This window comes from Rhinopithecus roxellana, chromosome 11, assembly GCF_007565055.1.
Source record: "Rhinopithecus roxellana isolate Shanxi Qingling chromosome 11, ASM756505v1, whole genome shotgun sequence".
NCBI lineage: Eukaryota > Metazoa > Chordata > Mammalia > Primates > Cercopithecidae > Rhinopithecus > Rhinopithecus roxellana.
Genome location: NC_044559.1, coordinates 105,164,063 through 105,607,090, shown reverse-complemented (window position 1 = coordinate 105,607,090; position 443,028 = coordinate 105,164,063). Strand labels below are relative to the sequence as shown.

At 39.7% G+C, this 443,028-nt stretch overlaps 1 protein-coding gene, 1 non-coding gene and 3 pseudogenes across 4 annotated transcripts; 2 read left to right on the top strand and 3 right to left on the bottom strand.

Moving 5' to 3' along the window:
* Positions 1–28,574: 28,574 nt before the first annotated feature.
* LOC104676571 lies at positions 28,575–29,340 on the top strand (annotated as a pseudogene). The gene has a single exon (XR_749937.2). The product of XR_749937.2 is annotated as a proteasome subunit alpha type-6 pseudogene (transcript).
* Positions 29,341–60,789: 31,449 nt separating this feature from the next.
* Positions 60,790–320,832, bottom strand: MPP7 (membrane palmitoylated protein 7). Its single transcript, XM_010381407.2, has 17 exons — positions 320,633–320,832; positions 255,324–255,490; positions 214,671–214,789; positions 154,551–154,628; positions 152,055–152,135; positions 136,049–136,180; positions 129,520–129,601; positions 128,554–128,639; positions 125,120–125,194; positions 124,720–124,916; positions 124,172–124,236; positions 94,553–94,723; positions 77,799–77,879; positions 67,724–67,817; positions 66,567–66,675; positions 64,556–64,699; positions 60,790–62,405 (listed from the first exon to the last, which is right to left on the bottom strand). The coding sequence occupies exons 2-17, from the start codon at positions 255,358–255,360 to the stop codon at positions 62,226–62,228; spliced, it is 1,731 nt and encodes a 576-aa protein (XP_010379709.1). The 5' UTR covers positions 255,361–255,490; positions 320,633–320,832; the 3' UTR covers positions 60,790–62,225.
* A 35,913-nt stretch (positions 320,833–356,745) lies between these two features.
* On the top strand, positions 356,746–357,369 carry LOC104676568 (annotated as a pseudogene). Its single transcript, XR_749936.2, has one exon. The product of XR_749936.2 is annotated as an oligosaccharyltransferase complex subunit OSTC pseudogene (transcript).
* Positions 357,370–358,548: 1,179 nt separating this feature from the next.
* On the bottom strand, positions 358,549–360,134 carry LOC104676592 (annotated as a pseudogene).
* A 69,293-nt stretch (positions 360,135–429,427) lies between these two features.
* Positions 429,428–429,640, bottom strand: LOC115900639. The gene has a single exon (XR_004060297.1). It is a non-coding gene; the product is annotated as a small nucleolar RNA U3 (small nucleolar RNA).
* Positions 429,641–443,028: the final 13,388 nt, after the last annotated feature.

Sequence of the window (443,028 nt, the reverse complement as noted above, 5' to 3'; positions counted from 1 at the left end):
CAGGAAGCACAAATTTTCCCAAATGATGGGTAAACATGGCCACTTATTCCATCTCTTGGTTCTAGAACTGGTGCAATTTACCCTTAGGAGTCATACCCCATAGAATGGCTGTTGATATGGGGCACATACTGCAGCCTGTAGGATGGCACCCCACCCCCACAGGGCCCCACCACCAAACTGGCATTTCAGCCACACCTCCAGAAAGGCTCCACGGCTCTATCAGAGCAGTAGCTGACAGTAGAAACGGTGAAGATCTACTTTGTTGTAGATCTAAGTGCCCCTTCACTGAAAGTGTTGAGACTGGATGACCAAATGTAAGAGAAGAGATGTAGAAGAAATTGACAGGGATGGAGGCTATGCATGGGTCCAGCAATGTGAGTCCCTTCTTGCTGACACCAGTCTGACCAATGACACTGATAGTTTCCAGCCTGCCAACAGCAGAAACTGACACCAAGCCCTTAATATGGCACCATTCCTGGAGAGACCAACCAGGCCCTGGTAGCAGGTCAATTACATCATACCCCTTCTACCTTGGAGGTGGCAAAAAACTTCCTCCCTACTAGGGCTGACATGTCTTCCAAATGTGAGTTTGCTTTCTCTGCACACAGTGCTTCCACCAGCACCACCATCAAAATGCCTGCATCATGGGAGGATCGCTTCAAGTCAGGAATTCGAGACAATCCTGGGACGCATAGTATGACCCCTTCTCTACAAAACATTGTTTAAATAGCTGGGCATGGTGGCATATGTCTGTAGTCCTAGCTATGCAGAAGATTACTTGAACCCAGAAGTTCAAGGCTACAGTGAGATGTGATTGCACCACCACACTCTAGCCTGGGCAACAGGGCAAGATCCTGTCTTAAAAAAAAAAAAAAAAAAAAGCCTGATTCACCCACATGATTACCTCAGATTCACCACAGCAATGTATACCTCAGAAAAAGAGACTCATTTGAGAGCAGCAAAGATGCAACAATGAAAGACATGGAATCAACCCAGATGCCCATCTGAGTTGGATAAAATTGGTTGGATTGGATAAAGAAAATGTGGTACATATACAACATGGGATACTACACAGCCAAAAAGAAGAATGAAATCATGTTCTTTGCAATTGCAGACCATTATTCTAAGTGAATTATTGCATAAACAGAAAACCATGTAGCACATGTTCTCACTTATAAATGAGAGATAAAAATTGGGCACCACAGACACAAATATGAGAACAATAAACATTGGGAATTCAAAAATGGGGAGGGAGGGGGCAAGGGTTAAAAACTACCTATCAGGTACTGTATTTACTACTTGGTCTATGGGATTATTAGAAGCTCAAATCTCAGCATCATGCAACGTATCCATGTACCAAACTCTTACATGTACTTTCTGAATCTAAAATAAAACAAACACACAAAAAGAAAGATACAACAATAGGCTCGTGACTGTGAGAGCCACCAGTCTTACCTTGGACCATATCACCTAGAAACAGACAGCCTGATAGCACAGAAGAATGACACGCTGAGGACTCAGGTAAGGTGCTAGTATGGCAGAACTCTTTTTAGGGCTGGGTCTTCATCCTCCAAGATGTGGCATATGCTCGGAATTAACAGTGGATGTGTGATACACAGTGCTGTTTTCCTTCATTGCTGGAATTCCTAGGTGTGCAAAACAAGGAGTGAATCTTATCACCGGAGCTCTCAGTGACCTACCTACTTATGGAATTTGAGCTTCCAATTATCACCAATCTTGGGCTCTGCCAGACTAGAAGCTCTACTTGTCATGGGGAGACTCCATCCATCAGGGAATAGAGTAAGGGTTCCATTGAACTTGAGGCTGTTACTACCACCTGGCTATGTTGGACTCCTCATGCAAGTAAACCAGTAGGCCAAAAAAAAGGGGCGGGTGGGGTAGTTGTTACACCCATCAGGTCATGATTGGCCATGATTGCATGGGAGCTAGGGTGCGACCACCAGGAAAGAGGATGTTTAGAACCCAGGGACCCTGAGAATTCACTTCATTGCTCCTCCATGACTTACCGTAACCACAGCCTGATCAAGACAAGGCAGCTAAGGACTCAAACCCCTCAGAAACAGAGATCTGGGTCCCATCAGGCAAGCATCCCAGACCAGACAAAGTGTCAGCCTGAGGGCAAAGGACATTTATAATGTGTGATCACTTTCTTCTTTCTAGCTTGACTTCGGCATTTCCTACCTGGGAGTTCACTCTAACCCTTCAGGTGAAAAGGGACAGGGAAGGGGGAAAAAAAAGGAACAAGGAATCTGTTAAATTGTCTGGTCCTGCCATAAGCTGGTTTTGCATTCTCTGAACAAAGCCTAGGCTGGCTGTCTCTCTTGTGGGTATTTTTCTTGGCTATTCAGAAACCTTGCCTGGTTGGTGTCCTTCCCTTGTGTTTTGCTCCATCCCAGAACAAGCTTCTCTATTCTGGCTGTAGTCCTGGGAATCTGGCAGTTCACTACATAGGTCCTATAGCTGCCATCCCACCTCCATCTCCCCCAACCAATGAATTTCCCTCCCCCTACCCAAGGTCCTATAGCTGCCATCCCACCTCCATCTCCCCCAACCAGTGAATTTCCCTCCCCCTACCCCAACAGCCTAAATCTGATCCATGGGAAGCACTCACACATTATTTGCCCAGCAAATTCTAGCAGTGCAGGTCAATCCCATCACTATAGAAGCTCTCTTGCTCTTTTCCACCAAAGCTACCAGACCCAGCCTGTCTCTTAACCCCAAGACTTCTCAGCTGGGAGTCAGACATTTGTCCACTCTGTCCTCTCCGACCCCCAGCCGCACAGGACATATATTTTGCTCTCTGAGTAGTCCCTTGAAGTCCCTTTTCTCCTTTCCCCTCTAAATTGTTGTTGGGAGCCAAGAGGGCAGCAAGTAGAGAGGCAATGCCTAGAACGACTCTCCAAAGAACTCCTCCCTGGAAATCGACTCATTTCCCTTCTATAACTTCAGTGTGAGTGAGTCAGGTAATTGACTTTCCAGTTATTTTACAGTTTTATATCTTAGCCTTGTACCCCACTGTGGAATGAATTGTCTATAGTATCTTGAACTAGTGAAACAATTCTAACATCCTATTTCTTAGGTATACGTACAAACTATGAATGGTTATGCAACAGATCAATAATGTATATATATTGCCTTAGGAAGTGAATGGATGGGGAAAAACTGTTAATTTTTGAATTTATTTACCTTCATCTTTTAACATGTTACAATGAGCCTATGTTCCTGTAGTAACAAAAATTAGGATGGTATAAGAGACAATGAACATAGAACCTATGAGTAAATTTAAATTTTGTATATAATTAAAATTAGGCCATCTGTCAAATATCCAGGTATAATGGGTTATTTCATATATATCAAACAAAATGATTTTGGTTCTGAAATAAAGCTGTAGAATTGCCTTAAACATTTTGGCTTGAAGAAACTTCACAGAGAAAAGGTGTTCTCTCTAATCCTTATCTAGTATTTACATGTGATGCAGTTGGCTGAACTTCTGACTAGAAAACTTGGGCAAGAAAATAATCAAAATGACTGGAATCTGAAATTGAATTTTGGGGGACAGGACAAGGATGTTATGAGCTTCAGTACTCTATATAAAAAAGAAGGAAATAAACCCAGGAAAGTATATTCTCTTCTCAGTTTGGTCAACACCTCTAGAAATGATGAAAGTGGTCATGGGCTCAATGGTATTTTAAACCCACATGCAACATTACGAAACATCCAGTCAAATACAGTTATTGGGCGCATTCCAAAAGCCCACTAAAATGACAGTGGGGAAAGAGAATGGGAGGAAAGAAGAAGTAGACAAAACATGTCAACAAAATGTGAACGACAGAAATCAAAGGTGTTGAACTAGCTTAGCAGATCAGAGAGAGATGAAATCTAAATGCTCTAAGGGGTAAAAGCCAACAAAAATATATTTGCAAATCAGACTCCGGGAAGGCTCAGAATTTCCAGGCATCTTTCTCTTTTTCCAGTTAACTGCAAATTAAATTTTCTTTGCCCAGTCATCAAGTTTGACATAAACAATTTTGATATTTACAAAGATTCTTTCATACAAATGTGTCATAATTTCATATTGCTAGACATTGAGTTTAGTTGATTTTTATTAGCAATAACCCAGAAATGAGTATATTTATTCTCAAATATTTATTGTTATTTGGAAGTATATGATCCTAGAAGTTGAGCTGAGTCAAGGGACATAAATACTTCTAAAGTTTTTAATGAATTTCACCAGATTGCTTCTCAGAGTTTTAGTCAATTCGTTCTCTATCTTCAGTGTTGGAGCTTTTCTTTTCTCACCATGAACTATCCAGCACTGAAGTAGTCTTCTGAATTTCAGAGCTCGTTCTTGCTCTAATTAGAATTTGTTTGATTATATTACTGTTAATTTGTTGCAATTTCAAGATACTTTTAATTTTAGTATTTTGTCTTCTGTAAATTTTCTGTTCATGCTTTTGTGAATCATCTCTTAAGGCCAGGATAGAGGTGGGCTGAAAATGAAAAGTTTATAACTCAGAGCACCAGGCACAACCATGAATACTGTACTAACATAACTGGCATGCTGAATGCTGAGAGCCCCTCAACCCCTTCTCTTGGTCACCTTCCTTGCACTAGAAACCCAGTATATATCAGCAGGCAGATCTGAGTCTGACCAGCCTGAAAGCAAAGATCTATAGGTGCTCACACTTAAGAGTCTTTTCAATCAAATATGCAGGTCTTGGAATAGGGCAAGTGTGTGGGTAGAGTGGGGAAGGTGTGATGGAACAGAATTATACTCTCTTCTTCCAGAGTAAGAAGTCAATGATAATCTCTTAAAAAGAAAAATCAGGGCTGGATACAATGGGACATTCCTGTAAACCCAGCACTTAGGGAGGCTGAAGCAGGAGGATCACTCGAGCCCAGGAGTTCAAGGCTGCAGTGAGCTATGATTGCACCACTGCACTCCAGCCTCAGCAACAGAGCAAGACCTTGTCTCTTAAAAAAAGATTAAAATTAAACAAATAAAATAAAGAAAACAATAGCAGTTTAAGCATGTAATTTAGAAATGCAGAAATGTTTGAACAATGTTGAAGACAATGGTAAGAGTTGTTGCCCATCACTATGACTTTCAGGAAAAGAACAACCAGGAGCAAATCAACTTCTCAAGAAGAACCAGCATCGACCACTTTGTAGCAGCCTTGCTCTCCATTATCCAGGCCTGGCTAATCATCACAAAGGCTTAAATACATTCAGTCCTGATGAATACAGACCATCAAAAGAGCTGAAGCTTCTGTGACAGTGAATGACAGGTACAACAATGTTGCATAACAAACTGCCCCAAAACTCAGTGGCATGTGTGTATTTATGCTCACACTCCAGAATCTACAGGCCATTCGGAGTTTCAATTGCAGTTTGGCTGATATAGGTTGGGCCTGACTCAGGCTCTGCTTCAGGCTGTGTTTCTTCTGGGCTTGGTTGCAGGTTGTGAATCTGCTCCACAGGTCTCACTCTGGATTCAGAGGCAGTGACTACTGGTGACATGTTCTTGTCATGGTGGATCACTTCCGTGGACATTCCAAATCTTTGATTGCATCATATCCACTGACATCCCATTGACCAAATCAAGTCATATGTCAAGCCCAAAGTCAAAGTGTGGGGAATTATTATTTGTCCACCATGAAGCCATGGCAAGAGTGTAGAGAGATGACATCACTATGAGAGAGTGAAAAAAATCATTGAGACCAGCAATTCAATCTGCCAAAGCACCCTTCTTCATCACATCATTCATCATTTATTAAATATGTTCTGATCTTGGTCATCATTTCCATTATATTACCATGGTGGTTTGGTCATTTTATCCTATTCCATCCTCTTAGCAAGAATATCTAGGATGAACAGCAGAATTAATGACTAAGTGTATGAATTTGCTTCTTTTTTATCCAGTTATTTAAAATCTTATTTAATATTGTTATAAATTGTTGTGTTTAAACAGTTTTATTCTAAGCTCTCTCTTTTATCTAAAGAATAAATAGGAATATATTTTACTCTTTAAAAATATTTGAACTCATTTTATGTCAAGTGGCACTTGTTCTGGATTTTTTAAAAGTCGAAACTCACAGCAAAATACCTTGGAATGTAGGGGAAGTTATTTGATATAGAAAATGTGTAGTCTAGCCAAGAAGTGATTACTCCAGAAAACCTCATGGAGGATAAAGGATTTAATGTGAGACTTGATATTTTGGAAAAACAAACCGAGGATTAATAATATCCGGGTGATGTCTCCCAATAACACCAAAGGAAACACTGAAGACGTCTTAAAGGAATGGCTTCCAGATGCCTAGCAAATCAAGTGTCCATACCAAATGAGAACACGGCTAAGGGAGAATGTTTCTTATTTTGAGAAGGGATGCATTCTTCGGGTGACTAGTAGTATTTTGCACTTCAACTTTGTAATATTATTAAAGAGATAAAAGCCAAAGGCATTATCCTTTTCAAATAATGAAATGATGAATAAACTATTTGCAATGAAAATCAGTTTTACCATTCAATGTGATTTATTCGTAAGAACATAAGTAAATCCGGGTTTATGGTGAGATGATTTGTTTATTTCACTGACTGGAATATAGTTCAAAGTCTTGTACAGTGGAAGGAGGATGATTGTAAAAAGGAAGGTAGAACAAGAAAACCGGGATGACGCTTTGCCCACAGGAACGTTCTTAGAAACATAAATTTTTGAAAGAACTGGAATCTGGAAATTGATTTCCCATAAACCATCTTATACCCCCATAACCTTTGAAAAAAGTTCATGTGTACCTCAGTTTGTAGACCACTTACTTAGTTCATTGATAGAATTCCCGTATTTCTACGCCCTTCAAGGTCTTAAGTCATTTCCTCCTACACACTCCATTATAGATCTGCACCAATCAAAATGCACCAGAACCTGTTAGCTTTCAGAGCTAGCATCATGAAATGCGTTTAGTGAGGTCACTGGCTTTTAGTTTTCTATATTGAAATCTTCCTTTGACTTATTCTGTGGTTAATTTTCACATCTCTTTATTACCTGGCAAGAGTTTGCGCTTGAACGATTCTATGGGTCTTGTCACTGGATTGAAAAACAACAGCAGCGGCAACAGCAGCAGGGGCAAAATGAGTTTTTAAGGAGCACAAACAGATTGTAATCCGATATTATAGAACAGAAATTCGAATGTGTGCATTCTCTGAGGGATATTTCTCTTACTCAATTAAATTTCCTATAGAGGATATTAAGCACAAATGGACCATTTGGCAATTTCCATGGATATTAAGTGCTTGAAGAAGAAAGAAAAAAAATGGAAGTCTAAATGAACCAAACTAATCTTCTAATTTTCTATTTCCTTCTTAACTGGTAAATCAGCTGAAAGGGGGCAGAGCATAGATTAATAACCATATGCAATATATTGCCAGTTGTCATTTGAGGGAACTATTTTTCTTCTGTCATATTGATTACCTAAGTGTTATAATAATGTCTCAGGAGTACTTTGGAATTAGGAAAGCAATGATGATTTTTTTCCTTCCTTTGCAAAAGTATCCACTTCCTTGGCTTCTGTAAACTCACTCTGTGTTAATTAAGATTAGGTTCCGGTGTGAGAAACAGACTCTTAAAAACAGAGCCTTTCAAAAGACAGAAATTGATTACTTACAACAATCGTCTGGAGTTAACAGTTAAGGTCTGCAGCAGTGGCTTGACTCTGCAGAGTCACAAGGGACCTAAGCTCCTCCTCCACTGTGCAAGACCCAGGTTTCCAAGATGTGCTTTGTCTCCAGCCATCATGACTACATTCTGGCCAAGAGGAGAGAAGCCTCAAGAGAAGGGGCAAAAGTCACAAACTGACTTTCTTTCTGGAAATTGCTACACCACAATTCTATTTGTATCTCTTTAGCCAAAATGAATCATATGAAATGTTTTTGGTTTTTTGTGTTTTGAATATTTGGAAGCTATGTCTTTTTTTTTTTTTTTTTTTTGAGGGAGGATATCACTCTGTCATCCAGGCTGTAGTAGAATGAGGCAATCGTGGCAGCCTCAACCTCCTGAGCTCAAGCAATCCTCCTGCCTCAGCCTCCTCACTAGCTAGGGCTACAGGCTTGAGCCACCACATAGAGACAGGGTCTCACTATGTTGCCCAGTCTTGACACTGTATAACAGGTACACAGAAATTTAAATTTGTTATATTTTCATGGGATTGATCCTCTTATCAATATAAAGTGACCCTATTTTTCTCTAGTAATGATTTTTGCCTGAAAGTCTAATTTTTCTGATTTTAATAGAGGTACACCGGCTTTCTTTTTGGTGTTTTCCAGGTATGTCTTTTCCTGTCTTTTACTTTTAACTTCCAGAAACTTATATTTTAGACATGTTTATTGTAACAGAATATAGGAGCTTTTTTAAAAAAAATCTGGCCTGACAATCTTGGTGTTTAATGTTGGCATTAATTTATTTGCACTAAGTGCAATCTTGTTATGTGCTATTTGTTCTACCTTTTCTTTGATTCTTTTTCTCTCCTCTGTTGCCTTCTGTTTGGATTGACTATTTTTTCTACATTTTACTTTGTCTGCTACTATTTGGAAGTCATGCAGTCTGATACTATTCTTTTAGTGTTTACTGCCAAAATAACATGCATCATTAATTTATCAAAGATTGAAGTTAATCAATACCTACCTACGGAACATTGCTTTCACCCCTATTAGAATTATGTCTCCCTCTGGAATAAGATGCCATTGTGGTCATGCAATTAAATTCTTTTTTTTTTTTTTTTTCACTCGAAACACAGAGATCGCTGTTTTATACAATCATTATTTTGTTTATATTTATCCATATGTTCTCCAAATTCTCTGGCCTTCCATTTCTTTTAAAAATAGAATTGTTGAGACATGAATGACATACAATAAACTGCACGTATTTAAATTGCCCAATTTCATAAGTTTTGACATATGTGAAACAATTGCTACAATCAAGAGAATGATCATCTCCTCACCTCCAAAAGATTTCTTAGGTCCAGCTGGAAACCATCATTCTCAGCAAACTATCGCAAGGACAAAACACCAAACACCGCATGTTCTCACTCATAGGTGGGAATTGAACAATGAAAACACTTGGACACAGGAAGGGGAACATCACACACTGGGGCTTGTTGTGGAGAGGAGGGAGGGAGGAGGGCTAGCATCAGAAGATACACCTAATGTAAATGACGAGTTAATGGGTACAGCACAACAACAGGACACATGTATACATACGTAACAAACCTGCACGTTGTGCACATGTACCCTAGAACTTCAAGTATAATTTAAAAAAAAAAAGATTTCTTAGGTCCTTTTTCAATCTGTCACTTCTGCCACTGCACTCTATTTTGGTAGTGGAGGTGTTTCAGGCAGAAGCCTAAAGCCAAATCCTGTGACTCTATCTTGGCTGTTAGTGAAAGTCCCTCTCCTTTATTGTTTGTATCTTAAACTTGGAATATGAGATCACTTTCTTTTCATCTTTAGTACACCCTTTAGATTTTCCTTTAGCAAAGATCTGCTAATGGAAACTCCCCTAAGTTTTTGATGGATTTAGAATGTCATCAGTTTGGCTCTATGTAGAAAAGAAAGTTTTGTACATTTGGATTGAAGACAGTTTTTCCTTTGCATATTGAATATGTTATTCCACTGTCTCTTGGAGGTTTCCCTTGTTGTGGTCAAGAAATGAGCTGTCAGTTTGTTGTTTCTTTGAAGGTAACATATCTCCTTCAAGACCTCTGCATCTTCTTGGCTCTCCAGTTTCACCATGAGTTACGTAGCTTTTGCGTTTCTTTATATTTATTCTGCCTGATTCTTGCTGTGCTCTTAAATCTAGAAGAATATATTTTTGATACATTCTGGAAAATTCTTAGTCATCTTTTCTCAAATATTACATCTGTCCTCCTTTTCTCTCTCTTTTCCATCTAAAATTTCAGTTAGGCACATTTCCACTCTATCCACCATTTTTCTTAGCTACCCCCCCCCCTCCAAAAACCATTTTGCATCTCATTTCTGTGCAACATTTTGGGTAACTTCTTCACACCTCTTTGTCTTCAAGATCACTCATTCTTTCTTCATCCACATCTAATCTACTGTCAAGTCCATCCACTGAGATTTTTGTTCATTTTAGTTAATGTATTTTTCATTTCTAGGTGCTCTATTTGGTTCTTTCTCAAATGTGATTGATCACTCTATACAGTTTATTATTCTCTATAAGGATTTTTAAACTTTATTTATTTAAACACACTAAACATAATTATTTTATCATCTTCATCTCATTATACAATATCTGAAGTATTTTTTAGTTTGTTTCTGTTGATTGTATTCTTGCTGCTTTTTACTCTTTGTACCTTGTTTCCCTATATTTTGAAAGTCTTTTTGGCTGTAAGCTGTTCATTTACTTGGAAATTTGTTTTTCAAGGAAATTCCTTAAGAACTGGGAAAAATAAGTTGCCTCTAAACAGGATTGGCGTTTGCTTCTGCCAGACACTACATATTTATGACCACTTTAAACTACTGGTGTCATTTTATGCATGTGGTCTGCAATTTTTCACTTAACAATGTATCATGAAATGGTTGTCGTTGAAAGTAAATTTATCTACTCATTATTTTGGCTGCATAGAATTCTATAATAAAGATATATTGTAATTGATTTAACCCTTCAACTGTTGGTGGACTTTTAAGTGATTTCTAAGTTTTTGCTATTAAAAACAGACATCACTTCAAATGTGCATTTCTTCTTATAGACACATACACACATATATGCCCGTATAAACATTCCTAAAAGTGGGAGTGCTATGGCAGAGAATGTGCATTAAAAAATTTAATTGGCCGGGTGCGGTGGCTCACGCCTGTAATCCCAGCAAGAACAAATGCTCTGTCTCAGACAAGGCCATGAGTTGGTTCTTATGCCCTCCCTGAGAACTTGTTAAAAATATATTTTAAACATTAAAGAACTTTGGGAGGCTGAGGCAGGTGGATCACGAGGTCAGGAGATCAAGACCATCCCGGCTAACACGGTGAAACCCCGTCTCTACTAAAAATACAAAAAAATTAGCCGGGCGTGGTGGCGGGCGCCCATGGTCCCAGCTCCTCCAGAGGCTGAGGCAGGAGAATGGCGTGAACCCAGGAGGCGGAGCTTGCATTGAGCCGAGATTGCACCACTGCACTCCAGCCTGGGCGAGAGTAAGCCTCCATCTCAAAAAAAAAAAAAAAAAAAAAAGGAAAAAAAAAGAAAAAAAACTTAATTACACACAATTTTTCAAAAAGACTCTTTTAACAGCCCACCAATGTATAACCAGGTTCTTGAAAGCACTGGATGTCATTAATCTTTACATTTTGCTGATCTGATGAGAATCTTACTGTTTTAATCTGCCAATGTCTTACTACCAATTAGGCTGAACATATTTGCATATATCCATAGACCATTTGCTTATCTTCTGTGAAATTGCTGCTCATTCACTCTGCCCATTTTTATAATTTTTATTCTGGACTATTTTCTCATTAATTTGAACTTTAAACTTCAGAATTGTAATATCTTACTTTTAAACATTTTACTGAGGAATAACTTTTAAAATATAAATATAAGCTAGTATAAATTAGTATTGAAGATTTTTCATAATAGATACTGCTTTAATGCAAAGATAAGCATTGTATAATTGTCTTAAATGGTGCACATTATAATAATTTCCTCCATTAGTTCTTTGCTATTCTTCTCAAGTTTTAGTGCTTTTTGTGGCTACTTTTGGAATTGATATTTTAAAAATTCCTGTTTCTGGTCATTACCTAAAATGAGTGCTTTACTTGAAATGTGTGGGTATTCTAGTTGAGGCAAAAAAGCCTACAAGTTAGTAGTGATTGTACATGTTATTGCTGAGAAAAATTCAATCTAATTACTTCTTCAGTCTTTGAAGTGTTGGAGATTTGTGTACTAATAATCATAATTAGAGAGAGATTTCTAATCAGGTTTCTGTTTTTCTGTTTTACTAGACGAATACTTATTTTCAAAGAGATATATTTTTTCATTTCAAGGGCTTAACATATAACCAATTTTCACCAGCTATTTCCATCTTCTTTGTTTATCTAGAGCAGTTGCGTTTATATTTTAAAACTATGCAGGTGGGAGTTAATAGCATTGTTGAAATTTGAAGTTTTACTAATTAATATTTTACTGTTTTCGAAAATTTGCATGACAGTCAGCCCTTCATATCTGTGGGTTCTGCAGATTCAACCAACTGTGGATCAACCAACTGCAGATTGAAAATATTTATTAAAAACAGTAAAAAATAATACAAATAAGGTCAGGCACAATGGCTCATACCTGTAATCCCAGTGCTTTGGGATGCCAAGGCAGGGAGATTGCTTGAGCCCAGGAGCTTGAGGCGAACCTAACTAACATAAACAAGGGCCCATCTCTACAAAAGCATTTTTTAAATGAGCTAGGCATGGTGGTGGCATGTACCTGTAGTCCCAGCTACTCAGGAGGCTGAGCCAGGAGGATCACTCAATCCCAGGGGTTAGAGGTTACAGTGAGCTATGATTTCATCACTGCACTCCAGCCTGTGTAAGAGGGCAAGACTCTAGCTCTAGAAAAGAAAATTAATTTAATCTGATTAAAAACCAAAATACTAACTTTTGTTAATGTAGCTGCAGAAGTTATATCTGCAAAAGTTGAAGGAGTAGATGTTTCAGTCAATACCATTTTCTATATTTAGAACTGAAAAGTGACATCAACAGCCCTCAGCAACTTACTTATTGTCATATTTTTTATCTCCAAACAAGGCCGTGTAACATATGCACTGAACTTTCAGCCATGAGAACAGAATCCCAAACATTCACTATATACATATGTCTATAATTACTTCTGGCCACAATAAAACCTACGAATAAAATGAAAAATAAGAATATAAAAGGTTTTTTCCTCCATCTTGTAATTTTGTCTTATAAGTACACACATACACCTTAATAACAAATTTACAAAGCAGGATGCAAAATTGCATTTAGACTGTGATTACAACTATGTAAACATGCATAGGAAAATGAATGGATGGCCAGGAACCCAATAGAATTGTAGTCATGCTTATGTTCGGGTTATAGAACCATGGCTGTTTTGCTTGCCTTTGCCTTGATTTTCCAAATGAAATGCAATGTAGTCAAACTACTGTAATGCTGATGCCTAATGCTCCTTTGTCTTTTTGGCTGGGCTTTCTCAAAAGAATTTACTGAAAAAATAAGTTAACGATGAACATGCAGTTTATTGACAATTTGGTAACAGAGAAGAGATATTTAACATTATCTTCTGTGGGACAGAAGAGATGTCCCACATCAGAGAATTTGAAAGCCCGTTTGAGAGCCTTTTCCCCAGAATCTCTTCTGTGCTGTCGTGCCATGAAAACCATTCTTTCTTCTGTCCTTCAAGCACCACAGGTCTAGATCTTACTCCAGTCTTTGACCTCCAGAATTCCACCTCTCCCTTTGGGTTTCTCTCCCCTGAAATTATTCAAGAAGATTTAACTGTGCCTTAGTTCCTGCCTCTAAACTGGCTTACCGGCCGGGCGCATTGACTCACTCCTGTAATCCCAGCACTTTGGGAGGCCGAGGCAGGTTGATCATTTGAGGTCAGGAGTTCGAGACCAGCCTGACCAGCATGGTGAAACCCCATCTTTACTAACAATACCAAAAAGAAAAAAAAAAAAATTAGCAGGGCATGGTGGCACATACCTGTAGTCCCAGTTACTTGGGAGGCTGAAGCAGGAGAATAGCTTAAGCCCAGGAGGCGGAGGTTGCAGTGAGCCAAGATCACACCCCTGCACTCCAGTCTGGGCAACAGAGTGAGACTCTGTCTCAAAAAATAAAATAAAATAAAAATTTAAAAATTTAAACTTGCTTACCAAACCAATCTTATAAGGCATTCAGAAAACAAAAGGATTCTGCAATTTTCAGGAACCACTCTCCTTTAAAACTGATTTTAAATAACCAAGCTACGCAACTTTGAAAACTAAAAGGAAATAATAATGTTTACAAACACGCTATGTTTGTATGAGTATAAAATGGCCTAATATGCCACAAATACACTGCACAATATCTATCAAAGTGTAAAATGTTTATACCCTTTGACCCTGAAATTCCACTGCTAGAAGTTCATCTCATAGAAGTAGTAAGTTCACTAAAGAAAAATGTTCATAGATATTTACTGCAACTGTGTATGTAATAGTAAAAAATGAGAAAAATCCTAAGTGTTCACCAATATGCCATAAATTTAAACAAATACTTTATATCCAGGTGAAAAACTATTACACAGCCATTTTTTTTTAAACAGAGTCTCACTCTGTCGCCCAGACTGGAGTGCAGTGGCATGATCTCGGCTCATTGCAACTTCCACCTCCCAGGTCCAAGCAATTCTCCTGCCTCTGCCTCCCCAGTAGCTGGGATTACAGGCTTGCACCACCACACCTGGCTAATTTTGTATTTTTAGTAGAGATGGGGTTTCTGCATGTCGGTCATGCTGGTCTCAAACTCCTGACCTCATGATCCTCCCACCTCAGCCTCCCAAAGTGCTGGGATTACAGGCATGAACCACCATACCCAGCCTCCACAGTTATTTTAAAAGATGACAGAAATCATATAGACTAATATAGAAAGCTGGCATATATGTGTGTATATATATATATATATACAGACACACACAGAGTCAAGATTAACAGTCTTAAAGTATTTTTAATTTTTAATTAATTTATTTGTTTATTTAGAAACAGGGTCTCATTGTGTTACCCAGGCTGGGGTGCACTGGTGGGATCACGGCTCACTGAAGCCTTGATCTCCTAGGCTCAAGAAATCCTCCTGTCACAGCCTTCCAAGTAGCTGGGACTACAAGGGCATGCCTCTGTGCCCAGCAAATTTAAAAAATGTTTTTCGTAGAGACATGGACTTGCTATTTGCCCAGGCTGGTCTTGAACTCCTGGCCTCAAGCAATCCTCCCACCTCGACCTCCCAAAGCACTGGGATTACAACTGTGAGACACTGGTGAATCTTCAAGCATTTTTTAGAGGGTGAAGTGCAAACTATCTACTAAATCAAAGACACTAGAGAAAAAGATGGTCTATGGAGAAATACAGCTGGCCCAAAGGCACAAGTCAATAAGGAAGTCTCTTGGTGCTGAACAATATACAGACTGAAGAGAAGAGCAAGGCTTGAGGGGTCTCCTAGCCTTTTTGGCCCAAGCGATGTGACCATGTAATCTCCCTTGGGGACAATAAGTAGCACTGGTGGTACAAATGGCTGATGTGCAGTCACAAAGGTGAGGAAATCCCACACCTGCAGACTGCTCTCTGGCTGTCCTATGGGGACTCACAGAGAGGCACCGTGGCCAGCATGGAAGCAGATTGAGGCCTGCCCCCAGAGAAAGGGTCTGATGAATTCTGCCACGATGGGCACTTTCATTTCTTTGGCGGGCCTTGGACATTCCTGTTTTGTGCAGAGGCCAGATGGGCTTGATTTCTCTGGTGAGTTACTGTAAAACATGTGACCTGTGTTCTTCGGTTTCTTTCATTCTATCCCTTTGAGATGGTGAAACATCAACCCTCTGCTTTAACAAATAGCACCTGGACTTTCTCGTCTTGTTTCTTTCTTAAGCAATCACAAAACACTTTAGTATAAAAGATTTATGACAACTTTTCTGGGTTTTTTTCCATTTTATACGTCTGCTAAATTCCATTTTTTAAACATTATGGAGAAAGCCACTGGTGGAATCACCATGTCTAGAAATGTTAACTTCTCTGTAAAAAATAAGGCCACTCAAATCTTGTTAAACTGATATTGTATTCATTGTGCCTCTTAATGCCCACGTTCATTCCAAAGGACTTATAAAATGAAATCATCAAAAAGTTCCCAGCTGCACAAGTCTTTTGAAACTGTTCTGTCGTAACGAAGTCTGCGTTCCACATTACAAAAACACGCAAGGAGGCTTAAAGATAGTTTAACAAAAAGACTAGAAAGGGAGAATATCCAGGTGGCTTTTTAAGTGTGGAACATAATAAAACGGTGTTTGGAAACTATTATGCCAAGATGTAATAACTAGAAAACAAGAAAGTCCGTTTATAAGATGAAGTGCAACTTCGAGTCGTAAATAGAAGAAATGTTGAGAATGCAAGGGGGAAAATAACAACATGAGCACTTATGAAACGGGAAACAAACAGACTGAAAATCTTCAGATTTAGAATAGCAGCATGACGATATATTTTGGACCCATCCTTCTGAAGTTCTATACTAAGATTTTGCATTATCTACTTACCAGTCAGGGTCCTCTCAAGAAAGAGAACACACTTGAGTATTTAAAACAGAGGGGTCTGGTGCAGGAAACTGATCGCCCAGGAGAAGGAAGAGCTGAAATGCTCAGCAGCAAACAGGGAGAGAACCTAGAGGTAAACACTCCCAGAAAACCACAACCTTCTCTGGGCCACAGTGAGGAGGCAGAGAGCTAAGGTCCTTAGATGGGAGCTAGAAGAGACTCAACTATTGCATCAGATGTTGCCAAAAACAGAGAGTGGGAGAAAAACCCTGGCTTCTCTCTCCAGCCTACTCCCCCATCTGCCTCTAGTGTCTACCTGGGCCATTCCCATCCGGGAAAATAGTCTGCAGTGTTATTTTCTTGTGCAAGGGGATGGGTGAGGAATGGATCCAAAGGCAATCAGGCCCGGGACCAGCACAAGTATTGTCTGCATGAGCAGAGGCACGACTCTATGTTCTGGTGAGGACATCCCCCTGGGAGAGTTTGCATCATACCAGGATGACCACAGGACTCCCTCCTGATGCACAAGGCCTTTGCTCAAAGTAAGTAGATTCAGCCCAACTTCTCCTTGTGATCTTGACAGCACTGGTCTGCTGCATTGCTTAAAGTAATGTTTCATTTTGTCCATACACATTTTTCAAAGGTGCCATTAGGCTGATAGTCTGGGTGTCCCACTATAATTCATCCACTGGTCTTTGGGCAGAGCAAACTTTATAACAACATCAGAGACAGGTTAAGTGGAAGGCCAGCTGGGCAGTTGTCCATGGTACTAACCTATGAAGGGCACTGAGAGACCTGGGGTGCATTTAAACCTCTGGAAATGTTTCCAGCTGGCAAGAAACAAACAAACTTACATTTCTTAAAATTCCTCTAAAGGAGATATGCACTTTATCTGGTTGGACTTTTCAATCCACTTTTAGACACTTTCTCCCCACCATGCCCCAAGCCAAAAAACTGCTCTGTGTAACTGTTTGGAAACGAACAGAACACCAAATCCAAACAGTGAAGGAAATATGTTGGCTCATGTAATTTAAAAAGCAAGCATCTGGGTTAACTTCAGGCTGGTCTTAATCCACAGCCCAATGATGTCATCAAAGTTCCTGCCTTCTTCATTGTTGGCTTCGTGGTTGTAGGATGGCTCCCAACAGCAAGCCCAAGAGGAGAGAAAGAATGTCTCTTTCCTCAACACTATACCTTGAAGACCACCAATATTTATTAGCCAAGCTTGGAATTCCTTTGGAAATAACACTTCTTCAGAAATTTAGCAATTTCCTGCCTCTGCCATTCATATGGTCACTAATGCGTAACTTAAGGATTTTGAAATGAATATGGGGCATGGAAGCATGGGTGTCCGGCCAAAGTTATTTGCTATTACAGATAATTCCCACTTTTCTGCTTTCTCTAGGACCAACCTTAGTTTGTGAAGGAGAATTAAGCTTTTCCAACCTTGAAAGCCTTCAGATTACGGGATCCCCAGATGCTATGGATGGCCAGCTCCATACAAAGGTACCTCTTAGTGAAGCCAGAAAGTAGAAGCCTCTTACCCAAAGTGGTAGAACTACATGTTGGTCTATTTAAGTTCAAAGGGAAGCATAAATGGGTCAATATTTTATTTTAACTCATCTCTTATTCACTAATATTTTGGTATGGGACCAAGGCCTCTTCTTTGAGCATGGGTCTTTTTCGCATAAACCTTAGCCACAATGCATCAGAGTATCTAAGGTTTCTAGTTTCAGTTTCTTTTTTTTAAATGTGGAGTGAGAATGTAAAGACCCTTGTGAAATACATGAGAGTAGAATCTTTTTACATTTTCATAATTTCTCTCCAATTTTTATAATTTGAGGACAATTTTTAAGCAATTGACCTTTATCAAGTCTTTCCAGAGCATTTAATTTAGTGCTCATAGGAAGAAACCTCCTGTTTTCATAATCATAGTTTCTTGGTTTCTGTAATATTGACTTAAATTATTTAATCACAATAAACATAATTGCCATAAATAAGTTTGGAAACAAATAAAGTAGCTAGTCATAAAACTCAGTTTGTGGGAACAGATGTGCTTGTAGGTTAAAGGTGGTACCCATAGCCAAGAACATCTGACGACCATGGGATATAGTCAGGATGTTTTAGAGAAGTGTGGAACATGTTAGGTGACTAGCAAGCCTGTTCAATAGAGACTGGTTAAGAAAGTAACTATTAGATTAGGTTCCTTTCTGCTTTAAGAAGAGGCACTTGTAGTCTAAACTTGTATTGCTTGTATAAGACCTAACTCAAAGCCAAAAGTTGTATTCAAAATCTCCAAAATCCGATTTTTTTTTTCCTCTTCCAGATGTCTTAATGCTATAGTCCCAGTAGAAATGTGGTCAGCAGTCCAACGTATGATAGAAAAGATTTTAAGCAGCTCTTTTGTTGCAACATACAAAGGTCACCAACTTTCCTTCTTGGAGTAGGTAAAATCATTCTCATTACCTTCCAGCCTACCCTACTAGTTCAGATAAGTACACGTTTTAGGATCTATTACTTGTAACATCCCATTTTCTAATAGCAAATTCCCTATGATTGTGCTACTTTTGATTGCAAGTAATATAAAAGACCTACTCAAACTGACTTAATCAATAAAATGTATTAGTTCATGTAAAAACTCCAGAGGAGAGCAGGTTTCAAGGCTCAGAGATCCAGTGTTTGTTTGCGTAGATTATGTCCTGCACGGAGGTGCCTGGGTAAGAGGTCAAGTGGGAGCTGAATCTAAGCTTGGGGCTGCATCCAACCCTGAAAACAGGGTACCATTTTAATTACATCGAGAAGCCTCTAATTAATCACAAAGCCATGTTCCTGCAAGTTACTTTGCTCAGTTAATCCATCCAAAAGTGACTTATGCTAACGGTGGGACCCTTGAGCTCAGCAATGTCAGCCAAGAATCAGTTTATTTTCACTTATCAGTTCTGCTTTTCCTTATGTCAGCTACATCCACAGGGAACTACATTCGTAGATAGGCTCCACTCATGTTTGCCAGAGGGATGGCAGCATCAACCAAGTCTTCCTTTTTCTTGTTCAGTAGGAGGCTGAGCTCCCCAATCACTGAATAGGCTAACCTCACATTAAATCAACCTGTGTCACATGCGCATTGCTAAATAATCCATGGCAGAGGGACTAGAAATATGCTGATTAACTGAAGTCGAATTTACATCTGCCATGTTGCTACTTGTTTTCCTTCATTGTCTTTCTTTGTTTCTCTGTTCTTCAGTGCTGCCTTCTTTTGTGTGAAATAAATATTTTCTAGCCATTTTAATTTCCTTGTCGCTTCTTAGAGTGTATTTGTCTACTTATTTTCCTCTTGGATTGCCTTAGGGTTTGCAATTAACATTTAATTTAAAATGATCTAGCTCAGATTAATACCAATTTAATTTCAATAATATCTTAAAATCTTGTTCTAATATACTTCTGTGACCTTCCTCTTTGTACCATTATTATTATATGAATTACATTTTTATACACAATAAACTCATCAGCACAGTTTTACTATTGCATTGTGTGTTTTTCTTTCTTTTCTTCTTCTTCTTCTTTTTTTTTTTTTTTTTTTTTTTTAGTTTTGAGATAAGCATAGATTCCCATGCAGTTGTAAGAAATAATAATAGAGGTCTCATGCACCTGTTACCCAGCTTTTCCCAGCTGTTCCCGGCTTTTCTCATGTACCTGTTACCCAGCTTTTCCCAGCTATTCCCGGCTTTTCTCATGTACCTGTTACCCAGCTTTTCCCAGCTGTTCCCGGCTTTTCTCATGCACCTGTTACCCAGCTTTTCCCAGCTGTTCCCGGCTTTTCTCATGTACCTGTTACCCAGCTTTTCCCAGCTACTCCCGGCTTTTCTCATCTACCTGTTACCCAACTTTTTCTCACTACCCACCTTCAAAACTGTAGTATAATATCACACTCAGGATATTGACATTGATAGTGGCAAGATACAGAATACGCCATCTCCACGAAGATCCTTCTTATTGTCCATGTATAGCCACATGCACTTCCCTCCAATTTCTATCTTCCCCTTAACTTCTGGCAACCATTAATTTGTTCTCTGTTTATACAATGTTGTTATTTCAATAATTTTATATAAATAAATTGTTTTGTTATGAAACCATTTAGAATTGGCTTGTTTCACTCAGCAGAAGTCTCTGGAGATTCATCCAAACTGTTGTGTGTATTGAGAGATTATTACCTTTTAATGATGCAGAGTAATATCCAATGGTATAGACGTACTTCAGTTTGTTTAACTGTGTACCTACTTAAGGACATCAGAGTTGCCTCTAGCTTTTGGCTATTACAAGGAAAACTTCTATAAACCATCATATATAGGTTTTTCTGTAGACATAACTCTATTTTTTCTGAGATAAATGGCCAAGAATGCAGTTCCTCCATAGTATGGATCTTGCATGTTTACTTTGAAAACTGCCAAACTGTTTTCCGGAATAATTTTGCCATTTTACAATTCCATCAGCAGTGTATGGAAACTCATTTTCTCTGCATCCATATCAGTGTTTTTTGTTTGGGCTGCTATAACAAAAATAACCATGGGCCCTCTCTCTGACTTGCAGACAGCTATCTTCTTACTGTGTCCTCACATGGTGGAGCAAGAACAATCTCTTTCTCTTCCTCTTCTTATAAAGCCACTAATCTCATTATGAGGGTCCTACCTTCGTGATTCGTCTAACTCTAATTACCTCCCAAAGGCCCATCTCCAAATATCTTCACATTAGGGGTCAGGTCTTCAACATCTGGATTTAGGGGGACACCATTCATGAAGCCCATAGCTTTCTGCACCCAGCCCCTCAAACGTCATGCCCCTCTCACAAGCAAAATTCCATCCCAACATCTCCAAAGATCTTAACTCATTCCACCATCAACTCCAAAAGTACAAAATCTACCAAAATATCTAAATTAGATATGGGTAACACTCAAGGTACAAATCATCCTGAGGCAAAATTTCTCCCCAATGGTGAACCTGTATGAAATCAGACAAGTATGTGCTTCCAAACATAATGGTAGGACAGCTGTAAAATAAACATTTCCCTTCCAAAGGAGAAAGAAAGAGGTGGTGAATCCCAAACAAGTCCCACACCTAGCAAGGCAAACTCTGCCTGAAGGTGTGAGACTAATCCTCTTTGCCTTTTTGTCACTTTCCGGACCTACCGAGTTGGTGGTACCACCTCCTTGGCTCTGCTGGGTGGAGGTCACACCACCAAGGCTCCAGGTGTTCTGCCCCCAAGGTTCTACAGGGTAGTGCTTAAAACAACTGATTTTGTCACCCAAAGCTCCTAGTATACAAAAGGGTTCACTCTTGTTGCTGTACATTCTTTGGGTATTGACAAATGTGTAAAGTATCTGCAATAATAGTATCACATGTAATTATTTCACTACCCTAAAAGTCTTCTGTGCTCCACCTACTCATCCCTCTTTACCTACCACCAATCATGGATCTTGTCACTGTCTCCGCACATTTGCCTTTTCTAGAATGTTATGCAGTTGGGATTATACAGTATGTAGTCTTTTCAGACTGACTTCTTTTGCTTAATAGTGTGCATTTAGGGTTCTCCCAATTTTCATGTTGAAATCCAACCACCACAGTGATTGTATTAGGAGGCAGGGATTTAGGGAGGTGATTAGGCCATAATGGCTTCAACCTTTATGAATTGAATTAGTACCCTTATAAAAGAGATTTCAAAGAATTCGTTCATGAATTCTTCCAGGTGAGGTTACAGAAAAAGATGGTTGTCTAGAAAGTAGGCCTTCACTAGATACCAAACCTGCCAGTGCTTTGATCTTGGACTTCCCAGCCTCGAGAACCATGAGAAATACATTTCTGCTATTTATAAGTTACCCAGTTTATGGGTTTTTGTTTGTTTGTTTGTTTTTGAGACAAACTTTTGAGAGTCTTGCTCTATCGCAGACTAGAGTGATCTTGGCTCACTGCAACCTCTGGCACCCAGGTTCAAGCAATTCTCCTGCCTCGGCCTCCTGAGTAGCTGGGACTATAGGTGCATGCCACCATGCCCAGCTAATTTTTGTATTTTTAGTAGAGACTGGGTTTCAGCATGTTAGCCAGGATGGTCTCGATCTCTTGACCTCATGATTCGTCTGCCCTGCTTCCCAAAGTGCTAGAATTATAGGCGTGAGCCACCACGCCCAGCCTATGGTATTTTTTTTATAGTAGCCCAAATAGACTAAGACACTTTTTCACGGCTTGATAGTTCATTCTTTCTCAGTGCTAAAGAATATCCCGTTGTCTACATGTACCATAGTTTATTAATTCATTACTGAAGGATATCTTGGTTGCTTCCAAGTTTTGGCAATAATGAGTAAAGCTGCTATACGCAATCAGCCTTTCACATGAAGTGTGATGCTGGCTATAGTTTTCTGTACATATACTTTATCATACGAAGAAAGTTCCCCTCTCTTCCCATTTTTCTGAGAGTTTTTTAAAAATTATGAATTTGTGAGAGATTTTATCAAATACTCTTTCTGCATCAATAGATATGATCATGTAATTTTTCTGCTTCAGCCTGTTAATGTGGTGGACACATTGATTGATGTTTTTAATATTAAACCAATCTTGCTTCTTGGAAATAAACCTCACTTGCTCATGTGTATATTCTTTTTGTATGTTACTGAATTCTATCTGCTAATATTTTGTTAAAATATCTGTGTCTATATTTATAAGAAATATTGGTCCATAATATTCTTTTTTAAAAAATGTATCTTTCATTTTGGTGTCAGGAGAATAATAGCTTAACAAAATAAATTGACAAGGGTTCCCTCCCTTCTGTTTTTTGGAAGACAATGTAGAATTCATTTTAATGTTTTAAAGTATTCTCTAGTGAAATGATCTGGATATGGAAATTTCTTTCCTGGGAGTTTTTAAATTTGACTTCAGTTTCCTTAATAGTTATAAGGCTACTCTAATTATCCATTTTATAATTCATAAGAGTTATGCTCATTTTTATTTTTCAAAGACTTAGTCCATTTCATCTAAGTTGTCAAATGTATATGTTTAGAGTTATTTGATATATTCCCTCATTATCTTGTAAAATCTGCATGGTTTGTAACGATAGCCCACTATTTTCTTCTGTACATTGGTCTTCAGTCTTTTTATCTTTGTCAATCTTGTTAGAGGTTTGTCAATTTTGTTGATTTTTTTAAAGAATGAGCTCTTTGTTTCATTGATTTTTCTTTCTTTTTTCAGTTTTTAATTTCATTGATTTCTGCTCTTAATTTTATTAGTTCCTTCCTTGTGCTTGATTTGGGATTTTTTTGCTCTCCTTTTTCTAGTTCTTAAAATGAGAATTTAGATTATTAATTTCAAACCTTTCCTTTTTTTCTACTGCATGCATAAAGTGCTATATATTTCCCTCTCTGTACTGTCTTTAGTTGCATTCCACACATTTTGTTATGCTGTGTTTTCATCCAGTTTAATATACTTTTTAAGAAATTGAAGAAGACACCAAAAATTGAAAGATATTACATGTCCAGGGATTGGAAGAATCAATACTGTTAAAATGTCCTTACTACCCAAAGCAATCTACACATTTAATGCAATCCCTATCAAAATACCAATCACATTCTTCACAGAGGCAGAAAAAGTAATCATAAAATTTATATGGAATGACAAAAGACCCACAATAACCAAAGCTATCCTGAGTAAAAAGAACAAAACCAGAAGAATCGCATTACTTAACTTCAAATTATAGTGCAGCTACAGGAACAAAAACAGCATGGTACTGACATAAAAACAAACACATACACCGATGGACCAGAATAGAGAACATGGAAATAAATCCACACATCTACAGTGCTCATTTTCAACAAAGGTCCCAAGAACATACACTGGGGGAATGGACAGTCTTTTTAATAAATGGTGCTGGAAAAACTGGATATCCAAATACAGAAAAATGAAACTAGACCACATCAGTCTAGTTTCTAGAATCATAAATCATTCTACAAAAATGACACAGACATTTGTATGTTCACTGCAAAGCTACTCACAATAGCAAAGTAATGGAATCAATCTAGGTGCCTATCAATGGTGGATTGGATAAAGAAAATGGGATACATATACAGCATGAATACTATGCAATCATAAAAAGGAATGAAATAATGTCCTTTATGTCAACATGGATGGGATGCAGCTGGAGGCCATTATCCTAAAAGAATTAACACAGGAACAGAAAACCAAATACTGTGTGTTCTCTCTTATAAGTGGAAGCTAAACATTGGGTACACAAGAACATAAAGATGGGAACAATAGACCCTGGGGACCACCAGAAGTGGGAGAGAGGAAGGGCACGAGGAGCTGGAAAACTACCTGTCGGGTACTATACTCACTACTTGGGTGATAGGTGATAGAATCAAACCTTGGCCTCATGCAATAAACCCATGTAACAAACCTGCACATATACCCTCAAATCTGAAATAAAAATAGAAAAAATTTTTTAAAACTTATATAATATAGTTAAATTTTTAAAAATTATTTTTGTACATATAAGGTATTAGAACAGTAATTACAAGTATAGAATTTGTAATAACTCTCATTTTCTAAGCAAAAGTAAAACTTCTGTTTTCTAACATTCACAATGGCCTTTTTCTGAGACCAGGTCTCGTGGATTCTAAAACAAGTATTTGGTATCATTCTTGTGCTTTGGAAATGCTGAATTCATTTTTTTACTCTATAATTTTTTGTTGTTTTCAGTCTGAAAAAGAAAGAGAGAAAATACAGATTAGCATAAGAAAAGGAAAGATCATCTCTGAATAATTTCACCACTCAAATTTAGTTATAATTAATATTTTTGTGTTTCCCCCAAAAGAATAATAGGCAAAAGATCTGAATAGATATTTCTCAAAAGAAGGCCTACAAATGGCTAACAGTATATGAAAATTTGCTCAATATCATTGACCATCAAAGAAATGCAAATCAAAATCATAATGAGATATCATCTCACCCCAGTAAAATGGCTTATATCTAAAAGACTGGCAATAGCAAATGGTGGCAAGGATGTGGAAAAAGTGGAACCTTCCTACACTGTTGGTGGGAATGTAAATTAGTACAACCACTATGGAGAACAATATGGATGGTTTCTGAAAAAAACTAAATAAAACTACCGTATGATCCAGCAATTCCACTGCTAGGTATATATTCTAAAGAAAGGAAATCAGTGTATTGAAGAGATATCTCCACTCCCATGTTTATTACAGCACTATTCACAATAGCAAAGATTTGGAATCAACCTGTGTCCACCAATAAGTGAATGGATAAAGAAAGTATGGTGTATATGCATGATAGAATATTATTCAGCCATACAAAAAAGTGAAATCCTGTCATTTGCAACAACATAGATAAAACTGGAGGACATTATGTTAAATGAAATAACAAGCACAGAAAGACAAATTTCACATGTTCTCACTCATGTGGGAGCTTAAAAAAACAACTGATCTCATGGAAATAGAGAATAGAGTGATGGAAAGGGTAGCAGGGAGAAGGAGGTTAAGTTGGGGATGATTAATGATTATAAAAACATAGGCAGATTGAATAAGATATAGTATTTGAAAGCACAAAAGAGTGAGTATAGTCAACAATAATTTATTGTACATTTTTAAATAACTGAAATAGTAGAATTGGAATATTTCTAACAAAAAAAAAGGTAAATGCTTGAGATGATGGATACCCAAATTACTCTAATTTAATTATTACACATTGTGGGCCTGTATCAAAATATCACACATACCTCATAAATACATTCAACGGTTATGTGCCCATAATAATTAAAAATTTATTTTTAAAAAGGAAAACATTTCAAAAATAAGGTTAAGAAGAAGCAAAAGTAAACTTTGCTCTTACAAATCAGGCTCGTGTTCACTGTGGGCGTGAGTAAGTAATTAAAGGGATAGAAAGGGCCTCTGGAAATTGTAATATTCTAAGCCTTTGTTTAGAGGGTGTGTTCTTGCTATTGTCTGAATGTATCTCTCCAAATTCAAATTCATGTGTTGGAAACCTAATCCCCAATGCAACAATGTTGAGAGGTGGGGCCTAATGGGAAGTGTTTAGGCCATAAGGGCTCTGCCCTCATTAATGAAGTAATACCACCATGAAGGGCTTGTGGGAGTAGTTTCACCTTCTTCCACCGTCAACCATGTGAGGATACAGACAGTGCCTTGATCTTGGACTTCTCAGCCTCCAGAACTCTGAGAAATAAATTTCTGTTCTTTATAACTATATGTAGTTGTAACTATATATAACTATATATAGTATATTTTAAAATTGTGTAATGTCATATACAATTAATTATATATAATTAATACATTAAATATATTATATAATTAATGAATATTATACTATACAATATAAAATATGTGATTAATAATCTATCATATATCATATTGTCAATACTATATAAATTACTAATATATAATCAATAATACATATTAATAGAGAAATATATAGTTACAAAGAATTATATAGTCATGACTGCATATAGTTATAAAGAACAGTTAATGCATAGTTATAAAGAACTATATATTAATAGTGAACCAAGTTCTGTTTTCTGTAACTATAGTTATATATATGTTATATATGGTTATAACATATATAGTTATATATATATTAGTTATATATAGTTATAACTTTATATATACTCCTTTTTATTTCTCTTGAGAATTCATGTTTGATCCATGGCTTATTTAAAAGGATGTCATTTAGTTTCAAGTTTTTGGAGTTCTTAAAATAATGTCTGTTATTGATTTGTAGTTTGATTCCATTGTGTTCAGAGAACACAGCCCTGTGATGTCAATTCTTTTCAACTCATTGAGGTGTTTTGTTTTGTTTTGTTGATAGCCCAGCATGTGATATATCTTGGCACGCACATTCCACGGCTGCTTAAAAAGAATGTGTATTCTGATGTTATTGGGTGGAGCATTCTCTAAATATGGATTCCATCTTGTTGATTGGTGGTTTTTCAATTTCATAATGGCATATCTTGTGTCTAGTTGTTCTATCAATTGTTGAAACAGGTTTTGTTCTATCAATTGTTGAGACAGAGGTTTTGAAGGTTTCAACTATAATTGTCGAGTTGTTTACTTCTCTTTGTATCTGTTTTAGTTTCATATAATTGGAATCCTATTTTTTTGTTTCATGCACACTTAGAATTGCTAGATTTTCTTGGTGGATTGATTCTTTCATCATTATACCATTCCCGTCTCTCTTCCTGATAATGTTTTTTGCTCTGAAGTTCATTTGATCTGCTGTTAAGCCACTCTGCTGTCCTTTAATACATGTTTAATATAATTTTTCTACTCTTTCACTTTCACTGTGTCTGTATTATAATATTGAAGTAAGTTGTTTGTAGACAGCATACTGTTAGATCATGTTTTTCAATCATCTCTGTTAACCTATCTTTTGATTGGTGCATTTAGATCATTTTCATGTAACATAATTATTGATATGCTTGTAGACGTAAGTCTATGATTTTATTTTTAATGTTTTTTATTTCTCTGTCTTCTTTATCTCACTTCCTATGAGTTACTTAAGTATGTTTTAGAATTCCATTTTATCTATGAGGTTTTTGAGTATATTTCTTTACATAGCAGTTTCAGCAGTTGCTGTGTATGTTACAGAACTTATACATAACTTCTCACAGTCTATGAGTGTCATCAATTTACCAATTTTAATGAAATTTATCAGTTTTAGTGAAGTATAGAAATTTTTACCTTTCTTTTAACCCCTTTACCTTTCAGATAATTTCATTATCTTAAAAATATTTTTTCTATATACATTTAGGACCACGTCAGAGAGTGTTATAATTTTTTGAAGTGTTAAATAATCTTTGATATTACACATAAACCACACTGAAATGCCTTTCAGTAAGTAAAAGGAACCATTTTAGATACACGGAATTCTAATTAGATTGGCATAAGGCCAAAAATATAAAGTTGATATTGCTACCTTGTTTTCAGCCCTTGCCTTTAAGGGAGGCAAATGAACACAAAACACAGGTGAATCTTGCTTTGTTAAAAGACATTGAAGGAATTTCTCCGGTATTTAAATGTATTCATATAACCAATTAGATACATATAAATATAAAACCAATCTCCAATAGGTTTTAAGATCTCTGTGAACAGTTGAACTTTACTAAAATGATCTTTGCTGGCATTAAGATGAAGTAGAAAGGGCGGACCTGATAGCTTACCTCAAAAAAGCTACTGAGTAATAATTGGGGATTGTGTTTGAAGTAGTGCTTCTACCAACATGTCCCGTGGTTCTAGTGCCGGTTTTGACCGCCACATTACTATTTTTTCACCCGAGGGTCGGCTCTACTAAGTAGAATATGCTTTTAAGGCTATTAACCAGGGTGGCCTTACATCAGTAGCTGTCAGAGGGAAAGACTGTGCAGTAATTGTCACACAGAAGAAAGTACCTGACAAATTATTGGATTCCAGCACAGTGACTCACTTATTCAAGATAACTGAAAACATTGGTTGTGTGATGACCGGAATGAGAGCTGACAGCAGATCCCAGGTACAGAGGGCACGCTATGAGGCAGCTAACTGGAAATATAAGTATGGCTATGAGATTCCTGTGGATATGCTGTGTAAAAGAATTGCCGATATTTCTCAGGTCTGCACACAGAATGCTGAAATGAGGCCTCTTGGTTGTTGTATGATTTTAATTGGTATAGATGAAGAGCAAGGCCCTCAGGTATATAAGTGTAATCCTGCAGGTCACTACTGTGGGTTTAAAGCCACTGCAGCAGGAGTTAAACAAACTGAGTCAACCAGCTTCCTTGAAAAAAAAGTGAAGAAGAAATTTGATTGGACATTTGAACAGACAGTGGAAACTGCAATTACGTGCCTGTCTACTGTTCTATCAATTGATTTCAAACCTTCAGAAATAGAAGTTGGAGTAGTGACAGTTGAAAATCCTAAATTCAGGATTCTTAAGGAAGCAGAGACTGATGCTCACCTTGTTGCTCTAGCAGAGAGAGACTAAACATTGTCGTTAGTTTACCAGATCCGTGATGCCACTTACCTGTGTGTTTGGTAACAACAAACCAACATTATGGAGGTCCCTGGATTGAAAAAGGAACCTCTCCCACTCCTCCTGCCACTGAAGTGGTTAGGACTCTATATAAATAAAAACAACGCTTTTGGAAAATTAAAAAAATAATAATAATAATTGGCTACTGCCTTATTTATTTCAAAACAGAAATGTCTCATGACTTTTTCATGCATAGCATAATTTAATAGCTATCCTATGCCAGAATTCAGATCATGAATGACTTACAAAATATTTTTGTTGGGCAGTCCTGATTTAACTAAGACTGGCTTATGGTTAAAAGAATGTGTTCAGCTTTTTGAATTTTAATAGTAATTACAATTCAGTAAATGCTATCACTTTTTACCCATTCCAAAGATATTTTTTGTTTTAGTCACCAAATATAATTTTGAAAATTCAAAAAGATAAGGAAAGTCTATTTATTTACTCATCTTTTTGCTTACTGTGGCCTCTCTTTCCCTTTAAAGTTCCAAGTTTCCTCCTTTTTTTTTTTTCTGTTCAGAGAACTTCCTTCAGCCATTTTTTTAGAGTAAGTCTGACGGTGATTTCTCTTAGCTTTCCATCATTTCAGAATGTCTTGATTTCCCCTTTATTCCTGGATATTTTTACTGGGTATAATATTTGGATTGACAGTACTTTTTTTTTTTTTTATTACTTGGAAAATATTTTGTCACTTTTGGCCTGACAGTTTTGATAGAAACCATTATTGCGTTGTTTGTTCCCTGTAAGCAAGGTTTTGTTTGTCTCTGGCTGCTTTCAGGATTTTTTCTTTGCCTTTTCATTTTCAGAACTTTAATTTTGATGTGTATTGGCATGAATTTCTTTGGGTTTATTCTGTTTGTCATTTGCTTAGCTTTTGAATTACTTCTCTTGCCATATTTAGGAAATTTTCAGGCATTTTATCTTTGAGTATGTTTTTCAACTCCACCTTTTTTCTCTCCTCCTTTGGGACTCTGATGAAATATATGTCAACTCTTTTGTTATCACACAGTTCCCTGAAAGGTCTTTTATTTTTTTAACTCTACTTTATCTCTGTAGTCTAGATTAATTCATTTTTGTTGTTCTATTCTCTAGTTTACTGATTCTATTCTCTGTCTCTCCATTCTGCAATAGAGTCCATTAACAGCTTTCTACCTGGGTTATTGCATTTTTCACTTCTAAAATTTCCTTTAGGTTCTTCATTATATGCTCTATCAGTTTACCAAGGTCTTCTATTTCCTTTTTGAGACTTGTTTCTTTTTTTTTTTTTTTTTTTTTTTTGTTTCCAGAATATTTGTATTTGCTATTGAAGCTTTTAATAATTATGGTTGCTTTAAAATTCCTAACAGTTAATTCTAACATCTCTGTCATCTTGGTGTTGTTACTCATTGGTCATACTTTTCCATTCAGTTTGAGACTACTCTTTCTAGGTATGATAAATGATTTTTTAAAATTAAAACATGGGCATTTTATATTACTTTATAAGACTCTGGATCTATTTTGTAAAACTTCTGTGTTACCTGGCTTTCTCTGACATCACTCCAACAGGGGATGAAGGTGGCACAGCCTTACTCTTTGGCAATGATGAAAGTCCTGACTTTCCACTAGGTCCCTGAGCAGGGAGGAGAAGGGGTATCTGCCATGGGAGTGAAAGTGTAGGCTTCCCTCATGATCTCCACTGACATCACCAGAGACTCATCACTGGGCAGTTGGAATGAGAGTCCTGGATCCTTCGTTGGCCTTCTTTGATACCTTCCCAGCATGGGTGTGGGATACTTCACTTTAGGCTCAGGAGGGTTATAAGTCTAGGTTCTCCTCTTGGACTGTGTTAGCATGGATGGGAGTGGAGTTACAGTTTTTTTCTAGGATTTTTGGCTGGAGTAAAGCAATTATTGTCTTGACTTTTTTTGTCTAGCTAGGCTGCCCCTATTCTGTTCTTTTGGCAAGTGAGAGCAGGCTTTTGTTCAGGGTGTTTTGTTTGTTTGTTTTGTCTGCACCCATTAGCGTTGCTGGGTTTCTAAATTCTTCAGTTGCAAGTCTGGGATATACGAGACAAAAAAAACAAAAAAAGCAAATCCAGGGCTCTCACCACTGTGTCATTTCTCAAGTCCCAAGGTCCCTTGCCAGTCTATCTTCTTTCCGACTTTTAGAGTCTTTTAATGGTTGTTATGTATATAACATCTAAGGTTTTTAGTTGAACTTAGAGGAACAGGATAAAGTACATCTCCATGTTTCAAGAAGCAGAAGTCTCCACAACTTTCTTTTAAATTAGATAGGAGAAGAAAAGAGTTACAAACAAAAATATATATAGCATCTTTTATATTTCCTTATGCAATTACTTTTATCAGTGCTCCTTTATTTTTTCATGTAGATTCAAGTTATTGTTTAGTGTAGTTTAATTTCATTCTGAAGGATTTCCTTTTCTTTTTCTTGTAGCGCAGTTCTGTTAATATAAAATTATCTCCAGTTTTGTTTATCTAGGAATATCTTGGTTTATTCCTTTTTTCTGAAGTATAATTTTAATATATATGGAATTCTTGGTTAACATTCTTTTCCTTTGAGCATGTTGACTAAGTTACCCTGCTGCTCTCTGGCCTCCATGATTTGTAAGTGAGCTGCGAATCTTATTGAGGCGTCTTCTTTATGTAATGAGTTCTTTGCCTTTTCTAGCTTTCCAGATTCTCTTTTTAATTTAACAGTTTGATTATAATTTGTGTAGCTGTGGATCTCTGAGCTTATCCTATTTGGAGTTGGTTGACCTTTTTAGATGTGCACATTAATTTCTTTTTTTAATCAAATTTGGAACTTTGTTCTGCTCCTGTCTATTTCTCCTCTCATTAACAGACTTTCGTTATGCATGTCTTAATGTTCCACAGGTATCTGAAGTCCTGTTCCTTTTTCTTCATTCTTTTTGAAAAATCTAGCCCTCAGACTGGAAAATCTCAACTAACCTGAAAGTTTGCCTATTCCTTCTTTTGACAGTTCAGACCTGCTGTTGAGATCGGGTAATACATTTTTCATTTCAGTTATTGTACATGTTGATACTTTTTGAATTTCTTTTTTTTTTTTTAATTTTTTTTATTATACTTTAAGTTCTAGGGTACATGTGCATAACGTGCAGGTTTGTTACATATGTATACTTGTGCCATGTTGGTGTGCTGCACCCATCAACTCGTCAGCACCCATCAATTCATCATTTATATCATGTATAACTCCCCAATGCAATCCCTCCCCCCTCCCCCCTCCCCATGATATGCCCCAGTGTGTGATGTTCCCCTTCCCGAGTCCAAGTGATCTCATTGTTCAGTTCCCACCTATGAGTGAGAACATGCGGTGTTTGGTTTTCTGTTCTTGTGACAGTTTGCTAAGAATGATGGTTTCCAGCTGCATCCATGTCCCTACAAAGGACACAAACTCATCAGTTTTTATGGCTGCATAGTATTCCATGGTGTATATGTGCCACATTTTCTTAATCCAGTCTGTCACAGATGGACATTTGGGTTGATTCCAAGTCTTTGCTATTGTGAATAGTGCCGCAATAAACATATGTGTGCATGTGTCTTTGTAGTAGAATAATTTATAATCCTTTGGGCATATACCCAGTACTGGGATGGCTGGGTCATATGGTACATTTAGTTCTAGATCCTTGAGGAATTGCCATACTGTTTTCCATAATGGTTGAACTAGTTTACAATCCCACCAACAGTGTAAAAGTGTTCCTATTTCTCCACATCCTCTCCAACACCTGTTGTTTCCTGACTTCTTCATGATTGCCATTCTAACTGGTGTGAGATGGTATCTGATTGTGGTTTTGATTTGCATTTCTCTGATGGCCAGTGATGATGAGCATTTTTTCATGTGTCTGTTGGCTGTATGAATGTCTTCTTTTGAGAAATGTCTGTTCATATCCTTTCCCCACTTTTTGATGGGGTTGTTTGTTTTTTTCTTGTATATTTGTTTGAGTTCCTTGTAGATTCTGGATATTAGCCCTTTGTCAGATGAGTAGGTTGCAAAAATTTTCTCCCATTCTGTAGGTTGCCTGTTCACTCTGATGGTAGTTTCTTTTGCTGTGCAGAAGCTCTTTAGTTTAATTAGATCCCATTTGTCAATTTTGGCTTTTGCTGCCGTTGCTTTTGGTGTTTTAGACATGAAGTCCTTGCCCATGCCTATGTCCTGAATGGTACCACCTAGATTTTCTTCTAGGGTTTTTATGGTATTAGGTCTAACATTTAAGTCTCTAATCCATCTTGAATTAATCTTCGTATAAGGAGTAAGGAAAGGATCCAGTTTCAGCTTTCTACTTATGGCTAGCCAATTTTCCCAGCACCATTTATTAAATAGGCAATCCTTTCCCCATTTCTTGTTTCTCTCAGGTTTGTCAAAGATCAGATGGCTGTAGATGTGTGGTATTATTTCTGGGGACTCTGTTCTGTTCCATTGGACTATATCTCTGTTTTGGTACCAGTACCATGCTGTTTTGGTTACTGTAGCCTTGTAGTATAGTTTGAAGTCAGGTAGCGTGACGCCTCCAGCTTTGTCCTTTTGACTTAGGATTGTCTTGGCAATGCGGGCTCTTTTTTGGTTCCATATGAACTTTAAAGCAGTTGTTTCCAATTCTGTGAAGAAACTCATTGGTAGCTTGATGGGGATGGCATTGAATCTATAAATAACCTTGGGCAGTATGGCCATTTTCACGATATTGATTCTTCCTATCCATGAGCATGGTATGTTTTTCCATTTGTTTGTGTCCTCTTTTATTTCACTGAGCAGTGGTTTGTAGTTCTCCTTGAAGAGGTCCTTCACATCCCTTGTAAGTTGGATTCCTAGGTATTTGATTCTCTTTGAAGCAATTGTGAATGGAAGTTCATTCCTGATTTGGCTCTCTGCTCGTCTGTTACTGGTGTATAAGAATGCTTGTGATTTTTGCACATTAATTTTGTATCCTGAGACTTTGCTGAAGCTGCTTATCAGCTTAAGGAGATTTTGGGCTGAGACGATGGGGTTTTCTAAATATACAATCATGTCATCTGCAAACAGGGACAATTTGACTTCTTCTTTTCCTAACTGGATACCCTTTATTTCTTTCTCTTGCCTGATTGCCCTAGCCAGAACTTCCAACACTATGTTGAATAGGAGTGGTGAGAGAGGGCATCCCTGTCTTGTGCCAGTTTTCAAAGGGAATTTTTCCAGTTTTTGCCCATTCAGTATGATATTAGCTGTGGGTTTGTCATAAATAGCTCTTATTATTTTGAGGTACATTCCATCAATACCGTATTTATTGAGCGTTTTTAGCATGAAGGGCTGTTGAAGTTTGTCAAAAGCCTTTTCTGCATCTATTGAGATAATCATGTGGTTCTTGTCTTTGGTTCTATTTATATGCTGGATTACATTTATTGATTTGCGAATGTTGAACCAGCCTTGCATCCCAGGGATGAAGCCCACTTGATCATGGTGGATAAGCTTTTTGATGTGCTGCTGTATCCGGTTTGCCAGTATTTTATTGAGAATTTTTGCATTGATGTTCATCAGGGATATTGGTCTAAAATTCTCTTTTTTTGTTGTGTCTCTGCCAGGCTTTGGTATCAGGATGATATTGGCCTCATAAAATGAGTTAGGGAGGATTCCCTCTTTTTCTATTGATTGGAATAGTTTCAGAAGGAATGGTACCAGCTCCTCCTTGTACCTCTGGTAGAATTCAGCTGTGAATCCATCTGGTCCTGTACTTTTTTTGGTGGGTAGGCTATTAATTGTTGCCTCAATTTCAGAGCCTGCTATTGGTCTATTCAGGGATTCAACTTCTTCCTGGTTTAGTCTTGGGAGAGTGTAAGTGTCCAGGAAATTATCCATTTCTTCTAGATTTTCTAGTTGATTTGCGTAGAGGTGTTTATAGTATTCTCTGATGGTAGTTTGTATTTCTGTGGGGTCGGTGGTGATATCCCCTTTATCATTTTTTATTGCGTCTATTTGATTCCTCTCTCTTTTCTTCTTTATTAGTCTTGCTAGCGGTCTGTCAATTTTGTTGATCTTTTCAAAAAACCAACTCCTGGATTCATTGATTTTTTTGGAGGGTTTTTTGTGTCTCTATCTCCTTCAGTTCTGCTCTGATCTTAGTTATTTCTTGCCTTCTGCTAGCTTTTGAATGTGTTTGCTCTTGCCTCTCTAGTTCTTTTAATTGTGATGTTAGAGTGTCAATTTTAGATCTTTCCTGCTTTCTCTTGTGGGCATTTAGTGCTATAAATTTCCCTCTACACACTGCTTTAAATGTGTCCCAGAGATTCTGGTATGTTGTATCTTTGTTCTCATTGGTTTCAAAGAACATCTTTATTTCTGCTTTCATTTCGTTATGTACCCAGTAGTCATTCAGGAGCAGGTTGTTCAGTTTCCATGTAGTGGAGCGGTTTTGATTGAGTTTCTTAGTCCTGAATTCTAGTTTGATTGCACTGTGGTCTGAGAGACAGTTTGTTATAATTTCTGTTCTTGTACATTTGCTGAGGAGTGCTTTACTTCCAATTATGTGGTCAATTTTGGAATAAGTGCGATGTGGTGCTGAGAAGAATGTATATTCTGTTGATTTGGGGTGGAGAGTTCTATAGATGTCTATTAGGTCCGCTTGGTGCAGAGATGAGTTCAATTCCTGGATATCCTTGTTAACTTTCTGTCTCGTTGATCTAATGTTGACAGTGGAGTGTTGAAGTCTCCCATTATTATTGTATGGGAGTCTAAGTCTCTTTGTAAGTCTCTAAGGACTTGCTTTATGAATCTGGGTGCTCCTGTATTGGGTGCATATATATTTAGGATAGTTAGCTCTTCCTGTTGAATTGATCCCTTTACCATTATGTAATGGCCTTCTTTGTCTCTTTTGATCTTTGATGGTTTAAAGTCTGTTTTATCAGAGACTAGGATTGCAACCCCTGCTTTTTTATGTTCTCCATTTGCTTGGTAGATCTTCCTCCATCCCTTTATTTTGAGCCTATGTATGTCTCTGCATGTGAGATGGGTCTCCTGAATACAGCAGACTGATGGGTCTTGACTCTTTATCCAGTTTGCCAGTCTGTGTCTTTTAATTGGAGCATTTAGTCCATTTACATTTAAGGTTAATATTGTTATGTGTAAACTTGATCCTGTCATTATGATATTAACTGGTTATTTTGCTCATTAGTTGATGCAGTTTCTTCCTAGCCTCGATGGTCTTTACATTTTGGCATGTTTTTGCAATGGCTGGTACCGGTTGTTCCTTTCCATGTTTAGGGCTTCCTTCAGGGTCTCTTGTAAGGCAGGCCTGGTGGTGACAAAATCTCTAAGCATTTGCTTATCTGTAAAGGATTTTATTTCTCCTTCAGTTATGAAACTTAGTTTGGCTGGATATGAAATTCTGGGTTTAAAATTCTTTACTTTAAGAACGTTGAATATTGGCCCCCACTCTCTTCTGGCTTGTAGAGTTTCTGCCAAGAGATCTGCTGTTAGTCTGATGGGCTTCCCTTTGTGGGTAACCCGACCTTTCTCTCTGGCTGCCCTTAAGATTTTTTCCTTCATTTCAACTTTGGTGAATCTGGCAATTATGTGTCTTGGAGTTGCTCTTCTGGAGGAGTATCTTTGTGGCGTTCTCTGTATTTCCTGAATTTGGATGTTGGCCTGCCCTACTAGGTTGGGGAAGTTCTCCTGGATGATATCCTGAAGAGTGTTTTCCAACTTGGTTCCATTTTCCCCCTCACTTTCAGGCACCCCAATCAGACGTAGATTTGGTCTTTTTACATAATCCCATACTTCTTGCGGGCTTTGTTCATTTCTTTTTCTTCTTTTTTCTCTTGGTTTCTCTTCTCGCTTCATTTCATTCATTTGATCCTCAATCGCTGATACTCTTTCTTCCAGTTGATTGAGTCGGTTACTGAAGCTTGTGCATTTGTCATGTATTTCTCGTGTCATGGTTTTCATCTCTGTCATTTCGTTTATGACCTTCTCTGCATTAATTAGGCTAGCTGTCAATTCTTCCACTCTTTTTTCAAGATTTTTAGTTTCTTTGCGCTGGGTACGTAATTCCTCCTTTAGCTCTGAGAAGTTTGATGGACTGAAGCCTTCTTCTCTCATCTCGTCAAAGTCATTCTCTGACCAGCTTTGATCCGTTGCTGGCGATGGGCTGCGCTCCTTTGCAGGGGGAGATGCGCTCTTATTTTTTGAATTTCCAGCTTTTCTGCCCTGCTTTTTCCCCATCTTTGTGGTATTATCTGTCTCTGGTCTTTGATGATGGTGACGTACTGATGGGGTTTTGGTACAGGTCTCCTTCCCGTTTGATAGTTTTCCTTCTGACAGTCAGGACCCTCAGCTATAGGTCTGTTGGAGATTGCTTGAGGTCCACTCCCGACCCTGTTTGCCTGGGTATCAGCAGCAGAGGTTGCAGAAGATAGAATATTGCTGAACAGCAAGTGTACCTGTCTGATTCTTACTTTGGAAGCTTCCTCTCGGGGTGTACTCCACCCTGTGAGGTGTGGGTTGTCAGACTGCCCCTAGTGGAGGATGTCTCCCAGCTAGGCTACTCAGGGGTCAGGGACCCACCTGAGCAGGCAGTCTGTCCGTTCTCAGATCTCAACCTCCATGTTGGGAGATCCACGGCTCTCCCCAAAGCTGTCAGACAGAGTCGTTCACGTCTGCACAGGCCCCCGCTGCTTCCCCTGTTAGTCTTCAGCTGTGCGCTGTCCCCAGAGGTGGAGTCTACAGAGACAGGCAGGTTTCCTTGAGCTGCTGTGAGCTCCACCCAGTTCGAGCTTCCCAGCGGCTTTGTTTACCTACTTAAGCCTCAGCAATGTCGGGCGCCCCTCCCCCAGCCTCGCTGCTGCCTTGCAGATAGATCGCCGCAGACTGCTGTGTTAGCAATGAGGGAGGCTCCGTGGGCGTGGGACCCTCCCGGCCAGGTGTGGGATATATTCTCCTGGTGTGCCTGTTTGCTTAACGCGCAGTATTGGGGTGGGAGTTACCCGATTTTCCAGGTGTTGTGTGTCTCAGTTCCCCTGGCTAGGAAAAGGGATTCCCTTCCCCCTTGCACTTCCAGGTGAGGCGATGCCTCACCCTGCTTCAGCTCTCGCTGGTCAGGCTGCAGCAGCTGACCAGCACCGATTGTCCGGCACTCCCTAGTGAGATGACCCCAGTACCTCAGTTGAAAATGCAGAAATCACCGGTCTTCTGTGTCGCTCGCGCTGGGAGTTGGAGACTGGAGCTGTTCCTATTTGGCCATCTTGCTCGAACGGACCTACTTTTTGAATTTCTATTGGGTTATTCCCTATAATTTCTATGTCTTTATTGATATTCTCTATTTCATAAGATGTTGTTTTCATACTTTACTTCTTTGGATATAGTATTATTTAGTTCTTTGAACTTATTTATAATAATTGACTTAAAATTTTTATCTAGTAAATCTAATGTCTAGGCTTTCTTAGGGACAGTTTCTATTGTTTGCTTTGCGTGTGTGTGTGTGTAGAGGGGGACATATTTTCTTGTTTCTTTCCATGTCTCAATTTGTTCATGACAGCTGAATATTTAAAATAATATGATGTGGAAACTCAGAAAATCAGATGACCTGCCACCTCCTCAGTTTCTGTTGGTGTTGAAGTTCATTGTGTTATTGCTGCTTACTTGTTTAATGATTCTCCTGGAATAATTTTGTAGAATTTATATCTTTATTGTCCTTAGCAACTGAAGTCTTTGCTCGGTTAGTTTAGTGGTCAGCTAACGATTGGGCAGAGATTCCTTAAATGTCTTGAACCAATAAGCTTCCCATCCTTTATGGAGATTTTTTGGGGGGGGGGGGTTGTTTGTTTGTTTTTGTTATTATTGTTGTCATTGTTTTTTGGTGTGTTGAGTTATGCCTTCAATACTCTGTCATGCAAGTTTTAACTCCAACTTAGCCTTGGCTTTCTACCTGTGCAGAGCTTTAAGTTCAGCTGGAAGTGAGAGATTAGGTCACCTCTTCTCAGGTCTTTCCTGAGCATGTGCACAGCTCTGCGTATGAACGTGGCATTCTAGATTTCTGAGAATGTCAGAGCTCCTGAAAGCCCCATGTGAACATCTGATTTTCCAGTTTTTCCATTTATGTTTTCAGGTCAGCCTCTTATTAGTCCCAAATGGTATTGCTGCCTCAGACAACTGTAGTGCTAAACAATTGCCACTGAGTGTTCTACTATGACGTGGGAATACAGCTGTTCATATTAAGTCAGTTCTGAATAGGTTAAATAAAGACAAGATCCACTATTGAAACTGTTCGGGAAGCTGCCAGGCAGGTCAAATAGTGGCAATTACCTTAGGATGGACCTTTGGGAGGGCTCTCGTCCCATTTTGCCCCCTCCTGTGGCTTCTAGGCTGCTGGTTTTCAGTGCAGTTGTGGGGCTGTTGGTTTTCAAGTTCCCACATAATTAATGGTGGAGTTGTTACCTCAGAGGTGAGAGAGGACAATGGAAATACTGCAAATCACAAACCTTGCTACTTTACCTAGAATCAGTTGGTTTTTCTGAATAAATATACTTTAGATTGTTGCAAGACGTAAAGTTGTAATAAAGTTGATTTTACCCACTTTTGCAAGTGTCTCACTGTGGATTTTGGAGGTCCTTATTCTACTATTCAAGAAATGCTCTCAATGTTATTTTTAACACTTGTTTACTCTATGCAAACTTTAACCATGCCTTTCTTCATGTCTGTCTTGGTAGTTGACCTCCCTATCTCAGAAGAAATCGAATGGGAATCTCTTTTTTCTAGCTTACAAATTCTTTATCTTCTCCCTGCCATTATAGAAGAGATGTCTTTACTCCCAAATCAAACTCATCACTTTTTTGCTAAACCTTCCAATGATTTCCCATCTCACTCAGAGCAAAATCCAGAGCCCTTGCCATCTAAGAGGACTTCCAAAATCTGCCTCCCACTACCTCTCTGATCTCATTTTTTACCACTTTCATATTGTTCATTGTCTTAGGCCATTTTCTGTTGCTTATAACAGAATACCTGAAACTAGGCCATTTATAAGAAATAAAATTTGTTTTTTACAGTTCTGGAGGCTGGGAAGTCCAAGGTTGAGGAGATATATCTGGTGAAAGCCTTCGTTCTCATGGGGACTCTCTGCAGAGTCCTGAGGTGGCACAGGGAATTGTATGTCCCCCTTCTGATAAGTCCATAAGTCTGGTTTTCATGATAACCCATTAATCCATTAACCCATTAATTTATTAATTAACAAATAAATTAATCCATGCATGAAGGGTCTGCCTTTCGAAGGCCCCACCTCTTAAAGATTCCACCTCTGCATAATGCAACATTGGGGATTAAGAATCAACAGGAGTTTTGGAGGCTACAAATATTCAAACCATAACATTCATACTTATTCTAGCTATGTTGGTCTTCTTGCTATTTCTTGATCAATGATGTATGCTCAAGGCCTTTGTACTTGCTGTTTTCTGTGCTTGACACACTTTACCCTCAATGTCCACATGGTTCACTCCCTCACTTCCTTCATGGCTTGGCTCAAATGCCTTTTATCAGAAAAGTATTCCTCAAGAATTAATGATTTAATTAGTTTTCACCTTACCAGTGTCTCTCTTTAATATCACCTCTTTCTCTCCCATATCTTCAACTTCTGTCTAAGCTTAATTTTTGAAAGGCTTACACTTAATTCCTAAAAGGTTTTATGCTTACAGCTTCTGCCTTCTCAGCTTTCACTCACTTTTTTTTTTTTTTTTTTTAACAGAGTCTCAGTCTGTCACCCAGGTTGGAGTGCAGTGGTATGACCTCGGCTCACTGCAAGCTCTGCCTCCTGGGTTCACGCCATTCTCCTGCCTCAGCCTCCCTAGTAGCTGGGACTACAGGCACCCACCACCATGCCTAGCTAATTTTTTTTGCAGTTTTAGTAGAGAAGGGGTTTCACCATGTTAGCCAGGATGGTCTCGATCTCCTGACCTCGTGTTGCACCCACCTCAGCCTCCCAAAGTGCCGGAATTACAGGCGTGAGCCACTGCGCCCGGCCCTTCCACTCACTTCTTAACCATCTATAATCTTATATTTTTGCCCAGCACCTCATTTAACCTCTCAAGATCACTAACAAGCTTCTTGTTGCCAGATGCAATAAATGGTTTTAAAATTTGACCTTTTACCGGCATTTGGCATTGTTGGCCACCTCATCCTTTAAACGTTCATTTCAGGAGCTTGAATGATGCTGTACTCTCCTGGTTCTCCTATGCTTGTTGCTGATCTCCCCGTGTCTCCTTTGACACTCTTTCTCTTTTGTCTGTCCCTTAAATTCAGGCAACTCTCTGAAGTCCATCCGGGGCTTACCTTTCTTCTCATTCTACACATTATCTGGTGATACTCTATCCTTAAATTTCCATTTTCATGGTGATAACTCTCACATGTACGACTCCAAAGAGCTGTAGATCTTGTTATTTCTCCAGAGCTTCAGATCCGTATATCCAAATGTCACCTGGTTCCTACACAGACCCCTCAAACTTAACCATATTTAAACATGAACTCCTCTCTCCCTACCCACTTTAACCTGTTTCACTATCATCCAGGCACCCACGGTAATACCTTCTCCCCAACCACCTACACCTCCAAAACACCATGGTCTGTTGATTCTAGCCAAGATTCTCCAGTGTCTATTGACTTTTCTCCATTTCCATGGCCACCACCCTAGTTTAGGCCACCATCATTCCTCATCAGCATTACTTCTTTTCTCTTCATATATAAAGAGCATGTTAATCTCCATTGAGTTTATGAAGCCCAGCATATGACCCTTGCTTATTTCTTTGGTTTCATCTTGTGCTGCAAAACACAAAATCCTGTAAAATCTGTGATCCAGTCATGCTGTGAGAAGTCCAACTTCTCGCTCCTGAACTTTCAGCAAGTTGTCCCTCCCCTCTGGTTACCTCTGCTGACTTGAGTCAGACTACCTTCCTCCAGGAAGCCTTCCCTTACTCTGCACATCTGGATCATGTGCCATGTCATTATACAAAAATCTCTGTGAAGTGACTTAACTGGGGTGGAGAAGTGGTTGTTATGTAGAACTAAAAACCTGATGGGAGTAGATTATAAAAACCCCAATGGAAGGAATCCAAACCCTACTCCTTAAAATAAAATGTTATGAGCATCTATTCAGGTGGACTGGGGTGGCTATGCCTAAAGTTTATTGGCAGAAAATGGAAAAGAGCCTTCAGATTTATGGTCAACATAAAAATGAAAAATTAACAGGATCAGTAAAGGGACCAGGGCCCCACGTCTAAGGGCAAAAGGAGCCAATGAGAAAACTAATTGGGAACTACATTGTTCCAGGCACTTGACTTTTCATTTGAAAATCTAGGGCATGTAAACATCCCAGATGTCCACAAGGAGCTGGACCTCCACCATCACAATAATCAAAATTAAACCACAGGTTCCATGTCCAGATTTGTACTCATTACTAGAATCAACAGTCAAACTCAGGTCTTGCGCATGGAATGTTTATCTGTGCATGCCCAGCTCTCCCCTTCTATTCATGCCTTCATGCTCCTGCTGCGTGCCTGACTAGAGAACTCTGTCTTAGTCAGAAATGGACTCCAGCCCTACAGAAGTGTCTCTGGCTACTGGTCCACTGGGAACTGCCTTATCCTTCATTTAACACCCAGTGGTAATGATTTCACTATGGAGATGACAGTAACTTGGATTTTATTTGAAAATTAGGGATTAAATAATATTATGAGGATGGATGAAAATCTATTTAAATATGAGTAGAAAATATAGAGTTAAATTTGTATTAGTTCATCTATGGGGTGTGTGTGCGTGTGTGTGTGTGTGTGTGTGTAGAAAGGAGGGCTTGAAAATGCACATAGATAAGACATAAACTTCTGGAAGTCATTCAGCCAACCAATATATTTTATTTTAGACTGTTACATTAACTTAAAATATGAGGTTGGTGAAATATAAGAAGACACGAATAGTATATATCATGTATTAGGAATGTCAACATTTGTAATCTAAACAGGAGGCTTTTCAACCTGACTTAAAGGGCAGAAATCCACACATCTGGATTTCAACAACAACAAGAATCTTTTTTTCCTTGTGCTGCCCGCAAGCAGCTTGGAAGAAATCTTCAAAAACTACAGCTGTGAAGAAAGCCACTGTCATGTCATTTGAGTCAGGGAGCTGTGCTTTGTGCTTTGGCACTTCTCATTGGCTTTTTTTTTAATATTTAATTTCTTATTTCCATAGGTTTTGGGGGAACAGGTGGTGTTTGGTTACATGAGAAAGTTATTTAGTGGCGATTTGTGAGATTTTGGTGCACCCATCACCCGAGGAGTTTACACTGAACCCAGTTTGTAGTCTTTTATCCCTCACCCTCTTCCCACCCTTTTCCTTGAGTTCCCAAAGTCCATTGTATCATTCTTATGCCTTTGCATTCTCATAGCTTAGCTCCCACTTATGAGTGAGAACATACCATGTTTGGTTTTCAATTCTAAGTACTTTACTTAGAATAATAGTCTCCAATTCCATCCAGGTTGCTGCAAATGCCATTAATTCAATCGTTTTATGGCTGAGTAGTATTCCATCATATATATATATATATAGATAGATATAGATATATATATATGTAGATATATATATATATATGTAGATATAGATATAGATAGATACATAGATAGATAGATATCCCAGTTTCTTTTTTTTTTTTGAGATGGAGTCTCATTCTGTCACCCAGGCTGGAGTGCAGTGGCACAATCTCGGCTCACTGCAACCTCTGTCTCCCGGGTTCAAGTGATTCTCCTGCATCAGCCTCCCAAGTAGCTGGGACTACAGGTGCCCACCACCACGCCCAGCTAATTTTTGTGTTTTTAGTAGAGATGGGGTTTTTCCATCTTGGTCAGGCTGGTCTTGAACTCCTGATCTCAGGTGATCCACCTGCCTCAGCCTCCCAAAATGCTGGGATTACAGTTTCTTTTATCCACTCGTTGTCTGATGGGTATTTAGGCTGGTTCCATATTTTTGCAATTGCGAATTATGCTGTTATAAATATGAATGTGCAAGTATCTTTTTCATATAATGACTTCGTTTTCTCTGGGTAGCTATCTAGTCATAGGATTGCTAGAAATGGTAGTTCTACTTTTAGTTCTTTGAGGAACAACCACAATGTTCATTGACTTATTTCTAACTTCTTCAGCAGACCTTTCATTCTGTGTGGAAGAACGGTTGTTTCCACAGTCTCCTTTCATAGGACGAGCCAAATACATACCCAGAGATGGGCTCTAGAGAGCAGAGACTAGATGTAGCAGGCATTTCCCTTTCTTAGGTAGCTGTACCCCAATCTCCTCTAGATAAGTGATTCCCACAGTGAGCTCCCAGAACTACAAGCCTCAGCCTCAACTGGGAACTTATTAGAGATGCAAGTTCTCAGGCCTCATCCCGGATCTACTAAGCCAGACACTCTGGAGTGAGCTCAGGATCTGTGTTTTAGCAGGCTTTCCAAGTAATTCTGAGGCTACTACCATAAAGAACTGCTCCCTTCCCTAATTTCAGGTGCCCCCAGTCAGCGTGCAGCACAGGACATATGCTTGTGTAATTAGAGTGAATGTCAGGACGTTGTCGGAAGCTCCCAGAAGACTCCTGTTCTTCCAGCTGTCTTGGAGTTAGTTCCTAATACAGCTGACTTGTAATGCCAAAAAGAGAGCCTGTCTGAGAATGAAGCCAGCAGGTGGCAGAAAACCTGGTGAGCTGAGCCCAGCCCTGCCCCTCGATGCAGAGAGAACCAGGTCTTCATGATGTTGCTGGAGTCCTGACATCAAGCCCCACCTCAAGCCAGTTCTGCCCTGGCTATCCAGACACAAAAGATTGTGCTATTCTAGGCAGTGAGGATGAGGATATTTTTAAACCACTAAATGAACTCTGAGAACTCAGTTTGAGCAGAAAATTCTGCCTTCTAATTTATGAAGAAAATTAAGGTCACTTGAATGCTCTCATCAATCCCCTCCTTCCCCTCGTCTACCCTCAGATGCGGAGGTGGCTCTCCTGTGCCCTCAACCTTCCACCTTCCCACGCCTCACAGTCTCCCTCTCCTTAAAACACTCCATTTTGCCTGTATCCTCAGCCTCTCCCTGTCTGGACTCTCCTTGCCTTCAATCTGTAAATATGTTCAAATCTGCTATCCTAAAACATCCCTCCCCCTGACACACAGCTTCCCTGGTGTATGTCCAGCCTCTATCTACTGCCATTTTTGTTCAAACCTTGTGGCAAGTGGTGTACATTTACTGTTTTCATTGCCCCACCTCCCAGTGCACTTTAGTCTGACTTCTCCCTTCACCATTTATCTGAAAATGTCCTCATTAGAGTTGCCAAGGGGCACCCATGCTGAATCCAAGGGACGCTATTCATCCTTACTTTCCTTAAGTTCTCTGTTGTACTTGACATCATCAGTCATTCCTTTTTTCTCGATGTCTTCTACTCCTGTGGCCTCTGTGGTTCACTCCCTTTCTCTTCACCCTTCTAGCTTTTCCTTGACTGCCTCCTTTTATCTCTTCTCCTCTGAGTACCTTGTAAAAGTTGGTGCTACCTGGGATCCTGTCTTTAGCATGTTGTTCCTTTCCTCTTATACTCTGTCTATGGATGACCTCAACCACTCTCATGCCTCCACAAGGACCAGCGTTCCATGGACTTCAGAATCTGGATACCCATGCCAGATCTTCCCCTAAGCTTCAGGCTTATGCATCCAACTGCTTCCTGGACATCACACTGTTATTCTATATGCATTTCATGTTCAGTATGTCTACAACTGAGCTAATAATCCTTCCACCTCCACCAGATCTTCCTTTTATATTTTCTTGTTCAATGGGCAACAGTATCCACTCACTCACACTAGAAACTTGTCTCTTCCCTCTTTTCATCTCTCTAATCAAGCATACATCCCACAGATTTTGCCTACCAAAGAGTTCCAGACTCTGACTTCTCCTGTCCATCTCCAGCACTAGTTTGAATCGTTATTCCTTTCCCCGTGAATTAGGTCTTCCTCCTCCTTTTCAAATCAAGCCCCTTATAAGCCTCCAGAAGGCATAATACATAAACATAGCAAAAAACAATCCCACCACTTCCCACTACATTGAGATTCCTTCATTGTCTTCCCATTGCTAACTACAGTGTTTCTCAAAGTATCAACCAGAGAACATCTGCATCAGGCTCACCTAAGAGTTTGTGACTAAGCTGATTTCTGAACCTTACACCAGTCTTACCAAATCATGATCTCCAGCTTTCCTAGAAATCTGACTTTGCCATACGTACCTCAGTGAGGCACATGGTAAAGTTTTGGACACTCTGTGTACAGCAGACCTTTCTGATCTTGCCTCTTGTCTCTCCAATCTCCTTTTGGTTTGTTTGTTGGTTGGTTGGTTTGAGACAGTTGCTCATGCTGTTGCTCAGGTTGAAGTGTAGTGGTACAATCACGACATACTGCAGCCTCATCCTCCTAGGCTCAAGCAATCTTCCCACCTCAGCCTCCCGAGTAGCTGTAACCACAAGCAAGCACCACTGGCTAATTTATTACTGTTATTATTATTATTTGGTAGAGATGGGGTCTCACTACATTGCCCAGGTTCATCTCAAACTCCTAGGCTTAAGGTATCCTGCTGTCTCCACCTCCCAAAGTGCTGGGATTGCAGGATTGAGTCACTGCATTCAGCCCAATCTCATTTTTCTTCTTACTAGTCCCTGACTTTAGCTCCAGACTTTGGTAATCTGAAATGCCTGCATTTTACTACACTAAGTGTGTCTCACTTCCATGACTTTGCTCATGCCACTGCATGAAGTACCCCCTGGTTCCTGCCTTTCACCCCCACTGTCCCTTTGCTTAGTAAACTCCTATTTATTCGCAGACATTCAGCTGACATCTCCCCTCTTACAGCAATCCTTAATTTTCTACCCTCCCAACCCCTCTTCTCTCCCACCACTTATCCCTTTGTTCAGTGGGTTAGATCCTCTTTGGAGCTTCTACATACATATCTCCACTAGTGCTCTTACCACCCAATCTCATTATTCCCAGTCTGGGTGCCTATTTCTCCATTTACAACATGAGCACCTTGAATCAGGAACTGTCTGCTAGTCAGCTCACTAATCCCCACCTCAGGCACAGGCTGGATGTATAACAGGCACTCAATAAATGGTTCTTCCATAAATGAAGTGTGCACACTTGCTCTATTGATCCTTGTTAGCTGCTTCTTTGCTACAAAAATGGAAAACTGTTCATAATGCAAACAGGCAAAGACACAGAGATAGGTCCCAAATGGTAAGACAGCAAGGAGAAGGTGGAAAGTGAGATTATTAGTGGTGGTGTTAAGGATGAACAGAAGTGTGAGATGCTCCAAAGGAACATTAAGCTCACTGCACTGGTTGAGGAAAGAAATGATGAACTTTTGCAAAAAGGCAGCAGCAGAGAAAGTGGAGAGGAGAAGATGGAGCTAAAAGACTTCTCATAGGAGTTGGTGGCTGAATGTTAGAAGTGAGTGAGTGTACTGCTTTTTTACTGCTGTGTAACATGTGACCACAAACTTATCAGTTCAGAACAACATTCATTTTTAGCTCACATTTCTGCAGGTCAGAAGTCCAGGCATGGTATGACTGAGATCCCTGCTCAGGGTCTCACAAAGCTTAAGTCAAGGTATGAGCAGGGCTTACTGCTCATCTCATTTGGAGCTCAGGGTCTTCCTCCAAGCTTACGTGGACATTGGCAGAATTCGGTTTCTTGCAGCTGCGGGACTGAGATCCTAGCATTCTTGCTGAATGCCAGCAGGTGGGAGTATAAGGGGGGGTCTCAGCTCCTAGAGGCCACTTGCATTCCTTGCGTGTGACCTCCTCCATCTTCAAAGCCAGTAACAGAGAATCTCTATACCATCAACTCTCTCTCATGCTTCCAATTTCTTTCTTTAGGAAAAGCCTGACCTCTTTTAAGGTCTCACCTGATTAGGCCAGGATAATCTCCCTTTGTTAAGGTAGGCAAATTTGGAACCTTAATTGCAGATGTAAAATTTCTTCCTAGCAGTATCTAGATTAGCTCTTGGTTAAAGAACTGGGAGAAGGTGCGTGTACATCACAAGAGGAAGATCCTGGAGGTCATCTCAGAATTTTGCAACCAAGGTGAAGGATAGGTAGTGGTTAGGTTAGACTGTAAGTCTTCTAGCTGGACACATTGGAGCGACAATGGAGCCTTTAGCAAAGTTTGAGAATACAGGAAGTGGAAGAGTTTTGGTGGGAAGGTGAGTTAAAATTTAGATTCGTGAAATACAGAGCTACAGAGAAAAAACATATTAACTGAGTAATTTTTGTATATAAGAAATGCCTCTTGCCAGCCTACTTTGTGAGGGCTGAGCTCCAAAAGTATTATTTTCAGCAGTATAAAGTTATTGGTGGAAAAAAATAAATTGTTAAAGGGAAGTGATCTTTAGGGAATATGGGGCTAAAAGAGGTATACTTTATAAAAATATTTTGCTCAGCTTGGCTATCTAAAAGTTCTCAGGAATATCCTTGAAATCATAATGGGTGGTAAACGTGCCTGAAAACTGGGGGTCAGATTTTTATTCCCTAATTCTTAAGAGAACCTAGGCCGGGCGCAGTGGCTCATGTCTGTAATAACAGCACTATGGGAGGCCGAGGGGGGCAGATTACTGAGGTTGGGAGTTTGAGACCATCCTGGCTAACATGGAGAAACCCCGTCTCTACTAAAAATACAAAATTAGCCAGGCGTGGTGGTGCGTGCCTGTAATCCCAGCTACTCGGGAGACTGAGGCAGGAGAATTGCTTGAACCTGGGAGGTGGAGGTTGCAGTGAGCCGGGATCACACCACTGCACTCTAGCCTGGGCGACACAGCCAGACTCCATCCAAAAAAAAAAAAAAAAAAAGAGAGAGAGAGAGAGAACTTGACCCCAGGTTTTCATTACAGTTGGTATTTCTACCTCGTGGCAGGAAATGGCAGCCAGCTGGATAATGGCCTTGCATATTTCCATCCACTGAAGACCTCAACGTGAAGTAACAAGGTGATTTTCCTTCTTCCTCAAACCTCCCTAAAGTCTAGAATACCAAGGTCACACAGCAGCAGCAGCACTTCCAGAGACTACTGAATGGTCTTGCGTTGTCTAGTTGAATACATTTCCATGATTCCTCCCATGTTTCCATGAATTATCCAATCTCAGGTGTTGCAGGCAGGAGAGAGGAAACCAATATAACGAAACATTTTCTGCATTCATCTTGCAGGCAGAGGGACGCAAGGAAGATAAAGTTAAGGGCAAATAATTAGATGCAATCTGACCTGAGGCTAATGGAGATATAAATAAGGTGCTGGGGAGCTCCAAGGACAAAGATGAGGCTCAAAATCCTGCCAGAGAATGGATTATAAAATACTTTTTAAAATATCAGGTGTGGGTTGTCTTGTCTTGTTTTGTTTTGTAGATGTCTGGAAGCCAAGTCTCTACATTGTTTTTTCTTCTTTTTTTTTCAGAATTTTTATCTCATTAAAAAAACTTCATTAAGGTAAATTTTGAGTACAAGAAACTTCAAAATATTTGAAGTGTATAATTTGATCAGTTTTGACAAGTGTATACACCTGAGAAATCATTGCACAATTAAAATAATAAACATATTCATTATTCCCAAATGTTTACTTGTACCCATTGGTAATCCCTCTTTTTCTCCCCATCCCCTCCCACATATCCTGGCAATCACTAAACTACATTTTGTTATTTTAGATTGCTTTACATTTTCCAAAATTTTCTATAAATGGAACCATATCATATGTGCTCTCTCTCTCGGTCTGTTTCCTTCAGCATAACGATTTTGGGATTCATCCATACTGATTGCATGTTTCATTAGTGTATTCATTTTTTTTTTTTTTTTTTGAGACGGAGTCTCACTCTGTCGCCCAGGCTGGAGTGCAGTGGCACGATCTCGGCTCACTGCAAGCTCCGCCTCCTGGGTTCACGCCATTCTCCTGCCTCAGCCTCCCGAGTAGCTGGGACTACAGGCGCCCGCCACCACGGCCGGCTAATTTTTTTGTATTTTAGTAGAGACGGGGTTTCACCATGTCAGCCAGGATGGTCTCGATCTCCTGACCTCGTGATCCGCCCGTCTCAGCCCCCCAAAGTGCTGGGATTACAGGCGTGAGCCACCGCACCCGGCCTAGTGTATTCATTTTTATTGTGGAGTGCCATTCCATTATATGGATAGACCATGATTTGTTTACTCTTTAGCCTGTTGATAGATATTGAGTTCGTTTCCAGTTTGAGGCAATTACAAATAATGCTGGTACGGACATTTGTGTACAAGTCTTTATGTGAATGTGTGCTTCCATTTCTCTTTGGTAAACGTCTAGGAATTAAATAGTTGCACTACATAGTAGTGTATTTAATTTCAGAAACTGCAAAATTGTTTTCCAAAGTGGCTGCATCATCTCTACAGTGCACCTTCTCAAAGTGCACCTTCCCTACAGCACTTGCCATGATCAGTCTTTTTAATTGTAATCAACCTGATAGGTGAATAATGGTGTCTCATTGTGATTTCAATTTGCATTTCCCCGTTGACTAATAAGGTTGAGAATCTTTCTAGATATGCTTATTGGATAGTTATATATATATATATATATATATATATATATATATATATATATATATATATTTTTTTTTTTTTTTTCAAATCATTTGCCCATTTGTTTATTGAGCTGTAAGACACTGAGGAAATTTAAGCAAGAGAGTATCATAATCAAATCTATGTTTTAGAAAAATCATTCAAGCAGGAAATATTGAAGATAAATGATACCAGGGTAAAACTGCAGAAGAGGAGCCAGTTAGAGTATGTTGAAATAAGTCCAGCAAGAGATGATGAGTTAGTGACAGTGGGTGAAGAAGAGGCATCTCTGGTACAAATCTGACAGGTACCACGGTGGCCTTTTTCCATGTTAGAGTTAATCAACAGAAAGAAAATCTAGGGGCTGGGTATGGTGGCTCACACCTGTAATGCTGGCACGTTGAGAAGCCAAGGCAGGGAGATTGCCTGAGGCCAGAAGTTTGGGAAAAGCCTGGGCAACATAGTAAGACCCTGTCTCTACTATGTCTGTCTCTCTCTCTACTATATATATATATATATCTATATATATATATATTAGATATATATATAGATATATATATATTAGATATATATATATTAGATATATATATATATTAGATATATATATATTATTTTTCATTTTTCTTGAACTCTAGATCCTCATTTCCAGGTGAATCAGATTTCTTTTTTAAATTTTTTTAGAAACAAGGTCTTGCTCTGTCACCCAGGCTGGAGTACAGTGGCACAATCACAGCTCACTGCAGCCTTGAACTACTGTGCTCAAGTCATCCTCTTGCCTCAGCCTCTTCCACCATGAGTAAAGCTCCCTGAAGCCCACACTAGAAGCAGATGCTGGCACCATGCTTCTTGTAGAGCCTGCAGAACCTCTTTTCTTTATATTATAAATTACCTAGTCTCAGGTATTTCTTTATAGCCATGCAAAACACAATGCTAAATAAAAACCAATTCAAATAACAGAAAAGTACATTCTCATCAGCACCTCCACACTCCCAGGTGTATATACACCATTAACAATTGATTTGTACCTTTCCATACCATTTAATATGTACCTTTACATATGAGAATGTAACATCCTTCCATGCCAATATATACACACGATTTTTATGTACATTATAATATATATTATTATATACATAGATTATATAATATATAATATATACATGTATTATAATGTACCTAATACATATTATATATAGAGTATACATATTGTGTATAATATATAATAAATATATTTTTGATATATTACTTATAATACTATATATTGTATTATAATACACAATATTATATACCTTTTTGCATTATATACCTTTTGCATTATATATATACCTTTTTGCGTTAATAATATAATGCAAAAAAACCACCCCATATTTTAAAACAGTGATATAGTAGTCAAAACTATATTATATCATTGTTTGTTATTCCCTCACTAACAAGAGATTGATTTAAATTTTTTCCACAATAAATTCTACTGCGATTAACATTGCTATACAAATATGAGTGTGCATGGAAGCCGTTTAGTTCAGGGACATGGCATGAGTATTATAACATTTGATGGAACTGCAAAATTGGCCTCCAAAAATTCTTTAGCAATTGATTATAATAATAGCTAACATCTACTGAACATTTACACGATGCCAAGCACTGTCCTAAGGGCTTTAGGTAGAGTATTTTAATGAGCCCTATTGTATTAATCTTATTATTACTTCTGTTTTGTAGATTAGGAAATGAAGGTTCAAGAAGGTTAAGTAGTTTGCATGATGTAACAGCTAGGAAATGGTATAGCAATGATTTGAATGTAAATCCTTCTTATTTAGTATTGTCCTAAGTTTTCCTGATTCTTTTTTTTTTTTTTTTTTTTTTTTGAGACGGAGTCTCGGTCTCGCTCTGCCGCCCAGGCTGGAGTGCAGTGGCCAGATCTCAGCTCACTGCAAGCTCCGCCTCCCGGGTTTACGCCATTCTCCTGCCTCAGCCTCCCGAGTAGCTGGGACTACAGGCGCCCGCCACGTCGCCGGGCTAGTTTTGTGTATTTTTTTAGTAGAGACGGGGTTTCACCGTGTTAGCCAGGATGGTCTCGATCTCCTGACCTCGTGATCCGCCCGTCTCGGCCTCCCAAAGTGCTGGGATTACAGGCTTGAGCCACCGCGCCCGGCCAGTTTTCCTGATTCTTTTACTTATTTTGCTTGTATTCATGCCTTCTTCATTCACGAATTTATTTTCAATGCTGAAGTGCATCTTTGAGCTTTACTTCCAGGAAGAATATAGGCATGGTAAAAACATCTGAGCTTATTTATTGTTGCTCCTAATGATAGTCTGAATGGTTACAGAATTCTAGGCTTAGACTTATTTTCCCCACAGTATATGATATGGGTTTTGTCATCTACTATCCTATTGCAGATGAGATGTTTGAGGCCTAGCAGATTTTGTATTTCTTTATAAGTAACATTTCTCTCTTCTCTCTCTCTCTCCTCCCTCTCCCCACCTCTGTGTGTATATATATATATACACACATATATATATGTACATACACACATATATATTAGTTCATTCTCATACTGCTGTAAAGAAATACCTGAGACTGTGTAATTTATAAAGGAAAGTGGTTTGATTACTCACAGTTCCACAGGCTATACAGGAGGCATGGCTGGGGAGGCCTCAGGAAACTTACAATCATGGTGGAAAGGGAAGCAGGCACATCTTACATGACGGTAGGTGAGAGAGAGTGTGTGGAAGTAAAGGGGGAAGAGCCCCTTATAAAGCCATCAGATCTCCTGAGAACTCACTCATCATCACAAGAACAGCATGGGGAAACTGCCCCCATGATCCAATCACCTCCCACCAGGGCTCTCACTGAATACCTGGGGATTACAATTCAAGATGAAATTTGGGTGGGGACACAAAGCCTATCCATATCACTCTCTCTCTTTCTGTTTCTCTGAGCTTATAGGATTCTCTATTACAGGAGGTCACAAATTCCAGGAAGAAGTGTCTGGATCTTTTTGCAACACTGTAGTAGGTCAGTGAATGGAGATTTAAGTCTGAAGATGTTATCTTCAATTTAGGGAAATTTACTGTATTGTTCATTTCATGTCTTTAGCTTAATAGGAAATCCTATTAGGTGGACAGTGGGTCTCTTGGATCTACTATCCATGTCTCAACATAATACTGTTTTCATCTCTTATCTTTTAAAAATTATGTTCTCGAAGAGTCTATCAGGTTAATCTTTTGATTTAATATTTAGGTCTGTGGTAATGTCCATTATTTTATTCAATCGTTTTCTTTTTGAAAATATTTTAACATTACAGTTATTTTCATCTTTAACAGTCTGTTCATAGCAGTAGTATGTCCGGGGGTACTAATTTATGCTGTTACATATTAATTACCCTAAAATATTAAAACAGGATGAGCCGGTGAACTTCAAAGGGGAAAAACAGATGGGATTTAAATGGCCACATATCAGAAGCAGCGAGACTCCACCTAGCCCACACAGGGATCCCTTTCTGTAAAAGAAATGTTGTAATATTCCTTTTGCTGTCCTGAAATGAAGTCTACTGGAATAATCTACATCAACGGCAAGAAACCCCATTGTAAAGGAAGAGATAAACGAAAGGAAAACCATTGAAAATAAGACATATTTTCATACATAAAGGCTCAAGCAGCACTTCTGTAGAAGAAAACAGAAATTGAATGGATGTAGTTACTGTGTGTGCCACAGCGAAGGTGTGGACAAACGAGAGGGGTCAGTGGAGACTCAAATGCCATGAGTTGCATTGCAATTGGTGACATGATATTCCAAAATGGTAAAAAAAAAAAAAAAAAAAAAAAAAAAAAAAAAAAAAAAAAAAAAAAAAACCTCTTAGTAAAGTTCTGAAAAAAAAAAATGAAGTACAATCTCCCTTTGATTTACATGGTAGTGCATTCCTGGAAAATTCAGTGTATATAATAACCTAGCCAAAATACAGTACCACTCGTGTTATTCTTTCCCGAGTTGCTTGAGCCAATGTTTATTTTTATTTTTTTCTTGGAAAAGTTTTTAAAGCGACAAATTTTCTTGAGCTCAGTTTTACTCAGATTCCATAGATTCTGATTTCAGTGTTATTTTCTGGATAATCTGTAATTTCATTTTTATTTCCTTGATCAGAAACTCTAAATTTTTTTATTTCTAGGTCCCTTTTCAGTTTATATTTGCTATTTGCTTCTAGTTCTATTGGACTAGGGTCATAAAATGTAATTTGAGGTATTTAAGTATTTTGGAGTTTAATGAGGCTTTTCTGTGGCCTACTTTAGAATTTCATTTTGTAAATGCTCAATGAGATGTAATCTCATTTTCAGGACAAAATTCTCTTTCCATAGCTATGACATAGCTATGAAAACAATTCCCTGTGGGACTAAAATTAAATACAAAGAATCTAAAAGAGAATCCATAAAATGCTATGACATCAGCCTGAAGAATTATGACATTCAGACCCTCTATAACCATTTTTCTTCACGGTCTGAAAGATGTGTTTTACAGATTATCAAGTAATGTGGTTTTGTTGATTATGTTTCTCATGTTTTGTTTTAGGCCTTCAATGCTCTTCTTGTAGTGGCTCATAGCATTAATTACTAAAGAACAACTTTTTGACCCAATTAATAAGCATTGACTTCAACTCTGGTTTTTTGTTTTGTTTTGTTCTTTTGTGCTCTCTGCTTTCCGTCTGCATCTGTCTGGCATATTGCAGTTAATCCTCTCACTTAAAATCTTTCTCATCTGGAAGCATACAGTTGGTTTCATTTTTCAATGTAGTTGAAACGTCTCAATACATGAATTTATGCCATTTAAATCTCTTGTTAGAGATACAGTTGGTCTTGCTTCTGTCATCTCGTTTTATGGATTCTCTTTTTGATTCTTTGTATTTAGTTATAGTCCCACTGGAAATTGCTTTCAATTTTTTTTTGTTTTGTCGTTTTTTGAGACAGGGTCTCTCACTCCATCACCCAGGCTGGAGTGCAGTGGCGCGATCACAACTCATGGCGGTGACTTCCCAGGCTAAAATGTTCCTCCCACCTCAGCTTCCTGAGTAGCTGGGACTACCAGTGCTTGCCACCATTCCGGGCTTTTTTCCTTTTTTCTTTGTAGATACAGGGTTTCACCATGCTGCCCAAGCTGGTCACATTCTTAAAAAATAATTACTTAACTGATATTTACGTACATTTATATTGCTTCCTTCCTTCTTCCATCCTCCGTTACTGTGATATCTTCTAGATTCCTAATAGTAATATATTTTCAAAAGTTTTTACTTTATGCTACATTGCGTTCCTTTAACATTTACAGCAATAGATGTTTTGTAGCTATATTTTGTAGTTATTCAAATATATTTCTATTTAGAACTTTTCTATGTTTAAGTGAAACTGATGATCACAAACAGCTTATCTACAACTAAGTAGCAATGCCTGGCACAGAGCAAGGGCTTAACAAATGGAACCTTTTGGTATAATTCTTGTCCGAATCAAATTAAACAATTAAACAAGCATTACTTTGTTTGAAATGGTAGACTCTGCAGTGTTTAGTCAGCCTGTTAATTTATAACATATTTTGAGTGACTAATAGAACACAACCATCATACATTTGTAAATCCAAAAACATTAAGAACAGATTTTTTCTGAACTTGAATTTTAAGGTTAAATTCTTATCCATATTGAGCAGGAAAAAGAAATGGAATCTGAGAAAAATAAAATTTAAATGGAATGTCTTGCATTGGACCATTCTATAGAGTGTATTAACGCTTAGTAATCGTATCAAAGCAGGGCATGTGACAGCTGAGCAAAAGGACAACTTTTGCTAAGTGAAAAGTAGATACTGAGAATGGCCTGAGTTGCTCATGAATACTGTTTCAAATTAGGAGTGCTTTCAGCAGCAAGGAAGCCATGACTTAAACCATCAGAACATTTTTTTTTTTTTTTTAATTTAACATTTAGAGGAAGTAAGTCCCAGGATTGGTGCAGCAGTTCAATATTATGGAGTTAGGATCTTTTTCACTCAGTCATCCTTAGTACATTGGCCTTTATCATCCTCTGACGTGGGGTTAGGATTACAGCTGTCATATTGACAAGTATCACAACATAATTGAGCATCAAAGCAGAAAGATGAGGATAGGACCATAAAGGATTTTCATTTCATGCAGTTGTTTGTTTAAATCAGGGAAATGTGTCTTTCTCATAGCTCCTCCAACCGACATGACCTGGAACTGGTAGCATGACCGGCCCAGATAAATCACTACAAAGATATTATCATGATTGACTGAGGCCAGTCTTGAATAGGGACTGGAACTCAGGCAGACTTAACAGAAAATTTCGTAGTATGCTATCTAAGCTTTTTATATATTTCTGATAACAGCCATTGTTTGAAGATGAACCCACTTATACAGGCATGGAAACATAAAGTTGTATCTGACTAAAGCAACAGTGTTTTGAGAAAATTCTTCACCAACTGCATGTGCATAAGTGTGAACAATCACTCCCCTAATTACCCAAATCTTAACTTGTTCCCAGCTTTAGCTCAACTTACAGAAACCCCATGAAGCACAATGCAGTGGAAACAGCATGGAGCTGAAGGATGCCAGATGACATTCCATCCCTGATTTCACTCCTCATCACCAATGTCACCCTGGGCAAGGCACTCCAGCCCTGCTGCTCAGTTTGCTCCACTGTAAAATATGAAGATAATATCTTCCATGTAAGATAGTTGTGGTATTACATGAGATCATGTATGGAAATTATAAAAAATAAGTATAATTTGGCCAGGCAGTGATTAGGCCTATGTGTATAAGATAGTTCTTTTGGACAAAAGTAAAATATTTTCTGCCCTCCAGAAGCTTAAGTGTAACTGAACACGCATTTGGGGATAAAAGGGTGGCAGGAGAAGAAACGGCATTCATACAATTAAGGGACATTTCTAATTGTTATCAGTTACATTGCATACCCAGTGGTTAAAAAATAAAAATTGGTTCCCTTCTTATTGGGGATTACCTAATTAGTTCCTGATGTGTCACTTGGTAGGAAGCTATGACATTTTTTAAAAAATAATAAAGCTTCTGGCCAGACGCAGTGGCTCACGCCTGTAACCCCAGCACTTTGGGAGGCCAAGGCTGGCGGATCACGAGGTCAGGAAATCGAGACCATTGTGGCTAGCACGGTAAAACCCCATCTCTACTAAAAATATAAAAAATTAGCTGGGTGCGGTGGTGGGTGCCTGTAGTCCCGGCTACTCGGGAGGCTGAGGCAGAAGAATGGCGTGAACACGGGAGGCGGAGCTTGCAGTGAGCGGAGATCGCGCCACTGGCACTCCAGCCTGGGCGACAGTGAGACTCCATCTCAAAAAAATAAAAAATAAAGGTTCTAATAAATTATTTATTGTAAACTTCCAGTGGGTTTACTAATAGGGAAACTGTTTATGTAAGGTGGTTGAGAATACTTACACGGCTATTTTTAAATTGTGTGATGTGATAATGACCATTATACAACAGGAGCTCACAATTTTTAAACAATTCTGCCCCAGTTTTTGTTCTAAGGATACACGGATTCTTTCATTTCATGCCCACACCAATCCCATGGGGTAATCACTGTTCTTACCCCTATTTTTTTCTGATGAGAAAATGGAAAACAGAGAGGTTCAATGATTTTCCCAAGGCTGCAGAGCTGGAAACAGGCAAAATCAGAATGTGAACTGAAGAATTCTGACTCCAGATCCCATGCTCTTAAATGCTTTTAAATGCTCTTAAGAGCAACCTTTCTGTGGATGCAGAGCTGGGGCTAACTGGCTCGAGGACTGAAGCAAGGCCAATGCTAGCTAGTTTGCATAGCAGATAACAATTTGTTCCTATACGCACGGTTGTAAAAGCTGAGTTTCGCCTAACTGGAGCTCAGGAACAGGATGTGTTTGACACTGATTCCTAGTGGGGAGGAGGAGAGGAGGTGGGGAGTGGGGGAGGTGTGTTCCCATCATTGATGGTCCTAATTCTTCCTTCCCACTGAGGTTCTCCACATTTTTAAATTGCTGGACTGTATGGGTAAGAACAACACTAGTGAATTCCATCTCTCCAACAGCCTTGATGAAAGCAGTGTTTGACTGAAAAAAAATATGAAATTTAATTTTAGACATGGCAAGTTCAATTACATCACTTCATATCACAGTAGAAAATAGAATTTGTTCTACCATGGGAAATAACATAATGGAATAGATCAGAATAGTAGTATAATAAAATAGAATATCCAAGTGCAAAAACAATTTTCAAGCAAGTACACACATTGTTTGAAGGTACTTTATTAAGATCAAAGATTTTTCATTACATTTATTTATAAATCCTTCCTAGTCAAAATAAAATAAATAATAAAAATCTGTATCTTTAGAAATATTTTAACAACATAGTTTTGTTAAGTCTGAGAAGGTTTGTCAATTTCAAATTATTACAGTTTAGATACATTCAATCATTACACAATACCAGGAAGGTCAGCCTTAGAGATACCAAGAATTCCATATTGGTCAGTAAAATAAGGGTAAAAAATTAAATTTTAATTTCACCTTTTTATGTTTAATTGACTATAGTCAATAATAGGAGTACAGAATTTCCTTTTTGGTCTTGAATTTTAAATACATGAATTTTAAAAAGTGAACATTCCTCTTCTCTTACATAGTGACTCCAACTGAGGGAGCTGGTTTCTGAAGGGAGGAGTGCTATTCTCCTTGCTGGAGAAGGAGGCTGGGGGAAGAAAGTTCAGAATTCAGGGCCTTTCTGCTGCCGTTATCAATGCACTCTCGGAGCTGGCCCTGCCTTATTAAATTTTAATCGAGTATCTTTCTAAGCATCAAGATGGCCATGTAAACACCATTTTTAAGACTATGTCTACAGGCTGGGCACGGTGGATCACACCTGTAATCCCAGCACTTTGGGAGGCCAAGGCAGGAGGACTGCTTGAGCCCAGGAGTTCAAGACCAGCCTGAGCAACACAGCAAGACCCTGTCTCAAAAAAAAAAAAAAAAAAAAAAAAAAAAAAAAAATAAATAAATATATATATATATATATATATATATATATATATACACATACTACCTGATTTCTAAAATTGCCAAAGGGCCCCCTTTTATCCCCCATTATTTAAAAAATATTGTTCTAGCTCTGCCCTTAAATAAACAAAGGTCTGGACCTTTCTTTTTTAAAACGTTATATTTTTATAACATCTTATTACCACCACCAAAAAAGGACTCAGTTTCTCCCACTTTACACTACATCTCTGTCCCCAAAGTAAATAACTGAAGCAATTATCTGCAATTTTTTTTTTTAAATGTGGGTATTTCAGGGTAAAGAATTTGGACTGCCTAAATTACTCAGGCGATTGCCTGAATTATTACATATTTCCCATCATTCTCTGTACAAGAAGTCTTGATTTATAGAAAATTTTAGACAATGTTCAAAGAAGGCAATATGCTACCCAAACAATCTACTTAAGACTTCAGATTGGCAACCCTCCCTCTTTCATTTTTTAAAAACAAAATTTCTGCTATTTATTTAATACACTTAGAACTCACTGTCTGGATCATGTTGTTATATAATACTTCGTCTGATTATCTATTTTGGTGTGACTATGTGTCAAGGCCATTGGAGTGGTTTTTGTCTCTGTTTCTAATATGAACTTGACAAGTCTGAAGGAAAACCAGTGAATAATGCTATCAAATGTGCAGTGCACAGATCGTGCACTTGGATCTATCTGTGTAAAGCTCAAATATTTACATGGAATGTTGACCATGATTTATAAAACTACTCTTTTAAATTAGGACATCTTGACATACAATCAATTTATTTTATGAATAGCCCCGTTTGATATTTAAAAAAATATGCCTTTCAAATATTTCATAAATATATAAAATTTTACTACATTCTATTTTTTTCACATGACATTTAAACTCTCTTTACAAATCAACAAAAAATAACATTTTTTTTTCCTCTTTGGAAGTCACAGATGCAATGATTTTCGACTGGCAGGGCTTCACTGCATGCAAGAATGGCAGGATATGCTTTCTCTTATAGAACGTATAGACATTTCTAGCATTTTGAACTATATAATTCACTTGCTGAAAATCAGTAGTATCAAAGAAAAGTGAGAGACCCTATCTAAATATTTACAATATGAGAGTCTTTCTTAAACTTCTTTAACAAGAGCAAGGTTAGGATGGTGTCTGGACAGTGTGAACAATCATTTTGATGACAAAGAAATAACATCACATGAAAAGTTTTCTAAAATATATCTCAGAGCAATTTAAAGAGAGGGGTGATCTATTGCACATAGATGAAAAATAATCTTTAATTGTATCAGTAATACGTAAAACATGTTTTACATGTTTTAGAATAGAAATCCTTCTAATTTATTGGAAAAATCCAAAACCAGCTAAAATAACATTTTGGGTGACTTCATAAATTGTCTTCTGGGGATTTACAAATAAAAATATCCTTTGTAATCATTTCTTGCCACAAGACTACCATTCTAATATTAATCCCACAAGGAAAGGCTTTTAGTTACATATACAATAACTGTTTAAAGTCTACTTTCCCTTATTAAATGTTTGTTGAGTCACTGACAGGTACTCAAAAGGACTCCTCAAGCTATATTATGAAGGTCATTCACTCAAGGTAAAATTTCAGTTACTCCTTTAAGAATTATTTTAAAATGCACACACTGTGAACATATCGTGAATATGTAAGAAAAAGTCTATACTTTTTGAATAGTAGGAGGACGCCTTACTGCCTGCCCGGCTAAATCTGTGATGATCCACCCAGAAACAGCAAAGCTGACCTGTCTGTCTGAAGCTGCTCATGGCTGCTGAATTGATACCTTCAACAGCTAACATTCAAACTCAACGGCAGCAGCCACACCGGAGACCAGCAGAAGCGCTGAATTCCAATACATACTAAGCCTCTAGCCAGGTCTCTCTGAAAATTTCAGCCTCATCTTGGAGATAGAGCTGTATTAAAGACAACCAGAAAGTTGGAGGTTTTGCTTAGAATACAGTACCGTGCACATTTTGATTTCCGATCTTATACTCACACATGGTGTTTGAAATAAGGCTGTAAAAATGTACAAACAAAACCAGCATTCAACTTGAATCAAGATTGTACATCTATGACAGTGATATAGATTTAAAAACCCTACTACCAAAACAGTAACTGATTTCATCATGCACTCTATAAAAAAAGACGATTATGGAAATTTCTCTTAGTTATGAATGTAACCAGCTCACTGGTACCCAATGGGTCTCTGTCTCTAATTTGTCAAAAGTTGTTTTGAGCTCATTGAATGCCATGGTGAGGTCATCATTTATTATAATTTTGTCAAAAAGATGACCATATTGACTTTCCATTATCTGTGCAGATTTAATCATTTCTTGAAAATCTTCTTCCTACAAAAGGAAGTATTAAAAAAATAATTGGTTAACCAGGCCATTACCTCACTTCACATCAATGCAAACATTCTACAATTGGTTTACCTAATGCTGTTCTGTGTTCAGTCTTTCCCCTCAGCCAGAAATAAAAGTCATCCTCTTTAACCGCAAGTGCTTCAGAAGCCACAATTTCTAATACTATTTCTATGATTTGCTTGTAACAAAAAAACTACTCTGGCAAGAGTCAAAACTCCTGCCTTAACTGAATTGCAGGATAATGAGTCAGTAAGTCATCATTATGTGGAAATGTCAGTATTAAAATAGCTAGGGGAGGAAAGAATTGTTTACTCTGATGTTTTGGCTGCATTATTTATGCTTATTCATAGGAAGGAATTTATAATATAAACTCCTTTTTCAGAGTTGGACAAATTTGTAAAAGGATGATTATCATGTTTTTGTTTTTTGTTTTGAGACAGAGTCTCACTCTGTCGCCCAGGTTGGGGTGCAGTGGTGCAATCCCGGCTCACCACAACCTCTGCCTCCCAGGTCCAAGCAATTCTCCTGCCTCAGTCTCCTGAGTAGCTGGAATTACAGGAGTGCACCGCCATGCCTGGCTAATTTTTATATTTTCAGTAGAGATGGAGTTTCTCCATGTTGGCCAGGCTGGTCTGGAACTCCTAACCTCAAGTGATCCACCTGCCTCGGCCTCCCAAAGCGCTGGGATCACAGGCGTGAGCCACCGCACCCAGCTGATTACCATGTTCTTTCGATGTCTCATTAAAAGTGTTTCAAGAGCCTTCGTGTCTCACATTTTTAAAGCCAGGAAGTATTTTAGTTGGCTATATAACATAAATGTAAGAGAGCCAAATCCTAAGAATATGTTATCCTTTCTTATCTTCATTGAGAAACCTTTAAAATGTCTAAATAGTACAATAAATCTTTATGTTGCAACATGCTGAAATAATTTGAGTCTGCATTTCATTGTCACATAAGATTTCACGATGACAGAAAATTTAATTTTAGTGTTGATCAAGAGCCTGAGTAACTAACAACGTATGACAGTACCTACTCAGAACGGATATGTACTGTTGGCATGTAAAAAAAGGTATTTATCAAACACACTGGCAATCAGAAATGTGATCTGTATTGTGTAACTACAATGAACAGTTCAAAAATTAATATAGATTAAAGTTAATGATGAGCTAATTAAGAGGGGGAAGAAAAAAATAAGCTCTTGACATTTAATTTATTTGCTTTTGATTTTTGGTCCAAAGGTAGAATATATTAAGATTAAGAACAAAAACAATAAAAGGTCTTGCCAGAAGCCATTATAGTCATGAATATACCACAATCATCATTTCCAATAACACTCATAGAAAATACAAAAATTATTGCTGAGTAATATTGGTCTACTTATCCTATCCCCAAAACAGTGATTTTCTTTTGCTGTGCTAAATATAATTATTGACAAAGAGAGAAGCAAGGCAAATTATTAAATTTTTCCTTTGGACTCTTAATGAGTAACAGTAACTCATGGTATTTTTAGCTTTAAAAATAAGGCTGCTCTGAAAATTAATTGGTCTAGATGTTATACAAATGTTCAGACTACAATAGTATGAAATGTATGCATAACAGCATACAAAATAGTTTTGAGTCAAAAGAATATGAAGATCCATTCACCGAAGCACAAAAAGTGTAACTGTTCAAAAGGTACATACCTAAATACAATTCTTTCACTGATTTTTTTTAATCTATTATACTCTTCCCGAGTACGTGCAGCTGTATATATGTTTTCATATATACAACTGTACCTTACATTGTATCTACTGCTTACATCTTATCTCCAAGCTTTTTGTGGTTGTTGTTGAGACAGGGTCTCACTGTCCCTGAGGCTGTAGTGCAGTGGTGTGATCTCAGCTGACTGCACTCTCAGTCTCCTAAGGTTCTTGTGATCTTCCCACCTCTGCCTCCCAAGTAGCTGGGACTACAGGTGTGCAACCATCATGCCTGGCTAATTTTCATATTTTTTGTAGAGACGGGGTTTCACCATGTTGGCCAGGTTGGTCTTGAACTCCTGGACTCAAGTGATCCTCCTGCTTCAGCCTCCCAAAGTGCTGGGATTACAGGTGTGAGCCACCACACCTGGCCCCAAGCATCACTATACTTACTGTGAAGGGCTTTGCAGCACCTTGGTCATCTCTGCTTGAAATAATCTTTGCATTTTTTCTTGTTTCTCTCAAACGCTCTATTGATGGAGGCTTTATAAATATCACATAGGGCTTAAATTCTAGTGTCCTTAAATGCTTCACTGTCTACAAGGAAGAAAAGAAAGTTTTCTCACATTTCTCCATAGCATCATGAATTACTGAATTTTCTTTCTAAGGAGAAAATTCCTCAAAATTATTCTTTAATTGAGGTCAGTATTCCTTTCAATATACTATTATTCAATTAACTGTTGACAATTAAATGTAACAAACACTTCTGAAAAGAAGCTGGGGAATGTAACTTGGCATTTAAAAATGTTCTGAAATACATCATAATTAACATTGAACAGAAGTGACTAAAAATATCACAAAACTGGTTTTTAGATCAAATACCCCGAAGGTGTGATGAGTTAAATAACCCTCTGTCCATTAATGTCTTCCAACCATCCCTTTTAAGCCCCTTCCTGATTTCAGGCAGGAGTTCTCCTCTTTCGCCCTATCCTTCAGAGTGCCCTACAAGGGCAGCCTCCTGCTCTCCATGATGCCTGTCCACATTCCTTCATCAAATCGTTGATGTTCTATACTCTATACTTCTGGGGACCCATCTATAATCAAGGGTGAGAGTTGAAAGTTATTCTTCATGAGCTGATACTACACTGTGGGAGTCTGAGAGCAACTGGACCTGGGACACCAGCAGAGAGGCTCTGCAGAAGCAGGACTGTCCCACTCACTGTTGTGCCTGATATGGTTTGGATCTGTGTCCACACCCAAATCTCATGTTGTAATGTAATCCCCACTGCTGGCGGTGCAGCCTGGTGGGAGGTGACTGAATCATAGGGGCAGTTTCCTGGGGTTTAACACCATCTCCCTTGGTGCTGTCATCACAATAGTCAGTTCCTGTGAGACCTGGTTGTTTAAAAGTGTGTGGCACTTTGCTCCTCTCTCTCTCTTCCTCCTGCTCTGGCCATGTGAAGTGCTCACCCCTCCTTTGCCTTCCGCCAGAAACTTCCATAAGTTTCCTGAGGCTTCCCCAGAGCTGAGCAGATACCAGCATCATGCTTCCTGTACAGTCTGCAGAGCCATGAGCCAATTAAACCTTTTATTTATTTATTTTTTAATAAATTACCCAGTCTCAGGTATTTCTTCATAGCAGTGCAATAAGGGACTGACACAGTGCCCAAGTCAGAAGGCAGCCTTCCTGATTCTTGAAACCCTTTTACTCCAGATTCATCCTCCTTTAGAGGTGCAAAGGGCTTCTGCAGGTCATTCTAGCATTGGGAGGTTTTGCACCCCAGAGTACAGCTATCAGTGGGAGGAGAAACCATGGTCCCTGGGGGATGAGGAAAATGCTGTGGACTGGGGATCTACTAGAAGATGTATGGTTTGATAGGGAATTGAATGGCTTCATCCACTGAAATTCTCAGTTCAGAATGTTCACAACGGAGTTTCCAGGATGACAGATGCAGATACAGCAACACAATGGGGCTTTCATTCAGTACATTTTCTGCAAAATGCCCTTCAGTTCTAGTGGAGGGTTATTTGCTAGGATATATACAGAACTCAAGTCAAAGACTTGGAACCAAAATGTCCATTGTTAAAAATTATAGACACTGATACTAATACATAACACATAAGAATGCATGATGCATGTAACAATGTGATGTATTATTTAAAAAATACAGACTATATAGAAATATCTAAGAGTTGCTTTACTTGACAATAACTGAATATAAATAAGAGTTACAAACACAGGCCTTGGAGCTTCCTCCACTTCTCTTTCTAATAATACTATGGGCTTTCCTTTTTTTCCACCAAACATGTCTCAAATTATATTTAAATGCTTTCGCCATCTCAGAAAAGTCACATATAGCCAAAAGTGGGTTGACTTTTTATTTATTTCATATTGAAATACTCACATGAGGTGCTGTAGATGACATGGGTCAGGAGGGTATTGAATAGTTCATTGTTTACTTACATGAGGCTGAACATCCAACAAACAAACTTTGTTTTTAGCAAGGACAGACCGAACTGAGTCTATGCTTGTGCCGTAATAGTTGTTTTTATATTCTCCATATTCAATAAACCTGTAAAAAATTAGATGCATCAGAATCACTTGTGAATTTAAAAAAATTATAGGTGGCAAGTTAAATTCATAGGTAAAAGACATTTCTGGTGAAAATGTAATTTTTTAAACTGTGTTTAATAATATAAACAGAGCCAAGTATTTCAAAATGTCAGTTTTTAAAAAATCTTTTATTTTACATTTTCAAATCAGTAACACTTGCTTAAATTACACTTAAACAGAAAAAAAGTACTTTAGTCTAGTAGGGCTCTAATGTTTTCCATCACCCCCTTTTTTTTCAGAACTAATGCAATGCAATAAAATGGTGAATAAGCCAAACAATAGAAACTACTGGAATTTCATTGCACGCTACAGAGTAACCCAGCCCCGCTTCAGAACTAGAGGCACTGGGTGGTGGCTAATGGAGCCAGGGCAGCCGATCATGTGCTATAAAAACACAATCACTGCTCCAAACGCGAAAAAAGCATTTCGATGTTTCAATAAAATCCCATAATCCTGCATTAAAACACATATTGCTTCTGATGCCCTAAAATATGCGTGCCTCAGCAGATGGAAAACCTGGGCAGGGGGCACGGGGGTGGGCTTGGAGCTAGCTAGAGGAGATGGTACCAGCAAGTTTATTATCATCATCTCAATTTTTTGAAGAGCCAATGAGAGAATGAGATGCAGGTGTGTGAAGCAGATGCTGGAGCTAGTGATATACTACCCAGTTGTTCATTAGTTTTTGAAGTAAAATTCAATCCAAATTATATGTTAAGATTCAATTAGTGGGCCAGAAGGAGGTCAGAATAAGACACTTACAACCTTCCCTCATTCTGCAAAACAGTGTCTACACATTTTATAGAAATGAAGCAAATCCAGGTTACTAAAAAATTAGAGGTGAAGATTAACAATAATTACCAACCAAATGATTGCCTTTTCATCTGTTTCAAATATTATTATGATAATTAAAATACACTTAAAATGGAGAACTCTCAGTTGTCTAAAACTGGACAGGCATGTGCTTATAAAAAACAGTCACATGAAAATTCTCAAAAGTATCCACATACTTGTTATTTTGTACATCTGTCTCAAACAAATGCTTGGAAATGAAAATGTATTCAACACCATCACTCTCCTGGCTTCTTCTTGCTCTGGTAGTATCTATGATTTAATGAAAAGGAGTTGAGAAAAGCCCATATCAGCCACCTTAAGGAAAATACTAAAAAAGAAATCAAATGTATTTAATTAGTTTTTTCAACAGGAGTTAAAAATGTATTTAAAAAGCAAATTAGCTCATAAAATATGGTAAGCTGTTATAAATCCAGATTTTCCACTGTTATTAAAATTATATTGATTTGAAGATGGATTAAAAAGTTAATTGCATTGTATGTCTCTGCTATTATTCGCTATTTTGAAGGCTCTGTAACCTGATATAAGAGTGGTATTTAAACTCCTGAGGAAAAAAAACTTTTTTTGCAAATAATATGCTTATTATCTTTATTGATCTTTATTCATTAAAGCAAATCTATTAACCACTAAGTTGTTAGGTAAACTCTGAAACTGTTTGACTCTCTTCCTCTCATGGAACATAGTGGGTAGGCCATCAAAGTTTTGTTTTACCAGTCAAGTGAAGCCAAATACTTCTGTGTGCTACTCATTCTTCCTTTGCAAAGTGATACATAGCATCATCTTAGAATACTATTGAACTTCTAACCTTTCAGTAATCTTGCCTAATTATTTATTAATGAGCTAAAATAGAGCAGAAAATATAGGATTCATTAAAACGACAACAAGAACAAAGCCCAAGGCACTCCAGTGCTGACGTGGCAAATGTAAACCCACTACAGGCCATCCTTCCTGCAGATCCCAACTAAAAACTATGGATGCTAAGAAACGACCTGAACACTTTGAAAATAAGTAAAGCAGGTAGACTGTAGAGGGGAGTCAAACTGCATGGGGAGAGTTTAACTTTATTTTCCTCTTAGCTTTGCCCCAAGGGTGGGAACACTTCAAGGAGCAGCATGGTAGAATCTGCAGCTAAATGTCAATAGAAGCTCTAACGTTTTGGTGCAAAGAACTGGGGGCGGGGGGGGGGCGGGATGGGGGGAGAAAAAGTCCCTGTGGGTTGAAAAGTGTGGAGGAAATCCAGGAGACAAGAAAGCCGGAGAAGAAAATACTTTAATTCTGTGTATGAGTCAACAATACTCTAAGAATCCCCTCTGTGCTATATACATGCAGTTCAAACTCAAACTAGCATGGCAAAGGCCTCATGAAGTGAACTGAGAGTGGGATGTACAGGTCTCAGCCTAACCCCTGAATAACAGTAGCACAAAACATATCTAAGCGAATGAAGAAAAGGCATAAAGAACTGAGCTGAGATCTGAACAAGGCACACAAGTCTTAGACTAATCCTTGCACCCTAACAGACCCAAATCAATATAACAAAGGTAAGTGAGATAAAAGAAGCTGGAAGCTAAAATAAAAACATCAACACTCTGCAGAATATTGTAACAAGACCTAGTGTTAATACAACATCATATTCACAATGTCCAAAATGCAATCTGAAATTATTCAACATGAAAGAACCAAAAAACAAGAAACGACCAATTTTCAAGGGGAAAGATAACAGATGGCAACCCTGAATGACCTGGAAGTTAGATTAGACAAAGTCTTTCAAGCAGGTACCATAACTATGCTTGAAAAGGTAAGGGAAAATACACTTGAACTGAACAAAAATATAAATTCTTAGCAGAGGAACAGAAACTATAATGAAAAAACAAATAGAAATTGTAGAACTGAAAAATAAAAATATCCAACAGAAACAAATCACTAGATGGGCCCAATAATAGAATGACAGAAAAAAAGCCAGTGAACTTGCAGACAGAGCAATAAAATTATATAATCTAAACAACAACAATAAGATTAAAAATATATAGATAGAACTCCAGGGACCTAGGAGAAAACATATATGTCACAGGAGTACTAGAAGGATAGGAAAGAAGAAACTGGGGCAGAAAAATATGTTTGAAAAAATAAAGGCCCCAAACTTCTATAATTTGGTGAAATACATAAACTTACCAATTTCAGCAGCTCAGCAAACCCCAAACAGGATACACTCAGAAGGGAAAAGTTATGCCCACACACATGATAATCAAACTATTAAAAGCCAAAGATAAATTTAAAAATCTCAAAGCAGCTAGGAAAAAACACAGAACACATAAGTGAATAATGATTTAAACTGTCACAGATTTCTTATTATAAATCATAAAAATAAGAAATCAATAAAATAATATCTTTAAAGCACTGAAGGAAAAGACTTAATCAAAATGTGTTTCAAGAATAAAGGCAAAGAAACTAATAGAATTCACAGCCGACTGTTCTAAAAGAAATATTCAAGGAATTTTTTTAGGCTGAAGAGAAATGATATGAAGGAAACTTCTATATTCAGGAATGAAGAAAGAACAAATAATTGTGTAAATGTAAAAGTCTACTTTTTTCCTCTTAAGTTCAGTAAGACATATGTGACTCTTTTAAAGAAAAGTTATAATATTGTCTGATGGAGTTTTCAATGTATGCAAATATAATAATACATTTGACACCTAAACAAAAAGATTAGGCTGGGGGAAAATGACTTCCAGGTTTCTGTATTTTATGTGAAATGACACCAAGTTAAACTGCAAGCAGATCATGAATGGTTAGATATGCATACTTTAATATTTACAGCAACCAGTAAAAAACTAATCCGGAGATACTACCAGGGAGTCAACAGGTAGATTAAAATGGAAACTAAAAAACACTAAAATAATCCAAAAGAAGACAGAAAAAGAAGAAAAATACAATAAAACACAGAAGAGACACACAGAAAACAAATAATAAAATAGTAACTTAAATTCAATCATTTCCATAATTTAGTAAATACACACACACACACACACACACACACACACCAAAGGTTGGCTTAACATTAGAAAAGCAGTAGAATTCACAACATTAAGAGAATAATGGCAGACAAAACAATCATCTCAACGTATGCAGAGAAAGCATCTTTTAAAAACTTCGACACCATTCGCGACAATCTCAGCAAATTAGGAGTAACAGGAATGTCCTCAAACTGATAAAGCCAACGTTATATTAATGGTAAAAGATGGAGCTGTTTTCCCCTGAGATCAGGATCAAGGCAAGTCTGCTAAGTAACAACACTTGAAAATAACTTGAAATGGGTCAAGACCTGAATATAAAACCTAAAACTGTAAAACTTCCAGAAGAAAACAGGAGAATGTCTTTGCAACCTTGAGAGAGCAAATAACTTTTACATAGAACAGAAAAATTATAAAACATAAAAGAAAAAATGATAAATTAGATTTCATCAAAATTAAACTTTTGCTTTTTAAAAGACACCATTAAAAAAAAATGAAAAGGTCAGCCACAGACTGCAAGGAAATTATGTGTAACACATTTATCAGATGAAGAACATGTATCCAAGAGTATGTAAAGAACTCTCAAAACTCAGTAACAAGACAAACAGTCCACTTTTTAAAAATGGGCTGGGTACAGTGCCTCACACCTGTAATCTCACACTTTGGGAGGCTGAGGCAGGTGGATCACTTGAGGCCAGGAGCTCGAAACCAGCCTGGTCAATAGAGTGAAACCCCATCTCTACTATAAATATAAAAATTAGCTGGGCTTAGTGGTGCACACACCTGTAATCCCAGCTACTCGGGAGGCTGAGGTGGGAGAATTGCTTGAACCCAGGAGGTGGAGGTTGGAGTGACCCAAGATCACAACACTGCACTTCAGCCTGGGCAACAGAGCAAGACTCTGTCTCAAAAAAAAAAAAAAAAAAAAAAGTCAAAAGATTTGAATACACACTTTACCAAAGAAGATGGAGGGTCCCTAACCCTCAGGCCACACCAGTCTGTGGCCTGTAAGGAACCAGGCCACACAGAAGGTGAGGAGCAGGCAGGCAAGGGAGCATCACCATCTGAGCTCCTCCTCCTATCAGATCAGCAGTGGCATTAGGAGCACAAACCCAGTTGTGGACTGCACGTGCAAGAAACCTAGATTAGGCACTCCTTATGAGAATCTAATGCCTGATGATCTGAGGTGGAACAGTTTCATCCTGACACCATCCTCTCCTGCCCTGTCTGTGGAAAAACTGTCTTCTATGAAACTGGTCCCTGGTGCCAAAAAGGTTGGGGACTGCTGCATAAAATCATGCTAGTCATTAGTTAATGCAAACTGAAGTACAAGATACCACCACATACTTACTACACTGGCAAAAATTTAGAAGGCTGACTACAGCAAGTGTTGGCAAGGATGTGGAGCACCTGGATCTCACATATGCTACTGGTGGTTTATAAGATGGTATAACCACTTTGGAAATCAGTTTAGTAGTTTCTCAAAAAATTAAACCATATGGCCTCACCATTCCACTCCTACTTAGTTAGCCAAGAGAAACAAAAACATATTTGTCAAAAGACTTGTACAAAAACCTTGTAATAACTTTATTTATCATAGCCAAAAATGGGGGTAGAGGAAGAAATCCCTAAATATTCATCAACAGGTGCATGGATAGACAAATTGTAGTATTTCTATACAATGAAATGCTATTCAGAATGAAAAAAGGATGAAAAAGAATGAATTATTGATGTAGGAAACAACATGGGTGAATCATTATGCTGAGTGGAAAAAGTCTGGCAAAAATGGATGCATACTGTATAATCCTATTTAGATAACATACGAAATCATTTCAAATAATCTATAGTGACAGAATGCAGATCAGTGGTTGCCTGGGAACAGGGTGGAAGGCTGGATTACCAAGGGCACATGGAAATTTTTTGAGATGGAAACATTCATTATGTTGACTGTGGTGATGTTTTCACATGTGTATGCAGATGCTAAAACTGATATAATTGTACATTTTAAATATATGCAGTTTATTCTAATTACATCTTGATGTTATAAAAAAGAATCTGAGAAGTAGGGGAAATGTAACGTAATAGAAAAAGTAATGAATTTATGAAATCCAACTAATTTAAATTATATCCCAAAGTTTAATTCCCTTTTATTTAGTTAGCAACAATATTTTAATACAATGCTTAGGTCTCTTGAAACAGTTTTTCATACCTGTTCTGCAGGTGGTGCACCAAGAGGTAGTGCTAGTCTTTAAAATGAAATGTCACACTCTTTACAGGAACAGCATGAAGTACTGGTATACTGTATTCTAAACTGGTACACTGTATTCTATCACAAAGACTAAAGTTTTACAGCAGAAAAATACCCTACTGAGTGTATATAACACAATTAATATCCAAGAATGTGAGAGATATTAAAATTAGTATAATGCCCTACTTTGGAGTTTAGGCTTAATATTCATTTATGGTTACTTAACCAATGTTGTTGTTGCTATTTGCTAGTGTTCCTTCAGCAATAGTAGGCCTAAGTAAAAAGTATTGTTGAAAATCAAAATTGAGAATTGTCTGTGCATTGATTTCTTTCTTATGGACAGAGAAAAGATTGCCTTTATTCAATTATGATGGCAGGACACTTTGGTTGAAAATCTGCAACACATGGTTGAAAGATCACTTCCCTGACACACGGCATCCCACAGCAGGGTTCAAATATTTTTAGAACCACATCAAGGGGTAATTGAACAAGACATTTATGACATTGTCACATGCATTTAAAAGGTAATGTGTCTACAACCAAATTGTTTGCTAATCATAATCAACCTGAATTACCTAGGTCTGATGTTATTTTACTGATGAAGAATGTCAGTGCCTAATTGTAATGAGTTCCACAGGAACCTCATGAACTCATTCACAATGAGGAATCCTGAATAAGAGATCTGAAATTCTGATGAGAAGGAGATTCCAAGGGAAAGATGTGCCTATTAACCACAAGGCAGGCAGGACTTCGTCACAGTTCACTGAGTACCCACTGTGTAGACCAGTTAAGGCAAAATAGAAAACAAAATAGGAGTCCTCTTCCCACTTCCCCAAAATATGCCAAAATAGCTGCCCTGGGGAGACAGGAAAAAAAATTTTAACTGGTACCCTAGTTATAACGCCTTTTTTAAAAAAAGAAAAAGAAAATTCAAGTGAAGTATCCTATGGACAAAGAAGTTGTCTAGAACATGGATGCTTTAAAACCTACAAAAATACAAAAACTGCAATACACATCTTTCTGAGAACCACAGAAAGTGATTAATAGATGTGGTTGACTTAGAATGCCCAAATTCTAGACTACACAGATTTTGGAATCCATCAAGTATTTGATGTCCACTGTAATACTTCTTGTTACCTATTTTATTTTAATTTAATGCACAAGAGATCCTTTTGACTGGTTGTATTAATAGTCATTCAGATTTATTGATGATGACCTATATAGCCTTAAAACAATGTTGATGTTGCTTTTCAAGGAGGAAATTTCCCACAGGCTGGGCATGGTGGCTCACACCTGTAATCTCAGCACTTTGGGAGGATGAGGCAGGAGGATCACCTGAGGCCAGGAGTTTGAGATTAGCCTGGGCAATGTAGTGAGACTCCATCTCTACAATCAATCAATCAGTAAGAAACTTCCCACAGAGGAGCAAAAGGCAGAAAACAAGGGTTTCAGCCACCACTTTCTTGAAAAGCAACTTTGAATGTTTAATATTATTACAAGGATAATTTTTAAACATTTCATATAGCTCATTCAGCCATTTTAGCTCGAGTACCTGATTTAGCAACCATTTAAATAATTTTTTAAAATTAAGGTAATTACAAATTCACAAGTAGTTACAAAAATAGTACAGAGATGTCCTATTTAAAATCACTTAGCTTCCTCTTGAAATATTTACATAACTATAGCACTTTAGGAAAACCAGAAAATCAGCAAACTACAGTTAATAAACTAATATTTCTTTTTAAGATTTAAAAGCCTGAGTATGATACAATAACTCATATATACACATTAAAGTGTATATATCTTCCTTACTTTTCACACGTTTAACACCCCCATGTAGCCAGCACTCTAACAAGAAGCAGAAAATTGCTAGCACCCCAGAATCACCTCTTGGGTTCCCATTCTAACCCAACTCCTTGAGATTTCTAACAGCACACATTAATGTTGCCTTTATTGCAATTATAAAAATGAAATCATACTGTCTCATTCATTCTCTTGTATCTGCCTCCTTTTGTTCAACACATTTGCAAGATTCATTCTTACTGTTGCATGCAGTTGCAGATTGTTCATTCTCATTGCATTACAGTATTACATTGTATTCATGTACTATACTTCTCCATTCTGCTTATCCATTCAAATGATAAGCATTGGGGTAGTTTCCAGTTCTGAGCACTTATGAATAATGGCTAAGAATATCTCAGTACGTGTCTTTTGGTGAATGTACTTATGCATTTCCATTGGGTGTACAGTAGGATTGGGATTGCTGGGTCAAGGGTATATGTTTGCTCAGCTTTGGTGGCCACTGCTACTTAGTTTTCCAAAATGATTGTGTTGATTTACATTCCCATCAGCAATGTGCAGGAGTTCTTTTGCTCCATAACTTTTTCTGGTGGATATGTAATACATGCTTTCAAAAAGAGAATTATAGAAATAAACATCAAACAATACTGGTGGTATAATCAAAGCAATCACTTTTCTCCAATATTCAAGACTCTGCCCAAAGGATTTTAGAAAGCAAAACTATCTGAAATTCTAAAATTACTCTTAAAATACATTCTTCTTTAATTAATTAAATCACCCTGGTTTGATGCTGTATTTTCCAAACATGTCTGATATCAAGAATCACCTGTTATATAAATACAGATTCTTGGGCATATCTTCTTGTAGAACTCTAAGAGATTCTTATCCTCAGGCAAGCCTGTGAAACATTACTATATGAAGATCTTTTGACATTAACATCTGTCTAAAAGTAAATCAGGGTGAAAAGTAACTACTTTGGGGATTTCTTTGGAGAGTCCCAGCCCCACAACTTTTCTGTAATATTGTCAACTTCTATAACAACTTCAGAGGCAAACATTTAAACAGCTGGTTAAATTGAGGCTAAAGTGTGTTTGTCGCCCTAGGTCCTTCCATAATATCACATCTCTCACAGGGATAGACTGCCTTATGCATATTTCTCATCTTCAAAAGAAGTCAGCTTTGACTACTTAGTGGAATACAACAAAGATAGTCCGCAGTTTTAAAGGACTGTTGGTGATAAATAGGAGGAAGAACATGAGAACTGGTATCAGAAAAAACCTGGTTTCGAATCCAAGTGCACCCATCATCTATGGAACCCAAGTCAACATATCCTTTCCATCCCTATCTCCTTCTCTGTGAAATAGAGATAATATCAACCATCTTACACTTGACTGGCAAGGCTACAAAAATTAAGACAAACAAAGGAGATGAATACACAGTAGGAAGCCTAAAAATTTGTTTTTTTCTTTGTAATCTGTTTTTGCATCTTCTAGGTCTCTTCTATAATTGCTCACCTGTAAGCTTAAAAATCGTTTTGTAAAATTTTCTAACAACTTATATATCGGAATTCAGCTTTTGTAAGAGAGGCGAATAACTATGGGGGGGGGGAAGAAAAGAAACTGCCTAGTTCCACATTTTCATTAACTTTCATCTCTGATGGTAGAAAAACAGCAGTCTTATAACTTATGACTGAAAATGATTACAAACAATAATTTGGAAAAATGTAGTAAAAAGAAGGAACTTGAGGTCACAGAAAACTATAATTTTAAAATAAAGTTGAACTCTTCCAAAACTAGAGAACATCGCTAAGGGCAATATACAAGTAAATTTTTTAAAACAGTACTAAAACCGCTTGAAAAGGCCAACATTTCAATTTAGCCTTTTAGACAGCTTTCTAATATCAACATATTAAGTAGTCAAATGGCTTTTATTCTGCAGATCAAAATGTTGCAAGCATCACATTTTATTTGTAAGAATGCCTACGAAAACTACTTTTATAAAAATAAATCTAATTCTGTGTACTGAAAAGAAGCTTACCATATTTAAACTATATAGCCACGAAAAGCCCATTTAACACTATCTGCCAATTACTGCATATAAAAAGTAATTAAGAAAGGTTTATATTATAATAAGTCTCCTTCAGCTCTCTGTGATTTGATTCTTCTAATCTTAAAGCTGGTAAAAACCTCTGGAAAACATTAGCACTTATTTTAGGAAACAGAATTGTTAGACTTTTATTTAGAAGAAAATTTGTAAGTAATAATTTGATGTCATATGTGTACTAAAATTCACCGTAAAAACCTAAGAGTAGGGAAGCTGTGATTAACAAATATTCTGCGAAAAATCTGTGTAATTTAGGGGAAATCCTTTAACCACTTTGCCTTGGTTTCCTCTTCTGTAATATGGGGATAATGTCACTATATACTTCTTGGAGCAGCTGGGAGGTCTAGATGAGTGAGTATTCAGAACAGTGCTTGATACCATACGTGCTTGGGAAGTATTAAGCAATCATTATTAATGAGTACAAAAAGAAAACAGTTACAAAGAATGAAGATCTACTATTTGATAGCACAACAGGGTCACTGTAGTCAATAAATATACAACTTAATTGTATATTTTAAAATAATGAATGTAATTGGATTGTTTGTAACTTAAAGGATAAATGCTTGAGGGAATGGATACCGCATTCTCCATGATGTGCTTATTTCAGCATTTCATTCCTGTATCAAAACATCTCGGCCGGGCGTGGTGGTTCACGCCTGTAATCCCAGCACTTTGGGAGGCCAAGGCAGATGGATCACGAGGTCAAGAGATCGAGACCATCCCAGCCAACATAGCGAAACCCTGTCTTTACTTAAAGCACAAAAAATTAGCTGGGTGTGGTCGCCTGTGCCTGTACTCCCAGCTACTCGGGAGGCTGTGGCAGGAGAATCGCTTGAACCCAAGAGGCAGAGATTGCAGTGAGCTGAGATCGCGCCACTGCACTCCAGCCTGGCAACAGAGCGAGACTCCGTCTCAGAAAGAAAAAAACCTCATGTACCCCATAAATATATACACCTACCATATACCCACAAAAATTTTAAAAACAAGTTAAAAAATTTTTGTAAATAATTTTTTTTAAAACTTTTAAATTATTGTAAGTATAGTCGTGGGAACACCGAATAGCGCAGAACTCACGGGGCACTGTCACGCCATAGTGCTGGGTGTCACTGATCAGCAGCTTTCGTTTCAGTTCATTCAGCCCTACTCCCACAGGACCTGAAAAACAGATAACAGAACTCCATTATCGAAAACACACCACATGAACATTTCTGTAACTGACATAAGTCTCTAAGACAGACTGAAAACATGGATCCAGCTTTGCATCCTAAGTAAAGAGATTATTTCCCGTTAACTCAAACTTAAGAAAACGCTAGATTTCTTTTGTTGCTTTTTTACTTTTTCAATTGAAATCCTCAGCTTCTCCTCCAAAAGGATAGAAAGATTTATATTTAAATGAGATACATTCAAGAGTATTCAGGCTGGGTGCGGTGGCTCACGCCTGTAATCCCAGCACTTTGGGAGGCCAAGTTGGGCAGATTACGAGGTCAGGAGATCAAGACCATCCTGGCTAATACGGTGAAACCCCATCTCTACTAAAAATACAAAAAAAAAAAAAAAAAAAAAAAATTAGCCGAGCATAGTGGCAGGCGCCTGTAGTCCCAGCTACTCGGGAGGTTGAGGCAGGAGAATGGCGTGAACCCAGGAGGCAGAGCTTGCAGTGAGCTGAGATCACACCACTGCACTCCAGCCTGGGTGACAGAGCGAGACTCCATCTCAAAAAAACAAAAAAGAATATTTAAGTATTACCAAATAATAAGCTGCCCACAAGAGCCCAAAAAATATGTTCACCTAAGAAAATTCAATTGCATAATGCAGACAGTGATAATGTCAATTTTAAATGTTTTTAAGTGTTAATAAAACAAAATCTTTCACCCTGACTTTATGTGGGATAAAGTTATGCATTTTACATCTGCTAAACAATCAGCCACATTTACATGTGCTGAGACCTTTTCCTGCACTATAGACTTCCTTAAGCATTTGAAAACTTGCATAGACCTTACACACTTTACTCAATGAATGTATATACACTGGACACCGATAAGGAGCAAGGCATACAGTAGATTCTGTGGACAACAGTAGATGATAAGTGGACTCTGATCTTAAGGAAAGTCACTGGTTAATTATGAGTCTGGGGCCAGAAAAACAAAAAACAAAGAGCAGTTTCAAATATGAGTCTGAAATCAAAAGTTAGATGGGCATAAGCCCCCCCTTTCCAGCATTGCTCTCCACCTAAAAGCTTCTCACAATGCTGCCATTCTCACAATTAATGGATGGTGTGGTTCAGTGGGTGACGCAAGCTACAGGACCACACTGCCCTCAGGTAGAGTCCCGTCTCTTCCCATCTGCTATGCCTTCACCTTGGTGATACTGGAAGGGAAAGCCAGGGGCGTAGTTAGATTTCATTTTAATTCTAAAAGTGTGCGTGTTCCCTCTCCTTCTTGGGCAGAATGAACGAGAATTGAGAACTCGTGCACAGTGCCTAGCACAGCGTCCAGGTACTTGACTGTTCACTGCCTTGCCTATGTCTTCTTCCACCCTGAGGAGGTCACAGGTGGCTTTGAAAGAATAAGGTTTTACACCACAAAATGGAGAACATGCAGGTGTAAAGAGAAGTAAGGTGGGCATCCCAGATGGAGGGAAAAGGACGAGCAAAGACGAAGAGGGGGACGTGGGGGACTGTGCTGTTCTTGCCCTAATGCCATTTCCAGTTCCCCGCCCCTTGATAAAAACACCTGTCTCCAGGTGGTCATTCACTACCACCTTCAACCTTTCTCCACACTGCTGTCCAGTATCAATTCTCTGGCAACTTTCCCTTGTTCTGTAAGACAGCAACTCTCAATTCTCCCTCTTACAATAAATATGCCATAATATCCCATTTATATCCTGAAATGGAATTAATTGCTAACATAACTTACCAATATAATTCTCCCTTCCAAATTAATGCATCGCCCTAACTAAAAATAATATACGAAAGCGAGAAAAAATAATTTATAATAAAGCAATATGTATTTCAATATGTAAATGCTTGGCATGACTAGAGCAGAAAATCTAACCAAGTCAGAGGTTTGCACCTACTTATAAGAAATAAGTTTGGATTTAAAAGATCAGGAGCTATTCTGCACAAGAAAGAACAGGAAAACAAAAGCCCAGTGGTACATGTAAATCCAGGAATAAGAACTAGTATTTGGATAGAAACCACAGATCAGACTTCCTTGAATATGATAAGGAAAGAGGAAAACAACTAAGGATAGCATGTCAAGGTTATTGAAGTGAAAACAACACAAATGACTTGGGTTTACCCAAGAGTAGTATATGGGGCCTGGCGTGGTGGCTCACACTTATAATCCCAACACTTCGGGAGGCCGAGGTAGGCAGATCACTTGAGGTCAGGAGTTTGAGACCAGCCTGGCCAACATGGTGAAACCCTGTCTCTACTAAAAATACAAAACTGAGCTGGGTGTGTCAGTGGGCACCTGTAGTCCCAGCTACTCGGGAGGCTGAGTCAGGAGAATTGCTTGAACTCGGGAGGCAGAGGTTGCAGTGAGCTGAGATCGTGCCATTGCGATCTAGCCTAGGTGACAGAGTGAGACTCTGTCTCAAAAAAAAAAAAAAAAAAAATGCAAATAGAGTGTCCTAGCCTGCTTTGTCCCTCAAGATAACCAGAACTATAGGAAGGGATGTAAATTCACTATTTCCTTAGGAGATCTCAGCTCTGGAGTGATTCCTAGAGTGTGAGACACTTTGCCAAGTGAGAGTCTAGTGTTTCCTTTCTTATTCTTAAAAACCTTTCCTAACTACAAAATAATAATAATAATAAATTAACTCTCTAGGGGAAAAAAAACTAGGTATATTTGAATTAGTGGGAAAAAATATGCCATCTCTAATGTGATATTCTTAAATTTTGACTATATTTGATTTTGGGCCTAGGTTATAAGTTTATAATCTAACCCTTACAAGCAAGCTCACTTCACTCTACACTTGTGGAGTGTACACCCATGTAGGGTGCCAAGAACATTCAGAGGCAAATGACTTTATTTGGAAAATTTTCCCTAAATTACGTTATTCGCGGTCATTGTCTTCAAAGGTAGAAGTATCCTTCAAAGAAGGTTAAAAATAAAGACATAATTTCAATCATTCTTACTGCAAAATTGTCCAGTGGTCCTACAAACAGCATTTTTGCAGTCAGGCCCTTGAATCCATTCTGCCATTCCCACTGGAGAAGCTCTAGAGTCTCCCCTGGACTTTAAAAGACCACAGCTCAGATGCACCATCCCGTCCTGTATCCTCCTTCTAGGGTTAGGCCTAAGTTCACAACATTTTTAGTTGGCTGGTTGGTATTTGGAATACAAAATCTACTTACATGCCAAGCAATTTAGGGATGCAAACCGAGTTAGGTTTATTCGTATGCCTCTGCAATAGGATAGTTTCATTTACCCCTTCAATAAAGAAATTTCTATCACAATTGGTGAAATACACTTCCATGTGCATATATAAGTACATGGCTCTGTAGCTCATTTCCAGCTGAGTTTGCTAATGATAAAGCGCAAAAGAGAACAGAATCTAAACAGCCCGTCTTTAAACCACAGACAACAAACTGTGGCATAAGGATGATGAGGACATAGTGAGTTCTTTTCACATGACAGGCATGTGTGACACGGTTCACATACACTGTTACTCACCCTCAAAACATCCCTGCAAGAAAGGTATCATTATCCTCATTTTACAGATGAGAACACTGAGACAATGAAAGGTGAGGTAATTTCCCAAAGGTCACACATCTGGCATGTGGCTTAGCTGGTATTCAAAAGCCTGTCTGTCTAACTCGAAAGTCTGCATTCTTTCCACTCTACCGATGATCTTATCAAAAGAATATGCCGGTAAAACATGAACTCGGGTAGCTGTTGCTCTGCTGTCTGTTTACGGTTGTGAATTGGAACTTCAAGGACTCTCTCATCCCCAGTCCATGCAATCCACACTTTGTGATGACTAATTATGCTCCTGGAATAGGCAGAGACGCAGGCTACAAAAAGTGGCAGACGTCAAATCTGGTCATCTCAAAGCTCTCTGTGCAGAATCTCTGAGAAGTCTAACATAAACTGAATGAGGATGATGTGCAGAACAGGCCTGGACCACAGACACTGGGCGCATCTGTTAGGATTCTCAATTCAGGACTGAGGAAAATCAAACACAAAGATGGTATATGTAAGTAAAAGCCAAAAGGCACATTAAAAATGATTTTGTAGCTTATTAACCTGGAATTCAGGCAGTGAACTAAAGTTGGTGTGTCTCCTAGCTTTAAAAAGAAAATAGAAGAATGTTTATAGCCAAACCAGAATTGTAAGTAACTAAGTATCTGCTTCATTTAAAAAATATTTCACAAGAATTTATAAAACCATGTTGGAAGGGAAGAATAAAGCTGTGTGTATCAATTTGTATTGGGTGAAGGTCTTGGGAAAAATGTGTGTCAATTGGATAATTAACATAATTAGAAAAGCATAATACTATTTCAAATTCCTTTTTATGCATTTAATTAGTAACTCCTTATTGAAAGTAGGCAAATTTTGCTGTATGGTTTTATAAAAAGTTTCATTCATTTTAACCAAAGTAATGTAGCCCATTTAAAGTGTCGATAAAATGTTAATAAAATTTCTATTTAAGATTGTACATTTAAGAAAACAGTCATTGTTAACTACATGCAAAGATTCTTTTATGTTTATCTTAAAAAGGTTAAAACAACTATAGCAAATTCTCAGCTTTAATTTACATGGAAGAAGGTAGACATATATGACACCTTTTCCCCAAATGATCTTGAAATTGGTTAACATTATTGCCTCAGTTCATGTAATGTAATTATGAGATGTAGGGTATTTTCATTCTGTTCTGTTTCAGATTTTCTTCTTATTCCCCAAATATGTTTATGTGTTTATGATTTGTAACAAATGTTTATGTATAAAAAACAAAAAGTGTATTTTGATTAGAATGCTGGCACAGTATATTTTCAAAATTAATTCATAGTTGATGCATACAAGTTTTTCATTCTGTCAACATAGTTCCCCCAAATAATCTACTTTTTGACTCTGATACAGACATGTACCACTAAAAAAAACAAAAAAACAAGCCAGGTGCAGCAGTTTGCACCTGTAATCCCAGTTACTTGGGAGGCTGAGACAGGAAGATCACTTGAGACTAGGAGTTTGAGTCCAGCCTGGGCAACACAGCAAGATCCTCTCTAAAAAAACAAAACAAAAACAAACAAACAAAATATAAAACAAAGCTAAATGAGTAGAAAGAGATTTGAGGCAATAACATCAGTGCCTAGAAGAGCACCCAAAACCATACAAGCACTGAAAAAATGATTTGAAATACGAGGTATGATGTTCTTATACTGACAAAAAAAAAAGAAAAAAAAAAAGAGCCTGTTAATGGCCATGCCCTCAGGCATTGTGTTTTGAACCTTCAACTCTTTACTTATTTACGTGTAACTGCGCGCATTCTGTGCGAATGAATAAACATTTACTTGAACAGCAATATGTATTACTATTGTGAAAATAATTACTGAAATCTATGAAATGTGGTATATGAGTATATTTTAAATGACAGTCATAAAGAATAAGCATATGGATGGGCGTAAGCCTATCACTCAGGGAGGCCAAAGCGGGCGGATCACCTGAGGTCAGGAGTTCCAGACCAGGCTGGCCAACATGGTGAAACTCCATCTCTACCAAAAATTTAAAAATTAGCCAGGTATGGTGGGGGGTGCCTGTAATCCCAGCGGGAGAATGGCTCAAACCCAGGAGGCAGAGGTTGCAGTGAGCCAAGATTGCACCACTGCACTCCAGCCTGGGCGACAGAGCAAGACTCCATCTAGGAAAAAAAAAAAAGAGAGAGAGAGAGAGAATAACCATAAAATATTTTTTATATTCTAAATCTCCAACATAAAATTTAAGTATAATTTTTCTTAAGGCTGATGACTATCAAATTGGTTTTAATAATTTAAATATAGATGGGTGGTACCTTACACATGAAAAGACAATCTGCTGAAAATGAATGTTCATGATAGGTGAGAGAAGAAAAGAGAGAAACAGGTAGGTGGAGATTAACCAAATTAGTTTCAACACACTACATATTCACATAACAGTCATACTGCATTAATGATAAAAGCCATTCTTATTTGGATTGATGTCTAATATTTGGATTAATGTCAAATATTAAATTAGATATTGGAGAGACGTGTTGTTCTGATCAAGTACTGTTCACTTTTGCTACTGATTTGTACATATTGGCACAAACATTAAAATGGCAGATCATGGCTGGGCGCGGTGGCCCACACCTGTAATCCTAGCACTTTGGGAGGCCAAGGTGGGCAGATTGCCTGAGCTCAGGAGTTTGAGACCAGCCTGGGAAACATGCTGAAACCCTGTCTCTACTAAAATACAAAAAATTAGCCAGGTGGGGTGGTGTGTGCCTGTAGTCCCAGCTACTCGGGAGGCTGAGGTAGGAGAATTGCTTGAACTCAGGAGGCGGAGGTTGCAGTGAGCCGAGATCGCGCCACTGCACTCCAGCCTGGGTGACAGAGGGAGACTCCATCTCCATAAAAAATAAATAATAAAATAAAATAAAATGGCATATCATGAGGTAAGTACAAAATGGAGACTGCTTTTACCTCTGGTGTACCTGTACTGCTTCACAGGAAAGTTCCTTCCACAGTTCCCCCCAAACATTTTGATGCTATTGCCTAGATTTGTTACTCTTACTACCCTGATAAAAATATCAGAATTACTGGAGTCTGCAATAAGTATCCAGATTGCTTTTTGTTAACTGAAAAAAAAAACACACTTATTCATTTGATTTACTGCAAGACGAATCCAAGGACATCTTTAGGTATTTGTGACATCAGACACCTGTTATAAAAGGATATCTACTTATCACATTGTGGCACCACTATTTTGTTGTTCTAAGCATAAAATGAAAAAAAAAAAAAAAAAACCATGCTATTATATTTGGCCTATAATCTTAGAATGATATTAGTGATCTGGATTTTTGTGTTTGAGAGTGACAAATCTGTCTATAAAACTAAAGTTCACTTGGAATCAAACTATATAAAAAGTACAGCAACTTAGAAGTTTGCAACAAGCTCTGACTTGGGTTCAGATTTCCTTTCTTCTGTGCTTTTATAATAGGAAAAAAGTATTATCAATAAAGCATTGATTTATATGAGAGAGAGAAAAAGAAAGAAAGTGAAAAAGAGGAAGGAAGGGAAGGGAAGGGAGGAGGGGAGAGGAGGGGAGGGGAGGAGAGGAGAGGAGAGGAAAGGAGAGGAGAGGAGAGGAGGAAGGAAGGAAAACAAAAGAAAAGAAAAAAGGAGTGGGAAGCTTATTGAAACAGCACCTTTTTTTCCCCACGCAACTATTTACCCTATGCTTATATAGACTGACTAAAATACTCATCTCACTCTACTTCAAAACTATGACAAGAGTGCAATAAAAATAGGAGGTCAAAATAAAATAATCCCTGGGTGTTCTGTAGCTAAGTAGAAGGGGGCATGGGGAACTACCTTACTTCAGAGTTTGCTCAGAATGGGGCCACCAAGACCCCAATTCAAAATCTATCCTGTCCGTGTCCCCAGCTCTCCATCCCCTTATCCCATTCCGCTGTACTTTCTTCCATAGACGTATCGCCCTCTAACAACTATACAAGCGATTTTATTATTTATTACTAATTTACTATAAATATGGTTTTGGTACATCTTCTCCCATTAGAACATAAATGGCACAAGAGCAAAAATGTCTGTGTGCTCAGAACAGTGCCTGGCATAGCTGGTATACCGTAAAACTCAGCTGAATGAACAGATTTGTGATTTATGCCCAGAAATGAAGTCGGAAAATAAATATTTAAGATTGACCAATGGCATAAAAAGCCAACTGTGATTCCAATAAAGATCACATTTACCTTTTACATACAAGGGTTATAATTTTAAATCCATCACATTCTCATGAATTTCATTATGACTTTCGGTTTTACAGTTATCTATATAAAATCCTCCAGCGCCAACTCTAATTCCTACAAGCCTTCCATCAAAGTGCAACAAAAGATATGAGAATTCTAATAAATACACTAACACTCACATTTAGTTTCAAGCACTTACTTTTCGCTCTGCTTTATGTGGGAGGCTTGTGTTGTGCTACAGTTTTATGGAAAAATAATGACAGTCTTATAATAAATGCCTGTTTATTCAAATTACCTCTACAAGCAGTCTTTGGGCAGCATATAAGATTTAGCACAAAGGAGGGCAGAATAGTGCTGAAATGCTCAAGCTAAAAATGTGAAATATACAGAAAGATTTATTATTAGTTTCTCTTGTACCTCCTAGCCAGACAGAACAAGTCGCGAACTGTCTGAATACCCACAAGATGAATTTTTGCTCTTGTTTTGGCTTAAACCATGAAGTGTTTTAGTTGCTTTTTAACACCCAAGTCTTCTCTCTGCTCCCTCCCTCACCTATGCACACACTATTTGACTTTATTACTTTACTTTTCAAAAAGTTGGGTTTCACTGAAGATAAGACTTGTCATGTAGGAAAATGTACTAAAAGCCTGACACTTGGTTTCAACATACTTCCTAGAAAATACTTTTAAATGCAGAAGGAAATTTAACAGAAACTGTCATTGAGATGTTTTGGTGGCTAAAATGAGGCTTAAGAATAATACATTTTCAAAATGAAGACAAAATTAAATACTTCTTATCACAGCTTGAAGTCCTCTATTGTTGTATTTTTGCCATGGTAACAACTTGGTCTATTATATTTCTTGATCATTAAATACAAGAATAAAACCCATATAGCATTATGATAATATAGAAAAATAATATTTTGTATTTCCTCAACAATATTTATGAAACAGTTTCAAACCAAGTGTCACTTTTCCCAAAGGCTTTGAAAACACTGAGTAAAAAAAATTATCATCATTATTATTATTATTATTTTTGAGACAGTCTTGCTCTGTCACTCAGTGGCACAATCTCGGCTCACTGCAACCTCCAACTTCCAAGGTTCAAGTGACTCTCCTGCCTCAGACTCCTAAGTACCTGGGACTACAGGTGCCTGCCACCACATCCGGCTAATTTTTGTATTTTTAGTAGAGATGGGGGTTTCACCATGTTGGCCAGGCTGGTCTTGAACTCCTGACCTCAGGTGATCCACCCACCTCAGCCTGCCAAAAAGTGCTGGGATTACAGGCGTGAGCCATAGCACCCAGCCAAAAATTATTTCCAAGGAGGACTATGACACTTACACTCTTTCCATCTTCCTATATATATACACATTGTAGGAGCCAAGGAAATACATTCCTATGTATACAATGATTTTATAATCATAAACTAAACAGTAAACAGTTAAATCAGGAATAACGCAGAATTTCCAACATTTGTGTTCATGGCTTCATTACCTATTTTAGATTATAAACTTCTAGATAATCTAGTAAGTGTTTTGAACACTGAGGCTCAAAACCAGCAGAAGTCTACTGATATTTGTACGTTTCATGTTTATCTTATTATTATGTTTAGTTAATAGGTAAGTCCTCCTCCTCCTCCTTCTTCTCCTTCTCCTCCTCCTCCTTCCTTCCTCCTCCTTCCTTGTCCTTCCTCCTCCTCCTCCTCCTCCTCCTTCTTCTGGACTATGTTGCCCAGCCCAGAATGTGCAGTGGTATAACCATAGCTCACTGTAATCTCTAACTCACAGACTCAAGCAATCCTCCCATCTCAGCTTCCTAAGCAACTGGGACTACAGGCACACACCACCATGCCTGGCTTATTTTACTTTATTTTATTTTATTTTATTTTTATTTTTTGTAAAGATAGAGTCTCACTATGTTGCCCAGACTGGTCTCAAACCAGCACTCCTCCTACCTCAGCCTCCCAAAGCGCTGGGAATTCAGGTGTGAGCCACTGCACCCAGTCTCTTTTTTTATTTTTACAGATGAGGTTTCACTATGCCTGAGCTGGTCTTTAACTCCTGGGCTCAAGTGATCCGCCTGCCTCAGTCTCCCAAGCAGCTGAGACCACAGGCATGCACCACTATGCTGGGCAATAAATATTTCTTATTAAAACCATACTAGGTGCCAGGAATTGGCCTACGTCTTTGCACAGATTATCTTGTTTAACCCTCAAAACAAACCTAGAAAGTAGGTGTTTCTATTATCTTAAATTTTCAGATGAATAACTGAAGCCCAGAGAAAATTTGAATTGTTCCCATGTCGTGTGACTACCAAAGGGTGTCACAGGACTGGAAGGCAGCCATCTTGTCCCAGAGGCCCATCTCTCATCTTCTACACTATCCTGCTTCACAGGATATAAAGAGATGGGGATTTCTCCACATAACAGGCTCTAAGCTTCTGATACTTCCAATGTGCCATACACATAAGCTGAAAGGGTTTCTGAGCAAGGAATACAAAGAAAAAGCAAATAATAGGGAATACTTCTGAAGGACAGTTACATAAACCTGCTTTGGCTGCCACCAGATCCCACTGTGCAGTGTTGTGCTGTACACAGGCCACAGTGGGTAGAGGTGGAATGTTCTGTTAACGACACCAGGGGGCTGAAATGTCCAAGCCTCCACCTGCACAGGCATTCTTGATTCTGGAAAGTCTCTAGATCTTTTCTTCAGTAGAACTATTACTAAGAAGTTTGTATTAATATACCATGCTTACATGACTTTCTTCCTCTTTTTTTTTTTTGAGATGGAGCTTCGCTCTTGTTCCCCAGGCTGGAGTACACTGGCATGATCTTAGCTCACTGTAACCTCTGCCTCCCAGGTTCAAGCGAGTCTCTTGCCTCAGCCTCCTGAGTAGCTGGGATTACAGGCGCCCGACACCACACCTGGCTCATTTTTGTATTTTTAGTAGAGACATAGTTTCACCATATTGGCCAGGCTGGTCTCGAATTCCTGACCTCAAGTGATCCGCCTGCCTTGGCCTCCCAGAGTGCTGGGATTTCAGGCTTCGGCCACCACACCCGGCCCTCCCTCTATTTTTCATATAGAGACACAGGAAATACTATTTGCCTGAAGAGAAAATGTGATCTAATATGACAAAAAGAATAAAATGAATATTCTCCATTAAGTCTGTTCTGTTATAATCCAATTGTTAACAGATTTAAGAAATACTGCCTTATACCAGTAATAGATCCAAAATAGGAAAAGAACGTGTTGGGCCTAAAGAGTTTCAGATAAAGTTAATTTTCCTGGAGGAATTTCAGACTAAAGGCTAATAATCATAACAAATCTGTTGATCAAAACAGACAAACCAAAACCTGAAATACCGCGGGCAAATCCTGAACAGCAGAAAGATTAAGAGGAAACCAAAAGTTTCTAAGCCATGATTATATATAAGGCATACACGAGAAAGCACAAAACTGAAATACAATGCCAAGAAAAGTAGAAAATCAAAATAAATGGCGGCCAATTCACAATCACTAACCGAAGAGGGCAATGGCAACTGAACCCCTTCAAACAGAGCAACAAGGCTTCTCCCTGTGTGCACAGCACCAGACCTCACAGCACCTGCATCTGAACCAGCTGCAGTAGGCGAAGAGCAAAATTCACCCTAATTAATCAGGCCAGCAGCAACAGCATCACCTGGGAGCTTGTTAGAAATGCAGGCTCTCTGGCCCCACCCCAGGCTACCAGATCAGAAACTGCATCTTAACAAGACCCCCAGGTGACCAGGATGCATGTTAAATCTGACAAGCCCTAGAATAGGGTCTGGAGGTCAGAGGAGAAGGGCAGGAGCTCCTCCCTCTGTATATTCTCCAAGACTACCTCTATCTATGGCAATCAAAAAACTATTGAGAGACAGTCTCTGAACTCTGAAGGCAGTACACAGATCATGAACATAACCTTTCCTGGTAAATGGAAGACTTATCCCCAGGTTGACCACGGGAAATGTGAACAAATTAGAGAGGGAAAGACCAGGAAAATCAGCACCCCCTTTGTTGAAAAATTTTAAGCAGCAAGACCGTGAAATAGTAATGACAGGTGCAGTAAGGAACCCTGCCTGGACAGTGTGCAGAATTACTGTGTGGGGAAGAGCGAGGTGAGCCCACCAAGCCTGCTGAACTGACCTCAGGAGACCTACATTGGAAACTCGAGTCATAGATGTGGGCAGGATTCAAGTGAACACAAACGCTTTCACTAGACTCACATCTAAACTTTCACAAAGTAAGGAGGTATCTCTCAGGAAAATGAATGACCAGTCCTTTAAAGAGATTTAAAAAAAAAAAGTAAGATATTTAGATCCAGCACAGAGTGTCACGTACTGCCCTAATTTTAAGATTGGAAGCCATATGCCACAGTAAGATAAGAAGTAGGGTTCCGGTGTCCACCTGCTAGGATCTGAATCAGCTCTGTAACTTAACAGCTGCAGAATCTTAGACAAGTTACCTACTTCTTTCTGTGCTTCAATTTCTTCATCTGTACAACAGGGAATAATAAAAGTATTTACCATATAGTCACGACGAGGACTGAAGGAAATAATACACGCACAGCCCTTAGTTACTGTCATTACATAGCATGGAGGAAGAACAGGACTCTCTTAAAAACAAGTTAAAATTTAAAAACTTGCTTGAGACTATTTGAAAGGCATTGGGAACAGCAGAGGGTAATGAAACATGACAGTTAGATCTTAGTAGCAGAGAAACCTAAGAAGTTCAAACAGATATTTTGGCTGTCACTGAAGCAATGCAATTAATTATTTACTTAACACCTGGAAATCTCTAGAGACTGAGGAAACACTCACTGGCAGAAGCACATATCAAAGGAAATATAAATGTTCTCTGACTGTGCCACTTGGGAGCATCAGCATTTAGCATCTCCAGTTTAGGACTATGTCAAGGGTAATACCCCTGTTGGAAGACAAAGGGGAAATCTCTGAGAATCAGGAATCAAACTTAAGGAATTTCAAACAGGAGACAGAAACAGCAGTCATTGCCAAAGAATTGATATCACAGGGCTAGAAAAAAAAGGCTTTAGGATTCTGCTGGGAATGAAAAAATAAAGTGAGAAAAGGGAGGAGACCAACCCACTGACAGACTGGATAAAGACAATGTGGCACATATACACCATGGAATACTATGCAGCCATAAAAAAGGATGAGTTCATGTCCTTTGCAGGGACATGGATGAAGCTGGAAACCATCATTCTCACCAAACTAACACAGGAACAGAAAACCAAACACCGCATGTTCTCACTTGTAAGTGGGAGTTGAACAATGAGAACACATAGACACAGAGAGGGGAACATCACACACCAGGGCCTGTGTGGTAGGGGCAAGGGGAAGGAGAGCATTAGGACAAATACCTAATTCATGCAGGGCTTAAAACCTAGATGACGGGTTGATGGGTGCAGCAAACCACCATATGGCACATGTACACCTATGTAACAAACCTGCATGTTCTGTACATGTATCCCAGAATTTAAAGGAAAGGAAAGGAAAGGAAAGGAAGAAAGAAAGAAGAGAAAACAAAAAAAGAAAAAAGCAAAGCACTTGGCCCCAAAACAGAGTCCATATTCAATTCAGTACTTGGGTACCAAGAACCCAAAGGCCAAAGGGGAAACAGGGCAACTGAAGTGCGTACAATTAAATCAATCTTTTTACTGATGATTTTGGCCAGATGAATTTTAGTTCTATCAATCATCATGGATCTGGACAATTAGCATTCAAAGAGAGGAGAAGCAAAAATACATCAGGTCATTCTATGATTTTTGGCTGACGATGGAATGTGGTGATATATAATTCTGGGAGCACTGTTTTGCTTCAAAAGGTAGCTGGAATGATGCTGTGATATCCTTTTGTCCCGATGACCCTTTCAACTGCTGACCAGTAGGGCTGGGGTTCCATTACACAGTTTTGAGGAGGTTGATTAAGGCACACCCATGAAGAAAGGCCAAGTTGTGTCAGAGGAGTTTAAAGCTTCAGAGAGTTCTAGACCCACGATGGTGGGGAAAGCTCACCAGAGCCTATGCCCCGCTGAATACAGCCCAAAACTCTGGACAGTGCACAAAAGGCAACAACCTGGGGACTCTGAATGGCAAAAATAAAACCAGGCAGAGTGTAGATGGAGTCAAATCTGGAGAGGTGGCCTCCAAGATAATGAAGTTTCCCACTTTATTTTTCTCTCTTGCTATAGTCTCAATGTTTGTCCCCCGAAATTACATGTTGAAATGTGATCCCAGCATTGGAAGTGAGGCCCAAGGAGAGATGTTTGGGTCATAAGAGCAGATCCCTCATGAATAGATTAACACCCTCCCTGGGGTGAGGCAGTGAGGGAGTTTTCACTCTATTCATCCCCCAAGAAAGCTGGTTGTTAAAAAGAGCCTGACATCCCACCACTCCTGCTCCCTCTATCTCCATGTGATCTCTGCACACACAGGCTTCCCTTTGCCTTCCACCATGAGTCAAAGCAGCGTGAGACCCTCACCAGATGCCCAGACTTCCAGCTATTAGAACCGTGAGCCGAACAAATCATTTTTCTTTATGAATTACCCAATCTCAGGTATTCCTTTATAGCAACACACAACAGACTAACACGTGTCTTTTCTTTTCTTTTCTTAAATTAGAGAATCTTGCTCTGTTGCCCAGGCTGGAGTACCACTGTGCAATCTCAGTTCACTGCAACCTCCGCCTCCCAGGTTCAAGCAATTCTTGTGCCTCAATTTCCCAAGTAGCTGGGACTACAGATGCCTGCCACTACACCTGACTAATTTTTATATTATTAGTAGAGACAGGGTCTTGCCATGTTGGGCAGGCTGGTCTTGAACTCCTGACCTCAGGTGATCCTCCTGTCTGAGCCTCCCAAAGCGCTGGGATTACAGGCATTAGCCACCGTGCCCAGCCTCACTGCCATTTTATTACATGTCTCTCCCCTTGGCTGAGAAGAGGCGACAGGCACAGAAGAGATGTTGCTGTGATCTGTGCTGGTGAAGGAGGCGGCACAGAAGGGACAGTGGGGTGGGAGAGGAGCAGGAGGTCTCAGGTAGCCCCAGTGAGCTGGGAAAGGCATGTTCTCTCATTGGCACACCTCTATAAGGATAAGAAGTAGGGCACTGCAAGCTATAAATAAATTCTTCCTCCTCCTCTGTGAGGAGGCTCAGTATAAATGGATTAGGAGATGTGGACATCATTAATAAAGGAAATTTTGAATTTCTTTTCAAGTATGTGAATATGTGTTTCAAAATAACGCAAACAATCTTAATATGTAATGATGCTAGTGTTCATTTCCAGGACCTACAGACGTGAGAAACTGCATCATTTCCCATGAGTCACCCACCACCTCTCAATGAACAGCATGGGTTGTAACCTTTCAAAGGACTCCATCTTACTAAGTCGGGGTAATTCTCAGCTTCTCCATTGATTCTCATTTCCATAAGTATCATCATGAGTTTATAAAAGAACAATTGACAAGAGTATGGTTTGACTCTGTGTCCCCACCCAAATCTCATGTTGAACTGTAATTGGGAGAGGAACCTGGTGGGAGGTAGCCAGATCACAGAGGTGGATTTCCCCCATGCTGTTCCCATAATAATGAGTTCTCACGAGATCTGATGGTTTAAAAGCGTGTGGCACGTCCCCGTCGCTCTCACTCTCTCTCCCCTGCTGTCATGTGAAACCCACACCTGTTTTCCCTTCACCATCTGTCACGATTGTTAAGTTTCCTGAGGGCTCCCAGTCATGCTTCCTGTATAGCCTGTGGAACTGTGAGTCAATTAAACCTCTTTTCTTCATAAATTACCCAGTCTCATGTAATTATAGCAGTGTGAGAATGTACTGATACAAAGAGACACCATGCTCTTCTACTCCAAAACTTTTCTAAAATCACTGGCTTTGATCCTGGAAGTTTAAATATCTCTCACTACGTTTTTAAATAAATGCATTGAGGATGAAATGAAGATACATTGAGCTTGTGGCTGCTCACACCTGTGAAGGGTGCACAAGATAGATGCTAGGATGCAAATTTGAGTCAAGGCAACTGATGTTTGTGAAAATACCCCAATTCCTTTATTAACTACCTTTTTTATTTTGAGACAGAGTCTCGCTCTGTCACCCAGGATGGAGTGCAGTGGTGCAATCTTGGCTCACTGCAACCTCCACCTCCCAGGTTCAAGTTATTCTCCTGCCTCAGCCTCCTGAGTAGCTGAGACTACAGGACTGTACCACCATGCCTGGCTAATTTTTGTATTTTTGTAGAGACGGGGCTTCACCAGGTAGAGATGGGGCTTCACCATGTTGGCCAAGCTGGTCTCAAACTCCTGACCTCAAGTGATCCTCCCGCGTTGGCCTCCCAAAGTACTGGGATTAAAGGTGTGAGCCACTGCATCCAGCCAATTATCAACTTTAAAGCGACTCTGCTGACTCTCTAGCTTGAAATATCCTAGAACTCTGCTGTAATACTTTATTTTGCTGAAGGTCTCAATGCCATCTGAAGCTTGTCCCATGCTGCTGCCTCAAAATGCTTTGAAACGAACTTGCATTGTGTTCAAAAATATTCATTTCTATTATTTAATTGCCCTGATGTATGCTTCATATATTACAACAGTGTTTGCTATCCCCACTTGACAAAGGTTCCACTAAAATGACAGTACCATTCTTCAGAGATATCTTAAAAGTCTCTGCAAGTCAATTAAGTTAAAAAAAAATGAAGATTTTGTTTCAGAGACAAGACAAAAGTGTTCAAGAGGAGGAGATTTTTAGCTGGAAAACTTCAAGTATGATTCACTTTGAAGAGAAATTCTTACTAGCTCACTGATTTCCTCAGCATTACACACAGAAACAAGCACTTACCAACCAAGACAACGAGTCTGTATTTCTCATTAGTTTGTCGCCGATACGGTGTCACTTCTTCATACGTGGGCACGTCAGCTGTGTCGTACTGATCACTCTTCTTGCATTCATACATGGACTTATTTGTTTTCTTATCTTTTCTACTAAGACGAAAACTTCTTCTAAAACCAGCTGCAAATATCAAAATAAATATATTTTTAGTGACATGAACCAAAAACGAAACCCTCAAAAAACAAAAATAAAAAACCCTCAGAGTTGGGTTGGATTTTATTCATGATAATATTGGTTTATTAAAGTAAAACCCTAATGTTTTAGAGACAGGGTCTCACTCTGTTGCCCAACCTGGAGAGCAGTGGCGCCATCATAGATCACTGCAGTGTTGAACTCCTGGGCTCGAGCAATCCTCCTGCCTCAGACTCCCAGGCAGCTGGGACTACAGGCACACATTGCCATGCCTGGCTAATTTTTAAAATATTTTGTAGAGACAGGGTCTTGCTATGTTGCCTAGGCTGCTCTTGAATTTCTGGCCTCAAGCAATCCCCCCACTTTAGCTTCCCAAAGTGTTGGGATTACAGGTATGAGCCACTGTGCCCGGCCTATTTCATCATAATATTGTTAGAATGTATTCAGTGAGAAAAAAATAATAGTACACAATTTTATTGAAACAATAACTTAGAATTAATATTTATTTATGTAGTTATAATAATGTAAATTTTATTTGGTTTAAACAATAGAGAGCTCTGTTGAAAAATCATTGAGTAGGCCGGGCGCGGTGGCTCAAGCCTGTAATCCCAGCACTTTGGGAGGCCGAGACGGGCGGATCACGAGGTCAGGAGATCGAGACCATCCTGGCTAACATGGTGAAACCCCGTCTCTACTCAAAAATACAAAAAAAACTAGCCGGGCGAGGTGGCGGGCGCCTGTAGTCCCAGCTACTCGGGAGGCCGAGGCAGGAGAATGGCGTGAACCCGGGAGGTGGAGCTTGCAGTGAGCTGAGATCTGGCCACTGCACTCCAGCCTGGGTGACAGAGCGAGACTCCGTCTCAAAAAAAAAAAAAAAAAAGAAAGAAAGAAAAATCATTGAGTAAAATAACTGTATAATAAAGCAAAATAAGTCAGAAGTCATAATTTATCAAGAACTGATTGATATGAAAAACACATTTGATATGAAAAAGCTAAAAACACTGTAAAAGCATTTTAAGTGTAAACAAGTTCTCTCATTCATGAACATTAACAAAGTTTCTATTACATCCTAAGCATAACCTAACAACGTACCCATGGCACAGGCAGCATCTGTTGTTAAATAAGAAGAGAACTAAATTAGGGAGTGTGTCGTGTAGTGTATGCTTATGTGTCAGTCAGGCTGACAGAAGAAGGCTCACTCACTCAACAATTAGTTGGTCTTCAGCAAGTCAGTTAGCTTTAACTGGACTCCAGAGGATGGAATAAATGATCAAGCCTCAGGTTCTCTTCTCTAATGGAAATTCTATGGTTTCATAATGTGACTGACACATATGAAATTAAATAGAGCCAGGCGCGGTGGCTCATACCCATAATCCCAGCACTTTGGGAAGCCAAGGAAGGCAGATCGCTTGAGCCCAGGAGTTTAAGACCAGCTGGGGCAACATGGAGAAACCCCATCTCTACTAAAAAGACAAAAAAATTAGCTAAGCCTGGTGGTGCACACCTATAATCTCAGCTACTCGGGAGGCTGAGACAGGAGAATCGCTTGAACTCAAGAGACAGAGTTTGCAGTGAGCCATGATCGTACCACTGCACTCTAGCCTAGGTGACAGAGTAAGACTCCATCTCAAAAACAAAACAAAACAAAAAACCCTTATATATATTTTATATCAGCTGCAAAGTTAGAAATAAAATACAAGTACATTTTAAAGGTATAAAAATAAATTCTCTTCAAAAAGAATATTCATCAACTTTGATAAATAGATAACTTTTTCTTTTTTTTTTGAGATGGAGTTTTGCTCTTGTCATCCAGGCTAGAGTGCAATGGCACAATCTCAGCTCACTGCAACCTCTGCCTCCTGGGTTCAAGTGATTCTACTGCCTCAGTTTCCTGAGTAGCTGGGATTACAGGCACACACCACCACACCCGGCTAACTTTTGTATTTTCAGTAGAGACGGGGTTTCACCACATTGGCCAGGCTCATCTCGAACTTCTGACCTCAGGTAATCCGCCCTTCTCAGCCTCCCAAACTGCTGAGATTACAGCCGTGAGCCACCATGCCCAGCCATAGATATCTTTTTTATAAACAGAGGTATTTTGTAACAAAATTTAAAAAATGTAACAACTAATTTGTGTGGATTTTAGGGAATAGAGTCAGCTGTCTGCATCTGTGGGTTCCATCCATGTGGATTTAACCAATTATGGACTGAAATTTTTTTAACTGCATCTCTCTTGAACATGTATTGACTGTTATTTCATCTGTATTGAGACTTTTGTCCTTGTCATTATTCCCTAAACAATAAGAGTATAACAACAATTTACATAGCATTTACAATGTATTAGGTATTACAAGTAATCTAGAGATGATTTAAAGTATACAGGAGGATGCGCATAGGTTACATGCAAGCACATATTTTATATCAGGGTCTTGAGCATCTGCAGATTTTAGTATCCAAGGGGTCTTGGAACCAATCTCCCACGGATGTCATAGGATGATTGCATAAAGGACATGAATAATTGTTACCATTGGGTTTAAGAAATTAACAGGATTCAAACTAAAGGAAATGTGAAACAACTACCAATGACTAACAATGGCTTTATGTGACTCACCTTATGGATTCAGAGTTTAATAAAAATCAGTCAAGATATTAAGGAGAGAGTGACTAAAGTTCATCCAATAACATGTTTCTGTGGCCCTCTAAGAGTCACTCTGATTTTGAGAAGATATTTGAATTGAGAGACAAGGTTGTTTATAAAGGATCTAAAACAAGGAAGACAGTTGCTTTAAAGCTCCTTTACAAAGGTAAAGAGGAGAAGAGAACAGGACAAGTTGTAAACACATGGTTATCTTATAAGACAGAGATGATATCCAAGGGAAGCTAGAAGGTAAATGCATCCCTCTGGCCCTAGGATGAGAAAAAGAGGTGTGATTCTAAAATCACACGTGCAGAGAGGATTCAAACTTCTATGAAAAGTGCCAGAGAAAAAGCTGTCTATTACTCTTTGTTCATCTTGTTTTCTAGGTTATAGGGAAAGTTTCATAGAATCCAGAAAAGGGACCCTTTCTTTTTTTTTTTTTTAGACAGGGTCTGCCTCTGTTGACCAGGCTGGAGTGCAGTGGCACGATCTTGGTTCTCTGAAACCTCTGCCTCCCAGGCTCAAGCCATCTTCCCACCTCAGCCCCCTGAGTAGCTGGGACCACAGGCATGCGCCACCAAACCTGGCTAATTTTTTTTTTTTTTTTTTTGGTATAGATAAGGTTTTGCCATGTTACCCAGGTTGGTCTTGAAGCCCTGAGCTTCAAGATCCGACCACCTCAGCCTCCCAAAGTGCTGGAATTATAGGCATGAGACACCGAACCCAGCCATCTTCCTATCACAAACATCACACACCACACCAGAAGTAGTCAAGGTCCTCACAACTACCCCTCGTGCTTGAGCACAGTGATTCTCAGACAAGGGTCTCTTCCTAATTGCAGAATTTAGTTATCCCAAACCACCCCCAGCACCTACTCTATCCCTGGTGTGTGCTGGCCCAGACTGTAGCCCAGTATTAGGGGGGCTTCTGGTTTAGCACAAAGATGATACATGAGCTACTCTAACAACAAGTTAGAATGCTGGTATTTCACAGCGTTCTAATCTCATGTTTCCACAGCTCTTGCCTCATGAGAGGCAATTACAGGATAAGCAGGTAGAACCATAAATTCCTTTATAATTTTTCCTTGTACAGAGGGAGGCTTGCTGTCAAGTCACTACAAACTTTTGACACAGGAATGGATATAACAAGAACATAAATGCTTCATCCACAGGAAATAACATCCAAAAGTAAAAACCTGACAAACTTCTGATGAGCTAAATCACAGCTAAACCTTGAATTTCAATGTGCTTACCTAATTGAGTCTTTACAATTCACTTAAGTTTTTACTTTCCTTTTTTTTTTTTTTTTTTTTTTCTTGAGACAGGGTCTCACTTCTATGGCTCAGGCTGGAGTGCAGTGGTGCAAACTCAGCTCACTGCAGCCTCCGCCTCCCAGGTTCAAGCGATTCGCATGCCTCGGCCTCCTGAGTAGCTGGGACTACAGACGCCCGCCATCACACCCAGCTAAATTTTGTATTTTTAGTAGAGATGAGGTTCCTCCATGTTGGCCAGGCTGGTCTTGGACTGCTGACCTCAGGAGATCCACCTGCCTTGGCCTCCCAAAGTGCTGAGCCACCGCACCCAGCCAAGTTTTTACTTTCATCATAAACAATGAGTTAGAGAGGAAAAGAGAGAAGATAATCAGATCTCTTAAGGTGATGTTGCACAAGTGTCAAAAGTTGGGGACCATGTTGCATAGATAGTTGGGTGATGTTAGTGTGCAACGCTTGTTACAGAACAGGTGCTTGATAAATGTTTACTGAATGGAAGTAATTTTAAAAGGCAGCAACAAAAACTTTATTACCATTCCTGTTTCATCTGCTTCATGTAAATTTTAACAAAGAAAGCATGATACATTAGGCATTTTCTAAGAGTTAAAATTCTAAGAGGTGTCAAAGGCTAACGCTCTGCAAACAAGAAAGCCTTAGAGCTGGAAGAAACTCGGAAGGTCATCTGAGCCTGCTCTTTGCCGGGCACACACGGTGCCGCCATACACTGCACTTGTTCACATCAGTTTTTCTGTAGCAACACCAATCAATTCACACAGGTTATAAAGCTTTAGTGCCGTGAACACACAGGAATTCACACAGGTTCTGAAGCTTCAGTGCCTTGAATGATATTTTACAATGCAAAGGCAGTGAGGTCGCCACAGGGGTTCCGTGGGAGTAGCTGGTCACTGATTGTTACCAAGCAGAGGCTGGCAGAGTGATCCGGACCAGTACCTAGGCTCTGCTGACTTACTTCTCTACAAGGCTCATTTCCTCTACTTTAAAATACAAATTATAGTAGTATCTGCCTCACAAGGTGGTTAAGGATTAAATAATTCCTGTAAAGCTTTCGGTCCCATCTGTGGCATATGGTAAGTGTTTTACATGTTAGCTACAGATTCATGCTACAATGCCTCCAACTACTTAAAAGAACCTTGAAGGCAGGAACATGTATCCCCTGTAGTCCCACAGAACAGAGTCTAGCAAAAATAAAAGAAAGCAGGGCAAGGAGGGGGAGTTAAGAGGCTCACTAATAAGTTTCAAATTGACCAATAGTATAAAACAGACAAAATGTTAAAATTAAAGCCAGATTTAAATATGTTAAATATTGTAGATGCCTAAAGTACCTTATTAAGTATTAAGACATTTTAAATACAACAGAAATAGTCAGGTGTGGTGGTGCATGCCTATAATCCCAGCTACTTGGGAGGCTGAGGCATGAGAATCACTTGAATCCAGTAGGTGGAGGTTACAGGAGCCAACATCCTGCCACTGCACTCCAGCCTAGGCAACAGAGCAAGACCTTGTCTCTAAATAAATAAATAAATAAGTTTAAAAAACACAATGGAAAGGTTTAGCATGTATTAACTATTTTTTCATTTGTCTTCATAGATTCTCTTTCTAGGGATATAGCTATTTATTACGATATTTACATTTAAAGAAAGTATCCTTTCCTTTGGTCTTACTTTTTACTTACTCCACTGATTCACAAATACATATTAATACTCTATATTTACATACACACACATCTGATATACATACACACATATGCATATATATGCACAGACACATATATACATGTACATACATATATATGTATACACATACACAGACAGGGTGAGAAGAAGGAAAAATCGCCAGCCCAGACAACCAATAAAATAGCCAGAACAAAAGATATAGCAAGAGTTATGAAATTCAGAGTATTTATTTGTGATGATTTTTCAGCCTGCCCCATACTCCTAAGGGCAATTTTTCTAGAATCTGCCCCCCATGGGTAGTCAGAGGTAACAGCACACTTAACACATCCTTCCAGGCAGTACAGAGGCTGTAATTTTCCAATTTCAGTAAAATAATGAATGATGTGTCAGTACACCTTAGTTAAGTCTGAGCTTAAGGGAGAGTAATTCTGTGTCTGGAAAAGGGAGTTAATCATTTCTTGCCTTCAGATCTTCTCTTATTAAAAGGAAGACCAAAAAATGTGATCTTAAACTGAAAGTACACAGAGGATTCTTTTAGATAAACGTGAACCTCTTTGATTTCAGTTCACTTTCAGTGCAAAATTCTTAGCAAGAGCTGGCTTTAAAAAAGATGGAAGGGAAAGGGGTACATTAACAAGGAATTTAGAGTAAGGGAACAGCTTTACGTAAAAAATATTTTTCCTTACATTTCATGTTTTCGCAATTTGTAATTGGCTCAACATTTTTATGGACAGGCTTTTTCCAGGGAGCTTACCCACAGCTGCTAGAGATTTGTGTTTTTGAAAGGAACGGCACGTTTAGTTTATTACAATAGGAAAGTGACTTCAGAGTTAAGACTGCAGCTGCAGGTCAGTCCCTAATCACAGACACTGCTTATCTAATATTTTCCAGTAGAAATAATTAATGACTTGTTCATTTATCATTTAATTTATAGCTTTGCTTAAAGTTAAAAATCTAACTGTAAAGGGAGAGATCTCAGTTGCTTGTTATTTGCTTCTTAGTTCAGTAAGACTGCAATAAACATCCCTTTATCCCATGTCACTGATGGCTTCATTAGGGCAAATTGCTAGAAACTAGACAGATCCTGTCCAAATGTTTCTCAGATTGATTAATATCAATGTCCATTCCCACCAGCAGTATGTACAGTGGCCCATTTCACCATTCTCTCATCAAAGGACTTCTAATCTCTTCTTTAAAATCTTTAGTGATTTGACAAGTGAAAACCGTACATCGTTGTTATTTTAACTGTTAGTGGAGTTGAGGGTATTTTTTTCATGTTTATTAGAAGTAGCATTTCTTACTTCTTCTGTAAATTGTTGGTTTATACATTTTGATCACTTTGTGAGTAGAGTCTTCATAAATACATAGACACAGGTCTCTTTTAATAGGGTCATGAGCCCTTTGTTTTGTTAAAAAGACGTAAGGTTTTCTATTTTCCTTTTTAACTGTCATCATAAAGAAATTTAAACTGTTTATGTGTTTGAATTTATAAATATCTTTCCTTTGTGATTCCTTCCATTGTTTCTATAACTTTTCCATCTTAGTTCTGATAAATATTCACCAATATTTTCTGAAGTGTTAAAAAGCGGGTTGCATGGCTTTACACTTAATTTTTTAATTCCATCTGGAATTACTGACATGTAATCATGATGAAATCAGACCTGGGAAGTGTGGCTGTAACTTTATATTTTTCTAAATAATTAACCAATGGTCCCAGAAATACTCAACAATCCTTTTACTACTTTAATGTTGACACATACGTTGTATTGAAATACCAGATGGTACATTATTATGCCATGACAGAAAAAGGTGATTCTTGGTCTAAATTTAGCTTCTCTTTTTATTTTTATCTATTTGTTATTTTGAGAAAGAGTCTCATTCTGTCATCCAGGCTGAAGTAAAGTGGTGCGATCATGGCTCAGTGCAGCCTCAAACCCCTGGGGTCCAGCGATTCTCCCACCTCAGCCTCCCAAGCAGCTGGACATACAGGCACATGCCACCACACCCGTTGCTTTTCAAAAATTTTATTTTGTAGAGATGGGATCTCACTAGGTTGCACAGGCTAACCTCAAACTCGTAGCCCCACCTCAGTCTCCCAAAGTGCTAGGTTTACGGACATGAGCCACCATACCTTGCCTTTCATTCTCTTTTTAATATCAGTACCAAAACAACAGTATAAGTGGTGGTAGTGGTTGATATTTGTCCGGCACATACTAGATGACAGGCACTACTCAAAGTGCTTTATGTGGGATGAATTTAATTCTCACAGCAACCCTATGAGGTGGGTATAACAATCCATGTGTTTAAGTAGACTCTTCAGTGTAATAAATAAAGACGGCCAAAGCTTTGGTTCAAGTATTAAATGATAAAATGAAGTCAAGAAGAAAGTTTGAAATACTACCCTATATACACAGATGCAGAATAGAAGAAAATGAATATAGCTTATTTCTATTACATTATGTTAGGTATGAAATAATCTAATAGAAAAAATTAACAAAGAGAACCAATGGTTTAACTTAGGGATTAAAAACATAATTTTTTCCTGACGGAAGACATTTTCCAAATATAAGGAAACACATTTTAATACTCCTCTGTATTCAAAATACAAAAATATGTAAGGCAGTGTCATTGGCTCCCAACCACTAGGGGACACAAAACTTACTCTCAAATACTTGTAATTTAAGGTGTTTTCACAACGCAGGCCCGTGACTAGAAAATAAAACTTTTTGCAAGTATTCCAGTCACTCTAATTTCTCTTAAGTAAAAAATTTTAAAACTTGAGCAGTTGCGATTTGGTCGCTTTCAAAGTTATTTCTCGATATTGCATTTGTAAAACATTATTCATCAATAGAGTATTAATCTTAATGCCTACATACACAAATTAAGAATCATTTGTTATTAAAATAAGTTTCATATTATACATATTATAACTACCTATGCTATAATTTCAAATGTTAGCAATATTTTTTTTTCCTTTTTTTTGAGACGGAGTCTCGCTCTGTTGCCCAGGCTGGAGTGCAGTGGCACTATCTCGGCTCACTGCAAGCTCCGCCTCCCGGGTTTATGCCACCGCAGCCGGCCAATATTTTTTAACAATTAAAAAACCTGGAAGCAACCATGATATGCAGAAGCATGGAAATGATTGATGAAATTATAAAACACCTTCTCAAAGAAATAGAGTTGAAACTATTAAAATTATGAAACTGCATAGTACCTTAGAAATGCATTTCATATAATACATGGAAAAAAAGACAGGATACAATAATCATACTCACACTATGAGTTTTACCTTTTTACTAACATAAAGACTGTTATGGATACAGAAATATAGAAGAAAACATATTTTTTTAAAAGACAATGGTTGTGTTAGGTAGAGAGGGCTGTGGACAATAATTTGTTCTACTTTTCAAACTTACTATAATATATTTTTCAAAATTACTATAATATTAAATCATTACATAAAACTACATAATTTCAAATTTGTAATTTGAAAAAGAAAACACAAAAACACAAAGTTCACAATATATGAAGAAACAAACAAATGAAACCCGTATTGGCAGATGTAGTTGTGCAACCAGCATGTAACACAAAATACACATTGGTTATGTCTCAGAGGCAAGTTCTAATCATCTATCTTTTTCAGTGATTATGGTAACAGACCAAATGTGTATATTAACAATAGTTAGGAATAGCCACATAAAATTCAAGCATACAGCAAGCAACAAAAGCAAAAATCATGGAGAAGTATAAAAAATGAGAATATAATATAAGAAGTTAAGATTAAGGGCAAGGAAGAGAGAGAAGCAGAAGTCTCACCTAAGCGGTAACGATGAAAAAAAGAGAAGTACTTATGGTTTTGAAACTTACAACCAAACTAATAAAATGGATAAAAAATCTTTTCTAAAATCACAAATCAGTGTATTATTTGGCTCCCACAAATACGTAATTTCAATGTAAACTTAATAATGTAAATATTTGTCATTTTAATGATCTCACTTTTTAATAAAATGTTGACCTTTAAGATGGCATTTTATTAAAAATACATGATCATTTTAGCTACAAACATGCCCATTAACATAAAAGACCCTCAAGCAAAGTCAAGACAACTCACCACCCACACTAATAGCCTCCAAAAATCCCACATGTGAATGAGGGGAAAATGGGACTTGGCTTTCTGTCAACTCAAAGAAAATCAATAATATTACATTACCACCTGTAATTTTTCAAATGGGACAGTTTCAATCTTTGATGACATTTCTTTTACATAACCAACCTGGTCTAATAGATAGTATGCATTTCTAATGTTAAAAATAAGTTTTTAATATGTTTAAATGTTATACATGTTTATAGCATGGGAAAAGAGGTCTTCGTGAAATAGTCTTGACTCATAGAGGTTTAGAGAAGAAGCCACTCCAAAGTTCCTAAGGTTTTAAGGAATACATTTGTTTGATGCAAACACAGTCTAGAAAACTGCTTAATTTTTTCAACGGAGGAAAAAAATAAACATTTAAATTTTTTTCTCACCTTAAAATTATTAAAATGCAGATTTTTTTAATCAGAAGACTTTTTAAAATCATTGTATGAAAGTTATTTTTTTGCATCTTAAAAATCAGATTCCTTTGACCAAGCAAATAACTGATTCAATAGGTACCTTAACTATAAGGGGAAAAAAAAATTTACTACAAGTGAACTTAAGAAGATTTTTTTTTAAAAAATGGAGACATTAATAAAAACTAAGCAGCTGGAAATTATTATACGATATTAGGTTTCTGACAACAAAACATTGAACATTTCTACTAATATAAACATTTTGAATACAATGTCAGTGCTGTTGTAATAGTGCAAATCATAACCAACATAGTAACATGATCTTAATAGAAAATTATTATCAAAATGATGGTCTCATTATATGCCAATCATAAAATTATCCCAAAGACTACAGAGGATAATTAAGAACATCTTACAGTAACAAACAAGTAAAAATCTTGGGAGGAGGTTTAAACTGAGAAGAAATGCTAAATCTAGATGTATTGAAATCTAAAGAGGCTAGGTTAGTTAGCTTCCATATTGATCTTACAAAACAATGTCAGAAAAAAATCACCAAAGAAAAATGAACATTTTCATGGATTATATTAGCCAACTATACACATGCTAATTTTGTAGATAAAGGGGAAAAAGGCTTTCAAACATACTATTAGAAAATTCATCTCTGCAATGTTGCAGGTTCAAAGTTGCTCTCAGTAAATGTAAAGAAATATTCACATGCCATAAACACCCTTAAGTCTTTCAGCTCATCTCAGGCTAAAAATAAACATAGAAACTCAAAGTACATAATGAAACCACAAAAGTTAATAAAAGATATCAATTTGCAATTTTCAAAGAAAAATATTACTTAGGTCTTTAAAAGTTTTCCTGATACCACTGACAATTTGTTTTAAAGTACAGCACAGAACATCACCATAAGAAAAGAGAGAGAAGAATCCATATGAGAATTTAGTTTTTTGTAAGCCAGCTAATAAAGAAATAAGTTCTTACTTATCTCTTCAAAATTATGAGAAAATACAGTTATGCATATGTAAAATTGTATATAAAAATATAGCTCCAAACAGAGAGAAAAATTGATTTGAAATTTTAATATGTTTTCTCAGTTGAGTCCGTGCAACCTAAAATTCTCCAAGCAGAAATGGTTTCTTTCTGTCAGAAAAAATATTTCCAAGTAGTATTCCAGACATGCTGAGATTATGCAGTGTTCTTTCGTATTCAAGAAAGAACCTGTGTCACTTTTGAAAGAATGTTTCTAAATGTTCTCTATGCATAAATATTATGTTTTGGAAAAATATTAAGGTAGTAATATTTAGACACAGCTGTACTTAATTTGCATGACATTCTTTAATAAAATGATTGAATATTGAATAAATGGGAATTTTTACTGGATTTATAAAACATGCAGATAACTTGTTGAAGATCAATGTGGCTTCAACATAGGAGGACAGACAGAAATAAACAGGATTAGGAAAAAACACCTAGGAATAGACGTGGGTAAATAATAACATTTGAAAGAAATAACAACAGACAGTTTCATTTTCATTTAACTTTATGGCAAACCCCTCTTAAGTTACATTAAGTCCCCAAACTGATCGTGTTTTAAAAGAATGTATGAAGTACTCCAGAGCAAGGGCAAAAGTGAGAAAAGGTGACTTTTCAGGAAATTATTTGTAAGAAAGTACGTTAGAAAAGAGATGCATGATAAGTGATGCTTTGTGAATTGATTAGAACAAGTTTTCTATAATGAATTAGTCAGAGGAAAACAGTCTGTAAATCTGATCAATGTTACAAAAATATTATTCTTCATATGGATTATTTTGTACTGCAGTAGGAAAAAGGAGAATTTTTAATGCTGACTGTTCAACCATCGAGAAGCAATTACACTTTGGAAGCAAACACACTGTTCTGGAAAACCAAAAATAAACTAACTTCCATGCCATCCACCAAAGCTAAGCAAAATTTTCAAAAGCCTAGAGAAGAAGTGAATTTTTTCTAATAATTCGTATATATGCAAGTATATACATAAACATACATGATTTGACAATCTTTATATACAGGCAGCCCCTGACTTACAGCGATTCAACTTTAAATGGTGTAAATTTCAGCAATTCATATTTACAGCATATTAGCAATTTACCTTCATGTTGTTACTATGATTTAATTTCTTTTTAAGAGAGAGGGTCTCACTCTTTCACCCAGGCTGTAGTGGCAGCATTGTAGGTCACTGCAGCCTTGAACTCCTGGCCTCAAGCGATCCTCTCGCCTCAGCGTCTGGAGTAGTTGGGATTACAGGTGTGCGCCACTGCACTTGGATTATTACAAAATTTTATGCAAACTACATACAACTTACATTGCCCAGTGAGCTTTCTCCTTTCTTTTAATAATAAAAGCCAAACCTCTTTCATTAATAAACATGCTAACCTCTAAGAAATGGGTATGTTACAGGTCAGTAAGAATCATACCACATAGTGTACTTTCACATCAATGATAGCTTATTAAATATGGTTTTAAAGTATAATTATCATACAAATTGGTATTTAAATCTTGGAGTGTCATAGATCTCTACTTGGATGCCAAGTGGAATCCCTGAACTTTTCCTCAGCCCAACCTACTCCTCCGCAGTCTTTCCCATCTCAGTAAATAGTAACTCCTTCTTTGTAGCTACTAAATCCAAAAACCATACACCCATCCTTGGTTCGCCAATTTGTCAGGAAATCTTCTCAGTTCTACCATCAAAATATATCCAGAATGGGATATCTTCTCACCACCTCCATAGATAACATCTGCTTCCAACCACAATCATTGCCTGCCTGAATGACTACAGGAGCTCCCTGCTTCTGTTCTTTCTCCCTCAAAATCCATTCCCAACAGATCAGCCAGCATGACCCTTACAAATAGAAGGCAGTTCATGTTACTGCTCTGCTTAGAGCCCTTCAATGCTCTGGAGTATAAGAACCAAAGTTCCTCCTCCCACAAACATTCCGTTATCTCGACTTCAATTCCTATCACTCTCCCCATTCACTCTGCTCTGGTCACTCTGGTCTCTTGACCCATCTTTAGGGCCTTTGCACACAGTTATGCACAATGCATCCTGTCTCAGGGCCTTTGTCCACGCTGTTGGAGGGTCTGCTCACATGCATCCTGTCTCGGGGCCTTTGCACACACTGTGGGGGCCAGTACACATGCATCCTGTCTTGGGGCCTTTGCACACGTTGTTGGCAGCCTGTGCACATGCATCCTGTCTCAGGGTCTTTGCACATGCTTGTACCACTGTTTGGAATGCTTATTCCCAACAAGGCTCACTTGGGTTTTTGCTCAAACATGGCCTTCTCAGGGAGGCCTTCTTTGACCACCATATTTAAATTTGAAACGCCCATTTTCTCAGCTCCCTCATCACCCCATCTCCATTTCCACGTTACTTTTCTTCTTAGTACTTTATTACCATCTAACAAATTATTCAGCAATCTGTCTCCACTCCTACTCCCAACACAGAAGTGCTAGAAAAGGAGGATGTTTGTTTTGATCTCTGTTGAAACTCCAGTGCCCAGAACAGCATCTAGAATGTAAAAGGCACTCAAAAATATTTTTTAAATAAAATCCAGAAATAGCATTATAAGAAAGTTATATTCTATAAATACCAGAAGAAAATGCCAACCAGAGCTAAGGTGGTTCTCTCTCGACAGAGGCCACAGGAATGGGGAGGAAGGGGAGGAAAGGAGACTCCCACTTTGGGTTGCCGGTCATCTGCATCAACCAAATGCATATAGTACTTGGAAGAAAACATACAATTTTAAGTTTTTTTTATTTTTTTATTTTCATTTTTTGAGATGGAGTCTCGTTCTATTGCCCAGGCTGGAGTACAGTGATGCGATCTCAGCTCACTCCTAGCTCCACCTCCCGGGTTCACACCATTCTCCTGCCTCAGCCTCCCGAGTAGCTGGGACTACAGGCGCCCGCCACCACGCCTGGCTAATTTTTGTATTTTTAGTAGAGACGGGGTTTCACCGTGTTAGCCAGGATGGTCTCGATCTCCTGACCTCGTGATCTGCCCGCTTCAGCCTCCCAAAGTGCTGGGATTACAGGCATGAGCCACCGCGCCTGGCCACAATTTTAAATTATTTTAAATAATTTTGGTATGAGGAATACAAAAAGAAAACAGAAGACAAAAAGGAAGTGATTCACAGATTTGTGAAAAGAAAAATACTTATATGCTCTAAAATATAGCACAGAAAAAGTTAAAACACAACCAGAAGACCAGAAGAAAATGTGAGCAACAGAGAAGGGATGAATATTCATAATAAAAGAAGAGCTCATCAAATTAACAGAAGACTGATGAACAACCCAACCAAAAAAGGGGGGTTAAGAAATGGTTAAGAGGAAAAAAGTGGGAGGGGGAGGAAAACTACTAAAAAGTCCCACAATTACAATAAGTCACAGAACATTTTAGCACGTTTGCTAAACACATATGTTTATCATAAAATAGTTTTGCCATTTATGTTAGCATGTTGCTTATGAGCCTTGTTTTAAAACCACATAAGATCTGTAGGAATTTTTAGGATTTGGCTTTGCGGGAAAAACAGAATTCCACAAGACAATCAATTTTCTCAAGCTATTTGTAACAAAGTAACTTTTTAGTAATATGTTCTTTTTTAAATGGGAGACTACGATCAAACTTGCTTATTCTACAAAAGAACTAATGTCAAATCTTTGATCATTAGTTGAAGTGTTACCATAAAAGAAGATACTTTTATCAGCAACACTATTCATTTATCTGTCCTACTATTTCACTGTGGAAGGACGTATTCTTTTTAAAAGTCTTTTTATATCGTATGACTCTCTTCTCAGGTATCCTCCTAGGTTTCCTTATCGTGGTGGTTATCTCAAGGAACTTCTAGGTGCACAAACCTTGTGGTTGTCTCTTGCACACATTAGAATAAGTATTTAGACCAGGAGGACATAAAGAAATGCTGTCATGATGCACATATACTAAAACACACTGGCCACATTTTTCCCTTTGCCATACTCAAGGATGGAAATGAAACTATTTTTTCTAAGACCAAGAGTTGAAAGGAGTGAAAAGCTGGTACTTTATAATCCCAGCTACTTGCGAGGCTGAGGCAGGAGAATCACTTAAACCAGGGAGTCGGAGGTTGCAGTGAGCCAAGATCACGCCACTGCACTCTAGCCTGTAGACAGAGCGAGACTCCATCACAAATAAAAGAAAGAAAAACAAAACAAAACAAAACAAACAAAACATAAAATCCTGTCAAAGCCAGGTAGGCAGAAAGACCTTAAGTTATCCATTTGCCAATAGGAATATATTTTGCATATCAGCCCTTGAAGAAACATGTTGTCTCGTTTTTCTAGAAACACTCTTGGGTTACCTTTACTTCCCCATGGTTGAGAATATGGATACAAAGAAATACTTTGCTCTTGTAGCACAAGCACCAGTACAACTGTTAGGATAATGGTAACTGACAACCTGTCTGGGAATTGGCAAGTAATGAGGAATGGTGTGGACTGCAATGAACTGGAGTGCTCTTAATCTCTCCATTAAGGAATCAGTTATAACACAGCTCAGCTAATTATTATTATTTTGAGACAGAGTATGGCTCTGTTGCCCAGGTTGGAATACAATGGTGCGATCTCAGTTCACTACAACCTCCACCTCCTAAGTTCAAGCAATTCTCCTGCCTCAACCTCCTGAGTAACTTGGATTACAGGCATGCGCCACCATGCCCAGCTAATTTTTGTATTTTTAGTAGAGACGGGGTTTCGTCATGTTGGCCAGGCTGGTCTTGAACTCCTGAGTGTCCTTCTCCTCCAGAGTGTCTGTGAGCCACCAGTTTGATATGAATTATTACATGATTCATGCTATTCTCATTCTACTTAGATGATCCCCTGCCTTCTTCTATAATTGGGTGATGTAGAATGGTCTCTTGGAAGCACAAAGTTCACCACCTTTTCCAAAGAAATAATTTTGCTGGGCCGTGTGTTATCTGTATGCTTAACTTCACCTGCTAGTGCCAAATTCTTTTATCTAAACCCTGCCGTAGTCTTAAATTCCACCCAATCTAGTCTTATTTGGACGTTTTTCTCTAATGGAATTGATTTCTAAAACTGTGTTTCTAGACTATTACCTCTCACTACTAAAAGCAGAGAACTTACCAGGACACCTGTCCATAGCAGTGGGAAGAAAGTCAGAAGAGAAATGTAGGTGAAGATAAGTTTAATGCCTGTAACAATTTCTGGAGTCTTGCTTTTGTTTGTATTAATAACATCCCTTGGCATCTCCAAACTGGAGATTTCCTTAGAAAGTTAATCATAAGTTGATTATATTGGGGGCTGTTCAGCCGACGGTTATTTAGAGGGGTTATGGGAATAATAAGTCACAAGGAAACAAAATCAAAAAGATATTTGAAAGAAAAAGTTATTTTGAAGCTTTGAATCATTTAACGGTTAACCACAGTTAATGATATCCTTTTTCAGGTATTCAATTCTTTACCATTGGCTCGGTCATCTCTGCCTATAAAAATGAGATCATCCTCTCTCCCACTGCAGCACTCCAATCCTCAACTATAAAAACTGCCTCGGACTCAACTGTGATCCCTCCTCTGCTGTCAGCTCTGTCACTCCGTGACACCTTGCAATTTGGCTTCTGGTGACAATGTTTCTCAGATGTCAGCAGTGATTTTGCATTGCCAAATTCAATGGCATTTTGTCAGAACTCATTTTCTTTACGTGTTCTAAAGAAGCCCACATTTCTGATCACCCCTTGCTTTTGCACATCAATGTATAATATATTTACTGATTAAATACTCATTTTACAACACTCCTAAATGCTAGAAGACAGACACAGATTTAAAATCCATATTTTGTTCTTTGGATGAAATTTCATACAAAGAATAACACTGGGTGCCAAAATCTGGCAAAACTTTAATAAATGTGTAAATTACTTAACCTAAAACTTATGATCTCACATTATCCAGTACCAAACTAAATTTCCAGGCCCACCATCTACATATCATCGAACTTAAATATGTCCAGTGCTCTGCAAGTCATCGCTTTTCATGCTATTCTCTTCTATCTTTATCCCCCACACTACCTGGAATTACACCTAAACCTTGGTGTCCAGCTCTTATGGCCTCTCTTGTGGGACTGGGTCTCTGGTTGCTTCAGGCTGAGATGATCACCACCTTTTCAGAATCACAGCATTTTATGTGACAGTCATCAGATAGTGCTTTACGCTGCAGTTTTCTATAATCTCTACTGTCTGATTGACTGTGTATAAGCCCTTAAAGTTAGGGAGTAGGTACCACTCTTTCTGTTTTTGAGAGATATAGAAGTGTGCAGTGATGGCCGTCCACATCTTCATACCTCCCTGTACCCAAGCTCTCAGGGGGTCTCCTTCCACAGTAACCCTGGCTTGGCCATGAGACTTGTTTCATCCAATGAGATATTAGCAGATCTGATGCAAGAAGAGGCTTCCTGAGCATTTATGTCCTGGAGACTGTTTTCTCTTGCTGTTCTCTGGAACTCTGAGATCACTGCATAGCCTAGCTTTGCGAAAGGTGAAAGGCTCCATGAAACACAAACAAGCTCCCCGACCTGAGCACCCCCAAACCAACCAGACCCCAGCCAAGACCCCAGACTGAACAGATCCACCAAGTTGACCCAGACCAGAAGAACCACATTGCTGACCACAGTATCAAGAGAATAAATGCTTGCTGTTTTAAGCTATTACAGTTTCTGGTGATGTAGGGGGAGGTGTTAATGGATGTACCGGGTATCTGGCACACTATATTATTCTGAAATGAGTAAAGAATACAATTTTACTAAAATGTCTTTCATCATTCAATTCTTACTTAGTAGATTTTCTCTAGCCTAGAAATTGAAATACTCCATATATCTGGAAAGGGTTTTCTAGTTTGTTTTGTAAAATGAAAAATCAAAAGGCAGCAATTGTAAAAGATACAGCACAAATATTCTGTCTCTGTAGATGGGGATGTGACTTCAGGATGCTCCATTTACCATCTTTGAGTCCTCAGGTAAATACTGTAAACTTTCTCGACCTTTGTTTCTTTTTCTTAAAATAAATACAATACCACTAACCTCACAGTATTAGAGAGAATGCACAGTAAATACCAAATACAGTCTCTGGTGCATTTCTTCAATAACCAGGAGATATTATCATCATACATAATTATTAATCTTAAAATAAGAGAGCTGAAGCAGCTGATCTCTACATGTGTTTCTGGCTGGGCATGGTGGCTCATGCTTATAATCTCAGCACTTTGGGAGACCGAGGCAGGTGGATTGCTAGAGCTCAGGAGTTTGAGAGCAGCCTGGGCAACATGGTGAAACCCCGTCTACCAAAAATACAAAAAAATTAGCTGGCCATGGTGGTGCAGGCCTGTAGTCCCAGCTACTTGGTAGGCTGAGGTGGGAGGATGGTTTGAGCCTGGGAGGCGGAGGTTGCAGAGTCGAGATCATGCCATTGCACTCCATACTGGGTGACAGAGCCAGACCCTGTCTCAAAAAATAATAATAATAAAAGTGTGTCTCTACACGATTCACTCCCTCTCACTACTAAAAGCAGAGAGTTTGTCATGATGCCTGGATGTGGCAAGAGTGGGAAAGTCTGAAGGTAAAACATTAGGGAAGATCATTTTAATGCTTTGAGCAATTTCTAAATATTTTTGTGTATAACAACCCTTGGCATCTGCAAACTAGAAATTTTTCCTGCCAATACAGATTAGAAAGTTGGTCATAAGGCTTACTTATATTTGGGGCTGTTCAGTCAATGTTTACTTAGGAGGGGCCTGTGGGAATAAGAAATCATAAGAAAACATAAGCAAAAAGTGGCCGGGCATGGTGGCTCACACTTGTAATTCCAGCATTTTGGGAAGCCAAGGCGGGCAGATAGCTTGAGGTTAAGAGTTTGAGACCGGCCTGGCCAACATTGCGAAACCCTGTCTCTACTAAAAATACAAAAATGAGCCAGGCGTGGTGGTGGGTGCCTGTAATCTCAGCTACTCAGGAGGCTGAGACAGGAGAATCACTTGAACCCAGGAGGCAAAGGTTGCAGTGACTCGAGACTATGCCACTGCACTCAAACCTGGGTGACAGAGTGAGACTCCATCTCAAAAACAACAACAACAACAACAAATAAGCAGAAAGTTGTTGGGAAGAAAAAGGTTGTTTAGAAGTGTTGATTAATTCACAATGAACTAGGTAATTAGAAAAGTCCAGATGCCATTAATTGTGTAAAATTGCTTAGTGCCAATAGGATGCTTTTTCATTCTCTATCAAAAATTATATAATTATATTATCTTACATCAAAAATATAAATTAGATTAATATAAAGATAGGGCATCTGGAACATTTCTGGAATATAATAACCAAAGCACACTAGGAAACCCTTTGTGTCCAGCCCATTGAGCCTGGGTAACGTGAAGGTGTGTGCCACCCCCACTGAATCTCAGAGCATGCGCGTGCAAATGCGCTCATTTCAGATAAAACGATGTAATGACTTCGAGGAAAGCAACAGAAAGAAAGAGATCCTCCTCCGTGGCCAAGTGCTCACCTATATAGGTTCCACTGTTGTTACCAGCATAGTCAGCATCTTCTGGATGGAGTGTAAAAGCATACAGAACAAAAGCCAAGAAATAAAGCAGAACAGTTAGAAGGCCAGCCACAGATGCAAAAAAAAAAAAAAAAAATCCACCTAAAACAATTAGGTAAAGCACAGCATACAACAGCCCTTGCAATGCCATTCTTAAACATAAAACAGTTTGTTTTATATTTAAGTTTAAAGTGACATTTTGAAATATCATGCAGGGTTTTGTGTGTGTGTGTTTTTTTTAATTCCCCCTACTTTCTTCGGTGGTTTCTTGATCCAGGTTCAAGAAAATTATACGAGACTTGTCTGAGAGGTTTATATTTTCTTTCTTTCTTTCTCTCTCTCTCTCTCTCTCTCTCCTCCTTCCTTCCTTCTTTCTTTCTTTCCTATCCTTTCTTTCTTTCTCTCTTTCTTCTTTCTCTCTCTTTCTTTCTTTTTTTTTTTTTTTTTTTTTTTGACAGAGTCTTGCTCTGTTTCCCAGGCTGTAGTGCAATGGTACAATCTCAGCTCACTGCAACCTCCGCCTCCTGAGTTCAAGCAATTCTCCTGCCTCAGCCCCCTGAGTAGCTGGGATTACAGGCGTGCACCACCACGCTGGCTAATTTTTGTACTTTTAGTAGAGACAAGGTTTTGCCATATTGGTCAGGCTGATCTCGAACTCATGACCTCAGGTGATCTGCCCACCTTGGTCTCCCAAGGTGCTGGGATTACAGGCGTGAGCCACCGTGCCTGATCTATATTTTTAAAGTTAAGAAAATAATGCCATCGGATCCCCCAAAGGAAATTTATTTTTGTAAATCAGGCTGTTAGATAATAGGTAAAAATACAGCACTAATTTTGGCTCACTGGATTAGACAAAAAGATTAAGATGAAAATACAGCCTTTCTATTGATAAGAAGAGATTTCATTTTGGGAAGTAACAGGAGAACGTTATTGCTATTTTTGTAAAGAACTGATAAAAACATTTGTAAAGTAAGCAATGAGCTAGTATTTTGAAGTCACATGAATACTAGGCTATACGTATCTTAAAAACTTTATTTAAGTAGTGGGGTACTTATTATTTTAGGCCTCTTTCTTGTGGAACTAGCAGCATAGACTGCACAGAAATCAAATAATTGAGGTGCCCCTAGATCCTACATCAAAATAAGTCTGTCAATACATTTGAATAATACTGTTTATTTCATTCACATTTAAGACTACTGACAGAATAAAAATATAATGTATTATTTCAGATTACATTCTATGTTTCTGCTCCATAAAGCAAAAAAAAAAAAAAAATGTATATTTCTTTCTAAAACAAAGTCCAACCACAATTTTTGGTATTGTAACTTCACGATGGATGTTTGGATGTACAACAGAGTACATTTATAAGTTGCTTGTTATATTCAATTTAATCCTACATATATGTGCACTAAATAAAATTACTAGACTATGCAGGGTAACTTACACATGTACCTTTAATTTCCTCTGAGAAGCACAAAGAAAATGAGAAAGGAAATGATTAAATGTACAGAAAATACAATTAGAATAGGAAGACGCTGCACCCAAAGAAAAAAAAATCCACCTACCACACTCAACTGTTTCCTCATCTTAGAAAAGCCAAAGGAGAAAACAAACGTATTTTAAATGTTTCAAAATTATCAGTCAACAAATACATAGAATTTATGCAAAACTACATTTTAGGCTGCACTACAGGCTTGTTTTAAAAAGAATGCATACACTTAAGTTGTCAAAACATAGTCCTTACATAGCTTATCAAATAACCAAATGGGAAAAATAACCAGAACAAAAACCTTCAGAATTTCTTTCAAAATAATGTCTTCATTAAGGGGATTATATTTATTTTCATAGAACAGTTTTGTTTGTAAATCAATCTGTTCAATGCTTAAATTTCTTGATAAAAATAGTGGAAAGAAGAAAGGATATTAGAAACAACAAATTTTGTCCTTAACATATCTAAATACCCTGTAAATTTCACAATAACCTGACAATTATCAATGTAATACACATATCAAATGAGTTATGCAGAATCATTTATTTTTATTGTCTATATTATCTGATGAAAGGTATTTTAGAAAGTAATCCTAAACAGTTCCTAAATTACTAATAAAATAGCAATTTAAAAGTTAAATATGACTTCAGAGACTCGCTTTCAGTTAAGGGTGGAAAAAGTACTGGCAATATTACAGAGGGAAATCTAACTATGAGTTAAGGTAAAACGCATTTCACTACATGACCTCAGAGCAAATAGGAGTGATCAGAACAGTTCTCCCCTCGTCCATCCAAGCTACAGAATAGCGGCCAAAGAAAACACTTCCAGGAAAGTGTATACCATTGTATTTTTATTTTTCAAATACCTATGGATCCGTAAACTGATCCGTAAACTATGTTGGCTTGGTTTGATCAGTATTAGAAATATCACAAGCAAATCATTATAATTATTCAGGCTCGTGCTTTGAATCACCCAAGTTGTGACTTTATTTATGCATATGTCTTAGTAACTCTGACCTGTCATGTGCATCTAAAACAAATTGTTAGAAAACAAGAAATAAACTATATGATGCGGCTTAGGCAAACAGCTAGGCGTGATGGACATCAGATGAGTCACTTTAAAATCTCAGGTACTCCCATTATAAAGTGGGTTGTTAAACATAGAGTCTATTTTTTATAAGACCAATGGGATAGATTAAATACTACACCCTCGATTAAAGATTTAGTGCCATGGAAATCAAATGATAAAAGCCATACCACAAAAACCAACAAAAAATTAAAACACTAATGCCAATCCACAAAAAATCTGTAATTTATATCACATATAGTATATATTTCACATTCTAATAAAATGTCATGAATATGCTGTATAAATTTGCAAGAGAATGTTTCTCCATAAAATTTTTAAGTAGAGAACGATATTTTTATATTACTGATATAACCCCACACATATATTCGGTAGCAAGTATTATGCTTAATGAACATCCAGTAAGAAAATGAAAGGAACAGAATTTCTTAGCAAGTTTGAACAAAGGGGAAAAAATAAACAAAATGCTGATCTCAGAAGAGAGTTGGGATAGTCACACGATTATTACTATGTGGAAAGCACTGTTCTGTGTATACTACAATACACAAACTTATTTAATTCCCCAACAGTCTACGAGGCCTATAATCTCCATTTTTTTCAGATAAGAAAGAACCCTATAGTAAATTCTCATAATTTTATGTTGCTTTGGCATCCATTGTGAATCCAGGCTTAACTTTCTCATATCAGAAACAGGTCTTAGTTGCCCTTGACATAGCTTCAAGCTCTCTGCCTGGTCTGACTTCCTCAAGGCAGCCCATCCAGAAATCTGCCTTATACAACTGTTTGCTGGTGACCATCTCACTATGGGACATACAGATACAGCATATGTGACTCACTCCGTGACCCCTACACCCCACATGGACCGTGCAATTATGCTGTAGGGACCAGCTCTCAGTCACAGCATAACTCCACGGAACTCATGCCTGCTTTCTTTAGACCCACTATTTAGAACTCCCAGAAGGAAAACTTGCTTGGATAATGCCCTGGACCACAGTGAAGGCTTTGGTCCCCCATCTCTCTTGCTCCTCACACACTGGTTGAGTCTGTGTCCCAGACACTCCTCACACACTGGTTGAGTCTGTGTCCCAGACCTCTTCCTGTTGGCCCTGTGAGGCATGCTGCCCTCCTCTCCGGGATCTGTGAGTAATACACTGCCTCTGCTATTTCATGCACCCCTGCTATTTCATGTTGCCTCCTCTGTGTCTCACCTGCCCGACACACCTGAATCTACAGGTTTTCCTGGTCAGGGCATTCCTAGAGGGTGGCTATCTTGGTAGGAATAAACTGGAAACAGGTCAGACAAGAGCCCCAAGAGTGTCTGTCAATATAATCAAGTCCCTGTGAGAGAGGACATCTGGTCACAGGTGGACACTTAGGCATTAGGCCTTCCACCAGGAGAAAGAAGTATCCCATGAAAGGCACACTGCAGACAGCCATGACCACCTCCCCTGCATCAGGGCAGGGCTAGAGTTTATAGCCACTCTCTAGAGAGAGTTCAAGAACTAATTAGAACAAACAAAAAAAAGAAATACAACACACTTGTCCATGTTAAAACTGGGATTTGGACCCACACCATTTGGCTTGAGTCTGAGTTTTTAATTCAATCCTATGCTAATCATGACAAAATCACATTTTGATTACTCAAGTCTCAGACTAGAAATGGGCAGGAGAGAGGTCAAGGGATATAATGTTTCTTACAAGTTTCCTATCAACTTAGCATGACCTCCCACGGCCCCACCATCCCTCCCCAAAGCTTTGGTATTCCAAGGGAAAGTCTCCTGCCAGGAGTGGCCAGGGAGGGCCAGCTCCTCTCTCCAGTGTTATCAAGAGTCCACCGTCTGCTATCTTCAAGCACATTAGAGCAGGAGAGGAAAGTTAGGAAAGTCACAATGGGAAGGCCAAGAGGATCTCAAAAAGATAAATGTGGCTGAGCACAGTGGCTCATGTCTATAATCCCAGCACTTTGGGAGGCACGGAAGGAGGATCACTTGAGGCCAGGAGTTTGAGATAGCCTAAACCACATAGTGAGATCTCATCTCTACAGAAAATTTTAAAAATTAGCTGGGCGTGGTGGCACACGCCTGTAGTCCCAACTACTCAGGAGGCTGAGACAAGAGGATCGCTTGAGCTCAGGATTTCAAAGCTGCGGTCAGCTATGACTGCACTCAAGCCTGGGTGACAGAGTGAGAGCCTGTCTCAAAAAAAGAAAAACTTTTTTTTTTTTTTTTTTTTTTTAAGAGAAAGATAAATGTGCTGTCTTCAGAAAATGGACTAGAAAGGTTCTTGTGAAAAGTACGTGGTGAGTTCTGCATACTAGGCAGTAGTAAACATCCCATTCTGCTGGATGTCACTCTGCAAGGGACACGTGTGACACTCCTGAAAAGTGGAGAAACTGTGTCTATATTAGTGTGCTATTATTCACATAGGCAAAGTTAAATCCCCATACTAGAAACCACTTACCTAAATTCCCCACCCCCTACCACAATCCCTTCTAAAAGTCCGCAATAACAGGCAACCACAGATCAGACCCCTAAGAGTTAACCAACGCTTTCTAACCTGCATGGCATTGGGTCCCTAGAACACAATACAAGCGACAATACAGCTGAGAACCTTCCAATGGAAAGACTAGAAGCATCTACCCTGATAGTGTTTAAGAAGCAACATCTTCAGGAATCCCAGGAGAACACAGTTCACTGAGACTGAGCGTGAGCAGTAACAGTTAGAAGGTTCTTCACCTCAACCATCTTGCGATTTAAGTGATCAGATATGAAATTTACAACTTAGTTCATCTACACTTCTTTCCACCCAAACTCTGAACTCTGGAATCTTCCAAATAGTATTAGTATTAGGGGAAAAAATACATTAGGTATTTTTTAAAACCCCATGTGTTTCTGTTTATACAAGACCTCACCAATATTAAGAAAATGTTTGACAATGTTTTAGACATACAAACTTCATATAAACAACATAAGCAATGTTGCTTCTGAATTAACTTTATGTATGAAAACAACAAATAAAATTACTTAAGAATCCAAGAAGAAGTAGCTTACTCAAATTGAAAAGCTTCATTACAATGACTTGTAGCGTCCTGTGATATATTATTCTTAAGTGTTAGACCTTCCAAAATATTGGTACCGTGTGCAGTGAATTCATTATTTTACTCAATGTTTAAATTCTTTTTTGCCTGTTGTGATTATCAACTGACAAATGCTAGTCTTTGAATGAACTAACTTACACCTTTCTTATATGGATACCCTTTGGCTTCAGTTAAATATTTTCTTTTGACATGCATAATAATAATCATGACGGGTTAAAACAAATTCTACAATAAAATATTTTGTGTTTTGCTTTCTAATCTTTAAATGGTTGAAAAATTGTACATTCTTGTTTCTTTGCAATAATTTTTTAAGAGTTATTGTGTAAAACAAAAATTGTGAATTAAGGTTATTCAGTCAGCAATATTAGAAACTTTTAGGTTCTTATACTTTGATAACTAAAAAAAGGAAACAACACTATAATAAATCATACTTGAATATTCTGTTGTAAAATATATTACCTGGATAACAGGTTTTTCTTACTCCTTTCTGAAGACCATATATACTGGACTTAAATACTTAATATAAATCATATCCTACTGAAGTTAAAGTTAAATTAATTTTATATCATTAGGAAGACAATTCTTAACTCATATTTAGATTTCAATAGAAAAGCAACAAACAATACCACAAATACATTCATATTTCTTTCTTAAAGGTTAGGTAGTATATGCAACCAAACTATAAAAATAAGTTTCAGGCAGAAAATTTGAGTACTTTAAATTATATTGACACAAGAAATGCAAGCTGCCAAGTTTCTGTGATGCAAAAGTACTCCTAAATGCTATCTGGGACATAAGATTCACATTTACTCATTTCCAGAATACTTAAGCTGTATCTTTTATGTAATAGTCTAAAAGCTGGTCATCTAAAAGAAAACCTATCAGATTTTGAGGCCTGCTTTTGTCTGTATTACTAATATAAATCCATTACGTGGGAACCTATCATTAGATGATGGACAGGGAGAGAAACAAATTTCCATTACAAATATATTTGTTTGGTAAGCAATTCTTCCAAAAAATAGGGGGAGGAGACAAGTCCTTATATCCAGCTACTAAGACTTAGAAGAAATATTTTAGGTTTCAGAGTTCATGTTTTTGTCTTCAGGAATTTTTAATTTTAAGAGGTAAATTTTTTTTGTTGTTTGAAAAGCCTTTTTTTCCCCCTTCTGGGTTTATATTACACACACAAAGATTCTTAAGGGGAGGAAATAACCAAGCAGCAAAGATGAATATGACTTACACTTATGAATTTTGCACAAGGAGGCTAGTTTTAAAGCCTAAAGAGGTTGTTATTATCATGGCTCCTGATTTCACTTACCTTAGAGCCAAGAACTAGAGCTCTAGCACAAATATAAATGCAAAGATAATAAGATTGGGATGTGCCCTTCCTTATATACTTCTATATTGATATTACCAGAAACCCTATAGTTCCAGAACCATCTTCCATGAATTTTTCCTCCATGCAAACTTAAGTTATGGTGATACGCTACAAATGAAATAAAGAGCAAAATAAAGATTTAAAAAAGAGTAATATGAGCAACCATTTTGTGAAAAAAGTTAACTGGCTAATTTGATAAATGGTATTACGTGACTAAATTCATTATCTCAAATCCGACATGTGCAATTTCCTCCTAGGTGTTAAGTCCACTAATGTGAAAATTAGTGGATAAAGTTTTTATCACTGTATTTTTAAAATAAATTTATAAATATTGACACGATAGGATTATTCTTCCTTTATAAATTTTACATTAAATCAGAAACTTTTTAAAAACCCTATTCCATTAATATTCAAAATCATAAAAATAAAAGATTTTATATCAACTTGTTGTTTTTCTTCACAGCATTTTCCTATAATTCAGCAAAGGGCAAGATAATGTAAGTTTCCTATTCCAAAACCCTAAGTACCAAATACTGAAGTCCAGAAAGCAGTGGATCAGATGGCCTTTACAAGTTTTAGTCATGTAAAGAATCATCACCAAAAGATAGGTTAAAGTGCTTTTAAATGCCATTTAAAATGTTCAGAATCAATACAATGATTTATGCATAACTTTTAACTTTATGTGAGACAATATTCAAGGAAATTTCAAGTAGAATTTCAATTCTTTGAGAATAAAGACATTAGCTTCCTATTTAATTGTCACAGAAATATATTGTCTCTCTGAACAAGGCCATATCTGTTATATGTTTATTATTTAATAAGGGTAATTTTGACCAGATTTATTTGAAAATAAACAACATATATAAAAACAAATAATGCATCTCTCAGTCAATCAAAATCTAGCTTAACAAAAAAGAGAGAGAGAGAGAAGAAAGAGGGGCGGACCAGCAAACATTTCTGAATGGTATTCAAGAGGCAGAAAAGGTAAAAAAAAAAACAAAATTATTCAAATGAGGACATTTCAGTAAAGATAAATGCTAGAATAAATATTTATCAGATCCACATATTGGAGTATTAACATAAAAAAGAAATTATGCAAATCAACAGACAAAAGGACTCTGTTACAATTAATACTTCTACATAGACACACACAAACACACACACACACATACCCCTCACCTTCATATGCATCTATACAGAAACCAGTTTGAAAGAGCTATTAAAAAGCACTATATCCCTTTTGTATAGTTCTTTTAAAGAAACACATATACACTTATCAAAAATTTTCAATCAATGAAAATTCATAATAATATCAAACTGTAAATTTCTAAGTTGCCTAGGACTCAAACAGAGTTGAGTATGGATCCAGATTCAAGTATAATTACATTTATTTCATCTTTCAGTGACACATATCTTATCCTACATATACCAAATATATTAGAAATGTGTAAGCCTCCTATTTTAAAATCCCTTTAAGAGCAAGTCAGGTAAGGAGTCTCAAAGCTCCTTTCTGTTGGTGAGTTGGCCAGTGAAAAGTCATCTCGCTTAAGAACAATGCAATGTTCTCATGAAAGCTTTAAGCTTCCTCACATCAGAAGACGTGTAGCATTCTGTGACAAGGATTTTTTTCCTTGTGCCTGGACTTAATGCAGCAAGGACAAGCAGGCTTTTGAATCAGTGCTCCACTTCAAGCATTTGACTGCTTGTGAGATTTATACTCGACTACAATTTGGCTCTCTTCTAATGTGATTCCTGGGCTATATGCTTCTGCAAACTGACAGAAATCACAGGAGATGTGAAAAATGCAACAATACTAAAAACAGATGTTGGTGTAAAATTCCAGGGCCATTTATTTGGTCATTCCGCTGTTGAATGTACAATTTCTATGCTGAAAACAAAGGGTTGGTTTTTTTCTCTTAAAATACCTAGAATCATGAAACATCTAGGGGAGGTGACATAGGGAATTTATGGGATGTGGACTTGAAGAGGTGGGTGGTGGGAAGTAAAGAAAAGCTGACAGAAGGTTAGGCTGAAAGAGAAAAAAAGTACTTAAATGCACACTATGTTTTTCAGTAATCATACGGTAGCCATCCTTTGTCTTTCTCTCATTTTCTTTTAGTCTGGTGATAACTCCAAAGGGATAGGCTAAAGGTCAGAAGTATTATGATCTGGGGATAAGAAAGGAATTAAGAACAATTGGTCTTGAGCACAACTGCTTTCGTACCCAACAAAATGGTAGATTTTTTTTTCTCCCTAATCTTTAACAAGAAATACCTAACCCAAACCTCCTGGCTTTGAAGAAATAAGAGCTATATCTTAGGTTACATTTAATAAAATACCTATATTTGGAAATCAAAGACAGTAGTAGTAGTTAGTTCCTTTCTTAATGAGTGAGTCATGGATTTATTATTAACAACCTCAACCACCACTTTCCTCAAAAGATTCATGTTAATATTCCAAATATGAATCTCATATTTGTTTGTTCCTGAGAATTGATGATCCCAAAGTTATTGCTAGGGTAATAGGACCCTTTATTCTGCCATGAGCACCTGCTCTAATAGTCAAAAATAAACATCGGGGTTTGGTTACTCTGCATTCTTATTAACAAACTTACATGATTTCCTGTTGGAAACTTTCAGGGGCTGAACCAATATTTCTGGTCGTCTCAGAGCCAGTCTCCTGGGAGAAACAAGGTCAACATGCCTATCAGTTTTCAGCACAGGTCTGAGGTGAATACAACATCAAAATATTTAGTCTTAAGAAAAAACTTAAAGGTTAGAGAAAAAAATGAATGTAATGCAACCGATTCAAATTAAGAAACAAATCGCCCACTTTCAAATTTTTGTAAATTATCTTCCCTCCCTCCAAAACTACTGGTCTTTTTTTTTCTTTTTCCACCTTTCATATCAACATGGTTTCAAGATATTAATGTGCTATTTTCCATTTGCTTCATAACAAAAATCTAATATGACCCAGTACTGTCATATTATTTTTGGTCATTCATCATACTTAGTTAGACAAAACAGAAATCCAAACCCAAGGGATAAAAAATTCTAAGGCAAGGTTTTATAGCATATTTTATCACATCAATGCAAGAATGATATTTTGCAGAGAACAAAAGGTCAGCTGGAGAAAAGCCATTCTTATGTACCAGCAGCTCACCTTTCCTGGAAATGCTTTGAGGGGATCAAGCCTGCCCTGGGGTTGGCATCACCTTCGTGTTTTGCTTGCCACCAAGTTGCATCATCTTGGCTCATAATCTGAAGAATATCTCCCTTTTTGAAAGAAAGCCCAGCTTCCTTACATGGAATTGCCTTATCCTCATTAGGATTATAGTCAAAGAGGGCTTTGATAAACATCTGGAAGAAAAGTTTCATTAAAGATGAATAAAGATAAAAAATAAAGGTGAAATGGCCTATATTCTCCTAACTCCGACTCCAAACACAGTAATTTTAAAACTGGAATATTGAAAGAGATATGTTATGACAAAGTGGATATGTGCTGGATGGAAAAACATGACTTCCCTCCCACGCACAAAAAAATGTTTTCAAGCAATAATTACCTTGCCTTCTTTTGATGGTGTCTCCTCTTTGATGCCGGGTATAATCTTAAATGTAATTGCTCCCTGAGACTGAGCCTGGTATCAGATGAAAGAAGGAGTTATAAGAAAACCAGACCCAAGGAAGAGTAAGGTAAAATAGGTAGAAAGTGAAATGCATCTGAAAATTTACAAGCTTGGGGTTTCTACTCTTAGATAGACTAAACGGAGGAAACTATTTTTGTAGAAATTCCTGTAATGTGAGAAAGAAAGCTCTGAAGTTTGTAGAATAAGTTAAAAAACATTAACTCCTAAATCCACTTTTACTTCCTGCATACTTTTAAGGTGTCAGTAAATACATTCCCATCCAAGTTTCTTCGAAATAGAAACACACAAAATATGCACAATGACTTAAATAAAATAAACACAGTATTCAATGACTAGAGTAGATAATGTCTAGAGGGTTGGGTGCAGTGGCTTGTGCCTGTAATTCCAGTGTTTTGGGAGGCAAGGTGGCAGAATCACCTAAGCCCAGGAGTTCAAGACCAGCCTGGGCAATATAGCTAAACCCCTGTCTCCACAAAAAAAATTTTAAAAATTAGCCAAGTATGGTGATGAGGCTAAGCCCTCTTGAGTCCAGGAGTTCAAGGCTGCAGTGAGCTGTGATTGCACCACTGCACTCCAGTCTAGGTGACAGAGCAAGATGCTGCCTTTAAAATAATAATAATAATAATAATGTACAAGTTTCAGGCAGTTACATCTAAGCATCAGCATCCATGTTTTGGGGGACAAAACACCTATAATGTCAGTAGTGCCATTATAAATATATGATTCAATTAGGGGCAATGCCCATCAGAAAAGAAAAAAAGAACATTCATATCTATTGCATTCTGGTTAGTCAGTAAAATATCAAATGTAATAGATTAATTGCAAGATGAAAAGACTGAGTATCTATTCTAACTTCATTAAAATAAATACCAGCACCCACAAATTTTTCTTATCTTAGATATGATCTCTCTTTAAATATACTCTCATGTCATTTTCTGTCTCTCTCTTTTTAGCATTTATTGTAGCCAAATTTAATTATTTATGCAATTATTTCATAAGATATGTTACTCCTGCTCATTTGTAAGCTCCATAAAAGCACTCAATAGTTGGCACATTTGAAAGATATGAAAGGAAGAGGAGTAGGGCAAGACATATCTTTCTGAGGCTCACTATCTGTGGTGTGCTGGTAAACCAGGACTCCATTTGTTTAAAAAGAAAAAAAAAAAAAAGCTCTGATGTGTACTGTCTGTCAATTTCCATGGTATAAATACTTTCACTATAGCCAATTTCAATCCGCCAGCATGCAGTTGCTGAAAGCTGAGTTGGGAAATGGTGCATCATACAGTCAGCTCTGGCGAGCCTTAAGAAGGCAGCTCTAGTGCAACACAGTAACTGAAGTAAAATGGGATTCTGACAGTTTAAATAATAGAATTTTATAAAGGGTTGATTTATTTCAAAATGGTAATATCATTGCTATTGCTTACCGTAAAAGGCACTCACAAATCTTATAAAGAATTCTCATACTGTAATACTGAATTACATTGGTAGAGAGAAAACAAAATTTGCTCTATAATCTCCTCATTTTTCTAGTTTGTGTATGTGTGTGTGTTTTTTTTTTAATGGATCTGTGGTCCTTATAACAGTGTCATTTATTAAGGACTCAATTCTTATTACTATTACTGCTGAGCCATATAGGTCTACCTCTCACTGTGATTGCCTCACAATAATCTAGCATATGGATGAATGATTATTTGATCAACGCAACTTTCTTGGTAGTATCCAAATATTTTTGAAATGTTTTGTTTACACACATTTACCAAATTATTGCTTGAGAACTAATTTCCAATAGTTGAATTTCTTGATTAAAGGGTATGCACATTTGAAATTTTGATAGTTTCAGATCTCAAAAAGTTCTACTAATAACTTATCTCATCCCCAAATCATATAAATATACCTATTTTCTTACACCCTGACCAACTCTAGGCATCATCAAGATTTCCAATCTCAAGGAACCTGAGGCTTTCCAGACATCCATGTTTTCTTTTGTAAAGTATTTGTTCATATGCATTGCTGATTTTTCTGTAAATGTTTTTCTTATTGATTTTTATCATCTCTGTATATATTTTGAAATATTAGCCTTTTATTATACATATTGAAAATATTTTTTGTACAATCTCATTTGTCTTTGATGTTTCTTTATGGCACCTTTTTTCTATAAAGAAAGTTTTGAATTCTAGTAGACACATCTGTTATTTTTCTATTTGACTTTCATATCAAGGTTAAAAAGTATTTTTCTACCTCATACTTATAAAACTTGTATATTACATTTTATTGGGCAATTTCTGTGATTTTTTTGCATTTAAATATTTAATTTGTTGGGAATTTATTTTTACATATTGTATAAAACAAGGATTGACCTTATTTTTTCTGAGTCATTAACCTGATACCATTTATGAAATGTTCCAGTTTTCCCACTGATTTTAAATGCCACCTTAACCATATACTAAATTTTCGTATCTACGGAGATCTGTTTTTGAGACACACTCAAACCTCTTCTAGTTGGTATAGGTTTCAGTATGTTTTCATACATAAAAGAGAGAGTTTCCCTTCCTTTTATCTTATGAATGAACTTTAGAATTAATATTGCCAAGGCATAAAATAATTGTATTCAAGTGTCAGATATCAAAAGACATCATAAATCGGTTTGACTAATTTGTATTGCTATGATCCACAGCGTAGAATATGATGGCGTCGATGGGAGGAAGATAAAGATAAATGCATCATCAGCCACAGGGTAGATGTCATCTGCTAAGTACAGACTTGGGACAGGTACTAAATTCTTTTTTTTGTTGTTGAGACAAAGTCTTGCTGTGTTGCCCAGGCTGGAGTGCAGTGGCGCGATCTCGACTCACTGCAACCTCCATCTCCTGGGTTCAAGCGATTCTCCTGCCTCAGGCTCCCAAGTAGCTGGGACTGCGGGCACCTGCCACCATGTGCAGCTAATTTTGTTTTGTATTTTTAGTAGAGATGGGTTTCATCATGTTGGCCCAGCTGGTCTTGAGCTCCTGAACTCAGGTGATCCACCTGTCTGAGCCTCCCAAAGTGCTGGGATTACAGGCATAAGCCACTGCTCCCGGCCCTAAAACTCTTTATATATACTCCCTCATTCAATCCTCAAAACACTCCACATGGATAGCTACCTCTTATTCTCATTTTGTAAATGAAAACACTGAGGCATGAATAGATTAAGGTATTTTCCAAGGACACACAGGGATTAAGTGATGGAGCGGGGGTTCGAACTCTGCACTGCTTAATACAAATTGTGTCTATGTCAAATCAAGTCTAAAAGTCTGAAATACAGTGATTCAATTTTATTTTTATTGTACCTTTAAAAGAAATTTACAGCTTACCAAAATCTGTATTATTTCCTCAGGCCTTTTATCCTCCACTGGTATCCCGTTCACTTCCCTAAGTTCATCACCAACGTGAATAAGACCTGAGAAATACGAGATTTGGTAAATTAGCAGTGTTACCCACAACAGAAACTGTAACTTGCAGTTGTTTCCATAATTAAAGCATTGTTAGGTTCCGTTAATACATTTAACGACTGGAAAGGAGACCTTCACATGTCTCAGGTTTCAGTCTCTACGCCTCTCCATAGCAGTGATTCAAAGACCGCAACATAGTAATGCTGGCCAAGAAATGGTAACAGCAGCTTGGTCTTTGTCTAGAAATGCACATTACTGATATACTAATAAAATAATTTTTATTTATCTTAAAGGCTGCATGCTCTTAGCAGTACTTTTCAATTGAGAAACACAGAAACAAGATTTTTTTTTTTTTTTTTGAGACAGAGTCTCGCTCTGTCACCCAGGCTGGAGTGCAGTGGCGCGATCTCAGCTCACTGCAACCTCCGCCTCCTGGGTTCAGGCAATTCTCCTGCCTCAGCCTCCGAAGTAGCTGGGACTACAGGTGCATACCACCATGCCCGGCATTTTTTTTTTTTTTTTTTTTTTTTTTTTTGGCATTTTTAGTAGAGACAGGGTTTCACTGTGTTAGCCAGGATGGTCTTGATCTCCTGACTTCATGTTCCACCCGCCTTGGTCTCCCAAAGTGCTGAGATTACAGGCGTGAGCCCCGTGCCCAGCCCACAAGTTTTAATATAGCTTTGGATGCTTGTGTACAAGAAGACCGTAGAGTAATGTTTATCTATCATTTATTTAAATAGGCTCTCACATTTCAACACAGAGAAAAGTATCTTATTATTTGTTTTGCTGTATTAGATCCAAAGATGGTTATCCTCTTAGTTATCTATTGGAAATGCTACACACAAAACACATGATTAGTCTGTACTTGGTTAACATTCAAAGTCTCACCACTTCTATCTGCAGCTCCTCCTCTCATGATTCTGGCCACAGTGATTGCCCCAGTCTGCTCATCCTTCTTAATGGTAGCTCCCTTTTAAGACAAAAACAAAAGAGCATTTGTGGGTAAATGTGTGTACTGGGTGTTAGAAAAAGGAAGGAAATAAGGACATTCATCTGAAAAAAGAGAAAACAACTAAAAAAAAAATGAGGCAGGAAAAATAGACATCATGCCATTTGTCTTACAATGTCTATTCTCATGACTAGAGGATATTCTATCTACATAGCATCGAAAGGTTTCAGCCCAATTTAAGGATTTTTGAAATCTTCAACCTCTTCAAAACTGTGTAAAATAAACATATCTTCTTTTCATTATAAAAATACCTTGTATTTGAATGTTGTTTGGTTTTTACCCTTTTAAAGCAACTCTTCATTCTTTTTATCTTTATAGTACTGCATCAAGAAAGTGGAATAGTGACAATTACACTAATAGACAAAAGATTCTATATGTTAGAAAACTAAAACCCAGATCATTTGACTTTTAGTTAGTTCAGTGATCCTTCTATCATATTCAGTTATCATAGCAAAAAATAATTTAAAAATATTTTTTAAAAGCTTGGTGATAATTATAAAAAGAAAAAAGTTAAAACCCAGAAATTAGTTATATTTGTTGCCTAAGTCTAAGACAAATGATTAGAAGAAAGAGCTCTTACTCCATGGTTTTAGTCAACTAGGATTGTACCTAGTGCAAATAGAAGTATTGGCATAAGATTAGGAAACGGTCTCAAAAAGAAGTCAAAAATTCTTCACTTACAGATATTCAGAAGCAAATTGACTGCTGCTTTGTAAGAACAACAGGCACAAGTGGTTACTTTGAAAGCCTTTCCATGACTTTCCTTTTAAGAATCTGGCATTGGTTTTGCAATGCCATCCAACATTGCATAATACTGCTAAAAAGGCAAGCTTTTCGGTGATGGCAGAATTCATCCTAAAGAAGTGAAATTTTTCTCAAGTTTGTCAATAAACACATTTATATCATTAAAGAACAGACATGTAAACAAAGTAAGAGTCCATCTGTAATAAGTATCCTTCATACATAACTATCAGATACATAGCTAATAATAGTAAAAAAAAAAATCAAAGAATTAAGTGACAGGCATTTTACGGCATTTTTCATCGCCTATGCTTGCATTCAAGGCCAAAGACTTGAATGAGCATCTCTCCACGGTCACAAAGCTTAGACTCACCAATTACTGGTATTTTCTGCTTTTATTTCAAGTTCTAACTTGTTTCCAAAATGACTGGATATGTAATATTCCCAATACAACTAATTAGTTTGATTAAATCAACTTTCATTTTCCTTAATGACATGTCTCAAATTTTCCCACCAAATATGCCCAATGGCAGAAAAGCCTAGTAATCTAAGTTTACTTATCCATAGTTTCTGGATGAGAAATTGAATATTAAATGGCTGTAATTTGTCTAAGATCAGACAACTAGCATATGGAAAAGTCAGGACTTGTTTAAGGCAATCTGACCAGAGACACAATTATTCATCTTAATTATCATCCAATACTGCTTAACCTCTATCTTTCCATAAGCTTTTGTTCATAAGTTCATTCTGTCCATGAGTTCATTACTCCTGTAGGAGATTGTCTCTAAAAGGGGGATCACCAATTCCTTCCCTCCTTGTATGTGCATGCCATATTCCCACATTAAGTGGTAAAAATGGTTTTGAGGCTTCAAAGGCTATAAGAAGATCTGTAGCTGCCACTCGGGCCTCTTGAGACACTTGCTCTATGGGAATCTCACTGCCATGTAAGAAATCATGACCACTGCTATGCTGTGAGGAACCCCAAGCTAGCCAAGTAAAGATAACACTTAGAGAAAGAGATACTTGGCCAGCCCCAAACCTTACAGCTCCAAGCCCAGGTAACAGTTGTGTAAATGAAGGAGCCCTCAGTTGACTCCAGCCACCACCATCTGACTGTATGTAAGAGGAACTCCAAGTGAGAACCTCCCAGATGAGCTCATCAACTCCCAAAATAATATTGTTTTGGCCACAACATACCACCATGGTTTGTAACACAGAGTTAGTTAAGTGGAACCAGTATCTCTCTGTACTATGGACTGCACTGTTTTCAGTATAGGGCTACAACCTGTTTGTTGTGCTTAATGCTAGTTCCTTTGACTTTTTCGTATTCAATGAAGTTAACCAATGTTTATTGAGAACTTACTCTGTGCAAGGCACTGTTCTAAGGGCTTATAATAAACTGATGAAAAAGAAAAAAATGTCTGCTTTCTCATCCCAATGGGGGAGACAAGACAATAAACAAGAGATAGAATAATTACATACATTATACAGTATGTTAGAGGGTGGTGTATTAGTCTGTCTTCACACTGCTGATAAAGACATGCCTGAGACTGGGCAACTTATGAAAGGAAGGTTTAACGGACTTACAGTTCCATGTAACTGGGGAGGCCTCACAATCATGGTGGAAGGCAAGGAGGAGCAAGTCACATTTTACATGGATGGCAGCAGGCAAAGAGCGAGGTTGGCAGGGAAACTCCCGTTTTTAAAACCATCAGATCTCATGACACTTATTCACTATCACAAGAACAGCATGGGAAAGACCTGCTCCCATGATTCAATTATCTCCCACCAGGTCCCTCCCACAACACGTGGTTTTTATGGGAGCTACAAGATGAGGTTTGGGTGGGGACACAGACCCAAACCCTATCAGGTGGTATTATACCCACTGTGCGGGTGTGAGGGGATGTAGGGCAGGAAACAGAAGACCAGGATGCCAGGGCAAGTGGAGGAAAGACAATGCAAAGACACAGGACTCACTGAGAAGATGACATCTGAGTGAACAAAGACTGGACGGAGGTGAAGAAGTTAGCCAATGGGAAGGAACAGAAGACACAGCCAAACAGTGCAAAGGTGCCAAGGGGGCTACGAATGAAATGTTCAAGGGAGAGCAAGGTAACCAGTGTGGCTGGAGCCCAGTAGAAGACGAGCAGCAAGAGGAGATGAGGTCAAAGGCAGAAGGGAGTCAGCTTATGTGCTTTATGAGTCACTGTGAGGAGACTGGGCTTTACTCCAAATGAAAGAGGGAACATGCAAGGTTGTGAACAGCAGGAGGGGCACGATCTAGGAGGACCACTCCACCCACTGTGTTAAGAGTGAAGGATGGCAAGGGCTAAAGCAATAAAATTAATGAGAGGTTAATACAGGTTGGGGATTCCTTGTCTGAAACGCTTAGACCAGAAGTGTTTCAGATCCCACATATTTTTTTCAGATTTGGGCATATTTGCATTCTTATCAGTTGAGCATCCCAAATCCAAAAATATGAAATCCAAAAGGCTCCAAAGACCACTTCCTTGGAGCTCATGTCTGCACTCAGAATGTTTCAGATTTTGGTACATTTTGGATTTCAGATCTTCAGATTTGGGATGCTCACTCTGAACAATAATTCAAAGGAAAGATGATGGTGGCATGGATCTGACTGGCAGGAGTAGAGGTGATGAAAGGGGATCTGGATATATTATTGGTAGAGTCTAAAGGATTTCCCAGTGGATTGCCTATGGAATGCAAAAGAAAGAGAGGGATTAAAGATAGGCTCAACGTCTTGTGGCTGAGCAGCTGGGAGGATGGAATTGCCATCAACTAAAAGGGGTTAAGACAAGGGTGAAACAGATTTGGGGACAAAGATTGGCAGTTTATTTTTGGATATGTGAAAATTGAGATGTCTATTAGACCACCAAATGGAGATAACGAATAGACAGATGGATATATGAATTTAAAGATTAGAAGAAAAGACTGGAAGAGAAATAACCTTGGGAGTCTCTGGCACACAGATGTTTCTGAAAGCCATGGGCAGGATAAAATCACTTCTGAAATGTGCAGATAACGCAAAGCACTCCAACGCATAAGGGTCTCATTATAGACAGAGATAAGTGCCCTGATAGAATCTTCTTGCTATCCCCTGATTCCACTTTGCTTGGGGGGTAAACTACAGACTTGAAGAACAATCTCTCGCTTTCTACATGATACTACCACTTGAATCAATCTTCACTTTGAACCCTTCATTCTTGAAGACTTCTATTTCCATACTGCTTTCCAAATCTCTCTTACCACAATTGTTTGATGTATTCCCAGTGCAATATATTTGCGTGAAAATAAGATCAAATCTCAAAAACACAGAGTACATTACATGTGATACTGTACAAAAGTCATCAATCCTATGGCATAGTCTGCAAATGCAAAATAAATTAAAATTGGATCTAATATTTTTAAAATTACATATTTTCCTACATAATTATTTTGAATTTATTATACGTGATTTTGTTTTAAAAATGGAGTATGGAGAATTTCAAGTTAGATTGAAAAAATAAATTCCGGTTAGATTTTTCTTAATTATTAATTCTGTAAAATGGTTTATAAAAAGGGACTGCTTACTGGGTTATCATGATTTCCTTAAACAAAAAATTTATCTCCTATAGAATTGCTTGAACCCAGGAAACGGAGGTTGCAGTGAGCCGTGATCGCACCACTGCACTCCAGCCTGGCAACAGAGTGAGACTCCGTCTCAAAAAAAAAAAAAAAAATTTATTTTATTTATTTCCTATAAACTGCCAACATTGCAAGGTCTCCTCAAGTAGGTGACACAGTGAATTTCAGGTTGAGCCTTTGAAATAAGTGTTTTAAAGCGTGATCTACCAAAAACTTGCACAAAGAACATCTGAGATACTTTTTAAAATCAAGATTCCCAGGCACCAAGAAAACTCTCCTGATATAAATTCCTTGGGATTCAGCCCAGATATCTGCATTTTACATAGGCATCTCAGGTCATTCTTCCAATACCAAAATCTGAGAACCACTGTTCTCAAAGAAGCAAGAGGACAGCCCATGCAAGTAACACTGAGAATTTAGGATCAAAATCTACTCACCAACAAACAGAATTTCATTTTCAAGGGATCTTGCCCCTCAAGTGATCACCTTTTTTCCTATCCACATGACCTGTGTTCACAGCCTGTTCTCCGAGGTAACCATTCTCTCCTTGAGCAGATGCAACTTAGCTTTTATCTTTTAAATATTAAATAGATTATAAATTCTAATATTTTTTAAATATTAGATAGAATATATTCTAATATTTACATCATGTTTGCATAATGCTTCAGAACTCATAAACCATTCCAAACACATTATATCTTAGCTGATGTTCAAAAACACTTGCAAAGAGGTACATTTCCTGATTTTCTGATAAGGAACCTGAGGCTGAGATGGTGAGTGGTTTGCTCTATAGGATACAGGGCAAAGTGACAGAATCCCAACTCCCACTTAGGTCATCTAATGCAAGCTGTGTTCATGTCACCACATTATGGATCCCAATAAACAAAACTGCATTTTTAGATAACACTGGTAACCTACCCCTTGGTTGCCAAATGTTGCAGCCTTTCCTCGTGAATCACTTGTCAAGCATTTCCTGACCATCCACTTGCTAGAATTTTATTTCAGCTTAGCTTCCAGCACTTTGCCTACTTCTGATTCTCATGACTAGGGCTCATTCTCCTAAAGATATCTTTGACTCTTAATCTTCTCTCTGTGTGTTTTTCATTTCGCTTTGACAGTCCTGTGACTTCTCCAACAATCTCCCCAAACTAACAAATGTCATTTGACTGATGTTAAATAACAAATCTGTTGAAAGTACTTTCTATTTTTCTGGGTAGTATAATTTTTACACTTTAAATCTGTTCACTCAATAATCTTACTTTACCTTAACAATAATTGCAAAGATAATACACTAACTATACATTTGAATGAGAAAAATGTCAAGACAAGTAATTCTATTCATTTGATTTCATATTCCAATATTTAAAATGACATTTTGAATCTTAATACTTTATTTAAGGAATAGCTAACAAATAATTTTGGAAATTTCTTCACTGCCATTAGAGGTTCTATTTTTCTATATTAAGCTTTTTTTTATTTTTAAAAATAGAGCTACTTAAACATAAAATAAGATTAAATTAAATTAAACAAATTTAAGTTCCATGCCTCCTGATCAAATAAGATATTCAAAAGATGTTTATCAAAGAAATTAGATGTTTACTTCACTGAGACTTCTCAAAAGTTTTGTTGAACCTGCTGTAAATTAGTTTAAATTTAAAAAGCAATTGAATTAAGTATATAAAATAACTTAAAGTTGCATTCCCATAGACAAAAGCAATTTTTTTAAGTTGTAACCATTTTATCTGAAATCAGCCATGCTTGGTACATGTTACACTTTCTTTCATAAATGTCAACAGGTTATATTTTCAAAATCATTGCTATTTAAATGTAGCCAATAAAATGTCTATTATTTTATTTGGCTTCATTTTCATTTTTCAAAAGCATGTTCTTTAGACATCAATATTCCATTTCTTTTAAAGTTTGAGAACACAGAGGAAGCACATTTTAAAGAGAGTTATACACGGTATGCACCATCAGATTTGGCCCTATCATGATATCTACTCATATCTGAGCACCAAAACTCACCAGTGGTTCTCTATTTTTGACCAGACGGATTATTTTTACTGAGTCTTCCTCATCATCAATATCTTCAGGCATAGGAGGCAACACAGGGTCGTAATTCTTCTGAGCCACAGTATCATGTACAGAGAGCAAAGCCTGTAATATTCAAAGGTTGATTTAAATAAGTAAATATATACACTTATATTATGTATATATACACATAACATATACAATTTCAAACACATCTAACTATAAGGAAAATCCAAACAGTATTACGGTTCTGACATAGTAGTGGTAATAATGCAATTACTTGAACAGGTACCTCTTCCACAAATGGAATGGAAAACAGTGCCTGTCCAGAGAGCAGATGGCAGCTCTACTTAGCAGTCACCTCTGTCCCCAGTGTCACTGATATATGTAAATAATCTCCTCTAAGATTATATGTACACTCTCTGGTTTATCCTTAAAAAGGTAGCAATTTGTGGTAAGAGTGTGGGGGATGTTACTTTTGGAGGAAAGGAGAACATGAGGGCTAAAGATGCACTGTCAATGACAGTCTGAGAATATCCTGTATTTTGTTATTTCCTACTATTTTTTCTGCTACTAGCAGAAAACACAATGATGATCAATATGATAGATTCTTTTTTTTTTCCTCACTTTAACTGTTTGTGCAATTGGTGACTACTATGTGTATAAAAAAATAAAAGTAATTCTATACCAAAGATGAAAAGAACGCCAGAACTTTGACATGTCACAATTCACTATTTTAGATGAGTGGGTTTTGGACTTTCAACGAACTTGACCCCTAATAAGCCACACCACTATTCATAAATTACTCAAGCCATCCTTGAATCCTCTCCTCTTACTGACATTCTCAACATCCAATATATATTCTATTTTTAAAAAACATTTTTTTAGACACAAGGTCTTGCTCTGTTATGCAGGCTAGAGTTCAGTGGTGGGATCATAGCTCACTACAACCTCAACGCCTAGGCTCAAGCGATCCTAATTCTCCAGCCTCCTGAGTAGCCAGGATTACAAATGCATGCCCCAATGCCCAGCTAATTTTTAATTTTTTCTTTTTAATTTTAGACAGAGTCTCACCCTGTCGCCCAGGCTGTAGTGCAGTGGTGCAATCTCGGCTTACTGCAACCTCCACCTCCCAGGTTCAAGCAATTCTCTGCCTCAGCCTCCCAGTAGCTGGGATTACAGGTGCCCGCCACCACGCCTGGCTAGTTTTTTGTATTTTTAGTAGAGACGGGGTTTCATCATTTTGCTCAGGCTGGCCTTGAACTCCTGACTTCTTGATTCACTCGCCTTGGACTCCCAAAGTGCTGAGATTACAGGCATGAGCCACTGCACCTGGTGCATATCCTATTAAACCCACTTCCAAAATACACCTAAAGGTTTTCTTTTCTCCACTTTAGATCAGAGACTGGTAAACTACAAGATCTGTTTTGTAAATCAAGTTTTACTGGAACACAGCCCATACTCATTCATTTATCCATTGTCTATGGCTGCTGTCATGCTACAATGGCAAAGTTTAGCAGGTAGAACACATACTTTTTACATAAAAAGCTGACAGGTCCCTGGTCTAGATCATGGATGCCATCATTTTTGCCCGGAGCACTCCAGTAGTCTTTAAATGGTTCAGCAGCATTCAACTCTGGCCCATTTTCAAGTCCACAATTCACAGTGTAGCCAGAGTGATTATTTTTAAAACTTAAATCACATAACTACCCCTTAATAACCCTTCTAAAGTTGCCCATCGATCTTGGGATGACCAAACTCTCCAGGATGTCCTAAAAGTCCTGCATGCCTCTCCAACCTTATCTTACACTGCCCTCCTCCTCACTCAACTTGAATAACTCTTTCTCATAGAGGTCTGGCCAAAACATTACATAAAAGCAGATCCCCTCGTGACTCAATCCCAGAGCACCTTGTTCTTTGCCTTCATACATGTCCATAATTTATAATCATATGTGCAGTTTTTGTTTATATGGTTAATATTTGCTGTCTACTGAAACAGAAGCTCTAAAATGGCAAATAAATAGTGTCTGTTTTTAATCAAACTTTTGAATTGACTATAACATATATACAAAAAGTACAAATCGTAAGTGTATAGTATAAAATTTCAAAAATGAATATGCCCAAATAAATATCCCCAAAACAAGAAATACAACATTAACCAAACGCCAGTGGCCCCCACTTACGCTCCTTCCTAGTCATCATGCCCTCTATATTCCCCAAAGTGTCAATCTTTCCCTTTATTTGAAAAGCATATAATTAGAATTATAAGTGTGTATTCATTTTTCCCTAATATTAAGCTAGTGAAATTCATCCATGGTAGAAGGAATTCATTTTTCATTGTTATATAGTATTCCAACATACAAATATCTTACAGTTTCTTTACCCATTATGCCTTTGAGGGGCATCTGGGTTGTTTTCAGTTCTTGGCTAGTATAAATAATGCTGCCATAAATGTTTCATATCTTTTGATGCATATATATATATATACACACACACACACACACACACACACGATGTTATTTAAGTATATTTAAGAGTACAATGCCTGGGTCATGGGTATATAGTAAGTACATTCAACATTAGTAGTGTTTTTCAATTATACTTCTACTAACAATGTGAGTTCTTCTAGCTTTCTAACATGATCCCAAACATTTTACATTATTAGTCTAAATTTGGCCATTCAAGTGTATAGTGGTATTTCCTGTGGTTGAAATGTCCATTTGTCTTGAAATGAATGAGACTGAAGCCGATTTGTGTTTATTGGGCACGTGTGTCTCTTTGGGAAATGCCCCCTCAAGATATTTGCATGTTTTTCTACTGCATCTTTTTCTTATTAATTTGTAAGAACTATTTATAATATACTGGACCCCAGTCTTTATCAGTTATATGTGCTAGAAATACATTCTCCCTTTTGGTAGCTTGCCCTTTCACTCTCCTTCTTGGTGATTTTTGCTCAATAAAGGACTCTAATTTTAATGAGCTCAATTTATGTTTTTTCCCTTCGTGGTTCATGCTTTTTGCATACAACAAGAGTTTTAAAGGGGAAAAAATAAACAATATCAAGATGATAAAATACCTGCGAAGATAATGGCTGCAAATTTTTGAGAACTGATGAGAGAAAGACTCTACAGGTTCAGGAAGCCCAATATATCCTTTAGGAACCAGGAAAGATAAAAAGAAACCTATGCTTAATACATCACAGCAGAACTGCAAAATGGCAAAGGCAAAGAGAAGATCTTAAAAGTACTCAGAGCAAAAAAGACATATCATCAGAAAGGAAAGAAGAAAACTGACTGACAGCTGATTAACAGCACCAGTGGACATCAGAAGACAGTTCAAATACTTTCAAAGTGCTTAGAAAAAAATAATAGCCAGTCCAGAATTGTGCATCCAGCAAAAGTACCTTTCGAAAATAAGGATGAGGACCAAGATGAGGTTAACAGGGATCTGCCTGAAAAAAACTAAAACTAAAAATACATAAAAATAAAGAATAAGAAACAATAGTTTTCAAAGATGCTGGACATCAAGCAACAAAGGACAGACATCACGGAGAGACAGGAAACAATGTGAGCCTATGACTGCCCCAGCATTACAGCCTAGAGTTTCCAGGCTGTGATGGCAAAAAAGAAACACAGGCAAAACTCAGTGGTCTCGAGTTGAGAAAACAGAGCTGAGAATCCAGAGAGGTCAACTGACTAAAGTTCTCAGTGAAGACAAAGAAGAGGAAAGGGTGCCAGATACAGAATTTGGGAGATCTGTAGGAGGTCTCCCTTGAGTCCTGAGCAAAGTCCTTAGCCATGGCATGCATATGAGAAAACTACCAGAAAGGATTAGAGCAGTGGCTCTTAACTGAGGGCAACTGTACTCGCTTGGAGCCATTGGCAATATCCGGAGACATTTTTTGATCGTCACAATTTAAAGGATGTTACCGCCACCTACTGTACTGAGGCCAGGGATGCTCCCAAACATTTGATCGTATACAGGACAGTCCCCTAAACTCCAGAAGCAATTATCCAGCCCATAAATGTCAATAGTTCTAAGGTTGAGAAACTCTGCATTACAAAGAATAATCCCTGAAGTTTGCATAGGGCAGGAATAGTTCTTGTTCTCATCAGTTAGCAGGAAAACCTCATAATTCATAGGCACTGAGAAGAGTTATGGGATGGGTATTGTCTCAAAAGTGGAAAAAGTAAGTCCAAGATTTAATGCTGCTATGATCTCACCTGAAAAAAAGCTAAAAATAAGGCTCTGAAAGATCAAAATGTTTCCAAGTAATTTAACTGTATAACAAAATAAAGCTCAAGAATACTATCTACAGCAGGAGTCTTCAACCCCAGGCCACAGACCAGTACCCGCTTATGACCTGTTAGGAACTGGGCCGCACAGTAGGGGGTGACTAGTGGAGAATGAGCAAAGCTTCATCTATATTTATAGCTGTTCCCCCATTGCTTGTATTACCACCTGAGCTCTGCCTCCTGTCAGACGAGCAGCAGCATTAGATTCTCATAGGAGCGTGAACCCTATTGTGAACTGAGTATGCGAGGATCTAGGTTACATGCTCCTTATGAGAATCTAATGCTTGATGATCTGTCACTGTCTCCCATCACCACTACATGGGATCACCTAGTTGCAGGAAAACAAGCTCGAGGTTCCCACTGATCCTAAATTATGGCAATTATGTAACAATAATAGAAACAAAGTACACAATAAATGTCACGCACTTTAATCACACTGAAATCACTCCCCAAACCCCCATCTGTGGAAAAACTTGTCTTCCATGAAGCCCATCACTGGTGCCAAAATGGGTGGAGAAGGTTGATCTACAGAAACACAACATACCCAGCTTCCAACAAGATAAAACTCACAGTAACTGGTAGTCAATCAAGATAAAACTCACAGTAACTGGTAGTCAATCAAGATAAAACTCACAATGACGCAAAATTACTAGGTATGCAAAGAAAGCAGAAAATACTGCTCATAACGAAGAAAAAAAATGAAACAATGAAACCAAATACTGAAATTACACAGATGATAAAACTGGATAAAACCAAACCCTAAAATTACACAGATAGCAGACAAGAAAATTAAAAGTTATTATTTAACTATATTTCACATGCTCAAAAAAGTTAAAGGAAAGACAGAACATGAGATATAGAATATCAAAAAATTACTCAAATCAAACTTCTAGATATGGAAAGTATGAAAGAAGAAAAAAGTGAACTGAATGAGATTAATATAGATACTGCAGAAGGAAAAGTAATCCTGTAGAATAAGCAACAAATCCTGTGTTTACAGTGAAACACAAGGAGAAAATATACTAACAAATTATGAACAGGACTTAGTGATCTGGGGAACTACTTTAAATGGCCTAATATACATGTTAACTGGCATCTCCAAAGAAACGGGGCAGCTGCTGGAAACTATTTAAAGAAATATGGCAGAAAATAGTCCAAATATGATGAAATAAGTATAAACCCACGTGTTCAAGAAGCTCAATGTACCCAAGCACAAAGAAAACATAAAACACCACCAAAAAAATTGCTTAAAGCCAGGAAGAAATATTAAAATCAACCAAAGGAAAAAAAAATTATATATAAAAGAATAAGGATTAAAAACGACAGCACACTTCTCATCACAAACAATGTAGGCCACAAAACAATGGAGTAACATCTTTAAATACTCAAAGAAAAATCCTGTTATCTTAGAATTCTATACCCAGCAAAAATATCTTTTAGAAATGAAGGGGTATTGAAAAATTTTGAAAAACATACAAAAGCTAAAAGAATTCACCACCAGCAGACTTGCATTGCAAGAAATGTTACAGGAAGTCTTTCAGACAGGAGGAATAAGTTGGCAGATGGAAATGCGGGTCCATACAGAGGAATAAAGAACACTGGGAATATCTACTATCTGCGTATCTATGGCATATCTTGCACATAGTAAAATAGAGATAGCTGAATAAAATGTTTTTAAATGAAGCAATTATGATAATTGACAGGCAATATTAAGAACATCAGCTAAGTATCTTTTCTTCTTAGCTTTGTTCCATGTCTGCATTCCAAAATAATTTCATAGGCATTAGGTTTGTAATTTTTAATGACTTTGTTTTACAAATATTGTTGGAGAGCAACATTTTTAATTTTGGACAACTAAATGGATACATTTTGCATTCCATTATCCTGTTTTAACTGAAGTGATTTTATTCTTTAATATACAGACTTTCCTTTCAAAAGGCAATACTTAAATGGAAATTGTGTTTCCATATGCCAGAGCCACCAATCACAACTGATGGGTTTACCTGTTGCTCAGGAGAATCTGCAGGAAATTGAACACTAGGCCTTATAACTCATCAGACTCACAAGCACTCACTGCACTGGACCCCCTGGAGTCAACTTTATGTTCTAAGTATCTGTCAGGTCCACAGAATTAAGTGTCCAGCTTATAAGGATGAGTAACATTGATTTATCCCTCCAGAAGGCAGCTTAACTTTTTCCTTCAGCTTGCTTTAATGAAGTTTCATCCATCTTGCATGCTCAGGCAGTGAGTAATTTCTGTTAAGTGAATGTTTGGAAGCTAAAAATTACAACAAATCTTATTTTATTGCCTTTTAAAAAATCTACCAAATTTTCCCTGACTTCCTAAATTATAATGCCACATTCTAGAAATGATGTCACTTCACTGTTTTATCAAAAATGAGTCCCCGGAATGATGACTCATACAGGTTAATTTGCCTTTAATGTGACAATCTGATGGTGAGAAGTGGTTCTGATTTATTAACGACTATCTTTGTTTCCCCTAGAAACAAAGTCTCTGTATAGAACAATATCCCTCCATCAATGCCCCGAAATGCTACCAACATTATTGCTTTTGCCTATTTCATCACTGCAGGAAGTATTCACATTCAAGTAATCTAGTTAGGCCTTTGGCTACTTACTTTTACATTTTCAGACATCTATCATTTCTTTTATATTGCATTTATTTTCCTGAACTGGATTTTGTAGACATTATTGACTAATAAGAATAATCAATTTTTTAATATGGCAATTGACTGATCAATTCATTCTAGGTATAATCTTTCAATTTTTGACAGTTCTCAGGTGACACTATTATTACAGAATGACAAGTCATTTCCTAACTATCAAAGACTTGAGGGCAACAGGTTATACAAGAAAAGTGTTGGCATTCTTCTGAACAGAACAAGAGATTCCTAAAGAGTAAAATCAACAAAATCACAGTCTTATACTGTTATGAAGAATATGGAAGAAAAGTTTGAATGTCATATAAATGTACAGATTATCTTATATGAAGAGGCAAGGCTATAATGGGAAAAAAATTCCACCAAACATTTAATAATTTACAATGAATTTCATTTACTGGGAATCCCAATGTTGCAAGCACAGAGCTGTGTGCTAGAAACAAAGAAGACCATCCTGTATATCATTAAGTGTGGCGGACTGCCACTGTTACTACTTGAGACCCTCATTACAGCAGTTACTACTGTTTCCGCCTGAGACTGTCATTATGAGACTGAATGAAGGGGCGAACATAGAAATGATAACAAAAAACAAAAGAAACTATTTTAAGGAAAGGGCCAGGGAGAAGAAGAAGAAGAGAGCTCCCTGCTTCTAGTGAGCAAAGGCAGGCCCTGAGCTGCTACCGCCCTTTGTATTTATTGGGTAGAAAGAGCAGGGAGGAGGAGGTAATGATTGGTCAGCTGCTTAACTGATCACAGGTTCGCATCATTGCTAACAGGCTTCAATTATGCCTAATCACCAGAAACACTTGCGCTTGGGGCATGACTGCCCTCAGCATTCCTTCTGGGCAGCGGACACAGTTGTTAGCTTGCCAGCATCCTGCATTTATGAGAATAGTTTGCTGTTTACGCATATAGCCTCCAGTGGTATACTGAGCTGATCACAACTCTCACACTTTCGGCCTCCAACAAGTAAGAAAGATATACTTTTGTTCTTTATAAAAATCCCTGAAACACACACACACACAAGCACACACACAAACATCTGTTAAATGTCCAGTTTAGTTTCTGGATACAAGTTTTTGAGCTTTCGTTTTCTTAATCTTTAAAAAGAGTTAATATTAGTACCTACTTAATAGGGCTTCACAATGATTAACAAGATAATACATGAAAGCGCACGGCAAAAAGGCTGCTCCGAAGTAAAGACTTCGTGTTACTGGTTTATTAGCTATTACAATTAACTTTAATGGTTATCTTATTTCAGGAATACTCACTTTGTATATTTAACTTTGTCTATAAACTTGTAAAGGACCATATATAAATTTTTTTTAAATGCTTTCCATATAGCTATTCTTTTCCTTCATATATTTGCAAAAGTTGGCCAAACTAGCAAGCAAACATTTTTAACAAATTTTACATTAAAAAGGTTAATAGGCTGTATACTGTGATAAAAATGGATCAAACTAGAAATTAACATCTGTAAATATAAAATAGGAAACCCAAACAACCTCACAAATTTAAATAAGTCAGGATATTGAGTTATCAAAATGTATTACAGACAATCAAGAAATTAATATCAATGCCAATATGACATACACATTGTCCATGGAAGGTGACCAAATTTAAAAGAAAGCTGCATACTCTTAAATGTGTTTGTAATTAAACAAGCATGACAGCTAAGTATTCCACTATCTAATCAAAGATAGATATAAAGAAAAAAATTAGAGCCGGTGCGGTGGCTACTGCCTATAATCCCAACACTTTGGGAGGTTGGGGCAGGCAGATCACCAGAGGTCAGAAGTTCGAGACCAGCCTGGCCAAAACGGTGAAACCCCATCTCTACTAAAAATACAAACATTAGCCAGGCGGGTGGCATGTGCCTGTAATCCCAGCTACTTGGGAGGCTGAGGCAGGAGAATTGCTTGAACCTGGGAGGCTGAGGTTGCAAGGAGCCGTTCGTGCCACTGCACGTCAGCCTTAGTTTCCAAAGAAAAAGAAAAAGAAAAATAGAATTGATAATAATGAGCCAGTTCTTTTGAGAGATCAGATAATTAGTCATTTCTGGTATACAGAGCAAGAAACTAGAGAAAAAATATGTATATTAATAGCACTGAGGAATGGGACAGAACTTTGGATACATATCAACAGGATAAATCGAACACAATTCCAACATGCTTGAAATCTTAATAAAATGTTAAGTTTCCTAGGAAAAAATAAATAATGAAGTAATACTAGAAGAGCTTGAAAGCTGGATTAAATCAATAACTACGGAAGAAATTAAACGCACTATTGAAAAACTTTCCCCAGACATGGCACTGGAACCAAATGAAGGGTTGTATTAAAGTTTTCTGTGTTATTTACAGAATTCTAACACATAGTAAAATGTAACATTTCTTTTTCAAAGGTCTCACAACCCAAATGCAAAATCTAACCAGAAAGTATAAAAAGATGACAGTACAACTTTGGTCTCAGGATGATTTTTTTTAAATACCAAAGTAAAATATTACAAAATTAGACATAAAAATCTTCCTTTATCAAAATGAAGGTTTAATCTCAAGAATTTAATGTTTTATCATATAGATATCTGCAATTATTTATGCTAACAACTAAAAAAGCTTCTATGATCACTTTGATAAGTACCACAAAGGCACCTGACAACCTTTAACACAATTCTGATTTTTTTTTTTAAAAAATGAGAGAACAAAACTTTGTAAAATATTCTATCAGAAACCAGCAACAAACATCATACTTATTAATAACAGGAAGCACAGAAGTATCCCCATAAAAGTACAGAAAAACAAAAGCAAATCCTGTATTTACTATAAGTTTCAAGCATTTTTTTCCTGCAAATCATATCAAGGCAATAAGGTAAAGGGGGAAAGTATCTATAATTACTAAAAAGGAAAAAATTTTTTAAAATCTTGTCAATAACATTGAAAATTAAATGAGATACTTCAGTAAGGTGGTATAAAATAAGTATTATGGAAATTAACATGTTTACTATATACAAACAACATACTTGTTAGAAAATACTCAATAAACAGTATACTATGGGGGAAAATTAATTTATACATATATGTACGTGTGTATACATATAAATATATGCATGCCTGCACACACATGTACACATCAGGCCTGGGAATAGACTTAGCAGGAAATATTCTGGCTTATATAAGGAACAATTTGATCTAAATAAATAAATTGCCATGTTCTTTGATTGGAAAATTTAATTGCATCCCAATGGTTTTTTTAATGACATGAAAAGAGAATTCCAAATTTCTTCTGGGAAAATACATTTGCAAGAATAATGATAGGAATTTGGCCTTAGACGGTATCATGCTACAGTTACTAAGGCCTTAGAAGGTATCATGCTACAGTTACTAAAACAATAAAATAATCAAATTAACAGCAATCAAACCAAGAGTTCAAAACAGATTCAGATATATAATAAAGAGAAATCAAACTGTGAGAAAATTGCTATCCACTTGAATTAAAAATAACTAGAACCACATCTTATACCATATACCAAACTTTCATACAGGTTAATAATTTCAAACTTCAAAAAATCACATTTTTAAAAAGCCAAAAGAAAATAGTAAAGATAATTTTCGTAAACTTGTCATGAAGAATACAAGTCCTTTCTAAGCTAACTCAGTGCCCAGAAGTCATAAAGAAAAAGAATGCCAAATTCTACTACATAAAAGTACATATTTCTACCCAGTCTTAGAAAATGCATGTAAGATTAAAGAAAAATAACTAAGGAGAAATATATAATAATGATTTTATATTCTTATATCACTCACAATTCATTAGGAAAAACACAAAATTTTTACTAACCATTATTTAATCACACAGTACTCACTGAAAGCTTGCTATACATCTGCAATTTTTATTCCCTATTCTCATGTGGCTTATATTCTAGTGGTGATCAACTAGCAAAGCTAAAAAAGAATATTAGTTGAGGCTGTGCGTGGTGGCTCACGCCTGTAATCCCAGCACTTTGGGAGGAATAGGTGAGTGGATCACTTGAGGTCAGGAGTTCAACAACAGCCTGGCCAACATGTCAAAACCGCGACTCTAAAAAAATTTAAAAATTAGCCAGGTGTGGTGGCGAGCACCTGTAGTCCCAGCTAGTTGGGAGGCTGAGGCAAAAGAATCGCTCAAACTTGGGAGGTGGAGGTTACAGTAAGCTGAGATTGTGCCACTGCATGCCAACCTGGGTGACAGAGCAAGACTCTGTCTCAAAAAGAAAGAAAGAAAGAAAGAAAGAAAGAATATCAGTCGAAAAGAGCTTATGCAATTAATTGCATATAAATTGCAACTGCATAGGGAAACAGGCCTTCTCATGCACTATACTGCAGGTGCTCAAGAAGGTCTGTCTTAACAACAAGCTGGAAATAAGGATCAAAACTGTAAAATGTACAAACATTATGTATGCCCCAATAATTTACTGTCCTAATTAAAGTTTATTTTGGCAAAACATTCCATAAAATCCTCTAATATACAAAAGATGTGCATCATAGTGTTATTTAGTTAGCAGAAAAGCAGAAATAACAAAGGTTTGTCTATAAGGAGTAAGTTAAATAGATAATTTTGTTGACATAAAGAGAAGACTACAAAATGCCAAAAATATTAAAAGCAAAAAAAAAAAAAAAAAAATCACAGTAAGTAGTGCATTCTATGATCCCACAGAATATACTGGGGCAAAAACATACTTAATATTTATATATATAGAAAGGGTTGAAAGGTAATGCAGCCAGCCAAGAGCAGTTATCCCTAGAGGTATATGAACATGCAATTTGCAGAAGAAATAAAAATATAAAAACATAGGAAAAGATATTCATCCTCACTAATAAAGCAATGAGGATAGGGGCTTCTACTTTCTTTATAATTTAAATCAAAAATACAATTATGTATTATCAAAAAAGAATATTTGTTTCCTTTTAAGTCTTTATCAAGTCACTCTGCAAAAAGTAAAAGTGAATGTAATAAATTATCACATCTTATTTAAGGACAAATATCATAAATCATATATATTAATAAATGATTCCTTCTAATCTCACTTATGGATTTTAAAATATTCTTTCCTTTATTGGTGCGTCTTTCTGTCTGTAGGTGTGTATTCCTGTCTTTGTGGATCAAATGCATTTCTATTCCATGATCACGTAACTTGCAAATTTTCTTCTAATATATATTTTTTCAATTAAAAAGATTCTTAAGGTTCAACATTTTACACTTAAGGTTTTAATCTATTTGGAGTTCACTCTAGTGGCGACTTTTCTTCTTTTTTCCCAGACTATTTGTTATTCCAAGACCACGTATTGAAATTGTCCCCCAAACTGCCTATCCCCCATGCTTCCTTCCACCCATCCCACACTCTTTCATTAGGACTCCAATCATGTGCTGTGTGTGTGTGTGTGTGTGTGTGTGTGACAGAGCTTCACTCTTTCACCCAGGCTGGAGTGAAGTGGCGTGATCTCGGCTCACTGCAACCTCCATCTCCCAGGTTCAAGTGATTATCCTGCCTCAGCCTCCCAAAGTAACTGGGATTACAGGCACCTGCCACCACCACCGCCACCATATCCGGTTAATTTTTGTATCTTTAGTGGAGATGGGGTTTCACCATGTTGGCCAGGCTGGTCTCGAACTCCTGACCTCTGGTGATCAGCCCACCTTGGCTCCCAAAGCTAGTGTTCTATGTGAATTACTCCTACAGGCTCCCACTGGCCTTCCTCCATTCCGTATTGCATTTCTGCCATTCTACACCACCAAACCACTCAAAAGCTTGGTCTGTAGACTACATATGGAGGGACATGTCACTTCCTGCTTCAAATCCTTTCAGTGGCTTTCCACTTTTTAAAAAAGCTCACGATTTCAGGTGTGGCCATATAATTTATCACCCAAATAGGGACACAATTGAAAGTGGGAGAAAGGCTATTACTAATAATGCTGGAACTGCAGGCATGAAGCCAACTGTCCAGGGCAAACCCTACTCAAAAGGTTGACTCTCCAGCTCCAAACTCTCACCCCTTCTTCCTTCGCAAGCCACTGTTCACCTGTTCTGAGGCTGGTTTTGCATTTTCACATCTTCAAACTTAAAGTTTTCCTTTATGGAACTTTACATGCTCTTCCCTGTACCTAAATCATTTCTTTTTCACATCCCACCCCCGACCCATCTCCCACTCCTTTGTCCCCTTCTGATTCCCTCAAACTCCCACGTAAGGTCTCAACTTACATGCCACTTCCTCTGTAAAGTTTTCTTCAATATTCTCCCCCTGCCCAAGTTTGGATTTAGCGCCATTCCTATGTATTCCATATCATTTCTATGCACTCCCTCTTTTAAATCCAGTATTTCTCCTATCACCTTCACTAGTGCACATATATCTTCTATAACCTGCTTCCATAGGGCCTGGCACACACTAGGCATTAGAAGAAAGAAAATCTAAGAATAAATGGATGAGTGAAGATCTGTTGCTGGTGACATTTAAAAACTGCCAAAGAAAGTTACAAAAATTTTCAGAAAGGGCCGGGCGCGGTGGCTCAAGCCTGTAATCCCAGCACTTTGGGAGGCCGAGACAGGCGGATCACGAGGTCAGGAGATCGAGACCATGCTGGCTAACACGGTGAAACCCCGTCTCTACTAAAAATACAAAAACTAGCCGGGCGAGGTGGCTGGCGCCTGTAGTCCCAGCTACTCGGGAGGCTGAGGCAGGAGAATGGCGTAAACCCGGGAGGCGGAGCTTGCAGTGAGCTGAGATCTGGCCACTGCACTCCAGTCCGGGTGATAGAGCGAGACTCCGCCTCAAAAAAAAAAAAAAAAAAAATTCAGAAAGAATTGGCAGATGTGTGGAATATGTGTATTATCTTTCCAGAGTGGGTGCATATTTGGGTGGGTGTGTGTATGTGTGTGTGCGCGTGCGTGTGTGTCTGTGTGTGTATCTGTTTTTTTAAAGTTCTATTACTTTGAAGATACACTTCAACTTCCTTTTCAGTCCAATGAATTAAGTATTTAAAATGAAATAGCAAATCTTTAAAAAGTAAGTAACTTCCCTAATCCACTAGAAATTAAAGATAATATTCAAATTAACACATTAGAGTTACATTTTTCATATTTTAACTGTCAATTCAACTAACAACCTACATACCTTGCTTCTGTTTAAAAGGAAAACAAAAAAAGATTTTAGTTTACTCCCAGGGCAAAAATAGATTAACTGATTATATCCTGAAATAGTATAAAATTTATTTGGGGGCTTAACTTGTGAAAGTAATATGGAAATGAGGTCGAAGTCATGGTAGATAATAAGAATGACTTCAAGAAAAGCAATGTTAAATGTTAGATCAAAAAGGGAAAAAAGATATTTTCTTCCCAAGACTAGCTAACTACAAACCGACATTGCCAAACGAAACATCATGTATACTGGAATATTACCTATTTTCTACACATATGAATATATGTCTTTCATGCTAACTTTACACCATTCTTTAGTCACACTGCTAGATAAAAAGAAAAATAACCGAATTATCTACCTAAAATATTTTCCACATAATAAAATGTAACTAATTATTATAAAATTTTATCAAATGGCCCTTCTTAATAACGTCTAAAGTCATACCTCCCTCTTGAGCCAAATACCAGTTCTCATCCAGTATAATATGGCATAATTAGCTATTCCATTTGAAACACTCTTGAACCAAATACCATGATTGGGGATATTTTTTGTCTGAAACATGCTGCTTTCATTTCTAATACCCTTGAACCAAAACAATAAACTCAAAAAGGAGTTTAACAAGCTACTCACAGCTAACCTCACCCTAACTTCTCAGGTGCAGTCTAAGACCAAATGAAGAAATCTTCAGAACATTCTGTGGCTAAAAATCTCCTTAACGTTTTTACAAACTTTGTCTTTAACATCTAGGAACTTTTCTGCTCTAATCTGATCCTTGCTCTTTTAGAACAAAAATTTAATAAACTTCCTAAACCTCTACAAATCAATTACCCTCACATCACTAATCATAGCCTGTTTAGCTTTTACAGCAATACATGCATGTACTTCTATTTACTTACAGAGATTAGGGCTTATAGTCCACGCATGTTCTTAACCTCATCTTTCATTTAATACCATCTCTCTTTTTATAAAAATAAATTCAAAACCAAATACGGCACAATTCCGAAAGTTATTTCTCAAGAAAAGTAGAAACTAGTTTTTGTATCTAGGAAGAAATTTTCATCCAACACTCTACATATGCTCACCAGTAATCATCACAAGTTAAATGAGCATTTTAATTATGTAATCACATAATCCATATGTAATTCTGACTCACAGAACAATATCTGACACATAATTGCCACAGTGTCAAGTCCAAAATGTATACAGTGCAGGATTTAGTGCAGTAATGACCTCAGAATAACTACAGGAAAATTCTGAAATGCCTGCTGTAAACTGATCACATTTGGCGGAAAAATAAGTGATAAACTTAGGAGGCAATGGGACAGGGAGAATTGAAATTTGTCTGCCAATATTTTATGAGTATTTTACACTGGAAAAGTGCTCTTCTCTGTAAAATGGAATGACATTTTGAAACGTAAATTAGTAAAGGGACAGGAAATGGGGAGGTGAACGGGGAAAGAAAGAGGAATGCTGAAATGATCCTACAGAAAAATATGTATATTTGTCAAACATATTGGAATCCTGTTAACTACCCAAGTAAAATAGACCTAAACAAAATTACTAGTAGGTTTTGTATAGTGTACTCTTAACTTTATTTAAAACGAAAATGACGTTGAAGCTACATTATATTTGTCAGAACTTAAATTCTGAGCTTCCCAATAAGAGTATTTTGCAGTTTCTCATCACATTATAATCAAAAGTTCACCTCTTTCTCATTAATAGGATTTAGGCTATTAAAATACTGTGCCCTATTTGAAATACATTTACTTGAGAATTGATGCTCGAAACAAAATTCATCGGAAGGCTCAGAAAGTGGCCCTGTTTGAAGGTATTTATTACCAGCGTAACATGTCCTCACCTTCACACTGGGTTTTGACAGTAGTTTCAACAGCTCTCTGATCTCACTGTTTAATGGCTTGTTCTGAAGCTCTTCGGCCAGCTGCAAGGGAGATTACATCGATGTAAAGAACGTTTAGTAAGAGCATTGTGGGACTGGGTGTGTGACAACTGAGAATCTGACTTGCTCAAGGCTATTGCTTTCCAATCTTTAAGGAGAGGTCAGCATAAAAAAAACAGATCATCAATCATTGCTCTTCCTTTTAGGCCTTCAGTAGTCCAGATCTGAGCCCAGGCTCTCGGCTGAGTACAAATCAAGTAATCATATCAGCCAAGATCACCTTCTGATTTATTGCAAGGAGGGCAAACCCCAGCACTTCGTCCATGTGAATGGTCTTTTGCACCTAGACAAAGGACCACTTGTAAGAACTGGATAAAGCTTTGACACTGTAACCTCCCCCAACCCCCACAAAAACAGAACTTCTGAATGAGGTGGTGAAATCCACAGGGTTTCCAAAAACCCATGGGGATTCCAAAAACCCACAGTAGCTGTGCTGTTTAGAGCTAGGGCAAAAATAATTAGAATGTCCCTAATAGAGCAAATGGCCTGAAACTTTTATTATGTTTACCTATAAAGATGAAGAAATCTGTTAAATACCAACCAATCATAATACCAATCGTAAAATGAGCTATAATGGGTTGACAGCTACCCTGGTACCAAAAATGCTGACTGTACCCTACTATAATAACCAAGAATTCCCATTTGGGTTCTACATAAAGAAAGTGTTACAACTTCAAACCTGCCCCATGTCTTCCATTAAGAGATATTCCTATCTAAATTCCAATTCAATTTCAGGCTATAGGAAAGACCACATAATTTTCATTAAGAAAAGCAAGACTCAAACAGGAAAAAAGACTAGAATTATGAAATATGTGGTATATATATAAATGTATTTTTATTTAAAAACTCATCTTAAAACCTTGCATGAAATTTCCATTTGCCCCTACTTTTTCTACCAAGCTAAAAATAATTGTTCTTATCTCTGGAAAAGGACTTTTCTCTAAAAGAAGGGCATAATATAAATTATACACCAAAAATAAAATCATAGAAAATTATACAGTCATTAATTACCTTTCAAACATTGCTTTTACTTTTTTGAGGTAATATTTCTACAGCATTTTTAACTTATAAAAAGACACAAAGGTCATTTGCACACTTTAGTCACTTAAAACATAACATATTTTAACATTTAAATATACTGCTCTGACAAATTATAAGATACTATGGTTTATCATATTTACACAGCAGTCTCTAATTTTTTATAAAGGAATATTGTTGTAATATGATTGGACCACACAACATTGGTTTATAAACAAATGTTTCCCAAAACTCTGAATAGTAAATGTTTTAAAACTGACTTTTTAAAGGTTTTCTTGGGTGGCAACTGTGCCTTACTTGAGCAAGTGTATCTACATCTTTATTCGCCTTCATTTAAAAAGTTTTGTTTCAATAATGCAGAAGTAAGCTTCCTCATTAAATATATATTGAAACATACGTGTAATCTTTGTAGATAAAAACAGAAAGAAAAATGGGAACTAAACAAATAGCATGGAACTTGCATATTTATTACCTATGTGTATTTTCTAAATTAGAATGCAAAGGAGTTCAAATAAAATCAACTTCTCAAGATGGCCAATTTTTTAATTATATGATGGCCTGAATATTTTAACACACTGAATTATAGCTTGTCTTATCAAAAATAAAGGAAAAAATATTAAAAGCAACAAATAAGCTACAGGATATCACTAAAACCAGCTTTCGCACTAAACATATTTCTATTCCAGCTTCGTGTCCTTTATAGTTTATCCAGGTGTGTTCTCAATTCATCCGAGTCCGAAAGTTAACAGTAAGAATCAGCAAGCTAGTTCCCTTCCCCCAAGTTTAAAATAAAATTATAGCTACAGGAAATTAACTACTCCATCAATGCCAACTGCTTCTAAAATTTATTTTTTGGTTATGAAGGTAATTTGGAAAAGCCTAATACCCATAAATCGTTACTATGTTTTATAATCCATTATAAAAACAATCCTGTCTTTTTATGTATTTCATATGCCTCGTTCGTATCCTAGTATCTGTCATTTTTTAGTACTGTCAGCAATAGAGCTATCTCATTTGTCTTTATTTCTCCATAACATTCCTCTTGTCTGTGACTTTCTCAGAACACCAACAGCTGACAGCTTCTCTCTCTCCATGAGTTTAAAGCCTAAAATTCCTATTACGTAGTTACCAAAGCAGAACAAGAGAGTAGCTACATGCAAAATTTTTAGAACAGGAAAGTGAATGAAAATCAATATAATATTAACATAAGCTCAGTGATGACAGGACTTCTTGAAACATTTGTAACCTCTTCTGCTTTTCACTCATAGGATCACAGGCATCTGTCTGCACTAGGACAGGTTCTGCCTGGGCCAGGTCTGCAGCAGACACGTCCCGGTGAGCTCGGAGAGGCACACTTACGTCATCGGCCAAGGCTGCCGCACCATGGAGAATGGGCACCGGACTCTGCTTCTCATAGTAGTGTAGTTTTTCATGAATCTGGAAGAAAATCAAATGCATATAAGTTCACCTGGTAGCAAATAATGTCAGATAGTTGCACACTGTTATACTTGAAAAGAGAATCTGAATCCTTGGATATCCTAAAGTTATATGTTTATGACATATTACGTACATGTAACATGTTTGTATATGCTAATATAAACCCATAGGTGACATGTATGTGTGTCTAATTCATTTATTACTATGGCCCAGTGTTTGTAACATGGAGTCAGATGGAAAAAACAGTCTTTATCAAAGAGAACCCACTTGAGACCTAAGCCTTTGTCTTTCTCCTCAATAAACATGTAAGTTTTGTGATGTCTGTTATATCTAAAATCTATTGCTGCAATATTTCAAGTATCAGTTGCCGTTTATATTCCTGCTAAAAATGTAAATTATGATTAAAGCAAAGCAATAAACTGCCAGCCACATTTTGGCAGGTTGGTATGGAATCACTGTCAAGAGGGAAGAAGCTGGCACTATTCGCGCCCGGGTGCCACATCCAGGAACATCTGCCCAAGCACACTGTTCCTTTTATTATATTTATTCATTCTTTTCTTTGAAATTGCCAACTTTCCCCCTCGACTTCAAATTTCTAAGAAACGAAGGGATTTCTCATAGCTAGTGACATTTCTTATAATTATTTAGCATAAATGAGATCATTTTTCATATTGTACAATACTTATAATAATAAATTTTTAAAACTAGTCCTTCATTTCCCATTATTGTGACCCAAGAAACACAAAGGCAAGAATCTACGTAAATGCCATGTAAGACAGACTGAGTTCCTTAAAAACTCTAGCAGAAGGTTGAGAAACAAAAGACCTGTTGACAAACACATAACTGTCAGCACTTCGCTTTCATCTATTTCAGCTCTTGTATAGGTGTGCTTTCACATTTTATACTTGAAAACTCACTTTAGTCTCTTTTTACTCATAGTTGAAGAAAAATGTCCCCCACCATATACGAAAAACAGTTGCACCTCACAATTCCCTGTCTTTAATAGGTATCAAGTAATACACTCTTTAATTATACTCAAAGCTAACCAAACTCCATTGTAAACGTCTGGAAGATAAATTTTATTCTGATTAGCCAGATGCTATTGCTAAGACAGGATTCTATTACATTTTTGGCAACCTGGTACACAATGTAAAGCTTCAGGGAAAGAATTTTGACACTTATGATATTACCAGAATGATCAGAGCGACATTTTTACCTAATATCTTGGAACCTTTAAAGATGTATCATATCGAGGTAATAAACGAACTTTAAAGACTACAAGCTATAAAAAGTTAGATTTGATTTGAGAAACTATGAACACATCAATTAAAAGAAAAACCAATCATACTAAGCTAAATTCACTTTGTTTAAATAATTATCAAGAATTAAGTCATCTCAACATATACTATCATAGAAAACTTACCCTATCACAAAACTCATCTAACTTCACTGCTGAACTCACCCTATCACAAAACTTATCTAACCTCACTGCAGTCACTTGTTTAAATGTCTGCTTCCCTGCTATAATAAACATAGAGACTTATTAAGAACTTACCATGTGCCTGTACTACCCACCTAATAGGTCAGTAATAAGAGTAACATAGTCTTTAATGAGTTTAATATTTTAATCCCTCAGTTCTCACAAGAACATAAAGAGGTAGACAGCAGGACCATTTCATTTCACAGATAAATAGGAGTTAAACAAGCTGCTATGTTCTTGCAGACAGTAAGAGGCAGAGCTGAGATTTCAAGCTCAAGCCATCTGACTCAGTGTTGGAGCTCCTAATCACCCACTTCTCCTCTCAGACTAACATCTTGTCTGTGCTCTTCACTGCCATCCTTCGCTGCCTAATGAGTATGGCCTGTTTGTAGGGCAAAGAAAGGAAGGCTGGAAAGATATATAACAAATCCCAGTGATTGTTTCTACTGACTAGAGGATCATTGGTGGTTCCTCTCCATCCCTTATATTTTCGTTCTCATTGGTGGTTCCTCTTCATCCCTTGTGTTTTCTTTCTGATGGCTTCCAATTTTCCCAGGTTAATTTCCATGAATACTCTAATTATAACATAAAAGTATGTGCCCCAAATAAACACATTATTCTCCACTTCATTTGCTTCTTCTGAGCGTCTTTTACAAATAGTCAGTTTCTCTTCCATCATCTTCTCTAGATCCTGACCCAATTGATAGAATATCCCACCCCTAGCCTGTCCACTCCTGGATTTTATACCATGTCAAACATTTTTTAAATGTTCCAGAATTTCAAAGCGCTGGTAACCCTGTGTTGATATGTGTTTTACTTTACTGCATCATTTAAAAAATTAAGTTGGCAGGGGAGTAAAAATTTACTATAAATAATTTTGAGCTGTTTGCTGTTTCCAAAAATATTGACAGAAATTCTGCTTTTTATTACTATTTATGATAACCAAAAGGAAAAAAAAATGATTTTTAAATTCTAATTAACAGGCAACACATATAGACTTTACCCCAAGGCTATCCAATAGAACTGCCTGTGATGGTGAAAATGTTTTATAGCCGTTTGTCCAATATGGTTAGCCACTGGCCACATGTGGCTTTTGAGCACTTGAGCTGTGGCTTGACTTGAGGAACTGCATTTTTAATTTTATTTAAATTTATTTACTTTACATTTAAATACCCACATGGCGCCAGTAGCTTTCTTCTTGGAGAACATGACATAATTTTATGCAGATAAAATAAAATTAATTTTATCTATTATTATCAGGTGTAGCCAAACCTGCAAAATCTCATTTATTTCATTTATTTTAACTAAACATTTCCCTTTGCAAATTCAATCATGTAATAAAAGTACACTTCAGACCGGGTGTGGTGGCTTCATGCCTATAATCTCAGCACTTTGGGAGGCCAAGGCGAGCAGATCACTTGAGGTCAGGAGTACGAGACCAGCCTGGCCAACATGGTGAAACCTCGTCTCTACTAAAAATACAAAGAAGTAGCTGGGCGTGGTGGCGGGCACCTATAGTCCCAGCTACTTGAGAGGCTAAGGCAGAAGAATGGCTTGAACCCGGAAGGCGGAGGTTGCAATGAGCCAAGATCTCACCACTGCACTCCAGCCTGGGCTATAGACCGAGACTCCATCTCAAAAAAAAAAAAACAAAAAAAACAGTATACTTCATTTTTCTCCCCTGAGCAACTGGAAGAAGAGGAAGCAGAGAAGGAGATGAGGGAGGAAAGCTGTTAGGAGTAAAGAAGTCTGGAGAAAAGGGGAAATCTGGTTAAATTAATTTTATATAACAGTTATTCAAACACAAGATCCTAAAAGTCAGGACATGCTAAAATATATTAAACGCACTATTAAGAAAAAAGGACATTTCCCATGCCTATGTCCTGAATGGTACTACCTAGGTTTTCTTCTAGGGTTTTTATGGTATTAGGTCTAACATTTAAGTCTCTAATCCATCTTGAATTAATCTTCGTATAAGGAGTAAGGAAAGGATCCAGTTTCAGCTTTCTACTTATGGCTAGCCAATTTTCCCAGCACCATTTATTAAATAGGGAATCCTTTCCCCATTTCTTGTTTCTCTCAGGTTTGTCAAAGATCAGGTGGCTGTAGATGTGTGGTATTATTTCTGAGGACTCTGTTCTGTTCCATTGGTCTATATCTCTGTTTTGGTTACTGTAGCCTTGTAGTATAGTTTGAAGTCAGGTAGCGTGATGCCTCCAGCTTTGTTCTTTTGACTTAGGATTGTCTTGGCAATGCAGGCTCTTTTTTGGTTCCATATGAACTTTAAAGCAGTTTTTTCCAATTCTGTGAAGAAAGTCATTGGTAGCTTGATGGGGATGGCATTGAATCTATAAATAACCTTGGGCAGTATGGCCATTTTCACGATATTGATTCTTCCTATCCATGAGCATGGTATGTTCTTCCATTTGTTTGTGTCCTCTTTGATTTCACTGAGCAGTGGTTTGTAGTTCTCCTTGAAGAGGTCCTTGACATCCCTTGTAAGTTGGATTCCTAGGTATTTGATTCTCTTTGAAGCAATTGTGAATGGAAGTTCATTCATGATTTGGCTCTCTGTTTGTCTGTTACTGGTGTATAGGAATGCTTGTGATTTTTGCACATTAATTTTGTATCCTGAGACTTTGCTGAAGTTGCTTATCAGCTTAAGGAGATTTTGGGCTGAGACAATGGGGTTTTCTAAATATACAATCATGTCATCTGCAAACAGGGACAATTTGACTTCTTCTTTTCCTAACTGGATACCCTTGATTTCTTTCTCTTGCCTGATTGCCCTAGCCAGAACTTCCAACACTATGTTGAATAGGAGTGGTGAGAGAGGGCATCCCTGTCTTGTGCCAGTTTTCAAAGGGAATTTTTCCAGTTTTTGCCCATTCAGTATGATATTGGCTGTGGGTTTGTCATAAATAGCTCTTATTATTTTGAGGTACGTTCCACCAATACCGAATTTATTGAGCGTTTTTAGCATGAAGGGCTGTTGAATTTTGTCATGTCTAAAACACCAAAAGCAACGGCAACAAAAGCCAAAATTGACAAATGGGATCTAATTAAACTAAAGAGCTTCTGCACAAAAAAAGAAACTACCATCAGAGTGAACAGGCAACCGACAGAATGGGAGAAAATTTTTGCAATCTACTCATCTGACAAAGGGCTCATATCCAGAACCTACAAAGAACTCAAACAAATTTACAAGAAAAAAACAAACAACCCCATCAAAAAGTGGGCAAAGGATATGAACAGACATTTCTCAAAAGAAGACATTCATACAGCTAACAGACACATGAAAAAATGCTCATCATCACTCGCCATCAGAGAAATGCAAATCAAAACCACAATGAGATACCACCTTACACCAGTTAGAATGGCAATCATTAAAAAGTCAGGAAACAACAGGTGTTGGAGAGGATGTGGAGAAATAGGAACACTTTTACACTGTTGGTGGGACTGTAAACTAGTTCAACCATTATGGAAAACAGTATGGCAATTCCTCAAGGATCTAGAACTAGATACTGTACCATATGACCCAGCTATCCCACTACTGGGTATATACCCAAAGGATTATAAATCATGCTGCTATAAAGACACATGCACACGTATGTTTATTGCGGCACTATTCACAATAGCAAAGAAAATATTCACACAAATGTCCATCTGTGACAGACTGGATTAAGAAAATGTGGCACATATACACCATGGAATATTATGCAGCCATAAGAAAGGATGAGTTTGAGTCCTTTGTAGGGACATGGATGCAGCTGGAAACCATCATTCTTAGCAAACTATCACAAGAACAGAAAACCAAACACAGCATGTTCTCACTCATAGGTGGGAACTGAACAATGAGATCACTTGGACTCAGGAAGGGGAACATCACACATCGGGGCCTATCATGGGGGGGGGGGGGGGGGGGGATTGCATTGGGAGTTATACCTGATATAAATGACGAATTGATGGGTGCTGACGAGTTGATGGGTGCAGCACACCAACATGGCACAAGTATACATATGTAACAAACCTGCACGTTATGCACATGTACCCTAGAACTTAAATTAAAAAAAAAAGAAAAAAAGAAAAAAGGACATTTCAAAATCTATATACATTATGCCCTACGTATATGTCCATAAGGGTTTTTTTTCTATAATTACATTTGTAATCAGAAAAGTTAGTAAAAATAAAAATCATTTTAATATGTAAGCAGTTCTCATAAGGAAGCCATAGTTACCTTCATTTACAAACTTCCTAAAAATAAATGTTTAATTTTAGTGAGGAAATCTGTTTTAGTTACGCACACAGTAGAACTTTTAAAAATAAAGCTTCAATAATTAAACCATGAATAAAGTACCCCCCCAATGCAATCATGTGTTTTATACCTGTCAATGATGTACAGACTCCACCATGGCTATCTGAATTACATTACATTAAGTAAACTAAAGCTGTAATCCTTTTATTGGCTTCTATTATGAGTACAAAAAAGTACTGAAAATTACTGCTCAGTAGTTTGACTCTTCAACATGTTAATTAATGGTACTGGATCTAGAATTAGCACATGCATGCATACACCTATCTACCTCCATATATAAAATACTGGGGGTGGGGAGAAGATTCTGCGTACTAAAAAAGAAAATCCCCGGGACACAATCCTTTCAGAAATATGTATTTAATTCTGATGCGTGACCTTGAAATATCACCGGCCACTTTGCTAACTTTACAATGTAGGACTCCTGGACTTGGTGGATAAAACTCTCAAATCCTAAGCCATAGACCAACCAGTCCATGGATGGTTACAAACTCTTACAGCAGACTTTCTCTTCTTCCTACCTGATCCCAGGAAGGGCCAGATCAGCTTCTTTGTCATTTCCCTAGTAGTTTAAAGTTTTCTCATCTTCCCACTCACTAACAACATAGCCCCAGAAAAGTAGCTACTCTGTGTGTGTATATCATAAAGCCTAAAAACTTGGAGGCTGTACCTTTGCTCAAACTACACAGTCAGAAGTAAAAATGTAAACAAATAAAGCCTTCCCACAGGAATCGCTGGGAGCAACTGCTACTTTGCCTTCAATTCTGGCCAGGGTGTTTGCAACATCTCTACACAGATGCATAATTCTTATAAGGAACATGCCTATAAAGTCTACAAAATACAAAGCACCAAAAACAGTTTTTAGGCTTAAGTTAAGTTATTAAAAAGCAACAAACCATCAACATTTTCATTTTGGTTGAAAATGTAGTGATTCCATTCGAAACCACTTCTCAGAACATTTTCTACAGATCAGATTCCCTTAGTTCCCAAAACAATATTCTAGAGAAAGTAGCCAGGGCATTAAACATTTCTTTGGAAAATCTGAGTTAGTTGGGGAAAAAAAAAACGAAACTTGAATTCTCCAATCCAGAGATATAAAGTCTGTCCCATTTTGAAACAACCCCAAATTTCTACATACATTTATTTTTCACTTCCCATATATTACAATGATCAGAGTTGCCATTCTTCAAAAATCTATATTTCAGTTAATTGTTGATGAACTGGGAACTGTTAAATTTTTGATTTGATGGATGTTACTACAGATGATGTTATAGAACTCAGGTTTCAACATACAAGTAGCAATCAATTACCTTGTATACTTGTTTGCAGTTTACATTTTCACAAACATTAAAACTGTAATTAGAGCTTACAACTAGTTTTGTAACAAAAGATGGAATGAACCATCTTAAAATGTGGTGAGTCGGGGATCTATGGCTAGGAGAGTTCACGGGTGACTCTCAGTTGATTCATGAACTCCTGGAAACCATATACAATTTGTTTGCATGCATTTTCTAGGAAAATAATCTCAAATACAGATGGGTGATTGATGCTAAAGGACTTAAGACTTTATTCATTAAATAAATAAATAGCCATTAAAGGTCAGGTGCGGTGGCTCACACTGGTAAGCCCAGCACTTTGGGTGGCCAAGGCAGGCAGATTGCTTGAGCCCAGGAATTCAACACCAGCCTGGATAACATGGTGAAACCCCATCTCTACAAAAAAATACAGAAATCGGCCAGGCATGGTAGTGTACACCTGTAGTCCCAGCTACTCAGGAGCCTGAAGTGGGCAGATGGATCAACTGATTGAGCCCAGGAGGCGGAGGTTGCAGTGAGCTCAGATTGTGCCACCGCACTCTAGCCTGGGCGACAGAGCTAGACCCTGTCTCCAAAAAAAAAAAAAAAAAAAAAGTAATTAAAGAATAGGAGACCCTTGGGCCAATTTGTGCTTCACTTCATTTTCCTTGGACAGATGTGGGGAGGAAGGGAGGCAGCAGGTAAGATGAGGAACAGAAAACCTGTTAGGAGGATATGGTTCTAGTGGTAAGAAATTAAAAAAAAAAAAAAAAAAACCACTGGTCACTGCCCAGTGCAGATGACTCTGGGGTTCCTCAGGCTTCGCTTTCTTTGCAAACACAATGGACTTAAGCAGTTGCATCTCCTCTCAGCAGCCACCACACTGCCTCTATCCCCAAACCTGTTGTGAAATCAGATGTACTCTTCCAGCTATTGTTTTCCTTGTTGCCCCCAAGATAAACATATAGGCCCCTTATATTGTAGAGATTTAACTGTTATCTCCATAGAAAAAAGGAAAAGGACTAAAAAACATAAAGAACTTATAGTATTTTCACAGTTTTAAAAAATGAAGTATCAACATAATTTACTGAGAGTCTTGAAGTCAAAATACATGAGTTTAAAATCCCAATTGGGCCCCTTCCTTACCCTTAAGCAACGTATTTAACTTTCTATGCCTTAGTTTTCTCATATTTAAAACAGGATAATAATCGTACCTATTAACTAGGGTTACTGTGAGAATGAAAGTCACCGAAGATGGCCGAATAGGAACAGCTCCAGTCTCCAACTCCCAGCGCGAGCGACACAGAAGACCGGTGATTTCTACATCTTCAACTGAGGTACTGAGGTCATCTCACTGGGAAGTGCCAGACAATCGGTGCTGGTCAGCTACTGTAGCCCGACCAGCGAGAGCTGAAGCAGGGCGAGGCATCGCCTCACCTGGGAAGTGCAAGGGGGAAGGGAATCCCTTTTCCTAGCCAGGGGAACTGAGACACACAACACCTGGAAAATCGGGTAACTCCCACCCCAATACTGCGCTTTAAGCAAACGGGCACACCAGGAGAATATATCCCACACCTGGCCAGGAGGGTCCCACGCCCACGGAGCCTCCCTCATTGCTAACACAGCAGTCTGCAGCGATCTAAACGCAAGGCAGCAGCGAGGCTGGGGAAGAGGCGCCCGCCATTGCTGAGGCTTAAGTAGGTAAACAAAGCTGCTGGGAAGCTCGAACTGGGTGGAGCTCACAGCAGCTCAAGGAAACCTGCCTGTCTCTGTAGACTCCACCTCTGGGGACAGGGCACAGATAAATAACAACAACAAAAAAGCAGCAGAACCTCTGCAGACGCAAACGACTCTGTCTGACAGCTTTGCAGAGAGCAGTGGATCTCCCAACACGGAGGTTGAGATCTGAGAAGGGACAGACTGCCTGCTCAAGTGGGTCACTGACCAGAGTATCCTAACTGGGAGACATCCCCCACTAGGGGCAGTCTGACACCCCACACCTCACAGGGTGGAGTACACCCCTGAGAGGAAGCTTCCAAAGTAAGAATCAGACAGGTACACTCACTGTTCAGCAATATTCTATCTTCTGCAACCATTGCTGCTGATACCCAGGCAAACAGGGTCTGGAGTGGACCTCAAGCAATCTCCAACAGACCTACAGCTGAGGGTCCTGACTGTCAGAAGGAAAACTATCAAACAGGAAGGACACCTATACCAAAACCCCATCAGTACATCACCATCATCAAAGACCAGAGACAGATAAAACCACAAAGATGGGGAAAAAGCAGGGCAGAAAAGCTGGAAATTCAAAAAATAAGAGTGCATCTCCCCCTGCAAAGGAGCGCAGCACATCACCAGCAACGGATCAAAGCTGGTCAGAGAATGACTTTGACGAGACGAGAGAAGAAGGCTTCAGTCCATCAAACTTCTCAGAGCTAAAGGGGGATTTACATACACAGAGCAAAGAAACTAAAAATCTTGAAAAAAGAATGAAAGAATTGACAGCTAGACTAATTAATGCAGAGAAGGTCATAAACGAAATGACAGAGATGAAAACCATGACACGAGAAATACGTGACAAATGCACAAGCTTCAGTAACCGACTCGATCAAATGGAAGAAAGAGTATCAGCGACTGAGGATCAAATGAATGAAATGAAGCGAGAAGAGAAACCAAAAGAAAAAAGAAGAAAAAGAAATGAACAAAGCCTGCAAGAAGTATGGGATTATGTAAAAAGACCAAATCTACATCTGATTGGGGTGCCTGAAAGTGAGGGGGAAAATGGAACCAAGTTGGAAAACACTCTTCAGGATATCATCCAGGAGAACTTCCCCAACCTAGTAGGGCCAACATCCAAATTCAGGAAATACAGAGAACGCCACAAAGATACTCCTCCAGAAGAGCAACTCCAAGACACATAATTGCCAGATTCACCAAAGTTGAAATGAAGGAAAAAATCTTAAGGGCAGCCAGAGAGAAAGGTCGGGTTACCCACAAAGGGAAGCCCATCAGACTAACAACAGATCTCTCGGCAGAAACTCTACAAGCCAGAAGAGAGTGGGGGCCAATATTCAACGTTCTTAAAGAAAAGAATTTTAAACCCAGAATTTCATATCCAGCCAAACTAAGTTTCTTAACTGAAGGAGAAATAAAATCCTTTACAGATAAGCAAATGCTTAGAGACTTTGTCACCACCAGGCCTGCCTTACAAGAGACCCTGAAGGAAGCCCTAAACATGGAAAGGAACAACCGGTACCAGCCATTGCAAAAACATGCCAAAATGTAAAGACCATCGAGCCGGGCGCGGTGGCTCACGCCTGTAATCCCAGCACTGTGGGAGGCTGAGACGGGCGGATCACAAGGTCAGGAGATCGAGACCATCCTGGCTAACACGGTGAAACCCCGTCTCTACTAAAAATGCAAAAAATTAGGCGGGCGTGGCGGCGAGCGCTTGTAGTCCCAGCTGCTTGGGAGGCTGAGGCAGGAGAATGGCGGGAACCCGGGAGGCGGAGCTTGCAGTGAGCCGGGATCGCGCCACTGCACTCCAGCCTGGGCCACAGAGCGAGACTCCGTCTCCAAAAAAAAAAATAAAGACCATCGAGGCTAGGAAGAAACTGCATCAACTAACGAGCAAAATAACCAGTTAATATCATAATGGGAGGATCAAGTTCACACATAACAATATTAACCTTAAATGTAAATGGACTAAATACTCCAATTAAAAGACACAGACTGGCAAACTGGATAAAGAGTCAAGACCCATCAGTCTGCTGTATTCAGGAGACCTATCTCACATGCAGAGACACACATAGGCTCAAAATAAAGGGATGGAGGAAGATCTACCAAGCAAATGGAGAACAAAAAAAAAGCAGGGGTTGCAATCCTAGTCTCTGATAAAACAGACGTTAAACCATCAAAGATCAAAAGAGACAAAGAAGGCCATTACATAATGGTAAAGGGATCAATTCAACAGGAAGAGCTAACTATCCTAAATATATATGCACCCAATACAGGAGCACCCAGATTCATAAAGCAAGTCCTTAGAGACTTACAAAGAGACTTAGACTCCCATACAATAATAATGGGAGACTTCAACACTCCACTGTCAACATTAGACAGATCAACGAGACAGAAAGTTAACAAGGATATCCAGGAATTGAACTCATCTCTGCACCAAGTGGACCTAATAGACATCTATAGAACTCTCCACCCCAAATCAACAGAATATACATTCTTCTCAGCACCACATCGCACTTACTCCAAAATTGACCACATAATTGGAAGTAAAGCACTCCTCAGCAAATGTACAAGAACAGAAATTATAACAAACTGTCTCTCAGACCACAGTGCAATCAAACTAGAACTCAGGACTAAGAAACTCAATCAAAACCGCTCAACTACATGGAAACTGAACAACCTGCTCCTGAATGACTACTGGGTACATAACGAAATGAAAGCAGAAATAAAGATGTTCTTTGAAACCAATGAGAACAAAGGTACAACACACCAGAATCTCTGGGACACATATAAAGCAGTGTGTAGAGAGAAATTTATAGCACTAAATGCCCACAAGAGAAAGCAGGAAAGATCTAAAATGGACACTCTAACATCACAATTAAAAGAACTAGAGAGGCAAGAGCAAACACTTTCAAAAGCTAGCAGAAGGCAAGAAATAACTAAGATCAGAGCAGAACTGAAGGAGATAGAGACACAAAAAACCCTCCAAAAAATCAATGAATCCAGGAGTTGGTTTTTTGAAAAGATCAACAAAATTGACAGACCGCTAGCAAGGCTAATAAAGAAGAAAAGAGAGAGGAATCAAATAGACGCAATAAAAAATGATAAAGGGGATATCACCACCGACCCCACAGAAATACAAACTACCATCAGAGAATACTATAAACACCTCTACGCAAATCAACTAGAAAACCTAGAAGAAATGGATAATTTCCTGGACACTTACACTCTCCCAAGACTAAACCAGGAAGAAGTTGAATCCCTGAATAGACCAATAGCAGGCTCTGAAACTGAGGCAACAATTAATAGCCTACCCACCAAAAAAAGTCCAGGACCAGATGGATTCACAGCTGAATTCTACCAGAGGTACAAGGAGGAGCTGGTACCATTCCTTCTGAAACTATTCCAATCAATAGAAAAAGAGGGAATCCTCCCTAACTCATTCTATGAGGCCAACATCATCCTGATACCAAAGCCTGGCAGAGACACAACAAAAAAAGAGAATTTTAGACCAATATCCCTGATGAACATCGATGCAAAAATCCTCAATAAAATACTGGCAAACCGGATTCAGCAGCACATCAAAAAGCTTATCCACCATGATCAAGTGGGCTTCATCCCTGGGATGCAAGGCTGGCTCAACATTCGCAAATCAATCAACGTAATCCAGCATATAAACAGAACCAAAGACAAGAACCAAATGATTATCTCAATAGAGGCAGAAAAGGCTTTTGACAAAATTCAACAGCACTTCATGCTAAAAACGCTCAATAAATTCGGTATTGATGGAACGTACCTCAAAATAATAAGAGCTATTTATGACAAACCCACAGCCAATATCATACTGAATGGGCAAAAACTGGAAAAATTCCCTTTGAAAACTGGCACAAGACAGGGATGCCCTCTCTCACCACTCCTATTCAACATAGTGTTGGAAGTTCTGGCTAGGGCAATCAGGCAAGAGAAAGAAATCAAGGGTATTCAGTTAGGAAAAGAAGAAGTCAAATTATCCCTGTTTGCAGATGACATGATTGTATATTTAGAAAACCCCATTGTCTCAGCCCAAAATCTCCTTAAGCTGATAAGCAACTTCAGCAAAGTCTCAGGATACAAAATTAATGTGCAAAAATCACAAGCATTCTTATACACCAGTAACAGACAAACAGAGAGCCAAATCAGGAATCAACTTCCATTCACAATTGCTTCAGAGAGAATCAAATACCTAGGAATCCAACTTACAAGGGATGTGAAGGACCTCTTCAAGGAGAACTACAAACCACTGCTCAGTGAAATCAAAGAGGACACAAACAAATGGAAGAACATACCATGCTCACGGAAGAATCAATATCGTGAAAATGGTCATACTGCCCAAGGTTATTTATAGATTCAATGCCATCCCCATCAAGCTACCAATGACTTTCTTCACAGAATTGGAAAAAACTGCTTTAAAGTTCATATGGAACCAAAAGAGAGCCCGCATTGCCAAGACAATCCTAAGTCAAAAGAACAAAGCTGGAGGCGTCACGCTACCTGACTTCAAACTATACTACAAGGCTACAGTAACCAAAACAGCATGGTACTGGTACCAAAACAGAGATATAGACCAATGGAACAGAACAGAGCCCTCAGAAATAATACCACACATCTACAGCCATCTGATCTTTGACAAACCTGACAAAAACAAGAAATGGGGAAAGGATTCCCTATTTAATAAATGGTGCTGGGAAAATTGGCTAGCCATAAGTAGAAAGCTGAAACTGGATCCTTTCCTTACTCCTTATACGAAGATTAATTCAAGATGGATTAGAGACTTAAATGTTAGACCTAATACCATAAAAACCCTAGAAGAAAATCTAGGTAGTACCATTCAGGACATAGGCATGGGCAAAGACTTCATGTCTAAAACACCAAAAGCAACGGCAACAAAAGCCAAAATTGACAAATGGGATCTAATTAAACTAAAGAGCTTCTGCACAGCAAAAGAAACTACCATCAGAGTGAACAGGCAACCTACAGAATGGGAGAAAATTTTTGCAATCTACTCATCTGACAAAGGGCTAACATCCAGAATCTACAAAGAACTCAAACAAATATACAAGAAAAAAACAAACAACCCCATCAAAAAGTGGGCAAAGGATATGAACAGACATTTCTCAAAAGACATTCATACAGCTAACAGACACATGAAAAAATGCTCATCATCACTCGCCATCAGAGAAATGCAAATCAAAACCACAATGAGAAACCATCTCACACCAGTTAGAATGGCAATCATGAAAAAGTCAGGAAACAACAGGTGTTGGAGAGGATGTGGAGAAATAGGAACACTTTTACACTGTTGATGGGATTGTAAACTAGTTCAACCATTATGGAAAACGGTATGGCAATTCCTCAAGGATCTAGAACTAGATGTACCATATGACCCAACCATCCCACTACTGGGTATATACCCAAAGGATTGTAAATTATTCTACTACAAAGACACATGCACACGTATGTTTATTGCGGCACTATTCACAATAGCAAAGACTTGGAATCAACCCAAATGTCCATCTGTGACAGACTGGATTAAGAAAATGTGGCACATATACACCATGGAATACTATGCAGCCATAAAAAAGGATGAGTTTGCGTCCTTTGTAGGGACATGGATGCAGCTGGAAACCATCATTCTTAGCAAACTATCACAAGAACAGAAAACCAAACACCGCATGTTCTCACTCATAGGTGGGAACTGAACAATGACATCACTTGGACTCGGGAAGGGAAACATCACACACTGGGGCCTATCATGGGGAGGGGGGAGGCGGGAGGGATTGCATTGGGGAGTTATACATGATATAAATGATGAATTGATGGGTGCTGACGAGTTGATGGGTGCAGCACACCAACATGGCACAAGTATACATATGTAACAAACCTGCACGTTATGCACGTGTACCCTAGAACTTAAAGTATAATAAAAATAAATAAATAAATAAATAAACAAACAAACAAATAAAATAAAATAAAAAAAATAAAATAAAATAAAAAAGAAAGTCACCATTAAAGGAGCTTCATGCAAGTCCTGGAAAATAGCAAACACCTAATAAATGGTATTTATTTCCAATTCCCCTGCTTGCTTCCACTGGTATTCCTAGTAAGAGGAGATATTCATCTGCCTTTGACTATACCATTTTGCATATACCTATGATACAATCAAGACCTAAAAATCAACATCAAAGATTAATTGGTATCACCTATATTCAAGAAGAGAATTTCTGAGGTCAGGCAACCAAATGCCATCTCTATTGACATTTCTTCAAAAACAGTCAAAGTAAAAAGAGGACCCAAATGAAGGCAGTGGCAGCAGGGCTAACGAAAGCCGGGATGAACACAGGAAAGGCAGACAATAACTGTGACCACCAGAAATGGACACAGGAAAGGCAGACATTAACTGTGATCACCGCAAAAGGCAAGCGATGGAAAGGGTGCGAGACCGAATTGAGAATATCAGAAGGAGATCTCCAGGAGGAATGAGGGGTATGATGAAAAATCTAGATCTACAAGTTTATTAACAGGTTCAAAAAGGATCTGTCCTGAAGCACCCACGGCTCTAGCTGCCCTGTTCCCAAAGAAGAAAGTTCGTCTTTGGTGAGAAGACAGAATGAAATCCTCACACAAGAAAAAGTATAACAATGAGGTGGAAAGATTCTTAGAAAAAGAGTAATCGGCCAGGCGTGGTGGCTTACACCTGTAATTCCAGCACTTTGGGAGGCAGAGGCAGGAGGATCACCTGAGGTCAGGAGTTCGAGACCAGCCTGGTCAGCATGGTGAAACCCCGTCTCTACCAAAAATACTAAAATTAGCCAGGTGTGGTGCAGTGTGCCTGTAATCCCAGCTACTCGGGAGGATGAGGCAGGAGAATTGCTTGAACCCGGGAGGCAGAGGTTGCAGTGAGCTGAGATTGCGCCACTGCACTCCAGCCTAGATGACAGGGTGAGACTTGGTCTCAAAAAAAGAAAAGAAAATAGGGGAGGGGAGGGGAGGGGAGGGGAGGGGAGGGGAGGGGAGGGGAGGGGAGGAGAGGAAAGGAAAAGAATAACCATGAGAATCACTTCAAAGACCATAGAGGGCTAGCTATCACTGTTGTCAGCTCTCATCTGCCTATTATTTGGGAATCCAAAGACCCTCTGCCCACAAGCCCAAATTCTGTTTAAATTAGTAAGAAAGCTCACATAATTTTGAGATGAGCTAGGATCTGGTTAGGGAATGTGGAGTGTATTCCAATGTGACTGTATGGAAAATGACTATTGGACAGGAATCAGACTTTATTCACAATGGAAATACCCAGCAACCATAAATTGGTTGTCACTTCCTTATTTCAGTCCTTTGGTGGCTTGCCACTGCTCTCGAGATGAAGGGCATGCCTGCCAATGCACTTGAAACTCAAGCCCACTCTCGGGCTCTGTATGCCCTGGCCCCTGCAGACTTCCATCTCAAGCCACTCTCCATCAGGTTCCACCCACAGGGACCTTATGTTAGATCCTCAAGCACCAGAGTCTCTCCTACCTCAAGGCAACCTCTCTACCTGCAATGTTCCTGAGTCTTGGGGGTACACATTCATCTTTGAGTCTTATCTAAAATGTCACTTGCACAAAACTTTTCCCAACAGTCTTACCCAATCAAAATCAGTTCTCCTTCATTAGTAGGTCTGATGGCTTCCTATTCTTTTTGTTCACTATCCTTATTAGACTTTGTATTTATAGATTTATTATATTTATCTGTTTATGCCTGTCTCCACCCCCATCGGTAATGAAATTCATAGATCAGGCACAATGTCCCTAGAGTTCACCACTAGATTCCTTGCTCAGAGCCCAACGCCTCACATAAAATAGACGTTAAAAGGTTATTACTAGTTAGTGCTAAGTGGATATATGAATCCTCTAATCCTGCACAGTTGGTAACACCCTGGAATCACAGTGGAAGAGGATGATAAATGCAATCATTTTCTTCTTGCCCCAAAACTGATGACTAGTCCCCAAAGCTGAGGAAAAAGAAGTGTTAAGTCCCATGTCCTAAGAAAAACTCCCAACAGCTGAAGCATACACTTCTCTAGAGCCAAAGAGATGGATGAAATATAACCATCAACTATCTTCTATCTGCCACTTCCCAGAATGTCTATGTGAAATTTATATATTGAAATACAAATTTCATATACATATACATACATATGACTACAGAATGGAAATTGTCTTATGGAAATAGGAAAAGAAGGGACAGCGGGAGGTCCACAGCCTAATGAAGAGTAGAATAATGGAAGTAAGTCTCCAAGACCTCATAGATAACGGGGGTACACAGAAGAAGACAGAGGATGTTCTCCAGCTCCTATGCAGGCAGCAGACTAACTGATTTGCCTTTTGTGTTTCTCTAATCAAGGGGACAAGGGAAATGAGGCAGGATGGTGGAACAGAGAGAGGGAACAGTAGAGGCTGACAGTTGCTTGGGCTACAAATGATGCATGAGATATCTGCAAGTCACATGGACCCCATTGAAGGTAGTTGGGCTTAAGCCACCCTGCAGATAACTCAGCCTATAGCACTACAGCAGGTTTTGGGTTGCACAAGCCATGCGCTGTAGGAGAAATGCAACATTTGAGCACTTCCACAAAGAGTATGAATGCTGGTCAGTGCTGGCCTGAGAAAAGGCAATAATGTGGCTAATTTCTGTCTCCCTGCCCTAACACAATAGAAGAACTGCATCTTCTTTCAGAAGCAAACCAGTCCCATCTTCCAAAGGATATTGGGGGAGTGAGGGTAAAAGAAGAGCACACTCTTCCCAATCCCCAAGCCAACTCCCCTACCCCTGGCTGATACTAGGGATGGGACGAGGTGAGACTTAGATCAGAGGTGAACACAAAGGAATACCAAATTGAGCTTTTAATAATTGAAAATGTCTTGGAAGCTACAGACTGCCAGAAATTTTGTTAAAAGAGACAAAAGTTAGCTTCAATGTAACATATTTTGATGCAGTGATTGGAGAAAATTAAAACTCCCTCTTTGAGCACTGTTCGATTTGTTGTTCAGAACAGTATAGCCCAATGGTTCTCAACTTTTTTGGTCTCAGAACTCCTTTTACTTTCTTAAAATTCACTGAGTATCTTAAAGAATTCTATGTGCTTATATCTATCGATAATTTGTAATACTAAAAATAAAACTAAGAATTTTCAAAAATTTATTCACTTAAAATAACAATAAATGTGTTAAAATGACATCTTATGAAAAATCAATATATTTTCCAAAATAAATTGAAGAGTAGCATTGTTTGACAAACTTGTAAATATCTTTCATTTATGGCTACATAGGAAATAGCTGAATTCTCTATCAGTTCCTACATCCTATCTGCTGGGATATGCTGCTTTGGTTGAAGTTCATGAAGAAAAACATGACTCCCACAAACTTGTAGTTAGAAGAGAGGAATATGTTCATAGCCTTTTTAGCTAATTGTAGATACTCGCTGATACTACACCAAAACTCTGCAGCTGATACTTTCTTAGAGGTGAGATGCAATGTGGACCCTGCAGCTGCATCACTGAGCCTTCCATATGCCTTTACATTACAATCTTTGTTCTCTCCTGCACTCTACATGGTGCATACCCATGCATAGTTTCACGATATTATGCATTGATCATTTGGAAAATACTGCTTCACTGAGTTATGCAGATTTTCCAAACATTTACACATTTCATGGTACAACAACAAAAAGGCACACATTAATATCACCACCAATCTCATTAAAAAAAAAAAAAAAAAGCTTTTAAGTACTAGAAAGCTAGCCATCTCAGAGTGCAGATACAAGTTTTTCAAAATTCTAAGACTTGCTCAAAAGCTTGAATTTTATTCATTGGCAACAATACAGTTTATTGTTGATTTTTTAATAACAGGCAAACTTTGATCATTAGGAAAAAAAAAAAAAAAAAGTCTTCCAAACACCATAATCTGCATAAACACAGTTTCTAATGGTTTCCTATGAAAAAAAGAAACTAGTTTAGTTCACAATCTCACAATCCTACAACTACTTGTCCTCTGCTAACCAGAACTCTGATTTGCAGCCAAGTGCTTTCTAAGTACTCCCCTCTTTCTTATAGATTAAAAAGACTTGACAGTAAAGAGATGTGCACCATGGTTAAGATTTAATGCAGCCAATTATTCTTGATTGCGAGTGTGCGATGATGAAGAACATGATGATTCATTCACTAGTACCACTTGGTGCCATGGCCTTGGTTTGTGTGACAGCACAAACTATCAGTGTTTTTACCATCAGTGCAGATGCCAACCCAGTGAAAAAAGCAAACAACATCATAATATTATCATGAAAATAGCTTAGACCTTGAAGAGCCTCCCCACAAAATAGTCCCAGGGACCCCCAGGGGTCCACAAGTCACACCTTGAAAACCACGACTACCTACGATCTCTGAATACATGAATGTAACAAATAAAAGGAAATCTAACATTTCTTTGTGGCTGCAGAACTCATGGTGAATTATATTACTTTGGTATAGGAATATTAATACTTTTTCCCTTACAAACACATTCTTTTGAATCGGCAATTTACCTGAAACCACTGGTCCAGGCTTGTGACGTGTGTGACTCTCAGAACGAGGTGGTACTTTTCTACAAAACCATGATTTTGAGGTCTGAAAAGTAGCTTTAAGGAAAAAACTAGTATATTTTTAAAGAGTTCACTTAAAAAGAGACACAGAACAGGTTTTAGCATTTCATGAAACTGAAGCTTGCTCAATCCCTTAATGTTTCATTATTCACATTTTTTCCAAAGTTCTGCCTTTCATGTTTTTCATGCTGGCTGATTGCTGCTACCGTTAGCGCATTTAAACCTCAGTGATTTATAACATGGTCCCAGACCAAGACGCTCTGGCATTGGCCCAGTGCTGCTATTATCATCTTCTTTTATTTATGGCCCTATTTCAAAATCATCCTTTCACACACTTGTACACATTTTTCAACTATTTTTACTTTCATACACATTTATGTTCTAAAATGCTATTCTATATTTCTGCTTTGTATAATAACATAAAATGTAATTTGCTTACACTGCTACCATCACAGCTGGGATATTTTAATGCACTCAAATATATATTGTAGCATGTGCAAAAAACAGCACTCCCCACCCCCACCCCCACCACCCACAGGTTTTATATAATACACAGCTTCCATTCCCTTCTTATTCCTGGCAGAGTTACCTAAAATGTTTTTCTTCCTATGAAAAACATTTTTCGCTACGAATTCTTTTTTTAATAGAACATGAAAGCTCCTATTATACAAGAAGCTTTGCAGGCATGAATAATCAAATACACCCCTTGGTCAGTAAGAAACAAAAACTTGTAATCATTTTGCATGTATTCTTACATTCTTTGCATGTCCACCTAGGGTGGACAGAGGAAATTTAGACTGAAGCTAAACATTTCATTCCTGTTCCTAAACAACATCTCCTACCACCTCAAAGCTAAACATCCTTGATTTCTGAAATCTAAGTGAAAATATTTGCAATTTATTTTTAACGAAAAATAAAACCTTTATTTTCTAAGAAAATTGTTTCCCCAACTTTCCACTCAATAGAAAATTCTAATTCAAATAGATTCTAAGTCCTTAGAATCATATGGTGATATGTCAAAACTTATTTACAGAAAGGAAATTGTAAAAATTGTTATGCCTTTCTTCTAGCTTTTAAACAATCTCTTGGTTCATTCCAACAGATAGGTAAAATTGGATTACTTTCAAATGGCAGATGGTTAATACATTCTTATTGATACAGTTTAGACACCCAGAAAATCCAAGTCACAATTCAGAAAGCAATTGAATTCAACCTTCAGGGTTGTATCCGTCAAATCCAACTACTCTGAAATCCGGCTGAAGTTTCCTCTCGAAGCAGCTATAACAAAGCACTCCTTAATAATAAAACCCAAATGAAGCTCTGGACCTCACGGATGCAAAGACGACTCTCTGAAGAATCAAAGGAAACACTGTTTTCCATCAAATTAATATTTTACATGTGGAAATATCAACAGTTGCACTAAAAGAGAGAAGAGCTACCTTGAAAGCACAGAACAAGGCCTTGCAGTTTCAGATGGTGAATTGAACCCACGAATTGATCATGCTCCCTATTCAGAATCCCACTGAAATAACCAAATAATAGAGAGTACAAAATTTTTTTTAATGCATGGTAATAGCAGAGAAAAATGCCACCTAAGGGTCAGGAGACTCCGAAACATTTTAAAAAAAATACAAAGATAAAGATACTGTGAAAAGTCCATCTGAATCATTGTATTCTTCTATACTTACTGGGAAAGAGAGACCTGCTTAGGAAAGAAAGTGGACAACTATGGCCACCAAAGGACCAAAGAACTCCGAGTTCAGAGAAACAGAGGTTCAGAAAAAGAGTGGGGAGCAGGATACTAATTCATTGTTCAACAGTCATCTACTAGTTGTGCAGCAGGCAGCCTCTAAAACGGCTCCCAAAGATTCTCCTTCTCAGGATTTACTTCCTGGTGTCATCTTCTCTCCTTGTTGGGGGTTGAATCTACTGACTTGATTCTAATGAATTGAAATATTCAGGCAAAAGTGATGGGATGTCCCTCCTGAGATCAGGTTATAAAACACTGTAACTTCTGTCTTGCAGGTACATGCCTATGCCCCCTCCATATTCTCTCTCTCTCTCTCTCTCTCTCTCTCTCTCTCTCTCTCTCTCTCTCTCTCTCTCATCTCTGCTTCTACTTTCTAATCTCCTTCCTATGACCCTCCTACTTCCCTGTTACATGGAGCTTGTGATTACATTGATTGGACCCACCTGAATAGTCCAGGATAATCTTCCTATCTCAAGGTCCTTAACGTCATCACATCTGCAAAATCCCTTTTGTCATGTAAGGTGACACAGTCACAGGGTCCAGGGAGAAGGACATCTTGAGGGTAGTGCAGGGGTGGAGGAAGGCATGAATCCACCCAGCACACAGCACCTCCAATCCTCCTGTGATCCAGCCTTTCTTTCCTGTCTGAACATATCCCTCCCTCTCCCTCAATTCATGACACTCTGGCTGCCTTGGGCTTCGCAGTGTCTTGAATCTAGATCCGGAGCCTTTCCCAATTTAGGGACTTTGTACTTGCTGCTCCTTCTGTTTAGAACACTCTGCCTCCAGATCTTTAAGGCTAACTCCTTGACATTAGATCTCAATTAAAATGTCACCTCTTCAGAGAGGTCTCTGTGATCCCATCTGTCTTACCTATATCACCCTTACTATTGCTTTCACAGCACAGTACCATAGAAGTTGTCTTGCTCACTTTTTATTTATTTAACATAAGTTCTCTCAGAAAAGAGGACTGCCCTGGTTTATCATGTTCACAACTATACATCCAGGGACTAGGATCATGCAAGAGACTTAGTACATACTCGAATATTTTCAAGTGAATAAATCAGGTTAAAAAAAAAAAAAAAAGTACTTGGAATTTGACTGCCTGTAGTGGGAGAAAGAAGTGAAGTATCTAAAATGAGTAGTATATTTTGGCCAGGAGCGATGGCTCACCCCTGTAATCCCAGGACTTTGGGAGGTCAAGACGGGCGGATCACCTGAGGTCAGGAGTTTGAGACCAGCCTGGCCAACAGGGTGAAACCCCGTCTCTACTAAAAATACAAAAATTAGCCAGGCATGGTGGTGGGCGCCTGTAGTCCCAGCTACTCAGGAAGCTGAGGCAGGAGAATCACTTGAACCCAGGAGGCGGAGATCGCAGTGAGCCGAGTTGAGGTTGCGCCATTGCACTCCAGCCTGGGTGAAAAAACTCCAACACTCTGTCTCAAAAAAAAAAAGAATGAGTACTATATTTCCATAAAAACCAGAGGAACGATGCTGCCATTTACCAAAACACAGAATTCTGAAGAGCAATGATCAAATGTAGAGGAGATACACTGAGTATAAAGTCTTGTGAGACACCCACGTGGAGAAGTGGGACAGGCAGGTGATGACATAGGCCTGGCTTTAAAAAGAAAGATCAAGACCGAAGACAAAGATTGGGAGAGTCAGGGGATGTAAATGGTAACTGAAATGAACTGAAGAGAAAGAAATCACCCAGGTAGAACCGACTGTCCGCAGTTTGAGAAGGGAAGCAGGGCAGAGAAGAGGCCTAGGAGACTTCCCAAGAGGGGAGAGAGAGGGATAGGAGACCCCGCAGATGCTGGCATCTCAGAGTTCTGGGAAAGTGCTTTTTAATGGTGAACTTATCATGAGGTAAAAAGAAGGCATTCCAGAACTGAACTAGTACCTCTTCACACTGTTTAGCTAACTATCCACTCTTAAGCTTTTCTTGGTGAGAACTACCTGGTGGCTAAGTGGAGTGCTGCAACAGGAGACTCCAAACACAGGTAGGTAGAGAAGGCAGGTAGTCACCTGACAGAAGCTTCCATTGAGAAGGTGTGGGCAAGTGCTCACTTACGAATAATGTGTACACATGGACAGTGTGGAATAATAGACCAAGAGTGTCCAACCTGTGGCCCACAGGCCACGTGAAGCGCAACACAAATTCGTAAACTTTCTTCAAACATTACGAGATTTTTTTTTCTTTTTTTAGCTCATCAGCTATCATTAGTGTTAGTGTATTTTATGTGGGGCCTAAGACAATTCTTCTTCTTCCAATGTGGCCCAAGAAAATTCTTCTTTTCCCAGTGTGGCCCAGGGAAGCCAAAAGATTGGACATCCTTGTAAGAGCCAGTGGAGACTCAGAAGTGGGGGAGGGCTGAGGGATGAAGAATAAGAAATTACTTTATGGGTAAAAATGTATATTACTGTTTGGGTGATGGTTACACTAAAAGCCCAGACTTCACCACTACACAATATATCCAGGTAATAAAACTGCATTTGTATCCCCTAAATCTATACCAAAACAGAAACGTGGCAGAATATGAGTTAATGAATGACTCAACACAATAATGGCATTTTAAATGCCCCTGGCCAATCTGATGATTCTCTTCTCCTCACTAATACCTATGGCTCCAAATGAACACAGAGATCCCACTGTTCCCAGCTGCAGCAACAATAGAGCACGTGGTGTCTGAGTAACGGCCCCCAAAGATGTCTGCATCCAAATCGCCCGAGCATGTGACTATGTTACCTCACATGGTAAAGGGACTTTGCAGATGTCTCTTTAAAATAAAGATATTCATTGGGCACGGTGGCTCACTCCTATACTCCCAGAGCTTTGGGAAGCCAAGGCAAGAGGATCGGTTGAGGCCAGGAGTTCGATATCAGCCTGGGTAACAGAGTGAGAATCCTATCTCTATAAAGAAATGTTTAAAAGTTAGCCAGGCATAGTGGTGCCCACCTACAATCCCAGTTGCTCAGGAGTCTCAGGTGGGAGGACTGCTTAAGCCCAGGAATTCAAGGCTACAGTGAGACATGACTGCACCACTGCACTCCAGCCTGGGCTATAGAGTGAGACTCTGTCTCTAAAAAAGGGGGGGAAAAAAAATTAAAGAAGCCTAATTCTCTGCTATATGGACCAGATGACTTTGGCCTCAAATATTTTAAAGGCAGCCATGATAGGTTCTAACATGAAAAAACATGGGCATGACATCTTCCAAAAATCATTTTGATAAGCACTGACTCCTGTCAGGCCAATTAGAGTAAAAGCAAAATTTAGAATTTAGTGTCCTGGCTGGGCATGGTGGCTCACGCCTGAAATTCCAGCATTTTGGGAGGCCGAGGCAGGCAGATCACCTGAGGTCAGGAGATGGAGACCAGCCCGGCCAACACAGTGAAACCCTGTCTCTACTAAAAATGCAAAAATTAGCTGGGCGTGGTGGCACATGCCTGTAGTCTCAGCTACTTGGGAGGCTGAGACAGAAGAATCATTTGAACTCGAGAGGCAGAGGTTGCAGTAAGCCAAGCTCTTGCCACTGCACTCCAGCCTGGGCAACAGCACAAGACTCCATCTCAAAAAAAAAAAAACAAAAACAAAAAAAGAATCTGGTGTCCCACATGGTCCTGAAGATGCTTATCTTCCAGGCAAACCAACAAATTAAATTTAAATCCTAATGTACCTTAACTATATAACATCCTTAATAAAACTGTATAATCTAGTCAGAGCTTTTTTTTCTACTGTTTTATTCTTTAAATCATTCAGTACATAAAAGAACATGTAAGAATTCAGCATATTAATAATTTATAATTTACTAGGAACATCTAGGAACCTACCAACAAACCAAGCACTAGAACAGTACAAATATTTTACATCTAACCCCTGTATGCCCCCTCCCCCTCCCAACCCCTCCATCCTCCAAGAAGTAACCATCACTCAGATTATTTTTTATCTTTTATTTATTTATTTATTTATTTATTTATTTATTTATTTATAGATGGAGTTTTGGTCTTGTTGCTCAGGCTGGAGTGCAATGGCGCAATCTCGGCTCACCGCAAACTCCCCCTCCCGGGTTCAAGTGATTCTCCTGCCTCAGCCTGCCGAGTAGCTGGGGTTACAGGCACGCGCCATCACACCCAGCTAATTTAGTATTTTTAGTAGAGATGGGATTTCTCCATGTTGGTCAGGCTGGTCTTGAACTCTCGACCTCAGGTGATCCGCCCGTCTCGGCCTCCCAAAGTGCTGGGATTACAGGCATGAGCCACCACACTCGGCCTTATCTTTTAATTAAAAAGAAAAAATCTGGTTTTATAACTCCCGTGTGAATGTTTCAACAATATATTGTTCTGTTTGTTTTTGAGCTTTATAAAAATGGTATCAAGCTGTAAGAACTTTTCTAACGCTTGCTTTTTTCCGCCTTCAACATTATGGTTTTGGAGATCACCCATTTTGTTCCATATCCTATAGATCATTTATTTTTCACTGCTGCATAATACTTTGTTCTGCAGAAAAACCACAAATGATTTACCTATTTTGCTATCAATAGATATCCCAATTATTATAGGTTTTCTGCTATTAAGAACTCTGCTAGTAGGACCAGGCATGGTAGCTCATGCCTGTAATCCCAGTACTTTAGGAGGCCAAGGAGGGCAGATTATTTGAGCTCAGGAGTTGGAGACCAGCCTGGCCAACATGGCAAAACCCCATCTCTACTAAAAATACAAAAATTAGCCAAGCGTGGTGGTGTGCACCTGTAATCCCAGCTACTCGGGAGGCTGAGGCACAAGAATCACTTGAACCCGGGAGGCGGAGCTTGCAGTGCGCCAAGATGGCACCACTGCACTCCAGCCTGGGCAACAGAGCGAGACTACGTCTCCAAAAAAAAAAAAAAAAAAAAACGCAAAATAACTCTGCTACTGAAACAGAAAGCTAAACTGCATGTTCCCAGTTGTAAGTGGGAACTAATCATTGGGTACACAGGGACATAAAGATAGGAGCAATAGATACCGGGGCCTCCATAAGGGGGAAGGAAAGCAAGGCAACAGAGGTTGAAAAGGCCTATTGGATACTATGTTCACCATTTGAGTTACTGGCTCAACAGAAGTTCAAGCCTTAACATCACACAGCATACCCATGAAACAAACCTGCACATGTACCTCCTGATCTAAAATTTAAAAAATAAATCAGTACGCTGCTGCTAAAAACTATTCTTGTAAAAGTTCGTTGGTACATATATGTAAATAGCTTCCTAAGATAAATTCTCATGAGAAGAATTCTGAGTCACAGGATATAATTATTTTTACGTTAACATCAAACTGTTTTCTAAAATGGTGTTATCTATTTGCACCCCACCAGAAAAACATAAAAGTTGTTCCACATACTCGCCAATACTTGAGATTTACAGATCTCTTATATTTTGCCAATCTAGAGGGCCTAAATGAATAGCTAGCTCACTGCGGCACTAATTTGCAACTCATGTTTACTGATTAGGTTATATTTTCTAGGCCAGGCATGGCAGCTCACACCTGTAATCCCAGCACGTTGGGAGGCCAAGGCGGGCAGATCACTTGAGGTCATAAGTTTGAGAACAGCTTGGGCAACATGGTGAAACCCTGTTTCTGCTAAAAATACAAAATTTAGTCGGGCATGATGGCGCATGCCTGGAGTCCTAGCTACTCTGGAGGCTGAGGCTCAAGAATGGCTTGAACCTGGTAGGCAGAGGCTGCAGTGAGCCTAGATCGCGCCACTGCACTCCAGCCTGGGTGACAGAGCGAGACCCTGTCTAAAAAAATAATATATTTTCTATATCTACTGGCCCCTACATGTTCCTGATGTTTTCTATCCATTTTCTCTTAAATTGTTCTTCTCACTCTTTTGTAGATGTGCTTTCTATTTTCAGGAAGCTAAACTTTCGTCAATTATATGTATTACAATTATCTTCTCTCAAATTACGGCTTGTCTTTTCACTTATTTATGGGACAGCTTGATGAACTGAAGTTCTTAGCTTTAATGCGATAAAACCTTCACACCATTTTTTATGGTGAATGAAAAGATATTCTTTTATCTCATCTTCCTTTTTTTTTTTTTTTTTTTTTTGAGACAGCGTCTCACTCTGTCGCCCAGGCTGCAGTGCAGTGATGTGATCTTGGCTCACTGCAAGCTCCACCTTCCGGGTTCACGCCATTCTCCTGCCTCAGCCTCCCGAGTAGTTGGGACTACAGGCGCCCGCCACCATGCCTGGCTAATTTTTGTATTTTTAGCAGACACAGGGTTTCACCGTGTTAGCCAGGATGGTCTCGATCTCCTGATCCGCCCGCCTCGGCCTCCCAAAGTGCTAGGATTACAGGCATGAGCCACCGCGCCCGGCCTCTTTTATCTCACCTTCTAAGAGTTTTCAGGTTTTGCTTTTCAAATTTATATTTATAACACATCTAAAATTGACTTTTGTTTATGATGTGAGATAGGAATCCAAATCCATCCTTTTTTATATGTATAAACTATTTCTTTTAGCTTCCTTCTTTTTCTACAGCACTGTCCCAGTTCCACAGACTTGCAAGTCCATAACAAGGAGTTCTTTTGTTCCTTTGTTCCACTCGTCTACTCCCATGCCAATACCACGCCATCTTGACTATTGAGACTTTATGATAAATCTTGATATCTAGTGGGAAGAGCACCCCCTACACCATCAGGTGTGGGTTGGCTTGTGGTGGCACTTTGCTGGTATATATAATCCAAAGTTCTAAAACACATGAGAGGCCAGGCATAGTGGTCCGAGCCTCGCTGCTTGGTAGGCTGAGATGGAGGGATTGCTTGAGCCCAGGACTTCAGGACCAGCCTGAGCAACATAGCGAGACCTTGTCTCTAAAAAAAAAAAAAAAAAAAAGAAAGAAAAAAAAATGTAATTAGCCAGGTGAGGTCCCCAGCTAATTAAAATAAAGGCTGATATGGGAGGATATCTTGAATCCAGGAGTGAGGCTGATGTGGGAGGATCTCTTGAGCATAGGAGTTCAAGGCTGCACTGAGCTATGACTGTATCATTGTATTCCAGCCTGGGCAACACAGCAAGACCCCATCTCTTTAAAAAAAAATAGTTAATACATGTTAGATAATTGCCATCTTTACAATACTGAGTCTTCCTATTTGTGAACAAGTATCACTCTCCACTTGTGCCTCAGTAAAGTGTCATAATTTCCTGCATGTAAGTCTTAAACATTTTTGGTTAAATTTTCACCTAGCTAACTCACAGTTTCTCCTGCTATTGTAAGTAGGGATTTTTCTGTTTGTTTATTTCATTTCCTATTGGTTGCTGGGGTTAGAAACACAGCTGACTTTCATATACAGACCTTGCAGTCAGCCACCCAGCACTGACCACTCTGTTAACTAGTCTATAGATTCCTGTTGGGTTTTCCATACAGAGATAATCATATCACCTGTGAATGACAGTTTTGTTTCTTTCTTTCTAATCCTTATCCCCACCCTCCCTTATCTTGCAACAGTGACTAGGATCTCTATTCCAAGATTTTTTTTAAGTGGTGATAGAAAGCATTTTTTATTTCTTCCTTATTTTGAAAGGAATGCTTTTCATTTTTCCCCATTAAGAATAATAATTACTATAGATTTCAGTAGATATCCATAAGTTTCCTTCCTTTCCTCCCATCCTATTATCTAAGAGTATTTTTCTTCTTTTAGTTAAAAAATGAGGGTTCTCACAATATTCTAGTTCTGCCTTTATATATATACATATACATGTTTCTATTTATGTATATGTTCTGTTTTGGGTATACTGTGATTCCTGAATCTGTGGTGTCATGGGTCTTCTCCAGTTCTGGAAAGCACGTAGCCATTCTCCCACAAATATCACCTCTCCTCTATTTTCTCTTTTTTAAAACTATTTTGTATAGAGAAGAGGTCTTGCTGTGTTGCCCAGGCTATTTTCGAACTCCTGGGCTCAAGTAATTGTCCCACCTCAGCCTCCCAAAGTGCTAAGATTACACGGGTGAACCACTGCATCCAACTTCCTCTATTTTCTTTATCATCGCTCCTTGGCTCCCCAGTTGAGTACATGTTAGACTCTCTCATTCTAACTTTCATACACTGGGAATTTCTTTTGTATTCTCTATCACTCTTTATTATTACATAATTATAATATTTATAATATATAATTATATATGTATTATTATTATTATATCTGTCTACTTTCTTGTTCTTCAGATACATTTTCAAGGTCACTAATTCTTTTCAGCTGTATCTAATTTGCAATTGAAGCCACTTGATCCACTGAGTTTTTTATTTCCACAATTAGATTTTTAGAAGATTCATTCGCCACTGAATCTGTCGGTTTCTTCCCAAAGCCCATTCAATGTTAATTCATAGCTCATCTCTGCAACAGCAACTCATATGTCTTCATTCATTTCTTCCCTTTTAGCCTCAGACTCAGGTAACAAGTATAAAAACTATTCTCTCACATCATAAGATAACAGTGATAGAATAACCATATCACTGTATCATATAATAGTTACATAAAAACCTACACACTCTGAGGAATAGCTTTATACAACTTCAGCATTCCACAAATGGTTCCAAAAGGTAGCTTAAATTATAAAAATTCTGAAAATGTCACATTACATCCAAAAACACAAATTAATAAGTGTCTATTAGGTGTCGAGTAATGTGCCCTGTCAGCATCGAGGGTACAGAAAGGATAGACACATCTTTAGTCCCTATCTTCTTAAAGTTTATAGTATACTTGGTGAAGGCATTGACATTAAACAACTAATTACATTGTTTTAACTTGCTTTTCAGCCGATTTTCTCAAAAAAGAAAACAAACATTAGATGTTCTAAAAAGAAAATGGAAATTAATGAAAACCAGAAGCAGGAAAGTAAAGAAAATTTTTCTCTATGCCACCTTTGCTTCCTTTTTATTTGTAACCTCAGAATTCTAAGCTGTGGGAAAAGTCTATTTTCCTTACAGTTTTCTGTTTTAATAGCTGCCGGTTAGTCTTGGTTGCCAGTATGGGAGGGAGGCCATACCGTGGGGTCAAGAGCATTTCAAATGAGCCCAGAGATTTTAAAAAGTGAAAGTATGCTAAACTTACTGGAAAGAGAAACTATAATTTCGCTGAGTCTTCTCTACACATATACTGAACCTCTTTCACAGGTATGTTGATAAAAGTTTATGCTTGCGACCAAACTTTTTAAGTGTACCATATTTGAAACTTGGCAGGCAGATCTAGTATATTGCAGAATCCTCAGATAAACAAATCAAGGGTAACACAAGCACACCCTCTGTGTAAATGTGGATTATGGTATCAAACGCCTGCACTGCACTTCTCTAGTTTTGTTCATTCTTTATAGAGTCTTTCTACACAGCAGACTTTCTGTAGTTTTGTTATGTCTTTACTTTTTGCTCATGCCATGTTCCAAAGAGAAGAGGGGAGGGTGGATGGGCTCTTGGTTTCATGCAGTTATTCAAAAGCCGAGCCTCTTTCCATCTAAGCACCTCCACTATCCCCCAGGTCCTCACAGTCTTTCCCTGGATACACTGAATCATGTTGCCAAAGCAGCAGTCATCACTATCCCAGCAGCACAAGAGCCTGTGCTAACGTCTTTGCAAATCTCACAAACTGCCAGATCTACAATGATGCAATGTACTTTCATTGGCCTACAGAGGAGGACGATGTCATGAACTTTGGCAACACATTTTCATGAAGTTGCAAGATACCAAATCTAATTGTCCTATTAATTTCAAGAGGATATTTTACTAAAATGCCAGGTAGGACCTCGACATACTACAGATTTTTAAAATCCAGTACAAACAAATACACTGTTAAGTAAAATTTGTGATTTAAAAATAGGTACTGTTGGAATGGTATGAACAAATCTCAAAAACAGTCAGACACTATTCAATCCTCTCCCATTGCTGATTTATGTAGGAAGGTTAAACAGCTCCACGTGGCACACGCAGAAGTCTTATTTCATTCTAGACACTTGCCCTACCCTAAACGTACATGTATTGTATTTCTACTCCCGAAGGCAGTTACTGTGGAAATATCAAGACTCTACTACACCAACTCAGACTGTGGGTGTAAGAAATATTTGACAATGAGCGGCAGCAGAAAGTTGATTTTCCAGCTAGGACAAAATAATGTTTTTCATCAAGTTCTAAAGAAGAAAGATAAATCTAATAAAGTATGAAAGAACTCGATATCCAAAAAAAGACTTTCTGAGCTATAGAAATTACACCGAGCTACAGAAATTACATCAATTACACTAATGATTGCTTCTCATGTATCTAATTACACATTTGCCAAAAAGTGAGTCAGACAAGCAATAAATTAGTCTTATTCTTTACATTTTTCTTTCAGTCACTACCAATTTTAATATTATTTATTGAAATGGTTATTTTGTTGAATGAATGAAAGAATATGGCATTTTCTAATTATTACTAATAATTACAACATCAACAGCGAGTGCTTACCATGGCCGGACTGTTCCAGGTGCTTCAGGTGGACTGACCCCTTTAATCTATTCAACCATCCTATGAATGCCAAGACTTTCACCCCATAGACATCACAGGTTTGGGAGAGATGAAATAAAATGTTTGATCAACTTTTAAATAAAATATAAGCCAGGGGCAGGAACAACGGTGGCAGAACATGCTTTCCAAAAGGAGAGGTTCCCCAGACAGGAAGGGAACTGCTGAAAGGAGAACCAGGGTGAGCAGAGCAGGAATACTAAAGCACAGGGGAGAGAAGGCTCAGATTTGATGGTGAGTAGCAATGAAAAAAAAAAGATGAAAATCATTCAGAGGAAAAGAGACAAGCAGATCGACTATTACAGATCTACCATTATTATGGATTATCCAGTATCACAGATCTACCCACTCAATAATGTACTCAGAGGTCCCAGACTGAACAATAAGGCAAACATAAATAGATGAATAAGGAATTGTCATGGAAGAAATAAAACTGCCATTATTAACAAACAAAAGAATCTACAGATTAAAGGAACAGATGTTCTAAGTGCACTATACTGCAACAACGTGATGAATTTCTATGTACCAGTAGCAAATAATTAAAAATCATTTTATCAATACCTAGGAAAAGATATGAAAGATCTATAAAAGAAAAGTAGAAAGTGTCACTGGGAGAAACTGAAAACCTAATAGAAACATAGACCACACTTGTGAATTATAAGACTCAGTATTGTAAAGATATTCATTCTCCCCAAATTAAACTATGAATTCAATGCAATAATCATCAAAACTCCAACAGATTTTTCTGCAAATAAGACACTGTAGTACTGACATAAAGACAGAACAATAGAAAAGAGCAGACAGTCCAGAAACAGACCCATACGAAACATATGAAAAAGAACTCAACCTCATTAGTCATCTGGGGATCCAACTGGGCTCTGATAAGCTCCATTGGAGTTGGGTCAAAAACAAAACAAAACACAGGAGTCAACTTGAAGGCACTCCCACTGGCTAAAGCTGGGGTCATTTAAAACCAATGAGATACAATTACAACTCCCAAAGTGGATTCAAAAACAAAAAAGCAAAGACAAGCCCCACCATACCAAGGGCTAGCAAGAATGTGTGTGCGGAACAGCAACGACTGTCGTACACGATCGTGGCCATACAACCCGGAACAACACCCAATTACCTAGTGCTATGGTTTGGATATGGGGAGCCTTTTGGCGCCACTAAGTCTCATGTTGAAATGCTGGAGGTGGAGCCTGGTGGGAGCTGTGTGGGTCATGGGGACGGATCCCTCATGAACAGTTGGTGCCATTCTCTAGAGAGTGAGTTCTTAGCACCCATGAAAGCTGGTTAATGAAAGGAGCCTGGCACCTCCCCTCTCTCTTTCTTGCTCCTTCTCTCACCATAGGACATGCATATGCCAGCTCCACTTTGCCTTCCACTGTTAAGTGGAAGCATCCTGAGACGCTCATCAAGAGCAGATGTTGGCACCATGCTTCTTGTATGGTCTGCAGAACTGTGAGCCAAATACATTTTTCTTTATGAACTACCCATCCTCAACTATTCCTTTGTAGCAACACAAAACAAAGACACACCGCAACCCAATTCTTAAATCATACCTTATGAAAATATGTATACAAAGAGTTGAATGAAAATCCTATTTCCCAACATTTCCATTCCTTAGTATATACCCAACAGAAACACATACACATTCAGGCAAAGGCCTGTATAGGACTGCTAACAGCAGCGGTATTATCTAAAGGGGTCAAAAATCAGAAATGGTGAAAATGTCCCTCAACAGTTGAATAGATAAATTGTTCTATGCTTACAGAATACAATACTCCTTGGTAACAACAATGAATTAATCTAGTCACAACATAAATGAATCATATAATTTGAGTAAGAGAAGAAAGACACAAACAAAATACATCCTGCATGGTTCCAAGAACATGACTGAGCACGGTGGCTCATGCCATCCCAGCACTTTGGGAGGCCGAGGCGAGTGGATCACTTGAGGTCAGGAGTTTGAGACCAGCCTGGTTTATACAGCAAAACACCGTCTCTACTAAAAATACATAAACTAGTTGGGAATGGTGGTGCATGCCTGTAGTCCCAGCTACCTGGGAGTCTGAGGCATGAGAATCACTTGAACCCAGGGGGCAGAGGTTGCAGTGAGCTGAGATCACATCACTGCACTCCAGCCTGGGTTGACAGAGTGAGACGTTGTCTCAAAAAAAAAAAAGAAAAAAAGAAACTTCAAAGAACAGGCAAACCACCCATAAACTTTAAAGTGAGCCAAGTGATTTACTTAGGAAGGACAGTTTGAAGTAAAGGAGCAAGAAGATGGGGGAAGAGGAGGGTACATTTTGGGGTTCTGCAGGAATTTTTTAAAATGCCATGAAATAAAAATATGTGAACAGAATGTGATTAAAAGAACATACTGAATATCCAGGAAAACTGATACTAAACAGTCAACACCGAGAAAAGTTTTTTAAGAATCCGAAATTTTTAAAAACATTCTTTGAACATCAAGACGAAAACACTTGTAAAGGAAAGAACGTTATATTGACACCATACTTAGGAACACTTCATACCAGAAGCTGAAGAAGTATGATACTTAAGATATTCAAAACAAGAAACTACGAACCCAGGATTTTCACTTTAGACTAACTGATTCTCAACTATTAATGTAAAGACCACAAGAAAAACTTGTTAAGAGCTCAGGGAAAATTGTTCCCTGAGCCCTATCCATGGGAAAGCAACTAGAGGATGAATTTCTGAAATACTTAGAGAGGCTTTTAGATAAGAACTGATAATTACCAATTAATATGCTGTATTTAACTAAAGTTAAATGATGGGGCAGAGCAAATAGTAGAATGCAGCTTTTTTAGGATCTAGCAATGCAGGTCAAATACAACTACCAAAAATTAGGAAAAGAAGGGAAATAATGTAAGGAAAGTAAATAAGTTCATTGATTACCTTTAACTGGGAGTTTTCAAAAAGTATATAGTAGTTTAAATTAGAAGTTGGGAAAAGCAGGGTAAAGGAATTTCTGCTGGTCACTGTTAGGAACCAATACAGTATTTAACAAGAAGCAAACCTCAATTCTAGAAATCTACCTTAAAATATACAGGGGGCAGGAGGCCGGGCAGGAGGCCGGGCCCGGTGGCTCACGCCTGTAATCCCAGCACTTTGGGGGGCCGAGGAGGGTGGATGACTCACGAGGTCAGGAGATCGAGACCATCCTGGCTAACACGGTGAAACCTCACTTCTACTAAAAATACAAAAAATTAGCCAGGCGTGGTGGCGGGCGCCTGTAGTCCCAGCTACTCGGGAGGCTGAGGCAGGAGAATGGCGTGAATCCGGGAGGCGGAGCTTGCAGTGAGCCGAGATCGCGCCACTGCTCTCCAGCCTGGGTGACAGAGGCAGACACTCACTCACTCTCTCTCTCTCTCTCTGCATATATATATATATGCAGGAAATGTGTAAAATAAGCCTAAGAGACCCTGGCAGGCCAAAAAGCAAAGAAGCAATCAAAGCCCAATGGAGTTGGGTCAAAAACAAAACAAAACACAGAAGTCAACTTGAAGGCACTCCCACTGGCTAAAGCTGGGGTCATTTTAGCATCAAAAAGAATAATAATTGCACTGGCCGGGCATGATGGCTCACGCCTGTAACCCCAGCACTTTGGGAGGCTGAGGCGGGTGGATCACTTGAGGCCAGGAGTTTGAGACCAGCCTGACCAACATGGTGAAACCCATCTCTGTTAAAAATAAAAATAAAAAATTAGCCAGGTGTCATGGCACACGCCTGTAACCCCAGCTACCAGGGAGGCTGAGGCAGGAGAATTGCTGGAACTCAGGAGGCAAAGGTTGCAGTGAGCTGAGATTGTGCAGTGCACTCCAGCCTGGGCGACAGAGCAAGACTCTGTCTAAAAATAAATAAATAAAACCATCATTCTGCCCAATCACAAGAACAGAAAACCAAACACCACATGTTCTCACTCATAGGAGGGAACTGAACAATGAGAACACTTGGACACAGGATGGGGAACATCACACACCAGGGCCTGTCATGGGGTGGGGAGAGTGGGGAGGGATAGCATTACGAGATATACCTAATGTAAATGATGAGTTCATGGGTGCAGCACGCCAACATGGCACATGTATACATATGTAACAAACCTGCACGTTGTGCACATGTACCCTAGAACTTAAAATATAAGTTTTTGAAAAAAGAAAGAAAAGAAAAAGAAAGAAACAGTAATAGTAATTGCAGTGGACTAAAACCCATCAAATATACAAAAATCTTTGTATTCATACTGATACTAAAAAGAGCTCTGGTCAGGTGCAGTGGCTCACGCCTGTAATCCCAGCACTTTGAGAGGCCAAGCAGGCAGATCACAAGGTAAGGAGTTCAGGATCAGCCTGGCCAACGTAGTGAAACCCCGACCCTACTAAAAATGCAAAAAAATTAGCCAGGCATGGTGGCGTGGCTGAGGCAGGAGAATCGCTTGAACCAGGGAGGCAGAGGTTGTGGTGAGCCAAGATCGTGTCACTGCACTCCAGCCTGGGCAACAGAGCAAGACTCTATCTCAAAAAAAAAGAGTTCTTACTGATTCACTTTGGAGGATGCAGGGGCACCAAAACAATAATGTGAAAATTAGTAGGTTAAAGGAAAGATCCAAGCATTTACCTATTGCTCCTACATAAGCTGTATTTCAAAGTAACCTAAGAATTGATAAGGAAAAATTGTTCTGTACAATGATAAGAAAATGATTAAATAAACCTTATTAAATAAAAATAAGTTGCACTAAGATGATGTTTCACATTAAAAGTAACAGAAATGAAGCAGTCAGAAGACTAGAGAGTTCAACAAATTTTTAGAAAAAGGAAGCCACCGCACAGAACCAAACGAACTGGGGAATTGTTGAAAAGAGATAATTTGACCCAGGGAACACTGTCATGCTGGGGGATCAGGGATGCCAGGCATGCAGGTGCTGAACCCCTAAATACTGTGAGGGGCTCCTTTCCCTTGGCTGATCCAGAATGCCAAGCAGCCAGCCACCTAAGGCCCAGGCAGCAGATTCCAGGTTTCTCTGATGAAAAAACTGAAAAGCCATGGAGAAAAATGGCTCTCTATTCTGGGATTTGCCATCTCTCCTCCTGTAACCAACAGTAGCTGGTTTTTCATCCTTTCCCTCTGAAGCAGAGTTTTTTAATTCTGGCACTATTGACATTTTAGACTGAATAGTTCTTTGTTGTGAGGGGCTTTCCTGTCTATCGTAGGATGTTCAGCAGCATCCCTGAGCTGTACTCCTAGATGCCAGCAGTATACCGTCCTCAAGTCATCACAACCAAAGATGTCTCTAGATGTTGCCAAATGACCAGGAAAGGGGAGAAGGAATCTGACCCAGTTGAAAACCACTGTTCTACAGAGATTCCACCTGTCACCAGGCCCTGCTCCAACACATAGATCTTCCAATCAGCTCTTTTAACAACTCACTATTAAACATAAGCAGACGACCAAGAATAAGTAGACATCTGAGGAAAGCCCCCAGAGGATAAACACCAAGCATGCAAAACAGGAAAAAAAAAAAAAAAAACAGTCCCACAGTAAACAAAAATTGTGAACAAAATGAAGAGAATTGAAAATGAAACCAAAACCATTCTACTGAGTACTCATCAACAAGCAGAGTAGCATGAGAGTAAAAATGCAGACCTTGAGTCAGACCACCTGGGTTCAAGGCCAGCTCTACCACCTAACTGGCTGTGTAATCGAACTGGTGCCTCGTTCTTCTAATCTGTACAATGGGGTAAAGATTAATATCTATCTAAAGGGTTTCTGGAAGAGAGAAACAAGGTACTTAGAACTTTGAAAAGTTCATGGAATACAGAATCAACAAAAAGAGGGGTTTTTGTTTTGTTTAATTATCCTCAGAAAGATTCTATAGTGTATCCATGGAATGAGACTAGGATGTTACAAAAAAGAAATGGAGACATTCCTCTCAAATGTACTGCAATTAAAATGATAACAGCGAATTTTTGAAATTTTAAAGAGAAAGGTAGTAAAAGTTGAAGAAATCTCTTAGAAAGCAAAGGTCAAATCCAGAAAGGCCAATATCCACCTAAAAGAACTTCGAGAAAGATGGAAGAAGAGAAGAGCTGAGGGAAGGAAATTATCAAAGAAATAAAAGCTGAAGAACAGATGTCTCCAGACTGAAAAGTTCCACTGGATCCAACCATTACAAAGACTGTGGTGCAGATAAAGAACTCCTTGCAACCCCACACTAACCTCGTCACTGTGAAATTTCTCCTCCAACACACTCACACCCGGTTAATTCTTCAGCAACCTGCAGATCTCATTTAACTGTATCCATGATCAGTTCTTCAATACAACTTCCCAGAATCTGGGAAAATACCCCCTTCTCTGCCCATTATACACTCAAAGCACCAAAAACCTGTCTGTATCTCAGTAATAATTATACACTTATTCAAGTGATATACTTGAGTGTTGATTCCAAGAGTCATATGGTTTAAGACCACCATGTCTGTGTTTCACCACTGCATCCCCATCACCTAACACAATCTATAATAACCATTTAAATACATTTTATATAAATGAGCCATATAATAAAATCACTAATTTCTTGGAAGTATCATACATTATCAATAATGAATACCTCTACTACAGAGTTTCACAACTCTTTACATGAAATAAAATAACTTCACAAGTTTTTCACACTGCTTTGGCCTGAATTTGTTTCTTTTATCTTTAACCCATCAGTGACAGAACTAAGTTCCTTGAGCTAGGTCTCAGATGTCCCGAAGGAATGAGCACCACCTAGTGGAGGCACACAATATTAAAAAGCGGCTTGAAACACTACCTAAATTTACTAGGCACACAATAGTGGCTAGCCAAATATTTATTCAAATTAAAAGACAAAGACGCATGCCAACTTTGTCAAGTAATGAAAATCAAATTTTTACCATCTGTGTAATTTATAACATACCAATTTAAACAAATGAAATTCACAAATAAAATGTCTTTTTAAAGTTGGCAGTTAACATCCTTTCATTGAGCTTTTAACTGAACACAGAAATGAAAACAATGAGGAGAAAAGCAATTCTAGATGCTATGCTCCCAAAGTGAGAAAGAAAATAAAGGTACAATTAAAACACTAATTGTATATGAAAATACACCATTTGATACACTCAAGTCTTTTTTAAAAAAATAGAAAAGATCTTTTTCAGAAAGGAGGGGGTGTATTATACTTTGATATTAACAGCCCTCACTAAGCAAAAATAACTGCAATGTAGTAACGAAACAAGGGACTCTAAGAACAATGTAGATACCATTTGTCTTCCAGTTTTATTAGTGATGAAAGGAAACACAAATCAAAAGTATCCAGGATAGCACACTCCCGGGCTAATATATTAATATTAAACTGGAATAATCAAGTAAAACAGGGACATCTTACAAGACACATCACCCTTTCTCAAGCCTTGCCAGAGTGGCTGCAGAGGGGAGATGCATGTCTATCAAAGAAGAAAATGTAAAAATTACCAAGTTTTGACAAGAAAATGAGTATGAATTTTCTACAGTGCAACCGTTAGATCAACAGCAACTACCTAAAAGTAACTAGCCTCATGCAATGTTAATAACTATGTATTTTAATTTCTATGTCACTAAGCCATATTTGAAAAATAGATTTGAAATGTAATATAGTGAAGATACTTGTTAAAATTAAGTTATAAATAATATCGTGGTAATGAGCAACGCCTAAACCTTAGCAGCGTATAACAACGAAAGTTTACATTCCCCCAGACGCTCTCTGTCTACTGTATTTCCTCTGGGAACGCTGCTCCACAAGCCCACGTGCTCAGGCCCAGGTGGGGAGAACTCCCACCACCGGGAACATCAGCAGCCAGCAATGGGGGCTGGAGGGTAGGGAGAAGAGACACAGAGTGCACTGGCTCCTAAAAGTTTCTGCCCAGCAGTGACACACTTCACTCCCAGTCACATTCTATTGACTAAACAAGTCATGTGGCCATAACTAACATCAGGAAGTGGAGAAGTGCAATCTTACATGTACCTGTAAACAGCACTACTGCAGGATATATGGATGGATGGACGGATGGATGGATGGATGGACGGACTCGTGGGTGGGTACATAAATATAAACTACTTTTTTGATTCACAATGGATCATTTGCAATTAATTTTACATATACAAAAGCTTATTAATTTTACTTTTAGGTTCTTTATAATAAATTAGATTTACATTAATGTCATAGAATTACAACAAAGTATTTTAAATAACATTTTGAAACATTTAAAAATACTCAATTTGAAAATGTTAAAGATTTAAAGTATTTTACGTGAAAATGAAAAGAATGAGAAAACCAATCTATTTCAGTAATTTCCTTTGATAGTATGCTATTGTTAAACCATGACCATGATGGAACATTCCTAATTCCTATTACTTTTATTGACATGCAGAAATATCAACAATAAACTTCATTTTAAACCAGGTGGATAAAAATATCTTTCTTTATTAACTATCATCTGTCTGTAATAAAGATGATGCAACTTATGCCACAACTTGAGCTGACTGAAAAATCAAACTACATTCATCAATTATTTGTGAATAACCATAATACTTCAATAAATGAATCCAATGAGATGTGAGTATTTATTATCGTGCCCACGATTGGGACTCAAGTATTTGTGAAACAAATGGAAAACAAACTGGGCAAGACAGAGCCTGGAAGTGCAAGTTATTCAGTCTCCTTTAATCAAGCAATCTCCCTTGAACACCTACTACACTTTGAGGTAACGCAGAATAAACAAAAAAAAAAATTATACACAGATTCTGCCTGAAAAGAACTTTACTCAATGAACAACTATATCCATAATTAGCACCATAATTTTAGGTGCTAAAAATACGTTCTATAGATGCTTACAACCAAATGAGAATATTAGATCCGTTCAAACAGTCCCAGAGGACCCTGCTAGAGCCAGCACATAAAAATAAACCAGACCTCAGACTTGGCCAGGAGCTACATACACCTCCGACTCATACATGCTTTCAGTAAGACCCAGTGAGCTAATAAGGATTTTGTGTTAAATGGTGAGTCTGTAAAGATGCCTTTGCTTCTGCATTTAAGACAGAGAGAAGACTTTCTGCATGGATGTATGTTTTAACACTTAGGATAAATTATCAGAAAGAGTGCAGTGAGCCCAGACCAGGAGATAATTTACAATACATATAAACAAAGATCCAGCATCAGAATGTACAAAACAATTCCTACAAATCAACTAGAAAAAGACAAATAACCAAAGGAAAAAAAATAACAGGCAAAGGATATAAAAAGGAAACTGGAATGACTCAAACATATGTTCAACCTCTAATATTCAAATAAATATAAACTAAAACAAGGAAATATTATAGTATTTCAAATTGATCCTGTTGGTAATTATTTTAATTAACGGTCTGGATTGGAAGTTGGCAAAAATTAAAGTCTAACAATTCCAAGTGCTGAAATAAATGTGAAGTAATTGGAACTCCTGGATTATAATGTGATACAATCCGTTAGAAAAGTAATTTGGCAATATCTACTGAAGTGTAAGATGCATACATTTATGGTCCAGCAACTTCATTCTTAGGCATGTTACTTACAGAAGGGACTGCATGTGTGTACAAAGGGAATCCACACAAAAGTTATCTCCTGTACTGTTCCCAATAGTGACATGGAGATAAAGATGATTTCCAGACATATGACTCTTGTGCTCACAAGCCAACTTTCAATACAAATATTCATCAACAGGAGAATAGACCGTTGTCTAGTCATATAATGCCATATATAGCAATGTAAACAAATGAATTAGACCTATTTGTATCACCATAAATATAATAAATCTCATTAACAAAATGTTACGCAAAAGAGCAAGTTGAGCCGGGCGCGGTGGCTCACGCCTGTAATCCCAACAATTTGGGAAGACGAGGTGGGCAGATCACCTGAGGTCAGGAGTTTGAGACCATCCTGACCAACATGGAGAAACCCGGTCTCCACTAAACATACAAAAATTAGCCGGGAGTGGTGGCGCATGCCTGTAATCCCAGCTACTCAGGAGGCTGAGACAGGAGAATCGCTTGAACCCGGGAGGTGGAGGTTACGGTGAGCCAAGATCACACCACTGCACTCCAGCCTGGGCAACAAGAGCGAAATGCCATCTAAAACAAACAAATAAAAAAAAGAGCAAATTGAGGAAAGAGGAATGTGTTAAATATAATTCTACTTACAAGAGTTTTAAAACAGACAAAATAATATCTCACATTGTGAATACAAACTCCAGATGAAGGTCATCGCTGGCAGGAAAAGGAAAGGAATGAGACAGGAGGGACATTCAGACTTCACTGGATCTGTAATATTTTCTCTCTTAAGCTGTGTGGTGGAACACATGGGTGTTCAGTATATTGTTCTCATTTTTAATGCCCAAAATATTTCAAAATATTTTAAGGTGAAAGAAAAGTTAGAAAACACACTTGGCCAACTCAAGAACTTTTTAAAGAATTTCTAATCACAGATTATGAATTTTCACTGTAATTTTAAAAGAGTGAGAGCAAAGAAATAAAAAAGCCAGAAGAAAAGTTTATTAAGAGGCCAGGTGTGGTGGCTCATGGTTATAATCCCAACACTTTAGGAAGCTGAGGCAGGAGGGCTGCTTGGGCCCAGGAGTTCAGGAGCAGCTTGGGCAACATAGCAAGACCTCATCTCTACAAAACATAAAGAATTAACCAGGCACAGTGGTGTGCTCTTGTAGTCCTAGCTACTTGGGAGGCTGAGGTGGGAGGATCATTGAGCCCAAAAGGTTGAGGCTGCAGTGGCCTATAATCAATCGCTCCACAGCACTCCAGGCTGGAAAACAGAGCAAGAATCTATCTCAAAAAAAAAAGAAGTTTGTTAAGACAAGAAACTATCATCCTGATAAAGCAGCAATGTAGCCAAAGGGATACTGAAAATGGTGCAAACCCTGGCATATAGCATGGAACACAGCTAACAGAAAGAAAGAAATTGAGGATGAGCATGATGATAACGATGATGACTTAATATGTTCCAGACAATATTTAAAGCACATTTTATCTATCAATTCATTTGATCCTTAAAACAAGCACACAAAGTAGGTACTACTGCTATCCTCATTTTATACTAATATATAAGGAAAGTGAGGCACTGTGAAGTAAAATAGTAAGATATTTACATATATAAAGATAATATATTAAGATATATATCCTATATATAAAGAGATGTTCTTAGTATATATTAAGATATGTCTTTACATATTTTAAAATATATATCTTTATATGTTAAATGTATCTTTACCTTAACATATTATAAAATATATATTAGAATATTACATTAATATTTTAAGATATATATCTTACATAAAAATATATTCATACATTAAAATATATATCTATATATTAAACATATCTTTATCTTAATATACTATTATGATATATATCACAAGACATTATTAATATATTACAATATTAAGATATTATCTTGGTCACGCATGGTGGCTCATGCCTGTAATCCCAGCACTTTGGGAGGCCGAGGTGGGCAGATCACTTGAGGTCAGGAGTTTGAGACCAGGCTGGCCAACATGGTGAAACTCTGTCTCTACTAAAAATACAAAAATTATCTGGGCATTGTGGGGGCATTTGTAATCCCAGCTACTTGGTAGGCTGACACTTGAGAATCGCTTGAACCTGGGAGGCAGCGGTTGCAGTGAGCAGAGATCGTGCCACTGCACTCCAGCCTGGGTGACAGAGTGAGACTCTGTCTCCAAAATAAAAAGATACTATCCTAATATATAGTAATATAATTAATATATATCATAAATATATTTATATATAGATATTATCTTTATACATTATCATATATTAATATATTAAGGTAAACATACCTATTTATTTTAACTTAATATTTTATGATTTTTTAATAATGTAATATATTATGATAAAATAAGTTTTTAAATTATAAGTTATATTGTTATATTATCATGTTATACTTATCTAATATATTATTTATTAGTTGATATATTAATATGTAATTAATATATTATATATAGTATTTCTAATCACAAATATATCATTGGCCAGGTACAGTGGCTCATGCCTGTAATCCCAGCACTTTGGGAGGCTGAGGCACGTGAATCACTTAAGGTCAGGAGTTCGAGACCAGCCTATATTATATATGTTTAATAATGTAATATTATATTATGATGAAAATAAGTTATAAATTATTATATTGTTATAATATGATATAATATAGTATAATATATATTAAGACAAATATAATACATTATTACATTGCTATGATAATAAAATAAGTTATTATCTTATTCTTGGCACAGTCAGAACCTGAGTCCAAGCAGTGTGGCTCATACTGCCAGCTCTGAATTCTGAACACAGTTGCCTCTTTGCAAAAGGGTGGGACATGAGTTTCTGGAAACACAGAAAAGTACTCAATATACCTGACTGTCCATAACTGAGACAACACAAAAGGGTGAACAATTTTTTTCTTAGATCTTCGAATACATGCTCTAGAAATATAATTAAATATGGTGGTGGCTAAGCCTCCAAGCCAGCCCACAAAAACATGTTTAAATCTGTCATGTGAAATTCCATGCTGACACTAAGTTTTCTTTATGCAGAATGTGTATTCCTATATACCTTTTTACACAACCACAAGAAGTGTGAACTACCCTCCACACAGCCTTGCCACAGCAGATCCCATAGCACTCCCTTGTTCAATTGGAGTTCTTCTTCCTGTCTTTTCCGAAGCTCTGATAGTCACTTTCATGCTGACTTCTGTCAGAAGCATATTGTATTGGCCGGGAGTGGTGACTCACGCCTATAATCTCAGCACTTTGGGAGGCCAAGGCAGGCAGATCACTTAGGCCAGGAGTTCGAGACCAGCCTGGGGAAAATGGTGAAACTTTATCTCTACTAAAAATACAAAAATTAGCTGGCCATGGTGGCAGGTGCCTGTAGTCCTAGCTACTCAGGAGGCAGAGGCAGGAGAATTGCTTGAACTCAGGAGGCAGAGGTTGCAGTGGGCCGAGATCGCACCACTACACTCCAGCCTGGGTGACAGAGCAAGACTCCATCTCACAAAAAAAAAAAAAAAAAGACAGAGAAAGAGAGAGAGAGAGAGAGAACAGCCTATGTTGAAATTATTACAATTCAGTTCTATATTTTAAAAATAATTTACATCAAATAAAACAAGGACAGGCTCCAAGGAAGTTGTAGATGGCAATAACTGTGACGTTTTAAAATCATTTTACTATAGATGAAAACGAACATTGGAGATTTATTTGCTGCCAATGGTTCTGCAATTTGCTGTGGGAAATGGACTTTGAGAACCAAGTGGGAATGTCAGGACCACACTGCACTGCCCAACACCTTTGTGGCAATTGCCACCTGCCATGGTGTTAAAGTCAGATATCCAAAAACAGCACAATCCAGAAATGGAGGTGATAAAGGGAGATGACCCAAGGTCCTAGAATTGTAAATATACATTTCCCTGAGCCAGTCAAATCACTTAGTAGAGCAATTTGGTTAAGACCTACTGCAGTGAGAAATGCACATATCTGTAGCCCAGAGACTCCACTGTTAGGTATAACACCTAGAGAAGCCAGACGTTTCCCTACTGGAATTCCTATTCTCTGGAATGAGAGAACAGCAGGAATTGCCCAAAAAGGGAAATAAATGTTACAAATGTCCTGATTCCACACATTCTAATGAATGAACTGTTCTTAAGTCAGGGATTTCTAGGTAAGAAATTCTCCACATTCATTCTGGTAAAGCATATAGGCTTCCCATTATGACATTATGAATAAATATAAGATGGTTGTTCTGAAGCTAGGTACATTTGAAGCACCATGTAAACCTCACAATAACTCGACTGTTACATTACATAAATGCAGACCATGCGGGAGGACACAGCCGCACTAAATATTCACAAATCTGGCTCCTATTTTCTCATTCTTACTCTCAAGTAAATCTCTAAAAAGGGCGACATATGGCCACCATTTTTAGAGTATGAATTACAAAGGCAACAATTTACTCAGGGTCTCAGGAATTCTTCAGCAGACTTTACATGTTTCTGTGCCTGAAAAAATGTAAACTATAACGTAAGAAATAACTTCATCTGGCTTTTCCAACAGAGCTGGCCTGACAATTACCTTTGATAGGCCAAGGAGCGTTACCAGCTGCTGCTACCCAAGTCTCCGCTCTGTCAGACCAGGTGGCCATGGATCATTCGCAATGTCTGGCTGTCTTTTTCTTTTTCCTCCCACCTAAAGCAAATGATATGTCAGAGGCAAGTAACATAACCTCCCCATTGGGTTTACTCTCTAAACTTAATACCACCTCTCCCTTCCCCAAACAGCACTATTTGTTTCTAAAGGGGCCTATGCCATGAGTATCTTATAAAATATTAACAGTTCTTCAGCCTTGAATCTGATTCACTACCATATAAATATCACCTTTTCCCCACAAGCATGATGCTTTTTGTTGCTTCTAGATTAAAAGAAGAGAGGAACTTAAAAGTGCTTGAACCGAAAAGAGTTTATAAAACCATTCCTCGATAAAATTATCCCTCTTCTTAAAATAGCTTGACTGGATCGATTATCCTGGAAATAACTACTTTCTATGCAAATCTCATCATGCTAATTTTAGTAAGAAAATCTGAGTTATTGAAAGATGAAGATCAAGAATTACCTTCAAACTGGTTTTTCACTTTCTGAAATTTCCAGATTGGAGAAATAAAATTTTAAAAGTATATTCTTGTTCACAGGTTGCTCTATGAGCCTCTGTTCAGGGTTTATTCAGATTCAAGATTAAGGAAGATTTTCCCTTTCAGAATTCAACCTAAATTCATGAGCATTAATTTAACTTTACAAATTCATATTAATATGGAGATTCAAAATAAACTCCCACTAAGTGTCATCTCTCATACTTCACTTCTACTGGGTGACTAACATGCCCACGACTTCATAGGTGTCATTAAAACAAGACTTCAGGGCATGTTTAAGAAGATAAATTGTATATTTTGAATTTTAAAATGACTCTTGATATTAAATAGTGGGCATTCCTTTTAAATTATGGCTAATAAAACTAGTAATTTATTTTACCCCAAAAAAAGTGTTCATCGTTATTAAAGTAAAGGGGTAGGCAATTAAGAGATTATCATGGCACTTCCAAGTCCCACAATACGTACTCTTGTGGTTTACAATAGGCTGATAGACAAAGGATTTTTCTATTTGTAGGGGAAAAGAAAAAAGATTAATCATAACATTATCATGGTATCATCTACTGAGGAATACGGAGGCCTCTGATGAGGCTTCCACGTCTTTGAGTGAAAAGGACCAAAATAGTAAGCAAAGTTCACCTTAGTTGAATTTGTAAAGTTTTCAAGTTCAGAAGTAAAGCCCATTAAAGACTAATGCTAGAGAGCAAACATCTTGAAAGAAGCTTGAGGGAAAAAATACTTTACTTCTAGAGGACAAGGATAAGAATTACTTCAGGCTTCTCATCAGAAACTATGCGAGCAAAAAGAGAGTGGACTGAAATATTTTAAGTGTTGAAAGAAAAAAAAAAAAAAATGCCAGTCTGGACTTCTGTATCTAATGGAATTACACTTCAAAAGTCAAGGAGAAAAAAAAACTTTTTCAGACAAACAAAAACTCAAGGAATTTGCCACCAGTAGACCTGCCTTGTAAGAAGTGTTAAAAATGAAGTTTGTCAGAGAGAAAGAAAATGACGTAGGTCAGACCCTCGGATCTACATTAAAAAAAAAAGGAAGGAAGGACAACAGAGAAAAAATAAATAAAGCAAAAAATTTTATTTGTTTTATTCTTAATTGATCTAATAGATAACTGTTTAGAGTAATAATATTAGCAATGTACTGGGGGATTACATTAGCATAGGCATAAGTAAAATGAATGACAGCAATGTCATAAGAAATAGGAAAAAGGGAATTGAGAATACTCTGTTATAAGGTACCTGCACTACCTGTGAAATGACAGTGTTATCTGAAAATAGGACTAGATCAGGCATGGTGGCTCATGCCTGTAATCCCAGCACTTTGGGAGGCTAAGGCGGGAGGATCACTTGAGTCCACGAGTTCGAGACCAGCCTAAGCAATATAGCAAAACCCTGTCTCTACAAAAAAATAGAAAAAAAAAATTAGCTGGGCACGGTGGCACATGCCTGTAGTTCCAGGTACTCTTCCAGCTACTTGGGAAGTTGAGAGGTGAGAGGAATACTTGAGCCCGGGAAATCAGGGCTGTGATGAGCCAAGATAACACTACCACACTCCAGCCAGCGAGACAGAACAAGACCCTGTCTCAAAAAAAAAAACAAACCTGTATTTGTTGTAAATGTGTGTTGCTAACTATAAGCACAAAAAGAAAAAAAAAATTAAGTATAATCGATATGATAAAAGAAGAGAGTAAATGGAATAATATAAAATGGTCAACTAAAAACAGAGAAGGAAGGAAAAGACAAGATAATTAAAATCTTAAAAAATAACAAGTGCAGTGAACAGAAATCAGTTGTAAACATGGTAAATCTTAACCAACTATATCAATAGACACTTCAAATGTGAATGGTCTAAATATACCAATTAAAAAACAGAGACTGTCAGAATGGATAAAAAGGAAGACCCACCTCCCAACTATATGTTGTCTATAAAAAACTCACATTGAATATAAAGATACAGACAAATGAAAAGAAAAAAATAGAGAAAGATACACTAACATTAACCCAAAAAAGATGGAGTACATATGTCAATTTCCAACACGGCAAATTGGCAGAACTAGAAAAATTATCAAAGATAAAGGTATTACATAATGAAAAGGGCATCAATTCCCCAAAAAGACATAACAATCCTAAATGTGTATGCACCTAACAAGAAAGCATCAAAATACATAAAGCAAAACTGATAAAACTGCAGAGAAATTCACAAAGTCACTATTATACTTGGAACCTCAATACCCGCTATCAGTCCATAATTGACAGATCCAGCAGGCAAAAAAAAAAAAAAAAAATCAGTAAGGAGACAGTTGAACTGAGCAGCACCATCTACCAACTAAATCTAACTGACATTTATGGAATAGTTTATCCAGTTACAGCAGTATACACATTCTTCTCAAGCTCACATAGACCATTCGACAAGATAGACCACATCCTGGGCCATTAAACACAACTTAAATCTAAATGAACAAAAACCATACAGCATATGTTTTCAGACTACATGGAATTAAACTAGAAATCAGTAACAGAAAGACAGCAGGAAAATCTCTAAATATTTGGAAATCAGACAACATTTTAAATAACACATGGGTCAAAGAAGAATTCTCAAGAATATTTTAAATTAAGTGAAAATGAAAATACAACTTACTAAAACTTGTGAGATGCTGCAAAAGCAGTGGTTAGAATTTATAGCATTGAAAGAATACATTCAAAAGAAAGAAAAATCTAAAATTGATAATCTAACTTTGTTACCTTTGGAAACCAGAAAAAGAAGAGCTAGTAGAAGAAAAGAAATCAGACAATGAGAGCAAAAATCAACGAAACTGGAACACGAAAACAACAGAGAAAAATCAACAAAATCAAAAGCAAGTTCTTTTAAATGATTAATAAAATTGATAAATCTATAGCAAGGGAAAAAAGAGACAAGGTACAAATTACAAATATCAGAAATGAAAGAGGAGTCAACAGTACTGATGTCAAGGACAATAAAGAATCGGATGAACAATTCTATGCCCTCAAATTTGATGTTAGATGATATACACAATTCCTTGAAAGACAACAGTAACAAAAACTCACAAAAGGAGAAACACAAATCTGAATAAGCCTATATTTATGAAAGAAATTGAATCAGTAACTGGTTAACTTACAAAACAGTAAGCACCAGGTCCAGACGGCTTCACTGGTGAATTCTACAAAACACTTAAGGGAGAAAGTATACCAATTCTCTGCAATCTCTTCTAGAAAGAAAAGGAAAACAGCAAGCAGAGTACACTTCCTACCTCATTCTATGAGGCCAGCATTTTCTTATTATCAAAACCAGGCAAAGACATGACAAGGATGGAGAATTACAGACTAACCATTCTTATAAACAGAGATGCAAAAAAACTCAACAAAATATTAATAATCTGAACCCAACAATAGATCAAATTAATTACATACAGATGGAGCATCCCAAATCCAAAAACCTGAAATCCAAAATGCTCTGAAATCTGAAATGCTCCAAAATCTGATACTTTTTGAGTGCTGACATGGACATGATGCTCAACGAAATGCTCACCAGAGCACTTTGGGATTCTGGACTTTCAAATCAGGGATGCTTAACTAGTTAAGAATCTGCAAATATTCCAAAATTCAAAACAATCTAAAATCTAAAACACGTCTTTCAGATCCCAAGCCTTTTGGATAAGGAATCCTCAACCAATACCACGACCAAGTAAGATTCATTCCAGGTCTGCAAAATCTAGTTAAACATTCATAAGTAAATTACTGTAATCAATCACATCAATATGCTAAACAAGAAAATCATATGATCACATCAATAGAAGCAAAAATATTTTTTAAGGCTGGGAGCAGTGGCTCACGCCTATAATCCCAGCACTTTGGGAAGCCAAGGCAGGTGGATAACCTGAGGTCAGGAGTTCAAGATCAGCCTGACCAACATGGTGAAACCCTGTCTCTACTAAAAATACAAAAATTAGCCAGGCGTGGTGGCGCATGCCTGTAATCCCAGCTACTTGAGAGGCTGAGGCACAAGAATTGCCTGAACCCCGGAGGCAGCTTGGGTGACAAAGTGAGACTCTGTCTTAAAAAATAAAATAAAATAAATAAATCAGTACCCATTCACAATAAAAACTCTGAGCAAACCAGAAATAGAAAGAACTTTCTCAACTTGACAAAGAACATGTATAAAATACCTACAGCTAAAATCATACTTAATGATGAGAAACTAGATTATTTTCCCTAAGATCAGTATAAAGAAAAGATGCCTTTTCACCACAGCTATTCAACACTACATGAGAATTCCTAGCAAATGCTATAAGACAAAAAAAGATATATACAGATTGAGAACAAACAAACAAACAGTCTTTGTTTACAGATGAGATAAGTATCTATGTAGAAAATCCCAAAGAATCAACAACAGCAAAACACCTTTGGCTACAAGTAAACAATTATAGCAAGGATGCAGAATAGAAGCTTAATATCCAAAAATCAATTGCTTTCCTGTATACCAGTGCTGAACAGCTGAAACTTGAAATTAAAAATATAATACCACTCCAAAGCCATAGTACCAAAAACAATAAAACATTTAGGTATAAATCTAACAAAATATAGTGTGTAGAGAATCTAAATAAGGAAAACACAGACTCTGGTAAAAGAAATCAAAGAAGATCTCGATAAATTGAGGAATATTCCATGTTCATGGTCAGGAATACACAATGTTACTAAGATGTCATCTCTTCGCAAATTGAGCTATATATAGAATACACAGTCCCAACCAAAATCGCAGCAGATTATTTTGTGGACATGACAAACTGATTATAAAGTTTATATGACAAGGCAAAAGATTCAGAATAGTCAACACAATATCAAAAAAGAACTAAGTCTGAGGGCTGACGCTACCCTACTTCAAAACTAACTATAAAGCTAAGGTAATCAAGACAGCATGTGTTGATGAAAGAATAAACAAATAGATAATGGAATATAGTAGCCCAAAAATAGACCCACATAAATAAAAGCTAATCTTTGACAAAGGAGTAAAGGCAATTCAACAGAAAAAGAATGGTCTTTTCAACAACTGATGCTAAAACAATTGGATATTCATATGCAGACATTTTAATCTAGACACAGAACTCAAGGTGGACAATATAGCTAAATGTAAACACAAAACTGTAAAACTTCTAGGAGATAACACGAGAATATCTAAGTGACCTTGGGTTTGACAATGAGTTTTGGTTTTTTTTTTTGAGACTCGCTCTGTCACCCAGACTGGAGTGCAGTGGCACCATCCCAGCTCACTGCAAGCTCCGCCTCCTGGGTTCACGCCATTCTCCTGCCTCAGCCCCCTGAGTAGCTGGGACTACAGGTGACCACCACCACGCCCGGCTAATTTTTTGTATTTTTAGTGAAGACGAGGTTTCACAGTATTAGCCAGGATGGTCTCCATCTCCTGACCTCGTGATCTTCCCGCCTCGGCCTCCCAAAGTGCTGGGATTATAGGCTTGAGCCACCACACCTGGCCGGCAGTTTCTTAAAAAGCTAAAGATAGTCTTACCACATGATTCAGCAATTGTGCTCCTTGATATTTATCCAAATATGTTGTAAACTTACACCTACACCAAAACCACACAAATGTTTATAGAATGTTTACCTGTAACTGCTCAAAATTGGAAGCAATGAACATGCTCTTCAAAAGGTTAATGGAAAAACAAACTATGGTGCTTATCTACAACTGAATCCTATTCAGCGATACAAAGTAAAGAAATGAGCTATGTTGCCATGAGAAGACTTGATGGAGCCCTAAATGCTTATTAGTAGGTAAAAGAAGCCAATCTGAAAAGGCTACAGACTGTATGATTCCAATGATATGACCTTCCGGAAAAGGCAAAACTATTCAGACAATAAAACTATCAGTGATTGCTGAGCTGCGGAAGGAGGTCAGGTGAAGCAAAGGAGATTTGGAAAGATAAAACTATTCTTCATGACAATGTAATAATAGATACAAGACATAATGCATTTGTCAAAACCTAGAACTATACAACACAACGAATAAACCTTAATGTAGACAATGGAGTTCAGTTAATAATAATGTATCAACCAATATTGGTTTGTTAATTCACAAATGTACCATGCCAATGCAAGAGGTAAATAATAAGAGAAACTGGGAAGGGGAGAAGGGGGATATGGGAGCTATCTGTACCATCTGCTCAATTTTTCTGTAAATCTAAAACAGTTCTACAAAGTAAAGTTTATTAATTAAAAAGAATCCAATGGGAGAAATAACGGGCAAAGGATCCAGTTGGACATTTCTCCAAAGAAGACATACAAGTAGCCAATAAGCACATGAAAAGATGGTTAGCATTATTTAGACTTCTAGAAAAAGAAAATCAAAATCACAATGAGATATCACTTCATACCCACCAGGATAGTAAAAATCAAAAAGTCAGATAAAAACAAGTGTTGATGAAGATATAGAGAAATCAGAACCCTTATACACTGCTGGCAGGAATATAAAATGGTTCAGCCACTTAGGAAAAAAGTCTAACAGGTCTTCATAAAAACTTAAAGAGTTACCATCTAACCTAGCAATTCCTCTCCTAGATACATACCCAGGAGAAGTGATAATATACATCTACACAATAACTTACACACAAATGTTCTTAGTAGCATACCCAGGAGAAGTGATAACATACATCTACTCAATAACTTATACACAAATGTTCTCAGTAGCATCACCATAACAGCCAATAGGCAGAAACAATCCAAATGTCCATCCATGGATGAAAGGATGAACGAAGTGTGATACATCCACATAATGTTATTCAGTCATAAAAAGGAATTAAGTGCTGATACATGCTATAATTTGGGTGAGCCTAGAAAACATTAAGCTAAGTGACAGAAGCCAGTTACAAAAAAGCCACGGATAATGCTATTTAAATGAAATGTCCAGAATAGGCAAATACACAAAGACAGAAAGTGGATTAGCAGTTGTTGAGGGATGGGATGGGAGAGAGAATGCAAGGATTGAAGAGTGATGGCTAGGGGTGAAGGATTTCTTTTTGAGGTGATAAAAAGTTTCTAAAATTGATTATGGGGACAGGAAAAGAACAAAATAAATAAAAATCAATAAAATTGATTTTGGCAATGGTTGCACAACACTGTGAATGTACTAAAAACCACTAAATTGTACGCTTTAAGTGGGTGATTGGACAGTAGGTGAAATATACATCTCAATAAATCTGTTCCCAAAAGAATGTTACCTTCTAAACATTGATGACTCCCGAATAGAGTCGCCAGATTTCAGTAGTGAAAACACAAATATTGCATGGTTCACACTTATAACAAAGACTATTCATTGCATATCTGAAATTCAACTGTAACAGGATGTCCCATATTTTATCCGGCAGCCCTACTCCCAAATCTATTCTCTCCAATCTAGAACATAATTATCCTCAGTTCAATATTCACGTATCCAGGCCAGGCACGGTGGCTCACGCCTGTAATCCCAGCACTTTGGGAGGCGGAAGCAGGTGGATCATCTGACGTCAGGAGTTCGAAATCACCCTGGTCAACATGGTAGACCCCCGTATCTACTAAAAGTACAAAAATTAGCCAGGTGTGGTGGCGGGCGCCTGTAATCCCAGCTACACGGGAGGCTGAGGCAGGAGAATCCTGCTACATGGGAGGCGGGAGGCTGCAGTGAGCCAAGATCACACCGCTGCACTCCAGCCTGGGTGACAGAGTGAGACTCCATCTCAAAAAAAAAAAAAAAAAAAAAAGATTCACATATCCAATAGGTGCTCTATTTGATTACGCCCCAGATATCAAACAAACATAACCAAAACTAAAATTACCTCTCAACTCCTCTGAGGAGATGGTCAAAATATGTAAGAACAGGTACCTGGTATCTTTCAGCTTATACAGGTCTCCTGGTGCCCTCTTCCAACCCCCAATGGCCTGGCATAAACAATAGTTGGTGGTGGCTTATAACAGGAGAGTTTCATATTTTAATGAACAGCCCACAGGCAGGTGAGGCTCTTCCAACACTTTGCCAATATCATCTCTGACTTGGGAATCTCATGTCCCATCCAATCTTCACAGTTTACCTCTAAAAGAAACCGGGAGGTGGAGCTTGCAGTGAGCTGAGATCTGGCCACTGCACTCCAGCCTGGGCGACAGAGCGAGACTCCGTCTCAAAAAAAAAAAAAAAAAAAGAAAAGAAAAGAAAAAAGAAAAACCTGATATCTTCACTCTTCTCTCCTTAAAACCTTTCCATGAAATGGTTCCCACTCTCTTAGAAGAAAGTCCATTCACCTTCTGCCGTTTACAAAGCCATTCAAGAACAGGTCACTGTTCATCTCTCCCGCCACCCTCCACTGCCCACAGCCTTCCTGGTGGCACAGATCAGCCAAAACAATCTGTCGACCTCCATCCTAAAGGTGGACCGCTCGCTCTTGCCTCCAGGTGTTTGCATCTATTATTCCTTCTGCCTGACATCCCATGCCCTGATCCATCCCATAAACTCTAACCTGAGAAACTCCTTTTTTTTTTTTTTTTCTTGAGACGGAATGTTACTCTGTCGCCCAGGCTAGAGTGCAGTGGCACAATCTTGGCTCACTGCAACCTCTGCCTCCCAGGTTCAAGCAATTCTCATGCCTCAGCCTCCCAAGTAGCTGGGATTACAGGCATGTGCCACCATGCCTGGCTAATTTTACTAGTTTTTAGTAGAGATAGGGTTTCACCATGTTGGTCAGGCTGGTCTCGAACTGCTGACCTCAAGTGATCCACCTGCCTCAGCCTCCCAAAGTGCTGGGATTACAGGCATGAGCCACCACACCCAGTCTAACCTGAGCAACTCCTATTCCAAATGCAGGTTGTAGCTTAAGATACCAAATCCTCCATGAACCGCCCCCCCCGAGGCCAGTATTGAGTGAGGTACCTTGTGTCTCTCCTAAAAAGTTCCAAGTGAGACCTATCTTAGAATACTGTAATCATCCATCCCTTCATTTACAAACTCTCTGGGAGATTGGAGCCCCTACAGGCAAGGGATTGTCCCCACCAAGTTGGATATCTTAGCCCTAGTAGTCCATATAGTAACTGGCATAGAGTACGTACTCAACAAATAATATCAATCAAAACTCAAAGTTAAATAGATGCTTGAGGTGATGGATACCCCATTTACCCTGACGTGATTATTACACATTATATGCTGGTATCAAAATTATTGTATACTCCATAAAAATATATACCTACTTTGCAACCCCCAAAATTAAAAAACATGCAAAGTTAAAACAATGTAACCAGATGTTACAGGGGTCTGAGTATTTATCATTACTTGTATAAGGCTGAAATCACAGAAACACATACAATAATTCAATCAAATGAGGAAAATTATCTGGAAAATATCAATTTGGGTTTGTTGAAATACTTTAATATACCAAAAAGAATAAAATTCAGATTGCTACATTTTTTCCTCCTGTTCCCAAATATACACACAATTATTTTAAAGGGTAGGGGAAAACATAACACAACTATTTAAAAGGTACTAACAATTCCATATTCTTATCCTAGAAATCTAACATAGTTGTGAGTTAAAAACAAAGATTTCTGGAGGAAACAGAACTACAGCCTTATTTAAAAGAAACATAGGCCGGGCGCAGTGGCTCACACCTGTAGTCCCAACACTTTGAGAGGCCGAGGCAGGTGGATCCCTTGAGGTCAGGATTCAAGACCAGACTGGTCAACATGATGAAACCCTATATCTACCAAAAATACAAAAACTAGCCAGGCCTGGTGACAGGTGGCTATAGTCCCAGCTACTTAGGAGGCTGAGGCACGAGAATAACTTGAACCTAGGAGGCAGAGGTTGCAGAGAGCCAAGATTGCACCATTACACTCCAGCCTGGGTGACAGAGCAAAACTCTGTCTCAAAGAATTTAAAAAAAAAAAAGAAAGAAAGAAAGAAAGAAAGATAGTATTTAATCAAGTTTTTATGCCATACCTTGTTTTAAAATGAACTTAAACCAGATTACAAAAACACGCACAAACATAACTAAAAAAAAAAATAAAATGTATAATAAGTAAAGAGATCTCAATAAGAAAAAAGAACCCACAAGAATACAAACTAAATCTAGAAATGAGGTTGAGATACAAAATATATGGTCCTGGATATTTGCAAGAGATGGGTCCTGGATGAACCATTCCCTAGTTCATGTGAATTCTGATATCCTTCTATTCCCACCCTCATAAACAATGTATTTCCATCCCACAGATAAAGTGTATTTGTCAGTTTTCATGCTGCTGATAAAGACATACCTGAGACTGGGTAATTTACAAAGAAAAAGAGGTTTAGTGGACTCACAGTTCCATGTGGCTGGGGAAGCCTCGCAGTCATGGCAGAGGCAAAAGGCACATCTTACATGGTGGCAGGCAAGAGAAGATGAAAGCCAAGCAAAAGGGGTTTCCCCTTATAAAACCATCAGCTCTTGTGAGACTTATTCACTACCATGAGAAGAGTATGAGGGAAACCATCCCCACGATTCAATTATCTCCCGTGGGATCCCTCCCACAACACATATAAATTAAGGGAGCTACAATTCAAGATGAGATTTGGGTGGGGACACAGCCAGATTAATATGAGACTTCCCAGGCCTTCTCTCAGTATCATCTTCCCCTGATACTTCTAAAGCCTCATGCTCACCGTTTTTATTGTTCTTCAACTTTTCTATTTAGGAGTTTTTCTTTTCAAAAGCATCCTCAGCTAACACCCTAGAGGATCACCATATTTCCTTTTTAGTGACAAGCTCACAGCCTACATATACCTGCCCTGTAGCCCAATACCCCAAGGTGGCTGAACCTGTCACAGAGACTGTGTTACCCAAACTTCCTCTTTATAAGTATATTTTTCCCTAGTCCAAAGAGGTGTATATATTTAAAATTGTGTTTTGATTTACAGCCTGCCCCCAAACTTTTTTTTTAAGAGACAGGGTCTCTGTTATTCAGACTAGAGCACAGTAGTGTGAACTCAGCTCACTGCAGCCTTGACTTCCCAGGCTCATGCGATCCTCCCACATCGGCCTCTTGAGTGGCTAGGACTGCAGTCATACCACACTATGCCTGGCTAATTTTTATTTTTTTTTATATTTTAATTTTTTTTAGAGAGAGGGTCTTGCTATGCTGCCCAGGCTGGTCTTGAACTCGTGGCCTGGGATTACAGTTGTGAACCACTGCACTCAGCCCATTTAAACACACACACACACACACACACACGATAACAACTATGAAAATTCTGTGCTAGAATAAAATCAAGTTTTGTGTTCACTCAGTTCTAAATCAATCCTAACAGCTTCAACTGCAGGCAGAAGAGCATAAAACCAAAGCAATTTTGATTCACTCTAGCACAAATCTTTTCAAACGAGTTCCTTCAGCTCTACCAAGATCTACGTACAAAAGCTGAAGCCTTCTATTCCTTCAAGCTTAAATAGACACGCTTGGAATACAGCTAAGCGGTTTGTTTCAGCTGTTTAAATCTCCAGTCCCAGGAGCCTGCCTCCTGAAAGTATTGTAGACTTTACATACTTGAAAACGAATAGAATGGGTCAGTCAAAGGACACACTTGAGGTCTGTGTCTGATAAAAGTTGGGGGCGGGAGGAACTATTAAGACATTGAGAATGTACTAGAGGTATGTAATAAAACTAATTTTGAAAATACATTTTATAGCAATTATTGGAAAACATTTAGAATAGTACATGTGTTATTGTGCTATCTAAATACTAGCAACATGAACTTATTTGCTCCACTGTTTTTATGAAATCAGGTATCAGTACCCTCCGCTATGCTTTCTAACCACTTAGTATTGACATATACTTTGAAATACAGCCTCAGCTTAAAACTCAAGCCAGTGTAACTAAGAATTTGTTTCATGCATTAGTTTCATTCTTTTAATAGAAATAACAACCATCTCTGTAGTTCCTTTTTGATCCTTAGCATGCTATGATAATTAACTTTTTCCTCAATACTTAATAATGCCTACTTAAATTTGCCTAACCCCATTATATAACTACCAAAAAACTCAGATCTTTGCTATTTTATTTGAAACTCACAAACAACCTTGTAAACAGATAGTATAACTTTAATTTTATAGGTAAGGAAACTGAGATAGTAGCTATGTTGTAAATACATACAAAGGAATATGCATCCATTGTTTGGAGGCATGCCTAATTAATGATTAAAGGATGATGATGCCATCTCAAATTTATTTTATTCCGTCTATCAAAAGGTCAACTCAATCTAAATAAACCCATAGCTATCCAACTTCCATACATTCAACATAAAAATATTTATATGATTGTATTACCAAGTCACAAACGTCATCAGTCATAATCCCAAGACGATGCCTAATAAAACCCCAGAGGGCAACTATTAGTTAGAGCACAAGGATGCCTTGGAAATTACATTGTTATGAAAAAATAAAAGAAATGAACAAATAAACGTAGTCTTTAAATGTACTGCCAGGGAAATGCCACATACCAACACTTCCATTTCTTAAGAATTGTCACTGCTGGAAGTACACAAATTGCAGTAAATTCGACAAGAAAAAATATATAGGAATCCTGTTCTGTAAAGCAATTGCAGCTCAGAAGCTGCTCATTTTCGAACACTCTGTATCAATTAAAAGCCTCTTATCATGACAGGCAACCATAACAAATTTAGCTGAATTTAAAAATATAGGTCTGGTTATCATTGAGGCGCTGGTTTCTACCTCCTCACAAACTCCAGGAAGACTCTAAATTTCTTTCAGCTTGAGTTAGATGAGAGAAAATGCAATTCATATTTCCAGAAGCACAAGTGGCATATTTTCCAGTAAGCTTCTTGTTCTCATTTTACTATTTTAGGAGTTCTGATCACTCCCAATGTTGCTGTATGGCCAGACCCGATTTCTGCTGGCTGATCATTTTCATGGCATGATGCTTTACTAAAACTGTCTCCAAAAACTGTTTTTACTCACATTCGGCTTCAGTGTATTTATATACAAAATACCACTTCAATGGAGTGCTGCCAATAAAAGAAACAGCTTACTAGAATTTCAGTTGACTTTGTTAAAGGAAATTATTTTAAATTAATGTGGCTACTGAACTGCTGCCATCCTTGACCTCAGAAAATAGATTCCTTCTAATTTTTGCTGTGAACATTTATTTAAGTTAAATTCCAGCTCATGAATGTTGACCGTAAAAGAGTCTAAACCTTCCTGCTACTATTTCATATTCTTTCTCTAAACAAGGGGGTGACCACATGGTTGCTACATTAGTATACAGAGCCAGCTCACCACCATTAAGTGAAATCATCTATGTATTTTTGGTAGAATCTTTAACAACTTCCACGCCCGTCGGTGAATGGAACAAGGCTGTTTTGTTTTCAGAGAGCAACAATTTGATCTCTGGTTTACTTGGTGGTGCCCCAAATATTTTTCCATATGCTTTTCGCAAAGAGAATCTGACATCAGCATGGTTTACCTTTACCAATGAATGCAGGCTTTTTTCACCAAACATATCCCAGAGGAAGGTCAGGTCTTCCTGGCTATCCACATGTGGCTGCAGCTGGGCTGGCAGAGCAGCCAACAGCTCATACAGACCTATAAAATGAAAATAAAACACAAAGTGTAATCTTAGAGTGATCTCATTAATTTTGCCTAAGGTGTGTGTAAATGACAGCTGGAACATACCGATTTTACTGGATTTGTATTCCGGGCCATCAAGCTAAACACTTCTCCGAAGAACCAAAGGGGAATTTTCTGGTTTTTGAATTCCAAAGCAGTGGTATGTATTAACAGACTCGTTTTTACCTCTCACAGTTGTCAACATTCTACAGCCATCCAAGTTTACATAACCCGAGACAGAAAATGTGTACAGGTTTTCAGAAAAAGAAGAAAACGCATACATTCCTTTCCTTAATCATTATTACATTTCCCTCAATCTAAGCCAAAGAGTGAAATGAGTCATGAATAGGAAAAACTTCCTTAGAAGAACAGAAAATTGATAGGGTGGCCCATTAAAGGGGTTTTGTAGTATCCAGATAGTTCCTAATAACATATAGTTTCAAAAATGCTTGCATTATCTAACATCCAAAAGAAAGTCCTACAAAGTACGGGAAAAGAAATCATATGTGGTTCTGCATTACTATAGTCAACTATTTAAAAAAAAAAAGCTACGTAAAACTTGGTTTACAATTGGGGGATGTACAGTTTATGTAATACCCTCTGAAAGAGTTAAAGTAACAGATGCGGCTTACTCATAGATTCCTCACTAGACACTTCCTAGGGGCAGACAGTAGTGTAGTGTTCCACGGTAGCGTGCTACATAAACCATCCATCTCCATCACAGCCCGTAACACTCCTGTCCAAGAAATGTTGCAACAGTGCCTGCCCGAGACTCTTTAGGGAGGTGACCTGGCAGGAGTCAATATCAACTCATAGCATATGTTTCATTTTCCAGTGGGATTACATGAGGTAAAAAGGACAAAATTCCTTTTATTTCTTGTCTGCTGTCTACAAAAACACCAAGACCACCTGGGACCTACAACACATGGGACTGTTGTTATTTTTGGTCTGAATAAGTGCTGCTGTTCATCACGGGGACAGTTTTACAAGAGATTTAACTAGCAAGGAATAGTAAATTACGGGCTGATGATTCGTATATCTATTATCTTCCTGAAGCATGCTGATTCTGCTTATCAGTGATAACTCACAACCAAAGGCATTAGGTACCACGTTGAAAGTTAAGATACGTAACTTGGGAGATCTGATTAAATTTAAACATTCCTGGGGCCTTATTTGGCAAAAAAATAAAAATAAATAAAAATAAAAATCTAAAACACTCTTAAAAAAAAAAAAAAAAAACCTTCTCTCAATTACATTCGGAAGTATTCTTGGTGTTTTACATCTATTCCCTTAAGATTCTGGCATTCTGCCTACAACAGCTGTTATTTACAATTTAGTAAAATTATTTGTAAGGTATCTCAACCTAACTCAATCTGTAATGATACAGGTCTCATTATACATATGAAAGTAATCAACAATGGCCAAGATCAGTGGTTAAGGTCGGAAGTCAAAATGTGAAATTATATAAAGAGAGAGTGGAATTTCATTATTTTATTATTGATTTGAGGAGCTGTAAAAATAATTACCTATTCCTTGGTAATGTGACTTACAGTTTAAGGAGACTAATTCAACTGTGCTATAATTTACATGATAAAAGTTGTCAGGAGGATTAAATGACTCAATACCTTAGAACAGTCCCTGTCACATAAAAAGTACTCAATATGTTTCATATGAAACTCGGTAATTTTCAGTCATTGTCATTATTAATGATTACTGTTATTAATCATATAGTTACTGAAAAAGCAAAAGTGTGGATCAAACAGAGCTAGATTCAAACTCAAAGTCTATACTTAGAGCATTTCACCTAATTTAACCGAGCCTTGTTTCCCTCACGTGTTTAAAAAGAAATAGTAACCTATAAATGTGGTAAAATTGTATAGCATGGCCAGGCACAATGGCTCATGCCTATAATCCCAGCACCTGGGAAGGCCGAGGCAGGTGGATGACTTAAGGTCAGGAGTTCAAGATCAGCCTGGCCAACATGGTGAAACCCCATCTCTACCAAAAATATAAAAAGTAGCCCAGCATGGTGGCATACGCCTGTAATTCCAGCTACTCAGGAGGCTGCGGCAGGAGAATCACTTGAACCCCAGAGGTGGAGGTTGGAGTGAGCTGAGACCACACCATTGGACTCCACCTTGAGCAACAGAGTGAAACTCCATCTCAAAAAAAAAAATTGCATAGCACTAAATACGCAAACGCACAGAGACACACACAAATGAGTGCATATAAAACGTGAAATCTGAATAAGATCAAAGGATTGTACCAATGACAATTTCCTAGTTGCAAGACTCTATTATAATTATGCAAGACGCTACCATTGGAAGAAAGTGGGTGAGGGGTACATGGGATCATAACATGAATCTACAATTATCTCAAAATAAAATGCTAATACAAAAAAAAATATGACAAACACGGTTGTTGTAAGAATTCGATAGAGCAATGCATATGGCAGCATTTAGCCCTGTGGCTGGCAGAGAGTAGGCACTCCTTTGCTTAACATGTCTTCTTCTAGAATGAAAATGTCATTTCAATTCAATGGTTCAAAGTCAAAACAATAGCTTAGCTATATATTGCAATTGGATACAATACCATACTCAGAAATAAAACCACACTAGTCTTTTACATATGGAAAGTGTTAACTTTACCCAAGTACTGCTTACATTTTGTGGGAATAAGCCATATTTAAGTTTTTATAAAAAATAATTTTTCTGTTAGCAGAAGCTCATAAACCAGAGTTTTCTGGTTTTTACTAGTTTTATGCAATCCTAACTAATATCCCACCATAGTTTGGCACTCTAGCGACAAGAGCTGTCCCTTTCCTACAACTACCACATCTGGTAACCATGACCACAGCAAGAAAAGACAGGATAGTGCCAACCAGAAATTAAAGACATGATTAAAGGAGCTACCAGGCCAGAGCTGTGTGCCGTCTCCATGAAGGTAAGTAATACAGACAACTACTTCCACTCAAATGAATTATATGGGCCTTAGAAACTGTCTCTGGCCATGCATAAAATGGGGCCTGTGTTTTAACATGTTTTTTAAAATACTCCTATAGTCAGTTCCTAAAGTTCTAATGGTGAAGAATTTTGTGAAATCCAAATGGTTTGGGTCGTGGAGATTCAAAGGGCAAATGATGAGAGTTTAGATAGCAGGAGATATTTTTTAAGAATTTACCTAAATCTACTTGGTCTCTGGGCAACAACTGAGACAATGAGATACCTTACACTCTTCAGTCATTCAAACTCATTGATTCCAGTAAACATTTATGGTAGCCATGAATGAAACACTCCTCAAGGCTCTAAAGATCTAAGAAAAATCAGTCACGGCGCCTGTCCTCAGGAGTTTGCAGTGCAGTAGACAAGCATAGACAGGTCTATTAGTAAGTCCAGGACAAGGTTTGAGTGTTGTGGCAATGGCAAGGGAAGTGGTCAATTCCTGCAAATGAGGAAGAAGGCATCAGGAAAGTCTTCAGAAAAGAAGTAAACACTTGAGTTAGGTCTTTGCTATGGTTTGAATGTGTCCCCTAAAAAGCATGTATCAGAAACTTAAACCCCAATGCAAGAGTGTTGGGAGGTGGAGGCCAATGAGACGTTATTAGGCCATGAGGGGTATGCCCTCATGGATAGATTAATGCCATTATTGTAAGACCGGGCTCATTATCTTGAGAATGGGTTCATTATATGAAGGTGAGTCAGTCTTCTACTCCATCTCTTTGCCCTTCTGCCATGGATGATGCCGCAAGAAGGCCCTCATCAGATGCTGGTTCCTTGATCTCGGACTTCCCAGCCTCCAGAACTGTGAGCCAATAACATTCTGATCATTACAAATTGCCTAGTCTACAGTATTCTGTTATAGCAGTACAAAACTGACTAAGACCCTCTTTAAAGGCAAAGTTCCTAAGAATCAACATTTACTGAGTTCTTATATTCAGAGTACTATGCTTGTCACTGGAGATACAACTTATAGAACATACAACTCTCTGCCCCCAGAAGTCTTATCATCTTAGATGATGCAGAATATGCCCCAACATAAAGCAATCCTATATATAAGGCTCTCCTATTTGCCCAAGAAAAGATCCAAAACACATTTTCTTCCAAATAAATATATGAACATTTAGTGTGACAATGAAATACATATCTAATTATTAACATCTGTTTATGTCTAATTAATAATTCAAATATCTAATTGGTTTTTACAGATGTTGATAAAATGCTCATGCCTGATTCTAAAATTTAAATTGCAGTTTAGTTAGGAACACATACCTTAAATTACCTATGAGGTAAAATATATTAATTTAGATATTTAGTTTGGGTCCTACTTGCATATTTCATGAAACTGTTTCATTTATTTACAATAATTTTATAAATAATTTAAATTTCAGAGTTAAAATATATCATTTTCATTTCTAAATAAGCTGCTTAAGATGTAGTATATTTTTGATTATTTGTGAGATAGTGTCATGGGAAATCTACATAAAACTGATCAGTTTTTTATTTGTTCTGTAACTGTATAGTTTTTATCTCTACAACAGAACCACTAAGCTACTCTTTAAGTATCTTTAACATTTGCAAATGTGAGGTCACAACCTTTCCCTAAGGAATAATAATTAAATCTGGCTTAAACTTCTTTGCAACCTTTTTTTCTCCCATTGTCTTGATGAATAGTGTCCTTTTTAAAAAACAATTCTGTCAGTTGGCCTCTAAAACTATACCCCAAAATTTTGTGGTTTTGTTTGTTTGTTTGTTTGTTTGTTTGTTTTTTGAGACGGAGTCTCACTCTGTCGCCTGGGCTGGAGTGCAGTGGCTAGTTCTCAGCTCACTGCAAGCTCCGCCTCCTGGGTTTATGCCATTCTCCTGCCTCAGCCTCCGAGTAGCTGGGACTACAAGCGCCTGCCACCTCACCCGGCTAGTTTTTTGTATTTTTTAGTAGAGACGGGGTTTCGCCGTGTTAGCCAGGATGGTCTCCATCTCCTGACCTCGTGATCCGCCCGTCTCGGCCTCCCAAAGTGCTGGGATTGCAGGCTTGAGCCACTGCGCCCGGCCCAAAATTTTGAATTTAGGTTATATGAGAACAATGTGCCTTCTCCATTCAACATATTTTTGCGTAAGTGAAATAACAGAAAGTTACCTATAAGAGATTTTGTAAGAACTTGAATATAAAGCAGCTCTCTCTTCTCTGAGAATTTTAAGGAGGAAAAAAATCTCACCTTATATTTGGGTACGTGCAATAGATACTGTCAAACACACAGGTGAAGCATTTCAATAAAATTATTTCATAAAATTTTCCAGTAGATAAAAAGCAATATTTTTTAATTTGCATATTTTATAACTGAAAAAAAAAGCACCACAGCAAAACTAAAATATGTCAAGGGTCAGTTGATTGATAAGTACAAGAACCGTAATAATTTAAAGACGAGAGCAATCAATGCAGGTCAGAAAAGGTTATATTGGGGGCTGGGTGCAGTGGCTCACTCCTCTCAGCACTTTGGGAGGCCAAGGCAGACGGACTGCTTGAGTTAGAGACCAACCTGGGCAACATAGTGAGATCCTGTCTATATAAAAAATTTAAGAAATTAGCCAGGCATGGTGGTGCACACTTGTAGTCCAGATATTCAGGAGGCTGAGGCAGGAGAATTACTTGAGCCCAGGAGGTAAAGGCCGCAGTTAACTATAATCACACCACTTTACTCCAGCCTGGGCATGAGAGTGAGACCTCATCTCAAAAAAAAAAAAAAAACATATATATGTATGTATATATATATATATATATATATATATATGATAAAGAAAAGAAAGAAAAAGAAAAGGCTATACTGGAACTTGCAGGACTTGAGCTAGGATCTGAAAAAGGAAAACAGAACCTGGAAGGGTACATTCTAGGTTGGAGAACACCCAAGGTGGAAAGGCAGTTATAATCACATAAATCTAGAGATTTTTAAGTGCACTAAATTTCCATAAAACTGAAGAAAACACTAGTGATTAATCAAATCCTAATTTCTGCCTTTTATGTTTGCATCAGTGATGGTCCAACCTGGAGACAGGAGCTCTGCAGTAATGTGAACAGAGAAGCTTAATATAAATAATTATTACCTATAACAGGGGCTTACTGTAAAGTCAGAAAGAACTCTAAATACCACCTAGGACTGAAGGAGATTTTTTCCTGTTATCCAAGGAGAAAACAACCTTGGAAGAGGACTCCCTCCCCAAGGCTAAGACTCAGAGCTCACAGGAGAATGTGTGCTTGCAGCTCACAAGACGGTTGGGCTCCTTGGGCCAAAGCTTCTCCACTATCATTGGGCAGGCAAGAAACACCCATCTCCAGGATGCAAGTGGACAAAAAACTGTGCCTGGGACTAGCAAGCAGCAAATACTTCTCCAGTATACAGATGGTTTGAGGCTGGCAGGCAGGAAACCATTTTTAGTCCTGGCGTAGCAGGACTAAAAAGCCAGAAATATCCGGGGGGTGTATAAAACAGTGACAGGAACTGTCAAGCAAACAACCCCTCCAGTACATAGGCAGGGTGAGGCTAGCAAGTTGACCTCTGGGATGCCCACAAGACTCACTGGGAGTCTGTCCACGGACATGTCACTAAAACTCAGAGGATAAGTACCATTGGATACTCCCACAAATGCTGTTAGAAATCCTATGAAAGGAGGAAGAAAAAGCAAATAAGAAAACACAAGAATAAGGAAGAGAGGCGTCCTCCTCCTCTTGCATTGTCCCATCCAGTGCCCTCTTCTGACAAAACTTAACATCAGGCCAGCAGCAAAAGAGAAATACTTGAAGGGTCTAGCTCTATCTTCATAGAGCACGCAAGGAAGTATGAATTTGGAGCTAAGAGACAATAAAATGATAACTGGCTCAATCTTCTATATAGAGATTTATGTGTGTACATATGAGGCTGATACAGTTTAGCCATGTGTCCCCTCTAAGTCTCATGTTGAATTGTAATCTCAAATTGGGACCTGGTGGAAGGTGACTGGATCTTGGGGGTGTATCCTTCACGGCTTGGGGCTGTCCTCAAGACAGTGAATGAGTTGCAGTGAGATCTGTTTAAAAGTGTGTGGCACCTCCCCCCACTCATTTCCTTTGCCCCTATTTTCACCATGTGATATACCTGCTCCCCATTCAACTTCCACCATTACTGTAAGCTTCCTGAGGCCTCCTCAGAAGCAGATGCCAGCTCCATGCTTCCTGTACAGCCTGCAGAACCATGAGCCAATTATACTTCTTTTCTTTATAAATCGCCCAGTTGCAAGTATTCCTCTAGAGCAATGCAAAGTACGACCCAACATGGAGGCCGAGGCAGGAAGATGGCTTGAGGCCAGGATTCTGGGACAAGCCCGGGCAACTTAGAACCAACACTACAAAAGAAAATTTTTAAGTTAGCTGAGCATGGTGGTGTGTGCTTCTATAGTACTAGCTACTTGGGAGGCTGAGGAGGGAGGATCCTTTGAGCCCAGGAGTTCAAGGCTGCAGTGAGCTATGATTGCACCACTGTACTCCAGCCTGAGTGACAGAATAAAATCCTATCTCAAAAAATTTAAAAAAAAAAAAAAAAGTAGTATTTGCGTGTCTCTTTCTAGGGGAGAGGAATATTGTCTTTCTGCTCTGTTTTCAGTGTTCCTTCTGTTATTTGGCACTGGAGATACAATGAAAAAATATTTAACTAGTGATTCGTGAAAGTCAATGTTTTTCTAATATAGATTTGAAAGGGAAATACTATTGCATCAAAGGCTTGTATTAACAATGTTTGCATGTCTTAACCATATGCTAAGCCTGACCCCAATAGCTCAGTTAGAGCACAGAGCCAAAGTTCTAAGTTCAACAAATGACAAATGAACAGTTTTGAGAGGGTTAATTTTATGTGTTAACTTGACTGGGCTAAGAGATGTCCAGATAGTTGGTAAGACATTATTTCTGGGTGTGTCTGCGAGGATGTTTCTGAAAGAGATTATCCTTTGAATTGGTAGACTCCAGAAAGAAGATCTACTCTCACCAACACAGGCAGCATCAGCCGATTTCACTGAGGGTCCAAATAGATCCAAAAGGCAGAGGAAGGGCAAATTCCCCCTCTCCCTTATTGAGCTGGGACACCCATTTTCTCCTGCCCTCACACATCAGGCTTCCTGGTTCTTGCACTTTGATACTTACTTATACTGCAGCCCTTTCCCTTCCACCCCACAATCTTGGTTCTCACGCCTTCAGACTCAGACTGAGTTATGCCACCAGCTTTCCTGGTTCTCCAGGTTGCAGATGGCAGATCACGGGACTTCTTGACCTCCATAATCACGTGAGTGAATTCCCATAATAAATCTCCTATAAACACACACACCTATATAGTCAGTTGGTACAAAAGTAATCGTGGTTTTTACTATAATGTCAAAAACTGCAATTATGTTTGCACCAACCTAATATATACCTGTCTCTGGGTGTGTACGTATGTGTGTGTATGGATGTATATTATATTATAATATCTCCCATTGGTTTTGTTTATTTGGAGAACCCAAACACAGCTCTTTTCTGTCGAAAGAGCACTCTCTTAATTTCAACTTCCTCATAAATATATGAAACTTAGAAGGTCAAGATAGGTTGTGGTTTTCCAACATTAAGAATATATAAAACCCCTAAGCATGGAAAAACAATACAAAGTACATAGTGGGCAAAAATTTTAGGGGCTAAGAAAGGTGCTTAAAATTAAAGGAACTAATTGCAAAGACACATAAAGATGTTTTGAGATTTTTAAACAGGTTACCAAAGCCTGCTCTGTGGAAAGTAAATGTTGTAACCTATTCTCCCTTTCCAGGGGAATTTTATATGGCAAATTTTGGCTGTATGAAATCATAAAAAGTAATGTACTAATGAGAATGCTTTCAGTACAATATAAATACCTCACTCCGTGAGCCAGCTCATTAAGCCATCTCATATGTAAGACCATAATCTTAATTTAACTACACTGACTTATTTATTTGATGGGATTTAAATGTGCTGTAGCTGGCCTCCCTCTAGCCACGCTATACTAAATGATAAGTACATGTGTCACTTACTTTTTGTTAAAGATAAAAACTATATGCTTTGAGATCACTGAGTTTTTTAATTGGACCTAAATAACATGCTGTGGTCATCTTCCTGAACCCATGCTACACTGCAGGAGAAACATAAGTCACTGTCTCACTGTCTTTTTTTTTATTTTTTTTTTAGATGAGGTCTCGCTCTGTCACTCAGGCTAGAGTGCAGTGGGCATGGTTACGCTCCCCACAACCTTGAACCCCTGGGCTCAAGGGACTCTCTCACCTCAGCCTCCCTAGTGGCTGGGACTATAGGAGTACGCCACTGCACCTAGCATCATTGTCCTTGCAGATAAGGGACTATGTGCTTTTCCCCTCTAACAACTTACAATCAGAGTATGTTCTTGGGGCTTTAGTAGCCCTGGGCAACACACTGAGATGGTATGTATTTTACATACACTTTTAGATACTTTGATGCTTTGAGCAACTTCAAGTTGTCTTGCAGTATATTTTTTACCATATATATATAGAGAGAGAGAGAGAGAGAGAATTACTGTAAAACTAAAGTCATGTTTTCTATCAGAATATTATCTTTATATAAGATATATATAAGTAACAGGCAAGTGAGTTGACCAAGGATTGGGGAAGGTAGACAACCTGACCTATCCCATAAGGAAATGTAATCATGTTGAGTAAACAATTCACCCAAAGTTATAATTCATTAATCAGAAGATAATTACAAGCTGTCATCATCTTGAATTAACAAGATTGCATTATCTTTTAAGAGTATAGAAACCACCAGAATACATCAGAATACTTTTTTTTTTTTTTTATTCTGTCGCTCAGGCTGGAGTGCAGTGGCCGGATCTCAGCTCACTGCAAGCTCTGCCTCCCAGGTTCACGCCATTCTCCTGCCTCAGCCTCCCGAGTAGCTGGGATTACAGGCACCCGCCACCTCGCCCAGTTAGTTTTTTGTATTTTTTAGTAGAGACGGGGTTTCACCGTGTTAGCCAGGATGTTCTCGATCTCCTGACCTCGTGATCCACCCATCTCGGCCTCTCAAAGTGCTGGGATTACAGGCTTGAGCCACCGCGCCCGGCCCAGAATACTTTTAACTGAGGAAGACGACAGGCAAGGAGTCCCATATGACAGGAGCAGAGGGAGCAAGAGGAAGAGGGGATATAAGGAAGGAAATGGGAGCCCAGATTACACAGGGCCTGGGAGGACAAACACCGGAAGGAGCTTCACTTTTACTTTTGAGTGAAAGAGCCACTGCAGAGTTTTGTGTAAAGGAGTGATCAGATCTGACTTACATTACAAAAGCATCAGTCAGCCAGGCGCAGTGGCTCATCTATAATCCCAGCACTATGGGAGGCTAAGGTAGGAGGATCATGTGAGCCCAGGAGATCCAGGCTGTAGTGAGCCATGATTGCACCACTGCTCTCTGGCCTGGGCAACAGAATCAGACCCTGTCTCAAAAATAATAATAATAAATGAATGAATGAATTTATCACTCTGGCTGCTGAATTGAGAACAGATGGCAGGAAGCCAAGGGCCGAGGCAGACAACTATATGGGAAGATCAAACACAGAAATCCGGGGCAGAAGGTGAGGGTGGCTTGGGCCCACGCAGCAGCCAGGGGAACTTGTGAGAACTACACAAGTTTAGTTGGATTTTGAAGGAAGAGCTAAATATGAATTTCTGTCTGACTGAATGAGGGACATGGCAAAAAGAATCAAACATGACTCCAAGAGTTTTTGAAGTTGCCATCACCTACACTATAATGGGGAAGTTCAGCCTTAGACATACTGAATTTGGAATGTCGACTGGATACCAGTGGAGATGCAGTGGGCAGTTTAATATGGGGTCAGCAGTTCACCAGACTGCTCTGGGCTGAAAACTTAACCCCTGGGAATCACTGGCACATGATTTGTACTTAAAGCCACGAGGTAAAATGAGATCCCCAGGAGCATGAGTGTAGACACAGAAGAAAAGAGGAGGCAGGGACTGCGCCCTCAGGTCTCCAAAGTTAGGCGATGCAGAAGACAGGAGGGACCAGCAGCCACTTGGAGTGCTGTAATCTCATGTCCTGGAAAGACAGTGTCAAGGAAGAATGAACCAGCCACTGTGTAAATGCCAATGATAAGCAAGTACAACGAGGCCTGAGAACTAAGCGCTGGATTTAGCAGTGCGCAGGGTACTGACTACCTTTGGTAGAGTGACAATGTAGAAGACTGAATGAGGAGCACTAAAATACGGGAAGACAGAGGAGAGAGCAAATACATACAACTCTTAGAAGGAGCCGGGTTTGGTTTTTTTCCTAGAGATAGGGTCTTGCTCTGCCACTGAGTCTGTAGTGCAGTGCCATGATCAGAGTTCAGTGCAGCCTTGACCTCCTGGGCTCAGGTAACCCTCCTGCCTTAACCTCCCGAGTAGCTGAGACGACAGGCATGCACCCCTACACGTGACTAATTTTTAATTTTTTTTTTGTAACGACAGGGTCTCGATGTTGCCCTAGGCTGGTCTCAAACTCCTAAACTCAATCAATCCTCCCACCATAACCTTCAGAAGACTTGGTTCAATAGATAATTGATCTTTGTATGGAAAGGAGGTAAAGAAGTTTTAGGTGAAGCTCTATCATTCAGCAGATGCGAAGGAACAGGGTCAAGTGCACAGGTGGATTAAATCCAAGAGGGCAGCTCCTCTATGGTACCAGGGAGGAAGGCAGGCAGCAGATGCCCCATGTAGGGCAAATGTGGTTGAGGGAACACGTGGTAATTCCTGAAGATTGCTTCACTATTTTCAGTAAACTAAGAAACAAGATTTCACACTGACAGTGAGGACCTGGAAGAAAGCGTTTGCATTTAAAAGAGAAGGTTGGGCCGGCTGCGGTGGCTCACGCCTGTAATCCCAGCACTTTGGGAGGCCAAGGCGGGCAGATCAAGAGGTCAGGAGTTCAAGACCAGCCTGACCAACATGGTGAAACCCTGTCTCTATTAAAAATACAAAAAACATTAGCCGGGTGTGGTGGCACATGCCTGTAATCCCAGCTATTCAGGAGGCTGAAGTAGGAGAATTGCTTGAACCTAGGAGGTGGAGGCTGCAGTAAGCCCAGATCATGCCATTGCACTCCAACCTGGGTGACAGAGTGAGACTCTGTCTCAAAAAAAGAGAGAGAGAGAGAGACAGAGAGAGAGAAGGTTGGTCAGAGCCCTCTGGGTTTCTCAGAGGGAATGAAGGAACCCGGGAAGTCATAAATTGGTATACATTGTTGGCAATACGAAAACTGAAAGCTTACATTCCCTTTGATCCTGAAATTCACTCATTCATTACTGCTGTAGGTGGCCAAGAGAGGCTTCCATAGTAGGATTCATATCTAACTGTTATCAAAGTTTAATCTGGAAGAAAAACCAAAAGGAACAGGAGACAATTACTTTCATTTTTGCCACATATATTTCTGCACTGCTTGAGTTTTTACCGGATAGAAATCAGTTTTACAAATTTCCAAATTGCATTTTTGTGTAATAATCTGCTGTAAACCTTGTTTTCAGCAGGATAGTTCACAACTTCTCAAATTCTATTCCAGCCACAGTGAACTGTTATTTGCTGTACCCTGAAATTACAACTGTATTCAGGAAACTTTACACCAATTCACCAGATAATTAATTTCCTGATGACTGCTACTGCTGTCATGTTCCCATTCTTCAGGATCCCTGAAACTACCTGAAAGATGAAAGAAACATGATAACATGCTTACATCAAAGTTTCATTAACAGGTTTAATTTAACACACTTGCCAACATTTCAAGAGGAGTGTTTCAGAAGCTGGCAAGCTCCCAAGTCCCCTCCATGCTTCAAAATTCCTCTTGAGCCTTTCTCATCCCTACCCCACTAACACCGAGTGCTTACTATCAATGTGCCAGGCACTATGAAGGGCTAGAGATGCCGTGACGATGAAATCGCCTTTGCAAAATTATAACCGAGGAAATTATGACAGTGAAAGAAATCAGACCTACCCGACTCATCTTGCTTCTAACCTTTAAGCTGCCCTTGTTTGTTCTTGGGCGTAGGCTGAACTAACTTTGAGAAGGGATTCAGTTCATGGTTTGACTCTGAAGCAAAATTGATAATAGCTTTTCCCAGAGAGACCCCCTTCTTGCCTGAGGACCAGTCTGCCTTGCAGTACTAACAAATTAGCTACAAGATTAGAAAGTACAGTGTAGGGGTCATGCAGCCTCTGGTTCCAAGAGTGTGAACCTCCCCAAATGGCTCCTGGGGATAACATCACTATTGAAAAACCTAAGATCAGTGCTGGAGATATTTTGCAGACCCTGCACAGATCAGTTGACACCACCCAGATAGGTAATCTGGCTCAACCAGTTCTGCCATCTCACCCAAGAAGAGAAAACATCAAGAAAACCTCACTTCAACTCCCTATGATTCCATCTCCAGCCTGACCAATCAGAACTTCTCACTTCCCAAGCCCCTACCCACACTTCTTTAAATTATCTTTAAAAACTCTGCTCAGGAGACTGATTGGAATAATAATAAAACTCCAGTCTCCTACACAGCCAGCTCTGTGTGAATTACTCTTTCTCCATTGCAATTCCTCTGTCTTGATAAATTGTTCTGTCTAGGCAGTGGATAAGGGGAACCCATTGAGTAGTTACAAAGAAGGGAGGAAAAAAAAAAAGCAAACACAAGTTTTTCCCCAGTATAGGGTAGGAGCCAGATATCGGTAATCATGAAAATAAATGCAAACTCTGAAAAGTGCTATACAAGAGGAGACTGTTGCACCGGGAAAAGTATAAGAGACAGAGAGATGTGAACAACTCAGGGACAGTGTTCTTGAGGAAGCGACAATTATGCTGGGATCTGAGGGAAGCATAGACATTAACTCGGAGGTGCTGAAGTGAGGAACTGAAAGAGAACCACGCTTACAAAGGCCCTGGGGTAGCATGCTTAGACTCTAGAGCCATGCGACATAATTCCAAATCCCAACTCTGCAACTGGGCATATTGGTAAACATCTCTGTGTATCCATTTTTTATTGTGTAAAACACGTATAGTTGTACTAACCTTACAGAATTGTTACAAGCGTTAAATGAGTTATTTGTAAAGCTTACAATGATGGCTTGCTTTGCTGAACAACTTAGGTAAGCATCTTTTAAATAAAAATAAATTCCAAATTAAATGCAAAAACTTATTAAGTATTCCAAGCATTAAGGAGGCAGATGGCAAAATGTAAGTTTATCCTGCTGGATGCATTAAGGGGGAAAAGAAAGCTTTCACAATAGGCAATAAAGACAGGCAACAACAGACCCCACATATTGGGTAGAGTGAACTGAGAGATGAGAACTTAAAAATGTGATCACACCTTCCGTCCTGCCACCGACCTTTGGCCAGGCACAGCAGCTCACGCCCAGTAAACCCAACACTTTGGGAGGCTGAGGCAGGAGGATTGCTTAAATCCAGGAGTATGGGACCAGCCTGGGCAACACAGCAAGACCCCATTTCTTAAAAAAAAAAAAAAAAAAAAAAGGCGAATTGCCTGAGCCCAGGATTTGAGGCTGCAGTGAGCCAAGGGGGTGCCACTGCACTCCAGGTTGGGTGACACAGTGAGACCCTGCCTCAAAAAATTAAAATTAAAAAACAACTTTTAATATAAAGATAATGCAACATATATTTGCAAGAGACAACTATAATTTTGGTGGTATCAATGGTATGTATCTATTAACAATATACTGACAATATTGGCTGACATAAACTGTACGCCAATGCACATTCTATTCAAAATCCAAACTGAGACTCCACAGAACTAATCATTTTTCATTAACACTAACCAGGCTGAAATAGTTGCAGAGTCATTTTAGACAATGTTTCAAGTGATACAGAAAAATAATATTAATCCCTTTATTGAGATAATTAGAAATAATTTGCACTTTCCTCCAGACTACCAGTATTAGACATAATAAACACACACACTGGAGATGACCAGCTATGGCATACAGATGTAGGCTTACTGAAACAATTATTACTCAGAACAGACCTGCTGACAACAAATGTTCATTCAAATTATTCGATCCATCTGGATCTCTGGGTCCCTAACTCTTGAAGTTACAGCACAAAACAGTTCACTAGATATAGGGTCAATGTTGTCAGTATTAAGCATTGTTATCCCCCCCCTCCTTTTTTTTTTTTTTTTGGCAGAACAAAAACTTGGAAAATCCTGGTCACATTCAGAGATGGTGGTAAAAACAGTCAGCAATATAATTCATCTAAAAATATTTTTAATACTCAAAGTCTTGATTTTGAGCCTTTTAACATTAATTCTCCCAGCAATTTTCTAAAATTTCTAGATATAATTAAGATATTCATAAGAAAAATGTAGAGAACTCCTGTTTGCAGGTTCCTGTTTATAGTTTTAGTGCTTTAAAGTTTTTAATACACTTTCATCTTCCATTTCAAAGGCTATATTAATTATATAGGAAAAAGCTGATAGAATTTGCAACTCAACAAGCCTGTCCTTGAGACAAGAATATAACATACTCAGAAGTCAGAAAAACTGCATCGGCCTGGGCCTGGTGGCTCACGCCTGTAATCCCAGAACTTTGGGAGGCTGCGGTGGGTGGATTGCTTGAGCCCAGGAGCTTGAGACCAGCCTGGGCAAAATGGTGAAACCCTATCTCTACTAAAAACACAAATATTAGCTGGGCGTACTGGTGTGCCTGTAATCCCAGCTACTCAGGAGGCTGAGGCAGGAGAATCGCTTGAACCTAGGAGGCAGAAGTTGCAGTGAGCCGAGATCCCACCACTGCACTCCAGCCAGGGTGACAGAGTGAGACTCTTGTCTCAAAAAGAAAAAAAAAGAAAGAAAGAAAAGAAAAGAAAAATTGCATCAGTGAAGAATTTTTACCAAAAAAAAAGTCATAAAAAAGCCTTTACCATTTGCTAGGAACCATTTCACAAAATCCACCTTTATTATAGAAATTATCTTCTGAATCATTAAGATGGGGCAGGGGAAGGGAAAATGAAGTAGTAAGAAAAAAGAAGCTGGGAAACATGTTTTCTTCCTACAAAGATGAGAATAAAGTCCTCACGCTTTGTAAAAGAGGAAAATTACCAGGGTTGTCATGTTTGTCAAACAATAGAGAACCGTCTTTTCATCAGGAAAACTGTAAAGCAAGCATACACCAGCTGGACTACATCAAAAGCAATCAAAGGCAAGGCAAAAAATAAAACCTCCAACTTACCCAAATGCCTGTGGTTCAGAACGCCTAAAGAGAATTAGGCAGACAAAGTTTGTGAGCTCTGATTTACTAACACATATTGGGTTGATGATTCATATCTCCTCATGGAGACTTTACGCCTAAATGAAAATAACTGATCAAAGTGATGAGCAGATAACAGTTGAAAGTAGCAATGATAACTAACTTCAGATCAGTAGGGAGGAAGCCAAAAGAGGCCTATGGAGAAGTGGCTATGGTTCAACTGAGGCAGTGTGATAAGTAAAACCAGATGCTGGAAAGGAGTTGGGGGTAGGGTAGTGGTGGTAGAGAGGTGGTTGAGGGTGAACTAGAATACAGAGCAAAGGCATTTAGTAGTAGAGGAATGAATCTTCAGATTAAAGGATCAATATGACACTAAAACTGTTTATGTACTTGGCAAGCTGTGATCCTGCACACTTGAGTAGCAAAATCATGCGTGGAAGAAAGAAATGCAGCTTTATGAGCTCCATGTTTAGTCTCAGCAACGACAGGTGAGACAGATAGGTACAAGATTGGCTAAATAATGCTAAACAGAGGCAGAAATATCTCCCTTAAAGTAAATAACTGACTTTCAAGCATATGTCAGATAGTTGCAGGACACGAAGACACTAGTAAGACCTAATAGGAGGCTTTCTAATCAAACCATCCAGCCCATATTCTAGGCAATGATACCTACTGCCATGTGATCACATTGTCTCCAAACATAAGGAACCAAAAAAATAAAATCAAGATTCAGGAAAGCCTAATTCAAAGCAAAAATTTACTAAATACAATAGAAGTTTCTGCTGTCCAAAACAAAACAAAATTTAAAAAAACACCAGAATTTTTTTTTTAAATAAAACAAACATGTAACTTACACCAACAGATACTTATTTTAAATACCCAGCATGATCCAGGGCCGATTAGAATCTCAATTCCTCATTTCAGAAATGTTTGAAACAAAACTAGAGAAACCAGAGAATTTCACACATTCCTTCCCCCCACCTCCATAGCACTTTTTCAAGAAATATATCTATGCCACAATCAAGGCACAAGTATCTATATCTATCGATCTAACTAGCTATATATTATAGATATTCTGAAAATTCAAAGAAACTTATGACAAAGTACAGAGCATAGATCCACCTATGCAAACTATAAAGAGAACTTCGTTTAGAACAACTTATTTCCTATTGCTTTCTCACAGCATTTGAACAAACACAAATTATTGTTTTTAAACCTAAAAAAAAAATTCAATGCTAAAATGTGACACCACATTTCAAAACAATGACATATCTAAAATGTGAAAGAATTTAAAAATACAGAAGCACAAGAAGGAAAGAAATTTTTCCAGTTCCAGAAAACTGCTTCTGTAAAAATATAATATTCTGTACAAGACAGTAGTGGTTCCTAAGAGAATAAATGGCTCAGAATTTGATGAAAGTGTTCCCGCAGTGAACAATTCACTCTGCTTGCAGATTCCAGATGCTCAACATTCCTGACATCAGAACGGAAAAATTTACTGTTAGTCTAGAGAAATTTAATATCACCATTCTTGTCATATCCCTCATAGCTTCATTATTAGTACAAGTCTGGGGAAGCCATAAACTTATGTTAAATGATAAAAAAAGATGTTCTCTGGGTTCAATCATACTCATATAAGCAACCAAAATATCTAGAAGTCATATGGAAAAAGACTTGAGAGACAGAAAAACAAATATGTATTTACATGTTTTTTGTCTTAGTTCTCACATTTGCATTCTGTGCAGTATGGTCAGGCATCAGACCAAAACGTTTTACTGTAACCTAGGGCTAATAAACACTAAAGAACATATATCGACGCCCAGAACAACACTATAAAATTTTATTATATTAATAAAATGGGATACACCAAGCTTTAAATTTTCCACTTTGTCAAAGGTAAAATAATCAGCACTATTCAGTGCCATTCATAACAGGCTGCAATTTTTCTCATTTAAAGTATGTTTTATTTCCAAAAGTACCTATAGTACACTAAAATACTAACACAACCCTGAGAGAGGCAATCTCTTTCTCACACTTTCCCTCAACTGCAAATAACTTATTAAAGTATCAGGCAAGCTGAGTTTTTAAATATGCAAAACAATCTAAATAATTAAAGTATTGCAGCTTGCTTGATTTACACAATTGCTTTACACAATACAAATTGCTTTATACAATTATCTTAAAATCTATAAATTCAGGGTGAGTTAACAGGGGAACATGCATACAACTTTACCTAACTTTCATTTTTACATGCCATCTCTAAGCTTTAAATAGGTTCCAATTTGTAATTAACTGTCAATAGTCTGTAGCTTTGCACAAAGTATTCTCCACTATCAAAATAAATATGATGGTAGTTTGATTTTTAGCAGTATTCACCCAAAACAAAAGCCATAGAAAAATGAAAATTACTTCTAAAGCTCATAAATTATGGCCTATAACTGTCCTTTCCAAAAATCGATTACATTTACATTATATTAAAACAGTTATAGGGTTTCCTACTTGAAGTTATTGGCTATAAAAGCTAAAATGCAGTATTGACTTTATGATATTCATAGTAAGATAGGACTTATCTCAAGCATAACATATAGTTTGACCAAAGTGGACAGTAAATCTGGATTTTACATTACATTGCAAGGTAGCAATCTAAATCTTACCTCTCATCACACTACTGTAGCCAGCATTCATTGAATTAAGTGGTAAGTAATCGACAGATCAGTAGGTGCTAACCTTGATCAGGAAGGTTATTGGTCATGGCAAGAGAAACCATGGAAGCAGAAATTGACCTATTTGGTTGTAGAGATGATGTAATAGAAAGAGAGGTAGGCTTTTCTCCTAGAACTGTTATCATAATCAATAGAAATAAAGAATGAGTATGTAGCATCTAATTAATGCTTCCCAGTTTTGCAATGGGACAAAAGCATAAAAAACATCGAGCACATGGTTGGCTCTTAATAAGTAGCTGCTACTGTCATCTTTATCATATCTTCTCAGAGGCTTGTTAGTGGAATTAAAAGGCGCTTAAGTGAAAGGAAGGCTCTTAGCAGAGCTCAAGGGATAGAACAATCTTAAATGGCTTTCTTTGCAAGCATTCTCCACGAACAACCTGTTACACAATAATGCAGCCCTGAACTCCTAAAGAACCTTACGCTAACAAAAAAATGAACCCTTGCTTCAATAGGGAAAGACACTGTAAGTTAGAGAGTTTGCAACTAATAATAACTAACACATGAATTTTATAAAAATAATCTATAAACATAATCTAAGCTGTAAATGTTTTTTTCGTTTGTTTTTTAGCTAAAAATAACAAACTGGCGATTCACTACTGATAACTACCAAGCTAAATGCCTCCCAGCCTTTCAATCTACACTCAGGTATTCTCTAAACAGGTGACATTTTTTTAGCAACCGGATTCATAACTATTGGGATTAAATCCTTCCCACCCAAAAGAACAAAGGAGCAGCCAGCAAAACTTCCTGAAACAATTAAATACCCAGAAACAGACTGGTGATGCACAAAGAACTGAATACAAGATAAGGGTGGCATTTCAAATCAGTTACATGGTGAGGAATTATTCTACCAAGAGCAGTAACTGCTGGTTCACCATTTCAGAAACAAGCGAAATCAAATAAACTAGATCCCCACATAATGAAGCAAATCCCAATAATCTCATTACATCCAAATCATGTTATGAAAATTCGGTCTAAGGGACATTTGCTAGAGTAAAAATCCCTTCAGGATACTTAGGGAGGTGGCTTTTCTACAACCCCTAAATTTGTCAAGAAGAAACAAAGCAACAGAGTGAAACTCCATCTCAAAAAGAAAAATAAATAAATACACAATTTCACAGAGCTGAGAAAACTCAACTATAAGCAATGTTGGTGATGAATTAGTTTCTGAAAAATCTTTAGGTAGTCTGTGCCTTATCTTAAAATATGTTCACTGGAGCTCCCTGAGCAATATTTTTTAAATCTAGGTGATTCGAGTGCTGCACTATATCAGAAAGAGAAGTTTAACATTTAATATGAGTGCTGGCAAATAAAATATTTTAAAGTTTTTATCAATTTTTGTATTATTATACTATAAGTTCTAGGGTACATGTGCGCAACGTGCAGGTTTGTTACATATGTATACATGTGCCATATTTGTGTGCTGCACCCATTAACTCGTCATTTACATTAGGTAAATCTCCTAATGCTATCCCCCCTTCTCTGTCCCCACAATAGGCCCCGGTGTGTGATGTTTCCCTTCCTGTGTCCAAGTGATCTCATTGTTCAATTCCCACCTATGAGTGAGAACATGCAGTGTTTGGTTTTCTGTTCTTGCGATAGTTTGCTGAGAATGATCGTTTCCAGCTGCATCCATGTCCCTACAAAGGACACAAACTCATCCTTTTTCACAGCTGCATGGTATTCCATGGTATATATGTGCCACATTTTCTTAATCCAGTCTGTCACTGATGGACATTTGGGTTGATTCCAAGTCTTTGCTATTGTGAATAGTGCCACAATAAACATACGTGTGCATGTGTCTTTATAGCAGCATGACTTATAATCCTTTGGGTATATACCCAGTAATGGGATGGCTGGGTCAAATGGTATTTCTAGTTCTAGATCCTTGAGGAATCGCCACACTGTTTTCCACAATGGTTGAACTTGTTTATAGTCCCACCAACACTGTAAAAGTGTTCCTATTTCTCCACATCCTCTCCAGCACCTGTTATTTCCTCACTTTTTAATGATTGCCATTCTAACTGATGTGAGATGGTATCTCATTGTGGTTTTGATTTGCATTTCTCTGATGGCCAGTGATGATGAGCATTTTTTCATGTGTCTGTTGGCTGTATGAATGTCTTCTTTTGAGAAGTGTCTGTTCATATACTTTGCCCACTTTTTGATGGGGTTGTTGGTTTTTTCCTTGTAAATTTGTTTGAGTTCTTTGTAGGTTCTGGATATGAGCCCTTTGTCAGATGAGTAGGTTGCAAAAATTTTCTCCCATTCTGTAGGTTGCCTGTTCACTCTGATGGTAGTTTCTTTTGCTGTGCAGAAGCTCTTTAGTTTAATTAGATCCCATTTGTCAATTTTGGCTTTTATTGCCATTGCTTTTGTTGTTTTACACATGAAGTCCTTGCCCATGCCTATGTCCTGAATGGTATTACCTAGGTTTTCTTCTAGGGTTTTTATGGTATTAGGTCTAACATTTAAGTCTCTAAACCATCTTGAATTAATTTTCGTATAAGGAGTAAGGAAAGGATCCGGTTTCAGCTTTCTACTTATGGCTAGCCAATTTTCCCAGCACCATTTATCAAATAGGGAATCCTTTTCCCATTTCTTGTGTTTGTCAGGTTCGTCAAAGATCAGATGGCTGTAGATGTGTGGTATTATTTCTGAGGGCTCTGTTCTGTTCCATTGGTCTATATCTCTGTTTTGGTACCAGTACCATGCTGTTTTGGTTACTGTAACCTTGTAGTATAGTTTGAAGTCAGGTAGCGGTGATGCCTCCAGCTTTGTTCTTTTGGCTTAGGATTGTCTTGGCAATGTGGGGTCTTTTTTGGTTCCATGTGAACTTTAAAGCAGTTTTTTCCAATTCCGTGAAGAAACTCATTGGTAGCTTAATGGGGACAGCATTGAATCTATAAATTACCTTGGACAGTATGGCCATTTTCATGATATTGATTCTTCCTATCCATGAGCATGGTATGTTCTTCCATTTGTTTGTGACCTCTTTTATTTCACTGAGCAGTGGTTTGTAGTTCTCCTCGAAGAGGTCCTTTACATCCCTTGTAAGTTGGATTCCTAGGTATTTTATTCTCTTTGAAGCTACTGAGAATGGGAGCTCATTCATGATTTGGCTCTCTGTTTGTCTGTTACTGGTGTACAAGAATGCTCGTGATTTTTGCACACTGATTTTGTATTCTGAGACTTTGCTGAGGTCGCTTATCAGCTTAAGGAGATTTTGGGCTGAGACAATGGGGTTTTCTAAATATACAATCATGTCATCTGCAAACAGGGACAATTTGACTTCTTCTTTTCCTAACTGAATACCCTTTATTTCTTTCTCTTGCCTGATTGCCCTAGCCAGAACTTCCAACACTATGTTGAATAGGAGTGGTGAGAGAGGGCATCCCTGTTTTGTGCCAGTTTTCAAAGGGAATGCTTTCAGTTTTTGCCTATTCAGTATGATTTTGGCTGTGGGTTTGTCATAAATAACTCTTATTATTTTGAGATACGTTCCATCAATACCGAATTTATTGAGAGTTTTTAGCATGAAGGGCTGTTGAATTTTGTCAAAGGCCTTTTCTGCATCTATTGAGATTTTATCAATATTTTCAATAGTGCTACGCTAGCTGTTTAATTCCATCTTAACAGAATGAAATCATCTTCTAGATTTGATCTCCATTTTTACTGGAGCTGCTTACTATCCATCCCTAAAGTTATCTTCTAAGAGGAAAAATAGTCATGTTGTTTGAATGACAAAAAAGTTCATCTTCACAAACAGAAAAGACTATTTTAATATTGAACAATTCTACATCAACAGGAATCTGAACTCTACCAAGATAATTCTTTTTTTTTTTTTTTTTTTTTTTTTTTTTGAGACAGAGTCTCACTCTGTCACCCAGGCTGGAGTGCAGTGGCTGGATCTCAGCTCACTGCAAGCTCCGCCTCCCGGGTTCACGCCATTCTCCTGCCTCAGCCTCCCGAATAGCTGGGACTACAGGCGCCCGCCACCTCGCCCGGCTAGTTTTTTGTGGTTTTTAGTAGAGACGGGGTTTCACCGTGTTAGCCAGGATGGTCTCGATCTCCTGACCTCGTGATCCGCCCGTCTCGGCCTCCCAAAGTGCTGGGATGACAGGCTTGAGCCACCGCGCCCGGCCGATAATTCTTAATATATTTGGTCACTCAGGCCATCACAAATCTTTTAAGGACTGAACCCTAAGATTTGTGCTAGGATTTTAGAACAAAACAAAAAAAAGGGGCCAGGCACAGTGGCTCAGGCTTGTAAATCCCAGCATTTTGGGAGGCTGAAGCAGGAGGACCACTTAAGCTCAGGAGTTTGAGACCAGCCTGGGTAATATGGTGAGACTCCATCTCTCTGAAAATAAGAAATTAGCCAGGTGTAGTGGCCTGTGCCTATAGTCCCAGCTGAGGCAGGAGGATCACTTTAGCCCGGGAGTCAAGGCTGCAGTGAGCCCTGATTGCGCCAATGCACTCCAGTCAGGGTGACAGAGTGATTTTAAAAAATTAAGAATTAAAAAACTGAACAATAAAAAATAAAAAAGCAAAACTTTTTTGTGGCAACGAATATTACAATTTTTAAAACCTAGTGATTTGGCTAATTTTAGGCAGTATTACATGCACATAAGCATACTGGGGATCTGGGCTATAAAAATAGCCTCTCAAGTTCAAAACCAGCCTGGCCCACGTGGTGAAACCCCATCTTTAATAAAATTACAAAAATTAGCCGGATGTGGTGGTGGCCGCCTGTAATCCCAGCTACTTGGAAGGCTGAAGCAGGAGAATCGCTTGAACCTGGGAGGGGGAGACTGCAGTGAGCTGGGATCACACCACTGCACTCCAGCATAGGCAACAGAGCAAGCCTCTGTCTCTGTCTCACAAAAAAAAAAAAAAAAAAAAAAGCCTCCCAATATAACTATTCAAACTTATTAATATTTTATAAGACCACTGGAAAATACTCTCTTAAGAGTCACTTGTTAGAGCATTTTCTCTTGAGCAAGAAACTGCTAGGAAGCGAGGATGGGCATTTTCCATACTGATCACTGAGCTCCAATCTTCTGAGGAAACAGTGCAAGAGATCAGATTAATTCTTGTTTCTTAAGGTGTGGCCTGCCAAACAATACGGGATCCCAATAATCTCTCAAGTGGTCCACAAGCTGCTTCAGTAAGATTTTGTTCACCAATGCTCAAATTTGCAACATGATTATAATTTTTGCAGAAATCTCATTCCATCACTGTTCCATAAGGCTATACAAGTACTGTAGAGATTATGCTTGTCAGAGTTCTTCTAATTAACTTCCACTGTCATTTGCTTATTGCCATCTGTGTTTGGAGAATTACTGCTTTACATAATTACAATTATATTGAGCCATATATCCTACCGAGTAAAACTGATCAAAGACAGAATTAGTTCACAGTAGTAATTAAAAATAGTAAGGCAAACACAGAGGCTCCCAATCTTCTGAATATTTCTAATCTGAGTCTCAAGTGTTATAAGGCTACAAAAGAAAGTAAATATAAGGCTATTCACTTACAAACTGAGATGTATAATATTAGGCTTCATTTCAACATCTCTTCCCACCTAACACACGCGCACTCTATTAATGTCACTGGTCTTTATCTTGGATTCCATAAATGTCACTGCAAAAATGCACGATTTTGGCCAGGTGCTGTGGCTCATGCCTGTAATCCCAGTACTTTGGGAGGCCAAGGCAGGAGGATCACTTGAGGTCAGGAGTTTGAGACCAGCCTGTCCAACATGGTGAAACCCCATCTCTACTACAAATACAAAAATTAGCTGGGTATGGCAGTGCATGCCTGTAATCCTAGCTACTCAGGAGGCTGAGGTGCAAGAATCACTTGAACCCAGGAGGTGGAGGTTGCAGTGAGCCAAGATCATGCCACTGCACTCCAGCCTGGACTACAGAGTGAAACTCCATCCCAAAAAGAAAAATAAATAAATAAATACACAATTTCACAAAGCTGAGAAAATTCAACTGTAAGCATTGCTGGTGATGAATTAGTTTCTGAAAACCCTTACCCGGTTAACAACTAAGGAAGAAAAAACTAACCTGCTTGACAACATATTACACTTCAAAAGAGAACAATGTGAATATCAAAGTTTAAAAAAAAACCTAGAGAAACTGAAGACTTCAAATTTTTTTGTTAAAATGTTCTTTTCATTGACTTTCTGGAAGTAAAACAAACTGCTGTAACAAAATGTTGTGAGCAATATTACACCAACAAAGAAAAATTCAGCAGAATCCATTCTACATTCTACAAATTAGCACAAAGCTAAAATTATAACCTAATGTGTCCTTTATTAAATTAAAAACATGATAATTTGTTTCCCTTTTCTGGATAAAGTTCTGATCATTTTTCCTACCATTCAATATGCTCTTTCCATCCCCTGTTTAACGTAGATTAATTTTATATGGCCCTTTTCTGCTATTCCATTACTGTAAGATAACAAAAGCATCAATGGAGAAAGTTAACAGGATTCCAACCTTAAAACACAGTGTGAATCTACCTGTGTTAGGAGAAGTTAAACTAAAAATGCATTTAGGTAACCAAAAAATAAACTACCAAAACATGACCATAAGAATTAGATTTTGTTTATCAAAAAAGTTAAAATAAAAATTTTTTAATTCTAAATTTTAAAATTGTGAGAGCCAATTTCCCCTATCCCCAGCACTCTGTCAGTTAAGAAATTCTGTCAAACAGTGGTATAAAGCCATCAAACTTCTCTAGTAACTTTTAAATAAAGAACACTGACCTATTCTGCAAACAAACACAAACTAGTGCTTTCCAGGATAAAAACTGGTAGTCACTAAACGCAGAGATGAAGAACTACATACAGTGCTGGGACAATGGGATTTCCACATACAGAAGAATGAAGTTCGACCCTTACCTCACACCATATACAAAAATTAGCTCAAAATGGATCACCAACCTAAATATTTGAACTAAGACCATAAAACTCTTACAAGAAAACATAGGAGTAAATCTTCATTACCTTGTAGTTGATAATGGATTCTTAGATATGTCACCAAAAACATAAGCAACATAAGAAAAAAATTGATAAACTGAACGTCAAAATTAAAAACATTTGTCCATCAAAGGACATTATCAAAAGAGTGAAAAGACAACCTACAATGCAAGAGAAAATATTTGCAGATCATAAATGTGATAAGTGTTTAATATCCAGAACATATAGAGAACAGGGAAACTCAACAACAAAGACAATCCAATTAAAAAATGGATAAAAAACTTGAGTAAACATTTCTCTAAAGAAGACAAATGGCTAAAAAGTACATGTAAAACTGCACAATGTCATTAGTCATTAGGGAAATGCAAATCAAAATCACAATGAAATACCATTCCACACTGTCCTACAATGGCTATAATCAAAAATTACAGGAAATAACAAATGCTGATGAGGATGTGGAGAAATTGGAACCCTCACATATTGCTGGTAGAAATGTAAAATGTTCACAATAGCAAAGACTTGGAATCAACCCAAATGTCCATCAGTGACAGACTGGATTAAGAAAATGTGGCACATATACACCATGGAATACTATGTAGCCATAAAAAAGGATGAGTTTGTGTCCTTTGTAGGGACATGGATGCAGCTGGAAACCATCATTCTCAGCAAACTATCGCAAGAACAGAAAACCAAACACCACATGTTCCCACTCATAGGTGGGAAATGAACAATGAGATCACCTGGACTCGGGAAGGGGAACATCACACACCGGGGCCTATTATGGGGGTGGGGGGCAGAGATTGCATTGGGAGTTATACCTGATGTAAATGACAAGTTGATGGGTGCTGACGAGTTGATGGGTGCAGTACACCATCATGGCACAAGCATACATATGTAACAAACCTGCACGTTATGCACATGTACCCTAGAACTTAAAGCATAATTTAAAAAAAAAGAAAGAAAGAAATGTAAAATGTTTCAGCATCCATGGAAAATAGGTTGGTGGTTCCTTAAAAAGCTAAACACAGAATTACCATATGACCAGGAAACTACACTCACAGAGACATACTTATTTTTGTGACAACGAATATTACATTTGTTAAACCTAGTGACTTGGCTAATTGTGGGCAATATTATATACACATAAGCATCTAAATCAAGGACTCAAAGAGATACCTGTATTGCAATGTTCATTGCAGCATTACACACAATAGCCAAAAATATCTCAAGTGTCCACTAACTGATAAATGGATAAGCCAAATGCAGTATATACATACAATGGAATATTATCCACCATAAAAAGAAATTAATTTCTGATACATGCTACAACACAGATGAACCTTGAAAACATTATGCTAAGTAAAATAAGTCAGTGAAGACAAAGACAACTACTCTATGATTCCACTTACATGAAGTATCTAAAATAGACAAATTCTAGAGACAGAAAGTAGAATGGTGATTGACATGGGTTGGAGGGAGAGGGACAGGTAAAGTTACCCTTTTTTTTTTTTTTTTTTTGAGCCTCACTCTGTCACCCAGGCTGGAGTGCAGTGGTGTAATCTTGGCTCACTGCAACCTCCACCTCCCAGGTTCAAGCTATTCTCATGACTCAGCTTCCCAAGTAGCTGGGATTACAGGCATGCGCCACCGTGCCTAGCTAATTTTTGTATTTTTGGTAGAGACGGGGTTTCACCATGTTGCCCAGGCTGGTCTCGAACTCCTGATCTCAGGTGATCCACCCACCTTGGCCTCCCAAAGTGCTGGGATTACAGGAGTGACCCACCGCACCCAGCCAGGTCAAGTTACTCTTAATGAGAACTGAGTTTCTTTTTTTTTTTTTTTTTTTTTTTTTTTTTTTGAGACGGAGTCTCGCTCTGTCTCCCAGGCTGGAGTGCAGTGGCCGGATCTCAGCTCACTACAAGCTCCGCCTCCCGGGTTTACGCCATTCTCCTGCCTCAGCCTCCCGAGCAGCTGGGACCACAGGCGCCCGCCACCTCGCCCGGCTAGTTTTTTGTATTTTTTAGTAGAGACGGGGTTTCACTGTGTTAGCCCGGATGGTCTCGATCTCCTGACCTCGTGATCCACCCGTCTCGGCCTCCCAAAGTGCTGGGATTACAGGCTTGAGCCACCGCGCCCGGCCAGAGAACTGAGTTTCTGTATGGGATGAAAGAATGTTTAGGAAGCAGATAGTGGTGATGATCATAAAACATTTTGAATGCAATTAATTACACTGAATTTTACACTTAAAAAATGGTTAAAAAAAAAAAAAAAAAAAAAAAGGCCGGGCGCGGTGGCTCAAGCCTGTAATCCCAGCACTTTGGGAGGCCGAGACGGGCGGATCACGAGGTCAGGAGATCGAGACCGTCCTGGCTAACACGGTGAAACCCCGTCTCTACTAAAAATACAAAAACTAGCCGGGCGAGGTGGCGGGCGCCTGTAGTCCCAGCTACTAGGGAGGCTGAGGCAGGAGAATGGCGTAAACCCAGGAGGCAGAGCTTGCAGTGAGCTGAGATCCGGCCACTGCACTCCAGTCCGGGAGACAGAGCCAGACTCCGCCTCAAAAAAAAAAAAAAAAAAAAAAAGGTAAAAATGGCACATTTTATATCATACATATTTTCTCAATAAGAAAACCTTAAAAATGAAAAATAAACTACATAGACATCATTAAACATCGCACTCCTTATAGCAAAAACAGAATTCACACTATTGCCATAAAGATTCTAAAGTGAGCAACGAAATGAAACACAAATATTATGCATTGATAAAGATTATTGATAAAATTCCTATATGAAAGGACTTTTTTTCTAACAGTAAAGGCATGCAATGTAGTAAACTAATCACTATTATGCATGCTTGCTAGCGATATTTTACCTTACCATTAAAGGAAGCTACAGATATGACAAACATTGAGACATACTCTCTGCACGCAGGAAAGACATTGTAAGAAAAGAGTACTCAGTGATTTTGCTTTTGTTTATCACTGAAAACCCCATAATACCTGGAGAGGACTTTTTCACTTAGTTCTAAATATTTTGTGAGTAGTGACAAGGACAACAGTAAGTGTACTGATTCACTGTTAAAGAACACAAGCTCTGTGTACAAGGAAGTACATTACTCCCAAAAAGAAGGTATTCCCAAATGCCAGTTCATACACCGCTTCTTGTTCATAGAGAAAAGCTTGCAGTCAACTACGTGCATAACAATCTTTTTTTAAATTTAATTTTTATTTTCAGTTCCAGGATACATGTGTAGGATGTGCAAGTTTGTTACATAGGTAAATGTGTGCCATGGTGGTTTGCTGCACCTATCAACCCATCACCTAGGTATTAAGCCCAGCATATAGCTATTTTTCCTGATGCTCTCCCTTCTCCCATCCCCTACCCTTGACAGGTTCCCATGTGCGTTGTTCCCCTCCCTGTGTCCACGCATTCTCACTGTTCAGCTCCCACTTACAAGAGAGAACATGTAGTGTTTGGTTTTCTGTTCCTGTGCAAGTTTGCTGAGGCTTCCAGCTCCAACCATGTCCCTACAAAGGACATGGTTGATCTTGTTCTTTTTTATGGCTGCACAGTATTCCATGGTGTATATGGACCACATTTTCTTTATTCAATCTATCATTGATGGACATTTGGGTTGATTCCATGTCTTTGTTATTGTGAATAATGCTGAACATAATGCTATTCATAATGTCACAGTGAAGACATGCATGCATGTATCTTTGTAACAGAATGATTTATATTCCCCTGGGTATACACCCAGTAATGGGATTAGTGGGTCAAATGGTATTTCTGTTTCCAGATCTTTGAGGAATCGCCACACTGTCTTCCACAATGGTTGAACTAATTTACACTCTCACCAACAGCATAAAAGCATTTTTATTTCTCTACAGCCTCGCCAGCATCTGTTGTTTCTTGACTTTTTAATAATTGCCATTCTGACTGAACTACATGCCCAACAATCTTAATTTGCTCCAAAAGGCAACTGAAAAGTATGAATATGAACATGCCAAATCAGCAAAGTATACTTCCTAAGCAAACTGATCTATAGTGCAAACAACTTGAACACTGGCCAAACATTTTTTAAAAAACTAAGCAGCGGCCGGGCGTGGTGGCTCAAGCCTGTAATCCCAGCACTTTGGGAGGCCGAGACGGGCGGATCACGAGGTCAGGAAATCGAGACCATCCTGGCTAACACGGTGAAACCCCGTCTCTACTAAAAATACAAAAACTAGCCGGGCGAGGTGGCGGGCGCCTGTAGTCCCAGCTACTCGGGAGGCTGAGGCAGGAGAATGGCGTAAACCCGGGAGGCGGAGCTTGCAGTGAGCTGAGATCTGGCCACTGCACTCCAGTCCGGGCGACAGAGCGAGACTCCGCCTCAAAAAAAAAAAAAAAAAAAAAAACTAAGCAGCACTTCTTGGCTGGGCATGGTGATTCACATCTGTAATCCCAGCAGTTTGGGAGGTCAAGGTGGGTGAATCACCTGAGGTCAGGAGTTCAAGACCAGCCTGGCCAACATGGTGAAACCCCGTCTCTGATAAAAATACAAAAATTAGCCGGGTGTGGTGGCTCATGCCTGTAGTCCCAGACTCAGGAGGTAGAAGCATGAGAATCACCGGAACCCAAGAGGCAGAGGTGGCAATGAGCCGAGATCACACCACTGCACTCCAGCCTGCACGACAGAGTGAGACTCCATCTCAAAAAAAAAAAAAAGAAAAGAAAAGAAAAAGAACTAAGCAGTTGCTTCTTATAAAAAATAAAAATTATCATTTAAATTAAAAACTTAACCCCAGCATGTAAAGGAGAGCAATAAAGCTCAAAAAAGAATTACCCAAACAGAAGATAGGTGAGAATTACTCAAAGGGCTGATGGAAAGACCAAAAAAGACCGAAATAAATAAGAGGGATAAGAAAGATAAGGGATAAAAGAAATGTCTTACGCATATTTAACTGGCACACTAGAATGATAGGAGAGAGGAAGAATGAAGTACAGATAACATTTTAAAAGATTAACAGCTGAAAATTTTCCAGAATTCATAAAATACACGGACATATAAGCATTCAAAAGGTCAAATGAATTCTGGATAAGGCATAGAAAGTGAAATTCCACCTAGACACAGAATAGTGAAAGTGCAGACATCTAAGAAAAAAAGAAAATAATAAAAACAGCCAGAGAAAGAAGCCAGATTACTTCCAAAGAGAGAGCCTGACAACTGACTTTTAAATAGCCACTTTGAATATATAATTTCATTGCTTCTTGTTTTCAGCACACTGAGGAAAAAATAATAACTGCTAACCTAGCGTTATGTGCTTGGTAAAAACTACTTCCAAGAATGAGCGCAAATAAAAACATTTTCAGCAATAACAGAGACAGTTTGATAGCAGTAGACCTTCAAAATAGGAAATTCTAAAGATTTTTACTGTAAGCAGATGGAAAAACCATGGTGGATGAAAATGCTGAGTTGTGAGTTGGAGGTAAACAAAGAAAATGGTAATATGTGAGGAACTCTAAATGAATACTGATAATATAAAACTGTGACAATGGGCCAGGCGCGGTGGCTCACGCCTGTAATCCCAGCACTTTGGGAGGCCCACGCGGGCAGATCACGAGGTCAGGAGATTGAGACCATCCTGGCTAAGACGGTGAAACGTGTCTCTACTAAAACTACAAAAATTAGCCGGGCATAGCGGTGGGTGCCTGTAGTCCCAGCTACTCGGGAGGCTGAGGCAGGAGAATGGCATGAACCCGGGAGGCAGAGCTTGCAGTGAGCCGAGATTGAGCCACTGTACTCCAGCCTGGGCAACAGAGCAAGACTCCGTGTCAGAAAAAAAAAAAAAAAACTGTGACAATGATGTCTTCAAGGTCTGGGCTTTTTTATTTAAAATACATGACACAGTAGCATGTAAGTTGGGAACATATGAAGTAGAAGTCTTTTAAGGTCCTTAGTTTGTCCATGGTGACAATAAAGGCAGTGATTAATGTTGAAATTTTACAATAAAGGATTCAAGTAATATTGAAGGAAACTACCAAAAGAACAGAAAGAGAATTTATAACATCAAGAAAGTTAGAGGGGAAAAACGAAAATGATAGAGATATTCTAATCAATACAAAGAAGATAAAAATAACAGAAAAAAAGGAAGAATAGGACAAAGAGAAAGCACAAAATGGAATGGTAGATTTTAGGTTTTAAAAGTCAGTCATTATGTTAACTGTACTGAAAATACTCTAGTTGAAAGCAAAGATTGGTGCAACCCCAAAAAGCTTCAATTACAAGCAACTCACGAGAGCTCTATCAATACATTAGGACACAGAAAAGCTGAAAGTAAAAGGACAGAAAAAGATAAGCCACTCAGTGCTAACAGAAAAAAAAGTATACACTTCAATATAAAAATTTTTAAAGGCTTAATTTGCCAACAAAATAACATATTTAAATATACAAAAGAAAGTCAGGCGCAGTGGTGCACGCCTGTAATCCCAGCACTTTGGGAAGCTGAGGCAGGCAGATCACTTGAGGTCAGAAGTTCAAGACCATCCTGGCCAACATGGTGAAACCCCATCTCTACAAAAAAAATACAAAAAGTTAGCTGGCATGATGGTGCATGCCTGTAGTCCCAGCTACTCCAGAGGCTGAGGCGGGAGAATTGCTTGAACCCGGGAGGTGGAGGTTGCAGCGAGCCAAGATTGCGCCTCTGCACTGCAGCCTGGGTGACAAAGCGAGACTCTGTCTCAAATAAATAAATAAATAAACTAAACAAAACTGATAGAACTACAAGATAAATCCATAATCACTGAGGGAGATTTTTAAAACTACTTATCTTGGTAACTGAAGGAATAAGCAACAACAACAAAACATCAAGTAGAATACAGAATACTTGAATGACTTAATTAATAAGCTTGACCTAATAGACACGTGGAAAACTACACTCAATAATTACAGAATACACCTACTGTTAAACACATTCAGAATACTTATTGAAATTAACCATATGCCTAGTCGTAAGTCTAAACAAATTTCAAAGGACTAAAATGGTGCAAATTCAGCTTTCTGACCACAAAGCAATTAAGTTAAAAAATCAGTAACCAAAAAAAAAACTGAAAAAAACTCTTACGCAAATTTTTTATCCTAAATAATCAATTACAAAAATTCTAAAGCAAAGGAAACACTTAATAAAATTAGAAAATATTTTTAAATTATACCACAAATAAAGCCAATAAAACATAGTGAGAAATAGTCTTAAATGTGAACATTAGGAAAAGGGAAAGATTAAATATTCATAAACAAAATATTTCTAGAAATTAGAAAAAGAACAGTAAAAACTAATGAAATAAAAACAAATGTACAATACAGAAAATAAAGCCATAAGTTTTACATCGAAAAAGACTAATAGAATTGACAAAACTCTCACAAAATTAAGAGGGGAGAGGAAGAGAGTGCCAAAATTACCAATATCAGGACCAAAAAAAAAAGCATCAATATAGAAACTACAGGTATGAAGTAATAATAATATGAATAATTTTTTCCAAAAAATGTGAAAATTCTGATAAAAGAAACAGTCTTAGAAAACTGTAATTCACCAAAATTGACTCAAGAAGAAACAGAAAGCCAGAATATTCTTTTAACCTTTAAAATAAATGAATTAGTTACCAAAAATCTTATCAAAAAGAAAATTTCCAGGTACAGGTGACCTAAGTTAATTTCAATCTTTCACAAACTCTTCCACAGAAGGGGAAAGGCTCCTCCCAATACACTACATGAGACCAGCATGACTTTGTGAAATTTGGTAAAGAATGAAAAAGTGAAATTAAAACTGAACTCACTCATCAACACAGATCTCAAAATTATAAACAAAATACAAGCAAACCAAATCCAGAAATATATAAAAAGGATAGTAAATTATGACCAAATTGAGTTTATCCCTAGAATGCAAGTTGGTTTAACATTCAAAAATCAATGTAAGGCCAGGCACAATAGCTCACACCTGTAATCCCAGCACTTTGGGAGGCCAGTGGTGGAATGATTACTTGAGCCCAGAAGTTTGAGACCAGCCTGGGCAACACAGGAAGACCTTGTCTCTACAAAAAAAAAAAAAATTAGCCAGGCATGCTGGCATGCGCCTATTATCCCAGCTACTTGAGATACTGAGGGAGGAGGATCCTAGGAGTTTGAGGCTGCAATGAGCTACAATTGCACCACTGCACTTCAGCCTGGGTGGAAGAGTGAGACCCTGTCTCTTAAAACACACACATGCGTGCACACACACACAAAAAATTGATTGGTAATGTAAGATGGATTGGATTGCTTTTCTCTTCTCTTAAAGAAAATAGTACACATGAAGAGGCAAGCAAAGAGTAGACAGCCAAAAATATAGAAGAAAAAGCTTTATGGAGGTGTGTCAGGGAGTTAATTTTTTAAAAATTATACTTTTCTCCTGGATTCTATAAGACTTGTTATATGTAGCCACTTTTGAAAATTTACAATGTGTTTTCATTTTTTTTCATTCTAAATAAATATTCACTTTCAAACTAAAAACTGCTTATGGTGCAATTCCATTTATAAAGTTCAACTAGCAAAATTAAACCATATTGCCTATGAATGCTTATACAAATCATAAACTCTGTCTTATGTGGAGTGTGAGGTAGGAGTCATTAAGGGGGTTGAGAAGACTGTGGCTGAGAAGAGATACACAGGCTGCCTTCAAGGTGTTGGAATTTTTGACCTAGGTGGATGTTAGTCACGTGGATATGACCAGGTCACATGGATGCTGGCTTATAACCACTTTTAAAACGCTACTTATAAAGGTTTTTTATGTGCATTTCTGTACCTATATTATATTTCACATTATATGATGCTTGTATAAATCATAATGAAATTATAAAACTGAAACTAATATAGGTATTATGCAGGAAAGGACTGATTCCATAAGATTAAAAACTATAAAGATACTATGGCACTATCCCGGGAATAAAAATAAAATCAACTCTCTAGCTAATAAAAGTTGTTCCCATGGGTTAACAATTCTGATACTGCTATACTGGTACACATACGCTGGGACTGAACAATTAAGTAAATCTATGGTGGATGGCAGTAGCAGGTTTTCCACTGTTGGAGGGGGAAGAGGCCACAATGATCTATTTGCTAATGATTAGAGTTGAAAACATCAATGAGAACTCATATTTAGTTTAGTATAGTTACAGATGATTACACATAGAAATGTTCATATATGCTTATATGTGTTTACGCATGGGTTAACTCACACACATACATTTCTTGGCTCGTCAGCTGAAAGAGCCTTAAAGAAACAATGCTCCAGCTGGACGCAGTGGCTCACGCCTGTAATCCCAACACTTTGGGAGGCTGAGGCAGGCGGATCACAAGGTCAGGAGATTGAGACCATCCTGACTAACACGGTGAAACCCCGTTTCTACTAAAAAAAAATACAAAAAATTAGCCAGGCGTGGTGACGGGCACGTGTAGTCCCAGCTACTTGGGAGGCTAAGGCAGGAGAATGGCATGAACTTGGGAGACGGAGCTTGCAATAAGCCGAGATAGCGCCACTGCACTCCAGCCTGGGTGACAGAGCAAGACTCCGTCTCAAAAAAAAAAAGAAACAACACTCCAAGGCTGAGTGCGGTGCCTCATGCCTGTAATCCCAGCACTTTGGGAGGCTGAGGCAGGAGCATCACTTGAGCTCAGGAGTTTGAGACCAGCCTAGGCAACACAGGGTAACCCCATCTCTACCAAGAAGAAAAGAATTGAAAAGAGAAAAGAAAGGAAAGGAGAGGCAGAGGGAGAGGGAAAGAAGAGAGAAGACAGAGGAGAGAGGAGAGAGAAGGGAGGAAGAAGGAGGGATGAGAGAGGAGGGAGGAGGGATGAGAGAAGAGGGAGGAGAGAAAAGAAATGAAACGAAACCAAAGGAAAAAGAAACAACACTCCAGTAGCGATGAGCAAACTTATTGCCCAAATCTTGGTTTCTAAGCCCATTCCCAACAAAAGGAACGAGAGCTCCTTAGAGAAATATCTACTTCTAGGACTGAGGCAGGAAATATACAAGATGAGCCAAGAATATTTGTAGTATCAAAAGTAAGGAAGTGATAAAAACAAATGAGCGCACGTTGATGGGGGTTATCAAAGAAGCCACCTCAAAGAGCTCCCAAGGGCCAAAGCTGGAACAATTTGAGCAACAAAATAAAGTAGTTATGGCTTATAACCCAAATTACAAAATAACTATCCATGACTCCAAATTTATCTGAATGATTGAATAAATTAATAAATGGGAGAGAAAAGACAAAGAATTCCAAATAATCTAGATAGCCCCTTTACACTAAAGGAGGAGAAACGGCACACACTACTCTAAGTGTGGGCTGCACAGAGAGACTTTTTCCAAAGATTACAGTATGGAAAGGATGAAAAAAAGAGTAATCTTACAGTGGAGAAACCTGACAAACAGTACATTAGGCAGGTCACCAACATTAATGTCAACAGTTATAAATCGAGTTGATAGAATGTACCCTCACTGTGATATGACGACAATGGCCCTTCACCGCTGTGACCTTACCCCACAAACACATAACCCCAATCTTTTCACAAGAAAAATATCAGACAAATTCCAGGAAAGGGGAATCCTCACATTATACGTGACCGGAACTCCTCAAAACTCTCAAGGTCGTCAAAATCAAGGACCGTCTTTTGGGTTTTGTTGTTTTTTGTTTTGTTTTGTTGTTTTGCTTTTTTTCGAGACAGGGTCTCACTCCATCCAGGCTGAAGTGCAGTGGTGCGATCACTGCTCACTGCAGCCTGGACCTCCCAGGCTCAGGTGATCCTCCCACCCCAGCCTTCCAGGCAGCTGGAACTACAGGCACATGCCACCATGGCCCAGCTAATTTTCTGTATTTTTAGTAGAGATGTGGTTTCACCAGGTTGCCCAGACTGGTCTCAAACTTCCGGGCTCAAGAGATCTACCTGCCTCAGCCTCCCAAAGTGCTGGGATTAAGGTGTCAGCCACTGTGCCTGATTTCTAAAGTCTTAGAAACCATTATGGCCAAGAGAAGTTTAATGAGAGTTGACAACTAAATGTAATATGGTATTACAAATGAGATCCTGGAACAAAAAAAAAAAAAAAAAAATGACATTAACGGAAAATGAAGGAAATCTGAATAAAGTATAGATTTTAGTTAATAATCACGTATCAATATCGTTTCTCCAATTAAAATGAATTTACCATACTAATGTAAGATGCTAATAACAGGGAAACTAAGGCAAGGCATATTGAAACTCTCTGTACTGTCTTCATAGTTTTTCTGTAATTCTAAAATTGCTCTAAAAAATAATCTATTAAACAAAATTTTAATATAATCAACAGATCATTATAGCCAAGGAAGAGAACACAGAACATACATGTAATGCTGAATTATGATAGAGGGGATATTTAAAATATACATGGAAAGAACAGACTATTGAATAAGTGATCTGGGGATTACTTGGTGGGCCACATGATAAAATAAAATCAGGTGAGACTAGACTCTACTGCCACACTCCACATACAGATTGCAGTTGGATTACAATTTCAAATGTGTAAAAACAAATCTTTAAAATAACTACTAAAAATCTTAGAGAATATCTTCATAATCCTGGCATAGGAAAGTCCTTCTTAAGCAGAAGAAAAGTAGCACGCAAATCAATACAGAAAAGATTGATTTGACTACAAAAAAGTTTTCAACTATTATAGAAGAAATGTTATTATTTAAGGAATAAAAAGGACAAATGATTGACCAGAAGAAATGGTGTTCAACCTATAATGGCTCAAAGGATTAATATACAAAATACAAATACATTCTGCAAGTAAATTAGAAAATGATAAACCAGTACAAACAATGAGGAAGAGATATGAATAGATGAGTCATAGAGGAATGGCAATGAAACAAATGAAAATACGCTAGCTATCAGTAGTAATGCACATTTCACACTTAAGATTTCATGTTTTTCCCAACAGATTGGTAAAACTTATAAAGATGGACAATATTTAATACTGCCAAGAATGTAGGGGAAAGGATCTTTAATACACTGACTGTAGATTATTTGGTGGTTTAACCACTCCGGAGGACAATTTGACATCATTAAATGTGTACATCTTCCCTTCCAAAAAATTTACAAAAGGAGCAAAACTAGGCTTTCGTTAACAGCAATATGGTTCACTAAATAGCGATACGATGGAAAAGTATGCATTAGTTTAAAAGAATGAGATAAATATATAGATGTATAGAGAGATTATAAACATGTGTAAACACACAAACACTTTTCTATATTTAACATGGAAATATCTCTCCAAGAATATAATTTGGTATAGAAAAAAGTTGAATAATAAATAGGGCATAACAAAATCTGTGATTAAAAAGAAAAGGAAAAGAGACTCAAAAACCATGTATTTATGACATATATATGCAAGTACTGAATGAACAGGAAACCTTACAGGCTACTTATCAAATGGAGGAAAAAAAAATGAGATCGGGGGAAAGTGGCATGTTTTTATGTATTACTTGTATAATAAGATTTTTTTTTCTTAGTGAAATAAGCAAGAAGGGAAAGAAGAAGTGGTAAAAGTTTTACACGAAATGTATTTTCCCAAATGAGCAATCCATGTATCTAGGCTGCTGTTAGTCGGGTGCCTTGCTCCTGTGGCACGAGGGTCTGAGTCTAACTCTGTTCCCCTGGAAACCTGATAATGGGATGACATCAGCGATACTGCTAAGCAACGCTGCTTAGGGGGAAAATGACCCCTGACTGGCCAGTTGCAAACATCTGATGCATACGCCGTACTTTGCGGCTTCTGTAAATGCAGAGACTCTTGTCTTCTGTGCTTCGCTCAAACCTTGTGGGGAGATAAGGTCGAAAAACATCATAAAGCAAGGTGTCATTCAGATTGGCACTTTAGATTTGCACTAAGTGAGCTGGCTATGTGTGGAAAAGCCCTTTTTAAATTCTTGATAGCGTATGCTATTTTTCATGACTGACACCTAAACTGCCTTATAAACTATAAATACTCCATTTTAATCCTCCTTCAAGTAATATGTAAGCAACAATATTTTGCATTCAATTAAACTAAGGCATTTGGGGTGAACAGCAAGGTTTAAAACATACTCATTACACAACTGTAGTAAATTTATGGTTCACATAAATTTTATCCATAATTTCCCAAAGCACTATGGAAAGTTAAATCATTCATTTTTATAAAGTAGAACACAATGCGGGACTATATAAAACCTAAAAAGAAGAAAAAAATCTCCAAAGGGTCTGACTCCCAAGTTAAGGTCTTGAGAAAGAAAAGCTTTACGTAATTTAACAATCAAACTTCTTGCTGACAAAAGTGAATCCTCAGTGTAAAAAATGGAAAAAAAAAATCATTCTTGATAGATAAAGATGAGACAAAACAAAACAAAACAAAAAAAAGACGGGACAAAACTTGCCAACACATAACTACGGATATGCCCGAAATGGCAAAGAATTACATTTGCAAATAGTGCAAATGAAAATGCCAGTGTATAGCGTAATACAAGATAAAACTGAATTTGTGTTTTGGCGTTCTTGAGATTATAGCACCAGTCGTTGTAATTTTCCAGCCTGAGACAGTCATCTCGGCTGGTTAGAGAGCTATATCAACCAAATTCAGGATGGCCCCATATAAAAGAGAACATTCCTTTTCGTTATACTGTGTTATCACTTCTTTTAAGGGGCTTTAAAAATGCATGACATAGGCCCCCAACCCCATTTACATTTTGTTTTAGTAGTTCTTAGAGGCATCCAGGATTCTACACTTTGAAAAAGTACTGATTCTGGTCCAGAATAGGACCTCAAAGAGGCATCTACCACCACACTCTTACTTCCCTGAATCAGATCAGAAGGGGAGGATTTTATGTACACATGCGTGCACTGTGAGTTTTTTTTTCCTTTCTTAGAAATACCTACTCTAGGTATCTCAGTCTTATAACTGATAATAACATGAAATGTTTGTTAGTTTTAACTGAATCCCTTAATGATATATATCAATTTCAGGATAGTTTTACCTCTGGTGACAGACAGAAAACAGAGAATTGGGGTAAGGATAATGATTTGTTTCTTAAAGAAAAAAAGAGAAAAATCGGAATCAAGTGTGGCAAACAGTTCCTACCTGTTATACAACTGAGTGAAGGATAATATGGGTATCACAGTATTTGCCATACTTTTCTGTAAGTTTCAAATGCTTAATTTTCTAAATTAAATGCACAGAATTATTCTAAAACCAAGACAGTACGACAGCATCAGCACATGCCATCACCACCTGGAGAAAGAGGCAATGAGTCCATGTCCTCCAATAACTTTTACCTAGGAGGCCATCCCTGAGTTGATCTCACGCCCCTAGTGTTGGTGACAGAAAAACAAGTATGATCTGCCTGAATGCTTAAAGCAATGTTGTATTTCACTGTGAACAAGATTTAAGCAAAGATGCAATAAGAACTGCCCCTCTTGGGGTCACATACCGGTGTCACTCCCAGATCCTGTTGACAAAGCTGGCATGATGCAAGGTGTAGGAACAGGTCAGCCGACGGCTCTCCAGACACCCTGCCCTCAGACAGCCACAGGGAATTCCAATTCAACAGCCTGCAGCCACGTTGTCTACCAAGATCTGTATATTTTGTAAGCGTTTCTAGAAAGGAAAGAAACATTTATCTTTTTTAAAAAGGGACCATCACCGAATCACAACATTTTGTAACTAATTCAAAATTTTCATCCCAATCACTATTGGAGACATCACAACTCTTCAGAATTTTTTCTACAGCCCACATGCAAACACGAACTGTGAGAGTTTCTGGTCTTGATGAGCAACTTCTGATTGAAAGCGTGAATATTCTCAATGTGTGTGTTGAGGCTTCCTGAATTCAAGATTTTTACATTTGGGTTGTGGAACGCTGACGGGATACATGGATAATTTTAAGAAGCTTCTGTAAGTCAATGCCATTCTCAACTTCATTCCCTGTGTTACCGTAATTCTCAGCTATATTTCTAAACGTAGAACAGAGACTATATAAATTGTCAGAAACGTATAATTATTTTTTTTTTTTTTTGATACGGAATCTTACTCTGTCACCCAGGCCAGAGTACAGTGGTGTGATCTCGGCTCACTGCAACCTCTGCCTCCTGAGTTCAAGCAATTCTCCCGCCCCAGCCTCCTGAGGAGCTGGGATTACAGACGCCTGCCGCCAAGCCTGGTTAATTTTATTTTTTTATTTTTATTTTTATTTTTTTAATAGAGACAGGAGTTTCACCATGTTGAGCAGGCTGGTCTTGAACTCCTGACCTCAAGTCATCCGCCTGCCTCGGCCTCTCAAAGTGCTGGGATTACAGGTGTGAGTCACCGCACCCAGCCTAATTGTATTTTTTTAAATAGCTCATCCTAATATGACAAATACGTGGTTCTCTAACTGAAGTCTGCAACTAACCTTGAAGGAATATTTACTAGAATGGAAGCAAGATGTTATTATAGATTTACAGAAATGTTAGTAATCCAAAGTAAATCTAACAATCCAAGCTAGCATACACAAGTAAATTCTTTTAGTAAAAACTAACCTTTGTTGTTTCTGGAAAAATATTAACTTTTTTCAGTAACTATCTTAACTAGTGTTTATCCTCAGATAAGCGGTAAAGGCAGTATAGCATATTAGTTAAGAACAAGGGATCTGGAGTTTGACCTAATCTTTAATGCTGCTAGTTCTGTGATCTTCAGCAAGGTATTTCATCTTCTTAAGCCTTAACTTCCTTATACACAAACAGAGACATGAGTAAATTAGAACTATTCGGTAATTAAATATACTCATGTAATGCAGTGTCTGACACATGGTAAATAAACAAGAAACACTGGTTGTTAGGGTTTTTTTAATTCAGGTAATGAGATTATAAAATGAAAACATAAAAGAAAGTAGCAAGATTAAAATTTACATTGGCCTAACACCTAGAGGGAGGCCATCTGGTTTAAATTTGGATTACCCCTGGCTAATAATGGAAAAAGTACTCCATTTACATTTTTGTAGAAATCAGAAGAACCACACAATGTGTTTTCAGTTCATTTTTAACGTACTTTCCTCAATTCTCTATAAAGCAAATTCAGTAATTTAGAAGCATATTTTTAACATATATTAACAACAACAAGAAAACATTGGAAACACTGGCAAAACTGGTTCACATCAATTCTTAAAGCCTTTAAAGTTGCTGATTCAAATTGCAGAATAAAGAGAAATGAACTTGCCAAATTTTACTTTAAAAAATCCAAACTGTAAGATTCTATTGAAGCCTTCTAAATTTGTTTTTTAATTGTTAAAGTGAAAATTAGTATTAAAAACTTCACCATCAAAGGGATTATTTTAGATCAGACTATCTGCTGCAATACCTTGAATTTTGCTTTATGTTATTGCAAAGGGTGACATAGTTAAAACATGCATACACATCAATACAGAAAAGAGTGCTAATTTATAATATAAGAATTGTTATTTGAAATACCAAATGAAAATATAGCTAAGTTAAAAATTAAACATGTGAGGCAAGATTTCACTAATGCACATGTATGGAGCTGTTTTTCTAATAATTTTGGAAGCAACTTTGCTTTGCCTTCACAAATTATTCTAAAAGTCAGGACGAAGATTCAACTACAGGAAAATGTTCCTTGTATAAAGCAAGGCTAGAAATGAAGTAATTCAAAGTCAAAAAAAAAGACTGTATAATTTAAAGAACACAGTCAATTAGTAGACTTTTGTTTTGCTAATAGAAAAAAACGAAAATCAATTAAAATTTCTAAAATGTCTGCAGACACATTTGTACCATTAGGCCAATACATAGGTATGTATGTATGTGAGTAGGTATTTATTATATGTGTGTGTATATATATGGAATTTAAGGTCTTTATGTCATGAGAAAAGCCTAAATTCATATGGTACAGATTGCACATATGCTATACCATCTATACCATGCAACCTATCACTTTCTTCACAGCTTAAAGAACTTACAATGTTTCACGTTTATAAACCATACACACCATATAAGACAACATATGCTTATATCAATTAGAATTTCATATAATTTGAAACACTCATATTCCATTAATACTGAAGACCTTACATTCCACATCAAAACATCCTTTTGAGCTGGTGTTGCTGCCGTTCATCTATGCCACATACGAAAAGCCCTCGCATTTCTTGTTTTTTATTTCATAATGAACACTCAAGGTTAAATTTTTCCAAAGCTGTGTTATTTACTACAAAGCAATTATCTTTTAAGTATATATACTACAAAGTAATCACCTCCTCAGACCATATACGAGTACCTGAATTCTAAAACTGGTTTGACAGAATCCTAACCAGTAATACTTTGTATTTTGTGGAATGAAGCAAAGTTGCTAGGTTTAACTTTCAAACTGAGTTAAATTTTTGTAGTAATGATGTTATTTTCTTTGGCGAAATTCATTGAAAATGCTTTGGAATTTGTCGGAATGCAGCCATAATTATTACTGACTGTTGTATGGAATCGATTTACTACAACACAAAAATACCAGCTGTTACAGTATGTCCTGAGAGGGATTACCGAATATTCTTAAATTGAAGTTCAATCCATCTTTCCATAAAAAAGAGAAAGACCCAAAAGCCAGGAACATAACAGCAGTATCAAGTGCACCTGAAGCATTTACAATGCCCAATAGAATGATTACAACCCTCCTTTAAAAGGGCTTATTTTTGAAATTTCATTATTCCAGTTGTACCTTGCTTCTATATATCACACTGTATCAGGTTCCTCTGGCATTGATCATGTGGAAACAGTGAACTATGTGAAGGTCTATGAGCTTACAACCTTCCATTACTACCCGCCCTGGGTAACTCTTAATGCTCCCATGGCACTCATGACATCTAGTGGTCAACCACCGAAGTGCAAGTGTTTAAAACTTTTTTTCAGCAAATAACTTAATTCCATCGTCTGCAACATTTTTTATTAATGTGAACATATACACACACACACAGTTAATATATATGAACAAGAAATCAAGTAATTTTCAAATACATTTCCTCTATATTTGGGTAAGTGTTCAAGAATATGAAAACTTGTAATTAACTGTCATCATAAACTAGTTTAATAATTATGTTCCCAATCTATCATTTCAGAAGAATAAGTGTGCTCAGAAATCCAACTGTAGATTATTTCACCAGATACACATACTCGAAAGTTACATTTTCAAAACCTAATAGAGCAATAAAATAACATAAACAAATAAATAATCTATCACATATTTTTTAAAAATAAATCTATCACAGATTTTTGTAGAAGCTCAATCTGAAAGAGTCATTAGTTCTATTAGCCACTGCAAGAAGCAGACTTATATCTGTTAACATTATTTGGACCCTCTTAAATTATAACTCTAAGAATAAAAGGAGGCAACATATACTAAGTGGCAGACATCTGCTTATATAAAATGGTACTTGTACCTTTTATACCAGTCATTCTCAAAGTGTGGTCCACAGACCCCTAGTGGACCCTTTCAGAGGGGTCCATGAGGTCAAACTATTTTCATAAAATTGCTGAAGAAAGTACTGAGATGTTATTTGTCTTTTGCACTGTACCAGCATTTGCACCAATGGTGAAAAGCAATGGTCACGGTTGGTAAAACCACTGGCACCTGAGCATGAGTCAAGATAATGGCACCAAATTGAAACTATTCAACATTGTATTCTTTGTTGCCAAGGATGCTCATTCAGAGGAGGAGGAGGAAGAGGAAGAAAAACAGGAAGAGGAGGAGGGGAGAGGGAAGGTTCACTATAGAATATCCTTAAGGAAGCAGTAAAAATTAATATTAATTGACTCTTGAGTACTCTTCTTTTTAACATCCTGTGTGAATAATGGGAAGCACACATAAAGTAACTGCTGCTATAAACAAAGGAAACACTGTCTCAAAAAAACACTTGTGCAATGATTTGAGTTGTGAACTATACTGGCTGCTCTGATCATGGAACTTTTTTTTTTTTTTTAACTTAAAAGAACAACTGAAGACAAACTACGGTTATTCAAGCTTCGGTATTTGACAAACATTTTCTTGAAGATAAATAGAGTCCATACTTTCAAGGGAAACCAAAAACAATATGTGTTGCTAATGATAAAAATGAGCTTCCAAGCAAAAATCAGAATTTTATAAAACTTGCATCCACTAGAGGCTCATTTTGCATGGTGCTATGTAAACTGAAACACACGCATGGTGGAACCAAGTCCCCACTTTGCACTGGTTCTGTCAGCTTCCCAATGCCCAAAGGCTTTGCTGAGAAGACCCATGGTGACATTAACAAACGTGATGTTTTTGGCATTTTGTATCAACACTGGGAAGATCTGCATGATTCGGTGAACCAATATTTTCCCATTTTCTACTAACACATTAGAAAATTATGCATGAACAACATCCATTCAAAGCTCAAGATTGATCAATGGATTTAAAGTTCCAATACAATAACTTTATTTCTATATTTTCAGATTTTACACTGAAACTTATCTTTAAGAAACTGCCATCTATCTTTGGTGTAACAGCAAAGAATATCCGCAGTTAACTGAATAGGCTATTAAAATACTCCTCCCTTTTCCAACTACAGATCTGTGTAAGTTCAGTTTTTCTTCATATCCTTCAACCAGAACACACAGCAACAAAATGAAAGTAGACACAGATACGAAAATATAACAGTCTCCTGTTGAGCCAGGAATTAAAGACATTTGCAATTCACTCATGCTTTTGTTTCGAGGGTAAAATTATTTTTCATAAAAATGTTATTTGTGTTAATATGAAGCAAATTTAATATTGTTATTTTAAATGAATTAAACCAATATAACCCACATAATCAAAACTCTTTAGAGCCTTCAATAATTTTTAAGAGTATAGATCTGAGGACCAAAAATGTTGAGAATTGCTTCTCTAATGCCAAGGTTTGGCAAACATTCTCTGTCAAGGGTCAGACAGTAAACATTTTAGGCTTTGTGGTCCATATGATCTCAACCTAAACAATATGTACCTGAGTATGACTGTGTTCCCATAAAACTTGATTTCCAGAAATGAAGGAGGGCCAAGTTTGCTGACCATTATTCTATATTCTTACATCCTGTCTGCTAGTGACTTAAGGATCTAGAAGTAGCATGCTTTCTAGTAACATTTGTACTGGTCATTATTTATAAATTCAAAAAAAAGAAAGTTAAAAATATTCTATTTTGTTTTGTTGTGCAAAATCGTGAAAATTTTTAAAGATTCAGTTCTTAATCATAGACAAAACTGCATTTCAATTTTGGCTATCCCAAGTATCTCAGACTCTGTTGCTATACATAAAGAATTTTAAAACAGACTTATAACTGGCCAAGTATTAGGATGTTGTATGTAAGAAAAGATGCTTTATACAACCAAAAACAAAAATTCCTAGTTTTCAAGAAAAAAAGATTATGACGGATCAAAATGTCCCACATTTTACAAATCCAATGGGGTCCAATGATTATATTAATACAAAACCAACACATGTCCTTTCCACACATGGAAAGGGAAATGCTGAAGCAACAGAAGAGAAGAATCCCACTAAAAGAATCCTATAAACCTTTAAAGACTTCAGAAAGGAAACAAGAGAACATGCTGCTTTATAATCTCCAGGTGAAGAGACCCAGGCTTTAAGGCTGCTAGGAAAGTCTGCGGGAACCCTGGTCCAATTGCCAGGAAGGAACATTAACCACGAGACCCTTAGGGCCTCATCTAGTGAGGGCTCTTGGGAAGGCACACAACTGCCCCTTCTCTGGAAGCGCAGGTGTAATGAATGAACTAGCACTCGCAGGCAATTACCTCATTCCAGACTACCCGAACCATCTACAACAGTGAGTGCACCACGACCCCATTCTCCTTTTTTACTCTCCTTAAGCAAAAATGGCAGCATTTACAGTGTTGGCACATCCTCCAGACCTCTCCTCTGGGGCACTCCTCTGATGATGACTGTCCTTTCATTGCATTTATATTCTACCACTTACTGCTAAAAAGTCTTGGCTAAATCTTCAAGACTACGCCACTGACCATCAATGACCCACTATTTTTGCTCTGTATCTCTTTCCTCTAATTGTTGGGGGCAGAGAAGAGTGATACAACTTCTTGATTACGTTTTCCTTGACTAATTCTCAATTCCAGATTCATCTCAGCATTCCACTGGCATTCCCTTCAGTCCTCTCTACCGCAGAAACCAGTTCTTCTTTGTAATTAACTTATATCAACATAATTTTACATTTTTTGTTCAATCAATGTCCCCCACTAGATTCCTTAAGAATGGAACCCATATCATCATATGTCCCTAAAAACTGAATAATGATCCGCTCTCTTTCCCTTCCAAGTCAGAGTCACCTCATCATTTTACCTATGGGGAGATAGCACAGCCTAACAACAAGAGCACAGATTTTGAAATCAGACCTAAGATCGCACCCAAGCCCTGCCTTACTGACTCTGTGATCCTGGCCAAGCTACTTAGTGAAATGAGATTAAAAGAAATAAAAGTAAAACATCTAACCCATATATAGCAGCCAATCAACAGATGGCCGCTTTTATTTTCTTTTATTTTACTTTACTTTTATTTTATTCTATTCTATTTTATTTTATTTTATTTTCAAGACAGAGTTTTGCTCTTGTTGCCCAGGCTGGAGTACAGTGGTGCAACCTCGGCTCACAGCAACCTCCACCTCCCAGGTTCAAGTGATTCTCCTGCCTCAGCCTCCTGAATAGTTGGGATTACAGATGCCCGCCACCACACCTGGATAATTTTGTATTTTTAGTAGAGATGGCGTTTTGCCCTGTTGGTCAGGCTGGTCTCGAACTCCTGACCTCAGGTGATCCATGCGCCTCAGCCTCCCATAGTGCTGGGATTACAGGCGTGAGCCACCACGCCCAACCTTACTAACACTCACAGTCTTGTTTTCATCACTCTCTATTTCATATTTCCTCTAATCTCGCAAACTTCTAGTGGTCCTACAATGAAAAGAATACATGCTTTGGTAAGACAAAAAATAGAGTTTAAAATCTGAAGGATCTTCTACCACTTACCACATACACAATTGACAAGGCATGAGACCTCAGAAAGCCACGTTAAATAACGAAAATTAATAAATAAGAATAATGTTCGTGATGGCTCCTATTGAGTATCTCACAATTTTCCAGATATTAGGTTAAAAATGCAACATGCACTGCTTCATTTAATGCTCACAATAATCCTATTATGTAAGCACTATTACCATGTCTTACAGATGAGGAAACTGAACTTTAGGCAATGTGCCCTAAGCCCACAACTTGAAGGGATTCTGATGTTGGTATGTATGAATTCAAGACCCACCCTGTGAATCACTCTACACAATGCTGCCTCTTAACGACTATTAACCTCTCTCAGTTTTCTTAGTGGTCAAATAGAAAGAATATGTATGTCTCAGTCACTTTTTCTGACTGGTTAAATGAAACAACGCATCTAAACACGAAACACAGCAGATGCTCCAATTTTAGCTCTCCCTTTCCCTCAACCTTCCCCTTAATTTTCTTGTTCTACTTGATTCCGTTTACAAATCAGAAAACTGTCTGCTTCATATCCACGTCCTCTTCTTGGCTCTTCAGTCACTAATAGAAACAGAAAGCAGAATTGATGGCTGCCAGGGGCTGCAGGGAAAGGAAAGTGGTTGTTGTTTAACAGGTATAGAGTTTTTGTTTTGTAAATGAAAAACTTCTGTTCTGAAGATCCATTGCATAACAATGTGAATATACTCAACACTACTAAACTGTACACTAAGAATTGTTAAGACAGTAAATTTTGGGCCGGATGCAGTGGCTCAGGCCTGTAATCCCAGCACTCTGGGAGTCCGAGGTGGGCGGATCACAAGGTCAGGAGTTTGAGACTATCCTGGCTAACATGGTGAAACCCATTCTCTACTGAAAATACAAAAAATTAGCCAGGCATGGTGGTGGGCGCCTGTAGTCCCAGTTACTCAGGAGGCTGAGGCAAGAGAATGGTGTGAACCCGGGAGGCAGAGCTTGCAGTGAGCCAAGATCGCGCCCCTGCACTCCAGCCTGGGCAACAGAGCGAGACTTTGTCTCAAAAAAAAAAAAAAAAAGTAATTTTTATGTTTTGTTTGTTTTTTACCACAATTTTAAAAAAATTAGTATAAGACCACTGGGCACGGTGGCTCACGCCTGTAATCCCAGCACTTTGGAGGCTGAGGCAGGCAGATCATGAGGTCAGGAGATCAAGACCATCATGGCTAACATGGTGAAACCTCGTCTCTACTAAAAATACAAAAAATTAGCCAGGTGTGGTGGCGGGCACCTGTAGTCCCAGCTGCTCAGGAGGCTGAGGCAGGAGAATGGCATGAACCCGGGAGGCGGAGCTTACAGTGAGCCAAGATCACGCCACTGCACTTCAGCCTGGGCGACAGAGCAAGACTCCATCTCAAAAAATGAGTATAAGACATTGAAGATAGTCTAAGGAAGAAATGAAATAACTACAAACTAACAGTAGCCATAAAAGTAGCCCAAAAGTCTAGTAAGTAGCTCTCGGACGTGGACAAGCTTAATCCTAACAACAAACAAACTGATTTCAGGGGCAGCTGTAAATATAGCCTGCCTATTTATAGTATACCATGGATAGCAGTCCTGCAGATCAAGTCTGAAACACATAAATCATTGTTGTATTTAAACTCACAAACACTGTCACAGGGGAGGGACTGATACCAAGTGATTATGCTGTATATTCGGTATATAATAAATAGTTTCAACCAGCACTATCAATTATGAATGACAACTCAATTGTTATATCAAAGTATATAATGTAGGGAACTTGATCACATTATTTTAGAAAACTTTCTAATTATGGCTAGACAATGATGCTACTCAACAATATATCTGCAACTCGTCCCTTCCACTTACAGAGGAGAATTGTGTCCCCAACCCCTTGAAGTTAGGTGAGGTTTTGTGGCTTGCCTTAGCCAGTAACATGAAAGTGACAAATTTAAGAGCGAGCATGGGATTCTCCATTGTATTAATCTGTTTTCATAAAGAACTGCCCAAGCCTGGGTAATTTATTAATATAAAGAAAAGAGGTTTAATTGACTCACAGTTCCACGTGGCCTCAGGAAACTTACAATCATGGCAGAAGGTGAAAGGGAAGCAAAGCACATCTTACACGGTGGCAGGTGAGAGAAACAGAGGATAGGGGAAAAAACTGCCAAACACTTCTAAAGCATCAGATCTGGTAAGAACTCACTATCACAAAAACAGCATGGTGGAAACCACCACCATGATCCAATTACCTCCTACCAGATCCCTGCCTTGACACGTTGGGATTACAATTTCGATTACAATTATAGATGAGATTTGGGTAAGGACACAGAGCTGAATCAGATCATACATCTTCTCCTTCCCAAGTTGTCTAATGTTTCCCATAATGCCAAGTTCATCAGCTCAAGTCCCTGACATGGAGCACAGTACCCCACCAACATGTGATGGATACATAGCAACAGCAAGAAATAAATGTGTTGTTGGGGTTATTTGCTACTGAAACACAACCTAGCCCATTATGACTGATATACTGTTCATTTACAAATATCAACAGTATGATTTTTAAATAACATAAATCATTCACTCTAAGTATTTACATTGTTATTTCCTGAGTACTAATTAATATTAAGTGGTTCAACACAACAGTTCCTAAAAATGTGGGCTACTAGAAACATCTGTAATAAATCTGGACATTCACGAAGATGATTTCATGTGCTTACTGACAACAGACTCATGTAAATTGTCTGGTTTTGTCAGTTTCCTAGGCCCTATATCAGAGGTATCAAAAAATACACTTTCTAAAAATTGATTCTTGTTTATAAATAATTATGTCATAATACTAAAGTTAATTGTATGCATTTTCAAACTAAGGACAGCGCTAAAAAGTTAAACTAAATGTAACACACGATGTTTGCAATCATGTATATTTATGTATGTATGTTTTGAAGCTATCTTAAATAGACAGTGATCAAAGGAAATAGATAATCCAAAAGTACTGATTATATAGAACACAAACAACTTTATATTGTTAGGTTTTTCTCCACGGTGGTCTATCTTTATACTCCTAAAGGAAATCCTCATTTATCTGTGTATGAGCTGATACCCACATTTCCATTTTTCTAGCATATTCATCTATTTTATTTCCAATGCTGAAAACAAACCAGGAAACGCCCTTCAAACAATTCAAAACCCTAATGTTATATTATAGAGAACAGTGCATCCTTTATGAATTAGAAGAGAATCTATTCTTTGCTAGCCCTTTATGCATTAAATAGTAGAGACTCTTACATTTGAAGTCAGCTATACCCAAGAGAAATTTTAAGAGCATTGCATTCTTCATATTCCTTTTAATATTACTTTCTTCACCTCAATTTTTATACTTCATGAATATTAGCTGCTGGAACCTATTGACTATACTTAGCAAATTTTTAATTTGTATGTCATAGCTCTGAATAGGAGTATTTCGTTTCTACAGTGAAACAAATGAACAGAAAAGGGGAAAAGTTAACATTTCCAAAGAGTTATGTAAAGACAGAACAAAAATTAAGTTGCTAAGGAAAGTAACATGCCGGTCATTGTCCAAAAACCATGGGAAACGGTTACACAAAAGAACATTTCACAGAGCTATGCACGGCCTGTTAGTGGACTGCTAGACAAACTGTCTTAGACTAACACACCCTGGAATGAATCTATCTGATTAGGAGAACTTACTTTATGATCAATTTAGTGTCAAGAAATTTGAGGGTCAGAAGAGGAATCTGGCTGGGAAAAACGGGGCCTGCTAAGACCATATGGAAGCCAGCTGTCAGCCACTTCCTATTCATACACTCTTGGGAGGAGACATGCCCTCACAAGAAACGGAAAATGATGTAAACGCCAAGCAGGAGGCTTTGTGCACTCCAACACGGCTCAAGTGGTTCAGGTTTCCCGGGTGTTTCCCCAGGTGGCATCTTCTCAGCTTCCTTGGCCTCTCTTTCTAAAATCTCCCTCACACCTTCCTAATTCCACTTAATGATCTTTGCCTATGCCTATCCCAGTTTCACGAGTCATGCGTATTTCACTCTTCTTGTCTACTGTCTGTCTTTCCTACTAGAATACAGTCATGCGATGCAGGGTATAATGATGTTTCTGTCAATCACACACCACATATATGGCAGTGGTCTCATATTTTTACTCTTCCCTTTCTATGTTTAGATATGTTTAGATACCCAAACACCACTGTGTTCCAATTGCCTGCAATATTCAGTGCAGTCATCTGCTGTACAGGTTTCTGGCCTAGGAGCAACAGGCTGCACAATGTAGCCTAGGTGTGTAATGGGCTCTGCCATCTAGTTTTGTGTAAGTGCACTCTAGGATGCTCCCACAAGGACCAAGTCGCCTAACAACAAATTTCTCAGAATGTCTCCCTGTCGTTAAGCAACGTATGACTTCCAGAAACTAAAAGAGGGCAGAGAATTTGGTCTGCATTATTCACGGCTGAATTTCTGGTGTCTTAGAATAGTGCTTGCTATAATAATAGATGGCTCCAAACATTATTTGTTGAATGAATGAAAAAATGAATGAGTGACTGCTGGAACCCCTACCAATTTTAGCTATAATATTATATATTTTATGTACATTATGTATTTTGTGTTTCTGCCTGTCCTCTTCTGAGTTCTCCTGTCCAAAGGAGAAAGACTGCTAATCTCATTGATCACAACCTAAAACATTTACTAGACCAAAAGTATAGTAGGAAAACTGTCAACAAATTAGATATTAAAAGGTCAGTATCTGGCTGGATGCGGGGGCTCATGCCTGTAATCCCAGCACTTTGGGAGGCCAAGGTGAGAGGAATCACGTGAGGTCAGGAGTTCAAGACCAGCCTGGCCAACATGGCAAAACCCCATCTCTACTAAAAATACAAAATTTAGCCAGGCGTGGTTGCACACGCTTGTAGTCCCAGCTACTCGAAAGGCTGAGGCAGGAGGATTGCTTGAACCTGGGAGGCAGAGGCTGTAGTGAGCTGAGATCATGCCACTGCACTCCAACCTGGGCAACAGGGCGAGACTTTGTACCCCACCAAAAAAGGCCATCCTTGCCCAGTCCCCTTTGACATCTGCTCCCTTTTCCCGGAGTAAGTAGACTCTGTTAGTGCCAGTCAGCTCGCCGGCTGCCTACTCTCACCATTGCACTGGGTTTGGGTCACACTTGTGTTGGCTGTGTGCTTTTCTCACACAAACTTCTGCTGACCTGGGCTTCTGACATGATAAAAGAGCCTGCTCCTTCCCCTGGTGGGAGGAGCCTAGCCCACTCCGCTCTGGAATCACTCCACTTCTTCTCTTCTCGCATGGAGAAGCCTGGCATGGGCCATTGCTTTAGCCAAGAATGATGTCCTCTTCAACTTTTGTGTATATTTGAAATTTTTGCTGATGAAAAAAGTGTCCTTTTCAACATTTTGATTCAAAGTGTAATAGCATTTACTATATATCCATCTCTTGAAAGTCTCAAAAAAAAACTGTAGAAAGAAACTATTACATAGCCACAAATTAATAATAGTAAAAGCAAGTCTTTGTGGTTCTCCTACTGGATGTAACAGAACCCATTATCTATACCACCAAATTCTAACTTTCCTGATTTTATCTCCCTAAACATCTCTCTCCTAACATCTTTTGTTTTGGAGAGATGCTCGATAGAGTACTCAGGGGTGTCAAGTAATGGTGTCTGTAATTTACTCAAAAATACTTCAGCAGAGAGGCAGAGGAGAGCGAGAGAAAACATATGGCCAAATGTCATCTGTTGCTGGATCTAAGGTGGACATATGGGTATTCATTGTACTATTCTTTCCACTTTTCTATATATCCTGAAATTTCTATGCTAAAACATTTTTAGGGGAAAAAAAGAACTTCCACATCTCCCAGCTTCTCATATCCCAGAATCATGTGCCTTCTGAGAACCCTAATAAACCCACTTGGAAAACACAGTAATCCTCAGATTGCTCTGTCCCCACCTCCAACCCATCCTACACATGCTGCCAGCATCATCTTTCAAAGATACTTACGTGATCACTTAACTACTCTAAATAAACCAGCTGATGATTCAACCGCACTTTCATGATACAGTTTAAATTCCTTAAAATGAGACATGCTCTTGGTCCCTTCTCATTGCTTTCTTTGCAAAAATCACACCAACACCCTCTCTCAAGTTTTCTATAAAACTACAACACTGAACACACTGTGTTATTTCATGCTTCTGTGAATTTGATCACTTTAGTTCTTCTGCCTGCTTCAAAATACGGATTTAATTGCATGTATGTTACCACACTGCCTAATGAGGAACCTGTGAGCAAAAAGGATCATCATAGCAAGTGTAGGGGTCAACAAAGTCTAATCTGTAAAGCCATATGGTCTCTTTTTTAAACCTGCATATGACTATTCAGCAATTCCTTTCAAATTCAGTAGAGGGTGCCATAATTTAATTTTTAAAAGGAAAATGGAATTCATGTTAACAAAGGCAACTTTCACAAGCATTAGCTGATGAGTTAAAGCTATAAAAAATATATTTCTAATAAGTAAAGAATGTGAAACTAAAAATAAACACCCAACATTGCCTTAATCTGAACAAATATCATATTTTTGATTTAAGAAAGAACTACATAAGAATACATCAAAATTCTGGTCGGGCACAGTGGCTCAAGCCTGTAACGCCAGCACTTTGGGAGGCCGAGGTGGGCAGATCACTTGAGGTCAGGAGTTCGAGACTAGCCTGGCCAACATGGTGAAACCCTATCTCTACTAAAAATACAAAAATTAGCCAGGTGTGGTGCATGCCTGTAGTCCCATCTACTCGGGAGGCTGAGGCAGGATAACTGCTTGAACCCAATAGGCGAAGGATGCAGTGAGCCGAGATCGCACCATTGCACTCCAGCCTGGGCAACAGAACAAGACCCTGCCTCAAAAAAAAAAAAAAAAAAAAAAATCAAAATTCCAACTGTGATTATACCTTCTGAACCAACAATAGCTTGTAGAAACATACCCTAAGAAATAATCATACAAGTATGCAACAATGAGCCAATCAATCTACTGTAAAATATAACAGAAAAGTGTTCAAGTTTTTATCTTCATTGCAGAGTTACTACTTCACTCACAATATCAACACAGAACTGATGCAGGCACAGGTATTCTGACTTCAATACACCTGTACCAACACAGGAGGCCTCTATTCCCTGGCACATCTTTATTCAAACTTTTGCCATTTAGCCAGGCACAATAGCACATACCTGCAGTCCCAGATACTTGGGAGGCTGAGGTGGGAGGATTACTTGAGCCCAGGAATTCAAGACCAGCCTGAGCAACATAGTAATGACTCCCATCTCTAATATATGTATACTTAACCACAAAAAAAAAAAACTTTTTCCATTTGTTTCACTTTGGGTCTTCTAATCTATACTTTCCTATGCTAATTCCCGGTCCATTTTTAGTTTTCTTTTGCAGTTTCAGAAAGGTGCTGACAATCAGCACTTGAGACAAGACAACAGACTCAAATTACTGTCAAAATTAATCTTTTCATTTGGTGACTTAGCTTAAACCTTGCTTAGTTATCAAATACTTATCAAACTCCTGTGATTAGCATAGCACAATGTCAGGGGTATAACAGAAAATATCAAATTATAAACATAGTAGATTTCATTATCTTAAGATCAATTTCACTTCCAACATTCAGAATCTATGAGCCTAGATTATATTCTGCAGTTTTACTCATGAACTTCAAGGATTTGGGTAAACAAGGACATGTCACACACTCAGAGTATTCCACAGTAGGGCATTGCCCTACAGGGGAATCACTGCTACAATCACTGCTCAATTTCTTCCTTACCTGAAAGGAAGCCAAGATGGTATTGAACAAGAATGGAACCACACAGTACACAGACATTTATTTAGCTTTTTGTGAGGCATTAAAAAATCAGATATTGCTCAAGCCTGGGTTGCAATATGAAGAAGCTGGCATTAATCCTCATGCATTCAGTCTCTCCATCTAGGTCCCCCATTTTCTAGACACTCTGCTACCTCTCACTGTTTTCTTCAATATGTGAAAAGGCAAGAAGTACACCTGTATCTAACATCATACAGAGGTGTTAAAAGGCAACCAGATAAGAATTTTTTTTCCATCTTGGCAAAATCAACTCTTCATAGTGGAAACTCAATAGGCTCTTAGAACTGTTTGAAATTTCAATCTACTTAAGTAACATCAACCAGCGAATATTCTCCTGATAACAAAAGCTTCCATTTCTGACATCCACATGTGGCAGAAATTCCCACTCCCTAACAGTAGCAAGTTTATTCTCTGTTGTCCTAGAAAGGGTCTTTTTCTCATCTGCATTTCTTTTTTGCGGGGGGGTGGGCAGAGTCCCACTGTGTCACCCGCTGGCGTGCAGTTGCACTATCTCAGCTCACTGCGACTTCTGCCTCCCTGGTTCAAGCGATTCTCCTGCCTCAGCCTCCCGAACAGCTGGAACTATAAGCACGTGCCACCACGCCCAGCTAATTTTTGTACTTTTAGTAGAGATGGGGTTTCACCATGATGGACAGGTTGATCTCGAACTCCTGACCTCGTGATCCACCCTCCTCGGCTTCCCAAAGTGCTGGGATTACTGCCATGAGCCACTGTGACTGGCCTCATCTGCATTTCTTTAAAGATCAGAATGGTTTTTCATTTTTGGTAAAAGATGAGCTGCCAAGGGGGAAATTACTGAAATGCCAAGTAGGGTTGCCAGCCAAATATGAGCTGGCGAGTTTAAGACTAACGAGGATTTAGAGTTTTAGAGGTTGCTGAGTAAGCTCAAGAGGTGAGCCCGACAAACGTAAAACAGAAAAGGAGCCTACAAAAGATGGAGTAACTTCTCTGCAGCCTAAGAACCAGGGCCAGACTCCAGGTTTGGATTAATCAGAGAGAGGAAAAATAACAAATCTGTGCTAACCGTATTTCAACAACAAGGAAACCTACAAGCATCAGGATGTAGAAACTGTTTATTAATACATTTCCTTATAGTTGATAGATCCTATGTAGATTCAGTGAAAAATTATCGTCGTTAATTTCTGCACATTACACAAGGACAACAAAGTAATTGTTCCTACTTGACTGCTCAAGACATCATTTCTCAGTTATTAAAAAGACAAACTTTTGGCCAGGCACAGTGGCTCACACCTGTAATCCCAGCACTTTGGGAGGCTTAGGCAGGTGGATCACTTGAGCTCAGGAGTTTAAGACCAGCCTGGCCAACATGGCAAAACCTCAACTCTACTAAAAATACAAAAATTAGCCAGTTATGGTGGGGGGCGCCTGTAGTCCCAGCTACTAGGGAGGCTGAGGCAGGAGAATCACTTGAACCTGGGAGGCAGAGGTTGCAGTGAGTCAAGATTGTACCACTGCACTCCAGCCTGGGCTACAGAGAGACTCCATCTCAAAAAAAAAAAAACAAAAAAACAAAAAAAAAAAAAAACAAAGACATACTTTTGCTATATCCACCTTATGGGAATTACATTCAATTGCACTATAATCTCCTCGAATTAACAAAATGGGACAATGTTTCAAAAGATTCTTTTTACTCCCCCCAAGTCATTTGAGAATATTTCTAAAGCCATTAATTTCACAAACTAGCCAAGATTGCTGAGAAAAATCATAGCTGTACAAGTTCTGAAAATCTTGCTGAATATAACTGTCTTATGCTCCAAGGCCTGTATTTCTTTGCCTGAATCCCTGAATTATAAATGGCTATAAAAAGAAAAGAGGAAAGAAAAGAGCCCAACAAATTAAAAGGTTCCCACATGAAAAGTAATGATGTTATATTGCAACGAACATTTTGGTGACTGGGATTACCTGAAAACTCTGGGCTTCCGCTCTGAAGCACTAATTTGCCAAAAGTATGGCAAATGTAACTCTTAAAACAGTACTGACTCATCCTGAGTACATAGTTTGATCTTATCTATTTTAATATCAAGGAATCCAGGAATCCAAGATTTGCTACACCTTACATCATAAATGAAAAGGCAATACAAACCTACCCACCAGAATTATCCTCAGTGTAAGTTTTAAGTATAATGCAGATAACCACAATACAGAATGAAAACCTGGACAGATGATATTTAACTAAGTAATTATGTTATCTGCACTCTACATAGGAAGGGCTGAGAGGAAAAACAGGAAGAAACATGCCATCTTACTCACCCACAGTGGAGTGCTGGCTATAAATCAAGTCAGCCTGCCCAAACACACACAAGACTTAATGATGACCTCAGTGAGAGCAGTTGAGTTTATGCAGTAAGGAAACTTGCACAAAATTAAAGGGAAAACTATTGAGGCCCCACATGGACATAATTGCTATGGACTGTGGATGTGAAAATGATGACATAATGGTGGCGGAGTAGGAGGACTCCAGTAGGAAGCCATAATCAAATAATAAAAATACATTTGTTATAAAATGGAAACTAGAAGTTACTGAATTTCTAGCATTTTCCCCCGTTGTTCTCTAAATGTATGCACTCACTCCAACATAGTACAAACATATTTTGAAAAAACAAATGTATAGAAAAGGGATAGGAACTCATCTTTTCTGTCACCCAGGCTGGAGTGTAATAGTGCTATCTCAGCTCACTGCAACCTCTGCCTCCCAGGTTCAAGTGATTCTCCTGCCTCAGCCTCCCAAGTAGCTGGGACGATAGGTGCACACCACCACACCTGACTAGTTTTCGTATTTTCAGTAGTGATGGGGTTTCACCATGTTGGCCAGGCTGGTCTCAAACTCCTGACCTCAAATGATCTACCCTCCTTGGCCTACCCAAAGTGTTGAGATTACAGGTGTGAGCCACAGCCTGGGCCACTTTTTTCTCTCTCTTTTTTTTTTTTGAGACAGAGTCTCACTCTCACCCAGGCTGGAGTGCAGTGGCACGATCTCGGCTCACTGCAACCTCTGCCTCCTGGGTTCAAGCGATTCTCCTGCCTCAGCCTCCCAAGTAGCTGGGACTACAGGCACGTGCCACCACGCTCAGCTAATTTTTAGTAGAGATGGGGTTTCACCATGTTAGCCAGGATGGTCTCAATCTCCTGACCTCTTGATCTGCCCGCCTCGGCCTCCCAAAGTGCTGGGATTACAGGCGTGAGCCACCATGCCCAGCCCATCTTTTTCTTAATTCTATATATTTGTTACTGAAATATTTTTTCCTACTCAATTTTAACAAACTAATAAAATTCCAATCACAGAGTGCAATGAAATACATGTCAGGATCCAGGAGGGCTCTCAGATTTATGGACTAACTATGAATATTTCTAGTAGTCATTAGTGGTATCCTAAAAAGTTTGTAGAGAGGCACTGGGAGGCGAAGAGGAGAGGGAAGAGACCATAGTATGAGTGTTTTACTTCCTTTATACTTAGTGAAATACACTTCATATAAACCATCCTTTGGAGTTCATGAAATACCCTGAAAACTCTACTATCTGGAGAGACGTGCATGGTCAATTTTCTTTGCTCTGACATTCAGAACTGTGCCTACCTGAGGTCAACAGCATACTAGGAGTGTGAAAAGGGAAATTTTGGAATACGGAACAACTTTGGGGAGGGAATTTCTAGATAGGGAGGATATGAAGGCAGTGGTGGCTCAAATGGCAGAGAGAAAAGTTACCAAGGTCAAATGCCCCTACCCAGACACTTTCTATATAACAGACCTATGCAGATGTTGCAGCTAACCCATCTGAACTACTGCCCTGCAACTCCACATGGCCATACATTTTTAGTTGCTTTCAGGAAAAAAAAAAAAAAAAAAAGCCTACTAATTCTAATATTAATATGAATTCCAATAACAGATTAAATGCACCCCCAGAAAAATACTGCAGCCAAGATTCTACTTCTAAGAATTTCACTGCAGACATAATTCACACAGGTATACAAATATATATGTGTAAAAAAATGGACTAAGCATCATTAGACAGGAAAAAAAAGTAATGACCTAAAATGTTCATCAATCAGGCAATGGTTTTAAAAAAAAAAAAAATGAAAAGCAGCACAGGGAGGAGATTGGGATATAAAATTGGACTACGTTTTTAGGCTATAGTCTTTCCACTTTTCTTATTTCACAATGAGTATTTATTCAAGTCTTATATAACTAAGAACAGAAAAATCATACATTCTATTAATCTTTTAAAATTCAAATGGCAATCATGGCCCACAGTTCCACTGTAAGTCTCAAAGCCTGTTTAATCTATCATCGTACACAATCCATTTATATGAGAATCTGTGTGCCTTTCTCCTGCATTAGACTATAAATTCCTTAAGAGTCAAGACAAATAATAAGTCATCTTCCCCCACGCCCAGCACACAAATGCTCACTCAATGTACACCAAGTGAATAAATGAAGAGACAAATTCCTATTTGATCTAAAGCTCTGCAGGTAACCACAGTTGGCTACAGTCATGATTACAAGTGCTCTGAGTTATGTCAGCCTGATCCACAGAAAGGAGAAAGATGGTTCTCAGAAACAATATAAGTTTCAACATGTTCCACAATCCCTGAGAAGGTTCTAGGCTACTTACACCAAACCTATCCCTTTCCAAGATCACCCACAGAAGATTAAAACCAAAGACAGCAGTTGAGATGTCACAGTATTAAAAAGCCACAAGCACAATTCAGCGTTTCATGTCATGACACGAATTGGAAATAATATCACACATCTGGTGCCTGGGAGGGAAGGTCTGAGCTTGGTGAAACCAATCAAGTATGTCTTCCTTATATTCTTTAATTATGATAAGGAAACTGAAAACCAACATATTAAGGAAGATATTAAATACAGAATTTATATAAAACTCCCAAAGAAAACCTTCTCAGATATCTTCATAGAAAACAAAGCTTGTTTCCATGAATATAACTCTTTTTTATAACAGGTTCTGTGTCTGTAATAGCTACATGCAATTCCCTATCAATACAATGTGATATCTCCACATTTCTGATGAACCCCCATCAACGTTAAATTTTGTTTGTTAATGGGGGCTCTGTTTTGGCTTCTCAGTGAGAAAGGGGCAGACATTCTGTGGGGAGTAAATGTAATCATGTCTAGGTAAGCTATTACAGTCCTGTGCTGACACCTTACAGTACACAAATAACAAAAACATACACATCTGCAGAACTTGATAATATTGAGTATTTATGCAGCTATTATTTCACTTAACCCACACCCTCTAAGGTAGGTTACACCTCCATTCCATCCTTCCCATCCCAGATTCTATAGTAAGAAGGGGACAGATACAAGTCTAGAACCCAATGTTCCTTCCACTTCTTCACACTCCTGTCACCTTTTCAAGGAGGTGAGACCACCAAGAAGACAAGAAAGGTAAAAAAAAAAAAAAAAAAAGCATTGCTACTATTAATACCAAAAGTCTACAGTCTGCCTATATATACAACTATCTGGTAAATTTCCTATTATACCTAGGACTGATAAAATTTAAATAACATATTAAATACGATATATATTTTTTTTTTGTTTTTTGAGGCAGAGTCTCACTCTGTTAACCAGGCTAGAGCGCAGTTGCACGATCTCAGCTCACTGAAACCTCAGCCTCCCAGGTTCAAGCAGTTCTCCTGCCTCAGCCTCCCAAGTAGCTGGGATTACAGGCATGCCCCACCATGTCCGACTAATTTTTGAATTTTTAGTAGAAACAAAGTTTTACCATGTTCACCAGGCTGGTATTCAACTCCTGACCTCAAATGATCTGCCCATCTCAGCCTCCCAAAGTGCTGGGATTACAGGCTTGAGCCACCATGCCTGGCCTATATATTTAAATAAAATATATTAAATTTTACTCGTATTAGTTTTACTGAATGGCAATTACATGTATCCAAAGAACATTTACTGAGCAACCACCAGGCACCATGCTAGAATCAGAGATATCACGGTGTATCTCCTGTCTTTACTCCTGTGGAATGGGAGAGAGAGCTCTCCACACAGTGGAAAAACAGAAATCCCTTTTTCCGTGAAAACACCAAGTTATTACTGCACTAGACAGCAGATAAAGCGAAAAAAGAAAGAGCCTTTGTATAACATGTCACAGAACTTTTACTCAAAGAATGAGAAGGCTCAGGACTCAAACTTACAGGTGAAACTGCACCTCTAATGTAGACATCCTCCACTAGGCTTTTTTTTTTCTTTACTCTAAAATATATTAACGAAGTCAAACAGAAACAGCTATTTATCAGTCACTTGAATTAGCAGTTCTCCTACTTTTGATCATTCATATGCTACCCTCACAATTTTTATACTACATACAAAACTACTTTTTTACTTAACATTTTCTTACATAGAGTTTTTTTATTTAAATACCTATTTTAGACTCTTTTTAAACACACATGGTGAGGCCGGGCACAGTGGCTGACGCCTGTAATCTCAGCACTTCGGGAAGTCTAGGCCAGTGGATTGCTTGAGCTCATGAGCTTGAGACCAGCCTGGGCAACATGGTGAAACCCCATCTCTAATAAAAATACAAAAAATTAGCCAGGCGTCATAGCCAGCTACTAGGGAGGCTGAGGAGGGAGAATCACTTGAGCCCAGGAGGTGGAGGTTGCAGTGAGCCAAGATTGCACCACTGTCAGCCTGGGTGACAGAGAGAGACTCCGCCAAAAAGAAAAAGAAAAAGAAAAAGACAAGGGGAGGGGAGGGGAGGGGAGGGGAGGGGAGGCAGGAAGGCAGGCAGATGTAGTGAAACCATGAGTTTGATGAGCTAGTTATGTTTTCTACTATGCATGAAAATAAAAGCATATGGGCAGGTGCAGTGGCTCACGCCTGGAATCCCAGCACTTTGGGAGGCTGAGGTGGGAGAATCACTTGAGCCCAGGAGTTCTAGACCAGCCTGGGTAACATGGCAAAATCTCATCTCTACAAAAAATACAAAAAATTAGCCAGGCACGGTGGTGTGCACCAATAGTGCCAACTACTCAGGAGGCTGAGGTGGGAGGATCACCTGAGTCCAGGAAGTCAAGGCTGCAGTGAGCCATGATTATGCCACTGCACTTTAGCCTGGGTGACAGAGCAAGACTCTGTCACTCTGTCCCCCAAAAGAAGAAAACCATAGTGCTTAAAACAAAAACTGTTCATTAGAATACTTCAGAAATAACCCTGCATGTCCATACTTAGAAAACACTGATATTTAACAAAACAAAAACAAACAAAAACACAGAAAACACTGTATTAGCAGCTATTTATAAATGCTGTTACAATAATTTTATGGAATCATTATCATCGACATATTTGAATCCATCACTCTTTCTACTTGTTAATGAATACATGCTTAATTATCTAAAAAGTATTCATCATTTCCAGTGGCAATTCATCCATTCCAGTCTCCCTGGCTCTCTATAAATGATCTACGTATTATATTATGTATTAGTCTATATCTATGCATTAGCTAATGAGCTGAAGCAGTTATACAAATCTTCCTTATACCTACAGACTATAAATGGTTCTTTCCTTCAATCACTTGTCAAGATAAGGAAATCTAAAACATATAAAAAATACCAGAGACTATATTTAACTATGTTCTAACCAAACAGTATGTTTCTGGCCGGGCGTGGTGGCTCATGCCTGTAATCCCAGCACTTTAGGAGGCCAAGGTGGGCAGATCACCTGAGGTCAGGAGTGAGACCAGCCTGACCAACAGGGCAAAAACCCTGCCTCTACTAAAAATACAAAAATTAGCCAGACATGGTGGCACATGCCTGTAGTGCCAGCTACTCAAGAGGCTGAGGCAGGAGAATCGCTGGAACCCAGGAGGCGGAGGTTGCGGTGAGCCAAGATCGTGCTGCTGCACTCCAGCTTGGATAACAGAGTGAGACTCCATCTCAAAAAAAAAAAAAAAAAAAAGATTGTTTTTAAAATAGCATGTTTCTTCTGGTACAATTTAAAGTGAAAGTGAAAAGGCTCTGTTTTCTACATGATGCATTTCAACTCAGTGTGAGTTGATTTATGCCCAATTGTTGTTAGAGAAAGAATTTAAATGGTTTTTCCAAGTATATAAGGTGCATACAAAATTACACTATAAAAATTATTTTTTAATAGCCTAGCTCTTTACCAAAGCAATTAGTTTTCTTAAGTCACTCCAGCAAATCACAAAGCCAGATGGGTCCCCAATTCAATCAATTATCTTTAATCTTTCAATGAAGAATAATTGCTCTTTATCTACCTTGTTTCTGTAGTTCTCTGTCCAGAATTAACCATTCTGACAGTGACATATGCTTGTTAGCAAAAGTAGATCCTACACACAGGTGAGAAAACACAGAATTAACTGTGAACACTTTCCTTCCTAGCAAGGTGAGCAGAACTCTGAACCATGACTTAACGTAAGACTGCCCAAGTCATTCACTGGGGCGGAACCCTATGGTGTTTATCACAAACACACTTCCCACCAACACGGTGGCTTTGCGCTCCACTGGCCAGTGCTTTTTATATTGAAACGAGTCAAAGACCAGATCTAGCACAGTCACCATAGTTCCACCAAGATTTAAGCGAGGCAAACCATTGTCCCTGCCATTCTATCCTAAAAGTGGTCACAAGAGGAACAGCAGAGAAAGCCACGGTACTTATCCAAGGTTGCAATACCTCCACTCTTCCGCTGACCTCCAAATCATACCTAGGCAGCACAGCCTTCTCCATCAGGTGATCCCAAAGTACACAGAGTGTGGATGTCAGACGCACCCCAATGACAATGATGTAGAACATCTTCCAACGTGGTACAAGAAACTGTCTGATCATACAGTATACTCATAAATATATTTCTCTATCCTGAGAGAGAGCCTGGTTTGTCTCACTTTCTATCTCTCCATTTATAATTTTTGGTCAGGTGCCAATGGCTCATGTCTGTAATCCCAACAGTTTGGGAGGCCGAGGCAGGAGGATTGCTTGAGTCCAGGAGTTCGAGACCAGCTTGGGCAACATAACAAGATCCCACTTCCATATTTTTTTTTAAAAAGAAAAAACAGACTGGGCATGGTAGCTCACGCCTATAATCCCAGCACTTTGGGAGGCTGACGTGGGTAGATGGCTTGAGGTCAAGAGTTCAAGACCAGCCTGGCCAACATGGTGAAACCTCATCTCTACTAAAAATACAAAAAATTAGCTGGGCGTGGTGGCACACACCTGTAGTCCCAGCTACTCAGGAGACTGAGGCAGGAGAATCGCTTGAACTTGGGAGGTGGAGGTTGCAGTGAGCCGAGATTGCACCACTGCACTCCAGCCTGGGCGACAGAGCAAGTCTCCATCTCAAAAAAAAGAAAAAGGAAAAAAATAAATAAATTATATATATATAACAAATTTATATATAAATTTTATATAATATAAATATATGTTTATATAAATATATATTTGATATATTTAATATATAAATAATATATAAATTTATATATTTATATATAATATAAATATATAAGTAAATTATATATATATATATATATATATTTTTTTTTTTTTTTTTCCCTTCACCATGTTGGCCAGGATGGTCTCGATCTCCTGACCTTGTGATCCACCAGCCTCGGCCTCCCAAAGTGCTGGGATTACAGGCGTGAGCCACCATGCCCAGCCAATGATATAATTTTTGACTGAACTAGTAAATTATGATGAAACTTACAGTATATCCCAAAGAGGTACAGTGCATTAAGCCAGTAACTGCAAGTCCTTTAAAAAGTTGTCATACATATTTTAAGTTACCACACAGGTGTCATATATAATATTCTAGTATAAATGGCCTTTGACCCTTTGGGAGCCACAGACATTTTTTAATCTGATGAAAACTATGGATCCTTTCTTTCCTAAGAAACATTCGCTAGTTACAGAAAAAGCAGCAATCTATTCTAAACAGGTTGTACATTCATTAGACTCTAAAGTCCAATCATGTACCCAGCTCAGGAACTCTTGCTTTAGTGGCTTGAGGAGACTAATACAAGGCTAAATCTCACATTTAGCCGGACGCAGTGGCTCACGCCTGTAATCCCAGCACTTTGGGAGGCCGAGGTGGGCAGATCATTTGAGGTCAGGAGTTCGACATGAGTCTGACCAACATGGTGAAACCCCATCTCTACTAAAAATAAAAAAGTTAGCCAGGAGAGGTGGTGCATGCCTATAATCCTAGCTACTCAGGAGGCTGAAGCACAAGAATCGCTTGAACCCAGGAGGCGGAGACTACAGTGAGCCAAGATCGCAGAACTGCACTCCAGCCTGGGCAAGAGAGCGAGACTCCGTTTCAAAAAAATAAAATAAAATAAAATAAAAATAAATCTCACATTTAAAAACAAACACAATGAGTCTACTTGCACTCAGGTGTCTAAGTACCTGACCACATACAATTATAAAATATTTTAAAGAAAATCCAAATTTCTCTGGTGGTAGTGTATTCAAATTGCTTTCATCTAAATATGCTGAATGAAAGGGCCACTACCATCTGGTAGCAGCCAATCTTGAATTTAAGAAATGAGGGATGTGACCTGATGGGCCTCGGGAGGGTGAAGTCACAAGGTTTGAAGCTGTGTTTGTATAGTTCTGTAAATAAATATTCAGAACATGGAAATTGTTCATGTCAAATAAAGGGGGTGGGGTATTATGGAAGGGATAAAGCCCCAAAAGGGTCCCCCAGCCTTGATCCGCCACTGCCAGTTGGATCGTAAAAGTACTACAGAGCTACGTTTTTCCCATTAATGTGGATTGTGATGAAAAATTAAATTGGCTCATAAGCCACATACAGAAGACTTCTAAAATCAACACTGAAGTGTTTCCCTTTCTCAGGATTTGGCTGTGAAGCGTGACCAACCAGCCAGCAGGAAGGGGAGGGATCTTGGAGCTGGCCCACAATCTGCAGACAGGAAAGGATGGCAGGGGAGGGGCGGAGAGGAGCGGGCTCTCTCAGCTCAGAAGCAGACGGAGGAGCTGCAGCTGAAGGTGGCAGGCGAAACATCCAACACATGTGGGAACCTTAGTGGTGATGCAGGTGACAGCAGGTACTAGAATTTCCAAGACACAGAAATAGTATCCAAATCTCACAGATGGAAGAAAGCAATGGGAAGTCTGGCAGCTTGGGAGTCAGGTAGGGAGAGTGTTCTAGCTCCGTACCCAACTCCAGAGGCAGAGCTGCTATCCCCAGAAAAAAGAAAGTTTGAGAGATAGGCACAGTTTCAGGAATCAAATAAAAAGCCCCATTCTAGACCAGGTACAGTGGCTCATGCCTGTAATCCCAGCACTTTGGGAGGCCAAGGCAGGATGATCACATGAGGCCAAGAGTTGGAGACCAGCCTGGACAACATAGGGAGACCCTGTCTCTACAAACAAAAAAAAAAAATTGAAAATTAACCAGGTATGATGGCACTCAACTGCAGTCCCAGCTACTTGGGAGGCTGAGGTGGGAGGATGGCCAGGAGTTCAAGGTTACAGTGAACTATGATTATACCACTGCACTACAGACTGGGCAACATAGTAAGACCCTTCCCTTTTTTTTAAGTCTCATTTTAGCTAAAAATTGGGGCAAAGAGCAGCAACAGGGACAAAGAAGAGCACCAGAGCCAGGAATGACTGGCAACAAAAATAAGGAAAAATGCAAGAAATCTAGTGCCCAGCCCTGAGACCACAGATCTTCAGGATGGGGCACTGGTGGGCCAGAAACGCCACCATGTGAGGAGGCTGCTTTAAATTCAACCGTCCTAGTGTCTACCTTGGTCAAAAAATTAGAGTGGAGATAAGCAATGCAGACACCAGCGCTGGCCTCAGGGAGCTTTTTTAATTTTTTAATAAAATATAATCTCAAACGATCAAAGAAAAAGACAGAAAGTCTGACTGAAGAGCCCAAGCATTAATTTCCACCATCTCTCAACAGCTTGAGCAAACATATGGAAGTGGGAAGCACAGAGCATGTGAAGGAAACTGTTTATTACAGTTGGGATAAAATAAAAGGTAAGTGTTGGAATGAAAGAATGATTTCCAGTGCTGGCCTAAGGATTTTATGGTGGCAGTGGATAGAAAGGACATGTTAAGAATTGTGTCTTGGAAGGTTAATTCACCAGAAGCCAAGGAAGAAAAACTTTCAGGAAGAAGGCATAATCCTGATCTCCAAATACTATTGATACGGAGAAATATAAAAATACTAATTAGAAGGCATCCTCTCTACCAGTTTCATTAGTGGAGATTATAGGGTGGACAGACAGGACAAGGGCAGAATCAATTCGAGAGACAGAACAGTACTCGGGATGCACCTCCCATTGAGGAAGTTATGTACAAAAAGAGACAAGAGATAGGTCCCTGAGTTCCCATCAGAGGTATTGCTTTTATTGTTGCTGCTGCTATTTTTAAAAACAGGTAGACCTGAGTCAACAGGTTAAAGATGCAAAAATGAGAAGGGGCAATTGGCCGGGCCGGTGGCTCACGCCTGTAATCCCAGCACTTTGGGAGGCCGAGACGGGCGGGTCACAAGGTCAGAAGATCGAGACAATCCTGGCTAACACGGTGAAACCCCGTCTCTACTAAAAAATACAAAAAAACTAGCCGGGCGAGGTGGCGGGCGCCCGTAGTCCCAGCTACTCGGGAGGCTGAGGCAGGAGAATGGCGGGAACCCGGGAGACGGAGCTTGCAGTGAGACGAGATCGCGCCACTGCACTCCAGCATGGGCGACAGAGCGAGACTCCGTCTGGAAAAAAAAAAAGAGAGAAGGGGCAATTGATAAAGAATGTTTAAAAGAACAGAATCATGAGCTCAGCTCATATCAAAATGCCTTTACGCTGGGCATGGTAACTCAGGCTTGTAATCCCAACACTTTGGGAGGCCAAGGCGGGTGGACTGCTTGAGCTCAGGAGTTCAAAACCAGCCTGGGGAACTTGGCGAAACCACATCTCTACAAAAAATACAAAAATTAGCCAGGCATGGTGGTACATGCCTGTAGTCCCAGCTGCTTGGGAGGCTGAGGTGGGAGGATTGCTTGAATCCAGGAGGTCAAGAATGCAGTGATCCAAGATTGTGCCACTGCACTCCAACTTGGGCAACAGCATAAGATCCTGTCTCCCCACCCCACCCCCAAAAAATGCCTTTACATCTTAAAAAAAAAAAATCCACTTAGCATATCTTTTTCCAACAGTTTCTCTGCGTAAAATGCCTATAAATTATTCAACATTGATAATGTGTCTGTTCCATTGTTCAATAACCAAGAAATACGTATCATAGCTTTTTTAACTTTATCAAGTTAATTAATAAATTTTGGCACAAACTGTGCTTTCTTTTAATGAAATGCAGTAAGCAGAGTAAGTGCAGAGGAAAGGGAAAGAATGGGTTTTAGAATTATCTAGACCTGGGTTTAAATTATATTTTTAAGAGCAATAAAACTACATTATCGCTTGAATACTTAGGTAAGCATAAGTACTTACATGCTAAGGGATTTACAAGACTCTCTCATCTGACCTTCACAAAGGCCTTCTGTTTTATTTTGTTTTGTTTTGTTTTGTTCTGTTTTGTTTTGTTTCGGAGACAGGGTCTCACTCTGTCGCTCAGGCTGGAGTACAGTGACACCATCTCGGCTCACTGCAACCTCTGCCTCCCGAGTTCAAGCAATTCTCCTGCCTCAGCCTCCCTAGTAGCTGGGATTACAGGAGCTCACCAGCGCGCCCAGCTAATTTTTGTATTTTTAGTAGAGACAGGTTTTCACCATGTTGGTCAGACTGGTCTCGATCTCCTGACCTCAAGTGATCCACCCCCGTCAGCCTCCCAAAGTGCTGGAATTACAGGCGTGAGCAACCACGCATGACCCACAAGGGCCTTTTCAATTTAGAGGTTCAACAATTTACCCAAGTTAATAAAGAAGTAGAGCAGGGACCTGAACTTAAGCCTGACTCTAAAGAGAAATGCTTTCACAGTCCTCAAATTGTAATGTCAAGCTCTGCCACCTCCCGTAACTTCTGCGTTTCAGGTCCTCATAACATATAGTTTTGGCATGAAGAATTAGAAAGAAAAAGTTAACATGTGAAGCAGAAGGATCGCTTGAGCTCAGGAGTTGGAGGCTGCAGTGAGCTATGATCGTGCCACTGTACTCCAGCCTGGGTGACAGAATGAGTGAGACCCTGACTTTAAAAACAGAAATAAGAAAAAAAAAAAAAAGTGAATACATGGATAACACAATAGAGAGAAGGTCCTCAATAGATGCTGATTTCTTTATCTCCTTCCTGTTTCATTTTTTTAATCGCTTTTTTTTTTTTTTTTTTTGGAGACGGAGTCTCGGCTCTGTCGCCCAGGCTGGAGTGCAGTGGCCGGATCTCGGCTCACTGCAAGCTCCGCCTCCCGGGTTTACGCCATTCTCCTGTCTCAGCCTCCGGAGTAGCTGGGACTACAGGCGCCCGCCACCTCGCCCGGCTACTTTTTTGTATTTTTTAGTAGAGACGGGGTTTCACCGTATTAGCCAGGATGGTCTCGATCTCCTGACCTCGTGATCCGCCCGTCTCGGCCTCCCAAAGTGCTGGGATTACAGGCTTGAGCCACCGCGCCCGGCCAATCGCTTTCTTAAAAGCTTGATCTTTCTGCGTTATGGTGCTGTCTCTTCTATGTCCCTCCGACACCATATGTGTATCCCAATCAGCACTCTGTCCCCATGTTATAATTGTTAGCTTGTCTGTTTCTCAATAGTCAGTAAACTCTTCAAGAACCAAAGCCTTTGCGCATCATTAACTTCATGCCTCTAGTTTCCAGTGAATCTGGCTCGCAGTAAGTGCTCAGTAACTGTTTCTCATTTCAACTAATTCTGGTTAATATTTAATCCAAGTGTGCTACCTGCTTAGGTTGCCTCTGCCTAAAATCTTAGTCACTAGGCCCATCAACATTGTCCCAGATGTCAAAAAGCTAAGGTATGCTGCGTGCCATCTGTTTTGCTATATGCATTAGCTCAGGGGCCTAAAAACTACAGTGAGCTGGCCCACTGTCTGTTCCTATAAATAAAGTTTTATTGAAACACAGCCACGTTCATTCACTTATAAATTGTCTGCGGCTGCTTTTACATTACAATGGCAAAGTGGAATATTTGAAGCAGAGACCACTGGACCTGCAAAGCTTAGTACATTGCTATCTGGCCTTTACAAAAAATATTTTCTAACTTCTGCATTAGTTGGATCCATTCAGTAAGTTAACAAATATTTGAATATTTACTATGAGGCAACTTGCGGCCTTTAGATGCTGGGTATAGTGTGGTGAACAAAACAGGCACATCCATGACCTTCACAGAGCTTATAATCTAGCAAGCAAAAAAGACAACACACTCAGGTAGTCAAATAAATAAAGAAGCAATAAATACCACAGGCTGAGCATCTCGAATACAAAAATCTGAAATCCAAAATACTCCAGAATCCAAAATTATCAACATGATGCTCAAAGGAAATGGTCACTAGAGCATGGTAGATTTTGGATTTTCAGATTAGGGATGCTTGAGCAACTGGTATAATGCAAATATTCAAAAAAAAAAAAAAAAAAAAAAAAAAAAAAAAAAAAAAACATAAAATCCAGAGCACTTCTGGTCCCAAGCATGTCAGATAAGGAATACTCAACCTGTATAAAATGTGATAAACATGGTAAAAGAAAAGTAGATAATACTATTTTGAAAGAATAATGAGCCAGGCACAGTGACTCCCACCTGTAATTCCAGCATTTTGGGAGGCTGACGCAGGTGGATCACTTGAGGTCAGGAGTTTGAGACCAGCCTGGGCAATATGGCAAAACTCCATCTCTACCAAAAATACAAAAATTAGCTGGGCATAGTGGTGCATGCCTGTAATCCCAGCTATTCAGGCAGCTAAGGTGGGAGGATAGCTGGGACCTGGGAAGTCAAGGCTGCAGTGATCAGTGAAGTACCACTGTACTCCGGCCTGGGTGACAGAGCAAAACCCTGTCTCAAAAAAAAAAAAATTAAAATTAAATTAAATTAATGAAGAAGAATGAATGTGAGTAGAGAGGAGGCATACTCTATATTGGGTAAAAGTGAAGTTTCTCTAAGCAGGTGCAGTTAAGCTCAGCCCTGAATCACTGTGGGGCAGGGAACCGCCAAGTGAGAGGCAAGGGCATCCGGCAGAAGGTACAACAACTCAGGCTGGGAAGAAGGAAAGAGCCCAATATGTTCTAAAGAAGGTGCGGCTGCAACAAAATGAGCCAGAGAAATTCTGATAAAACAAAGAACTGTAGGCAAGGGTTACATCATACAGTACCTTGTACGCCACTTTAAATCTGAATTTTAATTTTTAAAAACCATTTTTATTATAAAGACAATTGGGGGCCAGGCGCGGTGGCTGAGGCCTGTAATCCCAGCATTTTGGGAGGCCGAGGCTGGCAGATCACTTGAGGTAAGGAGTTCGAGACCAGCCTGGTCAACATGGCGAAACCCCATCTCTACTAAAAATACAAAAATTACCCAGGCGTGGTGGTGCATGCCTGTAACCACAGCTGCTCAGGAGGCTGAGGCAGAAGAATCGTTTGAACACGAGAGGCAGTGATTGCAGTGAGCCAAGAACGTACCACTGCACTCCAGCCACGATGACAGAGTGAGACTCTATTTCAAAAAAAAAGACAATTGTAGAAAATGGGGGACTAATATTATAGACTCATGAAACTACTCTTCCTTCAGGAATACTCATGACAAGCAAATCCACCTGTAATTACATACACCTTTTACTCAAAAGTAAGGACTTTCTTTTCCCAAAACTATTTCTACTTCCTTAAACATTTTGATTACTTATGACTGAAGCCATGGATTCGGTGTGATATAAATACTTTACCTTTCTAAAACCCTGCTCATCTGATTGATGTAGAACCTTTGGGAGAGGCAGGTGAGGAACGTGCCCTGCTATCCTAACCGCATTGCTCCAGCAAAGAATAGAAAAGGGAAACAAATTAGCTCATTCAATGCCATAGCCTCAATGCCTAGACACTGATGACAACAGCGAATGCTCAACAAATTGTGGCCGATTTTAACTGAATTCTCTTCTAATCTAGTCCAACCTTGTGTAAGCATAAATTGGGTAGTGATTATGTTCCCAAACTCTTCAACTATTGCCATAAAAAAGCCAATCCAGACCGGGCGCGGTGGCTCACGCCCGTAATCCCAGCACTTTGGGAGGCCTAGGCGGGTGGATCACGAGGTCAGGAGATCGAGACCATCCTGGCTGACATGGTGAAACCCCGTCTCTACTAAAAATATTAAAAAATTAGCCAGGCGTGGTGGCAGGTGCCTGTAGTCCCAGCTACTCAGGAGGCTGAGGCAGGAGAATGGCGTGAACCCAGGAGGCAGAGCTTACAGTGAGCCGAGATCGTGCCGCTGCACTCCAGTCCGGTCGACAGAGCGAGATTCCGTGTCAAAAAAAAAAAAAAAAAAAACCCAATTCATCGTCATTCTAAAGTAAATCTCCACCAACATTAAATCTTCAATTAGCCAGAGAACATCATCTTCACAGTTTGAATATTTGTTTTTATCTTTTTTTTTTTTTTTTACGAGACGAGATCTTGCTCTGTCACCCAGGCTGGAGTGCAGTGGCACGATCAAAGCTCACTGCAGCCTCCAACTCCTGGCCTCAAGTGATCCTCCCAGGTCAGTTTCCCAAGTAGCTGGAACTAGAGGTATGTGCCACCACACCCAGCTAACTTTTTAAAACAATTTTTTAGAGATGGGGCTTCACAATGTTGTCTAGGCTGGTCTCTAATTCCTGGCCTCAATCGATCCTCTTGCCTCAGCCTCCCAAGTACAATGTTTGAATATTTTAAACATAAAATTAATAAGTAGTACTTCAAAGTACATAAGATTAGATCATTTTCCTTCCAACTTTGATGAACAGATAGTGCTTAAGATCAATGTATTCTGCAAAGAGGATATCAGGACAGAAAAAGACCTGAGTTGGAGTTAGGAAATGTAGAGTCTAGACCTGGTTTTATTGGTTCTCTTAGTAATAGCAACATGGCCGCAGCCCGTCCAAGAATCCCCTAGGCCTCTGGGTGTCCCATTTACGAAGCTTCATCGATGAACCAGATGATTCCCAAGACCCCATTACAGCTTCACATGCAACGACTTGTAGGCTGGTTAAATGCCACGAGACTGAGAAGGCAAGTTAAAAGAGTGGCGAGCTTCAAGGATGAAGAGGTGTTTGACACAGTCCTTGAGGAATGAATGGGAAGATTTCCACAAGCATGAAGCTAAGGTCAAGGCAAATCTCAGCAGAGAGAATTGTTGACTATGCTTTCATTCAGCAAAACATCACAGTGGTTCTCCTCTAATGCCTAGTATATTAACATGGTTATAATCACAATACACAGCAGCCCAGCAGTTCAGAAGCTTTAAATCATGTTTAACACTATTGTTTTCATTGGAGGGGAGGTAGAAGGAAGTCAGAGCAGGGGCACCCACCTGTAGTCCCAGTTTCTTGGCAGGCAGAGGCAGGAGGATCACTTGAGTGCAGGAGTTCGAGACCAGCCTGAGCAACATAACAAGACTATCTCTTTAAAAAAAAAAAAAAAAAAAAAAAAAAAATGTGGCGGGGAGGAGGGGAGCTGGGGAGGGCATGCAATCTACATCTAGTGCTGGGTGGAGAGAGGCATGTGTGCATACTTCAGTTCTATCTACACGGCCTGTTCAACGTCAATGCCCTCTGTCCTCTTAAACATGCAGTAGGAAATGGAAGTAAAATATTTATTGTTAAAAATGCATGAAAATATGAAAATGTCTTTGGGGAACTTATTAAATCAGAGTTCATCAGAAACCTCTGGCTGTAATCTTGGGCTGCCGTCTTTGAGGAGTCTTGAAGCCTGAGAGCTCTTTCTGAAGACCACGGTTCTTTGAAATAGCGCATGTTGCCTTTCCTCCAGGGACATTAAATGATGTTGGGGTCTCTCAGTGGGACTGCCCCAGCCATTTGTTGTTCGGACTTTTTAGTACAATAGTAAGCTAAATAAGCAGCTGGTGGTGTCCACTGACCCAGAACTGTTTCACCATAAAAACGACAGGCAGCACTGTTTCTCCTTGTCATGACCTGCAACTGCTGTGTTTTAATTTTTTAAAGAATTCTATCAATCGAAATGGTCTGTGTGCATAATTCGAAACAACACAAGAGGTCCCAAATATGGCTTCTAGGCAAAAGGAAGTTAGGCAAAATTTGCAATGTATCTTTCCATCTTTGCAGATGTGCTGCCTACCTTTTTGGAAGGAGCAGAGAAACCAGAGGAATATTTCATTTAAAGTCAGACAACCGTCACACACTCTGAAAAACATTTGTTTTACTTGAGAAGCAAAAATATCAAGTGATGGGGCCACAGGATTTATAACACCATCACAGGATTTCTGGAGTATTAGCCATTGCAAAACCCACTAATATCACACCAGCTAAAGATTCAGCAAAAGCTTGTTGGTATGCCAATCAAATACGATATAAGGACACTGTTCTCTTGCTAATCTGGCTTGATGCAGGAGCATAATTTGAAATAACTTGTCTAATGTATGATCTGCAGATCCTTCAGGCACTCCTCCCTAAATATCCCTTCTTTCAAGCAAGACTTTCATAAATTGTGAAAGGTAGGGAGCCCCTGTTTGTACTCCCTGGGAAATGTCTGGAGAGTACCTATTTGAAATTCATAGATATACAGACAGATCCAGCTGCCTTAACATGCAGTCTAAGGGCAGTTAGTTAAGACTCTTCTGTGAGGCCGAGAGCGGTGGTTCACGCCTGTAATCCCAGCACTTTGGAAGGCTGAGGCGGCGGGTGGATCACGAGGTCAGGAGATCAAGACTATGCTGGCTAACAGAGTGAAACACTGTCTCTACTAAAAATACAAAAAATTAGCCAAGTGTGGTGGCACGTGCTTGTAGTCCCAGCTACTCAGGAGGGTGAGGCAGGAGAATCACTTGAACCTGGGGGCAGAGGTTGCAGTGAGCCGAGATCATGCCACTGCACTCCAGCCGGTGCAACAGAGGGAGACTCTGTCTCACAAAAAAACAAGCAAAAAAAAAAAAAAAAAAAAAAAAGATTCTGGGGCACTTACAAGGATGCATATTTGAATAAATAGCCAGTTTACTGCAGCTTCTGAAAAGCTGAAGAAGACAAGGTCAATATTCTCCTCTGAAAATGAGGCCGACTAATGAATGATCAAGACCCAACATTCTAGTCCATATAGTTTGGCCATGAACATCTGAGCCTGAAATATACCTGAGGTAAGACTATTCACACACCTTCAGCCAAACTAAAACACACTTCTAGATTCGTGACTTAGATCAATGTTTCCTCCTGTTACATAAAACCAGGGAAAATTATTTGTAAAATATAGACCAAAATGTGCTATTTACACAGGTGTGTCCAATTTGTGAAAATTCGTCAAGCTCTACACTTAAATGTGCACTTTTTGGCATGCACTTTACTTTTAATAGTTTTACTTACATCTGTACACATATTGTGTGTGCATATATAGTTATAGCCATAAGTATATAAAATAATAAATAGAAGTTATTCATTAAGGTATTGATAGACCCTCAAATAATGAAAATAAGGGCTTTTCATTGGGGCTTTTCATTTAAAGGCTAGAAACATCTTCTAGAAAGTAATTTCATTCCAGTAGCAATTGCTAATGAAAAATCAACAGATATAGTTAATGACTCAGTCAACTGGATTTCACCTTTTCATTAACTGAGTTTTCATAAAGATTTGCTTGGATCTTAATTTTATATATACTCTTACTTTTTAAAAAAATGTATATAAACTCTTAGTTTAAAAAACAAAAGAAATGGAACAGGAGGGGAAAAGTATATGTGGATACTGATGCCTGGAGATGTTGGAGTCATTTTTTAAATTTAATACACTTATTTATTAAGTCTTACTCGCCTGTTACTACTTCCTATGAAGAATAATGATTTTATTATAGACCAAGTAAAACAACCCAATTTGTTTTTTTTGTTTTTTTTGTTTTTTTGTTTTTTGAGATGGAGTCTCACTCTGTCACCCAGGCTGGAGTGCAGTGGTGCGATCTCGGCTCACTGCAACTTACGCTCCCAGGTTCAAGCAATTCTCCTGCCTCAGCCTCCCCAGTAGCTGGGATTACAGGCACGCACCACCACGCTGGGCTAATTTTTTGTGTCTTTAGTAGAGACGGGGTTTCACCATGTTGGCCAGGCTGGTCTCGAACTCCTAACCTCAAGTGATCCACCCACGTTGGCTTCCCAAAGTTCTGGGATTACAGGTGTGAGCCACCACACCCGGCCCCAAAATGTTATTTTAAACCATAAACAGTATTAGCCAGTATTAACAGTTCAAAAGCAATCTGGAATCGTCTAAAAGAGACTGCAAGTCTATGTGCCCTAAATTAACCAGGAAGTCTTTTCCATGTCTTGTGGTACAATTACGAAAGATTTCTATCTAGAAAAAGAACACAACCTAAAAATGATCAAAGGCATTCAGATCAAGGTATTTTGTCAAGATTTCCTAGGTGTCCTCTTTATTGGTGCCGTTACAAGATAAGGAGAGACAGACATAAGAAATTGCTCAGCGTAGCCTCTCCTACAGAAGAGTTACCTCCATGAACTGAGAACACTCTACCCACTCTCACATTCCAGTTCACTCACCCACATCTACCTTCATGCTTAAGAGAAGCATTCAGAGACTATAAAAGTAAGGAATTTAAGTCTTCTGCTACTTTAAGGCAAACTGCATCAAGAGGGCTATCACAAAATGCAAACACGATGAAAGAATTTCCTCTTCTTTGCAAAATGCAGTTATTCTGCATTAACAATGTCAAGTTCTGCATTCACTAGACCTCCCAGATTTTTATTCTTATCCCCGTACAAATAATCAAAGCTGCATATATCTCAGAATGTTGATTAGAAAATACTACAAGCTGGGCATGGTGGTGCACACCTGTAGTCCCAGCGACTCAGGAGGCTGAGTTGAAAGGATCGCTTGAGCCCAGGAGTTTGATTCCAGCCTGGGTAACATAGATACCATCTCTAAAACAAAACAAACAAACAAACAAACAAAGGTTGGGCATGGTGGTTCATGCCTATAATCCCAGCACTTTGGGAGGCCAAGGCAGGCAGACTGCTTGAGTCCAGGGGTTAGAGACCATCATGACACCCATCTCTGTAAAATAAATTTCTTTTCTTTCTTTTTTTTTTTTGAGACGGAGTCTCACTCTGTCGCCCAGGCTGGAGTACAGTGGTGTAATCTCAGCTCACTGCAAGCTCTGCCTCCCAGGTTCATGCCATTCTCCTGCCTCAGCCTCCCAAGTAGCTGGGACTATAGAGCCAGCCACCACGCCCAGCTAATTTTCTGTATTTTTAGTATAGATGGGGTTTCACTGTAGCCAGGATGGTCTCGATCTCCTGACCTCGTGATCTGCCTGCCTCGGCCTCCCAAAGTGCTGGGATTACAGGTGTGAGCCACCGCGCCCAGCAAAAATTTGTTTTAAATACATTTATAGTCACCAAGGCTCCCTAAACTCTGCCCATATTCTTCAACAATCAAAAGAATTTCACACAACATTAACATCACAGAAACAAAATAAATAATACAGTTTCATAAAATTTACCAATTTTCTGATGGCCCTCTAATACATTAGAAGATTCTTTGATTCCCAGAACCAACAAAACAAATGAAAAAAATTTATAGGGCAATCATACCCATCCATCTACTGTTTACACAGTGCCTACACTACACAGACTAAAGCATAGCACAGTTCCAATCCTGGACTACATAGGAGGCTGCCTGGATGACTTCCTCTCTACTTCCTGCTACAGAAAGGTAGAAAAACCTAAACATCTCTGAAAATAAACTATCTTCATCACCATCCCTTCCTAGTTTTTTTAATATGCCATCAATTTCACAAATAATGAGCAAAAATAAGCTACTCTCATTATATGACTTTCTAGTCATATTTAATTTGCTTTAGTTCAATTTTATCCTTAGATTCCAAGGTCTCAAGATCGAAACTAGACAGTATTCATCTTTGTATCTGCCCAGAGCTTAACATAGTACGTTCACGTACTATAATCAGAATTCAATACATCTTGATGAAATCGACTTAAATGTCCATAGTCCAGATTTAGTAAAAGGCATTGTTGAACTTGAAAATGTTGCCACTAAAGAACAAGAAATTTGGCTGCAGTTATCACCTTTAAGCTGACATCTCCGGTTCTCTGTCCCTAAGCTAGACCCACCATATAACCAAGTGTCACCTTCACTTAATGTGTAGGCATCTCAAACACAACATGTTTGAAAATGAACGTGTCTTTCCACTACCTCCCCAAGACCTGCCCTTCTGCCAGCATATCCTCTTCTCCATGAATGGCATGACCGTCTACCTAGATGCCCAAGGCAGAAATCTTAGACATACTGTTGAGTCCTATCTCTCCCTTACCTCTTACATCCAGTAATCACTGTGTCCTGTCACCTTCCTAATTTTTTTTTTTTTTTTTTTGAGACAGAGGCTGTCACCCAGGCTGGAGTGCAATGGCGCGATCTCCATTCACTGCAACCTGCAACCTCCGCCTCCTGGGCTCAAGCAATTCTCCTGCCTCAGCCTTCCGAGTACCTGGGATTACAGGCATGCACCACCACGCCTGGCTAATTTTTATATTTTTAGTAAAGATGGGGCTTCACGGCGTTGGCCAGGCTGGTCTTAAACTCCTGACCTCTAGTGATCCACCTGCCTCGGCCTCCCAAAATGCTGGGATTACAGACTTGAGCCACCACGCCCGATCCCTTCCTAATATTTCTTGAATCAGTCTTCTTCCCTACATCTGCATTACCACCAATATGCCAGTCCAAGCCACTATTCTCAAACACCTGAACAACCCCCCAACCAGTCTTACTACAGATCCATTATTGTATGTCTCCAACTCACCAGTTACACAGCAATTTTAAAGAGCAATCTTTAAAGTAAAAAATTGTAGATATGTGTGTACTCGTGCAGAAACCTTATCTATCTCATAATTATGATACCTCTTGGAGAACCTAGCACACAGTAGGTCTGCAATAAAGATGAATACTCACTCATCCATCCACTTGATCAAAAAGGCTGTCACAGGCTTTTTTTTTTTTTGAGACGGAGTCTTGCTCTGTTGCCCAGGCTGGAGTACAGTGGCATGATCTCAGCTCACTGCAAACTCCACCTCCCAGGGTTCAAGCGATTCTCCTGCCTCAGCCTCCCAAGTAGCTGGGATTACAGGTGCCCACCACCCCACCCAGCTAATTTTTGTATTTTTAGTAGAGATGGGGTTTCACCATATTGGCCAGGCTGGTCTTGAACTCCTGACCTCAGGTGATCCACCCACCACAGTCTCCCAGAGTGCTGGGATTACAGGCGTGAGCCACCACAAGCATAAACATTACCAAGTAGCAAGATGTTATGAAGACATTAATAAATATTTAGCATTGGTTAGGCTACCAAAGTAATCTAAAATAGTCCGGCCCAGATGGGATTTACAGCTGAGATGAGAAATAGCTTCTATATACAAGGTAGCAAACAAACAAGATGACATTACATAAAGACAAACAGAACACTATATCACTGTAAGAGTCTTTGAGTTGGATTACTAAAGGATGAATAGAATGTAAACAAAACGGAAGACACTACAGATGAAAAACTATGGAGGCATCCACTCACGGGTGCGTTTGTTTCCAGGAGCGCAAGTCACGCACGCCTAGGTTTGATATGAAGGGAGAGGAATCAAAGGACAAAGTCACTGATCTGATCACAGAACAGGTTTATGTTTGGAAAAGTTTAAAGCTGAATATTTTGAGAGAAGCACAATTTGAAGAACAATGGGATCTGGGTAAAGAGATTGAGACTTGATAGGATTAGGAATAACAGCCCTATCGTTTGACTGTGCCAGCTACAGGACTTGACACATACTCTCGGATTTAAAAACCTACTACAAGGCCAGGTGTGGCGGCTCTTGCCTATAATCCCAGCACTTTGGGAGGCCAAAGCAGGAAGATCACTTGAGCCCAGGAGTTTGAAACCAGTGTGGACAACATAGTAAGATGTTGCCTTTACAAAAAAAAAAAAAAAAAAAAATTTCATTAGTCTGGTTTGATGACACCCGTCTGGGCTCCCAGCTACTCAGGAGGCTGAGGAAAGCTTGAGCCTGGGAGGTCAAGGCTGCAGTAAGCCGTGACAGTGTCACTGTACTTCTACCTAGGAGAGACAGCAAGATCCTGTCTCTAAATAAATAAATCCTACTACAACCCTATCATCTAAATACTATTACTACTGTCTCACTTTACTTATGAGGGAACTGTGTCCAATCTTTTTGCTTTCCTGGGCCACACTGGAAGAAGAATTGTCTTCAGCCACACATAAAGTACACTAACACTAATGATAGCTGATGAGCAAAAAATAATAATAATAAATTTAAATAAATAAATAAATATTTTAAAAAATAAAAATTACAAAAATATTTTAAGAAAGTTTAGGAATTTGTGTTGGGCCACATTCAAAGCCGTCCTGGGCTGCATACAGCCCATGGGCCGCAGGTTGGATAGGCTTGATTTACAACATATTTAAAGTCATACAGTTGGCAGAACTGGTGTTTGAATATAGCAACCTCAGAGCCTTTACAGGTCCACAAAGCAGTCCTCTGCAAAAATGATGTTATGCAAGGAATGCTTTAAAACCTAATAACAGGGTGTGGGGTAAACTGAAGGCTGCATATATACTCAGCAAAGCAGCAGCTGTAGTAATCTAGGTCAGAAGTGAGCATAATTAGACTAGAATGATAGTGATGAGATTAGAATACGAGAGATCAGTGCGCAAGAGAATGTTCAAGGGGAAAAGAGCAGGCCTGAAAGTGAAAAATTAAGAGGTGTTGGGATTCCAAGGTAAGTCCACAGTTCCGAATCTTAGATAGAAAAAGAATAATGGTACCCTAAACAGAAAAGGAGTCCATGAAAAAGTGGACCTATTTTTCCATTTTTCGTCTTTTGAGTGAGATTGAAGAGCTATCCACGTGAAATTGTCCAACAGGCTGCTGGGGCAATGAGACCAAAGCTTGGTTAGAAGAACACAGCCAGATTAATATTATAAATACCAATTTTATATCCATGCATATTTCTTAAACCAAAGAGAATATTGTCTTAATATAGAAAACTAACACTGTTACCAAAAAAAGAAAAATAAAACTTTTAATAGCATAACACTTTCCCACACAATAACAAGTTCCCAAAGTGGCCCTAGCAACAGCACATCTATGTATGTTAGTACAAGTCAAAAACTCCCTGCCACCTACTCAAGTCCTTTGCAAACGATTCCACACCCACTGCATTATCTTCGCAGCCTCTTTTTAGAATACAAAATATTGAGACAGCCTGCTAAAATGCATATGGAAGTTTCCACCAAACATGAGACTTTCAACTTACTGGGGCTATCCATTTTTAAATTTCTAATCAATTTAAGGCATACAAACAAAGATTTTTAGGAAATGTTAGAGGTACTGATGGATTTACATGAGCAACCAGGTACTTAAAGACACCTGCAGACACCACAAAAAACCAAAATGTCATCGGGTCTGTATATCATCATGGGTAGATATTGTCAAAATAGATAGATTTTTAAAAGCAAGTAACAGAATGAAACACACAGTATATCATTTATGTTAATGAACATGTAACACCGTATAGGTCCTTAAGGAAATGTCCATATATAGTAAATTTAGAAAATGATAAAAGGATATATATATAAATTCATATTAACTACTTCTGGGAAGAGAGGGAAATAAAACTGGAGAGGGGAACAAAGTATATTTCAAACGTTATCCATAACATTTCATTTATTCCATTTTTTTTTAATCTGAAAAAAAAAAGAAAAATCCCAAAATGTTAACATCTGTTAATGGAGGTAAAGGTCATTTATTGTGTTCTCTTTGCCATTCATTATTTCTGAAATGTTACCCAAATTAAAAAAAGAAGGAAAGAAAAGGATCCATATCTCTTGCCTAATGAAAATGTCACATGAAACATATCTGACATATTCTGCCTGAATAACTCCAGGGTGAACAGGGTGAAGCAAGCAGTCAATTTCTATTTTGGACTCAACGTATTTCTTGAAATAGAAATGGCATAATTAGCAGATCTAAATACTGGTTTGATTTCCCGGAGTGAATCTACAGGGTGGGCCTGAGCTACGGGCAAGTTCTCCAGTGGCAGCAACTAGGCAAGGGCACTAAGCCTCAGTATCTCCTAAGGAAGCTAAGAGGAAGATTCAGAAGGAAGAAGCTACTGAAAGTTCTCCCAAATAAATCCAACGTCATCCTTCCCAACCCTAGTTCTCCCTGTTCCCTTTCCAAGTCCTTCCTCAAGTCACCAATAGAGACGTTCTGCAAGTTAGCGGATCTTTTTCTTTCTAAGAGGTGAATCTCTAGTTGGTCTTTTGGGTTTGTCATTGGCTCACTATGGAAATACACAGCGTGCTCTTTAAGAACTCCGGCCAGGCGCAGTGGCTTACGCCTCTAATCCCATCACTTTGGGAGGCTGAGGCAGGTGGATCACCTGAGGTCAGGATGGCGAAACCCCATCTCTACTAAAATACAAAAATTAGCTGGGCATGCCGGGCACTGTAGTTCACGCCTGAATCCCAGCACTTCGGGAGGCCGAAATGGGCAGATCATGAGGTCAGGAGATCGAGACCATCCTGGCTAACACAGTGAAACCCCGTCTCTACTAAAAAAAAAAAAGTACAAAAAAAAAAACAAATTAGCCAGGCGTGATGGCGGGCGCCTGTAGTTCCAGCTACTTGGGAGGCTGAGGCAGGAGAATGGCATGAACCCGGAAGGCGGAGCTTGCAGTGAGCCGAGATTGTGCCACTGCACTCCAGCCTGGGTGACAGAGCGAGACTCTGTCTCAGAAAAAAAAAAAAAAAGAACTTCATGCATTCTCTCAATATCACTTATTCTGCACAGGCATCAGGGATGTAAGTTTAAGGACAAAACCCCTACCCTCAAAGACATGTCTATTAATTTTTCTTCCACTCAATTTCTTAGTCTTAAAATGTTCCCACCATCAAACCCAAGAAAAATCAAGTCTAAACTGTAGCTAAATGATCCCTTAGAATTATCATGACTGTCATGAGCCGAGGTAAGAACTTGATGTGTGAGGCGAAGTTATCTGAACAGGACAACCACTTAGGAAGGTCTGTTCCTCCCTAATGCGCCCAAGCCACCACTGGTAAACCAGGACAATGAGCCATTACAGAGAACAAGGAGGAATGCATGCTCACTCGTATTTGACTACACTTCTTACCAGCCAGCAACTGCCAAGACTGCTATACCTAAGAGGACAAAAATAAAGGGAACATTACTGTGTACCTGCTCTAGATTTTTTAGGAACAATGCAACATAAAGAAATTATACAGTCGTTCCTCTGTATATGGGGGAGAATAGTTCTAGGACCTCCCCCGATACCAAAATCTATTGATGCTCAAGTCCCTGATATAAAATAACCCAGTGTTTGCAAATAACCTGTGCATATCCTCCTGCACACTTTAAATCATCTCTAGATTACTTACAATACCTAACATAATGTAAATGCTATGTAAATCGTTGTTATATTGTTTAGGGAATCATGACAGGATAAAAGTCTGGACATGCTCTATACAGAAACCACCATTCATTTTTTTCATAATATTTTTGATCTGCAGTTGGTTGAATTCTGATGCAGAACCCACACATACAGAGGGCAGATGATATAGTGACATCATACGCAGTCCAAATTTCAGGAACAGAATTCCTTTTAACAGGGCTTAGGCATAAAAAAAATTGGTGTGATTTCTAGTACTCGACTCCAGATTAATAAATAGCAACAGAATAATAAAGTTTCCCAGAATCCAGACTCCTAAAGGCAGGCTAGGGCACAGCCTAGAGGAGGTGCAACAGCCAAGACCCTGATCATCTCAGACCCTGGGAAAGCACAGACCCGACAAAGGTCACATACGACATCCACATAACAGGGTCAAAACTGTCCCATGAGAGACAAATGGGCATGTGCCTGGCAAAGCAATACAGGGTGCCAATTTAGACAAAAAGAGAAAGAAAACTGCATGCCTTGAACACATTCCTGTGTCTGACTAGAGTGGAGGGTATGTAAAAGAAAAACAACAGTAATGGAAAATACCATATACAGGCCTCAATACAATAGGCTTTGAAAGGCAAACTGAGTAATTTAGGCTCAGTGTGGTAGAGTAGATCCAAAGAATAAATGGTCATTTATTTTTCTTTCTTTTTTGAGACAGGGTCTCATTCTGTTACCATGGCTGGAATGCAGTGGCACAATCTCTGCTCACTGCAACCTCCGCTTCCCAGGTTCAAGCAATTCTCCTGCCTCAGCCCCCCGAGTAGCTGGGATTACAGGGACACACCACTACATCTGGCTAATTCTTGTATTTTTAGTAGAGACAGGGTTTTGCCACATTGGCCAGGCTGGTCTCAAACTCCTGATCTCAAGTGATCTGCCCACCTCGGCCTCCCAAAGTGCTTAGATTACAGGCATGAACCACTGCGCCTGGCCTAATGGTCATTTCTAAAAAGGAAGGTGACTTCTGTACCCACACACACAATGAAGAGGTAATGAATATCTGCTCAAAGAAGGTAGCAGCAGTAACTCACAGAGAAGAATGATAACATGAGTAGGAAGAGATGACAATACTAGGTTATTGACCAGATAGCAGAGATGGAAAAAAGCTAATACTGTTAATTAATAATGAATAGCAACTAGCATTTACTGACCTTTGGTATGTGCCAGGCACTGCACTAAATACTTCTGTGTTATCAGATTTAATTCTCACTACCAACTTTTGTAGTAGGTACTCTAATTAGCCTGTTTCAGTTAAGAAAATGAAGGTTTGGAGAGAATAAATAACTTGTCTAAATTCATAAAACCAGCAATAAGCAGGGCTGGAATTTGGAAGCCAACATGTTAATTTTACAGTCCATATTCTTAACCATCAGGACATATGGCCCTACCGTTTTCAGTTGCATGCCAAGGGTAATGTACACCAATTAACCAAGGAAGAGAGCTGTGGAAACCAGCGTTCCAGGACACTGGAATGCTGCAAGTACAGTCATTGTTAAGAAGGTAACTCACCCTTCTTTCTCTTCACAATGAGGCTTTTGGCCTTGAAGAAGCTAAATTTCGTTCAAAGCCTAGGAGAACCTGCTGTTAATGAACATTCCTGTAACAGGAAGTGCACAGGTGGTTCCTGTTAGTTCCATTGGCACTGTGATGTAATCTCTGACATTATCACAGGCAGCTGTGTGCCTCATAGGACACCAAGGGGCCAGAGAAAAGTACATCTGAGTATATTGTCTCTTTTCCAGCGAATGTGGCTGCCCGCTTCCAGGGTGGTTCAGCACCCTTGGCTAATAAAATAGGAACCTGAGCCTCAACTACAGTGGATGTGGGAATGTTCTCTTCCTACCAATTTGTGTACCACTTAAAAATGCTTACAGCTGGCTTTGGAGGAAGAGCGGTTAAAATAAAATGTACTCACTCTGAGACATTCAAATATCCAGGATATAAGCCACTGAGCAACTGCAAATTTGCTACAGCAAATTAGGGCTCAGGTGGATTCACTGAACTGGAGCTCATTAAAGCCACAGGCAGTTTAAAAGCCACTCAGACAGAAATGATAGCTGAAACCAAGACAATGGGTAAACGCACAATTGGGGTGGTGGGGGTGAGTAAGTGGGTCAAGGACTGAAGTCACTCCCACAATTAAAGGACAGGAGCATAAAGAAAACCAGTGGCAGAAACCAAGAAGAAACCAGATATGGAAGAACTAAGCTCCCCATCTCCAGTCATCAAATCTTCTCCTGTACACTGTTCAGATCTGTGTTAAATCCAGCCCTGCCCCACCACCCGTTACTCCTCAGTTGGACCCCTCGCTATTGCCTGCCTGTTCTGGGTCAGAGAACTCCTCCACTACAGCAACACAGTGAATTAACTGAACTCCATACATGATCATGACATGACTGGAAAGTTCTATAGCCTGTGTCTCAACCTGACGGTGTGTGGACAGGGGTAGGCATTAAAAAAAAGATACCTTTTTCTGGTGTGTCAGTTGCACACAGTGGAAAGTGACTTTTAATCTTGTACATGAAACATAAAATTTCATAACAATTTCATGCTGCAGTGGGCTACTTTTCAATATGCCCCAGCCTTCTCCTGGGAAGAGGTGCATGTTGGTGGAGTAACTTAAGGCACTGGCCAAAATAGGTGAGACTTGTGCTTATCCAAATTATGTGAAGGAGCCAAAGAAAGAAAGAAGATGCACAAAGGGGAGGAAATTTCCCATATGAATTCAAATACCACAGTTCTCACGCATTCGTCTCTGATGTATAGGAGAATGGGTAACCTGGGTTTGAATCCTGGCTCTACCAGTTCCTAGTTATATGACCCCAAAGGCAAATTACCTAACTTCTCCCTGACTCCATTCTTCTATTTGTAAATGGAAATGGAATACTCAAAGGGCTGAATTAAGCATGGCATCTAGGGAGGGTTTCCATAGCACAGCACCTGGCATACTGTAAAGAACCAAGAAATGACAGCTCTTATCTGTAAACACCAAGTTTGTACCACTCTATTAAAGCATTCCAAAGCTTTTTTTTTTTTTTTTTTTTTTTGAGACAGAGTCTCACTCTTCCACCCAGGTTGGAGTGCAGTCGTGCAATCTCAGCTCACTGCAGCCTCTGCCTCCTGGGTTCAAGCAATTCTCCTGCCTCAGCCTCCCAAGTAGCTGGGATTACAGGCGTCCACCACCACGCCCAACTAATTTTTATATTTTTAGTAGAAACGAGGTTTCCCCATGTTGACCAGGCTGGTCTGGAACTCCTGACCTCAAGTGATTCACCCACCTCGGCCTCCCAAAGTGCTGGGATTACAGGCATGAGCTACCACACCCAGCCCCCAAAGCTTTTTTCAGTCCAAAATTGTTATTAGACAGGAAAATGTCTATTTTGATAAGCAGCCTTGCCATATCATTCACAGCCTGTCCCAAAGGCTACTTTTAGCTCTATATGCAAAAATAAGAGTAAATTTAAATACCCAGTTTCTGACCCATCTGGAAATTGGAAGCACCCAGGATAACAGAAGCCAAGTCAAAATCACTTTAGTTAACATTTATTAAGTGTAAGACACTGAACTGAAAACAACAAAACTGATCTTGGTGGTGAGATTAATAGTCAGTATGAACACCAATGATTATGTAAAGTACTTTACTGAGGATACCGCTCTGAAATGCACATGAGAGGAAGCACACAGGAAAAACCAGTGTCACCAAGATCCCTGCTGATCAAGGACAGCTGTTAACTGGTTCCCAGGAGGGGTACACAAATGTACACAGACATTTATATAATCTTTTGTTGTCTAGGCACCAAGTCTTGTGTATTCAGCAATCACTCAAATCATGAGAAGGAATTCAGGGAGGGAGGAGCAGCTTAAAAACAGGTCTGGCCTGAAGCAGGAAGACCTGTTTCAAGTCACAGGCAGCATTAGCAGGAAGAAGCCAATGAAAAGTCTGCAGCTGAAGACTGAAGAAAGTTGCCTTCCCCTCCTTTCTCCTCTCACCCTAATTCCAGTAGGACCTCTTCAGTCTCATCTGACTGCCCCCTCTACATGATAGGTTTCACCGATTCCTTCTATTTTTTCCAAAGAAAACTTCATCTTATTGTCTATCAGTCATTTCTCAAAATTACGAATTTTAAAGATGGGGCAATTGGAGTAAATATAACTTTTGTTTGTCCTTCCACCCACGGAATGATTGCAACAAATCAATGTAATAAGAAGAGAGATCAACTTTTCATTTACTCTATTATACTATAAGAACCTTGAAGGCAAGGATGCTTTACACATTTTTGAATCTGATCTCAGAATACAATATAAGATACATAAAAGGATAATGACATGCAATGAATACATCATTCTAAAGACAAGAACAAGTGTTTTAATTTTTTTGAATTCCCATTTAACAGCTCCAAGATGTTTCAGCCATTATCTTTTTATTTCAAGTGAATTAAGCTACCTTCAGAATATAACAAAAGGACTTTTCTATTAATAGTTTCCTTTAGATTTGCTTCTAAAAAACCAGGCAATTTAGCTTGGTGTTTCCAACAAAAATGCTGTAAAGACCAATTTAATTTACACATCCTGAACGGTCCTGTTCTATAATCTAAGGGACTAGCTCAGAATATTGAAAACTGATGTTAAAAACGAAAACAAAAAAGAATCAGGGATTTAACCTACCTACCTTTTCTTTTTTTGAGATGGAGTTTCACTCTTGTTGCCCAGGCTGGAGTGCAATGGCGCAATCTTGGCTCACTGCAACCTCCACCTCCCGGGTTCAAGTGATTCTCCTGCCTCAGCCGCCTGAGTAACTGGGATTATAGGCAACACGCCATCACACCCAGCTACTTTTGTATTTTTAGTAGAGACAGGGTTTCTCCGTGTTGGTCAGGCTGGTCTCAAACTCCCGACCTCAGGTGATCCACCCACCTCGGCTTCCCAAACTGCTAGAATTACAGGCATGAGCCACCGTGCCCAGCCAACCTACCTTTTCTGTACTAACTAGATCTCAAAGAGTTGATGAGGGAAAGTTTCTCTTCATAAAAATATTCTAATAACTAAAACAGGAAAACGATAAAAATATCACCATTTTGCAAACCCTGATAAAATAACGGATCTAGGCAATGGTTATCAATGGTCATGAATACTACAAAAAGCGAGACAACCAACATTACCTGACTGGGGTGAGAAGTACAGGCCACCACCTACGAAGCAGTTTTGCCAAAAAATAGAAACTGAATCAAATCAAGATCTGATTACTATTTGCAGGAATTAAAACAACAAAAGAGCACTTTATACTATTCATTAAATAAAAAGCATTACAACAGGTGGTAGCCTGTTTTGTTTTTTTTTAATTATGATAACCAAACAAGTACATCTTGATAAACGAACATAACATTTCTTCATGTTCTCTTTGTGATTATCTTCATCTTAAAAGATGAGGAAAGTCCATCAAGTGTAAGCATGTTTATGGATGTATTTATTTATTGTGATAAGACAAAATGTACAACTTTGTACAAGTCAGGAGTTGCCTATCTCAAAAATATTTTCTTTCACCAAGCAAGGTGGCTCATGCCTGTAATCCCAGCACTTTGGAAGGCCAAGATGGGCGGATCACAAGGTCAGGAGATCGAGACCATCCTGGCTAACACAGTGAAACTTCATCTCTACTAAAAATACCAAAAAATTAGGTGGGCGTGGTGGCGGGCGCCTGTGGTCCCAGCTACTCAGGAGGCTGAGGCAAGAGAATGGCATGAACCCAGGAGGCGGAGCTTGCAGTGAGCCGAGATTGCACCACTGCACTCCAGCCTGGGTGACAGAGTGAGACTCTCATCTCAAAAAAAAAAAAAAAAAAAAAAAATTATTTCCTAGCTTTACTAAACTTCCTTTCACTTGGAAAACTACAGCACAGCTGAGCCAAGAAGTAACTGGTCCCTGCTTTTAAAACAACAGCTTGAGGAGTAATAAGCAAAGAAGCTGGATGCCGTTGAGTGACCTCAGAGGAGACAGATCACTGTGAGGAGCCCACTTTCAACTGAACTGGCACCAGCTGTTCTCAAAGTGCTCCAAGACACACTGGGGGTCCTCAGGCACCTTTCAGGACATCCATGACATCAAAACTATCATTATAATAATGCAAACAGGTCATTCACAACTTTCATAGGCTGACACGAAGCACTGATGATCAAAGCCAAGGTGTGTAAATTTTTTTTTTTTTTACACACCTTAAACACATTTTTGCTGGCCCCTTAGCACGAATCAAGGCAGTGGCACCACCAGTATAGGTCCTCATAACCACTGTGAACTCCCAGTGGAAAAAAAAGGATGGTTTCCTATAAAAATATCCTTGATGAAACAGTGAACATTAGCAATTGCATGACATCTCAACCTCTGAGTATGTGCCTTTTCCACCTTTTTAATATTCTTTGTGCTGAATTAGGAAAGTTCACATGAAGGAGCTATGCAGCATACTGAAGTATGGAGGTTGTCTCAAGGAAAAGAATTTATGCCAACTGTTTGATCAGCAAGCTGAACTAGCAGCTTCTGTTTATAGAATATCATTTTTACACGAAATAAAAACTGAAAGTATTAGAATTGAAAGTTGAGTATCTAGCAGACACTTTCTCAAACGCAATTTATATATCCATTAGAAAAAAAATACATTTGTTGAAATCAGCAGTCATCTCTTGAAAAGTCTTCTTCCCCTCCAGCTTTATTGAGATATAATTAGTATACAAAAACCTGCATATAATCAATGTATAGAATTTGGTGAGTGTGAACAAATGTATACACTCCTGTATTTGGTATTATAAAATGTGCTAACATTGAATTCCATGAGCCAATAGTTTCCAAGTCATACATTAGTAAGAAAGATCCAAAATGAAAGAAAGACCAGTGGATTTAAATACAACAAAGTGAGAAATGTTTACTGATATGGCTTCAGATTCCACACTGCAAATAAACTTTAATATATGTAACATTTACCATCTCCACAATCCAGGTGATAAAAGCGTCCATCACCTCCAAAGTGTCCTCGTGTTTTATTTTTATTTTATGTGTGTTAAAAACACTTAACATGAGATCTACCCTCTACAAATTTTTAAGGACACAATACCGTCTTATTAACTGTCTGCATATTGGGAAAGCTGTCACACTCTTGGTGGCAGATACAATTTTTCTAAGTATGTAATTTTTGTTTGAAGGCTTGACTTTTATCATTGGCAACAAATACATCAGTTATTATTTTTTTTAATCCAACTGGGGTTGGATTTTCTTCACATATTCCAACCAAACAACAAATCACAACAGATTGAATGCAGAAGCAGTTATGAGAATCCAGCTGCTTCTACGAAACCAGACATTATAGAGAACTGCAAAAATGTAAAACAACACCACTCTTTCCCTAAACTCTCTTTGTAAAGGTATTTTTCATACAGAAGTGTTATTTGTGTTCATATACAAAAAGGATATTATGTTTTGATTTTTGGTTTTTATGAGACAGGGTTTCACTCTGTCACTCAAGCTGGAGTGCAGTGGTGTGATCACAGTCTTTGAGGTCCTTAATAATTGTTAAGAGCATGAAGTAGTACTGAAACAAGTCTGAAAACTGCAGCTCCAAGAATATGGAGCTGAGGTCAAGGCTGTGCTTGTTCAAGTGAGCTTTCAGGAATTACCTTATTCTTTGAATTCCTGTTTGAAGAAACACTAAAAGTTGGAAGCTCAGTAGAGCCCAATGTCAGGCCTAGTGCACCAAGAACCACCAGCCACAGCCATCCTGAGAAAGGGCCTTATGAGTAGAATATTTTGTATTAGGCTCGGGGGTGAGGTTAGAAAACCTCAGGTTGGGGAAGTCAGCAGCACTTTTTCCTTCTTAGCTCAGCACATACCTCATTCTCGAGATTTTGGTCTCAAAAACAGCTAACCAGGCCAGGCATGGTGGCTCACACCTGTAATCCCAGCACTTTGGGAGGCCGAGATGGGCGGATCATTTGAGGTCAGGAGTTCAAGACCAGCCTGGCCAACATGGTGAAACTTCATCTCTACTAAAAATACAAAAAAATTAGCCAAGTGTGGTGACACGCACTTGTAGTCCCAGCTACTCAGGTGGCTGAGGCAGGAGAATCGCTTGAACCCAGGAGGCGGAGGTTGCAGTGAGCCAAGGCCATGCCACTGTACTCCAGCCTGGGCAACAGAGCCAGACTCCATCTCAAAAAAAAAAAAAAAAAGCTAACCATATCAGTCTAGACTAGCAGATTGGTAGATTAAGGAAGCTGAGGTGAACTGTTTCCCGTGCCCTTCCTCCTCTGGTTAACTCAAGAAATATCAAAAACAGCCATCCCAACCAACAGAAATCTCTGCCTTTTTAACAGACTGGTAAACTCTTCAGTACCAGACTTACCACAAGTCACTTAAACCTTAAGAACTGGGGCCAGAAGTGCAGTCTCAGCTCTCAAACATTTTTTTCTGTGCTTAAGAGATACGTAGCCAAGAGCTCACAAATACAGTGTCTACGGTGAGTGAGCCACTATGGAGACTTTGCCCTTGGATCTGAGTGAAACGGCAAGGTTCTGAGCAATATGACAGCATCCACCTGAACCCAGCCTGGGCTTTGGGTGGAGAAATGGAGAAAAGGTTTTAGGGGCAGGGGCAAGAGCAGGGAAGTCACTACAGTAAGACACACGACAAATAATGATTTGCTTCCTCCCACAAAGGCCAAAACATTGATTTCCTCCCCCCACCTTTGAGACAGAGTCTCACGCTGTCACCCAGGCTGGAGTGTAATGGCACAATCTCGGCTCACTGCAACCTCCGCCTCCCTGGCTCAAGCAAAGCTCCCATCTTAGCCACCCAAGTAGCTGGGACCACAGGCACGTGTCACCACACCCAGCTAATTTTTGTATTTTTTGTAGAGATGGGGTTTCACTATGTTGCCCAGGTTGGTCTCAAACTCCTGAGCTCAGGCCATCCATCTGCCTCGGCCTCCCAAAGTGTTGGGATTACAGGCGTACACCACCAAGCCTGACCAAACCATTGATTTCTAATGCTATTATGCTACTATTGATAGATATGGTACATAAAGATCTTCTATTAGTTTCTCATAGAGCAATAACAAAATAAAAGTCTGCCTTGTATTGATGCCCTATATCCTTTACTAAGTGGCCCCAATCACAAATTACAGTCTCTTTACTTTGCTTTTTTTTTAAACATAGGGAGTATTTCCAGCATATACTAAACTGGACGAAAGAGTATAATACTACAAGGAACCTTCCTGAACTTCTTACATACCTTCAATTTATGGCCAGTCTTACTTCATCTGCAACTGCCCCACCTCCCCACCCCAGCTTATTATACAGTCATTTTTAATCAGTTTTTGTTTTGTTTTGTTTTGTTTTGTTTTGTTTTGTTTGAGACAGAGTTTCACTTTTGTTGCCCAGGCTGGAGTGCAATGGCGCGATCTCAACTCACTGAAACCTCTGCCTCCCGCGTTCAAGCAATTCTCCTGTCTCAGCCTCCCGAATGGTTGGGATTATAGGCGCATGCCACCACGACCAGCTAATTTTTGTATTTTTAGTAAAGATGGGGTTTCATCACATTGGTCAGACTGGTCTCGAACTCCTGACCTCAGGTGATTCACCCACCTTGGCCTCCCAAAGTGCTGGAATTACAGGCATGAGCTACCATGCCCGGCCCCAATCAGTTTTCTTATTTAAAAAAAAGGATTTTAGGAAAACAGACTAACACATTAAAGAAGTAACTCACCTAGAATCTTAATGCCCCCAACTGATATTAACTGAATTGTTTTTATTTGAACTTTCACACTCATACAGATATGAATTAATAGCACATGGACAATTTAGAGCTGTACATGAAAATTAACTTATTCTCTTGTTACAAAATTAGGATTATCCTAATGACGTGATTTTGTAAACTTTTGCCACCATATACTAACAATTTCCATGGAGAAGAAGAATAAATACCTATTGCTGCACAGTTTAGGTTGTTTCTAATTTTCCAGGATATTAGAATATTATCATGAACAGCTACATACATAAATTTAGTGAACATCTATTAACATAGACTAGCAAATGCTAAACATGCAATAATGTAGAGAAAAATGGACTCCCAGGTAACGCAAAATACAGCAACTGCTATAACCACTGATGCTGCAAGACCAGGAAAAGTAGCTCCTTTGGATAGGGTGACAGATAGAAACATTAACTAGGGATTAAGACTGATATTGGCTGGGCACGTTGGTTCATGCCTGTAATCCCAGTACTTTAGGAGGCTGAGGCAGGTGGATCACTTGAGGCCAGGAGTTCAACACTAGCCTGGACAACATGGTAAAACTCCATCTATACTAAAAATACAAAAATTAGCCAGGTGTGGTAGCACATGCCTGTAATCTCAGCTACCTGGGAGTCTGAGGCACAAGAATCCCTTGAACCCAGTGGGGCAGAGGTTGTAGTGAGCCAAAGATCGCACCACTGCACTCCAGCCTGGTCCACAGAGAGAGAGAGACACTGTCTCAATAAATAAATAAATAAATAAATAAATAAATAAATAAATAAATAAATAAAGACAGTAATACTGATGATCCTAACCCTGTGTAGGCCTAGGCTAAAGTGTGTGTTTGTGTCTTAGTTTTACATAAAAAAAAAATTTTTTTAATAAAGGAAAATATTTTTGTACCGCTATAGAATGTGCTTGTGTTTGAAGCTGTGTTGTTACAAGAGTCGAAAGTTAAAAACCATTTATAAGCAAAAAAGTTAAGCTGAGCTTTGTTTATTATTGAAGAAAAAATACTTTTTAAATGAACGTAGTGTTGCCTAGACATGGTGTTTATAACTTCTACAACAGTGAGTGTACAGTCATGCCCTAGGCTTTCACATTCACTCACCACCCACTCACTGACTCACCCAGAGCAACTTCCAGTCCAGACACATGCGAAGTGTCCTACGCAGGTGGACCACGTTTCATCTTTTTTACCATATTTTTACTGTACCTTTTCTATGTTTACAGATGTTTAGATAGACAAATACCATTATGTTCCAGTTGCCTACAGTATTCAGGACAGTAACCAGCTGCACAGGTTTGCAGCCTAGGAACAATGGGCTATACCAGATAGCCTAGGTGTGTAGTAGGCTATGTTATCCACATTTGTGTAAGTGCAGCCTGCGATGTTCACACAATGACGAAATCACCTAATGATACGTTTCTCAGAACATATCCCTGTTCAGTGATACATAGTTGTCTACGTATGTAGGATTCCCCTATACCAGGGGAAATAAATACTAGAAAATACAACAGAAGAAAAAACGGCATTCACAGTAGAAACAAAAGCTGAAGTAACTAGGAATTACTGTAACAAAGAAGACGATCATTACAGAAAAAAAAAAAAAACTGACCCCCACTGAATAAAACATAAATACCACTGATAAGTGGTTTCCACTCGGGATATAGATCAGTGTCACCGGAGGAGATTTTTAAAAATACAATTGCTGGACTCTACTCTCTACAGATTACAATTCAGTTCATCCGTGGTCAATGGGATTTTTTTTTTTGAAAGCTACCTAGCGAATTCTAATATAAAGCCATGGATGAAAACTACCAGTTTAAACATGTTTTTAAAATAACACAGGAGGGACTCATTCTTCTAGATAACAAAATATATAAACAAGTTGTAGCAATAAAAATAAAAGCAAAATCCACTGTGAAATTAGAACAGAAACAGACAAATTGATCAGAATAGAGCAGGGAGCCTAAAAAGGTAAGAGAGAGAATAGAGAGTGTGTGTGTGTCTGTGTCTGCGTCTGCATATATACGAGTGGGTGGGTGGACCTTGATATACGATATAGGTAGCATCATAAACCACTAGGTTATTTAGCAAATGAGTATAGGATACTCCACTGCATTAGTAATCAGATAATTGCAAGTAAGAGCAATAACATATCATTTTGTGCTGGATTGCTCCATCTGTTGCATCAGATTGGAAAAAATAATAATGTCAGAAAACGCCACATGCTAGCAAGAATGCGGGGAGCAACAGCTGGTGAAAGTGTCAACCAGATAACAATCTGGCCGTACCTAAGGGAATTATGCACATGCCAGAGAGAGGGTCCCCTGGGGGCAAGGAAGAACATGAATGGGGATAGGTGATGAAGGGGAAAGATAGAATAAAATAAGGTGGGAGGCGGCTCCACATGGACCAGTCATGACAGTGTGCCATGAAGTGAGTGGTAACTCCAGTGTGAGCCCCTGAGCTGGGGAGCGGGCGGAGCGGGGCAGCTCCTCATCATAGGCCCCTTCACCCAATCAGCAGGTATTCAGTCTCTACATACCAGGAACTGCATCCCATCCTAGGGACCCAGTAGCAAAGATCAAGCCCTTACCCTCATAGGGGTTACGTCCTAGTGAAGGAAACAATAAAAAGTACACAAATAAGATGATGATAAGAGTGTGATAACAGCTACAACAGAACTAAGGCAGTGATAGTGACAGAGAGTAATGGAAAGAGGGTTTCACTAATGAAAGGATCGCCAGAGGTGAGCTCCCGCAGGTCTGCAAAAAGAAAATAAACCAGGCATTCCGCAAGCCGAGAAAAGAGATCCCAAAGAACTGCGTTCAAGGGCCAGGCATGGTGGCTCACACCTGTAATCCCAGCACTTTGGGAGGCTGAGGTGGGCAGATTATGAGGTCAGGAGATCCAGACCATCCTGGCTAACACAGTGAAATCCAGTCTCTACTGAAAATACAAAAAAAAAAAAAAAATTAGCCGGGCCCCTGTAGTCCCGGCTACTCGGGAGGTTGAGGCAGGAGATGGCGTGAACTCGGGAGGCGGAGCTTGCAATGAGCTGAGATCGCGCCACTGCACTCCAGCCTGGGGGACAGAGCAAGACTCCGTCTCAAAAAGAACTGCGTTCAAGGTCATCAAATACAAAGTTGTCATAGTACAGGTGACAGTGTGTTCTAAAGATGACTTTCAGGTACTTTCTGTCATTCAGCTCCCAGAAGCAACCTTTAAAATGCCTGTTATATAAAATGTAAACTATAAGGATTATTGTGAGAGTCCAACATACCGTGATTAAAGAAACCAAACTTTTTGAAGGGGAAGGGGGAGGAGACAGTATCAATACGAATGTTCTATGTCTGCAAAAAAAAAAGTTTCTGGAAAATTACTAGGATCCACAAACTTTTCCGTCACTCCTTAAAAAGCAATTGAGTACTCATATTTTTTCCCCAGCACCGTGCCAGGAAATGAGATTAACTATTAAATTTTCTGTCTTTGCTTCAATTGTATAAGATGCAAGATTCTATCTATTTTATATATGTACCTTTTTTTATGGATAAAAGAAAACATTAATTGCATGCTTGCAATCTGCAAGACCCTGTTCCCTGAGCTTCTACATATTGGAGCTCACTTACATTCACAACAAAATACTATATTATTTCCACTTTAGAGATGGAACAACAGAGGTTAAGAAACTTGCCTAAAGTCAAGGTACTAGTAAGCAGCAAAGCAGGGATTCAAACCTAACTCTTTCAAAGTGTTAACCACTACACTTACGTTTCCCCCTAGAGTGGCTGGCCCCTGCAGTGGCTGTAGCACATGGCCTTAGAATTTATTAGAAATGCAAATTGCCAGGATCCCCCCTCCCAGACCTACTGATTAGAAATTCTGGGGGCTGGAACGCAGCTACCTAAGGTCTGATAAGCCCTCCATGTGATCCCAAGGTATGCTAAAGTTTGAGAACCACTGGTAGAAACTTTTCATACTGAACTTAATGTGAGAGGTGAAATTACTACAATTTTGAAACTTCTGAAATATAAAATTTGTATCTGATTTAAAATGACTATGAAGAAATCAAAATAGTGTTAACTCATTTCCTCACTACTCAACTTCTTTCTCCCAAACTTGACAAAATGCCTAATCTCTATCCTGATTATACTATGTACAAAAAGGATACTCTGATGAGCGTTAGAGCACAAGAGGTCTGAACTCACTCTTCAGAAGTAATCAGAAACCATAATAGGAAGAGAAAAAACAACATTTTGAATATAGCAGAAGCTTGATAAATCTTGGGCCATAAATCCAAATTCCGATCCCAGGCTCAACTCCAAATTTTTACATGACTTCAACAGTCTTCCCAATGCCAAAAAAGAAGTTACGACCCCAAGAAATATTTGATTAACAAGATTCAAACTGCTTTAAGTGCACATACAGAGAAACTGTCCAAGAATGTGTTTTTATCAGGAGTGAAGCTAAGGGATGTCTAATTACACATCAGATCTTCTGACAATATTCACAGCAAAAGGGGTTCACTTTATCCCTGTCCCTGCATACACCTGCTGTGTACGGCATCCTACCTGATCCTTTTCTTTTCAAAGCTGTACCTAGAACAGGAGTCTTTTCTCCCCAACTCAAGTACTCAATTTGGGCAGTACAGTTCTATGTGTATTCAAGTTTGCCTATTTCTAATAAGGCCTTTTTTTGTTGTTAAATGGATGGAAGAAAGAGCATGAGAAATAAGTATATTCAAGCACCTACCATAATCTGAAATCTACCATAAGCCAAATAACTCCATGAAGCTATTCACTTGCATACTCAAGTCATTAATTTTATAAATTTCAGGTTTCTACTTATTCCAAAAATTGAAAACATAAAATTGAAGACTAAGGAGTACTTAGTCCAAGCTTGGACCACCGGAGAGCTATAAACCTGTCTTAAAATGCTTAATGACCTGATTAAGGTCACCAAAGGCGAAGAGAGCTCTAGGAATCAGCCTTTTAATCTTCCTGGCTACTTACAACCACACACCTTTTCCATGCCCACATTCTCCTAAGGGCTGAAGGCACTGCCAAGAACGACCTTCCTAGAAGGGCTGAATCCTATTTATTTTCTCTCTCCCAAATCTCCATCAAATCCCCTGAGAACTAGCAGTGTTCTGGTAAGAAACAAATTATCATTGCTCTCCTCCCCATCCACAGTTCAGTGCAACTGAAATAAACATACACACACCCCAACCACTGAAAGACTTTCTCAGATTCCTATCAAAGTCCAAAGTTGTCTTCAAAACATCTTGCAAAATGCAATCGTACCAGTTAGTCTTTAATCTCCACTAACATTGCCATTTCTATACCCAAAATGGGTATTGCAACCGCTATGTATTTTCATCTCCCTTCTCTAACCATCACTAACAAGCAACCCAATCAGTAATAAACAAGCCTGATAAACAGCTCCTATCTTTGGAGAGAAAAGAATGGTCTCCTCTCTTTCATAAGTAAAGCAAGCTGATAATGTTCTACTAAATAGGAAGACTAAATGCCTCTTCAAGAAAAAAAAAAAAACATTTATATGCCTGGGAAAACATCTTGGTTGTTTGTTTGTTTTTTGTTTTTTTACTTAAGCATCTGTTCATAGTAGGTAGCAAAGAATCTTGCCACACATATGCATTTTACTACTTCTTTTAAAGAATTGGTAATCTGAGAGCAAAGCATAAGACTGCTCAAAGAGCTAAGTCCCAGTTTACATAAAATTTAAACAAAACACACGCCATTAAAAAATACTCAACTACTCATAAATAAAGACCAATATATCTACACTTTGGTCTGGGTTTCTGAACACAAGGAGAATCAGAGGGTTCGATAGGAGAGGTTATTTCTGAAATCATAGGCATACCTCGAAGATATCACATGTTCCATTCCAGACCACCTTAGTAAAACTAACACTGCAATAAGGCGAGCAACAGAAATTTTTCTGCTTTCCAAGTGCATATAGAAGTTATATTTACCATACACCGTAGTCTATTATGCTGGCAATAGCATTAGGTCTTAATTTTAAAGCTTTATTATTTTTTTTAAATGCGAGTGATCATCCGAGCTTTCAGGGAGTCCAAATCCTTTCGCTGGTGGAGGGTTTTCCCTTGATGTTGATGGCTGCTGACTTAACAAGGTGCTGGCTGCTGTAAGATGGGATGGCTGTGGCAATTTCTTAAAATAAGAAAACAACGAGGCCAGGCGCTGTGGCTCGCGCCTGTAATCCTAGCACTTTGGGAGGCCAAGGCGGGTGGATTGCCTGAGCTCAGGTGGGTGGATTGTCTGAGCTCAGGCGTTCAACACCAGCCTGATCAACACAGTGAAACCCCGTCTCTACTAAAATACAAAAAATTAGCCAGGCGTGGTGGTGTGCACGTGTAATCCCAGCTACTCGGGAGACTGAGACAGGAGAATCTCTTAAACCTGGGAGGCAGAGGTTGCAGTGAGCCAAGATCACGCCATTGCACTCCAGCCTGGGCAACAGAGCAAGACTCCATCTCAAAAAAAAAAAAAAATGAAGTTTGCCACATCGACTGACTCTGCCTTTCACAAAAGATTTCTCTTTTGGTAGTATTTTACCCACAGTAGAACCTCACTCACAATTGAAGTCAATCCTATCATACCCTGCCACTGCTTAATTAACTAAGTTTATAGAATATTCTAAATCCTTCATTGTCATTTCAACAATGCTCACAGCATCTTCACCAAGAACAGATTCCCTCTCAAGAAATCACTTTCTTTGCTCATTCAGAAGAAGCAACTCTTCATCCATTCAAGTTTGATAATGAGACTGCAGCAATTCAGTCACATTTTCAGGATTCACTTCTAATTCTAGTTCTCTTACTATTTCCACCACATCTGCAGGTACTTCTTCCACTGAAGTCTTGAATCCCTCAAAGTCATCCATGAGGGCTGGAATCAACTTCTTCTAAACTCCTGTTAATGTTGATATTTTGACCTCTTCCTTTGAATCACAAATGCCCTTAATGGCATCTAGAACTGTGAATCCTTTCCAGGTTTTCAATTTACTTAGCCAAGATCCATCAGAAGAATCACTATCTATGGCAGCTATAGCTTTACAAGATGTGCTTCTTAAACTAATAAGCCTTGAAAGTTGAAATGACTCCTAGATCCATGGGTACAGAGTGGGTGTTGTGTTAGCAGGTATGAAAACATTAATTTCCTTGTACATCTCCATTAGAGCTCTTGGGTGACCAGGTGCATTGTCAATGAACAGCACTGTTCAATGGTACCTTTTTTTCTGAGCAGTGGGTCTCAACAGTGAGCTTAACAGATTCAGTAAACCACGCTGTAAACAGATGTACTGTCATGCAGGCTTTGTCATTCCGTTTATAGAGCACAGGCAGAGTAGATTTTGCATAATGCTTAACGATTTTTGGAATGGTAAATGAGCACTGGCTTCAACTTAAAGTCACCAGCTGCACTAGCTCCAAACAAAAGAGTCAGCCTGGCCTTTGAGAAGAGGCATTGACTTCCTTCTAGCTAAGAAAGTCCAAGATGGCATCTTCTTCCAATATAAGGCTGTTTCATCTACACTGAAAATCTGTTGTTCAGTGTAGCCACCTTCATCAATGATCTTAGCTAGATATTCTGGATAACTTGCTATAGCTTAATATTTGCTGCTTCACCTTGCACATTTATGTTAGGGAAGCAGCTGCTTTCCTTAAACCTCGTGAACCAACCTCTTCTAGCTTCCAACTTTTCTTCTGCAACTTCCTTACCTCTCTCAGTCTTCAGCGAATTGAAGAGTTAGGGTTTTGCTCTGCTGGCTTAAGGGAATGCTGTGGCTGGTTTCATCTTCTACCCAGACCACTAAACTTCTCTGTATCAGCAATAAAGCTGTTTCACTTTCTTATCATTGGGCTGTTCAGTGGAGTAGCACTTTCAATTTCTTTCAAGAACCTTTCCTTTGCATTCAGAGCTCAGTTGTTTGGTGCAAGAGGCCTAGATGTTGGCCTATCTTGGCTTTTGTCATGACCTCCTCACTAAGCTCACTCATTTCTAGCTTTCTGATTTAAAGTGGGAGACATGCGACTCTCCATTCATTTGAATACTTAGATGCCAACGTAGAGTTATTAATTGGCCTCATTTCAATATTGTTGTGTCTCAGGGAATAGGGAGGTCTGGAACGAGGAAGAGAGATAGGGAATGGCCAGTTGGCGGAGATATCAGAACATATGCAACATTTATCAATTAAGTTCACCATATTATACAGGTGTGGTTCATGGAGCCCCAAAACAACTAGAATCGTAACATCAAAGATCACTGACCAGAGATCACCATAACAGACAGAATACCAGTGAAAAGGTTTGCAATATTGTAAGAATTACCAAGATATGACAAAGACACACAAAATGAACATACCCTATTGGAAAAATAGCACCAATAGACTTGCAGGGGTGCCAACAAACCTTCAGTTTGTAAAAAACACAGTATCTTCAGAGAGCAAGCCTGACTAACAATTTCCTTCATTTTAAATTCAAAGTGAAGGAATATCCCTTTCCTTCTGAACTGATCCCATTTAATAAAACTCAAGACTTAACATTACAACTCTGTCTGAATTGCAATTAGGACAGAAACAGTTGCAGTACCTTTGTATCTTTTTCAGTGAAATGTTTATAACAAGGAAAAACAAAAATCTGTTTGAAAACTCCAATAAGCAGCCCCCAGTGAACCATCTAGTGGAAGTCAGGTAGTGTCGTAATTAATTTAAAAAAAGAAAAAAGTCACAGAAACTCTGAAAACCATTGGGGGAGTGGGAGGAGTCAAAGCTTCAGGTAAGAATACAGGCAAATACTTTACAAACAGCCAAAATATCTTTCCAGTGTCCCACACTGCAAGAGGGCTGGGCTTATGAGAATAAATGATTCATTTTCTGTATAATCAACAGATGATAAAAGTTCCTTTATGGAAATTTTTGCTTGGGTGCTAGAAATTTTGACAGGAGAGTAAAAGTTACATAAAGCCACTAAAACATAAATCAGTAAATAAATGCAGGGCTAGAGTGACAGCCTTGTGTAACAGTTGCCTTATATGTTACACGAATATGTTAAAATGTACATATGAAACAGAGGTATTAACCACAAAACAACAGATAACTTCATGATTAGAACAGTTACATTCAGGCCGGGTGCAGTGGCTCACGCCTGTAATCCCAGCACTTTGGGAGGCCAAGGCAGGCAGATCACTTCAGATCAGGAGTTCGAGACCAGTCTGGCCAACATGGTGAAACCCCATCTCTACAAAAATACAGAAAAAAAAAAAAAAATAGCTGGGCGTGGTGGCATGCACCTGTAGTCCCAGCTACTCGGGAGGCGAGGCAGGAGAATCGCTTGAACCTAGGAGACAGAGATCACAATGAGCCACTGCACTCCAGCCTAGACAACAGAGTGAGACTCTACCTCAAAAAAAAAAAAAAAAAAAGAGTTGCCTTCAGTAATCCATAAGACATTTTCATGTTCCTGATAATTAGTAAATTTAACATAACCTAACAATTCTCTAGAATTCCCTAAGCCTTAATATCATGCAAGAGATTACTGCCAACTACCCATTTCAGCCTGTCCCACACTAAAGCCCAAACTCCTTTGGTCGAGTTATTCTAATCAAGAAATTAATTTTCAACCCATCTATAAATGTACAGTAAACACTTCCCAAAACAAAGTAATAAGTCATGATCAAAATGCACTTCACTTCATTAGTATTTTCCTTCTGCATATCAATTATTTCTATTCAATTCAAAAAACGGTACCGAAATTCGATGCTGAGCTAGAGATGCAAACACAAATAAGGTTCTCTAATTTGGAAAGCTTCCCAAAATTTAAAATAGAGATTTTCACACAGCACTACTAACTTTTGTTTGTTTTGCCTATGTGGAAAATTACCTTTCACCTGAAATTCAAACTAGCTTAGCAATCTGGATGGAAAGAAAAACCTCAGAGACAATATTCCTTTACTTGAAAATAACCATCTCCACCTCTGACCTGTGTACACGGGATCGAATTGGTATGCAGAAGGTGGCTTGATGGCAGGAATCTTACCCAGATTTTGGATTAAATCCACTACAGGTATAAAATAAAGTAGGAGTAAACTGAGGCAGGATTCCTTTCATCTCCAGGGCTTTCAGTTGACATACCTGTAAAATGGACATGCTATGCACAGCCTGCCTCAGAAGAGTAGGAGGATGGCATACTATATAATTGATAGAGTGCTATGAGTTTCACAATTAAGTGGAAATACTGTTTTTGTAGAACCGGAGTGAACCTGAGCATAGAAAACTCTCCAAGGGCCATCGCTGTGACATTACTGCTAAAACTCAGTGACCTTCATCAATTCACTTGTAAACAAGCAATATACTGAGCACGTCAAAGGAAAGGTAGCAACAATTCAAGATACTTCTTTATAAGTAAATCAAATCACGTAATTAATAGCCTAGGATTTACCTGCAAACTATTACTGCCTGACTAGCAGGTGCATCCCCAAAGCCTCGAGTTCAGAGACTGTTTTTAGAGAGCCCCCCCTTTTTTAATGTGAATATTGTTTTTAAAATTAGAAAAAGAAAAAAAAATCACAATTCTACTCCCACCCATGGCACAATGACAGAAACAAGGTCCCACCCCCACAATCCTTTCAGACCTGCACAGGCATTCCTCACGAACACTCCTCCCCCTCATTCCTACTTCACCGCTCCCCACTTCAGGCCAGACAAAGGTGAGTTACTCGGCTGGGTCTACCTGTCACTTAAGCAAAACCCCCACACAGATTCACGCTAAAGGCTGCTTTTAATTTTTTAAATAGTAAATAAGTAAATAAATAATGCTATCGTGTAGACAGCATTACACGGCCAAACGCCTGTTCTCAGAAAACATGTAATTAACACGACCCAAGTGAAGACGCCTTTCTGGCTTAGGGGAAGAAAAAAAAGAAGCCAGCCAGCTTATCGCTCCCTTTTTCAGTCGGTTCTTTTCCCCGGGGAGCCGGACTCTGACTCAACTCCGCAGTTCTCCCTCCACCTGCCGGTCGTCGCCGCCCCAGCCCGGAGTTCCGCGAGTCACCAGGGGTCTCCAGAGGTCCTCAGGGTCCCGCCCGAAGCGGCCCCGCCCCTGCCCCGGCCCCGCCCCCACCTCCCCGCAAGGTGCCCGCCGCGGGCTCCCGGGCTGAGACGCCTAGAGGCCGGCAGGACGCTCCGGAGGACCGGGGCCCCGCTCGGCCCGGTCGCCGGCGCTGGGAGCAGCTTCGGGGGCCGACCCCACCGCCCGCGCCTAGCCCGGGGCTCCGACAGGCGCTCCCCAGTGGCGCCCCATTACCTGCTCTGGGCAGCCGCGGTCGGCGGGCAGGAGGCGCACTCGCTCTGGCCCCTGCAGCCCCGGGCCCCAAGGCAAGGAGGCAGCGACCGCCACCGCCGCAGAGGACAATCGGGAGCCAGCGGGCTCTGCACCGCCGCGGCGGGCGCAGAACGCACGAGCCCAGTGGGAGCCCGGCCCCCGCCTCCAGCCCTGCTAGTAACCAACACGGCCCCCACCCTCGGGGGGGCGGGGCCGCGGCTGGAGGGGCGGGGCGGAACCGCACCGCCCACGGGGTAAGAGGGGCCTGCTGATAGGCTGCTAAGGCGGTAGGCGTCTCAGACTTGAAGACAGCCCCTCCAGCAGAACTCCCTCATTGGTCGGCAAGAGAAAACAAAGCTGGGCTCTGATTGGTGACAGCTCTGTAGCTCCTCCTACCCGCAGTCCCCGCAAGTTCCGCCCCTGCCCGCCTGGTTCGCTAGCCTTTGGTTCCCCACACCCAGGTGGCTGCAGACTGGGGTGTGTTTCATGGACGAGCAACCTCCCTGAAGAGAACCCCGGATACGCAGGTTCATTAGCCAGATGCGCATTTTCTTAAGCTCCTGCGATTCTCTAATTTAAGTATGAACTTGGTTAATAACGTAATCTTTAACTTCGTTTGGATTTAGAGAAGTCTCCTAGGTTTAAAAATGCTGCATAAGATTGAGAGGGATATTGTTATGCACGAAGAAAGACAAGGTGTTTTCACCTTTGGCGACACTGTAGGTGACTTTTTTTCTTATTATCTTTTTGTGTTCCATACTGAACATGTTCTACATGATTAGAAAAAAAAAAATTCTTAAATAGAAAAATGAGTGGAGTGTGGAGAATGCTAATGACAAACTTTAAGGAAATTCAGAGAACTGATTCTTTCACAATAGAAGAAAATACAGTAAACATGCTCAGTATCCGAGGGCTACCCCAAAAAAAAGTGAACTGGTATCAGCGCCCTTCAGCTCTCTTAAAGAACTTTACAGATGTGACCGAGCTGCCCCCATACTCCTTCCTATCATGTAACCAACACATAATGTAGACAGCACCACACTGCAAACAGAATTAAAGAAAGACTCTGATAGGAAGAATTAGAATCCAAAGTACACAATCAATAAAGCTTTAGAAAAGGGAGTTTTAAAAAGCAGAAAACAAAAAAAAATCAGGTAATATAAATTGGAAAGCTCAGCTAATGGAGGGAATTATCAGAAAAAAAAATAATGTGACAACACTTCAAGATGTGATCAGAGATTTTGAATAGAAAGCTGAAGGAAGAGGAAGGGGATTGAGATAAGGAGCAATGACCTGCAGTTAATATGAGCTCTCAGAACACATCCCCCAGAACTGGTGTCAGCCTAGAAGGCAGGAAGCATTTCTCACCTAGGGACCACTCTCATTTAACTCTCTCTAGCTGCCTTAATGTTCTGTTTGTTCTTGTAATTCTCACAAAGTTCTAAAACAGGCTATTTGAAATTAAGCACTTACCCCAGCAACTCTGTGAATTACGTAATAGTGAAAAATGGAGCTAGCAAACCTAAGGAAGGAAAGGAATGTTAAGGTAAACATAAACTTAAAGAGAAGTAAGGGCAAAACACCTGATACAAAGAAGACAAAAAATTCTTTTTTCTCTCTTACTTCCTGAGAATAAGGTAAAGCTCTTTGGAGGACAGAGTAACCTTATTGCCTAACAAAAAGAGTTTTTACCAAACCTTTCTAATAACTGTAATTCTAAACTGTAGTTTAAAAATATGTGTCCTAAAGTAAGTACTATGAGCAAATAGTTTTGAGATCTAATATTTTTACATAGTGTAAAGAAAAGAGGAAGTTAGCCTAATATGAACAAACTGGAAGGAATACCCTTCAAAAGTTTCTTCTACAATAACACCTGAAATTCCACCACTAACATTCTTTCACTGGGATTAAATAATTTATGTCTAAGATTATTCTTTTTTTCATTTACTCATCAAACATGTAGTCAATATTAATTATCAAATACCAGATGCTGCAATGAACGAGGCATTCTACTAAGCACTCAGAGTATAGCCTTGAACAAGACAGACTTGCAGCTATTTTTATCAGTAGAAGATGGACAATGATCCAATAAAAAGATGAACTTGCAGACCGGGATCAGGGCAAAGAAGAAAACAGTGACCAGAGGGATGGCAGACACACTTAATTTTGGGAATGGAGAAAAATGCTTTAAGGAGAAATGATCTAAGAGAAATGCTCTAAGATTTGAGGCACCACCTAAATAAGAAAACACCAACTTAGCAAAACTCCAGGGCAGGTAAAATAGCAAGAACAAAGGCCTTGAAGTAGGAAGAAAAGTAATGTATTGCAGGAACAAAGAGAAAGCTAGCATGGGTATCGTGGTGCATAAGGAGAGTGCTACTAGACAGGTTAGAGAAGGAGGTGAGGACCTTGTAGGCAATGATAAGAAGTTTGTATTTTGTTACAAGGATTCCTCACAGGGGCAACATCAAGTTGCTGATAGTGGAGTAAAATCATTGTTTTTTTTTTTTCCTTTTTCAGAGTCACCAGTAAAATGAGCATTCATTCATTAAGCCAATCCATCAGGAATAGATCCAGGAAGAACCTACTGTTTACTAGAAATAGGTTAGATCTGTGGCTATAACAATGAATAAGACAAGACTCTGGTGGATCTATAGAGAAACTATTACTGCACAGATGATGGGGAAATCAAAAGTACTATGGGGCCAAGGAGACTGTCCTGCAGCAAATGAGGAATAAGCTGAAAAATCAGTAGGAGCCATCCCAGAGAAAAGGGACAGGGTTCTAGAGCCAGAGAACAACAGAAGAGCATTCAGCGCCTGCGAGGGAGCAGGGGATGTAATGCGAAGCCATAGGGACCATTGCATAACGAGTCAACTTTCCCCACATCACAAGCTTGCCTAGCCTGGATGGACCCAGAATGTTAAAACAAATGTCTAATTAGTAACGACATTCTGAATGCTTGGGAGCTGAGCAAAATATGAGAAGAAGCAAGCTGATTTTTGTTTCGTATTATTATCTCCTTTATTCCAGCAACAAAAGACACTGAAAATAGTAAATGCCCACTTTTAACCATGCCAATCCTTTTAGGATAGTAACAGTGAGCAGTATTAATCCTGTTTGACCACAACTAGGACAGAGTTGAAGCCCCTGGAGTAGAGATCTGTTCTATTAGCCCCAGCCTTTCTGTCTGCTTCTTGGCATGGCTGTCTTTATCAGTTGAGCCTCCAGTGTTAGCAGATACCTATAAGGGAAGACAGCCAGCCCTCACTATGGAGGGCCAGAAAGAGAAAGTGCCAGGCATTAGGAAATGTCAAAGTATCTCAGTACATCCAGCTGATTAGTGACAGATAAGTCAAAATTTGCAGCAACTAAGTAAATCAAAAAGTAAGACGATTTAAAAATGTGATATTTGAAATATTTGGCACAATGCTTCAAAGTCACTGAAAAGCTATCTCTTCACCCTAATAGAGGACAGAAATCCATTATATAAATAGAAGAGGCTGCGTACAGTAGCCCATGCCCATAATCTCAACACTTTTGGAGGCCAAGGTGGAAGGATTACTTGAGGCCAGGAGATCAAGACCAGCCTGAGCAACATAGCAAGACATCTTTAAAAAAATTTAAAAATTAGCCAGGTATGGTGATATGCAGCTGTAGTCCTAGCTACTCAGGAGGCTGAGGTGGGAGGATTGCTTGAGGCCAGGAGTTCTAGGCTGCAGTGAACAGAGATTGTGCCACTGCTTTCCAGCCTGGGCAACAGAGTATAGATGATAGATAGATAATAGATAGTTGATAGATAATAGATAGTTCATAGATAATAGAACGTGATAGATAGATTAGATGTATAGTAGAACCCAAGGGCAAAAATAAGTTAGCCCTCAGGAAGACCCAGATCCCAGACCCAAAAAGCCAGGAGGAACTCAGTGGAATTTTTTCTCCATAGCAGATGCTCTGTCTACACCTGTGCTCTGTTCTCCTATTCTGACAACCAGCTTTCCTGGCTCCTATGTCCCAGTGTCAGAGAAATGATGTTCCAGAGCTGCACCCACAGGGACTAAATCACCTGCCTAACCCTAACCCTAATCATAGATGATGGGAGCTTCAGGGGACCAATGTGGCTGCCAGGGCCCATCCCTGTTTATGAGCAGAGGTTTCCCAGAGAAGACACACTGGGCAGATTACCAGACAGGCATTCATTGCACCCCCGATATTTTCAATCGCCAGTCAATGAGGCTTCATTTCTAGTTACTGAAAGTCTTCACCTGTTGTTTACAGTAAACTGGAGACCTAGAGGCCAAAGCCAAAGGCTTGGATGGTGATTTCCCACATTCTCTAGAAATCTTTCTACTTCAGTTGGCTTCCAGACACCTAGTACCCTTGTCTCTTCCAGTTTCAAGTTGCCATTCTTGTTCAGGTCTTCTAGTAATTTCCTGTTTCCCTGTCTGAAGTGTACCTCCTGACCTCGATGTATTTAAAGAGTAAATGCTCCTGCCAAGTCTGTGAGTGTCAGTGAACTAGCCTACTGCTCTGGGCTCAGATGAGACTAGCTTGCAGAACAAGCAGGACAGAGGAGTGAAGGGAAGCAGATGGCAAACCTCGATCTGCCACCATCCCTTCCACAGGGATTCAGTGTGAGGAGATCTGTCCCCACCCCTGGATGAAAACTTGGGTGATCCCGAAACTTTTCTGATGGCTCACAGGTAATATCATTTGGTCAGTTTAAATCACAATATGCAGCTTTAATTTTAATGTAAATGCCATTGATCAACACTTCAAGCTTCATTCACAGTTACACTTTCCCTCCACTTCCCCAGAAAGGGTCCCATGCAGCCAAGCTATGGAACTCCAAAAAGCAGGAAAGGATCCTTCTCTCTATCCCCCTAGAATCCCCTTCGAATTCAGGTTGCAAAAAGAAGGGGAAGAGTCCAGGACTAGCAAGTTCATGCTTAACTGGTGCATTGCTAGCAGGGGTTGCTCTCCAAGCCTGGACAATGACTAAAATGTGCGCTTCCTTCTTGGGTCCTTTCTTGGGTTCTTAGAGACCTGCACTTGAAACATCTGACTCCACTTCTCATGACCCAAGCAATGCAATTTTCTCTAATACTTCCCCTTGCTTTCTCATTCCCTGCAAACCACTTTATAGTCTCCTATTGCAGGGGAAGGAGGGAAATGGTCTCTAGGCTTCTCTAGGTGTTCCTTGTAGGCAGGATTTAAACACCTTCAGCCCAGCTCTCTCTAACAAACAGCTGTTATCTGGTCTTTCAGACATTCAACCATTACTCCCATGGGTGGTAAAAGTGCAGCTGGCTCTGTGCAGACCGGTCTTCAGTGTTCTCTCTCTTTCTCCACCCCTGTCCCACTGCTGCCTCAAGCCAATACCTTCAGCCTCTCTGCTTGAGATTTGTCTCCAAATACCAGGGGACACAAATCGAGTTGCCCTTGTGGTCCTACTGACACTGCCTCTCTAGTGAGTTTAAGGAGGAAGGTCTCAAAGAAGTAGGAGTTATCAAATTGCTTTCTTCAGAGAAAACATCTTCCTAGATTGTTTCCTGAACTCCACTTCCTCTGCCCTTTTATGATCCTATTTTGGGTGAGGCACTTTTAAGAGTCACCAAGGGGCTAGGATATTTCCTTTGAAGATTTGCTTCTCACTCTGACAACTTATTTTAGAATGTCACACCTATTAATTATCTCGGTGTGGTAGTGCACACCTGTAGTCTCAGCTATTCAGGAGGCTGAAGCAGGAGGATTGTTTAAGCCCAGGAGGTCGAGGCTGCAGTGAGCTATGATCACGCCATTGCACTCCAGCCTGGGCAACAGAGTGAAACCCTGTCTCAAAAAAAGAAAAAAAAAAAAGCCAACGGCCAACAACGAAAAAGAATTTCACATCTATTGTCTCTTCCTGCTTCGGTCAAAACTTTCTTTTTACATTTTTCTATATTGATGTGAATTTGTAAAAACTGCTATTGTTAATTAATACCAAGGACACAGGACTAAGAAAATTGGAAAACTCTAAAACTAGTCAGAAACTGCTATTTGATGATCAATGAGAATGGAACACTGACTCTTGCCTGGACAATCAAGCCTGAGGGTCACTTGACCCAAGGAAGCAATCTTGATTTCCAGCCTTCAGTTCAGAGATGTGGGGACCCAGCATTCCACATTTAACTTTATGGTCTTCAAGGAAACAAAACTCTGAATTTGTCACAACAGAACTCATGTTAATAAAAATATTACTAAATGTTAATAAAGTACTACTCACATCACCTGAGGTCAGGAGTTTGAGACCAGCCTGGCCAACATGGTGAAACCCGATCTCTACTAAAAATACAAAAATTAGCTGAGCATGGTGGCAGGTGCCTATAGACCCAGCTACCCAGGAGGCTGAGGCAGGAGAACAGCTTGAACCCAAGAGGTAGAGGTTACAGTGAGCCAAGATCCCACCACTGTACTCCAGCCTGGGCAACAGTGAGACTCCATCTCAAAAAAAAAAAAAAAAAAGCTACTCACAACCTTGCTCTGCTTTCAGTCCATCACAACACTGTTTCCTTCCAATTCCTTCTCCCAATTCCTACAAGAACCCTGCTTTTTCCCTTGGTGAGACCCGCTGTGGGTCCCCTGGAGCACTCCCTCTTGTTAGGAGCTCATAAACCCAACCAAGTTAGACCGCAGGTTTGTCACTGATGGTGTTTGGCTATTGAACCTTATCATTAACAACCTGATATCATTTAGATGTTTACCCCTGAAAATCTCACATTGAATTGTGGTTCCCAGTGTTGGAGGTGGGGCCTGGTGGGAGGCGTTTGGGTTGTGGGGGAGGATCCCTCGGGGCTTGGTGCCGTCCTTCTGACAGTGAGTGCGTTCTTCGGAGATCTGGTTAAGTGTGTGGCATCTCCCCTCCCGGCACCCTGGCTCCGGCTCTCATCACGTGATGTGCCTGATCCGCCTTCCCCTTCCGCCATGAGTAAAAGCTGCCGGAGGCCGCCCCAGAAACTGAGCGGATGCTGGCGCCGTGCTCATCCAGCCTGCAGAACTGGGAGCCAATTAAACTTTTTTTTTTTTTTAAGACGGAGTTTTGCCCTGTCACCCAGGCTGGAGTGCAGTAGCATAATCTCGGCTCACTGCAACCTCTGCCTCCTGGGTTCAAGCGATTCTCCTACCTCAGCCTCCCAAGTAGCTGGGATTACAGGCGCCTGCCACCACACCCGGCTAATTTTTGTACTTTTGGTAGAGACAGGGTTTCACCAGGTTGGCCAGGCTCGTGTTGAACTCCTGACCTCAGATGAGCAGCCCACATCGGCCTCCCAAAGTGCTGGGATTACAGGTGTGAGCCTGTAACCTCTTTTCTTTATAAATGATCCAGTCTCAGGTATTCCTTTATAGCAGTGCAATAATGGCCTAACACACAGACAGTTCTTCCCAGCTCAGGTTCCTGCTCCACTTTCCCACGTTCTGTCTTCATGCCTGCATCTCCTTCTATTACGTTGTCACACAAAGTCGTTGCTACCATGGTACCATCATGAGTCACCCAGAATCCAGCAACTTTCAATTATATACCATTCAAAATACCATAAACATGTGCATATGCAGGAACAAACATATTAGTCATCTCAAACATAAGAAAAAACTAATTTCCTTATACCATTAATTTGCAACAGTATTAAAATTATCTGAAGAGCCTTTTCAAATTATACAAGTACTGAGATGCTAATTCAATGCTTCTTAACAGTCTCTCCCCAAATGCACACACCTGGATCTACCTTATTACAGCAGTGATCCTGTTAGTGAGGGTAGAGGACCCTCAAGTATTTTTGGGAAAAAGCTATAAACCACTTTACCCCTCACTGATCTGTTAGACTCCTTATCAGAATTCTAAGTCTATAAGTGTGGGGAATATATTTGATTGGTGCAAAAGCAATTGCAAGTTTTGCCATTTAAAAGTAATGGCAAAACCCGCAATTAATTTTGCACCAACCTAAAATATTTTTCTCTTAGCTAAAATTACAGGTTTGATCTTGCTTATAAATAAAACTGTCCCCACAATGTCAGGGGCTTTGTTTGACTTATTCACTTATTCAACCTGTAAGCCACTGGGATCCCCAGTGGCTTACAGGTTGGAGACATAACAAGAATCCAGTGAAGATTTACTGAACTAACTCATTTGGAATGCATTTTAAAATGAAAGAGTTTTCATCAACCAGTTGTACCTGAGCAAGACACATTTATCTAAAGTATTAGCAGTGACTGTGATCCATTATATTTATTTTTGTCTATTTGGCAACCCTTCAAGGTTGATTTTCCATGCAGTTTGCAACTGGCTGCATACTCAAGGACTTCTGTATGTAAACTGAAAGTGATCTAATAACTCTGAGGCATAGGGGTGTGAATGACAGCATGATGTGTGGGTGTCTGAAGTTGGATTGCTAGCGACCTCATAAATACCTCTATACCAATTTATATGTGGTCCCCAGCATAGTATGTGACCATATGTGTTACAGTAACATCGCCAAGAACTTCTTGAATAAAACACATTAAAGAGACTGGTAATTACTTAAATGCTGGTATGCTAACCTGAGGAACCTCTGCCTGTTTGTGATTTAGTCTTTGATTATTCAAACAAGTTGTGTCCTGTAATATATATGTCCATTTGATTGAAATATACATACAGCTGAGCATAGTGTCTCATACATGTAATCCCAGCATCTTGGAAGGCTGAGGTAGGAGGATTGCTTGAACTCAAGAATTCAAGACCAACCTGAGCAACATAGCAAGACCCCATCTCTACAAAAATAAAAAATTAAATAAAATGCATAGATGTGTTAATACACACACATAAACACAAACACTGAGATTCTCATGTCAAATAATGCTCCATCCTCCCTCTTGCCCATATCTAGAAAACTGTAAGTTGAACCAGTTTGGATACTTTGAAAATACTGTTCTTATCTATAGTATTTGAAGTTGGGATTACAAAATAATTTTTTTAACTTGCATTTAGCTTTTTTGAAAAAATGATCAATTTTTTTCTGGCATTGTGTCCAGAATTGGTTTCTTCCAGTGGGTTTATGGTCTCACTGACTGCAAGAATGGAGATGGTCCACGTTGAGAGTTAACAGCTCTTAAAGATGGCACGGACACAAAGAGTGAGCAGCAGCAAGATTTATTGTGAAGAGCAAAAGAACAAAGCTTCCACTGCGTGAAAGGGGACCTGAGCGGGTTGTCGCTGCTGGCTGGAGTGGCCAGCTTTTATTCCCTTATTTGTCCCTTCCCATGCTCTGTTTCTGTCCTATCAGAGTGCCCTTTTCTCAATCCTCCCGGTGACTGGCTACTTTTAGACTCCTGCTGATTGGTTGCATTTTACAATCCTCTTGCTAGCTACAGAGCGCTAATTGGTGCATTTTACAATCCTAGCTACAGAGTGCTAATTGGTGTGTTTTACAATCCTCCTATAAGACAAAAGTTCTCCAAGTCCCCAGTTGACCCAGGAAGTCCAGCTGGCTTCACCTCTCAGCATGATTATAAATTAAGAACACTTCTACCTTGTACCAAAAAACCAGTCTCATCACTTTTTAGCCATACTCATTATGTAAGAACAAAATATATGAACACTTCATAACACGTATAATTGGAATAAGCATTTTATATTCAGAAAGAAGGCCAGTGATGGAAACGTTGAGGAAAAAATAGTGAAATGAGTCATTCAGAATTTAGATTTAATTAAGCTCAGTCATCTTTGTACTTACCAGGTTGATCTCCCAAGGGAGCGTCACAAGCAAAGTGACTCTTGCACCACTTATGTTATTCTAGAAACTATGCCAGCATTAATTAATTTGTGCTGACCTGGAAAGCAGAAGCTTCCTTATCTCACCACTTGAAAACTAACTCCTTGTTCCACATTGAAGATAAGGAAACTTGCAAAGATGAGCTATAGCAACATAGAAAACAGCACCCCCACAGCAGGAGGGGCAGTTTGAGGATGTGCACACAAAGAGGATGTTTCCAGGACCCAGGCTTCACTTCCAGCAAAGATGTTACTTTAGAAGATGGGACTCTTTCACTTAATTGTGTCTATTTTCTTAACTCAAAGCTTTCTCCTGACTAGCACCTCTATCCAAAAATTCCCTGTCCCAGGTATATGAGCAGGAAACAAAGGAACTTAACAGTTAACTCTCTGATACATATGAGTGCAAATTCTACCATTAAGAAAATAAAACCAGGCTAGGTCTGGTGGCTCATGCCTGTAATCCTAGCACTTTGGGAGGCCAAAGCAGGCAGATCACTTGAGGTCAGGAGTTGGAGACAGCCTGGTCAACATGGTGAAACCCCATCTCTACAAATAATACAAAAATTACCTGGGCGTGGTGGTGCACACCTGTAATCACAGTTACTAAGGAGGCTAAGGCAGGAGAATCTCTTAAACCTGGGAGACAGAGGTTGCAGTGAGCCTAGATCACACCGCTGCACTCCAGCCTGGGTGACAGAGCAAGACTCTGTCTCAGAAAAATAAAACAAAATAAAAATGTAACCAAAAAGAGACATCCTAAATAGTGACAAATTTAAGAATGTAAGATATACATCACATAGCTGAAGAATTTACTAAAGAGGTTAATATCCCTGCAGAGAAGAACGATTTATGATATTTATAATTTAAGTTTCTAATTATGCTCTGTAAACAGCCAAATAATAACTTTTCTTTTTGAGACAGGGTCTGCTCTGTCCCCCAGGTTGGAGTACAGTGGCACAATCTCAGCTCACTGCAACCTGAACTTCCTGGGCTCTGGTGATCTTCCCACCTCAGCCTCCAAAGTAGCTAGGACGGCAGGTGTGTGCCATCATAACTGGCTAATTTTTTTTTTTTTTTCATAGAGACAGGGTTTTGCCATGTTGCCCAGGCTGGTCTTAAACTCCTGGGCTCAAGTAGTTCTCCTTCCTTGGCCTCCCAAAATGCTGGGATTACAGGCATGAGCCACTAGGCCCAGCACCAAATAACTTTTCAAACTAAGAGCTTCTGTGCTATTTAGAATGGCTGGCTCCTGTTAGCAAATGCTGAATATTCTAATTTCCACACTATTTGATTTGTCTTAGGTTCTATTAATATTATTATGTATTGATGATACTTCATCTTAGGTCATTAATGACTGTCGTTCATTCAACAAACATTTACTGAGCACCTACTATGTGCCAGGTAGTGTGGTGGGTTCTGGATTAGTGGGAAAGAATACAAACATGTTTAGGCCAAAATCCATAGCCTCTCAGAGTTCACAGAATTCTATTTGTGCATTTGCAGTCGTTGTCAAAACAGGTATTTGCCTGAGGCCCTGTCTGTCTCCAGTGTAACATAAGGATTATACAAGCAAATGAACTGTAGAATGCAGCAGGAAACAAAGAAAAACAAGGCAGATAGTTTCTGAATAGGATTGATGGCACCACTTCCTGGAGTGGGCTTGATGGTGTTGCAGGAGTTCTGGCTTCCACGTATGTTCACTAAAGGCAGCGAATCTAGAATGAAGTCCAAATGATTTTGAGAACAATCGCAAACTGTTGAAGAATCTCCAAAAGAGAAGTATGTTCAGTAAGATTGAAACACTGAATGACAATTCTACCTCAGACACTAAAGCTAGTGGTGTAGCTCGGACATCTCATTTACTTTTCTGAGGCCATTTCCTTGTTAATAATTTATGTGCAGTGATTAATCTACCCAAGAAGTTACAAACTGAAGTTATTCAGGGTGAGCACAAAGTTTGTAGAAAGTTTGATTTGTTGCCAACATTTCAAAATCAGGAGATTTCATGGAAAAGTTCAACTCCCAAGTTTCTATTTTTAAGAAAAAAGTCCAGGCACGGTGTCTCACACCTGTAATCCCAGCACTTTGGGAAGCCAGGAGAATCACTTGAGGTTGGGAGTTTAAGGCCACCCTGAGCAACATAGCAAGACCGGATGTCTACAAAAAATATAAAAATTAGTGAGATATGGTGGTACACACTTGTAGAACCAGCTACCCAGGAGGCTGGGGCAGAAAGATTGCTTGAGCCCCGGAGTTTAAAGCTGCAGCAAGCTGTGATTGCACAACTGTACTCCAGCCTGAGTGACAACCTGGAGACCCTGTGAAAGAAAGATAGAAAGAGAGAGAAACAGAGAGAAGGAAGGAAGGAAGGAAGGAAGGAAGGAAGGAAGGAAGGAAGGAAGGAAGGAGGGAGGGAGGGAGGGAGGGAGGGAGGGAGGGAGGGAGGGAGGGAGGGAGGGAAGGAAGGGAAGGAGGGAGGGAGGAGAAAAGGAAGGAAGGAAGGAAAGAGAAAGAAATGAGGGAGGAAGGAGAGAGGAAGGAAAAAAGGAAGGAAGGAAAAAGAAAGAAGGAGGGAAGGAAGGAAGGAAGGAAGGGCAGGTTGACCCACACCTCCATGTGGCAGTGTTTACCTGAAGCAGAGCGTTGTGCCCCCTTTTCAAGCTGGCGCGTGCTTTGCAGTCTGTGGCGCACCCTGCCCACTGACCTCACTCATCTTCCTACTTCCCTCCTGGCCACTGCAGACATTTGAGTTTGCATCTCCTGAACTGGACGGTTTGTAAGGGCTTCTTTTAGCTGTTGAAAGCTACAGGAACTGTTTCAAGGTAATACAAATTAAAAATACGTATGTTGCTGGGAGAAGAGACAAATCACCCATGCAGAAGAATTTTAAATCGTTTATGTAAATACTCCATCCTCAGAGAGGTGAAGAATACCTCCCCATCCCTTAAGTGTGGCTGCCCATAGTGACCTCCTTCCAAGAGTGTAGCACAGAAAGGGGAGTGGGGAGAGTAACTTTACAGTGGAAAAACGTGACCAGCACTATCTCACCCAGCTGATCAAGGTCAACATCAACAGTGGCGAGAAGTCATGTTGTCTGTGTGCATGGCCTTCCTCCCCTAAACCCCTAACCCCCATCATGAGGAAAACATCAGACAAATGCCAGTCAAGAGGCATTTTACAAAATACTTGACCAGTACTCCTCAATATTGCCAAGGTCATCAGAAACAAGGAAAGTCTGAGATAGACATAGTTGAGAGACTGCCATAGCTTAAAGAGACTCAACAAGTAAATGTAATGTGGTACCCTGGATAGGATCCTGAAACAGTAAAAGGATATCACATAAAAACTGAGAAAATGTGGCCGGACGCGGTGGCACACGCCTGTAATCCCAGCACTTTGGGAGGCTGAGCCAGGCAGATCACTTGAGGTCAGGCGTTCGAGACCTGCCTGGCCAACATGGGGTAGAGTGAAACCCCATCTCTACTAAAATTACAAAAATTAGCCAGGTGTGGTGGCACACCTGTAATCCCAGCTACTCAGGAGGCTGAGGCAGAAGAATCACTTGAACCCAGGAGGCAGAACCTGCAGTGAGCTGAGATCGTGCCACTGCACTCCAGCTTGGGCAACAAAGTGATACTCTGTCTCAAAAAAAAAAAAAAAAAACCTGAGAAAATGTGAATAATGTATGGACTTTAGTTGCTAACAATGCACCAGTATTGATTCATTAATTATAACAAATGCACCATAGCAATATGTTTATAGTAAGGGGAACTAGGAGCAGAGCACATGGGACCTCTCTGTACTACCAATTTTTCTGTAAATCTAAAACTGTTCCAAAAAATAAAGTCTATTTTAAGCAGATGATATATATGTATGGACTTGTGTATAGACACACATATGAAGGATACTGGTGTGTCTCAAGGAATCAGTGGAAGATTTGAACCCACAAGACTTGAGTAGGAAAAGTTAAGTTTTCAGCTGCTCTTTCCCATACCGCGCTGCCTTTAACGTGACTCAGCTCTGTCTTCTGTCAGACTTTGAGTCTCTCTGTTCCATATTCCAAATTTGTCAAGAGAAAAGCTCATTACTTCAGCCTGGGGAGGAGTCAGAGCCTGGATCTGTGAGTCCTGGTCAGGGTTCTGTGGGAGAATCCTGCTGCTGTACCCACACATGTGTATAAGTGACCATTTTCATAAAAGGGGGAAGAACTGTGAGTCAGAAAGTTCTGAAATGCCAAGAAGGTGATGCAAGAGAAAGGCTACTCTGATGAAGTCAATATCCTAAAAATTAAGGCCAGATATTCCAAAACAAAGAGCATCCTTGTCATTAGCATCTGCCATTTATACATACTAGAAAAGCTTCTATGCTAATCCCAGAATTAACAAAATTTTAAGAAATCAAGATATATAAAAATTGTTTATTTGGCTGGACACAATGGCTCACACCCGTAATCCCAGCACTTTGGGAGGCCAAGGTGGGAGGTTTGCTAGAGACCGGAAGTCCGAGACCAACCTGGGCAACACAGGGAGAGCCCATCTCTACCAAAAAAAAAGAAAAATAGCTAGGCTTGGTGGTGAGTGCCTGTAGCCTCAGCTACTTGCGAGGCTGAAGCAGGAAGATTGCTGGAGCTCAAGAGTTCGAGGCTGCAGTGAGCTGTGACCACACCATTGCATCCCAGGCTGGATGACATAATAAAACCCTGTATCAAAAAATATAGGGTAAAAAATTGTTTTCAGTAAAGATTGATTTAGCTCCCAAGTAGTCATGTCAACTCTCCTGACTTCTAACCAAAATTCCTTTTATTTTTAAACAAAACCATATTAAAGGAAAAGTCTAAAGTAGTCACATGTAATAGCAACCTTGCAAATTTCACCACATTGATACAGTGGCAGGGAAGTGAGTTAAATACAGACCAGCTAGGAGAGGCATGGGGTAGGTCATGATTTCAGGGTGGCCACCATGCCTGATGCAAGCAGTTGCTGCCTTGGCACAAATTCAGAAAAGGCACCCTTCCTCAAGATGCTTTCCTTCCATTTGTTGGAAAATTCTTATGCTCTGCTGCTTTGATTAGAGCAAGACACTTCCCTGACATCTGCCAGGAATGTGTCATAATAAAAATACAAACGTGTGGTGCTTATGCCATGACTGTGGTGCCCTGTGCAGTACACAAGCTGCACAACCATATGCTGTTGTTCCGTGTGCCATCGCCTATTATGAGCATGTGTCATCTATCTAGAGCCTTGGCAACCTTAAACTTACTTTCATGCCTCACTATACCTTGGCAACCTTAAACTTACTTTCATGCCTCACTATATATACTTCTCCCAAAAAAGCGGGCATTCCAACTACCATGGGAAATCATGATTTTGTTTACTTTGAACTGAAATAAAGAATCCCACTCTTGGACTGATCTATAATTGGAATTTCCTCAACCATAACAGAGGAAATAATAACACCCATGGAACAGGGATGTTATGATCATTAAATGAGACAACACTTCAAAGCACTGAGCACAGTGCCTGACAGATAATGAGGTCTCCATTGATGCTTGTTTCTTCTTCCTTCTCTGCATAACATGACATGGCACACCAGCCCACATCAAGCTTCTGTATTGAAAAGCGATAGGGATCAGGCGTGGTGGCTCACTCCTGTAATCCCAACACTTTGGGAGGCCAAGGTAGGTTGATTACTTGAGGTCAGGAGTTCGAGACCAGCCTGGCCAATGTGGTGAAACCCATCTCTACTAAAAATACAAAAATTAGCTGGACATGGTGGCATGTGCCTGTAATCCCAGCTACCCAGGAGGCTGAGGCAGGAGAATTGCTTGAACCTGGGAGGTAGAGGTTGCAGTGAGCTGAGATCACACCACTGCACTCCAGCCTGGGTGATAAGAGCAACACTCCATATCAAAAAATAAAAGAAGGCCGTGCGCAGTGGCTCACACCTGTAATCCCAGCACTTTGGGAGGCCGAGGCGGGCGGATCATGAGGTCAGGAGATCAAGACCATCCTGGCTAACATGGTGAAACCCCATCTCTACTAAAAATACAAAAAATTAGCCAGGCGTGGTGGCGGGCACCCGTAGTCCCAGCTACTTGGGAGGCTGAGGCAGGAGAATGGTGTGAACCTGGGAGGCAGAGCTTGCAGTGAGCCGAGATCAGGCCACTGCACTCCAGCCTGAGCAACAAAACGAGACTCCATCTTAAAAATAAAATAAAATAAAATAAAATAAAACAAAAAAATAAAAATAAAAAAAGAAAAGAAAAGCAATAGGATTATTCTTGTGAAAGTACTCTTAGATACATAGCCCTGCCTTTCTAGTTGTCAGATGATGGAAAGGTTTTTTACTTGTCTTACTTAAGTGAAGCCAAATTCAAATCTCATACACCCTCTGTAGACAAGCAGAGTATGTTTTCTCTTCACAAGTTATATTGCAAGAAGCAGTTTATAACTTCTATTTGTGAAAGAACCAATTTGTAAATGTAACATGATGCTTTAAAAATCTATGTCAAAGACATATTTTTCCTTGAAAAATATTTGCATGTTTGTATTAGTCTGTTCTTACACTGCTATGAAGAAATACCTGAGACTGAGTAATACATAAAGAAGAGTTTTAATTGGCTCACAGTTCCACAGGCTATACAGGAGGCATGACTGAGGAGGCCTCAGGAAACTTACAATCATGGCAGAGGGTGAAGGGGATGCAGCCATGTCTTGCATGGCCAGAGTGGGAGGAAGAGGATGAAGGGCCAGGTGCCACACAGTTTTAAACAACCAGCTCTCATGAGAACTCACTCACTGTCATGAGAACAGCAAGGGGAAAATCCACCCCATGATCTAATCACCTCCCACCAGATTCCTCCACCAACACTGCGGATTACATTTCAACATGAGATTTGATCAGGTACACAGAGCCAAACCATATCAATGTTGTATCTTCCTACATAGGAATTTTAGGCCAGCATGGTGACTCACATCTGTAATCCCAGCACTTTGGGAGACTGAGGCAGGTGGATTGCTTGAGCCTAGGAGTTCAAGACCAGCCTAGGCAACATGGCAAAACCCTGTCTCTACAAAAAAAAAATACAAAAATTAGCCCAGCATGGTGGTCTGGAAAAAACAGAGAGAGAGAGAGATTGTATATATTCGGTTAACTGTATTGTTCAGTAAATTCAGGACATAAATTCAGAGGGGTTATTTAAATGTTGACACTGCCATTTATATAAATACACATTGTAGCCAGGCACTGTAGCTCATGTCTGTAATCCCAGCACTTTGGGATTACAGCCACAAGGCAGGTGGATCACTCGAGGCCAGGAGTTCGAGACCACCCTGGGCAACATGGAGAAACCCCATCTCTACTAAAATACCCAAAATTAGTTGGGTGTGGTGGTGCACACCTGTGGTCCCAGCTACTCAGGAGGCTGAGGCAGGAGGACATCTTGAGCCCAGGAGGCAGAAGTTGTAGCAGGCTGAGACAAGGCAACAGAGAGAGACTTTGTCTCAAAAAAAAAAAAAAAAATGTATTTTATTCACCCAAATTATTCTTTCGGTGCCCTCTATTGCCTCAGTAAGGGAAACTGCTCTGTTGAAGTTCCCAAGGGAGGCCTGTTACTTCTATTCCCCAGTCACACACTGAATGTCTCTATGTAAAGGAGTTAGTTAGTGTCTCTGGAGAAGATACGTGTGAGAGATCAACAGGAATTGAAGAAAAAGAAACTAATTTAAGGAGAGAAATGGGCCGAGAAGGTATCCTGGAGGACAGCGTTCCTTTTGGGATGCATCACGAATAAAAGGTTTGAGACAGCAATGAGCTGTATATGTCTGAAGGAAATGAGGATGCCAGCTGGAACAAAACATTTCTGTAGGGTCATGGAATGACCTAGATTGTCAGGCTGGGAAATTTGGACCAGATCCTAAAATCAATAGGTGTTACTGAAGTTTTTTTTTTTTTTAGCTTGTCAGGAAAATGGTATTTTAGGACGATTAATCTGACCGGAGGAAAAAAGAGAGACTATTTCAAAGTCAAATAATTAAAATTATTATTTTATTTTTTACAATGATAGTGAAAAGAGGACCTTTAGAATAAGCCTCCTGAAGAAAAAAATAGACATAAAACTATTGAAGTGACCGAGTACCTATCAACAGTGGAAGGGGGGTCAACTTGAAATCACTGCACAATGTTTCATATCAATTTTACTTGACATAACTCTTCATTATTTGGGGTGGGGGGGTCCCAAATCTTTGTTTCATAATCAGTGATGTTCAGTTGTCAGTTTTCACTAATTTAGAATAATTACTTAATATCTACATCAAGCCTACATCTCCTATTTCTCCACTTCGAATTTTTAAAGCTAGTGCAGTTTTTGGTTTGTTTTTCTGTTCCTTTGCAGTGGTTTAGAACAAAAGGCAGCACTGGTAATAGCCCCTGATGAGGTTCATCTTCTTAACTGCAACAGTGAGGCAATTCAGGGGCAGACAGAGTGTCCCCCAGAGCTATGCATGGCACAGGACATGCTCAGGCTCCGTGCCCACTCTGACAATGCGCGGTGCTTGGAGAAGCTTCTTCCCCAATGGGGAGATAGGCAGCTCCTCACTCCCAGAGCCATAGCTCAGGCCAACACTTGGATCTGAAAGATTTGAAACCTTAATGCAGCTGGTAGAAACCAGAAAGAAAAGCTGACATCTGAAATATATATGTAGTTTCCTCTCCTCCAAAAAAATAGAGACTAGGATATATATTTGGGGCAGATTGTTCTGGAAAACAAATGAAAAAAAGTTCATTTTAGATATGAAAATAGACACCATATGAGAAAAGCTGTTTTCATGTTATTGCTCCAAACATCTAAATTGTTCCATGTTAAGTAACAGTAACAGAGAACACGCAATACACATCTTCCTGTATTATTGTATGCAGTCCTCACAGTAGACATCATGGGATAGATGTTATTAGTCCTATTTTATAGATAAGAAAACTGAGGCTAGAGCAATTATTTTAATTGCCCAAATTTAGATGATGAATAATTGGCAGAGCTGGGAGTCAAACTGGTCTGCCTCATGTCAAAGTCAAAACCTTTCACTACCATTCTAAGTCCTTCAGATTAGGGTATTGTTTAACAGAAATTTTTTTGTTTTTTTTTTTGAGACAGGGTCTTGTTCGTCACCCAGGCTGGAGTGCAGTGGTGTGATCTCAACTCACTGCAACCTCCACCTCCCAGGTTCAAGTGATTCTCCTGCCTCAGCCTCCTGAGTAGCTGGGACTACAAGCATGTGCCACCACGCCCGGCTAAATTTTATACTTTTTAGTAGAGACGGGGTTTCACCATGTTGGCCAGGCTGGTCTCGAACTCCTGGCCTCAGGCGATCCACCCACCTCGGCTTCCCAAAGTGCTGGGATTACAGGTGTTAGCCACCATGCCTAGCCAGAAAATTTTTAGAGAATTTATTTAGACTGCATTATATCTGTAAGCTATGACTTGTTTTCGTAGACGTGTGTGCGTGTATGTGTGTGTGTGTGTGTGTGTGTTTAGCTGTGTAGATACTCACAGAAGATAAAAACCTGCTTTTCTGAGGAACCTTGGAAAGACATTAGATGCATTTTGTGCCACTTCGGGGCCGTGTGACAAAATGAGTCACAGATCCAGGGACATGACAAACGTTCCATTTATATAAGGAGCCCTACACTCCAGGACTTGCAATCAACTTAGCAGGCAATTGACCATGGCAAGGAGAAGTGGGAATGAGAGATCAAGTACAGGTGGAGATTGTGTGTTGCTGAAACAGATTGGATATTATTATCTGTATAAAAGCTGGATGTCTTTGTGGTTCCTGCCCTGAAGAAGTAGTATTAAAATAAACATTAGATCAGAGGTTGTCAAGTTCAAGTTATTAACATTTTTCCTGTTTTCTAAAATATATATATATATATATATATATTTATGCTTATGACTCTTGAAGGATCAGAAGATTTGCACAAAAGTCTTTGAAAAACCCTCTCTCCCCATCTGAAAAACCACTCTCCATAGAAAGGCAGCCAGGCCCCAACCTCTCTCTGTTACTTTTGGCTCTCATTGACACCCTGCTCTTGTGGGGCTTGTCTCTCCTTGCCACTGTCTCTTTCCTTTGATTTCTACTGTTTGGCCTTTCCCAGGGGTAAAACTCAGTCCTTTCTGGAGCACAGCCACACTCTGTCACTTCTCTAGTTTCTCCAAGCCCAGATCCTGCACCATAGAAACCCACGAACCAAGCTGAAGAAGACAAAATTTCCTTTAGCAGATGTGTGAAGGGAAAACTAGGAGCACTCACATGTTAATATAGTTTTATTTGTGTTAAATTATTGGTAAGACCTGGTGAGATTGGGGTTGCTCAGTTCTGTACATCATCTCAAAGTCACCTTCTGCCTCCATTGTTTCATTAAGAAGACCCCTGCAGTTCCAGCACTCTGGGAGGTCAAGACAGGCAGATTGCTTGAGCCGGGAGTTCGAGACCAGCCTGGGCAACATAATAAGACCCATCTCTACAAAAAAGAAAAATAAATCTGCTGGTCTTGGTAGTGTACACCTGTGGTCCCAGCTACTTGAGCGGTTAAGGTAGGAGGATCAATTGAGTCCAGGAGTTGGAGGCTGCAGTGACCTCAGATCGCACCACTGTACTCTAGCCTAGGCAACAGAGTGAGACTCTGTCTCGGAAAAAAAATAAAGAAAGAAATCCCAGCCAAAATTGGGCTTTGTTTTCCCCAGGATGCAAGTTCTAAGCTTAGGAAAAAAATGCTGCTCTAACAATTGTGAAATGGGCTAGGCACAGTGGCTCAAGCCTGTAGTCCCAGTACTTGGGGAGGCTTAGTGGAAGGGATCGCTTGAGGCCAGGAGTTCTAGATCAGCCTGGGCAACATAACAAGACCCTGTTGCTACAAAAAAAAAAAAAAAGAGAGAGAGAGAGAGTCATGAAATGACTGGGAGACAATGAATGAAGTTCAGTCTCCAGTCCTGGAGCCACATTGATGGAGCTTGATGGCTTGGATGCAGGGTGACTGAATATGGTATGATAAGCCACCTCTTCAAGCCCTGCTGTCCTCTTTGCAAAATTGGGATGCAGACATTCATTAGATATTATTAAATATCTACTATGTGCCATGCACATTTTGGGTTCTAGGGATACACAATGAACAAAACAGAAAAAGTATCTGCCTTCATAACCATATACCCTAGTGAGATGATAATAGCCATATTCACCTCTTAAGTTATTATGAAGACTAAAATGAGATAATAACAATAGCTGTGATGATCTAAATGTCTACTGCCAAAATTCATAGGTTGAAATCTTAACCCCCAAGTTGATAACATTAGGAGGTAGGGTCTTTGGGGCTGTGACTAGGTCATGAAGTTTCTGAAGGGGACTAGTACTGTACTGAAAGAGGCCCCAGAAAGCTCCCTGGTCCCTCTGCCATGTGAGGACACAGAGAGAAGACATCGTCTATGAACCAGGCAACAGGCCCTCCCCAGACACCAAATCTGCTAGTGCCTTGATCTTGGACTTCCCAGTCTCTAAAACTGCAAGAAAGAAATTTCTGTAATCTGGATGCTACCTAGGCTATGGCGTTTTGTTATAGAAGCTCAAACAGACTAAGACAATAGCAAACATAGATAGTATGATTATTATGTACCAGGAATAGTTCTAAGTACTTGGCACATATTTTCACTCAAGGGTTCTTTAATTTTTCTGCACTACAGGCACTTTTGGCAATTTAGTGGAGCCTCTCCACTCCTTCTCAGAATAAGAATTCTATATGCATAAAATAGAACATATAGGATAACAAAATATACTGAGACAGCTGCCAAAAGAATAAAAAGTAATATGGTAATAAAGATGCTTCTTTTTAAATACATTTAGTAATGAGAACGGGAGACAGGTTTAACAATGCCATGACTTTGAAAAACTGATGGGCATAGATGTAATTAATTTTTCCCATTCAAGTTCGCAAGTATCCAGAACCCTACCCACTGGTTTATACATCGCAGAGTGAATCTAATCCTCTCTATAAATCCTAGGAGATCTGTTATTAGCCCCTTTTTAACAGATGAAGAAACTGAGGCACAGAGAGGTTATAGACTTCCCTAAGTCTATAAGTGATAGAACTGAGATCTGAACCAACAGTCCAGTTCCAAAGCCTGTGTTCACAGCTCACTGAAGCCTGGACCTCCCCAATTCAAGTGATCCTCCCACCTCAGCCTCTCAAGTGGCTGGGACTACAGACATGCCACTTTACCTGGCTAATTTTAATACATTTTATAGGGATGGAGGTCCCGCTATATTGCCCAGGCTGGTCTTGAACTCCTGAGCTCAAGTGATCCTCCTGCCTTGGCCTCCTAAAGTTCTGGGATTATAGGTGTGAGCTACTGTGCCAGCTGCCTGTGTTCTTAACCACTATACAGTATGTGGCTTAGCACAGAGTTTGCCTCATGGTCAGAGGCAGTAACATTAGCTAGTAGTTGAAAGTAGTATTGTAATAAGTAGTAGAAGCATTTGTAATAAAAGATATCTAGGGAATAAGGAATGACTCATAACAATATTAAGAACATTTTTGGCCAGGTGCGGTGGCTCATGCCTGTAATCTCAGCACTTTAGAAGGCAGAGGCAGGAGGACCACTTGAGGACAGGAGTTTGAGACCAACCAGGGCAACATAGTAATACCCCATTTCACTCGTTTTCTTTTCTTTTCTTTCTTTCTTTTTTTTTTTTTTTTGAGACCAAGTCTTGCTCTGTTGCCCAGCCTGGAGTGCAGTGGCATGATCTCAGCTCGCTCGCTGCAACATCTGTCTCCCCAGTTCACCCAGTTCAAGGGATTCTCCTGCCTCAACTTCCCAAATAGCTGGGATTACAGGCATGCGCCACCATACCTGGCTAATTTTTGTATTTTTAGTAGAGATGGGGTTTTCCCATGTTGGCCACACTAGTCTCAAACTCCTGGCCTCAAATGATCCACCTGACTCAGCCTCCCAAAGTGCTGGGATTACAGGCATGAGCCACCGCGCCTGGCCGCAAGACCACATTTCTACAAAAAAATTTAAAAATTGGCCAGGCATGGTGGTGAACCCCTGTAGTCCCAGCTACTCTGGAGCCTGAAGTGGGAGGATTGCTTCAGCTCGGGAGTTCAAGGCTGCAGTGAGCTATGGTAGTACCACTTCACTCCAGCCAGGGTGATAGAATGAGACCTCATCTCAAAAAAAAAAAAAAAAAAAAGAAAAGAAAAGAAAAGCAAAAGAAATCATTAAAGAGAAAAATCTGGCATGCAGCAATTAAGTTAACTTTATAGGACACGGCATAGCCCATTCTTCTCCATCTCCAGGCATGTATAAGCTCACTGCTTTCTGTATGTGGTTACCCTATTCTGGAGCTGCACACCAAAGATTTGGGGTAGATGTGACAATGCAGAGAAATGTTTTTCAGTTGTGAAAATCTCTTCTTTTTATTTATATAATCCCATATCAATTATTAGGGCTTTTCTGTACTTCCAGGAGGCACTGTCACCAAAAGACCTTTAGGAAATCAATCAGTGTGGCAGAATAAAAAGACCACTGTTCGTCTTGCAGAGAAGGGCTGCTACAAATGAAAGCAGCTGCTGTTCCTCCTTGCTACCAATTGTAAACGTGAGAAGTCAAAGGTGTGGGTACAACATCGATCCTTCAGGCACTCTATAAATATTAATTGAAGGAAGGTGTTGATAAGGCAAAGAAACTTCTACAAATGGTGACAGTCAATGCTCCAGGCTCAGTTTTAAAAAGGAAAAGACAAACAAAGGAGTCCAGATCATTAGAAGGACTTTCTTGGCAGTGCTAAGTTACAGCCATCAGCAGAGCAAGCCCTGGCTAAGGCTAATATCACATAGTAAGATGATTTATTCTTTCCCCTAAGTCGGCCTTGAAAATACATTTTTGAAATTGCCTGTCCACAGCATAGTTTTACTGTGACAAGGCACTCAGTTCCTTAACATTCACCTGGCACAATGCTCTCAACAGCAAAGCCAAGTGGCAGAAAGTGCTGGGCCACATTGCCAGGGTACATGCCAGTCGGTTCACCAGAGAGTTTGCGAACCCCAGCTCCCGGGCTCTGTCTGCTGCACTGACGTTCTATTAAATCCCATAGACCAGAAAAAGCTTCAATGCTTAGATGCAAGAAAGAGCTGAAGTGCTAGTGGCTATTAAGCCCAGGACTCAGCCATGACTAGGAACGGTATCAATGACCAGGGAAGGACATGGTGAGGCCGAGATGCCAGCAGAGTCTGGACACATTCCTCCTCAGGTCGCCAGCATTTACTTGGGAAAGTAAAGCACATGTGACCAGCTGCAGCGAAGAACACCAACGTGAACCTTCAAAGGGAAACCAGATGGCTCTAAGCCAGGGGTAAAAATAGCTCAGAATCCAGCAAAGTCCAAACTAGGAACTGGGAAGTCTTAGATCCTCTCAGGTTTTGATTTCAACTTGTCAAAGAGGTTAAAAAAAAAAAAAAAAAAAAAAAAAAAAAAAAAAGTCTTACCTAAACTGTGAGAAGCTGTTTTGGAAAGAGATATTAAAATGTAAATATTAACCCTTCTACCTAGCTCGTTTCAAATTCATTGGACTGTCATTAGCAAAAGAATTGAAAAAAAAAATGCAGCTAGTAAAAAAAAAGAATTCGTATTTCTTCTTATCTGACCATAAAAAGAAAAACTGGCAAACCAGCTTAGAAACTTGATAAAGAACTTCTTCAATTCATGGACTAATAGGAAGAGCTGGATAAAGAAAGAAATAACAACCTTTGATTTTTTTTAACAGTTTTTAAAGACCCAAATATACGGATTTATCTGAGTTCTAATTTATTTATTTATTTATTTTACAGAAGCTGTTTAATCTAGCTCTTATTTTTCCAGTGAGGTTTCTATTTTTAACCAATGGGGATGAATCATGCTGAGACCATCTAGGGACATGTTTAGAACATAAATTTTCAAGTCAAGAACCAATTGAAATTTTTATTCCCAGATCAGGCCTGGCTGCTCAGCACACTAGCAGCTATTGTCCCTGACATTATATTCGTGAGTGTGCACTGATTGTATCATTCAGAACAGAGGTGATTGGAAGAATTCCATGGACCAGAAAGAGCTCAGATAATAACTCCTTACAAGATAAGAGGAAATAAATGGCATTTGACTTGGGGTTTCCTCAGTCCCTGACCTGTTGAACAAGAAAATGCTTTTGTATCTTTCAGTTGTTGAAATTGATGCAGGCTTCTGTCTCCATCCAATCAGCAAAGACGTTTTTGTCCTCATGTACAGCGTTGTTCTGTGCTGAGAACCATGAATGCTTTTCTTATTTGACTCAAACTTCTAGTGCTTCATTAATATAATACAGTCTTGATGCGTGGCTAATAAAAAAATCTCAGCTCAGTCAGATTTAATTTTGATTTTTTTAAGAAAAAAATAAGTAAAATCAAATCTAATGACAACTGACTTTTACTTACATGCAAAGGTTCAATGTTCAAATTCGCACCTTAAAAAGTATAGAGTAACTGTTTTTTGAGGTCTAATTCATAGTTTTAAAATTTTGAATCTCGGCCAGGCTCGGTGGCTCAAGCCTGTAGTCCCAGCACTTTGGGAGGCCGAGATGGGCGGATCATGAGGTCAGGAGATGGAGACCATCCTGGCTAACCCGGTGAAACCCCGTCTCTACTAAAAAATACAAAAAACTAGCCAGGCGAGGTGGCAGGCGCCTGTAATCCCAGCTACTCGGGAGGCTGAGGCAGGAGAATGGCGTAAACCCGGGAGGCGGAGCTTGCAGTGAGCTGAGATCAGGCCACTGCACTCCAGCCCAGGCAACAGAGCAAGACTCCGTCTCAGAAAAAAAAAAATTTTTGAATCTCTTGAAATTGAACATTAACTCTAGTATTCCCTCTTTTTCAGTAGGACAGAATTTTAAATACAGCAAGGATGAGATTAATATAAGCTGTAGTGAAATAAGCCCTAGTAGATTTTAAGTTTATAAGCCCTAGTTAAGTTTATAAGTTTAAGTTATGAGCTCTGGTAGAATTCTCAGCTTTTTCTCTCTGGGTGTTAAGAGCTTACTCATAGTTCAGAGGGAGGAAAAAAGAGGTTCTGTCTTGAAACTTTTCCTTAACTAGCAAGCACTTTTTTTTTTTTGATTAAGAGTTTATTTACATTCCAAATAGAGTAGAAAGGCTTATGTGCTTTTCTGTTACATTGGAAAGATATTATACCAAAATTATAACTATATTGATTCATGTTTTCTTCTAATACCTTTTACTTATATTTCAGCATTTACATTTTCTGCAGAGCTGGCACAGATTTTGGTATAAAAAGTATACATCCAGCTTTGTTTAATGTCTTTCTATTTGTCCAAATACCATGTGACACTGATGTGAAATACTTTCATTATATACTAAACTTTTCTACATACTGTCCTCACTATACCATTACCATGTCTCTTTCTTTTTACTGCCCCACTGTTTTAACCATTATAGCTTTTATGTTGCCACACTGTTTTACCATTGTGGTATATTATAACACATTTCATTTTTATTGTGCTACACAGTAAAATGTATTATAAAGGTACTGATATTTTCTATTCTTTTCTAAAATTGCCCTTGCTACTTCTTGAACCTCTTAATGACCTGCAAACTAATCTATCAAGTCTCCTTGCCCCCCTCCTTGCCTTCAATTGATTGGAATATCTTTTGATTTATTGGTTAATTTAGATAGTATCAATATTTCAAAACATTGCTTGCTCTAAAGCATTAAAATATTCAACATTTCTAGCATATTACCTTATTAATTCCCAAGGATTTTATGTTTCTGGTTTGTTGTTGTAACTTAGGGAATGCTGTCTCTCTTACCTGATATTTTCATTTTATATTCTGAGCTTGGAAAAGTGTTGATTTGTACATGTTACCTTAAAAACCACTACTTTACTAATACTCTTTTAACAGTTTTTCAGCTGAGAAATGTTCCTAATGGATAATGCAAAATTGAGTCTCATTTGTAGTTTAAATTAAATGATCAAAATGTAGAATCTGAAATGAGGATTTCCAGTAACTGAGGATATGCACATTTATATAAATCTGATTAACTTTAACAGCTTTATAGATTTTAACTTGTCCAACAAGAACAATATAAATATAAAGGCTTGGGGTCTAATCCCAGCTCATTGACTAAAATGCTCTAATGATAAATACCTTTCTCCCTTCTCTTTATTGCGTGTTTTTACATTTGTGCAGTGAAAAGAGTGATACTTCTCCTTTTCTCCCTACTTTGAGGTGAAATAAGGATAAATGAGACAATTTGGTTATGTGCTGTTAATAGCTTCCTAATAGGTACCACGTAGCATCTACCAAACAAACCTGCCAATACTCACTAACAACAATACTACTTGCAGAGCTTTTATGTTGGTAATAGTGGAGTACCTTGTATCATGCTGAGCTTCCTTTCAACAACAACTACAAATGCTGAAATAGTTTTTGAAAATGATTTAAAGGCACTCGAGGGTGACTAAAATCAGGTCAAAACTGAACTGTGCAATGGCACACACCTGTAATTCCAGCTGCTTGGGAGACTGAAGGAGAAGGATGGCTTGAGCCCAGGAGTTGGGAAGATAAGAAATTCAAAAAAGTCTACAATAGGCTCAAGTAGTTCAAATAGTGCACTGTGATCACACCTGCGAATAGCTACTGTGCTCTGACCTGTGCAACTTATCAAGATCTCATCTTTAAACAGAAAAGAATTTTTTTTTTTTTAATTTTCAGACTTTTTTTAAAAAGCAGGAAGAAACTGGGTAAAAGCTTCACTTATGTGGCTTTTCTTCTAAGAGTACGCTTTGGCCCATGCAATATGGGTTGGCTAGATCTCAGGAAGAAAGCCATAGTCTTATTGAATTACTGGGGGATCAGAGGACAAAATATGGGGTTGCTTTTTTTGTTTTTTGGTTTTGATTTTGTTTTTTTAAGATGGGATCTTGCTCTGTCACCCAGGCTGGAGTGCAGTAGTGCAATTATAACTCACTGTAAAATTGGACTTCTGGGCTCAAATGATTCACTTACCTCAGTCTCCCAAGTAGCTGGGACTACAGGTGCACACCACCATGCCTGGTTAATTTTTTAGAATTGTTTTTTGTAGAGATGGGAGTCTCACTATGTTGCCCAGACTAGTCTCAATCCCCTAGCCTCAAGTAATCCTCCTGCCTCAGCCTTCCAAAATGCTGGTATTACAGGTGTTAACCACAGCACCTGTCCTGATCCATCCTGTTATTCTTTAACACAGTACCCTATTCATTTTGTTGCACTGAGGACAATTTGAAATTATGTGTGTCATACTTGTTTATTTACCATCTACCCCACTAGAATATAAATTAAATGGGCTGGGCACGGTGGCTCAAGCCTGTAATCCCAGCACTTTGGGAGGCCGAGATGGGTGGATGATGAGGTCAGGAGATCGAGACCATCCTGGTTAACACAGTGAAACCCCGTCTCTACTGAAAAAAAACAATACAAAAAAAAATTAGCCAGGCGCCATAGCAGGCGCCTGTAGTCCCAGCTACTCGGGAGGCTGAGGCAGGAGAATGGCCTGAACCTGGGAGGTGGAGCTTACAATGAGCCGAGATCGCACCACTGCACTCCAGCCTGGGCGACAGAGCAAGACTCCATCTCAAAAAAAAAAAAAAAAAATTAAATTAAATGGGGGCAGAGTCATATCTACTTTGTTCGCTGTTTACCTAGCTTGGGATCTAGCATCTAGCAGATACTCAACATATATTTGATGAATTAATGAAAAAAGGGAAACATCCTCAGAGTCCATTTAGACATTCTCTGGCTTCCCATCTCAGTGGCTACTCATTGAGTGGGCCCTGCCTTCAATTAACTTCATTCTTCTCTTCCTTTCTACACTAACCTCACTGAGGGGAGGAGGCTTAAGAAAGCTAGAAGGGTAAGTTCCTAATGTCAAATGTAGGGGAAGGTCTTAGAAACTATTTTAAATAATTTTAAGTACGAATTATGATATGAATTGTAAGGCAAGAAACCACATATGCAATATGATAGTACAATATTTAACCCTAATTGTTGGTCTCTCTCATAATTGACACAGTCACCCTGTGATGAGAGTTATAATACAAGCTAAAGCAGATATTTTATAAAGTAATTTTCAGTTTGTAGGGTTTCTTAAAAATATTTTTATTAATTTTTTTTTGAGACAGAGTCTCACTGTCACCCAGGCTAGAGTGCAGTCGCACAATCTTGGCTCACTGCAACCTCTGTCTCCAGGGTTCAAGCAATTCTTCTGCCTCAGTTTCCCGAGTAGCTGGGATTACAGGTGCAAACCACCACACCCAGCTAATTTTTGTATTTTTAGTAGAGATGGGATTTCACCATATTGGCCAGGCTGGTCTTGAACTCCTGGCCTCAAGTGTTTCACCTGTCTCGGCCTCCCAAAGTGCTGGGACTACAAGCATGAACCATCTTGCCTGGCCTAAAAAATATTATCTTTAGATAGAAATGGGAACAATTTGTATCCCTACATTTCATGTCCTTGGTATTGCTGAGGTTACAGGCACTAATTCCAGGTTTTAGACGTTTAGAAAGTGCATGTTCTGCCCTCTATAAGGGAATATAAAGCTACTGACTCAGGGGTAATTGAACAAGCATTTGCTTTGTTTATTCAGCTGTGGTACTAGTGTGGGTTATTCCTTCAACCACAGTTCTTGAGCTCCTTTCCCAGCCACCAGAAGAAATTGGAGAGTTTTCTTTTTCTTACAAAAAGCTGCCAATCTTCATTTCATTAACACCACGTTTTAAGCAACTTAGATAATGTTTGAGACATATACGTTGCTAGTTTGTCAAATGCATGCGTGTGTGTGTTTAATAAATTGCAAGTGGCTAATCTTGAGTACAATATTTCCATTTCCCATCCATTTCTCTAAGTGCTGTCCTAACTATATTCCCCTTACTTATGATGTAACTTAAAGTTGGAAGGATATCATTTAAAATTTTCAAAGCATGGGAGTTTTAAAGTTACTATTTTACTATAAAATAGCAACTTTAAACACACTTTATACACATTTTATTATCTAAATAGTGCAATGGCATGAATTAGAATATAAATAGTATAAACCTGTTAGAAATCAGTATAGCTAGAAAACGTTATCATAGTATTGTGCATGTGTATAAAATCAACAGGTTTTGAGCACTTAAATTGTAGCACTTACTCTTCAATATGTTACTACATTTAACTCTGAAATAACTCTATAAGGGAAGTTATTATTTGCCCCCCATTTTTTGAGATAGGGTCTCACCTCTGTTACCCAGGCTGGAGTGCAGTGGCACACTCATAGCTCACTGCAGCCTTGAATTCCTGGGCTCAAGCAATCCTCCCACCTCAGCCTTCTAAGTAGCTTGGACCACAGGCACGTGCCACCATACCTGGCTAATTCTTTTATTTTTATATAGAGACAGAGACTCACTATGTTGTCCAGGTTGGTCACAAACTCCCAACCTCAAGCAATCCTCCCACCCCAGCTTCCCAAAGTGCTGGGATTACAGGCATGAGCCACCATGCCTGGCCCTATTTTCTTTGTACAGAGGAAACCACTGTCAAGTGTCCAACAACTGATACACACATCCAAGATTTGAATCCATTCATGTCTGGGTACACAGGCTATGCTTATGGCATTGTGAGAATTCTACTTAATTTACCTAATGTGTTAAAATTTCAATATTCTAGGAATACACTATTCTAAATCTTTTTGTTGTTGTTGTTGTTGTTTGTTTTTTGTTTTTGAGATGGAGTTTCACTCTGTTGCCCAGGCTGGAGTGCAATGGCATGATCTCGGCTCACTGCAACCTCTGCCTCCCAGGTTAAAGCGATTCTCCATGCCTCAGCCTCTGGAGTAGCTGAGATTACAGGCACCTGCCACCACACCCAGCTAATTTTTGTATTTTTAGTAGAGACAAGGTTTTGCCATTTGGCCAGGATGGTCTCGAACTCCTGACCTAAGGTGATCCACCCATCTCGGCCTCCCAAAGTGTTGGGATTACAGGCGTGAGCCACTGCGACCTGGCCACTATTCTAATTCCTGAGTTCTGCAATTATACTATCCTGTTTAGCACAGGTCATAAATTTTCAGTTGAAGTAAATCACTCAGAAGTAACAGGAAAAGGTTACATGTAGGTCTCAGATGTTCCGTTATGCAAGCTTATACATTTGTGAAACTACAACAAGCAGGAAATACTGCAACTAAAGTTTGGTGCGAATTTGGCAGCACAGAAAATTACAGTCTAATTTTCTACAATGTAACTTTTTCAAATATTTTCCAGGAAACAGTTTCCATTTGAAAAGAGATACATGTAGCCACATTTCCCAGAGAGACACATGTAAAGTAAGTGGAATTAATTTTTTTTAATCTATCTAGAAACAAAGGAAAAGCAGAGGTTTCCTCCCAAACATCCAAACCCAGATGTAGATGAAAACTTTGGGTGGAGAAATTTTTGTGTGGGCTGCACAGTGGAGACATAATAGTAGCCAAGGGGTCCAGGTGCAGTGACTCATGCCTGTAATCCCAGCACTTTGGGAGGCCAAGGCGGGCGGATCACTTGATGTCAGGAGTTCAAGATCAGCCTGGCCAACATAGTGAAACTCTGTCTCTACTAAAACAAAAAATACAAAAAAATTAGCCAAGCATTGTATCACACGCCTGTAGTCCCAGCTACTTGGGAGGCTGAGGCAGGAGAATCTCTTGAACCCAGGAGGCAGAGGTTACAATGAGCCAAGATCATGCCACTGCACTCCAGTCTGGGTGACAGAGTGAGACCCAGTCTAAAAAAAGACAAAAAAAAAACAAAAAAAAATTAGTGGCCGAGTCATCAAGGAGGTGAGACGAAGGAGAAAATGAAAGAGGAAAAATTCCTAAAACAAAGTTTTAGAACAACTAAAAGAGTGGAATGAGAGTAATCATTTCAATTCAAGGTGCTATACATAAGAATAACATGATCTAGACAAAACAAGAGAGAATATGATAGTCGACCCCCTATCACCACGAAATACTCAACTGTTAACCACAACAGTTGCATCCAGGATGAGATGATGGTTATGGTGTCTGAGTGAAGCTACTGTTTTGCTTCTTTCTTTAGTTGCCAAGCAACCTGTTGACCTCAATGTTCTTGTGTTTATACTCAAGTCAATGTGCTTGACGTTTATTTGTTCTGATATAAATAATTGTGTGCCTTAGTAGAGACACAAATTTACAAAGGTTAAAATGGTGGGTGGAATTTGAATACTAACACTTTCCCTTTAGGAACACCTATGTCTCCCAGTCTTTTTCTCTTTGTGAATACAATTGTTTTGTTTACACAGTTAAGACCCCTGGTGATGGGAAATATTTTAAGCTAAAGAAAGAGCTGGATCAGGAAGACAGACTGATCCCATATATTTTCTTTCTTTCCCTTCCAAAATCCAATTGAAATGAGATAAAATATATTTTAAAATTATATTACTTACCTATTGTTGTGTAACAAATTACCCCAAAACATGGGGGCTTAACATAACCAACATGTTTTTGAATCTCACAGTTTGTGTGAGTCAGAAATGAGGAGGCAGATTAGCTGAAACTTTCTGTTTTAGGATTACGCATGAAGCTGCAATCAAGATGCTGCTGGGGCTGCTGTCATCTGAAGATTTCACTGGGCTTGGGGGTCCACCCTCAAGTTCCCGACACAGCTGTGGGAGGGGACCTTAGTCCCTCATTGCACTGAACTCTCCACAGAGCTGTTTGAGTGTCCCTTTGACATGACACCTGGTTTCTCCCAGAGAGAGTAATCCCAGGGACAGGCAACAAGGCAGAAGCCACAGGTGTTTTTTTTCTTTTTTTTTTTTTTGAGACGGTGTCTTGCTTGGTGGCCCAGGCTGGAGTGCAGTGCGCGATCTTGGCTCACTGCAAGCTCCACCCGCCGGGTTCACGCGAAGCCACAAGTCTTTTATGATGTAGGCTCAGAAGCCACATGTCATCATTTCTGCCATCTTGTATTAATCATACAGACTAACTTGGATCCAGTGTAGGAGATGATTACATAAGGGATATGGGCTATCTTGAAGTCCAGCTACCAAAAAGCTAAATCCAAAACAGCATAGTAAAAGGGAAATGGTAGCCACCAGAAGATCTTTTGAATGATAGAAAGCAAGTGGAATTATAGGATACTAGAAATAAAAATTAGTGTCCTGGATCTATAAACTTACGGATGTAATCAAATTAATTCTCAGTGGAAAATGTATAGCTTCAATGTATTATTAGAAAACCTAAAAGATAAAAAATATATTATCTAAGTATTCAACTGAAGTAATTATAAAAACTTTTACTGGCCAGGTGCAGTGGCTCCTACCTGTATTCCCAGTGCTTTGGGAGGCCTGGTGGGAGGATCTCTTGAGCCCAAGAGTTTGAAGAAGCAGTAAGCTGTAATCACATCACTGCACTCTAGCCTGGGTGACAGAGCAAGACCTGTCTATTTAAAAAAAAAAAAAAAAAAACAAGACAAAAAGTTCTTATTAACGTCTGCTTTTATCTGAAATCAGAGTTTTAGAAACATCTGTTTCTTTTTAAAAGTCAATAAAATTAGCAATCCTTTAAAAGTCTAGTCAAGAACAAAAGAGAAAAGATACAAATAAAAACTAAAACCAGACAGAGGAAAAATACTTTAAAATCATAAAAAAGTGCTGGGTGTGGCAGCATGCAGCTGTAGTCCCGGGTACTCAGGAGGCTGAGGCGGGAGGATCACTTGAGCCCAGGAGTTCTAGGTTGCAGTGAGCTGTGATAGTGCCACTGCACTCCAACCTGCGTGACACAGCAAGACCCTGTCCCTAAAATAAATAATTAAATAAATAAATAAATAAATAAATAAATAAGACAAATGAAAAGAAAGACTGTGTATATCATTATGTTAACACATTTGAAAGTCTAGGTGAAATCAATTACTGTTCAGAAAAATATGAGTAAACAAGTTATGGGTTGCACGTCTGTAATCTCAGCTACTGGGGAGGCTGAGGCAGCAGAATTGCTTGAACCAGGGAGGCAGAGGTTGCAGTGAGCCGAGATGGCACCACTGCACTCCAGTCTGGGCGATGGAGCGAGACTCCATCTGAAAAAGAAAAAAAAAAATTCATAACCCTAGAAGTATTTGAAGAAGTAGCAAAACACCGCCCCCACCCCCACCACACACACACACACCCCAAAACCTCACAGGAAAGAGCACCGCCTTCGCATGTGGTATAACCTACCAACATTTTGAGGAAGATTCATTCATTTTACTCAGTAACTATTTACTGAACTCCTTTTATGTTTTAGGAGCTGGGGATACAGCAGTAAGCAAAAAGAAGTTCCTGCCTGCAGAGAGTCTTTGTTTTACTGCAGTGAGCAGAATAATAAAGCTTTCTGATTCATTTTTCTTCTTCTTTTTTTTTTTTGAGACGGGATCTTGCTCTGTCACCAAGTTAGAGTGCGGTGGCATGATCTCAACTCACTGCAACCTCCACCTCCTCGGTTCAAGCAATTCCCATGCCTCAGCCTCCTGAGTAGGTGGGACTACAGCGCCACCTTGCCCAGCTAATTTTTTGTATTTTAGTACAGATGGGGTTTCACCATGTTGGCCAGGATGGTCTCAATCTCCTGACCTAATGATCCGCCGCCCTTGGCCTCCCAAAGTGCTGGGATTCAAATGAACCTAACCCTGAAGACAAAACAAGGCAAGCACAATCTTATATAAATCAGGAAGGAAGAAGGAAGGAAGGGAGAGATAGGTAAGAGAGGAAAAGGAAAGGGAAGGGAAGAGAAAAGAAAGAATGTAATGGAATTACAGACTAATCATTCTTTTTCAAACTCAAGGAATTTATTTTAAAACCACAGCTAACATCATACTTGACCATGAGACTAAATGCTTTCTCCATTAGATTAGACACAAAATATTGTGATATCACAGGTCTGTCTTTAATTCAAAATGAACTATCCAAATAATACTCAGAAATAGTGACAAAAAATAAAAGACACAAATGTAAATGACTCCCATGAGACAATGGTGTATGATAAACTTGACGTACTTACAAATTGACACCAGCTCTTCATTAGCAAAGAAAATGGAATAGTCATGTCAAAGCACTAGTTTTCCCCCTAATAAAGGAAAACGGAGTATACACAATGGGTTAGAAATGTCCAGAACTTGCCACGTAACACCAATAAGAAAATCTCAATTCACAAAGTCTCATTTTTCAATGGCCCATTAATCACAGAACAATTAAACACTGCATAAAAAATAAATTTCAATTCACCTATAGACCCAACACACTTTAAAATGGATAGAGAAAATTTTATTAACTGTATTGGGGTAAAAACACTTCCCATTGGCCGGGCGCGGTGGCTCAAGCCTGTAATCCCAGCACTTTGGGAGGCCGAAACGGGCGGATCACGAGGTCAGGAGATCGAGACCATCCTGGCTAACACGGTGAAACCCCGTCTCTACTAAAAAAAAATACAAAAAAGTAGCCGGGCGAGGTGGCGGGCGCCTGTAGTCCCAGCTACTCGGGAGGCTGAGGCGAGAGAATGGCGTAAACCCGGGAGGCGGAGCTTGCAGTGAGCTGAGATCCGGCCACTGCACTCCAGCCTGGGTGACAGAGCGAGACTCCCTCTCAAAAAAAAAAAAACAAAACAAAACAAAAAAAAAACACTTCCCATTAAACCTCAGGTACCATGGCTTTAAGAGTATGTACAGAATTCTCAACACAACTTTTCCTTGCAAAAGAAGTGGAAATCTGGCTGAGTAGGGTGGGTTATGCCTATAATCCCAGCCCTTTGAGAGGCTGAGGTGGGGGATCACCTGAGGTCACGAGTTCGAGACCAGCCTGGTCAACTTGGCGAAATCCTGTCTCTACTAACAATATAAAAATTAGCCAGGCGTGGTGGCAGGCGCCTGAAGTCCCAGCTACTTGGGAGGCCGAGGCAGGAGAATCACTTGAACCCGGGAGGCAGAGGTTGCAATAAGCCAAGATGGCGCCACTGCACTCCAGCCTGGGCAACAGAGTGAAACTCTGTCTAAAAAAAAAAAAAAAAAAAAAAAAAGTAGAAATCCATCGTCCAGAAATCCTCTTTAAAATGAACCACTGATAAACACCATATATTGATAACTTTGTATAATAATTCATTCGTGTTGGAGTTTTGAGCCTTTTACAATAATTAATTTACATCAGGCTTTCCAAAGTACTTACATTTGTAGGATTTCTTTCCAGTGGGAGTTTTCACAAGATTTTTAAATTATTAAAATGGAAAACTTGCCCTTGCTGCCACCAACATGGAGACTTTGTACCATGTCCCGTTCTTAGTGCTCGAATGTCCCAACCTGAAGCTGAAGAAGCCGCCCTGGCTGCACATGCCATCGGCCATGACTGTGTATGCTCTGGTGGTGGTGTCTGACTTCCTCGTCACCGGAGGAATAATTTATGATGTTACTGTTGAACCTCCAAGTGTTGGCTCTGTGACTGATGAACATGGGCATCAGAGGCCAGTAGCTTTCTTGGCCTGCAGAGTAAATGGACAATATATTATGGAAGGACTTGCATTCAGCTTCCTACTTACAATGGGAGGTTTAGGTTTCATAATCCTGGACCGATGAAATGCACCAAATATCCCAAAACTCAATAGATTTCTTCTTCTGTTCATTGGATTCGTCTGTGTCCTACTGAGTTTTTTCATGGCTAGAGTATTCATGAGAATGAAACTGCCAGGCTATCTGATGGGTTAGAGTGCCTTTGAGAAGAAATCAGTGGATACTGGATTTGCTCCTGTCAATGAAGTTTTAAAGGCTGTACCAATCCTCTAATATGAAATGTGGAAAAGAATGAAAAGCAGCAGTAAAAGAAATATCTAGTGAAAAAACAGGAAGTGTATTGAAGCTTGGACTAGAATTTCTTCTTGGTATTAAAGAGACAAGTTTATCACAGTATTTTTTTTCCTGCTGACCTATTGCTATACCAACAATGTTGAGTGGCATTTTCTTTTTAGTTTTCATTTCTTAAAGAAAATATACTCCATATCTACAACTATCATACCAAATAAAGTGATTGTTTTTTACAACCTCCTAAACATTTTTTGGAGATGACATTTCTGATTTTCAGAAATTAACGTAAAATCCAGAAGCAAGATTCCATAAGCTGAGAACTGTGGACAGCTGATCAGCTTTACCTATGGTGCTTTGCATTTAACTAGAGTGTGTGATGGTAGATTATTTCAGATATGTATGTAAGACTGTTTCCTGAACAATAAGATGTATGAAAGGAGCAGAAATAAATACTTTTTCTAATAAAAAAAGAAATGAAAAACTTTCCCGTATTTTCCATACTACTAAGGCTTCCACCCAGCATTCATTCTTCTAGTTTATAATGTTCATCTCCAACATGCATTGCACTGTGTCTTTGAATGGAGATGACAGCAAGGAAAGCATCCCCACATTCTGTATATTCATAGGATTTTTCTCCAGAGCCCTTTGCCATGTTAGAAAGCAACTGGGAAAATTAAATACTTTTCCATATATTTTACATTTAGGTGGTTTTTCTCCAATGTGAGTCCTTTTATGGTTTTGAATGGAACCGGGACATCGGAAGCCTTTATTACACTTTTTATATTCTTTGAATTGTTTTCCAGGGTGGGTCTCTTCATGTCTTCAAAGAAAACTGGGAAAATCGAATGCATTCCTACATTCTGTACATCCACAGGATTTCTCTCCTGTATAAACGACAGTCCTTTCTTTTTTCTTTTCTTTTTTTATTTTTATTTTTTTTGAGACAGAGTCTTGCTATGTTGCCCAGGCTGGAGTGCAGTGATGTGATCATTGCTCACTGTCACCTCCATCTCTCAGCTTCAAGCAATCTTCCTGCCTCCGTTTTCTGAGTACCTGAAACTACCGGCACATACCACCCCACCCAGTTAATTTTTTTTTTCCTTTATTTTATTTTATTTTATTTTTGACACAAGGTCTTGTTATGTTGCCCAGGCTGGTCGCAAACCGCTGGTCTCAGATGATCCTCCTGCCTCAGTCTCTCAAAGTACTAACTGCACTGGGCAAAATGAGTTATTTCCTGTAGTCAAAGGTAATTTTAAAAACTGAAGACTTGCCCACCTTGTTTACAGTCACAGGGTTTCTCTTTAGTGTGAGTTCTTTCACGTCTTCCAAGGGAACTGCACCACCCAAAGGTCCTACTGCATCTTTTACATTCATAGCATTTTTCTCCAGTATGAGTTTTTCATGTCTTCAAAAGGAGCTGGGATAATTAAAGGTTCTGCCCCATATATTACATTCGTAGGATTTTTCTCCAATATGAGTTCTTTCATATGCTTGAAGGGACGTGGGACATCTAAAGACTTCATTGCATTTTTTACATTCATGAAGGTTTCCTGCACTACGCGTTTTTTGTGTCTTCAAAGGAAACTGGAACAATTGCGTCTTTTCCCATATTCCCTACACTCATGAGATTTCTCGAGAACATGAATTCTGATTTCATATGTCCAAAGGTAAGTTTAAGAAATGAATGCTTTACCACAGTGTTTGCATTTGTAAGGGTTTTCTCCAGTGTGAGTTCTAACATGTATTTGAAAGAAACTAGTGCCATGTGCATTGGCTCACATCTTTTAATCCCAGCACTTCGGGAGACCGAGGCAGGTGCATCACATGAGGTCAGGAGTTCAAGGCCAGTCTGACCTGGTTTCACCTGGTGAAACCCTATCTCTATTAAAAATACAAAAATTAGCCAGATGTGGTGGTGCACACCTGTAATCCCAGCTACTTAGGAGGCTGAGGCAGGATAATTGCTTGAACCCGGGAGGCAGAGGTTACAGTGAGCCAAGATTGTGCCACTGCACTCCAGCTTGGCTTTTCTCCATATTCCCCAGCACACTCATATTGTTTGTGTTCAGAGTGAGCTCATGTAACTATGAAGGAATGAATGATGTACAAAGACTTTTCCACACACTACTTTTGCATGGTTTTACTCCAGTATGAGTTTTTTCTTTTCTTTCTTTTTTACTTTTATTTATTTATTTATTTATTTATTTATTTATTGACAGAGTCTCGCTCTGTCGCCCAGGTTGGAGTGCAGTGGCACGATCTCGGCTCACTGCAAGCTCCGCCTCCCAGATTCATGCCATTCTCCTGCCTCAGCCTCCCGAGTAGCTGGGACTACAGGAGCCCACCATCACATCTGGCTAATTTTTTTGTATTTTTTTTAGTAGAGACGAGGTTTCACTGTGTTAGCCAGGATGGTCTCTATCTCCTGACTTCATGATCCACCCGCCTCGACCTCCCAAAGTGCTGGGATTACAGGTGTGAGCTACCACGCCCGGCCTCCAGTACAAATTTTCTTGTTCAGATGACAATCTGCTTTCTGGCTGAGGGTTTCTCCACATTGACTCCTTTACATCCACAGAGTCTCTCCACCATATGATTTCTTAGCTTTCTCCCAAGATTTTGGGACAGATTTTCAATGTCCTGGTCTTTCCATTTGATTACTACAAAGGCCAGATTCCTGAAGGCTTCCAGCATTGCATTTCTGTAGACATTTTTCCAGGAAGGTCCCAGCAAAGCCCACTCCTCGTGGGTGAAGTTCATAGCCACATTCTCAAAGCCCACTGAGTCCATTTCCAGCTTCCTGGTGTCCTGGCGTCCTCTATATGATTCAGGCAGCCACAGCAGGTTCCACACAACAGAAGCTGCAGTATCAGAGCCACCAGCGGCCTCCCAGAGGAACTGAAATCCCCTAATCTTATTTATAATCTTAAATGCAAAAGTCATAAATAAATTATTGGAAAATTGAATCCTACAATACATAATATATTATGATTAAAAAGTTCCATCCAGGCATGAAATAATAGTCCAAATTTTAAATGAATTAATTTTTTAAATGAATTTATGTAACTATGAAACAATATTAATAAACTAAAAGAAAAAATTATATAACCAATTCAAAAGTGCTAAAGAAGGATTGATTTTTTTTTTTTTTTTTTTTGAGATGGAGTCTCGCTCTGTCGCCCAGGCTGGAGTGCAGTGGCACCATCTCGGCTCACTGCAAGCTCTGCCTCCCAGGGTCACGCCATTCTCCTGCGCCTGGCCAAGAAGGATTTAATAAAATTCAACATTTTATTCAAATTACAAACAACTCGTAAGTTAAAACTTTCGGGCCGGGCGCGGTGGCTCAAGCCTGTAATCCCAGCACTTTGGGAGGCCGAGTCGGGCGGATCACGAGGTCAGGAGATCGAGACCATCCTGGCTAACCCAGTGAAACCCCGTCTCTACTAAAAAATACAAAAAACTAGCCAGGTGAGGTGGCGGGCGCCTGTAGTCCCAGCTACTCGGGAGGCTGAGGCAGGAGAATGGTGTAAACCCAGGAGACGGAGCTTGCAGTGAGCTGAGATCCGGCCACCTGCACTCCAGCCTGGGCGACAGAGCGAGACTCCGTCTCAAAAAAAAAAAAAAAAACTTTCGTAGCTCATAGTAGACATTTTTTAAAACTCTGCCCAGCATTCATTCACTCCTCTGTTGGGTTTTTAGGGAACCACCACGAGGTACACTGTATTTTGGGGCTCCCAATGAACCACACCTCCCATACTCACACCTTTGTGTGTTTCTCTCACATTTACTCTGAACTTGGCCGTGTGACCAATTTGGGCCAAATTAATTTTTTAAAAACTTTTATTTTAGGTACAGGTTTGTTATATAGATAAACTCATCTCACGAGGGATTATTGTACAAATTATTTCATGACCCAGGTACTATGACTAGTACTCAATAGGTACTTTTTCTGATCCTCTCCCCCTGGCACCCTTCACCCTCAAGTAGGCCCCCACATCTGTTGCTTCCCTCACTGTATCCATGTGTTCTCATCATTTAGCTCCTACTTACAAGTGAGAACATGTGATATTTGTTTCTGTTTCTGTGTTAGTTTGCTAAGGATAAGGGTCTGCAGCTCCATCCATATTCCTGCAAAGGATATGATCTTGTTCTTTTTTATGGCTGCATAGTATTCCATGGTGTACACGTGCCACATTTTCTTATCCAGTCTATCATTGATGAGCATTTGTGTTGATTTCATTTCTTTGCTATCGTGAATAGTGCTACAGTGAACATGCGCTTGCATGTGTCTTTATGATAGAATGATTTATATTCCTTTGGGTATAGACCCAGTAATGGGATTGCTGGGTCAAATGGTAGTTCTGTCTTCAGCCCTTTTAGGAATTGCCGTACTGCTTTCCACAATGATTGAATCAATTTGTGCTCCCAAAACAGTATATAAGTGTTCCCTTTTCTCACAACCTTGCCAGCATCTGTCATTTTTTGACTTTTAATAACAGCCATTCTGACTGGTGTAAGATGGTACCTCATTGTGGTTTTGATTTGTATTTCTCTAATAATCAGTGACTTTCTTTCATATGCTTGTTGGCTGCACATATGTCTTCTTTTGAAAAGTATTCATGCCTTTGCTCACTTTTTAATGAGGTGATTTGCTTTTTTCCTGTAAATTTGTTTAAGTTCCATGTAGATGCTGGGTATTAGGCCTTTGTCAGATACAGTCTGCAAAAATTTTCTCCCATTCTGTAGGTTGTCTGTTCACTCTATTGATAGTTTATTTTGCTGTGCAGAAGCTCCTTAGTTTAATTAGATCCCATTTGTCAATTTTTGCTTCCCTTGTGATTGTTCTTGGTGTCTTCATCATGAAATATTTGCCCTTTCCTGTGTCCAGAATGGTACTGCCTAGGTTGTCTTCCAGGGTTTTTATAGTATTAGGTTTTACATTTAAGTCTTTTATCCATCTTGAGTTGATTTTTGTATATGGTGTAAAGAAGGAGGCCAGTTTCAATCTTTTGCATATGGATAGCCAGTTATCCCAGAACCATTTATTGAATAGGGAGTTTTTTCCCTATCGCTTGTTTTTGTCAGCTTTTTTGAAGATCAGATGGTTGTATGTGTTTGGTCTTATTCCAAGTCTCTCTATTCTGTTCTATGTGTCTGTTTTTGTACCAGAACCATGCTGTTCTGGTTAATGTAGCTCTGTAGTATAGTTTGAAGCCAGGTAGCATGATGCCTGCTGCTTTCTTCTTTTGCTTAGGATTGCCTTGGCTATTTGGGCTCTTTTTTGGTTCCATATGAATTTTAAAATCATTTTTTCCAGTTCTGTGAAAACTGTCATTAGTAATTTGATAGGAATAGCAGGCAATATGATCATTTTAACAATATTGATTCTTCCTAACCATGAGCATGAAGTGTTTTTCCATTTGTGTCATCTCTGATTTCTTTGAGCACTGTTTCATAATTCTCATTGTAGAGATCTTTCACCTCCCTGGTTAGCTATATTCCCGGTATTTTCTTCTTTCTGTGGCAATTATTAATGGAATTGGGTTCCTGATTAGGCTCTTGGCTTGGCTGTTGTTGGTGTACAGGAATGCCAGTGATTTTTGTACACTAATTTTGTATTCTGAAATGTTACTGAAGTTGCTTAAAAGCTCAAGGAGCTTTTGGTAAGACTATGGGGTTTTCTAGATATAGAATCATGTAGTCTGCAAAGAGGGATAGTTTCACTTCCCTCTCTTTCTTTTTGGATGCCTTTTATTTCTTTCTCCCACCTGTTTGCTCTAGCCAGGACTTCCAACACTATGTTGAATAGGAGTGATAAAAGAGGGCATCCTTGACTTGTGCCAGTTTTCAAGGCGAATTCTTCCAGCTTTTGCCCACTAAATATGATTTTGGCTGCAGGTTTGTCATAGATGGCTCTTATTATTTTGAGGTATGTTCCTTCAATACCTAGTTTGTTGAGAGTTTTTGATATGAAGGGATGTTGAATTTTATCCAAAGCCTTTTCTGCATCTATTAAGATAATTATATGGTTTTTGTCTTTAGTTCTGTTTATGTGATGAATCATGTTTATTGATTTGCATATGCTGAACCAGCCTTGCATACCAGGGATAAATCCTACTTGATCATGGTAGATTAGCTTTCTGGTGTGCTGCTGGATTCTATTTGCTAGTATTTTGTTGAGAATTTTTGTATTAATGTTCATCGAGGATATTGGCCTGAAGTTTATGTTTTTTGTTGTATCTCTGCCAGGTTTTGGTATCAGGATGATGCTGGTTCATAGAATGAGTTGAGGAGGAGTCCCTCCTCTTCACAAATTGATATTATTAAATGTTGCAAAGCAGAGGCTTCATAAGCACTTGCATATTGGTGATTGTTCTCTAAGAATGACCATTCTTGGAACCTAGCTGACATGTTCTGAGGAAGTCCAAGCTGTCACATGGAGAGATCCACATCAAAGAAAAATGAGGGTTTCAGCTGACAGCCTCATCTAAGACCCAGGTGGAGACCAACTGTCAGCCATGGGAGTGAAGCAATTCTGGACCTTCCAACCACCAAGTCTAGCTCTCCAGCCAACACCATGTGACACAGAAGATCTTCCCACCCCCTGTCAGTCTACAAATCATGAACAACAACAAATGATTGTTTTAAGCCACAAAATGTGGTGGTAGTTTGATATACCATGGCAGAGAACTGAAACCATTTCAACATAAACATTGTCAGTCCCATAGTTCAGGTTGGGTCAGTGGTATTCCAGCCAATTAAAAGAAGAGTTGGCAAACATTTTCTATAGCAAACACAAGATAGTAAATAGTTTAAGCTTTTTGATCTCTGTTCCATATGATCTCTGTTCAACTACTCAGCTCTGCCATTATAACACAAAAGAAGCTATAGACAAAACACAATTGAATTGTATGGTGCTTTCCAATAAAACTTTATTTACAAAAACTAGGCAGCAAACTTGATTTGACCAATAGGCTATAGCTGCCAACTACTTCATTAAATGTATCACGTTACTTGGCTGTAGGGTTTGGTTCATACAAACCCACTGTGGAAGCAAGAGGAAGAACAGAATCCTGTATGAGTTATAGATTGCGGTATAAGCCAATAATAGTGTCATTAGCTAAGAAAGGAATGATGAAAACGGAGTAGACTTGGCGGAAGGACTGAGAATTAAGAGTATGATTTTGGCTTCATTAAGGTTGAGATGTCTCTGAGATATCCAAATGGATATAGGAGTATGCATTTGAATACTCTAGGAAGAAGTTTGGTAAACATAAATGTAGAAGTTGTCAGCAAATAAATTGTATTTGAAGCCATCGAACTGGGTAGAAAAGAGGGCTGAGGACTGAGCTCCAAGCTCGCCAGGACGTTCCACATACAGAGACAAAAATGAGGAAGAGAAGTAAGTGGTATAGTTTGGATGTCTGTCCCCTCCAAATCTCATGCTGAAATGTAATCCCCAATGCTGGGGGTGGGGTCTGGTGATGGTGACTGGGTCATAGGGCGGATCCTTCATAAATGGCTTAGCACCATCCCCTTGGTGATGAGTGAGTTCTCACTCAGTTCACACAAGATCTGGTTATTTAAAAGAGTCTAGGACCTCTCTCTTTTCTCTCTTACTCCCTCTCTTGCTCCTACTCTTGCCATGTGATGCGCCCACTCCCGCTTTGCCGTCCACCATGAGTAAATGCTTCCTGAGGCCTCCCCAGAAGCAGAGCAGTTGCCGGCGCCATCCCTGCACAGCCTGCAGAACTATGAGCATATTAAACCTCTTTTCTTTATAAATTACCCAGGCTCTGGTATTTCTTCATAGCAGCACAAGAACAGACCAACACAGCAAGTAAAGAAAACTAAAAAGGAGTGGCCAATGAAGAGGGAATAAGGTCAAAAGAGCATGATGGCCCCAATGCCAAACAGAGAGGGATTGAAGGAAAGATGGTCAAGTGGATAATAACAGTTAATGCTCTGAGATGAGGACAGTGAATTACCAAGTGGACTTGGCACAATCAAGGTCTCTGATAACTTCAACATGAGGAGTTTTAGTGGTGTGGGGTGGGTACAGGGAACAAAAGCATGTACGGCATAAGAGTGGCATAAATTGGCGTAAGAGCAATGATGGGCTAAGGAGTAGAAACAAGCAGTATGGGCATGTTTTTTCAGGGAGCCACAAGAGGTGTTTTGTTTAAGTGTGACATTGTGCCAAGTGTTGCTAGGACTCTGGAATCCATATGGTCATACAATTTGGAAGGAAAATAAAGAATTGTAGAAAATGGAAGAACTTTTTTAAATAGGAAATTTTCCTAAGAACTGGCAGCAGAAGTTTCCTATTAATATGTAGGAAGGAAAGTATTCAAATGAAATTCCAGAACTCTCACTAATATCTACCAGAAATCCAGAACAATATCATTTTTAATGACAAAATAGAAACATTAAAATTAGGATCAAATCAAGAATGTCAAGAAACACTGCTGTTATTCCACATTGTATTAGAGTCCTAGCCAATGCAGTAGATGCAAAAAATAAGATAAGACATAATATTTGAAAGAGAGACTTTCATTATTTATGTGCTGTAAAATCAGTGGTATGATGATATATGATAAACAACCGGTTCTGAGTGTAATTCCCAGTATGAATATTGGTTGACGGTTTTGTTTATATATGAACAACTTAAAATGAAAGTGAAACAACTTGCCCAAACTTCACTTGTTGGTCAATGATATGAGCAACTTCTTGGTTAAATTGAAAAATAGTTTTCAAATACTTCAAGAGTATTTATTTCCTCAATTTTTTGTGTTATTCACAATGTAATGACTACAGGTATGACACCTTCACAAGTTTAATCTCGGTGTTGTCTGTTTTGTGTCATCCTAACAAAATATCTGAGGCTGGGCAATTTATAAAGAGGTTTGGCCAGGTGTGATGACCCACACCTATAATCCCAGCACTTTGAGAGGCCAAGGCAGGTGGATTGCCTGAGCCCCAGAGTTCAAGACAAGCCTGGTCAACATATTGAAATCCTGTCTCTACAAAAAAGAAAAGTTACAAAAAATTAGCTGGATGTGGTGGCGCACACCTGCAGTTCCAGCTACTTGGGAGGCTGAGGTGGGAGGATCACTTGAGCCCAGGAGGTGGAGGTTGCAGTGAGCCAAGATCATGCCACTGCACTCCAGTCTGGAAGGAAAGGAAAGGAGAGGAGAGGAGAGGAGAGGAGAGGAGAGGAGAGGAGAGGGAGAAAGAAAGAGAGAGAGGAAGGAAGGAAGGAAGGAAGGAAGGAAGGAAGGAAGGAAGGAAGGAAGGAAGGAAGGGAAGGGAGGGAGGAGGGAGGGAGGGAGGAGGGAGGGAGGGGAGGGAGGGAGGAAGGAGAGGAAGGAAGAGAAAGAAAGATGAAAAGAAGAAGAAAGAGAGAAAGAAAAGAGAAAGAAAGAAAGAAAGAAAAAGAAAGAAAGAAAGAAAGAGAGAGAGAGAGGGAGGGAGGGAGGGAAGGAGGGAAAGACAGGAGAAAAGAGGTTTATTTAGCTCACACAGTTCTGCAGGTTGGGAAGTTCAAGGGCATAGGCCCTGGTTTCTGGCAAGGGCTTTTGTGCTGCATCATAACGTGGTGGAGAATGTTAAAGAGGAAGTGAACATGTGTGAAGAGAGACAACAATCTGAAAGACATCCTGGCTTTATAACAACCCACTCTCTCTCGGAAACTACTCTGTTCCCTGGAGAACTAATCCAGTCTCATTGGAGTGAGGACTCAATACTGTGAGAATGGCACCAAGACATTAATGAGGGACCCATCCCCATGACCCCCAACACCACCACATTGGGGATTAAATTTCATCACGAGTTTTTGTGGAAACAAACTCAAACCATGTCCAAACCATAGCAATTTCCATTATTCACATTTTCTCCATTACATGATTAAGTCTAGACAGTTAACAAAACAATAAATCAAGACCTAAATGGTAACATTTGCTGGTTTCTGTAGTGTAAATACAGCACTCCTGTGATGGTTGCTTTCAAGCTACCAGAGGAACATCACTGAACATGGAGTTGGAAGAAACAAAATAGCATACTGTCATAAAGAATTTCCATTATATAGAAACAAAAGAAATAACCTCAAGAGCATAGATAATAGTAAAATGTAAGAAAACAATTAGGACACAGTAAGTTTTGAGCATTTATTACCTTAGTCTTTTATATAATCTATTTCATTGTAAGTTTACATAATTTTATTCTTTTTTTACAGTTTTTGCTTATTTTAAATTGTTATTGGCACTGTGATGTGTTTTTTAGTTTATTTCCATAATTTAATTATTAATAATAGCTATGCTTAACAACTACCTCACAAAATTTCTGAAAACTTAATAATCAAGTCTCATAAATTCGCTTAAGCCAGCTCTATGGCATCGTATAGTTGTGTATCCAGAAAATCAAAGAGAATCAAGTGAAAAACTAAAGAAAAAAAAGAACATTCAACTAAGTTGGATACAAGACCAACATAATTATAAAACATAGCGTTAAAAAACATCAATTCACAATAGTAACAAGAACAAGAAAATAATTAAGAAAAATCCTAATACAAAAAGCATAAGGCAGACATTAAAAAGAAATATAAAATTTTATTGATTCACATTTTAAAAGACACAAATACATGAAAGATATTTCATGTTCCTGCATAGGAGTAATATTATAAAGATGTAAATTCTCCCTCAAAGGAATCTATATGGTCAATGCAATCTCAATCAAAATTCTAATAGAATTTAATTTGGATATTGGCAAACTGATTCTGAAGTTTGCTGGAAGAGACCATTCCTATGAATAAGTCTGTGGAAAGGTTTGATCTCCTAGATATATGAACATTCCACAAAACATTGGTAATTAAAATAGTGAGATTGTGGTGCAGGAATAATCAAGTATACTGATGAGACAGAAGAAGAGTTCAAAATGTTTCATTTGTTACAGCAATGTTATACTACATGTGAAAAGAGTCAATTCACATCATTTGGAAAAGCAGGGAGTGCTCAAAAAATCATGTTAGGAGAATTGGTTTTCATATGGAATCAGCAATCCAATGACCATCACTCACTAAAAATCCAACTATGTAAATATCTGATGTGTATTCTTTTCTCTACCTACCCTATAATTTAATACAAATTTTAAAACTGCTGCTATTTCATACCAAACAAACATAAAAACTCAGGCACCTAAAAGAAGTAAACTAAAATGACTTTAAGAAAACACAGGAAGTTATTTTTGTAACTTTGGCAGGGTGAAGGATTTCACCATGGGGAAAATCTGGAAGCAATGAAGAAAAATAATGGGCAGATTCCTTTTTTTTTTTTTTTTTTTTTTGAGACTGAGTCTTGCTCTGTTGCCAGGCTGGAGGGCAGTGGCGCAATCTCGGCTCACTGCAACCTCCGCCTCCTGGGTTCGAGCAATTCTCGTGCCTCAGCTTCCTAAGTAGCTGGGACTACAGGTGCACGCCACCATGCCCTGCTAATTTTTGTATTTTTAGTAGAAACAGGGTTTCACCAAGTTGGCCAGGATGGTCTCAATCTCTTGACCTCATGATCGGCCCGCCTTGGCCTCCCAAAGTGCTGAGATTACAGGTGTAAGCCACCACACCCAGCCAACGGGCAGATTCTTAAAAATTTACAACCTTTGTATGGCAAGAGGCTTCATAATTCAAGGTAAAAAATAAGTTACAGATGGGGAAGAAATATTGCTGTAAACATAGCAGTCCAAAAATATGGATTAACAAAATATCAAGAGCTCTTATAAATCAATAAGAAAAAGATAATCAATCCAATTAAAAGAAAAATCTAAGTCATCCCTATCCAATAGAAATATCATGTGAGCTACATATGTAATTTTAAATTTTTTGTTAGTCACATTAAAATTATTTAAAGCAGTATTTCTTATTATATTGACATGTAATCAATATAAGAATATTAATGAGATATTAAGATAACCAATGTAAAAATATTAATGAAACCTTTTGTTTAGACCAAGTCTTTGAAATTTCTGTGTATCTTACACCGACAGCACAACCCAGTTTAGGCTGTCCACCTTTCAAGTGGTCAGTGTCCACATTCGGCTGGTGATTATCAAATTAGACAGCACAGGTCTAAGCAATTCACAAAATAAACATGAGTGGCCAGTAGACTAAACTATTTCCTCATTAAGGAAATGCAAATGAAAGAAATAAGATGCCACACTTCACCTATCACATTGAACAACACTGAAAAAATGAAAATTTTATTTAAAACTTGTCTTATCTACAGAGAAGTATGTTATAGGATTGCTTGTATAGCAAAAAGAAGCCTAGGCCACATGGTGAGATTTCGCCTCTACAAAAAATTTAGAAACTAGGCAGATGTGGTGGCATACAACTGTAGCCCCAAGCTACTTGGGAGGCTGAGGGAGGAGGATTGCCTGAGCCCAGGAGGTCAAGGTTGCAGTGAGTCGTGACTGTGTCACTTCACTCCAGCCTAGGTGATAGAATGACACCTTGTCTCAAAAAATATAAAATGAACAGCAAAAAGGAAAGAAGAAAATGAAGAAAAAGTGGCGGAAGGGAAAGAAATAGCTCAAGTAGCAGATTGAGTTAGGCAGGTTAGGGTGCACTCCTGCAATGGAACCTACTCGGTGATTTTAATAAATTATTTGGCCAGGCGCGGTGGCTCACGCCTGTAATCCCAGCACTTTGGGAGGCTGAGGCGGGCGGATCACGAGGTCAGGAGATCGAGACCATAATGGCGAACATGGTGAAACCCCATCTCTACTAAAAATACAAAAAAATGTGGCGGGCGCCTGTAGTCCCAGCTTCTAGGAAGGCTGAGGCAGGAGAATGGCATGAACCCGGGAGGCAGCGGAGCTTGCAGTGAGCGGAGATCGCGCCACTGCACTCCAACCTGGGCGACAGAGCGAGACTCTGTCTCAAAATAAATAAATAAATAAATTATTTGAACTGTGGATATTGACATAAAAAGCTCTCTAAAAAAACAGTAGAGAAACCAACTTGTGGGACATTTTATGTAATATGATTAACATAACATACAACATTTTTATGTTCATATATACATAGATTCCTAAATGCATGGAAAGGTGATGTGAAAGGCTGTAAACCAAAGTATTAATAGTCCTCTAGGGTGGCAGGGGGTGTGGTGGATAGGTCTGTTGACAGTAGGAGTGGGAGTTTTCATTTTACAGTGTATAAATTTTTGCATTAGCACATAATACATTTGCAATTGGAAGAAGTTTTAAATATGGGAGGCTCGATAAGCCGCAGTTGAGAATTCAGAGTTCTCTGGCATCCATGTTTTCATGGAGCCGGCCCCTCAGTTGTTCCATTTCTGAGAAATATGCTGAGGCCATCCTAGCAAAGGATCACTTAGAATTCCATTTTTTTTGTTGTTTTTTTTTTTTTTGAGACAGAGTCTTGCTCTGTCGCAGGAGGCTGGAGTGCAGTGGTGCGACCTTGGTTGACTGCAAGCTCTGCCTCCCGGGTTCACGCCATTCTCCTGCCTCAGCCTCCCAAGTAGCTGGGACTACAGGCACCCGCCACCATACTGGCTAATTTTTTGTATTTTTAGTAGAGACGGGGTTTCACCACATTAGGCAGGATGGTCTTGATCTCCTGACCTTGTGATCCACCCGCCTCGGCCTCCCAAAGTGCTGGGATTACAGGCTTGAGCCACTGCGGCCGGCCTAGAATTCCTATTTTTGACAATTGTTGCAAATGAGGACCAATAGTTATTATTTATGATAATTCCAATTAAGCAGCTCAGCATTTAAGGTATTTCATGCAAACTAAATTTTCTATGTTATTCAACAAACTTTTCCTGAACTGTATATATAGACACTGATAGAATATTAAGATTTAAAAAATGGAAGTACTTATCCTACCTTGTGTATTGTTTTACGGAACAGAAAAGTAAACTACTTTGGTTTTCCTATCAGCAGAGTGGTACCGAAGTATACATTTTTCAACAATCCCAATTGTTAAGAAAAGGTAAGATTGAATTGGCACGTGGTTTTATCCTTTACTCTCCTCCATTTCTTTGATTCTTTGAATAAAGACGTATCTCCGAAGAGAGGACAGAAGCCACAGCTAAAGATAGTACTGAAACCCCCAAAACATCACCAGACAACCTACAACAAAACAAAGCTACATATATCAGAACTCATTGCAGGAAAAGAGAGAAAACACCACCTCAACAGTCTCCGCAGCATCTCCAAAGGAGAAGGTCAGAGAAGAACATAGGATTTTGAGTTTACACTCAAGTGGTTTAAGGTGGATCTTTAGAGACAGGGAACCAATTGGGATCAGGCCAAGTTCAGGACATAATAGCTTAGATGAGGTGCACGTAGCAAGGTGATGGTCTTGAAGTAAGTCTTGGTAAGTAAACTGTTGTTTTAAGTGAGTTGTTTGCCCAGGTGAATAGACTGCTGCTTCAAATAGAGCGATGTGCAGAAATTTCCTGCCGCAAACAGTGAAGTTACTTACTGGTTACAGTCTTTTCTTGGGGCAACAACTAAGCCATGCCGAATTGGGTATTTACATACTTAGTCTTTAGCCTTAAATTCTGCCTGTCTCTCTCCCCTTTTTTTAACTCCAGAAGTTGACACAGGTGTTCTCAGTTCTTAATCCTGATAGTTGTGCTGTTGATGTAGCTGGTTGCAGTTTTTAAGAGTAAGGAAGAGACTAGACGGACTCTGAGTCCATTAAAACTTCCTTAACAGCTCAACAGGGTGGGCATGGTGGCTCATGCCTATAATCCCAACACTTTGGGAGGCTGAGGCAGGTGGATCACTTGAGGTCAGGAGTTCAAGACCATCCTGACCAATGTGGTGAAACCCCATCTCTACTAAAAAAATACAAAAACTAGCTGGGGGTGGTGGTGCGCACCACTGGAGGCTGAGGCAGGAGAATCGCTTGAACCTGGCAGACGGAGGTTGCAGTGAACCGAGATCACGTCACTGCACTCTAGCCTGGCCGACAGAGAAAGACTTGGTCTCAAAATAAATAAATAAAAATAACGAAAATAAATTTTAAAAAATTTAAAGACCCAGCTCAACAAACTCTGAACTGCTCACCTCCAGATTTCTTGTAAGTGAGGGGAAAAAAATTGGTTAAGCTTATGTAACTAGGTTTGTGTTACAGGCAGCAAAATTCAATTCAATCAACAGACCTTGAAAAGGAAGAAATATCACATGTTAATGAGCCCCAGGCTCTTAAAGGATTTTCTGGAGAAAGAGAAGTGAACATTGGCCAAAGCTGAAAGACATCCTAAACCATGCTAAGAAGATTACGTTTTCTCTGGGGTGCAATGGAGAACCTCTTAAGAATTAGCCAAAAAAGTTACATGATCAGATTTGCATTTTCCAAAACCCTGTGGGCATTTTGGAAAATAGATTAGAGAAAGGCAAGATTAGCATCAAGAAGACCCCTAAGAAGGATGCTGCCACAACCTAAAATTAATGCTAAGAATCTGAACCATGAGGATTGCTCTAAGGAGTCATTCATTCATTCCTCCTTTCCATAAATATTTCTTAAATGTCTATTACTTGCTAGGCACTATGCTTAGCACTGGAGAGTCAATAGTAAACAGGCCAGACAGTTCCTGCGGGTTTAGAGTGGAACACACGTTGAGTTCCTACTGTGTGCCAAAGGCTTTATGTTCATTATGTCAATTATCTTCTAACTGTGTATGTGTGTATGTAAGGGAGTACTAATATCATTTCCCTTTACAGATGAAAAACTTGCTGGGCGCGGTGGCTCACGCCTGTAATCCCAGCACTTTGGGAGGCCAAGGCGGCCGAATCACGAGGTCAGGAGATCAAGACCATCCTGGTTAACACCGTGAAACCCCGTCTCTACTAATAATACAAACAAATTAGCCAGGCGTGATGGCGGGCACCTGTGGTCCCAGCTACTTGGGAGGCTGAGGCAGGAGAATGGTGTGAACCCGGGAGACGGAGCTTGCAGTGAGCCGAGATCATGCCACTGCACTCCAGCCTGGGCGACAAAGCAAGACTCTGTCTCAAAAAAAAAAAAGAAAAAATTGAAGCAGGGTACGGTGGAAAAGCTGAACACAATGGTGTGCACCTGTGGTCCCAGCTACACAGCGGGCTGAATCAGGAGGATTGCGTGAACCCAGGAGTTTGAATCCAGCCTGGGCACCATGGTGAGACCCTGTCTCTTGAAAAAAGAAAAGAAAAGAAAGAAATACAAAAACCTGAGGACATTAGAGAAGTGTATGAATTAGAGAGGTATTAAGGAGGCTAATTTTCTTTCTTCTAACAGCATATTGCTCTGTGATCATACAGGCTTTTCATTCTTCCTCTTTCCGTGTGCTGCTTTATGTCTTCTTGTTAATCTGCTAGCTTCCTCTCTTACCCAGGCTGGAGCACAGTGGTGCCATCACAGCTCATTGCAGCCTCAACTTTCTGGCTTCCGGTAGTCCTCCTGCCTCAGCCTCCCCAGTAGCTGGGACCACAGGACTGTCCCACCACGCCTGGCTAATTTTTAAAAAATATATATTTGTAGAGATGGGGTCTCCCTACGTTGCCCAGACTGGTCTTGAACTCCTAGGTTCAAGTGATCCTTTCACCTCAGCCTCCCAAAGTGCTAGGGTTACAGGTATAAGCCACTGCACCTGGCCCATTTCTCCTGAATTATTGAACCACATTCTTCAACAGGGCATGTATTCCCTCTTCTGATTACCCAATTCTCCGTTTCTTTCTTAGCCTACTCCATTCATGGTCTCCATTCTGCCATTAGAACTTGTCCTAGCAAAGCTCCTTCTATGATCCCTTCCATATCCAAAAGGCCCACCTTCTGATATTCATTTATAAGCATAGAAAAATACCTAATATAGAGTACTGTATTAGTCTGTTCTCACACTGCTAATAAAGACATACCTAAGATGGGTAATTTATAAAGGAAAGAGGTTTAATGGACTCACAGTTCCACATGGCTAGGGAGGCCTCACAATCATGGTGGAAGGCAAAGGAGGAGCAAAGTCACATCTTGCATGGTGGCAGGCAAGAGAGAGAGCATGTGCAGGGCAACTCCCCTTTATAAAACCACCAGATCTCGTGAGACTTGTTCAGTATCACAAGAACAGCATGGGAGAGATCCACCTCCACGATTGAAATATCTCCCACTGGGTCCCTCCCATGACACATGGGAACTATGAGAACTACAAGTCAAGATGAGATTTGGATGGGGACACAGCTAAACCATATCAAGTACAAAAGAGAATGAAATGTACTTAGCTTTTTGCCTCTCACACATGACTTACCTGGTGAGGCTTATTATGCTTCAGGCACACATGTCTACCTTCTGTTCCCGGAACCTCCCTAGTCCTTCCCATTCTAGGGTCTTCAGCCTTGCTGCTGCCCTCTGCCTGGCCCTCTCTTCTTCCAGATTGGCACCTGCTGAGTTCCTTCTTGATATTCAGTTTGGGGCTTAAATATTAACTCTTTGGAGAGGCCTTTCCTGACCACTCAATCCAAAATGATCCTGAATCTCTTCCTATCACACCCTTCTGCCACGTCTGCATTTTTTTTTTTTTTTCATCACGGTACATATCACCGTTGGATATTTCCTCACTTACATGTTTCTTCATTACCTCCAGTAGAAGATAAGCTGCATGTGCAGTCACCTAGCAAATGTGTGTTGAATGAATGGCAGGGCAGCCCTGCTACCGACCTAGGCTAGAAAGCTTTACCGTGTATGCACCTCCGTCAAAAGGACATTTCCAACTAGTGATTCCTACAGCAGTTTCTCTGCCAGGCATTCAGCAAGCACTGAGGAGCTTCGGTTCATAAGCCCGCCCCAGGGCATACCCACTCCAGCTTTTGTCCTCAAAGGCTTACATCTTTTTCCCCAAAGCAATTCTCAAGCTGGAGTTTAGTATAATGAGATCTTCTTGCCATGGGTGAGCAGTCTAGACTGTTGCAGTCTTAAATTATTTTTGGTTGTTGTTGTTTTAAGACAGAGTCTCACTTTGTCATGCAGGCTGGAGTGCAGTGGTACAGTCTTGGTTCGCTGTACTCTCTGCCTCCTGGATTCAAGAGATTCTCCTGCCTCACTCTCCGGAGTAGCTGGGACTACAGGCATGAGCCACCACACCTGGCTAATTTTTTTTGTATTTTTAGTAGAGACAAGGTTTGACCATGTTGGCCAAGCTGGTCTCAAACTCCTAACCTCAGGTGATCCACCCACTTCAACCTCCATAAGTGCAGGGATTACAGGAGTAAGCCATGGCAACCAGCCCAGCCTTAAATTCTTTGTCTCTACAGGGATAATAAATTTTGAAATCATCACACAGAAAAGGGACAGCACATAACAGAATGGAAGCAAAACAGAGACCAAGAATTTCAAAGAATCAGGAAGTAAGAGGTAGAAACAGAAAGTAGACATGTGAGACTCCTGAGAATTCCCCAGAGAGGTGAGGCAAGAGCAGGGATTGGGGAACACTGCACTTCATAGTGTCAGATGGACGAGGGACTCAACCCAGTTCTGCTTTCACATTATAGGATGGAGAAATTGAATGGTAAATATTGAAATCCTTCTGCAGGATGACTATGATTATTTATATGTATACTGTTACATATTATATAGGTATATATTATGTATGTATCTAGGTAGCTACCATCTGTATTACTTAAATACCAATAATTGATCTGTAGCACAAGTTGGACCTCTTTTTTAAACCTTAAGCTATATTTCCAACAGCCTCTTGTGAATCTCTGTATCTATTTTATCTCTATCATGAGCATTTCTCTTTTGGGATTTTTTGTCTACTCAGTATCTGAATGTTGGTCTTACTTTGGGGAAATCTTTCTTTTTATGAGTCCTTGGAGGAGATAGACTTCTACCTCCCACTTCAGAAACAAAAGAATCAGAGAGGGTCGGGAGACATCTGTTCTACCTTACAAGTAGGGTGTGGGTGTGTTACTTGTGGTTCTTCATAGTCAAACCCATGACCATGAGTGAGTGACCCAGAAATGAAGAGTCAGCTGGATTTCTGCTCATTTTTCAAGCCTCACTGTGAGCCTCTTCATCAATTCTGTGAGCTACTCACAACGTTCCAATCAAGCCCTTTTCTGCTTAACATAGTCAGAAATGGTTTTAGTTGTGTCCAAGTAAGCACCCTCACTGATGTCTATCTATTGAGTCTGTCTCATAAATATATCTTAAACCTGTGTCCATGGGCCAGGTATGGTGGCTCATGCTTGTAATCCCAAGATTTTGGGAGACGGAGGTGCCAGGATCGCTTGAATTCAGGAGTTCAAGACCAGCCTGGGCAACATAGTGAGACTCCATCTCTACAAAAAATAAATTAGCCAGGTGTGGTGGTGTGTACCTGTAGTCCCAGCTAATCAGGAGACTGAGGCAGGAGGATTGCTTGAACCCAGGAGTTTTAGGCTGAACTACTGCATTCTAGCCTGAGCCACAGAGTGAGACCCTATCTCTTAAAAAAAAAAAAAAAAGAGAGACTGAAAGAAAAAACAAGAACACGTGTTGACTTCTGCCTATGTGCCAGGCATGTTCTGGTTGTTATGCTTGTATCGTCTATCTGTTCTTTCAGAGAGATTAGAGTTTGTTGTTGGTGTTTGAGATGGAGTCTCACTCTGTCGCCCAGGCTGGAGTGCAGTGGCGCGATCTCGGCTCACTGCAAGCCCCGCCTCTCAGGTTCACACTGTTCTCCTGCCTCAGCCTCCCGAGTAGCTGGGACTACAGGCACCCGCCACCAAGCCTGGTTATTTTTTTGTATTTTTAGTAGAGACGGGGTTTCACCGTGTTAGCCAGGATGGTCTCCATCTCCTGACCTCGTCATTCGCCCGCCTCTGCCTCCCAAAGTGTTGGGATTACAGGCGTGAGCCACCGTGCCCAGCCCCAGGGAGATGTATTATTTTTAAAAATATTGGCCTGGCACAGTGGCTCACGCCTGTAATCCCAGCACTTTGGGAGGCGGAGGCGGGCGAATGACGAGGTCAGGAGATGGAGACCATCCTGGCTAACACGGTGAAACCCCGTCTCTACTGAAAATACAAAAAATTAACCAGGCTTGGTGGCGGGTGCCTGTAGTCCCAGCTACTCGGGAGGCTGAGGCAGGAGAATGGCGTAAACCCGGGAGGCGGAGCTTGCAGTGAGCCGAGATGGCGCCACTGCACTCCAGCCTGGGCGACAGAGGAGACTCCGTCTCGAAAAAAAAAAAAAAAAAATCTACGGATTCTCTAAATTCCAGGTAAAGCAGACCAGAGGAATGACATACTCCCATTTCTGTCTAGAACAGTTCTTCAAGTACACCTTCCCTTCCCTTCCCTGACCCTGTATCTGTTCACCCTCTTACTCGGCTGAGGGAACTCTGCAGTATCACTTCAACTACACAACTACATAATTGTTCCTACCATTTCACATCTCAGTAATAATAAGAGGACTGTCTTTGACCTTGGCTTGCCCACTGGTGATGGGACAGAAATCCCCAACAACATTCCTCTTTTCACCGAGAGATCTTTAGGTAATAGATTGTCAATTGACCAACTCCAGTTCCTCCCTTTCAATGCCTGCACTGTGGGCCTCGTGCAACTGCCTCTTGGAATCATCCCATAGATCTTATGATTAAGATTTCTACAACCAGGCCAGGCATGGTGGCTCACGCTTGTAATCCCAGCACTTTGGGAGGCCGAGGCAGGCAGATCACTTGAAGTCAGGAATTCAAGACCAGCTTAGCCAACATCGCAAAGCCCCGTCTCGACTAAAAACACAAAAATCAATTGGGCGTGGTGGCAAGCATCTGTAATTCCAACCACTCAGGAGGCTGACGCAGGAGAATCGCTTGAACTCAGAAGGCAGAAGTTGCAGTGAGCCGAGATTGGACCACTATACTCCAGCCTGAGCGTCAGAACCAGACACTGCCTCAAAAAGAAAAAAAAAAGCAAAAGAAAGAAGAAAAGATTTCTACAACCAATCTCCTGGGAGCTTATTAGAAACAACAAACTGTCCTTTGGTCCCACAGTTTGTCCCATTCTCCAGCTTTAAAAAAAAAAAAAAAAAAAAAAAAAATCTGTTGAATTCCTTTTACTCATTTGGAACCTTAATGAAAGGAGCAGATGTCAAATTGGTACTGTTGCCTGCAACCCTGTCTACTGCCTGTTAATGCACTTTCTTTCTGCACTCCTCCCCACATCATTTCCTCCATGATATGTCTCTTTCTCCCATCTTCCCATGGCAGATCTGTGCCCGGTCCCTGCACTCCACACACTGCCACCCTCTCTGCCCTCCAGACCTTTCCCCTCTCCAGTATCATCTTCAATTCCTCACATGTGCGCCCCGTCATCTTCAAATAGATGGGAGCTCTCTTTCAAATAACCCCTTCCCCAAATAGGCAGTTTATTTTTTCTTTTATAAAAATAGGATATAAAGCCAAGGCAGGTGGATCGCTTGAGGCCAGGAGTTTGAGACTAGCCCTTGCAACATAATCAGACCCTGTCTCTACAAAAAAAATTGAAAAATTAGCTGGGCATGGTGGTGTGTATCTATCACCCCAGCTACTCAGGAGTCTAGGGGAGGAGGATCACTTGCGCTCAGGTGTTGGAGGCTGTGCTGAGTCATGATTGCACCACTGCACTGTAGCCTGGGGGACAGTGTGACACTCTATCTCAAAAGAAAAGAAGGAAAGAAAGGAAAGGAAAGGAAAGGAAAGGAAAGGAAAGGAAAGGAAAGGAAAGGAAAGGAAAGGAAAGGAAAGGAAAGGAAAGGAAAGGAAAGGAAAGGAAAGGAAAGGAAAGGAAAGGAAAGGAAAGGATGTACTCACTATGATTATAAACTTTGGTTTCTCTCTCTTGTTCTACTCTCTCTCTCGGGTTAAAAAAAGAGCAGCCATTTACGAAGCTGAAAAATAAATACAATTTTTTAAAATTCTAAAATAACAAAAAAATTATTTCACATTATATTTTAAATAAATAATTTTTTTAAAAAATTTTTTGGCTTTTTTTTTTTTTTTTTTTTTTGAGACTTAGTCTCACTCTGTCGCCTAGGCTGGAGTGCAGTGACAAGATCTCTCGGCTCACTGCAAGCTCCGCCTCCCAGATTCAAGCAATTCTTCTGCCTCAGCCCCCCAAGTAGCTGGGATTATAGGCACCCACCACAATGCCCAGCTGTTTTTGTATTTTTGGTGTAGATGGGGTTTCACCATGTTGGCCATGCTGGTCTCAAACTCCTGACCTCAGGTGATCCACCTGCCTTGGCCTCCCAAAGTGCTGAGATTACAGGCATGAGCCACCACATCTGGCCTAAATGAATAATTTAAATAATTTTTTGCTATTATTTGTGAGCCTATAGACTCTAACATAGGAAAGAGCAGAGGCAGATATGTCATACTATTATAATAAATCTGAGTATATCACCTGAACACTTATTTTTCCACTTTTGTTTTTATTATTCTAATCTTTCTCTTGCCCTTGAAAGTCAGGAAAGGGAGATATTGAGACTCATCTGCCTATCTTGTTGGCGATTGGGAGATTTCAAGTGAGAAAATGGTGAAAGCCCTCTAAATACAGCCAAACTCTACGGAAATGCAATGCATTGCCACATAACTTCTCTCTCCTGTAACAGGACAGACCTTCTATTCTTGCAATATCTCTGTGTTACCAGTGGAGTTATTCCCATTTTACAGATGAGAACACAGGCAGGGATTGCCTACAATCATAAGGCAGACTAATTCCGTAACTTGTATTTTATTTTGAAAGTCCGTTAAGCCTGTACATGTGGGTTTATTTTTGGACTCTACTCACTCATTCCTCTTTTATAAACCTCCTATATTTAAACATATGGTGCTGTCATAAAAACGTTATTTGGAAAATACATGAGGTCTACTTTTTCTCAAATCAATGTCTTTTAGTGCCACATACGCATCACAATGGCACTTTTTAAACTACCAGCAGCTAGATAAAATAACTGTATATGCAGAAATTAAATAATATAAAGCACTAACTAAACACATGGAAAATGTTGTTGTGTATCTTTTAACTCTTGGACCCAAATGTACTCACTCTCCTCTTTTTTCTGAATAGCCAAGGAGATCCCACAACAGGACAACCATTCCAACAAAGCAGAAAGTCATTAATTAAAATGTTAACATGAATATGTATTAATATTATGCATTCAAGCATTTATTAGGTAATGTGTGGAGTGACATGTGTCTGAACACACAAATTTAAAATGGATACAAAATGAAGAAAATTTTAAATCTTCGAAGCCCACACTAAAATTGCTTTGTTGATAAATTCAATCACCAATGCTTTAGTGAACCAACAAAAGAAAATCACTTCTTCAAGTTAAAAAGAACAGAGTCAGTGTTCATACTATTTTGTATTATATAGATTTGTCTTTTTAGAATTGCAAAGTTTGCTCTTCCTTTTCCTTTAAAAAGCCCCATTAATCTTTTTCAGAGACCTTTAAGATTATTTAAAAACAAGTCCCAATAAAACCAAACATCAATCTGCATTAACAAACATTTCTGTAATAATAATTATCATGATAGTTTGATTGATGATATCTTTAAAAAGTATTCTATCTTCTTACTGAAGTAAAAAAAAAAAAAAAAACCTCATAAACTCAAGAATAAAAGCAGAGCACAATCTGACAAAGAGATTAGGAAAACCAAGCAGATTCCAAAAATAAACCCACATATACAGGGTTAATTGATTTTCAATAAAATGCAAGGCTAGTTTAGTGCAAAAATAGAGTTTTTTCAATAAAGGTGCCAGAATAAATACCCGTATGCCGCCAAAATGAACTTTGATTGTTACTTCATGCCATATGCAAAAATTCCTTCAAATGTATCATATAACTAAATGTAAAATATAGAACTATCATATTTCTAAAAGAAAACTTCTACAAGAAAATCTTTGTGACTTCAGATTGGGCAAAGATTTCTTACATATGATCCATAGAAGAATAAAGTGATCAATTGGACTTCATCAAAATTAAGAACTTATGCTCTTTGAAATACATTTTTACAAAATGAAAACATAAACCACAAACTGGGATAAAATATTTGCAAATCACATATCCGATAAAAGTCTTATATCCAAAATATATAGGGAACTCTCAAAATTCAAGAAGAGTATAAGCAACACAGTTGTTTAAATGGGCAAAAGAGTTGAACAGACACTTCACCAAAGAAGATAAACGGATGGCAAATGAGCACATGAAAAGACACGCAACATCATTCATCACTGGCAAGATGCAAATTAAAACCATAGTGCAAGGCCAGGTGCGGGGGCTCACGCCTGTAATCCCAGCACTTTGGGAGGCCAAGGTGAGTGGATCACGAGGTCAGGAGTTCGAGACCAGCCTGACCAACATGGATGGTGAAACCCTGTCTCTACTAAAAATACAAAAATTAGCCGGGCATGGTGGCACCCGCCTGTAATCCCAGCTACTTAGGAGGCTGAGGCAGGAGAATTGGTTGAATCCAGGAGGCAGAGGTTGCAGTGAACTGAGATGAAGCCACTGCACTCCAGCCAGGGCAACAGAGCAAGACTCCATCTCAAACAAAACAAAACAAAACAAACAAAACAAAAAAGGCCAGGTGCAGTGGCTCAAGCCTGTAATCCCAGCACTTTGGGAGGCCGAGACGGGTGAATCACGAGGCCAGGAGATCAAGACCATCTTGACTAACACGGTGAAACCCCGTCTCTACTAAAAATACAAAAAATTAGCCGGGTGTGGTGGCACCACCTGTAGTCCCAGCAACACGGGAGACTGAGGCAGGAGAATGGTGTGAAACCGGGAGGCGGAGCTTGCAGTGAGCCCAGATAGCACCACTGCACTCCAGCCTGGGCAACAGAGCGAGACTCGTCTCAACAAAAACAAAAACAAAAACAAACACACAAACAAACAAAGAAATAGTGCAATACCACTACGCACCCACTAGAGTGGCTAAAATGAAAGACACCGGCCATGCCAAGTGTTGGAGACCATGTGAAGCAAGCGGAACTCTAGTACACCACTGGCAAGAATGTAAAAATGGACAACTACTTTGGAAAGCATCATATGTGAATGTTTACAGCTGTTTTATTCATCATAGCCCCAAACTGGGAACACCCAAATGCCCACACAGGTGAGTGGATAAACAAAGTGTGGTGTATCCATACAATGGAAGAGTGGTCAGGCATTTAAAAGAAATGGGTTATTGATACACACAGCAACATAATTATATTATGCTGAGTGAAAAAAGCCAATCAAAAAAGAGTACATACGCTCTATATACAGTATTTTATATGTGGATATAGTTCCACTTATATAAAATTCTAGGAAATACAAAGAAATCTACAGTGACAAAAAGCAGATCATGGTTGCCTAGGGACAGGAAGTGAATGGACAGGGACAGGAGAGAAGAATTACATGAGGATGAGAGGAATCTTGTGAGGGTGATGAATACATTTATTATCTCAGTTACAGTTCTGGTTTCAAGGGTATATACATATGCCAAAAGTATCATACTTGCACACTTTAAAATATGTGTAGTTTGTTGTATATCAATTATGTCTTAAGCTGTAGGGGGAAATGCAAGGGTCTTTTATTTTACATGTTTATTTTAAATTTTTTTAAGAGATAAGGTCTCACTCTGTGGCCCAGACTGGAGAACAGTAGTGCAATCATAGCTCACTGCAGCCTTGAACTTCTAGGCTCAAATGATCCTCTTGCTTCAGCCTCCTGAGCACCTGGGACTACAGGTGTGCCACAATGCCCAGCTAATTTTTTTAGTTTTTTTGTAAACATGGGGGGAGGGGGTCTCACTATGTTGCCTAGGCTCACCTTGGACTCTTGGCCTCAAGCCATCTCACCTTGACCTTCCAATGTGGTGGGGTTACAAGCATGAGCCACCAAGACCGGCTCAGAGCACTTTTCATATATAGTGGTAATGTCTTTAGTTAATAAAATTGATTTTGACACTGAAATCTTACTATATTTTGGCCTCTTCTCCTTCTCTCTTTCTCCTTCATATTATCGAATTTCTAGAATGCTATTACAATCTATTTAATGTATTCTATGTCATGTATTCATTCAAAATGAATGAAGGGCCTGTTGTGGCCAGATACTTGCTATGCCCTGAGAATACAAAGATAAGAGAATCCAGTCATTATGGTAAGGGCCTATTGTCAGCATTATGTTGAGGAAACATCTGCTAACTTCAAACCACACCTTATTTAGGCCTTTTCTTTGGAAGATGACACCATATGTTATTTTATTTTTATACTTTTCTCTATCTAGAGACATTTCTATGAAGACGAGGAATGTATCAGAACATGCACTTCAAGCCAAAGGACAATTCTGTAAGAGAGAATGAGAAGTCCTCCCCTGGATCTGATTCTGAATCTTGATTCCAGAATTCACAAGTAGGCTCGGTAGTCACACTAGGTCTCACATGAGTGAGATCCGAGCCTAGGCCCCCTGAACCAAAGGAGAAGAGTGTGACTCCAGCCAGGCTGTGATAGGGAGGGTTATAACAACACATAGGCAAAGGGCCCCTCAGAGAACACTGTGGAAAGATGAGAAACTTGCATCCAGGACCAGCCTTTCCAGAGGGCAAAAAGGAGACTCTCCCAGCATTTATGTAAGAGTGCACCACAACACAATTAATAAATATTCTGAAAGAAGAATAAACTAATGGTGAAACCCCATCTGTACTAAAATACAAAAAATTAGCAGGACATGGTGGCTCACTCCTGTAATCCCAGCTACTCAGGAGGCTGAGGCAGGAGAATGGTGTGAACCTGAGAGACGGAGGTTGCAGTGAGCCAAGATGGTGCCACTGCACTCCAGCCTGGGCGACAGAGCAAGAATCCATCAAAAAGCCGGGTGCGGTGGCTCACGCCTGTAATCCCAGCACTTTGGGAGGCCGAGGCGGGCGGATCACAAGGTCAGGAGATTGCGACCATCCTGGCTAACACGATGAAACCCCGTCTCCACTAAAAATACAAAAAAATTAGCCGGGGGTGGAGGCAGGGGCCTGAAGTCCCAGCTACTCGGGAGGCTGAGGCAGGAGAATGGCGTGAACCCGGGAGGCGGAGCTTGCAGTGAGCCGAGATCGCGCCACTGCACTCCAGCCTGGGCAACAGAGCGAGACTCCGTCTCAAAAAAAAAAAAAAAAAAAAAGAATCCATCAAAAAAAAAAAAAAAAAAGAAGAAGAAGAGGACGAAACCACAATGTGATGTCAACTTCTTCTCACGACTTCACATCATTGGATAATTGTTTTAAAAAACAGAACAATCAGGCTAGGCATGGTGGCTCATGCCTGTAATCCCAGCGCTTTGGAAGGCTGAAGTAGGAGGATCACTTGAGGTCAGGAGTTCAAGACCAGCCTGGGCAATGTAATGAGACCCTATCTCTACGAAAATTTTAAAACAAAACAGGCTGAGCATAGTGGTGTGTGCCTTTAGATAAAGGTCTACTGGGGAGGCTGAAACAGGAGGATTTCTTGAGCCCAGGAGTTTGAGGCTGTAGTGAGCTATAATCATCACACCACTGTACTCCAGCCTGAGTACAACTCCAACAGAGTGAGACCGTATCTTAAAAAAATAAAAATAAAAAAACAAAGTCTACCTAAAAGCTAAACCTAAAACCCTATCACCTAAAAGCTATTATTACTGCCTCAGAAAAATTAGCCAACTTAATGATTATAATTAAGAAACCTTTTCTAATAGAGAGTGCTGTGATGATCTATTATACCAATTATTTTGAAAAACATTTTTTAAATGATACTAATGAAAAAAATCACAACAGGTATACTATAACCTAAACTCATTTACAAGTATGAAACTCCCATACATCCTAGCCTTGATTTTAAAATAATACTGAAATATTTACAAGTCAGACATTCTTAAGTGTGTGTGTGTGTGTGTATATATATATAATAAAATACATATATTTTTAGAAACAGAGTTTTACTCTGTCACCCAGGCTGGAGTGCAATAGTGCAGTCTTGGCTCACTGTAACCTCTGCCTCCCAGGCTCAAGCAGTTCTCAAGCCTCAGCCTCCTGAGTAGCTGGGACAACAGGTGCACACCCCCACGCCCTGCTAATTTTTTTATCTTTAGTAGAGATGGGGTTTCACTATTTTAGCCAGGCTGATCTCGAACTCCTGATCTCAGGTGATCTGCCTGCCTTGGCCTCCCAAAGTGCTGGGATTACAGGCATGAGCCACCACGCCCAGCCTTAAGTTATGTTTTAAACAAACATGATAAAAGTGCAATTTTTGAAAACCCTAATGCAAGAAGACAATATGGAGACAATAAAAGGAGTTTTATCCTAAGTATTTTTTTGGGTCCCTGGAAAGGTTTAAAAAGACTCACTTGTTGCTACCAGGTGAACTGGCTTCATATCTGCTTCCAGTCTCAGGTTGTGGCACATGAAATCTAGAGCTCTCTATTACCTGCTGTGGAAGACAGATATTACAGAGGAAGGAAAGGCTCACGGAGAAAAGAAAGAAAAATAATAAGGAAGAGGAAAGACAGAAAAGGAAACAGTTGGAGGAGAAAAACAAAAATAAAACAGGTTGAGAAAAATAGGAGAAGTGAAAAAAGGAGGAAGAAGGAGAAAGAGGGTGATGAAAACAACATAAGAAGGAAACTGAAAAGTGGGCTGCTCATGCAGATTTCGGGGCCAAGGAAAAGCTTCACCTCTGCCCTCCGAAGGATGTGCTGAAAATGAATGGATAATAGCCAGATTAATAGGAGAAAACAGCAAACAGATTTATGTCATGTGCATTAGCACAGGGGAGTCACAGAAGGATGATTGCCCAGTAACCCAGTGAGGCCCAGATACATTTATACCCTTCTTTGTAGAGGAATGGGAGAAAAGGGAAATGTGGCTATTTTTAGAGGTAGTGAATGATTTATAGGGGAGATGAATGAGCCGCCCGCTCAGACAATGGTAAGTAAATGATTCTCTTTGGAAATTGAATGGGAGCGGAGAACAGATGATAGTTTGGGACAAAGTTCATCCGGGCTTCAGGTGTGGTGTTTAACGTTCAGTTTCCTCTGTGAAACGAGTTTTAATCTTCTCAGGTTAATGTAATTTCAGGGAGGAGCCTGAAGGCAATTGTGTTCCTTTTTAGCGGTTCCAGTTTCTACCTAGATTAGGGAACTTCAGAGAACATTGTTTTCCTGTGCATTTGGGAGAGACAGAAGGTGGAGAGACAGGAGTTGGAGGTAGGGAGGCCGGAGTAAACTTGAGGCTGCTTCTTTATTTCAGCATGTTAAAGCGCCATATTTTGGGGTATCGTTTTCTGAGCCCCAACATGTATGCAGTGTTTACATATAATTTGCTTCTATCTTTATAGACTGGGGTGTATAATTCAGTGGTTTTCAGATTTGCTTTCATTGTTATTATTTAAAAAGCTAAAGGGTACAACATTCACTGTTTGGGTGATGGGTAAACTAAAAGTCCAGTCCTACCAGTATGCAACACACCCATGTAACAAACATGCACATGCACCCCCTGAATCTAAAATAAAATAGCTAGAAGCTGGGTGTGACTGTTCATGCCTATAATCCCAGCACTTTCGGAGGCTGGGGCGGGTGGATTGCTTGAGCTCAAGAGTTCAAAACCAGCCTGGGCAACATAGTAAGACTCCATCTCTACAAAAAATACGAAACTTAGCCAGGTGCAGCGGTGTGCACCTGTGGTTCCAGCTACTCAGGAGGCTGAGGTGGGAGGATCGCTGGAGCCTGGGAGGTTGAGGCTGCAGTAAGCCGTTATTGCACTACTGCACTCCAGCCTGGGTGACAGAGCAAGACCCGGTGTCATAAAAAATAAAAATAGAAAGTCTTATAATTTTCCTTTTCTTCTCACCCACTCATGGCATTAATCTAGAATTAGGAGGAGCAGTCAAAAGAGGAGAGATTGGGCCCCTGGGAATTTTGCACCGAGTTGCAAATGGCTCATGAGTTACTGAGAACCCTCACTGGAGAACGCGTGCCTTGTGGAAACCCTCTTGTGATATAGCAGCAGGGGCACCCCTGCCAGTTTCAAAATCGTGTTGACAAATGGACACAGACCTGTACCCCCTGCCGTCAGAGCCTATCTGCTCTCCACAGAGGCTTCCTTTTGAAGAGTCAAGCTTACTTGCCAAGCTATCTTTCAGCCAAAAACCATTTTCCTCTCATTTACAGGAAAAAGAGGAAGAAAAAGCCCACCCATCCTTTTCTGGGTTGATTATTTTCCATTTGAAATTAACGAGCTTCCCACGATGAGGCCAGGTTGTTTTGTTTGGATAACGAAATTGCACTTTTGCTTCACACACAGCAATTCAAACTAACGTGGGCTCCAGCTATTAAGGGACCAGGTCCTTAGTATGGCTAGAAAGAAGGAATGCTGCTGTTTTACAAAGATAAAAGTTAGATTCAAATTCCTGTCTGAGGCCGGGCGCTGTGGCTCAAGCCTGTAATCCCAGCACTTTGGGAGGCCGAGATGGGCAGATCACGAGGTCAGGAGATCGAGACCATCCTGGCTAACAAGGTGAAACCCCGTCTCTACTAAAAAATACAAAAAAAAAATACAAAAAAAAAAAAAATTTCCTGTCTGAAGTTCCCTGCGTATCATGGACAGAAAAACTTACAGTGAGACTTTGTTTGCTTTTTGTGTTTTGAGACACTTCTTGCCTGTCGCCAAGACTGGATTGCAGTGACGCAGTCACGGCTCTCTGCAGCCTTGAATTCCCAGGCTCAAGTGATCTTCTCAGCTTCCCCAATAGCTGGAACTACAGGTGCAGCACCATGCCTGGCTAATTTTTTTACTTTTGTAGAGACAGGGTCTCACTATATTGCCCAGACTGGTCTCAAACTCGTGGCCTCAACTGATCCTCCCGCCTCAGCCTCAAAAAGTACTGGCATGAGCCACTTTGCTTGGCACAGAAAAACTTTAAATATTTACCCAGGATATTTCAAATATGAATCTGTACTTGATGTGTCTACAAGTGGCTGACCAGGGTTTCCAAACATGCACTGAAAACGTTGAAAAAATAAAACGGGGACTCTGGATAAGGTATCTGTCACCAAGCTATGTTGCAAGAATACTCACAGGAAAAGCCACACTGCTGTGTGACGTTAATATCAAAGAACACGTGCTGAGTGGAGGCTCAGACCATATGGGCCTGTGCATATGGTAATCATTAAAGACTCACAGCTTACAAGAGTGACTGACAGAAAAAATATATATAGTGAGAGTCTCAGTGGTATAAATTCCTCTCTAGACCTCCCACTATATGGGGATATTTAAGTCAAAAGAATTAGGCATCAGAGCTAAAAACTATTCCTGCACACAAGTAGCAACTACTTTCAGTGAGCAGAATCAGGAAATACGATGACTTGTCTACTCAGGCACATACTTAATGAAAGTACCCAAACCGAAGGAACTAGAAAGACTTTCGCTTCTTTTGAAAAGAAGGGAAGTGGTGAGTGAGCTTCTGCATTCAGCCCCCACCGAAAGAGCTCCCCAGACCTGGGCCACTGGGTCAAGAAATTGCAGCAGAGAATTCAGAGAGATAGGACTAGGGCCAGCAAAGGAACAATGATGAAGGGGTCAAAGACAGGGATAAAGGTGGCTTTTTTTCCAAATATTGAATTGGAGTCTTTTTTCATTTTATTTTTTTATTTGTATTTATTTTTATTTTTTAGATGGAGTCTTGCTCGGTACCCCAGGCTGGAGTGAAGTTGCACAATCTCAGCTCACTGCAACCTCCACCTCCCGGGTTCAAGCAATTCTCCTGCCTCAGCATCCCAAGTAGCTGGGATTGCAGGTGTACACCACCACACCCAGCTAATTTTTGATTTTTGGTAGAGACAGGGTTTCACCATGTTGGCCAGGCTGCTCTTGAACTCCTGACCTCACATGATCCACCTGCCTTGGCCTCCCAAAGTGCTGGGATTACAGGCATGAGTCATCCTGTCTGGCCAAGTTGGAGTCTTGAATGAAAAATAAGAGATACATTTTCAAATGATTCATGTAAAGTGCAAGCATTTATCTTTGGTAAGCATTGGTTTGCAATCTGAAGAATTTGGAGATTTTCAGGTGAAGATGAGCAGAGCAGGAAGCAAATATTTCACTTTGACCAATTTGAGTTTTTTTTTTTTTTTTTTTTTTTTGAGACAAAGTCTCACTCTGTCACCAGGCTGGAGTGCAGTGGTGTGATCTCAGCTCTCTGCAACCTCCGCCTCCTGGGTTCAAGCCATTCTCCTGCCTCGGCCTCCTGAGTAGCTGGGACTACAGGCACGTGCCACCGTGCCCAGCTAATTTTTTTGTATTTTTAGTAGAAGCAGGGTTTCACCATGTTGGCCAGGATGGTCTTGATCTCCTGACCTTGTATCCATCTGTCTTGGCCTCCCAAAGTGCTGGGATTACAGGCATAAGCCACTGTGCCCAGCCGACCAATTTGATTTTAAGCAAAAGGTTTCATTTTGTTATGTACCTCGCCATGCTCTGGCCACATCCTAGATGATGGTGACACCATAAGAAGGGGCCAGATCACATCCTCAAGCAATATACTAGTCACTTTCACCTTCACCCCCATGCCCCAGAAAGTAAAATTTACACCCCACCAGGGGGCAAAATTACACACACATACACAAAACGTGAAACACCTAGTTATCCTATCATGGAAGTCAGTTTTAACATAAGAAGAAAAGTCTGTGCCTTCAAGAAATATTTATTAGGGCTGGGTCCAGTGACTCATGCCTGTAATCCCAACACTTTGGGAGGCCAAGGTGGGAAGATCACATAAGGCCAGAAGTTTGAGACCAGCCTGGGCAACATAGCAAGACCCCATCTCTATAAAAAATAAAATAAAAATTAGCCAGACACGGGCCAGGTGCAGTGGCTCACACCTGTAGTCCCAGTACTTTGGGAGGCGGAGGCAGGTGGATCACCAGGTCAGGAGGTCTCTACTGAAAACACAAAATTTAGCCAGGTGTGGTGGTGTGCACCTGTAGTCCCAGCTACTTGGGAGGCCGAGGCAGGAAAATTGCTCGAACCTGGGAGGCAGAGGTTGTAGTGAGCCAAGACTGTGCCACTGCGCTCCAGCCTGGGTGACAGAGCGAGACTCCATCTCAAAAAAAAATTAGCCAAACATGGTGGTGCACACTTGTGGTCCTAGCTACTCAGGAGGCTGAGGTGGGAGGATCGCTAGAACCAAGGAGTTTGAGGCTGGAGCGAGCTATGATCACAGCACTGCACTTCATTCTGGGCAACAAACCAAGGCCCAAAGAAAGAAAGAGAAAGAGAGAAGGAGGGAGAAAGAGAGAGAGAAAGAGAGGATGGAAGGAAGGGAGAAAGAGAGAGTAAAGAGGGAAGGAAGGAAGGAAGGAAGGAAGGAAGGAAGGAAGGAAGGAAGGAAGGGAGGGAGGGAGGGAGGGAGGGAGGGAGGGAGGAAGGAAGCCAGGTGGTGGATGGCGGAAACAGTGAGTGCAAAGGCCCTGGGTTAGGAGGTGTGTACTTGAAGAACAGCAAGAAGGCATGCAGGACTGGAGTGGAGTTAGCAACAATCAGTTCATTTTACCTTGAAGTCTCCATTTTAAGCAATGAAACTGAATGCCAGAGAAGTGAATTACCTAATTAACTGTAGCTTCTGTCCAAAGTGATAAATGGTAACAAATCTGAATTCACACCCTCAGTCCTTGGCAGAACCATGCTAAGTCTTCTGGGACTGTTGCTAGTCCATCTGGTGCCTTTGGGCAAATTAGAAAACGGTGTTCCTTCCTCCAGGTAAAGGCCGTTCCATGACCGGGTGCACTACTTGGCAGATGGCGCTTGGCCTGGACTTCACCTGTCATTTGCCCCCACAGTCAGGCACTCTCGGCTGGGCCCAAACTGCACAGGAACATGCATAGGCCAGAATCAACAGCATCTTTTCTTACTGTTATATCTCCCCTACTATTGATCGTATCATTCCCCAAGCCAGTGGTTTCAAGTTTGAGCTCTTAGTTAATTCTCATCATATAGTTCATTTTGCAACAGGTGTGCAGCACCGTGCTCCTTTGAACTATTTGGTAGGTGTTGCAAATAGTTGAATGGTGGAAAAGTTGAATCTGGCCATAAATGGACTATAAGATGTGTACTGGATTCCCTAAGCTGCTGTTAAAAATTAATGCAAACTTAGTGACTTCAAACAAGACAAATTTATTATCTTATACTTTTGGATGTCAGAAGTCCCAGATTTAAGGTGTCAGGAGTTGCATTGCTTCTGGAAGCTCAATGGGACAATTCATGTGCCTGCCTTTTCTGACTTCTAGGAGCTGCCTGGATTCCTGGACTCCTTGACCCTTCCTCCGGTTTCAAAGTCAGCAATGTAGCACTGTCAAAGGGTTCTCTCTCTCTCTGTCACACACATACACACCTGCTTTCATCATCAGGTCCCCTCCTCTGACTCAGACCCTCTGCCTCCCTCTTATGAGAACCCTTGAGATGACACTGAGTCTGCCTGAATAATCCAGGAAAATCCAGGATAATCTCACCATCTGAAGATCCTACATCTACAAAGTCTCTTTGTCACCATTTGGTGGCAAGGCAGCATCTGGGAATTAGGATGTGGACATCTTTGGGGGGCGTTGTTCTTCTGACCACGAGATATAGTAAGAAAGTACACTCCCTGAGAAAGCCCCTTGTTTGACACTGTTCCTGGCCTTAAGAATTGTTTTAGACATTCATTCTTCAACTCTTGAAGGCTTTCTGATTTTTAAGGAATTCATTGATAAAACACAAATGCTGTTGGGAACACCACTCATGGTAGCAAAGATATGGAATCAAATGGTGCCCATCAATGGTGGAATGGATAAAGAAAATCTACTGCATATACATGATGGAATACTATGCAGCCATAAAAAAGGATGAGATCATGTCCTTTGCACAACATGGATACAGCTGGAGGCCATTATCCTAAGTGAATTCATACAGGAACAGAAAACCAAATACCACATGTTCTCACTTATAAGTAGTAGCTAAACATTGGGTATATGGGTACATAAAGATGGCAACAATAGATACTAGGGACTACTAGAGAGAGGAGAAATGAGGGGGGCAAGGGTTGAAAAACTAACTATTGGGTGCTATGCTCACTACATGGGTGATGGGATCAACTGTACCCCAAACCTCAGTATCACACAATATACCCAGATAACAAACCTGTACTGTACATGTACCCCCTGAATCTAAAACAACAGCTGAAATTTTTAAAAATTAAAGAAATAGGCCGGGCGCGGTGGCTCAAGCCTGCAATCCCAGCACTTTGGGAGGCTGAGACGGGCGGATCATGAGGTCAGGAGATCGAGACCATCCTGGCTAACACGGTGAAACCCCGTCTCTACTAAAAGCTACAAAAATCTAGCTGGGCGAGGTGGCAGGCACCTATAGTCCTAGCTACCCGGGAGGCTGAGGCAGGAGAATGGCATGAACCCGGGAGGTGGAGCTTGCAGTGAGCTGAGATCCGGCCACAGCACTCCAGCCTGGGTGACAGAGCGAGACTTCGTCTCAAAAAAAAAAAAAAAAAAAAAAAAAAAAAAAAAAAAAAAAAAAAAAAAATTAAAGAAATAACCCAAATGCTGCTGGGAGGGAGAGCATGATAAGTGTTATCTGTTAAGATTTTAGAGAGAGGAGGGCCAGGCGCGGTGGCTCAAGCCTGTAATCCCAGCACTTTGGGAGGCCGAGACGGGCAGATCACAAGGTCAGGAGATCAAGACCATCCTGGCTAACACGGTGAAACCCCGTCTCTACTAAAAAATACAAAAAACTAGTCGGGCGAGGTGGCGGGCGCCTGTAGTCCCAGCTACTCGGGAGGCTGAGGCAGGAGAATGGCGGGAACCCGGGAGGCAGAGCTTGTAGTGAGCTGAGATCCGGCCACTGCACTCCAGCCTGGGCGACAAAGCGAGACTCCGTCTCAAAAAAAAAAAAAAAGATTTTAGAGAGAGGAAAAAGACCCAGGGAAATAATTAGAGAGTGTAAGGAGGGGTGTTTGGGCACTACAGGCAAAAAAAAAAAAGCATTGATTTTCAGTTTTGGCCAAGAGCTAACTTGCCGCCTTAGAAAGAGCACGCATCTGGGAATAAGGACTCTCAAATTCTAGTCACTAATTAGTTGATAATCGCAGAAATTGCATTTAGTATCTTTGTATCTTTCCTCACGATGGACTGAGAATAATAGCTAATCCCTTGGGTAGTGAGACGACACTTAAAAACCTGAATGTGGAGCCGGGCACAGTGGCACACGCCTGAAATCTCAACTACTTGAGCGGCTGAACTGGGAAGATCCCTTGAGGCCAGAAATTTGAGACCAGACTGGGCAGCAATGTGAGATTCTGTCTCTTAAATTTTTTTCTAAATTCACCATGTGTGCTGGTGCACACCTGTAGCCCTAGCCACTTGTAAGGCTGAGGCAGGAGGATCACTGGAGCCCAGAAGTTTGAGGCTGCAGTGAGCTGTGACTGTGCCACCACACTCCAGCCTAGGCAATAGGGCAAGATCCTGTCTTAAGTAAGTAAAAACAAAACAAGAAACAACCCTGTATGTAAAAGCCCCTAGAAAAGCTTAACAAACTAGGGAATATTCCTTTTGACGTACATCATCTCTTTTAATGCTCAGAAGTGCTATTTGAAGCAGGTGCTATCATTACCCCCATCTGACAGGTGAGGAGAATGAGGCTTGGGCTAAATAACCAGAGAAAGGTCATTCAGCTAGGAAGGAGCAGAACTGGGATGTAAACCTGGAATCACATAACTCCAGGGTCGCTACTTTCTGTCACTCTAAAGTATTCTGCCTGTAGGCTGGGCGCAGTGGCTCATGCCTGTAATCTCAGCACTTTGGGAAGCCAAAGCCAGCAGATGGCTTGAGTCTAGGAGTTTGAGACCAGCCTGGGCAACATAGCGAGACCCCATCTCTACTAAAATTACAAAAATTAGCCGGGCATGGTGGTGCACGCCTATAATCCCAACTACTTGGGAGGCTGAGGCAGGAGGATTGCTTGAACCCGGGAAGCAGAGGTTGCAGTGAGCCGAGATTGCACCACTGCACTCCAGCCTGGAACACAGAGTGAGACTCTGTCTCAAAAAAGAAAAAAAAGTGCCGGGCGCGGTGGCTCAAGCCTGTAATCCCAGCACTTTGGGAGGCGGAGACGGGCGGATCACGAGGTCAGGAGATCGAGACCATCCTGGCTAACACGGTGAAACCCCGTCTCTACTAAAAAATACAAAAAACTAGCCGGGCGAGGTGGCGGGCGCCTGTAGTCCCAGCTACTCGGGAGGCTGAGGCAGGGGAATGGTGGGAACCCGGGAGGCGGAGCTTGCAGTGAGCTGAGATCAGGCCACTGCACTCCAGCCTGGGCAACAGAGCGAGACTCCGTCTCAAAAAAAAAAAAAGAAAAGAAAAAAAGTATTCTGCCTATAAAACCTAGGTGGGAAATCTGGAGACAGCATTTGGGTGAGGTCATGGCAAGGTGGCAGAGAAAATAAAGCAAGCTCGTATTTTAAAATTCCAAAAGGGAGCAATTCCAAGGTGATTGAGGTTTGAAAGAATATAGTTTAGGATTTGGCATTGTGAGCCATTTTAAAATTCAGGCAAAAGACATGGAAATTAGCAGCACCTGCCCTTCCCTGGATCCCCTGCCTCTCCCTGGGTCCCCTGCCTCTCCCTGGATCCCCTGCCTCTCCCTGAAGCCTCTGAAGAGACCCCCAAAAAAGGCCAGTTTCAGGAACCACACAGTTATTTTGTCTGTTAAATTATCAAACACTCAAGTCAGGACTCTAGAAAAGAAGAAAAGAAAAGAATAAAATCTTGAAGATATCAGAAGAAAGAATTTATGAATGAACAAATTACAAACCGGGCCATCAATTAAATAAACAAACACATTCAAATGGAGTTCTTTGAATAAGAAAACTCCCCCATCAAAATAGTCTAATTTCTGAAATTGTCATTGAGAAAAACGTAAATGAAAGAAGAAAAATAAAAAATCAGAAAATCATTGGAATAGATTAGACAAATAAGAGACCGTGATAGATAATTTAATCTATACTTTAAAATAGATAAATGCACATTTTCAAAAAAATTAACAGCAGAAGAGATACAAAACTGAAAAAATAAAAAAATAAAAAAACCAACAGGAATGTATTTCCCTGACCTGGGTCCCACTAAATCCTCCCATGAACATTCCAATGAGAACACAGTTTCCATCTCTGCAGCTTGAACTCCTACCCTTGGCTTCCTCCCTTTCTCCATCAACCCTCTCTTCCCCCAGCACAGACCCCACCTCGCCCCACAGCCCCTTCCTGCACCGCCACCCCATCCCATCCGCCCCTCCCAAGCTACCTTGGCATCTTTTGGAACTCAGGCTCAGTTATAAATAAGCTTCCTTACAAGTTAATATATTCTATTAGTCATTTACTTTTTAAGCTATTGTGTTGATCGTGAATAAAACAGCAAAATCCTTGTTCTCTGATAACTTACATCTTAGTTGTGGAAGGCTGATAATTATAATTATGATATAAATATATAGGTACAAATATTATACATAAAATACATAAATATATAATATAATGCATAATACATAAATTCACAATCAATATATTTCCAAATGGTTAGCATTTCACCATTCAGGTGCACCTACCCTTCTGAGATCTTACAGCTACACAAGTTCTGTCTGCACACAGGACAAATTTTATTCTGGAGCTCAGTTAAATACTACTTTATATATATATATATATATATATATTTTTTTTTTTTTTTTTTTTTTTGTTACAGAGTCTCTCTCTGTCACCCAGGCTGGAGTGCAGTGGTACTATCTCAGCTACTGCCACCTCCCCCTCCCAGGTTCAGGCAATTCTCCTGCCTCAGCCTCCCAAGTCGCTGGGATTACAGGCTAGTTGTTTGTTTGTTTGTTTGTCTGGTAGAGACAGGGTTTCACCATATTGGCCAGGCTGGTCTCGAACTCCTGACCTCCAGTAATCCGCCTGCCTCGACCTCCCAAAATGATGGGATTACAGGAATGAGCCACCGCACCCGGCTTTATTTTTTAAAAAAAATAAAGGTGCAGTCTGCCACGTGACTTTCTCTTAGTATTGAATATTTTTGTTGCATTAGTTTTAACTTGATGTTGGAATGTTATCCTGTAGCAGAAAATGCTACACAGCTGTCAACTCTATTCATTAATGCCTAGCCAGAAAAATATTTGGAGGCTATTTCAAAAGTCCTTCTTCATTTATGTGGCTTTGCTGATCGACTTTTCAATCAACTACTGAAATTATAGTTTCCAGTGAAGAGACAGAGGGTAAAGTGGTGGGAGGAAACCCATCTAGATGGGCAATAATATCAGAAAGAATTTTCCGAGAACTTATTTGGATTCTAGAAGATAAAAGGAACTATCTTATTCTTATTCAAAAAGATTCTCGGAACAATGAAGACTTTAAAAATACATGTGTTTCTCTCTCCCTCACAAAAAAAGTAAAAAAAAAAAAAAAAAATCATAATCAGTTGGTGATAAGGCAACCAGAAAAAAATAAATCAGGCACTGAGTCTCCCTAACGCTAAATTTCTGGCTGCTTGAATTGCTGTCAACAATTGCTAGATGGAGTTTCTTCTGCCTCCGCCCCCTGCATTTTCCCAAGGTCACCTGTCACACCTTTACCTAATTATCGAGAGCAAATATAGTTAACACGCAGATATAGTAAAGCATTTAATCCTTATAACAAGCCTATGAGGTAGATATTATTATGTCAATGTCACTTTTTTTTTTTAAAACATATACAGAAACAGAGATACAGAAATGAAGGACATTTCTTAAGGCGTCACAGATAGAAAGTGGCTGAACTAGAATTTCAAGCCCAAGTGTCCAGGGTTCCTGCACTTTACCACTTCAAGTCTGTCCACACTCCCGCCGAGTCATCTCACAGCAACTCCTTCAACTGACCTCCTCTGCTTCAAAATGTCGAGGTATGTTCAGTCTTCCCTATATTTAGAAGTTGTCATTCCTCTTTTCCAAGCCTCTTTTCCTGTGCCTTTACCCTACTTTGTACCTCCAATTATATACCCTTCTTTTACGAGTCACTATTGTAAAAATTAATATGCCATATTTTTGCCCTGCTTAGTACATGGATCTTTGCTTTAGTTGTCCTGAGGGATCTGTAAACCTGGAAGGAGATTAAGATTTATTGTCACCAAAGCAGGCTGGACGTGGTGGCTCATGCCTGTAATCGCAGCACTTTGGAAGGCTGAGAGGGCAGATCACTTGAACCCAAGAGTTCAAGACCAGCCTGGGGCAACATGGTAAAACCCTGTCTCTATGAAAACTACAAAACTTAGCTGGGGGTGGTCATGTGTGCCTGTAGTCCCAGCTACTTGGGAGGCTGAGGTGGAAGGATCGCTTAAGGCCAGGAGGTAGAGCCCACAGTGAGCCGTGATTGTGCCACTGCACTCCAGCCTGAGCAACAAAGTGAGACCTTGTCTCAGAAGAAAAGATCGTCATCATCAAAGGAATGGCAACAATTTCTGAAAAGAGTCATGGGTCATCTCCTATAGCCCTTATTCTTGCCTACCTCCATCTCTGCATTTAATCAGCTAGGCTCCATGGAATCAGCTCATAAAGTTGTATTGTGCAAGAAAGCCCTAAGCAATGTAAGGTTTAGCAAAGCTCCAGGGGACCGAGCCAGGAAGCAGGAGAAGAGGGCAGTGGGTGGGGAACTGTGAGGAGAGGAGAGAAAGGCGTAGGGCTGGGTGGTTCTGTGTTCTAATGCTCCCTTTCCAGGCTACGCCCTGGAAAAGGGGAAGAGGTCAGAGGAGGGGCTCCTGCTCATGCCCATTTAGGACTCCAGGGGGTCCTAAAGGTGTTACATTGTGAGATTCAGCCACATCAATTGACTCCCATGAACAAACTCCATCACACCCTCCCTATCTTTCTTATTTCCCCTTCTGATGTTTTATCTCTTCTTCCATCTCTCCTAGTTCCACTTCCATCTTTCAGTCTTCGAATAGGGTTGTTCTCCAAAGTTTCGAACTTAATGTTTTTCTTGCCCTTAGTGATCTCATTTTTTTCTTATGATATGAACTGTCACCTGTAGACAGATGTTCCCTAAATCCAGATGTCTGGTTATAGCTTCTCTCTTTTGAATCTCTGTATTGTATCTTAAGCCCTCCTAGATACTTCCACCTGTTCTGTTTGCCTGTAACTTCAATTTGATACAATTAAACCTTCGTCTATTTCCACCACCTTCCAAACCATCTTTCTTTCCTGTAAATGTTAAGGGCACCACCACTCTTCATAAATTTCCCTACTTTCTGTGTTGACTGAAAATCTTCAAACTATTCAAACTCACATTTATAATAACTTAGTAAAATGCCCAACACATATAATTACTATATGCCAGATGCCAAAAGCTTTCCGTATAGTATTCGATTAACTCTAACCACAACTCTATGAGACTGCTATTATTATTACTACCATTTTATGGCTAAGGAAACTGAGGCACAGAGAAGTTGTCACCCATCTAGTTAATGGCAGATGTTGGCGTTTGAACCCAGGCAGCCTGGTTCTGCCGTTTGTATTCTTAATAGACTTCTGTATTCTTTTTCTTGAGATGGAGTCTCATTCTGTTGCCCAGGCTGGAGTGCAGTGGCATGATCTCGGCTGACTGCAAGCTCCACCTCCCAGGTTCACACCATTCTCCTGCCTCAGCCTCCCAAGTAGCTGGGACTACAGGTGCCTGCCACCATGCCTGGCTAATTTTTTGTATTTTTAGTACAGATGGGATTTCACTGTGTTAGCCAGGATGGTCTCAATCTCATTGAGAGGTGAAACCAGCTGGACTTCCTGGGTCGCGCAAAAAACAATTTAAATAATTAGGTAAAGAAAAAAGACAAGCTAGATAATTGTAAACACACCAATCAGCACTCTGTAAAAACGCACCAATCAGCACTCTGTGTCTAGCTAAAGGATTGTAAATGCACCAATCAGCACTCTGTAAAAACACACCAATCAGCGTGCTAAAGGATTGTAAACGCACCAATCAGCACTTGGTAAAAATGCACCAATCAGCACTGTGTAAAATGGACCAATCAGCAGGATGTGGGTGGGGACAAGTAAGGGAATAAAAGTTGGCCACCCCCTAGCCAGCAGCAGCAACCGGCACGGGTCCCCTTCCACACTGTGCAAGCTTTGTTCTTTCACTCTTCACAATGAATCTTGCTGCTGGTCATTCTTTGGGTCTGCACCACCTTTAAGAGCTATTAACACTTGCTGCGAAGGTCTGCAGCTTCATTCTTGAAGTCAGCAGGACCACGAACCCACTGGAAGGAAGAAACTCTGGACACATCTGAACATCTGAAGGAACAAACTCCGGACACACCATCTTTAAGATCTGTAACACTCACTGCAAAGGTCCGTGGCTTCATTCTTGAAGTCAGCAAGAGCAAGAACCCACCAGAAGAAATAAATTCTGGACATATCCTGACCTCATGATCCACCCGCCTCGGCCTCCCAAAGTTACCGGCGTCAGCCACCACACCCGGCCAAAGTCTGTATTCTTAATTCTTATTACATAATAAGGTCATGTTAAATAAGAAAACTGGTATAAAATTGTATATATAATATCATCACAACTAGTAAAACATGCAAGCAAAAAACAATTTAAATAATTAGGTAAAGAAAAAAGACAAGAACGAAATATATCAAGATATCTATAGTGGCTATACTGATGCAATAAGGACTGAGAACAATTTTATTTTTTACCCTCTACTTTTTTGATTTTCTAATTATCCTATTATGGGTATAATAGTTATACTGAAAAACAAATTAATACATTTTACATTTTATTTTTAAGTGACTGCAATCAATTGAAACATGGAAATACAATTGTAGCATACTTCTCTCCCCAGCAAAAAAATAACTTATACATCTGAATCTTCCATTCAACTTCACCATTCTAGTTCTGGCCATTATTCTCTCCCACCTACTTACAGACTCATATTTATAACCATCCTACATGCTGAATTAATCTTTATCTATTTATTTATTTTGTGTGTGTATGTCTGAGACGGACTCACACTCTGTCGCCCAGGCTGGAGTGCAGTGGGGCGATCTCGGCTCTCTGCAAGTTCCGCCTCCTGGGTTCACGCCATTCTCCTGCCTCAGCCTCCTGAGTAACTGGGACTACTGGCAGCGCCACTGCACCCAGCGAATTTTTGTATTTTTGGTAGAGGCAGGGTTTTGCTATGTTGGCCAGACTGGTCTTGAACTCCTGACCTCAGGTGATCTGCCTGCCTTAGCCTCCCAAAGTGCTGGAATTACAGGTGTGAGCCACCGCACCCAATCTGGATGAATCTTTTAAAGGCAATGTTTTCTTTATATCACTTCTCTATTCGAGAGATTTCTGTCTTCCTGTTACTCATGGAATTCCACTCAGGCTCTTTAGCCTGGAATTAAATTTGTCCACAAGCTGGCCCTAACCTGCCCTGCAACCTTTTCTCCCATTTTTTTCCCTGTGTGTTTCCCATGATCCTATCAGTTTTATTTCATTTCCTTTGCCTTGGTCTCTTCTAACTCCATGCAGCTCCTCAGGTGGTGAGGTAGCCCTGACAGAGGTGCATCAGCAGCCTGCGCCCAACTTCTGGAGTGTTTTGGATTGGCTTATGCTTCTCAGGGACCCAAGTCCACTGGCCTGGTCAAATTTCCTGGGCTCCTGAGAATGGCCCTGCCCAGTAGTCTTCCCTGTCGCTCAGTGTTGGGAGCCAGGGAGCCAGGAGGGAGTCAGGAGGGAGCCTTCCTTCCAGAGCATTGCCAACCCTCTACCAGACTGCGATTTGCCTAGTTTGTGGGTTCGTTCTGCTCTTTGTGTTCTATTCTTCTTCATGTTTTTCTGGCGGAAATGATGGCTTGGTGTTCTGCACCGGTCTAGCCAGGTTCAAGCTGGATTCTTCCCCACCCTCTTGACTTCTGTATGAGACTAACAACTCAATTTCCGAAGCACAGGACTCTGCTCATTGAGTTGGACCTCACTGAATGACCTGACCCACGCCCAAGGACACTGGGTCCTAGAAATCGCAGGACTTGAGCTACTTAAGTGTCCGCACTGAGCCCAGGCTCTGCTGCCTCAGAACCTCTCTTCCAGATCCGCCCCATCACCCTGAGAGCCTGCGTTGCCAAATCGCACGTCAGGTGACTGGGAGCTTTTCTGAGATTAAGGTTTCTCCCAAAATATATCCTCCTCAATCTTTCCTGCCCCTTGAGCCTTGGATTATGTTGTTCCTTTTGCTCCGAACTCTCCTATAAACACTTATAACGTTTCTGCCTTTTTTTAAAACCCCCTTTTTTTGAGACAGGGTCTTGCTCCATCTCCCAGGTTGGAGTGTCGTGTTGTGATCATGGTTCACTGCAGCTCCAAACTCCCAGGCTCAAGCCATCCTCCCACCTCAGCCTCCCAAGTAGCTGGCAGCACAGGTGGCATGTGCTGCCAAACCCAGCTCTTTTTTTTTTTTTTTTTTTTTGTAGAGATGGGGTCTCACCATGTTGCCCAAGCTGGTCTTGAACTTCTGGGCTCAAGTGATCCTCCTGCCTTGGCCTCCCAAAGTGCTGGGCATGAGTCAGTGTGCCCAACCTAAAATACTTTTTTTTCATTGTGGTAAAATATACATAACATATAATTTACCATTTAAATTATTTATGTCCAGGTGCAGTGGCTCACGTTTGTAATCCCAGCACTTTGGGAGGCCGAGACGGGTGGATCACGAGGTCAGGAGATCGAGACCATCCTGACTAACATGGTGAAACCCCGTCTCTACTAAAAATACAAAAAATTAGCCGGGCGTGGTGGCAGGCGCCTGTAGTCCCAGCTACTCAGGAGGCTGAGGCAGGAGAATGACGTGAACCCAGGAGGCGGAGCTTGCAGTGAACCGAGATCGTGCCACTGCACTCCAGCCTAGGCGACAGAGCGAGACTCCAGCTCAAAAAAAAAAAAAAATAATAATAATAATGTTTAAGGCAGGGCTTAGTGGTTCACACTTATAATCACAGGGCTTTGGGAGGCCAAGGAGGGAGGATTGCTTGAGGCCAGGAGTTCAAGACTAGCCTGGGCAACATAGCGAGACCCTGTCTCTATTATATATAAAAATTAAAGTAAAAAAAAAAATTAGCTGGCGTGGTGGTACCTGTAGTCCTAGTTACTCAGGTGGCTGACATGGTAGGATGGCTTGAGCCCAGTAGTCTGAGGCTGCAGTGAGCTATGATCACGCCACTGCACTCCAGCCCGGGCAGAGTGAGATCCTTTCTCAAAAAAAAAAAAAGGAAAATTAATCATTTTAAAGTATGTAACTCAGTGGCATTAAGTACCTTCACAATGTTACACAACAAACCTTCACCATATTCATTTCCAGAACTCTTTCATCACCCCAAACAGAAACTCTGTACACATTAAACAATAACTCTGCATTTCCTCTCCCCACAGCTGCTGTAACCTTTAATCTGCTGTTGTTGTTGTTGTTGTTGTTTTAAAGACAACCTGTCCCCCAGGTTGAAGTGCAGTGGCGTGATCTTGGCTCACTGCAACCTCTGCCTCCCGGGCTCAAGTGATCCCCCCGCCTCAACCTCCCAAGTAGCTGGGACTACAGGCACACACCAACACGTCCGGCTAATTTTTTTATTTTTCATAGAGATAGGGTTTCACTATGTTGTCCAGGCTGGTCTCAGACTCATGAACTCAAGCAGTCTGTCTGCCTCAGCCTCCCAAAGTGCTGGGATTACAGGCATAAGCCACCATGCCTGGCCTTTAGTATACTTTTTGTTTCTCTGAATTTGCCTACTCTAAGTACCTCATGTAAGTGGAATCACACAATATTTGTCCTTTTGTGTCTGATTGTATTAGGGTTCTCCAGAGAAATAGAACCAATAGTAGATAGATATATAGATATAGACCGAGACAGAAAGAGGGAGATTTTTTATGAGGAATGGGCTCATGATCTTATAGAGGCTAAGAAGTCAGAAGTCAGCTGTTTGTAAACTGAAGACCCAAGAAAGCTGATGTGTGTTTCCAAACCAAATCTGAAAGCCTGAGAACAAGAGGAATCGATGGTGTAAAGTCCAGTCCGGAGACAGGAGAAAGACCAATGTCCCCTGATGCTCATCCCAGAATAGACACCCAGCAAATATTTAATGTATTGAATACACAAATGAGAAGTTAATGAGTGACTCTAACAAATACAATTCAGAATCCTTCTTTTTTTGACATTTTTATTGAAAGCACCTAGTTTTTACTTACTAATTTCTAAAATTTTATTATTTTTAAAACTCTTAAAGAAGCATGTGTATATTATCTGATGTCATTTTGCCAAAAACAATAATCTACTACAATCCTATAATAAGCTAGATATTATCTAACTATTCTATTAGGTTGAAATAAGCCAATGTTTGTCAGGAGGAAAAACTGACCCATGTAAGTGTTTATTTCAAGTTCTTAACTACGGATATCTGATCTTTGAGAGTGTTGCTGGTTTTAATTCTTATGCATCCTTCTGAGAAGTCACATTCTCAGAAGTTATTTAATTATGGAAAACGAAGAAGCCATAGGCTTACAGCATGAAATTCTAAACCTTGCCTGACATAAATGTTGCTCAACAAAAGTTTCATACTTTGCAAACCAAGCGTTCCTCAGTAACACTCAGCTACATAAGTTAAACATTTGTTTATGCTTGTTAGAGAGCTAATGGCATGGAAGAAAGAGGAGAAAAGTAAGGAACATATACTAATAACTGGATATGTACATTATTTCATGTCTTTTTTAATTCTATGATTCTTTTGAGCTGAAAAACTAAATGTGAAAAAGCAATCCAAAAAACAGTTTGAAATATGTTAAAAGTGAAGACAGAGATTTATATTGGAATACTCACCTCAGTCTTAACTGCGCTGTCTTCACCACAATTCTATAATTATCTCATAAACTCCAAGCAAAGACCAAACGTTGACCACTGCTTTTCTCAGCAAATACATAGGCCTGAAATGTATCATGCAAGATATTACACTGCCACCTGCTGGTACTCCATCAATATGCATGGGAAAGAAAGGATCCAACACAGGACCTTTTCCTCCTCCTTTCTCTCTTAGGGGTAATCTCCCAGAGGAGACAACATAAACTAGAAGAAAGAGAACATGGAGGCCATTTTCCTTGGTCCTGGCAGTATAATTCAGCCTCCGAGATCTAGAAAGATTATATATATATATATATATAGAGAGAGAGAGAGAGAGAGAGAGTCTCGCTCTGTTGCCCAGGCTGGAGTGCAGTGGTGGTAACTCCGCTCACTGCAATCTCCGCTTCCCAGGTTCAAACAATTCTCCTGCCTCAGCTTCTCGAATAGCTGAGATTACAGGTGCGCACCACCATGCCCGGCTAATTTCTTTGTATTTTTAGTAGAGACAGGGTTTCACCATGTTGTCCACGCTGGTCTCGAACTCCTGACCTCACGTGATCTGCCTGCCTCAGCTTCCCAAAGTGCTGGGATTACAGGCGTGAACCGCTGCCGCTGTCTAGAAAGATTCTTAAGTAAACAACAATACACTTTAACATTATTGAGTGGTACCACATTCCTCTAAGACTTGGAGAATTCAAAAAACAAATCCAGTTCTAGTCTCACAGCATTGACATTAGAGTTTCCAGAGAAAGGGTGTGGGACATGGGAATATGAGTCAAACTATAGAATATTACTTCACCCTTATAGTCAACATTGTTTCATCTGCAGCTCTTCTGTAAAATAGGATTAGCTGTAAGGCATGAAGAGCTTTTCCATCTTGAGTCCATCTGTGCCACTGCCAGAAAGGAGCTTTGTGCAGTTAAGAGGTCATTCTGTGGGAATCAGAGACAGATGTTAGACCTGTGCTATCCAGTACAGTAGCCACTAGCCACAGGTGGCTACTACGCATTTGGAAAGTGGCCAGTCTCAACTGAGATGTGCTGTAAGTACAAAACACTCAGTAGATTTCAAAGTCTTAGAATTAAAAAAATATATAAAATATCTTGTTGGTTATTTATATTGATTATATATTGAAGCGTAATATTTGGAATATGTTGAATTAAATAAAATATATTATTTAAAATTAACTTCATCAGTTTATTTATTTATTTATTTATTTATTTATTTATTTTTTTTTTGAGACAGGGTCTTGCTCTGTTGCCCAGACTGGTGTGCAGTGGCACGATCACAGCTCACTGTAGCCTTAACCTTCTGGGCTCATGTGATCCTGCCCCCTCAGCCTCCTGAGTAGCTGGCACTACTTGTGCACACCACCATGCTCAGCTAGTTTTTGGTTTTGTTTTTGTGAAGATGGAGTTTTTGCCATGTTGTCTAGGCTGGTGTCGAACTCCTGAGCTCAAGCTATCCACCCGCCTCAGCCTCCCAAAGTGCTGAGATTACAGATTTGAGCCACTACTCTAGGCTGTTTAAAATTTTTTTAATGTGGCTGCTAGAAGATTTGTAAATTACATATGTGGCTCACATTGTTATTCTACTGCACAGGACAGAGTTTGACAAACAATTATGACTACGGTTAATTGAGTGCTTACTGTGTACTAAGGGTTACCTAGTGGGCATACCATGCCAAGGGTTTTGTGCACACTGGTTTTTCATTTAATCATCATAATAGCGTATTAAAAATGTATTATTATCATTTCAATTTTACAAGTCAGAAGACTGAAATTCAGAGAGAATAAAGACTAAGTTACCATAGTTGGTGAGTGGCAATGCCTGGACTTGAACCCAGATGCTTGGAAATCCAAAACCAAGGATCTTATCCACAAGGCATGCGGTCTTCCAGCAGGGCTCTCTTTGGCTCTGCCTCTATTGAGGTCCTTTTCATGCTCCTGTTCTGTGGCTTTGTCATAGAGTATTTTCCCCTCTCTATAAGATCATCTTGCTGTAAATTCTATAGTCAGGTAAAAAGAGGTTTCTCTCCTTTACATATTTTCCTAGGCCCATATTAAATAACAAACTTAGAGGTGGAATGGTATATAGGGGTAGAATTCTTTCCGACTTCTTCTAATTTTTGTGCATCTTGGCTTTCAGTGTCTCAAAGTATAAACTTTCTCAGACATCATAAATCCTTGAGAAAGTGCCCTAAGAGGTTTTAGACAAAAACAGATTTTCCAGATTTGCCTGGAATTTTTTTAGCTTTTTGCAAAGAAGGAGAGTTCTGTTTATACAAAAGCACTGGCAAAATTTCTGAGTCTCAAATCCTTCTGTTATTTGGGTACATGGCAGCTATACGTGCACACAAACACATACATGCTCCTGCGTTCGCACAAACACAGAAAGCCACGTATAATCTCTCTTACAAGGAAATTAGGCTTTTGATCTTTTTAATTTCATGAGGCAAGTTACCAATTCTAAAGCAAATAAGAGTTGTTATTTCTGGAGTAATTATTCAGGAATGAATAAATGTGACCTCTCCTCCATGTGTAATTACTTCCTGCTTTGCCGCACATTGCTTTGATTCTCTCCAGTTGTGAAGGGTCAAGAAATTTTTAGCGATGGCTAGCAGAACAAAATCCAAATAAATTATATGTTAAATAACATAGTTTTTTAGTGTTAGCAGAAAAAGCAAAGGCTAGGTTTTGGAAAACTTAGCCATCCATCCACCCATCCATCCATCCATACATCCATCCATCCATCCATCCATATATCCATCCATCCATCCACCTGTCCATCCATCCATCCACCTATCCATCCATCCATCCATCCATCCATCCATCCATCCATCCATCCACCTATCCATCCATCCATCCACCTATCCATCCATCCATCCATCCATCCATCCATCCATCCATCCATCCATCCCATCCATCCATATATTCATTCATCCACCCACCTATCTTTCCATCCATCCATCCATCCAATCACCTATCCATCTATTCATCCATTCATCTATCCATCCATCCATCCACCCACCCACCCATGCCAGGTATGGAGAACACAGATACAACAGTAAACAAACAGAACTCAACCGTGACCATATGGAGCTTGTACTCTTGTGGGAAAGGCAGGCAATAAACAAGTTAAAAACTTAATTGCAAAACCAAACTCTGTAAAATATTTTAAAGAGGGTTATTCTGAGCTAGTATGAGTGACCATGGCCCAGAGAACACAACAGTCCCAGAAGTCCTGAGAAAGTGTACCTGAGGCAGTCAGATTACAATTTGGTTTTACACATTTCAGGGAGACAGAAATTGCAGGTAAAATCATAAATCAGTACGTGGAAGGTATACATTGGTTCAGCCTAAAAAGGCAGGCCATCCCGAAGCAAAGGACTTACAAGTTATAGATGGGTTTTAGGGATTTTTTTAGTTGGCAATTGGTTGAAAGAGTTAAGCTGTGTCTAAAGACTTGAAGTCTTTAGACGAATGCCTAGCATTCCCTTCTACTGACTTCAAGTTAAGATAAGGAAGTCTGCTACCTGTCATGTGATTCTATACCAGAGTCAGGTTGGAAAGCAAGCCACATTATACCAGACTAATTTGAAAAACAAAAACACACATTTAATGAGATTTTGTGGTTTGTAGGGCATGACTTAACCCTTGCCTTGCATGGGCTCAGATCTTGTTTATAACTTGGTATCATATTGACACAAAGAGTCCACTCTGTCAGACTTATAATCCCTGTTTTAACATTAACGCTGGTCAGTTGCAGATAAACTCCAAAAGGGAGTGGGTATAACAAAGCATGTCCAGCCTCCCTTCCCATCATGGCCCAGAACACAGTTTTTCAAGTTTCTCTGGGGTCCTCTTGGCCAAGACGGGGGTCTGTTTAGTTGGTTGGGGGGCTTTGGATTTTATTATTAGTTTACAGAAGCAAATAAAAACTATACATCGAAATGAGTCTTATGAAGGAAACAAACAGGGTGCAGAGATAGAGGACAACCTGCTTTAGAGAAAGTGGTCGGGAAGACCTTCAGCTTATTGGGAACTGGTGAAAGGCCTTCAGCTCATTGGGAACTGGTGAAGGCAATGATTCAGCAGCCCATGCAGAAGGAAGCACAAGCGTCAGAAGCACTTGAACCAGAGCAACTCCATTTTGAATAGGGGCTGGGTAAAATAATGCTGAGACCTACTGGGCTGCATTCCCAGGAGGTTAGGCATTCTAAATCACTGGAAGAGATAGGAGGTTGGCACAAGATACAGGTCACAAAGACCTTGCTGATAAAACAGGTTGTAGTAAAGAAGCTGACTGAAACCCACCAAAACCAAGATAGTGACAAAAGTGACATCCGGTCATCCTCACTGCTCATTATACACTAATTATACTGCATTAGCATGCTAAAAGACACTCCCACCAGTGCCAAGACAGTTTACAGATGCCATCGCAATGTCAGGAAGTTACTCTATATGGTCTTAAAAGGGGAGGATCCCTCAATTCTGGGAATTGCTCACCCCTTTTCCAGAAAACTCATGAATAATTCACCCCTTGTTTAGCATATAATCAAGCCCAAGGCCCTGCTCTGCCTTTGGAGTAGCCATTCTTTATTTCTTTACTTTCTTAATAAGCTTGCTTTCAGTTTACTCCATGGATTCCCCTCCAGTTCTTCCTTGTGTGAGATCCAAGAACCCTCTTCATGGGGACTGGATCAGGGCCCCTTTCCGGTAACACAAGCATAGCAATTCTGAAGTTATCAAGAGCACATAGCTTTAGGGAAAGGACAGTGAACAATGACAGAATGCAGCGAGCTAAGATGAGCACGTGGGAGATCCGTAGGCAGAAGCAGTTAGCACAGAGAGATCATCCAGGGATTCTCAGCAGAGTGAGGAGTTGGGTTTTTGTTCAAAGCTCACTGGAGAGCTACTGAGAGGTTCTAAGGAGAGGAGTAACACGTTCCGATTTATATCCTTTTGAAAAGTTACTCTCACTGCTGGGTAGAAAGCAGATTGAAGAGGTAGGAGGCAAAGTTAAAAGTGTTTCCTGTCATTGAGTATTCTTTTATCTCCTGACACTCCTGTTCTCCAGAATCATGCTTTTGACAATTTCGTGTTCTCCTTCAATTCCCAAAATGCTCCGTCCTTTTTACAGGTGAAAATTTTGTTTATTTTCTTTCTTGTTACTTTTGTTTGTTTGCTCTCTGACTGCATTTCCAGAATCTTAAAGCTCCTGAGAATAATGTTTCTTTCTTCAGGGCATCCTAAACATCTGGATAGGATGGAATAACCAAGTGTAGCCCTGGCCCAGGTGTGCTCAGAGCACTGAGGACTCTGTCCTAGGCCCCACATCTGCTTGGAGACCCATAAGACACTCTCCAGGGAGCATTTCAATGCTTCTTTACTTCCAAGCACTCTAGTTTGTCAGCAAAAGTCTTTCCACAACAATGACGAAATACTGCGTGTGGCTCCCTGACAAAAGTCTCAGGACACACCCTGCCCTGCCTTAGGGATGGGCACCGACTCTCCCTTAAGCTCAGCAAGCTCACACAAGCCCTGTCACTGATCTCCACCGGGCTCACTTGGCTCTTTTTCTGAGCTTCTCAAGCAATGTGCTGACCTCGTCTACTGAGCTGCTGGAATGTCTCGCTGCCTTGTGCTCCTGGCTGGACATTCTCGGATTAACATTCCTGTACCACCTCTTTAGGACACATAAGTTCACTTGGTGCAGGGCAGAGGCACCTTTCTCAATGCGTGAAAATGCCTCTCATCCTGGAGATCTTCCATTTGCCCCTCCAGACCCATTTGCCACCCTTATGAACCTTCCTCTGAGTCCACAGGAGGCTCTCTGTGGGCACTACACAGCTGTCCTTTAGCATCGGGCTGGGTTAGGCCAATGAAGACCCCAACAGATCAATGGGAGCAGACTGAGGTCAGAGTTCTTATTCCCCGTCCGAAAACAGTGACTCATGCCTGTAATCCCAGCACTTTGGGAAGCTAAGGTGGGATGACTGCTTGAGCCCAGGAGTTCAAGATCAGTCTGGGCAACATACAGAGACTCTGTACAAATAATTAAAAATAAATTAGCTGGGCATGGTGGCACCATGTAGTCCTAGCTACTTGGGAGCCTGAGGTGAAAGGATGGCTTGATCCTGCAGTTGAGGCTGCAGTGACCCATGATTGCACCACTGCACTCCAGCCTGGGTGACAGAGAAAGACCCTGTTAGAAGAACAAACGAAAGAAAGGAAGAAATGGGGGCAGGAGGGGAGGGGAAAAAAAGGAGAAGGGAAGGGAAGGGAAGGGAAGGGAGAGGAAGGGGGAAAGGAAGGAGGAAGGGAAGGGAGAGGAAGGAAAGAAAAGGGGAGGGGAGGGGACGATTTTTTTTTTTCTTTCTTCTTTTTTTTGAGACGGAATCTGGCTCTGTTGCCCAGGCTGGAATGCAGTGGCACGATCTCGGCTCACTGCAAGCTCTGCCTCCCAGGTTCACACCTTTCTCCTGCCTCAGCCTCAGGACCAGCTGGGACTACAGGCGCCCGCCACCACGCCCGGCTAATTTTTTGTGTTTTTAGTAGAGACGGGGTTTCACCGTGTTAGCCAGGATGGTCTGGATCTCCTGACCTCGTGATCCACCCACCTCGGCCTCCCAAAGTGCTGGGATTACAGGCGTGAGCCACCGCGCCCGGCCCGGGGAGGATTATTTTTAAAAAGTAATTTTATTCCCTCCACTTCCTCCCTGAAGGTTGCTCTGGGGGTTGCAACCCATCCTGCCCCACAGTCCCCTCTACAAGGCCGTCTCTAGTTCTGCACCCTCCACTTCCCCCTCCAGGCTTAAGGACAGTAATGTACCTCTGTTGTTATAGGTCCCGGGGTTCCCTATTCCTCACCATCTTTGTCCCTTTGTAAAATGCTCCTAAAATTATCCCAGTTTTAATATGCCATCTCTTTTCTACTAGGACCTTGACAGATACAACTCCTTGAGAGTCCTTCTGGCCCTCCCAATGATGGGACATAATGCCATCTGACCTTCAATTGAGAGTGACTCACATCTCACCCCATCCCATTCCTCCTTTCAGCAGGAGAGTCCTTCCCGACAGGACCACACTTTATGTCTCCCCAGTCTTTAGGACAGCTTAATTCATTCCACGGGGGACTGCAGCCATGTCACACAAATAAAGCCTCACAGAGCACACAAAGAAGCCCCCTCAACAACTACAGACTACATGTGCTATTTATGAGCTCTCCTTGACAATTACATGACAATGAATGAAGACAAACATTTGGGGGTGTGCTACTACACAAAGAGATGAAAAGATAGCGAACCACATTATTAAAGAATAATAATAACAATAGTGTTTATTACATGCATACCATGTAGTAGGTGCTTAGTCTAAGCATTTGTCATGTATTAACTTCTTCAGTCTTCACAACAATCTTATGAGACAGGGACTGTTGTCACCCTCATTTAATAGGTGAAGAACCCTAGACACAGAGAGGTTGTGTAACTTACCCAAAGCTATACAGCTAGTAATGGCAGATATGAACCAAGGCATTTTGGCTATAAAGTTGATGCTCTTAAGTACAATACTGTAAATAATTAAATTCTGTGACATCTTAGTAAGGGGTCCTGCCTTCAATGCTCAGAATTGGCTTCCTATTCCTTATTACGGGTTTTGGTGTCCCTTGTTATGAAAATATTGCTAAGGAGCAAATAAAATAAATACTGGAAACCTAGACTGCTTAAGACATCAAAAGCACAATAAGAGATTTTAAAATACAATCAATGGCCAGGTGCTGTGGCTAATGGCTGTAATCCCAACACTTTGGGAGGCAGAGGTGGGTTGATCACTTGAGGTCAAGAGTTCAAGACCAGCCTGACCAACATGGTGAAACCCCATCTCTACGAAAGATACAAAAATTAGCCAAGCATGGTGGCACACACCTGTAATCTCAGCTACTTGGGAAGCTGAGGCAGGAGAATTGTTTGAACCCCTGAGGCAGAGGTTGCAGTGAGCCAAGATTGTGCCACTGCACTCCAGCCTGGGCAACAGAGCAAGACTCTGTCTCAAAATAAAAATAAAAATAAATAAATAAATAAATACAATTAAATACTGTGACATTAGAACACTGGATTTGAGCAAAAGGCATACTTCAAATTCTTGTAATCATTGATTTTAATAAAACAAATTTAGGTTTAAAATAAGTTGTTGATGCAGTTATTAAATCTCCTAGGATGCTTATCTTTTTTTTTAAGCATGTAATTATTTATAGTAATGATCCCAAATTTTTAGTGCAACAACCAGCAGGGGCTTCATCAGATAGAGAGATTCCTGGGCCCCACACAGAATTTCTGAAAAGAAATCCCTAGGGCATCATAGTAGGTGCAATGATGGCCCCTCACAGATGTTCGTCCTCAAAATGCATGAATATATTATATAGTAAAAGGGACTTTGCAGATGTGATTACGTTAAGGATGTTGAGATGAGGCCAGGCACTGTGGCTCACACTTGTGATCCCAGCACTTTGGGAGGCCAAGATGGGTGGATCACCTGAGGTCAGGAGCTTGAGACCAGCCTGGCCAACATGGTGAAACCCCATCTCTACTAAAAATACAAAAATTAGCCGGGTGTAGCGGTGGGGGCTTATAGTCCCAGCTACTTGGGAGGCTAAGGCAGGAGAATTGCTTGAACACGGGAGGTGGAGTTTGCAGTGAACCGAAATCACGCCATTGCACTCCAGCCTGGGCAAAAAAAAAAAAAAAAAAGGATGTTGAGATGAAAATATTCACATACATTAACTGGGTGGGACCAATGTTATCACAGGGGTCTTTATGGGTGAACAAGGGAGGCAGAAAGGTCAGAGGCTGAGAAAGAGATGTGAGCATGAGGATGGAAGCAGAGGACAGAGAGATGCAACCTCCAGCAAAGGAATGCCAGCAGCCTTTATGAGCTGGAAAGGCAAGGAAACAGATTCTCCTCCAAACCATGAAGAAAGCAGACCCCCTGACCCATTTCAGACCTCCGACTTCTGGAATTGGAAGGTAATGAATTGCTGTTGTTTTAACCTACTAAGTTTTCTTCATTACAGCAGCAACGGGAAACTAACAAAGGGGTCAGTTCAGAAATCTGCATTTGTAACAAATCCCGTAGGTCAGAGGTCCCCAACCCCTGGATGGATACCAGTCTGCGGCCTGTCAGGAACTGGGCCACACAGCAGGAGGTGAGCAGTCAGTGAGCAAGTGAAGCTTCCTCTGTATTTACAGCTGCTCCTCATTGCTCATATTACCGTCTTAGCTCCACCTCCTGTCAGATCACTGGCAGCGGCATTAGATTCTCATAGGAGCACAAAACTTACTGTGATCTGTGTGTGCTAGTGATCCAGGTTGCACACTCCTTATGAGAATCTAATGCCTGATGATCTGTCAGTATCCTTCATCACCCCCAGATGGAACCGTCTAGTTGCTGAAAAGTAAGCTCAGGGCTCTCACTGATTCTACATTATGGTGAGTCATGTAATTATTTCTTATATATTACAATATAATAATAATAGAAATAAAGTACCTAATGAATGTAATGTGCTTGAATCATCCCAAAACCATCCCCAGGCCATGGAAAAAATGTCTTCCACAAAGCTGGTCCCTAGTACCAAAAATGTTGGGGACCTCTGCCATAGTTGATTCTGCCACAGTTGGTCTTTGAAGAACTTTGCCTTATAGGAATAGCCTAGATACAGGCCTCTGACAACAGAACTAAAAAAGGGATTGATGCTCATCTAGCATTTCCTCTTTAAAACGTGTGCATTTAGAAATCTTTTAAAAATAATATTCTTGTCAATTGTTTTATTTATTTTGTTTTAAAAAGCCATTGGTTTACCACATAGATTAGTAATTGATCATGAAATAGTCATGGAAGGAAGTATAGTTGAAGTAGAAAAATCATGGCATTTCCAGTCAGTGGGGCCAGGACCACCCATCACTCCTGAGCTGTGTAAGCTTGTGCAATTGTAATAGATTTGTTGCCCAATGCAAAGTGAACCAACATACCAAGATTTCAGGGATCACAGCAGAGAAAGAGTTTAGTAATAATAATCATAGCCCCGCTGGATGAGAGGATGGGAGCAAACCTAAAATCCACCTCCCCATGAGGTTCGGATATGGGGTTTGTAAGGGGTCTAGACAGGTGATGGACTAAAGCATGGGGACTGCTCATTGGTTGAGAAGTGAGGGGTGGAGTCATGGGGCAGGGAGATGAAGAAACTGCATTCCTGTGCTGAGCTGGCCCCTTGATGGGGGTCTTCAAACTGGATGGTGTCAGCTATTTTGCTGGAATTCAGGGTCAGAAAAAATATCTTAAGCAATTCTTAGGTAAAAAGGTCCAGCAGTAGCCAGGAGTGGTGGCTCACACCTGCAATCCCAGCATTTAGGGAGGCCAAGGCAGGAGGATTGCTTAAGGCCAGGAGTTCAAGACCAGCCTGGGCAATGTAGGGAGATCCCACCTCTACAAAAAAAATTTTTTTTTTAATTAGCTGGGTGTGGTAGCACACACCTGTGGTACTAGCTACTCAGGAGACTGCGGCAGGAGGATTACTTGAATCCAGGAGTTAGAGGCAGCAGAGAGCTATGATTTCACCACTGCACTCCACCCTAGATGACCAAGTGAGACCTTGTCTCTAAAAAACATATAAATAAATAAATAGTCCAGTGCCAAAGATTCTATCTATAGAGATAATGGGGAGCAGGTGGTCAGCATGCTACGTACCTCTCAGATAGTTAGCAGCTGCAGGGAGGTGGTTTGAAGTGTACCAGAACACCCTGGTCAAGGCCTAACTGTAATTCTGCCTAGAGCTGGCTAGTCATTCTCATTAACCCTGTGATGGCTGCTTCACCTCACTTTCATGAGCTTCAGTTTTCCCATTTGTCAACTCTAGGATAATATCATCCCAAATAGGTATATTTCAAAGAGCCTGGCATAGCAGCTGTCATTGTTTAATATAACCCACCTTATTAATAGATTAGGAACAAAGTCATAATCTCCATTGACACAGAAAAGGCATCTGAGAAAATAGAACATTCCGTTTTTTTAAAAAAAAAGTTAAATTAGAAATTGATGGAAAGTTTCTAGTAATAGATGCTCAGGAAAATTTTAAGTTCCATCTGTTGTCCATGTTTCTTTCCCCTTCTTCTTTCCAGAAATAAAATGACAAAACACTAATAGGATTCTATGTATGTGAGTCTTCGTATAATACGATGGTTTTATTATTTCCTTTTGTCGTTTGTTTCCTGAGATGGAGTCTCATTCTGTTACCCAGGCTGGAGTGCAGTGGGGTGATCTCAGCTCACTTCAACCTCCGCCTCCCAGGTTCAAGTGATTCTCCTGCCTCAGCCTCCCAAGTACCTAAAATTACAGGTGTGAGCTACCACGCCCGACCAATTTTGTGTGTATTTTTAGTAGAGATGGGGTTTCACCATGTTGGCTAGGCTGGTCTCGAACTCCTGACCTCAAGTGATCCGCCTACCTTCGCCTCCCAAAATGCTGGGATTACAGGCGTGAGCCACGGCACCCAGCCAAGATGTTAAAATTAGACATTCCCAATCTGTTTCTCCAGAGCCCCCAAGATGATGATGCTAGTTACTTCCACTTTGCAAAGTGAGGTGCCAGGACATGAAGTCAGAACTTGCAAAGCAGATATTTAAAAACAGTTTTGTTACCCTTAACCCAGATCCCCAGATCCCACCTGGAAGTTATAAAATATTTGCACGTAGAGATTAAACAAAGTGTCTCTGGAGGGTATGACTGATGTGCTGTGAACGTCTCCCCACCACATAGGAAGCTTGACAGCTGTCCCATACAGATGGAGCTTGATGTGTGCCTCAAAAGTAATCTACAGGCAACCGCGTGGCTGAAAATCCTTGGCAGGGGAAGAGGTAAGTTTGGGAAGTGCCTGTGCGCCCTCTAGTGGCAGATCTAAAGGGAGCGTGGCCAGATGTGCCCACGCAGAGCCCACCTGGGGTTGTCTTAAATCCTTTGGGGCCAGGAGATCTTAACAGAGGGAGGCTGAAACTGTCCTCCCAGAATCAGGGACCTGAGATGCAATTCTGCTTGAATCTAGAGAACAGCTGGTGAGAGGGGGCTCTGAAGAACCCACAAGTTACCCCGCAGAATGGGCGTGAGCAGATGGTGTGGGGGATGGGAGAATAAAAGCGTTTTCAGATCACACCCCAGGAGTCTTGCTTGTTCAACATAATGACTTTTTTTATTTTTAACTGGTGCAAAGGGAAAGTTATATAATACTATTAAAATTTTTCAGAAAAAAAATCATAGTCTGAGGAATCTTTTTTTAATTTCTGGGAAAATGTGAACCCTATTTAATTCACCCTGTGACCCATACAGAAGTCATTTGTTCACATTTTTTATGCTCACATTTGTAGATCCTTTTCCTTTCCTCAGAAGGAAGCAACTCAAGTGATTTTTCTAATTGTAAAAAAAAATTCACCAAGTATAGAAAAAGTCTAACTAAGAAAGTAAAAAGGCCGGGTGTAGTGGCTCATGCCTGTAATCCCAGCACTTTGGGAAGTCGAGGTGGGAGGATTGCTTGAGGCCAGGAGTCCAAGACCAGCCTGGGCAACATAGCAAGACCCCTACCCTACTAACACAATAATAATAATAATAATAATAATAATAATAATAATAATAATAGTAATAATAGAAGTAAAAATACCTTATAACCTTAACTCTCAGTGTTAAATACTGGTAACACCTTGCAACATTTTCTTTTGTTTTTGGGGGGTTGTTGGGTTTTTTTTGGTTGCGGTTGTTTTTTGTTTTGGTTTTTGTTTTTGAGTCTTGTTCTGTCACCCAGGCTGGAGTGCCGCGGCTCGATCTCGGCTCACTGCAACCTCTGCCTCCTGGGTTCAAGAGATTCTCTTGTCTCAGCCTCCTAAGTACGTGGGATTATAGGTGTGCGCCAACACACCTGGCTAACTTTTGTATTTTTAGTAGAGACAGCGTTTCACTGTGTTGGCCAGGCCGGTCTCGAACTCCTGACCTCAAGTGATCCGCCCACCTCCACCTCCCAAAGTGCTGGGATTACAGGCGTGAGCCACTGCATCCAGTTGAATTTCTCAGATTCTAAAGTGATTATAATAGATTTTGGAGAAAAATAACACGTTAAATATATACATTGATTTTCTGGTTCATTCTGTCTTCGTGTGCTGGCTTATGACTTACTCTGGCCACATACTTTATGGCAGAAAATGCCCAGTTTGCTCTCACGTTTATATGGTACAGATACAAGTCACATAAACAAATTAAACAAATTTCTGTTTTCTTTTTATCTTCCACTTTCTCCTCCTCCTCCTCTTCCTTCACTTCCTCCTTTTCCTTCTCCTCTTCCACTACTTCTCCTTCCCTGCCTCTCTCCCTTTCTCTCTCCCTCTTTTTCCAATTTAAATTATCAACAGGTGATTCTGGCAAGCCTCATTTGAGTTAAGTTCCCACTTAGTCAGAAAATCAACCAGGATGCCGGAAGCCCCCTTGTGCATTGTGAGGGGTAGGTGGAGTGGCAGAGGGCATTTAATTTGGGAATGAGGCAGACATTCCAGAACTTGTCTGCTGTGAGAGCAGAGTGACTTGCACTTGAATGATGCTCAATATTTTCAATTGATTTGAGCTTAGTTGAGAGTTTGCAAGAGTTTAATAATTCCCACAATGATCTAATTTCCAGATCAATTTCATTTTGAACAGTTATGTAATAGGAATATTAAACAATCAACTTTTTGCCGGGGGGGACATTGTTGCGTTCTGTCACCCAGGCTGGAGTGCACGATCTCGGCTCACTGCAACCTCCACCTCCCAGGTTCCAGCGATTCTCCTGCCTCAGCTTCTTGAGTAGCTGGGACTACAGGCTACCAAGCCTGGCTAATTTTTTGTATGTTTAGTAGAGATGGGGTTTCATCATGTTTGCCAGGCTAGTCTCAAACTCCTGGCCTCAGGTGATCCACTTGCCTCATCCTCCCAAAAGTGCTGGGATTACTGGCGTAAGCCACCACACCCAGCCAATAATCAACATTTAATGCAGCTATATTCATGTCATCATTTTCACCGCTCATCATCCCAAGTTGTAACTAAATACTAACACAGTGATAAGTGAAAGTCTACGTACTTCCTTGAAACAATTCTCAGAATATTCAGTGAACAAAACCAAATTTCTTAGTTCTTGGAAAAGAAAACAAAACAAAACTTCAGAGTTTGTTAGGAAATTTGCAAGATTCTTGGCGTTCAAATCGCTCACACAAAGCGATACTGGGATGAGTCAAGTATAATTGAATCAGGAACATATGGATTAAATTCTCCCTTAAATATACATGAATATAAAGACGAGGGTAAAGAGAACCTGCCAAGTGTGTTACCAAAACAAAATGCTTTCAAAATAACTTGAGACAGTCAACAGACCACAAACACAGCTGTGTTCTCTTATGTCTAAAAAAAAAATGCATTTTCCCTTCAACGTCTTGATATTTTAATTAGATTTTTGTTGAGAGCCTCTGGCGTGTTAGGCACCTCAGAGGGCCCATCAGGTCATGTTTCCTATTTGGGAATGTGAACTCTTTTTTAAAAAATTTAAACTTTCAGCCGGGCGCGGTGGCTCACGCCTGTAATCCCAGCACTTTGGGAGGCCGAGGTGGGTGGATCATGAGATCAGGAGACTGAGACCATCCCGGCTAACACAGTGAAACCCTGTCTCTACTAAAAATACAAAAAATTAGCTGGGCATGGTGGCAGGCGCCTATAATCCCAGCTACCTGGGAGGCCAAGGCAGGAGAATCGCTTGAATCCGGGAGGTGGAGTTTACAGTGAGCTGAGATCACACCACCGCACTCCAGCCTGAGCAACAGAGCAAGACTTTTGACTCAAAAAAAAAAAAAAAAAAAAAAAAAAAAAAAAAAAATTCGACTTTTATTTTAGATTCAGGAGGTACATGGAGAGTTGGGGTATGATTGATTCAGTCACCCAGGCAGTAAGCATAACACCTAATAGGTAGTTTTTCAAACTTTGTACTCTTTCTCCCCGTTCCTGCTCTATTGGATCTCAGTATTTATTGTTGCCATCTTTACGTCCATGTGTACCCAACGTTTAGCTCTCACTTGTTAGTGAGAATGTGTAGTATCTGGTTGTCTGTTCCTGCATTAATTCACTTTGGATAACGGCCTCTAGCTGTATCCATGTTGCTGCAAAGACATGGTCTCACTCTTTTTTATGGCTGCATAGTATTCCATGGTGTATATGTACCACATTTTCTTTATCCAGTCCACTGTTAATGGGCGCCTAAGTGGATTCTATGTCTTTGCTGTCGTGAATAGTGCTGCAATGAACATACAAATGCATGTGTCTTTATGGTAGGACAATTTATTTTGGGGAGGAGTATATACTCAGTAAAGGGATTGCTGGATAGAATGGTAGTTCTATTCTTAGTTCTTTGAGAAATCTCCAAAATGCTTTTCACAGGAGCTGAACCAATTTACATTCCCACCAACAGTGTATATGCAATTCCATTTTCTCTGTATCCTCACAAACATCTGTCATTTTTTTTCTTTTGAGTAATAGCCATTCTGCCTGGTATGAGATGGTATTTCACGTGGTTTTGACTTGCATTTTTCTGATGATTAGTGATGTTGGATATTTTTTCATGTTTGTTGGCTGCTTCTTTGTCTTAGTTTGAGAGTGTCTTTTCATATCTTTCACCCACTTTCTTTTTTTTTTTTTTTTTTGAGACAAGGTCTCACTCTGTTGCCCAGGCTGGAGTGCAGTGGCGCGATCATGGTTCACCGTAGCCTGAACCTCCCAGGCTCAAGCGATTTTCCCATCTCAGCCTCCTAAGTAGCTGGAACTATAGGTGGCTATACATCTGGCCAATTTTTAAAGTTTTTTTGTAGGAATGGAATCTCCCTATGTTTCCCAGGTTGATCTCAAACTTCTGGGCTCAAGCAATCATCCCACCTCAGCCTCCCAAAATGCTGGGTTACAGGCATGAGCTACTGTGTCTGGCCTGCCCACTTTTTAATGGGACTGTTTTTTGCTTGTTAATTATTGAAGGGCCTTATAGATTCTGGATACTAGACCTTCATTGAACGTATAGTTTGTGAATATTTTCTCTCATTCTGTAGGTTGTCTGAGGAAACATGAACTCTTAATGAAATCATAAGCATCATTCTCTTCCTGGTGTTAAAGCAAGCCAAATATGACCTGAGAAGGACTCTGTACTTCTTTTTTTTTTTTTTGACACAGAGTTTCGCTCTTGTTGCCTAGGCTGGAGTGCAATGGCATGATCTCAGCTCACTGCAATCTCCGTCTCCCGGGTTCAAGTGATCCTCCTGCCTCAGCCTCCCGATGGGATTACATGCATGAGCCACCACGCCTGGCTAATTTTTTGCATTTAGTAGAGACTGGGTTTCACCATGTTGGTCAGGCTGGTCTTGAACTCCTGACCTCAAGAGATCCACCCGCCTCGGCCTCCCAAAGTGCTGGGATTACAGGCGTGAGCCACCGCGCCCGGCCAGGACTCTGTACTTCTATATTTGAGTCCTTATGGATGAACTGTAACCTAGCTTAATAATCAGACAAGAATGAAAACCTAACTTAGGTGTATGCACCTGTAAGAATAACTGAGTCATGGCCAATCCCAGCAGCTGCACTTCAACTACTCATAGACTGCTAAGTGTTCAAACTGTGTTCAAATAAGGCAAATGCCAACCTCTAACCAATCCAGCTGTTTCTGCCCCTCACTGCCGATTTCTATGTGTCATTTCCCTTTTTTTGTCCATAAACCTTCTTCCACTATGTGGCTGTGCTGGAGTCTCTGTGAATCGGCTGTGATTCTGGGGCTGCCCGATTCACGAATCATTCATTGCTCAATTAAACTCCTTTAAATTTAACTCAGCTAAAGTTTTTCTTTTATCACTGGTTTTCCACATCTATTTGAATAATTACTTTTAAAAATCTGTGCAGCAATAGGCATTGCTCTCAGCCTTGCTTCTGCAGTTGATTTTTATGGCCTTAACTGATATGACGGGAGTAAACTTCCTGGAGAGGGTACGCTTGGATTTGGTGTTAACTAGAGAAGTGGTGGATGGCAAGCAAGGCTGGGCCATGTGACGAGAGGAGGAACCAAAACCCGTTTTACAGACACCGATTTCTTGGGCTGTTTATTGCCACGACAAGGCAATCAGCTTTGCTGATTCATGTTGCTTTTTTTCTTTCATTTTTTTAAGAACAGAGTTTTCACAGTCTGGGCAATTTTAGGAGGTTCCAAATTTTTCCCATCATTTCCATATTTGTGTTTGAACAGAGTAAGTGATGATGTGGGTGAGGTCACAGATGAGAATTATCCAGCTCTTCTGGGTTATACATCGGTGATGTGTGGCCCACCCAGGCAGAGGAGAGCCTCGTCAAAGCAGTTTTCTGGAAGTGGAGTTCCTCACTTCATTTTACTCACTGTGATCACCAGATTCCTGATGGCAACCATTAATCAGGATCCTCCAGCTCAGATGCTTCTAGAATAACATCTCAGGGTGTTCATTAATGCTGAAGTGTGCAAAGGCAACAAAAGATGAGTAGATCACAACCCATCACTACATCACATTACATCATTACAATTAGTAGAGTTTTTACTGTACAGGAAGCAAGCAGAAGCCCACATATCTAAGTACAGCTAGCAGGCAGTGGGGCCTAGAAAGCAGCTGGAAACCCTTAGTGAGTATGGCTAAGAGAACAGTTTTCTTCTCAACCAAAATCCTTTCCCTGCTCTTTCCAAGCTCTGCTAATACTTGTCTGCCTGCTCCTTGTTGCATCTGTGTGGGGGTGTCGCTGCCTCGCATCGAAGTCCTAACTACTATTTGCACAAACATTTCAGCCTGTGTCTATCAATTTCCCAAAAATCACAGTTGACATAGACTGTATCAGTGATATCCCAATGCTATCCCCAGCATATTGCTCTCTATAAAATGACTTTCCGAAATGCATTTCAATAATCCTCTTACTCTGGGACAGTTTTTTCTTTTCGTCAGAGAGGGCTACACACTGGCCGGTTGCAATCTGAGGGCTCTGTGCTCTGTACTGCTTGTTCTGCTCTCATAGGTTTTGTTCATCCTGGAGCAATGAACAGTATGATCATAGAAAGAGTAACTTCTTGAACTGAAAGTAGATTGTTCCCCATCAACACGCCTCTTGCCCTGCTTTTCACACTGTGGGGCGGTTTCATTTGAAAAATATTTATGAGGTGCTTGTTACATCTGGCTAGGTGCCGGGGAGATAAAGAGGAACAGGGCAGGGCACGGTGGCTCATGCCTGTAATCCCAGCACTTTGGGAGGTTGAGGCGGGTGGACCACCTGAGGTCAGGAGTTCGAGACCAGCCTGGCCAACATGGAGAAACCCTGTCTCTACTTAAAAAAAAAGAAAATTAGCTGGGCATGGTGGCGCATGCCTGTAATCCCAGCTACTCGGGAGGCTGAGGCAGGAGAATCGCTTGAACCCGAGAGGCACAGGTTGCGGTGAGCCAAGCTTGCGCCATTGCACTCCAGCCTGGGCAACAAGAGCAAAACTCTGTCCAAAAAAAAAAAAAAAGGAACAGGACATGGTCCCTGCCTTCAGGCGCATATGACCTAATGGGAAAATAAGAAATGCGTAATTAGCACAATATGGTGAAAGTATGCTGTTGATGCTGTGTATGCACAGAGGAAGGGTTGTAGCCAGTTGTGCTGCAGAAGGAAGGGAGGTATATTAGTTCCCTATGTGTCATACAAACAATCACAAACAGTAGCTTAAAGCAACACACATTTATTTTCTTACAGTTCTGCAAGTCAGGAGCCTAAATGGGTTCCACTGGCTAAAACCAAAGTGTTGGCAAGGCTGTGCGCCCCTGGAGGCTTTAGGGGAGAGTGCATTTCTTGCCTTTTCCAGCTTCTAGAGCTGCACTCCTTGGCTCATGGCCCCTTCCTCCATCTCCAAGGCCAGCATCTGCAAATCTCCCTCTGTTCTAGCTCCACATAATCTTCTCCTCTTCTGTGGAGTCCGAGTTCTGTCTCCCTCTCATAAGAACACTTCTGCTTGTATTTAGTGCCCACCCAGGTAATCCGGGATCATCTCCCCATCTGAAGCACTTCACAGCTGCAAAGTCTCTTTTGCAATATATGGTAACATTCACAAATTCCAGAGATTGAGACTTGGATTTTTGGGGAGCCATGAGTCAGCCTTTCCAGGAGGTAATGTGAGGGAGACAGGCACAGCATTTCTGACAAGAGGAACAGCGTAAGAGGGGACAGTGGCATGACTCAGTACAGAGCATCCAGAACCAGTGTAGCTTAGAGTTGTGGGAGCATCAGGTATGAGGCGGTGGGGAGGAGCCAGGCTGCAGAGGGTGTCACAGGCCATGCTAAATCATTTGGGTTTTATTTCATAGGTTCAAAGGAGTCTTGGAAGTTTTGTAAGCAGGGCAGTGATGTGGTCAGCTGAGTGGTTAAGAGAGATCATTGTAGGGGATAGATTCAGGCAGGCAGATACCACTGAGAGATCATGAGAGTCAGAATCAGGATGGGGATTAAGATGAGAAATGTGTTAAATAACAAAAGAAGTTTTCCAGGTGGCATTAACAGGAATCATCACTAATTAGATGGTGGGGTGAAGGGGAGAAAGGAATCTGGGATGATCTCAAGCTTTTTTCCTGGGTAGACAGTGGCCCATTAAATGTAAATAAGTACAGGAGAAAAAAAAATATGTTCAAGGAAGGAAAAACTGGCATTTAGTTTGAGTCTGTAGAATTTGAAGATACTTGTGGACAGGATCGGCTTCTCTGGGTGTGTGACTTGTGCAGGCACTCAGAGCCCCAACTTAGCCCCAGCTTAGGAGAGGTCCCCAACTTAGCTAATGCGCCGCTATCACCATCTTGAAAATCATCGTTTCTTAACAAAGGGCACCACATTTTTACTGTACACTTGGTCCCACAAATTATTGAGTCAGTTCTCCCTGTGAACGATCTAAGAATCCAGGCAAGAGCCTTGGTCTTCAGAGGAAGTTCTCAGCAGAGGTTCCCTTAAGCAGACTTGTGGACTCAGCATCTCCTGGATAGACCATTAACTCTCTCTGGGCTGCAGTAGCTCAGGGCTTTCCCAATTAACCACTTCAAGTGCAACAGTATATGCCATAAGAGAAAGCCGCATATCCCGAATTAAAGGGCCTCAGCTCTGATGCTAACAGAAGTTAAATATCTGAGCCTGAAGGCTTTTTATGTGAGTAACTTTGGTGAGCAGAGGAGCTAATTCTTACAAAACTTGTTAATTCCCCTAGACTGAATCCTAACACCTCCCAAGATGACAGGAGAGCAGAAATTCACATTCAGAGGTGAAGAGCACTAGATTTATCTTGCTGTGAACTGGAAAGTTCCTAGAATAAGGGGAGGAGGTACTTTCCCCCTTCCCTACTGTATTAGTCCATTCTCACGCTGCTAATAAAGACATACCCAAGACTGGGTAATTTATAAAGGAAAGGTTTAATTGACGCACAGTTCAGCATGGCTGGGGAGGCCTCAGGAAATTTATAATCATGGCAGAGGGGAAGCAAACACGTCTTTCTTCATATGGTGGCAGCAAGGAGAAGTGTCGAGCAAAGGGAAGGAAAGCCCCCTTGTAAAACCATCAGACCTCATGAGAACTCACTATCATGAGAACAGCATGGGGGTAACCGCCCCCATGATTCAATTACCTCCCACCGGGTACCTCCCACCACACGTGAGGATTATGGGAACTACAATTCAGGATGAAATTTGGATGGAGACACAGCCAAACCAAATCAGCTACTCTACCCTAGGCTGATGGCTCCTCAGCCCTCCTTACACTTACACCAGTTGGTGGAACTAAGTTTGCCTTTCTTTGCAAAATCAGGCTTTCTGGCATTCTCAGAGCAAGTCCTAGCAGATGAGCACCCCTGCTTTAAAAGGCCAATGCCAGACCTGGCACAGTGGCCCATGCCTGGAATCCCAGTGCTTTGAAAGGCTAAAGTGAGGGCCAGGTGCGGTGGCTCACACCTGTAATCCCAGAACTTTGGGAGGCCGAGGTGGGGAGATCACGAGGTCAAGAGATCGAGACCAGCCTGACCAACATGGTGAAACCCCATCTCTACTAAAAATACAAAAATTAGCTGGGTGTGATGGCAGACGCCTGTAATTCCAGATATTCGGGAGGCTGAGGCAGGAGAATTGCTTGAACCCGGGAAGCGAAGGTTGCAGTGAGCCAAGATCGCGCCACTGCACTCCAGCCTGGTGACGGAGCAAGACTCGGTCTCAAAAAAAAGAAAAAGAAAGGCTGAAGTGGGAGGATCACTTCATCCCAGAAGTTGGAGGCTGCAGTGAGCTGTGATTGGGCTGCTGCCCAAGAGACAGCTAATAGTCTAACCAGCAGATGCTGAGTTCATGTTTCTGCTTAAGGGAAAACTTCCTTTGAAGACCAGCGCTCTTAGCTGCACTCCAGCCTGGCAACAGAATGAGAACCTGTCTCTAGCCGGGGGGAGAAAGACAGAGAGAGAGAGAGAGAGAGAGAGAGAGAGAGAGGTCGATGCCTAAGTATCCAGCCCCATTTCTGCTTTACTTTGATATTAAAATACATTTCAGGGCTGGGGACAGTGGTTCATGCCTGTAATCCCAGTACTTTGAGAGGCTGAGGTGGGCGGATCACCTGAGGTCAGGAGTTCAAGGCCAGCCTGGCCAATAGGGCAAAACCCTGTCTCTACTAAAAATATAAAAATTAGCTGGGCATGGTGGTGCATGCCTGTAATCCCAGCTATTCAGGAGGCTGAGGCCAGAGAATCGCTTGAACCCAGGTGGCAGAGGTTGCAGTGAGCCGAGATCAAGCCACTGTGCTCTAGCCGGGGAGACTCCGTCTCAAAATACATTCATTCATTAATTAAATACATTTCAGACTCTTTTCCAGCTTTGAAATTATGGGCTCATGGTTTTGGTTCTGATCCAGCCTTAATTAATTTTCTGGACTTGATCTTCTGCCTTCTGCACGTGCTCCAGTCAGTCTCACCGGAAGCTCCAGTTTGCAGTTTGAGTGACATGATGCCAAAGGATGGAAACATAAGGGACCCATGAGACCACAGAATGTTCTTGTGAGCCAAGATTGTGCCACTGCACTCCAGCCTGGGTGACAGAGTGAGACCCTGAAGAAAAAAAAAAAAAAAGAAGGAAGAACGAAAAAAGGAAAGAAAAGAGAAAAGTTGCTTAAAGCAACAGAAGATAGGATTTTCTTAAGGGATATTTTATCCAGGCATGGTGACACTAAAGATTTACTTTTAAGTCATATGAGAGTAACTAAAACATGGGCATCTGCCAGACACAAGAACTTTCTTCTGTGAACGATCAGCAGAACCAGTTTCCTAAACCAGTTCGTCTTCCTCTTGGACACACAGGAGGGCTACATTTCCTGGTGTTCTTGCATCTAGGTGGAGCCATGTGACCAGTGCTGGCAAATGGAATGCAAGCAAGAGTGATGCCTATCATATCTAGGCCTGGCCCCTGGACTTCCCACTCCTGCCCTCTGCACTGGCTGTCTCTCTCTCTTCCCCGTCCATTGATGAGACACAGAGATCCCATAGTGGAACCAGTTTTGGAAAGCCTGGCTCCTTGATGAGTTTGTGGGGACCCACCCCTCACTCCCAGTGGACAGCAATGTGAGAGGGAACTAACTCTGTTGTGTGTAGTCATGCATATTTCCAGAATGTTTGTTATAGCAGTTAACATACCCCAAATAATACAGAAAGTATCAGATTAAACTCTACCAACCATTTACTTTTGAGGATCCCCTATGAAGACTGTGTGAACAATTTCCATTCTATGAATATGCTTTTCTTTTTTTGAGACAGAGTCTTACTATGTCACGTAGGCTGGAGTGCAACAGTACAATCCTCATTCACTGCAGCCTTGAAGTCCCGGGCTCAAACAGTCCTCCCATCTCAGCCTCCTGAATAGCTGGGACAACAGACATGTGCCACTATACCTGGCTTTTTTTTTTTTTTTTGGACACAGGGTCCTGCTGTGTCACCCAGGCTGGTCTCAATGAATATACTCTTCTTAAAAACAAAGTAAAACTCAATTGAATCATTTTACACTTCAGTAATTTACCTTTTCTTTCCTGTGAATACAGCTTATTCTGATGAGGCTTTGTGCTTTCTGAGACTAACCCTCGTCACTCACGGGGCATTTCTGCTTTGGAAGCATCGAAACTCTCTGGCCTCTGGAGAGTGGGCTGGTTGTTCCAGAAAACTGATCTCAACCAGTACATGTTTTGTTTTTATTTTTCAAAATTAAAAAAGTTTTCTTTGAAATAGCTTCTTTTTAAAATGTAAGTACAATACGCTTTTTTTTTTTTTTTTTTTTTTTTTTTTGAGACAAAGCCTCACCCTGTTTCCCAGGCTGTAGTGGCACGATGGCGGCTCACTGCAAGCTACGCCTCCTGGGTTCATGCCATTCTCCTGCCTCAGCCTCCCGAGTAACTGGGACTACAGGCACCCGCACCACGCCCAACTAATTTTTTTGTATTTTTAGTAGAGACGGGGTTTCACCGTGTTAGCCAGGATGGTCTCAATCTCCTGACATCCTGATCTGTTCGTCTCGGCCTCCCAAAGTGCTGGGATGAACCATCGCACCCAGGCGTGAACCTGTGAACCACAGCACCCAGCCTTTTTATTTTGTTTTTTTGTTTTTTTTGAGATGCAGTCTTGCTCTGTCACCGATGCTGACTGCTCTGCTCACCTACAACTCCACCTCCCAGGTTCAAGCGATTCTCCTGCCTCAGCCTCCCAAGTAGCTGGGACTACAGGCACCCGCAGTGACGCCTGGCTAATTTTTGTATCTTTAATAGAGACGGAGTTTTGCCACGTTGGCCACGCTGGTCTCAAACTCCTGACCTCAAGTGATCCGCCTGCCTCAGGCTCCCAAAGTGCTGTGATTACAGGCATGAGCCATTGCACCTGGCAAAAACTGCTTTTTCTTTTTTTTAAGTTATTACAAGCAAACACTGTTCTGAACATTCTTGTGCAATCATCTTTGCGTAATGGTGGAATTATCGTCTAGGGATAAATTCCTAAAAGTGAGAATGATATGCATATATTATATTTTGATAAATGTTGCCAAACTACCCTATAAAAGTATAACAATGTGTAGTATCACCAATATTTTATGGTACTGTTCATTTTACCATATATTTGCCAACAATGGGTTTTATCCAAAGTATCTGATATGGGAAATGCTCTTCTGATTTATTTGCATTTCTTTGCTTTTCAGGGAGATTGAATGTAGTCTCATATCTTACTGGTAAATTTCCTATTCATGTCTTTTGCCCATGTTTCTCTTGTCTGTCTTATTATTTTGTAAATGTTCTTTGTATAGAAAAGATAATCACTCATTGTCTCTCATATTTGTTGCAGATTTTTTTCTCATTTTCCTATTTTAAACTTTTATGGATTTTTTTCTATATTAAAGATGTTATGCAGACAAACACATCTATCATTTTTCTTGGACTTCTGGATATTATGTGATGCTTTAAACCTCAACTCCATGTCTTCTTTCTCTTTTTTTTGGCTTTGTCACCCAAGCTGGAGTGCAGTGGCTCAATTTCAGCTCACTACAACTTCTGACTCCCAGGTTCAAGTGATTCTCGTGCCTCAGTCTCCTGAATAACTAGAATTACAAGTGTGCGCCGCAAGGCCCAGCTAATTTTTTTTTTTTTTTTTTTTTTTGTACTTTTAGTAGAGACAGGTTTTCACTGTGTTGGCCAGGCTGGTCTCAGACTCCTGACCTCAAATGATCTGCCCGCCTTGGCCTCCCAAAGTGCTGGGATTACATGCGTGAGCCACTGCACCCGGCCTATATTTTCACCCCGTTGGCCAGGCTGGTCTGGAACTCCTGACCTCAAGTGACCCACCTGCCTCAGCCTCCCAAAGTGCTGGGATTACAGGTGTGAGCCACCACGCCCGGCGCAGGTGTATCTTTATGATACTGAAGATGCACGAGAAGGGCTTCCTGGACAGGGTTCAAAGTTCAAAACGAGAATTTGGATCTGTGCCTGGTCCCACATTAGTGTTGTTTTGTTTTGTTGATTTTTTAAGAAGGGAAACCACTTGGACTGCGTCCTCTCCTTCTTACTCTCCCGGAGGAAAGGAAGATCATCATCAATGCCTAGTGGCAGGTGCAACAAAACAAGTCCGAGAGCTGGCTTCATACTCAGGAAAGAACACGGTGTGTCCTGCTCCTGGCGTCCAGCTCCACACGATCAAAGAAACTGCCCCCGCAATGAGCTGTAGACATGAACTCTGAAAACACAATCCTCATGTGTCTGGAATTTATTCCTTCCGGTGGGTTCTTGGTCTCCCTAACTTCAAGAATGAAACTGAGGACCCGCACAGCGAGTGTTACAGTTCTTAAAGATGGTGTGTCTGGAGTTTGTTTCTTCAGATGTTCGGATGTGTCCGGAATTTCTTCCTTCAGGTGGGTTCATGGACCCGCTGACTTCGGGAGTGAAGCCACAGACCTTCATGGTTAGTGTTACGATTCTTAAACCCGGCACCTCCAGAGCTGCTTGTTCCTCCCAGTGTGTTAAAGGTAGAGTGAACCCAAAGAGCGAACAGAAGCAAGAGTCATTGTGAAGAGCCAAAGAACAAAGTTGCCACACCCTGTAGGAGAACCAGAGTGGTAGCCACTGCTGGCTCGGGTGGCCTGCTTTTATTCCCTTATTTGGCCCCACCCACATCCTGCTGATTGGTCCATTTTTACAGAGTGCTGATTGGTGCGTTTACAATCCTTTAGCTAGACAGAAAAGTTCTCCAAGTCCCCACTGGACCAGGAAGCCCAGCCAGCTTCATCTCTTACTCACATATGGGTGCTCTGAGGGAAACAGCCATGTCTGGGTTGTTATGATGTGGGGAAAGTTGGCCTTCATGGCCTTCTTTCTCTCTCACTCTCTCTGTTTCTCTGTCTCTGTTTCTCTCTCCCTGTCTCTTTCTCTGTTTGTCTCTCTCTCCCTTTCTTTCTCTCCCTGTTTCTCTCTGTCTCTTTCTCTCTGTCTCTCTCTCCTTTTTCTCTCCTTCTCTTTATCTGTTTCCCTCACACTGTTTCTGTCTCCGTCTATGTGTGTGTGTGTGTGTCTCCTCTTTCTCTTTCTCTGTCTCTTCTCTTTCTCTTTCTCTTTCTGTTGATGTCTCTTGTCTCTTTCATCTCTTACTCTGTCTCTCTGTCTCTGTGTCTCTCCCTTTCTCTTTGTCTCTCTCTCTACTTCTATTTCTCTCCCTCTCTGTTTCTCTTTCTCTCTGTCTGTTTCTTTATGTCTCTGTCTGTCCCTCTCCTTTTTCTCTCCCTCTCTTTGTCTCTCTGTTTCTCTCTCAGTCTCCTTCTTTCTCTCCCTCTCTCTGTCTCTGTCTCTCTGTCTCTCTCTGTCTCTCTGTCTGTCTCTGTCTCTGTCTCTCTGCACTCTGGCATCTCCAAACCTGCCCACCTCCTCCAGCATCTTGCTCTCAGCTAACTGCTATAAAACAACTCTTAAGACTCTCCCTGGTAAATGCTTAAGAATCTATTCTCTCTTCAGAGGTACTTGCAGGATTTTCTATATACCTGTCAGAACCTGTTAGTGAGAGACACTGCTTCCTGCCCAGAGCATCACCCACCTTGACAGCTACCTTCTCCAAGGAGAAAAACACCTCGAAAAATTACTGTGTACATTTTTATGCCCAATGTGGTTGGTGCAAGGAGAATTCATCTTATTAAATGTCAGATATGCAAATTCTTCTTAAAGAATCATGCCCAGAAATTGGGCTCGGCTATTTAATGCCATCTGAATATGATCTCCCAGGAGGGGCAAGAGTGTCTTCCTGGTTATTTTCATGGGGAGAGGGAAATGAATTTGGACAAAAACTAGCAGTTGTGGGAGCCGGTGGATTCTGCAAAACAGAAAGTAGGAAATAACGAGAGTTGGGAAGAGCCCAGGATGTGGAGTGATAGAAATTATGGGGTCTGCTTTGCAGAGGAGAAAACAGAAGAATGAATGAATGAATGAATGAATGAATGAATGAATGAATGAATATGATTATGAAGTGATTTCTCTGGGAAGACTTCAGGTGATGGCTAGATTATATTTGCCTGAATTCAAAATGTTAGATCTTGGACTAAAAGAGAGGAGGAGCTGGGTGTGGTGGCTTACGCCTGTAATCCCAGCACTTTGGGAGGCCGAGGCAGTCAGATCACTTGAGGTCAGGAGTTCAAGACCAGCCTGGCCTACATGGCAAAACCCCATCTCTACCAAAAAAAAAAAAAAAAAAAGAAAAATATTTTTTAAAAAGTTAGCTGAGCTTGTTCACACACACCTGTAATCCCAGCTACTCAGGAGGCTGAGGCATGAGAATTGCTTGAACCTGGGAGGTGGAAGTTGCTGTGAGCCAATACCAAACAACTGCACTCCAGCCTCAGCATCAGAGGGAGACTCTGTCTCAAAAAAAAAAAAAAAAAAGAGAGAGAGAGAGAGAGAGAATGAGGAGGAAGGGGGGTGAACCACCCAAGAGATCAGAGTCACGCAGGATCCAGTCATTGGAAAACTTCCATGCCTAAAAACAGCTTGCGAGGGCCTTCATCATTTGCTCCCAGTTTATTTTCTCTCTCCACTCGCTGCACTGCAGCCACACCTACATTTTCTTTTCTTTTCCTTTTTCAGAGGCAGGGTCTCAGTGTAGCCCAGGCTGGAGTGCAATGGCTCAGTCATAGCTCACTGCAGCCTTGAACTCCCAGGCTCAAGCCATCCTCCCACGTCAGCCTCCTGAGTAACTGGGACTACAGGTACATGTCTCCACGCCTGGCAATTTTTAAAATTATTTTGTTGAAACAGAGTCTCACTATGTCGCCCAGGCTGGTCTTGAACACCTGGCTTCAAACGATCCTCCCTCCTCAGCCTCCTAAAGTGCTGGGATTATAGGCATGAGCCACTACATCTGGCCCACTGCTACTTTTTCTTTTCTTTTCTTTTCTTTTCTTTTTTTTTTTTTTTTGAGACAGAGTCTCTGTCGCCCAGGCTGGAGTGCAGTGGCGCCATCTCGGCTCACTGCAAGCTCTGCCTCCAGGGTTCACGCCATTCTCCTGTCCCAGCCTCCCGAGTAGCTGGGACTACAGGCGCCCACCACCATGCCCGGCTAATTTTTTTTTGTTTGTGTTTCTTTGTTTTTTTTTTTTTTTTTTTTTTTTTGTATTTTTAGTAGAGACGGGGTTTCACCATGTTAGCCAGGATGATCTCGATCTCCTGACCTCGTGATCCATCCGCCTTGGCCTCCCAAAATGCTGGGATTACAGGCATGAGCCACCGCGCCCAGCCCACAGCTACTTTTTCAAAGGCTTCCAAACACAACTGGTGTTCATGCCTCGTGGTCTTTGTGTAATCCATTCTCCTGCCTGAAATGCTGTCCTTGGGCTGGCTCTCTGAGCTCCTGACATCCTTTAAGAGTTAACCAAAATATCCCTGCTCCTGAGATGCCTCCCTGACCTGTGACTCCTCCTCCCCTCCAGGCATTCTATTTCTGCTGTGCTTTCAAAATACTGAGTACGTAGGTCTATTAATATTTAGCACTCTTCATTACACTGTTTACTTGGTTTATTTGATGTAAGCTCCTCGACAGCAGGGAGCGCACATATTTTCTCTTGGAGTATCCAGCTCCTGGCATAATGCCTAGAAAGCAGTGAATGTCAATAAATTCTCCATAAATAAGAAGAAAAGAATAGGAAGATCCCAGAAGAGAAGGGAGGATGTTTCATTGACTTGATCTGATGAAAATTATGATACATACCTTTCATTTAATTCTGTGGAGTTGATACTCAGAGGGTCCTGGGTATATTCTATTTTGATATAGTAAAAGACAAAATGCTGGGAAAGAAATCCGAAGAAGAAGAGGGGGCATTTGGCTTTGAATTACAGGGGCCCCGTATCCAGGGGGAGAAATCGTGTCCTCTTCCGCAAGGTGGTGCTAGTGAGAAGTTACGTAAGAGAAGAATTGACAGATCGGCCATGAAGACACCTCCATTGCTGGCACTTTTAGTACAAACAGTGCTAAGAGTCTAGGTGAAGCATCTCTGTGAATACCTTGCTCAAATGCCAAAGGCATTCCCACCCTTCCCACAGACAGGCAAGGCAGACCATTCCCAGGAATCAGAGCAGCTTGCGCATTCCTGAGAAGTAGCCCTGGCATGCCGTGGCTAACTCTAGCTCAAAATCAGTGGTTATTGCATTGGTTTGGTGGCTCACGCCTGTAATCCCAGCATATTGGGAGGCTGGGGCGGGCGGATCATCTGAGGTCAGGAGTTCAAGACCAATCTGGCCAACATGGCGAAACCCCATCTCTACTAAAAATACGAAAAATTAGCCAGGCATGGTGGCAGGCGTCTGTAATCCCAGCTACATGGGAGGCTGAGACAAGAAAATCACTTGAACCCGGGAGGTAGAGGCTGCTGTGAGCCGAGATCATGCCACTGCACTTCAGCCTGGATGACAGACTGAGACTCCATCTCAATAAATAAATAAATACATTGGTGGTTCTCACCCAGAGAAGAATTTGCTTCTTCCCCCAAGGGATATTTGGAGATGTCTGAAGATATCTGGGGGTGTTATAACTAGTGTGTGGGTGGTTTGCCACTAGCATCTAGCAGGTAGAGGCCAGGGATGCTGCTAAACATCCTACGGTGAATGGGATAGCCCCTCTCCCTTTCCCAAATAATTATCTGGCCCCGAATGTTAATAACACCGACACTGAGAAACCCTGCTCTAAATGATGTCATGGGAGATGTTACTCATTCTCAGAAATACCAGGACAGAAACTCTCAGCTCTAAAATGCTCCACTCAGTGACTTGGGATCGGCACACCCTGAAGCATCCTTAAGCAACCTCAGCAGATTCTGGGTCAGATGATGCAGCCACTCCAAATAATCACAGTGGTCATCACTTCCCACTTTCCTCGTTTATTTACTCTCATGTGGAGGTCTTGCCTTATGCTCTATTGAGAAATTATTGGCATGTCTTTTTATCTGTCTTACTCTTTTTTTCGAGTTCACCTGCACTGGCACCTGCTCTCACCTCTGTATCTTCAGTCTCTGTGGCTGAGATCTCCACTTTAACTAGAGCCCATCCTCTCTGGACTCCTCCAAGGTCTTGCTCTACCAGTTTTCAGGTCTTTTTACATCCAACTTCTTCAGAATCTTTGGCTCCTTCTCTTAGTCTATAAATATGCATTAGACTGCATCCTTTAAAAAAAAAAATAGCTGGGCATAGTGTTTCTCACCTGTAATCTCAACTACTCAAGAGGCCAAGGCAAGAGGATCACTTGAGCCTAGGAGGTTGAGACAAGCCTGGGCAGCATAGTGAGACCCCATCTCTAAAAAAATAGTAATAAAGAGTGGAACATTTTAATGTTAATGGGGTCTAGCTTATCAATTCTTTTTTACATGGACCGTACCTTTTGGTGTTGCATCTAAAATGTCTAGGGTCGTCTAGATATTATCCTGTGTTATCTTCTGAGAGCTTTACAGTTTTATGTTTTACATTTAAGTCTGTGACTCTTTTTGAGTTATTTTTGTGAAGAATGTAAGGTCTGTGTCTAGATTCATTTTCTGTATAACAAAGAATGTTTCAACATTCCTTGTTTAAAAGACTATCTTTCTCCATTGTATTGCCTTAGCTCTTTTGTCAAAGAGAATGTCTAGGGCCAGGCACGGTGGCTCACGCCTGTAATCCTAGCACTTTGGGAGACCGAGGCGGGTGGATCACCTGAGGTCAGGAGTTTGAGACCAGCCTGACCAACATGGAGAAACCCCATCTCTACTAAAACTACAAAAACTTAGCTTGGCATGGTGGTGCATGCCTGTAATCCCAGCTACTTGGGAGGCTGAGGCAGGAGAATAGCTCAAACTCAGGAGGTGGAGGTTGCAGTGAGCTGAGATTGTGCCATTGCACTCCAGCCTGGGCAACAAGAGCAAAACTGTCTCAAAAAATAAAAGAGAGAGAAAATGTCTACTGTCAAGAGGATAAAAAGACTAGCCACAGATTGGAAGAAAGTATATGCAAAAGACATTTCAGATAGAAGACTGTTATCTAAAATACACAAAGAGTTGTTAACCTCAGCAATAAGAAACAAACAGGATTTTTTTTTTTTTTTTTTTTTTTTGAGACGGAGTCTCGCTCTGCACCCAGGCTGGAGTACAGTGGCCGGATCTCAGCTCACTGCAAGCTCCGCCTCTCAGGTTTAGGTCATTCTCCTGCCTCAGCCTCCCAAGTAGCTGGGACTACAGGCGCCCACCACCTCACCTGGCTAGTTTTTTTTTTGTATTTTTAGTAGAGACGGGGTTTCACCGTGTTAGCCAGGATGGTCTCGATCTCCTGACCTCGTGATCCGCCCGTCTCGGCCTCCCAAAGTGCTGGGATTACAGGCTTGAGCCACCGCGCCCGGCCACAAACAGGATTTTTAAATGGGCCAAAGAGCCAGGCATGGTGGCACGCTCCTATAGTCTCAGCTACTCAGGAAGCTGAGCAGGAGGATCACTTGAGGCTAAGTGTTTGAGACCAGCCTGAAAAGCATAGCAAGAATCTATCTCTAAAAATAAAAATAAAATAAAGTAAAATATAAATAAATGTTTAAAAAATATTTTTTAAATGGGCCAAAGACCTTAACAGACACTTCACCAAAGAAGATATGTAAATGGCAAATAAACATAAGAAAAGACGCTCCACATAATATATGATCAGAGAAATGCAAATTAAAACAATAATGAGCTACTACAACACACCTATTAGAATGGCCAAAATCTAGAACACTGACAACACCAAATGCTGGCGAGGACGTGGAGCAACAGGAACTCTAATGCATTGCTGGGAATGCAAAATGACAAACAGTTCAGAAGACAGGTTGGCGGTTTCTCACAAAACTAAACACGCTCTTATTATACATCCAGCAACCATGCTTCTTGGTCTTTACCCGAAGGAGTTGAAAACTTATATCCACACAAAAACCTGTACACAAATGTTTAACAGCAGCTTTATTCATAACTCCAACCAAGATGTCCTTTGGTGGGTGAATGGATGAACTGTGGTATATCCAGAAAATGGAATCTTATTTGGTTCCAAAAAAAAAAGAGCTGCCAAGCCATGAAAAGACATGGAGGAACCCTGGAAGCATATTACTGAGTAAAAGAAGCCAATATGAAAGACTATATACTGTGTGATTCCAACTCTGTGACATTCTGAAAAAGGCAAAACTATGGAGACAATAAAAAGACCAGTTGGTTGCTAGGATTATGTTGGAGGGGAAGGAGGAGTGGGTGGGGCACAGAGGATTTTTAGGGCAGTGAAATTGCTCCATATGACACTATAATGGTGGATATATTTCATTATGGATGTATGCAATCCCACTGAATGTACACCACCAAGAGTGGACCCTAATATAAACTGTGGACCCTGCGTGACAATGACATGTCAATGTAGGTTTGTTGATTGTAGCAAATGTACCACTACGAGAGAGGATGTTGATGGGGGAGGCTATGCATATAGCCATGGGGCAGGTAGTTGACATATGGAAAATCTCTGGATCTTCCCCTCAATTTTGCTGTGAATCTAAAACTGCTCTGAAAAATAAAAGCTATTTTTTAAAAAGCTTATCCATGTTGAACTGCTGAAATACAAAATATTTTTTAAAAGACTAGGGAAAGTTTTCTTAATACAGTCTCTCTCAAATTATAACCATACATTCTTCCATACTTTTGACACCTAATTTATTTCATTTATCTTAACATAATCTCATTGTTAAAAATTTCAAAAAATTTGAAGAAAGCTCAGATCTGCCCATAATTACCCCTTACAGCAACCAGCAACACAGTAACCACTATCAATCAGTCTGAATTTCCTTCTAGACCTTTTTCTCTATATTTATTCACCTATATAATGGAGATGTGTGCATGTGTGTGTGTGGTTTATTCACCCATAAATGGCATTCTCTGTGTATCGTTTGAAATTTTTTTTCCACAAGTTGACTGTTGTTATCTCAGGGCTAGCCCAGCCGTTTTTTTGGTCTTCCCTGAATTTCAAGGGCTGGAAGTCTGGAAAGAGTACTGACCAGGCTCCCTCGCCAGCATGCTTCTGATTTTACTTCCTTTAATGCAAGAACCTTGCTTGAGATTTGGGAGGTGGAAGAGAAGAAGAGGCCATTACTGCTGTAGGAACAGGGGCAGGTTAGCAGGCTTCTGTAGATGGCAGCTGTGGCTTGGGGGCACCCTCCTGTGAATCACCCAGTTGGGTGCTGCAGGTGGCTAGGATCATCTCTGGCAATTCCCTGTGATTCCAAGTGCTAATACTGCCTTTCCTGACTCTTGCTTCTCCAGTCTTTTCAACAGTTTTGTGAGCCCCCTTATCCCCTGAATTAAAATTTTTCCAGTTTGAATAACCAGAATGATTTCTATTTTCCTGACTGAACCCTGAATGCTAGAGTACCTTTTTCCAGAAATGGTTTCAGAAAGGAGACCCACAGAGAATGGGGATCTAGGATCAGGTGTTTGATCTGAGTAAATTTGCAGGCTGCAATGGCCTTCCTACTGTGGAAAACAAAATGTCCAAGTCCATGGCTTTGAGATGGAGTCTCACTCTGTCACCCAGGCTGGAGTGCAGTGGCGCGATCTCGGCTCACTGCAACCTCTGCCTCCTGGGTTCAAGCAGTTCTCCTGCCTCAGTCTCCTGAGTAGCTGGGATTACAGGTGCCTGCCACCAAGCCCAGCTAATTTTTGTATTTTTAGTAGAGACGGGGTTTCACCATGTTGGTCAGGCTGGTCTCGAACCCCTGACCTCGTGATCCACCCATCTCAGCCTCCCAAAGTGCTGGAATTACAGGCGTGAGCCACGGCGCCTGGCGAAGCACTTTTTACATTATTACCTGAAGTTGCTTGGAATTAAGAACAAATTAAGGCCGGGCCCGGTGGCTCATGCCTGTAATCCCAGCAATTTGGGAGGCTGAGGAGGGCGAATCACTTGAGGTCAGGAGTTCTAGACCAGCTTGGCCATCATGGTGAAACTCCATCTCTACTAACGTACAAAAATTAGCCAGGTATGGTGGCAGGCGCCCATAGTCCCAGCTACTCGGGAGGCTGAGGCAGGAGAATCGCTTGAACCTGGGAGGCAGAGGTTACAGTGAGCCAAGATCGTACCACTGCATTCCAGCCTGGGCAACAGAACAAGGCTCTGTCTCAAGAAGAAAAGAAAAAGCAAATTAAAAGAATTTGAGAGACCAAGTGGCTGCTGCAATATAATGTTAGGATAGACTAAAAGCATGGTGTGTGGGTTGGTTGCTTTGAACGCCCTGCAGAATAAAAGAAAGGAGGCCGGGCTCAGTGGCTCATACCTGTAATCCCAGCACTTTGGGAGGCAGAGGCAGGTGGATCACAAGGTCAGGAGTTCCAGACTAGCCTGGCCAAGATGATGAAACCCCGTCTCTACTAAAAATACAAAAATTAGCTGGGGGGGGTGGCACACGCCTGTAATCCCACCTACCCAGGAGGCTGAGGCAGGAGAATCGCTTCAACCTAGGAGGCGGAGGTTACAGTGAGCCAAGATCATGCCACTGCACTCTACCCTGGGTGACAGAGCAAGACTCTGCCTCAAAAAAAGAAAAAAAAAAAAAAAAAGGAAACACCGAGGTCAGCACTTGACATTGTCAGCTGACTTCCTGGACAGAGGACCAGAGAGCATCTATGACCGCCCTAAAGGAGTCTCTGGTCTCCTGTGGCTGTCAGGCTAGCACATGTAAAAACCAGATCCAAGGTTTGATCCTAGGGGTTGCAAAATTACAACCTAAGGTGAATTCACTGCTTCTGTAGGTCTTTTTATGCTAGAGTTAGAGACTGATTTAGAAAGTATGGCATCCTAGTGATTACAGTGAGTTAGAATAGGAGGAACCTCACTTTCCTCGTCTGAAGAGAAGCTCCCTCTTGCTCGAAGACCCTTGTAGTGTCCTCATCTGACATAGTTTTTATTTTATTTTATTTTATTTTATTTTATTTTATTTTATTTTATTTTATTTTTTGAGATGGAGTCCTGCTCTGTCGCCCAGACTGGAGTGCAGTGTTACGATCTCAGCTCACTGCAACCTCCGCCTCCTAGGTTCAAGTGATTCTCCTGCCTCAGCTTCCCCAGTAGCTGGGATTACAAGTGCCTGCCACCATGCCGGCTAATTTTTGTATTTTTAGTAGAGATGGGGTTTGTTCATGTTGACCAGGCTGGTCTCAAACTCCTGACCTCAAGTGGTCAGTCCACCTCGGCCTCCCAAAGTGCTAGGATTACAGGCGTGAGCCACCACACCCAGACCTGACATAGTTTTTACACAAGGAGATGCCACACTAGCCTTGAGACCCACCCTTCCACTTCTCAAGACCTCCAGACTAACTAAAGTCAGATCCCAGCCAACTTTAGAGGTCAAGTACAGACACTAACCGTGGAGAAGACAGAAGGCACAAAGAAAGAATGCACAAGATTTTTGACGATACAGGCATTCTTCGTTTTATTGCATTTTATTGTGCTTCACAGATATTTTCTTTTCCAATAAACTGCAGGTTTGTGGCAACCCTGCATTGAACAAGTCTATCGAGCCATTTTTCCAAACAGCTAGTGTTCATTTTGTGTCTCTGTGTCCCACTTTGGTAATTCTCACAGTCTTGCACTTTTTTTTTATTGTAATTACATCTGTTACGGTGGTCTAGGATCAGCAATTTTTAATGTTACTATTCTAATTGTTTTGAGAGGCCAGGAATCATGACCATATAAGACGGCAAACTTAATCAATAATTGTGTGTGCTCTGACTGCTCCACTGACCAGTACCTCCCCAACCTCTCTCCCTCTCCTGGCCTCAGTATTCCCTGAGACACAACAATATTGAAATTATGCCCTGGTGGCGGGCGCCTGTAGTCCCAGCTACTCGGGAGGCTGAGTGAGGCAAGAGAATGGCGTGAACCCGGGAGGCGGAGCTTTCAGTGAGCCAAGATGGCGCCGCTGCACTCCAACCTGGGCGACAGAGCGAGACTCCATCTCAAAAAAAAAAAAGAAAAGAAAAGAAAAAAGAAATTATGCCCATTAATAACCCTACAATGGCTTCTGTGTGTGCAGGTAAAAGGAAGAGTTGTATGTCCTTCACTTGAAACCAAAAACTAGAAATGATTAAGCTTAGTGAGGAAGGAATGTCCGGCTCTTAGTGAACCCATCACATGAATAGTGAACACTATACCCAATAGGTAGTTTCCAACCCTCTCCCTACCCATCTTTCCACCTTTGTAGTCTCCAATGTACATTTTTCCCCTCTGCACGTCCATGGATACCCGTTGTTCAGCCCCCTCTTATAAGTGACAGACAGTATTTGACTTTCTGTTTCTGACTGATGTTACTTAGGATAATGACCTCCAGTTCCATCCATGTTCCACAAAAGACATGATTTTATTCCTTTTTATGACTGAGTAGTATTCCATAGTGTCTGCATACCACATTCTCTTTATCCAATCCCCCATTGATGGACATGTATGTTGATTCCGTATCTTTGCTGTTGTGAACAGTACTGCAATAAACATATGAGGGTAGGTGTCTTTTTATACAATAATTTCTTTTCCTTTGGATAGATACCCAGAAGTGGGATTGCTGGATCAAATAGTAGTTCCATTTTTACTTTGCTGAGAAATTACCATGCTGTCTTCCATAGTAGTCATTCTAATTTACATTCCCACCAACAGAGTGTAAGTGTTCCCCCTCCTCCACATCCTCACCAACATCTGTTGTTTTTAGCCTTTTTTTTTTTCTTTTTTTAAGAAATAAGGTCTCCCTCTATCACTCAGGCTGGAGTGAAATGGTGCCATTAAAACTCACTGTAGCCTTGAACTCCTGGGCTCAAGCAATCCTGCCTTGGCCTCTCCAGTACACCATCACTTCCAGCTAATTTTTTTATTTTTGTACAGACAGGGTCTCGCTATGTTGGTCAGGTTGGTTTCAAACTCCTGGCCTCAAGAGCAATCCTGCTGCTTCGGCCTCCCAAAATGCTGGGATTACAGGCAGGAGTCACTGTTCCTGGCTTGTTTTCAGACTTTTTAATAATAGCCATTATGACTAGTGTAGGATGATATCTCACTATGTTTTTAATTTGCATTTCTCTGATGTTTAGTTATCCTGAGCATTTTTTCATATATTTATTGGCCACTTGTATGTCTTTTGAAAATATGTCTGTTCATGTCCTTTGCCCACTTTTTAATGGAGTTATTTACTTTTTTCTTGTTGAGTTGAATTTCTTGTAGATTCTTTCTCAGATGCATAGTTTGCAAATATTTTCTCCCATTCTATAGGTCGTCTGTTTACTCTGTTGTTTCTTTTGCAGAAGCTCTTTAAGTTAAGTTTCATTTGTCTATTTTTGTTTTTGTTGCATTTGCTTTTGAAGACTTGATCATAAACTCTTTGCCCAGGCCAGTGTTCAGGAGAGTCTTTCTTAAGTTTTCTTCTAGGATTTTCATAGTTTCAGGTTTTACATTTAGGTCACAGGTGTCCAATCTTTTGGTTTCCCTGGGTCACATTGGAAGAAGAATTGTCTTGGGCCGCACATAAAATACACTCACATTAATGATAGCTGATGAGCTAAAAAAAAAAAAAAAAAAAAAAAAAATCTAAAAAAAAACCTCTTATAACGTTTTAAGAAAGTTTACAAATTTGTGCTGGGCCATATTTAAAGCATGCTGGGCCACAGGAAGCCCACAGGCTAGGGGTTAAACAAACTTGATTTAGGTCTTTAGCCTATCTTAAGTGAATTTTTATATACGTTAAGAGGTAGAGGCCCAGTTTCATTCTTCGGCATGTGGCTGTCCAATTTCCTGGCACCATTTATTCAATAGGGTGTCATTTCCATAGTGTATATTTTTGTTGACTTTGTTGAAGATCAGTTGGCTATAGATAGATGCCTTTATTTCTGGGTTCTCTATTCTATTCCATTGTTCTGTATGTCTATTTTTATTCCAGTACCAGGCTGTTTTTGTTAATTTGAAGTCAGATAATGTGATGCCTTGACTCCAATTTTAAAAAGAAGTTCTACTCTGAGTAAAATCCTATCAAACAGCATCACATGCTACAGAGAAATCTTTCATGAAAGGAAGAGTCCATCAATGTGGCAAACTTTATTGTTGTTTTATTTTAAGAAACTACTACAGTCACCCAAACTTTCTTTTTTTTCTTTTTTTTTTTTTTTTTTGAGATGGAGTCTGGCTGTGTCGCCCAGGCTGGAGTGCAGTGGCCGGATCTCAGCTCACTGCAAGCTCCGCCTCCCAGGTTCACGCCGTTCTCCTGCCTCAGCCTCTCGAGTAGCTGGGACTACAGGCACCTGCCACCTCGCCCGGCTAGTTTTTTGTATTTTTTTTAAGTAGAGACGGGGTTTCACCATGTTAGCCAGGATGGTCTCGATCTCCTGACCTCATGATCCGCCCGTCTCGGCCTCCCAAAGTGCTGGGATTACAGGCTTGAGCCACCGCGCCCGGCCTGTCACCCAAACTTTCAACAACCACCACCCTGATCAGTCAGAAGCCATCAGCATCCTGGCAAGACCCTCCACCAGGAAAAAGATTACAGCTCACTGAAGGCTCAGATATCACTGGCGTATTTTTAGCAATAAAGTATTTTTAATTAAAGTGTGTACCATTT

What these genes read in the sequence shown, in the direction of transcription:
- MPP7 (XM_010381407.2), bottom strand. Translation starts at nt 255,360, where the DNA reads ATGCCAGCTTTGTCAACAGGATCTGGGAGTGACACCG. An exon ending in AGGATCTGGGAGTGACACCG is followed by an intron (nt 214,790 to 255,323) that starts GTATGTGACCCC and finishes TTCATTTTATAG; the next exon opens with GTCTGTATGAGCTGTTGGCT. An exon ending in CAGACTCGTTGTCTTGGTTG is followed by an intron (nt 77,880 to 94,552) that starts GTAAGTGCTTGT and finishes TCTGTTTTTCAG; the next exon opens with GTCCTGTGGGAGTAGGGCTG.